The 576,716-nt window shown below is 31.8% G+C and overlaps 11 protein-coding genes, 3 long non-coding RNA genes, 13 other non-coding genes and 1 pseudogene across 39 annotated transcripts; 15 read left to right on the top strand and 13 right to left on the bottom strand.

Moving 5' to 3' along the window:
- Positions 1-4,863: 4,863 nt before the first annotated feature.
- On the top strand, positions 4,864-11,427 carry LOC124535122 (scolexin B-like). The gene is made up of 6 exons (XM_047111198.1): positions 4,864-5,022; positions 5,870-6,026; positions 8,154-8,307; positions 8,580-8,732; positions 8,974-9,111; positions 9,470-11,427. Exons 1-6 carry the CDS (start codon positions 4,914-4,916, stop codon positions 9,623-9,625), a joined length of 867 nt encoding a protein of 288 aa, XP_046967154.1. The 5' UTR covers positions 4,864-4,913; the 3' UTR covers positions 9,626-11,427.
- Positions 11,428-14,608: 3,181 nt separating this feature from the next.
- LOC124535446 (AN1-type zinc finger protein 6) lies at positions 14,609-34,115 on the bottom strand. 6 transcript variants are annotated; one of them, XM_047111662.1, is made up of 6 exons: positions 33,990-34,115; positions 30,510-30,647; positions 24,971-25,294; positions 19,718-19,858; positions 16,393-16,534; positions 14,609-15,233 (listed from the first exon to the last, which is right to left on the bottom strand). In XM_047111662.1, the coding sequence occupies exons 3-6, from the start codon at positions 25,067-25,069 to the stop codon at positions 15,085-15,087; spliced, it is 531 nt and encodes a 176-aa protein (XP_046967618.1). In that variant the 5' UTR covers positions 25,070-25,294; positions 30,510-30,647; positions 33,990-34,115; the 3' UTR covers positions 14,609-15,084. The 6 variants fall into 6 exon arrangements, with proteins under 6 accessions (XP_046967618.1, XP_046967620.1, XP_046967619.1 ...); XM_047111664.1 differs by lacking the exon at positions 30,510-30,647 and having other exon boundaries at positions 33,990-34,073; XM_047111663.1 differs by lacking the exons at positions 30,510-30,647; positions 33,990-34,115 and adding an exon at positions 29,261-29,598.
- Positions 34,116-35,640: 1,525 nt separating this feature from the next.
- LOC124535034 (phenylalanine--tRNA ligase beta subunit) lies at positions 35,641-45,851 on the top strand. The gene is made up of 12 exons (XM_047111057.1): positions 35,641-35,858; positions 35,951-36,006; positions 36,113-36,267; positions 36,683-36,839; positions 37,176-37,352; positions 37,614-37,793; positions 37,987-38,162; positions 38,485-38,634; positions 39,206-39,338; positions 40,302-40,512; positions 43,103-43,255; positions 45,459-45,851. The coding sequence occupies exons 1-12, from the start codon at positions 35,801-35,803 to the stop codon at positions 45,608-45,610; spliced, it is 1,758 nt and encodes a 585-aa protein (XP_046967013.1). The 5' UTR covers positions 35,641-35,800; the 3' UTR covers positions 45,611-45,851.
- A 144-nt stretch (positions 45,852-45,995) lies between these two features.
- LOC124535035 (F-box/LRR-repeat protein fbxl-1-like) lies at positions 45,996-48,861 on the bottom strand. Its single transcript, XM_047111058.1, has 2 exons — positions 48,593-48,861; positions 45,996-48,450 (listed from the first exon to the last, which is right to left on the bottom strand). Exon 2 carries the CDS (start codon positions 48,416-48,418, stop codon positions 47,360-47,362), a length of 1,059 nt encoding a protein of 352 aa, XP_046967014.1. The 5' UTR covers positions 48,419-48,450; positions 48,593-48,861; the 3' UTR covers positions 45,996-47,359.
- A 172-nt stretch (positions 48,862-49,033) lies between these two features.
- Positions 49,034-50,375, bottom strand: LOC124535252 (secreted protein C-like). 2 transcript variants are annotated; one of them, XM_047111386.1, is made up of 2 exons: positions 50,094-50,375; positions 49,034-50,003 (listed from the first exon to the last, which is right to left on the bottom strand). In XM_047111386.1, the coding sequence occupies exons 1-2, from the start codon at positions 50,216-50,218 to the stop codon at positions 49,139-49,141; spliced, it is 990 nt and encodes a 329-aa protein (XP_046967342.1). In that variant the 5' UTR covers positions 50,219-50,375; the 3' UTR covers positions 49,034-49,138. The 2 variants fall into 2 exon arrangements, with proteins under 2 accessions (XP_046967342.1, XP_046967341.1); XM_047111385.1 differs by having other exon boundaries at positions 49,034-50,375.
- Positions 50,376-51,238: 863 nt separating this feature from the next.
- On the top strand, positions 51,239-56,369 carry LOC124535287 (glutathione S-transferase 1-1). Its single transcript, XM_047111460.1, has 6 exons — positions 51,239-51,433; positions 51,625-51,767; positions 52,248-52,381; positions 55,334-55,400; positions 55,913-56,116; positions 56,201-56,369. Exons 2-6 carry the CDS (start codon positions 51,627-51,629, stop codon positions 56,351-56,353), a joined length of 699 nt encoding a protein of 232 aa, XP_046967416.1. The 5' UTR covers positions 51,239-51,433; positions 51,625-51,626; the 3' UTR covers positions 56,354-56,369.
- On the bottom strand, positions 56,117-57,536 carry LOC124535288. Its single transcript, XR_006966803.1, has 2 exons — positions 57,007-57,536; positions 56,117-56,478 (listed from the first exon to the last, which is right to left on the bottom strand). It is a non-coding gene; the product is annotated as an uncharacterized LOC124535288 (long non-coding RNA).
- Positions 57,537-60,820: 3,284 nt separating this feature from the next.
- On the bottom strand, positions 60,821-67,420 carry LOC124535296 (carboxylesterase 5A). Its single transcript, XM_047111472.1, has 11 exons — positions 67,212-67,420; positions 65,187-65,380; positions 64,969-65,033; positions 64,434-64,571; positions 63,670-63,951; positions 63,485-63,554; positions 63,264-63,413; positions 62,916-63,128; positions 62,527-62,664; positions 61,599-61,905; positions 60,821-61,123 (listed from the first exon to the last, which is right to left on the bottom strand). The coding sequence occupies exons 1-11, from the start codon at positions 67,397-67,399 to the stop codon at positions 60,862-60,864; spliced, it is 2,007 nt and encodes a 668-aa protein (XP_046967428.1). The 5' UTR covers positions 67,400-67,420; the 3' UTR covers positions 60,821-60,861.
- Positions 67,421-75,623: 8,203 nt separating this feature from the next.
- On the top strand, positions 75,624-394,770 carry LOC124535174 (modifier of mdg4-like). Of its 6 annotated transcripts, none has more exons than XM_047111273.1 (8): positions 75,626-75,783; positions 75,861-76,096; positions 76,184-76,741; positions 76,819-76,893; positions 391,545-391,907; positions 392,222-392,491; positions 393,133-393,291; positions 394,071-394,770. In XM_047111273.1, the coding sequence occupies exons 2-8, from the start codon at positions 75,886-75,888 to the stop codon at positions 394,274-394,276; spliced, it is 1,842 nt and encodes a 613-aa protein (XP_046967229.1). In that variant the 5' UTR covers positions 75,626-75,783; positions 75,861-75,885; the 3' UTR covers positions 394,277-394,770. The 6 variants fall into 6 exon arrangements, with proteins under 6 accessions (XP_046967228.1, XP_046967229.1, XP_046967230.1 ...); XM_047111274.1 differs by lacking the exons at positions 391,545-391,907; positions 392,222-392,491; positions 393,133-393,291; positions 394,071-394,770 and adding exons at positions 388,429-388,604; positions 389,148-389,280; positions 389,435-389,839; positions 390,223-391,356; XM_047111275.1 differs by lacking the exons at positions 391,545-391,907; positions 392,222-392,491; positions 393,133-393,291; positions 394,071-394,770 and adding exons at positions 389,137-389,280; positions 389,435-389,839; positions 390,223-391,356 and having other exon boundaries at positions 75,628-75,783.
- LOC124535472 lies at positions 312,338-312,479 on the bottom strand. The gene has a single exon (XR_006966811.1). It is a non-coding gene; the product is annotated as a U4 spliceosomal RNA (small nuclear RNA).
- LOC124535175 lies at positions 339,806-359,705 on the bottom strand. Of its 2 annotated transcripts, none has more exons than XR_006966788.1 (5): positions 359,328-359,705; positions 346,716-346,931; positions 344,963-346,615; positions 340,537-344,798; positions 339,806-340,123 (listed from the first exon to the last, which is right to left on the bottom strand). It is a non-coding gene; the product is annotated as an uncharacterized LOC124535175 (long non-coding RNA). The 2 variants fall into 2 exon arrangements; XR_006966789.1 differs by lacking the exon at positions 339,806-340,123 and having other exon boundaries at positions 340,344-342,472; positions 342,906-344,798.
- Positions 360,056-362,842, top strand: LOC124535177. Its single transcript, XR_006966790.1, has 3 exons — positions 360,056-360,444; positions 361,168-361,204; positions 362,609-362,842. It is a non-coding gene; the product is annotated as an uncharacterized LOC124535177 (long non-coding RNA).
- An 8,515-nt stretch (positions 394,771-403,285) lies between the features above and the next one.
- Positions 403,286-405,214, bottom strand: LOC124535423. Its single transcript, XM_047111635.1, has one exon. The coding sequence runs from the start codon at positions 405,074-405,076 to the stop codon at positions 404,621-404,623; it is 456 nt and encodes a 151-aa protein (XP_046967591.1). The 5' UTR covers positions 405,077-405,214; the 3' UTR covers positions 403,286-404,620.
- A 16,829-nt stretch (positions 405,215-422,043) lies between these two features.
- LOC124535286 lies at positions 422,044-425,842 on the bottom strand. Its single transcript, XM_047111459.1, has 2 exons — positions 425,603-425,842; positions 422,044-422,858 (listed from the first exon to the last, which is right to left on the bottom strand). Exons 1-2 carry the CDS (start codon positions 425,727-425,729, stop codon positions 422,611-422,613), a joined length of 375 nt encoding a protein of 124 aa, XP_046967415.1. The 5' UTR covers positions 425,730-425,842; the 3' UTR covers positions 422,044-422,610.
- Positions 425,843-475,557: 49,715 nt separating this feature from the next.
- Positions 475,558-478,457, bottom strand: LOC124535424 (annotated as a pseudogene).
- A 481-nt stretch (positions 478,458-478,938) lies between these two features.
- Positions 478,939-513,726, bottom strand: LOC124535425. Its single transcript, XM_047111637.1, has 3 exons — positions 513,172-513,726; positions 481,625-481,802; positions 478,939-481,145 (listed from the first exon to the last, which is right to left on the bottom strand). Exons 1-3 carry the CDS (start codon positions 513,724-513,726, stop codon positions 480,916-480,918), a joined length of 963 nt encoding a protein of 320 aa, XP_046967593.1. The 3' UTR covers positions 478,939-480,915.
- Positions 503,167-503,237, bottom strand: Trnag-gcc. Its single transcript has one exon. It is a non-coding gene; the product is annotated as a tRNA-Gly (tRNA).
- Trnag-gcc lies at positions 507,578-507,648 on the top strand. Its single transcript has one exon. It is a non-coding gene; the product is annotated as a tRNA-Gly (tRNA).
- Positions 508,288-508,358, top strand: Trnag-gcc. Its single transcript has one exon. It is a non-coding gene; the product is annotated as a tRNA-Gly (tRNA).
- A 3,449-nt stretch (positions 513,727-517,175) lies between the features above and the next one.
- Positions 517,176-517,246, top strand: Trnag-gcc. Its single transcript has one exon. It is a non-coding gene; the product is annotated as a tRNA-Gly (tRNA).
- A 1,014-nt stretch (positions 517,247-518,260) lies between these two features.
- Positions 518,261-518,331, top strand: Trnag-gcc. The gene has a single exon. It is a non-coding gene; the product is annotated as a tRNA-Gly (tRNA).
- Positions 518,332-520,710: 2,379 nt separating this feature from the next.
- Trnag-gcc lies at positions 520,711-520,781 on the top strand. The gene has a single exon. It is a non-coding gene; the product is annotated as a tRNA-Gly (tRNA).
- Positions 520,782-521,558: 777 nt separating this feature from the next.
- Trnag-gcc lies at positions 521,559-521,629 on the top strand. The gene has a single exon. It is a non-coding gene; the product is annotated as a tRNA-Gly (tRNA).
- A 1,171-nt stretch (positions 521,630-522,800) lies between these two features.
- Positions 522,801-522,871, top strand: Trnag-gcc. The gene has a single exon. It is a non-coding gene; the product is annotated as a tRNA-Gly (tRNA).
- Positions 522,872-526,025: 3,154 nt separating this feature from the next.
- Positions 526,026-526,096, top strand: Trnag-gcc. The gene has a single exon. It is a non-coding gene; the product is annotated as a tRNA-Gly (tRNA).
- A 797-nt stretch (positions 526,097-526,893) lies between these two features.
- Positions 526,894-526,964, top strand: Trnag-gcc. The gene has a single exon. It is a non-coding gene; the product is annotated as a tRNA-Gly (tRNA).
- A 1,370-nt stretch (positions 526,965-528,334) lies between these two features.
- Trnag-gcc lies at positions 528,335-528,405 on the top strand. Its single transcript has one exon. It is a non-coding gene; the product is annotated as a tRNA-Gly (tRNA).
- A 1,895-nt stretch (positions 528,406-530,300) lies between these two features.
- Trnag-gcc lies at positions 530,301-530,371 on the bottom strand. Its single transcript has one exon. It is a non-coding gene; the product is annotated as a tRNA-Gly (tRNA).
- Positions 530,372-576,716: the final 46,345 nt, after the last annotated feature.

Consider the following 576,716-nt stretch of genomic DNA (forward strand, 5'->3'; position numbering starts at 1 on the left):
AAAGTATGAATAAAGAAATAGATAGGAGGATTGCCAGCACTTGGAAGAGATACTGGTCGCTTAGCGAAGTTATGAAGGACAGAGATATGCCTATGAAAGCCAAAAGAATAGTTTACAACGCCTGTATTCTACCCTGCTTAACATATGGTAGCCAAATATGGTCACTAACAAAAACCCTAGCAAGTAAACTAAACGTCTGGCAAAACAGTATCGAAAGAAGTATCATTGGAGTCAATAGAAAAGACAAAGTAAAAACAACACACAGAAAAAACAGAACACAATTCAAACAGGCTCATTCCGTATATAAAACACAAAAATGGCGATGGGCTGGGCATATGTTGAGAGAAGGGCAAGAGAAGTGGACCTGTATAATAACAGAGTGGTATCCAAGAGACGGGAAAAGAAGCAAAGGTGGACAAACAAAAACATAGGAAGATGATCTGAAGAAGGTGGCTGGTAAGGAATGGATCAGAGTTGCAAGAGACAGGAAAAAGTGGAAATCTTTGGAGGAGGCCAATGTCGAATGACAAGCTGTTGCAGAAAATAACCCGAACGCCGTTAGCTTAGAATAACTACGTATAATAAACGTTTAGATATAATTAGATTAAATTATAGTAAAGTTATGTTTTGTGTGTTAACAGCAATAAAGGCTAATTTTATTTGTTTATTTTATTTTATTCATTTGTTTATTTTAATAAGTTAAATCAAATTATGATAACTCAGCTCTGGAAATTGAATAGAATACGAATTTAAATGATGGACTTTTTGTGTCTTTTTGTTGACCCTCCGGAATTCAGCAGGTCCGGCTAAGCAGCCTTTGACGAAGAGACAATTTTCTGGAAGCACAGGAATACGTAGGATCGGATAAGCACTCTGAAATAACTAACTATAACTAAATACTTTCTTTAACGATTCTTATACGTAGGTTCATTGTTTCAGTAAATATGAATCACAATACCACACGCTTTACAATAGATTTAAATTGATATCATTGTTATAAGAATACCCAGACGACGTTATGATATAAAGGTACAAAGATTTCTACCTCAATATATTCAATGCTAATATTTTAATAAGGTAAAGTTAAGGTACGGTACAATACAGATCAACAATACCTAGGTAAGTACTAAATTAAAATGAAAGCAAGTGTAAGAAGTTATGTGAATTAATCAAAAACTATTTACTCTGCATAATATGGCAAGGTTTTAGCAACGCCATGTGTAAATGTTTGTTTTATTCATCTTTACTTTACATATGTATGTATTTATTCTTATTTTAGAAGTATCCAGCGTAGACGCTACTCTACTCATACGAGTACATACCCCTCTAGCGTGCTTTTATTAACACACTACTCAACCAATCAAAAACAGTAATAATTTTCAAAAGACAGAATTTACTACTTCATACTGATTTGTCATATTTGTAGGCGTTTTGTAAAATAGCACGGAATTCATTTATAACTATGACATTCTAAGTACTTTGAACATGATTACATGAAATATAATAATTGTTCCAAGTGCGTTATTTCTAACGTGATACTGCACTATTACGCATTTTGCTTGATTCACTAGGAACACAAACAATAGTCCAATATCCTCTTTGAAATACAAGTATAGCATGTTTATGACGTCACTTGTAATTATGGTGATTTCACCTTATTGAATCAAAAATATTTCTGAATTTTTTGAAAAAAACTATTTTACAAAATTTCGAATGCATTATTTGAATAAGTTAGAAATTTTGCCGGATGTTTTATTTTAAATATCGCGCAACGACTGCATCTAAAGCGCTTTATAAATATCATACATGGGGAAGAGAAGAGGTGGAACACATAAATCATCGTTTGTTGTAGGTACTCTTCCAATACCAAAACAGCGCCGTGGCTTCCGTTGCTCCAAGGTATTCACAAAAATACATAGATTAACATATAACAGGTGTATAGATATAGGTAACGGTAATAGGTATTGTCTTGTGCTCAGTGATATTTTGGAGACAATTTAACGACTTTAGCGATTTTAATATCAAACGAAGACAAAACTATTGAAAATGTCGTCGGTTGACGGAACCTACACATTAATAATGCAGTAACACGGTATATACATATATGTGTCAACAGTAAATGTAACATAGTGAAGAAGATTAGAATATGCTAATTAAACCTGTACTACTATATACGTATTAATTTAAATTAAGTCTAACACCAATACCCCACTAGTGGATATACTAGTTCTTACCCTTCAAACCGGAACAAAACAATGAGTATTGCTATTTGGCGGTGAAATATCTAATACGTAAGTGCATTTAATCAGTCCGACTTATTTTAAATGTCATACATTAAAACAATAAGTATATGATTGATCGAAAACGAATAAGTAATCTTTCCGACCCATGCAGGTGCAAGACGATCCAGATTTCTAGTCATTCGGATCCTATTCTGTAGTAAGTAGTCATCTGCAGTTCAATCAGTAGACTGGTTTTGTATTAAATATTGAATAATATGTATTCGGTTCCTAATATGACAAACTCACAAGCAATAAATTCATCTGCGGATCGTATCTCCTAGAATACTTAAAAAACATGGCGTAATAAATTTCGTCACTTCTTGAATGTGACGTGTTACATGACGTCATTTTACTGAGAAACAAAACAAAAATATTTTAAAATAGTAAACTATTTTTTAACAATCAATCAAGCTATATCATAATTAAACTGTGTATGGACTTTATTATCACATTTTTCCTTCTGATTATAATTTATATATATATCCGTTATCCGACATGTCTAATATTATTAAATATTTTTTGTCAATTTTCGCTAATTTAGATAATAAGTGATTAAGCAGGCTACTTATTTTGAATTTGACTTCATGTGATAGGAGTACGCTGACATAATGATGTATGATAGGTACTTCAAAGTATAACATAACAAAGCATACAGAATCTTATCTTTGAACCTGTAATTTGTCGGATTACAAGGTACTCTTTTGTAAAAAAAATTGGGCTATAGGTCGGAGCATACCGGTCCTTGGGCATTACTCTTTAATTCGACAAATTCGATAATCCGAAACTGCGCTTCAAAACGTTCGTCGGATTACCAGGGATACATTTCATTTGCTAGTCCGCCTAGGAGCGGGCTATGCTCGGCGTTTCTCTACGTGATCGAATCAGAAATGAGAAGATCCGTAGACGAACAAAGGTGACCGACGTAACGAAGCGAGTCAGTTGCAATGGGCAGGGCACATTGCTCGAAGGACTGATGGCCTATGTTGCAAAAAAGTTCTCGAGTGGAGACCACCGACGATCTGGTCAAGTCCGCAGGGTATCACTGGATACAGACCGCTACTCACCGGGTAAGGTGGAAATCATTGGGAGAGGCTTATGTTCAGCAGTGGACGTCTTACGGCTGACATGATGATGATGATGAATGTGAGTTATTTGAGTAGTTAAGTATCACAAAGTCATGTTACTTATAAAGTATAAACTAAATAAATAATTTAATTCCACCAAAAATACGATAAGATAAACTAATATCTCGTGAATTCAAAATACATTTTATAGATTAAAAACAAACATGTATTTGCAGATTAAAAACTTTTTCGAACATTATCTACATATATAAGTTTAAAAAAAACTTAAGTGATTTTTGATTGAAAATCTTTCTTTTAACACATAGAGAGGAGAGGAGCAATAATAATAAATGGGGTTTTACTCGAACATTGTAGGGATCCATTTTTTTTATATATGTATGATTGTGGCGCTCCCTTAACCTTACCTTAATGAGGCGTTTGTGTACTTTTATCGATTGTTTTTCTATTCTGTTGGCCTGTTCTATACGTACAACTTCTAAAACGCTTATATATGGTGTAGATACTCTTTAGAATGCAAGGAATCCAACCTCGTGCTAACTCCTGCGCTCGAATAAATTCCAAAATCCCCCTTTGGGATGCCCTAGTACAAACCCGCTAAATATGGAGGGACCTACAACCCTCGACACCTAAATATATATTTAATTACACTGATTCACAACTAAAGAATCCCGTGACTCAAATTTTCAACATCCCACTAATCTCCGAATTTTCGAGTTTGCCACGAAAAGCACTACTTACTCTCAATAATTGATGATAATTAGAACATAGAATTCTGGAGTACGAAAATGGATATAGATTTGTTGAATAGTGTTAATGAGTCTATTTAAAAATGAAGGAATTTGTGGAAAACGTGGAAAGAATTAGCAGTATATATATGTATCAATTGTCTTGTCCAAACTCACAAAACTTTTACGTCCCAATTTGGAGTATGAGCAACAAGGATAACAAAGTTTTTTTAAGAAATTACTATATTGTCTATGGGAGGTGGTGACCACTTACCATTAGATGGCTCATTTGCCATTCCGTAAACATATTAATTACATAAGAAATATTTACCATAGGTAAAACAAAATGCACATAATATTTACGCTACTATATAAATATATATATATATACCTTTAACCTTATTATATCTAAAAATTAGATTAACATTACCGTTTAGCAGTAAAATGTAAGTACTATGTAAAAACCCAACATTAATAAATAACACGAATTGCCAACATTGCACTTTTTTAAATATTTTAAAATATTCGTATTGTCATTTAATTGTCTTTCTTATTTATTAATCTTAGATTTCCAAATACAACTAAAGTTTTTATCATATTTCATATTTAATTGTTCATAGAACAACGTTATCTTAAAATCCATACGATATTAATTCACCATCAATAACGCAACAATTAAATATATTTTAACCAATAAAAAAATATTTGGCATTGTATAGCATATTATACGAACAATGAATAAGCCGTATTATTTGACAGCCCTACTACAAACGTACACATATATATTAAGATTGAGCAAGAATTCATCAGGAAAACACATCATGCCTTCGGCCGTAGTAAACGCGTTTGTTTTCTCTGCATTATTCGTGTGTAATTTCGTACATGCGGGCGTACACATTCACAATGTGCAACCCTTCGACTATAGATCAAGTAAGTTTGTTAAATTAATAATGTTGATTAAATTATAACACGTGCTACTTTTATAAAAAGTGATATCTAATTATGATTCTAATTTTAAGAAGTGTTAGTGCAAAACCACTAAAGAAAATATTAAATGTCAATGTTTAAGTCGTCATTCGTGTTCGTATCAAACAGGTTTTTGACAATTTTAAATTGTATTATTGTTATACCTAAAATATAGTGTGGTTGACATTTTAAACCTGAATTTTAATTAAATGTCGGTACTGACCGCAATTCACCTTAGTGAATAAACAGTAACTCAAGACTGGAAGATACTGTCACGTTACGTGAATACATAATATAAATAAGGAAGTAGTCCTTTGTCATGGATGATTAATCACACACGGCTTAATTTACATATATACGTACCTAATCTATTTATTTGTGCTACCCGCACAAAGAATATAATTATGCCCTCTTGTAGTAAATTTAATGCAATGCCTTATGTACACTGATACTATCTAAATAAAAATATATATATTTTGACCGTGACCTGTCTTCATTATACACTGATAATAGCAAAGATCAACGTAATTTAATAAAATATTATACACTGTGTAAACATATTGCAGAGAATGTGCGTTATTCAGAATACGATATTTTTAAAACAATAATATGTAAATTAAAATTTTATATATAATATTATCATAGCTACATATTTCTTGTCTCAAATAACATTCGTTGATAAAGAAAATGTAACGTGTGTAATAGATTTATATTTAAAACTCTTGCTAGATTAATCTTGTAAGTTTAAGGATTTCACATTTTAATATTAATAATTTATTCAAGATTTAATATTTAAATATATTTTTTCCAGATTTTAATTTGGAACGAAACGATATTCAAATTGTGAAAAACAAAAACGAAAAGGTACAAAGTCCTGTAAACGAACAGTTTCCCTCTGCGGTCCTCTTCGGGAGAACCTGCGGAGGTACTATCATCAGCCCCACGTGGATCCTCTCAGCCGCTCACTGGTATGTAAGCGACATAAATTAATAGAAAATTAATAATTATTATTCTCTAGATAGTATTAATTGCGTCGTCTGTGGTTTCTTTCTAGACATATTTTATTTTATCTATAAATTTCGACAAATGTGCCTTGTATTTGCCTTAAAAATAGTGTTTTTTTTTTCACGTACATATTTAAGCTTTAAAGCGTTTGAATGAGCCGTTACAGGTTTAAATATTATCTTCGCCTTTGTATAATTTAATAAATAAATAAATAGTATTTCATTAATATTTATCAATAATTCGCCAGCATGAGACGGGCACTATCATTTTTTTCCTAATTTATCATATAATATTTGACAATATAGATCGATTCTACTAATGAGCTCTTTCCACTGATTCAATTTAATGAGTGATTTAGTGTAATGTTTAAAATAATATGTTTATAACTTGTATCACATAGCAACGTATAAAATTTATGCCTATTATACAAACCAACGCCACTCCGATATTCTGCGGTTGTCAGAACCCATATGATATTCAAATACGTCAATAACTAACGTACATAAATAGTGGGGTTTTCCTTGTTTACTAGAAGCAATTATATTAATAATGTAGTGATTACTAATAACTGCTTTTATAATTAATTTAATCGTTAACCTTGTGAGTGCCCGACCACTCGGGTGCACATGTGTGTAGTCGATATAAAAGTCGATCCGTGTGGCTGGAACAAGAGTTTGTAATCAATACTAATGAACGAGAAGACGTTTATTTTGTACGTGTTGCAAAGTAACTACTAAATCAATACACACAAAACTTATACCAGAACAAACATCACAAATTAAAGAAGATTTTAGTCGTTTCATTTGTAAATCGCTGCATTTCGCCGTTTCACCCACTTTTAATATTTAAATTTTTGTCGAGACAAGAGTAAATTTCATGTTATTGTAAGGTAATTAAAAAATAAATCAAATAATATTTCAAGATATTCACGGTTCGCTAGTTACAATCCATTCAACCAAACCAATTCGGCTGTGACTTATTAAGTAAATTAAATGTTCTTTCAACCGTAACCCGAATATTGCCAAAACTCAATCGACACAATTTACATATCATACATATTTAGATAGAAAATGTCTGTTATACTAGGCTAGGCTTAGGTCTTTAAAGTTTAAATGAAACTTAGCGATTAATGATAAAGCATTATAAAAACATTCTCATCTGTCAGTTTGTTTGCTTATTAATTTTGCAGTCGATTACTTTGCGTCACTGTACTACTACCTATAAGTAAATATTTACGCTCAATATTTTTTATGTTAATCTAAGTCCGGAGACAAACTTAAGTTATTTAAACATTCACTATCGGTTTTTATGTAGGTATATAAATGAATCATTCTGGGTTTATCCGCACAGGTAATATTATCTTTAAATACCAACCTGTAACATTTATAATCGTCTCGAGTTGTACAGTAAACGTCTCAAGGCCCACCGGTTATTATTTTATTGATAATAATATACATTTTATTCAATTTTTACCTGTAATAATATGTATAATTCTGAGGGGTATTCTTCATCCCAAGATTAGAAAAAATATATATGGATATGGGTAATAATTCGTTGGCATTAATATATTATCTGAAATCATTTTGAGCTTAAAGGAATTCCCGGTTATGAAATGCGTAGAAGAAATAAAAATGTTTTATAAAACGGGTTGCCATTAAAACAAACGAGCAAAACACCATAAGGAAAAAATGTTACGAAAAAGATACATATTAAATATTGTACGCGTTAAAAAAGACCATTTTTTATTATATGTTTGTGTATCTCCCACTTTCTTCCGCTCAATCATTAGACGACCGATCCTAGACGCACAACCATATAAAAAGGGCTTATACGAGGCTCGTATATGGTAGACTTACTCCGTAGGATGCAAGGTTTTTATATTAATCAGCTGCGCTCGAGTAAATCCTAAAATCTTCATTTAGTCTCTGAAGCCCAGTAATAAGGATACTATAATAAAAGTTTCGTATCAAAAATTTCAAATCAGAAAAGAGAAAGAAAGATAGAGATATCAAAAATATACTGGAATATTGCCAAAATACTACTACCGACTACTACTCAAAATTTACTCTTCAATTTGTTTATTTTCACAGTACGTTGTTCACCAGTGGAAGAGATGTACTCGCAGGGACTAACAATACCGAGAACGGTACTGGGCAGCGTCACAGAGTTAAACGCCTTGTAATCCATCCTCGCTTCTCAGTTGGACCCTACTGGCTGGACGCCAATCGTTTTAACATTAAACAGGTAAAATATTTTGCAAGAAAATAGTTACTAATAATTAACTTTAGAAATATATCTTCAAAAATACTTATATTTTAATCTAAATAAATGGAGACCTTTAGCAAATACATAATATGTAGGTCGATTTTTTCACACAAAAACACACAAAACAACTGTGAAATGTGACAAATAGACCGAATATCCTTGAAATTCAATGAAACATATGGCAGGAGGTCATGTCTATAGTGCTATTGTACATCGTTTGCAGTTTACTTAATGTGACCTTAACGCTACAGGTAGGAGCGAGATGGGATTTCTTGCTGGCGGAGTTAGAGAGTCCTCTTCCTTTGGACGGCAAGACTATGGTGGCGGCGGATCTGGACGATCGGGCCAGACTGCCGTCCGGCGAACAGGTCGGATATGCAGGCTTCGGCGCAGACAGACACGGAGTTAGTATCTGTTTTCATTATTGTTTTACAAATAGCGTTTAATAGATTTACTTTCATAATAAGTTATATTCTCATTTATTTCTTTTGACATATATATGAGTTTCATAATGTAGATAGAAACAATCATTTCAGATGCTTACCCTATTAATTATCTTTCGGCCAGTATCGTACCTACGTCTTTTATGTTGAAAGTGTAATACTTAAACTCGAATAAAAAACTAATGTAAAACCTTGACCACAGGGAGTGATGCGAGAAGATATGCACGCCATGGATCTGGAAATTCTTGCAGATGAAGAGTGCTCCGACCTACTGGAATATGACAGTGCAGACATGATTTGTACGAAAGGCCGCGCGCCGCGGTACGACTCTGCCTGCAATGTAAGCTATTATCATTTACATTACTTAAAATTAATCGTTGCTTTTTGAATTTGCTGTTTTGAATTGATGTCAAAGCAATATGCATTTGGTATTATTGTGTTCCACTTTAAAGGTTGAAGGTTACTAAGATTAATGGCAGATTTGGGATGTATGACCACGTATTTTAATATTCCGGTTAATATTCCGTAGAGTATATATCAATGTCTTTGGTCGGTGTTATTTACTTAGCATCAATTAACCATTTTGATTGTCAACCTTTCTATTGGATATTAATAAAAAACCTCGGCATTTATAAACTTTTAAGAAGTTGGAAATGCATAGCTAAAAATATTGATTGATGATTTTTTTTTCTTTTCAGGGTGATAGTGGCAGTGGACTTGTAAGAAACGGTAAGGTTCTGGGCGTCGCCTCTTGGGTTGAGAATGATGCTATTGAATGCAAAAACGGCGCTAGAGTAGTGTTCTCGCGAGTTGCCAGCGCAAGGGATTGGATTAAGCAAGTTACGAAAGTATAAATGTTTAACTTAAATGTTATTTATAAAAATAGCTTCGATTACAGATAAAAATAAAATGTACTTATTTACGCTAAAAAAATAACCAAAGAATATAAATAGTTTAGTAATTACAAATTCACTTACATATATTCCATTTTATTAGTAAAACTGAAAATTAACTATTATCCTACAATATTTTGTATGTAAAAAAGACATAATATTGGCTGTAATCGAAAGACTTAATTCAAGACATTTAGACATACATATATGTATATCATTAAGAGCGTGCTCGTGTATTGGAAATAATGTGAGAAAGCAAAAGAAACATTCGATTGTTTTGTTTGTATCTTTTTCTTACATGTAATATAGAATAGCATAGCATCGTAAACCTATCGTTGTGATTAGACCTTAGATCAATTAGCCTTACTTATATGTTTTAGTGCATAAATCTTAGATCTTGAAGAATTCAAAATCGATAGTAGTATGTAAATATGCAAAATGAAAATGGCAATGGCCTAAGCTGGTGTCGAGAGGGCAAATGGCCCTTCACCCAGAGAATATTAATAACTTTGTATTGTTATTATATTTAAATTTTGATTTGTATATATTGATTTAAGGTTAATGTCATGGAAATATAATAATGTTATTGTAATAATTTTTATTAATTACAACAAATTAGAATTGATTCAAGTAGAAATTGTTATACTAGCAACAGAATAACCGACGACGATAAATTTATTAATCGTTGTAATGTTCTTGCTTTTAACCGACTTCACGTCGAAAATATGTGCGTCTTTGTTTGATGTGACATGTATATGTTAGTTTATCGTGGTAGGCAATCTGGCCTTTGTTAACATACTAATGTACAAATTTTATATTAGTTTGATACACCAACACCTCGCATTTGTAGTTTTTACACTTTAACCTTATTTGTTTTTATGGAGTTACAGATTGCAAAGCAATCCATAAAATAAAATAATTAACATTCTGTATGAATAAATATAAGATTGCCGCATGACGCCGCATGATGCGGCAACTTAATATTAAAATGCATAATATGTACGACATAAGTTAGCTGTCTTCACAATAATTATAATGTTAAGCTAATTGTATGTTATAAGTCATAGAATATCATTGTTAATTGTTATGTAGCCAAAAAAATAGAACACGATAATAAAACAAACCAAAACTTGTGAAACGAATGGTATTAGTTCACCATAATTTTAAAACCATACGACAGTTGACAAGGGAAACTCCTCTAGTACACTGAACCTTGAGATTTCAGGGGTGCGATATCCCATCGGCAAAGTTCGCCTATCTCTTCAGATGAGATGTCTTTCCACATAATGTTTTGACAATTTATAATCTCCGCAGGATAGTCCGTAATGTAACTATATTGTAACTATAATATATATGTAACATGTAATTTCCAATTTTACATACAAAAAAGCACAATAAAATATGATTATTAACTAATGAAAATATTACTTTTGAGAAGGATGGGAATATTTATTGATTGAATTCGTTTGAATATAAATCAAATTAATTGATTTTGCAAGACTTGTTTTTGGCCGTTTTGATGTATTTAAAGCTGTTATTCAGATTAATCTGAATTTATTATATGGGTTGGTATATAAGCAACGCGATTCGCAGTTTTTAGATAAAATTTTGGTTTAATACGTATTCAAAAAAAGATCTAAAAAGACGTGTAGGTACATACCTTTTATGTTAAAAGTCGAAACAAATAAAAATTTTGACCGGATAATGTGCGAATCCAGACTGATTTTTTTTGTATACACATAATAAACGATTTGTGGAATCAATATTGATTTTTATTCTATCTTTTGTAATTGTCTTACCACCGTATTGTTATATTAAAACCGATAACACAACAAATAAGCCTTTTAAGTTTTTAACGACTTAGTCTTAGAGCAGTATTCCTGTGAATAATACTCCAAATACTTTAAAAATATTACCATCACATATAATTATATTATTTGTCAACATAAATATTTTTGAATGGTCCAAGGGTAATTATTATAAATAAACATTGCAAAACAGAATCTTTAAAAGCAAATAAAGCACCAAAACAAATTTGTATGAAATATTCAGTTTCCAGCATTCTATTGAGCATATCATATAATTATGAAATATAAAAAAGGCGAACACAGATAATTATTTTAAAACGGCATTTTTTACGTCGAACTAAATCATTTTGTAAATATAAATAGATTTAGCTACATGTTTTGTAAACTTTCATTTTCAATCGACTTCAAAAAGGAGGTTATCAATTCGTCTGTATGTTTTTTCTTTTTTTATGTTTGTTACCTCCTAACTTTTCCCTGGATGGACCGATTTTGATATTTATTTTTTTTGAAGGGTAGAGCTTCCCTTGTGGTCCCTTTTTAATAAAGTCTAGTTCCGATTATGGTATCCATATGAAAACGACATAAGTCTTAAATTTGCATTATGTATGTGTGCGACAAATAGGTGAATAACTCGCGCCAACCAATTTTGATGATTCTTTTTTTATTGTACGGGCTTCAAGGGTAGTTTGGTGAAAGATTGGTAAGGTTCTGAGCTTAGGATCCATGACAAAGTAACAGAACGGAAGGGAACGGAACAATTCTGAGAAGCACGTTAGCGATACTCAGCCGAATCTTTTATTTAGATGTTATTTGGATATTTGAGTCACCTTCCGTAACGTGGTTACGTTTATGTAATTGTCATAGTCGAATATTATAATCAAGTAGCGACCCGCCCCGACTTCCCACGGGTGCAATACTGTTACTAAATATACTACAGAATCTGTTTATTTACGACATCACATTGCAAAAATTAACAGTGTTTCTTTACGAGATTGTTCATGTATTATATAAACAAACCATCCCCTCGAATCACACTATCTATTAAAAAAACCGCATCAAAATCCGTTGCGTAGTTTTAAAGATATAGGAATATAGGGTCAGAGAAAGCGACTTTGTTTTATACCATGTAGTGATGGAACTCCTATACTGTGAGCACAATTAGGGTGCGATATGGGGCAGAATTTCTTACTATCTTTGATCAAATTTTGTGTATGTGATATGATGTCATATGATGTACGACATATATTTGCTCTTTTGAAAAAATTTTTTACTGAAGTCGATTACAGCTCTTTCGAGGGTGGTACCTTGTAGTTTATGCCGCATGTATTAAAGCCGCCATTTCGAAGACCATTTTTGCTATATTCGCAAGTTTATTTTGAAATTGTCCTCGAAGTAATTTCTGACTCAAAACGGCACGCTTAATCTATCCATATTAAGAAAAAATAGTTAGTCTACATCAGCTTCGCTTAAAATCAAAAAATAAATAAAAAAATTAAAAAGTAAAACCGACTTCAAACAAAACACTATTTTAAAACAAATGAATATGCACAAAAAGTAATAAAAATAATTGCGTATTCAACATATTTTTCGTCCTAAGTAAATTTTCATAATATTATATAGAACAAAGCGTATTGCCATCTGATTGCCCTTGCCCTATTTCTGTGTTCATTTATTATAAACATTTTTTTACAAAATAACTACTCACAAGTCACATTCACATAAACTTCCAACATAATTAGTAACATTTTAATAACCTTTGGATTAACCTAATTATGTCATTACTAGTGTAGCGAAAATCTTGTCTCGATCTTTAGTAGGTTTATATGTCCCTTTTGAAGGTTTCATATTCGCTATCCAGCGAATGATTCATTGTAAAAATGGTTAAATAGTAGCTGATCACTGTAGGTTAACATTACTGCGGTTTTAAATAACTAATATTTATTCAAAATAAAATTGAGAACAGATAAACTTAAAAAACTATTCTAAGTTGGGTTACTTGCGTTACGTTGGGTCACTTAGGGCGTATGAATAGAAATGGTAAATAAGAAAACAAGTGTTATGTTCCTGGAAATTTAATGACTTTAATAGAAGAATAACTAAATTAAAACAGCAAGATAGAAGAAAAAATCATTCATTATTAACATCATCTTTATCTGATTATGTTCAAGCAAAAAGACAAAAATTAATCAATGACCTAACAAAATATACAACAAAAGTCATTAAATAATTAAGTCCAACCAATCAGTTAGTCTACCGTGGACGACGACCGTAGCAGTACAAGGTATTATCGTTTTAAAATCACCACTAAAATGAACGAGTTACATAATACAACTTACAATTTTCAATAATATTGTGATTAAAAGAAAAAGCTAAATAATTCTTTCCTACTTATATAATGTGTAATAATATAAAGTGTCCACTACTTATAAATGTATAACTATCGCTTACTTTAAATTTTCACACAAAGAGCGGAACGGCCGGGCGCTGCGACGCGACGCGACAGGCGCGCGCGAGTCGCGTCGCGTCGCGTCGCGTCGCGTCGCAGCGGCCGGCGCGTGCCGACACACACCAGTCTCGCTAACTCTAGGTCACTTACGCCGAATGTTAGACAGAAAAGCGACGATTTCCCAAACCGAAACGAAAGTACTAACAATTTGAAGAGGATGTACTCGTATGTCAGAGTGTGCGCGAGCGCCGCACGAGTCAAGTGACAGCGTAACATCTGTACAGTTTACAACTAGGCAAATATAACACGGAGGGGCGAGCCTCTCCCACTCGTTGAGCGTCAGCTTACGATTGTTATCTCGATATTGTGAAGCGCGCTACGCTCTCCGTTGGAATCGTAACAATGTAGCTTTTTTTGGAGTTTTACTTTTTTACAATATATAGGATTTGTTTCTATAATTAATTATATCTAATATTTACAATGGAGGTGAATGGACATATTCAGAACTCTACTTATTATATCAAAAATTAATCATGAAATTCCTACCCAAAAAACGAACATTATCTACAAATTTAATAAAACGAGATTGAGCAAATTGCATCGAGTCCTGTCCCGGCGACGCCGCGGGTGACGCTCGTGGTGTCGAACGAACTTCGAGATGTATGGAAATAGTGTTGATGAGAATAAGACATTAAACTGGTTAGGTGAAAATCAATTTTATTTATTATATGATATTATAAACATTATTTAAGAAAAGTTTTTTTTTTTGTAAATAAGATTTAAAAGATTCAGTTAAAACTAGTATTTATACAACATGCCCTAACTATGGAACGTTCAAAATAAATGTAGCCTCTACTCGCCACCGCTCCGGGAGCCGCGCCCTCGCGCTCACCCGCCGGCGCCTCGCGGAGCTACAATTGCCCAATCTCCTTTAAAAGCAAAGTTCTCACCACAAATTAATCTAAACATAAATCGGAGCGAGCCCGCCCCGGCGGCGGCTCGCAGGCTCGGTCCGCAGTTTATACAGAGTAAATCGAAGTATGTGGGGGCCGCCGGCGCTCGACGACCGCGACACGTTTACGTATTTCCCGTTTCAAAAATAAATTGTAGAAATGATAGAGTAAAGTGTCGGTCGATCGGCGGCGGAGGCGGGCGGGGCGGGCGGCTCATATCTTGTGTATCTTCTGCGACACCACGACGGGGTTGTTGCGGCGGATCTCCTGCGCGCCCAGCTCCCGGTAGTCGAACGAGCACTCGTGCTTGTCGCTGTACCGGTGCACGGCGCAGAACAGCCCCCCGCAGCGACACTCGAACCCTGCAACGCGACACTCACGTCACACGTCACGTCACGTCACGTCACTGCCTCGACGGTACTCGTGTATAGTATAGTAGTAGTAGGGCAGATAAAAACATTTATTTTTTTAATGAATTATTCACAATTAATATACGAAAGCGACTGCAGGTGACATTCACTTTAACCTATACTAATAATACGAGAAACTCTCGTTGTTTCCGGTCAAACTAATCAATTGAATTTAAAGAACTTTGGAAAGAAGCAAGCTTCAATAAAAGAATGGATCGCCTATTTCTCGCCTACTTTTTACGACTCCACCTGACGACCGACCCCCAAACCCGGGCGAAGCTGCACGCGACTACTAGTACAATATAAATTATAAAAAGAATATAATTTTGATTGAGCGAGAGATTCATAGTAAAAATGCGACATTATAAACTAATTTTATGTACATAAAAAGACAAATCTGCAGCTAAATCCTACTATTATTATTGGTAATTTATATTAATGTGGATACGTGCTAATAAAATCTTTTAATAACTCTTATTTGGAATTTTGCATGCGTCGTGTTTTAATTACACAAATTAATGATATTAATACAAAATAATGAAATAATCTCGTTAACTATATGAACCTTTATCACTTCGTATTCATAATAATGTTCTCGTAAAGTAATTTCGGTCACGAAAGCCCAATCTCAAGGCCTAACACTTAACAAGCGTTTGAGCAAAAACAGTCTGGACAGGATAACAATTTTTTTTTTGTAATTTAGGCTAAAACCCTTAACACCGTTAACCCTTTTAGGACTTTAATTATTAATTTCTTACTATCTTTAGACTAAATGAATAATTCTAAAACTAACAAAATGGATCGCCTCAAGCAGTGATGTAGTCAGCGGGAGGCAGTAAGATGCACGGTCTACCTACTTCGCCATTGATCTATTTATCTTGTGTAATAATACGGTTCCGAAATTAAGAGAATCACTTTTATACGCGTAAGCTTTACCCGCTGTGCAAATAATTGATAAAAAATTGATAATTTGTAAAAATATAATCCTTAGTTGGAGACATGTATTACAATTTGCTACTTATTTATCCGATTAAAAAGTGAATGCAAATGTATTTTCTCTTTATATTAAAACTTAAACTGAATTAGCCAATGAAATGAGTCCGTGAATTACCTGTGAGGCCAACCTTCTTGCGGCAAACGGCGCATCTGTTCTTTTTCTTTTTATCCTTGCTGGGATCCTTGTCGTCGGCGTCGGTGTCCGAGGCGCCGGTGCTGGCGCCGCTCGTGCCGGCCCCACTGTCTTCTTCCAATTTCTGAAAACAATTGCAGGGCCACGTCAGTGATCGCTCGTTCGGTCAAAGCATACAATTAGCACGGGCCCAACGAGCGAATGGGTACCGCGGAATATTCAACCAACCCGTTTAAGGTTTTTTTTACTAGCATCAACTACGGAAAGATTCGATATGTTCTTCGCATTAGTGGTATTAGCGGCAGGTGCTTCCTCGTACACCGTGTTGTGACCTTCGTTGATGTCTACCGTCTTCTTGGCTCTCACGCCGCCGTGATCATCCTTGTGCCCTGGCGGCTCGTCCGCGGTCAGCCTGGGACTGGTGCGGCTGTGCTCGGCTCTGTCGGCCCCGTCGGGCGTCGGCAGCGGCGCGCTGTCGTTTATCTCGAGCGACAGGCGTTTGTTCTCGAAGCTTTTGGACCGCGTGGCGCCGCTGCCCTGGCTCAGGGCGGAACTTTGGCTGTTGTTACTAGATTTACTGTTTCGTCGAATCGCTTTTTTCAAAATTCTCTTCCCCTTCGATTCTTTTTTATTAGGGTCACTTTCCATTATTTATTACTTTATTAACATTTTAACTGCAATAAATATAATTTTACTACTTTATTGCGGCATGTATCAAATCTAAAATCTGCATGGCAACTTCGTCAAAGACACTTTACCGAACTATACATAATATGGGGTATGAATGTCCAGCATATTTATAATTTTATTTTTCGGGAATGGTAATAACAATTACATTTTTATTTTCTTTGATATTTTAAAATGATCTTTAAAAAATATATATTTATTTTTGACAAGCTTGACTTTATAAAATGTTTGTATGACAAAATTTTATTTAAAAGCCACCTGTCAGTTTATCGAGTGCCAGTATCGGTTTATTTATTGCGTACAATGTACACATGCCTGCCATCCTACAATCCGGTACCGCCAACATTGATTGCAAGTTGTAACTTTCTCATTTATTACATCGACAGTGAGCACACTGAACACTGAATTCATAGAATCTTATCAGTCTGTATCGAACACACACTTTACGGACAGCAAAGTTATATTGTTCCGCATATCATGCTCACTACCGTCAAGAAAGGTCTCAGTAGTAAACCATAAATTCCCGTATCAGTCGGTGTCCATGTAAGAGGAAACCAGTTTGTTGTCTGTTATTGTAAGCTGTTGGGAACATGCGAGCTCGTTACTAAGTGACAATTGTAATGTGCGGGAGCGTCTGGCTAATTAATACAAGTATATTGTTGTAGCGTTGCTGTGTTGAATATTCAACCGACGACGACTCGTCAAGGTCGCCATATTAGTTACATAAGAGTGCGTTATATGCATTTGGCTCTAATTGCAAATTTATAAGGACCTTGTGTTACACACCTGATAGAAGCCACCAAGGAGGCGTTGTCTTATGAAATCATAGACTCGTTTGCCAAAGAATGTTCTATTTAGTTCAATACGATAAGATCATTCATTGTAAGCAACAAGTAATACGCCGAGCGAGACAGACGTTAAATTATTTTATGTTTCCTGATATTTGTATATTATTCAATGCAGACTTATTTATTATTTGAAGTTGTAAAATCTCGAGAATATTTAGGCTTTAAAACCATATAAGTTCGAATTATGTATTCAATGTTTTTCTTTTGTTTTTATACAATATTTATTTATATTAAAATAGTGTGCTATAAAAATCAATATTTTTGTCTCATATAAGATAAGAATAGCAGACAAAAATCTTACCTGTGATGCCATTCGACCATCAACCAAATATGCCAGCACCATATACAAAATTCAGATCGCTTAATAAATATTTGCAATCATGTGATATCATTAATAGCATTATTCATTAATAACATACTTTATCAATGTCATTCTTAAAGCCAATACTAACATAATTATAATATTTGTTTTTATGAACAAAATTAAGTTTAATATTTTTATACTCCTTGTGGTAAAATTTATTAAGCGAATTGTTATTGCATACACATTTGGAACAAACTCTTCAATGATATATATAAATAGACGGATCTATTGAGCCTAAAAACATTTGCAAATACGAAAATGTTATGAGTCTTTCCTTTCGGCGTAGCTATCGGTATAAAGATTAATAAACTTCTTTGTACCCGTTTTCTCATAAATTGTGTGACAGCTGAGTATTTATATGTTGCTCAAATAATACATTAAAGACAATGACTCGTACACAAGAGTATTGTTTCCCGCGTAGCGTGAATCACCTCAAACCGTACCAACACTCAGGAAACGGGTCACAAAGACAATTATATTGCTATTTTATTCAATAACGCATTTCTAATTTGAGCTTGTTTTTAAATTATGTATACATTTTCCCATTTCGCTATGTCACTCTGATCTGTTTAAATGCTACAAATATTTATTTTCCTTTTTTAACACATTATAACGTGCAAAACATCAAAATATGATTAAAGCCTGACTGATGACTTGAAATAATTCATTACTTATTATGTTTACTTCTTACTCAATATCGTTTTCTACATTGCACAACTCTTCTAAAAATCGAATATATACTATAGTGTGTATATAAGCTGTTCAAGAAATATCATCAAATAAGAGTGATGATGAAGAAAGATTTATTTTATTAATTTATGGACTCTGAAGACGCTGATTGTATTGTCTTACTCAGCGCACTCATTCCCGCACGTTCAATAATTGAAGTATATGCGGACCTGCATTACGACTAAAACAGGCGCGTCTCGTGTGCTCTCAATGTCAGATGACACGGTGACATGTCAATGTAATGTCCACGGTCCACGGCTGGTACTTATTTATTATTTATAATGATGCTGATTGAGACACGTGTAACTTTAGCAGCTAAGCGTGACATGAAATACAATCTTTGTCTAAGGATACGTCTGATGATTCCGCGCATTAATCGATCTAATACTTTAAGAGTTTTGCTGATTTAGCGGGTGGGTGTATTCAACTCGTTTATTTTGTTTTGAGAATTATTTTTGAATTAGACTAAAATTAATCGCAGAATTGACATCTTGAAGGTTTCTGTATGTAAAAAAACTGTAATGGCTTCTATTTCATTATTTGGTTAAATAGCTAACTCTGGGCTAAAAATCAAGACCTTACGTAACAAAGAATGACACTTAGACTACACTACACTGAAGTGATTTAATTCAGAAGTGAATTAAGTATCAACTAAATAAATATGTAAATACGGCCTCACGTCTGTGTGTTGCTGCGGCTGCGCGGGCAGAGCGGGCACGGTGGGCGCGGCGGCCGCGAGCGGCGTGGGCGCGGCCACGAACGACGTCGACACTGCTGACGGCGTCGTCGCTGGCGGCTGCTGCTTCTTTTTTAACGCTTCCTGGAAATTTGGAGGAATCGATAATGTAGATATATATATATATATATATTAATTTAGTAGCACACATATCTGGAATAATCTTCTTGCCACGGGTAGAAAACCGAAATTAACAATTTTTATTTAACTATTTTCAATAAGATACATATTATATATTTCACATAATATATAACCTCGAATGTCACCTATATTAAATATTATTTTTATAGTGTTTAGTGACAAGTCGATGGTGAAACTTTTACAATAAATGAACAAAATCATTGTGCAACATTCTGGTATGTCTGTTCTAATGACGGTCGTACTATTTTTATTTCTTTCATGTTCTCCTACAGATGCGTTACTGGCATTTAAGAAATGTGTTCGTTCTTTCAATGTTGCAAGTTACCAAGTCGGATCCGTTGGGAAAACCGGCGACGAATGGAGCCGTTATGGATTATTGCATATAAGGCTTCGTTTGTTTAAAAAACTTAAATTGTTAAGTAGTAATAGATTGCATCATGCATCAAATAAAAAATAATTATTTTATTTAAATATATTTTGGTTTAAAAATGTAGGAAAGATTTAAAATGACTAAACATACGTAGGTACGACGTGAATATGGAACTTTACATATCCATCTAGAAACTATGATCATGTTAAAGTTTTAAGTTAATTTAGTTTTGCAGTAAACCGGAAGCAAGCCAAAAAATTGACCTTATTTATATATAAATTCGGACGACCTTACAATACAAAATTGAAAAAAAAATATTTCCTGTAATATTTTATTTCATTAAGTATTACCTATCTGATAGTTCGACTTCGCTACTTTAAGTTATTCACATTCGTTTTTCACTACACGCACATTAATCTTACATTTATCTTTAGTTAGTTTACAGCGACGCTGCGCAATCTCATTAATTCAATGAGGAAACGGTTATGGTGACGTTAGTAGGCACCTACATCACAATCAATTTTCAAACGTGAGCCAAATTAAAATACGACGCCAAACTTTAGTTAGTTTAAGTGACGGAGTGTGAAAGTAGCTTGATGATTAATAAGAACGTCACTTGATTTATTACTGCTGATTCTTTTATACAATTTATTGCCTCATTCTTATTTTTGGGTAGGCAGGGGATAGCAATAACTAGTTATGTCAAATTATTCTACTTATGAGATTCAGCAACGGCCCACTCGCGTAATAAGCGAGCGATCGCAAGCCTAACACAAAATACAAATACAAAACGCTATTTTATACGCTTGCACAGCATTTTAATAGCTCGATTGAATCTTCTATTATACTATATTTCTAAGAAGTAAAAGACACCATATAACTGTCAAAAGTTATCATATTTCATTGTATAATACTTTTAAAAGGGGAAATTTAACTAACTTCGAGCAACGGTTCCGCATATTTGATATAAATTCTAAACCTCCAAAAGCTCTATAGGTTATTTTACTGTTTCAATGACAATATATCAACTTGGACGTGTTACGTTTGTGAGCTACACTTCGCTTTGTATTAAAAATATAAGACATCGCCCCGCAGTCGTACGTCCGTCAACGCGCAACGCACGAATGTCATTCGTCAACTTCCGTATTCGTACATAGCGGTGTGCACTGTGCAACTGCGGATTGAAGGCTTATAATGACGTTACAATAAATGCTTTGCTATAAATAAACGGGGAAAAAACATAATCTTACAATGACAGAATAAAAATCTTTATGTTTAATAATTTGAAGACACTGGCAAAGTTGATTGATTAAGTACGAGAACTAATAACGAATAGAGCTCCAGCTTCATACTCAATTCAGTTACCACATTAAATTATTACAACATCAGCCTGTACATTTCCCACGGCTGGGCTAAGGAGTCCTCTACTTTTGAGAAGGTTTGGAACATATCCGACCACGCTGTTCCAATGCGCGTTGGTGAATTTTAATTCTTAACTATAATTTAAATGCATTCAAGTACATATATTAAAAATATTTCCATGTACATTTTGTTAATTAATGTGTATTTCAATTTCAAAATATTTAATTGCGAAATTGACTTGACATCACGTTTATTTTTCTAATTTGTTTATGTTAGGGAAAATAACTGCGCTACTTGAAGTGCACTGAAACATTCAATACGTATGGTTATGTAAGATTCACACCATCACTGCCAACGTCCACACTAGAGGCTATTGTAACATTAGTTATAACGAAATAAACAATTACTGGCATTAGTCCGATCTGAACCCAATATTTATTTTATTCAATTAAAAATTAAAAACCTTTCTTGATCCAGAACTCGAACTCAAGTCCTCATTATTTACAAATCGTTCTTCGACATTCTTAATGAGTTTAAAATTGCATGAATCCTTCACAATAGAATAACTTGCGTACAGTGTATATTATATGTATATTATATCATAAGTAGGATATTGATGATATTACTTTATTAATGAATATACGACACGAATGAGTGTTCAATATTTTGAAAAAGATTTTTAGTTGATATTGGAATAAAAGTGATCTCAATTATTTTGACATCGGTATTGAAGCCAGTTTTTGCCTCCCTAAATTCGGCCCTGAGTGAAACGCTAGTATGACCGACTACAGCTACTGAGAGCAAAATTCAACACCCAGGCTTGTATAATAAAGATGTTTTTATTAGTAATATTTTTTGTTAAATATGTCTTTAGGTTTAAGTTGTTAATCGGATCATGGGATCACCTGTCAGATTTTATTTGGGGTTAAGCTACAACTTATAAAGGAAATTGCAAATATCAATAAGTCAACAAAATTCTTTAAACTTGTTAATACGAACAAAAAAAACTATTTCTTATTTTTGAACATTTATTACTACTTATTTAATCGAGATAAAGTATTTAGGGTTCCAGTTTTCATTCAATATAAGAAAATAATAGTACGTCTTTCAAGCCAGAGATTACGAATGCAGGTAAATGTTCCATACGCTTAACCCGTTATCTGTAACTATGCGTATCATGAACTGTTTCAAGGATGATTTTGATAATAGCGCCGTGGCTGTAATGAATATTCGTTGCAATGAACAGAAACGTATACCAAGCTTAACGCCAAGTTCTGCTTCGTACCTCAAACTATTTCTTTACCACTGATGAGTTTACTTGAATGCATATAAATATCCCATATAAAAAAAATTATGTAAAGTCACCTCCATGCGAGGGACCAAGTGATTTAGAACTAATTTTATGTATTAGAACATTGCAAAATATGACGCACTTGATACTATCGGTCAAAAACAATGATTGTGGTGTGCTATCTGAAATTATCTCGATAGATTGTTTTTAACGAATCATAGAACTCCATTTACATTACACCTTTCCGTCGCTTGATTGGAACAAAAATAGATTGGAGCAGAAATTATGTTGATTGCGGTAAGGAAAATGTAATTTTAGCATAACATAAAAATTCTACTGTTATAAAAAAGATTTTAAGCAACTTCTTAGAAAATCACGGAGATTGATTTTTATATGTCACTAATTTGTCCTCGCCTGTACATAAAATTACATAAAGATACATGAAAATAAGTTCGCAGTGACACTGAAATGCGTATCACCGTAACAGTAAATACTCTGTGAGATCCAAAACTAAATGGCGATTACAGTGCCAATTGTAATTAGCAGTTAGCACTGAATTGCGTAATCTGCAGTGAGCGTGTATAGAATCGCAACAAGCTATTATCACAAGTTTATGAACTAACAGCGAATACCCACGACGACAGTATACGTTATGTACCAGAGCACTGGGTTATTTAAAATTAACCGTAACTTATTTTGGACGTTTAGCAGTTGTTTAGTTAAATGATGATTTTTGTCAGCATTGATCTAACAATCTAAAGATGACGACAGCCTTGATTAATCAGTCATTGCAACATTTAGAGTTGTATCCATTTACAATCTAAGATTCTCTATATGTCCATTTGGTATTTTATTAACAGAGAGATTTCCAATAACTAAATTAGATAAGCACTCACAAAATTCTAAACTGTTATTGTTTCTATCATCATAATAGGATGTACGATGTGACTATAGATTAATTATTGGTAGCTATTTGCGTTTGACTAGACTAACACACAATAAACTTTAATGCATAGAAGTAACTTATTTAAGTTTTATAATGTAAAATAATATCTAATTCATAAATACATAATCAAATATACATCAGCAAAAATGATTACTAGGGCTACTGAACTGTGGATAGTATCACTACCATACTGAGTAAGCAAGAGGTTCTTCATTGAACCGGAAAGCTCAGAACAGATAAAAGTGAGAAAATAACGCTGACTTACTCTTACTACTGAAAAAAAATAAGAAAGATAAGATTTTTGGAAGTTTACATTTGAAGTCACAAGCTCACTTCATACAATCAAATCATTGCCAACAAAATAAGATTTTCAAATATTAGGCTATTGACCTCAAAAAACAAAACATTAAAGAATCAAGCCAATTATGTGGGCGTGTTAAACACATTTATCTAAGTTTAATTGATGATCAAAAATATATCATTTAGTTGAGAGTAAACTTACTTTTCACATTAAACACATTTTGAAATTAAAAAGAAATAAACAAAAAATAAGAGTCGCATTATTTTAAGAATACTTAAATATTTATATTTTCGATTTTATGCTACTCTAATTGTAGTCTTTACAATAAAGATTGCACTGATGATGAATACAGTTAAATTGTACTTACCAACGTTTTTGGAAAAATATTTTACTTGTTAATAGTAGTTGTAGTTTTATAGCCTATTCCAACCACAAAATGCCACAAGCTTTGTACACAATAGAGACCTGAATCTATAATATTCATTATAGCTTTGCGAAAAATATCGTTTTGAACATCGACAAAGCCGTTATTAGTTAAAGCTTTAGGAGTAAAATAAATTGGATATATTAGGTACGTGGAAAAGTGTTATATTTTAAGTAAAGGTATATTAATCAAAAACTGTTAGTATCAAGTAAGTTTGAGCAATTAGTAAATTGTATGGAATATGTAAAGCTAAGGTTTGTTCAACTGTTTTCTTTCTTCGATTGCAATAGGCTACACGTAGTTCAAGTTTTGAAAAAGAGCGAGTTGTTGTTTGAGTTAGTATGTAAAGTACTAAATTTACCTTAAAGCAAACTGAACATAGTCCGTCTGTAGAGGGATTTCCGTAAAACCCGCAGCCTGAACGGCACAGAGCCTCCATGGGATTCGACTCTCGCTCCATAGTTCCACGGTAATTTCACTTTAACGATAACAAAAGTCAAGAGTACGATTGCACTATCAGTATATTGCACTTGTTTTTAACACAAAGTTCACAGTAATCACAGTACAATGCACTTGGAAACGTTATAATTCAGGCGTAGATATTTCTGGCTCGCAGTGTATGCGGTCAGCGGCTCTTTTAGCCGTCGAGCTGCTACTTTTTTCTGTGTCAGGATCGTAAAGGGCCCTGAAACAAGTAATTACTTTCAATGCGTCGTCAAATTGCATATTCGCAGCAGGCATTAAGTATATCAATAATAATAATTTGTAAATGCGAAGAAATAAACAAGTATGACACATAGTGCGCACGCATATAGAAAGTGGCATCTAAACAACGAGTGATTTCGTAGAGGCAAAACATAATATGCATAACGACAGGTTTGCATAACAAGAGAGAGCTACGGCCAAAGTGGAACGAGCCCGCGAGCGCGCCGCGCGCCCCGCGTCAAGGTCCTCTGGCAACTTCCACCGACTAGCAGCTGTGAGCGAACTGCACACAACCATACAAACGCCTTATAACTACTATATTACAGTAAATAATTAACTCGAAAGAAGCATTACGCATTTTATATTATATACATTTGCGGGATGTATGCAAGAAAATATGCCTAAATTAAAAGGTTTAAAATGAATTAAATACTTGTCCTCATACTAATTTTTTTTTAGTTTAGTAAATAAATCAAATACATAGTGTTCCGTTTCAATCAATTACATTGCGAGATGATACTGAACTTAAAACTAGCAACTATAAGGCACTCGTATGGCGATACTGATATAGAGTTCTAAATATTTTTTTTCTATATTCGAGAAGAAAAGAGCACTGAGCGTGCACTAATTATTAGTATCGTGATATTAACGAAAGTGATGGTGAGTATCGAGCGAGGTCGTTACACCGGTGGCCAGTACTCCGCAGTTGGGTAAGTCATCGACCGGCCCGAACAGATCGTAGGGGTGCACGTTGTTCTTTCCATACTCCGAACGACGCGACGCCCGCGCATGCAATGCGTCACGACTAGCGCTACACGTGTCCAGAGCCCGGCTCGAAGTCCACGTTATATGACGCGGCATGCGCCTTATGAATACGCATTTCAAACTCTTCTTGTCTACGCTTCACTTTAAAAATAGCGTGAAAGCGCAGTTATATGTATATGCTAACGAATATTTAACAACGATATTCGACGTTTTGGGAGTAAGACATCAAAATATTTGTATGTTATTACATTTTACAAGCAAAATATATCGGTGCAAACTATAAAATTGTTTATTATCTACTGAATTCGTATCTCATGGTGCTATCCCACGTAACGCATTCGATGTATCAACAAGTGGTTTTATACATTGATACGACTAATTCAGGCCAGGGTCGACCACTGAGGAACAGTAGAGTTGCCACAAATGTTCAAAATATATATCGTAATAACTTTAACTGTAGTTAATTAATGTATTTGTACAATCGTACTTAATGCTATAAGTCAGTATTATACGTTAATTGTCTATAAAGTTGTAGATTTTGTTGTAACATTGGTGTGAAACAACTGTGTCAAGGTGTCCGACGATTAACAATTGCAACAATTATCTACTTGCAAAATTAATCTACACAAAAAGTTAACTGTATTAGGCTTGCGAATTGTTTAATAATAGAAATCCATTTTTAATTTTTGAATACTCAAAACTAGGTAAATCACTTTCGACACCAAATTGATACTAGAAAATAAAATATCCATATACAAAAATATACATTCCATCGAGTAAAGTTGCTGATTTCAATCAAATTACATCGAATAAGATAATATAACAGTTCTAAATTATTTAATTTTAGACCATCTACAAGGTGCAATAACTATTTTTAGACCAGATATGTTTTTACGGCTCCCTGATACTTATTTTGAGCCTTTTGTCTAAGGTTAACTAAAACAGCACACTGGCATCGTGGTGTGTCACAAATATATCAAATATTTAGTGATTGTTGTATTGAATTCAAAATATTATTCAAATGATAAAATACAAATATACAAGTCGCAAATGAGGAAGATCACGTTCAGTCATCAAAAGGAAGCCAGCGAAAAAGTGTATTTCAAGCTATATATCTACGATAGTATTGTGGACGGTGACCTATCTATATCTCTGGTATGTCTGTGTGGTCGCGGGCTCGTGGTACGCGCGGCGACGTCGGTGTGCGCCGCGCCCTGCTGACCTACTTGCCGAGTGTTCGCTACGCAATTCGAGCACGACCCGGTTCGCGCTGCACTAACAGTGCCTCTGTAATTTGCTAATTTTGAAGATAGTGCGTAATCTTATTATTTAGAAAAATAAATCTTACAACAGCATCGCATTAGACAAAATGTTTTTATAAATTTACTCTACTTTCTTCTAAAACTTTGAATGAATTATGGTAGCTTCTTAATTACAATATTTCATAATCAATAAGAGGGTTTAACTTTATAAATGAAAATTTAAGAGAAAACAAATGTTTATTGAAACAGTTTTTTTACACTATTAATTTAAGCTTCGCAGCGAAAGCGCACCACACGGCGCAGTATAAAAACATTGCCCGCCTGCATAGCACATGTGTAGTAATCTTTAACACTTGAAAATTGAAATATCGTTAGCGTTAATCGATCGAATCGAAAACATTCTGAATGTAACTATTATATGAAGTAAGGGTTTTAACTTTCAATATTAAATAAGAAAACATTCAGGGCGGGTAAATGGTGTAACACTTCACTCATGAATCTTATCACTCACTCAATTGATCAAATTTAAAGCGTCCGAGACAAAATACAGGTCCGACAACTAACGCAACGGTAACAATAACGGTATCTTGAAAAAATCGAGCAGACCAGATAAACCCCTCAGTAACGTGAACAGTTTTAAAGGATGTGCTACATTTTAACTATTTATCTTTTATACAGTTTCAGCAAGAATTCAACGATCTTTAAATAAATTAAGCCAGCAACTTCTTTTTTACACTAACAAATAACTAGCACAGAATTAGAATATATAAGAAATAAGTATTTACATATGTTTAAATACGTAGCGTCACAATATAACCAAACAAAAACAAACCACAAACACACTACATACGGAAATTCCACAATGTCGAACGAGGTCAATTAAATTATTTCTTACCATGAATTCTATAAAAAAAACCTGCCAAGGTACCAAATAAATTAGCATTCGTGCTTTCAATAACATGTACATCAAAGCGGAAACATAACACACCTAAAATAGACGATCCAGGGTCTCGATCGAACCTTCCGTGTGGTTTCACAACGTGGAAGTGAATTCGTAAAGCGTTAGCCTGCATGATGACATAGCATTTGGAAGACTGCGTCACAGACATGCACAATGACGCTCCGACAATGGAACACGCTCGACAAGATGGCCGCCGAAGCGTCAGCTGATTGTGTGCACACGCACGCAGCTGTAGTCGAACCTGCCGTTTCGTATATCGCTCTCTCTTTCAGCGGCGCTGATTAAAACACAACTCTCGTTGTTTTAACACTTAATGATCGCAGCGAAAAAATAAACAATAGTAATACATTGTAACAAAACTTCAACGGATTGTTTTCTGCTATTTAGAAAATATTCGCTTTAAAGATCTATATACAATTTAATTCTAAATCCAGGTTAGCAAAAATCGTAGTTGCAGAAATAAAGACTCGAATATATAAAATAACTATAAATTATACTAATATTTTAATGGTACTCCATAATTATTATGGCAATGAAACGTAATATCGTCATGACACATGACTTATAAACCTTAGTAGTTTACAGAAATGACAAAAAATCAGTGAAGTATGTGTAAGCACTATCGATACGTCATTGCACAAGAAGAATGTAATTATTGTTCATCATTCATCATCGTTAAAAAAGATATGCTTTATCGTAAAACAAAGTATAAGAAGACATTCTCACTTTTCAAGTACAAAATAAAATACTGATTCTGTTTATTATTAGTAGATGAATACGACAAATTGCATGAAAGTTCTAAACAAGCAAGCAAGGACATTGACCTTCTGCCATCAAGGTCGGGGCGGCGGCCTTCAAACAGCCTCGTCTAGCTAGCGCACAGCCTCCACTCAATAAGTCACAAGAGAGGTGCATGCACTGATATAAATTTTAACATAGTTAACCGCACAACCATTACCTTCATGCAAGAACACAATCCCATGGCCACGTTGAAACTACGCTCGCGGGCGCTTCACAATCACAAAAAAAACACAACACGTTTCCTTGGAACGACGCAGTAATTTGCACTATCTTCGGACTAGATAAGAAGCATGCATGGATCGCACCTGATATTACAAAGATATTAAAGTACGACAGCGGTAAGTGTCGGCCTCGTGTCAACGAGCTCCGACGCGCACGGCGTAATTACACAAACTGAGCTCTAGCCAAGCAAGAGAGCGAGCAGCGGTCACACTGCCCACCGCCGCCGCCGTGCCGCTCGCCAGCCGTTTATTCGCGTCACACTGTTCACACGCGCACGCACTCACCAATACAAACAAGCCACTGCCATCTAACTGATAAACATACGGCCAACTAGCGTGCCCGATACTCACACACTACGTATCACTGGTGAAAGAACAAATAGCTCACACTCATGAAGATAAGTACATTCAACATGTAACGAGAGACGAGATCAAATCTAATGAAATTTCATAGATTATATGAACGAGCGACGATGATGACTCATGACTACGAGTGACTCGTGCTTTTACTAAAATGATCTTTAGCTTGAAGTTGACGAATTTAGTTGTAATTACCGTAGAGCTACTCGACATATATCCTTAGTGTAGAATATTTATAAGAAAAGTTAACAATAACATATTTGAAAATGGAATGAACATCTGGCTATTTTGAAAAAAAAATAAAATAATAATATTTAAAAAAAAACGCAACATAGGTGGTTTCGAGCAAAGATGAGATTGGTGCGGGTGCGTTGGACGCAGACAAAGCCGCGACGACGCGAGTCGTCGATCTTCCCCAAATTAGTCCTGGGCCAGGGCGCTGACCTCGTAAGCTACGCGCCCGCCACTGCGAACAAGTCGCTGTTTCTCACTGAATAAACCCCTACGTCAATAAATACTCGCAATGACCTACCCTTCAACGTATTCATTGTTTACTGTTGGAAAATGTAAACATGGTCGACCACTGCCTCATAATCCATTTACCATAACATAAAAAACTAATGACACTATAACAGATATAGGCTCATATACACATAATATTTTCTTGTGTAAAAAATTATAAGAATAAAATGATTACTTATTGTATTTTTTACTTTAATTACGCGTAACGCGCGATAATAATATTATTATCTGTTGTAAAAATAATGTTACTTGCTTAAAATTTCGAAAAACTTTGCTGTCACAGTTATTAAAATCCGTACCTACCTGATGTTGAAAAAGTGAATTCCGAACAAGACAAATGTCTTTCCAAGTGCGAAGGCCCTTCAGCTCACAACCAGGCGACACCACGTCAGTGCAGTTGAGGTCAGCATCCACCGGCATCACAATGAGTGGTTACACCACCTAACAGAATTATACAATCAATTGATAGAATATTGTTTGCATTAACCAGTAACGTTTCTAGACTTAACACCCTAATATCATTAAGTTTAGACTATTCAACGTAAGATTTCATGATTTGCAAACTATACAGAGATAAGTGAAAAGTGCGATTTCTTAGGGTCCGAAATCCTGTTATTTACGAAACAACTTAGTGGACTTTTTGTATCCTTATACAGCGCGTAGATGCTACCTTTAGCATCTTCGCGCTGTGAACTGCTAAACTATATTAACTCATATATCTAATTAATTACTCATCAAATCCATGATATCCATGGCGTATTATGCGAATTAGCGGACGACAAAAACAACAAGTGACTTCAATATAAATTTTGTTAAAACTATTATTTTATAATACCTATAACTACCCATTCAAACCCTTATCGAGAAATCGAGTTTTTTATTAATAATTATCAAATGATGTTTAAGTTAATAATTATGGAATGATACATTTGTATGTAGTATATATAATTTCGGGAGAAAGTGAAGGATTGCGCTTAATTAAATTCGAGCAATCACTGCGACGAGTGAAGTCGTAGTCGTATTTGATTTAAAAAAGCAGACATATTTTGCTTATTACAAAAACAAGAGGTGTTGTGACGCGATACCATTGGTCAATGGCTTGAATAATCTATGATACGGAATATATGGTATGTATGGTATGAATATAGGGCATGTAAAAAATACTGATTTTTATTTTGGTGAAGGTATTATTTTAATTTTTAAGAGATAAATAGATAGCTATTAAAAAGAAATGTGCAAAATGTAACTAAACTATTAGCAAATTACTAGAAATATGTAGTTTAACTTGATTCCATCTTTATTTGGAATTGATTATAGTTAATAGTGCTAAAACTCGTAATTTTAGCAAACTAAGAGTAAATCTTACTGATAAGTTGGATCTTTGTACAGGAAAGTTATTCTAAATATCATTAGTTTATTAGTATTAAAAATTCTCATATTATAAAAAAAAAATCTGCTGTTTAGATAATACATTATTACTTAATATGGTAGAAATTTAACGTTAATGTGACAAAAGATGCATCTCTTCCTACTTTGAGAATTTATTAATTTGACTTAGATGTTGTATTCGCTTTTTTGCTTCACTATTATTTTTCATGAGCTCCATTTTATTTATTTTTTATTGAACATGGGAAGGTAATTTTAAGTGGATATAACTACTTAAATAGTGTTATAAATATATTACTAAAGAGCTTGTTTATAGTATGATATAGAATATATAAAACAAAAATTTCAGTAACCCAATTGACAAGGAACTGTTTTATTTTCTGCTCCTTAGATTGGAATAGAACAAAAACATTGTGGAATATTTTTAAGTTAATATTATACATCTCTTAATGATATCAAACCTTTTTCGAGTAAGCAATTTGTAAAATTATACCTGTATTGTACATTATAAAGAATAGTTTAAAAAACGCAAAAACAACCCATCCCAAAATTGACAACACTATTCTAGAAATCATTGCAAATTGGATAGGAATGAAAATAAATTATGATTATAGGTGGGATTTCACATTCCTTATGATTTAGGAAAAACCTTTTAATCTACAGAAACAATTATTCAAGTAAGGATATTTATTTAAAAAATAAATGCAAGATAATTTATAGCTACAATAGTTACTGTAATTGTAAAAATTGACATATCTCAATAGACAATGTACTGAGTAATGTCATCAATAAGGTATTGTACTTCAAATCTTATTAATTAAAATAATTTATTCAATTCAATTTCAATTATCAATTAGTAATTATAAAATAGTATTAGTTGTTGATATACATGCTGCAACTATATGCATGTAACAAAGAAACCAAATTGATAGGAAAGGTGAATGTCCTATACAACAAAGTTTACTCACATTGTATATAACCAAAACTGTTGGGACAATAGAATATACTAACTACAGATATTATGATATTATACTTACAGAACATAAGTAAAGGAATCTTAAACAAATATGTTTATATTAAGAAAAGTGATTCTCTTCTGTTAAAATACAACATAAAAATACAGTAAAAATAATTAAGAAAATCAGTCTTATTAATATTTCTGTATTCCAAACACTTTTTTTTTATTTGATATAAGAATGCACAATGCAACCTGAGGATAAGTAATCACCGCTGCCAACTGGTGGCACTTACCTTGAAAATCAGAACAAAGCAGTTATAAGTATTGCTGTTTTGCCATAGAATATGTATGTCTAGCCCCTACCCAGGTGAGGTTGTACAAAGCCCTACCAAGTCAAATTCAAATTTCTGATCAGATTGGGTTAAACTAGAAACTCTTTTTAGAATCTGTTACAATAATAAAAAAAAAATGTTGTACATAAAATATTGATGATACTTATTTTTAATAAAAATAATTTATTATAAACAATAGTAAATCAATACGTACACAGTAGAAATACAAACCAAAATTGTCAACATGCACAAACACTAAATAAATTGTCAAGATAATTCATTGACAATCCATTATAACATAAGTCAATAAGATTTCATTAGATGTTGACTCAAAATTATTAAAATTTTGCAAGTCATCTTCTTTAGAGTGTTATTTAGCCATAGATGCAAAAGAATTTATACCTAGTAAGGTTTAACAAAAACAACATAATAATAATTGTGTTTGCTACAATTTCAACTATTTTTTTTATAAATAATTTTTGTTATAAATAAATTGTCAAAAGAAATTCATGCGTATTAATATACCTATGAAAAGCTGGACATTTAAGCTATTTCTTTCTTAGAAGTAACTTATGATATATTTCAAAAGTTTTAACGTCATGTCAAAACTTTTTGTAATTCTAACAAGTCATTAACGCATGATAAGTGAAATTTCTGGAACATGCTGTAATAGCATTATCAGCACTGAATTCATAAAATACATAAAAGCAATATTCATACATGTTTATAGAAACATGTAAATATGGTATATATGTATGCTTTTAAGGTGGTGTCATGATTGAAATGCGTGCAAAGAACGTATCGTATATAATGAAAGTTGAAATACAAGTTCAAACATATCATTACGACATAAGTATTGAAATAAATCTTTGAAAGATACTTTAGTCTCAAGTTTTAAACAAATTGTTGGACTGTTAAACTCCAGAAACAAAGAAAATATTGAAGAACTACGATAATTGGCATTCACGAAGAAAATGGCGTCATATCAAACTAATCACGGAACAAGGTACGATTTCATCATAAGAAAGCACATCACACGATCACAATCAAACACCAGCAAAAATAAAAACGTAATATGAAAACAATTTTCTTCGATAAATTACTCACTTTGAATATGAATTCCAAGGAAAATCATCCAAAAACTTAATAGACTGATGACAAGGCACTCCACACACCGTTTGCAAAACCGAGACTTCATAGATCACGTGACCATAACGGTGCTGCCAGATAAAGTGTTTAAACACACATAAAGCTTACAATTCACTGTCTTACATTTGTTATCTCAAGTCTCAAATACATTTTCATTTTAATCTTTCTTAGGTATTTGCATCTTAAATAGATTAGAATTGATTGAATTAATAACCTTTTTATTTTATAGTGATGAAATAAATTATATCATTAATATTTACTAAACGTTTTTAGGCCTTATTTGTTCAGACCTTTTTTATAATTACATTTTTCTTCAAACAAATATAAGGTTGCAATCATATGCTTGTGACACAAATACACAATGTTTATAAAATAATTTATACATTATTTAAAAATTGCTGGAGTTCCAGTCTTTAAATTAAATTCTAGTTCATAAGTAGCTAAATATAAAAACGTGATAACTATATTGATGCTTGGACGTCACTTCAGCTACTAAATTTTACACTCAGAAATAAAATGATCAAAGACAAAACTAAAATTTTAGGTACTCTAGACTAAATGCATTATGTTTATTATGATATTGATAATGATCATAGTCATAGATACCCGAACGTATAATGGCATCAAACTTTACTTTTGATGTGCCTGCTCCGCGGTCTCCTGCGTCCTCCTGACTCTCACATTATAGGCACGCAATTCTATATTGAATTTCATGAAATCAATTGTGAAAGTATGAATTTGTAATTCCATGTAAAAAGTATTGTAATTTTATTTACACACTAGTTGCCACTCGTGGCTTCGCTTGCGTTTTAGGGGGTTGTTTGTTAAGTGTTAGGCTAAAAAAATAGCCTGTGTCCTTCCTTGGAATTCAAGTTTGTTTACACCAAATTTGATCAAATTCGGTTTATTGGTTTGGTCGTGAAAAAGAGAAAGACAAATATATACACATAATTACTTTAACATTTATAAGGATAGTATAGATTCATTCGTTCTTAAAAAAATACATGAAGAAATTTTAAAACAATATGAGTAAGCAAGGACAATATGGAGAAGAGACGAACAATTCCAATTATATTTCCCTCCTTTAAATATACATTAATATCAAACATTATTTACTTTTTAATATTCATAAAATAATGTAACGGTGATACATGTTACTCCTCTTGACCGCTTCTCATATTTATGCAACAGTATTAATGCATTGCAGTAGAAATAAATGAATATTAATATGTATTTTTTATAAACTGAACCTAATTCATAAAAAATAACCTAACTATTCTCCACATACGGGATAGAAAGAAAACCATTTCCCATCTAAAACGCGTTTATAATGAGACATTTACACAAGACATCTCACAGACTCCGAGTATATGATAAATTATCTCACAGACTCCGAGTATATGATAAATTATACATTATGTTAGTTTTGAAATTAGGATATCAAAAAGTAATGTTTTCTTTTGTAATTTCATTCAATTATTTCCTTTTTTTATTTCATAATAATATTTATATGAATTTTAAGTGTATAAAGGAAAGATTTTTTTATGAAACAGTGACACTGACATATGATATGACAGTAACCTGACACATACAGATCGTAGGTACTTCCGTTGGAAGTTAATACTGTATAGTGTATATTTCTATAGTACATGCGTTTTCAGAATATATTTGAAATAATAATTTATTAATATTTTTAAGCATCGAATATAATTTGTATTTAATGTCATTTAAAATATAGACAAATTAACGTAGTTAATTGCTTATATAAAATGCCGACAATTTCAGTTAAACGTGATGCACTTTTTGCTGCATTAGGCAAATCATACAGTAAGTTGATTAATAACAATTTTACAAATTGCTGATTGAAACCAAACATAAAACCAAGTTATAAATCCAGCACTCCTTTCCCTTCATTTCAGCTGATGAAGAATTCCAAGAACTATGCTTCGATTTTGGTTTAGAGTTAGATGAAGTTGTAAGTATTAAACGAAAAGTGATTTTTCAATAAGTTTCGGATGTGTATATATAAACTATGCAAAATGTGCACATTCACGTGTTAAATGAGTATTGTTTAATTTTAGACAACAGAAAAACAGATGTTGATTAAAGAGCAGGGGTACCAAGCTGGTGCAGGTGTATCAGAAGAGATCTTGTATCGTATTGACATTCCTGCTAATAGATATGACTTGCTCTGTCTAGAAGGACTAGTTAATGGGATTTTAGTGTTTCAAGGAAAGTGAGTTGTAATAGAATTCAATATTTTACAATATAGGTAACATTTAAATCCCTCTGAATAAATTTTATCACAGTAGCCTAACACAAGTGTGTGTTAACACACTGTTTATTTTGTTTCATAAGATTATGAGACTAACTTGATACATTTTGAGACACACTAGTTACACGCTAGTAGTATTTAATATTGAGACTGCTACAGTGCATTTATACAATGAAAATTAAATTGTTGATAAATAGACTGACAAATTGACCTGCTATGAGTATTGTACCCTAGACCAGAATATGTTTTATCTTTATTACTACAAATGTTTCAATGGAATATTTTGTTTTGAATTGAATTAATAGATTAATGTAAAATTTAATAACATAATAATTATGAAAGTGTTTGTTGATTTAATCAAAACTATTTTTTGCAGAAAAGAGCCACCTGTGTATAAAACTACAAAATATGAAGACTGCAATTCACTTCATTTAACCCCAGCAACTGCTCAAATTAGACCCTATGCAGTAGCAGCCGTACTCAAAGGTGTTTCATTCACTAAAGAAAGTTATGATTCCTTTATTGATTTACAGGTATTGTTATATTTTATTCTAAATAAACCAAAAATTTAATAAAAATTAAGCTTTATTGCTCATCAAAGTGAAAAAACAAAGGATATTTTAAATAAAAGCTTAATAGAAGTAAAATTTAATCATATCAAAAATAAAATCTTGTAACGGTTTTTTTTGACCATTTGGATAATGATTCATGCTAAGTCAAGTGTAACCAGTGACAGTGATTATTTATTTAATACATTTATTTGCAATGATTATAATAAAATAATGTTATTCCTCCTATAAACATTTCATTAAACTCCTGAAAAAACATGCTTCATACAAGTAGTAAATTTCATTTCATTTCCTTTACAGGATAAATTACATCAAAATATATGTAGAAAAAGAACACTTGTGGCAATTGGAACCCATGATTTAGATACTATCCAAGGACCATTTGTGTATGATGCTCTCCCGCCGAGCGAAATCAAATTCAAAGCATTAAACCAGACTAAGGAAATGACAGCAGCTGAACTCATGGAATTGTATTCTGTAAGTACATCTTAAATGTTTAATGTAAATAAAATTTCTCATTTTAACAGTAACATTACTGGAATATATTATACACCTTGGTTATTCTATATATATGGGCAGAATAGTATGATTAAAATAAATTACATTGACACTTTTTGGCATTGGTCATAGTCAGGTTATTGACATTAGTCATAGGCTATGGGAGCATTATTCATTTTCTCATGCCTTTTAATGTTTTAATATTATTCTATGTATACATTTAAATATTGTCATTTTCAGAGCCATGCTCAACTGAAGCAATACTTAAATATTATCAAAGATAGTCCAGTGTACCCGGTGATCAAAGACAAGAATGGTGTTGTTTTGTCAATGCCGCCTATTATAAATGGTGACCATTCAAAAATCACTCTCAACACAAAGAATGTGTTTATTGAGTGCACAGCCACTGATCTCACTAAGGTAAATCAGACTAGTGTTTAGTTATAATTAATTAACAATTTAAAATGTAATAAATTCGTAGAAACAGAAAATCATAAAAATGACAGTTCTATAAATACATCATGACTTGCTTGTTTGTTGTTGCCCCAAAACCCCTTATAATGTTCATATTGTATTTATGAAATTTTAAAATTGATGGTTTTATTTTATTTAGGCAATAATCGTGCTGGATACGATTGTATGCATGTTCTCTGAATACTGCACCAACAAGTATGAAGTGCAGCAATGTAAAGTGTTTGCTCCAGATGGCACATATGAACTTTATCCACAAATGCAGTACAGAGAGGAAATTGTGAATGTCGATAAGGCTAATGGTTACATTGGAATTAGGTAAATATGCATTCATCATATAAGCTACTTTGATAGTAGTATAAATTTATTGTTATGAGGTCTCATAAGTGTTTGCAATGAAATAAAAGTTAAATAGATATTGAGAAATATATGATAACTTAATGTTGCCTTAAATTTTCGCGATTATTACACATTTAAATAAAACTAATTATAACGGATGAATCGCGTATATTAATTATTTTTATTCCTCCTTTCCAGTCTACCCGTGACCACGAACACTGCAAAGTGCTCGAAACGTCGGGATGTTTAAAAGTTTAGTTTTATTTAAATATGATAACTTGCAAATCTGCCCATGTCTCAGCGAGAGCGGCTCGCACTTGGCCGCGTTGCTGTCGCGCATGTGCCTGGCGGCGACGTGCGACGACGACGCGCTGCGCGTGCGCGTGCCGCCCACGAGACATGACGTCATACACGCCTGCGACCTCTACGAGGACATCGCCATCGCTTACGGGTGAGCCAGGGTTCCTGTCCAATGATAATACCGTAACTATGCTACTGCCGTAATCCGTACGGATGTCGAAACACAATAAACTTACTTTGATTTGATGCGATTGAGGTATAGTAGGACACAAATTAGATGTAGCATCGGAAAATGCAATGGAATGAAATTAAAACCGATTACTGCCGATTTATACAACCAATAGAAATAGCTGCCTATCGCGCCATTCGACGCTATTCGTCGCTACAGATTCGCGCGTCAGAGAAAGCAAGTGCATGTAAATCCACGTATCAAATTAACGAATATATTAGGTCATATGATATTAATAGTTATTACGTTTGTGCAAAGATCATATTCGCATGAGAAATAAATTTTGACAACTTGGTATAGCGTACTCAATTCGGATGTGATCGGTTTTACGAATTTTGCCGATGCGACATCTAAGTTGTGTCATACTATACCCATAGTAATCCAAACTACAGAAATATATCTCATAACCATCTGCGACCTATGCCGAACCGTACGATTAAAGAGGTCGCTAGCATGGGCGGGTAGGGCCGTAGTGACGGGCGTGCGTGTGCAGCTACAACCGCATCCCGCGCGTGGAGGCGCGCGGCGCGGCGGCGGGCGCGCAGTGCGCGCTGAGCAAGCTGAGCGAGCAGCTGCGCCACGAGTGCGCGCGCGCCGGATACACCGAGGCGCTCACCTTCACGCTGGTGCGTATGCCCGTCGGTCGACGTGTTGTGTGTAAAATAATATTCATTTCTTATGCTCGTTTCTGAGTCGTGATGAATCGAGATGGCCCAGTGGTTAGAACGCGTGCATCTTAACCGATGATTGCGGGTTCAAACCCAGGCAAACACCGCTGATTCATGTGTTTAATTTGTCTTTATAATTCGTCTCGTGCTCAGCGGTGAAGGAAAACATCGTGAGGAAACCTGCATGTGACAAATTTCATAGAAATTCTGCCGCATGTGTATTCCACCAACCCGCATTGGAACAGCGTGGTCGAATATGTTCCATACCTTCTCCTCAAAGGGAGAGGAGGCCTTTAGCCCAGCAGTGGGAATTTACAGGCTGTTGTTGTATGCTCGTTTCTGAGCTGCAACGCTGCTGGTGAGTGTATTATATGTGTGTACTTAAGGGTACGTGACTCTTTATGTTCCCCTTAAAAACTTCTCAAAAAAAAGTTTTATCCAGACTGTACTAACTTTTTTACATACATATTCACAAAGAAGAGCTGAGATGGCCCAGTGGTTAGAACGCGTGCATCTTAACCGATGATGTCGGGTTCAAATCCAGGCAAGCACCACTATATATACATATGTGCTTATTATGTTTTTAATTCATCTCGTGCTCGGCGATGAAGGAAAACATTGTGAGGAAAATTGTCTAATTTCATCTGAATTCTGCCACATATGCATTCCACCTACTCGCATTGGAACAGCGTGGTGGAATATGTTCCAAACCCTCTCCTCAATAGGAGTGGAGGCCTTAGCCCACCAGTGGGAAATTTACGGGCTGTTACTTTATTCACAAAAAATTTGATATAATGTCTTCTCATCCATCTAAACCTTATAATGCTGCAAAGCCTGGGTCATTCCCCGGCATATCTTATTAGATAATAATATTAAGATCAATATCTCCATCGAAATTTTATTAGTTTACTTGATTTTCAGTGCTCAAGAGACGACGTAGCCACTAAACTTGGTCTCAAAATCGAAGATGTCCCCGCCGTTCACATCTCCAACCCCAAGACACTGGAATTCCAAGTAGTCCGTACGGTGCTGCTGCCAGGCCTGCTCAAGACCATTGCAGCTAACAAAAAGATGCCGCTGCCCCTCAAACTATTCGAGATCAGCGATGTTGTGATAAAGGATGAGACAGCGGGTATGTGTTATTACATCGATAAAAATTCTAAGAATTGTCTTAGATCATTAAAATCTTTTTTTAATTGTAAAAAAATATTTTAATGAAATCGAATGCAATACATTTTCCAAGGACTAAATTATAGATAATAAATAATATTATATATTTTATCGTTATCTGGATAAAGGATGAGACAGCGGGTATGTGTTATTACATCGATAAAAATTCTAAGACAATTAAAAAAAGATTTTAATAAAATCGAATGCAATACATTTTCCAAGGACTAAATTATAGATAATAAATAATATTATATATTTTATTGTTATCTGTATCTGCCAAAGATTTATACATTTTGTTACAATAAAAATGATAGAGTTAACATAATTTACTCATTTACATTATATACGCAAGTAAAATAAAAATATAGTAATACAATTTTACATTTTATTCTGTTATGGAAACATCTGGGATACTAAGGCTCTTATGGTTCAATAACACATAAAAGATTTATCAACAGCATTTCAAACCATGGCAAGTTGGACCATTGTCTTCATCTTAAAATATTAGGAAATAGGACAATACAATTCTAAATGAATGTAACAATATTTAAATAGAGCAGCTGTCTGGAAAATATCTAAAAGGAATTTCATATACACTTTTATCACCTAGAATGAGTTCTATTATTTATTTTACTGAATTCATTAAAAAAATTGATACATTCACATCATATATAAAAAAAGAGTAAAATGTTAAAATCGATTGTCACTCATAGTAAGCGAAAATTTTACGGTGCTTATAATTTCTATAGTTACGACCAATCAGTATATACTGAATACTTGTTGAGGTCAACTATCAATAGTTTTACTATGTTCTGCAACACAGCTGTGTACTGTTTCAATGTTGAAAGGTAATTTTGAAAAAAATAAATAAGCATAATAAAATGTAATTTATAAAAATATATTTAAAAAAAAAAATCAAAAACTTAACTTTATGATTGTATCAGTTATTTTGGTAATTATGTAGTTTTGTAGAAATAACATTAAGGTTGAAGCTTAATATAATGCGTATAGTCTGGTTTTCATTCCGTTTTTTCTCAAAAATTACTAATGAATACTTTTTTATCAATACATTGTAGAAAAGGTTATCTGCTTGTTTATGTAGTGTTTACAGAAATCACTTACAAGTCATTTAGGATCATTTCTATAGATTAAAAAGAGCCTTGTAAACCAAAAATAAGTTACTTTACATAAGTTTCGAAAGTATTTTTCGTTTAATTAAATGATAAATATTTGGCTGACATGTTTTTAAAGTGTCGTAAAAAAAGGACGAATGAGGCATAAGCGCTCTTAATAAAATTTGATTTTCTGATTGATATAATTTGAAAACGCATTGTCTATACATATTATAGCCAACCGGTCGATCGCAACTTTGAATCCAGTCGACCTACAATTACATTCCTGCCAGGAACACGACATAAATTAAGGTGATTTAGTTAGTGAGGAAGTAGATTTCGTTTATCGTACATCGTTCTTGCTTGACAGACGCACTAACGATTCACGCATATACCTTAAGATTGGCAATTTTCAACTACAAACCTTACTTTGCTGATCTAGCTAAAGATGTTCGAACACTTACTCTAATTAATTACTTACCAAGAATAATTTTATGTTTTATATTTGGCAACTTAATAAAATAAAAATTACTGTATACAGTGTTATTAGTAATTCGACGTACATCCGCTAGGAGGTGATAGGGGTGAGTATTTGCAATAATTTTAACCACCATATGCATACATTGATCGCCCAAATTTCAAAATGGGAGACTCAAAACGATATTATTGAAATAATATAGCCTTTTTTTAAATTAGGGCTGATATTGACTGTTTAAATATTCACAAATATCCAGTGTTTATTCGTTTTTATAAAACAAGAAAAAAAAATAGATTATTATTGATATTTTTTTCTAAATTAATTTTTGATTTTTGCTAAAAAACGTGATAACTCAAAAATGGTTCACTTTTGGATCATGCATATGGGGGTTAAAATTATTGCAAATAATCACTCCTTTCACCTCCTAGCGGATGTACGTCGAATTACCAATAACCGTGTATATTTGTGTACTGAGATATGCTCTTTCATTTAAAATTTTATGATTGTATAGGTGCTGTCTAGCGACCAGAAGATCTTGAGTTTGATTAAGTTTACCTCCCCTGGTCTAAACGGTGGGATTATTTAAATTAAAATAGGGATATCATACGTATAATATGCAGGTGATTTGGTCCAAATCCAAAATAATGAGGAATAACAAAAAAATAATACCGCGCCATAAATAGGAATGAAATTATTTAAAATTGACAATTATAAGTTAAAGAAAGTCCTGTGGTATTTAATTTTTCATCCATATGTGTAATTATGGGATTTACGGGGAATTATGGTCACAAAGAAACGGTAAAAAATCTAAAAGCAGGTTCTCACTCAACTGTTGACGTTGGACGCTACTATGTTATGATGATTAGGTTATCAATAGAGTTCTGCGGCGACTCGCGAATGGCAGACTTAAGATGTCAGCAATAGGAAATGTTTTCGGGTATAAATATGTGTGTCCGGGGCAGAGACTGGCGCTCGCAACGAGCGCCGCTTGTGCGCGGTGTACTGCGGGCGCGCGGCCGGCTTCCAGTTCGTGCACGGACTGTTGGACCGCGTGTGCGCGATGCTGCGGCTGCCCTGGCACCAGGAACTCGGATACTATCTCCGACAATGCGAAGGTAATTAGTCATTGTGTGTAACATTGGTTGAAATGTGATGATTAGTGTTGCAGCGGTCGGAAAAAATGCCGACCAATAGACATTATACTACACGCGCGAAGACGGGTTTGGTAGCTGAAGTGTTAAGTATGTCTTATATTGAATAGTGTTTAAATGGAAACTATAGTCTGTTCGCGTTAAGAATGCAGTGAGTTGTCATTGTTTACCGGCCTGACTCCGCCCCATTTGACCAATCAAATCTTTTCAAATTACAAAGTCAAGTTCACATTTAATTAATTATTAACTGATATTTTTATTTTTATTATTTAAATTTTGTTTATTTATATATTTATATTTAATTTATTCAAGCTGTACACGTAATAATTAATGTAGCCTATAGCTACTAGATGACGTTATGTCAAAATATGTAAATTTCTAAATCGCGATGGGAAAATTCGCAAACGATTGTATATAGTGTTAAGAATTTTGTTGATTAAACACCCCGATTCGATTTTTTATTTTAATGTGTATTTTCTAATTCATTTTTTTTTTTTTTTTTTTTTATCTCTGGAAAAACGCATTACGCGTTTCCCCCACATGATGTTGTATTGTGGGGGGGTATGTGGGGCTCGCCAGCGCTGAAGGCACCGGAATACCCACTAAAAAACCAGCGGTACCCACTCCGTCTCTAGGGGGGGCATCACGGGATCGCTTACGCATTCTACCGTGACGTCCCGACGGTTGGCCTACCATGAGCTTCCAAGCTAGAGGAGTTCCCGGGGTACAGAGAACATCTCTACTCCCGGCGACGTTTACAGCTGGAGGAGAAGCTGCGCATAGCGCTGTTGTCTTCTCCCCGGTCTTCTTCGTCGAAGCGAATCCGCGGCGGCACTCTCCTCACGCGCTCGCTCCGCAGCCTCTTTCTGCGACATTACACTTTCGCAGAAAGACGCCATCTCGTTCCAGCACCTCTCGCTGTCTATCATGGCGGTTATAACGTTCGGCAGCGAAAGTTCTCCGCCGATTATCGCCACCAGGGAATGCCTCTGAGGCCCCCAAGCGGCACACTCCATCAGGGTGTGACACGCCGTGTCCACAGGCGCACCACACGCCTGGCAGGCGGGTGTTATTTCCCGCCTTACTATCTTGTGCAGGTACTTCCCGAAACAACCATGTCCGGTAAGCACCTGAGTTAGTCTGAATGTGAGTGTGCCGTGACTTCGCTTTATCCATCGACTCAAGTGGGGCCGAATCGCCTCCACTGTCGCTTGGCCTGCTGTTGGAGACCCCAGGTCCTCCTCCCATCTGCGAATAAAGGCATGTTGAGCAAGAGTCCTTACTCGCCCCACCTCCGCGGATCCTGGACGGTCTCCTCTCGCTCTGGCTTCCACCCGGAACCGGTACACTTCCGCTAGTACCTCTGCCTGGAGTTCCCAGGGTGGATCACCCGCGAGAAGCGTTGCCGCTGTCCACGAAATTGTACGGTATCTACGAGTCGCCCTCACCGCTACGACCCTCTGTGGTCTCCGAAGAAGCGCCCTGTTTCGAGCGGTGAGAGCATCCACCCATATTGGTGCGCCATACAGCGCCATGGAGCGTACCACGCCGGCATATAGACGCCGGCATGGTGAGTCTGGTCCTCCCACGTTCGGTAGGAGGCGGTAAATTCATTATACTTAGTCTTTAAAACAAATACAATTTGTTGGAATTTTAACACAAATATGCATACACCTTTACCCTGCTGTTAAAAAAGATTTGATTGGTCAGGGGGCGGAATAAAGCCGGTAAACATTGACAACTCACGGCATTCTTAACGCGAACAAAGTATAGTCAAAGTGTGTAACGTGATGATTAGTGTTGCAGTGGTCGGAAAAAATGCCGACCAATAGACATTATACTACACGCGCGAAGACGGGTTTAGTAGCTGAAGTGTTAAGTATGTCTTATATTGAATAGTGTTTAAATGGAAACTAGTCAAATTCGCGAAAAAATCCCTTCAATTATTTAGTAAATGTAAGGCTGTGTTAAAGACCATACCTGCGACTTTCACAAAGGCATGTTGCTGTGAAGCTGAATGTCATGAATCATGACATGCCTTTAAATTACTTATTTCTGTGTATATCTTTATGATTATTTGTTTAATAAGTATTGTTTTGAAATTTTATATGTTCTCTGTAAAATGTAATGATTATCATATCTGCTATGAATTAAATTTAAATTTCAGATCCTGCATATTTCCCGGGTCGGTGTGCTGAAGTCATACTCCAGGGTCGAGTTATTGGAAAGATAGGAGTAATTCATCCTAACGTCTTAACTGCATTTGAATTAACCAATCCATGTTCAGCTGTGGAAATCAACATTGAACCATTTGTATGAAATGATATATAATGCTATCATTTTAACTTCAGAATTCTTTTTGTAAGAATTGGTCACATTTTGTAAATATATGTCAATGGATTAGTGTCATCAACATTCTCTGTTTCTGGACCATTTCCTCTGATATAATATTCATCTTGTTTAAAGTAATACACAGTACAACACATTGAAATGTATAATGCATAGATAATAATGTAAGTAAACAGAAATTCTTTTTTATTAAATATTTAACAAATGTTTATTTTCGGCTTATTATTTTCACACCTAAGTTTAGAAGCCTTACTATTTATTTTAACTGTATTTATGAAACAGAATCAAGTCTCAAAACACTTTATAGAACTTGGGAATTGAAAAATTATACGTGTTTAAACATTAAAAAATGTAGTCATTTTGAAATTTAATTTTATTGTGTGTATGATAATTAACAGCACAAACGAAATAACAATATAATTAAATTTTATACACACAGATGATAAGTAGACACTAAATTTAGTTAAAATGTCAAATTAGGGAATTTAAATAGTTTTTGTTTTGTACAATTGAATTCTACAGTATAAAATTAGCAATTTAAAATACATAGAATACTGAGGTCAACTCATAGCATACAAATGATTTTCCGGATTATGTCATCCGTATTTCGAAAAATCGTAAAAATAAAAAACTTACAAAGGTAATTTTTATACTGATCAGACTAATTGATTCGAGTGGGTTTTATCTTAACTCAAGAGTGTTTCTATTATAAGCATAATTTTAAAGGATATTTAATTCAATTTCTGTTAATTTTTAAATGTCAAATTGCATTAAGATTTCTATCAATATTAAAAACATTAATACTATGTGGTAAATTTCATAATATTTTTTCATTATGTGTTATAAAAAGTAATTTTTTTATGGTTTGTATAAACCATATTATTATAGCAACAAGTATATTACTTAGGCCAATATAAAATTGATTATTACATATTTTCCCTTTATAAGGCACTTGAATTTTATTTGACTATAAAGTTTATCACAGAAACATAACCAAACATGCTGAATGTTTAAATATATACTATTTACCACATTTAACTTTTGTCAGAGCATTATATGTTATTGAATCTATAACATTATACTATAATTTATTCAAACTTCTTTCAGAGTTTCTGTGATAAATCAACATTACACAAAAGGCGGAACTGCAAACATTTCTAATCTTTCTGTTCATGTAAATTTATATCATACATAAATTACGATTTGTTGTTTAACATCTTAATACTCACTATTTTATAAATACTGAAGTATTTTTATAATAATTTGGATTAGTAATATATTCATCCAGTAATACAAAAGTTTAACACAACATCCATGCATATAGTATATGCCAATACCTTATAATACTATTATTATGTCACATGCATCATTATTGCACATATCGGCATTCATTTTACTAGAATAATAAACTTAAGTTTTAAAAATACCAGGGTATTTTTACTTTAACAAGAAATAATTATAGAATTAAAAAAATACATTGCATACATCACGTAATTGATTTACACAGCAACTACATTCAACTGCTAATATTTTAGATTAATTCATTAATTAATGAATATGTTGCAATCACTGTAATGGTATAATATATTTAAATTATTAACACTTAAATTGATTTATTAATTTTAGTGAAAACTAAAAGAAATACTTTTAATTTGTATACTATAGTATAGTGAAGGGGACGGACAACGAAGCTGCTTATGGAAATATAGATTAATTTAGTTAGTCAAGTAATAATTCAATTTTGAACATTCTTTGTAATTCTCCTCTTTTGAAATCTGGACCTATTATAAATGGACACAAATAGAATGAGAGTTCCTTTAAGTTTGGTGCACTGGTTTTTATGACTTTAGCTACTTGCATAGTAACATGGTGACATCTAGAGAGACTTAAATATGTTAGGTGTTGGAATATATTATTTGAAAAATATGCCAGTAATGCATTTGTAGAGAAATATCCATGGCGTAATTTTAAAGACCGCAAATTCTTTAATCGGTAAAAATGTAATAAACTAGAATCAAACAATGTTTTGCAGGTCATTATGTGTAAGACTTGTAATGCCTTACATTTAGATATTGATGCAATTATATCATCATTCAATGTATCACCATAAATATGCAGAGCTCTTAAAGTGTTTTGTTTAGTTCTTAGCAAAGATTCAAGGAAGTCTGCAGGTATATTCTTCATTTTTTCCATATTAATACTTACTAAATTCATGCATTGTAACATACTGTATAAGCTACCATGGGTCAATGCAAAATTGGATAATATTAGTGTTTCCAAATACTTCAACTTCTCAAATGGCAGGTGATAAACAAAATTACCATTTGCATTTTCAGCATTTTGTACTATCAAAGAGTTGCGGAAACTTAGAAACTTTAAATTAGGCCAATAGCCTAAATCATCAAAAATACAACTATCAACTTGAGATATACTTATTTCTAGGTGAGTCAAATTTGGACAGTAGCTAATAAGGGAAGACCTGACTTGTGAATACAATTTAAAGTACTGTAATTTTACATTTTTTAAATATTTAGCCACAAAAGGCACAATGCTATCACTTATTTTCACATAATTCTTCATACATACAATGAGACGTGTGTTATCCCAAATGCAGGGTGTCAAGCAGAGTTGTTGCCATCTCACGCACACTTTAGCCACCGCCAGCAGTGATTCAAAATCAATCATAGAAAATATGTATATAAGTAATTCATTTGGCAGATCATTTATTGTTAACGCATGAGGGTATTGTGGCACACCTGTCACCTCGAGATGCACCATTCTTATTTGCTTTAGCCCACCCTTTGACAGTCCTGAAAATTTGATGTAAAAGACATATTAAACTTAACCTTTTGTATGAATGCTGTAAATACTTTCAACATATATAGCATAACACAATAATTTGTAAATTAAATTTAAGTCGCTCCAATAACAACCATGATATACAAAGCGTACCTTGGAATTACTTTGCTTCCTATTCGAGAATATTTAACTGTTTGCTTTAGTAAAATCATAATTTTTGTAAACTTTGCCTTCAGCGTTTTCACGATTTATAAAAATCTTTTGAGAAGTATAGCACTTTGTATGTGTAAATAAGCTTCATTTTAAAATATAAAACAATGTATTCTATTATTTTTTTAAAGAAATATTAAAAATAACTTTCATCTTTGACTTGATGCTATTTTCGTATGACGTATTACGATGTTCGCTGACAATTAGATGACTGACATTCGTTTGACGTCTGCGCTTAGTTTTAAGCAAAAAAATATTTTGTAAATAAATCAATAATATCTGTATACTGAATTATATAAAAGAGAATGTAATAAAACAACTAAAGTACACTAAATAAGATATATTTTTACTATTCTCTATTTATAAAAACATCATAATCCCTGTAAAAAATAAATACGCATCACTTATATCATCAGTAAATTCAAAGTTACATTGAATAAAGGTATTTAAAACATTTATGACGATATATTTTAGCTACCTGTTTATCTTTTAAAAAACAGGTGGCAAATACTTTGCTGCAGGCGTAAAAACAGATCCAGACTTTCCAGAAGAAGTAATTACCGGGGGTAAGTACTCTTGCGTGGGTATCGATTGCACATTCCCTGTTGATGTCACTGTTACTTGTGATTGGGTGTTTTGAACATTCGAAGTTTGCTGACCGGAACTTGGCTTCAAATAAGTGGAACTAGGGGTGTTTAATGGAGGAATATAGGTTTTTGTCGGGCCGCTTACTTGTGCAGCATTGCCCCCGGTTTGTTCTACAGTCACTGATGGAGTAAGTTGTGGCATAGAAACTGTCGGTGGTAGATATATGTCTGATGGCATAACACTCGCTGTTCCAGTTTGAATATTTGATGGTACGCTAAGACCTATGTTACCTCCTCCAGAATTAGTAGGTGGTAAATATTCTGGGGCCTTTGTTGAGACACCGGTAGATATGACAGAGCTTGACCCTGAAGACGAAGAACTATAACCAGTAGATCCTGAATTAGGTACTGTTTGCAAGTTTGTATTCTTGTAATCATATCCTCTAGATCCTGATGATAGAGATGTACTGCCTCCATGCGATATTGAAAGAGTGTTTTGTGTCCCACCGCTGTAACTATATCCCGACGAACCACCTGAAGTCATTGTGGTGCCCGAACTCGTGTACCCACTGTTAATATTACTATCGTCAGTACCGCCTGTTGATCCAGTTTCAGTATTTTGCGTCGCACTTCCGTAATTATATCCGGCCGCACCTGAGTTTTCTGTTGAAGTTGCTCCTGTAGAGTCAGTGTTGGAGTACCCGACGTTGCCGGTGTTGCCGCTGGTTGGTGCGGGATATGCATAGTACATTTGTTGTGCTGATATCCTGTCAACAGTTGTGGCTTGAGTCGAAGTCGAACCAACAGGAGTTTGAGAAGGCAAATTGAAAGATAGAGATGGACGGTCGTAAACATACCCAGCCTGACGACGTAATCGAATGTTTTCCACTCCAAACACGGCATTAGAGAAAAGATTATTAGGAATCGCTCCAACAAGCAATAAATTGATTAAACACAAAACATATTGGACGAATGTGCCCATTTTGAAACAAATTCTCACTAGCGGTGCACTCTTAGATAGACTTAATTTATAACTTTCATGAGAAAACACCTCGTGCCATTACGCAACAAACACCCTAAACCCTACTACTGCTCGCTGAGGATCTTGTTAATGCCAACTTTATTTGTTTTATTTATGTTTATAAAAAGTTAGTAATTTTATTGTTACTTTAAATTAAATATATACTCATACCTATCTTACTTTGAAATATACAAACACACTAAGTACATGTATAATTTTTTTAATAGTAGGTATATTATTAACCGAAAAATTTAATAGAAATAAACATATATTTCTACATGATACGTAAAATTGTACTTAAAGTCTTGGTCATTCATATAAAGAATTAGCATGGACGTTATTTGTGACTGCCCATCTGATTATTGGTTTGGATTTAACAGTATTGAAAGAATCAATACAGTAACTAAGACCCAGACACTATACAATGGATTGAGTTTTAATAAATTCATTGAAGTGTTTGTTTACAAGGAACCCATCTTGTGGTTTTTCATAAATTACAACAAAATTGTCCTCTCGACTCGGTTTGTATAATTGATAACAAAGAATTACCACAGCATCTATTTAGTTTCAATTATGTCAAGGTGTTTTTTGGCATTATTATTGTCTGGTAATTATTTTTTGTACATTTACGAACAGTTCAGGATTTTACCATACATTAATAGCCCGTATATATTTCACTACTGGGAAAAGACCTCCCATTCTAGTAAGAAGATTTGGATCTTAATCACACTGCTCCAGCGCCAGTTGTTCGATTTACATATTCTTGGAATTCAACAGACTTATGATAATATATAAAGGTATAGGGTATTGTAAAGGTCCTTGCATTCGTTTTATTCATTAGAAGATTTCGCATTTTTAATTTTTAATTTATTATTATTAGATTTCTTTTATCTTCTAAAAGCGTGTTAGGTTTTATGAAGTATGTCAATGACCTTCATGTACGACAAAGTTTAAATCTTGCTAAATAAGCCGATAAATATATATTTAACCCACCCTTAATAAAATTCAAATAAAATATAAATAATTATTTTTGTTTATATAAGGAAGTGTTGATAATGAGATAAATTATAAGAAATAAAAAAAAAAAACAAAAATCATCGAGGCCAAGTGAATGGAGCTAGTCGTGTTTAGTGTTGGTTCCTAGACACTCGTTCGTTCTGTGCAAGCATTATTGAGGTATTTAAAAGCTTAAATAATAATTTATTACATTGCTATACAAATGTATATGTTATGTTTATACATACTTTAATGCAAAAATATATATACATACATTATTCCGCATTGAACGAAATTGCAATAAAATGTTTGTCACAATTACATTACAGCAAATAACTATCAATTAAAAATATTTTTCTTTTTATTTGAAGAAATGGCGCTTAAGTTATATGGTGTATCAGATGGTCCGCCGTCTTTATCAGTAAGACAAGCTTTAAAATGGTTGGATATCCCTTTTGAGCTGATCAACGTCGATTTTGGAAAGGGTGAACATATGACAGCTGAATATGCGCAGGTAAGGTTTTTATAGAACACTCTTGAAAATTGAAAACTAATAAAATACTTAGGTATCATAACAGAGTCAAGACAGGACGACGTTTAAAATAATTATTAATTCAAGAATTATTTTAATAATCTACTTAGTAATCTACTAGGCCTAATGTTTCTATATACATATTTGCATTTTAAATCGAATTATTTATATTCATAGCGAATGTTAACTGGGTATTACTATTACTACCCAGGTATTACTTTCACTGGAATCAACGTTCGTAATACGAGAGAGTTGTTTAGAACCTGATTTACATAATACTGAAACACCCATAACTGCTGCATTATTTTCGATATAAATATAACAACTCAAAAAACATAGTATTAATGTCGAAATTAAATATATAAAAACAAACCTAAAGTATTTATATATTTGTAAAATATCACATGGTCCAAATTAAATAAATTAAGTACGTATAATTTTGATATAAAATATTACTTTCAGATGAATCCACAAAAAGAAATTCCTGTATTGGACGATGATGGATTTTTTCTCGGCGAAAGTAATGCTATATTGCAATACATTTGCGATAAATTTAAACCGACTTCAGAACTGTACCCACGGGATCCTCAATTACGGTAAATCCTTTAACGTACATATTATACGCAACGCAATGCGATAAATGCCTATAATAAGCATATAATTTTTAACAGAAGTTTACTTGTAGGACACATGAAATAAATTACTATGCCCTTATTTCACTTACAATCTGTATAGTAAAATATTTTTAATAAGTGTTAGGAAGCCTTTCTTATAAAATACTACATATATGATGCTGATAATCGCTTTGATGGGATAATTAACTCTGAAAAAATGGTGAAAATCAATGAAATTTATGATACACGCAGTGGTAAAGGCATCGGCAGTTCCCTCGAGTTATAATTTTGATTTTGAGATAATTTTGTTTATTTTCATTACGTTACGAGATATAGAAATTAATGTCAAAATAACAATTTTGACATTAATTTCTAATTTATTTATCAAAAAATATTTGAAGGATTTCTGCTATCCATTATAAATATTTCTATTATATTGGTTGCGACTTGCGAGGTACTTTATAAGAGTTAGTGAGCTCTTATAAAATACCTCGCATTTTAGTTTTTAATAATTTTAGATGTGTCCGTCAATCGGATTGACGAACTAACAATATAGTTTGTTTTACTTGTATTGTTTATACATGATACACTACCAAAAAATACATTTCACATTTTGTTTTAAGACACTTACAAATTGTAAACCGTTAAAATAATAAGACTCTGTAATTTTTTATTGTTTTACAGTTTTATTGTTTGTCTAATCAATAATTAAAAAACAATATATTATTTAATTAATGAATTTATATTTTGATTTCGTGGTGTTTAATCAAGCATTCTAGACTATACGTACAGGCGTACCGACCGTCGACCGAGTCGTCGACCTACTTATAACGTATTGCATACATAGGTGGGTGGGTAACTAGTCTGGATGTTCGGACCGATTAGAAAGACTTTCAAATGGAAATTTAATGAAAACACCGTTCGTAATGTATAAATGTAGGACATATTATCTTATCAGTTGACTCCGATTGATATTTTATATTATTTTAACAAAACCCGTAGTAGATATTACGTATGTAGCACAGACAACAATCACAAATGTATCGTTAGACTTTTTATTGTAAACAAGAATCTGATAAATACTTATAACGGTTTTCGAAATATAATTTTTATTGTCATAGCTAAAACAGGATAAAATAACATTTTATTAATTTTATTATTTTGCATTATTCCGAATAAATGTTATAAAAATTACAAACAAAGGAAAAAAAATAAGTAACATAGTTACATTAATACATTATATGTATAATAATGCCAAATACTATCTAAGTATAGTACGACACAAATTAAATGTAGCATCGGCAAAATTCGTAAAACGTCCGAATTAAGTACGATATCCCAAATTATCAATATTTATTTCTTATGTAAATATGATCTTTACACAGACTTAATAACATGTAATATTATATGACCTTATAAATTCGTCAATTTGACACATCGATTTCACAAGAATCTATAGCGACGAATAGCGTCAAATGGCGCGATAGGGAGCTATTTCTATTGGTTGTATATTATATCACCAGTAATCGGTTTTATTGAATTTGCCGATGCTACATCTAAGTTCTGTTGTACTATAAGTACCTAAATATACTTGTCAATTGAATATCTTAAACCTTATTAATAAAACGTTTTACAGTTAAAAAGGTCTTTTTAAAAAAATGTAAACGCATAAATCTATGTATAACTAACTAGATACGATATTACTTAGTTATTGTGCCATAACAAATTAGAAAAGATGTTATATGCACCTATACCTGCATGGTATTTGTTGTTAAGTTTAAGCCCGCGAAAGCTTAGAACAAAGCAATCTTGCGAATACAATATAATATTTACGTTAGAAATAATTCCTTAAAGTCTTATATTAAGGTGGTCTGGATTCAAAGGGTCGTGTCATAGTCAAACTGCTCAGGTGATAGGTATGAGGACAAGCAAATATGTGCGCAAATACAGAGGCACGCTTTAGTCCTTTACAATCATAATACGATCGGAAACAATGCGTCTTACTCACATAGTATTAATTCTTTTTATTTTACTAATTTCTGATTGAAATACATTCCTCACACTTTACCATTAATTATGTTAAGTAGGTAGGTATTCTTTATTAAAAATGGAATGGAATAGTACAGTACAGTACAGTAACAGCCCGTACATTTCCCACTGCTGAGATAAGGCCTCCTCTTCCATTTAGGAGAGGGTTTGGAACACATTCCACCACGCTGTTCCAATGCGGGTTGGTGGAACGCACATATGGCAGAATTTCGATGAAATTAGACACATGCTGGTTTCCTCACGATTTTTTCCTTCACCGCCGAGCACGAGATGAATTATAAACACAAATTAAGCACATATAAATAGTGGTGCCTGCCTGGGTTTGAACCCGCAAACATCGGTTAGGGTGCACGCGTTTTAACCACTGGGCCATCTCAGCAGGAATGGAATAGACTAGAACATTTCAACAAGAGCAATAACACTACCAATTTTCTTTCAAAAACCACTGTAGATAACTAGCTCCAAATTCTCTGAAAATTTTATAATTAAGTCAGGTAAAGTTTAGCTCATCAATGATAGAGCTTTCCACGTCTTGGCACAAAGCTTCGTGTATATATAGGGTTTGGTGATGATACAATTTTGAATAATTAAATGGTAATAGACTAAAAATAACTAATTTATAAGCATACTCTTCGAAGAATAACCTGTAGGATACATACAACTCAGCACACAACTATTTGAAAGTAGTGGGTTGACGATCGAATAATTGTAAAAGGCAATTATGTCACAATACCTTTAACAAATACCTCCTTACAAATCCAGATCATATCTGTGTCCTCATAAATAAATGTTTTATCAGCAAAATAAAACACAGTGTAAATAGTACAACGAGACTGCAATCATTATAATAACAGGATAAAATTAATCTGTTTACTATTTTCCCAGGGCGGTCGTGAATCATCGGCTTTGTTTCAACCTTTCAACATATTATGCCAACATATCCGCATATACCGTAAGATTTATTTTTAAAACTTTTTTTCTATGTTTAAATTTTATTTTTATTAACTTTAAGTGAATAAAACAGAATGTCATAAAATAATTTGGTACTTATATTTAACATATATAAAAAAAGTAATATCGTAATTATGAAACTAATTTCGTTGTGGTAGGAAAAGTAGATCTTAGAAAAGAAGTAAAAGGAACGAAGCCTCGAGAATTGCATTGTTAAGACATGTTTAATGCAGGCCTGTACAGAGGTATTCAACCGCTGGTAGTGGTTTGAGTCTTACATTTACTCTCGCCAAAGAGTATTCATGTTTTTAACAGCAAAACATGCTGAAGGGAGAACTTAGGGTGTGCTAGTCCAAGCAACACAAAAGGAAAAAAGCTTCTATGATCCAAATCTCAGCAACGAACTATGAGTGTATTAAATTATGTATACTTCGAACAGTTTCAGTACCTACGGGGGAAGGTGCTATTCAATCACCTATACCATATATAGCTTAAAATGAATATTCTTTTTAGATGGCGCCGATTTTCTTTGATTATGAACGCACTGACCTTGGACTTAAGAAGGTCAAAATGGCACTTGAAGTGTTTGAAACCTACTTGTCGAAATTGGGAACGAGTCATGTGGCCTGTGATCATCTTACGATTGCAGATTTCCCCCTTTTCAATTCCACCATGACTTTGGAAGCTATCGGATTCGACTTCAGTAAATACACAAAAGTAAATTAATACATATATTTGATTACACTGTCAATGTCAATAATATTAATTCAACAAATTAATCTCATACATTATTTGTTCCAGATTTATAATTGGTACAATAAATTTAAAAATGATTATCCGGAACTATGGAAAATTTCGGAAGATGCGATGAAAGAAATCCAGCACTTTGCGGCAAATCCTCCGGATTTAAGCAATCTTAACCACCCTATTCATCCGATCCGTAAAGTAAATTAAATAAAATGTAAAACAATACTCTTTCTCTTTTATTTGAACAGTGTTTACATAATTATTTAACCAGAAACGCATCTTTTCAAATAACCTAAGCAGGCGTTGGTGCAGCAGTCTTTATGGTTCATGCACTGAAAGAAAAATGTGATTAAATATATTAAGTTTGAGTGCTTATATTTCAATCTTAACCTTACTTAGTTTCTATGTTTCTTTTTTATTGTATAACATTACTTCTAAAATGACAAAAAAAATTACAATCAAGTTTTTATAACGTTACTTATATTGATATATTTTTGTATGATATGTAAATTATATAATTAGCATTATATTTGGTTATGATAGATATAATTATGTATATTTAAAAAAAGTTGATCTACGACTTGAAGGTCACATTACATTTGAAAAGTGTGTAATGAACTTTGGTAAACTCGTTTCTTATAAAAATAGTTTTGATACAATTACATTTTTTTATTGAAAGAATAAATTATATAATATACAAAGCTATTAATACACATCGCTAAAATTGGTAATTTTTATGTTGTTGTTAATGTTTGGGCATGGCGAATTTTCTTTCTAAACAAAACAAATAAATCATAATATGTAACATATTATGTTACACATGAAAAATATTTAATCAAATGAAATAAAAGTGAACTTACGAATTCTCCTATTGCTTTACACGTTTTGTTAAGTGGGATTTCTGGAGCAAGCACTTCTGAATCGAGGCTGAGTTTATTGCCATCAATTAAATCTTGAGGAGCTGACATTTCCTTAGTGAAAACACGGTCAGCGTTTCTACCTCGTATTATATATCCGCATGCTAACTCGCTGAGGCATACAAAACAAACAAGTAATAAAGCAAAACTTGCACGAGACATTGTGGTTGGCAATTTGCGTATGACACTGACAAACAGTCGCCGACTGATGCAGGGTGAGGTGGAGACAGCCATTATATGTGCGTCACATACTTGCTACACACCCGCATAAATGCATCACAGTGCTAATGTACAGATAAAGTGCTGGGCCCCGTTACCAATATTGATCACACAGGATGCTATTTTTTAAACCAGTTATAAATAACTGGTTACATTTGTAAGTTCAATCACAAACAAACATTTTAATGTTTTGTAATTGAACTAAGTGTATCGAAATGTGTCGGTATATGTATTTTCATAGTGTTTTCAATTTTAACGATTACATTTTGGAAATAAAATTGCAATTGGTGTACTTATATTTTTTTATTTTGTGTCTGAATACACCATTACTTTTAGCAAGATATACGTGACCCAAAGGCTTATTCTATTTTCCTTACAACGGCAATGACACGTTCCTGATTCTATTTCGTACCGATGTCGAATATTTGCAGAAAAATTAACCTTAGCTTAATCGTAACAAGCTAACCTAACTAATCAAATTATACAAAGCGGTTACGATATGATCCCGATTATACTCCGATCCAGCTTTGACTGTCTGTAGAATAGGAAAATGATTGAACCGTAACGATTGCTTCGATTCAATTGCGGTAAGCTGTCAATTTGTCAGTAGAATTGTGGGCCAAGTTGTTATTTATGTGTACGTTTTAACTAATTTTTATATATGTCCGTAAATGGTTCTTTCTTTTCGTATATCTTCGGTGAATATTTTGACTTTATCCGATCTGTTTAGAAGTTCATTGAATTTGTTGAGTTTACACTACATTAACAAACATACCAACACATTGAGTGCAATCTAAATTACCAGTCCCTAAGTACCTAAGACTTCCAGTTACGTTCTGACATGTTAAACAGATAAAAATATTATAATGAAATAAAAAACAAAGTAATTATAAACATTTAATAATATAAACGTTACTCTCTAGAATAAATTATTGCCATTTTTTAACGTTAATCAAGTATGTCGAATCGAAATAGACTTTTGACAGTCTTTCTTTCATTTCTTTTTAATTTATGATAACTTTAATCTAAATAAAATATTTTAAATTAGGTACGTACAAATGCCAATTCTACATATTCTTTGGTTCTTTGGTTCATAAGATAGGTAATTGCATTTATTTATTTTCTCTAACGACTTCACTTTATATCATTTTTTATTATTAAAATTCTTTCCTACATAACTGTAATTCCTGACATAACCATCATAACCATAATTTATTAGAAACAAAAACTATAAAATTTAACTACGCAACAGAAATAGCTGCCGTGTTAAAGTTTTCGAATTTTTTCTTCTTTTTTTAATATTTTATAATTATATCTTAATATATCCCGTACTTCCCGTACTATTTTTAATAAAATACACACCAGAACGTCGGATTCCTGGGGATCTAATCTAGGGACTCGCAATACACTTTTTTACTGCTACATAATACTCTATTGTAATATTTTATATAATAGGTTCGAAAAATCTGTCTATATGCAAAATAATGGCACTTTGTTAGTCCAATATTCATGCTTAAATATATATATACCATCAGGACATAGTATAAAACAAAGTCGCTTTCTCTGTCCCTATATCCCTATGTATGATTAAATCTTTAAAACTACGCAAAAAATTTTGATGCGGTTTTTTTAATAAATAGAGTGATTTGAGAAGAATGTTTTGGGTGTGTGTGTATAAAACATGGACAATATAGTAAAGAAACACTTATAATTTCAATAGTTTCTGATGTGATGTCGTAAAAAAACAAATTATTTTATATAGTTAATATCAGAAATTTATATGAACGTTTTTAGTCTTCCTCACGGGTTTCTCTTTATTTTCCATACTTTACACAAGAAATTAAAATATCAGAACATAAAATATCAACCTTTAGATGACTTGAAACTGTACGTAATAGGGAAATCAATTAACGTTACCTACATAAATTAAAAGCAGAACATTCTACTTTATATTTTAAATTTCTCAGTACAGATTATTATTAGTTTAAGGAATATGATAAAGCCAAATAAATAAATATAAAATAAAGTAACTTCCCGTTACCAGTCTGTCCTTATGTATGATTAGATTTTTAAAAATATTCAACAGATTTTGATACCCTTTTTTTTAATATTTAGATAGAGAAATACTGAAGTTTTGGAGCCTTCTAATGGTATGTTGTAAATAAACACATTTTTGAGCTTACATTGTAAACGCTGGCTGAACTCAAGGAGATAGATCAAAATAATTTAGTACAATATTGTACACCTTAAAAAGTTCTACAAAAGTCCGACTTTATTTGTCTCTTAAGAGAAATAATGGCTTATTTGCGAAGCGATTTTAAGAAATACAGCATTAATCCTTATTCCTTATGTTATTACCGTACCTTACTTTACCTTATACACATTGTGCAATATACATATGTCAATAGGGCTGTTTACATCATGTAATTTAAATGAATATTTTCGAATATATTACAAATTTAAAATGCGGAGACATAGCGGCTTGTATTGTTTAACGACCAAAAAGCTGTGAATGTTGTAGGTATATAAAAACCTTCTGTAGTATATTTTGTATAAGCTTTCCACCCGTACGGAGCCGCCCGGGTCGCTAGTTGTAATTATAATCAAGGTCTAACAACTAACGATTGTTGTGCTAAGTAAAATAAAACTATTTTAATGTCAAATGTAGGTAATGAACTTGTCAGTACTGCAGAATTCTATCAACTTATATTTTATTATTCAACTGTACCTTAACTAAAATTGACCATCAACAGGTTATTGGGAGCTATTTACCATCGAAAAATTAGAAATCGTGATAAGCGGACTACGTCATTTCACTCGTGTGTTTCGCCAGTACTAGTTAGTCATTTACAATGAATCTTAACGAGGTATTTTTGTTATTTTTTCAACATTAAGTTTCTAAAACACTGGACTAATTTAAGTGCCAATGTGTTGACAGTCCACTTAATCAGGAAATATCACCAAAAGTTAATGCTTTTGAATATACAGGGTTTTTGGTAATTCGACGTATGTACTCCCGGTAAGAGGAGAAAGGGGTGATTATTTGCAATACTTTTAACTCCTATATACATGGTGTAAAATGAACCATTTTTGAGTTATTAAGATTTGTTTTTTTTTTCAAAATTGTCAAACAACTGTTTTTGTTTTATAAAAACGATTAAACACTGCTTATTTGTCAATATTTTAACAATAATTATCAGTCGAAAATTAAAAATGTGAGACGAAACGAAATTATTTCAATAATTTTTTTGGTTTTTTTTTCTCGAAAATACCTTAAAAACAAAAAAAACACTATCGCAGTTTGTTTTAACACATACAAATACAACTTTTTAAAGGGAACACATAATACTTAAAAAAATCAACAGCATAGACCTAACAAGATTCTAATAACTTAAAAGCACTTTATTGAATGTATCTCTATGCAGGAAGTTTTATTCATTCATTTTAGTCAAATGTAAATGCGACTATTGTATAACAAATATTTTTGGTTAAAGTATATTAAAATATTATTATATGTAATATAAAATAAAATATTTGATGAAATATTCGGATTTATTTATTTCAACTAAGCAAATACAATCACAAAAACCCGAATGGATTGCTGAAAGGTTCGCTCCACATTGGTTTTACCGAAGGATTCTTTTGGTTTTTATTCTTTGATTGTGATAAAATTGACAATCCTTGGTTAAGTGTTTGATCAGTGAGTTTATCAATCCCCGGTACTTTATCCAAGGGATTGTTCAAGAGCTTAGGGAGATTAAGAATCTGACCCAATACATTTTTACAAACCGCACCAGTAACTCTGTCAGCCATGTTACCCCAAAGACCCATTTGACAGAATCTGAAATTTAAAAATCATATATATATTTCTCTGTATTTGTAGGTAGTTTTGTACAAGCAGTATGAATTTTCAAGTTTGAAACAAATTATAATTTTACAGTAGAACGCCGATTATCCGAAAGCCGATTAACCGAATCGCCAATTATTCGAATCGGTCCTAAGCGTAATATATGCAATTAAAACCAAGTATTTTTTATACTTTGTATTTTTGTTAAGGCCTTTATTGGGTTCCAACTTAATCTGATCGAAATGTTTAAGTGAGCGTTATTGCAAAACTGTGTTCGTTAAACTTAATAAAGTTTATTCTATGTGTGATAAATTTTTTTTCTTTATTATCAGTCTATGTCCGATTGTTCGAATCGACCCCGGGCCCAATTAATTCGGATAGTCGGCGTTCTACTGTATTTGTGATATGTGACAAGACTGGCTTTAGATTGATGATAGTCAATTTCTAAATAAGAACCTTAGACACGCACCTGAAGTTTTTGTCTAAAGTTATTTTATCGGTAATCTTAAGATACTGTTCATTTTGTGCAGAAAATGGCAGGAATCCAAAAATATTTGATATGTCTGTCGCGTTTTTGTTTTCTCCCGGCATTTTATGAGCAAATTTCGCGATCAGGTCCACAAACGAGTCTCGAACTTTGGCGTCCATCGACGAGATTTGCCCGCCCACAGGTTTCCCTTCCTCGTCCAGTGGTTCGAATAGATAAGCCAATTCATCGCCATGAGCCGGACCCTTTACTTTCTTCTCCATGCCCTCTGTCGGATTAGCTGCTCCCTCTGTTTTAATATTTTTTTATAGTAAAATGTATATGTATTCTGAATTAAATAAGACTGTGTGGTAATACTATATATATCTAATCACTATGATTGAAATAAATATGTGCTTTAAAAATACTACATAAATACTTCAACTAACAGATGTATATATTTTTAGCCAGGGTATTTTTTTGTACAATGTTCCTATTTCCAATGTTGACGGCAAAAATTGATAATAAAATTATTCAAGAAATCGTGAGCACCGTAAAATTTACAGTTACTAAGAGTGCCAATCGAAGGCTTGAATATAGGTTATATTTGTGCTTATAAGCGTGATCGCAGTTACACGCACGCAAGCTTAAAAATCGACACATACGGAGAAGCGACATTTTGAATAAGCGTTGTTTACATGCTTAATACATACATATTTGTGCTTACTATCTGGCCCTTTTTTATATTCGATCACAATAATATGTAAAGATTTACACGATTACTTTGTACCTTCGCATGTTATGTACGTATATACTTGTCTATACCTTAGTAGTTGGGAAGTGTGTATGTATAATGTCCATTATCATTTTTTCTTGGGTGGTTATGTTTTAGTGTCCCCAATAAATGTTTTTGATTTTTGTATTTACTTACGGGTTATGGCGAGACCAGGAAGGAAGAAATTGCCCTTGCTAAGGTTCCCGACGTGCTCAAAGCTGTAAAGGAAAGCCGGCGCTCCCGCACTCCACTCTTTAACGCTTTGGTAAGCGGGGAAGTTGAATAAGGCGTCGCCTATAAAATAACAATGAAGAATCAACTATCTAGTTATTGTTTTATTGTATTGTTTGTTGTCCTTATATAGCTAGTTATTTATAGCTACCCAATAAAGGTGCTTTAGAGAATACAATTTTTTGTTTTTAACTTGTTTTGATTTCGATTATTAATATTAAGTTGCGTTAAAAATTACGTTCAAAACTGATGTTGGCAGATGCGATTAACAATACCATAAGAATTCTAGGAAAGTATATGAAACAAACACAGACCTGTAGCTTCGACGATTTCGCTCAGTCCATCTACCGCTTTCAAAGAGCTGTCGAATATCGCCTGGTAGTAGTCGGGCAGAGGCAAAACGCTCTGAACGCCGGGAAGTAGTTTTTGAACATCGCTAACCGCGTCACGGAGACCGCCGATGAGATCTTTCTTGATAAAGTCTTTGACTGCCGTTAACTTTTCGGTCAGAAATTTATTGTATTTACCTGAAAACATTTATATGATTTTTGTTGAAATTTTTAAAGACAATACCGAAATTATCGATTATCATTAACGTCGAACGTCGTCACGAGATAATCAGTTTCAAATATGAAGAGCAAATCGCTACTGCAAGCACGCACCGAACACAGCCCTGGAGGTCTCGGCGGACACGACGCCCGTGAGCATGGGCACGCGCTGCTGCTTCGCCTTCAGCGCCTTCGCCGGCGCCTCGTGCACCAGCGGCGGCAGTGCGCGTCTGTCGTCCTCACCTTCCACGCGAGCTCCTGAACCTGTACCAATACTCGCATAGAATCCTCAAACCGGGTACCGTAATGTTTTAATTTATTTTGTTAGTATCTACCCGAGCGGCCGGAGATATCGTCCAAAAACGCTTTTGTGTCTATCATATCCGTACTTATGTCCTTATCCACCTGTTGAAATGAAAAAAGTAAATTAGGCGTTTCAATAAACCTCGAACAGCGATCTTGCAGTTCAAACGTCCGCTATATAAGCTATTCTATTAACATTCCTTGGAAAAAATCATACCAGTATAATCTTTTCCGCGGGTATTTTTCTCAAACAAATGAGCAATTGCTCGGCGGGAGCCTTCGGACATCCCGTTTTTTCGGCCAAAGTTTCCGCGTGTTTGTTGGGATCATCTCTGATCGCTCCTGGGGACAGAGGAGCTCCAGATAAAGCAGCTACTCCAGTGGCAGATCGTCCTTCAGGGGACAAGGCAAGAAGTGAAGCAGCGCTACCTCCTGAACCTTGACCCATTACGACCACTCGGGATTTATCTCCGCCAAAAAATTCAATATAATCGTTGATCTGTAATCATAAAATATTTATTATTAAATATTTATATTATTAAGTGAAATAATGGTAGACCCTAAATTAGGTACTTGAAATTTAAAATATTTTGAAGAAATTAGGCTTACAAACATAACATTATTGACTAGTTGATTTAGCGACTCCGCTAGCGTAGAATTCAAGTTGTCACGAGATGATTGTCATGAGATGCTATTTTAAAGTTTCGGACATTTTATAATATATATATATATATATTGTGAAGCAGCGTGAGCGGCGTAGTTGATCATAAGAAGTGTTTGTATATTTAATTATTATCATTATAAATAATTATCAAATAAATACTTAAATATAATAATTGTACTGATTCGAGGTTACATCTTTCGTCACCATAAATCACGTTATATATAAATATGTATCTACATAGATACATACAAAAACCTCAAATTAAGTTGAAATATTATGGCATTTTAAGATAAACTAATTGCAACAGCAATACTAACCCATGACATAGCAGCTCGCAGATCGAACAGGCCTGTGTTTCCTGATGCATCCCTTTGCCCTGTGCTCAAGAAACCAAGAGATCCTAAACGATACTGAGCAGTAACTACTATTGTATCCTTTTGAGCAAAGTGTTGACCCTAAGGAAAAATAACATATTTGAATAAACGAAATAATATATATATATATATATATAAACTAGCGGATTTATTTATTTCGTCACTTTGTTCCTACAAAAGTAAAAGTTGACAAAGTTGACACATGGAGTTTCGCAATTTATAATATTAGCAAAGATTAATATAAAAATGGCAAAATGTATTTAAAGTTTTCATTTTGTGATTAAAATATGTAAGCACATCTTGATTACGTAACAATTTCTTTGTTACATTGAATATTTGTGAATGTAAAATACAATAACTTTGTTTGGGATCTTTTTCGGATATAAGGCTTAGATTTTAATTTAATAGTCTTGAGTACCTAAGTTTAATGCTTCAGCTTCTATACTTTTTACAAATAAAATAGAAAAATAATACTTACGCCATACGGTGCAATAGAGCCTGTTCGATAGTTACCGCCATGAATAAATAAGACAACGGGACTACCTGAAAGAAACATTGAACCAAAATTATGGAAATGTTTATAAATAGATACGTAATATATAACGCCTGAATTCTGCAACTTATTATATTATTTTTTCTAATTTATAAATTATTATAATTATTAATGGTTAACTTCGCATTTCATGGAATTTTTACCTTGTTCGTCTCCTGGCATTTTGGGAGAGAAAATATTAAGGCATAAGCAGTCCTCGTGGCCTACAACGCGTCCCGAACCTTGAGGATCGAGTTGTGGACAAGGCCGGCAGTTAGTTTTGGCCGACACCTCACCCGCGAGGTATCGACGAACTGGTCGCTGAAACCTTCGAGGACCCAGTGGTGGTTCTGCATATCTATAATGATTAAACTTAATGTTTTATTAACTATATGTTAATACGTACCTACGTACATATTTAAATGATGGTTGCTTTCAATTTGAAGAAAATCCATTAATGTGTTCTTTTCAAATTGTTTTTTAATTTTTTAGGTATCTATTAAAAATATAAAACGAAATATTTGACAATGCTATTTGATATTACTATCTACGGAACTGCTTATCGCGGCATCCGTTAACTTTGCGATTTTGCTAATGCAAATTTAGGTATGGAACTAGATTATTAAAGTTTGTAATTATTTTAGAAACATATTGAAAACAATATATTAAATATTTAGCAATAAATTACTTAATACAGGCCGACAAGCAAATTGACCATCGGAGGATAAATGAACACCGCCAACAATTGGCTGTTGGTTATTTTGGAAGTTCGTTGTTTCGCACAAAGCGTTACAGCTAACAACTATTTAAAGTGGACTATACTCAAGAGATTCTTGAGTATAGTCCACTTTCTCATTCTTTTTTCATTTGACTCCAAAGATTTTAACCCTATTTTCTAAAATAAATAAATTTACGTAATGATTACCTTGATATACCTAGTGATGGTTTTACAATGAGACTCTCAGAGTTATTAGGTACCTAAGATAGCAAATTTTTAGTGACATAAACATTATCAGGATGGAAAATACAATTCTTCGCTTTATTGAAAAGCTTTTCTTATTCTCAAAAATATTAATCGAACTACTTATTAAAATTGACTTACTACAATCAATAAAACGGATAATCGTCCAATATCCGAAATGCATTTCGAGGTTCTCGTTTACCTTTATGTTACACATATGGATATAGTTAATATTATACAATATTCTAACATGACTCTGTCGATCATCAATTTTTCAAATGTATTGTCAGGTGATGAAGACAAGGATTTTACAGCTTAAACTAGGCGTGAAAAGGAGATCTATTGTGCCTTCATGGTGGTGCAGTTAATTCTTCATGAATGTACTGGCTACTACAAAAAACCAACAGGTGAAGCAGCGTCATATGGCTATAACCAAAAAATATTTAAAAAAAGCTTGTTAGGTACTACTACATAGCTTAAATAAAACTAATTATAACGGATGAATCGCGTATATTAATTTTTTTTTAAACATCCCGACGTTTCGAGCACTTTGCAGTGTTCGTGGTCGCGGGTAGACTACCCGTAATTAATATACGCGATTCATCCGTTATAATTAGTTTTATTTAAATGTGTAATAATCGCGAAAATTTAAGACAACATTACTACATAGCTTTTCGAATTATTATCATACCGTATGCCAAAGTTTCATTATATTTAAAAGCTTTTATTTAACCTAACCAATACTACGTAATTAGAAACTAGTAACTAATTTTTTTGCGCGCTAGTTAATTTTAAATATTTCGTTTATCATGGAGACACCTTTAACGATTTGATATTAGTTTTAATGAGATACAATTGTGTTTCGGATATTCGAAATTTTCCAAAAAAAATCGATTTTATTAGAAATCGACCTGAGCGTAGCATTATATCTGAGTCATTCATTGTGTATTTTTTTATAAATTCGCGGCATAAGGACCTACTATTAGTACACTACACTAATACACTAGTTAGCCGCAGAGCCAAGAGAAGTCTCGCGTTTTTGTGTTTGTTGTCCGGTGTTAGGTTTAAAAGGTGACTTAAATCTTAAGGGAACGTTCAAGATTGCCTCATAGCAATTTTTATCTAAATCGGTGGATTGTTCGTGAAAGCGTAACAGACAGGCCAGCAGCTATTTGCTATACAGAGTACATTGAATTTGCAATATAAGTACAGATGTTGAAAAATAAACCTTATTCCCGCGAAAATATAATATCCTCTTGTATCGTCCTTTATGCCCTCTAGGCGGCCGCTGTATCCATGTCTTTGCGTGAAGACTACCGCAGCATCAGGCTCTGGCGCAGCAGCGGGAGCTCCACCCATAACCGCTGCCGCGGGCGATACCGCGGAGACCAGTGCACACAACCACAGCCACGACATCACTAACTTTTAACCGGATTCGACAACCCACGTTTATTATACTAACACTATTGCTGATATAATTGAAATAACATAATATATAAAATTATATTTTTTATCAACGGAAACTTAAATAAAGTAAAAAGGATTAATTATTAATCAGGACAAAATAAAATATATTTTAAATTGATAAAGTATTAACCCTGCCTTATAATTGACCATGAAATAACAGAATTAAATACAAATATTTGCTAACTTGCGAGACACGACCTTGCCAAATATAATACTTCTAATAAACTATTTTAATGTGCGTCCCTTTCTTATAGTTTCATAAGGGCTTTAGTTTACAAACGTTAGGTAAAGGTATGTAATTAGAAACAAGCCATATATGCCTACGCTGGATTTCTTTTTTTAAATCTTCGAATAAGTGTGATGTATTGTTTGTATCCGCCAACAATACAACCATACGGTACATCCGTACCGCCATCCCTGGACGTCGCCATCGTCAAACGTGGTCTTAAGCATGAACACAAAGTTATCCTAGCGACCCTCCTTCTCACGGCCTTGTGAAACAGGATATGTGCGAACTCTAAACCAATCGATCAACTATGGGTATCAGACTAATAACATTATAATATATAACATATATAATAATATAAAATTTCTTGATCGACTAAGAGTCCACTTGCATGCTTTATTCCATATTTATTAACTTGTGCTCATGTTACCAGAAAACTAGATATTTTGAATACCTATTTGTTCATAAGTATTTCTATTTAAGTTTTGTTATGTCGTAGACACTTATTCCGTTTGCCAATAAATTACACTTAAATTTTAATATATACTTTTAAATCCTGCCCTCTTTTTTGTCTATGGGAGTAGAATTAAACAGAATTATAACAATATAATTTTGAGACATGCGTACAAATTTAAGTTTTCTTGCATTTGTACACAAGGGATTATTAAGTAACAACACTTAGCCATTACTTGGTTACGTATCGTTATTAATTTAATAATTATATATATTTATGATCAGCCATAGCTGTTACCACTCTATTATTATTTATCTCCAATCTATTTTCAACCGACTTCCAAAAGGAGGAGGTTATCAATTCGTCTGTAATTTTTTTTTTTTTTTATTTATTTTATTTATGTACCAACAGAATATACAGAGAATTATATACATGAAAAATGTGTACATAGGGATAACTTATCTCTAACAAGAGATCTCTTCCAGAAACCCTGAATCTAGTGGAGATTATTTGTAGTACAGATTTATGGTGTAGGTACAATATCAATTAGTTTTATATTATAAAATTCAAGTAGACTTTACGATAAATTAATATATTACACACTAAATACAAATAAATACATTAATATATACCTATATATATACATATACACATATATATATATATATATATATTATTATTATATACATATATATACATTCAACGTACATAGATACAAAAAAATATATATATATAAATACATACATATAAAATAAATTAAACTTAAGTGGAAAGAAAGTGTTGCTTGACTCTGATTTTAAACGAATTTATTGTAACATTATTATAGAAAATATTATCGGGAAGAGAGTTCCATAGGCGAGCGGCAACAACGGAAAACGAGTTACCATAGGAAGTAGTATTAAAAAATGGTACCTCAAGAGTTTTCGACGCCACACATGCGCGTACTGGTCTTTCACGAGCAGGACAGAACAGAAAACGCTCATGTAGGTAATCAGGGCTACCATGTTTTAATATTTTAAAAAGAAGCGATAAAATGTGCAAGCTCCGGCGAAGTCGGATAGGAAGCCACTTTAACTGACGTCGATATTGAGAAATGTGATCAAATTTGTGCAGACCGTAAATGAAACGAATGTACAAATTTTGAAGTCTATCTAGTTTGTCAAGCAGCTCATCATTCGCATCAAGATAGCAAACATCAGCGTAGTCCAGGATGGGAAGAAGAAGGGATTGTGCAAGTAAAATTTTTGTTTTGAAAGGAAGGAAGTTCTGCAAACTTTTATGTTAGTTACCTCATAACTTTTCACTGGGTGGACCGATTTTGATAATTTTTTTTTGTTTGAAAGGTAGTGCTTCCCGTGGGGTCCCATTTTTTTTTTATTTTTTTCCGATGATGGTATCCATATGAAAACGACATAAGTCTTAAATTTGCATTATGTATATGCGCGACAAATAGGTGAATAACTGAAAATCACGTTAACCAATTTTGATAATTCTTTTTTTATTATAAAATATATACTTCAAGGGTAATTTGGTGAAACTTTGGTAAGGTTCTGAGCACAGGATCCATGACAAAGTAACGGAACGGAAGGGAACGGAACAATTCTGAGGAGCACGTTAGCGATACTCAGTCGAATCTTTTATTTATAGGTTATTTGGATATTTGAGTCACCTTCCGTAATGTGGTTATGTTTATGTAATTATCATAGTCGAATATTATAATCAACTAGCTACCCACCCCGGCTTCGCACGGGTGCAATACTGATACTAAATATACTACAGAATTTGTGTATTTACGACATCACATCGCAAACTTCTAAAATTATCAGTGTTTCTTTACTATATTGTTCATGTATTATATACACAAACCTTCCCCTTGAATCAAACTATCTTTTAAAAAAAACCGCATCAAAATCCGTTGCGTAGATTTAAAGATATAGGGACAGAGAAAGCGACTTTGTTTTATACTATGTAGTGATGGAACTCCTATACGGCTCGCAGTTAGGGTGCTATATGGGGCAGAATTTCTTACTATCTTTAATCAAATTTTGTGTATGTGATGTGATGTCATATGATGTACGAAATATAGTTGGTCTTTTTCAAAGTTTTTTTGCTGAGTTCGATTACAGCTCTTTCGAGGGATCCTTGTAGTTTACGCCGCGTGACGTATTAAATCCGCATTTTCGAAAGTCTATTTTTGCTTTATTCGCAAGTTTCCTTTGAAATTGTCGTCGAAGTAGTTTCTGACTCATATAAACGGAACGCTTAATCTATCCATATTAAAAAAAAATAGTTAGTCAACATCAGCTTCACTTAAAATCAAAAAATAAATAAAAATTTTAACAAAAAGAAAAACCGACTTCAAACAAAACACTATTTTAAAACAAATGAATATGCACGAAAAAGTAATAAAAATAATTGCGTATTCAACATATTTTTTAGAGTCTTCCTAAGTTAAATGAAATGAAAAATATTAGACTACTTAAAAGTCGATTAACGATTATATCATGTAGTTATAATTATTGTTATATTTGGAGCCTGAAACGTAGTACTGACACATATATCCTACGTATTTAAAAAAAATCGTGTTCCTTTTAAACTTAGTTATATTATATAATAGTCTACATTTTATATTTTGTAGACTATTATGATTATTGACTAATCAATATATTCTAATAACATATAAAAGCGAAATACCACTTAACTTATTAATCTTCGTGATTAATAAGTTAAGTAATCTCAAGAACTATGAAAGACTTGAAATTTGTCAGGAAAGTTCCTTATAGGGTGTTAAGTTATAAGAAAAAATAAGAATAGACCAACCCTCTTCCCTACTGTTTAATATTTATTATGTACGTAATAATGTAAAATAAAAAATGAACCCACGTTTGGTGTATTTTAATGTTAATTTTTCAAAGTAACAATTTTATGAAATTTTTATTTGTAATTTCAAAGGTTCTAAAAGTACGCATTCGAGCGTTCCTCGGCAATTACGCAGTTTCCCGCTAATTTTCAAATAATTTTAACTTTTATCTTATGTAAAAAATATCGAAACTCCTTCCTACCCCCTAGTAAGAAAACAAAAGATATGGTCGACCCCTCTCCCTCCCTTAAACCGTCTTATGTAATAAATGAATGGCACCCTACGGCAGTAGCATTTTAAATGGTATTTAAGTCTAAAATTTATTACATCCAACTACTAACAATAAAAATGAGGGATGTTTTACTATGACAATAACAAATATTTTACCGTGCGGATTTGTTCGTCTGTAATAGATAAAATCAGAACCTTTGAACTGATTATACACCAATAATATTTTAATTTATTTCAGTAATATTAAGACCCTTATAGTTACAAATCGGATGCGGTTAATCCGCTTACACAGCTAGTACATATAAATTTATGAATACGATCGATTTACTTCGTCGATCACAGTATGACCTTTGCTGTCACTATTTAGAAAAAAGATTAATGTTCAATGCAATTTATCGGGAAATGTTTTAACATATTTAACTTGGTGGTAGGACATTGTGCAAGCCCGCCTAAGTAGGTACCACCCACTCATCAGATATTCTACCGCTAAACAACAGTACGCAGTATTGTTGTGTCCCGGTTTGAAGGGTGTATGAGCCAGTGTAACTACAGGCACAAGGGACATAGCATCTTAGTTCCCAAGGTTGGTGGCACATTGACGATGTAAGGAATAGTAAATATTTCTTACAGCGTCATTGTCTATGGGTGAAGGTGACCACTTACCATCAGGTGGCCCATATGCTCGTCTGCCAACCTATATTATATAATTTTATTAAATGTTCGCTTATACTCATAAGAACCAATGTAGAACAAATAGAAAAATGAGCATGCAGCAGACCAGTCCAGATTAATTTCTGACAGACTACTACAGACCAAAAGCGATCGCTTTGTTTATTTAAAACTAGTTGTGCCCGCGAACTTGTACGCGTTGGAATTTAACAAAAAAAATATTATTGTAGCCTAAGTTACCCCTTATTATATCAGTTATCTGTCAGTGAAAATCCCGTCAAAATCGGTCTAGCCGTTCCAGAGATTAGCCGGAACAAACAGAAAGACAGACTCACAAAAATTGTAAAAAAAATGTTATTTTGGTATATGTACCGTACATATGCATTGAGTAAAAATGGGCTATTTTAATATTAGAAACAGACACTCCAATTTTATTATATGTAGTATATCGATTCACTATAAGGCGTCAAATCATCAAATTCAAATGCGTCCTTATAACATTTCAGTAATTTGTAAAGTGAAATAATATAAAATTGATATGATGAACAGAAATAACTTTACAAGATACTCGTAAATAACTCAAAAATGATCAGTTACTAATAAACAATATCGAACTTACATTTTCGTTTAATATGCAAACCATAGGTTAATATTTATTGCATGTGTCTTTTATATTTAAACATCGGAAATATTATAAAATTGTGATATTTGATGCCAGTGTGTGGTAAATATCTTAAAAAATTACTTATATTGCTTTAATAAAATATATTTTTTTTAAAATAACACCGACTTTAAAGTGATTTAAACACGTATTATTGAAATCGGCCGATCGTATGTAAATATTTTCTACATTTTGTTTTTCACTCAAAATCGTCCGACTTTATAACTTTTTTACTTATTTTTTTTTTAATATTTTACTCTTTTTAGTGTTATTTTCTCAAAATATAAATTAAAAGTCCTTATGTAACAAATGGTTATTTGTTGATTTTTTCAAAAAGCGCTGTGCCTATTTCAATAAAACTTAAATGGGACCACTTCTGGAGCATGATATACCAAACAATAACATAAAAAAGAAATGTTTAGTACTGTTCTGCTCTTCATAAAAGCTACGAAAAGGAGTATCCATATATTAATGTTAAAAGAACTATTTCCTAACTCCTAGTAATTGAGGACTTACACCTTCCATCATCAGCTCAGCAGTATAATTTTATGATTGCCAGAAGCAAATGCCAATATAACTTCAAAAAATATGTCATCACATCATCAGACTCTGATATCCTCATCATGATACCATTACAGGAGTATCTTCATTCTAACAAAAAAAAATCATCAAAATCGTATCATAAATGGCGAAGTTATCGGCGAACAAACATAAAAGAATAAAAAATAAATAAACCGGTCGAATTGAGAACACTCCTTTTTTTGAAGTCGCTTCTATATATTCGCACTATATATTTTAAATATAAATATGTATTGCTTATATAATATAATATAGGTCTTAGACAATTTGAGCAAATGTAAGAATTTGATTGAAGCTTTCCTAACCTTTTAATGAGTAATGTTGAAGATCTTATTCTGGTTTTAAGATTAGATACTCTATGACAACTCGTTTTCTACGTCTTATTTCGAAAATTGAAGATAAAAATATGTCAGCAATTGCTAGGGCAATTTTATCTTCACCACCAACACCAACGACAATTCAATGAAGTCGTAGAAACGAAAACAAATACCTTTAATAAAACCTTTAATATTAACAGCAGTGGATCCTGCAAATGTACTTTGAAGAAATGTTTTTTTGTCTAGTATAGTTTGGTGGGCGGACAGCAATATTGATTTCTAATTTTTAAACATATTATATTTTAATTGCTACGGTAGACAACCATGATAAGTAAAAACAATATTCAAACACTTACTTGTAAGGTAATTTTTATGATATCATCAGCTAATCTACCTACTAAAACAGCGCTAAATCTCTTTTTAGGTATTGTTTTCTCAAGACCAAAACGTCGCAAGAGCCGTGAATATCATAACATTTACGGTTTTCGTTCAAAATAGTGTAATATCGCCCCTGTAGATTATACACCGCAGAAGTGATACAGCTTCTTATCCTTCAAAATTCATTTAAATAATACCCATGTAATGAATGCACCAATAGAATGAATATTTATTTATTATTTCCTTTATTTTTATAAAATATTATTGTCCTGAAGTTAAAAATCAAATTAACAAAAATCTCTAATTGCTCCATGCGCGACTCGCTATTGATTTTTTTTTTATAATTCGTTCATTTTTTTATTAATAATTCATTTTACATAACAGTAGTTTTAAAATGATGCTACACTAGTCTGTCTCTGTAGTTCACTCACTTTTTTTTTTTTTATCTACTTTTACTTAGGAACATCTACTTGCTTTAACTCTATGATTGTAAGATGGTATATTTCAGATAAATAAATATGTTTTCTATTGTGGTATTATGATACTACTAGGTATTTAATAACATAAACAACATGTAATTTTACTTACTTAACAGCCAAATTAATTTTTGAATCAAGGGCCCCAGGCACACATGATTCGGATTTTCAAATTATTGCTGTCCCTCCGTACTAGCCCTAGATTGAATATATTATTAATAATAAATGACAAAGCCATAGGAATGTCAGGTGTTCAGTTCAGTCTGCAGTTCAGTTCAGTCATACAAAATTAAGGGTTCGTCATATGTAGGGCATAGTAAATATTATAAATCGATATTTTTAAACTTTACTAATATTTTTTTCTTACCAGTTACCATCTTTTTGCATGACTATTGGGGAAAGTATGAATACTTGCAACATTTTCATGCAAAACAGAATCATTCTATTTTCAACTTTAAAACTTGAAGAAGAAGGTTCAAAATATAAACTATTATATTTGTTACGTCAAAATGTATTCTATCTCTTTCTTAAAGTGGTGGAATTCGTTTCAATGTCTTTTCGTATTCTCAAAATTGTAATTAATTATTTTTGTTTATAAAACACACAAACAAGCCAGTTGAGTTATGTCACAAACGAGAGGACAAAAACAGGGCATACATCAATCGTATTGATGAGCAAATTACCTCATTTATTTTACAAATAATATTGTTATTAAAATATGTGTACATCATTATTATCGTGAAAAGGTTATTATTAGCTCTCCAAGAAATACTTTTTATTTTGATTGGTATAAACATATTAAGTTTCTTGAAATCTTTTATAATATTTCTGTGGTTGTACTTTTTTAGTTCAAACGCGAAGGTATACTTTGATATGGTTAATATATTATATATTTTAGGTAGGTTATAATTAATATCTTAATAAATATCGTGTTTATATAATTTTTGTTTAGTAAAAATGTTTTTCGATCACTAACTATTATTTAGTATTTAATTCTGATTTGCAATTTTTATGACAACCATTTACTATCATAAAATCGTTTTTTAACTCTTTTATATTGTATTATTCGGATAAACTATTACTTCTGAAAACTAAATTAATTCGTATGTTGTGGCGTAGACTACCACACAAAATGTGTAGCCTATCCGATCAATACACCATTAATCCTAAAACTGTGGAGATAAATTAGAAATTATATAAAATATAATGGATAACAATATATTGAGTAGATTTGTAATAAAATTATATTTGTCACTAGCTTAGTATTTTTAAAATAAATAAAAAACCATTTCGTGCAATTTTGTTCGAACATTACCACACTGTGACGACACGCCATACGTCGCGTTTGCGTCATCATAACGTGAACAGCGCTCAAACGGGGAGGACGTGGGATGAAAGAGTGTTTAGTGCTTCATTAGAAACATTATATTTTTTTTCAAATGTTTCTAATATCGAAATTATAAGTACAAAGTTATAGGATAGGTGCGTTTGTTTATAGTTTTTGTTATCATCGTTGTTTCTCTTATGTATTGAATACTCATCGTATTTTTTTTCAACAGGGTTTTTCTTCGGTCGGCCGCCATCATGGCGTCGGACGAACAGTTTTCGCTATGTTGGAACAATTTCCATGCGAATATGTCAGCAGGCTTTCATGGCCTGCTGTCGCGTGGAGACTTAGTAGATGTAACACTGGCTGCTGAAGGCAGAATATTACAGGCACACAAATTAGTTTTATCAGTATGTTCTCCCTATTTTCAAGAAATGTTCAAAATGAACCCCACTCATCATCCCATAGGTGAGATATTAATTTGTCCTGCTATTTGACTGTTAATCTTGTTTTTATATTATATACGTTATTATTAACTAATATTTTTTGTTTCAGTATTTTTAAAAGATGTTAGTCATTCAGCGCTTAGGGACTTATTACAGTTTATGTATCAAGGTGAAGTTAATGTTAAGCAAGAAGAATTAGCGTCGTTTATTAGTACCGCGGAACAACTTCAAGTTAAAGGTTTAACCGGTAATCAAAATGAAGAAAGTTCCACGCCATCCAAACCAAAGCCGACATCGAGGCCAGGCCCGAGGTCGTCACAACAAAGGCAATCTGTTATGACTAAGTTAGAGACTGATTTAGATTCTAAGCCCTCCTCAACTCCAGTAGCAATTAAGAGACCAAATAGGCCATCAATAGCATCAAATAATTCGTCATCATCTCAAAGTGGACCCGCGAAACGAAAATGTGTAGACCCATTAGAAGCCGGACCGTCAGGATCAGCGAAAGAGGAATTTGTAACGATACCCGACGAAGATGAAAATAACGCCGTGGCCCCGAAAATGGAACCTGAATTTGTTAATGAAAGTATGTGGGATGAAGATGACGATGGCACGAATAACGATGAAACTAATTTCGGCGAAGACGACTCGAATATGGAAATGACCGGTAATTAAATTTATCAGTCTCTTAAGATACCAAATTTTTAGTAAAAATTTCTAATCCCTAATCCCCCTTCATTTTAGGCTTTGATGGTTCAACGACAGGAGATGGTAATATTACTGGAGGTGGGGAAGGTGGCGCTGTGGGTGACGCACAAGGTAGGTTTACACTTCAATTCTTAAGACAGTTTTTATCAAGCTTTTGATGTAAGCTGCCTCGTGTTTATCAGTGTTCAAAGTTATTGATATTGGTTTTTGTTAATTCTGGATCTCATTAAATTGAACTAATAACTTTTAACATTGATCTTTAGCATAAAATGAAATTTGTAAGTTAGATTAAGACAAGTACTATTAGCATTTTATTTTTATATGGTTTGTAATTATTTTGTCATGTTACAGGTTATTCGAGTAAACGACAGTGTTTTAACGATTTGGCACAAACGCCGCCTTAAAGCACTGTCCAATGGTCGTTTTTAAAGGTATATTGGTAAAAGTTGGTTGTATTGGTATATATGTAAGGTAACATTTGTATATGTTCTCACTTGGTAAAGATAAAAGGTAATGTAAATACTGTTAAAGATTACGAATAAACCAGGTGAAGGTAAGTATTTATTCAAATTGAAAAATCGGTTCTATTAATATATATCCATAGGAGGTAAAGGTATATAAGGTAGACTGGCAACTCTTTAAAAAAAGTGAGTGGCCGATCTGCCTAATTGAGTTACAAATGCCGAAAGCGATGAATGTTAAAACTTACGTCGTATGTTGCATGCGTTCGACATTTGTATTTGTTCTCACTTGGTAACCATAAGGTAAAGTCAATACTGTTAAAGATTACGAATAAATTAATCAAATTCAAGAATCTGTTCTATTAATATATATCCATAGGAGGTAAAGGTACATAAGGTAGACTGGCAACTTTTTAAAAAAATGAGTGGCCCATCTGCCTTATAGTTACAAATGCCGAAAGCGATGAATGTTAAAACGTATGTTGCATGCGTTTAGCGTTTACACACTGCGCATGTATGCGGCGTCCATTCTGCCTCTTCAGTGTAAAAATCGTACGGTATGTTAAGCTCTGAAGGCAAGGTTGAATGAATATTGCATTTTTTGTGCATTCAACCTAAGATTTATACATCACAATGCATGAACGGTTTTTGCTGCTACGATTCTGCAGCTCTTGAGATATGTATGCGACTTGCATCTTATGCCGCTGCAGGTGAGTAAATCCAAATTGGAAGAAAACTTGCGTTAATGGTAGAATAAGATATTGAAATTCGTGAAGGCACCAATATAGGCTAGGTTAACACCATGTAGTAATCTAGCCTATATTTTTACCTAAAAGCCATACATAATTCGTTTACGCGTCAATTTCGTAACGGCACAGTCATGGGTAGACTACTAATACCGCAGTGGTAAAACTAGTGCCGTTATCCGAAATTCGATTAGGAGCAGAAAATAAAGCGCGGAAATGTAGATGGACCATTTTTTCAAAAACGAGAACACAAAGCCGCGCATATGTCGATGGATTTTTTTCGTATGCCGTCTCAAATGAATATAGATCTAACAGGCATAGGTAAATTATTCTGTCGTGGTATAAACGGCGTCAATGTGATGACACCTAACCAAAAAATTTATGGAGAGTTCTTGTTGCATTGGCATATAACGCCCAGATTGGACATAGTTTGAATTAATCTCGTGTTAAGAGAGTAACCTTAGTCTTAAATACGGTGTTATAGCATTTGATTCTATATCATAATTTTATAATCACATTATTATTGCATATTATGAATACAGCAGGGGGCTATTGAATATATTTTATTATATGCAATTATGTATTTTTGGTTGATAATTAAATAATGTAATTTCAGTAGTTCGGGATGGCCAAAATATCGTTCTACAATGACGCTCCAATCGCTCTATCTTTTGTTACAGTGCCACGCGCTATCTTCAAATTGTTTTCTAATGACTTAATCATCATATTTAAAATAAGAAATAGACCTTAGACCTAGATTACATGCCAGTATTAAATGCTATGCCATATAAAATTAGTTTCACAAATTGTTGATTAATTAATTACAATAATAATTGTATAATAACAAAGTAAATTCAACTGCTATATTCATAATATGCAATAATGATCTGATATAAATTATGATATAGAATCAAATGTCATAACACCGTATTGAAGGCTAGGGTTATTCTGTAACAACATTAATAAAAGCATTAAACAGTGATACGCAACGAATTGTTTTGCTGCACGTTTGAAATAAATAATCTAGTCTCGAGAAAGCAGGCGTCAACAAAACATGGTTGTTTTTGAAACTTGAAGTTAACGTTTAGTAGAATTTTATCATCAGCTTACTGCTGTCCACTGCTGGACATAGGCCTACCCCAGACCGCGCCTCGTTGCTCGGTCCTCTGTCAACTTCTACCGGCAGTAGAATAGTGCTGTTTTATAAAATAAATAAGTATAATAGAGTATAGTACAATAGAGTCGCATGAAATATAAACTTGTGTGACTCGGATAGGGTGTATGTATGTATGTACCTATGGTGTCGCCTATAAGTTTTTGCGATGCCATTTACATACTCTCGGTACAAAACGATGTATTGCATTTTTATTTTCGTACTAAAATTTTGGACAGTAGTCATTCATAAATATGGTTATTCATATATCCAGCCCTCGTCTCTGGACTATGAGTTATTTTCGGTTCTTTGACACTACAATCACAAGATGCTTAATTTAAGTTTTGACCCTTAGTCATTTTAGGCGGCGGCGGCTATGCTAAGTAGGTAAGACCTCCATATCGTAATAAGAGCATGCAATTAGTTCCAAGCTTTTGCCGAATATAACTTAAAATCTCGGCGTCGTCTACTCGATACTTAAACAACACGTAAGTAAAGAGTTTTTAAATACATACGTATAACAACGTTTGAATAAAAAGTTTTTTTATATTAAAAAATCATGGTTCTAATTATAAAATTAAAGAATGAATACTTATTGTTTGCTGTTTTGAAATAGTTTTTTTTTGCATTTGTAATCCGTATTCGCATGTTATGTTTTATTTCTACTGATCAGTAACAAAAAATAGTAAAAAAATACAAAACATTGTTGTGACGTCCAACTAATGGTATACTAAATACAAAATATAATTTGAAATAAAAAAATATTTAATATTGAACTTAGTTTTATTTATTACTTACTAGTTAATACAAAGGCAGATAAAAAGAATAAATATCGCAAACTTGATCAGGACACCGCTTGATTGATTTCGAGTTTGCAGTTATTTGCAATAATTAAGCCTATTCTTTTAACTTACAAAATGTTCCCTATTCTATTCCGAACCTACTTTGAATATCCTACACAAAAAATAACATCAGATTTCTAAAATATCCAAGGACCTTATTTACATCAGTTAGGATACAATCGCGACTAATGGAAACGATTGATTGAATTGGAGCCTGGTTCATAACATTAAATGTAACTGTGTTGATGTAAGTATAAGAAATAATAGGAAATTACTTTATTCTATTATACCGATTGATGCGAAGTCGCAAAAAAAATATTTACCATAAGGATAGTGACGACGACTCAGCGCTGATGCTCATCAGCCTTGTCCTCTGATACGATCAGAGTCAGAATCGCTTAATTAATACATATATTTTGACATATCAGCGCTAACAACTCTTTATATTGGATGATGCTCCCGACGATTACTATTATCTAACAGACCCCCCTGGCAGTGGAGCAGTTCAATCAGTTATCCTGACTGAACTGCTTTACTGCCTATCTATACTACTATTATAAAGAGAGAAAAAAATTGTATTTTGTCTGTGTATAAGTTTGTAATGAATAAACTCAAAAACTACTTTGCCGATTTCAAAAATTTCCTTTAGAAATCTACATTTACCCCCAATAACATAGGCTATATTTATTGCTAGAAAAGTTTACGGATCCTTACTTTTAAGTTATGAAACCAAAGGTGAGAAAAAGTGCCCTAAAACATCTCGTCGCATTGTCTGTGGAAATAATTATTGGTAATACAGAAGCTTGTTCTATATTTTAAAGAACAAATCAACATCTACAAATAAATTTGCTATACCATTTGTCCAACTATTATCGTTATGGCACAATAATCACTTATTTTACCTTTTAAAAGTTATTAGAAATATCGACCATCATTTCTATTTTACTCTATTAACTAAAGAATTACTAAAATTAAATGCTTAAATATATACAAATATGAACTAAAACTAGTAACTGTACTTATAAATCTTGACCGCGTGGAATGGTGGCAAGAATGCTAGCAGCATTTCCTGATCGCAATTTCGATCCTCTGGGCAAAAAAAAGACGAACCAGCCACCATCAGTGGAGGCAATGAGGCAAAGTGTTACTTTTGATTAAGCTCTTTGCACCACTACTCCAAGGGCCAAACGTTTCGACAGCAAATGGAACAAAAAGTTATTTGATGATAATAATCGACTAAAATTAGATCATGTTATTCATACATCTGTTTAAATCCTTATCCAAATAAATCATATTGTTTTCAAGACTGTTTAAATTTTTAAATAGATTACTTTTTGAATTCAAATCGACTATTCTATTCTATACCTAGATACTACGAATTTAATAAGTCATAGTAAAAGAAAAACAATAATATCTTCCTTAAGATTAAATACGTTATTTTTTTATAACACAAAAGAGAGGCTGCCATGATAGGGGCTTTATTTTATTTTAATAGTTATTTTCAATATTTTAAAATGTGTGATTGTTAAAGTATTTAACACAGCAGTATCTATATGTAACTTTTACATATGTATTTATCGTATATAAATAATTTTACCTACTAGCTTTAGGATAAATAGGTATTTCTAAATAATTGAATGCCGATTAATTATATGAACAATTGGTACCTACTAAATTAGAGGAGTTAATGTCCACCTAATGTTGGTTTTAAATTTATTTATATTTTATGTTTTTATAGCAGCGTGCTCTGATAGGTATTACTAGCCACGTCGAAAGATATCAAAATAATCTTCAAAATGTAGTTAGTGCATACAGAATTGTTTTGTATATATATTTTTGTCTAATCTGTTTGCTCAAAGATTCAAATACACTGCTAGCTCAAATTTGGTTGACTGAAACGCTAGATGGCGTTATGTAAGTGCTTTACTCTTTTAAATATTATATTGTTACCTTAAAAACTCAAAAGATGTCACTTCAAGTTCTCATTTTGAAATTAATATAAAACAACATCCATAATAATAGAGTACTTAAAGCCTTACATTTATTATCATATATATTTTAAAACTCAAAAAAGATTAAACATATTAATTTATTTAAAGCTGACATATTAGAATAAATGTATTAGTTTACAAAAAAACATTATCTTTAAAGATATTAATTATATACTTAAATTCTAATTTCTATGTTTTTATTTTTAAGATAACCTTAAATATCTTTAATATAAAGACTAATACACACTTCTACTTTTGCAGGTATGAATTCAAAAATTTTGTTTGCTTAAAAATGTTCTTTATATTATCTAGCACAATTAATCATTGCATTTTATATACATTTTAATTAATAATTGTTTACCCTAACGATACTTGTATTGTTACAAAATATCTATTTTATTTTCAAAATATATTGCGTGCCAAGGAAAATAATTCCGTTATTTGTGGTCGCCGTCTAAACGCCGTAAGATCTATGGTCGCAAATGTGTCATTCAGGGATTGTTTACTATTTTGAGAAATAGTAAAAGATAAAGTGATATAAAACGCTAATATATAAATAATGGAAGTGATTTTATTTATGAAAACTATATTACACTTTTTAAACATGAACTTAACAGTGGTTTCCGTATTAGTGGCTTTTTAACTGCGAACGTGTTTACGTCAAATGTTTTATGTTATTTGGTGGTACTTAAAGTGTTAATATATAGTGCTTGTGAAATAAAAAGTGCATTATTTTTTGGATTTTGTTTTGGTATGTACAATTTTACTATAAGCTCAAGTCAAATATTGTAAAAAAACATCAAAACTAACACGACATCAAATGAATACAGGTTGTCAAATTGGGTACTTATTATTAGGTTTTTATTTCGAGGGTTTCCTTTTTAAAGAATATAATGTAAAATATTAAAAATTATGATATATAAGTTACCATCATTGATATCTTATTTGTGTTTAAATGGCGAAATAAAACATTTTGCGCGCGTTATTTGTAAACATAACCTAAAAATGTTGTTTAAGCAAATATTTATTATTTTTTTAGTAGAAGGCGTACATTTTAATCATATCAGATGAAATGGCATAAGTTTTATTATAATAAATACAGTTTCCAGATTATAAAGTGACATATTCAAATACAGTATCATATTATGAACATTTTATATTTAATATATATAAAATGTATGCCAGGTAATTATATATAGGGTCCAAAAATGATGTAGAGTAATGTTAAATGGCCGTTTTGATTTCGTTGGTTGTTTATTTACAATAAGTGTTCCAATTCACCACATCAATATAGTCAGTCTTTACTAGCAATACTTAGCAATAGCAATTACTATACACTGCATATAAAAATTATGTCTGAAAATAATGGTATGAATAATAAAATAAGCAGTAAAATGTAGTTTACATTTGTTCGCAGTGTTAAATACCAAGACGAGGTTTATACATAGTACTTATAAAAAATAACTGATCATCATTATGGGATATAATTAAACATATAACCCATCATTTTGGTATTTTAGTTGTATCTAGTTTTCACAATTTCTCAAGCTTTGTGCTATTTAACTTGCACAAAAAGAAAAGCATTGCATACATTACACTACTAAATCTGAGTATGTTTATTGAATAGTGAGCCATTTACCATATAATGTAATTTGTGAAACATATATCTCATTCCATTTACCTTATGCCTAGCTTTCACCATAAATTATAAAAGACTCTAGTGTCAGTACACATAAGAAGTAAGTAATGCTACTGTTGAAGCTTGTACGTTGTACAAGCCTCTGGCTTGAGGCAGGCTATTAGTGTAAAAATTAATTTAAATTTTCAAAAATTCTTACACATTATATTATAACATTATAGGCATCCTTTATAACATGCCGCTCTGCTTGATTTGATGTTTTTAAGGGTAGATTGAATTGCCAATATTAGTAGGAGTTTGATATATATCAAACCATCACATATTCTATATATATATTACACAATATCACTTCAAGGGCAAATTTGTATTATTCTGTAACATATTTTTTCTTCTACAAAATTTTGATCAAAATATTATATTCGGAAACAATAAAATTTTTACTTAATAGTCTTTCATATCTACAATGGGTATTGTAAGCAATGGAATGGTCTCGCTTTCTCTCCTAGACAGACATATTGAGTTAAAATAAATGCTTTAGCATTTATAATATAACTAGGTACTTATAGGTTTTGGACAAGAATTCATAGACTTGTAATATTATATTATTGATAATAATCAATGATATATAAGAACAGCATTTCATATATACTTACATTGGATATATATACCTACTAGCATTGGATATATACTTTATTTTTTCCTTTTGGTAGGTGTATATAGCTTAGATTTTCTACTTTTGGTTATAAGATTACACAGTAATATATACATTGACAATGTTCTCATTATTGAGTACCTCAATACCAATTTTATATATTGTGTGGGTGAATTGTTTGCAACATACAGTTTAGAAAAAAATAACAAATGAAGAATTTGTTAATTTCATTAGCCTAAGCTAAGTTATTAAGATTTCTACAAGCTTGTTGTAATACATGATCATAATATGTATTACATAAAAATAAGCTCAAGTAACATTTAATATATTACCATAGATTATATTAAATATAATGCCAAGAACTGAACAAAGACTGAATTAAGATTTCTTCAATTAAGTTGAAATATGTTGTGTGAAAGTTAAAACTGATTATTCAAATTTATATTTATTTACATATAACATCTGACACAATATAAAAAAAACATACTCAGGTGTCTTCGTCATTTACATTTGTGACAGGCTTAGTTACATATTTAAATTTTCTACAACTATAACTGGAGCTACCATTACACCATTATTTATAAAGGAAACAATTCATATAGCTATATTAGTTATACAAGTCTAAATGGTACAGAGTTAGCTGGCTTTATGAAATTATTATAGACATATATTTAATGATAATTAGACTCCTAAGAGTGTTTTTAACCGACTTCAAAAAGGTTATCAATTTGTCTGTATTATTTTTTTTATTATATGGCAAGTAAACTCACATGGAGCTGGATTGCCCCATTATAAGATAAATTTTCGATCTAGAGATGTTTATAAAAAAAGTTTGTGTTACAAAAAACTCATAAAAAAGTGTGTAACAATACTATATTGGTGAATGTTAAGGATTTTAAATTTAAATAAAACATAATTTTCATAATTTAGTATGCAAATATTATTAAATACAATATATTTTGTAAAGGCTACAATTCTCTTTATCTAAATTGAAGGGTCTTTAAAAATGCATGCAAATAGCATATTGGTAAAATATGTCATATAACACTTTCTTTATAGTTAGCCAATGTCATCAAAATTGGTAACTTTCATTATGATTTAGTGCACATAATGTATTAGCCTCCAGATGGTAACTGATGATATATTGACAATATGACAGACTGTAACGATGTAGTGAGACAACTCATTCGTCACGAATTCTACCACTAAATAGTAGCACTTAGTATGGTTTGTATTCCAATAAGAGCTAGCCAACCAAAGAACTAAGGGATATGACTTCTTAGTTCTCTAGTTTAGTGGCACATTGGAATGTAAGGGATAGCTTTAGGTGGCGGTGTCAGCTTACCATCAGGTGATCCATTTGCAAACTCTTTAGCAAAAGCAAATCAATTTATTAGAAAATTTTGTATTTTAATATTCATATTATGAAATTCACTTGGTCGCATAATACACAATGATGACATATTAGATAATAGTTGTCGCCCGCACCTTTGCTAGCGTTTTAGGGAATTAGTTGTCACATGTCCTTCCTTGGAGTTCAAATTTGCCTCCAAGGATACCAAATTTTATACAATTCGGTTCATTTATTTGGTCGTGAAAGGGCAACAGACAGACAGAGTTACTTTCAAATTTATAATATTAATATAGATGTCTCAATTCAGATTTTAATTAAATTCTTCCTGACTACTGTATTAGTTAAGTAATGCTAGAATCTTTATTATAAAAAGAAAACGACGTATACATATTACAAATTTCTAATTGAGTACATACATTTAGATACATTTGTGTTTTCAAATTAAACGAAAGCAATTGAAGCAGCAGATGTTGCCATATTCAAAAGAATGCCGCCGCTGACTCGCTCCACAGAAGACGACCGGGGAGAAGGAAAAGGCGGTACGCGCACCTTCTCTCCCCGCCTCAATAGGCGCCGCAGGGACCAGGTGCGGTCCCAGTACCCTGGGAATCCCCCCTAGGTGTTGGAGGTCCGTATAGGCGGGCCGACCGTCAGGGCGTCACGGTAGCATGCGTAAGCGATCCCGTGGCGTCCGCCGAAAGACGGTGAGGGTACCGCTGGTTTTTTAGCGGGTAAACCCGGTGTGCTTGAGGAGTCCCATACACCTCCCCACTTTTCATCACGTGCGCGTAATGCGTTTTTCCAAAAAAAAAGATGTCGCCATATTCAGCCCCACAACACTTGGGACAATTCCTTGTCTATAGTAAGATTTGTATACCCTATATATTTCACATACTGTGCATCATTTTGACTAGACTGTAATCACTCGTACTAAATCCTGAAATTAGTTCCAATTTTAGGTACTTTATCGTCTTTTATTGTAATGTATAACTCTGGGGGACCGCGTTAAGACTCATTTCACCGGTTGAAATATCCACGCAAGGCAGCGTGCCTCTTGGTATGCTAAAAGTAATTTTTCTGATATGTATTTTTTTGAGATTTTTATTATTTAATAATTTTTCCAACCTTCCTTTCACTTTACCCTCCATCGTTTCATTTCATTTATGTCACCTTAGAAAAATAGCCTCTGTGAGGAACTTCTTGTCGTCGAGAACCAAATATTTTTTGTAATATGTCTAGCAATCTAAAACGCGGAGGATTCCTTCGGGCGGTGCTTGTGTGTTTACTTGACATTTTAATCCAAGAAATGTCAAAGCAAGAACTCAAACCCTAAGAAGGCTGATATCAGCTGTTAAGCCGTAACGTATTTTAGGGTCGAAGATATTAAATTAATACTTTGTATTGGATATAACACGTTTATACTATTTCTGGATCACTTTTCATGAAACAATAAAAATGTTTCTTGTTTCTTTTTGTCTGTTGATATGTTTATACATAATTACGAATAATTTATTAAAAGCCTGTGTAATAACTCAAGGAATTTGATACTTTGTATGTTATAGATACATTTGCAATACGTATAATTATATGAAATAATGTCAATTTTGTCATTACAAAAATGGTTATGAAGATGTAACAAACAGATAAAGAGCAATATTGAATTTTGAACCTGCTGCCAGCCAAAACACCCGTGACGTCAAAAGAAACGTTTGAAAGTTTGAGAATAATATGGCTTCCGAAAAACACGAATAATGAATTTCAGAGGGACTGGGTCCTGTTAAAAATCAAAATATTATTTATTCAACTAGCCTCATAAAATCACCTGTGAATTAAATTATCATCATCAGCTCCGTTGCTTTGAAACCAAGACACTCAACCACTTGGGTCCCTCTGACAAGAGTACAAATTATGCTCACTAGAGAGACCCAACCTTAAATATGCTATGTAAACTGTGGTAACGAATAATTAAAAAAAAAATCAACCGGCAGTACTACATTAAACATGTATATTTTTTTCATATAGGTATATAGAATGATTTAGAACCTAGCTGTTCTAAAATTGTTTTATATAATTCACCGTAATACCCAACCGTATAGGGAAATATAATACGTTAAATTGCAATCATATTTCACAGTTCACAATATTTCGACAGTTTACAATCTGACGAGCTAGATTATAATCTAACGATGTTTGTAATCTTACGGTAACATGTATATGAGCTGTGCCGTTCTGGATTCGTATTTTTGTAGCAACTAATCTTATTGCTAAATATGTATTTAAAAAGACCTTTAAAAGTATATGGCAAATTCTGCGGGAAGGCTTAATTAAATACTCTATTTAAACGGTCAGAAATAATCAGTATTTTTGATGAAATAACTATTAAGCCTATGTGATTTTGATTTTTAACCGTGATATATGAGCCTGATATTCAACAAGGGGTGTTTGTAAAAATATGAAATTATGAATTCATAAATTAAACATTTTTATAATAGTGTTCTTTTTAGTTATGTATAAAATCTGAAATGTATTATTTAGTACGTGAACGTCAGAAAAAACGAAGATTCTTAGATGACTACCAATTTGTCTCGTATGTTGAAATTAAATTCATGTTTTTTTTTAAAAAAGATTTTATGTAGTTTTCAGGTATAAGCAACAACATTACAATATTAACAGCCTGTAAATTTCCAATTGATGGCCATCTAAATAAGGCATTTTTTCCCTTTTGATTAGAAGGTTTGGAGCTCATTCCACTATACTGCTCCAATGCGCGTTGGTGGATACATTCATGGCCGAATTTTATTGAAATTTGTTACATGCAGATCCACTCACGATGTTTTTCTTCACCGCCAAGCTCGGTCTGAATTATAAACACAAATTAGTCACATGAAAATTCAGTGGTGCCTGGGTTTGAACACGCAATCATCGGTTAAGATGCACCCGTTTTAAGCACTGGGTCATTTCGGCTCCTTGATAAGCAAACAATGACTTTCAACATAACTTAATATTTATAAAAACTCTATCTTATATCTCTATCTAAGCTCTACTATTTACACTTAATTTGTTGGAGTGAACACGTTAAATTATTGACACTTATTATATTTAGTTAAATTATTATCCAGTAAATTATTTATATTTATATAAAATATATATAACACACAATAAAACATTCTGTCAATGTTATGTTTTTAAAGTAGCGCATATTTCGTCGACTACCATGTACATTTGACAGTATTATATTTTTAATTATTAATTTTGATATACAATAATATTAGAAATAGATTTAACATTTTATTAATTGGTAAAAAATGGTTTGATTGAGCATCAAACTTAATTTTAAACAATAATTATATTATGAGATACCAATTCTTTATTTTTGATTAAGTCGTTGAAAAATTGTATAGTTACAATATAGTCGCTATTAAAAATATTTATGTGATATGAAAATGTAATAATAATAATAATACTCTCTTTATCATTTTAAAATATAATATAGGAAATATATTAACTACCTACGATTATTGTAAATAAAAACATATTTTGTATCAGTTGTTTTATTGGTTACCTGTTAGCTATAAATTAGACTACTCTCAATTTGCTTTTCGTTATCAGACTCTGATGTTAATGTCTACTATTTTGTTTAGTTATAGGTAACATCAACAGCGGCCTAAAAAGTGATCTTCATTTTATTCAAACGAAGAGCGGGCATCTCCAGTTGATATATGAACCGTATATTTTCGTTACGGACAGCGTGCGCAGCGGACGGACGTTTTGGCGCTGCATGGAGTATGGCAAGCGATGTCGAGCGAGGATAACATCCAAAAATAACGTATTGAGAATAACCAATCCTGTCCACAATCACGTCGATAACCATATGAAAAAAATCGCCCAAAAATATGAATTAGGCGAAGTAGTTACGTGTCCGTCTGTGTGAGGTTGTTAGTCGTCCGTCGTTGACCTTTTGACGTGTGTGATTTATTTTTTATGTGGCCTAAGTATTTTTGAATGTAAATATTTTAAGAATGCATTTTCACAACTCTATTATTTAAGAACCGATTTGTTTGACAAAGTCATTATTATTTCTTTATTTTTCTGTCATTTCTAGATTAAATTGTGTAATCGTTTGGTCTGAATATAAAATTTCATTGGCTCAGAGAACAGCCTAATGCAATTTTTGTTCATCCAAAGAATTTAGTAGGTAATGTTTCTTGATGATTCGTAATAATCATTATAACATGGAACGTTGTGATCAAGTAGCATAATAAACGGTAATCTTAATTTTGTTGTTTCAATGTATTGAATTGTTCGTAATTGAGCGTCGGGTGTTGCTATGGTGATTGACGCAACAGGAGCGGCAGGCGGCCTGCGAGGAGGCGCCGTGCGCTACGCGGTGACGCAGCGCGGCGCGCCGTGTCTCATGTTAGACGGTTTCGGCTTCGTGGCTCGCAAGCGGCGAGGCACTCGCGTGTACTGGACCTGCCGCAGCCGCAAGCAACACGGCTGCCCGGCGCGAGCTCTCACCATCGAGGGCCGGCTGGTCATGCGCCACTCTGGACACAACCACGTCCCTCATAAACAAACAACCCAAACTGATCGTATCGAAAGTCTTATTGAAATTGTTTCTGCTGAAAAATAAACTTTATTAATCAAAGCAGTTTTATTTACTTACACTAACGTTCAATGTTATGATTCTAAGTATGCACATCGTTTCCACTAGTGTGCGCTTGAACTGTGGTTTGCATATAAAGAACGAATACTGATATATATGGTTATTTTGCAGTGGAGTTCGTGATATCGAACCGCGGTCGGCGTCATATGCGGCTCGGCGGGTTTTCTTTTTACGCAGAGAAAGTTTTTCCCGAGAAGAGCAAGGTGCGGTGGCGGTGCACGCGTCGCACCTGCCGTGCGTACGCGCACACGCTACACGATCGCATCTTCGCCCTGAGCAACGTGCACTCGCACGAGCCGCCGGCGGTGCCTCCGCAGGCCCTGGCCACGCCCTACCGCGCATTCACGCACGCAGCTTTGGCGACACAGGCTAAAGCCGTGCTCGACGATTAAAAAGACTTACTTTTAACTTATATTTTAAAGCATTTTTTAACATTTATTGTATGTATGTATATGCGTATTTTATTGAACATGTAAAATGATGTGCATTTTAAAGGTTTTCGAGCAATATAATCATTCCAATAATCTATTAAAATTCGAGAATTATTCGCAGGATTGACAAATATATCACGATTATGATGATAGTAGTAACGCCGGCGGGGCGTTACTTAAATGTGTATTTGTATAGATCTAACTGCACAACCAGATGACAAGTATTTGTAAGTATGCAATGTTGCTTAGCTCTAGTCAAAATCTAGTCAACGACAAACACGTAGCCTGTTGCTACACTGATCTCAAGGAACATTCTATAAATGTGCGTAGTTTGTGATAAGTGAAGATTAATTTAAATTTAGCAATAATTATCGAAATAATGTCCGCGTTTTTAGTTCTACGATGCGCAAGAGAGCTTAGTTCAATAAAGTATGAGTAGTTTTATTAGCGTAATTATTTACTATTGATAAGCATAGTTTAAAACAAATCATATATGATTAATTATCAAACCATATTATATCACTGTATCACGAGTTTAGTGGAGTATGTCCAATACAAAAACAATAAATTGCTGTAAAAATACTAAAGACGTATAAAAATATATTTTATTTTCATCGATATTTACATTCCTTATGTTCTTGTATTATATCTACAACGGTATCTAGGTAGTGCATTCAGTCGAGGGTGTAACAGTGAATTATTGAACTACATGAATTAAACCTTTCAGAGGAATTCGTGCGGCTTTGCGTCGGGCCTGGCGGTCGACCACGGCTTTGGGTGCGTGGGCGAAGTTTCTACGCAGCTCATACGATGCGCTCTGGAATTGTTCGCTGGCGGTGTACTATGGGTGGCTGCGGATGTAAGGCGTACACGCAGAAGGGCAAGCTCCACAAGCTCGTCGGAGAACACAACCATGCAGGCCGCTGTGGACGGAGATCGAGTAATAAGCAACCTCCCAACAGCGTGGGCGCGACTTCTCCTCCGACACCGTTGTTGCTGCCCCGAATGCCCAATCTCGACTTCGATCACTTCGATCCCAACGCCTGGGTCACAAGATATTAAACTTCTTAAATATTAAAATTTGTCATTACTTAAGTATATAAGTTTAAAAGGTCAAAAAAATATTTGAGAATTCATACGAGCCATGTTCTTCCGTAACGAAAGGTATTATATATTATTTATTTGCTCATAAAATTGATGTTTCTACTAGTCTCTTTATTAAACGTATTGTGTATTATGTAGTTAGAATGTTGTAGTGATGTAAGTTTTAAGACGAATTATGATCTCATTATGTAGACTCGAAATGTTGCTCGGATGCCAAATATTAAACTAATGTATAATCTGTTTTTAATTGGAGATGAGATTTTTAATGTTTTTTTACACACATGTTAACAAAATCGATGCTCAGATAAGTGGAGTTAGTAAACGCTAACTTTTTATGTTATAATTATTAGTGTAAGTAGAGTAATCATGAATCGCCAAGCCGTGGGATGCGGAGTAATGAGTTTTTGTTAAACGATTCATCATTGGAGCACTCCTTCACCACCCATGTTATCGGAGAATAATTCGAGGGTTGGCGTTTTTTTCTTGCAGCGCCCCAGGTCGGCCTCGAACAAATAGTGGGTAGGCAAGTGCCTCATGATGATGAAGTAGTTATAAAGTACAAAAATATTTGTGCCATAATTATGTACTTTTTAAACTTGACTTATAAATAATGCATATACATTAATAATTAATGTTAGTTACTAGGGATAAGCTGTTTTTTTCTAAGTTGTGCCAAATATTCCTTGCTCATATATAATATCTCCTAGAGAAATGTATTTCTACTGTATTTATAAATAGATGTATAGTTTAACGTTCGGGATCATAGGTTATTTGTATAAGTGATATTAAACGAAACTAAAACTTAAATTTTTATCATTAATTCCCTAATAAACTTTAATATTTTGTGGTCATGTTATTTCACCCCTTACGAAGTCATTATTATTGTAGATAATGGTACCCTAGCGTTAAGATATTGAAATGGAACTGCTCTTAATTAGCCAATGATTTTGTTAAGATCAGTTTTATATATTATCTTCAAATAGAATTTCATGAATATGTATTAATATGTTTTTTTTTTTATTTCAGCGCGTTTTATTCGTGCGGGAAAGGGTCGACTGCTTCTCCACCGAGGATATACGTTTCGTTTGAAGAACAACTTGGCTCACGGGAGGAAACAGTGGTATTGCTCGTCCCGGTTGACATCAAGATGTCTTGCTGATGTTAACACTGAGGGTCCCGAGGGCTTCGAGCGAATCGTTCGTTCTCGCTACGCCCACAACCATGCTCCACCAAACGTGCGTCGCTTCGCGGATGGACGCTACGTCGTGCGTACGCCACACCAGAGCGGACATCGCGCTCCCGCTCCCTTAGATCCCCATCACCAGTTGCTACAACTGCAGCACGCTTTAGCTCTTTATGCGGCAACGGCTCATGCTACTGCTACGGCAAATGCCACCGCCGCCGTGTCGGCCGCTACTGGGACTGGTCCCCAACCTTCGCCCAACGCGATCCAAACATCCGCGCAACATACTCCCGCTGCAAAACCACTTCTTGTCGATACTCCTTGTAACGAGGAGGACTAATAACGAAATGAAATATTTGCGACTAAGGCTCTCTCTTCGTATTTGAGCGTACACTGGTGTATTAATTACGAATTCATGTTAAATGACGATAGAATATCGACCAACCGATATTTTCAAAGCTTTTGCACTCGTATTGTAGATTAATTTATGGTTTTAGACTATTTACTATTATTATTATTATTATGTAGGTTATATATTGGGATAGGATGGCGTATACTTAAAGCGATGGCATTGTTGGATATCTAATGTGGTTAGTTTTAAACCTTAGGATGAGACGTTGGTGTATTGGATGTTACGACTACCAGTGGAATGTACCGATCAGCATGTCAATAGAAGTATTGATGTCGTGACGTATTAGGTTAGGCGGTCTTTTCGAGGTCTATAATGTTATTCGTATAGGTGTGGGTTATTTATGGAAATGTATAGGAAGGTAAAGATGCTTCATAAGTATGTAAGAACTGTTTGAAAGTTTAAGGGTCGTCACACAAGTAATTAGGAAAAGTGTATGAAAGATTACAAGAAGTTGAAATGATAAATAAAATACTTAGCGCGTATTTGATTTACCGGTTATGTGTGTGAAAGACGCTTATGGTGTCAGAAGTTATCGATGTCAAGATAGATGGTAGATATATGGTTATTATCCGAATACAGGCCCATTCAAAGGATTAATTTACAACGTCGGCTCATTCATCTGAGCACCATCGAGACGGGTAATGCTTGTGGACTCAGAACGGCACTAAGCAAGTTGGCAACACGTGGGGTAGGTTAGAATCAGAACTCGAGAAGGACCGTAGGGAATGTTGCGATCGAAACGGGTGACACAGGAGAGGCCGGCGGCCGCTGCGCCGTCGGCAACGCGTTGGCGACTGAAACGCGAACTCGGTTCGGATTTAAGCAATAAAGGATCCCTCGACTGTACTTAGAAATATTAATTTTATTTTGAGAGATTAACTTTTACAAGTTCAGATAATGCTACTTAGACAATTAGACGTCCGCCTCCTTATCTGTAAGTAATCAAAGTATTGGCTAGTTATCAAGGCGTTAAATATCAACGTACCTACCTTCGAGTGTACACGCCTGCTCTTGCACGGCACTCGTCGCGGCGCGCAGACTTCAGTCGATGTTGCTCTGCTCCTTAGGATTGATTTTAAGTACTTAAGCTCAATCAACTACCTCTTCACTTTTTATACGGGTTTTACAGATTAGTTTAATTATACAATTTTATATACACGAATAAATACTCAGAAGCTTTACTCGAGTAAGGTGTTGTAGGATAAGCTAGGCTAAGCTAGGTTAGGTTAGCGCGGCGCGCCGGGGCGGTTCGCTGCGCAGGGTCCGGCGCGTCCTCTTATTACCTCTTATTGAAACTCAACTACCTCTTTACATAGTTTTAACGTGTACTCGAGTGTTTGCTGTTGATGACTGTAATATAAATAGGCTCTTTTGAGACTGTTGTCTAAATATATTTTATTGATTGTTTTTTAATATTGATTTGTTGCTTGTCGAATTAATTTTTCAATAAGATTTTAGGCCCATTTCTCTTAAGACTCTGATATAAGTACAAATTTTGACTAATTTTAATTGTTATTAGATAACTTAGTTACTACGGGGTCTTAATGTGTGCGTAAGCTATAATGAGTTTACCTAATTTAAGTCGTAGATCATGTCAAATATATCGTACTTGCTATACGGTTAGCAAGTTTTAGCAAATTCACAAAAAACTTATTTGTATTGTGTGCATCGACGTGTGGAGTTGTTAAGGTAAGTTATATACGACATCGGTATCTACAATAATTTGCCTGCACGGAGAAATTAACTTCGGATGGCTTTAAATGATCAATATTCGAAACTTTTTGACATGTTCTATTGTACCTGAGATATACCTTACGCCAAATAAAAGATGAACGGTGAACCGAGGCGACGACTCTCACTTATGATGTTCGTTACACTTAGCATAATATGATTTTAAAATATTTAGGAAAATGACAATATTCGTCAATTACTTTGTATTTACAAATAGTACTATTAATCGAGAATATTTAAATTTCTTATATTATTGTACATGCTCCGACCTCCATTGGAAAAGTACGTTGGCATAAGCGACGATCTATATCACGGAGAACAGGCCTTAGCTCAGTAGTGAGGCAGTCCGTATGTTATATATTGTTCTAATAGTTCAGTTGAACATTATACGGGGCATGAATTGTAATAATTGTATCTGTATTTACATAGTTGTTGTTTATTATGAATCTCGTAGGTAGTGAATTGCGATGCACGTTGACCGTTTCCGATGTCGCCTCGGTTCAGGCTAAGGGCCCGTTTAATCTAAATTATCGATTATACCTATCTACCTCAATCTCTGTTACTATTGTATACTTCAAATCTTATAGTGTAATTTTGTATTTACCGTATTATAGTAAGATTTTTTGGGTTCTTGTACGGGGTATGTTTTGTGAAATATTAAATTGTACTTATCAATAACCGCTGGTTTTATTTCAATGCATTGGAAAGTAAACTATTCAGACGAACCGTGTTTTAATACCTTTAATTCATTTTCCATACTGGTGTCGGTTTGGGTAAAAAACATTTGAAGGTATTATATTGTTTCTGACAATGCAATCTGTCGCAGGCATCAAGTATTTGAAATCGCGGCGCGGCAAGGTTATCATGATGGTGAACACATTCCCGTTCTGCGAGGAGTCTAAGTTGAGGGATAAGGTTATCTGGCGCTGCACTTCGAAGAAGACCAACTGCAAGGCGCGCATACACATGCTCGGAGCCAACGTCGTTGCCGTGAAGGGCATGCACAACCATCCTCCACGAGCGCCGCTGTCTTGATACGAATGCAATCGTGGAAGTCGTACGTCCGCGCTCCTTGTACCAGATCTTAACGCACATATTTTAAAAAAGTATTCCTGTGCATACTTATTTCATTCCTATCTCGTTTTATATATTGCGATTTTGATGTTTTTTAATGTTATAGGATTAAATTTTACATAACCGTTAGACTAAGGCTGCATTGCGAATTAACTTCGCGGTTTTTATTTTCGTTATGTTGTTTATCTGTGTCAAAGATATCAAACTACAATTTGGCGGTTCTTAAATCGAAAGTCATACATATGTACATGATAGGAAGTGTAGCAGAAATTCGAAGGAACAAATACGCGTTTTTTTTTTATCGCCCTGCGGGCTAGTATTGGTGCTCACTCTGGGACACAAAATCTTCTAACTACTGCTACTAAAAAACGTAAATACCTGCATCATTTCATCCCCACGTTTTAGACAGAAGCAATATTTTGAGCACTTATTAGAGATCGCTATATACTGTAACGTTAATCTTAGATGTTGGGCATTGAATGCTTGTATCTGTAATTCATTTTCGTCCTAATTTGGTGTTCGAAAATATTTTTGATATTCTCGTGTCTGTCTTCAAAAATATGCGCATATTATCTAAACATAAAACGATATATGAACTTTGTAATAATATACGTTTTTAATTATATTTTAATATTCAAATTGTACATAAAATCGTATATATAATGGTTAAAATTAAGACTATACAGTTTATTCCGTATTTTATAGATATAGAAAAGAGTTACAGAGTAAGCAATAAAGACAATTTATAGTTTAATGTGATTGTGATTCAAGTGACAATATTAATTATATAAATAAATTATTTTAAAATAAATACACGAGGAGCCTCAAGAAGGAATTAAATCAATAACTATAAAGCATATGAATCATTCCATTGTTAAGATTTACTGTTGATTTGAATTCGGTGCTTGTAACGTTTGTATTATTAACAATATACATTTTTAATTGTTACGAACTTAGTTCTTAAAGTAATCGTAGTTATATACCCCCGATACATAGCTTAAGTATAGCTCAATGTATGAAATAAATTAATCGTTACACAAAACTCATTTACGTACGCAGATATATGGAGGGTTCAGCAATAGTTTGTCTTGTGATAATGTTATTGTATGTAATTGTTCGTATGACGTGGGCCTAGACAAAGTTACAAACATATACTTTAACTCCTTTTTAGACATGTGCGTATTATGTGAACACGTGTAAATTCATTGTAAAGCTAGAAAGGTTGCACAGTTAATGCTAATTGAAGTTTTAGTACCAAAGGTATTACAATAGTTTTTTAATTCTACAAGGAATTCGCAAATAAAGCGAAATTGGAATAGTTGTTACGATTGTCGAATGTACTTTGTCTAAGCTGCAGTTTGTTTTGGAATTATGTATATAGATTAAAAAAATGGGATCATTATATAGATGTATTAAATACAAATATACTCGCAGTCGCCTCTGTTGTTTGCGTACTCAGTTATTATATTATGTTTGTAATGTACTTACTTGTGATCGTGTTACAATCGGTTTAGTATATTATATCTAAATTATGAAGTGCCTTTACCGCGGGATCATTGTCAATTTATTAATAGTTGTAATTTAATCGTACTGAACATTCCTTTTAATTCTTATAAATATGCTTTACGATATACAATACATTGTATTTTAAAGATATTTTAATGTAGACTTAAGGCCTCGTTGATTTTATTAAGAGTATTACTCATTAAGGTTTAATTATTAAATATGTTTATATAAATCTTTTAGTCTTTATTTAAAGAAAAATGTATAAATATTACACGGCTTATCGCTGAATTGTTCACTTATTCCGAGATCTGCATTTTATTTTTAGTTTTGCTTTCAAACAGAATTCGTTTTAGCTCTTGACTCGATTACAGAAAAGTGATGCAAAGATAACATTTACAAGTTATTTATTTCATAATGATAAATATTCGTTAGACATTATTCGATGATTTTTAAATAAAATAATATTCGGTAGCTGCTCAATGCGGGGATGTCAACCAGTTCACATTCAGTGGTGGGCAGAAACAAGACAGGATCATAAACGGCGCGTTCTCCTACGAGAAAGAAAGAACATTCCCCAACGGAAAGACACGCTGGCGCTGCGCTCACAAGTCCGGCACCTGCGGCGCGAACATTTACACCATCGACTCTGACGTCGTGTTGTTTTATAATGAGCATAATCACGACTAAACCCTATATTATACCACTAAAGTCATTAATAAGCGCTCTTCAAAAATCTATTTAGTCTAATAGTTTTAAATTTATTAAAATTAACTCTTAGTGTATTACTATTTTTTGGCTTCAAAATCTTCCTAACTCTATATGTTATCATCGTCATCTAAACGCGTTACTAAAATCTATTCAACAGTTTTTAGGTAATACAGACGTATGATATACATTTACGTAATCTTTTATGCAATAAATGTTCGATGTATGTAAATAAAATTGTATAGTACCGGTGTTTTCATCATTATGAATATGTAGACTCGTGGTAACGTGTTTATTATTTTCATCCGGCTTCTAGAAAATGTGATCGCGATGTATGTTCCGACTGGCAGAGGAAAGAAAAATCTTGTTTTGAACGGTTACTCTTTCAACGAGTCTCCGCCGACGTACTGGGTGTGCTCGAGAAAGAAAACAATAGCATGTCGAGCGAAAGCCAGGACTAACAAGAAGGGCGAGGTGGTTTCCTATCACAACGTGCACAACCACGAAAAGCCTTTTTTCTACCAAATATCGACTAAGAAGAAAATTCGATTATAAATTTATTATTTTATTTGGAAAACGACCCGAACTTTATAACGTATATTTAATATATATTTTTAATTTACGTATAATGGTGTTTTATCGAATGTAATAGTTTCAAATTTAATATAATTTTGATAAAATATATGCTTTAGATCCTTTTTCTAACTTTCCGAGTGTTGGTAATTTGTTATAACTTTTTGAGTATTGTTATGAAAATGACTATGTTATTTATTTCATGCTGTTATTAAAACGATCTGTACTTTTCAGAAGCATTCTTCCTGCCGTCGAGGGCTGGTAAATCGGTACTCATATTCCAATCGAATAAATTTTGGGTAAACAACCAATACCGGGATAAGTTGAACTGGGCGTGCCGGGACAAGGATACGAAGGGATGTCTCTGCAGGGTGCAGACGACGATGAACGGACGCTTCATACGTATTAAAGGAGGTCACAACCACGAACCGAATTTTACCCCCTTAAACTTCGATGCTCCCACCCAAACGGACAAACTTTTCAACGATTGGCATACTCCTCTTAAAAGTACCTAGCGCAGAACGATGAGGTGATGAAGTATTCAATTACAAGGATCCAATCGGTGGCTTTTGTGGCTGTGAAGTTAGACCTGATAAACAATTCGTAGTTAATGTTTTCAGAAAACACGTTAATTCCTTCTCGAGTAGATTTAATATGTATTTTGAGTTATTTTATCCATTAACGTTTCGAGATATACGAGTGTAACTTTCCAAATATTTTAGACTTAAATAACAATAATGACAAATAATATACTAGCGATCTAAGGCAAAACGTTTGTGTATATTTGATAGTATAATTGTTCTTAAAGATATCTTTATATGGTAGGTGCATGTTATCGCGACGATGTACAGTTATTTCCACTGTTCTTTACAATATTCTAGTTATCATTGTCTTTTGATACTTGAAAAAAATATAGTTGTTTATAAATTTCCGGCTAAGCGAATGACCAAGATATAACTTTAATTTTATTTAAGTACCGATCCAACGACGAGGTAACGCAAAACCTTAAAATTCAAACTTACCGTTTAACCGTAAACTTTTGTACTATATGTCTAAATGTAAAGCGAGTGCACTGCGAAGCGCAGTCACCTGTTTAATTATATTATACTTAAGAAATAATACGTTTGCGAAACGCACTGCATCTTCTGGTATATGTTTAGTATCTATTGATTTAGTAGATTTTAATTACACCTTACAAAAGCCATCTTCTCATGGTTTAGTAAACATTTCAAAGGTTTGCTTAAAAAAGTCAAAGGTTCCTTTCAAAAATTAGTTTTTTTGCTGAAAAGACCGGTAAGAGTTCAGGTACAAGACGAATTGCCCCAAGTGATCTCTTAGGCAGCAGAGCGTAACTCTGCAAACTCCGGCCTCCCATTGCGCATTTGTTTACAGATAAACTTTATAGATTTTCTATAGACCTATACGGTCATTGAACCTAGCCACTAGCTCACCGAGGCAGTGTTGATAATCACTGTGAGATGTGTTTTAACAAATTGTGTTAGATTTAGGAAATACCACTTTAAATCATTCCATTATGATCTCAAATATTGTAATTTCTAAGATTCTTTTCATAAAAACAATTGTAAGGGAAAATATTCGTATATTTACATTCTATAACAATAAGTCTTAAATATTTCAAAATATTTAGAATCGACTAAAGACGACAAAGAATCTCAGTATACACTTTTTTTTTTGTTATATTTGAATTAAGTAACTTTATTCTTTAAAAGTACCTTTAACATGAGTGCCTGGAAAGTTTTGTTTTTTGTTAGCCAGTGTAAGAAACGCTAGATAATATTTATAAATAATATTTAAAAGGAACAAATTGAATAATAGCGTTAAAAATGAATTTACGATTAAGGAAAAGGTATATAATCGGTACGTATTTATAAAATGAAATTATATTAGTGTGTGGTTAATTAAGATAACGATTTTTCGTGTTATGAAAATATAATATTTTTTAAATATATATTTTATAATTTATTTTTAGCACCTGTTACTTTTAGAATAATAGATTGTATGAAAGGACATCTAGCTTTTTTATATTACTCTTTTGTTATAAAAGAGCAATTTGTTCTAAAGGTTCGTTCTTATATTTTTATATTTCATACATATTTTCTATTTACCTTCTAATCGCACGCGAAAGCTCAAATGTCGTGTGAGTGGAAAGGTATCTTTTGATCTTATTACAGTGCACTGGAGTCGATCCCGTTATGGTAACCCAGTGCTAGTTATCGGCGGACAGCGGTATCGCCGCTGTGGACAAATAGTAATCGGAAGAGGCACGTGGCGCTGCATCAAATCGGACCTCGGCTGTAAATCCTATGCCATCACTCAGTTCAACCACGTTATCGCGATCGGAAACCCGCATACGTCGCACGAGAACAAGAAGAAGATTGCTTCAAAGAGAAGAAAAAAGAGGAGAAATCCGTTTTCTCCAAAAATAAGGTTTAATGGCAAAGGCTTGTGAATAAAGTTGTATTAAAAATTGTGCGCCCTTCAAGGAGCAAGTTTATGCGGGTGCTCCTCTGAAGCTATAATTGTAAATGTGGGCTAGGTTAGACACATAAGAGTGAGAGATGACCACCGTAACATAACGGAAACATGTTAAGTGAATCGATTTAAATTAGTTCTAGTCATAATGAATATTTTATAAAGGTCAATTTATAAATAAATGGAATATTATTTACCTAATAAATACTTCTCTTAACATTAATGCTTAATCGCTTACAAAGTAGTCTAATTGAGTAAATATGATCTACGGTTACTAACAATTCAGTTCTTAGTTGCAGGCACAGGCACAGCTGTACAAGCGGATATTCCTCCTACCCTGGGACTGCCGTTCCCATTTCCCTGCTTCCCGGGACAGTTCCGGTATTGTCTCAGCAAGCGCGGGAAACCGGCTATTGAGGTCGGCGCCCATAGATTCTGTTTCAACGGTCGAGCTGCCAGTGGAAAGGTGTGGTGGCGATGTTCCAGAAACCCACGATGCCGAGCTGCCGTACACACGTTTGGGTTGCGCGTTGTACAGATGAACAGCGCCCACACTTGCGGCGTGCGCGCAACTCCCCTCCGACCCATGTTCTAGACATGCTCTCTACACCTAATCTCATAATACGCGTTCAAGTCATTAAGAAGTCAATTCACTTTGCACCATATCTGCGACTGCCGGTGTAACTTTGTGGTGGCACACGTCGTGATCTCAACGCAAATTTATTTTATTCGATGACGAGAGTTGGAGGAAATAGTGTCGCATCTAAAACTGGCTCGAAATTAAATTCTTCGAATGGAATGATTATTACTGTTCATGTGCCTTTCCACCGGTGGTCACCATACGCTTTCCGTAATGAAGCATGTGAGATTAAGCAAACGTTAGTTTGCAAATTTATTGATAACTCTCCAAAGAGATTAAATATAGCACCTCTATGTTATACAAGTACCCTAGTTACGTACATGGTCTGTGTCAAGTATACGAATATATTGTTAGCACATTAGTGAGACCGTTTGCATACAATACTTGAAGGCTGATCTTAGGCGAGTACGGAGGAACGTCCTCCCCTAATCACATGTAAAGTTAAATTTTAAACTTATAGAATTGCATAATATATTTCTTATTATAACAGTGACAGATATTTAAGGCCAGTATTTTTTTACAGTATTTTTCACTATGCATTTATACAAAGAATATTTTTTGTATGTTTGTGCGGAGAAATAGGAAGTATAATCTTGCCTATGTCTCAGTCTAGATCTTCCGCGCGACGGTCCTAGGTGTAGTTTATTGTACAAAGTGATAGTTCTCTTATGATACTAAGTATTTTTATATATTACTTTTACATATTTTTTTACAATTTTATTCGCGTATTGTATATACAATGATTGTTGAAGAGCAGTCCGGCTCCGAATGGTTGGTTTCGGTTTGCGATTACCAGGTTGATTAAGTTATGTTGAGGAGATGAGAGGAGATTGTTAATACCCAGTCATGTCATGTCATGTATACGATGTTAGGATCTAATGTACGAATTGTTAGGTAGGGGATTGCATTTACTGAACAACTTACTTAATTGTAATACTCAATGTATACGTTGTAGATGTAAGCTTTTTGTTTTTAGTGAGATCTTTATTTTTGTGAAAAATTTTAAGATTATTTTTATTTTCGCTTTTAGTATGTACTTAAATACCATATTTTATTAAAGATTCTATGTTATAGCTCTGGCTGTACTTACACAAAGATTTATTTTTGGATGAAATAGCTATATAACGCACAATGTTTACCAATAGAGGTACCAGGTTTACCATATAAGATGTATACGATTGTATTTTTAAGTTAACCCTTGGAGTATTATTTTGAAGTATTATTTTATATTGTGATAAGATATTTTATATTATTTTAGTGGAAAGTATTAATTATTATGGATAAAGGTAGCTACAGGCGAATGTCGCCAAACGGATGAATGTATACGCTGTGTAGTGGTACTGGTAGTGAGAAGAGTTCTCTCTGTATAGGTACAAAGAAACGATTATATTACGCTCATGTCAGTCACGTGGTTTTATTGCGTTCGCTCCTTGTTTTAATATATTTTTATCTCAAGATCTATAACCAAAGGTTAACAATGCACGTATTTTATTTTTAAATTGTAACGAAAAAACATTCTAGATAATTTTTAAGCTTGAAAACCATCTAGAATTTCTTTAATTTGTCTTGCATGTAAGCCATCTAGATTTTGATGAATTAGTAACTTTATACATTTGATAGAAAAGAGTGAGGCAATATGTTTCACCAAATCACGGATTATTAATTTTTTCAGAATAATTAAAGGTACGAAGCATTTAATTCATCTATTAAATATTTCATACTTTATAATTTGAATAGCTGTAAACATAATATCTGTTTGTTAGCAAATAAATAAATGGAGGCTCTTCGCATATATATCATAGGTCGTACGTTGTTGCAGGATGGTTTTATATACGTTCAGCGCGGGGCGGACTGCATTTGGTTGCTGACGGTCACATTTTCTATGAAGACGGCGGTTCGCATCCTCGACGAGTGACATGGAGATGTGCGCGGTCGTATCAGAAAGCGGAGAGGTGCCAGGTGGCTCTCTGCCTCCGGGACGGACGTTTGGTATACTTTCGAGGATCGCACAATCATCCGGCGACGTATAATCCAGCTAAGCATGAATCGAGGAGATTCGAGGTGGATCCGATGGGGAAGTATAAGATCGTGGAAAGTTGTGCTCCTCGCACGTTGGTCGCGGCGCCAGCCCCGGTCCTCCCCCCCGCGCCGCACGCCGCTCTCTTCCTCTAGGCCTGGCGCGACCTCCTGGTACGCGGCCTGTTAGACAGGAGACATTAAGCGCATACTCGGAGTGTCGCTCGTGAAACGATTGTATTGTTTTGTTCTTTATGTATATTTGTTTGTCTGTAATCGACATCAAACTGCATTTATTTATCTACACCACTAATTAAGAATATTCTTTAAAGACTGCCTAAGTTACTAAGTAGCGTGATGCCAAATTTATATAATATTGTTTTTGTATGTTTCTATTATTTGTACTGTTACTTGTTACACTTGTTGTTATAATATCAAGCTTACTTAGATATTTCTGAGTAGAACGCTTCGTGGGGTTATGTCCTTAGCTCCAAATGTAATATTGATATAATTAGAGTTTTAGTCCCCAAGTTCGCCTTGTACCAATGCCTTAGCGGCCAATACTGAAGTAAGGATCTAAATATTTAATGATATATAAACTGTGTAACATGGTGTGCAATATTCTCTTACCAAAGTATTTAGAAGTTATGTATACAAACTATAGCTTTAATAATAGTGTAGCCGTCTTGTTGAAGCTTTTTTACAAAATTCTATTTATTGACCGCGGCGTAGGATGCGGCACGACTGATAGACAATGTTACGAAATACTCCAATATTTATGATTTGTACTTAGACGTAGACATAGAATAGAGTAGCCTTATTGTATACCAGCTTATGAGCTAATTGATACGAGCGATAGTTTTTATATTAGAGATTATATGGACGTGATTGCGAACTGACGCCAGTGACCACTTATACTTGCCTAAGCTCAATCGACTATGATCTTGTACTGAAAGTACCTATCTCGAGACTATAACCAAAGATTTACTTAGACTTCTCTTTTGGAATTTGTATTGCCGTAAGTACTGATTTTCGTGTAACGTGATGTTATTAGTTTATTATTCCTTTTTATATGATTATATTATGTAACGACAATTGCAATATTTTGTTAATGTTCATAAATCAAATGATATTCATTACGTTACTTTCATTCATTATAACCTTTTTGATTACAGACGACACGAATTAAAAAAAAGTTTATATTAGTAATTCTTGGACGTTTACTTGTGTATAGTGTAAACCATCAACAACATCTTAGTATTACACGGCCGAGGACTAACAGTCTTGTCAAGGAGGAAAATTCAATATACCTAGAGCTTGCTACTGCTCCACTGAGTTCTGGTGAATATGTTTTTCTTTATAACCCATAATGCGATTAATTGTGAACACAAATATTTTTTTACACAGTATTATTCACGTCGAGAGCCAGTCATACTGAGGAAGAACAACTGCTTAAGATGGGTGGTTACTGGTATAAGCTAGACGCCTGCTACAGGGGCAAAAGACGTTGGACGTGTTCTCGTGGATGCGGAGCTAGGATACACACGTGCGGGAAGAGAGTCGTCTTCTCCGAGCTGCGACATCGCTGTAGGAATCACTGTAACTATACGGTGTAGACCGCGCCGCCATTGCCTGGAGGAATACTATTGGAATGTTTTGTTGGTGCGCTAGGATTGCCACGTGCACACTTGTGATAAACGCTGACGATTCTCTTTTAGCCTTTTTTTAAATTAATCATTTGTCTTATGTCAGATTTGTTGAGATGTTGAATACACTCGCTTTTATTTAAAATTAGGTTATCATTTGTTTTTATTGTAATGTTAGGTTTTAATAGAAGTGACCACCGTTTTATTCATGACAGTTATAGAATCAGAGTTCATCTCTTCTTACTATTTACACTAGTTATGTTCTCTTATTATGTTTGAAAATGATTTTTATTATATATATAAAATGAAAATCGAGATAACATAAAGCATTTTTTTAAAACGATCGTAATCTTTTTATCTTGTTTGTTCAATTACATTTGTTATATTGTGCACTTAAGATTTCATACCTATTTAAAAAAATCCAATAGTAAAATTAATAAAAGGTGTCTATAAAAACTTTTAAATTCATGATCTATTTAATTGCACTCCTCATGTTGCATGCACTGTGTTATTTAAATATTTAATATTTTTTGTTATAAACGCTTATTATAATAATTGCTTCTCTTATAAAATGGATAAGCTCGGTTATACGACTGCAAAAATGGTCTCTAGTATGTACTTATCCGCTTAGTCATATTCATACAAACGATGGTTAGCATTTAAAACCACACGGAAGTGATTATAGTATGTGTATTGAAAAATCATATACACGCCTCTTTGGGTTATGCATATCTATATCCAATGTATTTGTTCAACGAAGATGAAATTAATGGAAAAATCGGATCTACTTTTGAAGATATGTTTACATATTACACACAGTGAAGAACGGTATGTTTTCAGATTACGTCAATATTATCTCAGGTACCTAGGGGTAAAGTGTAATTGTTTTCAAATATTTAAATACCGTATTACCGAGTTTAACCACGTTGGATATTTTGTAATTATTTATTATTGATATAAAATTAACATAAGGATCATATTCCAGTGCGACTTATTTACAACGACAAAGGCTACCCAAAAATTGCGTACAACGGTTACTTATACCGGGCCCATAACGCGTATCGGAATCAGCCGAAAGTTTTGTGGTATTGTGTCTCGCGCACTAAGTTCCAATGTATGGCCATAGTACGTACCTACCGGCGTGAAGTAGTCGCCGTGGAGGGGAAACATAATCATGCCCGCTGACCTGCCTGTGCGCGTGCCTCGTAATCGACGCGTTTGCGCTGCTCGATGGGTCAAAATCACAAAATATTCAGACATTACTCCGAAAGATTGCTCAACACTGGAAGGAATTAAACTTACCGGTTACGATTGTTATATATAGATTATTTGAGAGGAAAAATCTTGTTTTGTGTTTAGTTCCAAAAATGTCTTTATTGTTTGGAAAAGGCGTGTTGCGTCATTGAATATTTTCTTATATTTTCTTATCTTATCGCATTGAATTATAATAAAATATATTAATTTATGTATTTAATATAATTATACAAAGCAACTAAACCATATCCATGTCATTTTTATATAAAGTGCAACTGTTTTTGTTGAAATACGTACTTTATATAAAAAGCAAATAAGAAAACTATGCTAAATCTTTGTTAATAATTACAGAAACACAAAACATATAAATCGTTTTTTATTTTATTTTCAATATCGTTGCAATTAGATTGTAGTATAGTCGTTATATTCAGTAGAATGCTGATGTTGTCCGATGGGTTCAGAACTGGCGCCGGCTGTGTACGTGCCCTCGAGGACTGGGAAGTCGCTGCTCCTGCACGACGGCTACACGTTCTATCTGAAGAACTTGCAAGCCCACGGCCGCAAGCAGTGGTATTGTTCCTCTCGCGACATGGCGGGCTGTCGCGCCGACGTAATTACCGCCCCAGCACACACCGGGGACGGCGACGTCCTCTTCCTGGTGCGCGGACGACACATACACGGCCCTCCGAGTTACTATTTCACGCCCGATGGCAAGTACGTAAGACGCAAAGATGCCTATCATAGATACAGGTAGCAAAACCGTTTGAGCGCCGTTCACTCTTGTTTACGTAATATTTATGTTGTGTAATTTTTTTTTTCACTATCGGAACATCAAAGAGAAACCTGTAAGTACTTACTTACGTTGTGACTTAAATATTTTTTTTCAATCACATACATACATTTATTTATATTTTTTTAGTATTTTTTTTTTTATTTTTTATATGAGATTTTGTCCTTGTCGGAACTTTGTAATCTAAAAGTATTTTTTTATCGGTGATCGTATGGTGACGTATTCCATTCAATTGGTACTTAAATTGAGAATAAGTACAAAGTATAACTTCTTTAATTTTATTATATAATGTTTAAGAAGCGTTGCTACTCTACAGTCTACACATAGAAATTAATTAAACTCGAATTAAATATTTAACAATTTATATCAATTATGAGAGCGAGATTTGATTTAAACACAATAAGGAGGATATTGTGAGTTATTTTACTTAACATATGTAAAACTCTAAAACATATATATTTAAAACTAGAGTTGAATTTTGTTGGATAGTTTACTTTTACATAAAATATAAAATGTACAAAAACGGTTTTGCTATTTAACAGCGTTAGGACTTTAAACTAAAAAAAAAAATCGGTTGAATTTATTCGCACTGAAAAGGGTTTTCATTAAGTTTTTAATGCTATAAAACTGTTAATAACATACTGTTAAGGACTATTAAATGATATGAGATCTTTGAGAATTGTTTTTATTTCACGTAAAGATTCTTAAGTAAATTTTATTGCAATTTAATATTTTGTTAATTACTATTATGGAAAAAGAAATGACTTTTCCGACATGGATGTTGCATTATTTTTTTTAAAGCGATGAATTTATTTCAATAGCTCTCGACTTTTACCTCAGTGGGGTAATGAGGTCAGCTATATTTTTAATAAGCCAGTCTTATTCAGTACTAGTTCATATTTATAACGGAGTTCTAATAGCTATATATTATTCAACAACAGAACACCAAACTCCGATACAAACGTACAAGGAAACAGGAAAGTCAAATGAAAAGTTGCCGCTACGAATATGCCCTAAATATTCGATAGCTATAATCGTCATCCGATACAGATTTTGGGGTCGCGATTTACTTTGAAGTAGTTTGCCCGGGCCGTTGCAATATCAGTTGTATATATGGGGATATGAATCGCGCAGTTGTGATGGATCAATACGAGCTACAAAGTTATGAAAGAAGAAAGTTCGGCAGGGCATGGGGATCGCATGGGCGTACCCTGCTGTCTCCCGCGCTACAGCCTAGTTACGCCCTGTATGCCCTAATTTTGATGTACGTCCCTTTCTCATCTTGCGAGTGTGTGCGTAGGCTACGAGGAAAACGTTCCGGTTTACGCGAAATGTTTTGCTCTATACATTATTTCGTGTTTAAGGATGACTAATGATGCTGCAATTTATGTTTACAGCGAATGAATATGATGTTTGTTTTTGAATTTTAATTACATTGTAGGTGATCAGACGTTATCGCTCCGGCATATCTAATTAGGACATGGTTATGGTCACGCAATATGTATTAGTGTAATTGTTGATTTCATTTAATTAATTACGACATAAACGATGACTAAACTTCTGGTTTCGAAACGTATTAAAATGTTAGACGTTAAAGAAATCTAAAAAACTTTTTTCAATAATTTGTAATTTGTTTAATTATAATGGTTTTATTGTCTATATATTATATATTTATGAGTTAATGTTGATGACTATAACTCTACTACTACTCTACTCGAAATGGTTCGAAAATGTATATATTCAGGCAGAGTTTAGCAGTTTGTAATTTAACGTCGGAGAACTTTCATAAATATAACAATCTCTCAAGCCGCGGTCTCACTCATCTAGGTGGTATCGCGATTGCGTGGGTGAGTGCCCGGGCGGGCGTGGGTGGTGCGTGGCACGCCAGCCCCGGGCGCGCGGCGCGCGAGGCATGCGCGACTAGCTCTCGTGGGGCAATCGATACCATCCAGCCTCTCACTCTTACACTGCCATCCCTCAAAACATACGCAATAACTTAGCTACAACATCCGTGTTTAATGGCTGCCATAAAAATTAGTCAAGCGCGAGACGATGTGTCTTCTTTTTGTATTTTTTTTTTATTAACTGTTTCTATTGAAAATTAATACATATGTTATTTGTACTACACTTTTAAATTTAATTATTGTATGTAGCAAAATGAAAAAGCCTTGGTGTATTTTTATGTAATAAAAAAAACACCAATACAGAGAACAGTATTAATAAATAAGACCACGCATACAGCATCTGATTGCAGTAGACGGAACGTTGCACAGCATAATGCACTTTGAAAGTATGTTGCAGCTAAATTATTTTCGATATCACCAGATAGGTAATCTGGGATTATATTATAGCGTTCGCGGCCCAGAGGACGAAAAAAGTGTGGCAGCAGGAAGCAGCGCTGGTTTGGCGCTGGCGCAGCGCTAGCAAGGTCCATGCACCGACATGCAGTATAGCGGTACTGCCGAAACAACGCTGCGATTGCTTGCTTCGTATACGGTTGAAGCTTTAAATCCAATGTTCCGAAACTATATCAAATTACAAGCCATATTATTGACCACCTCATGCTTACTATGTAGTTGCTTACAAAGATATTTATTAACGAAAATTTACAGAAAAAACTGATATCACCTTCGAAATGAAACATCGCCTCGCAGTTACAAAGCCATATTATACGATGTAGTTAGTTTAAAATATATATACCTTTCACTATAGTACAATTTAATTGTAAATGTTTTATGTTAACGAGATTTATTAAAATGAGTTAAAACATTGAAAGTGTTTTCTTTTGAATAATTATGCTTTATTTCGGTGTGTATAAATTATATTAATCGTCGGTAGCGCGTACGACGACGTTGAACTAAATTGTTGACTGTATCATTAAAATGATGTCTTAGAGACGACGTACGCGCTACCGACCTCATTAGCCACTAATAAAGATGAAGGTATGTTACTTTGTCTATGCGCATAACTTGCAATGGCTAATTACTTCCACGCTATCATTACAATGATCGTTTAACGAATGAAATGTGCTTGCAAGGTGGCGCACGTTACCTGTACACGCCGAGAGGAGGCAAACTACTGTTCTTCGAAGGGAACACGTACTTCGTGAATTCATCGAAGAGGCGTGAAAAGGCGCGTGTGCTGTGGTATTGCTCCTCGAGAAAGTCCAGGAACTGTCCGGCCTCCATACTCACGATGTACGACCGCGTGCTCGGACAGCCTCCTATCCACACGCATCCGCCGAAGGTTTCCAGCACATTTACGAACGCGTTCAAGAGCGAAATGTTTGACGATTAACGAATTATTTTATTTCAAATCATTATTGAGCAGGACAATACGATTTACTCCGCAACAGAGCAAGCGACGCTGTCTAGATAACATCCATTCATTTCGGTTGTTGTATCACTCATTGGAATTATTTACACTATATATGTTTGACGATACATTTGTTTGATGATGTAATATACCGCTATTTTTATACGTTTAGTTAAAGGAACACTGATCGCAGAGATAGATGTCATATTTCTCGTCGAGTTAAATTGTAAATGTATCCGAATTAAGTCTTGGAAGTTTTACATTGAATTGTCTGAATGCTGCAATTGTTTGTAATGTTACCTAAATTTTGATCGAGACAATTTATTTCTAGTCCTAGTTAAATTGGAAACATTTCAAAATCGTTATACATAGTTAGAGAAACATTTTGTCAAGTACTTTAAAGTTGGGATTAAAGTTAGTCAGTAGGGGTTATGAAACTTATTTTGTAAACTTGTTACTTCCACGTACACCGTATCATGCGTTTGAATAATTAAATATTGAAATAATAATGTGATCAAAAATGAGTATTTATATAAGTACAAAAAATTTTATTCCTACGAGTTGCCATTTAGATATAAGTTTATATATTTATAGTTAATTTGCTAATAATTCTAATGTGAAATTGATGTCGATATGTGCCAAAATGTATTCTTAATAAAATAATAGATGTTTTTGAAACTTCAATGCATTTTAAATAAAAACGAATCCTCATGTATCGTCGGTGGGGTCGGTGCGTTTTACTCAGATCTACCTGCTCGTACTGGGAATTAAAAAAAGCCCGTCTAGACATCCTGCCTTTTGATGTATTTCTATTTGAAATGTTTTTGTATAATGCGGTCATTATGTTCAATACGCCATAGGCAGCTGCAGGTAGATCTCTGGGCATCCCGAATTCAAACACTACTCGATTCAAGGGACGAGATATCCTTACAATTATTGGTATTAGGCACAGATAGAATGTTCAAAGCGCGTTTTTTGTCAGCCTAGCCCTTAGCATCAATGTATTCGAATAAAAAATAAATACCTGAGGTAAAAGTACGCAGTATTAGTAACGGGAATGTGGTTTTACAAGGTTTTGGAGGTTCGTAACTGGTTCTCAGAGGCAGGTAACACGAAGACCGATAGACTAATTTTAGTGATAGCCATTAATATTAAATATTATTCAAAGTATAAACAAATGCCTATCGTACATACTGCTTATAACGTACTTCAACTAGAAATCGTTGAATTTATAATGTACGGACAGTAAATTAAGTACATATTCAATAATAAATATGATTATGTAATATATGTTGTCTGAGGAAAATTTTTACTGGACGTTCTTGGTATTAGATTAAGTTATTTTTATCATCAGCTGATACTATAAAAAGTAACGAAGCGAGATTTTTTAAAAAAAAAAATTGTAATAACTTAGTTTTTAGTCTGTTGCGAATATAGCCGAGTACTTCATTGAAGTGTTCAAATTGCCTGTTTCGTTGTTTTGTCTATCAACGAATTGTTACATGATATGATTACTAAATAGAAATGGGAACAAAACGTTAAATAGTTAAGTAAATCAAAAATAAAAAGTAATAAAAAAATATATGAGAATTTAATTGTAAGTTTCAAAAATATTCCTTGCGTCATAATTCCCTAAACTATTCGTAATTATGCCTTTAATTCTTATGTAAAGGGTCGAGATAGGAGTAACAGTTCCGTACGAGAGCTCACAATGTTGAATGTAATTTACATAATTACCTATATGATAAGGTGCTCTAGAATTAATGTATATTTAAATTATATATAAAACGAAATGTTTCGACGACTTCGTTTGAGACGTTTTCATGAACATAATAAGTAAGAAATGTATGTACATACACTTATATTTATGAAGTGATAAATTACGCATACATAGCTTACAAGTAGCTACGTTACTTTGCATAAAATACCAAAATATTGTATCGTTTTGGGTCTCTGTCTAAGTAAAACTTACTCGGTTCTCAAGGATGCCATAAGGCCTGCAATAAAACTATCGTAAAGCCCAGCGACATTAACATACATATATATGTATATCTATACTTATTCTTACATACCTAATGCTGGCCCATACAAACTAATTATTAATTCTTCTGCTATAATAACGCTGCTCCTTTCGTTATAATTTATTAGAGATGAAGATAATTATTTTGTGATAAATTAAACAGCTGATCGTTTTTGATATCATGTTCCTATTTAGTAAAATCACATCCGCACTCCACGGATGTCAGTATCTGCTTGTGGTGTTTTTTTAACATTATATTTCTTTATTTTTGTAATACATACATGTATCACTTATTTATTTTAAGGTTAATGGTATTTGCGTCACACTGTGTAATGCGAACCAACTATGGATTTTCATATTATACATAAAGAGTCAAAACGTCAAGAATTCTATTTAAATTAATATTTAAATGTATTCTCAAGTTACTTTTAGGTCACTGCAGTGAAATCGTCTTCAATGCAGTAAAATTTTGGATTAATTACTTCGAATGGTTTTTTGTACAAAGACCTTGGCGTATTGTGAAATTGGATGAATGCCTGTGTACGCCGAGAACACAGCGCCGGTGCCGTTAGTTTTGCCAGAATATTGACTGGATGTTTTATTATTAACAAGGAGATATTACTTTATAGCATTTTTATATGTAAGTTCGCTTATTTGCGACTGGTGTGATTATCAAAAGCCGAAGCACGGAATACTCTAACAATACTATTATTATGTATGCATTTTGTTTTCTGATAACTCATAATAACCTTAAAAGGCTAGTTATTTTTTATTAACTATAGTTGAATACATGATGTGTAATGTGTTCTTGTAGTAAATAATTCTCATGCTATCGATTCCTTCTCTATAGAAAATCAGATACCATAAGTCAAATATTCGAGATTAAATCGAACACACATAGGCGCTCCATTGATACGTATATATATGTTAGCTTATCTTTATAATAGAAGCGCGTTCTGCGGTTATTACGTTAGCTATCTCAATGTTGGTCGCGAGCAGAGGAAAAAATATTTAAATGTGGCAGCCGTGTTTATCGTTCCGTGAGAATGCCGCCGAGTTATTAGCGTTTGTACGAAGCGCATTCACAGCAAGAAATCCGTTACTTATTGTTCCACATACTCTCATGACTGTTTTAATCGGAATTCTGATAACACTTCACTTTCATATAAACCAAATGCAACGTTAATTACGGGCCGAAAGCTTTTGGAATCACGTTTGCAACGTCGACCTCTCCGAATTGTTAAATGTGGTACATTCTGTATTGAAATAACTTCATTACGTCTCGTATTCAACAACTTACTATATATACATAATAAGCGAAAATTGACAAGTAGTTAAAAGTAATTTATACAATTACGGGGATATAATATTTTTTTATAATAAATACACTTAATTATAATAAAATTAAGTAAATATTTCAATTTTAAATAAGTATTTAAGCAATGAGCGGACTTTACAAGATATAAGTAGGTTGAGTAGGAATTGAAGTAGGATCGCTTTTTATCGGTAATTTTGTAGTCACTGTAACAACATACCTCAAATGAAATAATCAAAATACTTAACTTGATAAGCAGCGCCCTCAAATCAAAATGTTGAAAAGCTGTACCTTACGACAGAGTAACATTACGAATTAAGCGTCGCTGCCATTTTCCGCTAGATGGCACTACATGTAATTTAAACACGAAATCAATGCATTGTTTAATAGGAAATGTTTCATGTTAATCAATATTTGAGTATTATTTATTTATATTTAGTTTGTAAGTGTTATAATTTTATGAGTTGAGATGGCCCAGTGGTTAGAACGCGTGCATCTTAACCGATGATTGCGGGTCCAAACCCAGGCAAGCACCGCTGATTCATGTGCTTAATTTGTATTTATAATTCATCTCGTGCTCAGCGGTGAAGGAAAACATCGTGAGGAAACCTGCATGTGACAAATTTCATAGAAATTCTGCCACATGTGTATTCCACTAACAACCCCCATTGGAACAGCGTGGTGGAATATGTTCCAAACCTTCTCCTCAAAGGGAGAGGAGGCCTTTAGCCCAGCAGTGGGAATTTACAGGCTGATGTTGTATAATTTTATATCACACATCTATTGGTATTTTTCTAAAATTATGGGGTATAATTTCCTAGTCGAAACATCGAGCGTCATTCCAGTATGGTATGTGTTGCGGCCATATGCGGCGGTATGGGTGACGGGAAAACTTGATGTCATATATTATACTTTAACGTTCTCCCTGTTTCCGGCTGCGGCAATCAACCTGCCACTTATCTATGGTGTTGATACTATTAAGATATTTAATGTCAAGTATTCCAGCTTTCGAAATGGTGTTAACCATCATTCTTTATTCGTAAACAATAATCTGAAGTAACTCGCTTCAATCGTTATCGTTACTTTAATAGATGACAACAAAGAGTACGAATATATTACCGTACATCAGAAAATATCTCGTTTTCAATACAGATATTTAAATAACACCTAACATCTTAGCGCAAACAAATGCCTGTTTTAAATTTATGAATGTAAACTGAAATGGATAACTCGATGTATTTGTGATGAGATTCAATTATTTAACTTTGTGCCCTTTTAATTAGTAATTTTTCCATTAGTGCTTGCAGGTGTTCGATTTGTGACGTCGCGTCGGGGAAATCCCATGATAATATACAACGGCGTTAATTTCATCAGAGAGAGAACGAGAGGCGACAGGACGAGATGGGTGTGTGGGAGAAAGAGACGGAAACATTGCATAGCCAGTTTGACCACAATCGCTGGGGTGATCATCAAGCACTATGGGTACCACAACCACAGCTAGCGTTTGTGGCTGTGTGTGCGTGACGTTACATGATACAAGAGATATGTGTCATGATTACATACTGTACATTCTTTGATCATTCGATTAAATTAGTGCGTAATTAAATACTTAGCTGTAAAGGTGAATATGTAAACACATATTACTCATATACATATACAAACTAGAAACAAATATTTTTAATACGATTTTTATACACTGATAAAAGATTTAAGGTTTGTTTTTTTGAGCCCATGGAACAAATAATTGAAAGCGGGTAAACCCGATAGTGAAATAGTAGATTTACAATAGCATAGTATATATCTATATACATCTACTTATAGCTATATAGATATAGTCGAAGATTCATACCTATTTCGCATATTGTGAGCGATATTCTTAGCATTGTTTAAAATAAGAAGTAGTTATGTTGATAACAACAATAATTATTAGCAACAATATTATTTCAATAAAGAACTATTGATGTCGGTTAACAGCTCTGATATGAACTGAATGCTAAATTTTTTAATGCTGAATGTTTTAATTAAGTAATAAAAAAAATCGTTCATATTTTTGATTAATACTTGGATTGTTTGTTAAATATTACTTTTTTGTGGTTTAATATTATAATTTGTTCATGTCATCTCTATTACTTGACCCAATAAGGGAGTAGGTACTTAACTTTTATTTAATTGCTCGAGTCAATAATACATTGTCTAATTTCTTATTAAATTAATAAAGTAGTTTTAATATTTCGTAAAAACATTCGTCGGTTTCAGAATTTGCTTGCTTGCATGATTCCAATCGATTAAGAATCGATTTAAATATAATTTTTATTTATTTCTAGATTAAAACTAACAGAAAAATAATCATATTAAACAGAACTAGATCAATAAATATCTACATTTTAGACATCAGCACACTAACATACGATTCTGAAATTATAAAAGGTTTCTATTTTTTTTTTGTTTTACACCGAAGATTAAGAAAATAAAATCATAACAAACTAATGTGATACAAAATTAAATTATACTAAAAATGCTAAGTTGTATACGATAATGAATACAGGAAATTAATTTGCCTTATTGCAGATATCTTTATGTACATAATACACAAAATTGTTGCTAAATACTCTAGAAATAAAATTAGAGGGACCAGTACCAGATAGTGATATCATAGTAATTATGCATTTCTGTAAGGAATATTGTTGTATATTTTGTTATAATTATATAATATACGTAATTAAAGATGTAATTCAATTAAACGATTGTAATAGTTATAAAATAATTTAAAGTATACCAATTATGGTCATACATTTTTCGGATTGATATTGGTGTAGTTTTGTAATAAATTGTTAAAATTTATTTTAGTTATAGATACTCTGAATAAATACTATTAAATTATTTTACCCTAAACTGTATTGTTTTTGAATAATTCCTACTATCGATTAATGAAGTCAATTTCTTAGTTATTCACCAGTTTAACTATTTTTTGGTTTTGTTTATTTTTTGTATGTTTTTTTTTTCAGATAAGTGGAGCAAAATATCGGGTTCACGAATGGGTAATCGACAATTTTCCTTCTATGACTTGGAGGTGGCTCTGCATCATTGTTCGAATGATTAGTAACATTTTAATTTGTTCCCATAATTATTCTACTATATTAAGTTCAAAGATCAACGTTCTTTTATTTTATCGGAGCTATAAGGTCCGAACTACTTGAAGTAAAGGAACAGCAAGAAAACAGCATTAAATAGTATAGTAATATCTTGAAAGTTACTATTTTTAGAACCATAAATGTGCTAAGTATTTATATTAATCAGTTTTAAGATTGATGGTATGTATTACTAACATAGTTTTTTTAATCAGTACGACACGGTTAATAAAGCAACGGTACAATATTGAGGATGTTTTCACAACAGAGATTTAACCAAATAGTGGTCTTTGCATAGAAAACATCGCACTGCTGTTCACAGACAAATCGAACGTAATCTATAAATCAACTCCTTACCATATAGGTAGGTACACACTTATGATTCCGAATTATTTCACTGATTTGCTTGCTTTTAAACGAGCCCTGACTATACTAGCCAATATTTCAGTATTTTATTTAATTTTAAACATTGTTTTTATTTATAGGAATATTAAAAAAAAGATTGTAAAACAATCTGAAAAGTGACAGGGGTGTTGACCCAAGGGAATTACTAAGTAATTTATAACTGCCTAGTTATTTTATTTTATATTATTATAGGACCAAACAAACTTACCTCTGATAATATTCGTATGTTGTTCATTTGTATCTTGTATGGCTAACATACTTGAATGGAATTTATTAATTTCCTTAAAAAATAATTTAAATATTACTTAAAGTACTAATAGAAGTCTACTTATTTTAAATATATTGCTGAGACATATTTCAATGTTGAAATACATATAAAATAATACCTACCAATATACCTGGCCATGTCCCAATGATGGGCTATTGTCAGGTTATTGATATTTTATAAATTTGTATTTATGTGTCTTTTAAAGCTTGTAACAAATGCAATCTATATTTTATTTATTTATCTAAAGACCGATATCGACTTGCACTGTATTCTCTTGTTGTTTTTTTATTTTGTAAAAACTCTTTCGAATGACCTACACACCATATTTTCAACTTTTTGATAGCTGGCCAGAAAATATCACGCAACAGCCAACACCAACTGTACAAAATACTATTTACATAAGAGAGATACTTGCGTACTTAAATAAACAGAAACGGGTACATAGTATGCAAGATTAGAATAGATGGGATTACGCTTTCTTATGTTCAGTTGTTCAAACAATATTTTTGATAGTGTTGGTAATTTAAAAAACTTTTCAAACGTCGAAGTATTCTCTAATTTTGCTTTTCGTTTAACATGTGTAGAGATTTTTGTATTAAAAATCTGTTGAAAAAAGCCTTATAAATAACGGTATAATTGCTTGAAACGATATACCTACAAGGAATTTTTTTTATTCGATCATACGATTAACGTTCTAAATCGTTTTTATATTATTTTGTAAATGTTCCTATTTCTTGCAATAAATAAAATGTAGATATTTGTACCTGAAAGACGTGTAGATGCGGTTTTAATTGGAAAAGTAATGAGATTATTTTATTTTACATTTGAATAATATTCAATTGATTTTTGAATTACGCACAATATTCAATCAATTTATATTGTGTTGATTGTTGCTTCAAAGTTTTAATTTCCTATATTCACTTAGAATATATTTGAATAGCGTTCATAACAAGTTACATATAAAATAGCATAAGAAACTTAAAAATTAAGAGTATTTTGGGTATAACAATAGAATAGTTTGACGTAATATGTTATGTTTTATTAAAAATAGTGCGAGAACTACGTTAACCACGATAGGCTTCTCTGAGACGTTTATATACAAAGTAGACAAAATTATGATTTATCTGTCATTAGATCCATATTTGCAAATAGGATATTCGATGCCATAACTAATTTTTGACCTGCCAACTGCATTCCACTGTATTACTGTATTTACCTGTAATTAATTACTTGTGATAACATTTTTCTCGCCAATTATTTTTAAGTTTGTTTTATTTTTATTAAGAAATTTTCGTCTAAAAATAATCGTGCAACACAATTTTAGACGAGACGTTCCCAAATGTTTTGTAATAACGAAATGTATTTGAAATGATAATGGAAATAATGCTGACGTTCGTTTCAAATCATCATCGAGAGTTCTTAAGATTCTAAGTTAAGTTAAGTTCTATGTCTAAAAATAGCAATAAATTTGCGTTTCACGAGATTGGCATTGCAGTCCTCTAATCTCAGAAGACTAAAGTCTTGTGAAGAACTGATACTATGGATCTATCAGTTGTACGTCATAATTTTTAGTACATATTACGTTGAGTGTCATAAGTAATTGGACATAAAAATTGTGACGAATTATGCACTGGCTGCAAAACAAATGAGTGTATTTTAGACGAACTCTGCTCAAACAGGATAAACGCTTAGTCATCACGAGTGTTATGAACAGCTTATAGATTTATTGTCTAAAGCGATTTAAGTAAGGCATTCGTAATTTGTAAGTGAGCGAATTTTACCAATTTTCGCCGATAGTGGCTAATACTTGAGAGCAGTTCAATATTTGTATAGACTAAGTTTTTCACTCGTGTCTTATAAGTGCTTCCATTGTCATTAGCTTAAACGATTTTTAAACATTCTAGTCGTGTAGTGGTTGTTAAAATGTTCCTACGTCACGCATAAGTATTAATTAGCTTAAGTATTATATATTATGCGATGTGTTTAATATATTTACGTACAAAATGTGATTATTGCTTTGATATGCCATGTGAAACTTTGCTATATTAAATATATTTTCATTATTCTTTTGTTTCTTTTAAATTAATTTCTTATTCAACGAGTTGTCAAATCTGGTAAGTAAATTAAATTTGGTATTTTAATTAAATTATATACTTGATTTATTACACTTATTTTGAAGCTTTTAGTTGAATTTATAAAAGTCGGAATATCTCTTGTTTGTTCATGTTACTTAAATTAAACGTAAAATGTATTAAATCACTATTATACTTTTATCAAAGGTAACTGCGGCATGACTTTGTGCAAGCCCGTATGTTTGGGTAAGACAAGATAAATCAATCCCAATCTATACACTGCGAAATGTTAATATGATATATGTTTAAGTTTCGGTGTTTAGACTTGTGTGTTGTCGTTGTGTTAAGACAGGAATTATAGCTTATTAATTATATTAGGTTAGTGATTCTTATACATGTATACGGGGAGAGATGGTACTTATAATAAATAATGTTTGAATTAGTTGCCTGCCTAAATAAGTAAGTAGTAAATACTGTAATATATTTTGGTCGACGTTGTTACTTCTAAAGATGAAATATTAATGATACCAGTTAAGATTAAACCTTCAATTATCTTGTGAAATTATGTTAACAAACTAAGTATAGTGTAAGACGGATATGCTCTATCAGGATTTACTCGGGAGTGTCGGCGTGGAGCGAGAAATTCCTAGACAAACATTCATACATAGGTGCAAGCATGTTTTCGAAATTAAGCACACGTGCTTGGAAGCCTAAATGGATCATCATACTCTAATATATGTAGTAAAATTGTAACAATGTTACATACATGTCGAACTGATAACCTCCTATTTTTAGAAGTCGGTTAATAAGTGTTATGAGCAAATTTAAGCTCCAATATATATATTTTTTTGAAATACATGGGTAATTATATAATGACACCTACTTGTACAATGATCGTTAAATATTTTTAATTGTATGTCAGCAAAGTCCGAGTATCTGTTTTACACTTTTGATACATGCCCTGTGCCTTAAATTTGCATGTGGATATAATTTCCGACCACATTATATACGTTGCGTCTGCGCAAAACATTTACATACACGTACCAAACCAAAAAGCATGTATTTGAAGTGGATGTCTCAAAATCAAGTGTTTTCAAGTTCGTATCTAATTTCCACGAACTCTCCGCAAACAATTGATACTGACAAGGAATGTTTTGAATTTTAGACAACGAAGCTGTCCTGATACCGACTAGGAGTGGTAAGAAGTTCCTACTCATGCTGAATGGATATACGTATTCGCAGATTAACTATACCGTGCACTGGTCTTGCTCTTCCAAAGCTCAGGGTTGTACCGCCAAGGTACGCTATAAGCCCAACGGTCAAGTGGTTAAAGTCAACACAGAGCACAATCATCCGCCGCCTCGATATTTAATTAAAGATGGAAATTATTATAAAGTGTAACTGCGAAATTACAAGAAACAACAACTTCTTAACACGTGCAGAAACTACTTTTTTCATTGGTGATTTTTTTTTCTAGAATATATAAGTGTTAATAAGTAATATGTTTTTCTCAAAAAGTCGAAGGACATTTTTATTTACGAAAATATTTTATTATACGAATAAATATATTTTCAGACAAGTCAAGTTGCCTTATTATTTAAGATTACCAAAACTATTATTCTGGTTTTGTGTTTTAACCGATACTAAAAAAAGTTGGCATTTCAGACGTGCAGTTCATACCTACCGAAAAAGGAAAATATATTTTGGTGCTAAAAGGATTTACGTATTCACAAGTCGGAGGAAGATTCTTCTACTGTTCGTCGAAACACATGGGTTGTCGAGCGCGGGTACGACTCATGGCGGGCAAGTTAATAGCGTCAGGCGATGCACACAATCACGCTCCGCCATCGCACGCGCGGTGCGGCAATGGTGCCTTCGTCCAACTGCGGCCTAGATCCCAAGCTGTATCAGTTCCTCCCACTGTTACATCTGCAATCCTGCCATCCCCCATAACATCGCCTCGAGCTGCTTCACTAGCTCTCCATGCCTTAAATTTCCCAAGAATCTTACCCAAAACAGACTTATGGCCTAAACTACCTACGGAGGAGAAAAAGGATCATTAGTATCAAGGGAACATAGATAGCTTGAACGAAATAATTTTATCATAGTATATAATACGAGGACAAGTTTTCAGCTGTGGAAATAGGTTTCATAATTGTAGGTGCGGATTTCCATCCAATAAGTGACGTCACAGCTGCAAGTTGTTAAACTATAAAATAGATAATTGTTTATAAACAAAAATGACGAATGTTAACTTATTTAATGATCTCTAAAAGATTATGTATATAATTCGAAAAGCTGTGCGTTTTAGATTAATAGCTTAGCTTTCGACGATATCTCAATACGATACGTAATTCGGTGATATTTTTAGTACGTAAATTATGAGCCTTATTATATATTTCATTCATTAGAATGACTTCTACTTATAAATGTTATTTTTGACTATCGTTTGGATAAATTTATTTTATTGTTTTATCATAGACAGCTATGTATATGAATTAAATTTTGCTTAAAGTAATCTGTTTTTCATTACGATACATCACAAACACATCTACAATGTACCATATTGACATTCTTAATCATCTGAAGTTTATTAGACTTGTTTTTCTGTCACAGATGTTAGATTTGGATTAGGACAACGAGGAAACCCGTGTTTAATTATAGGGTCTCGTAGATTTAGACGTGAATATAATTCGGGTTCTAGAACAACGTGGCGTTGCTGTAAGAGAGGCTGCCTTGCCACGGCAGTCACACTTGGGAAGAAACTCATAAAAATTAGAAATGAACATTTACATTCATGATATCTTTTGATTTTTATCACCACAGTATTTAATTTATCAAGAGCGGCGGAAGAACTTCAATATTATAATTTTATTTAAAAAATATTTGTATTTACATTGGAAGTGAAATAAATCGGTTATATAACATAATTAACAGAGCTTTTATTAACTGATACTTTATGTCCATGAACGATTGTCATCGAATATTAATCGCATTTGTGGTAACAGGTGCAACAGTATACATCTCAACAAAGGGCACTATGCGCTTGTTGTTTCAAGGAATCCACTTTTCCAAAAATTACCAGAACGGCTGCAGAATATCTTGGAAATGCAACAAGGTGGGGTGCATCGCTCGCGTCAACACCATTGATGGAGTCGTTGTCTCTATTAAGAACAAGCATAACCATATTTCATAATTAAATCCGTTGATGGTCATAAAGTAGGTTCCTATTTAACGTATGTAACGTAGGAGTGTGTATGTACGTTAGTGAAATGGAAATTGAGGATTAATTTTATTACCACATCACTTTGAAGATTCAACATGTGCAATTTAAATTAAATCTAGGATACGTTGCGTAGTATAGTGTTTAGTAGGAAATATTTTTTTTTTAAATATATAATCTTAAATGTGTTTGAATAAATATATCTGGAAGAGATTGTTGGTACGAATAAATGACGTAAAAGAAAAACATAATTTTGTCGCAAGTGATTATTCAGCATGTTGTGGTAATAAATCAATTTTTAAAGCTTATTGTGCTAAAGTACTTGATGCAAAGTTTCGTGTTAGTGTTAAGGTTTTTTGAATTAAGTGTAAATAATTAATAACGGCCATATTATTAGTATGTTACCAAACACTATTTAATATTTCTATTATTGTAAGATAAAATAATGTAATTTAAATGAAAACATAAGGACTAAGGAATCTATTAATGAATTATCCAACCCAGCCCAATCGCTTAAGATGTCCCGCGTTATATATTAAGAAGAAGACGGACGTATCGATAGCTTGCTATATCTTAAACCCTGGTAAAGGATGCCCATGTTTAAACCAATACATAATCGGAGGAAGCTATTTCGCTTACCTTAATTACTAAATGTATGCTATTTAACTCTAAAAACGAATACGCTTTTGAGTTAAAACAGGAAACTCAAGATAGGACTAGTGCTTAGAGCCTGAGTGAGGTTGTCATTGCTTCAATCGTTTTGTCAAAATCATTGATGGGCAATTTTTTTTTGCTTTTATTGCATGGATAGAATTGTAGATTGAATACAAATATGTAACATCGGCCAAAAAATCGACCATTTTTAGAAGATCATTTAAAACCCATAAAGGCTAGCTTTTTATCTTTCTTTCTTGTCCACTATTCCTTTGAATAATACTCCGTCTGCTGGATAAGTAAATCATTTGAAATATTTGATTTAATAGATTGATTTTGATAATTAAAAGTAACGTGGCATCGTATTTATAAGGCATTTTGTTTCTGGTTTCTCATAATCATTTTTACAACTGTTTTAGATTGCGAGTATGCATGGTTTTCTGTATCCAGATTCGGCAAACCCCAACTTCGCATCGGTATATTTAAGTTCTGCCTGCTAACCACATCAGGGTCTAAGAAGAAATGGCGTTGTGTGAACCAAGCAAGGGGATGCCGAGCGAAGGTCACCACAATCGATAATAATATTGTTCAAGTTGCTAACAATCATAATCACAGGTAAAGCGACACCGTTTAAACTATATCCAAGTCAAAAATACTCGCGCGACATGTGACTTTGGTTGCGGGCTGATTGTATATCGTCAGTGGCGTAGCTATCGTAGAGCCAGAAGGTGCAGTGCACCAAGGCCCCAGAGTTCAGGGGGCCCTTTAAACTAAACCTTTAGCTTCTGTAGCTAGAAAATCACGATCTGCGCACAAGATTTCTTATTTGGTATCTAAAATTTTAATGGGTAATTATTAGTTAAAGAGGGATGGGAAAGAGGTTGTGAGGGCCCGATTCTTTGACTATGCACCGGGGCCCTTCCTTACCTAGCTACGTCACTGTATATCGTGGTGAACCTTATTTGCAAAATTGTATACTGGAATCACTCTAAAAATACCAAAAAAATGTATTAAGTAGTACTTTCGAATTGCTAGAAAATGCAAGATATAAGGCACGTTTTTTTTTAATTGTAATTTGTTAGGTAATATTTTATGTACTCGTGTATGTACATGTAATAATTCTAAACTAATTTAAAGTGTATGTGATTTTACTCTGGTCTAAGACTGTTTACTAAATATACTTAATAGTAAGAAAATATCCTGACACAATTGCTAAAAACTAAATTGCCAAGCTTGTAAAAAATAACAATATATAAAATAGGGATAGGAATTCAATACAAAAATACGACACATTCCGATGAATAGTCGAAATCCAACACTTAAATAATAATAATTATAAAAGGATCTTATTAGTTTAAATTGTTATTGATTAAATAATTTTGAGATTTATGTTGTATGCTAGTGTGCAAGTTCGATTTTACGTATTACCTCTTTTAGAACTTCAGTATTCCTCTAGGATATTATTATAATCGAGGTTATAGTTATGGGAATATATAATGTTGCTTTTTATCTTTTGACATAACCATGTGAACCAATGATGGAAAAGTAATCAGTAATCGAATAATATATGTGTTGAACATTTAGTGATCATGGAAGATTGAAAACAAGAAACTATGACTTATAATGAACACTTTGCGTAATCAAAATTTGCGTAATATCTAATTTTATCTATCTTTATCTATTAGTAAAGATACATCTCAGTCAAAAAAGAATGCGACTATTATAAAAATAAAATAATGTACTCAAATTGTATTGTTTTTTATTTAAATTTTCGCATTAAAGATTAAAACTAGTTTTGTTTTTTTATTACCAACATTTATACATAACTTATACCAATCTAATAAGATATTTCCACTGTTATTTATAGGTTTATTATAGATAGCTTTAAGTAAAATATTGAATTATCAAGGATTTCATTGTAATATTTTTCTTATTGACAGCGATAGAGCAGCCGGGCGCCATAAAGTTTGAGATGACGAAGTTTGGTAACCCTACCATTGCCTGGGGTAACTACAGATTCATAAAGAAACTTACGAGACGACTGAAAACCTGGTGGGAGTGCACGGCGAGGAAGAGCTCGGGCTGCCGATGTGTGGCTGTCACTGTTGACAATCGTCTCATTAAGCTCAACGGATGGCACAACCACTAAAACACACTTTTATTCCCAACTTCGTTAGATCAGAAGTGATGTGCATTTGATTGTACTTTATACCGGAACTCTGATAAAATAATGATTAATAATAATCCTTCTGGCTTAGTACCATCATCTGTCTATTCGAAACAGCTGCCATCTCTTATCACGACGGCATAAGGTCTTTTAACATGTGTGATTGTATTTTTAAACTTTGTAAAGTTTCCAAATTAATATAGCGTATGCACTTATAGGATTTAACTGAAACTACATAACATATGGTGATTTAATTAGGAACTATTTTCGAGTCAAATTTACTGATAAAGTGTATCGAAATTCATAATTGAAAACAATAGTTAAGGCCTATTTAAAAATCTTTATTAACACTTATTTTTGGTTATATAATATACGTTCACGCATCACGGAATTTATTAAGTTCGGCACTTTTGTGAAGATTTCTGCCATAGTACCATGGTGCAGGGGGCGCGCGAAAAGATACGTCAGATTCCAATACAATTTTTGTTTTGTATTCATTAATTTCTAGAGTAATTATCGATTTTTAGAAATAAGTTAAAATTAATAAGAACTTCGAGTATGTGAAATTTAACACGTTTATGCAATAATATTTTCATATCTCTAAACATGTTCTTAGAAAAATTAATTCTTATTTTTAAGATGAAAGTAAATTTATCGTGTTTCTATTCTTTTTGACTTAATTTTGACTTTAAGTGTTTTTTTTTTATTTTATATTTAAACTTGTGTAATGATTATACACAGTATTAAAGTCTCATCTAAAATAAGTAAATTTCTAGATAAATCCATCATTAGGCGTGTATTTTCAAATGACTTTATATTGATTATTTCTATTTTTAATAGTAGTTCGTAATGTCAACGAAATAAATTTTAATTAGATGTTAGTATGTAGTGAAAATAATGGGGATTATAGGAAATATGTAATATTTTGTGTTAATTAAGTTAACATTCATTATGCTATGTTAATTAAGCTTTATCGTAAGATGACGGAAATGAAATAATAATTCATAACGAATTTAAATTTATACATTTTCTAATACTTCTGCGGTTAGTATATCTCTCAATGTTCATCGTGTTATGAATGATAAAAAAAAAATTATAAAATCTCTCTTAGGCTTAGATTTGAAGTTCTTAACTGTAGTGTAGTCAAATTTTAATAGATATTGAAATATATGTAGCAGTGTAATGAAATATCCTTAAATAGTATTCGTAATGTTTTTTTACAGTGTTAAATATACATCGACTTGTTCTATGAAAAAATAATGTTATTTTTACCTCAGATGTGACAGTTTATACTACAATATTTGTGTCTAATGCAATTTACATTAAAGTTAGTTCTTCGAAAATTATGTTTTATTTATTTGTAAGTACCAATCGTATGACATGTTTCATTGAAAGTTAAGAAACATTTAACGACTTTAATTATTGTATCCTAGTTGGACGGGTGAGTAAGTGAGTTAGTGTAACTTTCGAATATAATAATACGCAGGCAATAGGTATAAGGTTTACGATGCGTTGACAGTGTAAGGAGTATATTTTTCTTCTTGCCAAGGCAATAAGTAACCATTTTCTATCCGATGGCACATTTGTTCTCTTCCTTTCTAATGTGAACTAAAAATGTTTCCTTAAAAAATATCAAAATAATTTTCGGTATAAGTCCGGAATGTTTAAAGTGTATTTATTTAATATTCATTTAAAAATATTATTATTATTGAACATATCTTCGTAGGTGATGATCGTATTGTATCGTAGTTGACCGTAACTGACGGTATATTCTTTTCCAATCGGTGGCAGATTTTATTTTAATTTGTCAATCAATTCGTGTAATGTTTTTATAATAAGCCCGGCAACGCACTTGCAAGCTCCCTGGTGTTACAGATGACCATGGGCGTAGGTAATTACTTTCCACCAGAAGAGTCCTCTGCTTGTTTGCCCCCAATAACATTAAAAAAATAAATAAAATACTTTGAATTTTGATCAAGTAATGGAAACAACAAATAAGATTACCTTAACGTAAGATACAGGGCAGGTAAAATAACATAATATTTCTTTTCAGAACCTAAGTTTGAATTGTCACAGAGGGGCAACTTGGTGGTGCAGATCGGTGAGTGGAGATTCAACAAGCACGCGTGTTGGGGTTCGAAAGTGCGCTGGACTTGCATTAAGAAAAAGGCAGGCTGTACCGCCGCCATCACCACCATTGATAATGTTATCGTGAAGATTCTGGGATCACATAACCATTAAGGCTTATTATATTGATTATAATATTTCACGAAAGTTATTGTTTAATAAGATATGTTATAAGACTTAAAAGTTTCAACAAATATCAATATTTTGTATCGTTATAATGATGTTCGTAAGTTCGTTCGTGGTGGTCGTACATTGGTAGTGTACGATATATCAGAAATCATAACACCATATACTGTTTTAATTACTTACGAACATTTAATTAAGTAAGAAATTGACCACCGATGAGTAACAAGAGAAGAAAGAAGTAGGAGATTTAATTGCCTTCTCGTAATTCAAATATTATAAAGTATATAGTTTAGTTATTTTAAAGTATTATTCATAACTCAGATCGAATATTTACTTTGTTAGCGATGATCTGCGATTATGAATTAAATGTTTAGTGTAATGTTTCCATTTTGAAATTTATTATTGTAATTTCAGAAATTATATGACAAGAGTATTCTTCTGCGATCTAAGTGTTTAAATAATCTATGCCAGAACTAGTAATTTAGTAATTAACATAATGATTTTTATTTTTATTAAAATGATTCTATGCCTTAGTATTTAGCTCGTTAGTAGACGATGTTGCATTTAATATGAACAATATATCGATTGCACACGATTAGTATAGTTATAATCATACATGCACCACGTGTAATATTCTCAGATTCAATAAAGCTTCTTACCTTACTTGTCGTTTAATATTTTCGATTCCCGAGCATTAAGTAGTCGGTTCTAGTACTTACCGGTGTTAACGAAAGACTTTCTTTCAGATTTAAATCCGGTGTTTGCACAATCGCAGCGAGGGAACCCAGTGATAATGATCGGACAGTACCGCTTCAATAGGGTGAACAAGTACGGCAGCCGGACGAGATGGGTCTGCGTGAAGGCGAAAGCTGGCTGCAGAGCTTCGCTGCACACGATGGACAACGCTATCGTCAGAGTTTGGGGATTCCACGATCCCTTAGCCCACACTAGCGCTAATAGATTTTAATGCTGTTTTGGAACTTTTTAAATAGGAGAGAAAAAAACTCAGCTATTCTGTGCACAGTGTTAATGAATAGATAGCCTTCGCGGGCATTTTCAAACAAACTAATCGCGGCTTCGTTCCTACTTGTTGAAGCTGCTTCACGTATGTGTCAATTCTCAATGCTCTCTTCTTATGCCAACGAAACACTACCGGTACGAACGTAAATGATTTTTAAACAATATATACGTAGGCGTGAATGGTGTGAAACCTCCGAGTCGGAGATATTTTATGGACATTTGAAATTCTAGAAAATGTTTTATGACATTCGCTTCTGACGAAACGGTGCTTTTCCTACTGCAGTTGCTCTTTTTAAAATGTTACGAACATACGAGGCTCGAGAGCGAAATTTTATTATTATTAATATAAATTATAAAGTAGATATTAATAAAATCAAATAATAGGGTAGTTTTACATTTTGTTTATACGAAGGGTGGGTAGATGTAAGTGTTAACATATAGTTAAAAGATTTGTAGTTCAAAATTAACTTCATCATCAGGAATCTTGCACAGAGTTACTAACTTAAATATTACTTAAGGTTTTGGTGGTGGATAAATAGTTAAAGGCTTTTATTCATATTTAATCATGAGTAATGTTTATCTTTAATATTTTTGCCTACATAGAACATATATATACGTGTATTATTGATTTTTATGGATCGTTTTATTTCATTACCTTTTCTTATTGTCTTTATTCATATTTCATATCCATACGTACAAAGTAATCATATAAAAATTATAATAATCTCAATATTAAAGAAGTGTTTTGGATTTTTGTCAACTTGATATATATTTTAAAAACTAATAAAATTGAGTATTTAGTGATGGTAAATCCAAATGTATATGTACTTTATTATTAAAAGTATAGATATCAAAATTATTTAACCCTAACAACAAGCAATCTCCATCAGCCGTCTTAGATAAAATACAAAAAAAGTAAGTAAAAAAATACAAATGTTGTTAATTACTATAACCACCAGAGTCGGATTTAAAGGTGTGGAGGCCCCGGGGCCACAAACACCCTAATAATTATATTATTATGAATTAATTAGTTTTTTTTATTTCAATCAGTAAGCTATGAATTGTTTCGTATTTGTGTCGGTAACTTTTAAAATATTAAATAGTAACATTATTATAATTTGACTATATCTCAGTATTTGTTAACTTGCTGAAAACTGTGGCCCTTCTCATGTGGAGGCCCCAGGGAAGTTGCCCCGGTTGCCGTCCCTCTAAATACGGTCCTGATAACCACTGAATGTTACTCTACATTGTGCCACGCTATCGACAGCCCTAAAACTATGCGTAATGTAACTCTCAACTGATATACTTAATTCTTATTTAAGACCTGAGGATGCTGGCGAGTGTTGGTAACTGTTAATTTTTTTCCAGTGAGTATTATTAGAACAAATCGTGGCTCAAGCATGATGCTAGTGGGAGGCCATCGGTTCTACAAAGAAAAGGAAACTGGTATCAGAACAAGATGGCGGTGTTCTAGGAAGTCCAAAACAAGATGCAAAGCATACCTCAAGACTATCGAAGGAACGATCGTTGCTGCGTGCTTGGACCATAGCCATTAATGAAAACAAATAGACAGAGGCATATTATCCCTATAAATAAACGCCTGGAAAGATTTCACTAGGGGTTGAGACTTTTATATCTCTTTTTTCCATCTTTTTCGAAAAAGATTTCTTCGAAATATCATGATCAAATTAATGTTCATTATTATATATGTATTAAGTTTCATGGAAATTAGAAAAATTAATGATTATACTAAAATATTATCAAAATGTATGGTTTCGATTTATCGTATCATAAATTAATGTATTCTTTCTTTCGTTCAAATTCCATATACGAATGTTAAATTACAGGTAAGTAATTTGGGTGAATTATTGTGTTTATTTTTCCAGTTCAAACAATCACGACGTCCCGCGGAACCCAAATGTTAGTTGTAGGTAATCATCGGTTCTCCAAACAAGAGGAGTACGGCAATAAGACGAGGTGGCAATGTTCCATCAGGAGTCGCACCAAGTGCAAAGCGTTCATAAGGACCTTTGAGGGGGACAGTTGACAGTTGTAAAAGCACATTTGGTTCATAATCACGACTAAAATCAAATACATTTAAAGCCATAGAAATTTAATGAACTCACAAGGAAGGGCTTGTACGTTAATTTTATTTTACACAATATACTTCAATTTGATGTTAACACTTTTGTTAAGAATGAAACTCATGTACTAAATATTGTATATTAAGTGTAAATTTGTTACATATGTATAAAATGTGTTTCAATTAATTTTATAATTTTCAGATCTCTGTCATCTAATAACTCCGTTTAAATAAAGATTCCACTCTATGAACTTTTTTTATTATTTAAGTGTCAAAAGAATATTGTATATGATTATTTATTTCTTATATAAGTTCTCTATTGGTATAACTATTGATTAAATTTGTAACTTTAGTTTTATCATTTCCAGTTTCAGCGACATTCGAGAAAACAAGAGCAGGTAACTACGTGATGATGCTCGGTGGCCACAGGTACAACAAACTGAACAGCTACAAGGGCCCAAAGGCGAGGTGGAACTGCGTGAAGTACCCGGCTGGCTGTCGTGTGTCGATCGTCACCTTCGATGATGAAATATTAAAAATTACAAACGAACATAATCATTAAACATTAAGCAGCTGTTTATATTTAACGCGATGTGTAATAACCCATCATAAATAATAAAATCATACGTAGTAAGAAATGTTGTATCAATCAAACTAGTAAAGTACAAAAAAAGTACAGACGAATTGATAACCTCCTCCTTTTTGAAGTCGGTTGAAAAGTTAGAGAATTATACATTTGTAGGGCATTAATTCACAACTGAAATAAGTATTTTTGAATAAAACCCTATTAAAAGCGATTTAAATTTGATCTTCCCTTTGAAACGGATGCAATTTAATGAGTACACTAACTAGATTGTATTTTTATTTTTTATTTTTTTTATTTTAAGGTATAGGTTGGCGGACGAGTATATGGGCCATCTGATGGTAAGTGGTCACCATCACCCATAGGCAATGACGCTGTAAGAAATATTAACTATTCCTTACATCGTCAATGTGCCACCAACCTTGTGAACTAAGATGTTATGTCCCTTGTGCCTGTAGTTACACTGGCTCACTCACCCTTCAAACCGGAAAACAACAATACTGAGTACTGCTATTTGGCGGTAGAATAACTGATGAGTGGGTGGTGCCTACCCAGACGGGCTTGCACAAAGCCATACCACCAAGTAAGTAATGTATGAGTAATCAGCTCAAACGTTTGTGTGGAACGTGTTCATGTTCTGTTGCAAGTTTCCAATTGCACGTAGCGACGTTAATAAATATAAATTATTATTTGGTCACATATTTTTCTGTTTAATAAAAGGTATGGTAGAGAGTTGAAAGTTATTTGGCTGACGCTTCTGTAATTAACGAATGATCTACATATATAATGTATGTATTTGTAACTCGGTGCATTTGTAATTTTCAGTTACTGCAACATTTGAGAAAACACGAACGGGTAACTATGTGATGATGCTCGGCGGTTACAGATATAATAAAATAAACACATCCAAAGGGCCGAAGGCGAGGTGGTACTGCGTGAAGTACCCAGCTGGGTGTCGTGTGTCCATCGTCACCATTGATGACGAAATCGTGAAGACTGTTAACGAACATAATCATTAAACTATCTTTTCTTACCCATTTCCCCCCCTAAAGTCTATAAAGAAATCTTGCCTTGGACGACCTTTATTACAAAATAAAACTAGCTTACAAATATCATCTCTCTAGAGTAGTTTTGGTAAAGCATTGATTTGTCAGGACAATTAATTAATTCTATAAGAATGTAAATCAATAATTGTGTCGATAATTAAATATTTAAACTGTAATTTAGAAAATATATTAATTTGTCTGAGCTGAGATGGCCTAGTGGTTAGAACGCGTCATCTTAACCGATTAGATTAAGAAGCAAGCACCACTATATATATACGTGCTTAATTTGTGTTTATAATTCATCTCATGCTCGGCGGTGAAGGATAACATCGTGAGGAAATCTGCATATGTCTAATATATGTTCCAAACCCTCTTCTTAATGGAAGTGGGAAATTTAAAGGCTGTACTTTACTTTTACTTTATTAATTTCTCCTCATGTCATGTTAATTAGTCCTAATCATATACATAATTTATACTTGTTAGTTTAATTTAATTTAAGAAAATAGTGAATAATAAAATTGGCATATTGTATAAGATATACCGGCGGCTATGGTCCTTCCTAGCCATGACAGTGACATGTAAAGTCGTTATTGTATCCACTATATTCTTGTAATTTATGTTTTTCTGCTGGTATATTGTTGAACAGTCGAGACTGTGTACTTGGTCAAATAAAGTGATTCAACGAAATAACTTTCATTTGAAATTTTAGTCACGTAGACCCTTCAACACGCTTTAAACAAAGATGAAAACGTCGACCTAATAAAGTATTATTTTTCAGTTCCAATATTCGGTAAGAGTCGCTTAGGAAACCCCGTGATCTTGATTGGTAGTTATCGTTTCACGAAAGCCTCCCAGAGTGCCAAAGGACCGAAGATACGCTGGGTTTGTAACAAGACCCCGCACGGCTGCCGAGCGGTACTCTTTACTGTGGATGACGTCATAATAAAAACAAAAAATGAACATAACCATTAATGTAATAATACCATATTAAGGTTAAGAAGGAGTCTTATCCAAAAATTAAAACTTTATATTTTTATAATAAACTTAAAACTTGATATTTCTATATTTTTATTAGACAAAATTAACGAAGTGCTTTTTTACTGTTAAGTATATCCATTTCATTCCCATCTTGTTAAATGAATAAATTAGATAGAATACTTAAAAAAATGTTCTTGCAATATGATTATAAGACGAAAGTAGAAATATGTACATCGATAAAATTTCTGATAGTCAATATTGTTGAAGGAAAAGCAATGTTTAAATGTAAATCAGCGTACTAAGCTCTCCTTGCAGCACCGGCTGTTACATGGACCTTGGATGGTAACTGGTCACCTCTTGTTATAGACATTGTTGGAAAACATACCTTAGAAATTTATATAATGGTAAGTGGTCACCTCCTCCAATAAATATTGACGGTTCCCAAAAAAAATACCATTCTGTACAAAGAAAATGCGCCATTACCGTAGAAGCTAAGGCATTAAGCCTTTAGTTACACTAGCTCACTCATCCTTCAATTTGAAACATTACTAAAAGTATTGTTGTTTTAGTATCTGATAATATTGATAGGTAGATAAAAAAATGAAAAGTATAGCTTACTTTTATATTATAATTGGAAAAAGGGTGTACATTAGATAAGTAAAATTAGCTTTGAAATTGTCGCAAGGTATGCGAATATGTATGAAACTTGTGTTCATTTTTATATAGCTTAGAATCTATGTATGTACTTCATGGAATTTGTCTCTTCATATGTGACACGCGGTCCCTTATGTTACTAAGAAATTATTATTGTTTAGTAACATGTATGCCTCTCTCTTATCAACCTCTGTGTGGGAAAGAGAAGGAAGCAGGGAGTTTAAATTTAAAATAAAAACTGTAGTAGTGTGGAGCAAAATTATTGCATAATTTCATTTCATCGCTTATATTCTTACGTCCATTATTGATAACTAAATTATATTGAGATGTACTGAGAGTCTATGAATTGTGTAAGACTTCTGGCTGGTTTCTAGGAATCTTATAGTATAATAAATTGGTAAACGAAAAAACGAACAATGTTACACTGTGTAATAAAGTATGATAATCGCCACAATATTAGTAAACATATTTTGTAACCCAGACTAAGAAATAAACATCAACATTGCATTGGAGGCATTTTGTTCTTTTTTAAAAATGCTTAGATGGTCTTCAATGATAATGGTCATCGTTGCCGAGACTTCACCTTTTTCACCATCATTTAATCACACACTTGTTTTTAGAAGCCAGTCATTAGTCATTGTTAAAAATTTAATGATAAGCTCTTTTAATATAAAATAAGTAAATTTTACTTTATTTCGTAAGACCCTTAATATATGTTTATAAGAACTATGAGAAATAAACGAGGTATTAGAATAAAATACATTATCTTTAAAACTATTGTATATTTATTTTTGCTATAACAAAAAGCTAAATGGTATGATGTCCCGTGTGCAATACAAGCTGGCTGTATATGACATTTGTATACAGTACTCCAGAAAAAATATTGTATGATGTACTGTAAATCTTTTTTATTGTTTGCTTTGCTAAATATAAGAAATATCGTCCATTTTTAATTATTTAAGTATATGGACTCCCTGATCAGAACAAAGAGAGATAAACTAACTACGTATATATATTTAACGGCTTGTTGCTGAAGGTTAGCTTTCAAAGAGCTTCTGTCAAAGAATCTGTTGATGCGTATGAGGTTAAATAATAACGAAGTTTGTTTGCTTGTCTTTCAGATTTTTCTCCAATTTTTGTTCCGACCAGACGTGGGAATGTAGTCATGCTGCTAGGGTCTTATCGTTTCAACAGAGTTTACGGCAAGGGACCGACATTTAGGTGGAGATGCTCTAGAAATCCATTTGGATGTCGAGCGAAGCTCTACACACTAGAAGACAAAATTATAAGTTTTGCACGGAGACACAATCACTGAAGAATAATTATGCATTATTAAAGTTTTATTGAAAAAAACGTCTGACTAGATTTCAACTCTTATATAGCTATGCAAGCCGGAATGGAAAGTCACTCTGGTACCATGATGTAAAATGTGAAAGCAGTAATGAGCCGTCTATTTTTGATAAAAAATAAAAAGAACTAATAATAATTCCCCCAAAAACAATTATTATCCATGCAAACTCTTCAATCAATATATATTGGAGTATAGTTACCACACAGTTCGGGTCTGTGAGCTCTCTAGATGAAAGAATAATTAATATTTTGTAGTTTTTAAGTATTATGTTTCATGCATGTATTAGATAACAAATAAAATAGAATAAAAACAGTATACCGTTGTTATTGCGAAATTAAAAAAAAAGGATAATATTAACTTTATAATAATAATAAAATGTTTTTTAAATACATTACTTTTTTTACTTATTGATAACTTAAACTATTTACTATTGGCCAATTAAATGAAGTTAATTTATCTTTGTGGAAGAGTCGTAAGATACAAAGGAGACTTATTCCTTAAAGGCCGGCAACACATCCGCATGCCCTCCTGTGTTGATGTCCTTGAACGATGGCAAGTTACATCAGGTTAACTTCCTGGCAGTTGACCTTGATTCTCTAAAAAAGTTTCAAACGGCACGAACCTCATTACATCACTTCAAGTGAAGACGTAAGAAGTTCGCTTATAATGGCTTGGTGTCTAAAGTTTAAACTTTCTTCTAAGTGACGTAAAATATAAATTCAATGCTTAGGTTTTACTATTTTTTCGTTTTGTATTTCGCATGCTCTAATACAAAGTAAATGTCTATTATATTGTAATTAAGTATTCGGCGAAATTTGCTAATTGTTTTTTTTTAATTGCTTATATCCTTTCTATGACTCACATCTTTGTCTAAAAATTACATAACAAACTTAAAAAATTTAGTTGAATAAGAGATTTTTTTCCTCTTTTGTTAATTTTGTACTTTTTTGTTAAGTACCTTTTTTGCAATAATCATTTTTTATTTTTCTATTTCGTTAAAACAATATATTCTGCATGCTGAACATATTTTATTTAATTTTCCATTAAATCCTCTTTCCTTGTAGATGTACATTCATTTATGCTTTGCTTTTTAACATTTTGTTTTGTATGTTGCAAATTCTTCCTTTCAGTTCCTGTTTTTGGTAAAAGTCGTTTTGGAAGAACAGTCATTATAGTAGGCAAGCACAGGTTTAGGTCATCGGGACCACGTGGTAGAGGTCGATGGTGTTGCAATAAAAGGGGCTGTAGGGCAACTTTGTTTACTAAAGACGATGTAATAGTTGCCACGCGTCAAGATCACAATCACTAAAATCGGTATAAAAAATGTGTTCAAATTTTTCAATTTATTCTTTACTTATTTAGTATTGCTACTAATATTTCTTATTTACTTCTTGATATAACGAGAGTTTCAAAGATTTGGACGCAGTTTTACCTTTGTATGTATACACAATTTTCTATTTTTTCTCTCTTTTCAATAATCAAGAACCTATTGTTTCATGATGTGCCATGACGTTAGTTATGGTTGGTTTAAAATGTTATTTGTACCTCTGGCATTTATAAAATATTTTTTGATATTGATTTAAGTTTTTGTTTATTTCGTTAACGATAAAGCGGGTTATAGTTACATTTTGTTTTGTTTATAAATTATATATTTTTGTTACGTTATGTTCTAAGAGACTTTATATAGTTAAAACGAAAAGCGAAGGAGATAACATTTTATTATTCTTTGAGTATAATTTTTGAAGTATATGTTGTTTTATTTATTTTAAAATTCTTAAAAAATAAAACCTGACCTTAAAATTGTTTTGTATACATTTAATAAATAAGTAATAACATATTGTTTTTCCATATTTAATATAATAAATATTTCAGGTCCCCATTTCGAACCGTCGAGTAATGGCAGGAAGATATTGTGTATTGGCGCACATCGCTATGGAATGTATCATCGATCCAAAGACTCAAAAGTTACTTGGATATGTACGAAGAAGAGTTACGGCTGCCGGGCCACGGTCGTTACCATCGATGATTTTATTGTCAGAACGAAAAATGCACACAAACATTAAACTTAAAACGGTTTCACAAAAGTAATTTAAATATAAATGTCACGCATTATTTATGTAAGAACATTAATATATTAAGAATTTATTAAGATAGTTCGAGGTATTTGCAGACACAGTGACGCTGAAAGTCACAAAGAAATTTACTAATCTTACTTGATAAATGAAATAAGACGCTATCGGTGTAACTGCTATTACTTAAGACTTCTTCTCATAAGTACTGTTACCAAAATAAAAACCGGTTACAGCGAAATTGAATTTTTTGTCGGTATTTAAACGGATGAATACATAGTTTATTTTACAAATTACAGGAATTCCATTCCAAAATTGTAATTAATTACTACATATAAAATACTTGTCATCCCGTCAGATTCTAAGAGTGATACATATGAGACTATAACTGTATTTGAACATACCCTAATATCTTCTGTACAATTGCCTGTTCTCTGTTGATAATGATAAAAATCGTTTAGGAGGACATAACGATACAAACGACCTTTATTAGAAAAATAATATTGTTAGAGATTTATTCGTATGCGGTTTGTTTAATTAGTTTGTCAGATTTTAAATAAATATTTCATATGGTATCTGTAACTTTTTAGTATAGTATCGTACTTTTAATAATTCGAAAAATGGCTGGTTGATAGATAACGAATTGGAATTAAAAAGCAGTGAGTGGGTAAGAGTCAAGTATGTCAAGAAAAATACTTTATTGTGAATAAATAATTGAATAAATTACTGTTTTATTCACGACGAACCCATCGACAGTTTAATTCAAACGGTCAATCGATTGGCAGATGACTACCTAACGGTAAGAAGTATTGCAATTCCTGATATTGTTCAATGTGCCATCAACATTAATAATTAACATTTTATGACCCTTATGCCTACGTATGCAGAGAAGCTCTCCTAAACCGGAACCCAACAATACTTAATTAATGATTGTCCTATTATATATTGGCATATTTAGATATATATAGGTGAGTATTTTGAAATAAACACAATCTGGTCTCCCGATGATGTTTTCTTGCACCACCGAGTACGAACTGATTTAAAAACACAAATATAGCACTCAAAAATTCAGACAAGCTTGTGGTGCTTTGCTTAGATATTTATGTAAGTAAACCAAAAGCAATTCTAAATTTCAGGACCTGTTTTTAAGTTATCTAGGTTTGGAAAACCAGTGATAGAATTAAATGGCTACAGGTACAATAAACGGAGTGACAGCAGGGGTCTGCGTGGATGCTGGCAGTGTACGCGAGTGTCGAAGGGCTGCCGAGCTACCATCGTCACGTTTGATGATACCATTATCAAGATAAAAAGTGACCACAACCATTAATATATACATATTTATAAACATATTTTGGAAATTATCGAAATAAATATTTTTGAAATCTCAATTAAAAATTTTAATATATTTTTCTTTGATGTTTTAGTTCAATAATATTTTTAATATGATATAAATGTAGATAGATAATTGGTGGGTATATAGTAGTCGTTGTATATATATAACTGTATATATAACTGTATTTTATTTCTAGTGAGATTCGAGACAACCCGTTTCGGCAACCCCGTGATGGTCCTCGGCAAATATCGGTACAACAAGTGGAGCTACAGCAGGGCTCCCCACGTGCGCTGGACATGTGTCAAGAATCAGATGGGTTGCCGCGCCACCATCACCACCATCGATAATGTCATAGTTCGTGCGAGGAACTTTCACACACATTCGTGATTCAATGTGACTAACAGGAATGAAAATATCTCATATATATAATATTATGTATAGTTAATATCCGGTCTGATAAAACCAAAAATATAATATCCTATTTTTATATACAGTGAAATGAAAATAATGTGTAAACGTCGACCACAGCTTTGCCAATACGTTTGTGTATTATTATATGTTAAAGTTTTTAGATTTTTGAATCATTATTTGCGCTTAAATTATTATTTATTAATTGTATTCCTTGCATTTTAAATTATTTACCTAAACTTAGTAACTAACAAATATGTATCTGCACAATATAAAAGATGTGTTAAACGAGTTGTAGATGTTTACTTTTTAATTTATATTGTGATTAATTTTATGACACAATGGAATTATGCATTTGATATTAATGTGATGCGGTATTTAGTTCCCAATGTACCCAATTACACTTATATTTGGTTGGGTATCATTTAAATATAAGCTGTGAAAGTATTAAACGTCTGTCATATTTTAAAGTCTAGGTTATTGGATAGCTTTAACTCAAGACTGTAATAGCCAATTTAGTATTTATTATTTTTTGAATAATATTTTATGTAAATAAAAGTGTATGAAGCGATTCTAATGAGATGAGGCAACACGACTCCGTCGCCACAAAATATATTATTAGTCGTTCCGTCAAAGCTATGTCCTCAATTTAACGATTAATTGGCTTTATCGCGATCGGGTCAAAACGTGAATGTTGCCTTTCCTTACGTTGTCGTTTTCCTACTAAGGTGTGATCTGGTAGAGGTTCGGTCAGGTTTGTCATTTTAGCTCTACTACTACTGCTCTACTTTACGTCTACAGTTCGTCATGTTTGTTTTTTGGTGTGAAACCGCCGTCTCTTGTATCCATCATATGTGGTAGAGCGACTTTTCCTAACAGGAATGGTCTTGCTCAAGAATAGGGACACTTAAATTCTTTTTAATTTTTTCGTGGAGAACATAAGTCTTCTTGCTGATATTTATTTGGTTCGTTTGGATGGTCATCCTATCGGAATATTAGTCGGTTAGTGTCTGTTGGTTTTGACCACAAACCTATAACCTATTTTGGGCATGAATTACTGTCTGAGAATGAACTCCAGTTATAATTAATTTCTGCTTCGACAAATACACAACCAAAAACTTTAGAATAAGACGGTTAAGATTATATATATATATATATACTTATATATATATAAGTACGAGCAATATATTGATAAAAATTGCCTTTAATTTAGAATTAAAAGAAAAATATGTTAACTAATAGGATATAGTATTATTTATATATTAAACTATATCATAATATAGCTGTAGATAAGGCTTAAGCTATGGCCATACTTATCTCGACTGCCACTGCTGGTCAGTGTTATAATGCATGTCTTTATGTAACAATAAATATATTATACTATTATTGTTTTTTTAGAAACTACTTAACCTTACAATCAAGCAACATAAGTGCAACGTGCATTTAAACTATTGCCAAATATCTTGTCAGTTTCGCTGCTATACAAAGTAAAATTAAGCAGCTGTTACCTCATTATCGTAGCTATAAATATCCTTGCATCTTCTCCATCGTACGTGACATTGGCTAATAATCTGTCAGATTAAAACCTTAAAAAATAATCCAAGCTAATAATAATACACTGTCTCCTAATATACTTGTAACACTATGTTTCTGCACTGTCATACAATAATTGCCTTCAAATAATTGATAAGAGTTTTGCGCTTATGCGTAAAACGCCCTTATCAGACGATAATGAAATAAAAACAAGCTACAACATTTTCTTTAATTGTTTACAACATATACATTTTATGTATATATTTTTGTAAAAGTGAAATAGAATATTGTAATGTCTTTACTCAGAATTTTTGTGTGATATAATATGCAAATATTGTAAAACATTTAAAATTTTAGATATGTAAATTTTGTAATATTCGCTTGTGTGGACGCAACATAATTACATGTAAAGAAAATCGATTATGCTTGGAAAATGAAAAATAATAATAAACTAATTGATTTAATATCTCTTTCTGTATCATAATCCTAATCATGACATTATTTTAACTATTTGAGGATGCCCTGAAAATTGAGTTATGTTTTCGTTAAAGGTCTATCAAACCAAGAAGCTATTTTCACCAAGTCCAGGTTCGGGAAGCCAGTCATACAAATTGGTGGGTATCGGTATAATAAGTGGTCTGGGTCGAAGGGGATCAGAGCTCGGTGGGTATGCGTCAAAGCTGGCTACGGCTGCCGAGCTACCATCATCACCCTGAATGACGACATCATAAAGTTCTGCCACGAGCATAACCATTGATTAAAAATGTTAGATAAAAATGAATAATAAACAAAATTTTACTAAACTTCTTAATTTTTTATGACTTTTCTTTTTTTGTAATTCACCCTGCCAAAAAGTTATTTTATCATAATGTATATAAATTATTATTTTAGTATAAACTAACTAACAAAATTAAGATTGCCAGAATTCAGTAAACTAGTTCACAATGTAGACTGCAGTAATGATATAACATAAGAGATGAAACGATAAAGGAATACACTCACCTTACCTTAAGTGGTCACAATCGCCCATAGACATCAGCGTCGCAAGAAATATAACCGTTCCTTACAATACCACTGCGCTACCACTTTGGGAACCAAGAGGCCATATCTATTGTGCCTGTAGCTACACGGGTTCACTCAACCTTCAAAACGGAAAATAATAATAGTAATTGCTGTATGGTGGTAGAATGAAATTGGTACTGTATAAGTAGACGGCTTGAATAAAGTTCTACCACCAAGTAAAATGTAATCATTTAATACAAGCTCTTTGCAAAAAATATGATATCATATACGTATTACCATTTATGCTAAGAGAACTAAAGAATTTTTCTTAGGATAACTTGAGGTCACTTTGCCAGCTCATTTTCATTATTTATGATAAAGCGAATGAAAAATGGCGAACTTATTTGTAAAACATTGTCTTAGCATTTACGTTTTCTGCGTGTAACTTGCCACATTCATAAAATAATGTTTATCGATTTAAAAATACAATTTCAGAAGCGGTATTCGTTTTATCTCGCAGTGGTAATCCGGTAATACAAATGGGGCAGTATAGATACAGGAAATGGACTGGCAGCAAGGGGCCCAAAACGCGCTGGATCTGCAACAGCAATAACAAAGGCTGCTTGGCTAAGATATGGACTATTTGCGGAGAAATTGTCAAGTCACATGTCGAACATAATCACTAAGTTTTCACAAAGTCCACAAAAAAACCACCGTTCGTAATTATTACGAACGGTACGTTTTGTCTGAGAATACATCAATAGAAATAGTTTCGAACAATAAAACGAGGATTACTTTTGATACCTATTTACTAACTTAATAAAACAAAAAAATGTAAATCATTTAATATTAATAATTGCTTATATTGTGATAGTGTCGACAAATTTACGAACCAACATAAAGTATTTATTTAGTTTTAACAGTTTCTTTTTAGAAACAAGAGCGATCCAAAAATATCAATTAAAAATGTTTATAATATATTTAATTTTAATTTATTTGTGTGTAATTATAATACATTCCTGTTAACCATAGTTTTACAGTGAAAGAGTTTAGAAGAGATTTTTATCGAAGGTTTTATAAAACAGAGATAATTATTATTCTTGCCTGTAGGTTTATTTCATTTGGTGTGATATTAATTTTATGAAAGACGATTATTATATTACGCGTATGATTTATTCGAATTTTAAATAAATGAATGACATTTGAAAATTCGATTTGGATTAAATATGTTTATTATATAAATACACAGTAATTAGGAAACAATCGTAACTCTATGACTTTTATTATATAGAATATGTTATATTATATGCATCTGTTTAATGATTAGTATGTTTTTTCTTAGTATTTATTATACGTATATTTATTTGTAAAAAAATGACAAATATTAAATTCATTGGTAAAGCCTTAATCTGTTTCAATACAATCAAGAAAAATAAATGAGATGAAAACCTAATCTACCTACAATAATTTGCAAGATGCATTGCAATATGTAAAATACGTCACGTATTTTGATCAGTAAATCTAGAAATATATAATAACATTAATTAAGTTTGGTAGTGTCATCATATTTGACGTAATTGAAATTTAAAAAAATCGTAATTTACTTTTTATTTTATGTATTATATTTAATTCATTTTTAGACCCGGTATTTTTATTATCCCGCAATGGAAACCCAGTCATACAGCACGGTCAGTATAGATTCAACCGATGGAGCGGCAGCAAGGGGCCTAAAGTCCGGTGGATATGCACCGCGAACCACAAAGGCTGCAGGGCGAAGATCATCACTATTGATGACGAAATCGTCAAATACGGGGGACAACATAACCATTAAATTAAATATAATCGACTTAAATTATGTGAATGCATTTCTGTAAACAAATAAATTCCATATTAGTAAATAGAATTAAAAGTTTAATTTAATTTCTGACTTCTTGTTACTCAAGAAGATGATTTTACCGTTACAAGACAAAATGCTGATTACGCTATCAATATATACCTATCATTATTAAATATATTGTAACTTTTTTTACATACTTTATATTAATATTGTTCATATTAATTTTTATTATATACTTTTTATATGACAATGTCTTATCATAAAGCTCAAATACATTTCTAATTAATTCCAGGACCTATATTCATTTCGTCTCGTAGTGGCAATCCCATGATACAGATAGGAGATAATAAGTTCCGCAAATGTGGGAGCACCGGCTCGAAGACAAGATGGATATGTAACTATGATAGATACGGCTGCAAGGCCAAAATATTTACACATGAGGATGAAATTATATATTGTAACAACGAACATTACCATACAAAGTAATTACGTGATAATCATAAGATTATTCCGGATCGATTTCAGTCAGGGCGGCGGTAAGTTTGTTTGATGATATTTATGTATTTATTCTGGATTTTGAAGTAGATACCACAGTGAAAACTTTTCATCCAAATCCTCTTAAGCGTCAACATTTTGGTGGATATGGACGCGGGGCCAGAACAGAAAAATCAATTTTTACATACATACGTGAATCTTAACCGATGATTATGGGTCTATTGTGGGGTGAAGGGCTGTGGTCCAGATAAGCATCACTGAAATGCTTCCATATACCTCCTTGCATGTCCATATAGTATCCATATCATTATTTATTTTAGAACCGTTAATTTAATCTCATGGCGCAACCTCATGATAAAAATAGATCATATTTTTTGGATAATGTAGCGCGAAGACGAGATCGAAATATAATTATGATAGAATAGGCTGTAGGACAAAGATGTCTATTGTAACGACGAAAATAATTTTAAAAATTTGTTTAAGTTTGTAAAGTTGATGGCTATTCATTGCTTGTAAATATAATGTATTTCAGATCAGATAGACGTTATTCATCATTAAATAAGTCGTGTCGATTATCATGAAAATGAAATATTCGTTTTATTAATATTAAAGGAAGAATGTTTCACACAAGTTAAAATGATGTGTTCTTAAATGTACTTAAATGTTGTTTTTAAATAAATATATATGATTTCCAGAACCTGTCTTCTGTTTATCACGTAGTGGCAATCCTGTTATACAACTAGGAAAATATAGATTCAGAAAAGGTGGTCGCAGTAAAGGCATTAAACTACGTTGGGTCTGCAACAATAATTACAAGGGTTGCAAGGCGAAAATATTAACTATTGAAGAAAAAATTGTAGCCCATCTACATGAACACAATCATTAAATTATATGTAAATACATACTGAAAGAAATAATGTAATGGCTTTATCGTAATATAATAAGAAAAGATTAAAATACAATTTAAAGACATTAAGACTTTCCACTGCTTTTATATCGCATATTTTTTCCATTCAATTATTAAGGCATTGTTAAACGTTACATAGGATCATATTTTTAACAAGATCTGACTTATCAAAGTTTATAAACAGGGATACATATATGAGTTGGATGAATACAACCTTTTTATATACGATCCACAAACTAATCAAACGAATGTAAATAACACTTTAAGCTAAAAAAGCTTTGAGTACCTCCTGAGGACGGTAAAAACCAATCCTTAAACAATTATTTGTGCGATGCAATAAATAAAGGATAAATAAAACAATTAAATCAGAAACTTTGTGTTATCGTTTTCACGAGTTTAATATGTTATTTCAGCTCCACAATTCCTATTATCTCGTTCTGGCAATCCAGTTATACAAGTTGGAGTTTATAGATTTAGAAAAGGCTCGGGGAGTAGGGGTGCGAAAACAAGATGGATTTGCAATTATGACCACAAAGGCTGTCGGGCGAAGATAATGACCTTAGACAATGAAATAATTAGGATTGATACCGACCACAATCATTGAGCCCTCATTTATATTTTGCTATATTAAATGATTGCAAAAAAGGTTGATAAATGTTACCACAAATAAAATTCTTTTTATTGATTCAAATATTTTTTTAAAATATAAATTGTGATAATTCAAACAGTCGTTGATTTTAAATATTTTTCTAACACATTGTCCGGAATGATTTAACAACCACTCCTGCGTATAATACGTATACCACGATGTATTCCAAAATCTTTTTTAACTGTAAAATCCTTTTTTTTATTGACGAAATATTTTATATACAATATTGAATTTCAATCGTATCTGTAGTCGCAATATACATATATGTATATTGCATAATATTGACACGTAATTCTTTATTTTCCTTAGCATGCAGCTTCTTATATTTTATTTTATGAAGGAAGATTGATAATAAGTAGCATTTGATCCTGTGATCGAAAGATGACTATAGGGTTGCAGTGTCTGTGCAACCCTATAGTCGCAGCGTCTTTGATCGACCTTCAGTGTGACCCAACATACAATGCCCTGGATATCGAATAGCGGAGTCAGCGTCCCCCCAACCAAAGCTCAAACAGGAGGGTGCACGATTATAATTGTACTCTTAACGTTTTAGACTAAGATTATATAAGGCGATGGTTGGCATGACTAAAACAGTCGCAACTCTAATAATGCCATCTCGTAAATTAAAACATTTTTTTTAACAACACCTTTTATTCAAAGGATACCCGATAAGTAGAATTTCGCAGAAATTTTTGTTAATCTTAAAATTTATTTCCGTACGTTAGATTCGTTAGATTGTTTATTTTTATAAGACGATTTGCAATTGTTTCAGGTAAACCTAAGCCAGTGTTTACACTGTCAAAGCGCGGACGTCCAGTGATTTTACTTGACGGCTATAGGTTCAACAAGTGCGTGGGTAACGGCCCGCAGGCCCGCTGGGTGTGCGTCAAACGTAACAGTTACAAGTGTCCCTCCAAGATTAAAACTTGTAACGATGTCATTGTATTTCAAGTACCACATAACCATTAGACGCTCGGTATGACCGAGCCTCATTTCGTTGTATTAGTTGTTATTCAGAATGTATAGTAATTTAAATAAATGTTAAATAAAGATTCATTTGAAATGTTAAAGTTGTATCACCATTTGTGTATAGAAAATTGTCAATTTGTCAGAACCTTTCGAATGGGTACATGTGGGATATGCATACTTTAATTTTTGTTCTAATTTAAGGGACAGTACATATAAGATTGCAACGATTAGGTTCGCTGTCATTATCTATGAAGACTTGCTCGTCTATATTCTTAATACACGTAAATGAAGATTTAATTTTCTAATATACTGTGGGTTATATAAATAAATATTGTCACCATCATAGGTGACGGTGGCGACCACATTTGCTGTCAAGATAATCAAGCTATTAATATGTTTGGATATTTTTGTTGATTGTCTAAAATGTATCGTTGCAAGCTATTTTTGTTTCAGGTGTAAAATTTCTGACAACACGAAATGGAACACCGGTTATTCAAATGGGTCCGTATCGTTATAATTTATGGAGTGGCAGCAAAAATAAGTATCGCAGACGATGGATCTGCGTTAAGGTACATTCCGGATGCCAAGCGACCTTGATCACGATGGACGATGTAATAATAAATCGAAAATATCATAACCATTAAATGTATTGTTACTTTGTAAAATAAAATATTTTGCTAATTATATTAAATTTCCAGTAAAGTCGGCACAATCCAGTTTTTACTTTTGTATGTATGTGAAGTCTTATCAGGTACTGTTTGAAATGTTATATATTTTTTTCTTGGTTTCAGAAGATGCGCCTTGCTATTGATTAAATAAAACCGCACTGAACTGTATGTGTGTGTGTGTGTGGTGTCTTATGTTTAAATTTTGTTTTTTTTTTCTTACAGGTGCGATATTTACAATATCGCGCTGCGGAAAACCCGTAATATTATTAGGAACTTACAGATTCAACAAGACAGTTGGATGCAAGGGTGCTATCGTGAGGTGGAGATGTTCCATGAAGTCTAAAGGATGTTCAGCGACTATCCATACCCTTAGAAATAAAATATTTAAAATAAATAATAATCATACGCACTGAATAATTTATCTATTATTACTAAGTAGTTATATTTTATATACAGCTATTGATTAAGGAAAAGATCTCGTTAACGTAAATTAACGTGCTGTTGTAACGTTACTAGTACTCATAGTTTTCATGTTTTCAACAATTTCTAAAGTCATTTATGAAAAGTAAGTTTTAACTTTCTCCAATCACTTGAATGGATCGCTTTAAGAACTCATTCGTCGTTAATTGAATGTGACCACGTGACCTATTTCTTTTATTTCTTTTCAGTTATGTTTACGACGTCGAGGTTTGGTAAGCCGATGATTTTGTTGGGGCCGTATCGGTTCCACAAATATTGCAGGAGTAAGGGTCGAAGAGCTACGTGGGTATGTTCAAGGATGTCTGCATTGTGTTGCCGAGCCACGCTCACAACTATAGATGACGAGATTGTCAGACAAAATCATGAGCATAATCATTAATGCTAATATTGTTGTAAATAAAACGATTACAAATATCTTGGTGTGCCTCGGAGTAAAGCGGGTTTTCACGTCAAGACTGCAAATAGGGTAACGCTTCCTTTTGCCGTCATGTGCCCTCTCCGCCGCACCTCTCAATCCTCTTGGGAGTGCGTGGTGCGTGGGTATAGGTATTTCGTTGCTATACCTAATTAAAACAATACAAAATATATATTTATTTTATTAACAAACACTCTTTTTATTTATTTCCTTGAAGCTTTTTTTTAATTATAAATCTTTCTATGGCTTACACTTTCATTTTTTACAACACGCCGTGAAACATTTGCCGCCATATTTGCTTCTGTTGAAAATAAAATATTGGTTGGAAGTTACCACTATTTTTTTTAGATTTTGATATGACATATGATTGTATACAATGCTTACTTCCAGACTATAGACCGGCACTACTACGACTTATTTAACAAAAACAAAAACCTTTTATCTGCTTGGTCTGGGGTTTGTACACGGGATCTTCGGCTTTATAGCAACTAGATACAGGGAGTCAATATTACTTGAGTTAATTTGACCATAAAAGGTAAAATTGGGGGATGAGTTGGCAAGTGTAATTTTAAGTCCATGATCTTTGTTCTTGGGCAATTTGTTCTTATTGTAGTTGGGGTTATTGCAAAAGTTTAGAAGATATGTTGATCAGATGTTATATTTATATACAGTCTTTAATATTCAGCTACTTTTATGAACAATTTGAGAATAGAAATAAATATATTAAGTAGAATTACTAAAGTTTAAATTCGCAATAAATGAGTAAATGTCGTTGCTTTTAGATCTTGTCTACACGACATCACGTTTCGTTATGCCGGTAATATTGCTCGACGGTTACCGATACAACAGGCACAGTCACAGTAAGGGCCCCGTAGGTAAATGGATATGTTCCAGAGTCAGTTCTCAGTGTCGAGCGACATTAACTACGTACAAGAAAGAATATTTCAAGTCGTTTGCGGAACACAACCATTGAATGGTACTTGGACAATGCTATTTCAATAATAAGTTTAGTGATTATGATGCTAGTCACTGATACATATTTTTTGTGTAAGCTATACTAATATAAACGTGAAAGTAACTCTGTCTGTCTGTCGCTCTTTCACGAAGAAACCAATGAACTGAATTTGATGAAAATTGGTATAAAGCAAATTTGAACTCCATGACACTACATTTTTTTTTACATATTTATATGGAATAGACGTTTGTCTTCCGTCTCACCTGATGGAAAGTGTAGATGAAGACGAAGGTGGTACACGCCCATCCAAAAGTAACCTGTTCACTCTACTCTTAAATGTTCCGGAGTTCAACTTATCAGGAAAAATAGACGCAGCAGGTCGTTCCAAATCTTAGCGACTTTCACCAAAAACGAGCTGACAAATCCTTTAGTTCGACTTTCGGGTATGTCAACAATGAATGGATGAAACTTTGGTTTTGAAATAGGGTACAAATCTTTTTTTGGCTAACACAGGACAAACAACCCTCTAGACGCAAGGGAAGCCTCGAGCGACAACGCATTGTAATTATTTTAAATAATCAGAAGGTTGTATCAAATAATATATATCATATTAATGGTGTTAAAATCAAATATACATTGAACAAATTGAATAACAATTTTCATTTTATTTATTTTTTGGTAAAGACTACAAACTGCTATACTATTGCCACATAACACCAATAACTATACTCTCCCCACCCCCAAATTCTGCTAATGCTGCTACGACAGTAATGTAGGGTGCCTGGTTTGGTTTTATTGGGATTAGTTACTTAATATAATTGTTATTTGGACTTACAAAACATCAACTTGAAGATGTTTTTAATGTTAAAAGCTTTACGTTGTTACAGAAGCAAAATTTGGAGTATCTCGATACGGCAAGCCCGTCATAATAATAGGACCCTACCGCTATAATAAACACGAACAGTCAAGTAGAGGTGGCAAGGGGCTCTGGCGATGTTCGAAGAGGTCTAGCACGGGCTGCCGAGCTACCATCGTTACCGTCGACAACGTGGTCGTCAAACAAAATTACGATCATCCTCATTAGTTCAATCAAATGCTATATACTTATGATTACCGATAATAGCAATGTGTACATTAAAAATTATAAATAAAAAATAATAGTGTAATTTCTAACTACACGTTGAACTACAGTTAGAAATTATAAAATCTTAATTTAAATATTAATTATTTTTTATAAATATTAATAAATTGTATCGATACGAATGTAGAAGAAATAAAACGTAAATAGTGTCATGGTATTTAAATAATTTTGCAGTTTATTAAACTGTGTAATGTAGTGTTTTTTTTATATAGAAATTAGGAATTGTTTGAGTTTGTATTGTTGTTTCGTAAATTATAGTTTAAAAATTAGAAGTTAGAAAAACATTATACTTTATTTAAATGGTTGAGAATAGGGATCTTGTTATTTTATAAGATTATATTCAATATAAACCTCCTGCCGGAAATGATGAAAAACAGAATAATCGGTAAAGTTCAGTTTAAAAATAAAGATGTGTAACATCTGTGAGAGAGCACAGCCCCATGCAAATTGTATCGACTTTGGTCTTGAGCAAAGTTTATTATGATTTCAAAACTATCCATTATAATTCTTTTTTAAAGTTTATAAAAAAAAGTGATAAATGTTTTCCTACTTTTTTATAATTACGATAAATTTATTGTGATCAAGAAGATTGTTATACCATTATATACCCATAACTAATATACGAGAATATTTTCTATTTGATTGATACCGATTTATATACCAATAACTAAATAAATGAAACGGTACGTATGTATAACTTGCATTTCCTTTCAACGTATTCTGCAATTTTAATTTTAATTTATTCGTAGCAGAAGGTTCAAAATATGTAATATTCGTATATGTTAGAAAATGGTTTCTATTACAGAACCTACGTTTACGACATCGCGGTACGGCAATCCAGTTATACTGCTGGGCGGTTACCGGTTTAACAAGTACTCTAGATGCAAGGGTCCGAAGGCTACGTGGGCCTGCACGAAAGCCTGCAACGGCTGCCGGGCGACACTCACAACCATCGATGATGTTATTGTCAAGAGTAACAATAAACACGACCACTAGAAAAAAGCGAATTATTTTGCTACGGCAACGTCTGCGTCTAGTTACTTTTCCCTTGGTCACGTGATATTTTATATTGAAAAATATTTGACTATTAATGTGATTAATTTTATAACTAATTTACTTCGATTGATTTATAAATAATTCATGTTTTAGTAAAAATAGTATAGATGTGATATCACATTCGTAGTCTAGTATATTTATAACAATTGTTTATACATAACTGTATCTAAGGAAAAAAAACTTAATAATTAAAATATACTGTTGTATTGAAATTAGATAATTTTAAGTGCCTCAAATAAAACTGGAAGCAAAACAAGTATCGCTCGTATCGTAGTTAACTAAGGAAAAAACAAAATTATTAAATATAGTGTCGTATTGAGACTAGAGAATTTTATATACCTGAAATAAAACAGGAAGTAAAACAAGTGTAGTCCGGTGGCGCTACGTGGAGTCTGCTGACATGCGCTCGGGCAGCCGATTAGTGAATGTTGGCCTACAGGCAACTTGCCTAGGAATGGCTTGGAGTTCCAACACCCATAAAGTCTGATCTGTTAATCAAATCGATTGTCACATATAATAATAAATAAATGATTACAATTGACGTGTTTAATGAAACAATTGAACTTTTCCAACAGAGCCCGTGTTTTCTACGTCGCGATATGGTAAACCGGTTATATTGTACGGGAAATATCGATATAACAAATATTGGCGGAGTAAGGAACCGAAAGGTCTGTGGGTTTGCTCCAAGATGACTCTGGGCTGTCGCGCTACACTCACGACCATCGATGATGTTATTATCAAACAGACCAACCAACATTCTCATTAGAAAAATCCACATAAAGCAGAAAACGTATTCATTATGAACGCATCGGCCAAAATAATATCACCTCAAACTCAAATAACTTTATTAAATGTAGAAGCATTACACTTTCTTATTAATGGTCAAATTAAACACTACCACCGGTTCGGAAAAAGTAGCACCCTGACCTGAGAAGGACCGGCGAAAGAAACTCAGCGGGTCAAACAAAAAAACCTCAACATGCTTAACTTAAATTACGCATACTGATTAAGTATCAATAAATAATGCTTGTACCAAAGTAAAATATTAATTAATAAAATTTGCAAAATAATCTTGGATTTCATTTTTCAACCTAGCAGCTGGGCAGTGGGTTATAAGCAAAATAATTTGATTTTGTGTTTTATGTTATTGTACAGAATCGTATCTATAAGTTTTGGAAAGGTATTGCTTCAATAAACTGTAATACAGAGGCCCAAAGAGAGGATATCGCATCTCACTTATTACTTTTGAATGTACTGTAATAAAAACTCACAAAGTTATAGCAACATAGACAAAAATAAGATATGAGTGCTATTTTTATATAACTAAAATAAATGATTTATTTTCAAATAGCATAGTGGCATTATTTGATGTTTTTTACAATAACTTTTAATCATTTTATCGGAGCAGATTCTGCTGTAAACTGTTTCTGGGTAAAAAATATAAACTAAAACTAACTAAAGCCTTTTCTCACTATAAGCTAAAAATGTCTGCATACTTTACTACAGTCATTTTTAGTTCTTAGTAAGGTTATAAATAGGAGTAACAAAATGAAAAAAGTCTATGGTTTTACATCAATTTACTTCAGTATAAAATTTATCGATAAGCTAATGGTATTAATAATTTGGGAAACCAAGTTAATTATGAAGAAAAATTGTATAATTTATTTCAGAAGTTGTATTCACAACATCGAGATATGGAAACCCAGTTATAATCATCGGACCGAACCGTTACAATAAGTACAAGAGACCTGATTGGCCGCGAGGCCTCTGGAAGTGTTCTAGAAGCAGCAGGGGCTGTAAAGCCACCCTTACGACGATTGATGACGTTATCATAAAACAAAGTAATGAGCACCAACATTAACTACACCAACATTACGTCCTATGCGAAGCTGATTAACCACAAAAGAAAAATAGTTTAATTATTTAAATAAAGTTTAATATTTTGCACTTGTTTTGGTTATTATGATAAGTTATAAATAAAAATTATAAATAAAATATTTTAAGTTTTAAATTCAACATATTTTTAACCGACTTCAAAAAAAGGAGGAGGTTCTCAATTCGTCGGGGCCTTTTTTTTTTTTTTTTTTTTTTATTTTTTATGTATGTTACCGAATTACTCGAAGATGGCTGGGCCGATTTTGACAATTCTTTTTTTGTTTGAAAGGGCATGTTTTACAGGTGGTCCCATTGTTAGGAAATCAGGATCTGATGATGGGATCCTGGAGAAATCGAGGGAACTCCTCAAATTTTATAGGCACACCTATAGTGATTTCGGTTTTATTCAAAGTGCCTTGGTCATATGCTCACGAAAAGTGACATTTGATGAAGTGGAACTGATGATGAAGACCACAACTGGTAATCAGAACCTATTAGTAAGTAACTATTTTACGGGTTTAGTTCGATTTCTTTAAGATAGTCTTCAAGCAATTGATGTTAGTAAACATGCCTATGATGAAGTCTAGCTATGGTGGATTACCAGGAGAATTCCTCAATGATTAACGGCATTTCATCGGGAAAAATGGTATTGTCTAATTGGCGATGAGCAGTTAACATTAGGCTATTGTAACTTAGGTAACGCTTAATTTGAGATGCAGTCCACATCGTATTGAAACGGCGTTGAGTTATGTTTAGAGTCGAAAGCCGAAATGTACTGAGTACAATAAAGTGAATGACAAACACTACCAATTGTAATTATAAATAACAAAACAACACTGAAAAGCAGTAAATAAATTTTTATAAATAAAAAAAAACCGCCTTCAAAAATGAACTAAAAAGAAAAAAATAATCAGTTACATCCATATCCAATTTACGATTTTTTTATCACCTTTTGAAGTCGGTGCCAACAAAGTAAATAAATTCCTATATTGAAATCGTTTAATTTGTATCGATAGTAAGGTTTGTCTAATAATAATGGTGTCATCTATACAATAAATAGATTTAGTTTTTGTATCTATGTATTATGTACCTATATTAGCAATGCTGGCACCGACTTTGAGAGGTGATTAAAAAATCGTAAATTGGATATGGATGTAACTGATTATTTTTTTCTTTTTAGTTCATTTTTGAAGGCGGTTTTTTTTTATTTATAAAAATTTATTATCATTACGCTGGTCAACACAAGTCTTGTTTCCTTTATTTTTATTTCTGTTATGGTATTTTTATGGCCTTGATTATGAAAAAACTACTACCAGATTGCTAACAGCTTTAGTTTTTGAAATATAAAGTTTTATTATTTTGACAAAAAAATAATGAAAATTAATACATTATGTAAACAAAATTTCCATTAAACACAATCAAATGCTTTTATAAGATTTTCATGAATTGATGACTATAGGTAGACCTCGTTAAAAACTCCAGCCAGCCAACCAATTATTCTTTATTTTTATATTTTTCTCTTTTTTCTTGATTTCTCCACTTAAACATCAATTTATAAAGATAATAAGTTTAAACGCAATATTGTCTTTTATTTCTATGATACATTTTTATTGTACATGTCATGTTTTAAAGTCAATGGTTATTGTTAAGTTTGTTTCACAGGGGCAGTGTTCACAACTTCTCGTTTTGGGAACCCGGTTATAAAAATAGGAAAGTATCGATACAACAAGTATTGCAGAAGTAAGGGACCGAAGGCGCTGTGGGTGTGCTCCTCCAAGACTAGTAATGACTGCCGCGCGACGGTTACGACTATTGATAACGTTATTGTAAAAGAAAATCCTGAACATACACATTAAGTAATTGTTCATAATAAAACGGGTACTACACCTTATGATATTTTTTCCTTTGTTCGAATGCGAAATATTTTTCTATGAACTGTTTCTGTCTGCAAGAATTGTTGCGGAGCTTCGTTGAAATTGTCTTACGATATTTCGTATCAACGTAAGTTTCATATCAGTATTAATTTGAACATAATATATAAATACAAACACCCAATGTTGAAAATAAACTTAAATTATTATTATTATTTTTATATTTGTCGTTGTTAAGCATTTTAGAATCAACAAGTTCGATAATCTGTCATAACGACTAATAGATTGACCAGAAAATTTCGTTTTTTTAAACGTACATTAAATGTTAATTAATTATTAACATCAGTATGATTTCCTTAGGGGCAGTGTTTAAAACGTCCCGTTTTGGAAAACCAGTTATAGAAATAGGATCTTATAGATACAACAAGCACTGCAGAAGCAAAGGGCCGAAGGCGTTTTGGGTGTGCTCTTCCAAGACGAGAAATGGCTGCCGAGCTTCTCTCACGACCCTTCACAATGTTATCGTTAAACTTAATAATAATCATACGCACTGAAAATTAAAATAATTAGTGCTTACTTATTTAAAATAAGTATTAACAACTCAACGGTTACTTGTTGCATTTTACTAATTGATGTGTTTATCAAATTCAAAAATAGAATGTATTGCTAAAAATCATTACCAATTATTATTCAGGTGAATTTGTCGGTATGACAATTTCATACTATGTTTATTCTGTCCAGAAATACTAAATGTAAGGATTAGTTTTTGATCCTCTTTTTTGTTATTTAATAACAAAAATACTATTAAAACTAGCCAGTCTTGTAAAAATGAATGACTTTTAAAGACTAATATGTGAAAGATATGTTTTGGTAAAGTAGTCATAGTCATAAAATAATTAGTTAAAATAATTATCATATTTATAAATCGATGGATATGTGTTGAAAATAATGGCATTTTTTTCGTCACATTTCTTTCATCGCCAAATTATTTATGTGAAAATGAACTAATTAATAAAAAAAAAAAACTTAATATATTAATTATTAGTAAAAATGTATTGTTGTGTTTATTATTTCGATTTTTCTTAATCAATGGTATTTAGAAAGATTTAGTTAAGAAATGTAAAAATGCGTAAATTAAAAAAATAAAATCCAAAATGGTAAGACTAGGTATACTGATATGGTTGGTAGATAATACATGTTCACCTTGTCATTTTAAAATACATTTGATTAACGTATGCATATTAAACTAGGTATGCCAGATAGCCAGCTTTAATACTGATATCGTATTATCTAGTCATACGTAAACTATATGTATTTGTTTTTATAGGTGGTCGTGTAAATGCGCCATGTCAAATGAGAAAAAATTATCAAATACTCACATTACAATTCACTTACATTGATAAGGCACCATTTAATTTAGGAACTAAGATGTCTCTTGTGGGAGTATTTACACCGGCTCACTCACTCGGGACACAACAAAACTAACTATTACTGTAGAGCTCTAGAATATGTGATGAGTTATGACCCTGGCAGGCTTGCATCAAGCCCTACCACTAATATATCTATAATAATCGTTTTTTTCAGTAAAAGCCGTTTTTGCCATATCAAGAAATGGAAAGCCAGTAATAGAACTTGGTAGATACCGGTACAACAAGCACAGCAGGAGCAAGGGGGTCAAGGTATTCTGGACGTGTGTCAAGTGGTCTAGAGCCGGTTGCAGGGCGTCCCTCACCACCATTGATAACGTTATTGTAAAGACGAACAATTTCCACATACATTGAATACAATAGTATTAAGAGTTTGATTGTTTATCGATATTTTATTTCAATAAAAATAAATATACATATAGAATAAACGTTGCTTAAACATCTGTAGTTTTATTCGACGCAAATTGTTTTGCTAAAGTTTTGTATGGCTAGCCGTTAAGGGAGCTAATGCGTTGTGTTTGTCATGTGATCCTTCAGCTCTTTGCCTATAATCTTTCTCTTTACTAAAATGTTTTTATGAGTTTCTTAGAAATGAATAGAAAGTTTTATTGTGTTAAGTAAAAGAGTGAGTACTTTCATATCCAGATCTATGCATGTGTTACACACTATACAGTATTATGATTTTTGCTCAAGTAAACTGTCGCGTTAACAAAACTACCGTTTACATCCAACTATTTACCTGAAAGGGTCCTATTTATGAAAACTTATCAGGTATACTTCTTGACGTCATTGTTTCAGACAAACCACAGTTTATAACGTCGAAAAAAGGCAATCAAATGATACAAATGGGGATGTACCATTTTAGCTTAGACAAGAGACAAAGCATGGGCGCGAAGAAGCGCTGGGTTTGCAGTTTCTGCGGCAGGGGATGCAGATCTGTGATCTTTACTGTAGACAATGTTATCATTAAGTATAAGAATGAACACAATCATTAAAGTTTAAATAAAAATATTTGTAACATTTTTAAAGCCTTAAGATTTATTGATACTGCAGCGTTCTTAACCTCAATTTCATCGCTTAATCGAATAAATAAAGTCGTTTTATTTTTTCCAGGGCAATTACTGTTTCTCACTTCCCGTAGAGGTAATCCGATAATCGAGTTGAACGGATACAGATACAGTTTGAACTCCATGAGAGGAAGTAGAAAGAGTTGGAGGTGCGCTAAATGGGCCACGCCGAACCAGTGCCGCGCCTACTTCGTGACTATCGACGAGAGAATTATTAAAATAAGAGATATTCACACCCATTGAAATAAAACCACGAAAATTTAAAAGCAGTTTTATTCCTACTTTTATAATATTAAACAAAAATATTATATTTTAACCATCATTAAAATAAACTTTTACCTTTATCTTATTTTTACTTAAATTACCCAAATTTAAATAATCATAAGTCCGTTATGTTTATTTATTTGTTCATGTTCAGATCTACGAGTATTTTCAAATACTTCAGATACATTTATATTTATATCTGCTATTTAATAATTGTTCATTAAGACTGGATCCAAAAGAGAATATGAATTATGTATTATTCTTGCATACATAGAGATGATTTATAGTAACTTATTTCTACATAGACTTGTAACACAGTTAGAATTAGTTTTAGCAGGTAAACGATTTTCATCATGCATTTTAATAAAAGTTATAACGAAATGACTTTACCATAACAACATTTGTAAAAGAACAACTCGATATCGTCTTGTCGAATTGGTAGCGACTTCGTATGGACCAACTCCTTACGACTGACATATTAAGAGCGTAGTGGATAGGGTTTTTCAAAAGTACAGAAGCACTCTATACCGTTAGGTCATAGATGGTGTGGCAAATTTGACATTTGGAGGTTTTGGCACAACCGCAAGCTGTCATATTAATAATACTAGTGAGATAATTTAAAAATTAAAAATATTCTTATTACAGGTGCGGTATTTACAACTACGAAGTCAGGGAAAACCGCTCTAATATTTCAAGGTTTTCGCTTCAACCAACACAGCAATTCAAGAGAAAATTACGGATATTTCGTATGTGTCAAGTGGGGTTTCGGATGTAGAGCATCCGTCAGGACTTATAAAAACGAAATACTTTGTGTGAGAAATAAGCATAATCACTTTTAAATTATGATTGACTTCAAGTAATGTAATATAGACTGTCATTAATCATTTACGAATTCTGTGATTTATAACTTCGCGATAGGACTGAAGAATTCTGTTGTGGAAACCAGCAGCAGTCATAGGCCATATGGTTGCTGGGGTTTTTGCTGAGCAGTGGAATATGCGGTCATAGGTTGCCTGTTTATACTAAAAGGTTCTACGAAAATTAAGCATATATAACCTATTATTTAGTGTTACTTATATTTAATCCATTCAGCATTTGAAGTTATAATAAGGTTGATATTTTAACATTTTTCAGTAATAAATATTATTTACTCGGTTTAATTTACTTGCATTTGAAATAAAAATTCTGAGTATCTTTTCTGGATCTGACTCTTTTAATTGATATTAAATATCTTGCTATAAAGCAAGATTTAGTTTATTTTTATTCGTCAAGTACTCGTGTAAAACAATAATAATAAAATAAGGAAATATTTTTTAAACCATAAAAATAATTTAATGATTTCCGTAATATTGACTTTTATTGGTTATGTACTCGTATCCTGTATTGCTAACAAAAACCTTAATTTCACATGAGTCTGGATATTCTATTTTTATTCGTGCATCATAATATAAAAATGTTTAATAAATTGTGAATGAATGATCGCATATTATTTTCCTAAATACAAATAAATATTGAAAAGACAAATATTAAAGGTTTAAACATAAACAAAGGTTTATAATAAAGTACACATTAGTGTACTTTTTTATTGTAAGTATTACCTTACAATAAAATACCTAAAGTTTACATAAATATACACTTACAATAAAATACCTAAAGTTTACATAAATATACTATTCATTGCAATGATTATATTCACGTTAAAAATAAAAATAATAATAAACATTAATTTCTAATAAGACAGCCCTAATGAATATCATCGTGCGTTTCGTTTGCTTCTAGTGACATTTATAAAATCAAGAGCCGGGAAACCGATGCTCATGATAGGCAACTACAAATACAACATTCACATCGAGAAAGAAATCAAATCTGTATGGAGATGTCAAAAATGGAGGCGAGGGATGTGTCGCGCCGCAGTGGCCACTGTCAGGACAAAGTCTGGCAAGGAAATGGCATTTTCGTATTCCAGGGCACATAATCATTAGTTTGAATTAAACTGTAACTTAAACTGGAATTTTTGTATTACTAATTTCTGTGTTTGTTTTAATATCGAATGTTCGTCTCCGTGTTTAATGCGCTTGTGACGTTTTGAAAGAGTCTCGGTAATTCTCATTTATATTTTTCGATTATACTTTGTTTGATTAACTTATTATTAAGTTCTAATTTGTGTATATTTATTAATATTTAATTGTTGTCATAAATGTTTTTTATTGGTATGGTTTTTTAGACTGTTCTCTATTCTTGCGATATTGGCACATGTTTGCATAACATATTTGATTATATATTTTTTTATAGAATATAAACATAAAGTTTATATCCTTAATAAGATGTTTTATTTATTTCCTGTTATTGTATTTATCTTTGCGAATAACTTTTGACTCGCAAGAATTTATTAAAGTTATTAATAAAATGGAAATGCTTTATGTGAATTGTTAGGTTTACTATGTATAATTAATATAGAGATGTGTAGTTCCAGTTTTTACGACATCAGCTTTTGGTAGACCTGTAATCATGCTGGGGAAGCAGCGGTATAATTTATACAATAGCCGAGGTCTGAAGTCTACGTGGAGATGTGTCAAGTGGAGTGCCGGGTGCCGGAGCTCCTTCATCACCGTTGAAAATAACGTTCATAACATGAAAGATATACATACACATAAGTGAAATGAATGATTTTTAGTATATTAACTTATTATTTCTTCACATAAAATATCTACTCTAGAGTCTCGATTTGTTGAAATAAAATTGTTTTATTACACTAATGCAATGTCTTTTCCTTTATTAAACAATGTATTCTAATAAAACCCGGCCGACATATAATTGTCCCATGATTATTTTGGTAACGTTAGTTACGTTTAGGTTTCTCACAGATAAATGCACTACTACTCAAACCTATGCAATTTTAATTTTATTTTATTCAAATTTAGAAATAAAATTAAAAATATAATAACTATAATAACATTACATTTAAGAATATTACTTGTTTTGACGTCCCAAGGAAGACTTAATCACAATATTGAATATCTACTTGAAATTTGGAATAATCCAAATAATTTACTACTTTTACGGTCAATGTTTTCATAAAAACCATATGAGGTTGTAGATAGATATAATTTGATAGTTTTTTTTTTTTTTAGTAAATATTTAATGGTTATAATAGAAGTAATATTTAAACTGTATTATAATTTTCAGTATCCTTTGGGAAGTCAAGAGCCGGCAAACCGCTCTTGGTGATCGGAGACTACAAGTATAATATTCATCAAGAAAGGGATTTCAAGTCCATATGGAGGTGTCAGAAATGGAGAAAGGGGTTATGTCGTGCTGCAGTGGCCACCATCAACACCGTCAGTGGCGACCTGGTGGCCATATCATACACCAAGCCTCACAATCACTGATGTCACTTACTTGAACCAGCAGTGTTATCTCAGTACACACGTGTATATATTGATAATTAGTGTCACTATAACTTAGTTAAATAAAATAGCTTTGTTATATAATTGTAGTTTTAATTTATTATTTTCTTTGTAATCATGATATCGATATCTTTTCGTTATTTCATCTAAATTAGTTCATATCGAGGTAATTACTATGTTTTTGAATCGGGTTTATCATTTGATGTATATTTTGGATCTTATATTATTATAGGATCTCTCTTGTGTTATTAACAAATATGTTTTACCTTTATAATATTCAATTACATTGTATTATAGTTAGTAAGTAGTTATAAATAAACATAATGTGTTTCAGAAATAGTTATAACAGAATCGAGATCAGGAAGGCCTGTTATACAAATAGGCAAATTCCGTTACTACCGACACAGCAGTTACAGGGAGGGTAATGCGAAGTGCTTGTGGGTGTGCGTCAAGTGGTGCTCCGGCTGTCGGGGTTCATTGACCTCTATTGACTCGGAAATTGTCAAAATTAATAATAAACATAACCACGAATAATATGCAACTCATTTGAACATATAAATCTCCAGTTAATCGTAACACTTTACTTCAATGGCGGAAGCGGTAGACATATTAGCTAGATCTGTTACATTATGAATATGCATGAATGCTTCGTTATATATATGTTTGCGTTAGAAGTTTATGTGTAAACAATTCCTGATTAATAAATCTTTATTTATAATGAAACACTATTCCATATAAATATTTACAGCTACATTATTTTTACGACTACAATTTCGATGACAATTTCGCCGATATTTAAAGCGACTTTATTCAATTTAAGACTTGTCCAGTGCCCATTTAATGTGATTTTTTTAATTACTTTATTTCTACTGGCATTGGAATAGGCTTTAATTGTATACTTTTATGTATATATGTTATAAAGCTAGATAGCCAAGCTCGCTGGAACCACAAGTACAGTAGTGATAATATAAGATAAGATGAAAAATATTATATTGTGCAACGCGAATACTTATATTGTACATACAGCTTAGTATTTTAATCAAGTACATTTTGACAATTGTTATAAGTTAATTTAAGTTAGTAGAGTTGTGAGTTGAATAAATACAAATTGTCTTGATTGACATATTATAAACATCGGAAAATCAAGCTTAGTTTTATTTGCTTTCGATGGCCCCGTGTTCATTGGTTTACAATGAGCTGTGACTGAAAATATGTTACCTATATTTAATTTTTTGATTAACGTGTTATTAGAGATCTTGGGTTCTAGTATTAGTACTATTCATAGCAAAATCAAAATAATAAAAACTTTCAATAATTAAGGAATAATAATAATTCCAATTTGTTTCCTTTTATGAAAATTGTGTGACTGCAATTACTAAAAAAATGCTTTATGAGAGTAAAAGAGTAAAGAGTAAAGTTTTTTTCCTCTTTGAGCAGAAGTTTAGGATTATAGAGTTTCATAGCGCTACTCCAATGCGGGTTGGTGGACGGCGTAACAATAAAAGCGCGGTAAAGGAAAACATCGTGAGGAAACCTGCAATACATATGTGACAAATTTCATAGAAATCCTGCCACATGTGTATTCCACCAAGCCGCATTGGAACAGCGTGGTGGAATATGTTCCAAACCTTCTCCTCTAAGGGAGAGGAGGCCTTTAGCCTAGCAGTGGGCATTTACAGACTGTTGTTGTTGTTGTTGTAACAATAAAATTGTGCTAATCTTAATATTAATAAAAAATGTTTGTCTTTTATTTATTTTAAATATTCGAGAAGATAATTTTTCAACAATTGTCACATTAATTTGTATTTTACAGCGATTGTATTAACACATTCGAGGCAGGGTAAGCCGATTATAAAGATTGGTAACTACCGCTTCTATAGACACAGCAGCTACAAGCGGAACAATGGACGATGTCTCTGGATCTGCAGCAAGACATATATGGGCTGCAGGGCCTCCGTCAACTGCATGGATAATATCATTATCAGAATGACTAATGTTCATAATCATTAATATACAAAAGTGTAGTTAATCGTAATTCGTGCTAATTTATTTCCTCACGATATTTAGGTAATAATTATCTAATGTAAAAATTATTGATAATTTTATTGAAATTTGTTGAAAATATTGAGTATAACCCGTTCGTATGATACATTTGTATAGTCCATCATAGATGTTAAGTATTATCGGTTAAACATTTTAACGAGTTTTTTTAAGAGATCATATCTTAAAGTTCATAGCTTGCAAACTAATATTGAAGAAATGCTAGATTTTATAGGCTCATTGAAACTGTTTGGCTTGTTTTTTATTATTATTTCTATTTATGAAAAAAAATATTTTCTTAATATATATAGGTAGTTTAGTAAATTATTTATGTAATTAAATTCAAAATGTATTGTAAAGTAAGATTTAACCTTAGTATGTAATTGTATAATTATGTATAGTTAATAATGTCCGCTTGAGCAATAAAAAATGTAATAGAATTCCTTGAATTTTGAATTTAAGTCTTCTCTAAAAAGGTTTATAGTTTTCAAACACTGTCCAGTATTTTATTTTTCTTTGTGTTTGACACACGGCTTTTGTTCGGTAACTTTAACTAGTTTCAACTTACGAGTACATTGTATGAAACAATATCGCCAGCTGTACTGACGCCAATTGTATTCACAATAAATCTTAATTACATGTTAAATTTTGTTAATTGTTAAGACATACATTTTCATTATGAAATATTGAGTTCAAAAATTTGGGGCTTTTTTGTTGGTTCTTGTGAACTTCTGATAAATTACATTGCGCAATTGAAATCGAAATTATTGGTATAAAGGTAAACTATGGTTATGTAATCATAAAGTTTTGTATATAAGTATTGTATATGACAACGTTAATTTTTCCATTTTAAATTCTTTAATATATGAAAATATATTTTTATTTATAGGTCCGATATTTACGACATCCCGACGAGGTAATCCTGTAATTCAGATCGGCAGCTACCGATACAGTCGTCATACAAGATACAAAGGCAAGAAGGTCATGTGGCCCTGCGTCAAATGGGCTGTGACGAACTGCAGGGCTTCTGTCACAACTTTTGAAAACGAAATCATTACCGTCAGGAATGAGCATAATCATTGAAACTTACATTTCGTATACATTAAGCAGGGAACAATTTGACCCAGCGAGTTGTATATAAGGCGGCGTACCTCTGCGCCATTATAGATTCAATTGTTGAAGTTGACGAGTGCTGTATAGTACGACACAAATTAGATGTAGCATCGGAAAATGCAATGGAATGAAAATAAAACCGATTACTGCCGATTTACACAACAAATAGAAATAGCTCCCTATCGCGCCATTCGTCGCTATAGATTCACGCGTCAGAGAAAGCAAGTGCATGTAAATCGACGCGTCAAATTGACAAATATATTAGGTCATGGGATATTACAAGTTATTACGTTTGTGTAAAGATCATATTCGCGTGAGAAATAATTATTGATAATTTGTGATAGCGTACTTAATTCGGATGTGATCGGTTTTACGAATTTTGCCGATGCGACATCTAAGTTGTGTCGTACTATACTCTTGTAACTGCATATCTATACTTTCTTTTACTATAACATAACTTGTCATTTGTATTACATATGATTTTGTATGTAGGTGACTTAGCAACTGCTGTATTTTTAAAATACCTAATATAGGGTTGTTTTTGGGAAGAATGTCGTGGTATTCTGCTGTATAATTTTAAGATTGATCTTAGAAATGTGTGCTTGAGCTATGACTACATAAATGTAAATAAAATTTGATTTAAAATCGGTTCTTACTTTTAAGGGCACATCTTTGTAATATACATCACAGATTATTTACACAGTGCACTTATTGGTGCGGGGTGAAGCGGCACAGAATGTAAATACGTTTGTAATCTATTTTAATAAGTTTGTAAGTAGTGTTGCAATATTAGCTAGATTGAAGTCTTAATGTGTTAAGTCGTAATAAATTTCCGTGAAAATCATTAATGAAATAAATCTACCTCAATTGATTCTATAATTAATTTTATTTCCGACATACTATGTACTTCCAAAAATAAAAAATCCGCCTTCTGTTTCGGCATCTCCTCCTAACTCTTGTCAAACGAACATCAATAATAAATGATGAATTTTCAGAACCAGTGTTTGCGTTGTCAAGATGGGGCAAACCCGTCATAATAATTGGTAAATATCGTTACAATAAATACTGTCACGCGAAAGGACCCAAAGCGAAATGGTATTGTGGCAAATGGAGTAAGGGATGCAGATCTTCAATTACGACTTATGATGATGAGATTATTAAAATGAATTCAAAGCATAATCATTGAAATGAATGTTGTGTTTACTTTACTTAAATTAAAGTATTACTTAAAAGGGCTTTGTTTCTAGGATCTAAACTCCAGACCTTCGCTTAGTTAGTTAAAAGAGAGTATTATTTTTGATGTGTAGCAGAATATCTCTAAATGTATTGCTCGTTACTTTTATGATTGCGACGGTAACGATAATGTTGCGAGTACGTTTGTTCTCTTATTTTATAATTTTATATTAAAAATACACATTGAAATGAGTTCGAAATTCAATATTCCGTATATTAATCAGTACAGTATTTTCCTCAGGAAGTAAATTCGTTACCAAGGTTTTAGTTAATTTAATCATTTTTGTTACTAGATATTTTTTTGATTCACTTATTTTTCTTTGTTCCTATAAATATTGTGTAATTGATGCCAACAAAAAATATTTAAATGAATAAATTTAATTAAGTATGGACTTTTTATTGCTACTCTTTTACGTGGTACTAGTCTACACGATCTGTAGTTAACTGATTTTATTAATAATTTTGGTTTATTTTTTTGTTTTATTTGACAAGAAATGACAAAAAGATGTTTTTTTCAGTGCCATTTTTTGGTGTGTCTAAATTCGGCCGACCAGTCATAATAATGGGCAATTACCGGTTCAATCGGCGCAGTCGCTGCAAGGGTGCTCGAGCTCAGTGGCAATGCTGTAAGTGGACTTCGACCGGCTGCAGAGCCTCCCTCATCACAATCGATGAAGTCATTATTAAGAATTCTAATTGTCACAATCATTGATGTATTAATCATTTAATTTTGTTTTAAAGAACAAAATCATGCCCATTAGACCATCATGTATCACGACCTACAATCATTGGCGTGGCCAATGATGCTGAGCTTGGTTGCAGTTTACAATCATTGGGCACGTTAATGCGTATCAAATAAAACTTAATTACATATATCAATATGTACACTATACTTAAGCTGTCATAATGAATTGTATATCGTATTGTGATTATTTTGTATTATATGCCTTATTCACTAATTTTATAACAACGCATAACACGATATTCTGAAAGTCCTCGAAATAACTTTTTGAAAAAGAGCATTGTTCGATCTTTTATGTTCATTGATTTAAGATCATTTGACAAACGAAATCAACACAACACTGACAATCCAACGATTGTAGGTGAAATTGAAAAATATCGTGCTGAAGAAAACATTTTTAAAAGACATTAGATGTGTAAAATTTATTATTTAATTTAGTGCAATTCACGAGGTACAATTAAAAGAGAAGGGAGAGAAGTCATCAGAAGGATGTCTTGTAGAAGGAGGTCTGGAGAAGTCTTTGATGCGTTGCAGACTTCTTCAGATTTCTTTCAGCAATACATCAGTAAGCCATCGTATATAAACCCTTTTGGAATTCATGCAACCTGAAAACTGGAAACACAATTAAAATTAATTAATCAAATAAATATTGTCTTCTGTTAATATCAGTGACGGGTAATTGTTTTTTCCATATATTTCAATTTAGAAGAAGGGCCGGATTGGATTCAAAAGTATATTTATAAATGAATTAATTTAAGATTTTATCTAATGTTATGCGTATAAATATAAATAATTTAGTAATATAATTAAATAATGTATCGCAAAATATATTAAGATATTTTGAGACCAGGGTTAAAATACATAATCTAAAATTTAAATTAAAGTTGTTTCATTTAAGCGTTTTTATATTCCTTTTCTTCATGAGTTATATTATTTATGGATATACTTCGTTATGCCTAATTAATATTTGTAATTCATATTTCAGAGCCAATATTTACGCTGTCCAGATTTGGCAGACCGGTGGTGATGATAGGAATGTACCGCTATAACCAACGAACCCACAGCAAAGGACCCAGGGTACAGTGGCTGTGTTGCAAGAAAACAACCAAGGGCTGTAAAGCTTCGGTTATAACAATTGAACAAGAGGTTGTTAAGATTACCAACCAACATAACCATTTATGAACTGGTGGTGTACTAAAGGTGACACTGTATTTAAGTGAATTTATTGCACGGCCTCAATTTTGGAATTTATATAATAGTTAGATTGTTGGAAAGCTGTGTTTAGATATAGCTTAATAATTGTTGTTGCTGTTTTTTGAACTGGTAGGAAGTGGTCTCCATCGCCTATAGAAATTGGTACTGTAAGATTATTTAACCATTTCTTGTATAGTCGTAGTAACTTGGGAACAAAAACATTAAATCCCTTATGTCTGTAATAATTATGGCGCACTCGTACTTCGAACCGGAACATAAAAATGTCACCTGCTGTTTGGCGGTAGAACAAGTACCTTCGACTAACCTACGCAAACGCGCTTGTACAAAAACTATACCACCAAGTAAATGATTAAATATATTAGTAATAATTAAGTATAATATATAATTCTGTATGATATGTATGACACTAATAAAGATTGCGTTTAAATTTTTTGTTTTTTGTTGAAAATCCCTAGGAATATTAATTGATTTCCATTCTTTTTTTGTTACTTTGAGACTAGCGAAGAATGTAATACATATAATATTATTACTCGCATTGTCCAATGGGCATTAAAGCGATATGTCGAGGAGAAAAGGGTAAAGACCAATGGCTTTAATTTCTTTTCGAAGCACGGAATAAACTTCCAAATTACAGACTGTGGGCTGCTATAGAGAATTTTCACACGGCGATTTTTAATACAATTTTATTAGACTGCATTTATTAGACTAGTGAGGCAGTCAAACATGTGTCATACAAATATTGCTTAATAATTAATTATCTTATGAGATAAGGTTGTTTTTAAATTAAATTATTAGAATTACCAACAATTATATTTTCAATTATTCATTCAAACATTTTGTTGTAAGGTTTACTATTATACGCACTTTTAGATTTATGTCATTAAAACCGCATAAATTGTCAAGTTTCTTTCAGATATTTTACTAGTGCATAATAAATTATTTAAATAAAACTAATTATAACGGATGAATCGCGTATATTAATTATTTTTAAACATCCCGACGTTTCGAGCACTTTGCAGTGTTCGTGGTCACGGGTAGACTAAGATGACATTTGTCTATTTGGAGAACAAAGGAAATATTATTAACAACTACCGCCAACGATTTCTCAATTGATGTCTTGAGTAACGTTCCGGTTGCACGCAGAAGGCACTAACTGTATCTTTAGGTCTTGCAGTCTGTTGGATTTGGGATTTTAAATTTTTAATAAGTGGATCCCAGGTGTTAGAAAGTCTCCAACCATCTTCTCTATTGAAGTTCGGATGTTTTTGAATTTCAATAGCCTCGCGTATCATTCTAGGAATGAATCTGTGTTCTCTAGCGAGGATCTGTGGTTTATCAAATCGGATAAAATGGTTAGGTTTATCCAGAGCATGTTCATGAGCGATTCATCCGTTATAATTAGTTTTATTTAAATGTGTAATAATCGCGAAAATTTAAGACAACATCATAATAAATTACATTAGATTGTACATATATGCTTTATATTTTTATAAATGGGCGATTCAAAAATCTTTGATATTAGAGACTGAATAGAAATAGTTCGATCGATAATGACGTTCAAAACTAGATCTTCGTCATACTTTCTAGATTTGTGAAAAGATGTTAAAAGTTTATTTTTTGAAAATTAGATATTTAACAGACTATTTAGAATAGGTGAAATAAAATAGATGATATCGGTAAATATCAGTAATCATAACTGTCATCTTAATACAATTTGCAGATGTAATTTTTGGTTTATCAATACGTGGTCAGCCGATCATAAAAATCGGTGAAAATAGATTTAATCGTCGGAGCACATGCCGCGGCCCCAGGGTCCAGTGGCGCTGCAGCAAGTCGTCTACGGGGTGTCGCGCGTCTTTTATCACTTATAATGATGAGATTATTCTTATAAAAGAAATTAATCATACGCATTGAGATGTTATTTAAATGCATACTTTTCATGTTCTGCATATTTTGCGGCCCTGTATAAAAATCTAGCTAGTATTAATCTCTCTTGCTTTTCATTCTATCTATAAGCACGGTAACAGTCATTCACGGCGAAAAGTGATTATTATATGCGATAAGGAGACTTAGTCTGACATTCCAAATGTCAGTGTCGAATTCAAGCTGTCAAATTGGTTTTAAACTGATTTGCTTTTCTCTTCGCACGTGACATTGGCGAAATAATCTGTGCTCTCTTGGCACAAATAAAAGCCATATAATAAAAAAAAAAATAAGATTTGCTTTTGGTGAGAGGAATCGGGAAATACAGTCGTATCACTGTTGTATACGGATTTGTGATAGGTAATGTAACAGAAATGTATAAAATTATTTTGTTTAATATAAATATACGAGTAAATGTATAAAATTAGTTGGTTATATATTTATTACATTCGTTTCGCTTTGTTTACAATAGATATGTACATATATGTTTTGTATTGTAAAATTAATAGAAAATTTGTTTTCTACGCAGTTTTATTTTTAATAACACATTCTTAAATTACAGGCTAGTTATACTTTTTTGATGGTTAAAGTTTTCTAGGTAGCATAATATAAATACTGCAGATTTCATCAAGGACCATTAACGATAGTATAATGATAAAACTACAAATATGACGAACTTATTCTAATGCCTAGACCATGTAAAATGTTCATAATATAAATTATGGAGATCAATTATATTCTTTGTAAAATAATTGTTTGTTATTTTTGTGCCTAATTTACATTTAAAATAATTCAATTTCAGAATTATTGGATCCAATGAATTATTTTCAAAGCAAAAAGCCAGAATACGCTGTATCCAATCAAGGAGGACTTGTGATCCAGATTGGAACACATCGGTTTTATCAGCACAGGAAGAATAAGGACTTAAAAGCCCAATGGCTGTGCACTAAGAGGCGGTTGAGTGGCTGCAAGGCGTCCTTGACGACCGTAAGCAACGAGATTATCAAAGTGCACAATGAACACAGTCATAGCTAATATACTTTTATTGTACCATTATCATCATTATATAGTATAAAATAAAGTCACTTACCACTGTCTATTCTCATGTATACTTAGATCTTTAAAGTTACGCAACGGATTTTAATGAGGCTTTTTTATATAGCGGATAGAGTGATTCTAGACGAAGTTTTTTATATGTATATATTATATATTGTAGTACATGGGCAATATAGTAAAAAGAAAAGAAAAAAATGCAACTATATATAGTATCAGCATTGCGGGTCGCTATTGTATGTTGGTCTGAGGTAGGAAAGAGCAAAACTTATTTTGCATTAATTTTGTGTAAGGTATCTATGGACCGACTTTGATTATACTATATTCAAATATACGTAAGACTTTGTTATTCTTATCCAAGGATTCTAGGAGCTTATTCAATAGTTGTATAACAATTTTAGTGTTATTAGTAGTCATTAGATGATTTCGAAAATATCAGTTTAAGTTAAAACATTAAATTAATTCTACTCTTAGAAATTGTTTCATTTTTGGTTACTACTTAAAAAAGCAAAAAAGAGCTTATTAACAAGATCCCAGAAAGAAATTTTAAAATGCATCTGTTGCCAAATAAGAAAATATTTGGTATAATTCGTATTATTTATTTATGGATTGTTTATTTTCGTAACTAAAATCAACAAACAGTAGTTACTCGTTAGCCCATTTGTCTATTTCTTATTATAATCTCATAACAGATTACAGTCACAGATGACAAAAAATGCAATATTTTACCATCAATTTATATGAACGGGATCTTCGACGGTTCTCCTTTAAAATAAATAATCATTGTTTAAAAACCTACTGGCAATTTTTTTCTTAAGTGGTAGGTTCACGTACAAAAACGAAACAAAATGTCGTTTCTTTTTCCTTTTTACTTTTGAGCGCAAAATATTTCGACAATGATAATTTTGTTAACTACTGTAATGTTATGCTAAACTACAAATCCGTAGGAATTATTTTCATATGTAATGTAATGTAAATTATAATGCACGTGTTGTAATGTTTTCCTTTTTTTAGATTCATTTATAACACCGGTTTCTCGACGTTGCTCGAATGATTATAAATTGATATACTCTGAATCATCTATGAATAGCAGTAGAAGTTTTTATGATACTGATAATGCTGGAAATAGTATTGAGAATCGAATGTCTATGCGAACATCCACAGAGAACTTTACGGAAGTTAATTGTGACGCCTTAACACCAAAAGATTGCGATTCTTATTCAGCTAGCCGCATTAGTTCGCCCCAATTAAGTAATGCTTCAAGCTACGATTCTTCTTCTGGTTCGTCTATAAGCAAAACGCCGACTAGAAGAATTGGTCGAAAGCGACAACGGCGCCCCGATGGGTGGAAAGACGTAAAAAGAAAGTATCTAAAGAACTTAGGCAAAGAATATTTGAGTAGAAACGGCGTTCTAAGAGATGCAAAATCTTTAAAAGATCCCTGTCCCGCTACTTGTCGACTGAGGTGTTCTGAAAAAATTAACGCCCAGGAACGTGAGCACATCTTGAAGTCATTTTGGCAACTGGGCGACCACTCAAGTCAGTGGGATTACATTGTTCGTCACACTGAAACAATTGACATTCGACATCCCTCTACGTCAAAAGATGTATCAAGACGCAAGAAAACTATTAAGTATTTCTTAGTTTTAACTAATGTCAGCAGCAATAGTACGCCATTGAAGGTGCCGGTATGTAAAACAATGTTTTTAAACACGCTTTCTATTGGCGAAAGGACAGTTCACACAGCATTAGCAAAGTGGTCTCTTGGAAGTGGATCCATATCTCCTGACCGTCGTGGGGGGCGCAGGGTTGTACAGATCAATGACGACGTCAAACAGGGAGTCATACGTCACGTAAGAACCTTTCAGCCGGTCGAATTGCCAAACTTGCGCCAAAAATCAAGCAAACTGTACCTCGACGGTGACCTTACATTTACAAAAATGTTTTCATTGTATAATGAGTGGTGTGCAGCTGAAAATATTATACACAAAGCGAAAACACTCCGACAGTATCGTGATATTATAAATCAAAACTTAAATATTTCATTTTATAAACGTAAGAAAGATGTTTAATAAATGTCACATATCAAGGTATATAATACTAATAAAATAATATGTATTAAGGAGAAAAACAAAAGTGACTTGAAAAAAGAGAAAATAAACTAACGGTTAAAAAGAAAATTGTTGAATGTAAGGAACGTATAATTATAGCGTATTCTGATTTTGAAAATAATGCAAGTTAGCCCATGTTAATTTACTAATCTTTTATGTTAAAAGAAATTAATTAATTTAGTATTTAATGAAATTTATGGACAATTTTCTTATGACATGACGGGTTATAATATATATAATATACGCTGCCATGTTAATTTAGAAATTTGATCTATAGAATACAAAGGAGGGAATGAGGCGGTTGCCTTTGATCTCTATTCATCAGATGAATCTTTAAAAATATTATTTAATTATCATTATGCTTAGATAGTATCGATCCTTTATTATGAAAAAGTATTTTTTTATATGTAAATAATTACTGAGAGATATAAATATATACAAAAGAGTATTTTTTGTTGGTATAAAGTTTATTGTTATTTCTTTCTACATATGTCGTTATCTATTATTTGTAGAAAGTAGATTTTTTTTTACCGTTATTCTTATCTCTAAAGGTCGATTATAAAGGATATTGCAACGTATATCAATAAAGTTTATTAAACATTTGTTTATTTTTTCACAGCATATTCCTGATTTAAGTTATAATAAAATTTTGAACACAGCATGAAATCTTATGTCTGAAATACTACCTTATTCGTACTGTAATAGTTATGCTTTTAATTAATATAAGGTCGTAACAAATTTATTACCACCATTTTTTCGTTAACATTATTAGGTACACTGTCCTTGTTGCGTTTCTAATGGTCTCTTACATAAAGAAAGTACTCGATTTTTTTAAAGAAAGCTTTTACTACATAGGTTTTCTTGTTTCATAACATAATTTGTATTAAGATTTTTTAAATCTAATTAAAGTTACTGTTGTTTGTGATTGTGTAATTTAATAATGTGGGAGCTTTTTATTTAATTCAACGATGATGATTCAGCGTGACGATTCAATAGTGCTTTTTTGAGCCTACTTGATGAATAAGGAATATCATTATTTCATTTTTTTTAGATTATTTGTTTTAATACACATTTAAATGTATTTTGTTTTTCAGCCGAACCAGTTTACACGGTCTCAAAGTTTGGAAAACCCGTCATTCAGATCGGCGGGTACAGATACAACAGACGCAGCGCTTGTAAAACTGCGCGTGCGCAGTGGCTTTGCTCGAAATGGTCATTGGGATGCCGCGCTTCTTTAATTACTCTCCGCGATGAAATCATTAATACAAAGAATGTCCATAATCACTGAACATGTTTGAAACTATAAGTGATTCATATGCGTAATGTTTTTGGATTTTAAAATTAAGTTTTTTATGAATAATTTTCATCATCTTTCGAAATGAAAATATCCCTTAAAGTTATGACTTAAAAGTATTAAGGATATAAACTATCTGTATATTGTTATAAAATAATTCTATTTCGAAATATTATGTAAAATCAAAATTTTGTAACAAATTGTAAGCGGTCTATTGTCATCCTTGTTCATACATCATATATGGGTCTATGTTAATGATTCATACATTATACATTGGTCGCTCATGCCGCATGTAACAATATCTAGTAGTCGCCCACGGCGTCGTTCGTTTTTTAGGGTGTTGATTGCCATGTGTCATGTAAAAAAGTAGCCTATGTCCTTTCATGGAGTTTAAGTTTGCTTCATACCAAATTTTCTAAAATGCGGTTCAGTAGTTTGGTCATGAAAGAGCGACATACAGAGAGAGATATATTCACATGTATAATATTAATATAGATTTGGCCGAATTAACCTCTACAATCATTTCATGTGGCAAATGATGTTGTTTCCATAGTTAGATAGAGTTTGTATTATGTTGTCTTAGATTTTCGCGATTATTACATATTGAAATAAAATTTGTTTTACACGGGTACAGTCTACCCGTGACCACGAACGCTGTAAAGTGCTCGAAACGTCGGGATGATAAAAATAATTAATATATTTTGCGATTGCGATTTAAATCCGTTAAAACTAGTTTTATTTCAAGAGTTTGTATTCCTTTTTTATTTAGCGAAAAATATACACTATAGAAGTTTTAGAATTGTATATATATGTCAAGGTTATGTTTTGCTCAATTTCATTTTAATAATAGTCAAAGGTCATATATCTATACGGAAAGGGGACTAAAGCTGTTTGTACAAATAGTATATGAAATACAGTATCGTAATAATATGTTTAGGTATATTTAAAACTAGCTTCGTTAATTGTATGCTAAATAAGTGTACTGTTTACTTAAATAAATATGGCTGTGAAAATGTTTTTTTTTTTTTACTTTCTTTTATTCGATGGTAAAATTTAGTATATACACTAAGTAGACCCAAGTGTATACAAGTAAGTATATTTTTTTTTTTTTAAAAAAATTAATCGACTATCGATCGAAATAATCGATATTTATGGTTATTAAGAATATTTTAAGATTATAATATATAACCTATCCATAAACATGCATGCATCCATCCAAAAATAGGCTTTTTTAGAAAGTGACGTATAAGAGAGCGTTATTTTGTTTAGAGTCTCGAGTCACGACATACTAGTCCATCTCACCTGCAATACATGTGTACGGTATCTGTTTAATCACATTTAATTTCGATACATTGAAAATACGATTTTTACATTGAATTAATTTTAGTTGCCGTGTTCTCTACGTCACAGAGAGGATGCTTGGTGTTAGACATAGGAAGCAATAGATTTTATAAAAATAATAAGAGTCTTGGTCTTAAAGCCGCTTGGTTCTGCAAGAAACGAAGATTTGGGTGTCGAGCGTCGGTTATTGTTTGCGGTGACACGATTGTATGCACGAAGAACAATCATAACCATGAATAAAAACAACATGAAGGGGCCCGGAAGAGATGCCTAGTTAGCTGCTAATCTTCTGGACTATTTTTTTAATCCCACTTTTCTATATTATACGTTTGTGATGTACAATAAAGTAGATACGTTAATATGAATATATTAATTTAATGTACTTATATAACATAGATCTAGATAAAACGAAGCTTTAAGCATATGTACAATCGGGGTAAGAAAACCTTCGTCAGTTTTCAAAATCATTCCTTTATCAATTCGTACCTTTTGAAACTGACAACTGCATATTAAATTAAATTTTCATAGTATGATAACTTAGTTCAAAATAGTGTAACGTCTTTGGACTACGTCTGGTTTTTTTTGCATGGAATCTTTTTAATGGCCTAATTAGTCATTACAAATTTAAATAAGATATGATATCTTGTACTGAAATGACAAAAATATGTCTGTCAGTGTCTTACATTCTCGATCGGCAAAGCAGATTATCGCTCATACTGAGCACACGAAAATAGATCTTAAGGTGACGAACCTTTTCTTACCCCGACGTCATGTCACTTTTTACAGAATATAAATTTCTTCTATTTCATTATTCTGTACTATTTTCGAAATTCAAAAATGTATTTTTATAATATTCAATTAACATTGTTGTAAAATAAAAAAAAATGGTTTCTTTTTTTTTAGTTTTGATTGTAAATTATACTTATCTTATCTATAAGATATGTTTATTCGTTAAACAAATTAAAGCGAACATAACATCTATCATATTGTTTCATTATTATTTTTTCGTTCATTTTCTATAACTACGTTATCGTGTATTTCGTTACAGCTTACTCGTTTCATACTTCAAGAGATGGAAATCTGATATTGACGTATGGAAAGTATAGGTTCCATAAAGGCTATCATTATAAGAACAAAGATATGATTCGATGGGAATGCAGCAGGGTGGCAAGGAAACGCGGACATTGCAAGGCGTCCGTTTACACTTACAAGAACGATGTTGTCGAAACGAAAGGCCATCACTGTCATTGATTACAAATTAAGTTCACATTACCAAACGCTCGGTTTGCGAAGTGTCGGCCGTACCTTACCAACACGCATGGCGGGTGGCATATCGATGAAATCATAGCAATATGCTATTTTTAAAATAATGTTTGAAACATTGATCAGCTGTATTTTACTCAATAAATCCACTGTATATTTTTTTCAATGAAACGAAAAGACAATAAAATACTAATTGATAAATAGGTAGTTTTTATTTTCTTTTCCTTACTAACATATCTGCAGGATCACCTATTATATTGGAACAGTAAGTAAGAAGATTTTGTTGTTATCTGGTGAGTGGATATAAGACTAAATAGAAAGTTCTAAGTCTTTTACAATATTAAAAAAGATCTTAGAGATTTTAATCTTTTAGATACTTTTTTTTCATAAATTTTGTTGTTTGATATTGTTAAATTTGTAATAATGTTATGTGGTCTTATAAATTAAGATGGCTGGTGGTAATGTTTGACGATTCTATATTATTCAAATATTTGAGTAAAAATATTTTGTTTCAATTGTTTTGACGTACAGAGCAGCAACTTTAAGAAACTTGGGGGAAGCGCAGCACACCATCTTGGTACAGCTTGGTTACTGATACGTCGAGTTAAACTAAATTTCGGTTGAATTAATAAACGCAATGATTGTTCTTAAATTTAACATTTACTGTGACTACTTTAGAATACGCTTTTAACTTTTTTTTAAAAACTTATAATCAAAATATAGTATAGTACGACACAACTTAATTGTCGCAACGGCAAAATTCGTAAAACCGATCACATCCGAATTAAGTACGCTATCCCAAATTATCAATATTTATTTCTCACGCGAATATGATCTTTGCACAAACGTAATAACTTGTAATATCATATGACCTAATATATTCGTCAAATTGACGCGTCGATTTACATACACTTGTTTTCTCTGACGCGTGAATCTATAGCGACGAATAGCGTCGAATGGCGCGATAGGGAGCTATTTCTATTGGTTGTGTAAATCGGCAGTAATCGGTTTTATTTTCATTCCATTGCATTTTCCGATGCTACATTTAATTTGTGTCTTACTATACATACGTCTTATATTCCATTTTTAAATAATATTTTCCATTCTACTAACATGCTTATTACTGGATTCATTTATCAAACAATATGTTGTTTTAGGAGCCCAATTTACAACAACGGTCAAAGGCAGACCGGTTCTCCAAATTGGACGATACCGCTACTACAAAAACAATAAGAGTCGAGGGAGCAAGGCTACGTGGTTTTGTGCCAAGAATAGTAACAAGCCAGCGTGTAAAGCATCTGTTATAGTTGTTGAAGGGATGATCGTTGACGCAAAGAATGAACACAACCATTAATTATTAAATTATTTTTGTTTTTAATTGCTTTGTTTTATACAATAATCGTACCCAAGTCCTGAATTATTGAGTACCAATTCAATCAATTCATCATAATCGTCAATCAAATCAATTTATATGAGAGGTTTGTGCACTTTGCACACATATTAACAATATTAACTAAGATATTGCCGAAATCAAACTTGGCAAATGTCATTAAGAGAAGGCAGAATATTACGTTTACCATTATGGAACATTTCTACACTGCATCATAATAAAAAACAGATGCAGGTCTGTAACTGGTAAATTTATTGGTAATGCGTAGTATATTCACTCAGTGAGAGCACAGACAGTGCATTAAAATACTAACGTTTCTGCTTCCAGTTCATAGATTTACCACAACACGTTTCGGAAAGCCGGCTATTCAGGTCGGGAGGTATAGATTTAATAGAAACAATCGCAGCAGTGGACTGAGAGCCTTGTGGGTGTGCTGCAGGGTGAGTACTGGATGTCGCGCTACCATCACCACCGTGAATGACGTCATCGTCAGGGAAAAGACGATTCACAATCATTGAAGACCAACGCCCTGTTAGACGTGCCAAGTTACTTCTTCAATTTGTTTTCTGGATTTTTTCGTAACGATTGTAATTTGTATTCAATGATATTATTTTAACCTTTCTTGTTTGGTTTATGTTTATAATAATGTGTTTTTATTAGTAGGTATATTCGATTACAATATATAAAAAGTTATGTAAACATTACTTATGAAATAACTACTTTTTTTGGGAATTGTTTACTATTATTTTATTATTATTCTCCTGTATCTTATTCATTTTAGTAATATTTGAATAAGGTTTTACCTAATGGTTTGATATGTGTTAAGTATCGTTTTTAAACCTTTATATATAATAATATGTATTTTATACTGTCATATCGTTTCATATGAAAAACTTGATTCAATTACTAACTTTAAATAACTTAGATTATTTGGAACCATATTTGTTATTTCAATTTAACATACATAATTACAATTAATGAATTATCGAAAATATTCTTATTACGGTTTGAGGGGAGACGATGTTATATTTTTTTGTTGTGAAATGTTTTTGATAGTTATATAAAGTACAAAACGGCTATATCAATTTTTAAATATAGTTCATATATGATGTAATGGCCTTATACCACAATTATAGAAGAATACGAATAAATTATTATTGTTTTTTTTTTGTTATACTATTCACATTTTCGCTAAAAATGTCATAAACACTTCATGGCGATGAATGTAAATTGAAATATTTTAATTTTTGTTTTTTATTTTCTTCTTTAGCGTGTCCAACGATACTACAGACCAAGCGAGGCAAACCTCTTCTACTCATGAATGGTTTCAGATTTAACTGCAAACACTCAGCCGGGAGCAGAACGTACTGGGTTTGTAACAAAGCGCCTTTGGGCTGCAAGGTGTCTATAGTTACTTACGACAACGATATTCTTAAAATTAAAAATATTCATAATCATTCTTAGGCATATTTTTAAAATATAATTCCGTGAAATAAAAATTGCGGCGACTGCATCTCACTCAATAGCACTCATTAACATAAGTGTGGTATTGCTGCTCATTTTGTTTTACTAACTAATTTGATACTGAAATTACATAATATCCTTTGAATCTCCATATGTGAGAAAGAGATAGCAATTAAGTTTTTTAAAATTGATAATTCAAGGTCGGTTTAAAGTATTTTAATTAACGAAGTTGTTTGAAAACACACGTGCGCTGCATAAACACATACCCCTCTCTCTCATAATCCGATTGAATGACAATCCCACACGACCAGAGAATTGAGGCGAAGAAGCTATTGGCTCTCCCAGATTTCAGGCTGCTTGTCAGATTTGACACTGGCTCAACCAATTGCTTAAACTTGGGAGCTAAATTACTTGAACGATTGTGTACAACTTCATAGAAACGATTGTCCAACTGATAACTAATATTCGATTTTAATATTTTTTATTATTATTTATTACATATAAGTAATGTAACTTTATCTGATAGTGTATTAAATTTTCATTAAATATATTTCACATTTATATTATTTCTGTCCTGTATATTTTTTTAATATTTCTACCTTATTTGTATTATACCTAAGTAACATTAAGCCAGTTTCGGTCAAGCAGTTCGGTATTAAGGGAAGCCTTTGTATTTTGGAGGAGGCTACAACTCTGCTAAACATGACATTCGTATACATAACATGTGTTTCATTTAAAGAGCAATCCCAACTTCAGTTATACAATTTACCTTTTAAATTGAAACAAACTAAATAGACGTGTATATTTATATATGAATTAATCTTCATACACATTTAATATACAACTAATATAAAATACATACTTACTCGCAAATGTAAAATGTATTTTTACTTTTTCAGTGACCAGATGTACCTACGGGTTATCTTACAGAGGAAATCCAGTAGTGATGGTCGGCAAGCATAGATTCAAGAAGACTTCATCCTATGGCGTTAAGAGCTGGTGGCACTGTATTAAGCGATCGGTTAGCGGCTGCTCGGCCAGCCTCAGCATGGTCGACGGCCAAGTCTACAGGCTCAATGTCCAACATAATCATCCTTGAATGTTTTAATTAAGCAATGAATAATATATCTAATGATATGGTATAATAATAATATTATACAGTTATATAAAAAAGGATAATTGAACTATATTGATGGAATTATATCACATCGCGTATTTTTATCATTTTTCAAATGATAGAGAACTAATCCTCAGCAATAATAATTATATTCATATAATCGTCGAACCATCGACTACGTAATTTATAAATAGGTTCTAAATAATGTTGACAATAAATTTATTTGCTCTACACGACTTAATAATTTTCATTTAATTTGTTTTAATTGCATTAAAAAAACCCTAATTCGTATTAGTTTATGGTAACCATAATGAGATTTGATTTTATTTGGATAATAATAATGGATACAATTTGTATATTTTTAAACTGTTAAGCAAAATTTAAAGTGCCTTTTGGTTGTTTATATATTTACTAATTATAAAGTTTATTTGAAACACTGTTGTGACACTTGACTTGTGTTGTGGACTTTTATTGTGTTTATGTATTTCTTTAATTACGTTATGATGTTATAATACTACTTGAACAATTATACAAATTTTAATCACAAGAATTCTTTCATTATTTATTCTTAAAAACCTCATAAATATATTTAACAGGACTAAATAATTTGATGTTAATGATAATTTATATATTTTAACAAAACGACTTCAGTTATAAACATTACTCATATTTTTATATTATAAATAACATTTACTCCTTAAATTATCCATTAAAAACTGTGGCCTATTATGTAAATAGCCTAAAATCTTCAGTCCATTGATCACGAAATTTACAGGTATTGTGAATAATTGTATCGAATGATCTACTATGTTGAATATTTTAATTTTTATTTTAACATATTACAGAATACACCCCTATATTCTCAAAATCACGCTACGGTAAGCCTCTCATGATAATCGACTCGTACCGATTCAACAAGCGAAGCGACAGCAAAGGGCCCAAAGGCAGCTGGGTCTGCGTGAAGAAAGACAACCACTGCCGGGCCACTGTGATCACCATAGATAACGACATCGTCAGATACAATAACGTTCATAACCATTAACTTTATACTTCTTCTTTATAATGCTATAAATAAATGATGAAAAAACAATACATACCTCCTGGGGTATTTGTATTTTTTAACTTGGTCTATTAAAAATATATAAGACATATTACTCGATATGAGATGATATTAATGTTAGAAAGCAATGATGTTCTAGTAAACAGATATGTCATTAATGCGCAAAAAGTGAAGACTAGAAAACGTTCTAAATGGGACGTTTGCCTTTAGTCGTTTTCATCATAACTATGCCAGTAATACGTAATATGTCATTGAAATGATGGGAAAGAGGAACTACTGAATTAATTGCGGTTCTCGGTATAATCTTCTTTGGGGACCAGTGACTTCACTTGACGATTTACTGACTGGATAAAAAATATCACCAGTTTTGAGTAATAAGTTTATATAGCAACTCGGAGATGGTGTAAGGATTATGAGAGCGAAAAAACTGAGATATGGTTGGCTCCTTTGTTTTTGTTAAGAATGGCTGCCGTAGCTGAAAACTTTGAGGAGATCGTAATCAAAATAAATACAATTTGTGTTAATCTCTTGCTAATTTTGGTTTAATTATTTTAAATGTTTTTTAAGGACTGTCGAGATTTTCTTATATTTAATATATTTTTTAATAATATAATGTAAATATCTATTGTGAAATATAAAATGTCATGCCAATCTTGCGTTTTATTTAAATCCCAGCATTAGTAAACCATCTCTTCTTATTCATATCCGATCATGGAGATTACTGATTTTCTTTTTTAATTCTGATAAACAAATTTTAATTACACTTTAATCCATTTCTTTTTATTTATGTGTTTATAGATGCAGGTTGTATGTGCGTTTGATTAGATATGTTATATTGTGTTTATACATATATTTATCTTGAGTGTGTCTATGTTGTTGTTACGTCAAACTTTATCTAGTAATCACACCATTACTTCTAGCTATGGCCCCCAGGTTATCTGATAGATATTGTTTTTAGCCTACATATAAAAACCTTGCTTTTACTTCTACTTATCTATTTATAAATCAGTAACATCATTTTTTATTGAATATACATTAAAAAAATACAATAAATAATTGTAGTAAGTAAGTTTTAAGCGTACAATTGATTATTACAGAATACTGCCCGATATTCTCAACGACACGCTTCGGTAACCCCCTTTTGTTAATAGACTGCTATCGTTTCAACAAACGGAGTGACAGCAAGGGGCCCAAGATCAGCTGGGTGTGTGTGAAGAAAGACAGACAGTGTCGGGCTACGGTGCTCACCATCCATAATAGTATAATACGCTACAATAATATTCACAATCATTAAATGGGATCACAGTCGCCTTTAGGTTGCCAACATATGGACTAAGGGCGCAAAATCTCCTTTTTTATAAGGGTAATTAAAGTAAGAAAAAATATTTAAATTTATTTATATATATTTTATTTAGATCAAGTCATAATCTAGTCGGTTTTAGTGTTATTTATAATTACGATAAACTTCAAATCAAAATATTAAAATCAAAAATATCAATAGATTTATTTACTTTTATCATAATTATTATTGTAATCTATTTTTATTTGTGGTGTTTTTTTTTTTAAGTACCGTTACTAAAACTTAATACTTAATGATGATTGTTTACGATTGTTATTATGAGCGTTTATTTTTTCTGTCGAATTAACCGTTATCACGAGAATTTTTCAAGATATTGCGATTTAAATATTTATCAATTACTAAAAATTACAAAATATTTTACAAAACTTTAGTTTCCTTAAAAAGTATTTGTAAGTTATTTCTATAAACATGAGCAGATTGTGTTCTTTAGAATGCATTGATAAAAAATACTTGTTTGTTATATTTGAGTTAACTTATACACACATTCGCAATTACACGCTCACAAGCTTAACAATGACAGCGACAGAGAAGCGCCAATTCTAACAAGAGCTCTTGATATTTAAAGACTGTCAAAGGTCCGTTGCCATTAATTTTAACGGAATACGAGTTTTTTCAAATGATAGTCCTTATTTGATTTACGACATATAAAAAATAAAGTATTTTTACTAAATGTATTTTTATTTTGAATTAAGCAGCCTATATATTAATATCTATTGATATTTTTCCCTGAGCCGAGATGGCCCAGTGGTTAGAAGGCGTGCATCTTAACCGATGATTGCGGGTTCAAACCCAGGCAAGCACCGCTGATTCATGTGCTTAATTTGTCTTTATAATTCATCTCGTGCTCAGCGGTGAAGGAAAACATGGTGAGGAAATCTGCATGTGACAAATTTCATAGAAATTCTGCCACATGTGAATTCCACCAACCCGCATTGGAACAGCGTGGTGGAATATGTTCCAAACCTTCTGCTCAAAGGGAGAGGAGGCCTTTGGCCCAGCAGTGGGAATTTACAGGCTGTTGTTGTTGTTGTTATTTTTCCCTCAGTATTCCCATGTGAAGTTTAATTCTTTGATTAATATTTGAATTGTTTTATGTATTAAAAAATATAATTGATTTGCTTACAGAAGCTGTGATTTTCAAAACTGCTAACGGTGGATTTCGTTTATTCTTAGACAATCAAGTGTATTTCAGAAATAGATGTTGGAATAATGGTCGCCGTGTGCACTGGGTTTGCAGGCACAGGAAAACGCACGGCTGTAAGGCAACTGTGCTCACGTTGGATGGAAAAGTAACGAAATACAAAAACATTCATGTGTGTCCCGAGTAAAAGAATTACTAAAATGGACTTCTTATCGCAACAGAGACCAAACTAGCTGTAATACTGCCTAAAGAAATATACAATGTTTACAAATCGTTCAGATGATATTTTTATAAATAAATATATGAAAATGTATTTTGGTTATTTGCAATTTGATTTGAGGAATACACTTTTACTTCAGTCCTAAACAAAGCCACACACACCACTTATTAAATAATAAATCATAACTGATATGACCAAATTTCTTACAGCATTTTTCAGATACACTGTCAGTGGTAAGCGTTGCTTGGAAATAGGCGGACATAAGTTCACGCTGCATCAGAACGAGGGTCCCAGAATAAGATGGAGATGCGTCAAGAAGACTTCAGGGTGCGCTGCGTTTGTGACGACCATTGACAACGTCATCATACGGGTGCGACAAGTACATAATCACGTGTAATTTATGCATGTGAGGGCGCAACGTTAATACCTACCTGTCTTACTGTCTTCACTGTGTGTGTGCCGCTTAACTGCAATACCTACTCTATATTGTTTTGTTTTGGTTTGAAAGCCAGTTCTCTTATCTTAGTTCGGAAGGTTGGTGACGCATTGGCAATTCAAGGGTATGATTAATATCTCTAACATTGCCAGATCAAATATATCTAATGGGAGGTGGCCACTTATCACCGGATGGCCCATTTAGAAGTGTAATAATATAAATATAGCAAAAATATTTTTATGTTAAAGATTTTCTAAAGGCACTCGTTAAATCAAAACATTATATTCGATTACCACAATGCAATGCACTTTCGCAATTATTCATGAATTATTTGCCGTCACCACAGAGCACGAAAGTATGCTTACTAAAATATTTTTCCATAAATGAAACTAGAATTTAAATTCCTTGGGTGGGGTGCAATTTACTATGTCATAGGTAATATATATTAAATGTACATATTTGTAAATTAATTAAACAATGGATCTATCAGAGTAATATTTCGATTTTACAAATAAATAAAATATTAGGAGTTCAGAAGTATTTCTTAAAATTGTTTAATTTTATTTTTATTTTTGTAGACAGAATTGGTACAAGGCACATCCCGTATCCTAATTATCTCATTTTCGACCGGCAAACAGTTGTTTCTCGGTAGAATGTAAATGATAATAATAGTATAATGCTTAGCACTGTTGTGTTTTAGAATTGAGCCAGATTGATGGTACCTGGCTCAACTGGAACATAGCGTTGGCTTTGAGAGGAACAGTTGATGTTTCTTAACAACGGCGCCAATTAATATGAGCGATGTCGACTACTCCATCAGGTAGTACATTTGCTCGTCCGCCTACGTTTACCATAAAAAAGATAAATACATAAGTTATTTCACATATGTGATTGTTAGGTATTTATTTAATTACCTCGCACAAATTATTTCTGATAATAAGTAATTAATAGAATGAAATATATATTATAATTTAGGTACTATGTATATAAATGGGTTTAAATAACCAATAAAAAATAGTGTATAATTATTTAATAATGTTTGGTGTACTTCTTTCTTACCATAAACTTCATTGTTAAGGGAGATCCCGAGATCTGTGTTTCAAATTGTATTAAAAAAAAAACGAATATACATATAAGTTATGTGAAATACGGAATAAGTTGGTTTTGGAAAGTGAATTTTGCTGGCTTTGTCAAAGTTTGTCGAACGAAGAGGGGAGTTCATAAGAACTTAACCTGTTTCTTTAGGTATTGGACTATCTTAATAATTGATATCTTAAAAGTGTTTGAACTAAATTATTATTTAGAACCAAATTTGAATAAACTTTATTTACATTAGAAAAACACGGAGAAACTCATGTCCATCGCATAGTCTAATATACAATATACAGCAGTATTTGCTAATTTTTTTGGTAAATAATAAAATCCTCTGTATGACAAAATGTAAACATATCCTATCCTATAAATTGTTTATATTTCATTGGAAGTCAACAAAATAAATTACGTCTGTCTTGCTTATTTAAAACCGCAATGGAATGAAAGAAATGAATTTTGCAGCGGACTAATATTTGACATGTAAAGTAATCTGTAAGAACTAGCGCGCACTGGTGATTTTTGTTACGGTGACTGTTTCGTCACTCTTGTCAAGTGTGTGAATATGTTTGGAGTTGCGCGCAAGTTACGATGTGACAATTGGGTGACATTTGTGTACGCCGACCGGCGAACAAGCCCGTGACGAAACTGTCAGCGTCTTTACGTTTTTTCATAGCACTGCGTGGACTAGCGACAAAATTGTCACTCTCGTCTACAGTCTTTCGCTATCTGCACTTTGACTGCCGACTTCGGCGCGCGCATAATGGCGTCACCATCTATTCAAAACGTAAATATTCGTGAAGACGATACTGATAATGATGTTCTAATAGAAGAAGTGGAAAAGAGATTTCTAACTTGGTGGTAGGGCTTTGTGCAAGCCCGTCTGGGTAGGTACCACCCACTCATCAGTTATTCTACCGCCAAATAACAGTACTCAGTATTGTTGTGTTCCGGTCTGAAGGGTGAATGAGCCAGTGTAACTACAGGCACAAGGGACATAACATCTTAGTTCCCAAGGTTGGTGGCACATTGACGATGCAAGGAATAGTTAATAATTCTTACAGCGTTAATGTCTATGGGCGATGGTCACCACTTACCATCAGGTGGCCCATATGCTCGTCCGCCAACCTATACCATAAAAAAAAAAAAAAAAAAAAAAAAAAAAAAAAAAAAAAAAAAAAAAAAAAAAAAGAGAAATATCATTCTTTATGATAAAAAATTGAAAGAGTATTCAGATATTCACGTGAAAATTAAAGCGTGGAAAGAAATTAGTACCCAGTATTCTCTTCGCTTTCTTTATCTCCCGAGTCTCACGAGTTCACAGAGAACCACCGTCTCTCCGAAATCCGAAAATAGTGGCAAATGGCACTTAGATTTCGAAAATGTTTTGTCACTGTCTCTATTAATGAGCGCACTCCATTTTGGAAACGTGACGTGATAATGACAAACACATTTAAGTCACCGTGACAAAAATCACCAGTGCGCGCTAACTCTAAGTGATTATGATGTCCAATTTAATAGTTGTCGTTTCCATCAATTTTCATTATTCCTTTAAGGTAAACTTTTACATATGTTCATGATAACCCACCTATAATTTTAGTTTTATTAGAATTCCTAAAGAAAAACCTCTTAATGTAATCTTAAAAGTATATTTTGTCATATATTATAATAATGATATAATGTGTAAATTTTTGTTGTTGTGACTGTTAGTGAATAAATATATATTTGTGTTTAATTAAATGATGAAAGAGTGTTATTTTTTCCTGAACTTACACGGGTAGTAATTAATCACTGTAACGAGTTAACAATGTTTAAGCTGAGATGTTTCTACCAACTTCAGTATTATGAATGTGAGTTTGTTAGTTTATTATTCTTTGCAACAAAGAATCAGAAGAGGATTGGTATGTTTTAGCACAGAAATAGTATTTGTGCCACGGAGTAACAAAAGCCATTTTTATGGCGAAACAATTAAAGAAGGTTAATCTAGATTATACATAAACAAGAAGAGTATCTTTTATCATTAAAAATCAAAATCAAAATCAGAATAAACTTTATTCAAGTAAGCTTTTACAAGCACTCTTGAATCGTCATTTTACAATTAAGCGAAGCTAACACCGGTTCGGAAAGTAGATTCTACCGACAAGAACTGGCAAGAAATTCTGTAGTTACTCTAAATAGTATTAGGTTTATTTGATATGAGAACGTAAACCTTTTGTTTCGTATACAGATATGCTTTCTTTCAATCCATGGCAGCATGGAGGTCGCAGTTTGATATTTAGAAATCAGAAGTTTGACCGTCTCATGGTTACGCTCGGTCCGAAAGAGTTTTGGAGATGTTCGAAGAGGAACAGTGGGCGAGCGTCACGACCGTTCGCAACTGGTGCACTACGACGACACTCATGAACGTCACTAAATACTCGTAGGACATGTCTGTCGAATGGAACGCATATGAAACTAGGATTTAAAAATCATTCTCTTAATACATTGGATTCAATTATTAAGAGACTACCCCTATATTATAGTAACAACAACAAACAACAACAACAACAGCCTGTAAATTCCCACTGCTGGGCTAAAGGCCTCTTCTTCCTTTGAATTGTGCGTGGTGGAATATGTTCCAAACCTCTCCAGGTTTGGAACATATTCCACCACGCTGTTCCAATGCGGTTTGGTGGAATACACATGTGGCAGAACTTCCATGAAATTTGTCACATGCAGGTTTCTTCACGATGTTTTCCTTCACTGCTGAGCACGAAGTGAATTATAAAGACAAATTAAGCACATGAATCAGCGGTGCTTGCCTGGGCTTGAACCCGGGCAAGCACCGCTGGTAAAATTCAACAGTTTTTTGTATTTGACACCTCTTTAACGGGAACAGCTATACGGAGCTGATATTACGAAAGGCGAAAAGTAATTGGGATCTACTCTTGTAAGCCAATTTTAATAAATTTATTATTACACAATTATAAAGGAACTGCTATTATTTCTTCATTGTATTCTGTACAATTAAAATATTTATGAACTTATTATATACGTTTGTATTGGCGGGAGTATTTGTTTTTTATGATAAACCACTATAGTTGAATCAATTCATATTTACAGGGATATGTTTTTAAGTATTTTATGGTGAAAGATAGATAAAAGTCATTTTTTATTTTCAGAATTGAAGCCTATGTTCATACCCTCGAGTCGAGGTAGGCGCGTATTAATCGTCCAGAATCAAAAGTACCACTGTGTCAGATCGGACCCGAATCGACTGACTCGTCTTCTATGGCGCTGTTGTAAACGAAACAGCGGTTGCAAGGCAACAGTTACGACGTTTAACGATGAAATTGTAAACTTTAATTACACTCATAATCATCTATAAATGTATTTATAAAACTATAGCGCACTGGCTATAGTTGTGTTGTTGTGTATTTTTTATTAATTTCGATAATAGTTTAAATAACATAATGTTTGTTTTAGGTGTATATATATTTTATTTAAACTACTAAAACAAATTTGTGTGAGTTGAAGTTCGCATATAAAATTAATAAAGAAATATTATAATTTTTACTGCTATATTTGTAACTGTCTTCAGTTTTTGTATTATATTTATATATACAAACGGACATCCATTACATGTTTGTTAAAACTTTTCTTTTTATATTGTGTTTTTTTTTTACGTATATATACAATAAAGTTAATCTGTGCTAAAATGTTGTTTTATATGAACAAATAACTTGCAAAGTGTAACTCCTTGATTAGAAATTGTGCTTATTGGGCAACAGAATGTTTTCTTGAGGTTTTCAAATTTCTCAATTGCCAAAATATAGATTACAGTTTTGAAAACGCTTGTTATTTCTTTATAAAAATAAAGTGAAAATGCCTTGATTAAACATTTTTGGTTATGCGTTTGTTTTGAATACCATAAAAATAGTTTTCTGTTTACACGCTCGTGACCTGTTTTACACACACACACACACACACACACACACACACACACATATGTATATATAAATATGATGTACAAATATTGTTATTCTAATTTCTTTTGTTTACAATAATCTGTTTGCTTGCTTCACTGCTCTACGACTGCGCTTAGTGCGTGCACAATAGTATGATGCGTAATGTGGTACCGTCTGTATTGAGACCGTCCGACTTTTTTATAATAACTGACGAACATTTTAAATATTAACGTTTTAGTTCTAAGTGATACTAATCTTACCTAAGAACTCATACAAAGTAAAGCCATAGTCTGGGGACATCACCTAGTATCAGGACTAACGGCTATATCGTTTTATTTTACAGTAATTAGATTCCTAATGACAAACTTTGGCAACAGAGCTCTGATTTTAAACGGTAAACGCTACAACAAGAAACGTCAGACGAGGAACAAAACGACCTGGCAGTGCATCAAGAGGAATGAGGGCTGCAAAGGCTACGCCGTCACCATCAACGATCAACCCGTGTACGTCAGCGCGCACAATCATTGATATCTTTGACAGTATTAAAATATTGAAAGATTAAATTGTATTATTTATATTGTTGATCATTTAAAAGTAGAAAGTTCTCTAGTTAAATAAAATATAGACTTTGAAAAGTAACAGAGTTTTGAATGGATAAGCAATCGCTTTGGCGAACAGTGTATGTCAATTTCGATTTGATTCAATTCAATTCAAATGTTAGATCAATATTTACGCTAAAGAAAGATATAATGTTCAGCAGATTTAAAAGATCTTTTTGTTGGTTTGTAACAAAATTATTCTGCTAAAATTACATAATTTTTTTATCCTGGTAATAAAAGAAAATCATACATTTACTTCATTCGAGGAGGCTCTTTTGAAAATTAAGATGAATTGCCTATTCTGAAACTTATTGTAGCTGTGTCACCTTTACTTCTAACTAAACTTATCTCGATGATCGATTCATCGATGTGCTCGTCATACGATTAATCGATTGATCGATAGTTAGTGTTTACACATTTTTCATGATTTCAGTACCTAGTACTTCCAATGTAATTATTAAGTATGTATGTACGTAATTTCCATTACCACCACCAAACCATTTCTAAAATGTACATATTATTGATTGGTTTTATTATTTCAGCATTGGAATTGGAAATAGCACCAACATGTTTCGGGACCCAAGCTCTTCAAATAAACGGCTATAGGTTTAACAAGTACTACGAAACGAACGGGGCCACCAGGTGGAGATGTAACAAACGCCATAAAGGATGCAAGGCGTTCGTGGTCACGGCCGGCACGAGGATATTGAACCTGACGGAACACAACCACGAGGGAAACCAGACCATGAAGCTTCCATTTGGAAGATATAGAGTCACATAACTCATCAAAAGAAAGTCACGAAGTGAAACTTCTTGGGGCTCAATAAGAGTAGCTGATTTATGTATGTAGGTAGAGTTTCAGTGTAACTTGTTTTGTTAAAAATAAAGTTTACGGCGCAAAAAGAAGTTTCACTTCTATAATAATGTGTGAGTTGCACACGCTCTATTTTGTTTTGTTTTATGATATGGTTTTGCAGGTTGTGTTGTAATTTTCAGTTGTTGGGTCCATTGAAGGCTTCGATTTGAATGTTCGTTTACTAATACAAAAAATGTACCGATTTACAGACAACCTCCTTTTTAGTTTAACATTCATAAACCGATTTACCTGGTAGGCACAAGATAGAAATATATCCTTAATGCAGTTATTTAATAATCAGCTACTTGAAAAGCCATCTGGACAAACTTGTGACGTACATAGGTCACTATGCAATGCACCTTAAAACAAAAATAAGTATTGTTTTCAAATTTGTTTTTGTACTTACATATTTGTTTGCAACACTAATTTATATATTTCACTGCGTGGCGCGATATCATCATCATCCGTTTAATACTAAAAACATAACAAAACAATATTAAAATGACAAAATAGCAATGATATTCTAATAAACAGATATGTTATATCCATACTAAACAACATAAAAAAGTGTGCCGCGCCGGGGACCGTTTATTTTTACATTTCGTTAAAAGTAACAAGGATAGCTTGATAAAAACAATAAGTAAAAGGGATAACTAGATGTTTTAATTACGCAAAACGTATTACTACGTAATTATGATGTATTATAACGTATTACTACGTAAAACGACTAAAGGCAAACGTCCCAATTAGGACGTTTTCTAGTCTTCACTTTTTGCGCGTTAATAACATATCTGTTTACTACAACATCATTGAAAAATAGTAAAAAAAAATAAAATGTCATGTGTGTATATTATATCTGGGTTATAGGCGATCATAAGATTTTTATTTTATAGATTTCCAAAATGGCGCTATTGCAGAAAGATTATAATTTATACGTGTATTACCTAGATCTTTGTTATAAACCGAATGATTTGAAATAAGTGCCTTCATTTGTCTGACATTTTTTCTTATTTCGTTTCACTGCACCGAGTTCACGTTGTTAAAATTCATTGTATAGCTCCAGTAGTGCCATCTAAATTAAATACATTTTGAGGGATACCTTTTATACACAAAGTGTCACTTATGTTATGCTTATATATTGTACTTACTTTACTTACCCTTGGTAAGGTGTATCTGTAGTTTCTTAGATCAAATGAAATTTGATACTTTGGAGAGTAATTATTTTTGTTCAAAGAAGCGTTAATGTTATTTTATTTTGTAGATCTACTTGAGAGTGTAGGACTATTATTTAAAATAAATCTATTGTTTATGGTATACTTGTTCTTTATTCTCCTTAACACATAAAAAGCAATATTATGATTACGTTAATGACTTATATTTTAAAAAATTAGAGAAATGCTTATAAAAATAGCTTGTTGAAATTTATTAGTGACTTATTAAAAATAATTTTGCTCGCAAATGTCTTACCGCCGGCCAGACCGCTCCTTGTTGCTTAATGGAAAGATTAACAGCGGCGCTTAATTGCGGTTCGAACGCGAAACGTCTATCTACCCCACCAATTAACACCAACGATTTAAATCCTATCTCCGGTTAAAATATATATTAAAATATATAAAGTTGAAAAAGTTTCAACTTTTTTGAGGGAAATATTTATAAAGGTTTTTAAATTATACGTGAGCCCTTTACATTTTCCATGCGGTCAGCTCTGCTAAAACTTCCACGTTAAACTATTACTAGGTCTTGATTAACTTGTGTTTATATGTAATAATATATTATCCATTTTAATTATACTTCCATAGTTCGCCGACTTTCATAACGTCCTTTGCAGTCTAATCAATGTCATTGATTATTTCAGACCAATTATATCGCGTCAATTAAATCAATTTTGCTTTACTCATATCATTGCTAACTACTAATTTTAAAATCTTCATCATGGGAAAAAATGTTGTTAAACTATCATTTCTGTATTACAAATTAATACTTATTAGTATTATATTTATAGTTGAATTACATTAGTCAATATGATATTGATGTTTGTTAATATATTACCTTAGTTATTATATCTGTGTATTGTAGTCAATGAAGTTATTGTTAAATAATATAAATCTATATGAGTATCAAAGATAACTTGTAATGATTTTGTTAGGAAGATGTCTACCTATCCAGTGACTAAAATATTTTCTTTATCAGTATTAGCAAGGCCATGCATTATGATTTGTGTTTTATGTCATGCTGCCTTTAATATCATGAGTGATAAATCATTCGGGCACCTATTGGTTTGCGCCGTGATTGTTCAGGAGCATATACCCGTATATATCGAAAATGATTATATTGGTTATATAATCATTAAACAGTTATTGTTTGTTGAATATTAATAAAGATAACTGCGACTTGACATGCTTTGAGTTACATTTTAGACAATTTACAAGAACATATTATTTATACCTTTTTTGGTTGGTATGGTTTTAAATAGGAATTATATATAACCTCGGCACAATTATATGCCAAAAATTATTATTCACTAAAAAGGTTTTAATAACAATTTCTTCAAAAAAAGTTATTAAACAGATAATAAAATAAATTTTAATATTAACAATGGTAACTACTTATATTTGTTATTTCTCACTAATTTTCAAAAAAAAAAAACTTATTTATTTCATATTGCAATAAAAATAATTTGTACTATGTAACATATAATTAAATACCTAATATGAAATTATAAATTAATATTTTTAATATTCATATTCTTTTTTTTTAATATACATCCATTAATATTATATATTAAGGAAGGCGAGCAAACAAATGTTTCACCATTGTACCAGTACACACTTTGTACACTTGCACCCACATACATATATTGATAGCGCCTAAAGTTTATCTAAGATGTTACGTTACTTATGGTAATCTTCTACCAGAATACAACGATACATAGTTGCTATCATCGCTGATGGGTTTAACGTCCTTCCACCTGTGAAATAGTTTAAATGGCAACCATGGTTTTAATTTTCAGTTTATTTCGACGTCACGAACGTCGGTGGTCGGGTGCTCGTCATTAACGGTGAACGTTATAATAAGCAGTACTGCAGCGGATCAAGGATATCTTGGAGATGCATTAAGAGAAATGTAGGCTGTAAAAGTACAGTGTGGACGATTGATGACCAAATCATCAAATTCGTGAGTCGTCATGATCACTAGTGGCTTTTTTATATATGAAAAGAGATTATACAGATATTGCAAATTATTCCTGTTATATGGAGTTATTATAATTTCTTTAAATGAAATATTTTTGGTTTGATATTATTTTCTCGTTAAATGGTTTTGCCGATAAATGGTTTAATTAAAAGCTTTGTCAAAGGTGGCAGAATTATCAGATCTAAATTAGTAGTTTATTAGTGGTAGTTCACGATGAGGATTATACATATATATTCGGGCGTAAATAAATGTAATTATACGAAATAAACAATACTAATTAAATCATGTTTAATTTATGTCATCTATCATAACATCTTTTCGCTTTATATAATGAATTCATAGAATCTTTAAATATTTATCATTTATCGTGGAATTATTCTTTGTATACAAGTTGCTCTCATATTCACATTTGTCTGTTTCAGTTTACAGGATACCGAGTCGATCCAAAAAAGGTTTGCTCATGATCAATGGCTTCACTTTCTCGGAGTACAGTCCCATGTTCTGGTATTGTACCAGGAAAAAGAGCAGGAACTGCCAAGCCAAGGCACGCACGGACCCCCAAGGTAACTTGAGGTTCCTCCAGGAGAATCACACGCATGAGCCACCAACGTACCACGTGACATCTTTTGGACATTATGTCAAAATTAATCAATAGTACCATTCTAGAAACATAGATATAGCATACGTACATGCTGTAAAATTATGTATGCTATGTGCACGTAACGTTATATTACTACTTAAAATATATATTTGCGTTAACAATGTACAAGTATTTTTTGTTGTGAAATTAAAATTAAGAATGTTTAATTTTATTGATTTATGTTTTGGGTGGTTTTAGTAATTTTTAAAACGATTTTTTTGGGTTTTTTTTGTTGATGATGATGATGATGAGATGTTCTTGTATAGTTGTAGTATATGTTGTCTCGAAATATAAATTATTTAATTTATATAAATATGCGGTAAATTCAGCTGTTTATTCACATAATTCAGAAAGGAAAACGGCCAATTGGGCCATCGAATCTCTATAGATCCAGTACTGAACCCACCACTGCGGTCATCCGTTGACAAGATGTTATGTTCCTTGTGTTATAATTGGCTAAGCACTGTCGGTATTTCATTTATACGTTTTATTTTATAAATAAAACAATAATATACTTAATATATAATTTGTAATAATACGATGTAATTTGTTAGGTAGTTTATATTTCGTTTTGGCCTTTGTTTTACCATATATAACAATTTTAGTGATTTAAATATAAGCTCATTAACAAATGTCTGTGTAATTAAATAAATAATTTATATATATTATTTGTGTTGTGGTGAGTGTATTATTACATATTTATTTGAGAGGTTGAATTATATATAAATAATACATTAAATATTAAATGAAAAACGTATATGTACTAGCCTAACTTTTCACCAAGTAAAATGTTTCAAGTAAATATGATCAGTTACTAGTTAGTCTTAATAAATATGCGGCGCCTCCACCCGGTTGCGTCACCATGATAAGTATAATATAAAAAAATGTAACGAAATGAAAACAAATTCTTAGTCCCGTATACTTTTAGAAGTATCTAATAATAGCGTGACATTCATCCTGTTTGAATAAAGAGTACGAAAGAAAGTCAGCCACGTGACGCAAGGCCGCTGTAACGCATAATCGTTGCTACAACGTGCGACTCCGGTAGCACGAGGCTGTTTCATGCCGCATTTCGTAAATTGTTTCGTCTTAGGCAAACCATGACACAGCCCTGGGATCATTTAACCAGCAGAGGCATAACAAATACCTTTGTCACATGCTGGCTGTTAACATTATGCAAAGCAAACTTAGAATTTTACGTAACATTTGTAATTATTATGAATGGTAAAAATGGAATTAAAATTCATATTTACTTTAAATATTAGAAAATCAACTTGAAAACTTTTTTCAAGTAATTTGTTACGTAATTTGAATTGAACTGTATTAATTCATTTTAAGTGGTTATATAATTAATGTCACTGAAAACATTCGGATTCAAGTTCACATATTCATTTTCTTTCTCAGATCTCGTCCAAGCGATACTGAGAGCCAGATTCTGCAGGGAGTCAACTAATATATATATCGGTGGGCACAAGTTTTTCCGACATTCGAGATCTCTCATCGGAAACAGGATCAGATGGACGTGCGCGAAGAAACACAAGTTGAAATGTAAAGCGTCCGCTGTAACAATCGATGGTGTTGTCGTTTCAACTACGGGATTACATTCTCACAATTGATATATCGTCGAAGCGACTCTTTGTTTGTTAGGTTTTAACCCGGTACTGATGGTAGCTTGATCTTCAGTCGGACTGATCTACAGGTTTCAATACATACACTGTCAATAATAAATGTTATTTAAGCCGTTTTTTTAATGTACGTATACAGTGCAAATTTTTAATTGTTGGGTTGTTTAGTTACTTTTTATATCTTGACTTCGTGAGTACAGCGTCTGTACACCGAGATTATTTAATGACTAGCAAAATTGTAAGGACAAAATTGTAAAGAAAAAAAAAAAACGTATGAATTACAACTACTGCTACGCTGGTCTAGTAGCTTGCGTTTGTTTTGACTATAAATATAATACTAACAGAAAGAAAGTCTTCAGTAGTTAGTGTTCAATTTGATTCATTTCTCAAAGGATTTGTCACATTTAATGTTGACAAGTGTAGGTAACCTTAAATCTGAACTTACTTTATTATTTATTCCGAATAATCTTGGCTTTAATGTTTGCAATTCATAAGGTAGAAGCGTTTTAATAGTAGTTAGTGAAATTTCTTGACGACCACACTCCATATTAATTTATCACATATAACAGTGTATTTATATCATTGATATATCGGTGGTGGTAACGATAAGAGATATATTTATTTAGTGTGTATATTTTTTAATTCGCTTAAAAGTTTATAAACATCGTAAGTAGATAGAAAAATTTTATTAGAATCGCGATCTTCAGTGCCGTAGTTTAGAATTTTGTAAAACTAATATATTTTTTATACATTTTAACGTAGATTTTAGTCGAATAAGCCTTACATTCCAATCACAGAGTAAGTTATGTTGATATTTTTATAATATTTAAGTATAATGACGTATTTTAATAATGTTACCAAAGGAGCTTTTATTGTTCGAATTGATGCTGTTACAGATTTCGGGAAAATTACGACCAAAAAAATTCAAAAACATTTTTAATGAAACAAAATTTAATATATGAAAAGTATTAATTTGTTTGAATCGTGTTGATATATTGTATGTTATATTATTTTTCGTTTTATTAATTGTATATACTAATTATATAAAGATAACACAGCAATGTATTACATTAGAATGAGCATTGTTTTATTAAAATTCTGTTTAAAATCAAACATCGTTTTATTTTCTGTGGTATCGTTCTGGTTTATTATACTTAATATTACTTTTAGGAAGTGGGAAGTTCCGACCGAGTCAGCATAAGTGCCTTTATTGTGCAATCTGTTGAACTGTAATTTATTTTATTTAAAATGTTACATATGCTCTAAGGATATCCAGGCTTAATTAGAATGTCTGAAAATACTTATTATAACATATACAATACTTTTCCGTTAGAGTAAGCAAGCAAATATACAGCAAAGCAATAAAATTTGAAACACATACTTAATCAATCAATCGTAAAATTATAGTTTACTAATTATTTTCTTATACAAATATCATTATTTTTTTCAGAACTGAAGATAATAACTCTAGGTAATAGAAAAGCAGTGTATTTGAATAATTATATATTTAGATACCAACGACAGTTGAAGACGGGGACCATTTGGCACTGCTCGAAGTACCATCGGGGGTGCAAGACCAAGGTGCACTTAAACCACGAATGGGAGCTCGTGGCGTTTATTGGCAAACACGACCACCCACCAACTAATATTGTTCAAACGTCCAACGGGGAGTACGTTAGAGTCAACTATGATTAAGTTTAGAATATAAGATAAATGTATTATTTTTTAAGTGCTATATATATATATATATTATATTATTTTTTACGATATACGATTCAAAAGATTGGGTTATCGCGTTTTGTGCAAGCTATTGTTGGACGTTAGGTATTCTGCCAATTGTGGCCACAATAATACTATTGTTGCTGTTGTTGTTGTTTTGCGGTTTGCGAGAGTGACCCAGAATAATGACGTCACGCTACACTCACTCAAGGCGATGGAGTTGCTCCGTGATACTGTCACTGGAGCAACTGAATTTAACTAACTAAATTCATGGTATTCTGTAAGTGGCACCCCCTTTAACTTGAAACACATACGTGATTTTTACATGATGATGATGGTTTTAAAGTGTATTTTTAAGATTTGCTTGTTTCTAGAAAAATAAACTATATTCTTGGTTTTGTAATTAGCTCCAACCATACGAGTTCTGCTGGATAATAGTATACATGTATATTTACAAAAATACTAGTTTTAATATTTACATCGAGTAAGCTTATATAATTAATAAAATACAATTATTTAACGTTATCATTATATGTATTGTGTAATACATATAATGATAACGTGGTTTGGTTTATTTTTAGTTACTTACTAAGATCGAATACATTAAATAAATATTATCATCAATCTTATTACCAATAGGAATTAGACATAATTTTTTAAACTGAATAAGCGAATAATGCATTGTATAGTAAAATTTTCAACTATATTTAAACAGGCAAGTCGATATTTATTAATAAAAGATGTAATCTATTTCAAAAATATATATTGGTTTCTGAATAATGTTTCCGATGGCTATACCAAATGGCCTAGTAATTATTAATTGTTAAACGAAACGGTGGAGAGCTAGTTCACTTGTAACAAAAGCTTTAAACTCACTTGAATAGGAGAATTGGTGGATTTATCTATTGATTTTTTTAATAAAATATTGTTTGGAAATTACTCACTTACTTTTTTTGTTTTCAATTTTTATTTGTGTAATATATTCATTACAAAATTTAATGTTAATTGATTTGATTACGAAAGATGAAATAGTTATTGTATGTTTAATGTTCTATCACACATTCTTCACAGGGGAAATGATTGAGTTGGCTCGAGGCGCCAAAGTGTTGAAAGTCGGCGACCACACGTATAACAGACAAAAGTTTTCCAAGTTCAACTACAGGTGGTACTGTACCAAGTACCACCGAGGCTGTAAGGTGTCACTTATCACCACTCATGATCTGAAGGTAGTTGAATATATTGGCACACACACACATAGCCCACCACAACTTTATCTCTCTGGAAGTGGAAAATATATTTGTTTTAACAATTAAATTAATATATATATGTTTGTTGCGCTAAGTCATCCTACATACCTTCGTACGTGTCGGTAAATACTCATGTGTCACATTTTCATTCAACACATGTAGATCTAAACATGAGATGAATTGTAAACATAAATCAAATAAAAAAGTGGCGCTTGCGCAGATTTAAACTTGGAATTAGTTAATATTCTCGTCTTCTAATCATGGGGCCAACTCGTCCAAAAAGTTAAATAATTGCCAAAACAGTATTCGTTAAATTGTAGGTACATTTAAATATTTATTTGAATAAAAAAAAGAATGTGAATTTTAAGAAAGTAAAAATTGATGTCCAGTAATTTTAAATGTGTAATATATTTTTAATGTACGTGTACTTGTAATGTCCAAGTTAAATAAATAATGAGTCCAGTATATGGCATTTTATTATATTTGTAATAAAAAAAACTCAAAGATTATAAAATAAGTGCTATATGAAATATACCTGAATTGACAGAAGTGTGTATAGAACAACGGATATGACGTCATAATGTTTCTTACAATGTTAATGTTGTAGCCGGAAGTTACCACTTACCATGCAGGTTGCTACCAGTCTGGGTTACTTGTGTGTTTGAGCTTATTACTATTCGAAGTCAAAACAATGCATGCCATTAAAGGATATGTTAGATTCGATTTTGATCATAATGTGAAATTACAGGAGAGATGATTGAAATGTCGAGAGGACAAATGGTTTTAAGATATATTAAGTTCACATACAATCGTAAAACGATATCCAAGAACCAGCATTGGAGGTGGTACTGCAGTTCTTACCACAGGGGCTGCAAGGCGTCCATCGTCACTACAGCCTCGCTCCGGGTGGTCATGGTGGTAGGCGAACACAACCACCTACCGCCGAACCTATTCAAAACTTCAAGCGGGAAATATTGTTACATCAAATAAACACTAAACCATACGTAACAATTTTAATGTCTCAGAGTATGTCTTATTATTATTATTAAGATCTGTTCATCTAATTGTTGTCCCTTTTAAGGGCTTTTTATAATTATGTGTGTGTGTGTGTGTGTATGTACAGTGATATGGTTGAGGTTACTTCTGCCATTCTCGCTAGGAACAATGTAACCTCACTCCTCAGTACCTCAGTGTTTACGTATTAAGAAAGATAAATAGATTTAAAATAACTCGATTGTGTGTTTATAATACATTAGTACGTTTTGATTTGGTTGTATTATTCATTACAAAAAATATATGTTAATCTAAAATGTAAATAAAAAATTACGATGTACAAAATGAGGACAGTTATTATTAACAGCTGTAAATATGGTTTGTATGTACAGTTTTAAAATAATGAAAAAAAAATACACTTAAAAAAAGAACCTTTTATTAATTAAATAATAATATAAATTTTTGTTTTTAATTTTATTTTATTTTGTCAGAAGCAATATTTGGAATATCAAGACGAGGGTACCCCGTCATAGAGCTCGGTGGAAACAGATTCATAAAAGACTACGAGATAAATGAAAAAGCAAGATGGCGCTGCGTCAAGAGGACGTACGGGTGCCGAGCTTCCATCACTACTTTTGAGAACACCATAGTCAAAAGTGTATTGAGCCATAACCATAAGTGACTTTAAGAAAATAATAAATTTAGGTTGTAAATAAAACCCGACATTAGTTTCTACTACAACATACTACCTATATACAATAATTGTTATCTACTATGTGTAAACTTGTATGTATATTTAAATTTATTACAGATATATAGAAGCATAATACTCAGGTAATTACTTTGTGCAAGTTTGTCTGGGTTAACTACCACCCACTTATCATATTATATTTTCTGATAATCAGTAGTGCTTAATATTGTTGTGTCCCACTTCCGGTGAGTGAGCCAGTGTAACGATATGCACGAGGAACATAACATATTAGCTACCAAATTCGGTGGTGCATTGGCGATTATATAAATGGCGGTGGTGATGATCACTTACTGTTTGGTGGCCCTTTCGAATGTCCGCCTTTATCGTAAAAAAGTTGTTAGTTGTTAGTTAAAGAAGTTATTTTCTTTTATTTTATTTCTGGCTGTAACGCAACGTCGTCCGGTTGAATATGAAGTCTTCAGCCCGACGTTACTTCAAAAGTCTGATCGTCGGTTTTAATGGTAACGAGGTGACTGACAGCCGGATAAAGTTATTATGACCCTAAAACACTTATAGGAATGAAGAAGAAGAAGAGTCTTCAAGTTTGATATAGAATAATATGCTTAGCTTGTTAATTAGATTTTTAAGTTATATTACTTTTTCATAGCATCCTAATCCGTAGTTATGTCTTAATGTATTCATACAATATAAAAAAATAAACTGACTAGTTTGTACAACAGTATCCCCAGTTATACAATATACAGTTTAATTAAAAAAAAAAAATCACACATTAATTCATTCTTTATTAGAAGGATCAAAATTATTTATAAAAAAAAGTATGGAGAGAAAAATAAATAAATTTCGAAAGCCCGCATCAAATTTGTCTCCATCGTGAAAGTATTATTATAGTATATATTTATGTAATTCAACTACCGGTACTTTCAAACGAGCAATGTCGTTCACCCTTCGTTTTTAAAAGGGGTTAAAATAATAACTGTCTATATAAAAGGGGTTCGACCCCACGTGTTTTTTTTTTAATTTATTTCTAAAGTTCCAAGAAATAATAATTCTGGTTAAGCTCAACGATTCTATTTTTTCAATGTGGCCTTTTCTAAAATTTTACTTTATATTTCATTTCAAATTGGAAACAACATTTGAAGCATGGACTCTTCCTAAGTTTTGTACGTACAATTTGTGGTACTACTCAACGGGGATGAATGATATGACTAGTAACGGCTAGGTCTGTCAATGAAAATTCAATTAGATTAGTTGTTAATAAATAATATTATACATATTCCTTAGAACAATTCTTTAAAAACATGGTCAGCCATATGGAAAGAAAGAATAGATCAAGAGAAGAAAAGGCTGTTACAAAATTGTTTGTGTGGCGAGTTGGATTGTTTATTGACTAACCACGAAAGTATTACTGCCAGTAGATTAATGCACATTGCAAGGTCCTTTGTAGAAATTATAGTAATTTATGTATATTTCATTTAATGACTTCGCTAAATTAGTATACGAAAACCGTATGAAGGTAAATAAATATCAAAATTTACTTAGTATTATATAGTGTTATACAGTAAATATAAGATAAAAAAATAATAAGATATGCATAACAAATTTTAAGTGAGTCGATATTTTAACAGGCGGGTGGTATTTCATCGTTCCTGTATTTATTAGTTGCACGCAACTACCCCATACTGTCCTACCTCACTCCCTACCCTTATTTAAAATCAGGTAGAACCAGTAGACATGTGGTTCTTGTAAAAATCGCCTGCTGTTAAAATATTATTAAACCTCTCTCATCATGTCAGAATTTCTATTTTTTAGTATTTGTCGTGTTGTATACGAAATTTAATTAAGTGTTTTTATCAAAACTCTACATAACAAACTCTGTATAACCTTATAAAGAGCTTATTTCATGGCCAGTGTTGTACGGTGTAGTGAGATTATCGATATAATATCGACAATATCGAGGTAAACAAAATTCCATCTCAAACATTCTTTAAACCTTGTAATATTCATTAATATATATTTTTTAATATAATAACGACGATTTATTTCTCGGAGAAAGAGGGATAGTCAAGCATATTTTTAGTAAGTATTGAACGAAAAATTATTATCTCCTTTTTTTATTAATTTATGTGAAATCAACTCAATAGAATTTTGTTTGATAGATTTCACGCACTTAAAATTACTGTATTTTTTTTCTTACGACGTACATGCTTGATTATTGCTTTCCGAAGATTGGTTGAACTATAATTTAGTAAAATAAAATCATCCTTTGAATACTTTTTTTTATATCAAGCTAGCTATTTTAAAAACGTGCAGATTTTTGGGTCTTTTTAAAAAACATCTTCAAATCTTGCTAGCAAAAAAATAGGCAGACTTTGTCTATGACAACCTTGTCCTAAATAGTTTTGAATTGCCTATACTAGCTTCTTCTTAAAGCTTTGCACCCATCTTTAAGTCACCTGTATTCATATGTTGGTGCGTATGTCGTAACTCGAAAGTAAACATGGCCGATGACACTTTTTTGTCAAATATTTTAAAGATTTATATATTTGGGCGCTGTGTGTGTGATATTAGGAGGAATATTTATTAGCGGTTGGTTTAATTTTTATCATATTATAAGAGCTGAGATTGCCCAGTGGTTAGAACGCGTGCATCTTAACCGATGATTGCGGGTTAAAACCCAGGCAAGCACCACTATATATATGTGCTTAATTTGTGTTTATAATTCATCTCGTGCTCGGCGGTGAAGGAAAACATCGCGAGGAAGCCTGCATGTGTCTAATTTCATCGAAATTCTGCCACATGTGCATTCCATCAACCCGCATTGGAACAGCGTGGTGGAATATGTTCCAAACCCTCTCCTTAATGGAAGAGGAGGCCTTATCTCAGCAGTGGGAAATGCACAGGCTGTTACTTTACTTTATCATATTATATTTTCATTTCACTAATTGAACGCAAGTAAAAAAAATAGTCTTGGGTTTTTGAAATATGACATGTCAATAAAAAGATAGTTATTTTAAATTTAAAGTTATTCTTGCTAATGTATTTTTTTAGAAATAAATCATCTATAGTTTTTTAATAATAGTATTTGACGTGATTATTATATTTTCAGAGGCAATATTCGGAGTCACGAGCCGTGGTCATCCCGTGATCCAGGTGGATAACTACAGATTCCTAAAGGACTACACGAATCCTTCGAGCCACAAAACTAGGTGGCGCTGTGAAAAGAGAAAATTCAGATGTCGGGCGTCCGTCATGACGATCGATGACGTCATAGTTAGAATTTCTGGATCACACAACCATTGATAGACTGTGAGGAAAATATGACTTAACTAATTAATACTCACGACTTCATCTGCGTGGCTAAAATACGACAAGCACATGTATACTTCTTTGAGGGTACATTTTGATGTCTTGATGTGGTACCCAAGCTTGTTAGTGTTAGTTAGTGAAATTAGCTTAAAACTATTTCGACTCTATGAAATAAAAATACCTAGTCTTGTTACCCTTAATAGTTTTTTCGAGGTGCGTGTTCGCCCGATCTGACTTACGATTTTATTTATAAAGATTTGTGCAACAACTCGAAATGTACATATTTATTAAAATGTATTTTTATTTATAATTAGATTTCTAAGCTTATTCTTTTGTAATAGTCATTTATTACATAAATAGGTTTAGTAATTAGTAAATTATTAGAACTAAATTGTTATTCTAATGTAAGTTGTTGTTTTTTATTCGATGTATGAATCTTCTAATAGCAATAAAATCTTTAAGAAATTTTTAACATTAAATAATAAATACTTTCACTGGTATGTACATAAAACGAATAGTATATAAATTGTACAACTATTTATAAATTCAATATTACTAGTTTGCTGTTGTTTCATTTGTTTAATGATTAAGACATTATTACTATTATGTGATATTTGAAGACGTAACATCGAATTGTTATTTTAGTTACATTTATAACGACCTCTCGCGGCGGAACGGCGATTCTGTTTAATAACTTCAAGTTTTTCCTCGCGTCGGAGTTCAACAACAAGAGAAGATGGCGTTGCTCGTTCAGAAACTATGGATGTAAGGCGGCTCTGACCACGGTCGGTGACGTCGTCGCCATGTACACAGATAATCACAACCCTTAAAAATGTTTAAGCCGATATTTGAATTTCGAATAGTTTTAATTATTAAACTATTTTTATTTATTGATATAAATGCCTTAGTTTTATATTGACGGTTGCAACTTCTATTGTTACAGTTCGTAAATTAATTTTTATACACTAAATGAGGATTTTTGAACGTTTTAAATGTTATAATACAAATGCATATAAAACATACAACAAAAGCTTTGTTTCTTTTTTAAACGTCGAAGACATGTTCTTGTAAATACTTACATATGTAGTTTTCTGGTGATTTAAATTAGTATCATGTTGTTAAATGTCATATCTAATACTTGTTTTTTATTGCAGTCATTTTCGTTATGAATAAAGACGGGAAACGAATAGCAGTATTCGAAGGATACACGTATTACGCCAGCGATAGACTCCGAGCGGAGATCTCCTGCGGCATGTGGAGATGTACCAAGGGGTACCCCTGCAAAGCTAGGTTCAAAGCGACCCCTGATGGCGAAGTGATAAGGGTTACCACCCTCGAACATAACCACCCGCCGCCCAGGATTGAAATACATAACGGTGTCATCAGAAAAATATCGAAAAAAGAATATTATTTTAGACATAATTATTACGATCCTCATATAAAATATGAATAGGTTTCATATACTTTTGTTATATATAATATTCATAAATTATAATTATATAATGTAGTTATTATATTTGTTATCCACATTATCTCATATACTATTAAACCGATTTTGATGTTAAGTTTTTGTCAGAATTGCTACGCAAATGTTATAATATGAAATGAAATTATAATTTTACCCAAAGAAATGTCACTTCAAAAGTAAGTCATAAGAAAAAATATACTACGTTCTGTGGATATTAAGTTTATTAAATAGTGTCTTAAGAAAACCATCACCTATGTCATGTTTCAATTTAGAAGTATTCTTTTGAATTTGAAACTGAATGATACTTAACAGGAAGTATGTTTGCACCTTATATTATAAAACATTGTATTGAGTCAGGAGAAAGTCCTGGTACACATTTTTTTTGTTCGATTTTTGGAAAAATAACTTAAATCTATTTATAAAGTAAATTTAATCAACTAATTATTTTTAACGCTATATTATTATAAATTCTAATAAAAAAAATATTCGTGTCATTTTAAGTGAATATCATTAAGAGCTTTAATTTCTATAAAGTATTTAGATTTCCACCCTGTATGATCCCTAAAACGTATTTTTGTATATTATATGTTAATCCCCACGGTACTTTCAGACTGGTCATTTGCGAGCGAAAAGCACGCACTTGTCAATTCAATTTCATTCGTATGAAATACCATTAGTTTTAAAATAGTGAAGGGTTTGTTTCGGAAATTAATAAATAATTGCCTCACATTGACTTTTTATTTTTTTTTGTGTTTATTTTATAACTTAAGGACCATATTATATATTTTGCTTATTATTGAAGCTTCAACATTTATTTGTTAGTAAAGTCATATTAAAAATTGCGAAATTGTTGTATTTGATCTGCAACTCCATGGCACCCACTAACCGAAACACAATTTTTAATGTGATACTTATTCTACATTAAAACATCGTAAACCTTCTAGTAATCTCTTTAGAGCTTTGTTGCGAAATGTACTATCAATGAAGGAAAACCATTGATGTGATGTAATTTACGTTTACAGTATTATATTTGCACAATCAATCCGGAAAGCAAACGGCTCTCCTCCACGGCTACAGCTTCTACTACGACGGGCGGAGGAAGAAGACCGACGTCTGGCAGTGCACTAAAACTGGGAGGTGCAAAGCGCGCTTCGTCACCACCAAGACTCGCCAAATGCTACGCTGGAACGTCATCCACACGCACCCGCCACCCACGTATAAAATACATAATGGAATTTATTTCAAATTGTAAATACTGTACTATTAAATATTAGAATTCTGGTGAGTTACCAGATAATAACCATTCTTTTATTTCATACTTTTAAAAAATTAACACTGATCATCTATTTATTTACCGCCAAGCAGATATGGTATGCTAGCTTCATGCTGATTTGGCTCGAGCGAAATAATAATTTTCAGGATCATTGTCGTATCATCGTCCCCACTGGTTGGTGGCGCATTGACGTTGTAAGAAATAGGTTACATTTCTTACAGCGTCAATATCTATTGATTGTCACCACTTCATCATCAGGAGAACAGTTTGGTCATCTGCCTGTCTCCATGTGAAAGAATGGCTTAACTTAATTAACGATAAATTTAATTTGTCTTTATTATACTATTAAGCATGCTTAAGTTTTAAGTGTTGTTGTGGTAAGTGACTAAATTGTTTTTCTTTTTTACAGTACGTTTCGTCCGTAACAAAAGTGGCAAAGAGCTGGCGATATGCGGCGGCCACACGTTCTACTGCGGGGCACGTTGCTCGAAGACCACTATTTGGCGATGTACGCGCTGGGGCCTGTGCAAGGCCAGATTCATCATGAGCTACCAGGGAGAGCTAGTCACAGCGCACTTGGAACACATCCACAAACCTCCCACTTTTATAGTCCGCGACGGTATTTATTACAAGATCTAGTTGTAGGATGACTTCAGTGAAGTTAGTTTTTTGTTTTGTTCCTTTAGCGTTTAATGTAGTTTCGTAAGTTTGAATTTTTTAAATGAATATCAATCGTGTATTTCCTTTAATTCTGTCACATAACATTGAAAGTACATGTTTTGTAATAATATAATGTAGTGCGTGAATATTTGTATTTATGATTAATTTGAATCGTAACTTTCGAGTTGATAACATACTTGGAAATGTAATCTGTAATGTGTATAATTTGCTAATAAACCGCTTTTTAATAATATAATTCATCTTATTGTAAAAACTGACAAACATAAATCAAGTAGGTAATCATTGTTGACTCAAATATATATGTATCGCAATCAAATTACTTTTGGTTTTTCGTTCTGTCCTCAGACTGTTAATTCAAGAATCAAGTATTCATGACTTTAATGTTTTGATTTGGCATTATATATACATAACAAAGATGAAACTTTTTATAATTCCCAAGGGGTAATAGATTTGAATAACAATAGTAAACCTAACGTTTCTTTGAAGTTAAGGAAATCTGTTCTCAAGAAAAACTAGGCGAGATGACATCTTGGTAGCTCGGTCGTACATACGTGGACATAGCTTTGTCCTTATTAAATATTTACTTTTTGCATTATTTTAACGAGATTTCTTTTATACACAATATTATACATCAAAGGTAAAAAGTTTAACAATTTAAGCATACTATAAACGTGTTTGTGAATACTCATAATTAATACATTGCTTTTTTTCAGTGTTGTATGTAAATAATAGCCTAGGAAAGCCGATAGCGGTGGTCCAGGGCTACACATACTACCGTTCTTCACGAAGCAGCCTGTCGCTGTCGTGGCGCTGCACGAGAGGCTCGCCATGCAAAGCTCGCTTCACCACCAATATGAAGTTACAAGTCCTGTGGGGGATAATCGAACATAACCACATGGCACCGCGATTTATTATACGGAATGGAATACTCTTAAAGCTATAACTTGCAGTCTGAGCTGTCAACTCCAAAGAATTATTCTGAGTGCTTATGTACTTAAAATAATATGTACACTAAAATATTTCTTAAATAATTTATTTGCAATTGTGTGCAAAATTTTCTTGTAAATAATTATATTCTCCTTAAATTCTATGTTACTGTAGTATGTCAATAACTTTAAAAAAAACTAAAATATCTCCTACGAAATCTAATTCAATGGGATGAATGCAAAAACAAAGAAATATTTATGTGTTTAAATATTGTGTGTTTATGCTATTTAAATGTGGTTATGAATGCGTTAATTTTGTGTGCGTAAAACGCAAGTATTTATAGTGTAATGATTATAATGCATTATAATTATTAGAACATACTAATACTTACTCTAAAGGAAAGAAACATACTAATTTATTGATCCTACTATATATTAAGAAATATATATATCACACTTTAAGGTTTCTTTATCATTAGTACAAGCATAAATAATATGAATAACAAAAATAATAAATATTTGAAAATAGAATCGGCAATAGTAACTAATCATTTCAAAGGTACTTTTTTTCCAGTTCAGTGGGTGAAAAACAAATCTGGCAAGATGATAGGCATTATTAACGGATTTCCGTTCTATTGTAACACTAAAAATAATTCTTCGATTCTATGGCGTTGCTGTCGAAGCAGCTGCTGCAGGGCGCGGCTGGTCACCACCTACAGTCTCGCGATCATAAGGTGTAATTTAGAACACAATCATGAACGGTCGAAATTTGTTATCAGAAATGGTATTTATTATAAAATTTAGGAAAAGTTTATTATATACGAAGAGCTTTGGCAACGATGTTGCAGATGTCCATGGACGGCGGTAGACACTTTCCATCACGAGAGACAATTGTTCGTTTGTCATCAATAACAACAAAGTACATTAATTTTTAAAATTAATAAAGCATTTACCCGTAGTTTTTATTACACACTACAAGTACAGAAGGAACCATCCAAAATTATGTATAAAAAGTTTTAGTAAAAACAATAGGAGTTCAACATAAGGATCGTTTTTTGTTTTCTGTTTCTGGAAGTCCGCGTGTGTAAATTCGCTCCGACTACACAAAAATCCGAACGAAACGGACTGGTATAAATTTTTTCCGATCGCTATTTTGTACTATATCATCATCATTATCAACTACGTCATAGTAAAAATTATATACTATTTTATACAAAAATTGTAAAAAGGACGCAGAAGATTTTCGAATGAGTGGTAAATTTATTTGGTATATAGTATGAGCTTGTAACGTCTGTGCGTCTGAGTCGGTGGAGGTACCTCGCCTTTGATTTTTATGTCCACTAGAATATGCTTTCATATTCGTGGGCGATAGTCTGTGAGGCTTTATTTATTATTGATAACAATACATGGCGTACAAGAAAAATATTTTTATAAGTTTAGTTAACGAATATTTATTGTGCTTTCGTCTATTGTCTTTCGTCATTTATTGTCTAATTAACCTGTATTTATATTAAATATATAATATTGTACAAGGCTGGAGACTGTTTTAAGTACCTTTTGCAACGTGTAAGCTTAGGTGTAACGTTTCTAATGCAATAAGACGCAGTTTTAAAATTGAGTTATTATATTTTTTACAATAAAATAAATCGAAATAAATACTTTTTCTTATTTATATAACGTTACGTCACTGAACAATGTTCTTCATTGCTATTCTGCCTAAAACCATGATCTCACTCGTGAAATGTTTGAAAACTGACTTATAGGTGACTTACTATTAAACTTTTATATTTCATGAAAATTTTCTTCGTAAGTTTCCATAAGTAACATATTGAGTGGCACTTTGTATTTAACAGTATGTTTTATAGTACTTAAGTTGAAGTTGAATATTGAATTTATTTGCTTGGTCGTAAGTAATCATCATTCAAATTGTTTACCTAACCCTATTAATGACGTCGTATGTAGCATTGCGAAAAAATAAACGTTGAAAGTAATTACTCTAGCTTATTTATTTTTTACGCCAGATGTGGTGATGAAGGTATATGAAGCATTATTAAGTAATTATTTCATAGTTCATTGTCATGTGAGAGATAATTCAATTAATGGTTATGCTGATCACAAAGCCGTCGTCACAATGCTGATGTGTATGGCCAGTTGAGAAATGACTTATCTCCAGCCACGCTGAAGATATTCGCACTGCAGTATTATTAATGATCGAATACATTGACGGGTTCAAAAAAAATTACTAATGCACGCTAACTGTGAAAGAGCAATCAATTGAATTGTTTAAGATAATAATACAATTTCTTTTCTTTACAGTGACTCTGGCTTTGAATAAATCTGGTAAACAGTTGGCCATTTTAAATGGTTTTACGTACTACTGCGCTGCGACATGTGCAAGCACAATCGCCTGGAGGTGCACGCGAGGGAAGACCTGCAAGGCCAGATTCGTTACCACCAAGGACATAGCTTACGTCATCCGGTGCCATGAGTTCCACGGACACAATCCACCTAGTTACTATATACGGGATGGTGTTTTGTATAAGAGTTGAAGTATTTGCTAATTGATTTTTATTAATATTAAAATCATTCGCTATATAGAAAAAGTCAGAGATGTTATAGTTTTAAGTAGTAAAATTTTAGTATTGGACTTAATTAAAATGAACAACGAAAGATTCGCTATGGTAGATTTTGTACATGTAAATATCTAAGGAATTTCTTTAACTGATTAACTTTGATTAATTATTTCTTGATATTATATATCTGCAATTAACGTTACTGAAGAAATAGTTTTGAAGTTAATCAAGTTGATTATTTAAAGCTCATTCTGCCATGTGTTCCACAGCAGGTCGGTGGATACATATAATGCCGAAATTCATCCAACATTTGCAGGTTTTATTATCAGACTGGATGTTGTATGAAAATTAAGCAATTAATAAAGTTATATCGATTTTGTTTTGAGTCTCTCTGTCAGAGGCAAATGGGTCACCTGACGGTAAGTGGTCACACATAAGCAAAGACGATGGTAACTGAAACGTTATGTGTCTTCTGCTTGTAGTTATACTGGCTCACTCATCTTTCACAGACTTTAAAACTGAGTATTGCTGCTTTGCGGTAGAATATATGATGAGTAGATTGTATGTCCTCCTATCAAATAAAAGTAAATTTTTCTTTTACAAAATGGTCGATGCATTGATGTTAATTTGGCGTCATATTGTAACTAATATTATATTTGTTTCGGTTCGTTTGTTACGTCACCCGATATGTCTGAGGCGCGGCCGGAGACAGCGGTCTGTAAATCTCATGATGTGATATCTTAATATTTGATTAATTTATACTACATTGTGATTAATTGCTCTTAAAATATTAATATTAAACATAAATCTTGCCTATCTTAAAACAGGATAATTATAAGGTGTTACACCTTATAATTATTATTAACTCATGATTATTTTTTTCTAATTCTTAAAACAGGATAATTATAAGGTGTAACACCTTATAATTATCCTGTTTTAAGAATTAGAAAAAAATAATCATGAGTTTAGTCGTGTAATACCATTACACACGCACACAATACAATAATAAAACACACATTAATAAAAAGCGTAACATAACACACATACAATTAAGTATAAGTATTTTTCATATTATCCAAAACTCTGTTATAGTATTAATATAAACGTGCGTTTTTTGGTTTATGGTCGCTTCAGGTAGCGACAGAGTGCCGTGGCATATGTTATGTGTGTATATTATGTCATAATACACATAGTTTGTGTACCGGAGAGTGTAATTGAATTTTGTGATTGTGATTTCGAATGAAGCAATCCTTCTGGCTTAGTTTTCCAATACTATTGGAAGTTTTGGGTTTTGTGTATATAATTTTGAGTTGTTGATGAATTTTAATTGGTATAAAATCTTTTTATACTGTTTTATCACAATAACTCCATTTCAATATAAACTTTTATATACATAAGTCTAATAAAGCTAAATAGCACTTACTGATTAATCACAATATCTCAGAAACTATTACACCTACAAACATGAAATGTGGCAATTAGGTACCTTATAAAGTGCACACATCCGCTATGAATGTCCCATTTTATGAAACTCCACACTTACGCCAGTAAAACGGGGGTTGGAAGATAAAACCGCAAGTTCTGTTAGTAATATATAATTATAACAGTAATATAAAAATATAGGATAAATATTTATATGATATAATACTTTATTTAAGTAAAATCCTTATTGTAACATGTTGTATATTAATATACCAGACACAGATTATTTATTTCATAAATAATCTTCATCACTAGAAAATAATTGCATGACCAAAAATGAAATTGTTACTAAAAATCCCGCGCGTTTAATAGCAATAACGAAATGCAAGATTAACATTGAAACAAAAATAGAGAGACCTTTACTGCAAGTCGCGTAAAGTTCAAATGTCAAAAAAATATAGTAGACAAGTGTCGAATCAAAGGAGTTGTTTTAGACAATACATAGAATTTATAATTAAGAGTATATAACTATGTATATAATTTCGGGTCAAATTTAAATGTGGAATATTTATATATTTAATTGTATCTATTCTAATGTCAAAAATACTACGTGTCAAATATACACATAAAAATGATCTGACGTGATTTGGCGAAGCGCAGCTCTGATTAATATCACTTATAAATAATTAACCAACTATTGAATTCAAGTCGTGAACAAGTATACCAAACATCTAGTTGTCGAAAGTATGAAAGTGCTGTGCGAATGTACGCAATACTTCGCATGATCTAACGTCAACGTAATAACATCCATTCGCATTCTCGTGTAAATACAATGCATTCGCTTAAACGCGCGCACTGTCTGCGCTTCGCCAGAGTGCGTCAAGAGAAAGATATGTCTCTAATCGTGTAATTTAATTAATGATTGTGTAACATTGATAATATTATTGGTTCTACCTCAATATTAAATCTATCATTAAAATCTATCTTAACGATTATCTCTCATTTCACACTCGATATGTTTTCACATCACTATTACACACCTATGTATATTATACACAAAGTCCTGCTCATCTATTAACATTAAAGCAACCTTTGCCTCAATAATCATAATCATTAAACGTACGATTTGTACTTTCAGTAATACTGGTCACAAATAAAGCTGGTAAGAGTGTAGCGATCGTCGATGGTTTCACGTACTACTGCGGCAAGATTAGTACCAACACTCTCGCCTGGCGCTGCACGAAAGGCAAGTCGTGCAAGGCGAGGTTCATATCGAGTAGGTCCATGGAGGTTCTAAGGTCACACCTGGTACACGAACACTCTCCACCAGCGTATTATATCGAAAACGGAAACTACTACAGATTGTAATATGAAGTTACTGGATGAATCATGAAATTATGACATTATGTATTGGTGCAAATATATTAATCTCTAGTATTGGTATTATATTATAATTAAAAGATTTCAAATCGTTCTCGAAATCATTATTAATGCTACTCTTAATGTTATTTTTTCAAAATTTTAATTTCAATTTTCACAATATCCAAACATGCGTTCCTCATTTATAAATGGGTTTTTCTTATCTAATGGGTTTAATTTTATCTAGTGTGCAATAAATAGAAAAAAAATCTGGTGAAGGTTGCTTATTTAAACGCATTATTATGCATTTGTTGCGCTTAATAACAAGTGCTGGTTACACATTGTTATAAAATAACACTTATCTTCTTATTATGAGCATTTGATAACTGACAAAATTTTTACACAATAATTTTCTTTAGGAAGTCTTCTTAATTAGATGTCAAATATTGACATGTGAGTTTAACTCAATCGGTACTTCGAAAATCTTTTAAAAATAAATTCGTTTCAGTTCGATGGGTAAGAAATAAGTCCGGGAAGGTGATCGCGATTGTCGGTGATTACACGTTTTACAACGACGGGAGGTCGAGTAAGACTTTGCTGTGGCGCTGCACCAGAGGCCGGACCTGCCGAGCGAGATTCCTATCAAATATGAACAAGGAAATTATTCGACAGAATTTAGTACACGATCACATCGCACCCAACTTTGTGATACGCGATGGAGTCTATTTAAAAATTTAATACGTAAAATGTCGTTACACTTATTAATTAAACTGAAATTAAATGAGTTACAAAAATATTCCAACAATTTCTATATTTTTAGTTTTTAAGTGATCGAAGATTCTTTGTAACTATTGGTGTTAATAGTGTTAATAGTGAGTCGCTTAATTATATAATTTCGTTCTAGTCACTTGGGTGAAAAATAAGTCGGGAAAAATATTGGCCCTCATCGATGACTTTACGTTTTATAATGAAAAGAAATCCAAGTCGACCGCAGCCTGGCGATGTACGAGGAGCACCTCTTGCAAGGCGCGTTTCATCGTGAACAACGAGATGAGGCTCGTCAAAGCATTCTTCGATCACAACCACGAAGCCTCGCAGTATATCATACACGAAGGAATCTATGTTAAGATATAACTAAGTAATAAACAATTTGCACGTTATTCATATGCAGTTATGATAAAATCGTATACGCAGAGAATTTAAATAAAATGGGAATCTATGAACAAAATTGTCAATAAAATGAATAATCAGTCGTGTTTGTTTCGTCAGCATTCATAAATGATTTAGCCAATTCAGCATTAAACTTATGTTTGAAAGGTGTGGATATAGAAATTATAACATAAAATACAATACAAGTATTATTTATTGGTTTATTTTATTTACAAAAACGTTTAAAAGTGCAATGTAATGCACGAGAGGTAATATCTAGGTCATAAGTATAAAAACAGAAGAGGTACTAGTTGGGGTTTGTTGTTAAACCCCATAAATGTGATATAAAGAAGAGTAAGTTTCTACTCAACAGCGAAGAAAATAATAAAATAAAATGGTAGGTAGGAATCATGGAATTAACGAAGCACTTAATAAATATATTCCGTTTATGTGCTTTAAGATAAACCCACTAATTCTAATTATTTCAGTTTTAATTGAACAAGTTTGTCTTGTAGTATGAATTAGTAAATGTATTATATATGTACATCTTATATTATATATGGGAGGATAAATTGTTGTCTTATTAAATGTGTATTATCTAATACCTTCTTTTTTAAAACAGAACAATTATGAATAGAGTAACTGTAAACGTATATTATTCTATTAACTTAATAAATTGAATATCTCAGTTTATTTTTGTTTTATTATTTTCTAATTTAAACCAACTAAGGTTTAAATTAATTTATATATGACTCACGTAATTTTGCGGAACGATTTCAAAACTAATTAATATTTGAGCGTCCATGTTTTTTAAAGCAGTTCTCATATAAGCATTTATAATTTGGAAAGAGATAAAAAGTGGCTTTTTTATCCAAATCAATCACAGCCTTCCTTATTATATCTACAATATTATTTCAATCTTTTTTGTAATTGCCTGGTTATTCATTTTATATGTCAATATGACGAAATTACCAAGTTAGAATTTACTACTTATCAATGAGAGATTGTTTTCTACTTTACCACTGTACACTTAATGACACTTATCCGAAGAAAATAAATACAAGATGACAATAAGTATGCACTACAACTTTCTTATAGCACGATCAACCAACACGCCAATAGGAGGAAAAAGCAGTTAAATAGTTCAAGTATTTTGATGAATCTTCTAATATTTTATTTTCCGTTGATAGTTCAATGGGTGAAGAACAGGAACGGCAGGCAACTGGCCTTGATCGATGGGCACACATTCTACATCGCCAGCCAAACCGCAAGCACAATAACTTGGCGATGCACAAGAGGACCCAACTGCAAAGCGAGGTTCGCCAGCTCGAAGGATCTCGTGATTATTCGGAAGAAACTACACCACCCACACTTAGCCTCCAAACACGTTATACGTAACGGGGTCTTTATAAAAATATAACGAATCGATGTTACTATTTCATTTCAGTTTTGAAATAAACCTATTTTTGAAATTAATTATTAATTATTATAATTAATTCATATTTATGTAACTAATACATCAACAACAGCCTGTAAATTCCCACTGCTGGGCTAAAGGCTTCCTCTCTCTTTAAGGAGAAGGTTTGGAACATATTCCACCCCGCTGTTCCAATGCGGGTTCGTGGAATACACATGTGGCAGAATTTCTATGCAATTTGTCACATGCAGGTTTCCTCACGATGTTTTCCTTCACCGCTGACCACGAGATGAATTATAAAGACAAATTAAGCACATGAATCAGCGGTGCTTGCCTGGGTTTGAACCTGCAATCATCGGTTAAGATGCACGCGTTCTAACCACTGGGCCATCTCTGCTCGTCAAATATATATAATTCTATATCGCTTTTCGATTACGTTCGAAAAACTATGTTGGATTTATATACAGGTATGTTTTGAGGTTTTTATTGACGAAGCGTTAAATTGTATCGGTTTTTTAAAAGGCTATTCAACGGTACGATTTCCCACAGCGCCTCTTATGTTACTTTTATTTCTAAAACGTTTAAAACTAATACATTTTGTATGTATAATTAAAAAGTTATTATTTGAAGCTTACTCAGGAAAAATATTTTGTTAGTTATACTTTTATATTATTTTATATATTATAAAAAAATTAAAAGAAGTCAGTAAAAATATTAAGGCAGTGTGGTACAGCTGAATTGAAAAGGTTTACCTCATCAAAAGTCTGATGAGTGGTTCACGTGAGAGACTTTAAAATGTTATAAAGGTTGATGAACCCTTCTACTACTAATAATGATGGTTGGTAATCAAAGTAAAAATAATAAATATTTAGTAGATTTTCGTCGTTTGTTAATCACCAAGTTAATCATAAGGAATAACATGTTACGTATTACAGCTAAAGTTTTATTAACTGATTTTTGGCAAATGTGAATATTGATAATCACTAGCCAACTGCGCAGGAAATATTATAATGCATGAATTTGTGTGTGGGCACAGTAACAGCCCAACGCAACTGGACAGCAGTTCAAGCAAGTGTACTTCGTAAATTCAAACTTCTTCTATGAATTCCTGGTGAAAAAAACCGACATCCTTTATTAGTTTCCCCGTGATTCGAATCCACTCGAAAACACACAGGTATTAACGGCTAAGCCACAAAAGACAGTTATTTCTGAATAAGCGAAAGCTATAGCTATCTAGGTAGCTATTATTAATGTTATTTTATTGAGAAACAAGCAATAACTCATATATAGTTTCTATATTGAATTAAACGACATACTTCACGCACAAAATTTCCGCTACGTAAAGATTTACTCTGACCGGACAAGACAGTAAATAAACTCTTTGCGTAGGTTACACGAGTGGCCTTCGCGGAGACCGCTGACGCCGGCTCTTGTACGTGAACTGTGAACCACTCCACACGTGCGCTCTTGTCTGTCTATTGCCAATTCTGTGACGTCATCACAGTGTTGAATTTATAATATTATTCATTGCATAGCTGCTGCATGTATCGACCACTGTGGACTATCTTTAGATTCAATGCATTTTTATTATCATTATCTAAATATGTATTAGCAAAACATTTCTGTTTTTCAAGACCATCCACCAAACTATTAATATACAAAACGTAAAATAAGTGTAGTATATTCATAATTGGTTATTTTCAGTGCACTGGGTAACAAAGACCTCTGGTACAAAGTTGGCGATCATCAACGGCTTCACGTACTACTGCGGCATTAAGAGCAAGTGGACGAGTTCGTGGCGCTGCACGAAGGGCGGGAACTGCAAGGCGCGGTTCTCGTTGGAAAACGAAACGAATCAAATTCTTCGCGTCGAACTGATGCACAATCATACTCCGCCACATTTCATTGTACGGAACGGTGTTTATTTAAAAATATCTGACAAATAAATCAAACGGCGGTTAATATTGACCCAGACATATACATGTGTACATATAACTTTGTAAATATTTGTCATGAGCGATTATCTAACCCCACGATACTATTAACCCAACACTTAACAATCATCATGTACAATAAATAAAGTACCCTATAGAAGTACAGTAAGCTAAGTTTAATTGAAAATAACATATATTTACTTGTATCTTTGTGCCTGTGTGTGTTCTCTTACAGAATAAAGATCTCTTTTTTGTATTTTTAATTGATTTATTTAACCAATATTTCTGTAAGGATGTCCGGTTATGTACTGTTTAAGAAACAATTTGACGACCTCCATGGTCGAGTGGTGTGTACACCGGTTTTCATGGGTACGCCACTCTGAGGTCCCGGGTTCGATTCCCGGCCGAGTCGATGTAGATTACCATTAGTTTTCTATGTTGTCTTGGGTCTGGGTGTTTGTGGTATCGTCGTTACTTCTGATTTCCATAACACAAGTGCTTCAGCTACTTACATTGGGATCGGAGTAATGTATGTGATGTTGTCTCATATTTATTTATTTATTTATTTAATTCGTTTGTTTACAGATACGTAAAATTTCTTATACGCTAAACTCAATGGTTCGAATTTGGTTTCTTAAATAACATTCGCTTTGTTTTCAGTCCAATTTGTTATGAAAGATTCCGGAGGGCACCTCGCAATCTTTAATGGGTTTACGTACTATTGCGGATTCAAGAATACTAGGACTAGTTCCTGGCGATGCACTAAGGGCGGTACTTGTAAAGCTAAATTCACCATAATCAGCGAGACTAACGATATGATACGAACTGTTCTGGAACACAACCATGACCCGCCGAATTACATTGTACGAAATGGGGTTTATTTAAAAATATAGTCCAAGTGCTTCTTTTTGATTCAATTGTACGTACTGTGCGGTATCCAGATATTCGCTGTCAGCCTACGGACTCAGCAGATTTATCCATTGCCTAGGCAAATGATTAAAGAACAAATTTGTAAACAAAAATATACAAATATTAAAATGTGTTTTGTGTATAATTAACCCACACATTTGAATCAAATATTATAACGCTACACACATGTTTGTATAAGTATTTCAATATATGTATATTAAGTAAATTCGTAGTATTAAGTATATTCATAAACGTGTATGAAGGCCGTCATTTTAGAATATTGGATTCGAAATCGACAAAAAGGTCAATCGTTCGACAAAAGTTCAATATTTCAGTTTAGTAAAGTAAGTTTAGTAATTACGATAACATTTAACATTTGTTACAAAATAACAGGTTGTTAAATATAGACAAAGATTTAAAATTAAAATATAGTTTTTTTTCTTAAATAATTCATCAACCATTTCTAATTTTCGTAAGAGTCCTAGAACTGTATCGTATTCATGCTTAACAGGATATTGACGCTCAATAAATGAATATGATTCGATTATATTAAGATATTCTGATGTACTTACTCTTTTTACCGCAGTGCAATGGGTGGTGAAGAAGAACGGTACGCCGCTCGCTATAATCGATCGATACACTTATTACTTAAGGGTGAAGAACAGGACGACAAGTCACTGGTGTTGCACCAAGGGCGGCCAATGCAAAGCCAAGTTCAAACTCGACAATCACACCCAAACGTTCATTGACCCGATACTCGTTCACGATCACAAGCCACCAATGTTTTTAGTGAGAGACGGTGTATACTTGAAATTTTGACTTCATATTTTAGAGTTTTTGTATAAATTATAAAATATATTTAGTTAATTCTGAAACGATTTACTTATTAGATTTTAAATTAACATGGTTATTTTTATTATTACACTTAATAACAACGATATATTTGCCATGTTTTTTTATTTTTATCCGTTGGAGCTCGAAATTTCGACATCATCTACGAATGTCTTGTTCACGAGACTCCTGAACAAAACACGACAACAGATTAAAAATAAAAACAACAACATAACAGAAAAAAATAAAAAACATAGTAAAGATCCCGTAGTTAATAAGTGTAATGATTTACTTATTATTCTGAATGTTGTGTTAAATATATTTGAACGTGTGTGTGTCTTATGATTTTCTTTACCTGACGTTACCTCAATACAGTCATGATATTTAACATCTTTTATTTTTTATTACATTTACCTGATAAAGGAGGTGACACAATCCATATTTATGCAATCGCTCTTAATGCTGATTTTACATCAAGGAATCATCTTTGGATAAGGAGGATATTATTCTTCCAGCTCTGACTTCCAGTAATATTTATAATGAATTTATATAAAGCGACCGTGCCGACTATATGGAACCCATTTCAGATAGATATATAGATTCTTTCAACTCACATCTTCATCTTTTTTAACCCTTGGCACATTGCATAAATAGGGGTAATATTGACTAATAGTAATGTTTAAAGAAGTAAAACTATGCTTTTCAGTAGTATCGTGAAAAGTGATTTGACTCCAGTTTCCTCAACTGGAGCGACGGCTTAATAGATAGGGCTTAGTCGTTCTGTTATTTCTTAAAGAGATAACTGCTATTATATTTGCTTTAGCAATAGACAAAAGACTGCTAACTTCGTAGTTTCCAATGTTCAGTTGATAATATTACTTATGGCACCAATGTCCATGGGTAATGGTGATTATCTTACTTACCATCAAATGACCGATTCGCCCGCATAGTAGACCATCAAATATTAATAATAAAGTCCTGTTAGTTCCTCATTTTATCATCTGTTATTGAAGTATAATTTGAAAGTCAAATATTAGCAAAACGTAAGTAGACGTGAGATTTACAACTTTATTCAACAAAAAAAGTGTGACTTTATCACGTTTTCCGCAACGATTTTGTTTGTTTTGTTTTTCGACATCAAACGCAGTGGAAATGTTTTCGACTGATCCTAATGAAAATGTTTGTTTCCAGTGAAATGGGTGATTAAGGAAACTGGTAAAGAACTGGCGATTATCAACGGCTTTACGTTCTATAAACACAAGACGATGCAACGTACCAACACATGGAGCTGCACGCGCGGCTCTCCTTGCTGCGCGAGGATCATCGTCACCAACGACAACACGAGGATGATTACGAAGAAGTACTTAATACATAACCATAAACCACCCAACTTTGTTATTGAAGACGGACTGTACATTCGTATTTAAGAAACCTATTCTCTAATTTCTCATTGCTGGGACAAAAAGAGAGGAAGCTGAACCTGTGAAGAAACTATTGGGGTCTACAACAACAACAACAAAAGCCTATAAATTCCCTCTGCTGGGCTAAAGGCCTCCTCTCCCTTTGAGGAGAAGGTTTGGAACATATTCCACCACACTGTTCCAATGCGGGTTGGTGGAATACACATGTGGCAGAATTTCTATGAAATTTGTCACATGCAGGTTTCCTCACAATGTTTTCCTTCACCGCTGAGCACGAGATGAATTATAAAGTCAAATTAAGCACATGAATCAGCGGTGCTTGCCTGGATTTGAACCCGCAATCATTGGTTAAGATGCACGCGTTCTAACCACTGGGCCATCTCGACTGATTGGGGTCTATCCTGTATCGTTATAAAACTTGTTCTTAGTAGGTCAGGTGTTTACCAAGCATTGAGTGATATAGCGGCTACTTCCTTACGGATTTCTTACTTGCTTCGAATATGGATTCAATTAGTTCCTACAATACTTAATTTAAATATAGCAGTTATTTTTTTTTCTTCTGCATATGATTCTATGTCGATATTAATATTAAAATAGTGTCCTTTATCTCGTTCAATTGAGCCGTAGGTATCATTGTTTTGAATTTTCCCTTAGGTAGCATGTAGAAGGAAATATCTAGAAGCCAAAATACCAATAATTAAATCCATCCAATTTTTTCTCGTGATGTATACAGATAGACAGATGATATTTTAAACGATTACATTAAATTACTTGTACATTGATACTAATATACGTGATTTATGATGTAAACAAATATTTTATATACAGACGGTTCTCTACAGAAATCTCTTATTAATGGTTAGAGTCGTTGAATTTTTATTATTCAGACTGTCTCTTGTCTTATAAATACGAAAGATCGGATATTAGTTGTTTGTTTGTTACGGGTTCACATCTTAACTAGTCAAGTGATTATCGTGAAATTTTGTAAATATATTTTTAGGGAAAAAACGACATAGGGTACCAGACATCTACCCCCTACCTCTGATAGGCGTGTAGCCCCGAGCAGAAGCTAGTTAGTAATTATAGGCAATGTAATGTTTGTGTACTTATTTAATGAACAAAAATATTTTAAAATTAATGTATTATACATATAAAACGCATATATATATATGTTTATATGTGTGTACAAAAACGTAACATTTACGTATTTAAAATGTGTAATTTAAATTTATAATTGATCACATAGTAGGCTTTACTTCTTGACTGCATTATAAAATTGAGGTTTATTTTAAGTTTATTTACTTCGAAACGTAATGATTTATTTATTAAACTTTAAAAAAAGAAAGTAAATATTTTGTTAGGTAACATTTAACAATAATACTATATTTTTCGAATGTAATACGAGGTATTTGAATGAAATTAACTTATAATTGATGTTTACATTAAAAAACTTATGAAATAGACTGTAGCTAGTAGTCTTAGTGTAGTCTTGTCTTTTTTCATAGTACGGTAGATATTATTGTTGTAAAGGCTATGCCTACGGGTAATGAAGATTGAGATTAACAATAAAATAAATATTACTAAGAGACAACACTATTTATCTATAGCAAGTCCAATTTTTTTAGCTGACGTAAAAGTATTTATTCGTTTTTTTTTTATGTGCGTGATATTGTTACGTAATTTTGACCGACTGTACTCGTACACCTATTTTAATTAAATTCATTTTATCTAGGCTTATAACTAAAATACTACTTCGATAAAATAAAAAGTAATTAAAATGAACTACAATGAATGCACAAATCTAATGTTAACTTAAAATAATATTTGTTATTATGCAAAAGCTTTAAAGGACAGTTTATGGAATTATTGTTTTTTTGAAGTTGGTATCGCTGTCTTATTTTAGTATAGTTTTACATCTCTTAAAATTTTGCACATATTTAGTATATAAAAATATTTTGCATAACTTTAACTCAAACTGATATAGGTATGTATTTTATTTTACGCTTCGTAAACATTAATGCCTCATTCAACCAAAGATACATAAATATTATTATTAATAGAAAATACTTAACGTACATATTATATAAGAATAATTAATAATTATTAAAATATATATTTAACAATTGTCTTTACAAATAATATGGTACTTGATTTATCTGAACCCGGGACCTCCAATTAAAATAGTTTAATAAATCTTTAACCAAAGACGAAGATCTCATTTTGTATATATATGATGCTGTCACACTAGCGATTTGTTAACGTATTCGAACATCAAGTTCGGTCACTCTGACCGCTGCTTATTCGCACGCACAATTTAGTCACCAAGGATTACGGGTTTTTTTATTATTTACTGTTGACTTTTTTGAAAAACATATTTGCGTAGGAAACGATAGTACTACGCCGGTTTTTTCGTTTTTCCCGCGCTGCCGCGGCCATATTGCTTGTTAGTCTTTCGTTATTCAAACGTTTTCAAATCGCCAATGTACAGTTACGTATACTTAAGTAATTAGAAATGTTTAAGTCAAATGTAATATAAATATTCAATTACTCGATGTTCTACATATGTAAATGTATTTTTGGAAATTAAAAAGTTTCAACTTTGCTTGTGATTGTTATTTAATATTGTTAAGTTCTTGTTGCGCGGTCTGCAGAGGGCAAATTATGTAAATACTTATCTCATATTATATATTATATATCTTATATTATTGAGAAAGTGATTTATACAAAATAACTGTATCATCAAATTAAATCAATAGTTTGTATAGTTAACAGCACGGAGTATCCACTAGTAACGCGAAGATCCATGACATTAAATTACAATTTAAATATTATAAAATATTATAAGTTATTTACTTCCTTTACTTTTAAGCCAAACCTAAAGATGATGATGATGCATTGATGAATTCGGAAATAGAGTGTAATATGATAACAAATGCAGACTATTTTTTGCGGCTCTTTTCGACAAAATATATATTATATCCATAGGTAGAGTCACTTACACTTCAGCAGATGTGGCATTTGACCCACCAAACGTTTTATAACTTAACCAAATCCCCCGAGTTACAATTCCTTAGTTTTTAACAAAATTCTAATAAACGAATTATTTTTAGTAATGACAGTGGTAAAGTCGCGGTATACTGGCAAGGAAATCGTTATCCTGGACGACTACACGTACTATTGCAAGAAAATGTGCAAGAATAGGAACTGGTCGCACTGGTACTGTTCCACGAATAATTCCAAGGGCTGTAACGCGAAGTTGAAGTTAGACGATAATTTCGATGTTATGGAAATAGCCGACCAGCATAACCACCCCCCCTCCAAGTACCGCATACACGATGGCCTTTATGTCAAGTTATGATGGTAACAGCGATTGTGTATATAATATTTTTTTGTTTTGTTAATAGTGATTAGAAAACTTTAATATATTAATAAACGTTAAATTTTAAAATATTTTATTTTTGAGTGATCTAGCAATTTTGTGATTGTTTGAATGTTTAATAAAATAAAAAAACGTCAATAAACAACAAGCTATTTTAAATTATTAGGTTTAATTAATCCAGTTTTGAATTTTCATTAAATGATATAGATAGGTATTAAATTAGAGTCCGCCAAATAACTTTGAAATGATCGATGATACTGTTTAGTTAGGTTTAGATGTGTGCGTGTGTCTGCGTATATTTGGAGCAACATAATTGATCAGTGAATAATTATTAATTGATTAAATGTGTATCCTCAAAACTAAAAATCTGCATCCTCAAAAGTAAAAAGTAAAGTCGGAGAGGACGAAAAACCTTACAGATATTTTATCGATTGACTTTTTTACTCAGACTTGTAATTCTGTACCGATGATTTTACGACAAAAATCTGATCCAAGTCTGTGTCATGTGGTAGATCCACACGACACAATAGGTCCATAAGTCGTAACCGCCATCCATAGACATTAGCGCTGTATGAAATATTGACCATGATTAATTGCCAATCGTCACCAAGCTATATTAAACAGTATTTTTATTTGATGATAGAATATCTAATGAGTGGGTGGTACCTTCGGAGATGACATGTCAGTACCGTATAACGTCGGACATAATTCAATGCACCAAGTTTCACTGTTGTCCGTTCTGCACTTTTTTATAACTTAGTAATAAACTCTCAAATCGACTCGGCCTTCTTTAATAACATTATTAATATAAATCAGTGAATACAATTTTAAGTTGTTAAAAAACATGCTTTGAAAGTCACTGGTTTGGTTCTACTCTCTAGTACTCTATGGAAGCAATCAAATCGTCTGAGCTCGGTTCCATTCTTTAATTTTTGGTTCTATTAATGAGTAATTTAATGCTCTGCAAAGTGCAGAGCATTAAATTAATGCAAGTATAATTAATATACGCGATTCATCCGTTATAATTAGTTTTAATGAAGATAATTATGAGTTCAGAAAATTACGCATTCAACAAATAAGTTTTAAGTTATTGTTTTATTTTATATTAGGATCTTTTTACAAAATAACATGTAATTATTATTATTATCTGTGGCACTGATTTAACATTTATAGTTATGTATATTGATTTCCATATGAATACTTTGGATGGTGGAACCACAACGTAATAATATACAAAAATATATTCTCAAATTATGAATAAAGAAATATGTAGATGTACTAATAATAAATGTATGTTTACAGATGTTCAATTGATCCCTCTTCCTAGCGGCCGATATTTGTTGCAGATAAATAGCTTTACCTTTTCAACTAACAGCCGAGAGATAACCGGACTCACTACGTGGTACTGCTCTAAGAGAATCAGCAGGAAGTGCCCAGCCAGGCTCAGAATGTACGGAACCAAATTGATAAGGAGTGTGGGTCATCACTCGCACAGCCCTTGTAATTAATAAAGACTTCAGAAATGCCATATTCTTGTATTATTTTAACCAAACATTTTTTAAGACATGAGTCATGAATTCCAGTGAATCTTGTTAATTGGGCATATGACTTGTATGCTATACTAATTTTGCATGTGTAAATGGATTATATGCTATTACAGACAATGATCTATCTTTGCGCTAAATTTCCATTATATTTGTTTAGCCGTTCTGGTGTGAATTAGCTAAATATATATTTGGCTGTACACAAGTAATGTAAGGTTTTATAAAAAAGTATTACTATGTTATCTTTTTGCGAAAAAGCCCCATCTGTCGTTTTTCACGCATACTTCAAGCATATACTTGTCTCTTAAACCAACTGTCTACTGTTGAGAGAGAACGATTGAAATAAAATTTCTTAGAAGCGCTAAGTATTAGTCATAATAATATAAAAATAACTGTACCACTGTCTACAGAATAAATTGTAATAACGCAACACAAAAAAATAAAATAATGTTGTCGGTCGTTGTTAATAGACAGAGTATTGAAATGACATCGCACCCCAAAGGGAGGCGCGGATGAAATATGAAAATGTACTGGTTTTAAACGCACTGTTAAGGCTTCTTTCAAAATAAGTGTTGAGTACACTCAACTTAATTGATTGTTTTACATATACATGTTTTCTGTTTTCTAGCCTGGCACTCGTATCATATTTGTGTTTTGATTTCTACTATATATAAAACATTTTTATTGTTTCAAGGTTACGAATTTATACCATTGCGTGAAGACCGGTACTTACTTCGTGTCGGCAAGAATACTTTCTCAAGTAATTACGGCAACTTAATGGGAAGGAGCGTGTGGTACTGCTCCCGACGAAAAAGGAAAAACTGTAAAGTCTCCGTAAAAATGTTCGATGGCGCCATTCTCAATATATCCGGAAGTCATACGCATAATTGAAGCTGAAAGAAATATGTAATAAGCGGCATTCTTTCTTAGCTTTTAATGTCTCGCATAGAAAGTTATGAAATTTTTCAATGTGAGAATCGATGCTATGTCGCATGTTATGCATAATCATCTCAGACAATAAAATAAAAGGAAAATGGAGCGCTTATAACATTGGTAATATCAAAGGATAAATAATAAGGATAATCAAAGGGTGTAATTAAAAGCGAATACAAATTTCTTGTATTGAGAAACGTAATTTATTTCTCATTACAAGACGCCATTACTGGTTATTAAATTGTTCCTTACGTTCCATCTTTGTTTTATTTTATAATGTGAGATACTCATAGTCTAACTTAGATGAATATTGTTGATATAGAGAATTTCAATAACATATACTAAATGCAATTTGTTATTTACTTGTACAGTAGTTTGTGATTAAATGTTGTGGCTATTTAATGGAGCTTTTCATCCGATTTTGAATACTTATAACTGATTATAAATTTCAGAAAGTTTGGCTCGTCACTTGTTGTTTTTTTTATATATTATTTTAAATAAATGTCATTGAAAATTAAATAATCAAATGTGCTTGTATATTATACCTTGTTGGTCACCTTCACTGATAGGTACGAGATTTAATATGAATTAGAAAACGTTGGCAAGCATAGATCTATGATAATATTGTTAAGTCGGAATTAAACTTACTATTTCTCTTAAACCAGAACACCGAGATAAATTCTATATCAATATAAAAATCATTTTCAAAACATAACTCTTATATAGTAGATAAATATTGTCTTTTTTTTAAATCTTCCTGAAAGCACCAGTACCACAAACAATAAACACACAGAAACAGATACCGTCCTCTAATTTTGTGAAATAAATAATATTCTTACTCTTTCCTCGAGTTAATAGAACAGCTTAGGAGGGGGGTATGACTATAGCTATGGAGGTTAAAATACTACATTAGCTTCCTGCAGTTTCACCCGCGTCATGTATTGGGGTCTACGTGTGTCATACCATAATGCCTATTAGTTTTCACAATAAAAGCGCTATCTAGAGTGTATTTTTTAAATATAACTGATAGATCCTGTGATTAGTTCGTTCAAGTAAACTTCCGCAGTTTACCGCAGTCTGTTTGCACACTTTAATTTTTATTTTGATATAATAAAGCTTTATTATATATATATTTAATGAGTAAGGTTTGGAACTTATTAGATTATACTAACTTTTACCACACTTTTAGGTTTTCTCATGATGTTTTAGTTCACCAATAGTTCATATAAACACAAATTAAAACAACAATTCGCAATTTTTCTCAATATTCCCCATTTCCTGTTCACAAGACCATATCGGCTTGATTGTTAAAAAAATTAAAAAATAGTCTTACGTGAAATATGCTAATACTTTCAGGTGAAATAGTTGTAAGTAGTAAGGGGAAGGAACAGCTGATTTATAATGGGAACAAGTTTTATAACCGCGGGATGGTCGGCGGGAAGACACGGTGGTGCTGTACGAAGAGGTGGTGTAAAGCGATCTGTTACACCATAGGCTCGGAGATCGTCAGGGTCCGAGACACTCACTCACACTACCCACCTCCATATTATTTAAAACTAATTTAAATTAGATAGAATTCACAAATTGTTTCTTGTTAAATAAAAATTGTATATTGTTGAACCAATCAAAACAAAGCGAATTTAAAAACATCTTAAGTCACTGACTTATGACGTATGTGCAATAAACGTCTCTCACGCGGTTTTTGAAAAGAGAAAGAAATGTATCAACTAACGTTACTTTTACCTAGAATACGCCTAAGAACCATTTTCAGTAAAAAAGCATCCTGGAAAGGTATGTGACTTACGACGTTTTTGAAATTGCCGATTTAATTATAAGATTTATTCTGAATCGACCTGAGCAGATTTGTAAAGAAATATATGTGTTATATGTATGTATATATTTAAGAGTTATGCATGAAGGTAGAGATGGGAAGTGCACGTACTTAAAATATATATTTGTTAATTAATAGTTAAATTTGAATCACTGTTTTGTCTTGAAGTTATATTAAATGTCATTAAAAATATTTGTACCCTTTTTTTATTTAGTAATGAATGTAATGATTTTAATTAATAGATATACGGTATATATTACTAAACAGCACATTAATTAAGACAAGTAAGGTGATTTTGCAATATGATATAAATAATACTCTATAAGATAATTTATGTCATAATGCAAATATGCATGATTACTTCATAGGATTTTATCTTTTACATGACATGATTTTATAAGATGGAAAATTATTTCAGCGTATTTCTTCCAAGCGACGAATGGTAGGACACAGATGGTTTACAAGAACATGAAGTTCTACCAGCAACCGGAAGGCAAGGACAGGATCCGATGGAGGTGCACTAAGAGAGGATGCAGGGCTTTCTACTTCACAATCAATGGAGCGATAGTCAGGTCTCAAGAGTTCCATAACCACGACGGAAACAAATATCTAGACTTCGACCAGGTTGCATCGAAATACCGAATTATATAATAAATGGTTTAAATATTACTAGATGCGTTCGTTCAAATAGAGGGCAATCCCTAAAATACGTTACGCACATTTTAATTAATTGAAATTTCACCTCTTGTCGCGCTACTTGGGTTTATTGTTCCCACCTAAACTTGCAGCATCTCAACATTATATAATTCAATTAAAACGAAATAAATGTTTATATTTTCTCAATAAGCTTTACAATCTGTTTTAAATTGCCATTTAACTAATGTTGTTATTGCAATAAACATATATTTATTAATTGTAAATATAACGAGGTTTCTGCGATTAATATTAGTCATTTAAATGTAAAATCTCGAAGAAAGCTGGTAGGATAATTTCATTACAAAAAATATATAAAAACATAAAACACATTATTGTATGGCGACCTTGGGTTTTGTTTATGTTTTTAATTTTATTATTTAAAGCAAGAAGGCAAGTGTTGTCATGCAAATGTTTAAATACAAGTACGATTGAGGATCCATTTAACAAATTCTCTAATTGAGAAAAAAAGTTTATTGACCACTATTATTATTTTTGCTCTTTGAAATAAATCTCTCGTTTTACATAACCTTTTGATAATAAGTGTTGCTTTGTGAGTGTTCCTTTATTAAACGGACTGTTTTCTTGTTTCGAATGTCAAATAAATAATTTTAGGTAACTAGAAATCAGTATTTAGCAAAACACCCGCGAAGCAGCGTTTGTTAGTCCATTGATGTCCAATGTCGTAAGGTCCTATTTATAAAATTTCATAGTTATCCAATGCAGCTAGTAATGTAGTGGTTTTGCCGTCTCCGCGCTTGTAGTATGTAGAAGTGAATTGTCTATGTAGCAACCCTCGTCCAGTTGTTTCGTGTTGCTTACCCCGTGTGAGATTAATTTATTTGTTTTTATTTAATTAAACGACTGTACGATCACTTTAAATGATATCGAATCGTCTTGCTTCGTTTCATTGGCCACGTGCCACTTGTCTGCGTACGTATTTAATGGATACTATCCCAGAAGAGTAGTCAATATTAGATTTGTATGATTAAGTCAGACCCTAATAGAATACTGGGATTAATATTTGATATAGATAAACTCTAATAGAAGGTTATTAACTAATAAATTATATGTACAGTCATAGGAATATTTAACGTCTTTGATCCTATATTAATATTTAGTTTAAATTTAGTAATTTGTTATATTAAAGTATTTGTGATCTGATATCATACTTTATAAGAACACATGTGAACGTACCTTTATCATCGGATTTTAATTTGTATATCGTGTGAATTAAAAAATGTAACTATTGTAAGAATATAAATAGAATATGTATAAAATGCGTTGTTTCTTTTTTTTTGTTTCGTATTTAGTGTAGTACTTTTTGTCGTTTGTCAGCGCTTTAATCAAGGATCGTTTCGTTTTCTTTGACTAAATATTTTGGAAAAAAATTGATATCAAGAGAGATACATATCTGAAACTATCTAATAGTAATATTAGAGTAAGGAAAAAAAATAGTTCATTTTTTAAAGAGTTACTTAAATTTTCCAAATGGTTAATTATTAGATGCTATTAATTTAATGAGAATAAATAATGCTATAACTACTAATATAACAGCCTGTATATGTTCCATAGCCGAGTTCAAGGCCTGTTCCCTCTTTGATGTGATAGAATTTCATTAAAATGTGTCATAGGTTTCAGATTTCCTTACGATGTTATCCTTCACCGCTGAAATGAATCACCACCACAGATAAGCAAATTTAGTGGTGTTAGCATTTTTGAACCCGTAATTATTGGTTAAGATGCACGCGTTCTAACTACTAGGCGATCTCAGTACGGCCTTCTACGGAAGTCTTTGACACAGAGTCGGTCAGATTGTAATGAAATTAGCGATGCATATCTTTTCATAAGGTTTTATATTATAGAAGTCTGTTATAGTATACACTTTGTAACTCAGCGCTGCCATTTTCGATCGCCGTATCGTATAAACAGACAAGGGTTCTGCCAGGTTCTGACAATATATTATCAACGATACATAACAATTTAGTTTTTACTCTTACAGTGAAACTGATTCAAACTCGTCGAGGATTTATGCTGCTTCTTCGGAACAATTACTCGTTTACGAGAAATTGTGTAACGAAAAGAAAAATAAGATGGCGCTGTTCGGTCAGACGATGCTCAGCCAGGATTCACACGGTCGATGGAAAGATAGTTCTGGCTTGCGAAAACCATAACCATCCGCCCAGAAATATCGACAAGATGTATCAAGCTAAATTGAATTCCAAATGAATTCATAAACTCTATTTCATACCTCATAAGCTTTTGTAAATATGGATCATGAGATGCGAAGCGTTTCCGCTAGTACATATTGCAGATATTGTTACACGTTTTTGTATATTACATAAAATGTAGAAATATATGTTGTTACTTAGCGGGACGGCGTACGAGTTCATTTTATTATTATGTTTATTACCTAATATACATATTTCTCAGGAGATGTCATTTACTAAAAACAATTAATCATATATATTTAGAAACATCTGGTTATGTAGGTATCAATTACCAAATATTGACAAATTAATTTTCATTTCATATAATATTTTTATTACAATTGAATTAATATATACATATTGGCTTTAATTAAAATTAAATATACATTACATTTGCAATTTAAGACATCTGGTAAATAAGTGTTTATCTAGAGTTTTCATATAAAAAGATTCGCTTGTACTACAAGATGTTTGTGACCCAAATTGTTTACAAAAGTTTTTATTGTAAAATAATTATTTGTCGCATCTTTTTGTAAAATGCGAATAAACCATTCATATTTTTAATTAGTGAACTTTGACTCGAACATAGTATATGTATGTCAACATAATATAATCGGTATTTTGTTACAGAGGATGCCGAAGTGTTCTTTCAGACGATCAAAGGCAGGCGGTTTTTGTTCATAAATGAATGCAAATTTCGTCACAACGGCGTTCAAGGATGCAAGGTCCGGTGGCGGTGTGCTACTCACGAAAGGTTCCGGTGCAAGGCGAAGGTGCATACAATAGAGGACCAGATTGTATTTATTTATAATGAACACATCACGGAAGACACAACATAAAAAACGATTTCTTTTTCGTATTACGATGGTTGTTACCCATTGCAGGACTCTATGTAGGTCCGTTTGGTTACCTAACCGTATGTATAATGTTGTATTAAATTTTCGCGATTATTTACACATTGAAATAAAACGAGTTTTATCGGATTTTAATCGCGTATATTAATTATTTTTAACATCGTCGTCGAGACTACCCGTGACCACGAACGCTGTAAAGTGCTCGAAACGTCGGGATGTTAAAAATAATTAATATACGCGATTAAAATCCGTAAAAACTAGTTTTATTTTAATCGTATTTAATTTTTTTATGTCATTTTAATAATGGGCTACATTTACTGCATTCCTTTTTGAGAGCGTGTCAATGTAATTAATGATTCCAGGAAAGAAACGCCGGTGTCTATATAGGCTATCTGCTCTTACGATACTGTCATTGCTTATAGCCAAATATGCCGTATGTAATACAGGTACTCGCATTTTCCATATCGATTTAAATTATAATATGCTCTATTAATACGGTGTAGTGTATCTAGTTATCCTAATATAGTATTAATTTTCTAAATAAAAGTAATGTAAAATTAAAAATGGTCTTCGTTATTTCTAAGAGAAAAACACATTAGCTATAATGTGTTGTTATGCTTTCGTGAGTAACTTGTACAATGATTCAGAGCTGTCTGTACATGTGTCTATATTTTTCATAAAATCAAAAAATTGTCTTTATGTCTTAATTTCGACTGTGACCAATGTTATTGAGTATTATCCAAAACATTATTAAATGAAGATATAATTAAATAACTATTATTAAAATTAAAATAAATTATAGACGATAGAAGTTTCAATACTTTTAATGATTGTCGAATATTTCTGAATGATTTGGAAACATACGGACGGAAACTCGGCAATTACCGGCCTCTCGGTCTTATCGCTGGTGGTAATTGGTTTTCATACATGGTCACCACTAATCATATTTGAATAGTTTTAACATTTTTTATCAACTTACTTGTTTTGTTTTAATGAAACCTAAAATATATTTTCTTTTATGTATTCCTAAATCCTTATCAGTGTTTGAATCTCTTAATTAAGTTCAAGATGATGCTTTTAGTTATTATAGGCCTAATTAGCAGTACCTAAACATTTATCATTTATTATTTATAAAAAGTTTTTTATATAAGTTTAAAATAAATTGTGTCTTAATTTTTTTGTACATTTTAGATGACGTGTATACTTTCATATTATCGAAACGAGGCAGAGAGATGATCAAAGTAGGTGATTACACGTTTTGTAAGAAGAAAGAAACGAATTTCAAGACAAGATGGGTTTGTTCCACTCACAACAACAAGGGATGCTGTGCTCTTCTCCACACGATAGACAACGAGATAGTTAAGGTCAACAATCACCACAATCACTCGCCGTGACTGAGAACTCGTGGGCATTATGAAACTACAGGAAACTTTCATATCGCCTCTTATCATTGTTCCTATTTATCGTAATTTTATACGCCCTTACTGATAAGCCTTGTAATGTCACTTCTTTTTTTGCAAATGAGATACTACTAATGCCAGAATGGAAAAAAATATGTTTTCTTATAATAAAGTTCAAACTTTTAAAAAGTAGTATATTAAACTAAACTACACAATTTAACTTATGTTGTTTGACTGGTAAGAGACAGAGACACATATTTTCTATAGACTAGAGATATATATGAAGAACTTTGTCTACCACTACTCTGTTTGTTTAATATATTAAAACCGTTTCGATGATTACTTGGTCAAATATATACGCAACTCATAGGTTACTGTTTTCAAGAGTTTTATATATGTAGCGTTTTCCAATCAAAGAAGGAGTAAATCAAAGTTGAATTTATTGTATTACACACGAATATTGAAATTAAAATTGTGGACTGTTAGTAGTTCCTGATATGAATATGCCTTTATTTATAATTCATCATTGTTCTAAATACCCTATATCCCATAAATTTTAGTTCCAAAGTTCCGATAATAGCTTCGAATAGGTTTTTTTAAATACAATAACCGAGCTAAAGTTTATTGCTGTTTTTCAAAAAGCCTTTCTCTCTCGATAATAGGTCGTATTAATGTGCAATCACAAAACGCCTCTTTTTGTATTTTGTTAATAAACTATTTTATATAAACATACGTCACTTTATTATCTCTTTGTGTTGTACTACTGAAAAAATCTACTATACCTTCACCTGGTGGTAGGGCTTTATGAAAGCCCATCTGTGCTCCATCTACCCATCATATATTTTACTGCCAAACAACAATACTTACTATAGTTTTGTTCCGATTTAAAGGGTGAGTGAGCTAAAGTACAGTTACGAAATTAGATTTAACATATTTGATTCAAAGGTTGGTGGCATTTTAGTGATCACGACCACTTGCCACCAGCTGGATCTTTAGCCAGTCCATGAAGTAAAGTAACAGCCTGTACATTTCCCACTGCTGAGATAAGGCCTCCTGTTCCATTAAGGAGAGGGTTTGGAACATATTCCACCACGCTGTTCCAATACGGGTTGGTGGAATGCACATGTGGCAGAATTTCGATAAAATTAGACACATGCAGGTTTTCTCACGATGTTTTCCTTCACCGCCGAGCACGAGATGAATTATAAATACAAATTAAGCACATATATATAGTGGTGCTTGCCTGGGCTTAAACCCGCAATCATCGGTTAAGATGCAGGCGTTCTAACCACTGGGCCATCTCAGCTCAGCCAGTCCATCTTTATAGAAAAATACGTATATTAATAATACTTTTAACAGAAGAAGCGGCGCGTTTCTGACCTTTAAGAATATAAAACATGACATGCTGCGTCTGACGATGGTTTTGCTCGTATTAAATATAAAATTTGGAAATAATATGTGATAGGTATATAAATAATAATACTTAATTTCTACTCCGTAGTAAAATATGTGACGTCACGGCGTGGAAGGCTCCTTCTTAGTATCGATGGGTTTACATTCTGCGAGAAGAGCGTGTCCGGTCTAAAGAAGAGGTGGGTGTGCTCGACGCACAACCACAAACACTGCCGCGCCGTCGTGCACACATACGAAGACCAGATCCTAAAGATGAACAACCAACATTGGCACCATCGATAAAGAAATGATTTTGATATTAAAAACAAATGCAACTGAAATAATAGAATTTCTTTTAATTATTTTCCAAAATTGTTCTATCCTAGAAATTATTTTAACAAATAATGATTATACAAAGCGAACAACAATAGCATGTGCGCTTCCTAGTCCCTAGTAGGATTACATAACAACTATTAATTATTGAACATCTGTACTGATAAGATTTTAAATGAACATGGTTATTTTTATTATTACAGTTATTAATTACGGGATATTTACCGGGATATGTTTTTTATTTTTCTTGTGTACAAGACATTCGTAGATGATGTCGAAATATTGAACTCCACCGAATAAAAATAAAAGAAACATGGTAATTATAAGGGATATTAATAACTGTAATTTGTACTAATATTGCAAATGCGAAACCGTTGCTCCGCTGTATTGTTCTGAAGCTATTACGGGCTCTTTCACGGAACTGAATCAGATAAAATTACTATTAACTCCAAGGAAGAGCCTTCTTTACTCTTGTCACCCGACATCTAGTCTTGAATAAATTTAAGATTTTTTTAATTATTAATCCGTACTGTTACATATTGATTGTCGAGCAAATAAAAGATTATCGAATGTCATATAAGAAACGCAGGCCTCGTAGTTTTAAAATTGCAAAATCTATTGATAAAATACATTTCACAAATAGCTAGGTTGTGATTTTTTATCAATTTCACCGATCTGATCTGATTCCACGTTGATTTTCCAATACGGGTTTCCAAGTTTCATTCCAAATTTGATATATGAAAATTTGTCTTCAGTAAACTGAATTGCTTGATTTTCTTACGAAATATTGTATAATGAGAAAACCATTAGTAACGTCTATTTTTTATTTCTTCCCCATAGTGAAATATGTGACATCACGGCGAGGCAAAACGCTTTTGAGTATAAATGGATTTACATTCTGCGAGCAGAGTACAGCCGGCGGGAAGACGAGATGGGTGTGTTCGACACACAACCACAAACATTGTCGTGCCGTTGTGCACACATACGAAGATCAGATCTTGAAGTTGAACAATGACCACTGCCATCAATAGCAACCCTGGAGAGCGAGAGACGTATGTGTGTATAGATAAAACAAATTCAAAATTGGAATGCAAATATCTTACTCAAGTTTTACAATGACAAGTTCCTACAGGATTTTGTCTTCTTGTTCCATAATTTGACTGTCATTAATTACCTTATATCATTAATAGAAACAGACGCGACACATTGGAGACATTTAAGTTGAATTGATATAGTTACGTATCATTGGCGAATGAAGTCTATCCATCGATTGAGGATTTTTTATATGTTGTTTAAATGTTGTTTGAGTGAAATATACACCTGAAGTTCAATTTGAGTGACTCAGGATTTATGTACTGCTAAGTATGTATGCCTCAAATAAAATACGATGTACGTAAACCAATTTTTTTTTTATATAGTCTGTTTTATTGTAATTATCGACCTATGATTTTGTCTAAAACTAAATCGCTATAAATAAAAATTGTATAAAGACCCACACATTTAATCTGTGTGAAAAATTGGAATTGGCAGATTTTTTTTATATTTCCTATTATTTTTAATAGAAATAGTAAATATTCCCTTTTAAATGTAATTGTAGCGCAATTTATATTGCATGTAAGATTAACTTTTCGACTGTATAATTGATTCTTGACGTACAAATGAAGTTATTTAAAAGAAGTTTTGAAAAAGAAATTGAAAAGTATACACATCAACACCGTCTAGGGATATTTTTTATAAAATTCTTAAACTCTGAAAATCATATCCGGTTTTAAAATCTTTTGATGAAAGACTATTTTGTAAACCTTCTTGGACGATTCTAAATTTGAATTTGAAATAAATAAATAAAAATAAAATTTTTACGCGACATAATGGTAGCGATGGCCGAAGGTTTCGTTTACCTACCGTCATATTAAGATATTTTTTTGTGTCCAATTTAAGTTTTATAACAAGTTATCGATTAATTTCGAGTTAAACCTATTGTGTGCATCATGCAGCGGTGCCATTTAACGAGAGAAGAAATGCTAAGGGCAGGAGGCATGCTCCAAGCTGGGGCTACTCAACAGAGAATTGCTGAGGAGATTGGAACAAGACAAAACGTCATATCTAGGTTATGGTCACGCTACCGTGCTACTGGTGAAGTGACTGAAAGATATACAGGTGGGAAGCGCATAACCAATCAACGACAAGATCGATATTTGCAAGTTGCCGCGAAGAGAGAACCAAATGTTACGGCACTTCAATTGGTTCAGAGGCTCCAGCCAGAGGACCAGTTGCTTGTGAGTGACCAAACTGTAAGGAGAAGGCTGCATGAAGCTAACCTTCATGCTCGCAGGCCGTTTCGTACTCCAGCACTACGCCGAGGAAATCGTGGACGACGACTAGAGTGGGTTCGTGTAAATTTGCTCTCGGATGATAACCAGTGGTCTGTAGTGCTGTTTACCGATGAGTCCCGGTTCGGTTTCCATCCCGATACACGTAGAGTACGTGTTTGGCGATTCCCTGGTCATGATACCCGTCTGCAACATCTTCAGAAAGTCCATTCATACCACGGCGGCATAATTATGGTTTAGGCGAGAATTTATCTTGGTGGAAGAACAGACCTCGTTTGGATCAGAAACACCATGGCAGCCAAAAAATGCCGTAACGAGATGCTTGTGCCAATAATTTAGCCCCATAGACTAAAAATGGGCCAAGAATTCACGCTCATGCACGATAGCACCCGTCCGCACACAGCGGGAGTGGTGACGAGATGGTTGTAGGAACAAGACGTATCGGTCTTAGGCTGTCCCGCTCAATCACCTGACCTAAACCCCATAGAGCACGCGTGGGCCATACTCCAAAGAAGGGCTTCGAGGAATTTTCCTGCAAATATTGCGACGGATGAGCCACTTTTTTGCCTCTTAGTCGGACCTGGGACAATATACCCCAGCAAGACTTGGATAACTTAATCCAAAGTATGAAAAATTGTTGCAGGACGTTATAAATGTCCTGGATAGTTTTACAGACTACTGATTTTTCATATTACTGTTAAAAACAATAACTTTTCTACATTTTTCACATTTTCTTGAGACAAACATTATTTGTTAGTTTTACCATTATTTTACGTTTTTTCTTTATTTAAGGATAAAATTGTTTACGCAAAATAGTATGGTTTATTTTTTATTCTGGAGTATAGTCAGATAAATGGGCTTTATAAAAATATAAACATGTTGCATGTTATCTTTAATAAATTTTGAAATAATTGAGTAAATTCAAAATATCCCTAGACAATGTTGATGTGTGTATCTTTACCGATACCTATAACAGAATAGACCTTACAAATAAAATGGAGACCTCTTCACTAGACGTTTAAAAAGTTGATAAGTAAACTTATTAAGAACAAATTTTTAGAATTACAGAAGATATGCTACCAAAAAAACACTATTACTGAATTGTGTACTACAAATTAGCTAAATTTTCTATCGCTGTTTAGAAGTGAGATTTGACTGCACTACTGCTACATATAATGCTTGTATTTAGTTTTAATTATGATTTATAAAAAATAAATAGATTTGTAAAATATATATTACTCTGTTAATTTAAATACCTTAAAATAAAAATATTCGCTGTTTTTCTTATATATTATAGTTATACGCAGTGAGTGTGCATTACATATTCGATTGACATAAATAGATATATACATAAAATGTTGTTTACAGTGTTGTGTGAATTTGTTGAGTCAAGGAAGACTGGGAGGATGATGATCAGAGTTGAAGGTTACCTATTCAGCAAGAGGAAGTCATTGAGCAAGTACAAACAGCGTTGGATATGCGCGACGCACGTGTTCAGAGGATGCACGGCCAGCATTTACACCGTCGATGATCAAATTGTTAATTTGAGAAATTATCACAATCACTAATGAAATTTAACCGATCATAACATATAACGGCTTCACTTAAGTTGTATAGGGTGTTTAAATAGAACAGTGATGACTGTCTATCTATCTTTCTTGATTTGTCTTTTAAATACCCTCTAAACAATTTTCTTGGTAAAGCCGTTAGTCTTAAAATAAACATATATTTATGTGACTTCAAAACAAGGCTTACGATTGAAGTCACATTCACATAGTATATCTGGTTGCAAGTTAATGCCAACAAATATATGGACCAATATTCATTCACTATATATTCTGGCTTAACACAAACACGCGATATATTTTTAAATGTCACTTAAATTAAAAATATATAATAAATAAGTATATGTGGTGTTAATATATAAGAAATATATTCTAGTCATTCCGTTCTATATTTCACAATGTTCCCTGAAATGGAAAGTACAAAAACCATAACTATATTATTTTTTCTATTATTAAGAAATGTTTATTATTAATAGAAAATGTATAATCGAATAGTTTTATTATTTTTATAGATAAGTTCATCGTATTATGAAGTCTGTATATTATTTAATTATTCAAAGTGATATTCTGTATAAAATCACTTCGTATCTCACTCGGGAGATATATGAAACTGTCTCGCGGATGAAAAATCTCAGAAAGATCTCAGAGAAAAAGGTACTGAAATATTTCTTTTTCTCTATAGGTCATTATGAAAAGCAATATCGCTTATCACTTTTGTAAATAATGAGACAGTATTCTGCCTCGAGTTCCGAATTGGTTTTCACAGAATAGTTTTAGGATTAAAAAATCAATGCCGTACTCGTACAAAAAAAGTAATGACTTGGTCAGCTGTTTGTAATAGGTTATAGTACATAAGTAAGTGTAACATTATTGTTATATTAAAAGTCAATGTCACACATTTGAATGGTACCTGAATAATGAATGAGCTTATTGTCTCTATTCGTAAAAATAGTGTTAATGAATTTGTTTGGTTACTCTTTTTGTGCTCAGCAACGGAGCTACAAATTAAATTCATGCTTGGCCATATTTAATATAATAAGATCGCTTAATAACTACAAAAAGTGAACTACATACATACAAGTTGTTTTACTTTATTATATTAAACTCCAGTCTAAGCCTGTAAAGTTTTCTTTTATTTTGTTGAAGTAATTAAAGGCTTTATAATCACTTACCGAAGTTATTATGTACAATAATCTTGGAAGCCATATTAACCTTCTAATTGTCCGTCTGATACCAGAATGCTATTCTTTTTATATGTAATATAGAAGATATGCTACCAAAAATATCGCTGTTTCTAAATTGTATTTGTATAGAAATAAGTAAATGTTCTATGTTTAGAAGTGTATAATCAGTTGTTATGTACGTAACTGTTATGATTATAATTATATAAACACAAAAAAGCGATTGTCTATAAATATTTAACGAATTATTTTATTCACATATATCTGTTTATGTATAAGAATTAAAATATTTAAATGTATACAATGAAATATATTAGTGTTAGAATATGTATATATTTTCGATGATACGAAAATATGTATACTGATTGTTGGTGTGTTCAATTCTTAATATGTTAAAAATTGACGTAATTACGATATATTATCCTCCTGCCCTTATCCCAATTTTATCCGTGGTCGGTGCAACATGTCTTCTACCCTCATACTTCTCTGTCTGACGTCATCTCACAAGTATCTTTGTTTCCAACCATATCGCCTTTCACACAATCCATCGTTTCTCGTTTTTGGTCGTATTATTCCTCTATTTCGATATATATGTTATATATTGATGTGCAATATGTTTAATATAATAATAAAAATATTTCTTGTCTTTATGAAATTAAATTGAAAAAGTAATAAATGTTGTGTCTTAATCACTTTAAATATCTTTATGTCCACCTATAATGTTTATAGTTTTTAAATATTCCAATAACGCTGAACTACCAAGCGAGGTACAGGTTAAAATATACATTTGTTGACATGTTTGTTATCAGTGCTTCTAACAATTCAAGTCAGTGAGCGCCGTTTACCAAATATATGTAAAAAGTAAGTAAAGTAACAGCCTGTAAATTTCCCACTGCTGGGTTAAGGCCTCCTCTTCCATTAAGGAGAGGGTTTGGAACATATTCCACCACGCTGTTCCAATGCGGGTTGGTGGAATACACATGTGGCAGAATTTCTATGAAATTTGTCACATGCAGGTTTCCTCACGATGTTTTCCTTCACCGCAGAGCACGAGATGAATTATAAAGACGAATTAAGCACATGAAACAGAGGTGCTTGCCTGGGCTTGAACCCGCAATCATCGGTTAAGATGCACGCGTTCTAACCACTGGGCCATCTCGACTCTCAAATATATGTGGGTCCTGTTATTTAATTACCGGTCCTGAATCTTTTGTTTTCTTGAAACATTTAAAATAAAATGTAGAACTTACTTAATAGATAACTTGAAACTTCTTTTAGAATAAAGTTTCAACGTTGAATTTACGTACAACATATCGCACTTATTTGACTCCTGTTACATGGACTTAGTACGTAGTAGAAGTAGTAGTAGTAGTAGTTTTAAATCTAATTCTTTACTTAACCTGCCTGCCCTTCCTTACACATTCCACCGCCAAGCAGTTTTACTTAGTATTCCTGTGTTTCGGTTTGAAGGGTGAGTAAGCCAATGTAAGTACATGTACGAGGGATATAACATCGCAGTTTCCAAGACTGGTGGCGTGGTGAAGGAGGAATGATTAATAAATCTCAAAGTATCAAGTATTAATCCTTTACAGAATCGTAGATTTATGTTTGTTTCTTGTTATTCTTTAGCTTATAGTGGAGGGTTAAAAAAAATTCACATTGTATTTTGACGTTTTGTTAAATATTAATAACCAGTTCATAAAATATTTCTACTTTTAGTGAGTCTAATAAAGACGAAAAGAGGAAAAACGAATATAAAAGTAGGCGAACACACATTCTACTTGAAACCAGGAAATTATAAATCGAACAAGAGAAGATGGTGCTGTACGCAGAACAAGTACTGCAGGGCTTGCCTGCACATCGTAGATAACAAAATAGTCGCCATATACAACGATCACAACCATGAGAAAAAATAAAACGTTATTAAAATCAAACAAGAATTTTAATTTTAATTATTTTTATGACATGATAATAAAATAGTTTTACATATTACAATTATTAACTCTTTCCAACTATTTTGGGTTTGGGCATTTTAACATAACTATTGACATTTGCTGTAATCTTTAACCACACACTCACAAACATTGCGCTAAATTAATGCGAAAGCTAAAATAAAACTCCAAAGAAGCGAAAATGTGTTGTTTATATGTTTTTCTTTTATAAGTACGAATATTTATGTTTTGAACCGTTTTGATTGTTTTAGTGAACTTTTCTCCGCTCTACATAGACATTAACTTTTGCAATTTATAACTTAACATTAAAAATTGTTCCAAAAATGGTTTTAGCAAATCCTTTCAATGTTTCGTGGATTTTAATGGGGCGAGGTCGCTTGTATACCTTGTTAATTTAATCTCTAAACTCTACGTCTTGCATGATAAGAGATATTTTCCAAGAATAGTAAAGTCATACTAAATCTTAGACGTATTTACAGCGATACTGGTGAAGTCAGGACAAGGTTATACAATAATCCACTACAAAGGTTTCAAGTTCATCAGGAGATCGTATGTCTCGAAACTTACGAAACGAATAAGATGGGAATGTTCCTTCTACAGTCGCCAACGATGCCAAGGTCGAATACACACCATTGATGATGAAATAATTTTGTTGGAAAACGTACATTGTCATAAACCGGTGGTGTACAACAGTGTGTTCGGCAAAGTTTTGTCTTTGCCTGAAAACGAAGCATAGTCTTTTTTGAATCTCTTCACCTAATTTTGGGGTCTTTAACCTATATAAAAAAAATAAAGAAAATTATGAGGCTGTTATGAATAGTGATGTTTTTCAAGAGATTTTATTGCTTATTTTTAAAGCTCTTAAGTGTAGTCGTTATACGGTCTTTTTGTATAGGAATATTTAATAATTCGTTTTAATGAATATACTATTATTTACTTAGCTCAAATAATATGTTTTCTAAATATATCACAAAATGTTATCCTACTTCGATATTAATAAATAATTTTCAGATATATTATTTTGTTACCATACTTTTTTGCATGTAATTATTATAATTTATTAAGACCATATTTACAAGTACGTAGTTAATTGTCATTCGTATCATTAGATCTAAGTCGGTAAAATCGTTGACATTGCTAATTTTTTTTTACGTTTATGTAGAACAAGATAACAACAATTATAAAAGAATTATAAGGTGATGTCACTTTGATTATTGCATTTCGCCCAAAACCCCTTTTACTTAATACATGTATTATTACGACGGAATAGTTGCATAATCGTACCGAAACATCGCACGTGATACGGAAGAACAATGATAACAACAAACGGAACGCGGATTTATAACTGTATACCCTCACAAATGAAAAATATTAACTCATTATGTACATTTAAAAACCAATTGTCAGATTATTTTTTGAATAATAACTAAATCTAATTTCTTATAAAACAATTAAATTTAATTTGAGTGTATGAGGTGGGACAAAGTTTAATATATAAATTATACTTGATTATTGTTTTGTTTGTTGCTAATAAATTTTGTTTTGTTAAAAATTATATATATTATATTACATTTATATATATTATATTACATACATATAATGGCTACGACGATGGACTGCAAGTGAACCTTAATTTATTGTTATCACATAAATGACAATGTATATCTTTGTTGATAATAAATTCTTTAAACCTAAACCTAGTAAATTACTGGTACTGTGAAAATGATAAATCTTCATTTTGCGACTATTTACCTGACACATGATGACCTGATGACATTTGCGACATTAATGACGTCACTTATCGTACACCGCGTATCCCTTCCACCATTACCCATATCATATTATGGGTGATACGGTCGCCATTTTAGGAAATCTGCCATATTGTAATTAAAATGTAGTTAAACCTAACTTTCACGAGTAATTTCAGTTCTAACGAGCCAGGAGGTCGTCTTAATTCAGCTTCGTAGGCTAAGTTGCAGATGTACACACTGACACCGAGCTGAGTGGGACTTTAGTGGTTATAGCTAAAATTAAAGAAAAGTCAAATATGACACTCTCTATATATTTTAAAGTAATGATTTGTACTAAAGTTGGTACTGATGTAACCTTGGATATTTTTGCAGCAACATTCGTGACGTCACAGAGAGGTAACACATTGATCAGTTTAGAAGGATATACGTTTTATAATAAGAAGAAGGTGGCAGGGCTGGACATAAAGAAGCGATGGGTCTGCTCCACACACTTCTGCAGAGGATGCAAAGCCGTCATCTACACCATCGACGATATCATAGTTAGCGTTAAAAACGAACACAATCACCAACCGACATCGAATCAAATGAAATTGTTTAATTATTTTGGAAAGTAGAAAAAATATTTTATTATTTGACTCAATTAAAAAGTACACTTGTTTGTTTATGGATGTGATAATTTATATCATTGTTATGCTTTGTATACTTCTAAATCTTATAAATTATTTTGTTGAAAGCGCTTCATATACATACATATATTATATTGTTTTGTTGCAAGTTTTATTCTGAATGTAAGTTGAAACTATTTCGTCAGCTACACGCGTAATTATTGTTAATTAATTATTGAATTTAAATACATTAATTACCTGAAAATAAAGTTGTCTTCGTATATCTAAAGAACATTATTTAATGAGTTTTCGTATTATGCATATATTATGTATATAATACAAACCCCTCAACCCTCGTCATCCTAAAGAAATACTTTATGCTGATATTAAAGTAATGCTAAATACAGCTATTCTTAGTGACGATGAGTCGAGATGGCCCAGTGGTTAGATCGCGTGCATCTTAACCGATGATTTCGGGTTCAAACCCAGGCAAGAACCGCTGATTCATGTGCTTAATTTGTCTTTATAATTCATCTCGTGCTCAGCGGTGAAGGAAAACATCATGAGGAAACCTGCATGTGCCACATGTGTATTCCACCAACACGCATTGGAACAGCGTGGTGGAATATGTTCCAAACCTTCTCCTCAAAGGGAGAGGAGGCCTTTAGCCCAGCAGTGGGAATTTACAGGCTGTTGTTATTGTTGTTTGTTGTGTAGTGACGATACGACTCGATCATTACCACTACATGGTATAAAACAATGTCGCTTAATGCTGCCTTTCCCTATGTATCATTAAAATTATGCAACTTATTTTGATGCGTTTTTTTTTTTAATGGATAGCGTTATTAGAGAGGTAGGTTTTTGTATACAATACATGGACAATATAGTAAAGAATCACTGATAAATTTAGTTTCTCATGATCATCGTAAATAAACAATATTTAGAATCAGTACCACACGTGCCAATTTAGTAGTATTTAGGACTTCTTATTATATACAACATATTTACACATAGATATATAAGATAACAGTTATAGTTTATAATGAAGTTTTAATCGCATTGATATTTAATGTATTTACTTTACTTTTTTGTTTTATAAAGTCAGTCTTGAGTCAAGGAAAGGACTTGCATCAGATATTTTTCTTAAAAAGGTACATGTTTTAAATAGTATATGAAACTTATAACATAGTAAAATAAATAATATTCGCAATGAAACATTAAATAGGTGAGTGAACCTTCTTCGGTCCGGAATTAAGGGCAATGTTTATTTATGAATCTTTTCCACTGTTACGTGTCGCTATTAAGTTACACGAACTATATCCTTTATTAAAATACAAGTATCATTAATAACTACACTGTTGTTAACAGGAGCAGTATTTGTAAAGTCCATCCGTGGGAACACCATGGTTCGACTCGGTGGGTACACGTTCTCCTATAAAAAGGACTACAAAGGAAGAGGTATAAAGAAGAGATGGGTCTGCTCCACGAACTACTGCCTGGGATGCAAGGCCGTCATTTATACAATCGGTAACGTCATCGTCAACGCCAGGAACGAACACAATCACGATGTAAAGGAGAAGAGAAAAAACTTCAAGAAAGCGAGTGGCTGAGCCAACATTAGCAGAGCTACGTGATAAGAGTAACATGTTATTATTTATATGAAGTCCTCATTTTGGTACTTTGGTCAAATAATATATCTGCCTCAAATTAATACACGTACATATGCGTAGTAATAAATTAATATAACTATATGTTACAAAGCTCGAATGAGTTCTGGTTTGAATTTATTGTTGGTTAAGACTATTTCATTCCAATGAAATGAAGCCAATTGTTTAAATATGTTAATATAACTGTCAGTTTCTGTTTCTAATGATTGTTGCTACGACGTTTTTGCGTAACAAAGAATCATATATAATTAACAACAGATGTTTTTTTAAGATAAATATTTATTAATCATAAAACTGTTCCATTTTTAAAACCGTTCCATATAGAATCAATACATAGTCTACAATTATTAAGGCATAATTGGATACAATGTTTTTGTTTAATCATACAAATATGTTCATGTTAACTTTATTAATGTTATTTTTTTTTAAATTACTAAATAAAGAATCGAATTCACATATCTTTTTGAACATTTCAATTTTTTACAAAAATTCTTTGGGCGCGATGGAATCAAAGGGTAGATTTTAAAAGTACATTTAACAATGCTTCTGATGTCTTCTGAGTCACTTCTAAACTATGGTTTTCACAACTAGTACTACTTAGTTTAAAACATTGCATATTTAAACAGCGATCATACAATCTTTATTCCTTCTGTGAATTTTATCGACCATTTTTATTGGCTTGTGCTTATAAGTTGACTTTTTAGTCTGGTAGCATATGCCTCTACTTCATCTAAGTAAGTTGAACAGTCAAAAAGAATGAACTGCACTAATCGCCCTCTAGCTCGCAAGACGCTTCTTCACGCCCCGTTTGAAATAACCCAGGTTAAAAGGGGAGGTGACCGCGTGTACTGGACTATGATCGCAGTTAAAATTTGAATCTTATATCAATCTTATTTCACCTCAAACTATACTAAGCGTTTGCGAGAAAAATGTTCTCTAATAGATCTTGATCTAAAACTCTATTATGTAGATTATTTTAGTGTAATTTCCGCTCCATAAAATCATAGTATTGCAACTAAAATACCGTTATTGTTTATAGATATACCATCGTATACAATCCAAACGTCACTGCGAGGCAATCCGATAATATCCGTGAAGGGATTTCGTTTCTCACGGAGATATACGATGCCGAACCGGATAAAGGTCCGCTGGCGCTGCTCCACGCACCACAGCCTGGGATGCAAGGCCACACTGTTCACGGTCAACGATGTCGTTGTCTTGTTAAATAATAACCATAATCACAAACCGATTAAATCTTAAGCACCATCATATCGATAACACGTTATGTGAACATATCACATATATCGACCGAAAACTTTCTTGTTTTTTACTGCTATATTTAAATTTGAAAAGTTAAGTGAAATTCAGTGAAGTCCGATATGAGTGTGCCATGTCAATATTGTACTCGAATCACAAACATTTAGATAACTTTACCTTACTCTTTGTTAATATTATTTTCCTTATTAATGTATAAATGTCAATTATTTCTATTTATTAGTAGTATAGGACAAAACGTGCCAAATATTTCTTACAAATATATTAAATACTAGAAACTAGTCAATCATCTGATCGTTAAGGGCTTCGCAGCGCTGTGCGTGGTTGTATAATATTTCTACGACAGATAATAAGGATGATCTGTGATAAGGCGTCAGCGGGTAATTTATTAACTACTAATTCTCTTGTGAAGCGCTGTTAGCTGTATTTATAGCGCTGGACAATATCTGTTATTTATTAAGAATATTGAAATGGGTATCAAATATTCACTAATGTTTCGTCTATCAGTAGTAAATACAATTTTCTTCGAATTTATTCTAAATGAAATGCATGTCTTTTTTTACAGCGTTAGATTCAGTATTAATGCACATATTATTTTGTTAAAATAGTCGTAGTTAGAAAGTGATAAGCTGATATGGCCTAATGGTTATAACGCGTGCGTCTTAACCGATGATTGCGGGTTCAAACCCAGGTAAGCACCACTATATATATGTGCTTAATTTGTGTTTATAATTCATCTCATGCTCGGCGGTGAAGGAAAACATCGTGAGGAAACCTGCATGTGTCTAATTTCATCGAAATTCTGCCACATGTGCATTCCACTAACCCGCATTGGAACGGCGTGGTGGAATATGTTCCAAACCCTCTCCTTAATGGAAGAGGAGGCCTTATCTCAGCAGTGGGAAATGTACAGGCTGTTACTTTATTTTACCTTAGTCGTAGTTTGCTAATAATAATTGTTATTATGTTTAAACATTTACGACCATAAGATTCATTGATGATAAATTATCATTGTTAATTTAGCAAACGCAAGACGGATGGCATTTAAACGTCTTGTCTAAACTAGCCTAAAGGTGGAAATGTCAATAATTATTTTTACATCAATTATGGTGTATGACATACAATAAAAATATGATAAAATAAGAATAATATGTCAACCTAAATAATACGTAATATAAAAAACAAGGAATTGTATAACTTATCATATGAGGTATGTAAACATATTGCAGCTGGTTAGAAATGGGTATGATTGTTTCAATTTGCAACATACTATTTCGGAATGTTTAACGAAAAAATGTGATTCCTTAGTCATTAGTTAGATAATTATTATTAATACAACGAAACATGTTGATCATTTGGATTTGATTAGGTATTCTTAGTGCTAATAAGGGTTAATTAGTCACTCATAAATAGATCAGTAATGTTTTATCATGATTAGCCGTTCAGAAAACGATCAATACTATATATCCTATTAGAATTAGTCTTAATCAATTCATTTTCATGTTATACTGTGATTATTAAAATTACTCATATATTAAACGATTTCAATTTATAAATTCGATTTTTTTATAATCATACAAGAAATATATTTTATTCGATTTTTTTTTTTAATTTTTAATTTGGAACACTGATATGACAACTATTTAGTTTCAGTCATTCCGCCTTACGAGATGATGACGTCAGGCCGCGGAAGGCCGTTAATAGCAATCGAAGGCTATCGATTTACAAAGGAAAACAAGCCAAGGAAGAAATATTGCAATCGCTCCAAGTACAGATGGCGCTGCTGTTCGCACGAGAGTATGAAGTGTAAAGCCTACCTGTACACGAACGGCGAACAGGTCGTTTTCCTAAATAACGAACACAAACACCCACCGAACTACGAAGTTGTTAAGAAAAAATTTCCCGCCCGAGTTTTTTATGAACATAGTACGGTTGATAGCTAGTCGAATGTTTTGTTGCAATTTTAAACGTATATGTCACCGTAAGATAACTATTTTGTATTTTAAATTTTAATATGACGGATTCTGGGGAAGCGGGGTCACATAAAATTCAACCAATCAGCGTGCGACATGCGTCCGTTCTACGCCAGTTCACAATGTGACCGCTTCCCATCGATAGATTACAATATAGCGAAAAATAATGCGTTAAATTGCAATCACATTTCACGCTTTACAATATTTCGACAGATTACAATCAGTCTCGTCAGATTGTAATCTACCGAATTTCGTAATCTTACGGTGACATATATTTTACTTTTGATTTAAAATTTAATTAATACATATTTTTAATTGTTCAGTGTACATTTATTGTTTTGTTGTTATTACATTTTATTGTCATTTTGGTATACTTTTACCCACGACGATGGTAAAACCTCGTATAACGCGATGGCAAATGACACTTCGTTTTTTGTGTCCCCGCGTACCACCTTCTATGGCGCGCATAAATCGTTACTAATAAAAATAAGTGTATTTTATTATAATAAGAGAAATATATTTATTTTATTGACAAAACCATGTGTCCCTTCATTTTATTCCTTGCTTATTAATATTGAACTAATTTTTAACTTTCGATTCTTATCTACCGGTGATTCCATCGAGTACAAATTTTGTAATTTTTTAGTTACGATGTTGTATTTTTGTAGAATTTTGTCTAAAATTTAATAATAATGAGATATATTATTTTTTTATTTATACATATAATTATATTTAAATATTTTTAAATGTTCCAGGGGCCTTATTTTACTGTTCAAAAACGGGTAGTCAACGACTCAAAATAGGAGATTACTCATTCCGTTTGCAGCCACCGAGAAGACAAACACAAGTTAAGAAGAGATGGCTGTGTGCTACACACAGCTGGCTAGGATGCAAAGCCTTAGTGATGACCATAGAAGATGATATAGTCGTTTTAAGAAACGACCACAACCATTGACATTGTAACTATGATGGTTTCTCAATCATGCTCACTCCTAATCATAAAGACTGATTAACAAAATGGCTACTACCAGTCAACATTTTTTATTACTGGTGACGTCATTTTCATATTTATTATTTATGTTTATATATATTTGCTTTTATTATATTTTCTAATATATCGTCGCTGCTCTTGCAAAAGTCGCTATGTGTTTTTTTTTTCATATTTTTCGACTGCTGTGCCGTTTTAATCGTTATTTTAAAAATATAAAAAAAAAACACATAGCAACTTTTGCAGGAGTAGCGACAATATATGTATTTATCTTAACGATTTATTTAAACAATCATGTTTTGTTTATATTTATAAAAATTAATATGTTTATTAATGAACATTTCGACCGTCATGATCTCTCGGTTAACTTGGTATAGGTTTTAAAGGGCTCCTTTCTCTGTCCTTTAATATAAACTTAAGTTTTTTCCATTCCATTGAGAATTATTTTAATCTGTAAATGATTTTTAATAATTAAACTTACACGTTTGTTGCAGGTTTCTATATTATTTAAATAAGTTTTTACTTAAATATTTATTTTAGACGTAAATGAAATAAATAATATAAATCACATAGGGTTCGCTTATTATTACAACTCTTATGGTTGTTATAACATGTTTTATATCTAAATATAAATCATCGACAATTTAAACTAAGTTTAAATGTAACTGACAAATAGGTAGGAGATAAAATGGCATAATTTTTATAGATTAGTTTTTCAAAATATGTATAAGGGAAGTGAGTGTTAGTACCTAGGTACAAATCAATGTAGATTGTGCACATTTCATGTTAAGTAGTAAAGTAACAGCCTGTAAATTTCCCACTGCTGGGATAAGGCCTCCTCATCCATTAAGGAGAGGGTTTGGAACATATTCCTCCACGTTGTTCCAATGCGGGTTGGTGGAATGCACATGTGCAGAATTTCGATGAAATTAGACACATACAGGTTTCCTCGCGATGTTTTCCTTCACCTCAGCATTCATGTTGATAGTTTATATAACTTTTCTTATTTTACAAATTTGCCATTTTGTCCCCTACCGGCTGTCACGAGGTCTAGTCATACGTGTGGTTATATGTAATGTGCAATTGTTTGTCAATTATGAATGGGTCTGTAAAACTAAATTACGCCTTACAATTATGTATTTAATAGAAAAATCATTTATAATGTACCGGGCTAAGAACGGTCATTGTTATTAAATTGTATATAATAATATTGGTACTTTTTATATTTTTAACAAGTTATTTTAATTTATGGTAATGGCACCACTGTGATAAAGTAATATTAAGGTTTCACGTATATTTTTAACATTTGTTTTATTTTTCAGGTACAGGCAGTTTCAAGGTGAGTTCTATTAGGTATTCAAATATCGTCGGCATTCATTTTTAATCGTTAAGTATAGTACGACACAACTTAGATGTAGCATCGGCAAAATTCGTAGGTACGCTATTCCAAATTATCAATATTTATTTCTTATGTAAATATGATCTTTACACAAATGTAATAACTTGTAATACCATATGACCTAATATATTCATCAATTTGACTCGTCGATTTATATGCACATGCTTTCTCGGGTTGAACTGACGCGAGAATCTATAGCGATGAATAGCAGAGAATGGCGCGATAGGGAGCTTTTTCTATTGGCTGTGGAATCGGCAGTAATCGGCTTAATTGAATTTGCCGATGCTACATCTATGTTGTGTCGTATAATTTTTAACTTAAACTTGTCCTGTCATTCTAGCTGATTTATAAGGTCGTAACTACAAAGGGAACACACGATTAAAGGTCATTGAAATTCTCGTCTGTGCTTGTCGGAATGCCGTCCCAGCCTATTAAGAATTTGAAGAAATAAATAATAATCAATTATTACATTAAATATGTTAAATATTGGACATCACATACATTACTCTGATCCCAATGTAAGTAAATAAAGCACTTGTGTCATGGAGAATCGGAAGTAACGATGGTACCACAAACACACAGACCCAAGGGAACATGGAAAACTAATGTACTTTTTCTACATCGACTCGGCCGGGACCTCGGAGTGGCGTACTCATGAGACTCTAATTTTCTTATATGTATAGATTATTTAACATAGAGGGGCGTACCTTTATTATTGATTCGGGTAATAGTATGTATTATTATAGTCTAATTTGTAAAAAATATCTTTTTATTGAGGTAAAGAAAAATAAAATAAATTGAATCTGATGTGTTTGACTTTGTGTATGTCCTTTGAATCGTTAGTAACATAATTTTAGTTGATACGTTTTTTCAAGTTCATAATGATATATGTTAATAGTGTATAACATATAAGTACACATATATCTGTAATTCATATTTTTTTTATTTTAAATGTTTCGAAATAGCTGTAGTACCTACGTAAACTTTGTTGTTATATGGGTGGGTTCCGTTCACTCATAAATTACTCTACAGCTTATTAATAATATGTTGTATTGCCGTTTAGGTTGGCGTAACGGGGTTGAAAAACAATAATGCTTATTAAATACTTATTTCTTACACTGCTGATGATGATGGTTTTATTTAAGTAAATAAATTTATAATCTGTAGTACTGAAAAAAACACAGTGTTTTTTCGCATCAGAATAGATTCACATAAATAACTTTATCAAATTGCATTTGTTCTCAGATCCAGTCTTCACCACGTCAATGCGCGGGAATCAGCTGATGCTGCTGGGTGGATACAGATACTCGATAAAGAGCTCTTTGAATGTCAGTTCGTCCGTCAAAAAGAGATGGCACTGCTCGACGCACAGTGGTCGCTCGTGCAGGGCGTCTCTCGTCACGATTGACGATAAAATTGTCAAATGGAACACTGTACACAATCACAGCATCGTCGAACTAGAGAAACAATATTTTAAAAATACAAAAATTAAAAAGTAAATTCCAATGATATTCTAATAAACAGATATGTTATATCCATACTAAACAATAGAAAAAAGTGTGCGCGCCGGGAACCGTTTATTTTAGTTTATTTTTACATTTCGTTAAAAGTAAAAAGTAAAAAGGATAGCTTGATAAAAACAATAAGTAAAAGGGATAACTAGATGTTTTAATTACGCAAAACGTATTACTACGTCATTATGATGTATTATAACGTATTACTACGTAAAACGACTAAAGGCAAACGTCCCAATTAGGACGTTTTCTAGTCTTCACTTTTTGCGCGTTAATAACATATCTGTTTACTAAAACATCATTGGTCAATTCTAAATTTAAACAAAAAAAAAACTTTTTAAAATAAGAATTCGGTGAGTGAAATGTATAAACTGGCTTATTTTAAAGGGCAACATTGGCTCATTTCCTTTTGTTAACTTAATTAGTAAGTGGTAATATGAAACTTACCTTTAGATGTTAACCAAACGTTATAAGACGCTCTGTTTCATTTTGAAGAATTGGAAACAATTTTAGAAATAGTGTTACCTGTAACCGACTTCTTATGTGCTTGTGTACCAATACAGATACATTATATTCTTTAGTTTTAAAACCGGTAAAGATTTTAAACATCGAATTTACATAGGAACAAGAATATATACGACAGGGAACCGGCAAGATTGTATGATTAGGGGTCACCATCTTTGTCATACATATTTACGAAATGTTACAACAAGTCGATAGCTGGATTGTCATATATTGGTTTTTACAATATACCATTGGCCGCGACACCATCCGGCATATGCTTCTTGAGAGCTCACATTACTTGTTTATTTTTTAACATGACAAAGAGTGATTGACCTCACTGGCCATCCAGAATAAAATCTCAAAACTAGGTGATTACAACCAAACTATTTAATTATCTGATGCTGCGACATAATATTTTTATGTATACTATACAATACAATAAAACAATTGTAATGAAAAAGAATACGTACGTATAGATACGTATAGATTTTGTTGATTTGTTCCAAGATATCTGTAATCTAAAGTTACCATAGATTTCTTTTTGTCTAATAGTAGGTCAAGTAAATATAGAACAATTAGAAAACTGGACGTTTAAAAACATTGCATTGGTAATAATGCATTATTGATGTAATGATTAATGTCAATTTTGAAAATTAATGATCATTATAAACAAAACAGCATCACATATACCCACTATAGATTTATTAAGAAGATAAATAAATTGTAATTATTAACTTGATCTTTTGTAGTATTAATGTTTGGTTTAGGATAAGCCTAATATTAAAGATTTTACGATATTATGTATAAAATTATTTTAGTTTACAATAAAAAATTATTTCAAATTTTGTTGTGAATTATTGTTATAAATTAGTTGCATTTTGTAATTATGGCTACATTACTTCACTATATAATACCTACGCACCTGTAATGGAGCTCCGTAACCGTAACCAAAACTAAATATACGAAATAAAAATCTATCTGAAACCGTAACCGGAACCGATATGAAAGGTCATAAATATACTAATACAGTTTTTGCATTGGGTTATTCTTAAATAGTGTATAACTAATACCAAATAATACACTGTATAGTCAAACTTTTAACTTGTAATTTTTTGTATAACCACTATACCAGCAAAAATTCGTAATTGAAACTATCCGAAAAATCAGAAAATCAGAAATAATTTCGTTTCCATAATATCCCTGATAATAACATTTGTACCTTATCATGCTTTCTGTTGTAGGATATTAAAATATATAAAAATAGAGTATAATATAATATGTTACATACGTTCTGCGTAACTTAATATTATATGACTTAGTAACATAACAATTATTTTTACAGATGAACCAATATTTATATTGTCGCAGAAAGGAAACCCCTTGATATTGCTCTCCGGTTACAAATACTCGATGAAAACTTGCAAACACGTTGGGAAATCTCTGCAGAAACGGTGGCAGTGCTCCACCCACACCAACCGCGGCTGTTGCGCCACCGTCACCACTATCGACGACGCTGTTGTTAAACTGAAAGCTATACACAATCACAGACCTGTTATAGAGTCATGAAACTAAATGTCCGATTAGATTGTACAGTCGGGGTAAAAGAAGGTTCGTCACCTTAAGATATATTTTCGCGTGCTCCGTATGAGCGATAAAATCTACTCTACCGATTGAGAATGACATATTACGTCGTAATGATTTGATGTTTAGATTCAAAAGGTACTAAGAGTTTAATACTTGATAAAGGAATGAATTTGAAAACTGACGAAGGTTTTCTTACTCTGACTGTACTTGCGTATTTGTAGTACTTTACTTCAACGCCAAAAATGTCTTTTGCTGTCTGATTTTTTAAAGGTTTCATTGAATTACAATAATGTAATGCTTACAGACATGATGTGTTAGGTAACTTATTTCTCTATAGGACAATAAATTGTATTTGTAATTACTCAGTGTAATTGCTGTCAGGAAGAAAATTAACAATGAAGTATAATTCATTCATGTCATATTGACGTCTTAAATCCTAATACTAGTAGTAGTCACGTGTGTGAACGGATGTATACCAATGGGATGCCCCAAATTCACTTCTGTCAAATTGGTAAAAAAATACTCAACTTTTTTATAACTATCCGTATAATCCGTATAATAAGCTGTTTGATCGTATATCAACGAAAAACATATATTACATATAATTTATTGTAAAATTTAATTTACTATTTTCCAGTCAGTCAGCAGGTGTATTATTTTTAAACAATAAAAAATATATTTATACAAACATAAAGTATATAATACAACTAACAAACACGAAAACTAATTTTATCTTTTTATACATAACATGCATTACTTTCATGCGAACATTGAACTTATCAAATAAGATATTTTTATATAATTCATGAATTTCTTTTCACTGTAATTGCATAAAATTGATGTTTTGAAAACAAAATATAAATGAATGTGAAATATCTGTTGACTTCTAATTCTCTTCTTCTTGTCGTAAATTAATGAAATTTATTATTTCTATAAATTAATGAAACTTCTCATTTTACGCTTTACTACACCACACTAAAATATAATATAATAACCAAATTTTAAATAACTATAAAAATGTTTCTTTTCTTTAATTTATAGGTACAAGTATATCAAAAATAAATTTATTACATATATGTATAATCCACATTAATTTCAGAGGAAATCATAAAATATAATTCTAAATTTTATAGATAACACACATTTCTTAATTTTCTGTTAAATGTACTTAATTAAATCAGTAACACATCTTCATATTTTCAGGTATGAAACCGCAGTTTATAAAATCAAAGAAAGGTAACCAGTTGATATTGCTCTCTGGTTACAAGTACTACACAAAGAAGACGCGGGTCAATGGCGAAGTGGTCAGGAAGAGATGGCAGTGTTCGACCAACAGCGCTCGAGGCTGCAAAGCAGCGATAAACACAATTGATGACGTCATTGTATCTCTTAACATTTGCCATAATCACGATCCGAAGCCTAAGAAGATGTAATAAACTTAAGAGCAGTGTTTTGGCTATCTGCGTCCCCCACAAAAGATATTATTAAGAGAGCCTGGCTTCCTAAAACCCCCTGCTCCCTTGATTAAGTTGGGCCTGACATTCAAAGCTATCATACATAAAGTTAATTAGTATATTACACTCACACTAGTATCCTCGATGTACACACATATATAAGACACTCCACTGAACACTGTGAATATCAAATTTATTGTCTGTGTTAATCTTGTGTCTTTTAGATAAATAAACTCAGATTAAATTTTCAAAAAATACCTTTTTGGCGTTGTTGTAAAAAAATAAATAGAATATTCAATATTGTGATATCAAGATGCGGTTGGATTACCAACTATGAATTAATATATTTTTGTCAAAAATGAAATGAAAATTTACTTAAAAAAATAAGAAGATGAAATGAATTCTGAATTCAAAATTAGTTCCTTAACAAAAAGTCAAGTGAAACATACTAAAAAAATTTACATATAAAAATTTAAAATCATCCCTAAAAAGAAAAGGTATTTCTTTTTTAAATCTTTAACCTATTTGGCTTTCGAAAAAGTTTCACGTCAGAATCGTTTCACTTCACATCCAGATTCGTTACACTGCAAATCATAATAGTTTTTATTTGAAGCAGGATTACAAAAGCAGTTTGAAGTCATTTTACAATAATTGAACGTAACTCGTCATATTCGATAAGAAACTCTAATTACGTCCAAGAAGGTTTTACTAATAGCACCTAAAGCTGATTCCAATGGCATGGGGAGTAAAGATAAATAAACAAACATCCTGAACAGATTTGAGATTATTATTATTATTAATTTATTTATAATAGATTCGTAAAAAACATTACATGTATCGTAAAGCGAAATAATGGTGTATTGTGTATAAATATTATTAACCTTTGTTTCTACGACAATGAACTTTTAGATGAGAACGTATTCCAGGTTAATTTAATGTTTAGTAAAATTATATATTATGTATAGTATTATACGTATAAATTAAATATCAATGTATGTAAGTAGTCTGCATGCAAATGTTTCTCGTTTATTTTGCATCCAACGACAATCTCATCATATTCTAATATAATAGTATTATACATAGAACACAATAATCAATAACAGTTTGTAGTACACAGTATATCAAAGCGCTTGTAGTGTATTTGTCGATCTAAGCACACCTGCCATTGGAATAAACTCTGAGTATATAGACCAAGAGTTGTTATGAAACCAACAGTTGGTAACAATTTCCATTCGTTCAATTAAAGCACTCTTATAAATATTATTTTAAACACACAATAGACTATATTAAGATTATTATTTAAATCAAGTTTAAAGCTAAGTTATTTATCTGGATTTATTTACAATGGACTTTTATTGGATCTTTGTAAAAGTTTATATAAAGTATGCTCAATTATTTTAGAACTCATTTAAATTTTAGTATATTCATATGATTAAATTATATTTATTTTATTGAAATTGTGTATATATATGTATGTGAAGTTGTTTGTCTTACAAATGAAATGATTTTCTGTTTGTTTTCATATTTGGTAATCGAAAAGTGAGCTTAAACGTTATATTATTATTTTGTTAATTTGAAATGATAATGTACATAATAAAGTATCAAAAATTTTTACTAGTATTTGTTTTCATATTTAATCAATTAAATAAATGTGATACTTACTTATAGTCTGTACTTTATGTCTAAGAACCAAAAATAACCAGCTTAAATAACACTTACATTAAAACCGAAGGCAATACTTTAAGATGTGGACACTCACATCTAAATCTTCTTAGCCATCTCGTGTTGGGTCCACAATCACTCTGAGAATAAAATAAGCACCAAACCCTCTCCTTTTTTTATTTATTTTATGTTATAGTAGGCAAACGAGCAGGAGGCCCATCTGATGGAAAGTGATCACCACCGCCCATGGACATCTGCAACACCGGAAAGCTTGCAGGTGCGTTGCCGTCCTTTAAGAAAGGAGTACGCTCTTTTCTTGAAGGTTCCCAAATCGTATCGGTTCGGAAAAACCGCTGGCGAAAGCTGGTTCCTTAGGTTCTAAAAATCGGGCTGTTGTGGATTTTCATTTATGTGATTGTGTTGTTGATTGTGGATCCTTCAGAGAAAAGAAAGGATATTGTGTACAATGGATAATTTACGCGCTACCAGTACTACTATATTTCTTTACAGATCTAGCGGTATCATTTATAGAGTCACGGAGAGGCAAGCAGCTATTACTGATATCTGGTTACACGTATTCCGTGCAAAAGTCTACAGATTGCGGTGGCGTGATGAAAAAGAGATGGCAGTGTTCGACACACGTGAACCGAAGATGCAACGGCTCAGCTATAACAATGGACGACGATATAGTGCGCGTTAATGCCGTCCACAATCATGAACCAGTATACAAATAACCGGCCTTGCTTGTTTATTCGAAACACCACTCGGCATAGTCACAAAAACAATGCAATCGGTATAAGTACATGTATCGATGCAGTGTAATATACCACTATAGGTAATTACAATACAAAAGTAATACACGGTTAAATTAATAATAAAAAATGTTATCAGTACAAACATAGACAAGGTTATTGGTTTATAGCTTTACACATAATGGCTCCTTATAGCATAAGATTTTGATAGTGGATATTGATGTCAATAGCACATAAAAAATCCGGTTTCGATATTTGTATAGCCTATTTAGATTTTTGACCCAGTGATTAAAGAACAATATTCTTAGACAAAAGATCAGTTATGGTCACATTTTGAAGAGTTCCGTCGTAGATGTGCAAAAAATTGAAGAGAGCGGAAAAACGTTACCGGCCACTTATAGATAGGCGCTATATAAAAAAAAAACGAATGTAAAACTTGCGAAAATATTATTCGAATATTATAATTAAATGAAATCAAAACAAAACCTGTCATAGGTTTGGAAATTTGTAATTTTTTCTTGGTTAATCACGATGCTTCGTGTTTCACCTACTAGTATATGTTTATAGTCGCTGTCGCTTGTTTAGTTAAACACTAATCTCTCCCTTTTTCATTACTGATTTGACATTTAAACGAGGCAACATAACATTGTTTAAATATTTAACATCTAATCAACGTTTATAGATTAAGCTTAATTTGTATTTTTTAACCACGATCAAATAGATAAGATAAAAATTGTTTCAAATTCGATTACTCCATCATGCTCTGATGTAGGATATTTATTGATATAAAAATATATTGTGTATTTCTAAACATTTACTTGTTTTATTTATAACAAATCTTAGTGACTGAGTTTGGTATTGGTTCTTCTCGGTAGAATTTACACTAGCTGAGTTAAACAGAAAAGTGTAACGAGAGGCACAAATGCGTAACATATTCGTTCTGAAGTTTGGTGGCAGTGGTAATATTTAACAATCTGTGGACAGTGTCGACAGCTTACATAAAACTCACATTTAAAAAAGTCAAGAGTTATTTTTTTTTGTTGCGATATTATTTTGTATCCCATTTGTTTCAGATTTTACGATAACGAGGAGTCAAAAAGGTTCGGATCGTATGACACTCGGCGGTTTCTCGTTCTCCGTTCACAGGAAAAATGTATATTCCGGTACAATCAGAACACGCTGGCGTTGCTCCAGGTTCAAGAACTGTAGGGCCAAGATAATGACCATCGATAATATTATCTATAAAAGCTATTTACACCACAATCACTGACATTTACAGGTTTTTAACTTCAGCGTGTATCATTTGCCCATAAATTTTAATTTCATTTGTATTTTGTATTTTTGAGTTTTAAGATCATTAGAATGTATTATTCTAAGAAGTAAAAACCATTGCACAAAATGATTTACGACTTCTATTAATCAGTTTACGACGATATAGCGTGCCTTTATATGTATATTGTACTTCTATGAAGTACTTACTTATAATAAACTGTTAATTCTTATTTTATTTTTTTATTTAAAAATTATTAATATTAAAAATAGACCACCAACCCTTAAACAATTTACCTAAGAATTTACGAACCTTGTCCTGATGTGCATCCTTCGTCACCATCTGAACCTATAATCATAGCAAGTACTGCTGTTATGTGGAAATAGTAATGAGTCGGTTGTTATTAAAAAATATTATTAATTATAAATTATTTTGATTGTATTTCATTAATTGAAATATTTGTCTTATTAAAATAAATGTAGTTACTCTACATAACACTTATCAATTGATTGGAATATCAATGGGTCTACAAAAATCGAATAAAGTAAAACAATTTTACATTGTTTTTTTTTCAATATTACTTTATGACTAAAGTAATTTTTACATAACATTTTGCAGGTTACGAATTTTTCCGGAGCAGAGTTGGCACCCGGCTACTGAGAATAGGCGACTTTTGTTACTCATCACATTTTAAGCGAAGAATCGGTGATTCCGTCAAAACAAGATGGCGCTGTGCCCAGCACAGTAGGTATTATTGCAAAGCGGCTGTTTACACATACGATGACGTTATTTTATCGACGAAGCTCTTTCATAATCATCAATAAAACTTTATCAATATACAACCACAATTGTCCAGTGGGTAGAACACATGACTCTCCAAAGACTGGGCTCAAACTAGTTCACACATCTCTCAATTTTAAAAGAACTAATTTGTCAAATGGTGCTCAGCGATGTAAGAAATGAGACATCACAAAAGCAAAAGCCTCAGCCTAGCTTTAAAAAAAACGATCCGTTCCTTTATTTTTAAATTATATTTTACATAACCAACATAAAAGGTATAAAAATCAGTAATGCTTTTGAAAAAAAATTCTGTTATACTATATTCTGATATCTTAAAAACCTAAAGACTTTAAAGTCTTTAAGTTTTTAAGATATCAGAATATCGTCGTCGCGTCGTCTCTCAATTTGCAATAGCTGTAATATCAGTGCAATTTGTTTCAGTATAGAAAGTAAGGCTTTAAAGCTATAACTTATTAGTGCTGGTTGGGTACTGTATCACTACTATTATTAAGAATTCATATTTTTTAGAACCATACATTAAGTTTGCACCATTTTTGTTACCATTTATTTCGACGTGTAATAAATACAAACATGATGAAAACATTGATTTGCAATTTTATTTTCTGCTTCTTCCAAAATATCATTACGAATTTGATGTCACATCGTATTGTGAGAATGAGGACACACTCTGCAAATCTAGTATATATCAAATGTAATGTACGTGTATCAGCATTTACTAAATACCTATTATTATTTAACAAATAACTTAGTTAATGCAATCGCAGCTATTCTGGTACACTAGCAATTTAAAATATAGTAAATACAAAATAATAAATCAAAAATAAACAATGCTTAAAACAATGTAAACTATCGTTCATAAGAATAATTGTTCTAAATTTTACTTAATGGTAGATAGAAACATCTCATCTCTCACAACTACAACTAAACAGTACTGGAGTTGTTACGTTCCTATTTGAAGTGTAAGTCAGTGTAATTATAACTATAAGGGACATAGCTTCTTAGGCCCCAAGGTTGGTGGCACATTGGCTTAGTTAAAAAAAAGTTAGTCTATGGCGCCAATGTCAATGAGTGTTCATGACCACTGAGGCGATTTGTCAAATAACGTTAAATTTTGAATAGTTTTGTAATATAAGTAAATATCTAAATTTATTACTGAATAAATGAATAATTTATAGAATTTTATTTGTCAATGTATAATAGATATTTTTGATACAAAACTTGAAGTCTAAATCTATAGGTCCTAAATATTAGTAATTCTTGTTAAATCATAATATTACAAAAACCAAATTCGTATTGCCTTTAATATTCTTAAAAGTGTAGCTAATTTTATTTCAAGTGTATGACAATTCTGTGTCTTAAGATTTCGCATGTGTGGTAGTTCTTTTAGAAAATAAAAGACAACGGAGACGTAAGACAGGATATTAAAATCGGACAGCAGTTATTTGCTTCTTCTAGTTTACGAAGAAAGATAATATGTAAAAAAAACAAAATGGGGTCTGTTGTTGAAACGCTTATGTTGTTATCAACACACAGCCTTCCCTAAGATTTTTGTCATTTTAACATGTTTTTCAATAGTGTCACTAACTAAGAAATGTAGAGTTGTTGTTGTTAATTTGATATTTGTTAAAAAAATATAGACATTGAAAATATAAATTTGTAGTTTAATTTTGCACATCTTTTTTACACTATTACTATTCCAAATAAATAAATTAGATAATATTGTTTTGACATTCCCTTTTTTTACAGAATCTTTCGAGTTCATACGCGGAAAAAAGGGAAATCGCATAATCAAAATGGCGGGATACTTTTACTGCACGCACACGCAAAGACCGTTCGATGGCAATTCGAAAACAAGATGGCGCTGCTCGACTAGGAACTCGCGTGGCTGTAAAGCCGCCCTGTACACCTTTAATGATAATATTATAAGGAGCAACACAATACACAACCATGAACCTGATTATTGAAGAAAAAGATTTTATTTCAAGAACATTTTACGAAAATACTCATAGATGAAAACACAAATTAGCTTTAAGTAATCAGATATCGTGAAATAGTTATAAGATATTACTACAAATTATGTCAAAAATATTTCAATCACAGTATGTGTAAGGTATGAATAGATCTATTCACTCACGAAGCCGTATTTCTCCTCCTGGTTGTCACGACCAAAAAATCCATACCTGGTAATAAGCCCAGGCCTGAAGGTTAGTGAGCCGCCTTTTGTCGCTACTTACCTGTTCAAGTGCGGTCGGATCACCCCCGGTTTCGTTAGGCCTGCTTTTGGGAACCTTTTTAAGGCTTCCATCCCAAACTGGTACACTTCTACTAGGACCTATTTTCTCCATTCGGTTCTCAAGGCGATTTAGCCGTGAGAAGTGTTACCGCCTCGAAGCTACTGTCGATGTTGCAACACCGAACGGTAGCCTCGTATCCTCTCACCACTATGACTCACCGCTTTGTCTGCGGTCACACTAAGTCAACCTAAGCACAAGCTTCATTCATTCTAATTATTATCGGCTAATAATTAAGTGAACTCCGTGAAAGTGGTTTTAATTTGAATAATAATTCATTCGATCTTAATATTGAAATTGGTAGTCGTGCTATTTTTTAATAATATTATCAAAGATTTCATTGTGTTGTAGTTAGTATATAGTATTAAGCTCAGATTACGAAAGAGAAAGCAAATGGAGCGTGCCGAAAATTAGTACGCCTAAAAGCGAAAACAAAATCAAAAATAGTGCTGCACTTTAATTATTGACAAGTGACTTATTACCATAATGTTTCATCGTTTCGCACTATCGTTAATTTGTATTCGCTTTTAATTTTGTACCCTTTTCTTCAGTTTATTCAAGTTCGTGCGTTCCACCTGCCTTTTGTTTCATAGCTGTGTAAGTGCCAAACATAGTATTCGTTTAAATTTTTCAGAAATAGAAGATAATGTAGTTATTGTAATAATCATGAAAGTTGTAGTAGCGAAAAATAGTACCTCAAAGTTAACTTCAATTAACATTAAATCAATTATTTTAAATAAATAATTAGTGCTAATGAAAATAATATTATTAGGTATTAGTTATGTACTTTTGTTACAATAATAATAATTTATTATTTTGGTACATAAGACAAGTGTAGTGTTTTATTTTATACACTATAGGTGAACGTAGAAAAATAACCAACCATTTCGTACATCGCCAATGAGCTACGAATCTTGGGACATAATATGTTATGTCCATTTTTACATACATATTTGACCCTGGCTATCCAAACTAAAAAACAAAAATACTAAGTAAGTAGCTCTTTGGCGGTTAAATATCTGATAACGAGTTTTGCCGAGCCAGTAGGACTTTATAAATTTTATATATTATAAATTACGGGGATTATATTGTTTCATCCTAAATTAAAAGTATGCGAAGTAACTTACAAAATACGCATTTAAATTAAGCATTTCATTCAAACTTACTTTAAAAATTGCAATTGGAGTTGAGTTTAATAAATTAACCATAATCCGGCGAATATCACGCACTAACGGTAGAGAATAATTAAAAAAAAAACAGGCCCAGGTAAGTTGTGTTTAAAATGTGAAGGCTACCAAACAATAATATCTGTAACGTTTATTACAGAGGCAACGTTTTACTTCGGTCCCCGTGGCAGTCGTTATATGGAGTTAAACAGCTACATATATACTATTCAATATACTAAAGATGTGGGCGTCGGCACGGCTAAGACGCGGTGGTACTGCCGCGGTCGTACGAAAGGGTGTAAAGCGGCAGCGTACACGATAAACGACGTGCTGTACTCTTGTATCAACGAACATAACCACTGATATTGTTAAGTTACATACAACAACAACAACAACAGCCTGTAAATTTCCACTGCTGGGCTAAAGGCCTCCTCTCCATTTGAGGAGAAGGTTTGGAACATATTCCACCACGCTGTTCCAATGCGGGTTTGTGGAATACACATGTGGCAGAATTTCTATGAAATTTGTCACATGCAGGTTTCCTGACGATGTTTTCCTTCATCGCTGAGCACGAGATGAATTATAAAGATAAATTAAGCACATGAATCAGCGGTGCCTGCCTGGGTTTGAACCCGTTATCATCGGTTAAGATGCACGCGTTCTAACCACTGGGCCATCTCGATATCAAGTCTCAATTTCGAGGGGAAAACACTACATTTGTATATTTCGCTGTCCTTACGACTTAATTTCATACAAAGTAACATCTTCTCCGCCCGCCCTTCAAGTAAATATTCCAAAATTCTTTGTTAATTTGTGTCTTATGTCGTGAAAGAAGAATCCATGCAAAATTTTGAGACAATCGGACCTACATTTCCGGATTTTTTTTCCTGATCACGGATTATTTTATTTTTTATCGTAAATAATATTTGCCCGGTCTCTTTTTCTTCCCCATATAAGCTATATTGCCAAAGCCATATTTATAAAATTATATAAAAATGTATATTTCATTTTTATTAGTCCGAAAATTGGTTTGACAACAATTGTCAAAGAGAGAGTTCCTTTGTTTAGCCCGAAAAAGTACAAAGGTCAACATAACAAACTCAATCGTCAATTGCAGATATCAAAACATTAGATTATAGCTGTAATAGCATTAACAGAGGCATCTATTTCAGTAGCTTTTGTCAATTTCATCGTTGAGAGAAAATAAACTAAAAGTTCATATATGGGTGTTTTTACTTACTTATCTAATTTTTAATGGAAAAGGGGATAAATTTAATAAAAACATTTTATATCAATCAAAAATCATTTATATCTTTTTTGTCATTTTCTTTCTTGAATAAGTTTACAATAATTATTTTTTTTGGGTGAGAAGCGTGAGTGAGCCAGTGTAACTGCAGGCACAGGGACATAGCATCTTAGTTCCAAAGGTTGGTGGCGCATTGACGATGTAAGGAATATTTAATATTTTTTACAACGTCACTGTCTATGGGTGATGGTGACCACTTACCATCAGGTGGCCCATTTGTCAGTCTACTTAACTGTTCTAAATGACAAATATATTCTGCAAATATGTATTTAAATATGTTTAATCACACCCAGATGCTGTTTTTACTGTATCGAGAAGAGGCAATCAACAAATAAATATCAATGGCTTTACATTTTCCACGAGGAGTACCAACACCGACCGTCCCTCGGTGAAGAAGAGGTGGTACTGTTCAACTCACCATTCGAAGCGCTGTCCGGCCGCGTTGTTCACCATCGATAATACTGTAGTCACGATAAGGAACAACCATAACCACAGTGTGCCGAATAATTTTATTACAAAATAATTTAATAACTGATTTCAAATAAAATCTTTTAATATTTGCTGCCATTGTATTATGCATTAATTGTAGCCAATAAGAACAAATAAATAAACTGTTGATAATAATTTGCGTAAAGTTTTATTAATTACAGCGACAATTATCATATACCAGTAAAAGTTACAATAAATATATTAATTTTAATACAATAATGTCATATTGAATTTAAATTCCGTGCGAATCTATTAAAGTAACTGCCGACTGCCGTGCCCAAAAATAATTCGGCCAATCAGATATTCGTATGTATGTAGATTTCATATTTTTATTAATAAATAAATGTATTGAAAACTGTGATTTGTGATATACCTATTTGTTATTATATTCCTGATAATTCAGCTAAACGCGTTTCTCTATTGAGAGTTGCTTTTTATACCTTTATGTTATGTTGTCACAAAACTTCTTACAATATATTGTTTTAATAGAAATTTTATGTTTTAGATTTTACGCGACAAGAATAACTTTACATACAAATATATATATTTTTTTATTTATCTATTTTATAAAAGAATGATATTTATAACATTTCAAGTATTGTAATATATGTTTTCCTTTGAATCAACAGCCGAATTTACATTTTCGACGCGAGGAAATCAACAAATAAAACTCGATGGTTACAAATTTTCAACACGCAAAACCTGTAACCCCAAGGATGGACCTGCTGGGAAGAGGAAGTGGTTTTGTTCCACCCATCATACCAAAGGCTGTAAGGCGGTACTCTTCACCGTAAACAACGTGGTTGTCATGGCGAACACGGTACACAACCACAAACCTCCAAATTTTTGATAAAGAACATTCAATATTTATTACTTGTCTAGTCATGTTGAAACGATGTTACAAATTATTTAATTACAAAGATTAATGTGATTTTTTTTTAAGCTAACAGATTCTATATAGGTTTAGTGTTAAAATATGTTTCAAATAATTTTAATTTAAAATTGCATTTCTATATGAAAAACTTAAAAAAGTTAAATTTAAGTATAGTCAAGTTGTCTAGAAATAATAATACAATACTTAATTTACCAACCAGTCGAGATGGCCCAGTGGTTAGAACGCGTGCATCTTAACCGATGATTGTGGGTTCAAACCCAGGCAAGCACCGCTGATTCATGTGCTTAATTTGTCTTTATAATTCATCTCGTGCATGAAGGAAAACATCGTGAGGAAGCCTGCATGTGACAAATTTCATAGAAATTCTGCCACATGTGTATTCCACCAACCCGCATTGCAACAGCGTGGTGGAATATGTTCCAAACCTTCTCCTCAAAGGGAGAGGAGACCTCTACCAACAATTAATTGGTAACGACCTACAATACAATTATAGTATAATTAAACTACAAGAGGAGTAAAGGCAAATAAACTACTTAGACATTAAATTAACGTCATTTGATTGATAGAGATCTTGTTTACTCAAGAGTGTTTTGGGTGTAAGAACTTTGTAAATAAAATTAAAATGGTAATTAGTACATAAGTGGAATAGTGTTCTATTCATACTTATATTACCGAATTGTCATTTTATACATTCTTTATTTATTATTATTTATAGAAAGGTCGTTAAAAGTACCTAAAACAGAATTCCATTTTAGTTTTTCATTATTTTCTTAGGTTTTAATTCTTTTTTTTTTTTGAAGACGCAAAATAATAACAAAAAAATATTTAATTATGACTAAAACTCGCAAGTTAATAGATTTCCATGCCTAGCGGCTGGGAATATGCATAAGTCCCTGGACATTCATAGGACAAAAAGGCATAGTGTCTAAGGTTTAAGGACTAACTTTAGATTAAAGGTTTGTTTGTTTAAATTGTTTAAATATTTTTTTGAAACACAAAGTTTATACCTATTGTTTATAGTGCCTGTTATGTTATGCAATAATTAATTAATTTAAACTAATTAATAAGATAAATTTGTTATCTAATAAAATAAATTATATAAATTAGAAAAAGCAGTTATGTTATTTAATTTAACACTTCACATTTAAAACTACTCAATATTATACTTTTGTAAATATTCTTACTTAACAATATTCTTATTTAACTTTATTTCGATTTTATGTAATTCGTAATTTAATTAAGTATATTATAGATAATGGACCAAAAATATAAGGTTACTGAACCTAAAACTTTTGATCCATTAATATTCTAGGATGTTACTACTTAAACTGTTTCTCTTAAACCTGAATTTGGAACTTAGCTAACGATACTGTACGATTTCAGCTCCAAGTACCTCTAAACAACGAAAAGGGAAAAAACGCTCGGAACAGTGGTCCTACGAAACAATCAAAGCCAATTTAAAACTGAAGGAACCGTGCCGAAAATGCCGCTTGCGGTGCAACACTAAAATTTCGGAGGAGATTCGGGCGCGATTGTATGACGAGTTCTTTCAACTCGAAGATTTGGCCTCTCAGAGGACCTTCGTCAACAAAATGGTGAAAAGGGTGAAGAAGAAACGCTACACGAGTAAAAGCGTTGAAGACGCCCAGAGAGTATTCACGTACAGGTATTACTTCCCCGTCGGTAAGAACGCGAGCATGAGGGTTTGCAAAGTCATGCTGATGCACACGCTCGGTCTGACGAGCCGTACCATTAAAACCGTTTTGGGGTTGAGGGATGACGCGAAAATTGTAGATTCGAAATCTTAAAAAATTATGACATACATAATAAAAATAAAACGAGTTAGTTCGTGTAGGTAAGATTTGTGTCGTAATTTATAATCCGAATTTAATGTTCCGAATATTACCTTTACCTGTCTGAAAATATATTCATAATTAATGTATCGATGTAGTGTGATGTGTGTTTTCGAATTAATACGCTATCTACATTTTTTTAATAAAGTATATTATTTATTTAACAACAAATGTATCAGAAATATTTATTAACAGATAAACGAAATTTTTGATATTAGATAGTTAAAAATATTAAACAAATTTGTATGAAAGTAATGGTATGAGAAATATGTGCAATTATTATTTATAGGATTTGGCTCAATTTCAAAACGTCCTAATTAAATTAGGATCCTTAAGTATATTATTATCTATTCTGAGAGACTGATAAGTAATTTTATGTTAATTTAAACTTCTATTAAACTTATATTATATATAAATGTGTCGTGGATAACTCAAAGTTTATGCAGGATGAGTTTAGTATGGTAAGACTATGTTTAAGTAATTTCCGCCCGTCAATTCCAGTAGTATCTATGTCTATGTCATATTTATCAGATGTCTGTGCTTTCTCTGTTCTTCTATGACGCTTTATATGCTGTGAAAAAATAGTATGACTTATTAATTTCGGCATATTTACCTTGTTTTTTATTTTTGTTCGTTGGAGCTCGATATTTTGACATTATCTATCAAATAAATATGTTTTATTACTTGTGATGTCTCGTGAACCAGACATTCGTAGGCAATGTCGAAATGTCGAGCTCCACCGAAAATAAATTAAAAAAACATGGTAAATCTCCAAAAATTAATAACTTTAATAATAAAAGTAACCATGTGAACTTAAAATCTTATATAGTATGAGTTATTGCAAACAATGAATCGAACTATCATCGAATTGATAACATTATTGATTTAAATCAGTTAGCATAAGGAATATCGTTGTATTGATTCAGTGTCTATTAATAACCAATAATTCTAGTCATTTACTAGTCGTAGACATTAACGTTGTAATAGAAGTTCCTTTATTATTTTAAACATTATTTAAGTATGGATTTGTTATTTAGTCAATAAGATATTGCATTTTAATGGATACTTTTTTATTTGTGTTCTGTTATTTAATTTAAATTTTTATTTGTTATGTTACACATTATAAATTAATATTTAATTTTGTATTCAATATACATTTTTTAAATCGTGCAAACTATACTTACGAAACATAATATTCATATCTAATCGTGAATGTCGTGTAAAAAAATAATAAAATGCTTTGAAAGCAATGTATTTGTACTTATTTCTTCATTTGAACTACTTGATATATGAAGTGGCAGTGGGCTGGTCATATTTGTCGTAGAACCGACAACCGTTGGGGAAAACGTGTTCTAGAGTGGAGACCGCGTCTCGGCAAACGTAGTGTAGGACGTCCTCAGGCACGGTGGAGTGACGACATACGCAAGGCGGCAGGCAGGAGCTGGATGCGAGTAGCCGGAGAAAGACCACAGTGGCGTGCACTTGGAGAGGCCTATATCCAGCAGTGGACAAAAACGGGCTGATGATGATGATGATGATGATATATTATTATACTTATACACCATAAGTTCTGTGTTATTTGTGTGTTACTGTCCTGGTTTTTACGCTAAAAGTCAATACTGAATCCATTTTTCATATAATTTTTATATTTAGTTTAAAACACACCATCAAGAGCATCCAATTCTCGTTATGAGGCGAGTACCTGGCTTTATCGTTATAAATCGTAGTATGATATCGTTTGTTGGTTATAAGGTTGAAGCTTTGTAGCGCTTATATCCACTATTATTTAAGAATAGTGTTCTTACGAGGAATAGTCATGGTCCCTTTGATATATCTCTTTTTTCTTAACAAAAACATTTTTTTTTCTAGAACCAAAATTTATTCAATCAATACGAGGTAAACGACAAATAGTACAAGGAGGATACACATTCTCGCCGTGGCTGAAAAGCGAAGGCAAGCCGATAGTGCGATGGTATTGCAGTTCACATCACGCGAGAGGATGCAAAGCATCGCTGAAAACTCACGAAAACAAAATTATACAACACATCGATAACCACAATCACCCACCTGGACATTGGAAATACAAGATTGCTGATGACTTTAAAAAATATCTATAACATTATAATGTTTCATAATAATCATGCCTTTTTATATAATTACAAATGTTTACAATATAGATGAACTTACATTATTTGTTTCATTTATAAATAAATAAAACAAATAACAATTGCTTATTTACACAAAACTATTGGAAAATGGCGACAAGAATTACATGTTTTACATATAGCGTAATCGCAAACAGACTGAGTTGATTGCTAATAAATAATAAGCTACGGTTCATGTCCGAGATTATAGTCCCAAGAATATTTCAGAAACCGCCTGCAGCTTAATAGGGTGCTGTATCACACTCTCGCGCTTCGGTTAATATATATATTAATTAAAACATCTATTTTAATCGTCGGATTGAGATCGCCACGGACTATAAGGCTTGGAAGAATATAAACTTATAAAGTACCTGTGTGTACGCGGCGTGATATAATAATAATATGTTTATTTATTTGGAGTTTTTGATCTGGGACAACACAGATCTTAGTGTATTATATCAAAAGTAATAACGATTTGTACAACCTACAGTATGTAGTACAAATATTAAAAATAACTTTCATATACCTAATATTTATGACATTTGTAAGTAAATGAAATACTGAAATAAATGAAATAAAATGAAATTCTTGTTACGAGAGTAACCTTAGCCTTCAATACGGTGTTATGACATTTGATTCTATATCATAATTTTTATCACATTAATATTGCATATTATGAATATAGTATAAGCTAAAGTTATTTTTTTTTATTTAGTTGTTGACAGATAACTCTTGATATTAATGAATAACGTTTTTCTTTATTTAAATTAAGCAAAGAATATATTATAAAGAGATACAATAATGAAAATTAAAGTTATTACAATGTTCACGGTTCCAGCGTATTCAGCCGAGAGCGAGTTTACATTCCCGCCAATGGGCTCTTTTTTTTTAATGTTGCCCACTTCAAAGACCGTAGCGACAACAATAGCAGGGGCTATTGAATTTACTTTATTATATACAATTATTATTGTAATTAATTGATCAATAATTTGTAAAACTGTAATTAATATTATTTTATATGGCAAAGCATTTAATACTGGCATGTGACACTATTGCTTATTTTAAATATGATTTAGCTGTCATTAGAAAACAATTTAACGATATCGTGACATTAAAACCAAAATCAAATCAAATCAAATCAAAATAAACTTTATTCAAGTAGGCTTTATAAGCACTTTTGAATCGTCATATTACAATTAAGTGAAGCTACCACCGGTTCGGAAAGTAGATTCTACCGAGAAGAACCGGCAAGAAACTCAGTAGTTAATCTAACGATAATATTACTTTGACCATCCCGAACTACTGAAATTATATTCTGTTTATTAATACATAAGTGTGCGTGTGCATGTGCGTTTGTGTGTGTGCGTGTAAGTATTGATTATAAAATTAAACAAAATACTATCGTATTGCTTTCGTTAACATAGTTCTACATTGTTTGAATATAACGTTTCAGGAACTTATGCTGAGTTTATAGTTTCACAAAGGGGCAAAAGAATGATCAAATTAAACGAATACAGGTTCTATGCGGCCCCGAGCAAGGGCTCCCAGATTCGCTGGAGATGTTCCACCCACGTTCATCATGGATGTAAAGCCACGATACTCACGGTTAATGACGTCATCATATTTTGCAATAATGATCATAATCATTAGATAACGATAAATATGATTATATGTGCATATGTATGGTGTTATTATTTCTAAGAGTTTATTACTTAAAACATATAGGAAATAATGTAAATAAATAAAATACATAAACAAAATGAAATGTTATTTTTTATCATAAAAAACTTCAAACAAGGTAAAGAATGACTGAGTCATTTTGAATAAGTTCCACTCACAAAAGCAATGGTGCCGAAAATATATTACGACGGCTAGTGATAGAGTCGTTTTCGTAGAAAGAGTAACACCCTGTAGAGATCCTACTGGTGGGCAAAGAAGTGCGTTCCTCTCAAGAAACTTTGACGCCTATGCCAACACCCTACTTCAGTAAAATTCACCTTGATGTCCGAAAATCCACAACAGCGCGATTTCTCAGACATTTTCTGCCTCGCATAACCACTTTGTAGAACCAGCTTTCGCCGGCGGTTTTTCCGAAACGATACGACATGGGAACCTTCAAGAAAAGAGCGTACTTCTTTCTTAAAGGCCGGCAACGCACCTGCAAGCCCCCTGGTGTTGCAGATGTCTATGGGCGGGTGGTAATCACTTTCCATCAGGTGAGCCTCCTGCTCGTTTGCCACCTATGCCATAAATAAAAATGAAGTGGATCCAGCATATGCAAGTTCTCGATGTTATAGTTGATTTGAACCGCATTCCTCGATTCAGATCAACGTGTCCTATCCACTGAGCCAACTGGTTATTATTATTATAAACGGTTTTTTAATGTGATACTGATTATACGTTTATAGAAATATATTTTTATAGATACGAATATATTTTTATGGGAAGAGGATAACATTGGTCATATGAGGATCATAATCATTTCAGTAATCTGCTTTAAAAATGGGCAAAGCATCTTAGTTAGTTCCCAACATTGGTCGCGCATTGACAATTTAAGAAGGAATGTTATTATTTCGTTCCAATGTATGTGGGCGGTGGTGACCACTTACCATCAAATGGCCTTCTACCAATTATCTTAAGGTGACTTATAACACTGGATCAAACTTAACAAGGTTTTTTATAATGTAACGTACATTTCAGATTGTACCAAAATTCAATATGTCATGTCTAAGAAGGGCTACACGCTGGTGATGTTTAACGGCTTCACGTACCACATGAAGGCTCAGTACGACGTTAAGAAAGTCTGGAGGTGTTCCAAGCATCGCTCCTCTCGATGCCCAGCGACCCTCACCACTATACACGACGAGGTCATCAAAATTAGATATGAACATAGTCATTCACCTACAATTCTATGATTGTGTCGCAGTTTTTTTTAAGAATAAAGATTTTAATATAATAATTAATGATCTTTTCAATTCACACAGAAGACGAAGAACTGGTTTATTTATGAGAACAGAAGAGTTGTATTCGTTTTATAATTATAATAATGCTATTCTATAGACTTACTTATAACACACATGTTTTTAGCAAGAAAAGCTATTAATAAAAATGTGCCGCCATATTCTTTGAAATTACTTTCTTACAAGGCCATGACATATGCGTTTGTCACGTCAAATTGTCTAAATTTAATATGGGTGAAACTGCTAAGTGGAGCCATTTTTATAATAATATTATGTACTGAAACCTCCTCTGAAAAGCGGTTCATCGCTCATACCGGCTTATTAGTTTCTTTAGTTAGGGATTCCAAGAACACATCTCCTTAGAACGAAGTATTGCATACGTTTGTAAATCTCAAATTATAATCTTTTACCACCCACTTTCACAAATTCCAAAATCCACTCATTAAATTTTACCAGACGCTTTCCACAAATACCAACATCCGCCCATTTATTAATATGCATAAATAAAGGGTAACACAATATGTTTTATACATAAAATAACATACCTTTATTTTTTTTTCTTCTAGCAACCTTCGTTATATCTCAAAAAGGCAGGCGTATGGTCATACTGAACGGTTACACGTACTGCGCTATCAAGGGACGGGGATTGAAAGTCAGGTGGAAATGTTCGTCACACAACGCAAGGGGCTGCCTCGCGACCGTGCACACTATAGAGGACATCATTGTGTACAGTAAAGAAGTACATAACCACGCGCCGTCAACGAACACTTATGTCGAGAATTTAGTCATCGATAAATAGAATATCATAAGAGTCACAGCGGGATTACAATAAAGTAAACCTATATATGTACATAGTAAATTTCATTTTTCATTGGCACTAAAATAGATGATTCAGGTGTTAACTAAAAACCATTTTTTTTTTAATTCATTAGTAGTCAATATTGACCATTATATTACCTACTTGATGATAGGGCTTTGTGCATTTATAAATTTTACCTCCAAGTAGAAATAGAAGTAGAAATATTTAGTATTTTTGTTTTCCGGTGCGAAAAGTGTGCAAGTAAAGATACAAGGGGAATAATATCTTATTATCTAAGGTAGGTATAGGCAGAGTGCCTAGCACTAAGCCCAGTTATGCCAGTATGAATGGATAGTCTACCTTAAAAAAACAATACAATTTTAATTTTCACACTGTGTTTAATATCAATTATTTTAGTGTGTGTATTTTTTTAAATAAAAAATATTTGTATTAATAAATTGTTTCAATTTAAAAAAAGTTAGGTGTTTTTTAAATTATGTAACAACCGATTCATTAATTCAATAAATTGTATAAATCAAATAAAACAAAAAATATTTTTGTTATAAAATATATAGTAAAATATGTACATATATGGTTTGTAAAGTTAAAGACATAATGATTTATGTATGTCTATTGATCTATATGATATATATAAATTGAAGATATATATAAAGAATAACCCTTGCCACATTAAACGCAAATTGTATAGCTCTATTTCGGTTTGACAATTGCGGGAATTGGAATATTAAAAGACACAAGACACAGCCACCTTGTAATGTTGGATCAACAGTGCATGGAATTATGTAATTTATAAAATAAAATTAAAAAAAAAACATTTATGTAAGGAAATTTTTAGCTATAGTATAGCTGACATTACATTCAATAATAATATTCAATTCAATGAGGGAAACTATACTCCAGCCAAATTCGATGTGGAATGTTTAATAACAAAGCGTTGCTTAGCAACCAACGTCAGGCAGATGCTCAAAACATTTTTAGAAATATGTACAACAATTATTTTTGATGTAAATAAAAATATTTAAGACAAAGGACTAAGAGCATTCTTGGTTATAATACTTATGATTATCTGGAATAATGTAGATCTCAAAAATAATACCTCAAATTTTAAAATGATATCAGTCGCGAATTGTAAGCAAAGCTACCAACAAAACAAACGTTATGGCGGGCGTATAATGCAATAAAATTACGTAGTTACGATTCGTTTAACTTTATTTGCGTTAAAAAAATATTTTTTTAAATTAATTAAAATTTCTTAAATTTTATGTGATATATATATTAGACGAAATTCTAAATATATGTGGTTGAAACAGAGATTATAGTGCTATATTTATGCTAGCCAAAACAAGATGTATTTTTATTAATCTGTGTGTAATGAAACGTTGTGTGCAATGTTAACATTCTTAACCTGTTGTGGTTACACTACCATTATAATATGACCAAAAATATACACCACCAACTACGAAGAGCCTGTATCGCTATTATATACCTTCCTAAATCTGCCAATTGCTTAAATAACACTCCAAATGTTACAAACCTGCGATTTCTTTACGTCAGTATTAAAATATAGGGTTGTTAGTTTTGTAGTAATATTATTGTGGTAATTAAAGATTTTTAAACTTTTATTTTAAGCTAATTTTCATATCAATTATGTATTGACCGGCTAAATAAAATTTTAGGATACTGTATTAAATTAAATTTTTTGTGTTTTAACAGGAAATTGTGTTATAATGAATATAGTTGTAATTATAATAATAATTATTTTTTATTAAGAGTGTATCATCCCTAATTATGATGACTCAAGGTTTGTTTACTAAAATTCCAGATCGAATGTGGCTGGAGTATAGACATTAACAGTTTTTCGCAAACATTTTCTTCGCAGACTGTATTGTCGAGTTATTTGTATTTGTCGAGTTTATTTTTCATTTTAATAAATAAATATGACTGTTTTTGTAACCTCGTCCCATTGTCATGGGACATTACTTAGTTGTTCTGCAAAGGCAAAAGTACCTATTTTTTATATTTGTTCTCCAATATAAATGATGTATGTAAACAATTACCTAGGGTGCTCATTATATACCCCAAAATATATACATTTTTTTTTATATAATATTTTTATGATACTTTGAATTGAACATTTTTTATCATAATATACAATCTGTTTGACAAATACGACTTAACTCAACAATAAAATATAATTTAATAAAACCTAAAGACATTAATTGAAGAGTTTAATGGAATGAGTTCATTACAGTTGAATACGTGATGTCACAAAAGAAGAAGCGTTTGATAAAGCTAAATGGATACACATATGCATCGCGAGCCGGGTCAGGGATGAAGATAAGATGGCGATGTTCCACCCACCAGAGCCACGGGTGTCTCGCGGCCATCCACACCGTTGAGGATGAGATCGTCTACATCAAGGACACGCACATTCACCCACCGCCAAGAACCATATAATGAATATTACATCCAATGTATTTGTAGCCAAAAAAACATAAATTTTACATAATTCCTAGTCATTTTTATCGATTCATTAAAAAAATATAATTATTAAACTTGTTATTTATGTAAATTTATTGTAACCGTGATAATTCCATAGTTTAAATGTTATCATAAAATAAAACTCAATTCAATTATGCTTCCTAAATGTAAAATGAAGTTGTTTCATTTCTAGATTTTAGACGATGTCATAATAACCCTTTTTATCTCTTTCTTACGTATTGAAATATAAGGGATAGGAAGAGGAATAGTTTGGAAATGTTGTTTATACTAATCAAGATTCACATATTATTAGATAAACACCAAACTTGGATATTAATATCTAGTCTAACTCTCTTTCAGTGAGGTTCGTTACGTCCAGAAGGGGCAGACGTATGATCAAACTGAATGGATACACGTACTCCTCCAAGTCAAAGCTGGGTGTAAAGACCAGATGGAAATGTTCCACCCACCAGCCCCACGGCTGTCGCGCAGCGCTGGCCACATTTGGGGATGAAATAATAGTCATTAGGGAAGATCACACACATCCACCAATTAAAACCAAACGCCTGCAAATTGATGAAGAGTCTACAAATATTAATTGAAGAAAATTATAATATTATATTTTAATAATGAATGTTGAATAATGTCTATAATTTCTTCGTGGAATAGATTCTATTAATTACTATTAATAAAGCTAAATGTTAAAATTCACATCTTACTCTTGAGCTTTAATCGACCCGATTTTGCCCCAAATATCCATAATGAGGTGAGATGGCCCAGTGCTTAGAACCTATGCATCTTAACCGATGATTGCGGGTTCAAACAATCACCATCGATTTTCCGTGTATTTAATATATGTTTAAACAAAGTGCGACATATTTATCCACTTACCCATATTCGAGCAGCGTGGTGAATTAACTCTAAAACTTCTCCCCTAAGGTAGAGGAGACCTTAGTAGGAGGAGTAGTCGGACATATATAGGCTGGTAATAAGATTTTCTCTACGTTGCTCCAATGTAAGCGACAATACTATTTGGTTAAGATGTTAAGAGGTTAAAGATGAGTGAATTAACTTAGATCTTATGCGATTATTCAGACTATGACATTTATGATGGTTCAATAAAACTGAGGGAAAACCAAAATTGAAACATATAAGCTTGATCTCTAGATCTCCATAATTGCAATTAACAGCGCATTGACATGGAGACTTGTAATTATAATGTGTTCTGTTCAAGGTCGTATTGAAAGAAGTTACTCTGTCTGGGTCACTTGACATTTAAAAGGGATAATGTATCCAGTTTAAATGTTACAGTAAATGTGCTGTTACTGTGTTGCTGACACATTTGATTCAATATTAAATCCGTGTTTTCTTACAGCGATGTATGTCCAATCGAAGACGGGAAAGCCGCTGTTGAAATACAACCAGTATACGTATTCCGCGACACGCTCCGCTGGTATGAGGGTCAGGTGGAAATGTTCAAGTCACCAGTACCGCGGCTGTAGAGCTGCGGTGGTGACGGTGGCGGGCGCGATTGTGTCTGTCAATGACAATCATTTGCACCCACCATTCGTGAAGAAATCACGTTAATTTTTTTATACATTTTTTTTAATTTTTCATAATCAAATGTACTCGTATTTATAGAATTAGATATTAGTGTTTTGTTTAACCATATTAATAAGTGTATCGATGGATAAAATAAATAAATGCGATCAAATTAAAATGTTCTTTGAATGGATGGAAAAATTTAGGAAACAATTTTTGGTTTATTCGATTTCGTAGTTTTGTAGTCAATCCATCTTTCCTGAAATGCCATTTTCTTGAGCCCACTTTAAATATAAAATTCGCACACATAATAACTACTTCATGTGTCAATATGATATTATGATTGAAGAAAAACGTTCCTCTCTTGACGCTAACTCCAATAAATAACAATACATGATCAAATAGTCATAATTACTCCTTTGCTATTAAAATAACAAGCCTATTGGTTATTTCCAGTCCAGTACGTGTTATCACAGAAGGGAAAACGTATGATAATGTTGAACGGTTACACGTACTCCGCGACTCCCTCGACTGGCGTTAAGACGCGGTGGAAATGCTCCACCCACCAGCACCACGGCTGTCATGCAGCTTTGCACACCATAGAGGACGAAGTCGTTATGATCAAGAGTAATCACAATCACCCGAGAAAAAAGAATGCATTCACTGCCCCATAAATTACTACCTTATTATAAGAATATTTTGTTTTTGTCAGTGTGTGTGGGTGTGTGTGTGTGTGTGAGAGAGTGTGTGTGTGTGTGTGTGTGCTGTAGTCGAATAAAATAAATACAATCATCTCATTATCTTTTTGTATTGTAAAAATGAATTACTAATATTATAAATACGATTGTTGAATGGATGGATGTTTGATATTCAATCACGCTGGAAGAACTCTATGAAACTGAATGAAATTTGACACACATATAGATTATACTCTAAAATAGCACACGTGATACTTTTAATAATAAACATATACCTAACGCCTACAGACACCATTGATAACATTCATAACATTGAATATATATTAATAAGACACTAAATGAACCTCAATACCAAATTTCATCCAAATCGATTCATCGGTTTGACCGTAATAAGGTGACAGGGTACTTTCGCATTTATAATATTAGTATATTTAGCTTCTAAATATCCTATCACTCGGCCTTATCTTGAGAGGAGATTTGCTACTTGTTCCACCATGTCGCTCCAATATGGATTTGGTGGTTACGAATATCAATTTTTATTTAATATATATGTCTAGCATCCAGATGATCCATAATGGAATTACCTACAAATATATTTAAGAGGAGGCTTTTAACTTATTTATTTATAAAAAAATTATATCACTGAAAAATATTTTATAAAATATTTTAATGTGTGATTTTGTATGTATGTGATACATATATGTTACACTGTACCAGTGCAAAGGTTAATTGAAGTAAAAATATTTTTATTTCAGTCGAATACGTCACATCGAAAAAGGGTAAACAGTTAATAAAAATTGGTAACTATACTTACTACTCGTCTTCCGAGCGGGGGGCCAAGACGAGATGGCGCTGCTCAGCGCGCTCGTCGCTCAGATGCAAAGCGGTCGTCGTGACTGTACACGGGGAAGTCATATTCGTCAATGGCAACCACGCACATTAACCTTTACATCAAAGCTGTATCTGTGCATTCACATATTCATAATTACATCATCGTTTATAACAGAGAGCCGAGGTGACCCAGTGGTTAGAAAGCGTGAATCTTAACCGATGATTGCGGGTTCAAACCCAGATAAACACCACTGAATTTTCATGTGCTTAATTTTATGCATTATGCCCGTATCTCATTTTTTGTTTTATTTATTATTAGTTTCAATAAATAGTTATTGAACGCTGTATTGTCAACTTATTTTCAATATTAATATTTATATTTTTTCGTTAACTTACGATTTAAGTTCACCAGTGTTTCGATGGTCTAGTGGTCAAGTGTATAGAGCTTCTTGTTCCCAATTCTTCGGTTCTATAACCGAATACGGTCGAGAGTTGATAAAGTTTCTTGCTGGTAGGGCTTTGTGCAAGTCCTTCGGGTAGGTACCACCCACTCATCAAATATTCTACCGCTAAACAACAATACTCAGTATTGTTGTAGTAGTACAGGCACAAGGGACATAACGTCTTAGTTCCTAAGGTTGATGGCGCATTGGCGATGTAAAGAATGGTTAATATTTCTTACAGCGCCATTATCTAAGAGCGGTGGTGACCATTAACAATCAAGTGGTCCATATGATCGTCTATTAAATTATGCCATTAAATTAAATAAAAAATAAAATAGGTACCAATACTCTTAATTTCATTCTACACATACCGTAACTCAAACACCAGCTATACTTTACGAAAGTTATTGAAGCAAAACTAAATGAGATGAAATATAAATGAGTCGCTTAAACAGCGAAGAGCTCGCGCGCCTATAAATGCTGTCGGGCTATCTTTGAGAAGTGTTAATTTTAATTAATAATGTCTGACGTGATATTTCAGTCGAGTACGTCACATCACAAAAGGGTAAGAGGATGATAAAACTTCGGAATTACACATATTACTCAGCTTCTGGGAAGGGCACGAAAAAAAGATGGCGCTGTTCAACACACTACCCTCAGGGGTGTAGAGCCACCCTCCTTACTGTACAGGACGAAATCGTATTCATCAATGAAAACCACAAACATTAACACATTCTAGTGACTAGCGAAAATTAACTTCTGTCTTTGTTTATCTATCAGTATATCCAATGACCCATGTATGGGAGCAGTTTGTTGAGAAAATTTCAAACCTTGTCAGAAGTCATAGTCGATTGACAATGTAAAAAAAAGCTTTGAAAACTATGTCGGATATACTTTTAAAAATGTTTTTCTCATTATTACATTCTTTTGCCGTCATTAGTTGTAAGACAGAAATATTACCAAAATAACAAAATACTTTTAATTAAGATCCAAAATAGAAGAAAAATATAAGCAGAGCATGTTTTGATGTAATAAAATACTTCATTCGTGATAGGTTGCCATTTAAAAAAGTATTAATTCTTATCTGTATCCTAATTAAATAAGACTCATTTAAAAAAAGTGTTTTATTCCAAAGTATATCATATAAAAATCGTATGGAATTTGTATTAAGTCAATCACGTAAACGCATAATGTTAGTGTATCTTATAAAGCTTAACATGCTCATTATATGATATAGAAATTATTGACTTGACTTGACTTTATTGACTTTCATTGGAGTTTTCAACTTTGAGTTCTTTTAGTGTCACTTTAGTTACATCAAAGGATTTGATTGGAGCCAAATAGCGCATGAAATATAAAATTGTGTTTAAAAATACAGTTTGTAATTGTAAAACAAAGACGCGACTAATTATAACAATTTTAAATAAAAATCACCATAAAATGACCTAGAGCGTAGACCTTCAATATATTTTATGCATTCCTCGTAGGGATATTCCCACACCCATTTAAGAAATGACCTCTAACGTTTACTTAACACAGAACCAATATCAGTAGATGACACAATGTTTTTTATTGCAGCTGAATACGTGTTATCAAAGCGCGGTAAGAAGCTGATAAAGCTGAACAATTTTACATACTACGCAGCTTCTAAGGACGGACCCAAGACTCGTTGGAGATGCTCGACTCACGCGTCTTGCGGATGTAACGCAGCCCTCTACACGTTCAACGATGAAATCATTGGACTAAAGGGCTTACACAACCACCCGTCGCCGTGCAACAAATAACCCAATGTATAAAGTACAAATACTTACATTTTTTCCTACATATTGCAATCGACATAATTGTCTCTCATCGATTTAGTTGCATTCGAATATTCAATTTTATCTAAGTGAATATTTTTAAACAACATAATAAATATTTATTTTGAAACAATTTTCATTGATCAAATTTAAAATAACTTTTTTTTATTTTGCATTTTTCGTAATTAAGAGAAATTTTCTACCTCTTTTATGCAAAATAGATAATATGTAAATAGCATAATAAATCGATGCCTGTGGAACTATTATGTAGATGCTAATTCGAAAATCGATTTAGAACCCCTTTTAGTGTGTTACAAAAGTGAAAATTTTGGTTATGTGTTATAATTATATTCTCTGTAGAATTAATAATGCACGTTTATTGATATTGTATATTTTTCATTTAGGTTTTGATCTGTGTGACACATACATGAGTTTGATGAAATATGTGATATTCCAAAGAATATATTTTTCTATTATATTATTGTTTTCAAATTCACACAACACTAAGAAAAAACTTTCAAAAGGATATTTAAATTTAGAATTCGTAGATGTTTTATTTAAGGGAGACGACGAAATAATTTTTCAATGTAGTTTTAAATCAATGTATTACAACTATTTTCTTATTTTATCGATTAGACCTTGTCTCGATTACAAAATTAAAATAGAAGAATTACTTTAATCGTTGTGTTTTATATATACGTGTATTTGTGTGTGTGCAAATTGTTGCAACGTTAAAAAAAAAACAAATTAATTCAACTAAGAGTACAAGGACTTTTGAGAAATCATTTAACAAGCCTATTTGCAAGGATTGTTGCTAGTTTATTGTTGGGTTACAATGCATATTATATTGAGAAGTACAACAAGTGGCCAAATGCCTAAAACTGATTATATTATATTTGTTCTCTTTGACTTAAATTTCATTAGAAATAATAGGACGTTATGAAAACCGTAATAATACGATACTGTACTTTGCAGGAAAGTCGGTTTTATTTATGAAATACAATATAAAATTAATGCAATATATTTCTAAAAAAATGCTAAAGTGGTATCATAAACCAACTCAGTAGTTTAATATTTAAAATAATTAATAGTTATACATAGTAACTCTTATAAACTTGAAAGAATATTTATGAAAGCCATTATGTAAAATTAGGCGCTAATAACTAAATTTCCAGCCGGTATTTGGTAGTAAAATATACAACCAGTAGCATTTCATGCGGTATGATGATTCAAAAGGGCTTAGAAAGATTTATTTTATATAAGCTATCTAAATAATGCTATTTTCAGAAAGGCCTTGTAATATTTTGAAGTCTGTCTATATATATATTCTGTCTATATATGTATACTGTTGTTTTAAAAGAGTAAATGACATTTGTAAATTTCACAAGGTCAATAATTATTGTTAGCCATCTTAAGGTTGAAATTAATGCTTTACATAATAACTCATTTGAGACTGATAATACCGAAAAATATAATTTCTTATTCACTAATATGTGTATTATTTTGAGCAATTCAAATTATTATTGTAACTTTTTAATGTTTTTTTAAGATAAAATCAAAACTTAAACTCAACAATGCAGAACAATACGAACATTCACGCTATAACGCGGGTTTTAGTTTAAAATATATTTTATTTTAAATTTCGATCTACTCGTATATATATTACAAAGAAATACGCACAATATTGATATTAGTCAAAAAATATATACGCTGGAATAAGGGCCCAATAATAAGTCCCAATTACGAAAATAATCTATTTTATTTATTTTTTTAAATTACAAAGACAAATTCCTTGATTATAGAATTTCTTATCAATATCTTTTAACAAGTCTTTTATCACGCAATATAACATTTCAGGTTTTAAAAGTTTCCAATATGTGATGTCAAAGAAAGGCTACACGCTGCTGATGTATAACGGCTTCACATACCACATGAAGGCTCAAAACGACGTGAAGAAAATATGGAGGTGTTCCAGGCACTGCTCCTCCCGTTGCCGAGTCACCCTCACCACTGTCTACGACGAGATCATACGAATACGGAATGAACATAATCATTCTCCCACAATTTGATAATCTGGACCATCTGGAACCTACCTGATATTAATAATATAAAAGTAGACTTAAATATTTAAGGGTACCCCATACCAAAATTGTAAAAATACAAATAATTTATTCGATTTTTAATTTTCAAACACACAGATCCAAAATATAATAATTTGTTACAATAAAGGTATCTGTTATATTTTTAAAGGTCTTTTAATTCTCACGAAAAACATATGTAGTGTTTCAAGATTATAATTAATACAGTTTTATGTAATGATATCTTACGGCATATTACCATTTACCCAATCGTATCTTATTTATTTATTGGTAGATATTTAAAGATTAATGATTGAATTGATTTTTATTGAGCATAAAAAAGTTGATTCGCTCACTAAATATTTTTTGTTTTCAATGTTAATATTAGGTTGGGGAAAAAGTCTTTTCGTATATAGTATGTATGAACTTGTAATAAAATCTCTTTGGCTATACCATTTGTATCTGGTTGGTTTTGGTATCATTAAAAAGTCTTAATTTTAAAGAAGACACATCATTTGTTTTTGTTGTTGTTAAAATGAGTGAATCTAAAGAAGAAATTCGATACATTTTAAAATTTTACTATAAAAAAGGTAAAAATGCAACTCAAGCCGCGAAAAAAATTTGTGATGTTTATGGACCTAATGCAGTATCTGTGAGAGTAGCGCAAGTTTGGTTTAAGCGTTTTCAAGCCGGAAATTTTGATATCAAAGATGCATCTCGCTCTGGTCGCCCTGTTACGGACAAAATTGATGCCATTTTTGAAAAAGTGGAGCAAGATCGGCATATTAGTAGTTACGATGTAGCTGAAGAACTGGCAATTGACCACAAAACGGTTTTGACTCATTTGAATGAAGCTGGGTACACAAAAAAGCTCGATATATGGGTGCCTCATGAACTCACTGAAAGAAACCTAATGAACCGTGTACTCATTTGTGATTCTTTATTAGAACGTAATGAAACCGAACCATTTTTGAAGAAGCTGATAACTGGTGATGAAAAGTGGATCACTTACGACGAGAACGTGCGAAAAAGATCGTGGTCAAAGGCCCGTCAAGCTTCACAGACTGTGGCAAAACCCGGATTAACTCGCAACAAGGTAATGCTGTGTGTATGGTGGGATTGGAAGGGCATCATTCATTATGAGCTGTTACCGCCCAGGACCATCGATTCAGAACTGTATTGCGAACAATTGATGAGATTGAAGCAAGAAATTGAGAGAAAGCGGCCAGAATTGATCAACAGAAGGGGTGTGATTTTTCACCATGACAACGCTAGACCTCACACATCTTTAGCCACTCAACAAAAATTACGAGAGTTTGGCTGGGAGGTATTAATGCATCCGCCGTATAGTCCTGACCTTGCACCTTCAGATTTTCATCTGTTTCGGTTTCTGCAGAATTACTTAGGCAGTGTCAGGTTAACATCACGAGAGGACTGCCAAAACCACTTGTCGCAGTTTTTCGATCAGAAGCCCCAAAATTTTTACAGCAATGGGATCATGTCACTACCAACAAGATGGCAAAAAGTTATGGAACAAAATGGCACCTATATACTTTAGTTAAATGTAAATAAACTGTAAAAAAAACTTTTTGAATTTTCATATAAAATACGAAGAAACTTTTTCCCCAACCTATTATTTCAAAGTTTATTTGGATGGCGTTATTAGTAAAATGAATGTATTATGACGATTGTATATTGTTCAATTATAAAGCTACATACAATTATTGCCATTTACAAATGCCAGTTTAAGTGTCAATGTGCCTTCAAAAACCATTTCATAACTAATAAAAACAGAACAAGCAAACACTATAAAAACACAAAGATCACAATACTTTCTCGGAGATACATGTATACCTAGTTCATTTATACTTAATTAATCGTACATATTTACCGAATAAAATAAACAGACAAAACATACAAAGCAACAGATAATATCATAAAACTTTGAGAGTCACAAATCTAACTTTATAATTTTTTTTTAAGAAAATATCGTTTTCATTTGTACACTATGATCAAAATCAACTGCTTCAGCCATATTCGAATACTTATGACCTTTTAATGAATCTTATACATATTGTTGTTATTACGTTTTTCTAATTGGTTTTTATCTTTCAGGGCCTGTATTCGCGACATCTTCCCGTGGAGCTCGTATGATCTGCGTCGGAGGATACAAGTTCCTTCGGCAATGCGAATTAGGCCATAAGACTCGTTGGTGGTGCGGGTCCCATTACAACAGGGGATGTCGAGCTGTCATATACACGGTCGGGAGTTCAATAGTGAAAATTAAAAACGTACACACACACATCCCACCAAGTTCCTTATGAATTGTTAAATACAATTGTTAAATATAAGCCCTGACTTAGATGTATAATACTTTAAAGAATTAGGACTTCCATAGAAGTTACCAGTGTCTTATATTAAGGTATTTCTTTTGTTTTTCATTGTTCTATCACCTTATTGATATTCAATTGAATCATATTTGATTTGCTTTTGTAGTGAGTCAAAGATTTGGACACTAAATGAAACTTTTTAATAATTGTATTAATTAAAGCAAGATTGAATTGAGAAAGATCGAGACTTCATACCTCATTTGTTTTTTAAGGAGAGATAGAGAAATTACGGTGCCAAAGAGAAGGCACTAAACATTATATAGAACGTCTATATAATGACAAGTATTGTTTTCAACCGAAGCGGATGACACACTCAATAGAATAATTTTATCTGATAAGTAAAGCTTACCGTGTTTTTCATAAGTATTCCAAAATGGTCCTTGACAAATTAATTTCTTTACAACGACATACTTAAATTTTTAAATTAATTTAATTTAAAATATAAAACCAGTAACAGTATAGCCTAGATAAGAATTCTATCACAAAAATGAGATCACTCCTGACACGTTTTTTAAACTTTGTCTTAAAAAAATTACGATATAGTTCACAATTTATCTACTTACTCTTTTTACTTGCTAATCGTAGAGAGAGATAGATAATACGGTAGTTATATAGTATAGTATACTTTAAAAATAAGTATATAGAAATATATTGAATAATTAATATGTAGAAACATATTTTTCAAATTTAATTATATATAGATTTTAGACATAGATGTTTGCGTCTACGTGTGTTTAAATTAAGTACAAATACCATTCTAATATTAATGCGTTATTGCATTTTGAAGTGGAGGTTAAAATATGCTCTTCCTTTTGTAACTAATTACTTAGCATAGATTCCTATATGTCAGCTGATAGACAAAGTGTCAGAAAAGTGGTAGATTAATAGACATATACACTGTAGTGTATAGAAATACGAAAGTACCTACTATTACATATAAAGATATAGAGTAAATAAATACGTAAATAGCATTCCTTAAACATCTACAAAGAGAAAGGTCTCTTAAGCTCTTTTAAACATTCTAACACGCTTTTCCGGTGCCCTTAACTGGATACAAATGTGGCAGAAGTACAGTCTTTGGTACCTTTGTGCCGTGCCTTGGATAAATGTATAGCTATGGGGCCTGTGCCTGAAATTACTTCGATTATATCGGTCTGCCATCAGCACTGGAGCTATAACTGTACCTCGTACATAACTGACACAAAAGTCGTTAGTAATTGTGTTCGTGGCCATAATCAGCCGGGAGAAACGCCAGACATCGTATCTGGCTCAACAAAAACAATTGATTCGTAATCATTCGTATCTCATTAAGTGCAAGATTCAAGAATAGGATTTGAAGATATTACAAACTATTAAATATTGTAACGAACGGTATATTAATTATAATTGAACAAATAATTATGAATCGCCTTTAGCATTTAACTACATTTAATAGTATTTTATATTCGTTAGTTTATTGAGTTTTGTTTTTATAGATAATTATTACCATAAGAATAAATTGATTTTCGTAATTACATTTGTTTCTTTTTTTTCTAAAGATAATTTATATTGGATACGCAATCGCAAGACAAAAAGTATTCAGTATAATGAGTTATTTATATTATAGTTGTAGGTTATTTTTAATTTTTTTTTTTTGAAAGCATATATAGAGATGGATACTTGACACAAAATTATGACACAAAATTGTTCCAGTTTAAAGGGTGAGTATAGGTAGCTAAAGGCAAAATAAACATAACACCTTAGTTGTCAACGATAGTGGTACATTGATATAATAAAAGAAATGGTTACTATTTCATTCAGTGCCAATGAAAATTTGTAATGGCGACCTTACATGATCCAACTGTATACATACTTTAAAAAAAAAATTACACGATCATGCTAATGACTGGATGTCATTTATGTATATGATGTTGTGGTTTGGTATCATATTCGTATTTGGTATTATAAACATTTGAGTTGGTTCCGTCATTAGCATTCGACGCCTCACAAGCTCGTATATTTAATACTCCCAGGGTTGATTTTTATCATGTCATGACAGACACTAAAATATACCAGATGCCTTATTCGTTAGCTACTTTTTAAACAATTTATGTTAATACGTAAAAGGTATTAAGGTTTGGCTTGGCTTCGGTAATGACAATGGTATGGTTATTACAAAACGAATCGGGCACTCGTTGTAGAATCATATTTTAAAAACATTTTTGAACAAGATATTCGTAGATTATGTCGCAATATCGAGCTCCACTTATGTGACCTTCGGTTCTCTTTCACTTTATGCAGAATCAAAGCAACAAATGCCTACGCCATGTTTTTTCTCGTCATTTCAGTCAAGTAAGATACTTAGTTTTGACGACCTCCGTGGTCGCGTAGTATGTACACCGACTTTCAAGGGTACGCCACTCCGAGGTCCCAGGTTCGATTCCCGGCCGAGTCGATATAGGTTATCATTAGTTTTCTATATTGTCTTGGGTCTGGGTGTTTGTGGTACCTTCGTTACATACTTCTGATTTTCCATAACACAAGTGCTTTAGCTACTTACAATGGGATCAGAGTAATGTATGTGATGTTGTCTCATATTTATTTATTTAATTTATTTAATAATAAGATAAATGTCTTACTTGACATAAATGTACCGTAGAAGCGAACCTTGAGCAAGGAAGAATGTTTTTGTTTTTTGCAACCAACATATAAATAATCTAATATTATTTACAGATGTAACCCTGTGCACGTCATCCCGCGGAGCGACTATATTGATAGTGCACGGGTACAAGTTCCACAGACATCGGCAGTCGGGACTGAAGACGAGATGGTACTGCGCCACCCACAACAGTAAGGGCTGTCGGGCTTCAGCGTTTACTTTGGACAACGAAATCATCAAATGCAACAACAATCACACTCACGAACCCAACTGGCGTTAGAAATAAATGTACTGTGAAATAATTATATTTGTTTTTTAACAAGTGGTCTTGGGATTGTGTCTTCCTTTATCGGGATTTTTTTAAAGCAAGCGTCATATGTTTGACAAACTTCAAGACAATGTTGGCAATTGTTTGCCTGTTTGTGTCCTCAAAGTTATCTACAATTACAGTGCATTCATCGATTTATATGACAACTAAGTCGTACGAAACTCACATACAATATTCGTGTTTTCAAATACGCTTTAAGCTTCGTTATCATCCTATAAATAAAAGTTAAAGTCTGAAAAATTCATCAGATTCATGAAACTTGAGTGCTAGATAGCATTTAAATTTAGTTTAGTTTAGCAAGGTTTTGTTTTGCTATTGATCTTCCGAAAGCTATTGGAGCCATTTAAAAAGACTTTCAGGGGAAGTCCTTGCTTACTATTGTTATTTCGAAGCTTACTTGAACTATTTATTAATTCTTTACAGTTGATCTAGTGTGTACGTACTTGTGTGATATGTTTTTGTTACTTTTAACTGACCTATTTATAACGCCAATTATTAAAAGTATATCGTTTTCATGAAATATATATTATAGAAATAAAGCACTGATTATTATTTTTTAATGCTATTTGTTTGTGACGCATTAAACAAATAAAACTTCAAATATTTACCTTTTTTTTACAACTTTGTTTTATTTTTAAAACAAAGATCCTGCACATGTAATCAATTTTCATTTTTGAAAATAAAACTTCGGACTTGTCTCAGTGTTCTTGCTATTTAATTATTGTGATTTGTGATGTTTTTGTCTGTTTATTAACATTTATTAACAGACAAAAACATCACAAAACACAATAGCTTTCGAGTTTTATGGAATATTATTAATATTTGGTTGATGCTTCCTACCTTCGCCTACCTATGTTTACTTAAAAAAATTAAACGATTATAGGCGCACGAAGGTAACTGGAATTCGAAATATAAAAATCCGAAGAAAAATGAAAAGATAAACTACATTGATAAATGCACAACTATAGGTACATCTTGAATTGACAAGATTTGCCTGTAGCGTTGCTGTTAAATGGACTACATACAGAATCATTCGAATAGCACATTACATACATACAAGGTATGTCTATGGTTACTAGGCTGTAGGGTTACGCTGCATTTGCCGATCGTCTCACATTATCACTCTACTGTTCAAGCGGGCATCGACCTTTCGACATACTTGTAAAACTGATCTAGAAACAATAGATCTACAACACCAGAGCTAGATCCTCTATCTCATGTTTGCGCTTGTGCCAGTTGTATTCAACCATAGTTTCTGTTTTTCTAAGATGATTTATAGTTTAAAAGAAATCATATGGAAAGGTTTTCTGGTTGTGTGTCGTAAATGCCTTCTTCGTTCTTTACATAACAATCAATTTGTAAACAAAAATGTAATATCGGTTATATATATTTTTATAAATAATCAACATCAAATGTTCGTGTTCTTATAGTATTCAATTTTGTTGCAGATATCTTTTACGACACATCGGTCTACGGCAGCAGAATAATTGTTCTCAATGGATACAGATTCTGCAAACAGAGGCAGCAGGGCCCGAAGACGCGCTGGCAATGTGTTTATGGAAAAAACTGCAAAAGCTACATTTACACCATTCAAAATCAAATTGTCAAAAGTAGTCTTGAGCACACTCATGATAAACCAAAAAGAAAGACTTATTTCAAACCGAATTAAATAAAACTCGTTATTGTTCAAATGGCACCATGGTTGTTAAAATTATGTGTAAAAATTAGTATTTAAGTATTTTTTTTGTTTTAATTACAGATTATCATATCGGGGCGCGTTAGAGGATACAAAAGATAGTCTGAGCTATTCTTCGAATTTTACAAATACAATAATTAAGACAAATTTACAATGTTAGCATTTAAATTAAATTTACTTACTCGAATAATCGTTTTATTTTAAACCGATAAATGTTTTCTTATTCGTATGTCGTATAAATGTCAAATGAAAATAATGATATTATACCCAGGTGCGGTCTTCAGGACGAGTAAGCGAGGCGCTCGGATGATCCAACTCAATGGGTACAAGTTCCTCAAGCACAGGACTACCGGGATCAAGTGTCGGTGGTGGTGCGGGTCACACAACAACAGGGGCTGTAAGGCTGTTATCTTCACCGTCAATGACGTCATTGTCAAATGTAATGAGGAACATAACCATCCACCACCAGTATATTTATAAGTGTTTCTTAACTCTCGTATAACTTCGGAATGGTGTGATAATAAAAAATAATAATTAAAACACAAAAATGCATATTAGCTCAAAATAATTACATTGATTTTAAATCATTTTACAACACTTTTTTACTTGAAATTGTAAATTATATTTTCTATACAATTTTTTTTGATAATCAGAATACCATTTCAATACAGCTGTTATTGTGAGGGCTAGATAGTAACAAATGGAGCCAAATTGTTTTTAATTTCTAGTTTATTTCAATACAAAACAGTTTTCATATTACACTAACAGTTGCAATATATGTATAAGAATATTAGTAATTCTAAAACTAAATAATATTACCGAGATTTCTATATACACAACTGAATTAGCAAAATGCTTAATAAATTTGATATTGTAAAAATATATAATTTGTAAATAAAATTATAAAGACTATGTTTTAATTTTAATTTCAACTGTCGTGTTGATGCATAGTGGCTAACTTTCAGCTAGTGGATCTCAAGGTATACGGTTCAAATTCCCGGTCTTTTTTCTCTTAAGTATTTTTTTCTGACAGTGTCCATCCTTGGGAAATTGGTAAACCTTGAAAACAGGGTGGGTGTCTGTTTCGTCGGGTAAACCGAATGAAAGGAATAAGGATAAAAATATACTTATGACTTTTCGTATTAGTGGGCACATGTACGCAATGTCTTGTCACAGATTTAAGGTTAACCGCCAACGATGAAATTCGGTAAGTGAACTGTGTGGTTTTAATTAGTAAATCAATAATTTCGATAAAGGCGAACGAAGCAGTCGGTCCAAGATTGCTTTATATTTGCACCCAATATTGCGAGAAAAGACCAACTTTTTCTAATCAGGTTTACTTCAAGTTTACGAATGTTTGTTACCAGGTCCAATTCTAGAGAAATCGGTACGAGGGGCGACATGGCTCTTCCTGACCAAATCATCAAATTACTATTTCGTCAGACATCGTACTGATGGAAATAAAAATCGCTGGCGATGCGGCACACATTACAAACTCCAGTGCCCCGCTGCCGTTTACACAATGAAGAATAACGACAAGAAAATCGTCAAAGTTAACTGTACACACAATCATCCACCTCCCTTCTGAAACGTGCCTTCGTTGTACTTTTGATAGCTTCGAATTTTTAGCTAATGACTGTTGAATATTGAATTAAATATTTATATTTATCGTTCCTACTTTGTGTACTTTTGTCACCTTCCTAAACCTCTCCAAAAAGGTTCGATTCAAAGAGGTCTTTTAGAAATTATTTTGGTATCCGAAATTAATTTTAGGCTTTAGTTTTAGTAAATTATGGAGGTGTAGCAGTTATTAAAACGCTTTTCTTTTCAGATCGCCCGTCCTTCTTCACGTCGAAGATTGGAGCGCGTATCATGAAACTCAGGGGGTATTGGTACACTCGTCATTCGGTGTGCTCCTCCAGGGTGAAGTGGTTGTGTGCGGAGAGTCGTCACAAGCAGTGTCATGCTATAGTGGTGACCATCGGCTGCATGACCGTGGACAGGCAGAACAAGCACACGCACCCCCCTCTGCTGAATGCGACGCGCCAGACAGATTTCGATTTCCTACAGCTTTTAGATAGTAAAGACCGCTTAATGTAATACATATTAGTTATGAAATAAATTGTAATTCAAAGAATGAATATTATTTGGTAAACATCTCCAAAAACATTGAAGTCTTATGGCTCATTATATACATTCTCTGCTTATTATATACACATCATAAAACTTAATTTTTTAAAAATGTTGAGAGCCATTTATTTTTGAAATTGCACTTAATACTAAACCTTCAGATAACGCCATTTTGAAATTTGAGACAACCAATAGACAATTGTCAATCATTAATACCCTTCAATGCCATTGGAATCGAATTCGAGCAGTATATCTTTAAAGATCCTGATAAATACGCATACGTCTTACCGTATCAACACTAAGGATAACCCATCCAACCATGAGAATATCCCAAATGATAAAGAGGTATCTGGACTGACCAGAAAATGGAGCACAGTTGGGGATAAATGGGAACTGAAGTAAAAAATATATAGGTTTTGCCTTACAACAGAATATTTTTAGCTGGCACGTACTGAAATATTATAATACAACTACTGATCTTTGTGTCCTTTTGACAATAACGGCGGATACACGTGCTGCAACTATGCACGACCCTGACCTGGCCTACTGGTCAGGGGAGTTGATCGTGCCGCGAGGTATGAAATGAATTGGTTTGGATTTGAACAACAATAATTTTATAAGATATCAGCTCGTTGTGACGTATTATTTTTCATAAATAAAACATTTTGCAAATGACGTCTGTTATTATTATTAGTTCGCTCACCGGACATCAAATTACTTTAAAATCGAAACATCCCTTGCAACTTGTGAAAGTTTTAACTTACATTATATTTAATATTATAGCTGAAATAGTACCTTGCGAGAAACCGAGGATAATAACGTCGGAGCGGGGCACGAAGGTTCTACTCTTTAACGGGTTCCGATACGGCTACCGTCGCTGGAACGGCGGTAAGACGTGGTGGCGATGCGTGCGACACAGCAGCGACTGCAAATCCATGGCTGTGACCGTCAACGATGAACTGGTTTACGCGAAGCCTCACAACCATTCAAATTTCATAAATGTAAAAAAGGGTTACTGACTTGACGCTATTATAACTTGTGTCTTATTTTTCTCGTATTCGTATTATACGTTTTTGTGTTTGTATTGTTTTATCATTATATAGATTGAACCAGAATAGTAAAACTTTTATTATATCGTTATAGTTAATAAAAGGATTTAAAAGTACTCGACGAATAAAAAACATTAATAAAAATATAATCAAAACTTTTTTTTTAGTATTAAACTTGCTTTAAAAATATTTTTCGTTTTAGTCTTGGATTTTAAGATATCCATATCGTAAATTGTTAATTGAATATACATATATTATCAATATACACCATATAAATTAAAAAAAATTAAATTCTAATTTAAATGATTACTGCAACATATTTGTTTGTTTCTTTTTGTGATTTGTCGATTAAAAGCGAACATTTTTGTGACCAACATAAATCATAATTTTATTTATAGTAATAATTACTTGCAAACACTATTAGATTATTCATTATCGTTTTTAATAAAAAATGTATATTAATCAAAAAAACATTAGTCTGACAGCATTTATGATTTCATTTTAATTGTGTAATAGTTTAGTAGTAGTTTACATATTTGTTAAAAAAATATATATTTGAACAATAACTTTAAAGAGCTTTGGATGTTCTTAATTTAAAATAATAATAAAAACACGTTATTTAAATTCCCGCCTTTAATTTATTTACTTTATGGTTTAAGCAAAGATGACATTAGAAGCAAACCAAACATATAATATTTAAGTCAGACAATTATACTAATTATGTGAAAATAACAAAACCTACTTAAAACAGAAATATTTTTCCGAGGCAGATTAATTCTTAATTAAAATTATTAGCAAAAAGGAAACTAAGTTATTATTTATCACGTATCATTATAAACATCACATTTAAAAGTAAATTCTTTATTCATAATTAATATTAAACACATATTTGTACACATATAATACACAATTATTTTTGGAATGTTACATTGGATTAAATAACTTATTTTTAAATAATGAACATTACACGAACATACTCTGTACGTAACAGATGAAAACGATACAATTATAAATTTAAAGGATTTTTAATAAAGTGATTTAATAATGATATAATAATATCAATAAACTGTAAATTACTCAAGTTGTACATACATGTTTTCATAACCTATTGTACAGAAAAAATGACAAGGTTGTATAAATTAAGAGTCTTTGTCACATACTTGGAAACATTTTAAAAAAATCTTACAAAGTGGTATTTTTTTAATACAATCATTATAATTAATATGGTTTTAAGGCACTAGAAATAAATAAGCATTAACTATAAAATTGTCATGGTGGATCTCATTCTCGTATCGTATTGTATATTGCAAATGTATAAATTATTGAAATTATCAAGATTCAATACAAGTTAATTGCATTTGAATAAGCCAGTGATTACTTTTACATTTATATCACACACCTATACTACATTATGGAATTACATATATATATTAACCACCATTTACAATATTATATAATAAAGCAGTATACATAACACGACTGAACCAACAATCAATTGTCATTAAATTTATAGTTGATTGATATTTTATAGTTATGATGTGCACCAATTTGAAAATGACATTAAACAAAAATAATTCATAAAAATGCACAATCATTTCAATTTATGATTGAGCATTATTCTCCTCTATTATTTTTTAAATGTGAGTCTTTGTTTAACAATCTTCTAAAACCATTTGTTGCTAAGATTATGGAAAATAAATAGTTTTCCCGAGAAATAGATAATTTAAATATTATACCTGAGGTTTTATTTTTTAAATTAAACAAATAACATTATCATGAAATACACTTTTATTCAAAAACATATTTTATTATTTTTGTCATAATAATTGAATTACATTAAAAACGCATATAATTGAGTGCGAGAGACTGAAGTGAAACCGTATTGCGTCGGAACCGTTACACAGAAACTTTGCACTTCAGTTCAACCTTTAAATTTCTAATCGCGTTTACATAAGTTCCACTTCATCTATTACATATATTATCAAATATTAAATTTTGTGAAAAATCCTTGCCATAATTCTCTGAATAAAACAATAATGATTTCATCGACAAACAAATACCACAATAAAAAAAGAAAAAAAAATACATGATATAAATTGTCTAATAAACAAAAATATTATAATACCTAAAAAATAAAACTATCTAATAAGATCTTACTTTTCTATGCAAAATTTAAACGAAAATCGAACGTTACATTTTAAAATTGTCAATAACATTCCAAAATTAAAAATAAAGTCACGTGAGCAATATTTACACATGGTACGAGAAAAATACAACAAATCATTTGGTATTGGTAAATTAATTTAGCTATTTCGAATAAGTATCATTTCAACTTCCTCGAGCCGTCGTGTTTGTGCACGTTGTATATTTTTATGATGGCGTCGTTAAGCGTCGTCAACTTCGCTTTACAACCCTTGTCGCATTTGTTACATACCCAGTGTGTCTCCTGCTTTTGATTTATGTGTTTCGAACGCTTTTTGAATCTGTAGTCGCCGAGGATGATGATCGCGTTGCCTTGCCGCGACCAGCTGTAGCGCGGGATAAGCACGTCTGCGGGAAAAACGAAAATTAACGAAAATATACGATGCTGACGACGTTCTCATATTCTAAGACAAGGCATCGGGTTCCGGTATTAAATAAAACTAATTTTAATTGCTCCAGCTTATAAAATTGGAGACGATATCGATCTTCTGTCCTACGTATGGGAAGTTACTGATTGCATGTGTGTCATCAAGATATGTATTTTTGAGTGTATGCTGTAAGACTTCGATATGTCTACCGGAACCCGAGACTGATCTTGTCTGATGATATGAAAACGCTTACTTGTTATAAGCTATTAAACGTTGACCACATATTAAATTGTCTAATATTTGGAAGTTGCTTGATTTTTGATAAATTAAAACTCTTCATAAATGTGGTGTGAATTAAAAAAACTTCATAATAAATAAAAACGTATTTTATTTTGAAAACAAATTAAGTGATGGGATTCTAATTAAATAATAAATCAATTAACAATTGACACTTTAATATAAGATATATATATTTTTGCATTTTTATAAATTTATCACCAAAGGCTTTATCAAAGTGTTATACATTTACAGTGAAAACTCATTTCTGGGCCACCAGATTAGTATACATATTTTTGCAGGTATTTAATGTAAGTACGAGGCCTACAAAGATATATCTATCTGTTCCTGACTGATAGGCAAAGTGTGCACCGAATTAAACGAGAGGTCATAAGCGTTGAGATGGTGTAGAAAAAGGGCGCAACAATAGTCCAAGGAACCATTTCTACTTATTTTCAATTTCTAGGCTCGTTGAGACATTGTATTACAAATTGATAGAATTATTAACATTTAAAATTTTATTCTATTTACAAAAGCCATAAAAGTATAAAAAAAACTACTTATAGTTAAATACGAGTACAAAAGGCCGCTCGTCCACCAAATACAAAACTAATTTCCTATTTATACCTAGTATAGACCTTTGAAATGTATAATATAATATATATAAATAACAAAAAATATAAGATACATTTACGTATTTGCACATTCATTTTCAATTTTATTTTAAATTTTTCTATACAATTACACCAAATAAAATTTCTTTATAATTCATACTTAATAAATAATTTATTTTATTAAATTCCGACTGTATATAGTAACCATAAATTTCAAAAATAAAAATAAAATATATGTTAGTCTATGAATATACCCATTGTATATTATTTATGATATTATAATACGCTACGCGACGCACCAATCTCCAAATTTGGACAATGTTCTACTAAGAGTCAGTTACAAGGACGACATATGCTGTTTACAATAGAGTACTAGATAATTTGTAAAAAGTTGTTTGAAAAATGAATTTTTATTTTAATTGAAATCATAAAGAAATGTTTGATTGAATTATTCCATCGATTAATTATATCGCTAAACTAAACAACTCTAAATAAAAAAAACATCGTAAAAAAAAACAACTGACTTGCCTTCCCTAGTTATTCCTAATTTCACTTCTTTTCATTGCTAAAGTAGTAAGACGTTATTTATTCCACTTGCTATATAATGGAACGAATTCCTCCTAACCAGGATAGCTTATCGTTCGTGTATGAGCATTACTCAATCTGTGAGGTCAACGTTGCGTGGCGTTATAGTACAAAATCATAATAGCTAAGCATTGTAAGATTTGAATATATAACTATTTGACATTGCTCTTGTTTTTCTCACCATGAACGGTTGCATGCCGACGTATATACATTTGTTAAACCTACAGTGTCGGCAGAAAGACCGTGTGTCAACATTGACGTGGCATATCTGCCCAGGGACAGCGTTGTATCTCGAACACACGTACTCCGATTGCTTGTTCATTTGTACCGTTCGTTTGAAGAATAATTTGCAAGATTCGCAAGTTTGAACGCCATAGTGGCTTCCGGAAACCACGTCACCACAAACCGGACAGGGCGGCTTTAAAACTGAAATCATAGTTTTTATTACCATTGAGACATATTATTTTTATTTTTATGATTAATCGGTCACCTCTGCTGAAATATTGACATTAAAAGAGGCCTTAAGCCATTTCTTTCATTGCCAAAAAGCTGCCAATAAGAGCGATATTATTTTAATAATGTTTGTGAGTTCATTGTGTAACTTACCCTTATAACGACGGCATTACATGTTAGGTTGTAAAATAATAAAAAATTGGTACCTTTATTTTCATATATATAACTATATTTTACACCATCAATTATTATTATTTTACGATAGCATTCAATTTAATAAAGAAAATAAATCTCGTGAAGAAATACATATATGTATTTGTATTGTTAAAAAATCTATGAAAGATTTTTCTTAAATGATATTGGGATCATATAGTCACTTATTCCATAAAATTAACTGGCGCTTATAACTTAAATGAAAACATAAAAAATGTAGTGAAACAAATATTTTTCTCTTCATCATACATTATATTTAAGCTAAAAATAATCGGAATAAATAAAACTTTTGTAAAACAGTACAAAATATGTATATAGGTATATATAATGAGGTTCTACTTATAAGAAAATATTCAATTAAACATGACATACGATAGCATTCATATGACACGCTGCTATTTCTTCTTATTATTTAATTTGTATTATTCTTATATATTAAAGAGTTTCCTACAAAATTTAATAAAACATATTATATTTGTGAATAAAAAGTGAAATACACATAAATTTGACCTCTAAATTGCAACAATATAATCTTTAACCCCTAAATGATCGACACACAGACATAAAACACACTTTGTAACAAGAAGCTTCGCTTCGTATTCGGTTTATTAAGTATCTAAGCCGATTCCTATATAGTTAGGATTAAAGATAAATAATATTTGACTTGGAAATGACCAGCAACCAGTTTTCTCGTATATATGTCGGTTTGAATGCGAAGGTGGTATCGGGTATAGCTCTACAATGTGTTATTATTTTGTATTATAAAAAAAGAACAATTACTTGATTAATATATGTTTTATAGTAGAGTTATGAGTATAGACCATATATATATAGATAGATATATCTAAGATTTGTTTAAGTTTAGTCTTTGTGTCATTTCAATTTAACACGAATGTAATTATTTCGAGGAATTTCGTGTATTTGACCATCTTATAGATCTCATTCATAGAACGTACATTTTTTACCATCAGAACTTGTGCTACGTATTGTGTGCATGGTTGAGTGTTGGCCTTACTAATTATTTTAAAATCATTTCAACAACAATCGTTCAAACAGTCTTGCGTATGACGCTATTTCTTTATTTTGATAACTCGTCATTTAAAAAACCTTACCTTCAAACTTCTGCACTTTATTTGATGTTTTTAAATAATTTAATAAAATGATATCCATTAATTAACAGAATATATTTATTACTATCTAATTAATGAAAGTCCTTATTAAATGTATGTTAGAAAAATATTGTTTTCAGTGTTTTTTTTTATTATCGATATTTGTAAAGATTTTCGTATAATATAAATTTCAATACAATATTCAATTCCGTTGATATAGATATGATTACAAATGCAAACCATTATTATATATTTTAATCTTAAATATAGATACATACACTTTTAATTCATTTTGTATATAATCAATTCATACATTATCTTTATTTAATATATTTATTTTTATTTAGTTTAGCAATTATATCGACCAAATATTTAATAGTTCTTAAATAAAATAAAAAAAACTTATACATATTACCTTAAGTCTTAACCTAATATATAAATAAAATTACGAAAATTAACAGCAAGCCAAATCATTATAGGTATATTTTCATGGATTATGGTTGTGTGCCCTGTTGTGGTAGACGGTGGCGCCCCCGTACGTGTGTATGACGGCCTTACAGCCGAAGTAGCTCCGTCGACTGCACTGCCACCTTGCCCTGTCGTTCCTTGCGTAGTGTAAGGAAAACTTGTACCCATCCACCACCATCATAGCTCTATTATTCTTCGATAACGTGTATGATACTGTAAAATAATAAAAAATATTAAAAACATGACCGGAATTATTCTATTAGTCTCTTTAATTTGTTATCGTAAAGTTTGCAACAGATTTATTTATGTATGCGATGTCAACATTTCGTTTTTGGACTATAACTTTTTTAAATCAGGGTCTCATAAACTATAATTTTAAATGTACGTACAACAATTAGCTTATGAAATTTGTTTAAAGACGTCAAAAAATAAGCAATAAAGGGATAGAGAAGACGAAGTTTACTAAACAAGTGTGTGTGCACACATATGAACAATATATGTACATAGAGTAACGTCAGATTTTAGACTCTTTATTCATACATAAAATGGCGGACCCTAAACAACCGAAAACCATAAAAGATTTTTTTTTGATGATTGCATTTTATCCAGTAAGCATTATTTTGCTCCTCAAAAAGAGGAGGCCTTTTCTTCTGTGCCTCTTCAATGTGGGACATTAACACTTACTTAGCTCAACTCGCAGTATTATTATTTTTATCGCGTTATATGTATTTGTATATTTGCACTTCATGTTTTAGTCAAACAAAACCACGAATATGTTAACCAATAGCCATCGTCACTTACGTCGTATATACCCTAATCATTTGACCTGTCTTTGATGACGTCAAGTATTATTGCTTTTTTAAATAAATTTTAAAAATAAAATGTTTAAACGCGTTTTTCTATTTTCAATTGTATATATACACTGATTTTGGGAAAGTCAGAGCAAAATAAATAATATAATTTATCGTATATAAAATTTTAATACTCCTCTTATACAAAATGATTAATCATAAGCAATATTTTTTATAATATTTATAACATCAAATAAAAAGTCTTTTACCGGTGCAAAAAATTGTATGTATCTTTTAAAATTTTTTAAAAAGGAGAGAATAAAAATATTTCAAATATTACTTTACTTGCTTACTTTTATGAAATTATAGTAATTAAGGAAACAAGTCTTGGAAATGAATGTACCTAACTAATATTAATTAGGACAACAAAACTATACTAATGTACCAATTATAAATCTTGTTATTTTTTAAGTACCCAGTCTATCGGATCGTCTGGTAGATTTGAATCTGTGAGGAAATATAATATGTTATTTGGAACTGAGAATTGTGGACTTAAAAGACATTTGTTTCCTTTTTTTGACATACGAAATTTTGTTTACTATATTAGTAATCTTATGTAGAAACCACAAAAAATGCTACATCAAAAAAATATTGTTCGTTTACAGCGTGCACAATCGATATAGATATTATTACACAAATAAACATACTACAAAGATGCACCTTGCTTTACTTATTTTATGTATGCGCTGCGGTCTCTTTGATAAATAGACACACACACAAATGCATGTATTGCAGCGTGTTTGCTAACGAATCGTATTCCGTTGACTGAAAATATTCCACATTGTTTCAAAGATAAAAAATTAAAACATAGAATAGTTACAAAATTATAGTTTCTATACTACTATTGCAATATATCACGAATTCTTATTCAATAGAAGTTTATCCGTACACCACGACGGTAAATACTACATTATTAGACTAGCTGCTATTATTAGAGATAACTTACTATAATAATTTCTTAACAAAACTGTTTGTTTAAATGTATGTGAAATGTACTACACATTAAAAAAAATAAAAAAAAACAGCTGGTGTTTTTGGAATACCCCAATTAAGACTAGCATAAGTATAATAACAAAACTTATTACACTCATAAGTATTTGACACGTTAACCAAATCTAATTTATTAATAATGCGAGGTTTATCATATCGATATGCTCCATGATATTAATTAAAATATCATATATTTAGTCTTATTATAAACATCAGCTGTAAATTTGAATTCTTATATATATATAAAATATGACAAAATTAATCTTGCAGTATAATACGTTTAATCATGGAAATTACTATCATATAAAATTCCCATATTATTAATATTGCTTTCAAATCATTTGATACTTTTGTATTATAATAAAATTAGAGATACAAACGCTTCATTTTAAATTTAATATTAAAAATATAATATGTATATAGGGAAGTTGCGTTCAATTCTAGTTAGAATACGACATACTATATCTACTATTATCTATTTATTTGTACAAATATGAGATCCTTGAAATAATTCGAATAAACTTTTGGCTTATTCCTCAGTGCTATTGATACAACGAGACTAATCAAATTCAAAAAATACATTTATCACCTAATTAAACCACGTTTTATCTATTTCCATCGTCAATAAAATGTAAATCGAAAGAAGAAGACAAAACTTTGTAAATCCAACCAACAAATGAAGAAATTAACTTAAAGTAATTATAGAAACTCAACTTAGACTTGCTTAATATATACTGAGCTGTTGCATTTTCTTATCGCTAACCGATTTATATTATTTCCTTATTTCGTCATTATCGTTTGTCTCTTTTCTTGCCCTTCCTCACCCAAAGTAGGTGATATTATACATGTCATACTTCCCGGAGATCATTTATATTTTATCCGAGGCATCCCAAACGAATTGTATAAACTATTATTTGCGTTTTTATTTATTTTGTTCATTATTTAAGTCCACTTATTCATTTGATTTATTCTTCAATCAACTATTGATAGTAAGATAAAACAGAATAAATGCTATTACACGAACTTGCGCAGTTACCATTGTGCTAAATATTCGCTGCCTTAAACATTATCTTATTCACTTTAAGTCTGATAATTCGTGAAAATATGACCATATATGACTATTCCAAACATAACAATCAATTATTATTAAGGAGACTATTATAATTTTTTTCGCTCGCTATGTCGCTGGGGTATATATTAACGCCGGTCAGTTCCGTCGAGAGAGGTTTATTGCGGTTTATAAGCAATTCCGAGGCGTCGTGATTGTGCCAGCCCTTGACTTCGACGATTATCGTTCCGCAGGTCTTGACAACTGCCTTGCAGCATTTGTACGAATGCGTCGAACAAGTCCATCGTATTATACCGTTCCTCGTCGAATGTTTGCAGTATGTATATTGCTTGTACACAATCAACGGTTTCCCCCTCATTGACTGGGTGATGAACGCTTTGCCTGAAAAATAAGACTATTAGAACCGTAAATATTTTTTTCAAATTTTATTCTACTAGCGTAGAATAAAAATGCGTCAGCTATTGTAAAATATAAAAAAAAAAACAATGATCACCTCATGAATTGTCATATTGACTAAATTAAATGCTCAGTGCTCCTATTGAATCATTATTCAGAAACTTATCGAAGGTGTTTATTGAGAATAATTTTAAAGATGCCAAGATAATGGTCTATTTTTTCCCTGCATTCCAAAATTGTTGATATGCAAGTACAATAATTTGAACGTGATCGCGTTACTAACTACCAAACAGACTATATTGGTCACATGGTCATTGTATAATGGTAACGATCTTCAATTATACTTTTAGGTCATTTTGAATTCTATGACTTAACATTAATACATGATGCTCTCAGGATGGATGTCACTTGACTCAGCGGAAAAAGTTTTTTAAGTTATTGCCTTCTATTTTTATATAGTCTGTGTAATTCTCAACAAAATTATGAAGTTGTATTTACAGTATATACTGATTAGTACTGTAGAGTTCTACGGCATAGACATAACATACACTTCTGGCATACTGTCATCTTATCAAAGACAATGGCATATCATATAGACACGGACCATTTTAACTTTATATCAACATATTTTCCCAAATCCCAGCAAAAGTATAGCTTGATCACTTTTAATCAATAAGTAGCTGTATTAATAGTAATAAAATACTTAATTAGATAAACTATTTTATTACAAAAGAATCTACAGAGTAATGGAACACAAAAGCGTTAATACTGAAAAAAAACAATTATGCCACTACATTTGTACTTAGAGATGACTTTAGAATAACACGTAAGGCAAGAGATTACAAAAGAGATCACTATATTTGTTTTATCACATATTTAGCACCTTAAGCTGCGTTTCCACTAGGACAGCTGGCAATTATTGTGTTGAAACTGTCAATTATGTCTCACAAAATTGCCACTTTTCTTGTTGTGGCGACGCAGCTTTATACTTACATCTTAGCACTAATATACTCTAAGATTATAAAAACACCAGATCGACGCGTGGAATATTATAATGAAGCAACAGCGAATACAAATTCCCAGTAACGGCGCGTCTACTTATTAATATATCAAAAGTGCTATCAACTTAAATATTATTAATTATTTGTATTCGCTTTAGTTAGTCCAAAGAATGATTCTCACGCTACACGGACCTTTTGGATTTTATACTCTGAGAACATACTATTTTTAAAAAAGATTGAAATTCGAAAGATCTAGATCTAAATTTCGAAATCATTTCAACCATTTAGTATACGATAAATTTATAACAATATTTATAATATCTGATGTTATACTTAATAGATATAAACTTAACAATGTGCGTGTGAGTATATTGCATGATCCTATGTACGTATTTGTGTGCGAGTTTACATTTCTGGTTGTAGTTGGTATAAATTTAGTGCACAGCTTATAAAAAATATATATTTTTATGTAAATTATAAATCTCAAAGTTGTTCTATATATTATACACATCTAGTTTTAGCATTAAGTTATTTTACAGCCAAAGTAAATTCAATTTATTTATTATACTGTCCAATACATCTTTATTATAACTATCAATTTCAATATTGACATCTAACGTAGGAAGACATAACATCTGGTGGCGCAAGCAGAAACTAATTTTAAGTTACAGAGTAATTTTAGAAAGGTCTGAATAAATAACATTTAAAGCAAATGTAATTACAAATAAAAAGCTCCTAAGATTTAGTATGATTTCACCACCGGTTTGTCGATGATATCAAACTAGAAAAAGTATAATTTCTAAGTAGGTTACTAGTTGTTTTAGTATGTTTAATGTAGATGACCCAAAATATCACGTATTATTATAATAGGCTCCATACGTAAGATATCAATGAGAAATTAACGGAACGACCTTGTAGTGTGTCATACAAAAAATTCAGTCGGCGGATGATTATGGTGATTCTTCGCATAGATTAGTTTATTCTGTTCTGTGTAAACCCGGGCCGGACAGCCGTGGCTGTTGTGCGTGTAGCAGAACCAGCAACACCTGTTCCCAGCGTAGGCATCCCTCGTAAACGTAAAATCCCCAAGCTTCATTAAACTCGCACCGTTCTGTGAGATCATGAACTTGACTGAAACATAACGATAAGAGTTATAACATTTCTAACGTTTTTTTCATAAATTTTTGAGGCTTCCTTTACAAAAGAAAACAGACAACAGCGCACAAGCTTAGAGGCGCTATCTATTCCCATATGTACCGCTGAAACAGCAAACCTAGACTGGAAAGAATTTCGACGCTTTACGTTGTTTCCGAGGCATAGAATTGTAAAACCAGATAATATCAGACATAGGGCAGCTATTTCAAATTCATCGAATGAAAAGCCCAATAAATTATTATTGACCCGACCCAGGGATCAATCCCAATCGGGTTAATAAAAAATAAAAATAACTGATTAGAAGAACAAGGCAGTCTCTTATGTATAAAGTAATCAGATTTAAACTAATTTAAAATTACAATCACCCTTTAAGTTAGAAACCACAATCCCATAATACCACAACTTGAAACCTTACACTCCAATAAAGTAATGTAATATGTATTATAAAGTACATATACAATATACATACCATTATTTGTTTTATAAAAAATTATGTTTTAATCGAAAAAAAACTTTATTTAAAACTCATCAGTGTACAAGATTTCTTCCTTACATTTGTATAAAATAAGACAATTAAAATGAATATGTGCACAAATTTAAACTTATTTTTGAATTATATATTTTCTTAACAATCCGCGTGCACTGTCTTAAAAAATAAATAAAAGTAATAATATAAATATATACAATTATACAAGTATCATAACTTGACGACAAATTACTTTTTTCTTCATTTTTTTTTCGTACATCTGTATAGTTTCTTTTATTTCATAATTTTATGTGTAACATGTGTGTGAACTTATGTTGCCTATTGTACATAAATGTCACTATGCCAGAGTCCTCCACACAAGAACCAAAACATCTGTACAATCATAACAATCGCATAAGGGATAATCGCTTAGAATACAAATTGGTGCTAAGAAAAACATTTCTTTAATAATGTCTCAAGGCAATTTTTAACATTACATTTTATAAATATCAGTATTCACAGCAACGATTGTAAATTAATTATTTTGTTTACATATTTTACAACACGATAAGTAAATTTTAATAACTTCCCTCGTTACGTTACAGTATTTGCTCTTAATCTGGGTATCAAGTTCGTCTAAGTTCGCGTGATGGAACAAAAGATGCATCGTGTGTATAACGCCGAACAATTCACTCGTGTGAACATAAAACTGTATACATCCGATCTCTTCTTTTGGTTTCACGAGCCTCTCTTTCCCATTTACTTCTAAAATATCATAATTGGATAGCATTTTGTAATCCTCGAAGTTTTTCCGCGATTTACTTTTGACAAACTTCAATTCTTTTATGAAATCCTGGTATCTATCTTCGTTTATGAAATTAATGCTATTGCCTTTCTTACGATTGATTAGTTTACTTAATTTTTCATTAAATTCTTTCTTCGTTTCAGCTATAACATATTTAGAAAATATTTTCAAACCTAAAAAAATATCAATAAAAAATTACATTGAAAATAAAGAGAATATAGGTAGGTATATTGAAAAATAAAAAACTTAGCTAATATAGAAAGACTTAAAGCAATATTAACTGAAATTATTTTAATAAAATTAAATATATAAAAAAAAGAAAAATAAAATCTGTTCAAGGAAAGTAATGCAAATTTAGACATCACCATATTTTTGCCACAATTATCAAAATAAGTATTATATTATTTACTGTATAATTATATCTTTATTATTTATTCTCTTTGTCTTTTGCTCAACATACATCGTAACAGTTTGCAAATGTAACATACGGTCACAAATTATTACACTCAATTAGAATACCAATTCAAGAAATGTTTTAAAAAATACCAAAAACTTATAAAATTATTATGCATTATAATTATATACCGTGATAATGCATAATTAATAAGATTCTCATAACATAAAAGAACAACGAATATTGTAATGGATAAAATATTAGTAATAGTAGACATATATAATGTCTAAGATTCGTAACAAAAGTAATCATAAACATTTCCTCAGTAATCAAACCTGTGATATCTTAAATTATCAAATAACATTATAAAAGGTATGTTAAATTTCTTCCTAAGCGTTAATGAGTTCCTAGGCGTTAATAAGTTTTCTTTTAACAAATGCCGGTATCTTTACGCTAGGTCACATGGCCAAGCCTGCCTAGGTAGTTGCCATTTACTTATCAGCTATTCTACCATCGAACATTATTATTATTATTGTCATCCGGTTTAAAGCGTGATTCAGTGTCACAGGCACAAGGGGCATAATATCTTAGTTCCCAACATTGGCGATGTAGGGAATTGTTTATCTTTCTTTCAGCATCAATATTTATGGGCAATGGTGACCTATTATACATGAGGCCTTACCTTACATAACCGCCTTTTAGGAAATTAAAAAATAAATGTTATAGTTACACAGTTTTGTGTTAAATATCCGAAGAAACATGTCTTGATTTGCGTCACAATACAAGTCAACCGTTAAAATCGATGGCGTCTAACGCGATCGACGATACGGTGAGACGCTCGTTTCTAATTCATGCGTATATAATTTACTACTACGTACGTATATTATATATTTGAAATATGAAACGAGAGGGGAGAACGATTTTGACGACTCAAACGAGTCTCATATATCAGTCGCCACGGTAGCATGCGTAAGCGATCCCGTGGTGCTCGCCGAGAGACGGTGAGGATACCGCTGGTTCTTTTTTCAGCGAAAAAAAGGGTCACAATACAAACAATAATCATCTAAATATCATACTAAAAAATAAGAATCAATGGTTATTTGTCTAATTCATCTTTCGACTCTTGGAAAGAAATAGCTCCTTTGATATTTGAAAAATAAAGTTTTCAACTAGCAATAATGGCATCTTGGATTAACCTCATTGCTTACGATATTGCTTTTGCTCAAAGTTAGATGCTGACTCAATCATCAATCCATTCCAATAACAATAAGTACCTATTATTAACTTCTCTAGATACGTTGCATTGTGTGTTCTTAACTTACTTTTGTCAAACTTTAGTACGTTAATGTTATTTATGTAATTGATTTATTGAGACTGTATCAACAACAACAACAGCCTGTAAATTCCCACTGCTGGGCTAAAGGCCTCCTCTCCCTTTGAGGAGAAGGTTTGGAACATATTCCACAACGCTGTTCCAATGCGGGTTGGTGGAATACATATGTGGCAGAATATCTATGAAATTTGTCACATGCAGGTTTCCTCACGATGTTTTCCTTCACCGCTGAGCACGAGATGAATTATAAAGACAAATTAAGCACATGAATCAGCGGTGCTTGCGGGATTGCCTTGAACCCGCAATCATAGGTTAAGATGCACGCGTTCTAACCACTGGGCCATTTCGGCTCAAACTGAGACTGTATAACTGTACTTATTTTATCATTAAATTTATTCTTTATTTTAAATAATTTGCTTTAGATAATATGTCCAAAATAATTATAGTACTATTAAAGCACAAAGCGATTTTGAAATTATCTTAATTCGAAGGAAAGAAAAACAAACAATTAGGAACTTCATAGTATATATATCAATAAAAACTAAAATATTTTGAACATTTGCAAATATATCTTTATTCATTTGTATCTCATATATTCAAGATACATTGAAACACGTTTGGTTAACCCATATATATATATCTACAATCTACATATACATAATTGCCGCATCCTGTACGGATACTACATATGACATACAATAATTATTGTATAATAGAAGCATTAATTACATATATTTATTTTTTTAAATAATAATAACGTAATAATGCCCTAATAAGGATTTACTAATATTCCCATTTAAGCTTAAAGCTTGTGTTAGGAGTGATGACGTCAATACCACATGGGGTAAGGATCGATTCTGCGAATTTCTACCTCGCTAGACGGCACTAATGAATTTTCACCAAATATATTAATAATATATTTATCACATAACAATAATAAACTTTCAAATGCATAAATTCCTAACATATATAAGGGACACTCGTAGGCCCTTAGCCGAATATCCGGCCTTAGGATAATCATACTGAGATCGTCTATTTCTAAGATCTATTTAGTAACAAATCACTTATCATTTGGTAGTAATCACAAATTTTAAAGAATTAATAATGTAAGTAAATATAATATATTTATTTCTTTTCTCTCTGCCTTTCTTTTGTTGTCTCTTTTTTTTTATCAACGACGACAGTCTAGTCAGTAAAGAGATCTTTACGCCCAGCGTCAAAAAAAATATTTTATGATATCTTCCTCGAATTGACTCATAATACGAATATGTTTAAATACGTATTTCACATACTATATATTTTTGTATCAACCGACCTCCTTCTACATCTAATAATTAAACCATCTACCTTTTCTTTGTATACTTAAAATAAGATATCACCTTTTGGTTTTTTTTTGCGTCTTCTCTTTAAGAACGGAGGTCATAACTGACTCAACTAACAATCGAATTACATACCCTAAATGTTTTGTTCACACTGTTTTGACGCTTCTACTAAATTCACTTTATTCAACGAAAGTTTATCAAGAAATTTTAAGTTATCTGTCTGATTGGACTAACAGGCCACAAATGAGTATTCTGGAAAACAATCAAGCGAAACTTAAACACATATGAATATATGTTTCGGATTGGTATAGATCACGTGCTAAACTACTAATCTGGTCAGAGCTTCAATCAGCTGTTTAATAACTAGTATAATATTCATCACCACTAAAATACAACTGTGGAGGTTTATGATTGTGATCGATTTGATATTTAGTAATTTTCCAATTCTTGTCCATGTGTATTTTCGCTTTACAATCTTGATGCTGTTTCGAGCAATACCAATTTCTGGACAGGCGATTCTGTGAAAACGTGTACCCTTGAAATAGTAACATCTTTTTATTGCTCCGCTTTGAAGGAATTAATTGGTAGTCTAAGTCTGAAATTAGAAATTTTTTTTATTTTAACCTTTACTCCGCAAGCTGTCATTTTCTCCCTTTGGTTATCTGTGAAACAGTTAGTTTTTCAAACAATATATTTGTTTTTCGTTGAAATTGTTTCGAATCATAATTCCGATTATTTCTGTACTTAAAATGATATATGCGTTATATTGCACATATTTCACGGTTCACAATATTTCGATAGTTTACAATCTCACGAGATAGATTGTGGTCTAACGATGTTTGTAATCTTACGGTGACATATATTATGTAAACACTAAAGATTTCTTTCAATAGGTAAAAAAATTGAAATATTATAAAAAATATATGGAATACGAATATTAAACTTTTATTAGTATTTTATTTAAAAGTCAATTTCTTGACTGACAATAGTAATACTTAAACGTCTCTTATTTTTAACTATATCTAATTTTATAACGTAGGTCTGTCTGAGCCTTAATAGTATTTATATTGACATAACATTCAAAACATTTAAACAAAATACAAACCAAAATATACACAAGTTTATGTTAATAGAATAGAAAATACACAGAAATTCTCTTCGTTATAACTCGCTTGCTCAAAAAAAAATCATCGCTTTCACTTCAGCTTGGCTTGAACACGCAGATATGTCTGATACTTAACAACATAAAGTGTTTTCTACAGTTCGTAGGTTACATTTTACTGTAGTCGGATAATACGTCCATCAGATAGTCGGTGTAAATTGGGAGGGTCGTGTGAGTGAACAGTAAACTTGAATATAATCCTTCCATCCTTATCCATATGAACTTTCGCCTTACAAGCGTAGTGGGAACAATACCAGTATCTCCGATCCAACTTCGCCGTGTATGTATACCCTTGATACACTAATAACGCCTTACCGCGTCTTGATGCTGATATTTCATAGTCATAGCCTGTAAAAATAACATACATAAATCCTACTATACTTTATAAGACCTTATATCAAGCCACTAGAACAAAGAGAAGTGTGTAATACACACTAACTCAATTAAGTAACGCCTTCGCGCCGAAGCGTTTGGTTATGAATTTGCTACCACACCTCCACTGGCTGAGACAGATTAGGTGGTATTATTTTGTGTTACCTAAGGTGAGATGTTCAGTCAATGACCGTAGTATTTTGGGCGTTTGTGAATGGGTTTATGAACCTTACTGAGTCATAATTATCAAAATCAGTATCCCAAAACCCTTTCTTAGTGTAATCTCTATAAGAATGAAAGACCTCGTGCATTGTTCAAATATATTTGTCTTATAATTTAGCTTTTCAATTATTAATCAATTAGGTGATTTTGGTTAGTAAAATAATCGACATTTTACCAGATAACGTGAAAACTCATTCTATCTCAATAATTTATAAATTCATCTAATTTGTTTTATGATACAAAATTTGCAAACCCGGCAGATGTTGTACTGCCCTGTATAATCGATTGTGCCATATGTATATGAGGCCTTATTGAATATAACGCATATATACATATAACGCCAGGAGCAAGCGATTAAAACGATGTCGACTTATAATTAATATATAATCCGATATAAATTAAGGTAAAGGCTGGAAGTCGTTGGAACGCCTTTTTTTTCACGCCATGGAAACCTTCAGAAAGGTACTCAAGTTCCCCTTATTCTAACGGAATATGTGGGATTCCTACCAAATTAAACAAACTGTTTAATTTCAACATGTATATACGCAGGCGAAAACTATATACTCTTTAAAACAAATTATAATAAAGATATAAGATCATTTTTTCATCAAGAAAAAAAAATATATTCACTTACCACGAACACAATTATTTTTTTAGACTTACGACAATACTTTGATAATAATGTACAGTCGGGGTAAGAAAAGGTTCATCGCCTTAAGATATTTTCGTGTGCTCAGTATAAGCGATAATCTGCTTTACCGATCGAGAGTATATATATGACAGAAATATTTCGACAATTCAGTAGAAGATATCATATCTATTTTGTAATGACTAATTACGCCATTAAAAAGATTTCATGTTGATATAAAAACTAGATGTAGTTCAAAGATGGTACACTATTCTGAACCAAGTTTAATTTTGTATGCAGTTGCCAGTTTAGTGCTTTAATTTCAAAAGGTACTCAAAGTTTACGACTTGATAAAGGAATGAATTTGAACACTGACGAAGGTTTTTTTTTTACTCTGACTGCACATATTACTCGATAAATATCAATTTAACTTTACATTTACTAGGACTTATTGAAATAATCAATAAAAAAGACAAATCACGGTGCCCTCCGCAACTAATTTATCGATCTTCAAAAACAGGAGTATTTTTACTACAATTAAAGAAACTTGAAGTATTTAAAATCTAATCAAATAATAATTGCTCTTCCATCTACAAATCTGATGAAAGAGTTCGTTCAATTTATTTTAATAAGAACTCCTTCTTTCGTCCTAACGTATTTTGGGGGTTGATGGTTGTGTTCTAAATCACATTCGACTATAGCATTAGAGGCATTCATTCTGACTTTCGCCTTGCAATTTCTCGATTTCCCGGAACATATCCAAATGTAGCATCTCTTGTTAACCCTAGCGAACGTGTAATCTTGTATCATCAATAGTTGACCACCGCGCGGCGAATTAACGTATTCATATTTAACGTCTAAAACATATCAAATGTATAAATTAATTTGCGGTACCGTTGAAACCAAAAATATTTTTATTGAAATCGACTTTATAGTACATTTCATCAATAAAATATACAGTAAAAAACATGATTTTAAAAGGTTTGTATTGCAATCATTGTATAAAACTAATATATACATATGATGTGTACCACTTAACCGTAACATTATCATTTGTCGATTTATTTTTTCGTTTACTAATCGCTACTTCTGTCAAAAATTATACACTTATCTTACGAAACGACAAAAATACAAATCACGATGTCTTCCGCAACTGAGTTATCGCTCTTCAAAAACACGAGTATTTTTTACTATATCTAAAGAACCTAAAAAGTGTCTAAAATCTAATCAAATAATATTATGACAACACTAAATGTCTAATTTATGAGATCAGACATGATCTGATAGAATAGTTCGTTTAATTTATTTTAATAAGAACTCCTTCTTTCGTCCTATAGTATTTTGGGGGCTCATGGTTGTGTTCCAGATCACATTCGACTATATCATTCGACGCATTCATTCTCACTCTCGCCTTGCAATTTCTTGATTTCCCAGAACATGTCCAGATGTAGCATGTCTTGTTAACTCTGGCGAACGTGTAATCTTGTATCATCAGTAGTTGACCGCCGCGCGACGAATTAACGTATTCATATGTAACATCTAAAACATATCAAATGTATAAATTAATTCGTTTTTCCGTTGAAACCATAAATATTACATGGGCTGAAAACTGCAAAGTACCGGGCCTGACAAATAAAAAAAAATTTTTTTTGGTTAAAATTAGCTGTATTTATCAACGTAATTTCCATCAAGAAGAACGCATTAATTCCATTCTCTCTAACATTTCGATACCACTTTTGTACAACTATTTATCTTTTCCCTCAAAATACATAGACCTCAGTTTCAGCGATAACCTCTTCATTGGAGCAAATTTTCTTACCGGCAAGCATTTTGTTTAGGTCTGCGAGTAGCCAGTAATCTCTGGGAGCGAAATCTGGCGAATGTGGCAGTTATTCGATAAATTCGACGTTTAATTCATATAGTTTTGCCCTTTTTTGATTGACTTGTGACACGGCGTATCGTCTTGATGAAACAAAATTATTTTCTTCGACTACTATTTTGGCCTACTATTTGGCATACTATTTAATTTTGGCCTACTAATCGCCGTCAACAGTTTGAGTTCTATCAAAAATTATACACTTATCTTACGAAACAACAAAAATACAAATCACGGTGCTTTCCGCAACTGGGTTATCGCTCTACAAAAACACGAGTACTTTTACTATATTTAAAGAACCCTAAAAGTATTTACAATCTAATCAAATAATATTATTACAACAATGTCAAATTTTTGACATCAGACATGATCTGATGAAAGAGTTCGTTCAATATATTTTAATAAGAGCTCCTTCTTTCGTTCTGTAGTATTTTGGGGGCTGATGGTTGTGTTCCAGATCATATTCGACTATAGCATTCGACGCATTCATTCTCACTTTCGCCTTGCAATTTCTTAATTTTCCAGAACATGCCCAGATGTAGGAATTCTTGTTAACCCTAGCGAACGTGTAATCTTGTATCATCAGCAGTTGACCGCCGCGCGAAGAATTTACGTATTCATATGTAACATCTAAAACATATCAAATCTTTAAATTAATTCGCTGTTCCGTTGAAACCAAAAATATATTTATTGAAATCGAATTTATAGTACATTTTATCGATAAAATTGTCAATAAAAAACATGATTTTATTAAATTTTTTATTTAATTATTCGTATAAAACTAGTGTATAGATGTACAATGTACATATTTTTCTTTAATCGATGAAATTATGTTTCAATGATTTAAATATAATTCTTTGTACTCTTTATATAAAATAAACTTGGCTGCTGCACCGAAAACTTTGCTTTTGGATTGAGCTATAGACTGTATAAAGATCATCATGTTTCCTTGGCTTGGTCATTCTTCTATAATTCTGCTTTGACATCATCTCACAACGTAGTTTCTTATCCGCTAATGATTATGATTAATATTGTACTTGATAATGTTATTAAATTTATCTAGAACTACTCTAGCAGGACACCTTCTTGATTTTCTCTTGGAACAGTACCAACACCGTGATCTCCAGCTATCCGAGAATGTATAGTTCTGGAAGATCATAATTGATTTTCCATCTCTTCTAACTATTTGATACAATTTTTCTAAAAAATAATAACAGCGTTTAATTTTAACACGTTATGTAAAAAAAAACTTTATTACAAATATTTGCAAAAATAGTAATTATATCTGATAGTTTTGTAAATTTTATTTTAATTAAAACAATAAAGTAATTTTATAAAAAAAACAGCGATTGGCGTTCGCATCTCGAGACTTGGGTTAGTTTAATATAACATGATAACTTTCATTACTGTAAAAATTGACCAGAATGTTTTTCTTTTTTCAAGTAGTCCAAAGATACTGTCCAAAAATATTTCTAAGTAAGTAATATAATACCAGATGAAGCATTTACATTTCTATCTTCATATATTGTCCATCTTCCTGTTCGTACAAGCACGGCGGTTCGTGATTATGCAATAATTGGCGATACGCAATTCTTCCTTGAGCATCAAATCGTACACGAGCACAACATTTCTTTCGAGTATTTTTTTTACTGCAATTCCAATAACGAGGATCGTTCCCAGTCCGACTAAATATGAAATTATTAATTAACAACACTGATCTTCTCCTATTCACCATTCTAATGAATTTGTAGCTAAAACCTGCAAAAGATAAAACAAAGACGCTCGTATCATTATCATCATCATAACATAGTATGAAACAGAGTCGCTGACCGCTGTCTGACCCTATGTATGCTTAGATCTTTAAAATTACGCAACAGATTTTAATGCGGTTTTTAATTGATAGAGTGATTCGAGGGGAAGGTTTTTGTATATATATAATACATAGATACAATATAGTAAAGAAACACTGATAGTTTTAGAAGTTTCTAATGTGATGTCGTATATAAACAAATTCTGAAGTATGTTTAGTATCAGCCGCGCGAAGCCGGTTCGAGTCGCTAGTTCATAATATTTGGACAAAATTACGAACTTTCATAAAATATCAAATGATATATTTATTGCAACAAATTACACACCTTGATTAATAAATTATTCATTTTTTCTTTTCTTTTAATACATATTTATTTGTTTGGAAGTTGATATTATACCTTCATTTAGAGTATTTTTTAGCAATAAAACAACAATTAATATATTATTAAAGTAGTGTACTTTTCTCAATAGTTAAAACGATATCCTAAATTATGTCAAGTAAAAGAGAAATGGTTTTAAAATCGAAATAAGGTTAGGTTTTGTATTCTAATTACAATCATTTCTTAAAATATACATTAACATTTTAATACTTATATACTACAAAAACTATCGTTTACTTTAAATCAAAAGCTTAATAATAATAATCGTGATGCATTATAAACCATTATATTTTATATAAGATGAATAAAAATACTTAAGACACAATTAATAATAATAATTAATTCAAAGATGGATAATTAGAAATTAAAGTTAGATAATCAGTAATTTCAGAATTATATTTAAAAACAGATCATACATTTTTTTAAAAAGGACAACAATTACTTTTAAATGACGTAGGACAAATCTAATTAAGGCATTTTAGCCCTCTTGCAATCAAACTCTACAAGACAATGTGCATTGAAAATGAATGCTATCACAAACGCTAAAGATTAAAAAATCAGTTTACGGCAGGCCGCTTCATAAGCTTTAAATGCTTTTGACTAAGCTGAAAATACTAAAAATATAAAAGTTATCCCACTTGATCAAGATAAGTTTTATTAATACAAAGTCCAAATATTATTTTTCAAAATCTAATAAGCCACCTTCTATTCTTTTTCTACATTTTGGAACTATCATCATTCGCAAAATACCTACACCGAAATCGAGCGACCCCAAGTCTTCGAAACTTTTAACAAACTTACTAAGATCAATTAAAGCACAACAATGAAATAGAGATTTGTGCTTACACTTACTGTAAAGTCCTATTAATACGAGAACTTCAAATATAAGCATTTGCAATTGAATAAAACATGAAAATTAGCTTAACTAAAGACTAACTTAAAAACCATTAAAAATATTGATTTCAAAGCAACAAACGCACACGTGAACGAACTCTTTATATTATTAATTACTCATTAAGAAAGATGTGCAAGTCACCGAAACAAATCATTCAGAAAAATATTTGTTAAGCAAAACTATAAAAATTTATGACGATATTGTGAAGAGAAATTAAGTTCATAGGTTTAAGCGAATAACATGATCAATTCTTCGTCATTACTCTTCAATATGGATGAAGGAAGCAAGGGGAATCAATCATACTCGTAGGGATAATATTTCGCCTGCATTGCCTCTCTTTTCTTCCTATTTTTCCACATCAGCCTTGCGTTCTGTCTTTGATGCGGCGTCATATCTTTAACCAGTATTTTCGTCTTGTGATAGTTCTCCCTTTTCTTCCTTTTATACTCTTCGTACTTCACCGGATCTCTCATAAGCCTTTCTTTGTATCGTCTTTGTTTTTCAGCCGATGACATCGGTATCCCAACTGCAATTTCATTAAAACGTGTTAGTTTTTATTCTAATTACAAGCCAAACGTTCTAAGTCTTAAATGTTTATAACTTATTTACAAATACGTTTTACTTCTAACGTATAATTACTTGTCTCATTGAATAAATTGAAGTTGAACGTATTTGAAATTGGTGCACTACTTAAAATAATTAATTATTTTTAAATACCACTATTTTTACTTACGAGTAATTAAGGATCTCTAAGACATTTTTGATATGAGCATCGTTTTTAGTAATGTTACCCAAAAATGAAGTAAGAGACAAATAAGAGATGCTAAACTTACTATATTAGCATTTTATTTTTGTCGTGAACATTTTTGGTAATTATGATGATCACAATACAAGTACTGCGTCAGAAGGCATCATATCCAAAAGTCTTAAAATATAAATTATAACGACGGCCTTCAAGGCTTCATTTGCCATGCTAAATACTAATGTCTATTTTGTTATCAAGTCTGGATAATAAATTATGGATAAGAAAATAAAGTACCTAAATATAAAATTCTTCAGGTTATTTTTAAACCTTTTAATTACATGAACCAGCATAATTCAATCAAGATAAGCGTAATAACGGAAGTAGACGCCATCACAATTTGTGTTATAGTTTTAGTCTATAGTAACTTAAAAGAAACAATACTATAATTATATATTTTGTGGTCATTATAAGTAATAAGCGGAGGGGCTCCTTATAATATGTAGACGGCACTATGACAATTTCACCAAACCACCAATGACAGGAAGAGGTGTCACAATCGAATGAACGATGCATGAGGGAAAAAAACAAAACAGGCATTTATATATATTTTATAATTTTTTATCAAAATTAATAAAAACATTCACTTATAATAAATAATATTTATTGAATAAAACATATTACCTACTAGTATAAACATATTGCTGTTAGAAAAATCTAATCTAAGTTTTTGTAACATTCGAATTAATGAGTATAAAGAACTTTAAATTAAACTTAAAACTATAAAAATAGTGTAAAACCATAGAGTACAGACTGTCCGTAAATCTATGCTTATACTTTTAATTAAAGCATAAATTATATTTTATTTATTTGGTACAATTAAATCAACAACTACTTCATTGTTATTAGACTTTTAATGTTAACTTTTTTACCATTAAAAATTGTTCGCAAAATGCTCTAGGGTTTTATTTTATCTAAGAAATGATGTAAAATATTCACTATATATGTTATTAATATTAACAACTACATATATCAAAATTAGTTATTTATGCCCTAAGAAAAAAATATTAATCGACGTTTGACAACCAATAAATTTGACTAGCAACCCAAACTTAATTCGCAGGGTTAACATTGAGGATTTAAAATATATTTTTTACAATATATTATACAATATACTGACATACAGCCACATCTTCATTCGCACGGAATTGGTTATTTGTGTTATAAATAGCGATTGGTTTTAAAGGACTACAGCTACAGATGAAAGCTATGTTATTCAACGAACGTTACGTAGTTTTTTTTTTATCAATATAGATTATAATATTTTCTCAAACATATCTTATACGTTACTCTAGCATCAAGCACGTCGCTCATATTTAAAAACCAGTATGTTTTAGACAACGCTATAAATTTTAATCTTTGTATATTTTATTATATATAATACATTATCCATGGAAAAAAACGTTGATGTCCTTTATGATATCCTTATCTGGAGAGGAATGTAATATATCAAACGAGATAGTGATATATCACACCTATGACTGAGAGACATATAATGTATGTATAGTACGACACGAATTAGATGTAGCATCGGAAAATGCAACGGAATGAAAATAAAACCGATTACTGCCGATTTACACAACCAATAGAAATAGCTCCCTATCGCGCCATTCGACGCTATTCGTCGCTATAGATTATCGCGTCAGTGAAAGCAAGTGCATGTAAATCGACGTGTCAAATTAACGAATATATTAGGTCATATGGTGTTACAAATTATTACGTTTGTGCAAAGATCATATTCGCATGAGAAATAAATATTGATAATTTGGGATAGCGTACTCAATTCGGATGTGATCAGTTTTACGAATTATCTAAGTTGTGTCGTACTATACATGTATCCCAATTCAGAAGTAAGTCTGGTGGCGCTGTATTTCGTTATTAAGCGTTATTACTTCGTTAGAATTAAGCCCTAACCAAATTAAAATTTCAATTAAATAACAATTAAATTTTATTTATTTATTTAATTTTAACATATTGACCATCCCGCTGCTTGTAGAATGTCGGAGGCTGGTGATTGTGGTCTAACTGCACGAATACCAAATTCCCGTGGCTGTCGAACCTAAGCCGAGCCGGACATTTCTCATGACCGAACTTCTTGCTGCAGTTCCAGTATCTGTTGTCGCTGGTCGTCCTTGCAAATGTGTATTTCTGGAGAAGCAGCAACGGCTTCTTGACTTGTGCTACGCGAATGAACTCATAATACAACCCTGAAAGAAATGTCTTCTTTTATTATGTACTTACTCTTAAATATAAGAAAATATATACATTACGTAGACTTTATTGAAACAAATCACGTTATTACCACAACCTACACACAGCATAAAATTGTTAATTCGTTTAGGACCTTCTACAGTGTGCGCCATATTGAATGACAGTGACGTCAGTTACTATGACAATGCCTAAAAGTTAAAAGTCAATAATCATTGTTATGTAATGAAACTAATTACTCATTGGCATATACATTTATATTATTTATAACAAACATATTTCAACACATTTATTTCTAAAACTTAGATAATAGAAGATATTTTAACACTGTAATTCCAAATATCGATGAAAAGTTTATTGGTACATAATTTAATACAGTTTACAAACACACAGACACATACCCAAAAAAAATGAAACCCAAAAAAAATCAATTAGCTAGAAATATTTTATACATATTTTTGTTACACACAGTGAATTATTTTGTTGAGTAAATTAATATTAAAAAAAAAAAACACGCTGAAATCGGAATGTATTTAATTATATCACTAATTTACTTGAATATAAATTTCATTTTATTCAACAATCGAATTAGGCTTTAACTCAACAGTTTTCTCTTACATTTCGGAAACATCAAATCAACTCCATTGTATCAAAATATAGTACTTTATGAGTTGTGCAGTAACAAAGTGTGAAAAAGTACAGTATATTTGTTTATAAACCTAATTAACATTATAATACTTAGTACACCGCCATGTAACATTGACATAGGAACAATTATTTATTAATAAATAATAACAAAGGTGAAACTTATTCCGAAAAAGAAAACGAATGTATGTTGAAAAACCCTGGCGACAAAGTATTGGATAAGTGTATGATGATACCTATCAAGACTGGCTGTCATAAAGGCCCAACAGTTATAAATATTGGAATAAAATATATTTATTGCGAGTGGCTGTTGGCGGCAATGGCCGGGTGGCTGTGTTCAAGTGTTACACTTATCACGTTCAAGCCTTTTTCGTCCATTTTGACTTTAGCGCGGCAGTTCCTTGAAATCCTCTTTGAACAATACCAGGTATGAGAAAATTTATTCATTTTGACAAACGTATTACCGTTTAAGTACAATACGCGGCTTCCACGATCTGTCTCAAAGAACTCGTAACTATGATCTGCAATGAAGATGCAACAATTATTATAAATAATCGAACACACATGCCAACCCAGATACGATACGTGAAACTATTTTCGTCAAGATAGTTTGGAGTAAACAGCTTGATGAAACGAATAAAACGCATGCAATTTAATATTCATATCAGAAATGAAACTTTTCTAGGTTTTGCCCAAATTTAATCATAAAACATACATCGCGCTCAATAAAATTTTACTTAAAAAAATAACAGTCAGAGCATGCGAGATACAAGCGTGCAAAAAAAACCTTCCTTTTTAACTACTTCCCATATAAACTGCAAGGTTATTCTGTATGGACCCCACTTCGCATCTCACTTTTGAAATTTAGTAATATTATTTACATGTAATAATAATTATTACAATCAATGTCGCTTACTGCGTACTGATATTTCAACATCATACTCTGCGGTAAGTTTCAAATTCGTTACAGATTAGATCTACAATGGGCAATTCTACTAACTTGTAATGATTCCCGATTTGACTCCAATACTGGCTTCGACTATCACAAACTTATTCGTAGCTGAGGGACAATTCTAATTATACATTTCGATTGATACAATACCTATGATATTCCGATCAAACTTCAACTGAACCGATTCATTGTTGTTAAAATTTTTAGGTGTTGCTTTTAGTGTCAAATTAGTTTTAGTTAGTAGACAAAGCGAAAACATTTAAAACCTTTTTAGTTACCTTTATTACTTTAAAATGAAATACATTATACAACGACCATATAACAAAATAATTGTACCATCAGTTTATATATAACCTCTTTGCGACAAATACAGACACTAAAATATTGTCCTCTTCAATAACTTAAATACAACTCCTATGGGTCCCTTAAGTTTCCTTTAAATTATAATCAATAAAGAAGTATAACATAACATATATTTATTTACATATATACAAAAGACCCAATAAAATTCTTACTTACATCATTATAACCCACGTATAAAATTCTAGTCTAATTATAATATTAAATCTATTTAAAATCATCAATAAATTGTACTCTGTCTTGAACATGATATTTACAATCAAAACTTAAAAGAAGAAGACATAAGAATTATAAGGTTTAACTATCTGACCTAAAATATACTTTCAATAAATTGAAGAAATTTTTCATATATATAATTTTACGCCGAGGAATCTCGAGTAGAATATGTTCCAAACCTTCTCCTTAAACGGAGAGGAGGCTTTAGCCCAGCAGTGGGAAATTTATAGGCTGTTGTTGTTTTAATGGCGACGAAAACACGCATTTTTCATTTAACTATTGTATTTTCACATACAGCCCGTTGGACATCTTTCTGTATATAGAAGGAGCATGGTTATGGCACGTGTATGCGTACTCAATTCGTTGACGTTTATCCATCTTCAAATACGCCCCGCATTCCATGCTAACCTTCCTCGAACACTGCAAAGTGCGTCCACCTTTCATGTGAAACGAATACGTATAATCTTGGAACAAAATGACAGATTTGTTTCCTAACATCGGCAGTATTTCGTAATTGTAACCTGAAATCATATACAACTTGAAATGCGTTTTATATTGCGTAAAAAATCCAGTAAAATCATTTAATAACGATATTAAAAAAACAATATTATAGAAAAATATACAAATTTATTTATAATTTCGTAAAAATTTAGGAGTTTTTATAACGCTTCGAGATAGTCAGAAACAAAATATATAAATACTTCTTACAATAATGAAAATATTTTCAGTTATTTTCAGGGGATTTGCGTAAACCTAATAAATAATTACAACCAAAAGATTCCATACAAACTTCCCATATGAAAAAGGTTTTAATTTTATACACCAGATTACAACAAGATCATACCCCACAAATGCTCAACCGACTTGAGGTAACAAATAGGGACTTTAATTTGTGTAAATATATTTCCTATGCTTGTAAATAGTCAGTAATGTCAGATCGAGCAAAAAGCAAAACTATATAAATTATATAAATACTAATCCGCTTAAAAAAATAGCACTAAAATAGGACATGAGCCAACACACTTTTGATACATCTTAATTTTAATATGATCCACAATAATATTGCATAGAAATTACTGGTAAATGTTCGGTATTTAGACCGGCTCATACTGAATTATTAACTGAACTGCAACAACTTATGCCTCAAATTTATTCTGCACATACATATATATATAATATGTAAACGCCTTAAAGAGCCATAATTAACAAAATATAGACTGTAAATGCGATTTCAGACGATTTTAAACAAATTAAATATTAATTATTCAACTGGATAATGATATGATAATGACATACTTATATTTAATTATATAAAAAAAATATTAACCAGGAAATATTATCAAAGTACAGATAACTAATAGCATAAAGTATGTACGAATCGAAAACGTCAAAACCTTTGTTTAAAATTATAGCAAACATTAATTTGTTTCAAACATGTTGATCATGTCTTCGTCAATCAAGACTTCAATACTTAAAAAGTTAATTGTAGTTCCCCTTTTGGCCTTAGTGCTCTTGTACTGATTTATAAATAAAACATTACATGTATGTCTTACATCCAGGAAACATCATTATTATAAGAATTAATTTTAATAATTGTTCCATCAGATGTCCTTTCGAGATGTGGAGGTGGATGATTGTGAACGAGATAATGTTTGATGATGAGCCTATTCTTAAGTCCAAGCCTCGCTTTACAGCCAGCTTTGCTCTTCCTTGAGCAATAATAAGTGTTCGGATTCCCACCTTGTATTGAAAATGTGTATCCTTCAACTAAAATGAGATTTTGTTTTCCTTTATATGATGGAAGTATGTCATAGTGTAAATAACCTGAAATTTATTGGAAATTAAAACAATTTAATTTACATATCACCAGATGTTGGACGAGATCATATCTTGTACATTAATATGATAAAGCATTTTCAACTTATCTACCTGAATCTCAATCCGAAGATAAGTCGTCGTTTACCTTAAAATGACTTTCATAAATCAGAAGTACATATTTTGAGGTTTGAAAAAATTAAATACCATTATTTATACAAATAATTTATTTTATATATTACGAAAAGTTTGTTTATATTTATAATGAACATCACAAAGTTATGTGGAAGGCGGCTGTCATGGTATGGGCATGTAATGCGGAGGAATGAGGAACATATTGTGAGAAAAGCCTTGAGCATGTGGATGGATATAGAGGTAGAGGACGACCAAGGAAACGATGGATGGATTGTGTGAAAGAGGATATGATTAGAAAGAATGCTACTTGTGAGATGACGTCTGACAGAGAAATATGGAAGAAGACATGCTGCGCCGACCCCAAATAATATTGGAATAAGGGCAGGAGGATGATGAATGAACAAACCAATTGAATATCAAATTTGTTGATAACCTTATAATACTAATCCCGGAGTCTGGTAGATTCTCGACATTAAACCGAGAAACGTGGTTGAAACATGAAAACTTTTACTATTGATATAACCACAAATATCAAGTTTGGCAATCAAACGCGATATTTATCAGATATTAGATTATAAGTCCTATATAAACGTGTTCCCTGTTCAAATAGTCGACACATGCAGAGCATTAAACATACGTGATACACGGTCCAGAGAAAAGGTTAATATAGACATTGAATACAAAACTGCAATGTAAAAAAATCTTGATCACGATCAATGACAACATTCACTGACCAAAGGATTCTGGTTCGGTTGTGGTACTTGATCGACGTCCAAAACGTTTAAAATTACAATCCATTTCACTAGAATCTTCAGACAGTCCAATACTTTAATTGATTTTAAAGTACATTCCATTCTTGGTTTTGTAGTATGTCGGAGGTGGATGACAATGTTCAAAATAACCTCCGATTATATTCCCTTCATCGTCGATCACCAGCTTAGCGTTACAATTACCTCGGAGCTGTCTCGAACAGTACAAATGTCTTTTGTCGCTTCTAAATGAAAATGTGTACTGTCGATACATTGGTATATTCCCTCGATTGGTTGGTAAGTACTCAAGTTTATCTGCAAAAATTTGGTACATATTTGAAAGTTAGAAGACTTTTCAAACTATTTCTCCTGAACATAATATATTTATAATCCTTGCCTGCCTAATAAAAGTTAGTGGTATATATTACAAATGGAACAAGAATTATAAGTTTTTGATCGAATTTAAATAAAATCAATACTCCAATTTATCTTCAGTTCTAAATGAAACGAAAAATTAACAAGAGTCTAAATATTTTATTTCTACAAAATAGTCTTATAAAAACTTAACAAGATTTCAAAAGGTATAATGTCATTTATAAAATTCAATTTCTCTTTTAAGATGTTTATTGGTTTTTCTATGCCTCTCTATGTCGTTTATACCGCCGTGCCCTACGCCCAGCACTCGCCTGCACAATTTACAATACACTTTGCCCTTCTCCTCCAAAGGTTCGATCCAGGGATAATCATCCAGCCAAGACTCTTTGAAACTGCACATTCGCTTCTCTTTCTTTGCTATAGAATTTAATGCGAAAATTTTGAAAAACCCCTTTCCTTATTAGGTTGTTAAAATTTAATTAATTAAGATGAATTTCAATACTTCTACTCTTCTAGAAATTTATTATATAAAGTTAATTCAAGCTATTTTATTTAACTCACTATCCCTATTACGAAAAGTACAGCATCACAAAGAGTATTATATATTATGTATATGTTAAGTTGTATATAAAGCTGTATATATAAGTTAATTTAGACAAAAAATACAAAACATACTTACATAATTTTGTTAGTTCGACTAGTGTCTAGCTCAGGAGACTCGAGGTTCTAGGGTCAAACCCCAGTTCGAGCCAATCAAATTTATTGATTCATTCCGGCAATAAATATTCAGTAGAATTCCAAAGTCTAGAAGTTGGCAGACAACAAGCACGTAAAGTCGTTGGTCCTGGGCCTGATCTCTTTCTTATTGTGTCTGATTACCATCGGATAAGATTATAAAGTATCCTGTATTTGCGCATTCAATCAAGAACTATTCCCTGCATAGTTAACATGACCGAAATCAGTCAAGAATATATAAAAATACGATATTTTTAGTGAACAAAGGCGCAACCTTTATTTCGTCACTTCTACAGTTCGGCTAATCGTAACGACGAGATCAAGATCAGGCACAAGATGAAAGCAAGAAATTTATAATAAAGTAACAGCCAAGTAAATGTCCCACTGCTGGGCCAAGCCTTCTCGCTCTTTGAGATTTTGGACACACATTTGGTAGAATTTCATTGAAATTAGTATAATGTATACTAATTTCAATGAAATACTATTATACTATACTATACTATATATGCTATACTATAAATGAAATTAAGCCGATCAAATAATAATTATAATTTTGATTTATTTCATTTTTAGATTAAATATTTGGACATTAAACTGTCACTTTTATATTTAAACCTAACACCCAGTCTTTTTGCATCCTGAGATGCTGAGGCGGCTGGTAGACTTTTGGCCCAGTGAATTCGAACTGTGATTCAACAGGAAAATGCTGTTAGGATTATTTCAAGCATTCTTTGAGGTCATCATTTGAGAGCAGCTTAATTTCTCAGTGTAAATACTTTTAAAATCATAAGGTAGGTAATCAATACCAGCAGCAAATTCCGCTATACCATATCAAATACTATTCGAATATTATTCAATGCTTTGGTTAGTTACCTTACCTTACCATTTGAAAACTTGGAAAACCGTCAAATGTGACGACACATAATATTAAAACATTATTACCAAGTAACATTACCAAAAATTATATTATGACTTATTGTTTTTAGGACTATCCAGATAAGAACTTTGGTGGTCCTAGATGGTTATGGATTATTATTTTTTCAATATATTCCCCCTTCCTTTGAACAGGCAACAGTTTCATATATTTCCAATCACTTTAACATACCAACTTACGTTGATTTGTCTTTAATATTATTTTTACTTAAGTGGATTTAGGGAAAAATTCCAAGGATTAAAATATTTTATTTCTAAGATATACACAAGTTTTTGAAACACACCGTATTTTTTCATTCAAAATATTTATTGACTAAAATATATACTACCTTTATTAACAAATAGTATTGGTATAAATTTAATGCAGATTTTATCTAATATATACAAATTTAATTATTGGCTCTTTAAGATATCTTGATATAAGTTCCATTAGAGCATTTCCGGAAATATGGCGGTCCATGATTGTGTTCGGTTTGAGCCAAAATAATTGAGCCATACTGGTTCAATCTCAGTTTCGCCGTGCATTTTGTACTGAATTTCTTTGAGCAATACAAGTAACTCTTCGACTTTCCCTGATTTCCTTGATAGGAGAACGTGTGATTTCTATACATGACCAATTTTTTTCCATTTTGCAATTTCATTATTTCATATTCTGTAAAACAAATAATACATTAAATATTAATTTATTATCATTTTTCATTCACACAAATTTTACAGGATTTAATAAAATTTTTAATTTTATTGAAGTTTTTATTTAATTCACGACACATCCATGAATATTACAATTCTATTTCAACTTACAAATAAATTATAGATAACATATACTGTTAAAATATAAAGTGTAAAATAAAGTCCTTTTTTAATCACAGATAAAACAATTTAAATAAACATAGATAACAAAAAAATATCACGAATAAGTCTTTTTAAAGTCTTAATTGTTATACGAGTATATGGCCTTATATTCTATTATACTAATACTTATATTCACTACGTTATACATAGATGAGATCAAGTAAAGTGGCAAATAGTTCACATTCAAAATGCTAATTTTATTAAGCTTATTTTTACATGAAAACGTTATAATATTATTACCCTATCATTGGTAAAATAAAATTAAATATTTCAAATAATATAATCAAAGAATTACATACAAAGTTCGCTTGGCATTTGATTTGTAATTTAAAAATAATTTACTTATAAAAAAATAAATAAGTAATTGTACCAAATTTTAGACTTCTCGATTCGGTGTTATATGCGTCGTTCAATTTAAAATAAAATCAATACAATGCCTATCTTTATCTGTATTATCATTTATAGTGAGTTTTTCTATAATACGTTAATATTTCAATTGATTATGGCACTACAATTTAATTATAGTTAGAGCCCAACAAAAATCCGCAAACCAGTTAAACTAGTAGTACGAGTTTAGTACGTATTGTATTTATGACATGATTTTACTACGGTTTCATGTAAAAAGCTTTTGTAGTATTTTCAATACTACCCACCTAATATATATTTTTAGAAAAAATGTAAGCGTTTTTTTTTCGCGTCCATGACCTAAAACTACATATCCTTAAAATCTATAAATATAGAGATGAGATATATGCGATTAATACTTGTTTTTAATTACTTAAGTAATCAATTAATAGACAATTAGACACCAACGTGAAAGACGATTATTTTAAAATCCATTCTCTACTACCACTACTCTAGATATTTGAATAATAATATAAATACGACACATAGATAATTTTCAAAACCTACGCTAAGAAAAAGTCAAAAAACTTTATGACTAGAGATATACCCGCACGAACGCACGGATAAAACATCATACAAGTGTATGCGAAACACTTATAAAGAAATGAGAAAATCGATTAAATGCAGATCAAATTCCAGAGACCAGACAAAGAGAATGAAAACGCAAGGAAACTTATGGAAAAAATACTGAGAAAATATCGACGTGTTTTCGTGACAGTGATTCTGACTGATCACAGTGCCCTTTGTTATTTTAAAATTTAATACTTTTTAGGTGCCAAAAGAGAATTGAGAATTTCGCAGACACGTTCATAGGGATCTTTCTTGGGCGCCTCCGGTTTCACTTCGAACTTTTCAGGATTTTCACGTCGATATTGTCTATAGTGGCGGATGAAAGGGCTGTCTTCTTCCTTATCTGATGAAGAAAATAAGAGTTAGTGCTAATTCTGAAAGATCTAATTATTTATTATCAATAAAACATTTTTATTGAAAATCATATTCAAAATTAAAGGTTACAACGCCACTTCAAGCATCACTCAAGAAACTGGGTGAAACCTAAAGTGAGATTGTTTCGAAAATTTAATATGATTTTCAAATTATTTAATTTTAGTGCCTTAACTACTACGTAAATAGATTACTACACTTATCAATGGATTTTAAAATCAAATTATATCCAATATATCGGGCTAAATAATTAAACAGTTATCTATAATTATAAACTTTTTTATTGATAAAAAATACCAGGCATTTTATGACAAAGTAGAAACTTATTTGTCATATCGAAATATTTCCAGAATATTTATTTTTTATAATTGAGAATTACTATAGCCCCCGATAGACCAGCATAATACATGTCTTATTAATGGCTGTAAAAAACATTCACACATATGCAATGACATATTTTCACGTCGAGAATATTTGTAAAGCTTTCGGGCTTCAAAATATAAATATAAACAATGATTACTATTAAATGACCCATTTTAAAAATCACTAATAAATTACAATAGGCAGATATTTGTTTTGAAACCAAACTGCGAATTACAACGAATATTTTGAGAACGCAATTTGTAGAGCTGGAATAAATGGTTTAAATTCTGAACATTTTGCCGTCAGACGTCCGATACATCTGTGGCGGAGTGTGGTTGTGATTCCCGCTGATATCGAGCAGTTTCCCGTCAGATGACGTTTTCAACCTGACCTTACAGCCAGCCAGCCTCTTCGAACACTGCCATGTCACGTTCTTGTAAACGTTCACGTAAGTATAACCTTTGTGCAATATCAATGTACCTTCTCCGCGATTAGTGGGAATAAATTCTATAACATCTGAAAGAAAATAAATCGTTACATCATAAAAACCATATTCATGTATACGAAATCAAAAAACAGAATACTTACACAAATAAATTATAGACAATAATTATTATGACATTCTGTCCAAATTCTCGTAAATGCAATGCTGGAAATAAAACTACATTAGTTTTTGGTAAGTTTATTTATTAAATCAATAATCGTTTTGATTTGAAAATTCTGAAAAGAATTTAATTTATAAATGAAATAAGTCGCTAATACCCCTGTTAACATTTTAATATATTTTGTATATACGACTATTTTCACGACATTTCCAAATATTAAATAAACAACTAAACACAGTTTATAGAAAAACTAATCACAATGCAGTTTGCATTTACAAGCGTCACTTCACCTGATCATAACGCGCCCTGATTTACATAATATAACTTTACATTTATCATTACAGCTAGATTGTTATCATCGAAATAGTTAACGTATATCAAGAATGGTTGGAAGATGTCAATTTAAAAAAAAAGAAACATGTGCTAATTTCATGTTTCAGTATCAGTGTAAACAATTCGTAACCGGCATCCAATGAATACAGCGACGCAGCTTACGGCAGACACAACATAGACCCGTTCATGCAGCGGCCGGTCGCGTGCAAGTCCTGCGACTGACTATTTCCACGATCGATTTTAATCACTCACTACGACCAGCCAGCCAGATACAGCACTTCTAGCGCTTGCGATTTTACCCATACAGCCTGTAAACCATCTTCGATTTTTCTATTTTAGTCACACGGCACTAGCAAAACTTATATTTATATTAATAAATGCAATGTCATTGTTTCATTTAAACCTTAAAGATCTGTCCATTGGCGGTACGAAATAGACTTGGTGGCGGATGGCTGTGTTGGCCTACAATAGCTAACAGTTGACCATCTGATTTCGTTGTCAACTTGACTTTACATCCGCCCAGTTTCTTAGAACAGTACCATCGATTCTTGCTGGTCATTGATGCAAATGTATATCCTTTATATACTAGTAAATTACCTTTACGGTTACTGGGTATATATTCTATTTCATCTGAAATATTTCAAAATGACTGTCAATGTTTGTTTAAAAATAAATATAAATTATTATCATTAATATTTGAATTTAAAATAAATAACATTATTCAATTTAATTCCTTTAAGATAAATATTTTATAACATTTTTTTTATTGTCATGCTATAATTATTTTTTAAAGATGCCTCAATTTTGTTTTAGTTTGGATACTTCTGTACAACAAGTGTCATCAAATATATGAATGAATATTATAAATAACACATTTAATCAAACATTAAACAGAAAAATCGTTTCAAAGCATAACATATATGAATTATTACTCATAACAGTTATTAAATTATTTATTAACGATATAGTCTAGCCACTCGACCATCATTGGTCCTGTACAGTTTGGGCGGGTAATGATTATGCTCTCCGGTACATAGTAACAGTTCTCCCTCAGGTGTCGTGATAATCTTGGCCTTACAGCCTGACACTCTCTTCGAACAGTACCACCTAGTTTTGTTATTTGTGTGCATGTGTGAGAATGTGAATCCTTTGTATATGAGAGAGAAGCTAGTGCCGCGAGCGTTTGGCGTTATCTCAAGATTATCTGCAAGAATTTTACCTTATAATTACTTCTGTTAAGCACTTAATACTTTTCTTCATTCATAATGTCATACCTTTGTATGTTGTTAATACGACAGGATTTTGAAAAAATATAGAACGATTTACAAAGATTTCATTGTTTAAAATAATTTATTAGGAAAAAATATTTTGTACCGAGATAAATAACTGTATCTTAATATGTACCTGTTTGGCGATCAGATTACAAGAAGAAATTAATGTACAACGAAATAGATAATATCATTAATACGTATATATTCATAGTAACCGTTCAAAAAAAATTTAAATCACGTATACCAAGATCAATTTTTATATAAAAGATTGACATAATCCCTCCACCATAAAACTTAAATACCAAGTACAACAACAATACAAAGAACCTATAGCTGTTTAGTGAAACAATAGGGCTGATCTGGAGGGGTAACACCCACTCAGGGTGTTACCCCTCCAGGTGAGCCTGCACAGCGTATTGATGAAATTTAATACACGTAAACCCATCCGCTCGCCCACATACATGCTGCAGACAAAACCCACACAATGACCCTACTCTACGCTTCCGATTATTCTCACATGCGTTAGTCATAGGTACCTCTTTCACAATTAAGCTTTATATGTTTGTCATAGTTTTAGTGCAACTTAAGTAATCTTCAAATTCTATGTACTTTTCCATCAACTGTTCTACAAAGTTTTGGAGGTTGATGGTTGTGACGAGATTCAATTATTGCGAGCAAATCTCCTTCATCGGTTGTCCTAAGTTTTGCCTTACACCCTTTCGCCTTTTTAGAGCAATACCAACGTGTTTTGCTGTGCATATGTGCATATGTGTAACCCTTATATATGAGAGTAAGACCCTTGCCGCGATTACTGGGTACGAATTCAAGAACATCTGCAAAAATATTAAACATTTTATAAATTATACAATAATATTTATTTTCATAATCACTGCCCTCAAACGACCTTCGACCTTATAAACTCCTTTAATCACCAGTTGCTATAGTAAGCAATTAAACTTATTTTATAATGAATAATACAAAATATTTTTTTGTAATAAGATCTATATTAATAATAACAATTATAAATATGTACTAGATTTTACCGCAACTTGAAAAGTTTGCCGTCTGATGTTCTATACAGTGAAGGTGGCGGATGGTTGTGATGAGCTTCAGTTACTTTCAACAACTCTCCCTCATTAGTGGTGATCAGTCGAGCCTTGCAACCAGCCTTCTTCTTAGAACAATACCATCTAGTTCTGTGGGTCATATGTGCGTAGGTATATCCTTTGTAAATGAGTATCATGCCCTTACCACGATTACTGGGCATGAATTCCAAAACATCTGCAAAACGACATTAAAGTACAAACTCAATTTCGTTAATTCACAATTTCGGAACACGCCGCCACTAACATGCCTATATATCTCTTATACGGGAATATACATCACGTTAAGTTAAAGATCAGAATCTTCAACAGATTGATGAATTTATAATGAAACTTCGGTTCGGAAAGAAGAAAGTGCCTTGAGAAGAAACATCAGCTTTTATAACTCATCATATTTGGATATATGTCCATTGCAATTTAGTAAAATATACTAAAATGTTAGCCTTTACCTTAGGCTGAAATGTTAAACTTATCTCGTCCATCATATAAATGGAATATGCCCTACATCACGCGAGTTGGTTCATTATGACGAACAGTTTTGTTAATATTGTTAAGATTTTTTTTGGTAGGTACTAATATAATAATAGCTTAAAAATTTAAAGCGCAATTACTTAAAGATAATAATATTACAGGTACAGTATGACACATAATGAGCCAAAATAAGTCTACTTAGTACAATCATCATCAAACTTAGTACAATACAATTGAGCATACAACTTCCTTAAGTTTAAGCCGATGTACATACACACACGAGTATAAGTTGTAAATTGGTAAAACAAACTTCAGTATCTATGATTTACAAATAACTTTATTAAAGGCTTTTATAATTACATTATAATACAAATAGGCTCGAACCTACTATCAAACATCCCACCACACGATACATATAATATTAAAATCAAATGTTCTTGTTCTGAAATATAATGTCATTTAAGTTTACAGCCTATGAACTTTTCCATCATTGGTTCTATACAAGGTAGGCGGTTCGTGATTATGATATGATTCAAGTACTTCAACCAAAACACCGTCAGCTGTAGTGCTAAGTCTTGCTTTACAACCTTTTGCCTTTTTAGAGCAATACCAACGTGTCTTTGTGTGTATATGCGCATATGTGTGCCCCTTATATATGAGTGTGATACCCTTCCCACGATTACTCGGTACAAATTCTAAAACATCTGCAAAATAATTAATTATTAAGTGAAAAGTTATGTAAATCGATTAATGTTTATACTTTTATGATTTATCTGGAACATTCTAGGATAATAACTATAATAACTAATAAAACATCTTGATAAAATGTTAGATATAAAAACTTAACAAATAATTGAATGTATTTTTGTTCTTTTCAGGAAAACAAAAGAAACCCCAGATAATGCAATGTGCACAAGTTTTTAAAATATTATGTAGTTAAAAATTAATAAATAAAAAATCTGTAATTAATAACAAGAGTATATTATATATCGAACAACATTGTTTATATTTTACGAATGAATGGGAATTCACGATTAATTAAATTGATATCGTTTGTCATCCTAATAAATAATCTACATAACTACATGACATACAAAATGAATTTCAAAACAATTATTAATTCGTACGTGACATTGGCTAAAATATATATGAATAAAACCGTAATCTTGAATAATATACCTAAATAACGTTATTTAGGTATATTATTCAAGAATATATAACGACTTATATTTAATAAATTATATCTATTTACTCGCAAAAAAAATATACGAATATAATGTACTGATTGGAATTATGCATTACCTGGTACTAAAATGTAATATGCCATTAAAATATAGGCTTAATGTTACATTTCTACCAGCTAAACTGAATAGAAAAATCTGTTTTATAAATAAAAATAAACGTACACAACTATATTTATTAAACAAAATCTAACATGTTATTATAATTATAACACTTCAACACAATCACCGCTTACCTGAATTTATTTTATAAGGATGTATTTACCCTTACTCGAGATGTGGTACCTTGGAGGAACGTGATTGTGTTGATTGAACGCAAATATTATTCTTCCGTCTTCACCGAGTCTGACTCTGGCTTTACAGCCGATTTTTCTTTTAGAACAGTACCAGTATCGACGATTTATTGTCTGGGCGAATGTGAAACCTTCCAACATAAGCAACTTGTGCTTCAAACCAGTCGGTATCAATACATAACCTAAAAATAACAAATATTTATTATTTAGTATAGGTTTCATCCACTTAGCTGTTTATTACATTTTGAAATGATGATTTAAAAATATAATATTGAAATACAAATGTTGTAATTAATGTGTAATAAAATGGAGAAAGAATAAATGGAAAAGAGTACTAGATATATCTTACATAAACAAATAAAGGAAAATTATAGTTAATATCTTACCTGTATCTTCCTAGATGGATATACACACAGCCCGAACCCTAATAGCTATACTATAACTTTTCAATACAATTATTATATGTCTTATATAAGAATATTAGATATATAATAATTATTATCAATAATTAAATAAATACGACACTGTTTATATCCTTCATTTAATCCAATATTATTATCTTAAACATAACAAAGCAACGTTTAACTTTAACAAAAACTTAGATTTATTTTTACATTTATTATAATACAAACAAAATTCGTGTAAAACATATATGTTAATTAAAAATAACAATTTATTTATATAAATATAAGTATGCACTGATATCATAAATCTGCGACGTCAGCAAAATAAAACTGGAATGTCTCTGTAATTGCAAAGAGTTCCCAACAAAAATGTATCTGTACCTACTCGAAGTTGAAATCTATTTGAAAGGAAACGCACTATGATGACGTTGGACATTTCTTAAGATTAAATAATGCCCACTGTCAGTGACGTGTATCTTTGGGGGGCTGTGACAGTGATCTGTCACAGCTGACATAACCCTGCCCTCGTCATTAAGCTTAACTTTTGCTCTACATCCCTTCCTCTTCTGCGAGCAATACCAATGTTTCTGCGAATGCATTTGCGCGAATGTGTAACCACCCATTAACATCAATTTGTTTTTATATCCAGAAGATATGAATGAATAGTCTGAAAAAAATAATCACAATGAACATACAAATCTACTAAATAACATCTTTATTATGAACAATGGATAGATACATTATGAGACATGATCAATTAAAAAAAATTATAAAATGCTCGCCAGGCTCAACATTGCACTTAAACATTTACATATGCACTTAATACAAAAGTAATGACTTCAATAATAAACATAAATATGTATTTGCAAAAGAAATGTATAAAAATTAATTAATAATACAAATATTTTAATCATTATATTTAATCGACACAAAAATTGACGCTACATTATAACTAATCCAAATAATACTATCAATACTTTCTTAATGTTCTAGTTTATGTGAGTTTCTGAGTGTATGTGTCGTAGTTCTACATTGAATATATCCTAACGGTGATCTGTAATCATTGGAGTTGCTACTCACGTATATAAAACTCGTCGAGATTTTTAACATAAAAGTAATATCAGCCTCTAATTTTTATATAAAATCCATCTGATCCTTGACGGTACACCGGAGGATCGTGGTCGTGGTTCACGTCACAGAACACTATGTCCAATTCGTCGACGCTCAGAAAAACCTTTGCTTGACAACCCTTAAATCTCTTAGAGCAATACCAGTGCCGTTTAGTGGTCTGAGCGTACGTGTAACCGTTCAGCATTAACAACGTCTTGTTACCCGGCAGACTTATCATTTCAAAAGCTGCATAACAAAAACATAATTTTAGTTAACATATTCAAAAAAATATATATTCTATCAACCAATTACGTTGTATTCAAAATAATACAAAACATGATCTTATTTATAATTTATTTACTTCAATTAGTTGACTTATTCTAATAAATAAATAATTAAACGATTGATTTGACAATGAGACAGAGTGTAAAATATTTCGTAGAGATGAGCTTGAATGTATGAAAATGTAGAGATTATTACGTCTCATAATTTGTGATCAATAATCAACCACTAATTTTCACATACTGTCCAGAGGAAGAGTGCGCGTACACGGGCGGTTCGTGATTGTGAATATTATCACAAAAGTCTAATTCTGTCTCATTGGCATTTAAGAAGGCCCGCGCTTTACAACCCTTTCCCTTCTTCGAACAGTACCAGTGTCGCTTGTTAACCTTCGCAAAAGTGAAGCCGTTAATCATAAGCAATCTTTTATTTCCCGGCAATGTTATGAACTTGGAATCATCTGCAAAGAAATATCCCGACATCTGTTATTTACTTCAGAAAATAATAAACAAATATCTGCGCTTTAAAATTTGGGTCATATTTTATAAAATATATAAATATAAGGCATTATTCTATTTTCCGATATATTAAGTCGTAATCATTATATGACAACAAACTTATATGATCAAAAAAAATGAAATAACAGTGTCTAATCTTTGATATTGTTTATTTCCCATGCAAAATTAGCAATAAAGTATTTTCGTATGTTTTTGTTATTAAACATTTTATAAAGTATATTAAATTATCATAAAATTTATAATACTCAGCTTCTGGTTGGAAAAATGGGTCAAAAACGAAAGCATGCCATATGATCGTGTCGAAATATTATGACTTGTAAATGGTTCAGTACATGCTGGTTTCACGTGTAGTGAGGTTTAATCTACATGATCATTGTATATGAAATACTGCATGTGTTAAAACGTCACCCAATGATTTCAATCGCACAAATCAGGTGATGAGTTATAAATTCTAATTAATTACGTAGAATGTCCTAGCCTTGATTGGGACACAGAATCCTCAGTTAAGATTAATATGTTTTAATTAATGGAACCGTTGATATAAAATGATTGAAAATAAATTAATATAAAATTATCAAAAAACACGTAAGAAATAAATATTACTATACAACTCATAAATAGTTAAATGATACCGAAATACGTATTTATAACGAATTAATTTACAACTACATGATAAAGGCAGTTCAGACAAATGTAAAAATGTCACCAGACATGTATGCTTAGCAATTGACTCTGAAATTTAGCCCGTAGTACTTAGGTTTAAGCATCTATATAATTACATATTCGTAACATTACTTAATTAATCATAATATAAATTAAACGTGTTCCTCAAATTCGCACTATTTTCCCTTCTTTAGTCTTAATATATGCCCTAGGTTTATGAGAATGTGTGTTGTCGAGTTCCGTGATAACGCCATCACATAATCTCAGCCTTGCCTTGCAACTCGGTAGTTTTGTGGAGCAGCACCATTGGGTGGTAGTGCATTGAGAGAACGTATATCCTCCGATAAACACCATGGGTTTGCCGCGTTGTGACGTCACAATCTCGTACTTCACCTCTTCAACTTTATCGTCGTCACTACCATTATTTTCATCAAAAGCAGAATCTATTAAAACAAATGTCTGTTCAATATATTTTATTATCATACCATATCATTATATAAGAGAAAAGTTGTAAGAAATGAGGAAAATAAAACATATTGGTTATGTAAATATTTAATCACTTAAAACTAGAAGGCATCTTGTTGCAGTATTTTATGTCAACTTTGATCTCTGTAGCCTCTGGCTATCAAAAATCTGTTAAATTTATAAAATCCACAATAAATAAATGGATTTCGAACATAAAACAAATGCTTTTAATGAGCTCAAGTCTGGTCGTGATATCCATAAAGCTGAACAAATAAAAAAGAAAAATTTAATATGGTTTCTGTTGTCCTTTTTTCACGTTTGTATGATATCATAATTGTTAGCTTTTATTTCTAATATTTGTACTCCTTAATATAAGATATTCGATAGTAGAAAAAACTACTATAAACATACATTTGTTGTTTCGGAAAAGGTTCTCTGCTATCACCCATTCACCAGTTATTTTATCATCAATCATACTTAATCTTTATCGTAATGAGTAATCATTGTATTTCTGTTTTCAAATTTGAAGGATAAGTGAACCAGTGCGATTTTTTTTAATTAATGTCCTCTTATATCCTTTAAAATCTGAAACACTGGCCGGTCTGTGTACGAATTATCTTTTTAGGTTGATGATTGTGATTATTAAGGTAAAGTTCAATGCGGCCTTCTTTACTTAATTTAAGCTTCGCTTTACAGGTCGGGTGGTGGGTGGAACATATCCAACGATATTGACCACTCCTAGCATACGTAAAACCTTCCACTAAAAGGAGATCCCTTCCTCTCTGCGATTTCACAACATCGTATTGCAATGACCCTAAAAATTAAGCAAATAAAAATTAAGTATATTGCTTTATGCATTTTAATAAAAAGTTGTCTATGATCAAACTAATTTTCAACGAAATATCCAAAAACTTATAAGCCTGTAAATAACTAACAGTGAAATAAATTGATATATATATTATTTATTTATAAAACAAGTACATCATATTCTATGCCACAATAAGATTTAATGAAAACACATAAAAACTTATCTAGCTTTTAAACGCGACGTATTTCACCATTCTGCATTTGTATAAATTTTTCTTGGTAATGATTGTGATTTCCGGATATGTTTGATAAGATTCCATCAGGTCTTCGACTAATCTTCGCTTTGCATTTTGGGTATTTTGTGCAAATCCATCGACTATGCGTCTTTCGGGAGAATGTAAATCCATTGAGCAGAATCAAATCCTTGCCTCTTCTGGATTTTACGAAATCATACTCGATCAATTCTAAAAGTAAATTTGTTTCATTCAAATCTATTTTAGTTATGTGTGGGTATATCTAAACGAAAGCTATGCTAAAAGCAAAAACTGTTTCGAAAAACTATATTTTCGATGAAAATTATTCAGTGACCATTACGTTGAAGTCTTTTTTGTAGGTAGACAATTGTGCTTAGAAATAAAGGACAACTTTTTCTTCTTTATTTAGTTAAAAAACATTTATTGACCATGAGAGAGAAATCGATACAACTGACCTAATTACAAATGATTAAATCAAAGAAATTGTATATTTCATGTTTTTAATGACACAAATTTAATGCCACATTTAGTATATTGACGGATTTAAGCTATATTTTACCCTATTTTTTGATTTTTTGTTACACATTACGATTTACAAATAATATTGCCGATAGTATTCAACAATCTTTTGCTGCTGCTATTTTACCGAATTAGGTGTTTTGGCGTATTGTTTGAATTTCAATGCTGAGATGCTACTTCTCCGTTTAACTTTGTACTTCTGTTTTGCGCCACGTTTCGATAGTTATGGTTATGAGCTAACAAAGAGTTCCACGCCCTTTTCGGCTTTGACTGACACTTGTCTTCGTTCGAATCCTTTTCACTCCTATTATCTTCATAACAGTAATCAAATTTAATATCTCACTCAATATATATTATATCCAATTAACAATTGATATTATACATAAGAGTCGTATATAAAATAAAATAAACTGTAACATTTTTTAAAATAAATTATTATTTCTTTGAAAATGGCCGAGTTTAATTATTTAGATATTTCCTCTTCGTCTTCTTTAATATCTGTAAAACTGGCCAGACTTTGTGCGATATATATTTTTGGGTTGGTGGTTGTGGTTATTTTGATAAACTTCAATGCGATCTTCTTTATTCAATCTAAGCTTCGCTTTACAGGACGGATGAGTGGAACATACCCAACGGTTGTTACCACTCAAAGCGTAAGTATATCCTTCCACTAAAATGAGATCTCTCCCTCTCTGAGATTTCACAATTTCGTATTGCAATTTCCCTAAAAATTAAGTAAATTAAAATATCAAAAAGTTTTCTTTGAACGCAATTAAACTTTTACTGTATATATATAAGAACTAAGAAGTCTCAATAAATAGTAAAATATTTATTTAAAAAATAGTACATCTTATTTAAAACCAGCGCATTAAAATAACATTGAATTACCTAACAATTATACACGAACTATTTGTCCATTCTGCAACTTTACAAATTTTTCTTGAAAATGATTGTGATTATCTAATATGTTCGATAAGTTTCCATTGCGTCTGAGACTGATCTTCGCTTTGCATTTCGGATATTTTGTGCAAATCCATCGAGTATTGTTTTTCCTTGAGAATGTGTATCCGTTAAACAAAATTAAATTCTTGCCTCTTCTGGATATAACGAAATCGTATTCGAACATGCCTAAAAGTATATTTATAATATTTAAATCTTCATTAGATTAAAACGGATCCTATCCGTAATAAATAATCTCGTTGCATCGTAAAATGTTGATTTGTTGTAAAATTTTAGTATTATTTTTTATTAATTAAATGAGTTTTATAGATAAATTGCGTGAAGGAAAGTGCCAATGAAATAATGCAACAATTGTAATCTCCATCGTGCAATGGAACAGGGTGTGGAATAACCTCCAGACTTTCTCCTCAAAGAGAGAGGAGGCCTAACTAAGCAATAAAAAATCATAAGTCCGCTACTTTAAAGAGCAAACAAAATTACTTACTTATAGGTAAGTTAAAGTGATCATACATTTACTGCTAAATATTTTTGGACAAATTAATAAAACAAACTTATTTTTAATCTATGATTTTAATGGAATGTTCATTTCGTTTTCTTTCCTTATCGATAAAAACTAACATACATTGTAACACACGTTTACGTTTTGTTCAGACCTCTAAATCAGAAATAAATTCTGAGCAAAAATGTATACATAAAAAAACATGTATTCAAATGCGAACTATTTTTCCATTCTTCATCCGAAAAATTTTATCTTGCAAATGATTATGTTCTTCTGCAGCAGCCGATATGATGCCGTCCAGCTGTCGGCTGACCTTCGCCTTGCATTTTGGATATTTTGTGCAAACCCAAACACGTTGCGTGGACTGTGAGAATGTGTAGCCATTTAGAAGAATCAAATCCTTGCCTCGTCTCGATTGGACGATGTCGTACTCGATCGTGTCTAAAACGTCTTATGAATTATATTTACTGCTTATCATCTCTATCTCATAGACCTATTAGTTATTGTATTCATATTTTTTTTTATTTGCTTATTTATACTATCAAAAATTACTTTCATGTTAAACGAACGCAACATAATCGAAGCCACAACGATTCCCAAATAATTCATGATATGATGTGCCGACAACATATTATGTTAAATTATTACTGAACAATAAAACAATTATTACCGTATCATTTATTTATATTCTATAAATATCCATTTTTTGGTATTCTTAATACATACACTTTATAAAAGTAAAAATGAAAAGAATAAATCAAAATAAACAGAACAACACAATAACAAAAATAATGAAACGTTAATTAATTATTTGGAAAGGAACATTTAACATAACATTTATTTATAAAGACGGATAATTTCTCCTTCAGCCGTTCTTGCGTATTTCCTAGGAGGGTGAGAATGTTCTCTGCAAATACTGGTGATTTCACCGTTTTCGTTAAGCTGTAGTCTTGCTTTACAATCGGGAAATTTGCTTGAACATATCCAGTAACACTTTCTGATTTGGGAAAAGGCGTAACCATCGATCAGAAGTAACCTTCGTCCTCTTTGTGAAACACCAACTTCATATTTTATCTCCAAAGCTAAAAAGAGACAAAGTCATAAAATCAACTTTTGGCAAAACGAATATTTATATTCAATAATCTTCATCATATTAGTCAGATATCCCAAATGAATGATTACCTTCCATATTCTCCTTTCGTTTTTTTGGTGGATGAGAATGATGTCTATTGAATTTAAAAATCCTCCCATTCTTAAACCGAATAGTCGCGTCACATTTTAAGTTTCTACTCTTGCTGGAACATCTCCAATAGTCTGGTCGAACCTGAGTGTACGAATAACCTTCTGCGACCAACAATTGATTTCCTCTTCGGGAAGGAATCAATTTGTAATCTAGATCTGGAACAGATCACATAAATAGCGATCAAACTACATTAATTATTTATTTACATAAAATTATTGTATATAGAAACATTTACCAACTATAATAGTAAAAACTGGTCCCAATTTCAGGTTAAAATTTTTTCATAAAATACAAATTTTGGCACATAGGATTTTACAATCGGTGGGTTGCTATTCAGAAATATTGTTTGTCTGGGAAAATAAAAGAAAACATAATAATGTTTTTTATTCTTTACTTAGGTTAAAAATAACACCAGATATGGCCTAATTTCGAAACTAAATTTTTACATAGCTACCACTCGTCGTGACCATATACTTAGGAGGTTCATGCGTGTGGGATGGTATCGTACTCTGCAATAATATCCCATCACGGCTAACTTTGACGCGAGCTCTACACCCTGCATTCTTTTTCGAACAGTAATAATTTTCCGTGTTTCTCATTTGGGAATAAGTATACCCTTCGACCATTATAAGAAATTTTCCACGTTGCGTTGGTATTTTCTGAACACGTTTTCTATCATCAAACCATTCTGAAAACAAAATATACAACCAACATTTTGTTTGCACTAACACAGAGGTATCAATATAATTACAATTTAAAAACAAAATACAAATTTCGTTTCAAAAAATCGTTTATTGGATCAGATTTTTCAAGAAACACACACTTTGTTCATATACGCATCAGGCTAATATAGGATAAATCCTACAATTATAAATATAGTTATTTAAATATAAGATTAAATAGCGTAGACAAAAATAAATAAAATTAGTTAATCAGAGTATCAAAAGCACTTTTAAATCTTTTTAAAACAATCACAGCGAATTCACAAAAATAGTAAAAAAAAATCTTAATTGTGAATTTTGACATAATGACCATCAGTAGTAATCAAGTACTTGGGTGGTGAGTGACTGTGAGTGGTAATGGACAATGGTGAAATTTTTCCGTCTGCTTGCAATTTAACTCTTGCTTTACAACCTGAATCCTTCTTGGAACAATAGTAGTTTTTGCTTTGCTTCATTTGCGAATATGTGAAGCCTTCCAGCATTAGCAAGTATTTACCACTACGCGTCGGTATAAACATGTACTCATTGTTTCCTGAAATCATATATAAGTAAAGTCGCAATTGCAGCGTCTTTTAATTTTTTTTATTATTATTACTAATATCTAAAAAATCTAGAAATACTTTAGTTGTTACCAACTCTAATTACAGTGGAACGCCGATTAACCGAATCGCCAAATATCCGAAAAGGTCCTGAGCGTAATATATAAAATTAAAACCAAGTAAGTAATTTTTATATTTGTATGTCAGTTAAGGCCTTATGGGTTTAAAACTTACTCTGATAAAAATGTTCAAGTGAGCCTTATTTCAAAACTGTGTTTGTTGAACTTAATAAAGACTATTCTATGTGTGACAGTTCGTTTTTCTCTATTAGTAGTCTATGTACGATTATAAGAATTATAGATTATCCGAATCGACCCTGGTCCCAATTAATCCAGACATTCGGTATTCTTAGTATATCCTTAATATATGGTGCGTGTGTATATCTTTAGTTACATTAAATTCTTTAAAATAAAAGAATATTTCTTAACATCGATTTTGTTGAAGTTATTTTGTCATAAGTAAAATTATTGTACTTATACTAAATATATAGCTTACTATAGCTCTTTAAAAATTATTTTAAGAACATTTTTTTTGTAATAGGTTTACTTTTTAGGCAATCGCTAACTGCTAAGTTATCGGACGTGAGTCTTCATCAAGCGTGAAATTTAGCAAATAAACTGTGTCAATTTGGGAAACTAAACTTAATTTTCTGAAACACAAATCAAACTCAGATTAACTAATGTGACTTGTATCTGAATGATCATTGGTTGATACAGACGATAACGCAATAGGCTATAATCGTTCATTATTTAACGAGATTAATGAGCCTGATTTTGATTGATACAATAACTAGAGACTAAAATAAAAAAGTATACTTCTGCACCATTACCTTTGTGTACATGTATAATATTTAATAGTTAAATATAAAAAGTAATGAAACAAAACACATATATTTAACATGCGAAACGATTACAAATTTAATTAAAAAAATAAATTGTCATTCTTAAATATAACGTACAAATATTTATTAGGTACATAATAATTTAACTTTAAATATTATAACAATTTTAACAATACAAAACCGGCAAACCAGTTATCAGAATAACAATCACATTAACCTTTTAAAGAGTCATCAATAATCCTGATTAAGATATATTTGATTATAAGTGTGCAGCGCGTAGACGTTTAAAAAATATATAGAAAAAACTCAAAAACTTAATAATAATACTGTAGGATTAAAATTATATAAGAATAACCTCGATTGGAAAGATAAAGTTACTTCTAAGCCTTTCGATATGTTTGCAATCAAGCTATAGAAAAACTAACAAAATTAATGAGCATATATTACTACAATATACTATATTTAATTAATTATAAGGAACAGTTAATATTTCTTACAGGAGTAATGCCTTTGGGCAATAGTGGACTCATATCAAATAAATAATTAAAAAGCAAATGAGAAGTTAATGCAAACTTAAAATTAATTAATTGTTAACGTAAGCCTGGAATCACAAAATATTTAACACAAATAAACCTTACTAGCGATATTCTAATTTTCAGTAATTTGTTACTTTCCTATAAAACTATAAAACAGGCAAACTTAGCTAACAAAAACGTTTTTTTTTTTTTTTAATTAATTTTAAATCGTATACAATATGGTTAAAAACACAACTCCCAGAATGGTAACTATACAAATAAATAGCGTGATATTCATGTAGCATTATTTCGTAAACAATAAATTTAATCGAGTCAAAGAAATTATCTAAAAGTTATTGTCAATGAAATATCAGCAAACAACCGAAAAGGTATACGCGACACATATAAATATATTTCAAAATATCAAGAAAGCAAAGTTATCAATGACTTATATTTATAATTAATAGACGCGATATAGTTGTTTTTTGGGATGTTCTATCATCACGAATGCTTTGCATAAATTGTACATTGATAATTAGTAGTATTAGGAGAAAACAATTCCATTCTTATAACAACATTAATTTCCACGGAAAATAATTATCAAATTACATCGAATCGATCACATATTAAAAAGTCAGTCATTATTTCAAATTATTTTCGCACGAGTTTTCTAACAAAAACAGCAATCAAGGCTGTATTTTTAGGTGTATGCCATTCGAACTTTTTACGTATTTCGGCGGAGGATGGTTGTGAACCAAGTTTTCAATATTTTTGACTACAATGAAATTCTCATCCAATTTCACCTTCGCCTTGCAACCCTTCCCCCGCATCGAACAATAATAATTCTTCGTCGTGTTATGCTTTCCGTACGTGTAGCTATTCAGCATCAGCAAAACCGATTTTCTTGTTTGAATAAACTTATAATCAAAGTCTGAAATTAAAAAATAAACCATATTATATCATTTAAAGTTATGAGGCCGTGCTGTTTTTTATGTGAATTCCGAATATAAAATGACTAAATTGCGCCCGCGTCTTTTGACTATTCATAAGTATTAGATATTAAAAAGTAACTAAGTAAGTTTGGGTACAAGTTTGCTTCATAACAAATTCGATTCAGTCGTTTAGCCATAAAAGCTTAACACAGACCTACAAACAGACAGTCTTGCTTGATTTTTTACTGTTTTATTTAAGTATAATATTTCTCCTATATTTATAATATTATTCTTCTTTCGGGTATAAATGAGTTGAAATCACTTACGACATAAACACATAAGAATATTACTAGAACATTTGAGGAAAATAAAAAAAAAATATAAAAAACAACATTATAAGTATTTGATCTGTTTTAAAAAAACAAATAAAATAACGAGCACCGAAAATATGTCTATATATACTAGGAATGAAACACGATAGGTACATAATAAAATAAAATCAATCACTTTAAAATATACCACGCCATTTTAAACTTTTACTAACGCAATTTCTGCTTTTTATGAATTGCTAATGGTTTCATTATTTAAATTCAATATTTTTACATCGGAACAATATTTCCTGCTTCCTGAAGACTAAATAATCAAAATAACATTAACGCTTTAGTAATATTAATAAATGATATGTTTGTGAATTTGCTATGTAGACTATGGATAAATTATTTAACAAAAATATTTAAACAGTTATAAACATAAGTATACATAAATAGTAATCTTAAGCCCCCAAACGTTATGAACAATTACTTAAAATATGGAATAATACCTCAAACACGGCAGGTTAAGGATTTGAAATCAATATAATTAATGTACAGCTTACGGATTTTTTCTAAACTTTAAATTAATTAACGAAAATAAAATTCTTTAACAATGTTTATTTTTAACAATTTTTTAGTTTCTCGTAAAGATTAGTATAGGTTAGAAATTTGATATATGATTTAGTCATGTTTTATTTCGACACGGATTTATTTGAATGTCGTTACATTTTTGAATTTTACGTTTCGAAATTCAAAACTAAAAGAAGTTTATGTTTTAAATATGTTACCAATTATCAGCGAAGAGACAATTAGGGACACAAACATTAAAAACTCACTTTTTATTTTTCCTTTAAACATTGATCGAAGATATTATTTGCCAATGCAATTTTACAACCACAGATTTGTTTTAAATACGCGTGACTTTTGTTTAAAAAAAAATATTAATTCAGTTATTCGGCCTTTGAAATTTAAGAAAACTTCGTTTTGGCCTTGTGTATAAATTCGGATGGTTCTTTGTTTTTGGGATGATGTTGACCATCAGTGCTTGTGCACAAACAATTCACAATATCTGAGATCGAAAACTTAGTAACAGTATAAGTACATGAGTATACCATTAATTTAATTGTGGAGAAGTGGGCTCTTTTCCAATACTGATTGTGGTCAAAGTGTCACACGTTATTCCAAAAGTAGTATTGGAGATCACACTTACATAACTGTAATTCAAATTTAGTATATCCGCATTCAATGAATTAATTTCAAGTATTTTTCGAAAACGTTCAAATATACATTCCATAAATAACATAATCATATTTAAATGCCCTTAAGTCCGTATCATTAAGTAACATTTCAAGTCTGTATCTTTAAGTAAATCCCATCTGAATCTATTATGTACTTAGGTGGAGGATGGTTATGCTTTAGATTCTCGATATTTTTGACTACGAGGAAGTTTTCGTCTAACTTAACCCGAGCCTTACATCCTTTCCGTATCATCGTACAGTAATAATTCTTTGTTGTATTATGCTTCCCGTAAGTATAACCGTTCAGCATCAGTAAATAAGATTTTCTCGTTTGAATAAATTTAAAATCTGAAACGAAAATTAAAATTCATATTATCATTATCATTTTTCCGAGACACTATATTGTCACCAAGTTGGTTTAGGTTGTGGACCTGCATTCAGATTTTCCAGAAAACCTTACCGAAAAAACTATAAAGATACATTATACGTCATACTTGTGAACTTAAAATAAATATAAAATAAAACACAATTGAAAATTTAAATTATTTATTTTATACTATTTTTACGTTGAAATGTAACTATCTAGAAGCTTACATACTTAATTCAACTTATTAAAACTGCACAACACATGCACACAAAAAACGGGCGAATTGAGTATCTCCTTTATTAAAACGACTTAAACAAAATGTATTAATATAATGTGTAGATTTGAGACATTTAATTAATCTAAATAATACATAATATATAAAGTAATACAATTTAACATTCAATTTTACTCATTCCTATACCAATTATCGAATAAATTAAAGACGTTAAATGATTCAAACAAGCAATTCACGGGTGTATTTTTATGTACAGCCCATCTGAACATTGCACGTACTTCGGGGGAGGGTGGTGATGTACCAAACACTCGTTACTCCTCACTATAATCCCATTCTCTTGCAATTTCACCCTCGCTTTGCACCCTTTCGCTCTCTTCGAACAGTAATAATTGCTTGATCTATTATCTTTTGCATACGTGTAATTATTGACCATCAACAGATTAGCTGTCCTGGTTTGAATAAACTTGTAATCAAACTTCTCTGAAATTAAATAAATTTAAATAATCATATTTTATTTTCATTTCAAATAAAACTCGTATATAATACAATACTTTTTAATGATTATTGACATAGAAAAATCACATTAATTACCAACTCATTAATTAAAGCGATTTCATAAAAGGAAGAGGGTTCTTTTATATGTCAAGAAACGATGTAAACAGTTGTTTTAACAACAATTAAACCTTCTTTTATTATGGAACAATTTTATAGATTTTATTTTGGAAGTCATTATAATATCAGAGAATTATATTAAATATATGAATTATATTATTATTCTATAATACTGTTTATAATACCCGCTGGTACTTCAACTATCTAGAACTATACGAGGCAAACGTGTAAAGCCTGATTAGTTCCTGATAGTTAAATAACAACTTTTTTACTCTCAAATATGTGAATATTTATTTAATATTTATTTTATTTTTGATTCATTGACTTTTATAAAAATCATCAAAGCCGATTTTGAGAAATGAAAGAAAAGACACATATGTTACAAATAATTTAATGTCGCTGAACATACATTTATAAATGTTAATCCGTTATTTTTACCACAATAAGTTGATATTCATGACGAAATTTTCAAATATTCTCCAGAGGCCATTTGATAATATCTCGGCGGGGGGTGCAAATGCTTCAAATCCTCCTTTTTATTTATTACAATACCATTGTTATGTATTTTTAACCTTGCCTTACAGCCTTTATTTTTCTTTGAACAATAGTAGATCGGACTCTTGGAGTTTTTAGCGTAGGTGTAACCGTTCAACATTAATAATGAAGAATGCTTTGTTTTTATAAACTTGTAGTTATAGTTTACTGAAAAGAAATTGCACAGGATTTTTAAACATTAGTAAGTTTATATATATATAAAGATTGTTACTAGATTTTTAAGACTTTAAATGATTTAGTCCTACATGACGTAAGAAATAAATTTCGGTACCGGTTACCTTGATAATGATAATTGGGTAGTCTGATGATAGTAACATTTTAATGACGTCTTCAGGCGTTTATACCCAGCAAGTGTTAAGAAATATTGGTATCATTCAAACTAATTCGTTCGAACTACCAATTCGAATTTAAGTAATCTTCTACCATCATAAGACTAGGGAAATAAAATACTTACTTTTTTATAATTTGGCCGCATTTTTTATCAATAATATAATATGTGTATTAATGTAACAAGTTTATTTTTCTGTACAAATACATACAATATAATAATTGCATAATCACAATCATGACGACAACTTTATGTACAATCCTGATTCCGTGACGTGATATTTCGGTGGTGGATGTTGATGAATGGGTGAACGTTTAAATGTCAATCTTCCATTCGCGTCAAACTTGACGCCGACTTTACAACCCTGGTCTTTCTTCGAACAATAATAGTTTGTAGTATTGTTACGTTTCGAGTATGTGTATCCGTTTACCATCAGCAAATTTCCACCGTGTCTCGTTTTAATCAATTGGTAACAATAATCACCTGAAATACATGCCTTATTTCATACTTTTTTACAACTTTACATTGTTTTAAGACGATGGTCGTATGCCATACATCCTAACTTTTACGCCGAGGAATAAGTTTTTACTAAATAAAAAAATTAATTAAATCAAAGTAAGTTATATTTAATACATTACAGCACACTTGCTACACACCAATATAGTACTTCATTGTTATACTTATGTCATACGAAATATTTACATTTTACGACGAAATCTTAAAGTACTCTCCCGAGGATGTCACGGCATATTGAGGGGGTGGATGCTGATGCGTCACATAGTCATAATTAATGATTTTGCCCAAATGATCCAACTTCACTCTAGCTTTGCATCCTTGGTCCTTTTTAGAGCAATAGTAGTTTGAAGATCTACTGTGTTTTGAATACGTGTATCCATTAAACATAAGCAGATGTCCACCTTTCCTTGTTCGAAGTAATTTATAATCTAAAAATTAAAAAACAAAATAACAATTCATTTTATTTAAATTTAGAATTATATTTAGAGGATATTTTCAAATTGAATAGAACACCGATATATTTTTTTAGATATTTATAATTGTTTAAAAAATCATATTTTAAAATAAATAAATGACTTACTGCATATAAAACTATATATTATAATTTTACATAGAGATAAAATAGCATCAATACCCCTGTATTTCAATGAAGCATTTATTTACAATATCGATTCTATTCGAACCATAAATAACAAAAAAAAAGTACAATATAATATCATATTAAGTTCAAATTTTCTCACTATCCAACATAATGTTTCGTCTGAATGTCGCCATAGACATTTTAATTTACGACGAGAGCTTAAGATAGGTCCCGTTCGAGGCTACTACGTATTTTGGCGGACTGTGGTTATGAAAACCTTGTATAAATAACATTTTCCCGTCAGAACCCAATTTAATCTTGCACTTACACTGACTATCTTTTTTCGAACAGTAATAAGATTGTTTCGAACGATTGTTTTGAGAGAAAGTATATCCATTATACATTAGCAAAAGTTTTCCACGCAGTGATGGTATTAATGTGTAGTTTAAATCTGGAAATATTATAAACATTATTATTACGAACGATAAAAGCATAGGAATAACGAAATGTAATGTACAGTATTTAATATAAATAGGTTAGGACGTATTTTATTTTCATTTAACAAACATTTCTGAGTGTGTAGACTTCAAAGCCATTATATCTAAGTCAGATAGGAGATATTCGTATATCAAAGTCGATATGAATGTTTGTTTTATATGTTGGTTCTAAAAGCTTCTAAACAAGACTTATTGCAATTAATTATGCTAATATCTGATGATGAAAACCAACATCGTTCATTCAGCCCTATTACAAATAAAAAAATAATTAACCTACCCTATGTGACGGTCTAATTAGTAGACTATTTTTTTATTCAATTTGAAGAATTTATTTACTTAAAATTAAAATACTTCTACTGTTATACTTATACTATGTTTACTAATTTCTCATGAGATTTTTGTGCAATAAAATCTGATTTCATAAATATTTTCCGTAGTACATATTTAGGTATTTTCATTGTACGTATAACAACTAGCGAACGACCTTCACGTGAAAAATGTGCGCAAGCGACGCTAGCGGTATTGTTGGCAATCTCCGCACAAGAATACACTGTAATATATATGTATTGTATGTATCTGATCTTGAAAAAAAAGTATAAAACTTGGACTTGTGTCGCTATTCATATAGATTTCTGATAAGGGAAGGACATTGAGTGCTACAACTACCACAGTAAAATACGAGTACAATTCTTGTATTTCAGTATACCTACATAATTTACTATACCTTTTTTAAAGCAATTCATAGAAAAGTATTCAATAAAATTTATAAGAGTCCATTCTGTAAATTTCTATGTAAATATGTTGAACGTAAAAAGATTAAGCAGTAAATTGTCCTGTGAATGTTTAATTTAATTTCATTTTTTATCTAAATATTATTATTGTGTTGTTTTTGGTTATGGGTTTCTAATTCCTCTACTACTATTATGCCTTCAAAATAAATTTGAGCATGTAATTTCGACGTACCAATCAATATCGTGTCTTCTTCATCGCACGTGACATTGGCCAAATAATCTGTGCCTTTTGGCACAAATAAAAGCCACAAAAAACATATAAGGAGTTAGAATAACTTAATTTGTTTTAATTATTCATAAATGGTGGTCTAGAAATCTAAATCTGGCCCTGCATGTACTCCTATTAAAATGATAGAAGCGTAAATGCTCGGAAGAAATACTGAAGTGAGCGTGCCGAAACAAGACGGAGTCGTTTATTTTTGTTCATTTTAGTTCGTCTTAACTATACTACATTTAAAAATATAGATTTCCATAAAATATATATATATATTGCCAGTTTCGAAACCGAAATGATTCCACTGACGAAATAAATCAGAGGATTGACTATACAATGCTGTAATAATACCTATACTCAATATTCTTATTATTAAAAAAAAAACCAATAGGGATCTAGTATACGACATATATTTATTTTGTGAACAAATTACATATTTAATTGTCTTGGTTTAGATGGCTTTACTGTAAGTAGTAAGTTCTTTTAAGTGTAAGTTTAATAATATTTTTATTTACTTAATTATAAATAACCAGAGATTCTGGTCCCACCACGCCTCTGATCACAAGAAATGTATTTGAATTATATTACGTTTTAAGTCTAATTTTGACTACAAATCTCGGTATAATTTACATATCTATATTTAGTTATAAATAGGAAAAAAATATTCTTTTATTTCAGACTAAATAATATAATTTGTAATGGTGAAAAATTTGTTTTATTATATATATTAATGAACTTGTGGACTATTATTCTGCCTAATTTATTTGTTTCAATAAAAACATATATACATATATATATACACTTACTTGCAGGTAGAGGAACATTTCATCCTGCATCTACCTACTCATAACAAACTTTACAAATAGTTTTACGTACTAAGAACTAAAGTTGGAAACATTAATCTATTTCCAATATTTTCCTTATAATTCTAAATTTAAGTCTACTGACTAGCTAAGCACTTTTACAGTATTAAGAGATAAAAAGTTTTTAGATACATGTATGTATCCAAAAATGAAAACCAACTAAACGAAAAAATGATCTAGATGTATGCTCCAAATAAAAAGTTCATATTTTTTTACGCTTATTATGATTTTCAAATTCATTTCTTATATTTTAACATAATTGCCACATTTGTCTTTCCTATAAATAGACGGATCATGAGTGTGATGCGTTGAAGCTTCTAAAATATCTTTATGATTCCGATCCATCCGGATGAACGCTAAACATCTTTGATAGCGTTTTGAGCAGTACCAGTTTATTGCAGATTTGTTACGTGCATCTTTCCAATATGTGTAACCATCCAGCATTAATAAATAACCTTTCCTTGATGGTATGTACTCAATACGACCTGCAAGTTATTTAATGTTTACAATAATTCCTTAAATTATTTAAGTAAAAAACAAAAGTCTTTCATCCTTCTTCCATGATAAGAAAACCATACAAGATGATATAGATTTTATCAAAAGTAACTTTGTGTTAATAAAAGAGACTTAAATACTTTGTTTTCTTTATTTGCTTCAAATGGATATAAATAAAATTTACTTACATTGATTAATAGGTTACAAATACATTTTATGGCTAAAAAAGTATACTTCACTGTCCTGGGTATAAAGTAATCATGTAAATTCAATGTTATCTCACAATTTAAAAAAAAATGCATCATGCTTTATGAAATTCTGCCACAAATTTTTTTCATTTCACCTACACCCAAATTTTTCTGGAAATTCAAATGTCACAAATGCACACTACCATTACCAGTGACACTTGGATGCATAAAACATTAATAAATGGTGTCAATATATCATTAATAATATGTACATTTATATCTTTGACGTATTTTACCCCCCACTCATCTATTCTGTTCATAAATAATAAACCTGTGCTGAAGCTATGATTCTTCGTTTAACGACTAATTTCTAAACGGACAACTTTGTTGTTCATATTATACATTAATACACTGAATACAGCATAACTTAAAGTCTTAAAGGAAATTTTAAAATTTACAAATGTAGTAGATCTCTACATTCATGTATAAAATGAATAAAAACTTACATCAATTGATATTATTATAATTATATCTTTTTAGCTTTTGAAACCAAATATTGAAACTGTATTGTACATATCACATCCTTTAAAAATGTAATGTGTATACTTAATGTAATAGTTATATTTTACTTAGCACATAGTCATGTTGGAAACTAGTCAAGCACAAGGTTGAATCAAAAATTAAATATTACATTCTGATATCTTACGTTATTACAGAATAACTGGTGAAATATACATAAAGTCTACTTATAATCAATTCAGATCTGTAATAGACAATATTGCTCAAACTACAAAAGTTATATGCAGTTGTAAAAAGAAAATATAACAAGTGTTTGTAAATGAAAAACATTAGAATAAAATCATCTTATTTTACGTTTTTTACGTAGTTTAAATGTTTACAAAACCAGAGATAGTAGTCTTACTTTATGTTGGTAAGTTAAGTGTTTCTATAATTAATGTTTTTTTTTCTGTTGAAAAGTATTTCATTTAGGGCCGAAATTGTTACTCAAATTGTCTTTCAGCATAATAAATTTTATTGTAATTAACACATAACACATTTGTTACATCGAGTTAAAATAAAAAAATAATTTTCCAGTAAACATATAGCATTCGATTAAAAAAACATAAGTACAACTAATGTCTAGGTACTTACCATACTGCCGCCTTTATGTAAGTAATCCAAACACTGCTATAATTGTAAACACTCGCACTTTCCTTCACAAATACACATTTACACTATATTGTATTGTAATATTTTCACTCGCTTTTTCGATAAAAAGTAATAAAGCACTTTACAACATTCGATACACTCAAATATAGGTTAGAAAACACAACTTAAATCACATTTATATTTCAACCTTTTGGGCCATAAGGTATATTAGATATTAATATAAATATTATAAATCGAAAAAAACTCTTCTCAAAATAAAATAGGTCTTTTAATATTATTTGTAAATAATAAATTTTCAATTTTTGACAATTCTCAAAAACAACTAGTGACGTTGCTTCATGCTTGCGTTACCGTTATCACATTTTATAATACAAGCTAAATCACTTATTTTAAATATTATTAAATTAGCGTATGAATTAAAAATTAATTATTGTATATTGAACAAAACAGTAAGTAGCAGTAAAAGTACTTTAATATAATATCAATAAATGATAATCACGCATATTTAAATGAATATGTCAGCAGATAAACATTTAGTTCATATATCGGTATATAATACGCATGACGAAAATTATATGTAATTGGAAATATGAGGCACTAGTTGTCAACGTAGCTCAACATATTGTGTAATTAAATTATTATTTTATTTGCTTTTTGATAGGAGAAGAAAAATCTTTATGTATTTGTGATTACCGTAAAATGACTCACTTGGCAGCAAAGCACTACGCACATCCCCAATAGTTGACGTTTCTTAACGCTTAATAACCTAAATTGAACATTGTTTATTTTCATACTATTTTAACATATTTTTAAAATATTCGGTGAAAATCGCATTATTAATAGTAAAATGTAGTAATTGTTATAATATAACATTAAGCGATTAATATCTTCTGTTGTTATTGTATACTATATTACTTGAAATGATTATGGTTTTGTATAGTTTTCTTATGTAAACGAAATCTAATTGCGGTATTCAGTATTATTGTATAAAAAAGGTCTATTTTTTGTAAATGTGCTACAGTGTGATTATAAATTGTGTGTGTTTGTGTTGATAAGTTGATAAGTGTAATGGCGGGAAGGACATGAACATGGGAATCAGGTATTAATAATTGTACCTATTGGACTTACTAGAATACCAACCATTCCATATAATCTAACATACTCTTTGTAATCAACGGAAATTACCTAATTGTTCAAAATATAAACTCATATGTCTAAACTTTGTACTGCCATTTTGACAGCCTTAAATATACAAATTTACTTATTACTTGATATTAATTGTATTAAAGCAATTATTAAATGATTCTTAAAATTAATATACATTTACATACCATAACTTTCGATAGTTCAATATATTTCATGATTATCAATAATTTTTATCGAGGTATGTGATATTAGATCTCAAAGGTTATTCAGGCTCAATGAAATGGATTTGTGTATTGATTAGCCATATCTGCCTATTTGGGTATCTGTTGTCAAAGAATGGCAAGAAGTGTGTAAGACATTTAGTAAATATCTAGAAAGCAGAGATGACTAATTCCAACTAACCGTTATTTTTTTTTGTTATATAGGAACTATTTGTCAATAGTGAGGTTATGGCATGGAAATGTTTGTTACACAATAATTTAACACCCTTACTCTCTTAACTATATTATTTAATGGCAATGTGCCTATTTTTAACAATGTTGAAATTACCTTATTGATATTTAACTTCCATCAAAAACAGTAAAATTATAGACAACCTTGATTTTAATCTGAAATAATTTTTCAAACTTGTGCTCCATTTAGGCAGAGATAATTAATGTTGAATTGTTTTTTTTAGGTATGCTCTGTATTAGTGCACCTCGACCTGATCTGTGGTGAGTTATTTGAATATATATTTTTTACAAATTAATAAAAAAAAAGAGGTGTCATAAAACACCAGGTTGGAATCAAGTTGCTGTGTGATTTAAAATAAAAAAAAACCTATGCACAGAAAGAGACTGGGAACAAAAAGTTCTGTTTAAACACTTTTTCCTTACATGACAAATCCAGTCAGTTCAGTCCAGCGTTTTTCGAAAAGGGTTATGACTGCCAGTCGCTTAAAAGACTTCATTCCAATAATGAGCTATTTATTAATTATTACACACGTAATAATTAACTATATAATTTGAAATGAATAATGAAAAGTACCATATAACATGACTGGTAAAACAAAATAATCATAGGAACTATGTTCAAACCATATTAATTATATTTCTTATACAAATAAATTATTTATTACAAAAAAATAATCAACTAAAATATAATAGTCATTAATTCTATCTAGTCTTTTATGCATTATTTTTAAATATTTATATGTAAATAAAAAACTTATGTGTAGTAAAGATATCCAAATATTGATTTGGTATTGAAAAACAGTTTTAAAAATTATACAATTGAACAATTCTATTCTATCATCTCATATATCCATCTGTTAAATTTTACTGTAGTTACTTTATTACATATTCAAATCATATAGATACATATTCCATATAAAAAAAGTTACCATTATAGTAAATTCATTAAAATTTTAAATTATAATGAATTTACTATACACCTTTACTATATATCTTATATAAATTGTAGGTTATTGATGTGTGAAATTATAATCTCATATTAAAAATGCAATTTATGGGTAATATATAAAAATAAGAAAAGTTGCAGCATTCATTTAGTTTTAGAAATGATTATATAATATAATCATTTTTAAAACCAAATTGTTGTTCAATCACAACAACAATTTTGTTGTTATTGTATTATTTATTCTGATATTGCGTTAAGAATTGCAAAAAAATATATTAAAAAAAGAAATAGCCACAATTTTGATTTGTTTTTTAATTTCAATTATTATTAAGTTAAAATAAAATTGTAAATATGTTAAATTCGATGATTTTGCTATACACTTACAGATTTAACATACACAATATTTGAATGAAGCAAAAAACAAAATAAATTATGTTCATATGTTATTGAATATTTAAATAAATATATATTATGTATGTTTGTAAGTGTTTAATTCTTACCTTAAGCTGGTAAAGTACATATTATACTGCTTCTCTTCTTTAACATTGCTGTAGTAGTTATTTTTGTGCATGGTGATGAAATTTATTTATTTAATAAGCTTCTATACTTCACTAATCTTATGATTTACCTTTTCACTAATACCTACTTAGATACCTAATTTCTTTTAGATTATTTAGTTTATGCTTGCACCAAAAGAGTATAGCGTTTAAAATTTTCAGATGCTCTAATAATTCCTTCAAGGAAACGTTCCAAGAATTCTCACGGCTTACTTTTATACCAGGGTTATACATATTCAGTAAGGAATTTAAAGAAGACAGGCACATACTGGACTTGTTCCAGTCATCAAAAGAAAGGATGCAAGGCTAACGTTACGACCGACGAATTAACAAAACCTGTGAAAGTTGTCAAATTAAACACGCACCACAACCATCCTCCTCCCGACATTGATTTACCTGAACACATAGAATATGTTGAGACTTAATTTATTGTACATATTATATAGGTAACTAAAAAAGGGACCATGTCGTTATGTTTTGATAAATTTTATAAATAATAGATTCTATGGATAAAGTTATGTATTATGTTATTATTCTATGTATATTGTAATATAATTGTTTTTTCTTTCTTTTAATGACACATTAATAAGAAATGCAATTATTAATATTGCTGATTATTTTTTTTTACTACATTAAGCGAGGTGTATAAGTTAATACTGGATGTTCTTAGTGTAACATACTTTTATTATGAGAATTCTCGATTTATATATTTTTTAAGTGAGCATAATATGTTCTTTATGTATTCTTTCGACTTTCGTAATGCGTTAATTGTTGTTTAGACGAAACATTTATACCCTACCTTTTTAAACCAATTACTACATTTTAAATAATCCATTGCAGTGTAAAAAATTTGTTAAAAATAAGTTTGTTTTGAGTTGAATTTGTAACTATTATATAAATATATTTAAAAAAAAATGTTAATAAATTTAATTAAGTTAAGAGTGAATTTATTTATTCTTATATTTGTTTCACAGAAATACATTTTATAAAGTCGCGAAGAGGTAAACAATTATTAATCTATGAAAAATATCCGTTTGCTAGGAACTGTGTGAGTAAAAACGGAGTCTCATGGAGTTGTTCATCGCGTTGCTCCAGGAACTGCAAAGCACAGGTTATGTTATCGAACGATGGTGTTTTGACAATTATAAATTCTAATCACACTCACGAACCGCCCGTGTTCTATGTAAACACAAAGGGCGCTTATGTCCGATCTCAGAAGTCATAAGACGAATATATCAATAAATATTATCTTATTGAAGCGTTTGTTTTAAAGCTGTAATAGATTTTAGGAGAAAGAACAGGACCTTGGCAGTGCCTTTTTTTCGTAACGACCGATTTATTGAAATGAATAGTGAAAATAACATTTTAAAAAAAGTATACATATTAACTAGTACATTTGAATTAAAATATACGACATTCTTTAAAACTTTCAGAAGCAAAGTTTATTGCTTTAAAAGGAACAAACTGTTTGTGTATAAAAACTATACATACGCCAGAAGCAGTCTGAGTTAATAGGTTGGCCATACGCATGTTTATCTCGTTGCCCCAAATCAAATAAAATGAAATAAAAATAAGCTTTATTCAAGTAGGCTTTTACAAGCACTTGTGAATCGTCATTTTACAATTAAGTGAAGTGAAATGTAACGCTCAAATACCCAATTGAAGGTTCTATTATTGAATTAAATCCTAATCAAAGTCACGATCCGCCTTTTTTCTATGTAAATAATAACGGCGATTAAATATTAGATGTTATAAATTTTTTTTTTCAATATTGTAATATCAAAGAAATTTTATCTTTAAAGAATTTTTTTTTGATTGTGTGAAAATATCCTTAAAGAGAGACATAATTCGCCGACTGGTGCCAATGTCAAAACAATCACTAAACTTTATTATGAAATATACTTAAAAAGTGATTAAAGGATAAACTTATATCATTCTTACGAAATATACAGTAGTCTTAGACGTCTATATATAGGTATAGTCAAACAAGATATTTACCCCTACGTAAATTAAATATTGACATTTCTAATCAGATCGCGTAAAACAACGTTTTGGTTTCAATCATTATTGAGGCTTTCTTTCAATAAATTCTCTTTTACACTTAGGAAGTTGGCAAATGTTACTGTCAAGGGAGAGCAACATTTGCAACATTTCCTAGAGGAAATCCCGTGAATTTTTGATAGTAGTGTGCGTCTGTTCTCTATCTGGTCGTCTTTCTTTAACTTTCCATCAGATTTTATAGGTGAGCAGATAGAGAATACATCTTTGCTACTGAATGCTTGCGTAATATTACCAGGATATGCCAAAGGCGCATACGCAGCTAGCGTAAGCGCCATTGGCACATCCTGATTCTTGTACTTAAAATTAATCCTCGATAAAAAATTAAATTTGGACGCTGTACTAATATATGACTTCCAAACCTCCAGGGTCTTCTGTACTCATTAATGGTCGGAGAGCTATGAAATTGCGTCACGAGAACTACACGTATCGGAAGGGCTACCTGTCTAAAAAAGATATGCTTATCAAATGGTACTGCTCGTCGAGGTCCTTGAAACGTTGCAAAGCGATTGTCTTGACCGACCTAAACAACAGAGTCATGACTGTATTAGGAACACACAGTCATTCAAGCCGTCATGATTAATCTAAATAATTAAAATAAATTGTAAACGTAATTAATAAGACAATTAACAAAAAGTTGACGGAAATTAAAATATATTTCATTTCTGTTAACTTTTTGTTATATAAAATTAAGATTTGTTCTTCTTCTGAACTCTGTGTTTATTAATATTATAATGATAAACAACAGTATATACCTTAAATAATAAAAAAATAGAATATAAATTGTATGTCATAAACTGTAGTTTTTAACCTAATTTCTGTCTACATAATATTACTACTACTATTACTTATACTATACTATTTAGTATTTATGCTTTGTATAAGTAATAAACACTAATCACTGCAAAATTAGTGCGTATTAGAGTGCTTTTGGGTGTACTAGCTCTTAATAAACTAGACAAGTATGTTCGCCATAGTTTGCATATGGACGCGAGTCCTCACATTATCTTTATATTGTAAGCGATATTATTATAACAATATTAATAAAATTATAAAAATAAATCAATATACTCGATTGCGTAATCTTTGATTTCATAAAATTATAACCAAATAAATCGTAAAACCAAATCCATTATCGAATATAAAACCTGTTTTTGCTATGGTGTGTAGGTCGTATGGCCTTACCTAAAATGTTTTACTAATTACATTTTAATTACTGGCTATTCTCTTTCTGTCATGAGTGTTTTAACATTCGAGAAAAGAAGACAAAAGAAAAAGAGTTATCAGCGCTCTACCTGACTTGGTTTTTTTTCCTGTAATTTTCCAAAAACTTTTGGTATTATGGAAGGTAGTATATATCGTATTGATGAAGCCAGTGAGATGGTAGTTGTGTAAACGTATTATTAAGTAGTCGATAAAGTATTCAAACAATTAATTGAATATGAAATCGATTTCAGATCCGGTATTGATAAAGGGCGATAAGAAAGGGAAATTCGTTCTCCTATATAAAGGTTACTTGTTCACCAGATGCACTAAATCGAAGAAAGGTATTGTTTGGAAATGCAACGCTAGCAAATCTGACGAATGCACCTCGACCTTGACTACGGATCAAAACCTAAGTGTCGTTGCGATGAAAGGTCAACATAAGCACAGGAGACCCGATGTTGAACCCAAGCAGAAACATGTATACTTTATGACTCCGCAAAAATAATATAAAGATAAATATGATAAAGATAGTTTGGTTTTAGGTATTAAACATAATAAAAAAAGAAAAAAAAAACAAAAAAAATGTAGATGTTAATTGGCAATTATTTTGAGGTATAAATTTATATTTTTATAAAAACGTAACAAAAAAAATCCAATCGAATATCGAATTACTTTACTGACAATTCTAGCTACTTTCAGTTCCCTTAAAAAAACTATGTTATAATATTATAGATAAAATAATATGATGTCAGTAAGAACTAACCGGAGTGGCCATTGGTCGATAGCTGTTAAGGACGCAATAACAGAAAAATTATCGCTCACATGAAAGCCATTAGTGTCTTTATTCAGAGGTCTAGAAACTGAAAGTGAATCAAAAGTATTCCGTATAAGCATCGTACTCGAACAATACAACATTGTATGTATGTTGAATTGTTCGATAATAAAGTTTACGAACTTCTCGATCTTAGGTATGAATGTCAGATGACATTAGTAAATCTAAGATGGTATTTATATTCATTTTTCGATTTTCGATTGGTGATATAACAAAAAATAATACGAGGTAGTATATTTAAGAAACGATATTCGGACAATGTGTAGGTTCTATATGATCCATTGAAACAAGAGTACAACTTTCCTAATGTAATAATATTCTTATAATGTTACTGTTTTCGCTAATATTGTCAATTCTGTACTGTTACTGATTATCTCGGGGTGTGAGCTATTATGCAGATTTTAAGCCATATGTTATTGGTGCTAGTCAGTACATATCCTCCTATTTGCTATCCATCATCACATCACACACACATCCACATATTTCTGATAGCCTCATTTACTATGAATACCATGTTTTTTATTAATTTAAACATTTATCATGTGTGATAATGACAATATATGATAATCACAAAAGGCGTTGTTAAGTTCTAAGATACTTTATCTAATTTGATTCACGAAGAGTTTAGGAGAATAAATAAATACTCTGTTTAAAGTTTAAAGTGGACTTATCATGTAAACCAACAATTTTAAGATATTATCTCAACTTACTCATAAGGATATTTTGTACTAATTTTTTTGATACACTTTTTATTTTTTAACTTTTTCATTTCAAATGCTATACTATACTTATATTTTTTTTTACGGCAAGGACATTTTTTTTCAATATAATTTCCTAAAAATTCTTCTTATAATGTTATTATTGTTTTGTGTAATACTATTGCTACATTTAGATATAAGTTTAGTTTATAGTTTAATATAATTATTGATAGGCCTTTTTCTTTTATTTGAATCCTAAATTAAAAAAAAAAACGAATGTCAAAAATTATTAAAAGTAAACTTTTTTAATTATACGATAACACTAGAATACAAAGGCAATTTATTTTTTATATTATAATATAACCTTAGAATTAAAATTCCGATACAAATGCATCGCATCATTTTTATGCTTTTTTCCGTTTATATACGCAAGTTTACGATACCAATTTTTCCGATGAATAAGTAAAACACAATATTTTCACAAATCAAATAATGATCATTCAGATCTTGAACAATGTTGACAATGATCTTATCTTTATTCCTCTTTATATTGGAATAGGCAAAAGTTATCCAAGAAACCTATCGAACTAGTACCCAAACGATTTTATCAATTACAGTGAAAGTAGTGACAGCAGTTGATGGAGCGACTTTGCTAATGCTGAACGGTTATGCATTCACGAATCCTTCTCCGATGACAGGCGGTGAAAGGTGGTACTGTTCTGGGAGGATCAGGTGGAAATGCAACGTGTGTTTGCATGTCAACGATGATTATGAACTCGTTTGCATTTCCCATGAACATGGTCACGACCCACCGTTATACGAAATCACTCCAGGCGGACTGTATTCTATAGCAATTTAATTGAAAATGATAAAATGCTACGTATAATATTACGTATTGTATAAGGAAATGGTTGAATATTTGTGAATAATCCTAGAAATATTTAACAAGTAACAGATTAATTGAACTATAATATTCCTATTCTTACCCTCAGTGTGAAACTTTTTGTGAACTTAGGTGTGGGATCAAAATTGGCAGATGTTTAAAATGGAACTGGCAACTTTTTTTATTTAATATTTTATCTTTTATTTTCTGATTTTGAATATTCATAATATGCAGTTACAGACAAATGAATAGGTTTTATTATGGCATGTGTCTCTTGGCTGTATTGTAATGGTTTCAACCGTAATTTTATAACGTTAGTCGCTTATGTATTTTTTTTCCTTAACTATATTCCGTGAATATAAAAGAAAGTTGAGAAATATTTTCTAATATGATCCTTAATACTTGTCTGAGATATAATGTGATTAAGAATTGTTATTGTACAAATTTGGCAAAAGCGATATTTTACGACAATTTATTTAAATATGTTCCTAATTTATTTTCAACAGAAAAGATATTTTGATAATTGTTTGATTACGTGCTTTTGTATCATAATTATTCGTATTATTGTGGCCTTTTACTGGCATATATAAAACATCATTCGAATAAATATTTAATTAATATTCTTGAAGTACGTATGTTACATTTTTCGATAATTATATCATAAAAACAAATCAATAGGTAAGTTAAAAAAAAAATTATAGTTTACATCCAAATATATGTAAAGTACGACGTTAAAACTATTTTACATATATTTATTTCTGTATATTTATAATTATTTACCTTGGGTTTACCTTGGGTTTACCTTTGGTGTGAGTAAATAAGTAAACTATCGGTTATTATAAAAAAAAAGTAATTTATGTGCTGATGTTAAATATGGACTTTATTTTCAGGTCTGCTTTTACCCCTGGTGACAGGAAAGAAATTACTTATGTACGATGGATTTACGTTTAGTCGTCCGAAAATTTTGCGTAGAGGCGGAAACGGCATCACGTCATGGCTCTGTACAGACAGAGGAACAAACCGCTGCAAGAAATACGTTCATGCAGATGATAATCTGATGGTCCTCGCTAGCTTTAACGATCACTCTCATCCGCCTCCCTGTTACAAAAAAACAGCTAGTGGAAACTACGTCAAATTTGTACCTACAAAATTCCTTAGCTGGTAGAAAAAAATTCAAAGTATTTATGTAACTAGGAATTATATTACTAACAATAAGATAACAAGAGCATGCTAGATTTAAGCTAAGATTATATTCCCTATTCGGTAATATTTTGTTTTAGTATAATGTTAGTAAATAAGAGCACAAATATATTAGTTCGATCGCAAAATAATAGCTAGTATTGTAAAAGTATTATAGGTTTATTCTTATACACCGAGATTTTGTACTCTGAGATTACTTTGCATCATAAATGTGTATGACAACACTGCACTAAATTAAATAATAACTTATTATTTAAAATGTATATTGTATTTATAATTATCCCTTAATCCGGTATACGTTTACGGTACTTGATATTTTGGAGAAGGATAGTAAATTATTTATATATAGAAATATTTATCAACTATTCTCTTCAAATTTGAAATCCATCTTTGGGAATTCGATTACACTTTGACAAAAGTACATAAATATCACAAGATTCACTCCAATACTAAATGGACCATTGTTATACAACAATTTTGATGATAGCTAAATTACAAGGCAGACCAGTACGATGACAAGATAGACTTTTACGTATCAGACTTGAATCTAAGGATAATATGTTAAAAGATACTCAAAAGACAAAGCACTGTATTCCAAGAAGTATGTGCTTCTTTTAACGTCAGTATCATCGACAAAGGCTTTGTATTTTAAAATTTACTCGAGAACTACAAAGACAATGTTGAATTGTGACAAAAAGTCGTGGATGTTCTTTAGTATAAACTTTTACAATAGATGGCATGATGGTTATTTGTTTTTTGGAAAATGAACCTGCATATCTTTAACGTCATTTGTATTGTCATGATGATATTTTTAAAAGAAAACGTTCACGTTAAATTCTCGGTTGTGTTATTATAATTCCACACTATTATAGCCAAAACATGGGTGGAGTAAATCAACCCGATAAAAATTGAATCATCAAAAAAATTCGTACAACAAATTGTAGTAACGATTGCTTTATCGCCTGATAATCATAAATAATTGGTTTATATATAAGAAAGAAGGTAAAGGTCAGTATTAATTCATTATGAACTTCAAATATGAAATAATGAATTGATAAATTATGATAAATCGCTTATCATTTCACAAGTGATTACAATTCGGTTTTATATATTTTGCAATATTATAATTCATTGCATACTTAGGAACTGTCTAATTTTCATACTATTTATACATAGTTTTAATTGTTTTACATACATACTTACATACATACTACGCTATAAAAATCTCATGTATTTTGATAGAGGTCATACGAGTACTATAAACAAAAAAATAAATTGGTTTTTGTAAGTAAACTATTTTTAAATAGTTTTGAACATATTTTAAGTAATTAATGAATACAATTTTAATCGTATTGTATTAAAAAATGCATGTTCTTTAGACTATCATTTATTTTCCAGCGGAAATGATTTCATTGACTAATGGGAGGTATCTGCTAATGTACCAAGGATACACTTTTAGCAATCCCAAATCGATGTTGAAAGATTCTCATCTCCAGTGTTGGCAGTGCACGGCGCGAGGTCGCAACCGTTGCAGGATGTACATTCACATCAACGATAACTTTCAAATTGTACGTAGTTTCTATCAACACAACCATCGACAACCCGTGTACTTCAGACTGAAAAACGGTTACTATGTTAAGCGTAAATTGAAATGTAAGGTGGAATATGATGAATAAAATGCAAATTTTATTTCACCTAATAAAGAAGTTATCTTTTATACAAAAACGAAACTGCAAATGAATTTTGAACAGATCTTGGATACATTACGTATTAAAATAAAAAGACTCAATATTTATTTATTATTGTTAAATTGCTAAAATGTTATACTATATTTATCTCGAAGAGATATTATGTGTAAAGTTAATATTTATGCATGGTTATTTTTCACTGAAATCATATCAGATCGGAATCTCCTTGTTCAATATTGATTAGTTTTTATTAAGACTGTTATATGCTTAATTATACTATTTGATTATATGAGGCGTGTTAGCATTCTGGCGAGAGTGTTAGGGCTCCATTTTACATTTTATCCGCAATATATCTAGATTAATTTATTATTGTTTATATAGTTTAAGCAGCTTTAATGACGGGGGTATATTTATTCGAAGTTGTCAGAGTGAAGAATAAATTTTATAAATGTCATATAATCCATATTAGGTACCTACCTTATAAATCTTTAAACAATATAATCATAGTTCATAAATTATTTTGATTGTCCAATAAATATGATATAATATAATCTATTTATCTTTTCCTTACCCTGATAACACATCTGTGACATCACATGGCGCAATATTTTATTTGTTATTTTCGTCGTTACGGTATGACGTGGATAGGTATAGCGCTCCTTGAAAATTCAACCATTTTCAGACTTATCTACTGATATGCTTTTTTCGTTATTGCTTGTCTTAGATTGGGTGTCTAACTTTATAAACAATAATTTATAAAATTTACAGGGGTACAGTATCAAGTCATACCGTCAGCCACTGGTAAGAGGTATTTGATGCTCATCAACAATTACACGTTTAGTCAAATAAACAAAGATATACGTTACTGGTACTGTACGAAGAAATTAACAGAGAAATGCCTTGCAAAAGTACGGTTAGACGCTAAAATGACTATTGTACATTCGTATCTCGAGCATAATCATCACGCTCCGAAATTTTTCAAAACGAGAGATGGCAAATATTTCAACATAAAATAAATTAGTTCAGCCTATTTCAACAAGGAGCAAAGATTAACATACAATTCTGAAATTGACATCAAATTGTCGCGATATCATAGGTCAAGCAAGATCTTGAATGATCTATTATAATTATTTATTGGAGATAAGTAGTAAAGTAGCTGTCGAAAGTAAAATGAAATTAGCTAAATGGATTAGTATTGTATAATAAATAAAGATGTATAAATCATGAACTATATGTAGTACATGATATAGAAGACCTATAAGCAAAATGCAAGGAAATTATAAATCTAATCTTTGTCATGTTTTACTGAAACCTCCTTCGATTGGAATAGGATTTAGAATACGCGAAACTTATGTATCGAGTAGGCTGTTGATAGATGATAATTCATATAACGCAGTTGCTATACGCGGAAGAACGATCACAGTGTCGTGCAAGTGCCGAGGCTTATGTCCAGCTGTGGACGAACATGGGCTGTTGATGATTCGTTTGATAGTGTTTAATAAAACATTTAAGTTTGCTAAAATTAAAATTCCTATATTCAGTCAAGCGGCGTCAATTAATGTCAATTTTTGCGCACTTTTAGATTAGGAAAGAAAGAAAGAACTATTAGAACAACTAAAAATATTTATTACCGATTACAATTTGTATGAAATGAAACAGTATTATTACTCTCATCTATTATAGTATAGAAATTATACGATTTTGTTTTACGTTTTCAGTTTAGTTTTAGACATATTAGATACTTTTTCACATAGATATTTTTTGTATTATTAATAAGACATAACTATCTAAAAATAAAGCTTTTCTAGATTTTTATGAATATTTTATTTGAACAATCTCATATTATTTAAGGCTGTTTTGCTTAGAACCTTATCTTTACTTTTTTTACTAATATTGTTTACGCATTTGTTTTGTCCATTATTTTAACGTTATTATTTTTTTATTTCTTTTTTAGTTACTGTAGTATCGTTATCGACGGGTAATACTTTTCTCATAATCAACGGGCACACGTTTAGGAAGGAGGTATGTGTGAATGGTGCAACTAGTAGGTGGTGCTGTAACGAGCCAAGTCACGGGAAATGTGATGTTTATGCGCACGTGAACGATAAATACGAATTAGTATTAATGGTCAATAAGCACAACCATGCGCCGATACTCTGCCGAATGTTGCAAGGCAGAATAATATAGTTTTATATTAATGTTAATTTTTATTGCATGTTATTTTATTTTTTATTTGTATTGCCTTAAGTTTCATACAATTAGTTGTAAGTTACGTTGATACAATGAAGGCAAAAGATGCCGTTTTGTTTTATATTTGCAATATAGATACTAATTTTTAACTTTGTCACGCAGTGGAATTGTGGAATTGACATTGGAATTCTAAAATAACTGTTGTTGAATAAATAAGATTTTAAATAATATTGATGTTTTATTTCGTATCCTGCTGTTAGTAACATTTTAAGCATAGAGTAGGTTATCATGGGCTGTTGTGTTACAGATCTTGATTTTGATGATGCTGAAAACGACGGAGATTGGACGGATGAGAACGTTGCCGTGTTCCTGGAGACGAAGAAAGGGAAGACCATCTTGCAATACGAAGGATACAGATATCGTAAAGCGTACAAAACTAAAAATGGAACGCGTTGGAATTGTTCTTCGAAGAAAAATTGTTCTGGATTCGTATATTTGAACGATCAAGATGAAATAATAATGACGTCAAGGTATCATGACCACGATACACCTAAATTGGAAGATATTTGTGCCCTAGAGTCCGCTGAACAAGATTTAGTTGGTAAGCTTGAAAATTGTCTTTCAGTACATTTTGCATTGGATTCAAAACATTTTGAAATTGTAATTTAAAAATCGTTACCATTTGCTACTTGCTTATATTTGGGATAGCTTTAAATACTTAAAATTTTTGTGTTTGTTAATGTGACCACATTTCCGTACACAGATACAGCTGTCGTGATTACTTCAAGAAAGGGTAAGGAGATGTTACTTTTCCGCAGCTACACGTATCGTAAACAATACGACAAAGGTAACAAATCTAGATGGGTCTGTTCTACTCTCAAGAACTGTCGGGCTTACGTGTTTACAGACTCGAATAATCTCATCACATCTGCTTTTGAGGAGCACGAACACGATCCACCAAAATACTATCTTAATCCTAATCATCTGCTCGGAGCGTTAAGGGAACCACTCGTTTTTGAGTCCGATTAACCCATCAAATCTATTTCACGAAGTTCATTAATTCTTTATAGGTAATTTCGATTATCATATCAATTTATTTATTACTTTGATATACTTTGGTAATACTGCTTCGTTCACCTAGATGCTTGTTATTAGGCTAAAGTTTCCGCGATCCTAGGTTCAAACCTCCATTGTGGTTGATAAAAAGTTATAATGTTTTCTGCTGATAACAATTTAAATCCGTAGCTTGGAAGCGTGCTAAAGCACGTAAAGCTGTAGTTCATACTTGAATTATTTCTTGGTTTTGCCTTCCTTTCGGATTATAAAAGAGAACTTTGTATGGCGCACATTTTTTGGCCCAATAGTGCTATACTCTCTTAAGAGTAACCATCGTGGCCTGAGTCGTTCAGCAGGACATGATCATCAATAACTAGTTTATAGAAATGTAAAAATAAAAATTAAGAAAAGATAAATATAATTGTGATTGTATTATGTATTTAGTATTCGATGTAAAGATATTGAAATTTTTACATGTAAAAGTTGTTTTAACAAATCAATTTTACCGTTTTAGTTCTAGAAGAATCGAGCGTTTTAATGATTAAATCTGTCATTCTTCTCTCTAATGTGAATTCTTGTGATATAAGGTATTCCGCATTACGTTGCGTACTTTAGTCATACTAAATAAGATAAAGTTTAAACTTATGAGTTGCCACTTTTTTAAATATACGCTAATTCAGGTAAATGGTGTGAGTTTTTTTTTATTCATTAGTTGGAAGAAGATCTAATAGAAATTTATGAAATCAATATGCTACTTATTTGCCAGTCATAGTTATATATATATCTATATAACACTGGCATTTCCATGGTTATGGTTGTTTATGGTCTATTATATATTGAATAGAATGCTGCCGTTATTTAAATTTGAAATATTGTAATAGGATTTTCCGGTCTAAAGTTGTTTAAACATTGATCATTATCGCAGATAATGCCTCCTTTGAATATCTTTTCACATTATGTAAATTAGATATAGGTCACACAGGTTTCAGCCGGTTGTGTCAGCTCGTGATCGCACTAGATGCAAAACCATTGAAATATCAGTCAAAACAGAAATATCTCTGTTACAGCTTAGTAAGATATATCAATTTTAATTTTGTATTTGTATTAAATTATATTGTATGTTAATACTGTAACAATAAAGATTATTTGTATTTTCGTTCTCTATATTTTTGTTTATGGAGTATCCTAATGTAATACGTGAAAAAAAATGTATTTTTATCCTGGTAACATAATGCTTATTGGCTAATTCTGGTTACTTCGATGGTGTATGAAGTAATTTAATTGTAATATTTTTAATATTAATTCGGCAAAATAAAGGTATAGTAGTTTACTAAATTGCTTAATGGTTTATTCATATAAATAAATTGTACGAATGTGGGATATATTTTAGTGTAATAATTATAAAACGACGATAATCCTCACTGATAATAAATGACTAAAATTTATGTTCGCATTTTATTTGATAATACGGCGATAAAAGTAAGTTGCTCGACGATGTCTTGCCTCTCTCAGACGATTCACAAGTTGATGATCATCAAATGATAAAGATAAATTACTGTTTACACTTTTCATATAAATGAATAAATATTATAGATAATACAATTGCACAAAATCTATTTTTTTACACTAACATTTAAATATTAATTAAATTACTTTTCTATGTTCTAATTTATTAATCATTATAGAAAAACATTCGAATGTACCGAATTAACCTACATACGATTGATTCAAACATAAACCAACTGTAATTTTTTTTCATATATAACAAATAGTTTTGATATAATCTATATAAAAAATATAAGCAACGGAAACTTACTTTTAACTTACGCGGTTAACATGAAAAGCTACAATTACACAATGTTACAATCACACAAAACATACCATCGAAATCATTATTTTTTCCTAAAATGAATAATGCTATTCTTAAAATTAACTTAATATGTAATTAAAAACCTTTTTTTTTAACAGTCATCGTGATGACTTCGAAAAGAGGAAGACCATTGCTGTTGTACAAGAATCATACGTATTCTAAATTTCCTCATCCTGTAAAATATGGTTGGAGGTGGTATTGCTCCAAAGTGAAGAACTGCAAAGCTTATCTATTAACGAACGCTGATAACGAAATTCTCGCGGTCACGGGTTATCACAACCACGAGTCTAAAGTGAGATACCCAGTGGCTATCTCTGAATCCTTAGCCTCGTCGATTAATCTGAACCGGTAATTTTTTATTGCCTTTTGTTTTGAATTTGTATAAAGGAAAAAAGTAACAATTCATCGGTCTTCCATAACTTGTACCGTTGTCATATTTATTTTTAAATACTCATAAAATAAACGACGGCAAAGGCTGACAAGTGACAACCGCTATTACTTTTTTCAAAAATTTAACGGAATGGAAAAGTTTACTTCATTAAAAAAATATACCTATTTCTATTTAGTCCTATTAAAATTTCCAGACTGAAATTATTTGGTTAATCTTTTTTTTTATTTCATTATTAAAAATGTTGTACGGCCTCTTTTATTAGAAAAATGTATAATACCTTGCCTTTATATAGATAATAAAACGTGATTTTTTTTCAAATTGTTACTTGTATAATATGTTATATGTGTGTTTTCTATAGCAAGTAAATATTTAATCTATTATTTCAGTGTACCTAACATAGAGAAACCAAGTCAAATATCCATTATTTTTGTAAAACTAATCTTCTATTTGCGGTTTTATTTAGATAAATTAAACGGTGCTTATGTTTGAAAGATAAATTAATCCAGTCAATAATTTAAAATATGTTCCTAATGCCATATTCAACTTTGATATAATATCGATATAATATGTCTTAATAATTGGAAAGTAAAGCGTGATAAATACCAAAAAATTATAATAAGAGTAAATACAATGTAATTATTTTTAATATAAGTAGTAATATACACATGTTCTAACTTTTGACTTTTGTTTGGATAATTTGTACGATAAGGGTCACAAAAAATATTCCAGTGGTGAAATCGAAACCAACTAAACAAAAGCTTAAAATATAATAGCAATGCTCGTTAATAGAAAAAAAATATTTAGATGTTTTGTTTTAATAAAACACTAGTTTGCATACAAGCCGTTTTATTTTCGAATTTTTTAGTATATCTACACTGCTATTTTCTGATGGTGGTATTTTGTCACGTCTGAGATTTTTTATTACTTATATGCATAACAAATAAATAATTAATAAAAAAAGAATATTGTTTAAACAGAATATTATCCCCTTTTAGTTTCAATCAGACTTATTTTCCCTATTAGAAAAAACTTACCTTCGATACTCTGTTTATTCAATGATCTTTTTATTCTGTAATTAGCAAGCAAGCGACAGTGTATTGTTATTTACTGTACAGGTCAAATTCTGCGATCAAGACGTGGTCGACCATTACTATTGTTCCGAAATTTCATATATTCACATTCATCTGGTTTCCCTTCAAAATTCGGACATAGATGGCTCTGCACCTCACATAGATCAAAAACCTGTAAAGCGTACATCTTAACCGGAAGTGACGATTACATCATAAGGGACATAAGGGAAACACATAATCACGAAAATCCGCAATTTCATATATCTCGAGATGGTTCTTATCATCCTATATGAGATAAATAATAAACAAATCGTTACTGAATAAGTAACATGCTGTAATTGATTGCATCGTCGACTGTTTTTTTTTTTGTTAACATGTCAAAGTAAAACAAAGTGTAAATTAAAAAAATATATATTTGTCGTATATCTAAAGCATAATAAAAAATGTCGAAATAATTCACCCATAATTGATATAAAAACTTTATTGTTTAAAAAAAAAATGTTTTTATAAATATAAAAGTAAAAATACAGTCATTGTAATCAAACTATTCTATTGAGCAGTCTTAGTCTTACATACAAGGACTTTCTTAAAATTAAATTTATTAAAAAAAAAAAAAACAAACCTTTGTTCATAAAAATTGTCATTTATCAGTCAATGATTTTTAATTTACCCATTTCATTTTTTTTTTAATTGACAAAAGAGTACTAGTATTAAATATTTATTTTTTAAGTCTACCATAAATCAGTCTTTTTAATATATAAAGAGGTAGATTAACATTGTAAATAAAGTTTTAGTTACTTAATAAAAAAAGATAAAATCAAAATTAGATTTAAAAATACACAAATTGAAAATAGGTGTATTTTCTAGGTCTAAAACTATTTTACCTCTTATAAACTGTATATATATGTATATATTCTTACAATATGGTGATGTTAGATGTATATATTATATTTAACATTTATACAACATTAAACAGCTTTACAACACAGATCTTCAAGTATTAATATTCTCAAAAGGCTTATTATTAATTACATAAGTTTTAAATATTTTAGATTTAAAAAAGGAATACAAACCAGATAACCTAATATTCAAGTCATATCTAACAAACTTTTATTAAAGTAAGCAAATAATTATTGTTTCATAATTAAAAACAATTTTAAAAATGTATCAAAATATAGTACCTAGTTTTAATTATTAAATATTAGTTATTTTTACCTGTAAGCTTTGATTTCAATATACTTTTCATAAAATTTTTACTCAAAAATTTGTAAGTATATAATTTTAATTTAATAATTACAAAATTGCTTTATACAAAACATTTAGTAAAATATGTACTTACATAATACAAGTCTAGTTACAAGCAGCCACTAGAAATTTCATATAACTTAAACATTTCTATAATAAAATCAGTCTGATTATTTAATTTTATTTCTTATAACCTAGTTAAAAATAAATAAAAAAATATATAACTTTTTTTGAGGTATTATGAGGTAGAAAATTAAAATCAGTCTTTTAAAAATGGATTCAGATCAAAAGCAATTCAATATTGTTAAATAAACCAACCTATTTACAAAAAAGTATGAACAATGAGTTATGATATAACAAACATTACAGTATCATATAATTTTGCAATAAAGTGTAAGTATGCATCAGAGATGAGAAATTCATATCGCAAAGTTATACTATTTTAAATGATCCATCGTTGCGTCTGTAAAATCCAGGTGGTGGATGATTGTGTTTGTTTCTTACCCTGTTCACGACTGTCTTCAGCTGGTGAAAGACGGTGGTAACATCAACATAGCAGCCAGTTTTTGTACGAGATGTACAATACCATTGTTTTTTTCCATATGCTAGTTTATTTTTTAACCGGAATGCATATCCATTGTGCACCAAGAGCATACTTCCTTTTCTCGTTGCTATAAAGTTTGCTTCTGAAATTAAAATAGCCATTAAATATATGTGTCCAATACTGAAACAATATTTACATGCACAATTTATAACTTTTAAGTAAAACACATTTAATAGTTTTTAACACTTTATTATAAATACACATAAAATGTTTAATATTTACATTTTGACTTATACAATTTTACAAAAATAAGTTATTCTATTTTGTGTTTTTAAATTTTGTTTAAATATTTACACAAAACGTAAATAATTGAATGACGCGTCTTTTAACCTAGGCTATCACAAATTTAACTTAAATAACATGTAATGGAAATTTTAACAAAACAGTAAAACACGCGACGAATCGTTTTTAAATTACTAGGTTTTGCTGATACATTTTTTATATTTTTGTTACGACAAAGCCACAACGAAAACACACGCACGCGAGTGCCATGACGCAACTGAATTCAGTGCTGCCATGTTACCGGTTCATGATGTCTTATATAAATAATATTAAAAAAAGTACATTTGGTTATTTCATCTAAAAAATATAACATCTTTCAAGTTATTATACTTACCAAAGACATAATATTATGAATTCATTTTTTTTGTTCATAACTAACAATGCTGTGTGACTTATAATAAACGAAACGTATGTTTAATGAAATTGTCAAAATTTACGTCAAACATGTGCAGTTGTTTCTTGTTTCTAAATTGAGATTCGGGAAATGTTTTTTATAACTTTATAAAAATTACTCGTGTTTCGTCTAAAGCATACGAATTAATTTTAATTTCATTGTATATATAATTCCTTTTAAAGTTAGAGAACTCATGCGGAGCCAAATATTTAGTGTTTAGAAAGTTAAACCAACATCTCGAGTATGTGTTTTGCTGTTTTTCTTATGATCTCTAACTAAGTTTATTTCTTTCGGCTTAAATGTGTCTATGTGTTTTTTACAAAAGTAATGAATAATGTATTGAGTAAAACATATTTACTTAATTCATTAATAAATTACAACTTCTCTTACGAAAATCTGATTACCTATTTTTAAGTATTATACAATCAATTAAAATTGTTATAAAATATTTAATGCTTATTATATATCTATATTATGTTTAAAAACTCTTGTAATGTACAGAATAATAACTAGTAATGTTACTAAGTATTTGTTTTATTTTCCTTCCTTAAAGACAACCTAATATGAAATTAATTTTAAATAGTCCATTGAACTAAACGAATTATTTTTCAGGTATTTTTATTAACACAAGAGGAAATTCAAAATTATTTATTTACCAGAATCATACATTCAGATTTATGTACAAAAAGGCATATGGAAGCCAGTTATGGTATTGTTGGTATTTCTTCAGTAAATGCTGTCCTGCCAAATTGCGGATAAACAATGCGGGTAAAGTCACAGAGACTATTGGCAAGCACAATCATGATCCACCTACATGCTGGATGACACCAGATGGAAAGTCATACAACCTTCCTCCGCTTCCAGAAAAAAATAACCAAAATGAATAAATTGTACTGTTGCCTAATATTAAACCATTGATTAAAAAATTGACTTTTACTGACCACATTTAAGAACAAATTATCTATGAGATTTTAGCTATAAATGTACTAGTTAATAATATTTTATTATGTCATAAATGTTACAAAATGTATTTAAATAGAACATTTGTAAAGTGTCATTTGAAATTTTAATAATTATGTGAGTAAATGTAATGTTTGGAATATGATTAAATAGTTGTGTGTTTTATTTTTGAATACTTTATTTATGTATTTTTTAAATTTATATTCTTAAATCATTATTTAGATAACTATTCAAATTAAAATATCAAAAGGATCAATTAAAGTATAATATTATATATTATTTGGTTTGAAATTTAAAATATGTATAAATATTGTTTGTAAAAAATAAAAATATAAGCCAAGAGGAAAGAAATGTCCTAAAAGTTGTAAAATTTATGTTAAGAATTCTATTTTGTTTCAATTCTTCCAAAGCATTTTAATATCCCAAAGTTTACTTATATTGATTGTATAGATGAAAAACAACCTCATATTAATTGTTTAATGTTACTTTTATTTATCCTATTTTTAAATACTAATAATAAATATATTTAAGTGCCTTAACATACATTTCAAAACCAAATATATTTTGATAGAAATTCTTAAAGCACATGAATGACCAGGTCACAGTGCCAGACTAATATAATTGTGTTTTAAAATTTAAAATGTTCAAATTATAAAATCAGTATGACTTTTATTTGTTTTATTTCATAAATACCTTCCAAGAATTTATTACGCGAAAAATACTCTAATCTTGTTGTATTAAAGATCAAAATTGTTTAAGTTTGGATAGTCCTTATAAAATAATGGTTTGAGAACATCCTAAGTTTACGTTATGATTCTTATGACAGGGGCATAAAGTTGGAATCGAATTGTCGATTTTTGATATATAAGCTTCTATTATTTCTTAATACACCAAGACCAGACAGATCGATTGATTAATAAACTGAGTGCCATTGATATGCTCGTTACTCATAGGGACTAATGCCAATTTCGAATAAAGTTAAATGCAATAGTCATCCTTAAGCCAAGGTCTTACAGATTTATTTCTATATAAGGGGATAAACAGATGTGATAGACAGGTATAATTACAGAGGTCAAGGATGAAACCATAGTGCCAATATGGTTACAAACTAAGTTGTGACATAAGCAATTTTTGATATACACAATATGTGTATTTTATTATAAACTCGGTAATAACAATAAAATGAATACTATGTGTTTTGTACTGGTAAGACAATGGAACTTATAAAATCTTATTATATATATAAAAATATCTATGCTAAAAATTTTGATTCTGATCTATTAATTGTTTGTTTTTTAAATATAACTAGTAAAAGACATGCTTAATTCAATAATTTATCTTCTATATCGTTCTATAATCAGTTGGAAAGGGATGTATTCTTAACGCGTCTGATGCATATTGCTAGCTAACTGACAGATAAAGATTATATTAGGTTTAGCAAGCGTCTTATATACGTTATGAGATAGTGTGTCGGTACCTTAATATAGTTTTGCAATAGTTTCATAATTACTCATGTGTTGGTTACTGCGTAATAGTTGAACAAGCTATCAACATAAAATACGCTCAAAATTTAATGTATTTTAATAGACTGTTATAGAACACAATTTATAATTTAAAATATATATAGATGACGTACAAAACCTTAATAATTTACCTTGGCAGTTCAGATAGAGCCCAATTTTTTAAATTTGTTTTAATTGAGATACATGTGTGGAATAAAAAAATTAACGCACTTATCATTTTGATGTCAATTACATATTCCTATAGATACATTTAATTGGTATCTGAAGTAAGACATGTATATCAATCATATGTATAAAAAAATCTTCTTCTTGAATCACTTTATTGTTGAAAATCTCTTTAAATCCGCTGCGTTGATTAAAATATCTAAGCGTTCAGACTGTAAAGGGCGACTTTGTTATATACTTGATACGTATAGTATACGAAAATAGATAATGTAATTCATTATTTTAATTAAGGCAAAGCATGTATTTTGCCCAACCCTAGGGATAAACAGACTTATATTAATACTTTCTAACTTAGTTTCATTTTCGTATGGCTCTTGCAGCGTGGCCGACAAAGTTCACGACCTCGCAACGTGGAAACCCAGTGCTGCTATTAGGACCCCACAGGTTTATAATTCATAAACGCTTCGGACCGAAGATAAGGTGGCAATGCGCGATGCAGCGGAGGTGCAAATGCAACGCTAAAGCATTCACGATAGAAAATACTCTTATAGAAGTTAAGGGGGATCACGTACATTAATTAAATATACCTACCTACCTAATATAGTACCTGCTTTGGTATATTAGTTTGTACCAAATATGTTTACCATACATGTTTGATCTTATTTATTTTATTTTTATTTAGAATTGACATTTTATTGTGGATTTCTTTCTCATTTCATACTTAAAAAAACTTAGTTTATAATATTCTTCATTTAAATAGGCTCATTAAAAGTACTATTGAATAATCGCATTGTAGTATTGAATTAAATGTGAAACTACCTACCACAAGTTCTAAAAGTAAATTCTACCGAGAAGTACTGGCAAGAAACTCAGTACGCTTATGATTAAAACAAAACTGAAAGGATGTGAGGGCCATCAGAGGTTTTCTTATTATAACATGTACGACAAAATAAATCTTGACTTTCAAAGATAAAACGTTACGATTGCGTAAAAATAACTGCCATAGATTACAAACGCTTCAGAGTGACGTCAGCATAAAATACTTACCTATGTACGTATATGCTCACGCACACACACGTTTACACCTGTGTAATAAGCGTTCAATTGACAGAAGATTAAAACTTTTGAATGATTATTAATTTTTTTATTTAATTATTAAATTGAATACAGATTATTAAACAGAAGTCAAATGTACTCCTCAATTATAAGATCAGAATAAATTCCTGATGATGAAATCTAGATACACAATAATAAGCTAAGACCATTAATTAGTTAGGTAAGACTACTTTCACTCCCAGAACTCCCCTCTCCCCTAATATTATAAGATAAAATAAGAATAAGCCGACCCCCTCCGCTCTGTTTAATATTTATTACGTAATAATCTAAAGGATAAAATTTATACGCGTTTGGTTTATTTTAATGTTTATTTTTCAACGTAAAAAAAATTTGAAATGTTTATTTGTAATTTCAAAGGTTCTAAAGATAGGCATTCGAGCGAACCTCGGCAATCGCAGGGTTAACTGCGCTTTTTTAAATAATAAATGAATGACCTCTATTGACGTATTTGACTTTTTAATTTTTTTTATCCTCTTTTTGTAAACGAAAAAAAAATAGATATTTTTAAATAAAAAATGACCATGTTCAATTGTTAACTCCTCATTGACTCATGATGTTCAATTTAGACGATCGTTTATAACCAGTTTGATATACTAATAGACCTTACAGAACCACTTCGAACTGCTTTCTGGCAATTTCTTTTCGTTTTGTTTTTGTGGGTATTTTGCTGAGAATATAAGTAGGATACGATATGAAGCATAACGAATATGTATCACATTGAAATTCAGTCACTTATTGTATGTCTTGCAATAGTACTACAGTTTCATGTAGGGAAATTTTGAAAATACAAAGGGAGATAAGACAATAATACCCATGAAAAGCGAAAATGCAGTGTTTTTGAGAAAAATGATCACAGCCAGATCATAGAGGACCCCTCCCTGATTAAACTGTCTCATCTTTATGTGGCCTCTTTATACTATACCATACCTGTGTTTTTTAACAAAGTTATATATATACATAAATTATTTCATACATATACCTAACTAGCGACCCGCCTCCTCTTCACATGGGAGCAAAGCTGATACAAAATTTACTGCAGAATATTTCTTGTTTCTTTACGATATTGTTCATGAGTTACGGATATACAAAAACCTTCCTTTTAAATCACTGGCTATTTAAAAAAAACGCATCAAAATCCGTTGCGTAATTTTTAGGATTTAAGCGTACATAGGTACAGACAGCGGTAAGCGACTTAGTTTTATATTATGTAATCATATGAAAAAAAAATACAATTTTACGTAAGTTAAAATAACATTGTGGATATATTACAAACGATTATTAAAATTACATTTCGTAACTATAGATATAGATATTTTTTATCATATTTTGAGATTTACATATTTTATGTGAAATATGATCAAAGAGATTAGATAACAAATATTTAAGGCAAGTATTAATATAATATATAAATTGAACATCAATTATTGATTAACTATAAAATTATGACTTCAATTAGAATTTAGATAAGATACTTATGTACGTAGGTAGATACTACGTACGTAAGCCGCTTGAATATTGATTGTACTATAACTCTGTCTTTATTTCAATATATTTAATAATAAGTCTTACTTGGTGGTAGGGCTTTGTGCAAGCCCGTCTGGGTAGGTACCACCCACTCATCAGTTATTCTACCGCTAAATAACAGTACTCAGTATTGTTGTGTTCCGGTTTAAAGGGTGAGTGAGCCAGTGTAACTACAGGCACAAGGGACATAACATCTTAGTTCCCAAGGTTGGTGGCACATTGACGATGTAAGGAATAGTTAATATTTCCTACAGCGTCATTGCCTATGGGTGATGGTGACCACTTACCATCAGGTGGCCCATATGCTCGTCCGCCTACCTATAACTTAAAAAAAAAAGTAGTCGCCTGCCTCTTGAATCTCGTTTTAGCGGTTAGTTGTCATTTGTTAGGCAAAAAACAGCCCATGATCTTTCTTGGAGTTTAAATTTGGTTCAGCGGGTTGGTAGCGAAAGAGCAACAGACAGACAAAGTTACTTTCACATTTATAATGGTATTAGTATAGATAAAATATACTTTTATAATATCACGAGATTTTCTCAATTAACAGTGATTGCGAGTAATTTTATTATGACTCCGACTCTCAAGCCCAATAAAATACTTTGTACCCAAGTCCACAATAAAAAATAGACATAATAAAATTTTTCGCTGAACTCTATACTTAGATGTAAAAAAAATGCTTAATCTCTTCATGCATTTGTATGGCCTTGTCATAAGTTATCACCGTATAATAGGTAGGTATTTTTGCGCATCGTCATAAAACTAACTATTACTTATTTTATTCTCCGTTGTTTTAACAAGCGCTGGGAAAATTCTTCTAACTAATTGTAACTTTATCGTAATCGAATCTAAACGTAATCATTACCTCTAGGCCGATTACTTTTTGCACTAACACAACTTATCAATACTGTTTTGTCGAATTTGGATCGTTATAGAATCGGGAACGTACTGTAACATTTTTAAATTAATAATTTCAACTGGCAACTTGAGTTGAGATTAATAAGGTTAATGAAATATAAAATCTTTTGTGAATCTAAATAATATAACATTTTTTTATTTTATAATAAATATAATTTGTAATTTATGTAATCACTAACTATAAATAGTTAAAGGTTTTTTTTTTTTCGTTGTTCCATGATAGTTATCTTATACAATCGGAATCGGAGTGTTACTCTGTGTGATTACATTGCACTGCCTAGAAATTGAACAGTACTCTAATAAAAACTTTTTCGTAATAAACTGCCTTTATGTATTGTTAATATTTAAAGAAAGTATTGTAGTTTGGGTACTGTTTACATGTTAACATGTAGCATATTAATAAGTTGCAGACGAAGAAGTATTTAAAAATTAAACAAATAAATAAAATTTAAGTATAAGACAGTAATTTCAAAATCCCTACCTATTTTTAATTTAATATGACTTATTGCGATTTTCCAAAACCTGAAAAACCACTTTTTTATTTTTGTCTTACCGTCTGTTATTATTATCCCGGATAATATTGAATAAATAATAAATGAAAATTATGCTGAATTATACCATGAAGTTGATTGCACGGTATTGTTTAATATTTAATTAAAAAAAAAAAGTTAATTAGGGTATATCAAGCTAAAGTTGTTGTTTCCTATTTTAGGTTTCACTATTCAAATATATAAAATTAGGCACTCTTCTGTGTAGTATGACTATTTGCGAGCTACATAAATCAAAACCTGATTTGTTTAATATATGTGATAGGATTTAATTACGTTACAAAATGAATTACTGGTGAGTGTTGTTTTATAGAAAATTTTGTCATCTTCTCAAAAATTATCAGAAATGTAAAAATATTCAAATATTTTATCATTAAAAATTAAGAACCACAATACTATATTTTTTATTCAGTTGCTAATATATTTTTTTCTTCACCATTTACATTAATTATTACTGTAACCGTCAAACTTACGCCATCTAGTGGAGGTGAACGCTAATAAATATGACAAGGGTTTTGATTTTTTATCCAAAATTATATCTCTGATGTATTAGGAATTACGTCTACTTGTTATTTATAGTGTATTACAATATATATTTATGTATGACGATATAAATTTATGTATTATGCATAAATGTCTTTACATAAAAATAAATTACATGTTGTTTTCCTACCACTGGTGACATCTACCTTCAAGTTAGTAAAAATACAGAACTGGAATTCATTTCCAGTATTTTGTGTTGCAATTGCAATGCTTTAATCAATTAAAAAAAATTGTAGATGCTACCTTCGGAGTGTCGAAGAGAGGAAAGCGCATAATCCAAATTGGACCACATATATTTCATATGCAGCGAGCTCAAGGATGTAAAGTTAGATGGTGGTGTCAATATTCACGTCGAGGTTGTAAAGCTGCCTTTTATACTCTGGAGGATGAAATAGTAAAGTTCATTGGTGTTCATAATCATAGTGAAAATTAATTTTTTTAACAGAACAGAAGTAATTATACTTTTGTTGGTACTTAACTTTAAATTGGAATTTAAAATAGAATATAAAATATATAGTGCGAGTTGAAACACTGACATAAAAATGTTGAACTGATCGAGTAAATCCGTTTGAGTGCTGTGTGATATCCAATTATATATTTTTATTGCTATAATGATACTCATTATATAATATGAATGCATAATTGAGCATTTGGAATATGTGTTAACCTGGTTTTGTATTGAGCTTAATAAACGCAGCAACATATGTCATTGTAGTGTCATTCTGATTTCTGACAAGAGTCGTGCTATTAGCATTAATCATTTATTATTTTTCCCCCTTTCTTTACTGTAACAATGTTTTAAAACATCTTAAATGATAATTGCAACAAACTTTTATTAGTTTTATAAGTTAAAAATACATATTGTGTAGCACATAAGTTTAATTTCGATAGATTGTTTAGGTTGTTTTCAATAAAAACATTGTATAAATTGTTGTGTTTTGAAGTTTAAACGTTGATTTTTTGAGACGTTATTAATATTTCCATTACGTTTGATTGTGTTCTGAAGTTTTTAAATTTGCAGGCGATGAATTGGTTCAGTGTGTTCCGACAAAGAAAGGTCATCATATTTTGTACAAAGGATATACATATGTTTTCAAAAGTAGACTTCAATGTGGAGCTGAACAGTGGTGCTGCTCGTATCGTCAGAAGACGGGCTGTATATCTGTAATAAATATGCAAACTTATGGCGTGGAAGTGGTGAGAGATTTCCATAATCACAAGAAACCCATGTTTTCCGACTAGAATCTTGTTTGTTTAACTGATATTTTAAATTAAATAACTGTTACTGTTATAGCAATAAAGGATGCCTCATGACCTTACATTTCTTGAATATTACTATTTATTTTGTAAGATCAAATTGCAATAACCTGTAATTTAATTTTATTGAATAGTAATTAAACCAATTTAATGACACCGATGATGTAACAAAGATGTGAAACTTACAATGTTTTATTCAATTATTTATTAATTTATTGTATTTTTAATTTTATATTAAAATGTTATACAATTTTAAGTTTTTCATTTTAATATTTAAGACCAAAAATTATTAAATGGTTTTTTTAATATAAGGATGCATATTTAGGAAATTATGTATAATCAAATATACTAATAAAAATCATGAAATCTGTTCTTATTAAATAAAACAAAATTGATACAAAATAAATATAACTTTAAATGTAGAATTATAATATTTTCTGAACGATAATAAGATCATTATTTTTTATGACAGAGTTTTCACAGGAAAACTTGAAACTTTTGACAATAGAGCTGCACAAAGAGGGTTTTGAGGAAATTGAAATACTCGAAGACACACCAGACAATGATAATTCTAATTTACTGCAAGTTAAGGTTGAACCAAGCGACAGTTCTTTCGGTAATTGTTTTTGTTTTTACTATTTGTTATAAAACAATAGTTCAAATTAATAATTGTATTTTAATTCTTTTTTTATTAAATAATAAAACGAAATGGTGTCATTGATGTTATATTTAAATATAAATTTTATTTATGTTACACTTGTACATTTCAGAGAAAAAAAAGAGACTAACTTGGGTTTGGAACTACTACTATGAGATAAGTGATAGGGTTTACATTTGTAAAATCTGTAACTTAGAAATAACCCTGAATCAACACAACTGTCAAGTTCTGAACAAACATATAAAGGGACATCATTCTGCAATATATACATTTGAAGTAAGGAAGAAGAAAAGTATTTCTCAGTCAAAAAAAATTAAACCTGACAGTACGCTTGCTAACTCGCCGAGTACATCTACGATAGATTTAGTTGATCATGAATTGGACCGTGACAAAATCATCGAAGAGGAGAGAATGAATTTCAAAAATATTAATATTAGCAAGCGAATTGGTGCAGTCGGTACATTAAATACAAGCTTTGATAAACAACTATCATGTACCACAGATTTTACTAAATTAGGTAAGTTGTTGAAGGTATAGTCCGTACATTGCATGTTGCTATACTTTTGTTAATGAGAAGTGTGATGCGTTTCATCTATTCCATCACTTTGCTTTATCCTGGTTGATAGTCTATTTATCATAATTTTTAACAATGCTTTAGAAAATTTTCATTGCTTTGTTTTATTCACATGTGATATTTTAAGACCAGCTGATAGCTGGAAAAGTATCTACATAGTTTTCAACAATTAAGCACTAATAGTGTCCTTTGGGAATTATATTTGTGATTGACAAGTTATATTCAATTCATATCCAAGGCACAATTTCAAATATATTTTAGTAGTACAATGTAAAAATATTACCAATTATATGATTTTAAAACAAACTAACATATTTAATTTGTAGATGCTGCCTTCGCTATTTCAAAAAGAGGAAATATTGTGGTCAAATTAGGTCCTTACACATTTTACAGACAGAGGGCGTCTAAGAGGAGAGTGAGATGGTTTTGTAAGAACGCACAGAGGGGCTGTAGGGCTGTTCTCTTCACAATAGATGATAGAATAGTTAAAATACTTGGTAAACATAATCATTGTCCTTGTAAAAACAATGACAATGAAAATAGCGATTAAAATATTAATGTTTACAGCATCATACATGCAGGATTATTCTTAATTTATTAAATGTGACTTGTAATACGATACATCACATTGAATTCTTCCACCGATAGTGGGTAGGGTTTTAGGATCAATGGTGAAGTAATGGTTGCTCTATCAAAAGAGTCATAATATTTTAGATCTGATGTGATCGGTCTACGGTAAATGTCTCTTCTAAAGCAAAAGTCACTTATTGTCAAAAAAAAAGTTGATCTCCTTTGAAGGAACTTATGTAAAAAATATACTCATTTTAATATAATGATTGTATAATGTGAAAAAATGTTGTTTAAAATTGGAGCAAAAAAAATTTGTTTAACTATATGTCTAAGTTTTACGTACATTTTATTGTATTACATATATTTAATTGTGTAGTTCATAGTGGCCATAGGTTTTGAGTAAGGCATCAGTTATTATTTATAATTGCAAGTTTTTGAGTAAAAATATTGTATACTCTTGATTTAAAATGTTAGAAGTTTCAGGAACTTTTCTGATAAAATAACATTTTGTAAATGATTAAATACTTTTACAGTTTGAAACTATTACAAAACTGATATGTAAAACATCCGAAATTATTCATTGTGATAAAAATAACACTAAAACCTTTTTTTTTTTTGTTAAAGTACTAACAGTATAACAACTTTAAAATTACAGGATATTATTAGGTCAAAGTCAGGTAAGGTTTAAAAAAAATTATGAAGATCAAGAACTCTGTGGTACCAGATGTAAACTACAACCAAAATGATTATATTGACAGTAATTCTCTTAACTCTTTGGAATAAGGTAAATTAGAAATATAAACTATCAGATTCTTAATTCCACAGCTATCAAATTAACAGTGGAAGGCAGATTATATTAAAACCTAATATTTCATTGTATTGTTTTTATTGATTTTATTAAAAAAATATGAACAAAAATTTTGTTTTATTTTTATATAATTTTTTATCATTAATATCTATTTACTTAAACTAAATAAATAAATTGATCAGTTATTTAGTGTAAGTAAAATGTTATGTTTAGAAATAGGTTTTTTTATCAATAACTATATAACTTAACATTATATTTTATTAATTTCAGAACAGATACCGGAATGGCTGCTTATATACTTTGTAAAAAACACTGAAAAGGAATACAGATGTAATTTATGCGAAGCTCTCATTGCAACAGATGAAAAATCACTGGAACTATTGGAACATATAAAGAGTATTCATAAAGAAATACACGACCTCCACAAAGACAATCCCGAGTCAACTGTTGGTTTTCAAATTGAATTTCTACAATTTAGTATGTTAAAAGATGACAAAACTCAACCTGTGATACTGGAAGAGGTCTGTGAGGAGGCAACGGATGAAATTGTCAAAACTGAGAAGACGGATAAGGATCAATTAGGGATGCAGTATGTCCTTGTACCAAGAAAGAAGAAAATGAAACGGACCTATGGTAAGAATGACTTTAAATACATATCACAAGTTTAATTATTCAAACTTCATAATATTATAAACATAATTATTCATACTCAAACTCAAATTTCTTTATTAAATATAGAAGCATTACACTTGCCTATTGATGGTCAAATTAAACGCTACATACTATTTGTGTGCATGTCACACATAATATAAAAACACATTAAGGTATATTGATATCTTTAGTCAATAGACTCAAATCAAGTAAAGCAAAACTGACAACACAAATAAATATTTAAAATTAGAAAATAATTATAAAACGAAATTATTACACGTTTTTCCTTTTTACAGAATTTAGTCGAAAACGTAGCTGGGTGTGGAAATATTTCGAACGTTTAACCAGCATCATCTATCGTTGCAATCTCTGTAGCGTAGTGTTATCTATAAAGGGTTGCAACACCAATAACATGAATAGACACGTCAGAACAAGGCACCCCAGTGTTTATAAGTCTGAAGTGGAAAAGAAGAAGGACTTGACTGACATCGATCAGCTCGAAGTGAGCTGGAAGAAAGACGAGGAGAGTGATAAGGATCTCGATGAATCTCTTGTTGAGTCTAATGGTACGTATCCCATTGAATAGTTATACATATACATTTTGTGGTCATTAAATTCGATTTCTCTAAATTTGCAACATCCAAAATAAAGACAACACGACATTTATATATATATAGCCTCTTTGATTATTAAAACTTGAGAATGGCTATATAATAATATTGGTAAAAAAAAGCGTATTACTCGATACAAGATTTTGTAGAAAAGCGTGGAATCTGTTGACTTCCACGCAGGATATGTTAAAAGATATATATTCATAATACATTTTTTTTTCTTTTATAACTTTTAAAGTTCCGATAGCAACTTTGCCGAAATTACAAACAGCATTTTTTGATAATCTATAATGAATAAAGTAGATTCAAGATGTCGACCAATGTATCGCGTCAATTAAATGCCAAAACTGTCCTTTTTTTTCTCTTCTTGTGATTGGAATCGTTTTATAAATAATAATGTACCTATTTAACTTAAATTGCTCATATTTCTTTACAAAAATGACAAACACAAATTTACCTAGACTCCTCTGCTTGTAGTTATTGACGAGTCTTCTTGATATTAATAAAATAAATTAAGAAAGACAATTTAAAAAAGAAATTGGTTCGAATCAGTTTTCTCTAAATTATTTATAATGATAATATTATTTCTTCCACAGATATGATAAAGCAGCGTCGTAGCTGGATATGGTCATACTTCCGACGGGTCTCCAACACCCTGGCGCAGTGCAAGCTGTGCAGTCGGAACATCTGTCATGGCGGCAACGCTACCGGCAACATGAACCGACATCTCAAGATGATCCACAATAAGACTGCTGGTACGTAACCAATGTATATCAATTACTCTCAGTGCTGATTAATGGGACCTATTCACCCTTCGCTCGCACACTGTCTCAATCTATAGTCAAACTCGATATTGATAGCGACAACATAACAAATGTCAGCCATGTTTAATTAGGGCTCACAACTAATACTATTTTTCATACTAATGACAACACTAATGTCTGCATGTCAGTCATGTACATTTGGCGCCAAATTTATGAAACCTTTTCAAAATGAATTTTTAATTGTCAAATAATATATGTACCTTATGTAATGATCAATTATAATTGGAGTTGGTCGATGACAATTAACTTTATTTTTGTTTACATCTTTAATTTTTTTTTCTTATACAACCGTAGTATCACTCTGTAAAGTTATCTTTTGTTAAATTTTAATATTTTTTTAATAAGTTGCTATTGAGAATCCTCTTTATTTTTCTGCACATCGACGGTTGAAACTCTTCAAAATGCGACCATAACCGTTTTTTATCTGCAGCTGTCGCCCCATAGTCACTGGGTCAAAAATCGGCTTACGATATGAATATATAAGAATTTTAAAACATCAATAGACCATTGAAATAAAACTAGTTATAACGGATTTGAATCGCGTATATTAATTAATATATATAGTCTACCCGTGACCACGAACGCTGTAAAGTGCTCGAAACGTCGGGATGTTAAAAATAATTAATATACGCGATTCAAATCCGTTATAACTAGTTTTATTTCAATCAATAGACCAACTTGTTCAGTGATTACGAGTGCATTGTTTTCAGATGACAATAACTGGGTTTGGAAAGTATTCGAGAACGCCGAAGACGACTTCTTCTCGTGTAAGATATGTCAATACAAATGTATGAAATTCGACGACGTCGAAAAAAGTATTAAATGCATTTTACTTCATCTCAAAAACGAACACGGCGTGGTCTCCGGCGACCAGATCATCACGGGCACGGAGTATGAGGTGGAAAGTGCTGAATGATTATATCAATTTGAACTTTAATTTGAAGGCGGTAAGGTTTTATATATTTTGTTAAGGTTTAAACGCTATCTTACCCTTTTTATTTTGGTCAATCATTCTTCGGTTGGGTCGTGGTTCGAGCTGACTTGGAAACCGGCATCTTGTTTTTTTCTTCACTGTTATGCTGCGGACACACTACACTAATAAGATTAAAACAAAATGCGTCGAACAAAATAAAAAACAGTATGATCGCGATTATAACCGAACGAAATATGAAACGGCGAGGTTTTATCTCGGCACTTGAAACATTATTTAAGTTGTTTTATTTTAAATATATTTAAAGTATAGTTTTATATAATTATAACATAAGATCAAATGTAAACATCTTTATTCTGTGTGCAATAAAGAAGTGATTTTTAGTGTTCATATCTAATAAATTCGGTGCACATAGCTATTGTAATATAATGGGTTAATGGAGGAGAATTTTTTGAAAATAAAAACTATTTTAAGTTTGACTAGTTTTATTTTTACAAACATCAAATTACACAGATAATATACGAATAATATAATTTGGCAATATCGTTGATCACTACCGTACACAGGTAACTTACTTGTAACACAACCGCTGGGAGACGTATGCAGTGTCCGTGGAGGTAGACAGGTTATATACAATTTACCGCTAACATTACGTTAATAATATCAATACAATACTTAACACAGGCGATTCGCGTTCGGAAATGTTTGTTCCCTCACCATCGACCTTACTATAAAACTATTTAATGTTATTCAAATATTTAATCTGTGCTTATGACATGTAAATATTTATTGACATATTTTTTTTTTTTTTGTAATTTGTTTCGTTCGTGTACAAGGTATAGTTTTATGAGTATGGCGACGATATGTAAACTCTTTGTTGTGACATTATGGTAACATTTTTTTTTAAATATTTTATATAAGTTTCTTACATCAGGTAATCGAGTCGGATTATCAAACGTGTTCAGACTTTGTAAGTATGTGACTTGTTATTTCAGCACTGTTATATTGGGATTGGGGGCGTTGTTTTGTGCGACAAAATAATTTGTGTTATGGTCATGGTACAAAACAATTATACTCAAATAAAGTATCTATATGTCCTAATTTCTTTCATTTGTCATTTTTTCGCAAACATACCCAATACCTTTAACTTACTGTCGTGTTTTTATAAAATGTATTTCATATACATATTTATTATTTATAAATTTCCAAAACTGCGGGAAGTTTCACTATAATCTTATATATGTTAGAATGTATTACTAACTGTTGACATTTCCTCAGCCGAGATAATAACAATGGTGAACGGGAAGAAAGTGATGTTACTGGACGGTTTCACTTATTACAAAAAAAATAAATGCGGGAAGCTATTCAGGTGGGCGTGCACGATGTCAGCGACGTGCAAAGCGAATATCAAGGTCGACGAGGACCTCATCATACGGGACGGAAACCTTCAGCACTCGCACGAGAAAAAGAGTCTCATGAAGGTATCTTCGGGACGATACATACGATTGTAACCGGTAGGTAAATCTTAATAAGGTACATTTTTGCGTGAAAATTATATGGAATTATCTAAGACGTAATATATCGCGCTCTAGTTAATTTACAAAAGGTCGTAAATGATAACTGTTTACAGAAAATTTAAAATTGGAATTGCGATGCCTGCTTTGTATTTCTTAGTAATTTGTATTAACTTTAATATAATTTTCCTCTGAATCAATAGACGAGTCACATGACTCCATGTTAATCGTCTATTAATTCTTGTGTTACCGATTATCCAAATGGTCACGACAATTGTTTTTAAGTATAGTAAAGTAACAGCCTGTAAATTTCCCACTGCTGGGATAAGGCCTCCTCTTCCATTAAGGAGAGGGTTTGGAATATATTTCACCACGTTGTTCCAATGCGGGTTGGTGGAATGCACATGAGGCAGAATTTCGATGAAATTAGACACATGCAGGTTTCCTCACGATGTTTTCCTTCACCGCCGAGCACGAGAAAACACAAATTAAGCACATATATATAGTGGTGCTTGCCTGGGTTTAAACTCGCAATCATCGGTTAAGATGCACGCGTTCTAACCACTGGGCCATCTCAGTTTTTAAGTATGAATTTCTCTAAAGTAGATCCACGTCTAAATATGAAGTTAAAGTATCTGATCATTAGGGAAATACGCTATAAAAATATACTAATTCGCTGACTATTCCAGGCGTGTTTGTACTGATGGCGAATATGAAGCAGCGTTTCTACTACAAAGGTCAGTTGTACTACAACAAGAACAAAAGTCTCAGGTGGGATTGCACCTCGTACCCCAAGTGCAAAGCGTACGTCGTGCTCGACGAGAGTACGGTTATCCGGGAGAATTTGTGTCACCAACACGGGCGGAGGGTTCTTTTCAAGTCCGAAAACGGTACGTACAAAGTGAACAACGCGCGATCCACCGGATACTTTGGTGTATTCATATGAAACTACGTGTAAAACAGTTCATTTATACGAAATTTTGATTTCGTGGAATGTTTTCGAAAATCTTTTTTTAATCTGTTGTAACTTAAATGTCATTTTTTTAGCAAACGTATAGAATATAGTCACATGCTTACAATGTCTTTTTGGTATGTTTGAATGCAATTTTTGTCTGAGATATGTTTGATAAAATCTGTACTATATGTAATTATATTAACTACTTACGCTATATTTTTCATTTAATTACAAATCTATTCTACTTTAAAAATAAATATGATGAATTAACATATACATTTACCTAACACCTATTACATATACTTAATATTTTATACATAACTTGAAAATTAATAAAACCGCTTGTTGGAACAAGCACACCCTGTATTTGATCCTACTACTGTAACTGATAATTTGTCAAAATAAAAATAATAATATTACGGGCTGTCCGAAAAAAATTGTCCAAAAAATCCCATTATTGATAATAGACAATCCTTATATATCAAATTTACGGCAATAAATATAGTTTTTATAAGTGCATTACATATATATACGAGTTAATATAACTCCAAACTACATATGTGTTATTATCTTTTAAAAGTACAATATTTTCCGGACATATGTTATAATAAATAAATATAAAAATATTTTCATCAATAAATATTCTGTATATAAGCTGCTTTTATGTATCTGACAGATTACATATTCCTGTTTAAATACTATATTGGAGAGTTATATGAAATTCGTTTTTTCGTTTAGTTGATTTAGTATAAAAAATTGTAGCAAATAAAATCTTAATATTACAACCAAATATAGAAATATACATGCGTTAGAATTTGGCATTTTGTTATTTGGCAAAACATTTAGAAAATATACACATAACAATTTTAAAAACCACATTAATATCTATATAGTATAAGTTTCACAATATCAAACAACATTTTTAAGTGAGAATTAATGTATCATTTTTCAATATCAAACAGACATTCACAAATGATATATTATTGAAACAATTTACATATTGTACCTTCACAAAAAAATATTTAGTGTATCCAAGTTGAACTAATGATTTTTAAGAACCCTGCCATCGTTTTCATTATTGATATAATATTAATAAAATATTCATGCGTTAACTATGTATTATTCATAATGGTACACTTTAATGGCAGGAGGCGTAAATGTAGACAAACTTTAGATTTACATTTTTCATAGGATTTGATATTAGCTGTACTGATTCATATATGTTAATATCTCCTAAAACCCTATTCCATTTCATTACTTATATCCACTTTAAGAATATTTAAGAATAGGCTGTACCTTTCCCCCCTCTATTAATGTTTATTTAAGTAATTTTTGTGAAATGTTTATTTGTATAAACCTCGGCACCTAACTACGGTACCAAACTCGCGATTTTCCGCTGTTTTTAAATAATTTAAAGTTTGCAAATTTTTGATTTAACGTAAGAACTAAAACTCCTTCCCACCCCTTTGTAAGAAAACATAAGACATGGCCGAACCCCCTCCCCGCTAGATCGTCTTACGTAATAAATAAATGGGTCCTTATTTAAGATATACGCCAGTGTTGTCAGTTCAAGGTCAATTTGTTATTTCACTTACTCCTCATGCCATTGAAATCCACTGTAGACAGTACAATACAAATAGTATCAAACAATAGTCTTCATGAAAACTTTGTACTATTCTTTCTAAAACTTGTTAAACAATAAATATATTATTTATTTAAATCTAGACTTAATGATCGATAATTTTTATAACTACGATCATTATTTCTTAATGAATATATTAATTCTTATAATGATAATGATATATAAAACAATTAAAACCATGTCATGGTACGTTGTTAGAAGTTAGTTCTTGTTTTACAAGTCAGAGGTAAGCTCTGTTTGAGACGGGAATCTTAAATATAAATCTCATTTTAAAAGTATTTCATGTAAATAAAAAGGAATATTATCTCTAAATTAGGTATGTTAAATTTTTGGCTTAAAATTAATTTAAATGTACCCCATTTGTTTACTGTTAAAATTCAACGTAATTATATGTTGTAGGAAAATATATTTGTAGATGGAAAACTAATATCGATAGAGGTAATTCTTTAAAGGTAATTTGTCTAAAATTTAAATAATTCCCAGAACCGATAAAGATTTCATTTAGCTCGGTGGCTTCGGGCCGCAGTTGTGTGTGCTCTGTATGTAGACTATCCTGCCTCTGTATGTGTGGAGTGCGGCCTTACACCAGGGACCTCTGGAACACCTCCATCTGATTTTGCCGTTCCTGGCGCAGCCGTTGAACCTGAATCTGTAGCCGCCGACATTGATGCCCATCTTCCCTTGCTTGCTGAGGCAGTAAGAGGCGAAACAGTCGATACCAGTACCGATCAAACCCACTGAAAGGAAAAACTGCTTTAGGAAATGTTTCTTAATACATACACCTATGTACTAACACAGCTTATATATAGTGACGTAAAATTTAAGTGTATTTATAATCTATAATTCAATGATTAATATTTTCTTTGTCTATGAAAATATATCAATGAAATGCTGTAAAATAATTATTGATAGAATACTGTTGAACAATAAAATAATTTTGAAATATTTGTCATATCTTTAATTTCAACAAAATGATTACATTTATTAAATAAAGATGTTCTTTTTTAATGAAATTATCACTAAGTAATAAGTGTTCAATAAAAATATATTCATATATAATTTTCTTTATTTACAAATAATATTCCATTCCTTGTTTCAACAACAATAAAATATTTTAAAAATAATAAAAAAGGTTATTACAGATAATTAACTAGACGAATAGTTTAGTGCTTAGATCTGAAATAATCTTTCGAAACTATTATTAAAGCATTATATTAAATTAATTTTAAAAATGGCACATTAACTAGACTATTGTAAACACAACTTTATAATTACGATATTGACTCTAGCTACATCTAATTTTGACTTTTGATATCTTTACAGTTCGCTTTGGTCTCTCCAATCGGGGTCATCTCGTCGTACACGTCGGTGATCACAAGTTTATCAAGCACGAATGCTATAAGAAGAAGATAAGGTGGACCTGCAACAAACGCATCCAGCTGGGCTGCAGGGCGAGCCTCACCACTCACAACAGCGTCATCGTGAGATCCTTCTTGGAACACAACCACTTTTAGCATCGGATCTACTCCCAAAGACTTACTAAACAAATTAACGTATTTAACGAATATTATCCCTATTTACAAGATTTCGAATATATTATTACAATCAAAGAACGCCGTTGCGTTAATTTTATACGACTTTTTCAGAATCTTAATTCTTTTATAAAATATTTTTACAATGTTAAATGATAACTTTTCTGGCATTTTATACGAAAACGTGCCAACTGACCATTCCTCCATTTCACACCGTGCCTAACAATCGAGGATATAAGTGCCTTCGTGTTAAAGTTTAAGATAAATCTTTAGATAAACTGTCGTTTCTGTATGTTATAGATTAATTGATATGTAATTTTATATTAAATATATTTACAATAAATATTATAAGTTATTTATGGTTTTATATTTTTTCCCTTTAGCATTAATCTTTACATTATTAAAAAAAAAATCTCAAACCAAATTTGATTTTTTGAGTTTCGAATGTGTTCGAAATTAGTGATATTACGTGTAGAAATACCATTAGGGCACGTGAGTCGTGTTGAATAAATCCTTGCAAAAAAGTGGTTACTAGGGAATATCTAGTTATAAATATATTTTCAACAGACTGTTTCTAACTACTCTTAAAATTAATCTTTACAAAATCTATTGCATTGTCTTATTGCGAAAATTGATAGGAACAAAATACGTTGTAAATGGACGATCATATGACTACCTAATTATATGTTTAACGTTTGATATTATTTATACAATCTATATTCTTATATGAACTTTAATCGGACTAGAATATAACTATATGATATCTTAATTCTGAAATAATCTTTTTAACAATAATAACTAAAATATTAAAAAATGGCAATTTTAGACGATAAAATAATTACTAAAGATTTCTTGTGTTACATACAATATCTTGCCTTTTTAATTAGATATATATTTTACTTTCATTCTATTGGGATTCTCTAAGTATCTAAGAAAATTCTTAAACGAAATTAATTCTGCCAAGTATTCATTTGAATCTACGAAATATGCTCTACACTAGTATTATACCGCTACTGCCTCCGTCGGTTGTGGTAGATGCACGTATGGTACAGACCCTCTTCGTTCTTAACTATTTTACCGTCCAAAGTTCTGACGATAGCTCTGCACTGCCTCGTGTTCCTATACTTGCAGTACCAGAGCTGCAGTCTCCTCTGTCGATACGCATTGTGAGGTCTGTATAGGAAACCGCAGTACATAAGCTTTGGATAACCGCCCCCGTATATTATTTCAACTTCTGTAAGGAAAATTTTAATTTAGACTTATGTGTGTTTATAATAATTGGTTGATAAGTCATGCAAAACGCTTGAGACTATATGTGTATCTGATTTTAACATTTATTTCTTAATAAAATTTGTTTTCATTATTTATTTTTTTGGCGTTATTTATTATTCTTTGTCTAGCTAAACTGTGTAACATTATACAATAGACTCCAAAAATTGTTGAACCGACATTTATCAATAGAAATAAACAATTACCCGTGGCCTTGAAAGTGTCTGTTGGAATCTGAGTACTAAGAGGGAGAGTGTCTATATAAATTTGTAGCATTATTTTGGTATCTATTTAAACAAGTCCCAAGGGGTTACTTAGTAAAAAACCCACACATTAAATGTTAACAAATCAGCAATCAAATTATATATGTGCCAATGTATTTATAAGCAGAGTTAACTTGCTGAACACTGTGGCCCCCACTAATGTGGAGGCACCAGGGCAGTTGCCCCGGTTGCTCTCCCCTAAATACGGCCCTGTTTATAAGCATTCTTTGCTGTAGTTCTGTCGTTTGCTGTTCCTGGTGAATTTGTTCAAGCGATTCACTTTTGTATAATCGTTAGTTTCATAACCAATGTTGGCTCCAACATTGTGGTGTTTTTTATTATATTGTAGCCTATACAAGCAAAGGGATTGATTTTGACAGCCTTATAAATATTATTAAAAAAATAAATATGGAAGATAAATTTAGTAAAATGAATCAGTTTATATTTTATTTTGTAAATTATTTAGTGGCAGTTTAAGTTTATCTAAAAATCAATTTCTACGTAGCTTTATGTACAGTGTTTGCTTTATGATAATTATATTGTTTTAATTCTAAAATTATACTAAACATTTATTTTCATTTATTATTAATAGTAATTTAAATTTAAGTTAATAATCTAATAAAGTTAAGCATTAATACAACGATATAATAAGGAGTAAAAAATTTAACGACAATATGTCAATTTAAAATAAAAAAAGTTTTTTTCTATCCGAATTCCAAAATGGAAGCTTTACGATTAGGCTAAACTTAATATACCACAATGTCTAACATAAAAAGGAACTAATCAAATTAAGTAATATTCATGGAAAATTATTTAAATATAATACAATACAATGGTATATAATATGTAAATAGTCATAACAATTAAAGTAAGCCTGTTTCTTTTAAAACTTAGAGATTTCGTTTATTAATAAAAATTGTAAATAACATAAAATATAAAATTTATATAAAAAAAAAAACATCGACTACAACCTTAAATCACTCAACGTTGTACAAGCATTTGATAATCTCATGATTGTATGTACAGATTGTGTAAACAAATTAATGATTATGGAAGTTTTTAAGTTTCTTGATTACATCTCCGGACGTGATGGCGATGGCTCGGCAACGGTTGAATGACTTGCAGCACCGCCATCGAGTCCGACCACCTCTACCGTCGTAGTGCCTCATGAAACGATGGTTTCCGATCATTAGGACCCTTCGACCTCTCATCGTCACGTATCGAGCACCGAAGCCGGCTGAAATCAGACCCATTTTAATATCATAATAAGGAAATAATTTGTTTTTATTATATCCTTTAAATTACAATATAAAACAGGATATTGAGATAAAACTCTTTACGCTAAAACTTTCCACTTTATGAAGCTGTGGCATTATTACGGTTATATAAAAAGTGTCTCCGGGCTAACAGTGTATCTAACAATATGTTTAGTAGCTCTTAAGTTGATATAGATTATTTGTAAAATTTTGTGTACTAGAGTACACAAATTTTTTGGAGCGACGCAGTCCAAGAAAGGACCAAGCTTAAATTACGGAAAAAAAAACTTTCCATTTTAAGTATTCAATAATACTTTGTTTTTGACTTAAAAAATGAGACGGAGATGGTTTATTTTATATTTATATCTGAGTTTCTTATTCAACCATAACTTTGAAATGCTTGAATGCAGATTAGGATTGTATGGGGAAGGGCTGTCGTTAGAATCTTTACATCGATACTCGACTGAAAAATAATGAAGTCAGTATTATTTGAAGTATACGTACAAATTATATATTATTATACAGACATTTTTATATTATATTTTGTACGAAAATTAAGAGATGAAGGAAGTTATATCAAGAGTGAAGATAATAAGTCAGTAAGTATACAAACTAAGGGTTGTAATAACTATACATTCTGTATAATTTAAAATGCTTGTTTTATTTTTCTTGCAACTTAGAAAACTTTATTTTATCTTCAAATTAGTCTTAGTCACAGTCACAGCAGGCTTTGGGGTCAATAATAGGAATGATATTTATTCTTATTTTTAATTAAAATAGTAATTCAAAGTAATTTAAAATTGAAATTAAAATTGTTTAGGGCTAACTTACACCATTTTATATTATCTACTAAAACTTATTACAGATAATTATATTCAAATTAAATCGAATACAATTCTAGATTAAAAATGTAGACAGTTTATATTTTAGTAACTCCGTTTATAGTATAGAAAAAAGGTTGATGGAGCGCAAGGAACAATAAAGTGAAGTAACAAAAGCGATGATAATTCCCGGTTGTGCAAAACGGAGCGTCTTTCACTAATTAATAATAAAAGCGACTTTCATCCATCTGCCTTTTGTTCTAAAAAACGGAGGTCACATGACCAAAAATTTGTTCAATCGGTAAGGTTATATATTGGTTGCGTAATTAGACGAACACATACTGTCAGGTGGATTTAAATAAAATCGTATAAGTATGTAACGGACACTATTTGTCATTTTTAAAAAAACTTATAGATAACCTAATACTATTGAATTTAGAAAATTATCGGTTGTATCTGAACTGGCGGTAGATAAAATATTGTTTAATTTCCGTTTTATCTTCGCTCGCTGAGAGAATTCGATTCTATATTCTATTTATATCAATTTGAAATTGAAATAATAGGAAAGGCTAATTATTAAATTTATTGCCATTTATTTACGGTACTAACTACATTTTGAGCCGAAAATATATATTTTTTATTAATTGAATAAATCAGCTACCGTAAAAATTGTAACATGAGATTTATGTTATTTTTAATCATTTGTCATTAAGAAAATTAATGTGTAATTGTCACTAGGAAAATTAAATGAGTGTGATATTTCTTCAAAGTAATACTGTCCATTCGATCCTGGACCTCTTAGGAAATAATTCTCTCAGGAGCCATTAACAAAAAATACATTCAGATCAAATTGTACCCAAGAATATCCAAACACCATTTTATCAACATTACTCTCTCTGTTGTCAATTTATAACAAGGCTTGTTACATAATATCAGTTCTATTAACAGATGTTTATTTTGAAAGATTATTTTATCATTAAAAATACTGCTGTGAATTATAGCTTTGATAGTTATCAAAATTATTATTTTGATAAATTCAATATTACCTCGCAGGAACTAAACTATAAAAAATAACGACTACTGCATCTCACTACCTTCGCTCGTCACCGTATTGGCTAATGAGTTATCTATAGGAACGTCTGTAACATTAATGTTTAATTCATCTTGTTCTAAATTTAAATTTAAATCTTGTTGCACTTTTTGTTTAAGTTGTTCCGCCTCGTTTTTTGAGCTGTTCCCGACGTCAGTCACGTTTATGAAACAGTTTTCACCGCTGCTGTCGTGGTTCGATTTGTCATCCGCCTTAGCGAGGTCGTCTAAAGATGCGGTGCGAGTGATGACCGGTACTGTGTTCGTTTCATGTGCTGACATTGTAAATGTATTTTCTATTTCACAAAAATTACTCTTAAGTGGATCTTCTTGCTCACTTAGTTCTCTCTCGTCTAGTGTTGTTTCTGCTGGAGTGTTTGGTGCGGCGAAGTTGAAAGGTTGAGAAAAGGGTATATTTGCTTGCTTCGATTTCTCGATTTCCATTTCTTCACCGTCTGATAGTATTTCGATAGGTGCCTCGTCCCTCACGACTTCGATGACGTCATCATCTGAGCCGTTGTCAATCACCGCGTCACTCGCTTCCGTTGTTATGACGTTCACGTGATTACTTTCTGAAACTAAATGTAAAAATGTTAAAATAAGAGTAAACGATTTTTTTCATTTAAATGCACAATTACTCCTTAAAACACTGCGAACTAATATATAGAAGAAAATAAATCATTACATCAATTTATATTAAATTTCAATTACCAGAAATGTATAATACGTTTGAGCAAAGTTTATGGAAGAGGAAATAAATATAAGAAAAAAACAAAAAAAAATCTTTAATGTTGCAGATTTTAATCAATAACATTTAATCCTTCAAAATTGGAAAAAAATATTAATTTTTCTAAGCTGAACTGTATTGAGAAGTTTCATTTTACTTCGTATTCTGGTCATAATCAAATGATGTACATTCATATAAGTATCAAAAATTGTGAATATTATGTAGCTACAATTACGTATAAAAATTAAGTTCGACATTTATACATTTTAATTGTTATAAATTTCTCAAAAATTTGTATTAAAACCGAAGTAGTTATCGGACAGAATAAACGTACTTAACATCTGACCCTCTTGGACACATTTCTTTATGTACTGTATAAAATTTATAATAATTAACAACACTATACAGAATCGCTTGTATTCTCATTCATACAGAATTTTGCCTCCAGCGTTTCCTTACTAAATCTTTCTCTTTTGGAGTCATATCTTCTATTTTTTTCAATTTACCAAGAGCCTTCCTTATACAGTACCTTAGGCGGTCCTTTCCTTCGATTTCTTCCCATTTCTGAGGATCTCGCTTAATGCGATTCATGTATTTTCTTCTAGCTGATTGTTTTACAAACTTTTTGACAGCTATTTTACATTTATTATTCGAGGAAATTCTAAAATTAATTATTTACGAAATTAAGTAGGTACCATATTTGAAATGGATACATACTTAAGTTATGTTTATCATATTCCGTCGTATAATACACGACGTGAAAACAATCGAGTAAAGAAGACGTGCTCACATGCATATTAATTTTTTATTTATATTTCATTAATTAAAAAAATATATTATTTCACAGAACTAAATATCTATAACATACATTATTCAAGTTAGTTAAGAAGTAAGACTAACAAAACGTAAAACTAACACTTGTTCAGAATCAGAATGTAACATATACAGAAGTTATAATATTAATAGAAGAAATAAGCAAAAGGTTAGATGTAATTATGTATAACTAAAATGTTTAAGTGAAAAAATTATTAACGCAATTTCTTATTTAAATGGATATCATAAATGGTCATTTTTTAATCGTCTTGCTTTAGTAGCGTCATTTTCGATTTTCGATTCTTAGATTTCTATTTACATTTTTTTAGTTCGAAAATCCATATGTTCTCCTTACCTCTACACTTCAAATTCACCTCATTCTTCAAACACAAATACCCTTGCCAGTAACAAAAATATTTAATGAAAAAATATAATAAAGGAGTTTTTTTTTATAAAATTTGAAAGGAGTCTTAACTTTATTAAAATTAACATTTTTACCTGAACTTATAGATAGGTACTCTTACTTATTATACAATAGAAAAATTTATTAAAATATTCAATTATTTGGTACAACTGATTACAGTTATTAAAATAAAATCAATATTTTCTCTAGGAGAGTTTTGGGAGATTAGGCACATTCATCATTTGCGATGGAAACTATCATAAAATACTTAATAATAAAGATTCTCTAGATTAACCAAATTATTTGATAAAATTGACTAATAAACTATAAAAATCAAGTATGTCGTTTTATGTGTGGCTATGCACACCCAATGGGTAAATATTTCCGTCGATTATCCTGACGGTGCATTTGCAGGAGTACATTAATCGTTTCGTACAGCGCCAGTAACTCCTGCCCACTCTTTCGTACTCTCGATGGTAGCGGTGTCCACTCAGAACCAGCACTTGACCGCCCTTCGAAGTTGTAAATATCTGAGCTGGTAAAAAAAAACATTTTTAAAGATACCAGTGATTTTATAATAAAAAAGAACAAAGTTTAAAAATTTAAATATTCGAAAAAAGAATTAAAATAACGTAAGGTAGATGCCGTTTTTTGTAGTTGTAGGTGTCTTGGGCTGTCAGAGACATATTATCCCAGAAAGATACACAGTTCAGAAATAACAAAAACTAAAATGAGAGAAGTTTATTTATGTTTCTTCATTACTGAAGTGTCACCTTAATGTAAGCTAAATGATTAATATATTAATAACATAAATTTACACGTTAATAAATAAAATATTAACAAAAAGCTATTGTATGCAACCAAACTTTCTCACAAAGATAACGCTTTCGTCCAATATTTTTGAATAAACGTCCTCAACAAACGCTACCCGTGAATTTTTGCCATTTTTGCCGGACAGGATCTAGTGTCTGTTACATGTAGTTGCCTTGGATATTCGTTAGCGAACTTACATAAGTGGATAAGTGATGTATTTCCATTTTTCAATATTCATTGAAAATAATTTGCTCATCGTTAAATTATATACGTTTTTCGTATTCCATACAAATTGTAAGTTCTTTATTCACTTTTCTTTTTAATGCTCCATCAGACTGTTGTTGTGTTTCTTCAAACATCCGTAAAGTTTGGACTTGCATTAATCATCGTTTTATTTGGTCTTCTGGAAAAATCTTTGGTGACTATTTCTTACAGTGCCAATATTGGTTTGACCATTGACCATCTGGCAGCTCTTTTGTCAGTCTGTCTGCTTATTCAAAAAAATATACCCAGAAGTCTAGATATTTCATGAAAATCTAGTATTCAATAACAATGTCATCAGTAAAAGTATAATTATTCTCAAAATTACACAATAACGTAATTCGTTAGGACAACACATATACGTGTAATATTTATTTACCAATTATACAAAAAAAATCTCATTCTCTTTTCTTTTGACACTGTGAAATAAAATAATTTTAAACACGACAACTTTAATTAACAAGTATTATATTATAGTTATTATACAAATATATACAAATTTTATTGACTATTTTTAATTGTAAATAATTTCATATATACAATTTTCATTTATATTCTATCTTACGAACAAGTAAAATTATGATATATTCATTTAGATTAGAATATTTAATAATATATATTTACAGACAACAATATCAGGATAAGAGATAAATTAAATTTAAATATAAATTTAATTTATTAAAGTGTTTCAAGGGTTAGGCGAAAGAATTAACTGTGCTTTAGCATTTTAACCAAATTGCTGATTAATTGTGATTGCTATTACATTAAAAATACTGTGGGGTAAACAATTTCATTTATATTTGAGTATTTATACGAGTATATCATATGTCTCCAATATCAAAATGCTGAAATTAAGAGGAGGACCAAAATATTTATTCAAAAATAATCTCTCTCTCAAGAGTCGAGATGGCCCAGTGGTTAGAACGCGTGCATCTTAACCGATGATTGCGGGTTAAAACCCAGGCAAGCACCACTGATTCATGAGCTTAATTTGTCTTTATAATTCATCTCGTGCTCAGCGGTGAAGGAAGCATCGTAAGGAAACCTGCATGTGACAAATTTCATCGAAATTCTGCCACATTTGTATTCCATCAACCCCCATTGGAACAGTGTGGTGGAATATGTTTCAAACTTTCTCCTCAAAGGGAGAGGAGGCTTTTAGCCCAGCAGTGGGAATTTACAGGCTGTTGTTGTTGTTGTTTGTAATCTCTCTGATACCGTAGTTGACCCCTTTGATAAATGTTTTAAATTGCCTAAAGATTGTTTATCATCACTGAAATCAACGATGGTCATGAAGAACACAACTTTGGCTATATTTCGTATACTATATATATAGTTACTATTAGCAAATAATTTAAAAAAATACTGAAACCAAACAAATCAGCTTCATTCAACTCTTGTTTGAGAACTGCGGTTTGATTAATAATACCTATTCTTATGTAACTCGTGACATGTTGACATCTGACTAACGGTGATACGCCATTTTATATAACGTCGATAATTATTACGTTCAATGTCACATTGACATTTGACATTTCACACTCGTGTTCTGCGGTGAGATTCGAGTTCCTTGTTACAGAATAACCCTACACTTCAGAATAGTTTTTAAAATCGAATCCTGACTCAAAGAGACGGCGATTTTCTGATAAGGATCAGTGTTTTAGTGTTATACTATTCATTTCTTGGAGCATGGTTATGCATACCCATTTCTTTATAAAAGTAAGAATCGATCGATACAACTTTAGCCTTACAAGGCGGAGAGTTATAATATCTCGTGCAGTACCACACTGTCTTATCTTTATTGACATTTTGCTTGTTATATGTAAATTTATTCTTATGAAGGATAACGCCTCCTCTTCTTGATCTTGAAAAATATACACCTGCAATATTGTAAGATTATTAATTCATTTGAATACAATTTAATTAATGCTTATTGATATCATTGAATATGATCTCCAAATGGTCTCGCAATCACAATAGCTTTAATTATAACTATTACTTAGAGAGGAATTCTTCAAAGTGTTAAGTACGTAAGACCTTTTTAGTATATTTTGTTTCATTCAAAACATGCGTTAAAGAGGGATTGGATCAAAATCTATCTTCTTAGTTATTCGATAGCATATGAAGAGTAAATCACAAATATTTACGAATACAATAAGGATGTACTGTTCTAGATGATTAACGCCTGTTTGTCTATCATCAATATCAAAGTTTAGTCTGAAAATTTGTCTGGAAAACGAAATCAAAGGAATGCATTCGAGTACGCGTTGCACGCGCGTTACGCGCAGTTGATTTGAATAACTTTTATTTAATCTACTTTTATTATTGCTTCAAATGTTAGAAAACATTTTCAAGCCGTGTCAAAATTTCGATACAAAATTTCATCGAGCAAAATTGACTGCGGCAAGTTACAATTCACTAAGTAAGATGCTCCATCAAGTATTATTAAATTTAAACAATTTTAGTGAAAGTAAATAAAAGACAATTTATATGTCGGCGCGAAACCACAAATTTAAGAAATCACGTGTCCAGAAATTATTATTTTATGATTATTTTAATAATTTAAAACTGTTTCATTGTTAAATGAATAATTTTTAGTGAATTTTGAAATGTTAAATTACTCTGAAATATTTTAATGTTTGTAAACAACTGTTAACTTGAGTGAATAAGTCTACCCACCTATTTTTGTTATAAAAGATCAAGCGCCCGCCGGTATTGACAGACTTGGTCGAGCCGTCGGGGCGATCGGACCGTCTCATATTGGAATAAATCAGAGAGAATTATTCCCTGAGTTTTATTTCATACCACCGAAGATGGTTAAAGATCGAAACTCTGCCACTCGTGACGTCAGCTGTTCTGACGTCATGTTTTTTTAAAAACGCGCTCGGACATGCCTGCTCCGTTATCAGAAGCGGGATTGGAAAAAGCTCCGATCTCTGCTACGTCCTCATCAGCTTCGGTTCCACCTGTCACATAAGGATCGCTACAAGACAGAACCATATTGCGAAGTGATAAGAAGATCTCTAAGCACTTCACACTAACTGCCTGCAACTTCGGTGTAAGGGGGCCCATCTATATGGCAGGACCGCAAGCCACGGATCCAATAAATCATTCATCAGCTCCAAGGCCGACTAGTGCGGGAGTACCCACTTCGTCAACACTTGAGGCGGCTACTTCCTACAATTAAGAACAATACGCTTCAAGGGCATCCTCATTTGCCATGCTGTTCATATGTGTGGAACATCTTAATTGAAAAATCAACAAGAGACCATGTGGTTCACGGAGATCATGGATAACACGGGGAAATGGAGACACACTAAGATAAACAACACGTCAGGAACCAGCCGAGCAAATGGCCAAGTGGGAAGAATTATAACTACCCTCAAAAACGAGTTAATAAAAATGAAGAAATATGAGACCAGACTGTGCATCTAGTATATGGAGTTGCACCACTCACTTATTACACAAAGAAAACATTGCATACCACCATTACTTGATGTGATTAATTAATTGTGTCTTTCGTGATTTACAGGTTTCATAAGAATAACATCGCATCGCATCGCGAAGGTGGTCAGCAGAGGGCGCTCATGATCAGCTTCGTCGTGCACCGCAGCTGGGCGACCAAGAAATGCGACTGGTGCAGAGCACGCACTATCCCGCAGAATGACATTAATTACACAACTACAGCAACAAATGACTCTTGTTCGAAATATAACAGTCATCTTTTCTATTCTCAGAAAACTAAAATTAATTATTTTCAACATAAAGATTAAGAGTCCACGTAACCACTATTACTTGATATGACTAATTAAATGTGCCTTTCGAGATTTACAGGTTTCATAAAAATTACGACAGCGGAGAAGGTGGTCGGCAGAGGGCGCTCGTGATCAGCTTCGCCGAGCACCACAACCAGAAACGCGACCGGTGCAGAGCGCGCACCGTCCCGCAGAATGGCCGTGACAGTGGGAGTTGCCATCCATATCACGAGCTGGTCAGTCACTCCGAGTGGTCAAAAACGACGAGCACTAATCATCGCATAAAACTGTGAGGCAAAATTTACTTATCTTACCTCTTAAAATCTAAAAAGAAAAGGAAATAAAAACGAAAGCAATAACGAAAAAAAAAAAAAAAAAAAGTTATAATTAATTACCATTGAGATTCCTCATGCAACCATAACTAAACACGTACTCTCCGGTTTGAGAGTGATACTTCTAAGCTAACCACGTGTTACCCTCGTACTACTCACGGATCCTTGATGTATCCAAAAGTGAACCATGAGATACCGTTGGGAGGCGTTGTGGAGCCGTGGTAGCCATTTATTTATATACCGTAATCTGGAGAGTGGTACCTCTGAGCTAACCACGTGTTACCCTTGAGCTACCCGCGGATCCTTGATGTATCCACAGAGAACCATGAGATACCGTAGGGAGACCTTGTGGACCGTGGTTAGACATGTATACACCACAGATCTACGAGAACCTTTAACAGTTATTATGACACAGTTATGAGCATAGTATGCGTAAAATCTGCCCATATTTATTATAATAAAGGTGCATGAGAGATTTCTTTGTGTACTGTTTTACAAAACAATTATCAAAGGTCAACATGATGTGTTGCTTACAGATACCTGCTTCAAAAATATTTTTGATTCACAGATTTCCAATCGCACAACTTAGGCAGGTGCAGAGCGCGCACCGCCTGTCAGAATGGCCGTGTCGGCGCGAAACCACAAATTTAAGAAATCACGTGTCCAGAAATTATTATTTTATGATTATTTTAATAATTTAAAACTGTTTCATTGTTAAATGAATAATTTTTAGTGAATTTTGAAATGTTAAATTACTCTGAAATATTTTAATGTTTGTAAACAACTGTTAACTTGAGTGAATAAGTCTACCCACCTATTTTTGTTATAAAAGATCAAGCGCCCGCCGGTATTGACAGACTTGGTCGAGCCGTCGGGGCGATCGGACCGTCTCATATTGGAATAAATCAGAGAGAATTATTCCCTGAGTTTTATTTCATACCACCGAAGATGGTTAAAGATCGAAACTCTGCCACTCGTGACGTCAGCTGTGCTGACGTCATGTTTATTAAAAACGCGCTCGGGCATGCTTACTCCGTTATATATATATAAGACTTTTAATAGCAAAGTGCTAATACGAAATTGTGTGTAAATTGAAAACATGCAATTATTATCAGTGCTGAAAAAAATATTCAAACTAAAACCTAATAACGAAATAATTAATCTTCCCACCATTTAAAACTTACCGGTTTATAAAATAAAGCGCAAGAAGAAAATATAAACTAATCAATGCTAACGTTTTTAAAGAATAAAAATACATTTTTATATGTTAATTGGCGTTGGCAAATATGTCTTTTAGAAATTTGTCTTAAACGTTAATAGTTATACTAAACTTAGCATAATATCTTAAACGGGTCTGGCCCAAGGATTGAAATAGCAAATAAACAATAAATAAGTATGTTTGTTATGTTGTTTAAACGCCAATTTTTCAGATTATTCTATTAAAACATAAACTATTTTTCTTAATAATATAGAAATAATGTAAACATAAATATTTTTTCCATTTATCTTCCTCTTTCTATTTTTGATTTTAATTATTCGAAATGTTTCCTGTGTAAGCTGATGCTCTGTTACTGTTTCAATCTTTGAGCCAAACATTATTTGCTAAATAAAGTTAAACTTTAAATAAAAATAAATTCAATTAACTAAATTTATTTGTCTCGTCAGTTTCCATTCGAGTGCCGTGAGCGCGTTTGAGGGGTGATTGTGATCGTTATTCAGTGACACGATCTCGTCTTGTATCGTATGGACCTTGGCAGTGCAGTCGGCATTGGAAGCACATTTCCATATCTTCTTGATATGATTCAGGCAGTAACTCCTGCAGATGAAGGAATATCCGTTAACTACAAGCTGTCGCGTACCACGACTGGATGTCCTAAAGAATGCTGTAAGCAACAACTATGATTAGATATGGCTCAGAATATTGAAATTTCAACGTTAACAATGATATAAAAAGACAAAAACTAATGTTCCAATGAAATATAATTACGATATTTATGTCATATTTTATTATTTTCACTTCTATCGATTTAATAACCGAAACAATTTGAACTACCAATTACAAGTATCAACTAGGTACATTTATTCTAGGAGATAAAAATACTTTTCCATTTATAATACAATATTTTTCAGTAATTACATTTTGGTTGATTTAAAATAACATTTCACAACAAAGTATAACATAATTTAAATCTCCATCAGATACACGAACATAATGTTTGGGATTAACTTTATGCGATGCTTCAACAATTTGTCTATTGGTAAATTGACTTTTTGGTGCTCATATATTCTACAGTTTCACCCACGTCCCATCATTGCCCCTCACGTAGGGTGGAGCGGGATGTGTGTGTATGAGTTCGCCCGGTGTGAAAATGCCCTCCCGACTGTGCACGTACGCCTTACATCCTCTCTTCCGTTTAGAGCAATACCAGATAACTTTTCCCGATGTACACTCCCACTGTTTCTTGTACGTGTAGTTGTTAAACATTAGTAGAGGATTCTTTTTTCGATTGCTTGGTAAAAAACAAACTGAAAAATATACAAAATTAATATAAAGATCTTTCTCGATTTTGGGATCCTAAAGTTGGTTGGGCATCAGCGATGTAATTGGCGGTTTCTTACAGTGCCAATGACTATGAGTAGGGGTGACCACTTACCATCAGTTGGCCCATCTGCTTGACATTTTTATGAAATAAATTATATCTGCCTTATATCTGTGATCACAAACAAAACATTCATACAATAGAAGTATTACAAATTTAAAGATTACGACTAACAACAATTATATCTATAGAATATATGTACTCTTGGTTCAACTATTAATAGGTTAGTTAATTAACTATTATTAGGAGGTTTACCTTATCATTCGCTAACATGTTAGCAGAAAACTAAAAGGAACCGTCCTAAAAGAGGGTTCTTAGATTTGCATAATTGACTCTGAATAAATCCCGAAACGTGCTGATTTCCACATAATATTTTTCTTCACTTCGAAGACGAAATGAGTTACAAACATTTCACATAATTAAAACTGGCTTGACGCGCATCCTTTTAAACAAATCTGCGTAAAATATAAAAATATTTCATAATTTAAAAATTTTAATTAACCCAAGGCAGAAAAATGGTACCAAAAACTTTAATCCAAGAATACTGTTCTTGAATAAAGTCAAGTTTTATATAAAATATTCAAGGTAACCTGTATCTGTGTAACTTTACATTACAATTGCATATTGTAACTTGACGGTTCATAAGGCCTTTTATAATCCTTTCTGAATAAAGAATAATTTTGGACATGGTTTATTTTTCAAGGGAGATAAGCCAATTGCTCAGGACGTTTTGTAGTCACAGTTCGTTTACCCCATAATCTGATTTAACGACATTTACATTACGACCTTAAATAATTCAGGTGCAGAACCAAAAGCCTTTACGTGCTTTCCGAGGTACGGGAAAATAATCAATGCCACATCGCAGACTCCAAAATTCTTATAATTAAACATTGATCCATCCTCAATTAAGACCGAGGATTTAGTCCGAGGCAGTCATGTATAGAGAATAATAATAGACAATAGTTAATAAAGCTATTTAATTAAATGTATATAACCTTATTGTTAATAACACAATAACATCAGAAGAAGTAAATGGAGAATCCAAATACGTCGATAACAAACAAAAGAAAACTACATTATTTTAATTTCATCTTCACAAATTCCCTGGACATGAAGGGCCTCACATAATTATATAAATATGTTTTTGAAGCATTACACGAACTTTTTGATTCAGAATTGAATTTTATCTCAATATCGACCAAATTGTACGACCAGTACTAGTTTCAGCTGTGAAGATTCTAATGATAAAAGTTAAACCACAACTGATCGTACTGCTTTTTTCTCTCTCAAACATTTTGCCCCTATTTGCTTCAGAACTAGACAAGTCCTTATCCAATTCTTTAGGTTCTACGCCTTGTACATTTTTATTGAAAACCTCAACTTATTATTGTAATTACATTTTATAAAGTAACTTGGATTGTTTATTTTATGTAACTGTGTTACATTTTTAATTTATGCGTTATTTCACACGTTTTAGATAAAATACATTAGAAAATTCTTTAAATATTAAGCTCACGTTTTGTACAGAGTTATGAAATAACCTATATTGGTAAATGAATTTACCATTATATGCCAAATCATTTCCAACCAATCATAGCATACAGCGCTTCAAGCCTTTTTGTCGGAAATCTAGAAGTCAACGATTGCATTGATTAAGCTTAGATATTAATTAAATGGTTTTGATATTATTAAGTACATTTTTTTATTGCATTTATTAAGTACTGAATCCTTATGTTAACTCTGTTGCATACTTCTATTAAAATACACGTAAAAACTATGTCAATAGTCAACGTAATCATTACATTTAAAGTTGTTTTAACAATCGTTGAACTATTTTATAGATAAATATATAGTATCATACTAAAAAAGAAAACATAGAATAAACCGTTAGTAAATTTAAGATTAATTACATAGATCTTATAAAGGCAGACAGCGCAGCGACAACATATTCTATTTTCAAATTTAGAATCATGATTGGGCAAAAAATCATCTTTTATTAAATACGTGTTCATGTTATTATTATTATTTATTCTGGTTTTTCTAACATATGTTATATAAAGTTATATAACGTTATATATACCATACGTATATAAAGTTATATAACGTTATATATACTATAATGTTATTTATCGTGAATATTGATATTTACGCTTATTGGCATGATCAGAACAGTTAATTATAATAATAGAACCTATACCAAGTTAACTCAAGTGCTACAATTCTATGAAACATATAATATGAGTGACAACTATATTTACAACTAAATTATCACCAAGAATTTTTATGATAGTATAAACTCTTTAGACTACAAGCTTAGATCAACATTTCGGGTGATGAGAGTTACAAATATTGAATAGCAAATTTTGATATGATTTTAAAATTCGTTAGATCTAGATAATATATTCTACCAAGTACCTTAAAGTACAGTATCATTAAAAGTTTGTAATCGAAGTGCGAAATCACTTCTGATTATCATTTGAGAATCATGAATGAACAGTTGATGAATGTCAACTTTCAAAATTTTAGTAAATACTTTGTAATATTTGTCATGTTCAAAAGACTTTTACTAGTTTTACGTACATATTATTGTTATCAACATACGAACTATACATATAGAACTAAGAATTAGATCTAATGATATCAATTACTGAATTAAATTCGTAAGTTATCTAATTTATAATTACAATTATTATATCTCTAAATATTTAATGGAAGCCGAAAAATTTAAACTAATTTCAGTAAGCGAAATAATAAACAGTACACCTTATTTCGAAGATAGTGTAAAATTTTAAGAAATAATACAAGATACCTAAAAATTTAACTAATTACTAGATTCGATGTCATTTTTTGTCTCCGTAAAATAAAATCAGAGAGACCAAACTTAACAATCTGAATACAGATTATGATATGATAGCAGTTCAGTTAAAAGAGATGAATCGAGAAACTGAGAAATATTCTGCCTCGCACAACCACTCTGTGGAACCAGCTTTCGCCGGCGGTTTGTCCGAACCGATACGACTTGGGCTAAGAAAAGTGCGTACTCCTTCTGTAAAAGCCGGCAACGCCCCGTTGTTGCAAATTCCATGGGTAGTGGTATAGTCTCTTTCCATCAGAAGAGCCTCCTGCTCGTTTGCCTTTTATCACATAAAAAAGAGAAACTGTTGGAAGTGTTTTAAGGTACTCATTTGTACATACCATTCGGATGAAGACATGACTCCTAATCTTTCTCTTTTTTTTGTTAATATCAGTTACCTTGTCATTAAGTTGCCTCATCTTACTTAGCTTTAAAATTTATTTGCTTAAATGATAACCAGTATCTGTATGAAGTTACTTTAGATATTGTATTTCCGTTTTCGATATTTGCGGCTTGATAACACCCAAACGTGGATAATGGCAGTGCTGGTCGAATACTGCCTGGATCCTGTCGATGCGGTCAGGGTCGGATTTTATGAAGGCTTTGCATCCAGTGCGAGTCCTCCTCGAGCAATGCCACAGTACACCACTACCAGATAAAACTTTGTAGGTATATGTGAAGTTTTTGTACATCAAGAGTGGATGCTTTCCTTTTCCAGATGGTATAAGTATTCCTGTAAAGGGAAAAGTATTAGATTAATTGGATCATCACTTCTTTGTTTTAAAGTAAAAGCATTAACTAGTTTACATAAGTCTTAGTAGTAATATTTATTAAACATCTGGGTTTAAACCTCGTTTGGTTTAATTTCTCCTTAATGTTACTATACCTAATTCAGTGTTGTCAGCATTGTCTTTTAGAAGAAGAAAGGAAGATTTAAAATGTCCCTTTAATGTATCTAAAATTATTGGTGATTCTAAATCTTCCTGACATACTCTGCAGTTCCCTCAGATTTAATAATTTCATATAAATTTTTAGTGCGAACGTAAAATTTAGGTAGTAATTTTTTTCCCAGTTAAATTACATAGTTTAACTATAAACTACTCTGATAGGGATATTATATTCACGTTAAGATGAAATAAACTTTGATTTTATATTCAAAAACAAATTATTGTTAGATATAAAAGTCAATTTATTTTTAAGTTCTGTAACAACAATAACGACGGTACTCGCTAAATACAACAGTATTTCTCAATAGACTGAGTTAATAATAAACAAGATTAAAAAGATAAGGGATTTTAGGATTTAGGCCAGACAAGAAATTAAATAAGTAATAAATACAATACGTTAAAAAAATAAACATTGCTCTATGTATATAAAAAGTTTATTGTATTCAATTTGGTTAAATATTCAGGATAAGGTTATCACAATAAATTAAAAAAAAAAATGTTTTAAAGTTACATACTCCAAAAAGATTAAACTAAGAATGTTACATTAAGTGTATAATTTAGTGAAATCTTAATAAAGTGTTATTTAAGCTTAAACACAAAACATTTTGTAAACTAATTAATGTAATATTTTTAAAATCTAGCAACATTATTTCCCACACTTAATTAACGAGTATTATTGATTAGTAAACATATTACCGTTTCTATATTATCTAAATACGTGCTAATAAAATAATACTGCTTCTAAAAATATAAATACATACTTGATTTTTTATTATAAAAAAACCTGATTTTGTTCGGAGCAAAACAAAATATATTTATTTTGATTCTTAATGTACATGATAATACTACTATTAATATTGGAAATACTTCAAATCAAATTAAAAAGAAGAGGTTTATTTTATTACAGCCGACAGATATACAAGGAAATAACAATAGGAATAACATCATCTGAGATTAAGTATAAGATCAAATTGCTTGCTACGTTACAAAGCTTGAAAAAACTATTACTAAAATTCGTTAAAATCAGAAATAGGGATTAGCAATTATGACACTCGTATTCAAGAGAAAAGGTTCTAATCATTTTTTTTAAAGCGAATGTTTAATTCGAAAACATTTTAGTGCCTTCAATTTAAGATAACAGATTCTCACGTGTCGATTTCTTTAATAGCGATTGAACTGTCTCCGCAGATACATCTTTCCAACCTTCATTCCATTAACATTCAATTGTTTCTTAAATCAGTTTCAATCGAGTCAAAATGTATTTTTTTAAATTGAAATAAAATCGAAACGTGTGAATTGGCTTATTGAAATTCTACATTCAATTATTATAATAATTGAATAATTCACCTACAGATATCATTATTAAACAATTATCTAATGATAAAGATACACGAAGCAGTTAATTAAATACTGGCAAACTGTTTTACCGTGTGGATATCCTTGAAGATACATATATTATCTATTTTAGTCATCTATCGAAGTTAACTAGTGGCATATAGTGGCATTGAATTTGTTTTTAAGATGCCAACAGGTAATAAGCTTGGCTAAAACTTAAAGCTTCGTCTCAACATAAGTGTTATATTGTATATATTATAATATTAAATATAACCCTTATGCATTTTGAACAAACTCTGGTCATTTTGAAGATAATCTCACAAGGAGACAACCTCTGGTCATTCTGAGGGTAATCTGACAAGGAGAGGTCCATGTTTGCATAAGGGGTTATAGTTATCTTGGTTCACCGTAATTGTCATTTTTAAGTCTTTAAAAGTGACACAGTTCTTTCCGCGGAGTTTATGGATTTCTTAAATTTGTAAGTTGTCAACAAAAATTAAAATTATTTATTCAGAGAAAATATTATGTTGTATGTTACGTATTTGATTGTAAACGCATAATACTAGATATTTATTCTATGACAATGTTAATTCAAACTAATCTAATATTGCCCAGAGGATCGGAATTGCGATTCAACGGGGAAATGCTGCTAGCATTCTTGCCACCATTCCACGCGGTCAAGATTTATACAGTAACTAGTTTTAGTTCATATTTGTATATATATATTTAAGCATTTAATGTTGTTAATTCTTATGTTAATAAAGATAATTATCTAATATTGCATTTAAATTATACAATTTCTCAAGCATGAGAAAAATTTATGGGCCTTGTATGACACCTCGTGGAACCTTTGTTTTCAACTTCGTTAAAATTGAGATATTTTAACTTCATGTAAATGAAATTCTTATAAGTAAGATGCTGTTTACAAGGATAATATTAAAAACAATAAAATGTTATTCATTGAAAAGCTTGGTGTTGTTGACTATTGGCACCTCTACCACGTTTTGAGGTCTTGGTGGCGGGTGATCATGAGGCTTATACGCATATGCCGTGGAACCAAAGCTGATCGCCGAGGCTCTACATCCTCTTAGTCTTCTGGAACAGTACCACGACACCCTACCGTCAGCGTTCTGCTTTTGATAGCTGTAGGTGAACCCAGAGAGTAGTAACAGTGGATGTCTTCCGCCCCTTTTCGTCCATAGAAACGTGCCTGAAAAATATAACTGATTAGAGAGACGATCAACGACAAAAAGTCTTAGGTTATATATGCGCATCGATATCTTTGTGCAAGCCGCGTGCAATTAGAACGGGATGCGACATTTTGGAACTAAAGGGACGTATTATTACTTGCTGCAAAAGTATAATATTTTAACATGATTTTTTACTACATATATTTTTATACAATTAGATAGAGAAGCAACTATTTACCAATTTATCACGCGAAATTAAGCCTAAAGTACAACCGGATACCTCTATTTAGATGTAATCCGCTTAAGCTCTTATTCTCCATATGCCAAATTCGGATGATTAATTATTGTTTAGAATATCCTTGTTTAAAGATTTTTCGGTAGAGAACTACTTGAATTTGACTGTTTCATCCCATTCTGTTGGCACGCGGTTTATACCTATCAAAATCAATATATCGACTTACATTAAAGGTATAAATGAAAACTCTCGTTAACATGATCGTTATTAACTTTAATAACAAGCTACAACATTATTATTACTAAATATAGATCAGTATATAGTAGTAGTAGAGGTAATCCAAGTTGGTTATAGAGGGGTTGGTATATGGTATTTAACAACAATTAGTCGAGTCATAGTCAACGTTTTAAATATATTATTATTAATATTTATTTGTTTTCATATAAAGTTTCTTTGTACGTACTAATCTTAGGAACTACCAATACAAGTTTAAATTACCCTTTTTGCTTCAGATATTCCATATAAACTATTAATACATACATTAAATTTATAAGCGTTAAGAAATGTAGTTGTATTTTAAATTCTTATTCGGGTTATATAGCAAGCTCTATGAAAACCGGACAAAGCTTATGATATTAAAGTAATGTCGAACCCATAATATCAGAGTGAAGAAACATGAAGTAGAAAGTAACAATGCTAATAGTTAAGATATCAACGCGCGCGTTTTTCTATTCACCTTATGTAACAATATATGTATAAAGTATTTTTGCATGTTTAGTTCTCTAATGTATTTGTATTTTTTAAATTGTAGATGTTTCGTGTAATATCTTGGAATTATGAAAACGTTATTTACATTCTTTGATATTTTAATTTAAATTTAGTCTGATTTTGATATCTATATTATTCTAGAGATATTTGTTAATTGAATTTAATAGAATGATTCATTACTGCAGTTAGTATATCTTTATATATCTTTCGCTCGCTAGTACAACTATAGTCTGAGAAATTTCTAGAAATATTTAGTTAGTCTTTTCTTTGTTAAGGCACTCATTACAGCTTCACAGTGACATTCGATTCGACATACAAACACTTATAATAAAATATATTAATTTTTAACATTTAATATAACAAATAGTCTACGAAAAAATACGTTATAATATAAAGTTTAACAATTCTTTGTAACAAATAGTTTATTTTTTAATTATTATATGCATAGTTTATATTTTATTACCTGTGTGGCTGAACATACATACATAGATGTTGTAGTTTTGGGTTAGTAGGCAGTGGTACGTATATATTAAAATATGGTAATCTCTGGTTCCGTATAATTGCTTGAATTTGTTTAAATAATTTAAAATATTTAGTTATTACCAGTTGGTACTTAAATAAAATAAAATAATCAAATAGTTATTTTTTTGTTTGTGAAGAATGGTTTCTGTGCCTTCTTTTATATGCTTTCTATCAAATATAAATATATGTGTGAATCACGTAAACGTTCTTTGGTGATAAATTCGTTAAAAAATGTAATGTTTATAAGAAACATTCTTACAATATATCTATCAATAAATCAAAAATTAATCTTTAAACTATATTATTATTGTTTTTATAGTACTTTTAACCTGTACTTTATTTTATTAGGAACACGTAAACAGTGCTGCCGTACTCCAGCGTTGACGAATACCGGGATATTTAAATTTATGTCGAGTTAAGAATCTAGTAGATTCTGATGATAGTATTATTCTTCTTAGTAAACTTAGGTTTCTTGTGGCAATGTCCTCCAATACCTTCTATTACTTTGTACTCTATGGTAGTATAGAGCTTTGCGGTACAGCGTTTCGCTGTACCCGGCTGGACCATCGTACATCTCCAGTGTAAATAATCGTTCCGGAACTTCTGCATGCTGTAGCAGTACCCGTTGAAGATAAGCAGACGGCCCCCTCTCTGTGACAGAGCAAATGTGACTGAAAAATGTAAAAGAAAATAATTTAAAACCTATTGATACCTGAAATTTTTAGATATCCAATAATTTAAAGAATATATGGTCCAGTGGCAAATATTAAACATTACAGGTCCAAACCGAAAGCGTTACTGATTTTCCATGTCCTTTACTTCTGTTTATTATTTATCTGTTGCTGTTAGGAAAACTTCGTAAAGAAATCTACATGTTTTGGATGAAAATCTGCTATGGGTATTTTCACAAACGAAGGCGCATTAAATTATTGGCGGCATGCGTTAGTATGACACTTATGCTAAACATACACAAGAAATAGCTTGCGTGGTAAAATATGTAGTGATGTCATTAATATATACGTTAAAAATAATAGGTTCGAGATGTGATCCCTGCAGAACGCCTGTCACCACTTCAAAGATATTCAAACAATGACCATTGATAACGACCTTGAAACTTCTATTCTACAAATATTATGTAAACCAAAGCGCTCCACGAAGACCAAATTGTGAGAGTTTGTATATTAAAAGCCGGTGATCAACTTAGTCGAAAGCTTTGCTGAAATCTGCGTATTTTAAATCAACGGGTATTCGGTTATCAACATTGTCGGATAAAGTGGAAGTAAAACACAATAAGTGAGTGGTAGTTGATCTTGACTTTATAAAACCGTATTGGTAAGGGGTGATTTGATGTTTCAGATATCATGACAATCTCTCAGTGATCATCTTTTCAAAATCGTTTTTATTGGACTTTGAAAATATTTATCAAAAATTTTCAGCGAATAAGTTACCGTCAGAAGCCATTTTATTGTTGTATAATGCTCTATTGCTTTTTTTCTGATCTTTGATAAAATACTCTTTCAAGTATTATACTATATATTAATTGTAATATTCCACAGATAATTTGTGACTCTTTCGCGGAGTCTGTCAAAGTATAAGCAGTTAAGAGGATTGTTAAAGTTTTTCCTACGATGGAGTTGTTATTTTTTTTTCAAAAGACGAATCAGATGTAAAGTTTCATGTGGGATATTTTGAGTTACGTCGTCTTTTCATATTTCTTTTTACGAATTTGAGCAATCTGGTAGAATAGCTACAAGCCTTCCAATTAACAAAAGAGAAAGCTTTACCCAACACTAGAACTCTATATATATATATAATTCAGTCAGTCAGTCAGTATATTAAATTGTATATGAAACAGAAATTTATAAAAAAGGTAAAATTATTTATAAACAAAATTTTACTAACCACAAGACAATAATTTCTCATTTGTTTTCAAAAACACAACAGAGAATTGCAAAAGATAGCGCAGTCGCGACAAATCTCTAGCCAGCCTGTTTCTTCTTATACGTATTGTAATGTCTCGAAAAGGAGAGAAATCACTATTTACCAAAAACACACACCATTCACTGACAGCCGATATTTGAGTTAAATTTAATTGAAATTAAATAATAATGTTGAATGTTTAATATTTATTTTCAAGATATTTTCCCATCAATAACACTATTACCAAACGTCATCTTATACTGATTGTTAATTACATTCGTTTCAATTATCATATATTCACAAGTTATTTACAACATATATATTTTTTTAATATTTTAATTATAAGAGGAAAAATGCCAAATTTAACATTTGATGCGAATAATGATTCATTTATGATATTTGCTATGGATTTGCGGAAAAACACCGACGAAAAAAAAGGTGGAAATAAGTGCTAAGTGTATCTATACATATGATAAAATTGGAGTGTCTGTTTGTAATATTAAATAGCCCTTTATTACTCAATGCATATATACATACGTGTACACGGTACATATACCAAAATAACATTTTACAATTTTTGTCTGTCTGTTTGTTCCGGTTAATCTCTGGAACCTCTGGACCGATTTTGACGGGACTTTTACTGGCAGACAACTGATATTATTAGGAGTAACTTAGGCAACCATAATTTTTTTTGTTAATTTCAAACCAGTACAAGGTAGTGGGCAATGCTAGTAACAAATAAAGATATATTCATCTTAGTAGTGCACAATATACTTATACACAATATATAAGTTACTAGAAAATCGTGTGAAATACGTAAACCTAAGCTTTATCTTTGTCTTTTATTAAAGAAATTAGCTTTATTTTATCTTTTTTCCTACTTATATTGGAATAGGCTATATACAAATATAAATGTAACATTATAAATGTGACATTCACTCTATGTCTACTTCTTTTTCTCGTTCAGATATGTAGCACGAATTAAATAAAACTCCACGGAAGGACATTTCTTTATTTGGCCAATCCCTACACGCGCGAAGTCGCGGGTGTCATGTCTATAGTTATTTATATTTTTCGTTCATATTTTCATTGTTGACTTGTTGACTTCCAGGTACGATACATTACATACAAATATAATTGCATTTAACTAATATAACCGTATTCTTTAAATATTGAATGAGAGTGACTACTGAGTTTCTTGCCCGTTCTCGGTAGAATATACTTTCCGAACCGGTGGTAGCTTCACTTAATTGTTAAATGACTATTCAAAAGTGCTTATAAAAGCCTACTTGAATAAAGTTTAATTTAATTTGATTGGCATTGACGAGGATATCTCTTGCTTTCTTTTGTCTGATGAGTTATATTTAGAACTATCAACATTAATCTTTAGAGTTGGACAAGATATTTTATTTTATTCTCTTATAGACTCCTGAAGAGGTGACGCATAGTTTGGGTGGTGGGTGTTTATGGGCGGGAATAGGATCTAATAAGACGCCGTCGAACGATTTGTATAGATACACTCCACATCCCTGGCTGCAGCGGTAGCGCATTGAGTATTTCAACTTAAGCGCTCCGTCGTAGATATACCCGAAGACCCTCAGGTACTTTTTCCCAGATGTCATTGTGATCTCATCTATCCCAGGCTGATCTGACTCGATCTCGGCTGTAATAAGAATAAACACTTTTTAATCTTTATTCCTTATCTATAGACAGAAATAAAAGCCTCCCGGTGACCAATGTTCAATAGTGAACAATAAATGTTAATAATAAATTATATAAAATAAGTACACTTTCATTTATATTACATTTATTTATTAAACGAAAAACAAGCCTTATTGTTACTACATTAGATATATAATTACTAGAGCAAAGGATACATTCACTTATATACGAATATAAATATATAATACTAACTTAACCCGCGGCTATACCTGCGCTAAATTTATAAAACTTATCTATAGCACACAAACATTTATGTATTTGTGAATTAAAAAAGCTTATGTCTCTGGGGATTCAAACTATATCTATATATCAAATTTCAGTGGGAATTTACAGGCTGTTGTTGTTGTTTCTATACAGAGTGTTTAATCGTAAACATAACTTTAAGCATTTACAAAACACGACGTCAAAGTCCGCGATTGATCCTTTCTACGCTATTCTAAATGACATAAATTGTAACTAACACCTCAGAAGTAACGCGCATACTAATTAAATACGCTTTTTTTAACTCCGAGCGTTAGTTAACACACGGGTATAAACGCGAAGAGGTAACATACAGTTACTTTTGCATTTCTAATACACTAACAACCCCAACTGGCTCCGCACGGGTGCAATGCTCATATTATTATTTACGACATCACTTTAGAAACTTCTAAAATTTTCAGTGTTTCTCTACTATATCGTGCATGTATAAGTCTTCACTTGAACTTTTTTTTATTATATTGATTGGTGGACGTGCGTATGGGCCACCTGATGGTTAGTAAAAACCACCGCCTATAGAAAATGGCGCTGTAAGAAACTTCAAACCATTCCTTTCATCGCCAATGCGCCACCAACCTTGGGAATTAAGATGTCCCTTGTGCCTTCAGTTACACTGGCTCATTCACCCTTCAAACCGGAACACAACAATATCAACTACTGTTGTTTGGCGGTGAGTGAGTGGCACCTATCCAGACAGGCTTGCACAAAGCCCTACCGCCAAGCATAAAGTCCTACCACCAATCCAATATGTCTATTAAAAAAACCACAACAAAATCCGTTTCGTAATTTTAAAGATTTAGGCAAACATAGGGATCTACAGCAATTATGATAATGAAGAATAGATTACTGATTAAATTTTCACGTATCTTCCATCTGCTAGGATGTGGTACTTCTGCTGCCGGTGCATATGAGTACCCGTAGCTCGTATCAGCCTACCGTCAGTGGTCACCATGATGAAAGCCTTGCAATCCGACGTTAGGGTGCATCTCCAGCGATTGCCGAGCTTACTCTTAAATCCAAAGCAGTAGGTATACCCCTTATACAGCAGAAATTTCTTGCCATTTTCTAATGTAATAAACTTCACGCTATCTGCAAGGATAATAATAGATACCGTCTTTATATAATGATCTCAATAACTTTAATATAAGGTCAAAAAAAGGTCTAAAAATAAACTTAACTGTTACTTGTGATATGAAATAAAACTAATAAAGAGTATTTAATATTTATTTAATCTACTACATTGATAACAATCAAAAAGTTATTTTAAATAATTCGAATACATACAGACATATGCTAATCCACACCAAGAGCTTAATCTTAATAACGAGAATATTTACTAAGTTTTATTTTTGAATCATTAATTATTACAACTTTTTCTTCAAACAATCATTATTACTAACTATTTTTGACTCTTCATTGTGCCCTATATTTAATTTTTAATCTATGCATTTAATAACATCCAATTAACAACAAAATTATACATTACATTATTATCTTTTAAATAAAGTACCTACTGATTGCATAAATACATATTTTGACATTATTATTTGACATTGGTGAAAAAGGCGTATTATTCGATACAAGATTTTGTAGATGATAAAAAAGCGTGGAATTAATACCTGTTGACTTCCAGGCAGGATATATTAATTTAATAATTGTATTAACTTAAAAATTAACTAACATGACTGTATTTTTTTAAATGTTGAAAAAGAGTAAATACTGAGTTTCTTGCCGGTTCTTCTCGGTAGAATCTACTTTCCGAACCGGTGGTAGCTTCACTTAATTGTTAAATGACGATTCAAAAGTGCTTGTAAAAGCCTACTTGAATAAAGTATACTTTGATTTTTGATTTTTGACAAACATGCATTTCATAAAATATCACTTGGAAAACATTCGATTTCAAAATTATATTTTAGGTTAGAATATAACATATTTTTATTTCGATTGGCTGTTGCATGATATTTTATAAAACGATGTACCTTTTATGTAAAACTATTTGTAACCTGCGGGTTCGCTAGCGATTCAGGGTATCGGTTTTTTGCCGAACACATGACGAATAAGAAACGTAGCCGATGATTCTTGGAGTTCAAGTTTGCTTCACACAAAAATTCCATCAAATCCATTGGTTTGGTCGTGAAAGAGCGACAGATAGACAGACAGACAGGAAAACAGGGTTACTTTAAAATTTATAATATTAATACAGATTATACATCTGCCATACCAAAATACAGAAACAAATAAATCCACAAAAACACAATAAGTAAATAATATAAAATACATTAAATAAAAAGAGGTTTTTATATTCTTGTATACGTTCCGTCTTTTAAAACGTGGTATCTCGGTGGAGGATGATGGTGAGTATTAATTGCTTTCAAAAGTTTTCCCGACAGTGACACGATGATGGCAGCCTTGCATTTCATGGTACACCTCCAGCGGACCGCTGTCCTCGATCGAAACCAGAACGTATACGTATAATTATTGTATAACATAAACGTCTTACCATTCCTTAGATGTATTTCTTTCAATTCACCTAAAAATAGAAATATTTTTAATTATACATCACAATAACAAATATATGATCGTCATATGAATAATAAATCAAAACGGTTCAAACTGAAAAGCAAAGCTATTTGTATTATAACAGTAGGTATTATATATTAAAAACCATCTTCGAAGCGTACTTCATCTTATGGTATAAGTTATGCTTTTAATACTAATATGTCTGGACTAGCTGTTGCCTGCAGCTATGATCGCTTGGGAATTGGATACATTTATATATAAACATAAAATATCATGTATATATACCACACTGGTGTGTTTTTCACTCCTTCGTAGAGTATCCAGATATGCTTAAATACGTATTTATTTATTTTTAATCACTATCCGAAAAATTAACATTCTTGTAAGTTTAAATAATGACGAACTTCCATAGAAAATATCAAGGCGTATTTCAACCCTTTCGGGGTAGAATTTCCAAAATTCTTCCTTAGAGGGTTTAGATTTTTATAAACAATCTAATTTATATGTATTAGTTTATTGCTTTTTCAGCTCGGTTTTACAAAAAAAAGCCCAATCGTATATTATTATATATTATTTTTTTATTATTAAATACATAGAATTCGCTTTAAATATAAATATTATTTATCTGTATTTTATAATATAATATTGTTTTCAATTGAAAAAATCGTAATGAATGGTGAAAATGAGATATTAATTCGTTTAAATATTTTAATTCTATCATTAACACACAATAAAATTTCAATATTAACAATCCTTAACAATATACAATTATTATTCAAAGTAAGAAAAATAAAGTTATTAAAAATTATATTTATGCATATATATTGTATTTTATACAAATAAATAAATAACATATTCACAAAGCATTTTCAAATGAGAAATACAAAAACGTTCACAAAACACATAGTCAAACAAGATTACAAACACATAAGGCTGGAACAAAACTATTTACAATAAATAGCCTTTTATTATTGTGCTTTAAACCCAGTTAATGGGAAAAGAGTGACTTATGTCGTTTCTCTTCCAGTTCGATATGAACATGTATTTACCGTTGGTCATTTTCATCAGCATTTTCGGCTCATGATTATGAATCTTCGGTTCTTTTTTCAATGAGAAATCGTGATTAATTTTTAAGGCGACGAAGCATGTCTTCGTTGCCACACAGCGCCACCTATTCAAGCTGCAAGGCACCCGGGTGTAATAGAAACCCTTGTATCTTAAAAACATCTTGCCATCCTCAGTTATTATTTGTTCAACTGTAATTAAATATATAAATCAATGATAACATTGGTCGCCGCATAAGAGTCGAGATGGCCCAGTGGTTAGAACGCGTGCATCTTAACCGACGATTGCGGATTCAAGCCCAAGCAGCATTGAATTCATGAGCTTAATTTGTGTTTATAATTCATCTCGTGCTCGGCGGTGAAGGAAAACATCGTGAGGAAACCTGCACGTCGCTAATTTCATAGAAACTCTGCCACATGTGTATTGCACCAACCCGTATTGGAACTCCGCAAAGGGAAATGAGGCCTTAGCCCAGCAGTGGGAAAGTTACAGGCTGATGTTATTTTTGTTTGATAACATATACGAAATGATATATTTGATTACATATACGAAATATTATTATATTAAAATGTATATGTTAACACTAAAACTCGAAACTGGTAGTGAAGTAACATCAATTTATAAACAAGTATCTTTTGTAACGTCTCCGCTGTTTCTTTTTAGGAAAAGTTTTTTTCACCTGATGGTAGGTGGTCACCATCATCCATAGACAATGACGCTGTAAGAAATATTAACTATTCCTTACATCGTCAATGTGCCACCAACTTTGGGAATTAAGATGTTATGTCCCTTGTGTTAGTTACACTGGCTCACTCACCCTTTAAACCGGAAAACAATAATAATGAGTACGGCGGTAGGATAACTGATGAGTGGGTGGTACCTAACCAGATGGGTTTTAAGAGCGTGTTCGAAATCACTCGGTCCTAATGTGGGTTGCTGGATACATAAGAAAACCATTTCAATATACACATGTAGATTTCCTCACGATGTTAAAATACACCGCTGAACAAAAAGTAACGGTTAGATGAAGCTTAAGCGTGTTTGAATCAGTATTCTTCGTTTTAAATTCACATATTCTGTAACTGGGATCTATGTATTTTGGATCAGAGGCCGATTGTCTTTGAACTTTTAATAAACCAAACTATCTAATGATTTATAATGATTTGTAATACGAATACGTCAGCTGTTGCGCGTGATACTATATTACAAACTTCTACTTATGTGTCAACAATAATTAATGTACAAAGTTAGAACTCAATTAGATGAACGATACGTGAACGTTGTCTATGTTCAAACACAAGTATTGATTTTTGAACACGCAAATTCCGCAAGTGCAAAACAGGTTAATACTTATACAAGTACGTAAGTATAGTACGACACAACTTAGATGTCGCATCGGCAAAATTCGTAAAACCGATCACATCCGAAATAAGTACGCTATCCCAAATTATCAATATTTATTTCTCATGCGAATATGATCTTTACACAAACGCAATAACTTGTAATATCATATGACCTAATATATTCGTCAATTTGACACGATTGCTTTCTCGGGTTGAACTGACGCGAGAATCTATAGCGACGAATAGCGTCGAATGGCGCGATAGGGAGCTGTTTCTATCGGTCGTGTAAATTGGCAGTTATCGATTTTATTTTCATTTCATTGCATTTTCCGATGCTACATCTAATTTGTGTCGTACTATACATATAAGTATTACACTATTCCAAGCTTTTATAAAGTATTAAACTGATCATATTAATAACATTTTCTTATATTTATATTATATTTGTAATGATTCTTCACTAATTATATGAACCTAGGAGTCAATTCTAATTCTAAAATAGAAGTCGAAATAACATCGGAAATAAATCTTTGCTATTACAAGTTAGTAGAATTAGGCCATTGAAAACGGTTTAAACAAACACATTTGCCCTTTTCTATCTCAACATGTGTGCGTGACATTTAAATACAATACATATATGTAGGTATCGTACGACACAACTTAGATGTAGCATCGGCAAAATTCGTAAAACCGATCACTTCTCAATTAAGTACACTATCCCAAATTTTTAATATTTATTTCTTATGTAAATAAATGATCTTTACACAAACGTAATAACTTGTAATATCATATGCTCTTGATATTCGTCAATCTGACACGTCGATTTACATGCACTTGCTTTCTCGGGTTGGCGCGAGAGGGAGCTATTTCTATTGGTTGTGTAAATCGGCACTTATCGGCTTTATTGAATTTGCCGATGCTACATCTCAGTTGTGTCTTACTATACTAAAAGTTGCTATGCAATTGTTAAATTCTATACTTAGGTCTTTATAAAAATTCTTTAAATGGTTTCATGGCGTCATATTGTTTTCTTGACATTTGAAAATATCAAATTAGCTATACAAATGCTAACTTGGTATTTTCATGAAAATAAGTCCCTGTATATTGTACATACATATACGAATGTGCACTGAAATTATCGAACAGAAACAAAAAAAAAAACAGAGTTAAAACCTTCAAGGAGATATATGTCACCGTAAGATAACAAAATGAGTTAGATTACAATCTGACAAGACCGGTTCCCTTCGACAGATTACAATATAGCGAAAAATAATACGTTAAATTGCAATCATATTTCACGGTTCTCGTTAGATTGTAATCTAATGAATTTTGTAATCTTACGGTGACATATATATTATTAAGCGGCCATGTTAAAAGCATTTCTACCAGACCATATTAACGGGATATTTATGAGAAAATTTTCTCGGCAACTCGTTTTCTTGGGTTACTTATCAATCTAAACTAAACTATGTAAGCATGAAGCGAATGATACATAAAATGGGCCGTAGGCTGGCCCATTTTATATACTATTCGCTTCATGTGGAAGTATACAAATGTCGATGTAATAAAATTGCAATTATATTTTCCATAATGATAATTTAATTAGATAAATATTAATTTATACAAGTGCAAATAGTACAGTATGATGATATTAATGATATACAATTTTGCTGGTTCTTCTCAGGTAAATGTGTTCCTTTTGCCGAACCGGTGGTAGTGTTTTATTTGACCATAAATAACAAAGTGTAATGCTTCTACGTTGAATAAAGTAATTCGTGTTTGAGTTCGAATTTGAGACTGTCATTGAGGCGTACACAACTCATCAACACAACAAATAGATCTTAACACGACATAAAATATTTTTAACATACAAATCATTTCACCAACATCAAGTACTGAAATCTCGAAAGAGTTTGTTCGTTCAGTTACCTTTGCTTGCATTTACTCACACCATCCAACCACTGAGTCGAGATGGCCCAGTGGTTAGAACGTGTGCATCTTAACTGATGATTGCGGGTTCAAACCCAGGCAAGCACCGCTGATTCATGTGCTTAATTTGTCTTTATAATTCATCTCGTACTCAGCGGCGAAGGAAAACATTGTGAGGAAACCTGCATGTGACAAATTTCATAGAAATTCTGCCGCACGTGTATTCCACCAACCCCTGTGGAACAGCGTGGTGGAATATGTTCCAAACCTTCTCCTCAAAGGGAGAGGAGGCGTCTAGCCCAGCAGTGGGAATTTACAGGCTGTTGTTCTTGTTGTATCCAACCACTGACACTTGAACAATTTATTCGAAGTATTGTTTAAAGCGCACGTATTTTCCGCCTTTTGTTTTGACAAACGTCGCGGGCGGGTGGCAGTGTGCCTTCCTCTGCTCCACGACGCGCTGGTATCTGTCCACGTACAAAGCCGCGAAGCACGTGCTCGTTTTGATGCATCTCCACTTCTTCTCCGTCAATTTTGTGTAATAATGTCCGTCGTACTTCAAGAAATGCTTGTTTTCTATCGTTGTTATCAATTCCGCTGAAATATGACTCCATTTTAATTAGTTTTACCATACACATTATATAAAAAAAAAATGAAACCCAATATTATTTATAAATAAAACTATATTTAGGTTAAGCATATTGTTTATTACGAATCGTGTAATTCGTTTTGTATCGTCATATATTTTTATACCACACATATTATATATAATGTTTTTTTATCAAAAATACAATTGTAGCCTATTTTACACAGAGTTACTTTCGCACTTATAGTATCATAGTATCGTATGTTATCTTAAATAATGTTTTACGTAGCTGTAATAGATTTGTGTTTTTCGCTTCGACAACATGGGAAAACTTAATCTTAGATTAGAACAGCATTTCAAGTTATGTCCAAAATAAATACAATATAATAATATAAATACTGTACTTCCGAGTTGAGAGTATAAACTAAAATAATATGAATGTTCACACATTATTGGGATTTGTAGAAGTTTTTACGCGAATCGCGGATAAATACAAGAAAATAATTCATTATTAAATGAATTTAAAATGAAAAAAATAACTTTTCTATCCAGAAATAAAACGAAAAAGAAATTTTTATGCTTAAATTATACCATACATATAAAGACAGCTAGCTAGGCGGGTAGCTAATATATAAAGTAAGATTATCGTAAAAATAATACAGTAATTATATATTTTGTTTACTTAAATTCAAACATGTAATTTTAAACGACGGATCTAAAAAGCACTCACTTCAAAATTTGCTCTTTTATAGTTTAATATATTTTCCATTATTAGTGATATGGAACTTGCGCATTTCATGGTTATGTACATTGTGAATGCTCTTGATTGCCAAGTGCTCATTGGCGAATAGGTGCGCTTTACACTTTGGGTAGCTGGTGCAGCTCCAACGAATCTTGTGGCGGGTTGTGTAGTGTCTGAAATACGTGTAATCCTTGTACAGCATTTGAGATTTCCCATTCTGTAAATTGATTAATGTACCTGAAAAACAATAAACATTTTTTTAAACGTGTTTTTTTAACATTATTGCATGAAGTCAGTGCCTTAAATAGCCTTTTCTGCGCCCTGTGCAAGCTTCAATAACTACAACCTATTTGAGCAGACCTTTTGCCTATTTTACTGTCTCACTCACTAAAACTTAAACGCAGGTTCACTATTGCAAATGCGTTGCCTATTAACCGATAAACACTAAACACAAATAAGCTCGTGCGCTTCCAGAAAAATGAGCGCGTGTATGTTTTTAATGATACCAGCATGTAAGCACTTTTGTATTGGAATCGAGTAGTAGGGGCTCAGCGGAATCTTAACAAGAGTAAAACGAAAAAACAATAGTCCTGCTCAGTCTGTCTATTCTTGCGCCCCCGAGAGATTACGCCCTGTGCCTGGGCACCGGTGGCACCGCCCTATTTACGCCATGAAGTTGGTGTTAAATTTAATGTAAAAAATTATGTATTATTGTATTTAATAATAGAATTATTAATATTCAAGAAGGTTCCTGCAAATGAGTTTGAGAAGGATAGGTCACAAGATTTTAAAAAGCAGATTTAATCATAATATGTATGATAATAAAAAATGGTATCCCTGAACCTAATACTTTATTCGAATACTATAATTTCAAATTTAAATTTTTGATATTACTAACACTTTAACTTATTAAAAACTTACATGTAATTTACATAAAAAAATTACAATATTTTTATTGTTAATATTTAAAAATAAAAATCACAATAACTATAACTAACAATTAAATTTATAACCATTAACATATTTAACATAACTTTTTTATTAATTAAATATACTAGCTACCTGAAGAACAAATTACATTTGTTAAATATATCATATATTTTATATAAAGATGGAATAATGGCAAAAATACAAACAAATTAGACAAAATTAATACTCAAAGTAATAATACATACTTTAAATACTTTAGAAACGTCGTTTTTTTATATTCAATTTTTTTTGTTATATAATTTATTATCTAAGTATTCTAAGTAAACTAATTCTACACTGGAAACATGGAAAGCTTACTAATAAACATTTCGGTGAGTCGGTGTACAAATATATGTCTCTCTTTTTATCATCAGTAATTTAAAATTCGAAAGACAAGGACAAAAGTATACAACTGCCTTACGTTTTTTGGTTGAAATATATACAAGAAAGCGCGTCAATCCACGTTAAATTAATAATAATATTTGAAGAATATAGTCTGTAAGTACGAGACGCCACTCATACTGATGTACGACCATAATAATTTAACGAAGAGGCTTGTGGGTGAATAGATCTATAGAGGTGGTATATGATGCGTACATTTAATTCAACAAACATAACATACACAGGATGTTTCTTTGCTAGTAACATTTATGAACGTTAACAGCAAAGAAACAATTCGGACTTAATATTGATTCAGGATAAAAAGTTACATAGGAATATTGATTATCTGTTGTAGTTCGATATAATTTATACATGTATCTTACATAATTATATTCTATCGTAAGATTATTTTTCCTATTACCGCTTACAAACTTTAAGGGTACGAAGAATCCCAGTTTATATTGATAAACTTACAACATTAATATCCAAACACTTTAACAAATAATTTTATACGTTTATACGTAAATGTTACGGGGCGTATTTAGGTACTTAGGAAGGCTGACATTGTCAAAAGTATTAATCACTTTTCTGACTGCCATTGGGCCAACCAAAGCGGTTAAGTTGTTGTAATATGACAAGATTTTTCGGCGTCCTGCGTTTAGCAAGTTTGTAGGTACCGTTCATCGTTCGGTAGAACAGTTTTGGTGGATGCAAGTGATCCCTAGGCGGCTTCACTATGTTCATAAAGTCATCGACGTACAGACTGACGTAGCAATGGTGCGTGTTGATGCATCTCCACCTGTTCTCAATGTTTGGTGTCCTCGTGTAGAAGTGGTTCCGATATCTCATGTACTGTCTGCCGTGTATTGTTGTTATCATTTCAACTGAAACAAAATTAACTTCTCAGATGCGATCTCAGCTACAGTTAAGAAAACTACTTTAACTTGAATACAATATAAGTATTATTTATTATAAATCTATTAAATTAAAACATAGATATATAACATTGTATACAAGAGGTGGGTTTGTAGTTGAGACAGAAATCTTCTCCAAGCTATCTTAAGGCGAGGGAACGGAATAGGGTATATACTAAAAACCAAAATTAAAAAATAAATCATTTACTAAATAAATTTCTTCATTATTTCTACTATACTTATTTATCTCTTACATTTCTGTGTGTTTAAGAGCTCGTATTAAATCTATCACAATAGCGGTACAGCTATTAGATTCCTTAGAGCTTAAGAAACTAAAACGGTTTTATTTTAATTGATCCTTGAAGCGTACATCCGATGATTGGTGGATTTAGAATCTGTATTTAACATAAATTAAAGGGCGTTGATGACATACAAAAAAATCGGTATTATTTTTACTCTATACTTATTTTACAAATGTATCTCGTTAAAACAATTTAAACATAAAAATGTCTGGCATACAACACACTGTGTGACAATTTTTTTTACTTTTTTGTCCGCCTCACGGCTGCACAGTGTGATACGCAATTTGGCATAGCATCCAGCACATTTCCCCCTCTTCGAACATTTTATGAGATGATGCGTTTGATAATTTGGTAACATTACTGAAAAGATAAAAATGACACTAAGTACATTAATCTAATAGAACATAGTTAAATTTCTATTTGTGTGAACGTGATAATCGCAAAAAGTACCAAACTGGTAGTCATAAGGTTTTCAATAAAAGAATGGATGATTCAAGAGTAAGGTTTAAGTATATATCAAAAAATGGCTTTTAATGTTATATTTTTAAGAATTAAACAACATTTTGTGAGTGTGTTCAAACTGAGAGACGAGAGATGAAAGCTTCAATAAGTTGCTTCACTAATAGCCTGTTTGTTATTTTTCTCTCGTTATTAATCGAATTATGCTCAATCCAGGCATTACACAACTAATAATAGCTTCATTGTTCTTTCCCCCGAGATTTTTCCTCTCTTTATTTATTTAAAGTTACATAATATGATGACATTTGGTAACTGAAATATATTCATTTTGTTGTACATGAACACAACTTGGTTTTTAATACTTTCTTCTTACCTGGTTTTACTTTTCCTGTATCTATTTGTATATCATTTTGATTATTGCAAGTAGTTACTATTGAAACTTTTCTTTATCCACCCACTTTAATACTTTAACTAAATTTCGTTCATTGTGCCAATAATCTGACCCTACCGTCATTTTGATGTTATAACTGATGTAATCTGTGGCAATTTATTTCTTCTTATTTTCAAAGTACAACATATGAACGTTTTCTGTAACAAGGGTTTTTCTGCTAGATCGACTGAAGTGTAATAATTATCTACTATTAAAATTCTTTTTTTTTCTGTTAGATTTCTCATCAATCGTAAAACACATTCTAACTGTGATTGACTCCTTTTGTTTACCTTTTTTTTCCTGTGCAAAAGTAGCTGGTAGGTATATTTTTCGAGAGTAAAAATTATATAACATATATTTTACAGCCTATGAATGAAGTCAGGTTCATTAATATCTGCATATTTTCCTTGCGTTAAAAAACGCTGGATATTTTCAGTGATCATAAACAAAATATCTCTGAGTTTATGTAATTTGTCAATTTCATCATCATTTGAGACATCACTGACATGCCAGGATTTCAAAAGCAGTAAAAATCTATCTCTTGGCGTTACTGAAACCATAAAACCGTCTGTATATTTTGTTTTTGCTCCAATATACAAATATAAACCCATTACCAATAAAACTGTTAGATGCGTTTTCATTTCTTTAAGACTGGTGTGATGCATGCGGTATTTACGTTTCATATTTTGTTAAGTTGTTTGTATGTAATTTCGTGCATAATTGTTTGTGTCTGAATCCATCTTGTTAATCATCTCGCCTGTTAGAAATAAGTTATATATATATCTTTAGCTGATGTTATAGATGGCATACTATTTTGTTCTACAAAGTCATCAGCAATCACAGGATTTTCTGTAATATCCTTCCACTCATCTTCGTTGTTATTGTTGGTTCGTTGGCCAGGCTGTTCTGTGTCTTCACTTTCGTCTTCCATGGATAAATCTTTTTCTGACCCAGTATAATCTTCTACTGAAAGATTATCATCAGATCCCTCCGAATCACTTGAATCATAACACTCATTTGAAGGACAGTAATCATTAGCATTGTCCTTATCAATAACACCTTTTAACCAGGTTTTAGAGTTTAAAGTAGTTCTTTTATTTAGTAAGCACTAAATAAAAGAACTACTTCAAACTCCAAAACCTGGTTAAAGGGTTAAAAGGTAAATAAGCAGTTAACGATATGAAGCAATCCAATAAAGTGGAGCATGAAAGATCTGATTGAGAACCACAGAACTAGCTGTTCTTTTTAGACTTAAATGAGGGAAATTCAATGGAGGCCTTACAAAAAACTTACACAAAACCAAAGGCCTTGGGGTACATGAAAGGACAACATTCTGGTTTGATTATACAATCTTCATTTGATTAATGTGAACAGATTTAGGTTTTGTTTTTGTAATTACAATAGGGTTCGCATTCAAGACACGTGATGTTGTCTACTTGTTCTTCTGTTTCAAAATCATTAAAATAAAACTCTTTATAATTTAAAATATATATTTCGTCAAACTCTAGTGTACAGTCCATTCGACGTTTTGATAATTGTCCTTCTTTGGTGATTGTGGTTGGTGTCACAGCCACGTATATCGAAATTATCGTCGATATTAAGGTGAGCGTCGCATTTCGGGAACGACGTACAATTCCATTTATTGAAGTACTTTAATTTATACCTTTTGTAAAACGTATAGCCATTTAGAAGGACGAGCTGCTTACCATTCGTCATCGTTATTAGTTCCGCTGAAACATAATATAAATTTAAATGAGTCAAATCTTTATTAATGATAATATAACTTCAAACAGTGTTTTTCATTTATTTGTATTATATCCGAACAGGAGATTACGAAGACTCTGTTCCAGCAGGACTACGAATATTATTAATGAAAATATTTAATATTATTTAAAGTAAAAATACTTTAAATAATATTAACATGCATGTGGAACCAACTTTCAATAGTGTTAATACACTATTAATAGATAAATAAAGTTAATATGAACATAAATGACATAATATTTTATTATAAAGTATAAAACATAAGTAGCATCATGTACTTGTGGGGCATACATGACGCTACATAAGTTTTGCGCTCCTAAGAGATTGTCTTTTAAGTATATTCGAATAAGTTGCACGAAGATGTCGATGAGTTCATACGTGGCACGATTTCATTCGATACATGCAGGTTTCCTTACGCTGGTTGAACGTTCCCTAGTTCCCTCAACGAAATGACTTACATTTTAAGCACATATTAAAGCATTGGTGCTATGTCGTATGGTTTTATTTTTAAGTATTTCAATTTTAGAAGCCTTAAAATCTGGCACATAAAATTAATTTCAGTTAAGTATTATAAATACTTTAAATACTTCTCAGAGCATTTTCATGAGCTAAATACAGCACAATGGATATATGACCCTTATAATTACACTGATTCAATCACTCTTTACACTAAAATATAGCAATTAAGTTACAAGTGAGGGTAACCATTCAGATGGGCCGATTTAAAGATATGTTATTTGTAAAGACTGATTATACCGAAAAAATAATTAAAATTGTTATAAATCGGTTTTTAAATGTTACATGCAATATGTTTACATTTTTTCACTTGAAACTACATTTTAAAACGGCGGTAAAGTTCTTGAAAAAGCTTACCTATATGATTGAAGTAATATATCAAAATAAATGATATATTACTTTAATCATAACTTTACAATCTATTTTTTGAATCTTGTCAAAATTAAATTATTATATAAAATAACAATAGACTTTTTAAACGGACTTTTGAATGATCTCGGTTCCGAGTGTCGATTTTACCGAAAATAACCAGCACAGGATATTATTAATTTATTAATACTTTCCGCGTAAAATTATCAATAAAATTATTTATGATTAATGATTACGAATAAAATAAACATGATTGGGTAATATTTAATTATATGGAATCACGAAATTATTTTACTACTGCAATAGTAAAATAATTTCGTGATTCCATATAACTGCAATATATTAATATAATTAATTTAAATTTTAACGTAATACTGATATTGTCTATTAGATAGACTTTTCTGATAGGACAACGAGACTTGGTTCATAAAATATTATGACACTAAAAACTAGTTTTAATGACGTAAATGTCTATTAATCTACTACAACAACGATTAATTCTTTAAAAAATGATTATAGACAAGATTATAATTTAAATAACAATAATAAATAGGGTCATAGTCCGAAATATTTACATACTAAAAAAACAGTTTATTTAATACTGCAACACATTTGAAACCACGTTCTATTTAGTTTCTTCCAGAAGCACCACAGATGTTTAGTGCGAGTATGATCACAAACATTGCCATCTCTTTTTCCTATATCAGGTTAAAAAGGGATAGCATGTTTTGTAATCAATCAAAGTAAGTGCATATATTACAGCCAAGCTATAACCAAAATATTTTTGGCAGCAAATGGTGTCCAGTGGAAGTCGAAATGCTAACGTGGTATTAATTGAATAATTATAATTGTTTTTATTTAGAGAGCACATTTATAGACTAAATTCTATGACAAATATTAAATTGGATAACAACTACTATTGGTCAAAATTATCTGTTTCATTATATCTATGGAATTATGTTACTATATATCTCGTGGTGTCTAGGAAACGAATTGAAAATGGAACGCTTATCATACTTTCTCACTCTCACGTACCGACTTTTACTGCCTCAATGTCTGCACTGTTTGCAAAACAACTATCTCTATCCATATTAACGATGTTATGAAGTTATTTTGACGAATCTTTTTCTACAAAAATCGAAGCTTTTGAATTTGTATTTATTTTGTTACCGTATTATATTACCAACAAGCTTCATATATTCTACTAGAATGTAATAACTTAGTTATATAAAAAAATTATGAACATGCATTAGAATCAAAATTTTACAAACCATCCATTAAAATAAACTTTTTTTGTTAGCTGTACACTCTGTCAATTTAATAACACGCCATTTTCGATTCGTTTCTTTTATATGAGAAGATAGTTTCGGTAGTATTCAATAAATTACTATTTGTATTCAATAAGTGTGATTATAAATTATGAACTATTAGAAGTATGTTGGAACGATAAATATCTTTAATGTGCGCCGTAAATTAGCCCTTAATGATCATAACTGATACTTATTTTTATATCTTTATCCTGCCTCGTACTTGTGTTAATATTATTGTATCTACGGTACATACGTTATGTACATACGTCGCCCATGATTATGATCCGGGTTGCTAAGTAAAATGCGGTATGTTTGATCCACGCAAATGTAGGCATTGCAGCGTGGGTAGGACGTACAGACCCACTTCTGTCCCATTTTGACTTTATACCGAAAGAAAAATGTAAAGCTGTCGTGTTCTAACCACACTTTCCCGCTCGCCAAATTTAATACGTTTGCTGTAAAATTAACGATCAATAAGTACCTAAATTTATTAAATACGCAATGTTAAAATGACTTAAATTAGCGTATGACATAGACATGAAACGTCTAACATCTGGGCGCACAGCAGTGCCCCCGCCAAGTCTCGCACATTGTATTGTCAACTTGCTAACTAAAATACGTATTAATATCAACTGTAATGCTTTAGGTATTTGGAATAGAGAGACTTATTTTATGTTGTTAATGTTATGTTCAAGTCTTGTGCAATGGAATATATGTTGTAGTTTCTTATACACGTATCAGTAGTTCGGTAAATAGATCAGGATATGTTTTATAAGCATAACACTTGAAGTATTATTCGTTGTTTGCAAATAAAACGTGTTCTATTTTGTAATTATATTTATTGGCAAAACAATTGTTTTAATATAATTTTAAGCAGTACTTATAAGTCTTTGGATTGTTGAAGAGCGGTCAAGACAGTTTTATTTCAAATATGGAACATTTCTTTTAAATGGATCTTTTATAACAATTGGTTTATTACAACAAACAATATGTTACTATATACATATATTAATCATTCGCTGCATATCTCATTAAGAGTTTTGCATTATAACCCTCTTAAATATATTTCTAAAATAACCTAATAATGAGCACCGAGGTCTTTATACTAAACTTAACGTTGAGAGTAGTTATCGTTTAACAATTTTTAATCTTGTTTTAATATATTTACCATCGGGACACAGGTGTAATATGCGTTTAAAATGACAGTGTTCATTCAAGCAATCAATGACATTATAGTCATCATTTACACAGAGATTTGCCTTACAGCGAGGTGAATTGGTACACACCCATTTTTGTCCCAATTTTGTTTTGTATCGATAATAGAATGTGTATCCATCGTACACTAACCATTTTTTACCGCCGGATGTTGTTATCAATTGCGCTAGAAATAATACAGATTTAGTTTAGTTTTGTACCTTTGATGTCATCTGAAAGTGAGCCAAAATTAATGATATAAAATATCAGATACAAGTACGATCATGACAGATTTCAGTCGATCTCAAATAAGAGTACCCGACGACTAAGGAATAATTAAAATTTATGTTTTAATGACAACGTGTAAGCCCAATGCTCTCTTTTACTCTCATAATCCAATGGGACGTCAGATTGACGTTTTTCCAAAGCACGTAGTGTAGACCAACTTCAAAACTCCGAGATGACGACAATTAACCATCAGAATTGACGCCCTGGACGTTTAACAGGAGTGAAATACCGAAAATTACATGGGTGTTCTTCACCAAACGGCTTAAACCGCTTTTCACTAGCTTATTATTGTGTGATACATATTCAATTAAACATAAAAAGACAGATAGAACGTTCAGTACGTTTAAATAAACAGATTTTTTAATCAATGTCAAATATTTAAATTTTTAACAGAATAAAACGAGAAGTTCTATAAACAATACTACTATATTTTACTATTTTTTGTTAATTTAATTAACGAAAGTAAAATGTTGATCAAATTCATATATATTTTAGGGAAATGCAGGACATAATATTAATTACGAACAAAAACAAAAAACCCATTTAAATTTCAACTCTATATATTATTTATTAACATTTGTGTTTTACAAATAAAATTAGTGAATTTATTTTAAATAAGGCATTAATCTGTAATTCATATCAATATAATATTTAAAAAAAAGAAATATTTTCTTAAGGCTAGTAGATACTATTTACGACTAATCTTTACATATTTACCATTAGCACATTTGTGTAAAAATTTGGTCTCGTGATTGTGTTCGAGGCGACTGTCAAATATAATTTCATCTTTGTCGATACATATGAACGCCTTGCATCTCGGGAACTTGGTGCAAACCCATTTCTGACCAGTCTTGATTTCGTACCGGAAGAAAAATGTATATCCGAACAAAACCAAGCTCTTCTTACCATTGCTCATAGTTATAAAAGTTGCTGTAAATTAATAAAGTTATTAGATAAACAAACATAAGCACATTATATTAATTAATAACAAAATTAATATAAAACTAAAATAAATAAAACATAAGTCGAGCGACGTTAGTATGTTAGTTGGTAAGCATAACCAAATTAAATTACTATACGTAACTTCGTATCTCTTAGTTGTCACCTACAAGCAAATGTTCTTTTCCTAATATCGACATCTGTGCTAACATTTATGAGTAATGCTGCAATGCAATGCTGACAGGTCCGTTTAGTTCCTTTGTATTTTATAATTTATATATGTATAGAAAGGTTGACAGCTGGGAATTTTAGAGTAAGTTACTTTTCCACCGTAAGAGTTACAAAGCATTCTCTTTCTCTTAACAATGTTAATTAGTCGCTTACCATAATCTAAAGATATAATTACCTTTTTTCATGGAAATCTTAGATAATAACAAGTAATGGACATAATTTCGAAAAAAAAGCAATAATACAGTATATTCCTTTTTGGCGGTAGACTATCTGATGAACCGATCCGGTAAGTTTTGCCACTACAATATTATAAATTGTATGTTACTCGTTCGTATATTATATATTTCTTCCGTGATTCTTATAACAAAATAAAGTACGTATTGCGTAATTCTATATCAATAAATATAATTATAAATTTAAAAAACACAAGATAAATTAACTTTTCTTTCTCACTACCGTACGTTATTATTAAATGAGCTATGTGCGATTTAATAACAAATTAGTAACAAATTCAATTTTTATTTCTTAGCATTCGAAATATCGGAATATTAATATGTAGCTTATAGGATTGGTCTGATACATGTTCTTCTAAAGAGTAAAAGTAAAAGAATTTCATTTCTGTTATAATTCATCTAATTATTAACAAACATAAAATAAACTGCAAATTATTAAGTCTATTAATTTTTTTTACAATAAAATTTACCACTATGATTCTAATATACATCTACGAACATAAAAAAGTAATAGAAATTCTGTAACAAAAATAATTAACACATATAAATGCATTATATTTTTATAAACATATTTAGGCTTAAACATTTATACTCGTATTTATTTTTTTTATCTAACAATAATAATATCTAGTATGTTTACAATTCATATAACTAGTCCATTCCACGAAATAATAGGGATCAAAATTCTCGAATCTCATTGGTTGAGAAAAGCGTCACAAAATAAAAAGATTATTTTGACCAATGAACGTCACGCACATCGCCCAAAAAACGCACAAAATATGGAATGGATTTGAAAAATAATATTATCAATTTCTATGCCGAGATCTCTCAATAGTTATAACACATGAATCGTAAATAATATAGCGGGTTGCAATCCCGACAAGCATAACACAACACGTTCTCACGTGCCTAAATTCATCATGACAATTAATTTCGCGGCTGTGATAGGGGAGAGGATAGAACGCGTGCCGAACAGTGGTTAGAACCAATTATTGCGGGTTCAAACCACTGAATATTCACGTGTTAATTTGTGTTTGTAATTCATCTCTTGCTCGGCGGTGAAGAAAAACATCGTGAGGAAACTTGCATGACGAATTTCAATGAAATTTCGACTCATGTGAATCCATTGGGACAGCGTAGTGGAATATGCCCAGAAGTGGGAAAATTACAAGCTTTTGTCGTTGCTCGGGGTAGTGGTTGTTGGGTACTGAGTTGGGGGAAAATCTAGATCGTAAATATCCAAGACTTTTTAGCAGGAGATATCCTCAGAGGTGATATGTCTCCTATTGATTGATGAAACCATGGGTCTATCTATGAGATATGTCCTTTATATGAAGTAAATTATTTTAGTTAAAAATTGTTTGTATCTTTCTCTCCACTGTTCGTTATCAATTTCTGCGTTAACAATAAATAAAAGGAAATAAGTGTAGGAAATGATGATGAACATATGTCTTTCTTTAATTTTGGATAATAATCCCCTGGGTAGTGAATGAAGAATTCCAAATTTAAAAGACTACAAGCCAGACATTTGTAGAAGTCACTTGCTACAATCATCTCACTTTGCATAATTTTGTTAATAATTACATATTAAAATTCATAGTAATCACTTCTTCGTTTTAACGTAAGTACCATCAGGCATCATGTAGTAGAAGGGCCGGTCATGGTCGTGATGCTCGAAGGCCCTCATCAGGTTCCCTTCATCGGAGACCAGGAGGTTGCTTTTACACTTGGAAGAGTTTGTGCAGCTCCATCTCATGCCGAATTTGACAGGCTTATGGCGATAAAACGTGTAACCATTCTTCAGTAACAGCTTCCTGCCTCCTTTCTTTAATGTTATCATAATCACTGCAAATATTTTTATTTATTGATTTATAAAATTGTAGTTTAATTCAAGATACATATATACTTAAAGTAGTGCAGTAAACGTTTAACACAACTATAATTTTATAATTTAAAGGCTTTCTTATCAAGAATGCATCGTAAAAGTTATTTATTTATTATTTTCATCATAAGATATTCTACATATATTTCTGAAAAATTTCATAATTACCAATTAAAGGAGATCTATTACAGCTTGATTCATATTTTTTAAAGAAAATGAAACATTCCCATTTTAGATATTTTATTTGCTTCTTCATCTATACCTAAAGCTGTTAGTCTTTTACGTCTTTCCTATCTAAGGCTGTCAGTTCCGTCAGAGGCTGTAGGGGCGGTGGGTTGCTTAATAACCCAATGAGTAAGTCTTTATTAAAATAAGTTGAATGTATTTAATAAAACAATAATCACCTTCTAGCATCTTATTAATCTAATCTATGTATATTACAATTATATAAAATTAAAAGCCAGGAGTCAATGAAGCGTTTCGCTGACCAAATATAAAATTGTTATTATATATTTAGTCAAGCGATCAAACTTAAACTAAGAAATAAAGAATAAAAAATAAATTTACTATAATTGATAATGTATTTAAAATTGTTAACGTCATACATTAAATCTATAAATTTAAAAGTGACACGTCACGTGATCGACAAGTAACGAATGCTCAAAGTATATATAGTCATCATCTCGACACAACTTAGATGTAGCATCGGCAAAATTCGTAAAACCGATCACATCCGAATTAAGTACGCTATCCCAAATTATTAATATTTATTTCTAATGTGAATATGATATTTACACAAACGTAATGTGACACGTCAGTTTACATGCACTTGCTTTCTCGGGTTGACGTGACAATCAATATATAGCGACGAATAGCGTTGAATGGCGCAATACATCTAAGTTGTGTCATACTGTACTAGTATAATATTTTGTTAATACAATCATTTATTTAATTTGTGACTTTTGGCTGTCAGATTTGACACAACAAATAACACATTTCAACCACGAAAAGAGTAAAGATAATAAATAACATTGACATTAAATTGACGCAAGTCGACTTCTTGAATAAATAGTCTATGATATTATTTATGGTGCCGAAAAACAAAATGGCGGGTCTTATCGGCGGAGTTAGCATCGGAAATTTGAAAGTATAACGATGGATGGTTATTAAACTATGTATGTGGCCACGTAGTCTTTCGTAGAATATATGTTATTATTGTTTTTTATTTTCATTGAACCTCCCCACTTTTTTAAATGCCCCGTGAAACGGGTATTATTAAACGGGAAATTGTATAAATATATTAATCAAGAACTGTCTGAAGTGCGTAATACAGCAGAGTTATTAGCAAATCACTTGGGATACGTCAATCTAAATATAGTATATCTTTACTCTTTCTTTTATTAGAATAGGTATTACTAACTAATTTAATCCGGTTTCCAAGAGTTTCCGTTATTAGTGACAATACTATAATACTAAATGATTATGAGAGCTAAATGTTATTTTAGTGAAATGATTAAATAAAATCTTGTTGTTAATTTGTTCACTTAATTACTTAATGTCCTATATTAAAAGAGATTTTTAATGGTTACATTAAGATTACCTCTTACACGATATTTCTACACAATTCAATCATCGTATTAATTTGTCTGTCGTTTTAGTTATATGTACGAAATGCTAAATAAAACTATGTTACGAAGCTTTGACAGTTATAAAATAAGCAATGTCAAAATCAATTACTGTACATACATTTTGTATGTTGAAATGACACTACAACATATAACTTGTGTTGAATCAGTATGTTCATTATACACCATACATCATCGCTTAACAACGAAAACCTTGAACGTAGTTGCTTTTTCATTGGTTGAGATGTGAGTTTCACAATCAGTATTTAGAACGAACGTGCAGCTCTAAGATGCGTCTAACGCCATCTATTGATGATTATGAGAAACTTCAGACATGTCAATGATAGCGAAAACCTTTTAGCAAACTTAAATTATTAACTTCGTTTAAGATTAAATATGCCATTTTCAAAAGTACTTTTTTCGAGGTTTCCACTGCAAAACGACGATACAGTGGTGAGATTCTGTGAGAATTCCATTGTGTCTCAAGAACGTAGTTATGTAATTTACTTTGTTAAGCCAATTTGATACGTATATTCCATAAATTTGATAATTATATTCGAGTCAATATTGCATATCATTCTGAAATTATACGCTCATACTAGCAGTGAGTTTCGAGATTATTTTTACAGAATAGTTCTACAGATTATACTGTTTAAGGTTGATAGTAATAATGACCATAAATTTAATTATTCTAGGACATATCATGATGTTAAGAATCTCTCTTGATTTCGTAGTAATATCCGTTCGATACGTAGATTTTCGGTCTCATATGTGTGTGCAACATATTACGTTTTAGAATTCGATTGTTTCTGTCAGCGAGGACTGTGGCGCCACAGCTGTGGTGTCTCGAGCAACGCCACTTGTAGCCTCGCGTTGTTTCGTAATGTCGGTGATATACAAAGCCTTCGAACATTAGGGCATCGCTTTTGTTTGCGCGGCGGATTAGTTTACCTGCAAACAAAATTGTTATATTAGATCTAATCGGGGTCATTGTTCGGTATCCACCTGATTTGGATTTAGGGGAAAAATAAAAGTCTTTGAAGAAATTTGAAAGTAAAAATCTCTCTATTTATTTTTTATATAGAAATTGTAGAAGCTAAACTTCTCTGGTCATGTTTTGAACCTGTATTGTTTTTGATGCAAGAAAGTTTAACCGTGCAAAAACTAAGTTGTACCCCCTAGTTATATTTTAAGCAAAAACTTGTAAATTATACTGCTTACATTTTTTTTATAATCTAAAAGTAAATAATAAGGATTGTTTGTTCCCTATGTGTTATTTTAATTGAAGTGAGCACTACTGAATCTTCATAATTGCATAATTAAACCTATAGTTTCGATATACACTGTTATTAGCAAGTCTCAATATTAAAAATATTTGTTTTGACAAGACAAATACTTGTACATATACAGTATACGGAGTGTTTGCTGCCTGTTTAATTAAAAAAACATTCAAAAAGTTTTACTAATTACCAACAGAAAAAAAAAACAATTTGGGAATAATCAATACACTAGCATACGGTTGTTTACCTTTAGAACTAGCGCGCACTGGTAACTTTTGTCACGGTGACTGTTTCGTCACTCTTGTCGAGTCCACGAATATTACATAAGAAGAATATAGTTCTTACACTTACGATAAGCTAATGTACTATATATTATATAAACTCATAACTCAATAATCAGATAGTGCGATAAGTCAACTAAATAATTATTACATTTATATCAAAAGTCAAGAGTCGAAGATGAGCCTGACTCTGTTCTAGGTGATAAATGGGATTTTTTTTTACTTTTTTTATGTCTATAATAAGCTGATCGAATTGATGCGTTGGCGTTGAGGCATTCTATCTTTACTAATATTATAAATTATTATTATTTATGGTGACAACTACACAAGTCAAGAGTTTTATATATATAATTTGATACATGAGTTAAAGAAATCAAACTTATAACCTATTTTCTTAAATTGTCTATGCACGTATACGTTACGAATCGCTTAGACAATTATGGAAATAAACTACACAAAAAACAGGAAACATTAACACAAACAAACGGAAATATAGTTAAGTACATTATTATATTGTGTCGTATTTTATCGCGACCAAAAAAATTCTATATATTTCTTGAAGTATAAAACTTAACATATCAACATCAGCATTTGTGCAGCGTTGCCTTTTTTCCTCATTTATTTTCATTTTTTTTGTGGATGTAATATAAAACAACTAACCGTATATTAAGAACGATCATGTACGACTGAGGTGCATCTAACGCCATCTGTTGATGATAGTGAGAACCTCAGGCAACATATTTTTATACGACTGGGTAAGGAGACTTAGGCCAGTGCCCTAACGCTGATTATTGTTTCGGTGCACGTTTTACTTCGATTTAGAATTTATGCATATAATTTTTGTAGACTTATTTTGTTTTGATCTTAGGCTATGCTACGATGAGCATATGCTGTGGGTGTTGTTGATTGGCTATATCTCGCTTGATTTTAGATAATAATAACATCAATTTGATATCCGGGTTTTAGGTTTTCAATGTTACATACATTGACACTTGATACCATTTAAAAATATGTAACAAAACATTTATCATTTTTCGAAAAACGCCATATTCTGCGATCTTCGCTGTCCCCTATGTCTGTGAAACACAAAATCCTTCAAAATTCAATATTTAATAAGGTCATCTGAAAACTTAAATCAGTATGATCATACAATGATTTTCAAGAAGCAATCTAAAATGACCTATCTGAAGCTATTTTCCTTAAGACTAGATGATCTTATAATGACATTAAACTAAACATTTTTATTTCCTCACTTCTATTTACTAGAGTAGCAATTAGCATGCAAAATAAGGCGTGATCAAGGTTTTGATTTAAATAAGCAAGTTTTGTAGGTCAGACAAAATATTGGTAGACGAATAAGTGAAATATATTTTTATATGTATTTAAACATGCATGAGAAAGAAACTAATGTTATTATATTATAATATTAAACAACGTTTTTCATTATGTCATAATAATATGACTTGATGAATAAACTTAATGTATTCTTTGTTTTTCTGCTATTACTAAATAATGTTTTACTACATTAGCTCAATTTGCTGGCTAATTGATGGAACTATTTCAGCCGTATTTGGAATACAAAGGTATTGATTTCGGAAGATCGCTGTTCTTCTTACTTTCCTTCTCTTTTAGTTTTTTTTCTTTCACTTGTCTTTGTATATCATTTTGACTTTGGGAGATTCTTGTAACGCTGAAAGATTCTTAGACAATGATCTGATAAATTTATCTCCATTACATAGGTTTGACATAAAATCGTTATCAGTATATTTAGCCGTTTTCCTAATATATTATTTTATAATGTTTCTTAGAACTATCGTGCTATGATTTTCTATAATACCTTTTTTCACGATCGCCTATTTCAGATATAGTTTATATTTTTTCGAGAAATTTTTGTCTTTAAATAATACAGCTTTTTTCTTTTCTCTTAAAGCAGTCAGTCCAGACTTATCAGGATCATTTTTCAGTCGTTCTTAACAGGTTTTTTCATTTGCACTTTTTTGTGATAGTTTTGCTTCCTTAGTCCGTTTTCCTTAGGATGCGATATTTTGGTCTCTGTGGGAAGAAACTCCACAACAGATTATAAATATTAGTCGTACAATGTAAGTATAAGCAATTCAATGATTGCGTATCACATTCCTATAGTGTTATCATATATAGGAATATTATAATAATAATCAACTTATTTGTTGATGAAAATAAATAACAGAATTAGTAGAATTATTTAGCAACCTATTAGTCCAGTAATTATATACAAATAAAAGGCTAAGAAATGCAAATCCAGTAAGAAGGTTGATAGAGATTTCATATGTTGTAGGCCTTAGAAAAGGTTGAAGTTGAAGATGTCGACCTCAATTTCCCATGATTGTTCGCCGCCATTATGATAAGAAAATAATGACAAAAACATTTTATTTTTCTGAGGATTTGAATCGTGATAATTTTGAGGTCTCATTAATAACACAAAAAGGCAGTGTATGTGTTTTGTATAAATGTACATAATTAATGGAAATAAACAATGACTATTATTGTTGTAGAAAAGGTAACTAATTCGAACGCGTCTGGGTTTGACGAACTCTTCATCACAACTGTATGACTGATTGGCTTAATAACGGCAGTCCAAGCATCAGAGAGCTCATTACACAATGCGCTCAACACACATCAGTAATGTAGCAACAACACTCATTATTTAAATTGTTTGTGTTATTAACAATGGTTGACAGGAATGTGATACACAATTCGTGACGATAGATGTAATTGTTTAATTTTAAAGATGTATTGATTGTTGCTGTGATTACATTAGATACAATCTCTTTGATTTATTTACTTATTATTACGGAAGAGAGTTTGCGTTTTGTAACTTCGTCGCACAAGCGAAATGGCAAACCAAATTTGGAAGCCAATTAAGTTTCAATTCTAAATTTAAAATAGATCAGAAAAAATAATTTATGATTTGAGCGCACCGAATATTCAAACTCTGTAAGAACTAGCCACGTATAAAAAATATATCGATAATGATAGTTACATAAACTAGCATTTTTGTGAACGCTTCCTTCGAGTTTCTTCTGCCTTTACATGCTGATGATGCACTATTTCTGATCTTGACTTAGTTCAATCGAATGAAGATATTTTTTGGAAATCAATAATGAAATAAATCTATTTTCTATTTTTAATAATAATTGTATTGTATAAGTTCGTTAGGTTCCTTTATGTTTTTTTTTGATTTTTTTAATCAAAGGTTTACAAATACAATTAATATAAGTCCATTACCACCAATTTTGGAATATTGGTATGAATATTAATAATTTAAGTAACACATTATCAGGGATTTGCATTCGCTTTTTTTCGCGCTTCACTATAATCTATAAAATTTATAATCTGAGATTTCTGCATACATCTTGCATTCCTTCAACGAAAATACCGATTCTTACCGAACCGAACTCCTTAAATGCCATTCATCAACGTAGTTGAAGTCATATATGGAAATATCACAAACGTATGATATCGGATTAAAAAAATGTGTTGCATAAATAATACATCCCAATTTAACGACAAATGATTTAATATTAGTTAAAAAAATATACTCTAAATAGTTTTCTATTCTTAATTTTAACATTTTTGGAAGCGCTTTAAGTGCTTTTTACAATGTTTGTTTTTTTTTTAACCAGCACGCTTTGATCAGTCAATAATATTAACATAGGTAACTTTAGATGACATTATTTTTTTATTAAGTTTCCAAATGTTAATAACACTAAATGTATATGGGCGAGTATTATTTTCTTTGTCAATTCTTATCTCTTAACAATATCTCTGAGAAGCATACATCCAAACTTTGTCTGTTGAACCTTCGGCGGCTGATGATTATGAAGACCATGGATTCTTTTTATCACATTTTCATCTTTGTCCAGTATAACGAGAGCTTTGCAGCCCTTCTGGCGAGCTGAACACCGCCATCTACGAACTTTGGTTCCAGATCCGTGATAGGATTTGTGGTAGACGTAATCTTCTCGTAAAAGTCGTTTGGATCCATTGATCATTGTTATAAATGTCGCTGCAAAATAAAGTAAAACATATGAAAACAAACAAAACTTTTCTACCCTTCTATTTAAATTGATGTGCATTTATTTGTTGTGTAAGGATTTTTTCAGATAAATAAAAAAGGAAGTAAAACTTTAATAAAATGTATTAATTTATATAGAACTATATATAAAATAAACATAAAAATTCGTGAAAAGTTTAATATCCACTTACGATACTCTATTAAAATGCCTGTATCTCTGAAATGTTATAATTATAACATCAAATTCAAGTATGCAGCGTTAATAGTTCAAATTAAAAGCGGATGAAACTGAGAAGCTTAGCTACTTATAAAATAATTATATAAAATCTTCGAAACGCGGTGCATCTTCTGACATGAGTTTTATTCAGTCATTTTTCCATTTACGCATCACATAAGACTTTTAAAGACCTCGCTAATATATCGGGGTGGTTTTAGTAACACTGGTGCTTTCAAGATCTAATGTATGAGATGTGAGAGATTATTTATTAAGTGAAAGAACAGTTACTCCAATTCCAAGACAATATTCCGTTTTTGTTCTGAAATATTAGCTCTCTTATACCCGTTGCGAATCAAGCGATCACCGTATTCTGATGTGGGCGGTTATCGTAATTCGTCAAGATATTATATAGAACATTTCAATATTTATTACATTTATATGGATTTTTTGAAGTCAAGGTCGTATTTAGCAAATAAGAAAGTAGGTTCAATTACAAGGTATAGTTGTTTATGTTGTTTCATGATTAGACAATCTGGTCCATATAATCACACAATTGTAATGACGTGTATCGTTACTAAATTCGAAAAGGGTTATTTTTTTTTTGGTAAATTATTTACAAGCTTTGCAATTATTGTCACATTATTGCACTAATTGCAGTGGATCTGTGTGGGAATCGATAGTTGTGTGTGTTGTAGTGAACGAACTCATTAAAATGTATTCAACGATCACAAGCAACTGATACGAGATAATATTTATAACATGTTTGAACTGTTTTTAGATCAGTCTAAGTTGATTCAAAAATAGCAAATATAATCACCCAAGATCCAGTATATCGGTGTAAAATTATCAAAGAATATTCGAGGCATCTTTCGAATAGAATACTATGCGTTATTTGTTGTAAATACTTTGCGTAATTAAACTATGATATCTTGATGTAATTTCCATGTTTATCAGTACTGTAGACGGGACGACCGTGGTCGTTGTGGTTTAAACTATATTTAATAACGAAATCATCGTTGTCGGACACCGATACGTAAGCCTTGCATTTCTTTTTCGAAGCTGAGCACCGCCATTTAACACCGCCGAAACATCTGATGTGACCACCGCCTTTGTGAAACGTAAACCCATCGACCATTAGAAGTGTCTTCCCATTTACTAATGTTATAAATTTCACATCTGTAATGACACAAATATAATATATTAAGTTATTTTATTGGCATGTAGTTTTAATGCGGCTGCGTTAAAAGAGGTAATATTCAAACATGTATAAAACCTTTTTTGTAAACTGACTGTTTTATGGGACGTATCTACGCAGTTTTTGTTTTTCTAGGAAAGGCGACCGAAACGTCCATATGGAAAGTAATCCTCACCTCTTAGACAATAGATAAATAGACAAATATGCAGAACATTTACTATATTTTGACTTAAATTTTGGTCTTAGATTTTCGAACGTCTCCATTGGATACAAAACAATAAACAAGCAACGCTGACGTCATTAGGCGAAATTTCAAATATTATTATTCCATAAGTTGAAGCAAAATAACAGCCTGTAAATGATCTATTGCTGGCCTAAACCTCCTTCGAAGTTTGGAGTTATCCCACCACATTGATCCAATACGAGTAGATACAGATGTGGTAGGCCTTCCACAGATGCACTTTACGACGTATTTGTAACACAGCCAAACATAAGTGAGTCATAAATACAAATAAGAACATAAAAATTCAGTTGTACTAGCCTGGGTTTGAACCTGCAATCAATACTTCCCATTCACGCGTTCTAACCCCTACGGAATCTCGGCGTATTATTTTACTGACCAACAATAAAACTAAGTTTATTTGTTTAGAACAAAAAACATTATTATAAAGATATTTTTATTTAGTTAAGAGAATACATTGCAAACAAATTGTCCATTTAATTCACTATATTAAACTATGTCAGAAAATTAAATTTAAATCAACAATTAATTATACGTAGTGGCAATACTCGTTTACATAAATATATATTTGAAACATGAACAACTGTGTAAAACTAACTTACTACAAACACGCAGTCTCATATTTTAATCTATATACGTAACATATTTATATACCTAAGTATTAGTATATTTTGTATCTTTATATACTGTATCGGAGTTTTAACTTAAAATAGGGTAACTAGGTATATATATATTCACCAACGAAGGCGCTTCGATTTGGAACTACACGTGAAACTAAAAAAAGCAAATCGTATAATCTAATTTGTATATTTTCATGTGTGTATGTGTGTAGGTATGTACAGTAGGGGTAAGAAAAGGTTCGTCATCTTAAATTTTCGTGTGCTCAGTATGAGCGATTATCTGCTTTACCGATCGAGAATGGCATATTGCGTCGCAATGATTCGATGTTAAATTCAAAATGTACTAAGAGTTTAAGACTTGATAAAGGAATGAATTTGAAAATTGACGAAGGTTTTCTTAATCTGACTGTACGTATGTCAATCATCTCACGCACACTAAAACATCTTGTAATTACCAATGACACTCAGCACCAATGAACGCCGATAAAATTTGCTGTGGAGAGACGCACCTTCGTGAGTGAATAGCTCTGTATCACATTTTAAGAAACAATTATTAGTTCAAAAATTAAAAAGTAATTCAGTTCAGCGTTCGATATGTGAGATTTGCTTGATATGTTTTTGTTACAAGAAAGTTACAATTCTATAGAGATATTTTGTAACATAATGTTATACGCAATATGCACTATAAAGATAAAACATTAAAAGGTTACACCCATCGTAATAGCCAATCATCTGAACATACTCATACGTCAAATACTAATTCTTGCAAATCGATTTTGAAAACATTAACAATTCCATTCGGGCTACTAAGTTCAAAGTATGTAATATTTCTGGATAGGAATGCATTATTCTATAACATTTAAACGACCTCACTCTGGCTCCAAAGTTTAATAGTTATTGTTTCGAAAATCGTTTTGTAAATATGTTAAAGTTACATTGGCATCTCTGTAAAGCCAAGTCAATTTCAACAATTTACGAATAACTTACAATTTGAATTTTTAATTAAAATGCACTTTACGCAAGAGTCTTCGGTCTTTGATAAGTTACATATTGATGTACTTTACATAAAATAAATGTTCATAGTATTTTTATTTTCAAGTATTTGAAATTTCCCAGATATTGTTTTTTTTATGGTATAGGTTGGCGGACGAGCATATGGGCCACCTGATCGTAAGTGGTCGCCATCACCCATAGACAATGACGCTGTAAGAAATATTAACCATTCCTTACATCGTCAATGTGCCACCAACCTTGGGAACTAAGATGTTATGTCCCTTGTGCCTGTAGTTACACTGGCTCACCCACCCTTCAAACCGGAACACAACAATACTGAGTACTGCTATTTGTACTGTGGTACCAATACATTGATGATAGGTATGCATATCTGTCTGAGTATTTGTCTATATGATGCAATCGGTATATTCAAAGCGTTTTGAATTGACAAATGCGTGTACTTATCACCTAGGAATTCTGACTTGATATCTACTAATGATGTAAATATAGGATGGAACACACTGATAAATTGTTTTACTTATGGACGTTTCTGGGTGTTTTCGACCCTTACAAACTGTACAAAACAATATTAATTATACTCGTATACATACAATAAAAACGTCAGATAATAAACACAACAACAACTATTTATATGTATATCAAATCTTTATATAGTGTCCTGGAGCGGTCAGCTTGTACACAGGCGGCTCGTGATTGTGAAACCCACTTATCCTGTAGACTGTCTCCTGGTCTTCAGAGAGTACAACGAACGCTTTGCACTTAGACTTCTTCCTTGACGAACACTGCCATCGGATTCCACCACAGTATTTCACGCCAGCTATTTTGTGATAGGAGTAGTCATGTACCATAAATAATACTGTTCCGTTTAATAGCGTTATGAAGTGGGCATCTGTGGTAAAAATATATTTAGTTTGCTATTTATATATAATATGATCCAAAATTTGATAGGTGGAAATATTGTTTGGAACTAGCAATGCACTGCTATTGTAAAAAGAATTAGAAATAAAACCACGAGTAATATTTTTGCTCGTTTAATATTTTGTCGTGATATTAACATATAAAATTACAGTAGTGCATAGTGTTATGATGTTACAAACTGATGTTAAATAATATAACCTATGTAAAACAAGCAATTTATTTTCAACGCGACTATACAATCGAAGTGTCAGCGAAGACGCTGATGACGATGATGTCGAACTCCTAGGGAACGAAATGCTTGCTCCTCATTGGTCTATGCACGCGTTTAGAGATAAGAAAGACGAAACCGGCGTATGAGAAAATCATTATAAACATTTTGGCCAATGAAGATTACGCGTATTAACCAATGACCGCACGAGGTCAATTCTCTTTAGGAGTTAGTTTCATTGAATGCAGTGTAAATAGCATTCAGTCTGCATGTAGATGCTATAGCTTTCATAAACACGCAAGTCCAATCAAGATATATATTCTAAAATTTTAGTTGCTTACTCCCTTCGATTTACAAGACGTTTTTACTGGTTCCGTAGTTAGATATATTTAGTTCAAATTGAATTAAAATAATATACAAAAATTAGTCATACGATAAGATAAATTAACTGAATAAGTAAACATATCTTTGGCATTAAATTTGTCAAAAGATTTATGATTTTGTCAATATTTTTGTCGAAGTTCATATCATATTTTTAGTATTAATTAATGTCAAACAACGTTCATATCACTTTTCGATCAATATTTTAAGATACCTTAATAAAATCTGCGTTAGTAAATAAAATTACATTTTCACACATGACTATATAATTCAGTAAATACACAAGTTATTTTATTTTGTCTGACGATAAATTTGCATTGCATCGTATGGTCATAAAATTACCTCTCCTAATTAAAGTTTCATACTCACGAGTATAAAAAAAAATAGTCATATCATCTTATCAAATAAAACTTCATATTCTTATATAACAACCATTAACTTCCTTGTAGCAAGGCGGATCGTGAGAATGTATACTGTTCAGCTTCACTAATACTGAATTATCCTCATCATAAATGCAATATGCACGACACCCTTTCATTTTGAAGGAGCAGCGCCACTTGAAACCTTTCTTGGTCATCACACCTGTTCTATGGAAGGTGAAGCCGTCAATCATGATCAGCTGCTTCCCGGATAACAGCCGTATCATCTTGACTAAAAAAATACCATTATTTTTATGAATTTGTTTTATATGTTCCAGTATTTTTTGTTTTGAATGTTAGTAACTAAATAGTAAATTTATTATTATGATGCGCAGTTCTATTATAAAACACGTTTAGGCGCAATTTATTCGAAGGCTAATGAGCCTATTCGAAACAGAATTTGGTTTTATTATCAGGCAACATAACGAAAAGATCAAATTATATAACCATTTTTTTGGAGACCAGAATCTGACCTTATTAATGCCCTTCCTTTTGCTTGATTTTAGACAGTTAATTTTATTATTAAATTAGAACACTTTTTCCTATTAATCTTGTAATTATGAAGGCTATGAATAAAAATAGTCAAAATGTTCTGAACCAATCCTTGATTGCGACCAATCGACAACTCTACCTATTAACGCATTACATGTCCCATTAAATTAATTCCGAAATGAAACCATACCCAAAAACCTTGATAATATACCTAAATAAATATGGTAAAAGGGGTATTGTATTAGTTAAACAATGCTCCCTCCCTCAAATGTTAAATCACTGATAAGATAACCAAATAAATATGTGTTATCAACTAAACACCAGCAATTGCTTGTCTGGGTCTCGTGTCTCCATCTAGATAGCTACCACCCATAGCCATTGTATACCTATAGGCGACAGTACCCACTTACAGAAAGTAGCCCAAAGTAAAGTAATTTATCAGTTAAAAATAAAACAAATTATTTCATTTTCACAAATTTCGATTTAAACTTAAAATATAATCATAAAGTGATACAGATTTCAATAATAAGATATTTATTTGCATTTACATCATCTTTTTTATATACATATACTAAACTAACATTGTTCCAAAGTTATCGAGACACACTAACCTTTACTCAAAAAAAAAAAATATTAGAATTTTTCTTGTTGATAATTAAAAAGCAACAAATGTCAAAGATAATATCTAATCTACACAACCATGTCAAGTTAAGAAATGCTATCAAATAAATTGTACACATTATGTCTAAGTCAATATTAACAAAATCTGTTTATCAAGTTTTGACGAAGTACCCTTCTTTGGTGAATGCATATCCAGCGGGATTATGATTATGAGTGGTGTTGGATTTTAATATAACGTTATCCTTCGACATTTTGATAAACGCAGAACACTGTTTCGATAAGCGATTACGGCAAGCGTATCGTATCCCTCCATTGGGAAAAGTACGATTCTTGCTGTAAGTATAACCGTCTAGAAGATAAAACATCGAACCAGTAACAGCCTTAACAAATTGTCCTGAAAAAAAAAGGAAAAACATAATGAAGATCATTTTATACTGTAAAATTTAAAACGACCAACACAAACAGTGATTGTTAATTTAATTAATTAGATATTGTACAATAAGATAAAGATTTGCTGTTTCGTTTAGGTTTCGAGATAGCGTCAAATGAACAGATGTTTTTGAATTTTATGATGTATGAGCTACGAGCGATCAATTGTTTATATTAAGAAATTCAAATGAAAGAGTTTTTCGTCATAATTTTTATAAGTGTAGGTAGTAAATCCAACAGCGAACGTGTGTGTTGATTATGTAGTACTACTAATAGATGATTTTATTAGAGCTATCAACACACAGGCATGCTTAATGTCATGGCGGTCAGTATCAAGTAAGGTTAGCCGACAGCAAAGTGCACACTAGTAAGTGCCACTTTAGACCCTCACTTCAATGGGATAGCAAATCTGACACGACCGAAATAAATTAGGCGTATGACCAAAATCTTCACACGATATTCGAGGCACGAGAAATTACCTACTTTCAGAACTTGGAATTTTTGTACACAAAAACTCACTAACTGTTATAGTTTCGACCCGTTTGTTAGACCAACGAGACAATAAATATTTCTAAAAATAGGTTGAACAAGTAGAAGATCCCATGATTAACGCCTTAGAATCTATTCGGAAATAAACATAGATTTTTGTTTCGATGTTTCTCCTTAATATTTGATAGGCATACAATATGCAGTTCACATCACCACCACCGTATGATTTTGTCTGTTTTCGTTTTTGGTGAGTTTAATTTCATACTATTAGTCACAATAATTTAAAGTCCACGCTTACAAAGTAACGTATTTTGATTATTTTACATTGGCAAGTCAGATAACTAGATGGAGTAAATCGTAGTTAACTATTCATAATAAGTTTTATGTACTTAATAACACATTTATTTAATTCAATTACATACACAGTGACATATAATAATTGATTAATCATAGAGTGAATAAATATCTAATACTTAATTTGTAGCATCTTGTGTCGGAATATATCGAAGGATATAATAAATCTTATTTTTTATATCTATCTTATATCTAAAATAACAAGTATTTACTACAGTTTTAAACTCAAACGATTAATTTTTATATTAATTAAACTAATATTTTGATCTCTAGTTAGTCAGCTAGATTGGACTATGGATGGGTTAGGTTGGGTTAGGATTTCATTATTTTCCACATTAACTAACTATTACTACAGTTGATATATTGCCACTTAAAAGGTAATTACAACTAATGCATGTTAATGGTTAGACCAAACATATCATTTGTGGGACCAATGTAACCATACAAAAATATTTATATTATTTGTTTTTTTTCTACATTACCTGTTGTCAGCAATATTGATAAAAATCTGAATAAGGCTTGATTGTGAAAGGTTAAAATCGTTTAAAACAAAATGACAAGATAAAGACCGTTACACTTAGAAATAAATGATAAATTCCCTTACAATAAATATATATTTTCGGACTAATTTCTACATAAGGTTTATTCGATAGCACTACACACATACAATTAAAATTATTCATACATTGTAAATATCTACAGATCATGTAATTTTCTCAATAAACTTTGACAAAGCGAAACGAAATGAAACGAAAATAATAACATTTTTCTTAAAAAAAAAATTATAAGATCAATTATTTTTTTATCTTAACTATAATAAATATAGAAACATTGTAGGAGACGTACACGTTTATCGATGATATTTTTATTTGGTTAAATTTTACTTATAAATAAGTTATTTAAATTGTGATCATGTCATAAGGCTTAAGAAAGTGAACAAATAGCAATAAATATCGCTGAAGATTTTGAGTCTAACAACTTACTCTGTCAACATTCATTTTAGATGCGTTTTGATCGAATGGTTTTCATTTACTATTTGGTATCGAAATAACATTAAACTCTACGCATATAATTATGTCTTAAATACAGTGCAATTTGCACTAAGACGAATATGATAACTTACAGAAACACTGAGACATCTAAACATCTAAAGCATAATTAGAATCAAGATTTATTAAGAAGATTATTTTTTATGATATTAAATCAAATCATTAATCAAAAGATTCATGTTTCACGTCATAGTGCGAAGGGTATCGTGAATCAATACGTACGTAACCCTCTTCGGTCTCCATATATTTCAGCGGTTCATGTGTGTGATCGGCTGATGCAAGGAGGATCCGATTATCCTTGCTGACATGGATATGAGCCTTGCAGTTCTTGCTAAACGAACTTGAACAGGTGAACCTGGATCCTCCACCGCGAACTTTTCCACTTCTAGAGAATGTATACTTTTTGTATAGCAACAATTTGCTTCCAGATGCCAGTTGAATGAATCTCGCGATTTCTGAAATGCAATTATCATAACTGCTGTAATATCATGACGATTACAGATGTACCTATATACAAGAGTTCTATTTGATTGACAGCTTATTATTACGTCAAATAATAAGCAGTAGTTTTTATAACTAAAATTTATTTCATAATAAATTGTAAACTAACTAAAACTATAGATTGAGTGAAACATTTTACAATGTTAAATGTATATATGTACATAAAAATAAAACAATGTTTTCTTTGGAATATTATGAAATCTGAAATCTTATGCACATAATTCCAGCAGTAACTTAAGATATAAGATTAAAACAAAAAACAGGTGTGTGTGCCAAGGTACCCAAGAGAATTGATGTGTAAACAAGCCTTACGTTGACTTCATTTGATGTTCCACTTACTGAGTCTCATATAGATTCTCCTGTGTACCAAACGATCCAACAAGAATTAATGTAACTCTTTTTACATTATTTTCGACAAATGATTTACAGGAACTGTTAATTGTTCATGGCAAAAACATTTCTAGGAAAAGTAAAACAGATGGCTTCAAATATTACCAGATCGATTCTTATTGTATCGATAGTAAATAAATTATCACTGGTCATAGGATTATATCTGTGGTACGTGAAGTCTGACTCGTTAAATGCACTTAACAAATAAATTTATGGGTCTCTGCTATGTTTAAGCTTACACTAGCTTGGAATTTAAGTCTTTTTCTCGTCTTATAATATCATACATATATTTGTTATCTATTAAAGATCACATTTCCCTTGTCAGGCATAAGAACTGCTTAACTAAGAGTATTCGAAAATGAAACTTAAAATAAATATTTAACTATAAGTTTTTTGTTTGTTTAATCACATTTGTAGATTCCGAGATAATCGTTTACAAACAAATAATATATTTTTTGTATCATTGATTTACTAAAACAAATCTCATGCATGCGCATACATGTACTCAAGAGTCTCCTTGCATAAGAGGTCTCTTTAAAAGTGGTTAAACGTAGTTTGTACGATGTATAAGATCATAGGCGTGAGACTAGTTGATAACGGGGATAAAGAAAAGTCACCCAGATATATTTAATTCTGCTTGAAAACTAATTTTACCCAACAATAACAATAGTATATGACTATTTTTTTGGAAGATTTTTTAAAAGTTTCCTTCTTATAATTGAAGGGTAACGAAATGCGTGTGTATTAATTTTTTAGTTTATTAGTTGCACTTACCACCCATTTCAGTTCATAACAAACCTTTCTTTCTAAACCTTCATGTAATATCCGCTATTCGTCTTCATATATCGTGGCTGTCCATGGTTGTGTTCGGTCATAGCGTAAATAATAATGTCTTCTTTGCTTACGTGGATGTAAGACTTGCATCGTCTCCTATTGGAGCAAGAACATGTGTATCGAAAACCACCATCCCTTATCGCACCGCTTTTAAAGTAACTGTAACCCTCATATAAAAGAAGCTTGGTCCCTCTCGTTAACGTAATGTATGTTGCTAAAAGAAAACCAGATATGTATTAAGTGCATTATTTCAATGACAAATATTTCGTTGGGTTTTTATTGTTTCACGAAATTATAATTTTGAATGAAATAATACTTTGAGGACCACTCGACCTATATAAATTTACAACTCCATCGATTTTCTCGCGTCTGAGTGTTGTGATCTCCTCTCAGGATCTCCTACCTGTTGAAGATTTGCCATTTGGATCCTGTAGATACGTTGAGGATGTAATCTCGTTTAATCGATAGTTATTAAAACACATATTTTTCAAATATTTTATAATTTATTCCAGCTAACGTTTTGTTATCTGTTTACGAGGAGGGAAGTACAATTGATATCATCAAGGTTAAAGGGTTCATATAACCTAGATGTAGATGATTACCAACAGTAGGGTGATGATATAGAGTGACTTCCATAAAACAATTTACAAGAAAGGTAGCGCATGTGATAAACAAAATTGTATAATATTTTGCTTTTATTAAACGGCAAATAAATAAAATTATTTAAGAGCTAAATTGTAATAAAATAACCACAAAATCATTACTGTATATTTCTTGTAGCAACAAAATTATTATAAGTCAAGTAAAATATCACATAACAAAATCATAACTAAGATTTAAAAATATATATCACAAACAAATCAATTGGTCTATTGATTTATAACTTAAACTTACAAATAAATAAAATCACAGCTCTTTGAGAGATATAAATCAAACATAACAAACAGGCTTTGGACAAGAGTAGCACTAGAGATCATTTTATTTTGGTATTGGAAAATAACATTAACACTTTGATATGACAAATTTAAAATACTCTTATTTTACATAGAATAATATTCTACGGTTTCTCTCTCAAATCATTTAGGTTAAACATAGTATCATTTGCTATTCCTAAGTAAAGCTCTACGTGATTTGAAATATATACTACCTATGTTTAGCGGTCAACTCTTAAGAAGTGTTTTTTTGGGAGATTTTCCTAGAAATGGATCAATTTGAAACACTTTTAAAATATGATAAAATTTGTGCTCAAAAGAAGATTGCGGTGGTACGCAGACAAAAATGTACCAAATTAGTTTTTAATGCAAATGATCCATCCATTATTCCCCGTATTCTAGATAAAGCAATTGTAAAAAATCTTTTGTTTTGGTATACATCACAGATAAATTGATGTTATTCGAACTACATTTGTAATTAAACTTTCGTCATATTTATGAAATTATGTCGATCGCTAAATTTTCTTTAATATTTTCAGTGCAGGTGAAAGTCAGGCACACAATGCAGTACAACGCAAAGTCTTCTACTCTTACATATTTACAGTTGAAAGGTTGTATTAGCACAAGTTTGAACTCGTAGCTCTATTCCTGTTTCCTGGGCGATATGGCGAATGCTGGGTGAGTGTGCTGCATGTTACTCCTTACAATTGTAAGATCATCTGCTAAGTGCAAATATGCCTTGCATTTATGCCATCTGTTTTTGGTACATCCCCATCTGAAGCCGTTTCGGGTCCTACTTTGTTTGTAATACGTAAAATCATGATAAACCAGTCTCTCTTTTCCACGGGCCGTCATGAAAATGTTTACTGAAAAATGATAAAACCAATGAGAGGTCACGTACCTTTACATTTAATATTACATTTCTTAAAGAAACCAAATTTGTAGAGTACTTTCTTGTTCGGAATAAATTTTATAATGAATGAAAGAATTATCAAAAATAAAAATGTCAAGTCATAATACTTAATAATGTACCTTACATGTACTGCTAATATTTTTAATATGTTGATCGTCATCAGCTTAAAATTTATGCCTATTGAGCGTAAATTTGAAGATATTTTGGAAATATCTTCAATCGCTGTCACAATAATAATCCCATAAGCACTCTTTTTGACAATATGTTTTAAAATACTTCACTTTCACAGACTCAAAATAAACATTACAAATGAAACGTAAGAAAAGATTTTTTTTTTTTATGGTATAGGTTCGCGGATGAGCATATGGGCCACCTGATGGTAAGTGGTCACCATCACCCATAGACAATGACGCTGTGAGAAATATTAACTATTCCTTACATCGTCACTGCGCCACTAACCTTGGGAACTAAGATGTTATGTCCCTTGTGCCTGTAGTTACACTGGCTCACTCACCCTTCAAACCGGAACACAACAATACTGACTACTGTTATTTGGCGGTAGAATAACTGATGAGTGGGTGGTAACTACCCAGACGGGCTCGCACAAAGCCCTACCACCAAGTATAAGATTCGGGGATCAATTCTACATTTCGAATTATTATAGAATTTAATGGATTTCAAACCACTGTAAACACTTAAACATTCTACAATTCCACAAACGCTTATAACTTTAAAGTCACTCCTGTAATAGTTGGGCATCATTAACGTGATCATCATTTTTTTTTAAATTAAATTTTGGACATTTTGGAAATTGCGGATACAGACCAAATAACTAGACAAATAAGATTATCTATCATATTGGTTATAGTAAAAGTACATGTTTTCAGTAGAAAATTTACTTTATTTAGTATTTTACATAATATATCGAGTATTTAAAGTCTAATGTAGGTACCATTGCTGCTCTTATGAAGCTTTGCGGGCGGATGATTATGCGTGCTTGTTGGTAAACGAATCAAGTTAAGACGTTCATCCAAGTGTATATACACTGAACAGCCTCGTATGGTGCATTGCCATCGTGTAGCGGTGCCTTTGTGTATAATGCACTGCTTGTAAAATGTATTCCCTTGGAGGTAATATCGCTTCTTGCCATTTTCAAACTCTATAAGCCCTGTTGACGAAAAACATTGCTTTGTAATTAGGTATTTGAGAATACACGTTTGTTTAAATTCATAAATTATATTTAAAAGTAGATAGTTAAGCATTTACTTAACATTACCTCTTAGTGATTGTCTCACCTTGCTATTGGAGCTTGAAGTAAACCAAACTGATTGCTTTCGCCTGATCCTCTCAGGCTTGACGTGATTCTTTCCGAAACGATAGATTTACGACAATCAAGAAAAAAAATGTAGTGTTTGTTAAAAATTGTATGAATAAAGGGTATGAATTTGTGTATTTTGAAATTTCATAACTTTTTTTATAAAATTAGGCCTGAACGAATGCCCATTGTTTTCAAGAAACGAAAAAGTAAAATTTACGATACGTAATTGTTTTTATTTTAGACAAAATAATCATTCACAAATTTAACTAACATGATGATGTACAAAGCATTTGAACAATTAGTAGGTGAATAACAATTCTATAGTCTAATATATTTTCCGTTGAGGGTCTGGCAGAACTTCGAAGGCGGATGTTTATGGGGCAGCCCAGCACAGTATAACACTCGGAGGTCATTGTCCACGTGGAGATAGACATTACAATTCGCCCTATTACAGCAAAAACGACGCATTTGCCCACGCCTCATCCAATTCTTAGGATAAAATGGATACCCATTAACTAACAACAGCTGTTTTCCATTTACCATATCCATAAGTACTCCTTTTAGACAATCATCTGGAAAATTAAATACACTGTTATTTGTATTTATGTTTGCTCTTAATCACACTTTTTGAGTCATACTTCTTTTGGCACTTGATGGAATAATTTTGAGACTTGATCTTATCATGATTGAAATCAACTACATGATATTATTGTTCGCTTAGCCATCGATTAAGTATCAAGACAACTTCACATCCTATCTTATATTAAAATATTTATTTTATTACAAATTTAAATTGTGAACGTTTAAATATTATAGTACTGGTGAAAAAAAATATGTTATATTTATCTAAACTATTATTAAGTAAGAATATTAGTAAAGCCCCAAATTAACGAAGAAATTACTAGTATTTCTATTTACCCATTCTTTTAAGCTTATCACTTATGTTAGGAGTGGGTACGGCAATAGCCTAAGGGGTTGAAATCGATCCTGCGACGTTTACATCGCGCTATTGAAGCTTCAATGTTCAAATTATAGATTTTAGTATAAAAAAAATAGAAGTAAATTTTGCTTTAACTTACGACGTTATATATTAGTCTAAGTTAAAATCAAATTATTATAATATGGCAACAGGCCATCTTCTATAAATCTTCCAAGTTACGTTTTTCTAGTCAAGGAGTTGAGGTTTGTGAAAGAAATCATCAGTTACATAGTTAAATACTTTATTATACACTAAGTTTCAAAAACATTAATAAGCATTAGTGTGCATCCTTATATTAAAGAATTCATTTGTACTATGTACAACAAAGAACAATAATAAATAAATCTTAACACATGTAAAAATAAAAGGAGATCTAATCGTTAAGATATACGATTATAAAACAAGCAGATTATAAAGGTGACTATTAACATAAACTTAACAGTAACAGTAAGTTAACTTTACTTGGTGGTAGGGCTTAGTGCAAGCCTGTCTGGGTAGGTACCACCCACTCATCAGTTATTCTACCGCCAAATAACAGTACTCAGTATTGTTGTGTTCCGGTTTGAAGGGTGAGTGAGCCAGTGTAACTACAGGCACAAGGGACATGACATCTTAGTTCCCAAAATTGGTGGCACATTGACGATGTAAGGAATTGTAATATTTCTTACAGCGTCATTGTCTATGGGTATGGGTGATGACGACCACGTACCATTTGGTGGCCCATATGCTCGTCCGCCAAACTATATCATAAAAAAAAGTAATTCTATGAAATTTGAACAAGTATAATATAACAAATACAAAACAAGTAAATTATATAAGAAATCATTTGTGTATCGTGGAATTTAATTATATCTATGTCGGTATTACATACATTTATATAAGTCTGATTTTATAACTAACTATATAAATTAAAATAAAATTCGTTTCAGAAACGTAAAAGTAAGGGCAGTACTAGACGAGTACTTTAGTATACGCTATATACACCTAATAAGATAATTGTTTATTCGGTTTTAACAGAAAATATAAGTGCATATAATTATATTTTAATGTTGCACACCTTTTAAAAAGTTAGTATTATCTGTGGTCAAGAAACGTCGTCGCAATAAAATGCAATATAGCGACGAAAAACAGAGAAATAAGATTAGTTATTTACAACACATACAAAACGTCTAAAATATACTATTTACTTCGAAAAAAAAAATGAACTTATTTTGTCTGAAGATTAATTTATTATTTTACAATATTTACATTATATTTTTTAAATTTTAATGTATAAACCTGTGCTACTTTTGTGTAGCCTTATGGGCGGATGAGTATGTATGTTTGTCGGTGAACGAATCAAGTTAAGGCTTTCATCTAAGTGGATGTACACTGGACAACCTCGTATCGTGCATATCCATCGGGTGGCCGTACCTTTATGTATAAATTTCTGCTTGTAGAATGTGTTCCCCTGTACATAATATCGCTTTCGGCCATTTTCAAATTCTATAAGTCCTGCTAAAGAAAAAAACATTTACCTTTGTAATCATGTATTTAAATTATTAAAGGGTTATTATAATACATTGAATTATTAATTAAAAGTTAAAAAACATTTAAATAAACAAGTTTTAATATAAAGATATATTATCCATGCTGTTGATAGTTGAACAAATTCTAGAATCAGCTAATCTATTCATTGAATAAAATTTGAGTGTATGTTCCAACTAATCTCTGGAATTACTGGATCGGTTCTGAGGGCACTGTCACAGGTTGATGTAATAAGGAGTAACTTAGGCTATAAAAATATTTTCTTGTTAAAGTCAAACGTACAAGATGTCGTGCCCAGCTGTCGCGGAACATAAAAATGCATTGCAATAGAAATGAACCGACTTACTAAATTTTATCGCGTCAGGATAAGAAGTGGTTTTAATTGATGCAGGAATCCACCCAAACAAACTAATAAATATTGCAAAAGAAAATATTGAAAATGTCGGTTACAGTTATAAAAAAATATTTATTTAAGTGATGTGTGAACTTCATATATTTTAACAAATATTGCAACTGTATGTTAAACCAGTCACACCAAGCTGATCGAGATAAAAGGATACACCATATTATACTAGCATATTCGTTATATTATGTATGTCGCCTCAGATTGTTTACTATGGTATAATATATAGCAGTAGCCAGTTAGAAAACATTAACATACGAAAGATACTGTATGTATGTGCTTTTTAATATCTTATTAATTAATTAATTGTTTAAAAGCTTAAGAAAGTGAAATGCAATATAAAGTTCATAAAATAAAAATACAAAAACACGATGGTTAGAAAAATATATTTATTAGCTAATAATTATAAATAAAACAGTAAAGAAAAACAAAATGTATAAGAGGAAACATAAAGTTTAAGAGTTTGCGTATTGATAAATAGATAACATGATGTTAATTTTCTATACAGTTAATATAACAGGAATCAGCATATCTTGCAAACAGTAACCTTTTTTCCTTGACTAACATAAAAAAAAACAATATTGTTATTCTTGATCGTCACTAATAATCTGTAAATCAATTTTATTCCTTAACTAAAATTAGTTTATTATTAATATTAGAGAGAAAACAATATACAATAAAATGTAATAGATCCACGCACAATCTTTGATTAACTGGTCTTATTTAAACGCTTCTTGGTCTTAGATACCTGACCTTAGCAAATGCATATCTATTTGGTAATTGTTGACTTCTGATGTAGAGGGCGTACGCTAAAATTTGAACTTTGAAATCGGGTGCGAGTTCCAACTCTGGCCTGGAAAGTCAAGACGGCGCTCAACTATTTGAGAGAAACGACCACCCACGCATGCGCCTTGATTGCATACTATTTCCACTTACAAACATGCGGACATGCACCCACGTAAATCCAAAGTGTTGCTACACTCGACTGTCCTTATATTCAACTGCAATTTGACCCGTTCCTTTTTTCATTATAGATTGCGTTTTTATTTCGAGCATAATTGCTGCTTTGACATCCACGCAAGCAATGGTTACATTACAATTTTACATACATCCCCGAACTTAGCTTGTAGATTTTTGGTGGAGGGTGGGTGTGCGACATAGACGGTTTGAACACTATGTTGTGTTGGTTATCGAGATGGATATACACCGGGCATTTCATATGTTGCGAACAAATCCATCGTGACGCTGCCCCTTTACGAATTGTTGTATTCTTCGTAAACGTATAATTATTTAGGAGATACGCTATTTTTCCATTTACGTAGGTAATCATAGTGCCTGAAGTTATAAATTAGATTAATTAAAATCCATACAAAAATGAATCAAAAAATGTCAAGTACTAAATAGTATGATAAATAAGCAACTGTGTTTATTGGAATAAATCAAGTGGATATCATTTTTAAAGTGAGATAGATGAAGAGCTGTTTTTAGTAAATATAACAGAGTTATAATCAAAAAACATGGAATACATAAACGTAAAATTTGTATCTCTTGTCCGTACTTCTTCTATTAGTGCATTTGGCACACCTATACAAAACCGGTGTGTCAGTAGAGCATGTAAACTCCATATACATACTAAATGTGTTTATATTAGTGACTATACAAGCCAAGATGACAAATGAACGTTGATGCAACAGAAAGACAAGCTACAACGATATCACGACAAGGATAGCTTGTTTGCTGTTCGCTTGCTTCAGATTATTGATCGGTTCTTCACTGGACTGTTTCAAAACTAAATAAATTACAGTGGAGTTCTCTATCAAACACCATTCTTTCAATAGCTTGCACATTTTTCATCATTTTTTTTTTATTTTTGCCAAGAGGGCACAGAATATTTCGCCAATGTCACGTGCGACGGAGAAGACACAATGGAGATTGAATGGTACAACTATTTTCTAATTGTTTTGAATTTGAAAACTCTATTAAAAAGTCCATTATTCTCATCGCAATGATTTATAGCTGAGGCATCAATGAAATTCTATTATAAAATTGCAACAGTGCAACAACGATAATATAAACAAAAAATAAATTAAATATATTATTTTCATTGCAATTTATATATTTATTGTTATTTGTGTATTGTATACTATTCTATTAAGAATTTATACTATATATATATATGTAAAAAGTTATTGTACCCTTCCCATTAATATCAATATCATGATCCTTTACCCAAAGGTTGCCTGGAAGAGATCGCTGCTTAGCGATAAGGCCGCCTGTTGCACCTCATGCAACTTTTATGTAACTAAAATGTTATTTTTTAGTTGTAAGATTGGGTGCAATAAAGAATAAATAAATAATAAATAAATAATGTGCTGAGTTTATTACGTCGATTCTTTTCAAGTCAGGACATTTACGGAAATTAATATACTATAAACTTAATCTATTTAACAAATTAATAAAAAATATGTTATGTCAGTTAAAATAGAAGAAGGCTATGATATATTCTCATGAAGTCAAAAAAAGTTAAGAAAGAAAGTTTATAATACGTAAAATAAAACCATCAATACATATTTGGTAACATATTTTAAATCAACGTCAACCCAAAAATATGAATAAACATTCATACATAACAAAACTATAACTAAACAAAATAAAGTAATTAAACTTAGAAATCAACTTAAGTCATATTTATATGAACGAAAAAAAAATATAAACGAAAACTAAAATCAAATCAAATAATCCGAAAAAAAGAAATTGTTTATCCAACGAAATAAAACACAACTGCCCTTGAGGAATAAATTGATTAAGTTTTAGCCATGTAACCCACCATCTATAATATGTTACGATATAATGCTACTTGATCTAAAGATAACACAACCCCATACAACCAAATCATTTAAGAGTTACGGTGGAATATAGAAACTCACATATATTAATCCTGAAAACATACCTCTTTTTTCGGGCAGCTGTGTAAAATTTAAAAAATAAAATAACTTATTTGAAGTAAAAGTTCACATCGTTAATGGAAACAAAGAAACGCCAACCATTATTATATAATACCGCGTTAAACTTAAGTTTTAAAGTATGAACTTTTCACTTCATTTCCTAAAGGGTAACATTTTGGCACATTAGTGTTTCTTAATTTCCCCTGACGACATGAGACACACATTAATGGCACACACTGAAGCTACTTAAGAAACCCTTTAAATCATCAAACTATCGTAATTATGGATTGCATGGAAAAAAGAACATAACTAATGATTACGATTTTCTTCATCACGGAATCAAGTATCCTCACTACCCATATTGCAAATATTAATTTTTAGTTTGCTTTCATTATAGCATACCTTTTTGAAAAAAAAAACATCAGAAAATAAATAAAAACGGTATCATAATATGATAGCTGTTTATCACTCGGGCCTAATATTTGATCATTTTTTTTCATTTGACAAACGGCTTGAGAAAGCTGTACCGCCCCCAAACGTGTTAATGAAAAGCCGGGAAAAATAAAAAGTAAGATAGTCCCGAGTAACATATAAACAGTAGCTATCGTATTTAAAATTGACAATATAATAAATGAAAAGTAACAGAAACATCTTTTTAAGGCAGTTCAATTTTATATATCATAATATAACATTAGCTTTAAATTCTCGTGTATATACCCTCCCTATTTTTGTGAAACCTTGCTGGTGGATGTATATGTTCGGTTGTTGGCGGACGAATCAAGTTAAGGCTTTGATCTAAGTGTATGTACACTGAGCAACCACGTGATGTGCATTTCCACCGGGCGGCCGTACCTTTACGTATAATACTTTGCTTGTAAAACGTATTTCCTTGTAGGTAATATCTTTTCTTGCCATTTAAAAATTCTATAAGCCCTGTCAAAAAAAAAGAAACAAAAATATACCTTTCCAATTTTTGAGATTAAAAAAAAAGTTTTTATATAATTCATGAATTACAATTTATAATTATAAATAACATTCATAAATTTAAATGTAACGTTTATAGTTTACATGTTTTTATTTAAACTGTTAATTCGTGTTAGTGGTCAATGGACCTAGTAACTGACGTTTAGAGTCTGAAGGAGAAAACTGATTGAGCAGTTATCTTTACATCATAAATGTTACTGACAATACAAAATAGTTTATATTTTATATATATACCAATCATTGCCTGAAGCTATTTCGATTTTCGACCGTAAGTCCGTAACTTGGAAGGTTGGTAACACTTTCAAAAATTTAAACATTCTCATTGAATAATCTTATTTTAACGCTAAATGTATTATCAAACTTCGTATACACGTACAAAATAATATCTGCTCTGTCCCCTTTGTAAAAACAAAATATCACAAGACACACGTTTAATAACAATGTAATTTAATGTATAGACAACACCAAAAAAGTTGTTCATAATCGTATAATAATAGCTTAACATCTAATGTTACATAAATACAAGAAAAACTGACATTTATATATCGATTCATTACTGCATACACTTCAAGTATCAATTTTGGTATAGAATACGATGACTTCAAATAATAATAAGTGTTGCTATACTTGATTGGGCTTTTTCTATAAACAAATTCGATTTCACTCTTTAAATTGTGTTTATTAAAACCTCTTTTTCCATTAGACCTTTTTCTTTTTTTTTTTCCTTTAAAGAACATAATTTTAATAGTAAGTAGTTTACAGTTTAACATAGTTCCCGGTACTTAGCTTGTATATTTTTGGTGGTGGATGCGTGTGTGATAGAGGTGGCAGATATACCACATTGTGTTGGTGATCAAGATGTACATATACCGGACATTTGTTATGTTGAGAGCAAACCCATCGCACAGCTGTCCCTTTACGAATCGTCGCATTCTTCGTAAACGTATACTCGTTTAGGAGATACGCCGATTTTCCATTTGCGTAGGTTATCAAATCGCCTGTAGGATGAAATCAATGAAATTAAAACAATTCGATCATTTCAATTACACAAATAATACAAAGTTTTAATAGCATATGGTACAAATTATTATTACAAAATAAGGGCTTACGTTATTTCTCAGTAAAATATGAAAACAACATGTTGTATATGTAAAAACATATATTACCTTTGATTTTCTATATTTATGATCAATATATATTATAATCAAATACGTCATAGATGGATTTTTTGTTATAGTGAAGATTTAGTTTGTTACATATATCACTTTTGATATATATTTGATACATCGTTATATAACAAACTACCGATGCTAAGAACGCCTAATCGTATTCATCAAGGTAAAACAAGACAATCAACACAATTGTTCAGTAATTTCAAAGATGATTAAAATATTCATAATTAATACAAACGACTTGTATATTTATTAAAAAAAGCTGATATTGCAATATGGACTCGATTTGGCATTAAAGGCTTGTTAAATAAAACATCAATTACGTGTAAAATACTTTATTAAATGCGTTTAAATGCCAAAAACATGAATAAGCATTAGCGTAAATCACTATATTAAAGTCACATACAGTTATAGTAAGTATAAAAATAGACAATATTAGTCGAATAAATGAACGAAATTAAATCGAATCACCTGTAAAAATAAAACGAGATCTAATCATTGAGATACCTGATTATCACATGAAACACGCAGTCTTAAAAACATTAATATTATCATTGTATCACAATACCTAATACTGGACACGTCACAAAATGCAAATTATCACACGAAATATTTAAAAAAAAAACACATACTTAAAACTAAAGCCTGTTAATAATTCTATAAAACTAAATCTACGACGAATGAAGGCACTTGACCCAAACTTCATAATTATGAATTGGATATCAAAAAACGAACTCATTTCTTTATACGAGTCGTTTATCTACTGTAGCGTTTAGTGTCGTCATTAATAATACTTCAAATATTAGAACTAGCGCGCACTGGTAACTTTTGTCACTCTTGTCGAGCCCATGAATATGTATGGAGTTGCGCGCGCTTTACGACGTGGCAATTGGGTGGCACCTGTGTCTGCATCTGTACATATTCACGGATTTGACAAGAGTGACGAAACAGTCACCGTGACAAAAGTTACCAGTGCGCGCTAGTGCTTATTCTATAAGTCTGCTTTCAACTGCCTATATCAATTGAAATATAATATGATATAAAATACATTTCAGAAACGATACAATAATGTTGTTCAATTGATACACTACGTTTTCTGACACGCATACATGATATGCTATTATTACTTAACGTAAGGGCAGCACTAAGCGAGTAGTATTTTATTAGTATACTGGTTATATACACACAACAAATTAGGCTTATATAGTAGTATAAAATTAGCATCCGATTTAGTCATGCGGATCTAATAAAAAAAATTAGAATTAACTTAAACAAACACAAAAGAAATTAAATTGTATAATATAATAGGAATACAAGTACAAAGAATATCTCGTAAAATCCGCAAGAGATATATACGAAACTTCTTTGCTTTAAGCGTATATGTATAGCTAATAGTTACTAAATACACTGTGAGCTACCAAGTAATCATGGAGCGGTGTGAGAGAAGGGGGTTCCGCGGGTAGAATCGGTGTCCCATTCTCTTTGTTGTAACCAGTGCCGTTCCATGGAAAATTCTGTTTTATTTGGTTTCTGGCTTCCTTCTTTGTACTCGGCGGATGGCTGTGCGATACGTTCGCTTTGAGGACTTCTAACTTATCCGTGATGATGAGATGGGCCTTGCACTTCCATTTTGAACCGTAAGCGGTACAGCTCCAACGATGAGCGTTGCTTCTTGCCTTTAAGTGCTTGTAAAATGTAAAGTTGTTCAGGCGAAGATTGATACGACCGTTGGGGCGAAGGTAAAATTCAACTGTAGACAACGTACCAAAAATAAAATGAGTTTTTATACCGAGAATCATGGATACTATTAGGACAAATAAAAATTATATAGATAACATAATTTTTTTTTGTTCCGAACAAACTTAAACTAAAAACACTAAAATAATTATTTATGAATAAAAAATAAGTATGAATAACGTAAAGAGTGTACTTGGTTTCATGTTATTTTATATATCTTAAACTATTTATTAATTAATTCTTGAGAAATAAAGTTCCAAATAAATTTAACTTATTAAGAACTTTATTTAAAAAATAAGACAAATGTATATTTATTTTATAATATAAGAGAACATATTCTTTAAACATGATTTATTATATAACAATTTATCAAAATCCTACGCGTCCATGAATGCTTGCAATTTTCAACGACAAGGAACCATCTTTTTCGGATACATTTTGTCTGCCCTGAAATAAAGAAACTTTTTAAATTATATAAATCATATCAAAATAAAAGTATTGCGTTCAAATGTTTTTTGTTCATATTTAATAATATTCATTCTTTTTAACAGGAAACGAACTGAGTCTTATTTCAAAATTATTAAATATTTTTCGTATACTGACAGTATAATCACCATTTTTGCAATATTTATCATGGAGAATTAATTTAGATATTCATATAAGAAAATAGTATTCTCCATTAAGATGTAACTTCTCCATGATTTTTATTGAACGGATACATTTGATATTTGACATACTCACATCGTCTTCACGAAGCGATTGTCTTTTGATATTTTCTAAGAAATATGTGGACGGCGGGTGTGTATGCTCCGTTTGAGCTCTCACAACTAACATTTTTTTCGTAACATGCAGGAAACCCCTGCAAGACCTGGATCCCATCTGCGTACAACTCCATCGGAAGCCGTCTCGAAGGAGTTTGTGCTGGTAATATGTGTATCCGTTTAGCATTAATAGGTCTTTTCCGTTTCTACCTTTAACCAGCAAAACTGAAAAGTTTTGGAGCGTGTCAAAAATGTAAGAAAAAATTGCACCTCTTAAATCGCCATAATTATCTTACCTTGTTCATTAAGTATGATAAACCTTAAAAACAAATAAATGGGTTTAAAACAAAATTCACATTTTAATGCTTATACATTAAACACATTAATTATATCGTTAGGTTAAACTTAAAGACTTTTTTAATAGTTTTATTGTTTAGTATAGTTTTATTATATTAGGGCTGAAATATATTTTAATATATTAATTATGCTATATTTTACTAATATACTTTTATTAAATTTTAATATAATGCCCCTCTCTGTTGCAAAGGTATTTTGCAGGTTCGTGGCAGTGATTTGGGTAGCTTTTTATTAGGACGCCTTCGTTGCTGATCACCAAGTATGCGCGACAGGACTGGGAGAATTGCTTCGAACATTTCCAACGGTAGCCGTTCTTCACTGGATAGTGCCTGGAGTATGTGAAGTTATCGTGCATGGCGAACATTCTCCCGCTTACGGTTCTGATAAAACGAGCTAGAATACAAGACATACAGTTACAAAAGTACACTTTTCCCGTACAAAAACCTAGGGACGTATATTACCACACGATTTGTTAACATTATAATTCTGCCCGTTATACAATTTATTGAAATATATATTAAAATTGTTCACATTTTAATTATAATACATAATTTTTATTTTGTGGAAATATGCAATTGTGATGTACGATCCTTACCTACTTAATTAAAAAAAGTGTTACTGACATAAAATATTAAAATATTGTTTACATAAAAAAAAAATATTAACCGAAGTTTCACAAAAAGATAAAACCGTAAATAAATAAAGGCAATTTCTTTTATTCAGATCGTAATGTTCCAACGAAAATACTATATCACGGTTTTCAGTCCAGGGTCTTATGTGAGGCTACGACTGGTACCCTGGACTAAATATACTTTATTATTAAAATAGGAAATAAAAAACGTATATATAAAAATGTACATTTTATCGCTTATAATTTTGATATACAATTACATTAAGTATAAAATTATCTTAAATACGATTTGGCACGAGAAGGAATTTCAAATAGCCATAGTGACTAGGTCATAAACACATATTATAACACTTACGACTTTACCTATAAGCGTTGCTAAGAGGAGATTATTTAAACTGTGTGTCTTCTTCTTTCAAATGTCAAATCAATGAAGAAAGAGGGAGACATACAAGTTTAACAGAACAACGCTTATAAGTAAAGTCAATAATAAATAAGAATAATAACGTTGAAAAAAAAACAAACAGTACTGAACTACAAATATTTCTTCTAATTAGTGTGGAATACGTGGAATGTTAGCCAATACTTCTGCTCACATTGCAGAAGCATTCTATAAGTTGAGCAGAAGTCAAAAATTAGTTGGAATATAAGTTACTTCATTGAGCAAATAATACTAACAAGAAAAAAACATAATATTCACAAAACATTCTCTTCTAGTGTACTTAAACTTTTAACAAAGTTATAATTAAGCTAAAAATGCATTTTCGGTTACAAAGTTAAGTTTACTAAAGTGCTGAAATTGTTCAACCCAATAAACTAGTTTGACGAGACAAAATACTTGCTACACCTTTTTAACATTATACATAGAAAGAGACAGGTATATTTCCTGTCAAATTAGTTTTATTTAATCGTCCAGCATCGACACCATTATACATGATAACATCAGTGCTCATTAAACGTCAAATTAATCTTAATAAATACTTATTTGAAACGACCACTATGTGGTATCGAGTGTTATATAATTTACTAGCAAATACTATTACAACTGTTACATAATCATACCCAAAGTAAATTACTATAATTTTAAGTATACAATTATTTATTTTTATTTTATTAAGATAAATATTCAAGATAACTTCGCTATGATCGAATCTATACGCTATTATTTAATTCTGTAATTAATATTTTCGAAGAATATGAGTCTTCAATTTATGCGGACATATAGTATGGATAGATACAATAAATGATAGATACGACCTTTTAGAAACTAGAATAGAACACATAGATACAACACGTTTATATATAACAGATATTCGCGAATAAATAAGAGATAATTAAGACTAATAAGCAAGAAACGGCTTAAATTTAATCTTAAGTAACTCAATCAGTCCATTATTTGGTCAGTGATGACTATCATTACTGGTACTCGTTATCACGCCTTACTTGATCTTCGAATTATAATATGGCTTACCATGGTCTTTCCTTCCATTGTTTTTTAAATGTGATCCATAATCTTAGAGCACTTAAGCTTTGAAAGATTATATAAGTATTATCGTACAATAATTATCCTATATCATTATCATAAGCAAAAACCAATCACGTCTTAGTCATTAAACTTTATTGGAAAATTAACAAAATCAGACCATATTCAGATAACTATTAAGATGAAGACTTTGTCATTGTTGACTGGACACTTATGTAACTCTTAATCTGTTATCTAAGGCAGATATAATAGCTTATAATTTGACATAATTGTGCATTTCAAGAAAAGAATCGTGTCATATAAGGCGACACGAAGTGTGATTCGTCCCTAAGTGAAATGTTCAAGACAAATTTCACAGATTATATTAATCAAATATTATACACATGTTTTAATCTCACTCAGAGATTAAAACTAATGCTAAAGTTTATAAACATATAAAAGGAATTGAAGGAAGGATAATTTTCAACAAACTCTATCCCAGTTAATGTTAATTGGTAAACATTGGAGAGCATTTCGCAAATAATGAGAGAAAATTCAGCAGCTTACCATATAAGACTGACGTTACAAAAAGTAGCTTATAACAAGGTAAGGGTGAAGGTACTAATGGAATATTGGCACTTGTTTTTCGACTGGAGCGCCTTATTAATCTTTTGGCGCGCTATAACTTTCTACAGATGTGATAACAGGCAAACCAGGACTATTAGGTAGATATCAGTCATTGAAATTATACTTCGTGTAGTTGTCCTCGTGATTGTGGAAACCCTTGTGTTTGATGTATCGCCCCTCGACGGTAGTTTGAACACAGCTGTTGCATCCCAGGCGCTTACGGTCTCTGCAGGTCCAGTTGATTGTGTTCTGATAGCGATTGTTTATCCAGTATTTGTTGTCCTTAAATATAAGTACCATGCTTCCAGAACGATGCGAGGGTAGGTAGTATATCCCTGAAAAATAACCTCGACCTTATTATGAGTACAGATACAAGTACAAAATTATTGCTTACATTAAAAATCAACAAACGTAACGTAATAAAGTATCAAATAACTTCTAAAAATCAACTTTAATAGGTCAAAAACAGTAAAATAAAAGCTTTACATGTACCAGAATAGTGTATTCTAAAATATCGTCAAAATTTATTTCCATCTATAAACTAGCAGGTCCCTACCAGAAACATGCTTCCAAAAACACGTTATTAATATAATACCTAATAAGTACATTTAATTACATCACATGATCTTTAATATAACAAAAAATATTGTATACAAAAAAATAAAATAAAACAATTAACATTGAAGTCATTTAAGCGATTGTCTGAAGACATCTTTTTCCCTAATGAATCGTCCGTCGTGACATTGTCGAAGACGGGGAGGATCGTGTATATGACGACCGCGAAATATCGAAATGTAGTCGCGACCGTCGACGCCTTTGTACGTGATAACATCAGCTCGACACCCGTGAACGTCCCTCGACGAGCAGTACCACTGCTTCTTCCCATGTGCCTGATGATTCTTCATGTAAAACGTGAATCCGTTAAGTATAAGCAGACCGGCTCCCGTTCGACCCGGTATAAACTGCGCCGGAACTGATGAGAAAAACCAGAATAATTAACCTCAGTTTACACGAAATAAAACACAGGTTTTTTTTTATAAATAATTTATTTACATGTAGCTATATGACTGACAAATAGTAATCGAAGCGTTATAGGCCATTTTGAAATTTGTGTAAAAGCAGGCATACACGCTAAGATCATTGATTTGTCAGTCATATTGTCAATATTTGATTTTGGGTGAAGATTGAAAAAAACACGAAAGGAAATTAGGATAGGAACAGGTAAATAATTAGACAAGCCATCCCGTATATCTTTATTTCTCTTAATTTGGTGTAATGTTTTATTTATTTATTTATTTATAAAAAAACACAATATTTATTTCCATTAGAAGTATGTACATACAATATCAAAATTAAAATTAAACTTTTTTAAGATTTTAAATGTAAAAACTCATTTGGGATTTAATCCCAAGGTAATGGCACCACGGTTGTTTTATAAAAATAAAAGTATTTAAAAAGACATCCAAATAATGAAAGGCAAACATATATTTATAAAATAAATAAATATAAATTTACTGTTGTTGCATGTTTTATTACAACTGTTGATTCCACATCAGATAATCCAAAAAAAATTGCAATAGTAAAAAAATCATCATTTTTATATTTCACAAACTAATATTTACTAAAAATAATACTTTGTTTTGATAACAAACCAAAACTAGGATTTGAACCTAGTAAAATATTATTGAGCTTAGTTAATTATCAACATAACAATCTTTCTTAATTACTGGCATCTTTCCAAAACAAATTAAAACCTATTCATTCTTAAACACTAATTTATTATCAACGTAACAAACAAACACACATACATTCATAGTTGTACTTATATATATAGTACATATATAATATATACTCCAGAAACAACATTTGCATTCATAGGTCAGATTCAAAATGTCTATTAATTTTTACAGAAAGCATTTTGGGATTCGAACCCAAAATATATCATACATTTTAATTTTACCAATATGTTTTGTATGGTAGTTACATTTGTTATTGTACATATTTAAAACTTCAACTGGGGATTGAACCCAGTACTACCATTCCACAACTTTACTCATTGGTTACACAAGGTGTTACATACAACCTTAATGTATTTTTTTTTTTTTTATATTTTAATTCTTACAATAGTTATTAATTCACATCTTGAGGAAATCTGTTTATTTCAGAAGAATTTTTCAATTAAACAAAACAAACAACACATACATACTGTTTACTCATAAAATATTTTCAATGATAATAGATAAAATCTTATTACTTTATAGTTTCAAAAGACCAAATAATTAAAAAAATAAAATATGTAACTGGGAATCGAACCCTGTTAAAACAACTAACATTTCAAGTGGGAATCGAACCTCAACTCAATTTAAAATTTTCAATATTAGTAGGGAATCGAACCCACTTATATAATACTGAATACAATAAAAGTATTCGACCATGCTCTTATAGATTCTGATAAAAGAACAGATACTCATAATAAATCTCTGGAGGTGCAGGAATCGAACCCACGATTTCCGATATAGTTTCGAACATACAAACAATCCATAACGTACATTAAAAACATACTTTATTGTGCTTAGAATAAGCTTATTCTACAATAGCCAAAATATTTATTGCTTTTACTATTTCTCTAATGGTTTTTATACTTACCTGGATTTAATGAAAAAGAGTTGCTAAAATTTCCACAATAACTAGTGGAATATTAATATTTAATTGTTACAATGTTTATTTTGCATATAGGATTTGTTATCTTTTATATGAAATATTAAAGTCCATATAAAAATGACATTGAGATACAAATAACTCGGTGTATAGTTTGTTATGTATTTTGATTTACAATGATTGTTTGTATTCAAGTGATGTGGTGTGCTGATAGTAAAAACAAAACTAATTTATTATATTTGCATCAAAATTTTAAATAAAACCATTGGTTTTTATAAAACATACAACAATATCATTTAAAATGCCTGCCTTTCACTTCATCAAAACAATTACTTTATCTCTACAAAAACAACACAAATCGGCTAATTAAACTAATGCAAACATTTGGAGGTCCTTTTAGACAAAACTTACTTGCTATTACTCACCAAACCGAAGACAGCATTCAGGCACAGGACCTCAAAATAAGGTAAAAGCGGGAACAAAAACTAACCTTAACACATCATATCACTTTGCTTATTTCACATATAACCACACATTTAAATGCACAGACTTATTGCTTTATCTTTAAAGCATCACAATATTATAATTTCTAACACTATTTATAGCAAAAATACGCGCAAAACAAGTTTAAAAACAACTTGACGTTTCGATGCTTTGGGATTAAACCACGAAATTGTTGTGATGAATAATTTGCCGCAGTCTTTTGTATTATATGTATCACTTTTACACCAAAAGCTTCGCGAAAAACTCTATCTCGATGCATTTTACAAAGAATTTTAGTCGAAAAACTATTAAAACAATAGTTATTTGGCATCGAGAGAGTTATTTTGACATTTTAAAAGTGACTGTACCACAGATTAAAATTTTAAAATTAAAATTTTGCTTTTATTTAAATAACGTCACCTAATATTTATCCGATTTTAATAATAAAAATAAAAAGAAGTCTGTCCCCTTTTTTAATTTTTTGAATGTTTTAATTAAATTCCGAATATTAAGACGTGTTAGAGAGCCATCTAGTAGTTATTAGCGAAAAAATTTTTTTGTTCTTACTATCATAATTTATAGATGGTGCTGATACGTAATTTCACTAATTAAGTATTATAGTAATAATTTATAAATGTTATTCAATAATGTGACATCATTGTATTAGTTTATATGTACAAAAATACAAACTACTAACCCGGGCTTTAAGTTTAGACAGCAATGTTACCTATATTATTACATAATCTGTTTATCTAGTTCTGGAAGAAATTATAGACGCTATGATAGTTTCCTATTCAAGTAAAAGGAATGATCTGATTTGATTTTGTCTATAGCTTCCTATCATCTAATAAACCATCTAATATACAATCTAATTATATAAAATCATAATTACATTTATATTCTCATTTTTATTTTACGTCTACAGTTTAATAACGTTTTTGGTGATAACTTCCGAATCAGAGACAATTCTTGTGGACTAGATTTGTTTTACTTTATTACAGAGCATGAACATAATTTTAAGCATAAGTTAGTAATTATGACATAGCTAGGTTTTATCCTGGAAAAAATGCGGTTTCTATGGAATTTTTTTAAGAGGATAAATTTGTTTGTTTGAATAAATTAAATTTGTTATCCGATTCTTATTAATAGGCTTTATTACAGTAGTCAGTATTTTTAAAACAAGCCAGCACAAAAAACACTACCCAACTGATTTATTCACAATGCGCAACCCGTTACACGTAAATATTGTATTTAATGATATTTACAAAATTAATACTTGGTAAATTTAAAACAAAGTCTATATAACAACTTTTAATTAATAAGGCATAATCACGGTGTTTATGTTAAAATAACTTAAGTAAAAAAAGTTTAAATCGTACATAACGAAAAAAATTAAAAGTAACACGCACTTCTGGGGTTGAAGTTTTTCACAGACTATAAATAATTATGTAAATGCATATTACGTAGAATGTCTTTAATAACATTTCCGCAGAAGAAGTATCTTGTGTCTCTATATAATGTACAAATTAGAACCAACTTGAAAATAATAATCATTACTATTTCATAAAAAAATATGGGATTATGTAACATGTGTCATAAAAAATAAGGCATTATGTGTTTCATATGTAAAAGAGTTCTTTCTATCTCTCATACCTTTCTGAAGGCTGATTCTTTTTTAAATTTTAATTTTAAGGACTGAGTCTATAAGATTATTATGTAGGTAGTTCTCGTAATCTTATATAATAATAAAACTAAACTATGACTAACTCAAAACGAAATAATTTTACGAAAACTTGCGCACCATAATATATTTCCTTTTTGCTGCTGCTGATGTCGGGTTTGTCAAAACGACATTTCCAATCTGAGAGATGTTGACGGGTGGTTTTTAGCTGAATAGAATAGAGCCATTTCATCTCAACCCGTGGGTACAGTAATAGCCAACTCTGGGAAAGTTAGTGTAGAGCGCATTCCCTAGCGCGTTTCCAAGCCGTTCGTTATAAAAGAGACTGCGCCGACCTCTAATGAAGGGGATAAAGGAAAACGAATGTTGATTACATCCTGTGAGACGTTATTAACAATGTCGTTAGAAGATATTTACAATAATATTATGTTTGTCCACAGTGGTACTAATTCGTTCATCAAAATAGAGACTAATATTGTTTAAAACCTTACTTCAAAGTAAAGGTTGTGGTTTTTAGATTCTAAACTAGATTTACATTCAAAATTAATAAATTACTGAGGCGATAGAGACCTGGAAGGTAAAGTGCCCTAATGATGATATCCCTAAGGAAGTCACAAAATTTAACGTGCCAGGCTTCTAGCGTTATCATCTAAAGAGTCTAGTCACTGGTTGAATTAATTACCCTCTAAAAATCTTGGGACACTTTTAGATAATGAATGTTTTCGCATTTCGATTGGTCTCCGACTGGGAACACCTCTGTGTTCTGAGCACAGATGCCCGTGTGGCAAGGAGGTGGACTCTTTCGGTTTACATGGTCTCTCTTGCCCAAGGAGTTCAGGTAGGCTTTTCCGCCACGGTTCTCTTAATGACATAATAAAAAGGGCTCTTGCCACCATCGACGTTCCGGCTCTTACTGAGCCTCGTGGAATTAGTCGTGATGATGGTAAGAGACCTGATGGATTAACATTGGTTCCCTGGGAACGAGGTCGGGCCCTTGTGTGGGACGCTACATGTGTTGACACACTGGCGCCATCTCATATTCGAGAAACAATGTTAAGAGCCGGTGCCGCTGCGGAAAAAGCTGAAGCCAAAAAAAGAACTAAATAATCGTGTATCATATCTAATTACTTTTTTGTTCCATTTGCTGTCGAAACGCTTGGCCCTTGGAGTAGTGGTGCAAAAAGCTTCATCAAAAGTATAACACCTCGCCTCATTGCCTCCGCTGGTGACAGGAGGGCTGGTTCGTTTTTTGCCCAGAGGATCGGAATTGCGATTCAACGGGGAAATGCTGCTAGCATTCTTGCTACCATTCCACGCGGTCAAGATTTATACAGTAACTAGTTTTAGTTCATATTTGTATATATATTTAAGCATTTAATGTTGTTAATTCTTATGTTAATAAATTATTAAAATAAATTTCAAGATATTGTTATTCATGTGATTAAAAAGATTTCTATCTATCTATTTATTTTTTAAATAATCCAAAGAGGGAATTTAGTAAAAACGTTTTCACCAGTATGTCGTGATATTTGTAATTATTGGTATCGTTTTTTTTTTAAATGACCGGTTATTTCAAGAAAATATTCGTTTTAATCTACAACGTATAAGTCGCTAATTGCATTAAGTGAAAGCGTTCCTTGCCGCCAAGACGTTAGCAAGACATTGCTCTTTGAAAAGGTTTATTAATAAGCTTTGCAATCAAAATTAAGTATAACCGTGGGCAGTTGTATTTACACTGGCTCAAATACTTTTAAAATCGTAACAGTATTACTAGCGACATAATTTCTGATGAGTGGGTGCGGTACCGACCCAGACAAGCGCCTCTGAGTAAAATGATTACGTTGTTAATTGGGTACACTATAATTATATTAGGCCTTAACTTGAAACATAGTCGTACCAACATTATTTTATATGTAGGCCATCACTATTCTAGGTCTATTGTTTTGCCAAACGCTTTGCAACTTTTAATTGTAAAAAGACCCCCCCCCCCAATATATTCAAAATTAATAGTCATGTCTTTGATGATCAAAATCAAAATCAAAATCAAAGTATACATTATTCAAGTGGGCTTTTACAAGCACTTTTGAATCGTCATTTAACAATTAAGTGAAGCTACCACCGGTTCGGAAAGTAGATTCTACCGAGAAGAACCGGCAAGAAACTCAGTAGTTACTCTTTTTCAACATTTAAAAAAATACAGTCATGTTAGTTAATTTTTAAGTTAATACAATTATTAAATTAATATATCCTGCCTGGAAGTCAACAGGTATTAATTCCACGCTTTTTTATATTGATATACCTATTCAATGAATCTTTATCGGCATTTCACTTTGAATATCGAAATTGTTTGTAACGATCGAATTATTATTTGCATTTGGTCACGTACGGTTTTGTTACTACTATCTACACAATTATGCAAATATCACGAAGCAAAGTTATTTGTATAGTCAATTAATATGCATGTATTTTATAATATTATGCTGCACTGCGTGGGAATTTCATCTGATTTATCTTTAACATGTTTGCAGAATTTTGTAAAAATATATAAATTTTCGTTCAGAACTTTACATTTATTATTTTTATAAACTAGTTTATTTAATAAATATTTATCTACATTATTATTGGCTTTCATTGTATACAAGACGAATAAAAATATAAAAATAGGCATTGTGCAAATCATGACCGCCCCGTGGCAAGAATGCTAAAATAATTTCTTCTTTGAATTTCGATTAACATAAAGGGCTTAATATTAAAAAAGTTTTAACCATATATAAACAAAAATTTTAACAAACATAACCAACTCCGACTACACCCTAATCCACACATGTTATTTTTAACATGCTAATACGTTTTAATTTACAATCAGCATCACGAATCTAAATTTTATTCATAACAATATTCATTGAAATCCAAAACGACGAATTCCTAGTTGTCTCGGAATTTTGGAAAGGACAAGGGGTGTAGTGCAGTGTTAAGACATCCTAAATTGTGTTGATGGGAGTCTGGATTCCTCGACTGGTCTGGATGTTGATCGCCTACTTTTTCCAGTTTATAGTCTATAATCTTCTATACTAGTTTCTAAAGAGCGTCATCGCCTTATAATTACTTATATCTAGTTAAAGTAATATATAGTATTATTTTACTGATATTGAAAAGAGAAAAGTTAAGAGAGAGTTATAAGGGTTGGAGTTTGAGGCTTGAAACTACTAACAGAATAAATGTTTATTATAAAAAAATATTTCACCAAGTATAAATATGTGCATGGTCACATCCGAGGTCTGGCGATATCCTCGCCGCATTATTTCAATGATCCAATTGCTATGGTCCAAAACTGGACTTGGAGTAATGAAGCCGACATAAATACGGATTTGCCCTGTAGAAATGGGTTATTTGACATAAGACCTCAGAATTAGACCTCACGAAGGACTAACGTACAAGAAATAAAATAATTGACTGCTGCTTTTAAATACGAAATTGATACATAATGTATTTGTATGTTCATTTTAATATTTCCTAGAAATTTTGACATTCCTGCTATTAGTACAAGTGACATGTACTATATAGGGATACTATACCTAAAGTAGGTAATTTTTTGTGGGCAATGTACACGCTTTAATAATAGTAAGGTTTTATGAAATGGTAATTTTTTTCCTACTGTAAGGTTTAAATAAATAAATGATTGCAAGTTTTGGATATGAAACAATTATTTATCCAATTTACTATTATAAAATATATTCCGCTTAGTTTCCTGCGCTGGTTCTTCTCGGGTCCGAGGTATTTATTTCCGAACTGGTGGTATCACTTTGACCGTCAATAAGAAAGTTGTATTACATGTTCAAAATTTTAAAGTAGAACCTTCGGCGACGCCTGCAACCTAGATTAAGACGGGTCTGGACTACGCTCTTAAAAGGGCTTTTGAATCGTTTTTTCAGTTGGCACTTAATTACAATAAGAATTTCAAGTCAGCAACGAACAGGTTTATGTTTAGACGATCGTAAACCAGTCTGATAGTAAGTTGTCTCCTCAGTTTATAGAACGTTACCGTAGTCTGTAAATATTAATTCATGATATGTTATGAATTAATATTTACAGATATTTAATATTTACCTATGGGTAGCTTCATAAATGCGTCTCTAATTTTCGGATCCACAACAGAGCGATTTTTAAGATATTTTGTAATTCGCACAACTACTCTAAGGAAAAAGCTTTCGCCGGCGGTTTTTCTGAACCGATACTAGGGAACCTTCAAAAAAGAGTACTCCTTCCATAAAGGCCGGCAACGCACCTTCAAGCCCCCCCGGTGTATTAATAATAATAATACCATATGAAATACTTTTCATTTTTTCCAAAATGTAACACAAATTATGCAAAAAGCTCTATAAGTGTACGTCTAGCAAGAACATACAACAAATTATTTTCTCATTTAGACCTGTTTCACTTATCCAAAAAACAATTGAGGAATCAAATAACACTATCTTACCACCAAAAATAGACACACACACACACACCCACACGCACACACACACAAACATATACACACAGAAACACACACACGCATGCACAAACACACATACAAATACCCATACACTTGTGAATATTCTCTTTTCCCAAACGTCAACAACTTTCTTTAGACCTATTTTCTTTTTGTTATCCACTTTGTTAAATATATTATATTAAACACTTTATATTGTAATTTTTGTGGCCATAGTCTTCATGTAATTTAAAAAAAAACTGTACAAATATAATCTGTATACGCTGTTGATTACAAATAAATAAATAAATACTTTGCCGACATGGCCCAGTGGATAGAACGCATGCATCTTAACCGATGATTGCGGGCTCAAACCCAGTCAAGCGCTTTTGAATATTCATATGCTCAATTTGTATTTATATTTCATCTCGTACTTATCGATGAAGGCAAACATTGTGAAGAAACCTACACGTGTCTAATTTCAACTAATTTCTAACACATGTATCACCAATCTGTATTGGAACAGCGTGTACGAATATGTTGCAAACCTTCTCCTCAAAAGGTAGAGGAGGCCAGCAGTGGGAAATTTACAGGCTGTTGTTGTATAAAATGCTTTAACAATAAAATAACTCAATTTATGGCAAGTTCTTGTCCATCTCATGACAGATTTCACGTAAACGTAATTAACTAGTCGAATGAAAAAATATCATGAAGATCTCAGATAGCAGAGATGAGTGGTGCCAAATTTCAAATATCCGTTTCAATCGGAGCTCAGTTCTCGTTTTCAAATACACTCGGGAACGTAGATCATTATTACTGGATATGCTTATTGAATTACAAACACTACATGGTAATAGCGGTTTATACAAGTTAAACTCGAAACTCGAACTCAAATTTCTTTATTCTATATAGAAGCATTACACTTACTTATTGATGGTCAAATGAAACAGTACTACCGGTTCGGAAATGAAAATACCCTGACCTGAAGAACCGGCGAATGAAACTCAACGGGTCTTTTTTTTATAATACAAAATTGAATATGAAAAAAAAAATAGTTAGGAGACGATCGTTTTATTCCCAAGGTGTGCTATCGAGCTGAGTTTCTTGCCGGTTCTTCTCGGTAGAATCTACTTTGCGAACCGGTGGTAGCTTCATTTAATTGTTAAATGACGATTCAAAAGTTCTTGTAAAAGCCTACTTGAATAAAGTTTATTTTGATTTTGATCATAAACTCACTTATTGAATAATAATTTTGTACAAAAACGTTTATTAACGTTTTTTAATCAGGCAGTCTGGGTACATATCACGCATTCAACACATATTTTATCGCTAAATAGTAATACTCATTATTATTTTGGTTAGACGAGTGAGTGAGTTATTGTATAATTTCTTAGTTCTCAAGTTTGGTGGCGCATTACGTGGTCAATTTGCTACCTTTAACATAGAAACCATTTTCATAATATTGTAAGGTGATTAAACAAACGGCTAATGAGACTCCTCATTAAAAGGACATTTCATTTGTTAATTTATTTCAGACGAGCATCTTTTAGACGTAAATTATATATAATTTAGTTAAATATTATCATAGAAAAAAAGGACGTAGTATTTTTTAAAAGTTATTTCAATTTTTTTTTCTGATTTGACGTTTCTAGATATAAAATTGTATATCAATGTAATTCCAGACGGTATTTGGGTGGTCGATAGAGTACGGAAGTGGAATGCTATTTGCCGAATTGAGTTTGCGTATTTCTATATATATTTGTTTAATCAGATGTTTTTCATTTACCATATCCATACTTCTATACTAATATTATAAATGTGAAAGTAACTCTATCTGTCTGCCTGTCGCTCTTTCACTACCAAGCCGCTGAATCGAATTTGATGAAATTTAGTATGAAGCAACTTTGAACTCCAAGGATGGACATAGGCTACTTTTTTGCCTAACACAGGACAACCAAACCCCTAAAGCAAAGCCGCGAGGGACAACTAGTAGTAGCAGTAGTGTATGTAGCGAAAAATAATGCGTTAAATTGCAATCATATTCACTTCACTTGGTGGTAGGGCCTGTACAAAGCCCGTCTGGGTAGGTACCACCCATTCATCAGTTATTCTACCGCCAAATAACAGTACCCAGTATTGTTGTGTTCCGGTTTGAAGGATGAGTGAGCCAGTGTAACTACAGGCACAAGGGACATAACATCTTAGTTCCCAAGGTTGGTGGCACATTGACGATGTAAGGAATGGTTAATATTTCTTACAGGGTCATTGTCTATGGGTGATGGTGACCACTTACCATAAGGTGGCCCATATGCTCGTCCGCCAACTTATACCATAAAAAAAATCATGATTCACAATATTTCGACAGTTTACAATCTGACGGGATGGATTGTAATCTAACGATGTTTGTAATCTTACGATGACATATATGTATAAAGTAACAGCCCGTTAATATCCCATTGGTATATTTATAAACCTTATATAGACACAGATATTTTTAAAACAGCAGAGTTGAATAAATGTCTGCATTCAGTAATAACAAAATCGTTTTATAACTTTTATATTTACACCAGCTGTGTTCACAGTGAAAGTTCAATAGCTTATTAGTATTTGGATATTGAAGCGGAACAGGCTTTATCCAATATTGTTTTTTGCGTATGGCAATAATATTGAGTGTTTCCAAGTGACCAAATATCATAAGGATGTAATTTCATCTATTGTTGGAGCTTTAAATAAGCGATCTTGTGTTTAGTTTATCCGCTCTGATTATGACTGCTGTCATCATTTGACGAGCGCAAGAATCAACGAAATCTCGAAAAACCTGAGAGATGCTTTATGTTTATGGAGTAAATCTTACACATTTATATATATATATACATATATATATATATATATATATATATATATATATATATATATATATATATATATATATATATATATTATTTTTATTATTATCGTGCTATTAACTTTATTTAAATACATAGAGCCAACATAATTTTTCTACCTTTAACTGAACCTACATTTGAGCAAATTTTTTTATCTTTAATCTTTTAAAGAAAATTTACATCTACTCTCATCAAAATAAATCACCCTGAATGTCGGTTAGATTCGTGTTCTCCGATAATGTCTGCGCTAAATCAATTCATTTGAATACAGCCATTGATGCCTTTTTGTGTTCGCGAGAAAATCGTGATTCCGATGTTACGCCTCGAAGTAATGAATGCATTGGCTCAGATGGAGGGGTAACGGCAATTTCACTTTGCCAGTAAGCGATCAATGTCAATTGAACCAATGCAAGTGAGATAATGCGAGTTGTAATCGTATAGAAATGTCGATTCAAATGAACATTAATTGAAGCACTTTGTCTTGCGCGTCGTAGATTATCTTGTTGGTGATCTCTATCATATGCTTGACGATGAGCTTTTGCCAGCTGATCCGATTTATGGGCTGTCTCTTTGCCCTTATGTCGGAGAAGCACGCAATCGGGCTGTACAACGCGTTCTTGTTGTACAAATCGCTAGAAGGGCGCTGCGTTTTTAGTTGATTGATGCGCATTTGTCCGAATCATATTTGTATTAAAGAGATTAAATGACACTCGCACAAAAAAGATAATTGATCGGTTTGTTTTTCTAAAAATATGCAACTAATCGTATGTATAGTTGTTTTAAATTTTTTTTATTTCCCCACTATTTTTGGCCGATTTTTTTTCTATAATGTAAAAATAATCACTGATTTACAATAGACATTATTTTTTTTACAAATAAACTACAAGCGTTCGTCACGTGAGCTACAATTGCTGAAGATTTCTAACTTTTATTATATCTGTTGTTGGAACTAGTTGTAATTAGTTATTAATACAATAAATCAGAGAATTCAATCGTTCAATATTTATTTATTTATTTATTTAATATTTGGGAAACAAACAGATATAACATATAATAAAATTACATAATACAGTTTAGATATCACATTATCCAGCGAAGTTTCCACCGATTGATAAAGCATATAATGCACTCAAATATTTTAACACAATAAGAAAAATAAAAAATTATTTGACAATATTAAAAGTATATAGTTAAGTTAATTTAAGAAGGTTACAAATTTTATCTTTAAATTTAATTAAAGATAAATGAAATATATCAATGTTCCCAAAATGCTTATTATATTCGCGACAAGCTCTGATTAGAAAACAGTTAGCATTATGTGATGAGTGACAAGTGGGAGTATAAAAACATAGCGGTAGACGGGCGTTGGATCGTGGGCAGTTCAGAGACAGCTTGCTTAGTAGAAAAGGGGAATCAATAATATTATTAATAATTTTATATAAGAAAACTTGGTCTCTCATAGATCGGCGTTTTGAGAGAGATAATAAAGGTTCATGGGTACAATCGCTAGATTTAAAAGACAAATATTTTAAAAATTTGTTTTGGATCTTCTCAATTTCATTTATATGAATATTGTAGTGAGGATTCCATACCGTAGATGCATACTCGAGTATAGAACGGACGTAAGCGTTATAAAGCAGGTTAATAGTAGAAGTATTTTTAAATTCAGATCCTGTTCTCATTATAAATCCTAGCATGAGATAGGCTTTTGATGAAATACTTCTAATATGAGAACCAAAAGAAAGCTTGCTATCCAGAGTCACGCCTAAGTCTCTCACCTCGGTCTCCCTTGATATGTCGTTATTATTGATAGTATATTTATAAAGCAAAGTTTTACGCTTACGAGAAAAAGAAATTATAGCACATTTGTTTATGTTAAGGTGAAGAGAATTTAATTTGCAGTATGTCTCTAACCTATTTAAGTCAGATTGTAGATCGTGACAATCATCTAAAGATTTAATAGATTTGAAAATTTTTGTGTCATCAGCATATAGAAGAAAATCTGAAGACACAAATACATTATTTATGTCATTTATAAATATATTGAACAGTAAAGGACCGAGGTGAGAGCCCTGAGGAACACCTGAACTTATCGGTATAAAAGATGACAGATAACCCCTAATAGAGACAGCCTGACTACGGTTGCGAAGATATGAATCCAACCATCTGAGCAGGTCGCCGTGTATACCGAAACCTACAAGTTTGTAAATAAGTATATTGTGAGACACTTTATCGAAGGCTTTACAGTAATCGGTATACACGACATCCACCTGATGTCCTTGATCCATGGAATTAGAAACCCGGTGCAAAAATTCACATAAGTTTGTTTCCGTCGACCTTTTATTGATGAAACCATGTTGCTGATTTATTAAGTAGGGACGTATAATGGGGAATATTGTGTCGTAAATTATTTTCTCAAACAACTTCGCAATGCAGCAAAGTTTGGATATGGGCCTATAATTTTTTATATCATGTTTGTTACCGGATTTTAAAATAGGTACAATGTAAGATTTTTTCCATAAAGTTGGTAAACATCCGGTATGGAGAGACATGTTAAATAATAAAAATATCGGTAACGCTAATGCATTGCGAAATTGTTTAAGAAAACAGGGAGGTAAAGCATCAGGGCCGGTACCCTTAGGTTTTTAAGATAATTCTTGACAATTGGTATTGAGAGTTCAATAGAGTGTAGATCCACGAAAGATCGACCCTTCGGCGCCAATGAAACTGAACTACCATCCGGTTCAAACACAGATTGAAAATAACTATTAAACATGTTGCTTATCTCCCCGCCATCAGATGACGATGTGTCTCCAAGAGTCATAATATTTGGTAAATCGTTAGGACCTTCCTTTTTTGATTTTAAGAAGGACCAGAAATATTTGCTGTTACGCCTAATTTCACATTCTGCGCGATCAATGTAAGCATTATAACAGTCTATTTTAACAACTCTCTGTCTATCTCTCAGAAGCAAAAATGTGTCATAATCCTTAAATCTAGAATAAATTTTCCATTTTCTATGATATTTTAATTTTTCATTAATTATTTTTATTAAAGGTTTGGTGTACCAAACAGGATATTTATGTGAGACATTGATTATTCTGGATGGTATATGTTGATCGATAATACTATAAACAATATTATAAAAAGTAGCTGTAGCAGTTTCAATATCAAGATTTGAAAAACGAAATTCCCAATCAATTTCATTAAGAGACTTGTTAATTGCCTCATTATTGGCTTTATGAAAAAGACGGATTGAATGGGGAGAGTAACGCATTAATTTGGTATGTACTTTCAATGAAGTTATTTCTAGAGCCGGGTGGAATTTGTCTTCATCGAGTAGGGGAAATGGACATTTAGAAACATTACAATTTCGATTACAAAAAACTAAGTCTAATAAACGATCAGTACAGTTCCGAGTGACATTATACTGCTTTAAATTTGAAAAAGACAGAAAATTGTGTAATGTTGTTACTAATGAGTCTCCGAGAGAATCGGACAACTCCATATAATCTTCTACCTGTATCCATTGCCCATTGCTTACATTAAAATCGCCCAGGATTAAATAAATATCGTTAGGTTTATCCAAAAGTAATTTAGAGATTAAATCAAAAAAGTAATTTTCGGACTCTACTTGCAGCGGGCAGTGAGGAAAGTAACTACAGTAAATGTTTAGCAAGCGTGATTGTTGAAGACGAATAGTGACAACTATGGCTTCAGCTGCAAATTTATCAAAATTGATCTTTTCAAAACTGTGTACTTCAAATTCACGACGTAATGCAACTAGCACTCCGCCACCCATTTTATCACCACGACCCTCATAGTTGCGGTCGCATCGATATACAATATAACGATAGTCAAAAAGTTCAGAACTAAGCACCGAATCCAATAGCCAGGTTTCACTTAAACAGATAATATCAAAATCGTTAAGAAGCAAACTTTTATAGAATAAGTTAGTTTTGGTGCGCAAACCACGAACATTTTGATAATAAATTTTTAAATTGTTATGATCCAACACGGTGACCGAAGATTATAAGCATAATTAATATTTACAAATATAAAAATAATAATAAACATGTTCATACACTTGTCAAGAAAATAAAGTTTGGTAATCGTCAGTTTGTAAAATAGTCGCAGTATTAAAGCATTTAGGGAAATTGATTTTAAATAAGATAAATTAATTAAGATTGAACATACAAAAATTGAATTGAATTGAAACATAATAACGCCTATTTGATTTTTTTTAAATCATTGACATTCGCAATATGAATAACAGGGCTGGTGTCACCTTTTCTAACCATAATTGAGCAATTTTTTACCCAAACATATTTGAATTTTTGCTCTTTAGATATAGTTTTAGCACGCTGTAGGAGCATTTTATTAAATTTAGTTAAATGATCGTTAAAATAAATACGAGAGTCATTTTTAGCAAAGCCCAGATCACTACATATTAACTTCAACTTTTTTAGGCAAGCCAAAAAATCGTCTTTTCTATAGCGCGCTTGCAAACGGATAACAATGGGTTTGGGTTTATTGACTTGACTATTAGTTGCGACACGTGTTACAAAATCAATATCCGAGGGCTTCAAGTCGAAACCAGCCTTAACAGCTATTTCCTCTGTGAGGCGAAGAAGGTTCTCGCCCTTCTTTTCAGGAATACCACAGATTTCGATGTTAGAGCGTCTCGCCCACTGATCCTTTGTATTTATATCCATTTCTATTTTTTCGGATACAGATTTCAAGTGTTCAACGCTGGCAACCAAAGCATCAAAGGCCTTAAACTTTGTCTCCATTTGAAATATTTTATCATTAATTTTATTGTGTTCGTCGTTGATAAAACCCATAGCTATTTTGATATCCTGTATTTCTTGTCTCAGTGAGGTAATTTCATTAGAGATGCTGCACTAAATTCCGATTTAATAATATTCTGTATATCCAGGGATAGAGACTGCCCGATCTGATCTTGTTTCGGCCGAACACGCAGGGTTATATTGTCGTCAGCCGAATCCTCTCTACTATCGCTGACGTCGCGAGCATTGCCACGAACAGGTGTATTATCTTTATTACGATAGGTCGGTACGCGGCATTTTTGTGAGCAATCGGGGCAAATCCATGATGATTTAAGATCGGATGACAATTTTTTGTTCACTTTTTGAGGAAAAATACAGCGATAGTGAAAAGAAATCTGACAGAGTTTACAGTTCAATATGCTGGCTTGGTCTGCTTCGGTAGAAGTACAACACCCAAATTTATTCATAGTTAATGCTTCCTTTATAGGCGAAAGCCAAAAGTAATATGAAATAAAATCTTCTTTATATTATATTTTAAAATAAAATAAAAAAAAAAATAAAAACTCCTTTTTTATCGGGAAGCGATCTCGTGCCCGTCTCGTCTTAACTGTTTAAAGCAACCATGTGTAATGAAGAGCCAAGCGCATATATATCACATATGGTAAAAATAACTCTCAGTATAGTACGGAGTGTTTTAGAATATTGCAAAGCAGGTAAAGCGAATACAATGATATTACAAGCACCGACAATTAGAGTTTATATTATTAAATGTTCACCAGAAATACTATGATACACTTTTATACACTTTAAATACGTTCAAACTCTTCACTGTAATAAGTACCAAATTAATATGATACACGCGCAGACACTTAGTATTTAATTGAAGATTATTGTCATTAAAACTTTTTTCTTTGAGTACACATAGTTTTCAATTTTCCTCGAAAAAAGACATCCACTTAAAGAGAGGACGAGATAACGTTTCTTGATAAACTTTGAACTATCACGAATTGAATTATGGCAAACAAACGAGTAAATAAATATAAACAAATTAAATTGACGGAATTGATGTTTACGAGTGCAGTAGCGACCTCTGATCAATTGTAGATATATTGGTAATAAAGGTATATTATTCGATACAAGATTTTATAGATGATAAAAAAGCGTGGAGTTAATACCTGTTGACTTCCAAGCAGGCTAAATTAATTTATATAATTGTATTTAACTACTTGACTTTGTATTTTTTAAATGTTGAAAAAGAGTAATTACTGAGTTTCTTGCTGTTTCTTCTCGGTAGAATCTACTTTCCGAACCGGTGGTAACTTCACTTAATTGTAAAATGACGATTTAAAAGTGCTTGTAAATGCCTTATTGAATAAAGTTTGTTTTGATTTTAATTTTTTTTTATTAAAATCGGACAAACCGCTTTTTAGTTACAAATGTTTCTATATTTAAAAATTATAAGTAAGTAGACTTCCTTTTTCTTTTTCACTTGTTTGTATGCCGTGCTACGTGTCTCTTACGATTATGCGAGTAAATTATGTATTAGATCAATTGTAAACACTAATGAGTACAACTTATAAGAAATAGAATAGGATTCTAATCACTAAATCTGAGCTTGACATGCTAATGCTGTCAATTCAAATAACAGATAAGTGGGTCTTCTTTTAACCTAATTCAAATCGAATTTCAGTAGAATTATAAGCCGACAGAAGGAAAAATGTCTATTCATTGTCATTGTCTAAAACATTTCTGTCCAAATATTAATTTAGTTCTTTCCTCTTGCCACAGAGTTTCTTTCCCTGGTTCTTCTTTCGGGTCTGAGGCGTTCTTTTAAAAATAATGCGTAATACTTAATAAAGCTTTGTTATTTAATTTTTTTTATATAAAAAAAATATTGGATTAATTGGTACCTTTTATAGATTTCGCTTACAATATATTTTAGTATTAGACTAAAATTTTCAAGATTATTTGTCTAATTAATCTCAATTTTAATATAACAAAGGCGTTTAAAATAATTGTATTTGTACTCCAAGTTCGCTGGTTCGTGTTATTTTGGCCACGTTTAATGTTACTTTCAGATGAAAGGAAATTCTCTTGGGAAATACAAGTTTTATGAGAGAAAATAGATTAAAATTTAATTCGAAATATATTGTTCATCCCCGAGGATCGTGTTCAATGTTACATTAATAATCTCATTACGGTATCAATTTGCCTTTAGCGGTCCTAAATAAGGTAATTATCAGCGTTGGGATATAACTCAGCGACTGTTTGTTCATATTATGTCATAATAACATTGTTCCATTATGTTTTACTTACTATTAGCTAAAGTTATTTTATTTATAAATTGTTGAAAGATAAATCTCGATATTAATTAATAACGTTCTCCTTTATTCAAATTAAGCAAATAATATATAAAGAGATACAGTATTGCAAATTAAAGTTATCACAATGTTCCCGGTTCCAGCATATTCTACCGAGCGTGAGTTTTAAATTCCCGCCAATGTTTTCTTTTTTTTTATAATGTTGCCCACTTAAAAATCTGTAGCGACAACATTACTTTGATGCGAATTGTTTTAAATTCTAAAAACTGACGTAAAATATAATGTAACTAAAATTATTTTAGTGTTAAATTCGTTAAAAAATTATATCTTTTAAATTGTATAAAAATTGAAGTTTAGTTAAATAACGAATGTGCTCTGCAAACGGTATATTCAAAATGGCGCCATTAATAAAGATGGACGACTATTTTATACGATTTTAAAGTAAATTGCCAGTTAATATAAAGCATCTTTTAGCAGTAAATAAAGCATATTAAACTTAATTTGCACCACAGATATTCATTATATCTGTGATTTGTTGGTATTTTCGAGAGGTAGAATTACATTTGGTCATCTGGCTAGTGCTTAAGCTACTTTGCAGTGTTGCTATTATGCTAATTAATTTACTTATATAGATAATACTAGCTGAACCTAATGCATCGCGTGAAATTTAGTTTTATGATATAAAGGCTTAAAACTTGCATACAACCTCTTATTTACAACTTTACCCCCTTAAAGTACCCTTCAAACCTTTTAGGAAAAAATGTGGTATGTACGTACGGCTTCAAGCTTACTTTGTAACAACGTCAGAGACAGACAGTCAGAGTTACTTTTGCATTTGTAATATTAGTATTTACAAAAAACACGATTGTCGCCTTAAGTTTCTGAAATATTCTTACATCAGATATACGTACATTACATACGTACATCAAAGGTATTGATTGATATCAAAACCGTTCTGAACGTTTGCCGTGAACATTGAACAGAAGAATGGTCAAATATACTAACATATATTGGTTTAATACGTTCTGATTCTATTGCGTTCCAACTTTGACTTTTCCTTGCAAAAGTAACTTTCAGCGTGACCAAGTTAACTTATTAATACCTACTATGATCCGATATATTTTGATCCAATTTCTACCCGATCACAACTGGATCTTTGTATTTGAAAAATATAGAAACGCCTGAACTCCACCGATAATCTTTTGATTGAGTGACATTTGTTAGTAGTATTGGTATCTTGTATTAATTTATCGTTATATACCAGTAACGCCATTTTTTCTGCTCGTCAATTCAAAAAGTCAATTTAGCTACCTTAGAATTAAATGAATAATAGGTGAAAAAGGAGGTGAAGTTATCAAAATCAAAATCAAAATAAACTTTATTCAAGTAGGCTTTTACAAGCACTTTTGAATCGTTATTTTACAATTAAATGAAGCTACCATACCGCGCATTGTAGAGCGATAATACCATTTGACATGCTGGTAGATTCCTATATCCACGTCTTCAATGCTAAAGCTATAGTACACAAGCGTTACAAAAAATCATTTATATCAGGTTTTGAAAAGGTCTTGATTATCAGATCCAAAAATATACAGAGGAAACAAGTGACCTTAGCGCTTACCTAACCTATAATTCTGGAGAATTGTTCATGCCAGCATTCTCAAAAGTACAGTATAATATTTTGAATGGCATGTATTTTACATCTTTACTAATATTGTAAAGAGGTAAAATTAGTTTATATATGTTTCGGTTGTAATATCTTGAACTAAAAGTCATATTATATTGCATGCTGGATTATTGCTAAATGCTATAGGTTATTCATTATATTTGTAATTTTATTTTATTGTTATTATTAATTAATAAGTTTAGATGGTAATTGTTTATTGTTTAATTGAGTAACAGTCTCATGAAACTTAAAATATGTCCTACTACTGGCGATCTTTCGACGTAATGAGAATGCAAATATAAAAAATGTTTTTATAGAGTGCAGTAAAAGTGTTTTAAAACTTCCATTATAGCCGAGCTAAGCCCTGAAATATGACTTCTTTAGCCATAAATTCTACCTAAAGCAATGCGGTTTACGATTACCGACTTTCGTTTTAAAATGCCTATCACTTGGGCACAGGAAAAATGTACTTTTATTTTTGAAATTCTACTTATTAAGTATCTATATTTACCAATAACACTTTATATATAAACCTAAAATCCTTTTTGGTTACAACCTTGTTGGCCATCTTAACCCAGGGTGCTATAGTAGGGAGGAGTGCTTAAAAAATATGGGCTATACGAGTGTAGCCTCCTTTCAAATCCAAAAATTGTGCATCATCGATAAGGCCAGCAAGGTGACTTATTAGGCTTTATGATTTTTCCTGCTGTATTGTCCTGGGAGTTGGAAAAATTATGATTCTTTTTTTTAGTGTTAGTTTCAAATTATGCATATATTTATACTATAACTAATATACTGTTGTAAGGCAATAAAAAAAGTTATTCGTAATCATAGATTTTAATTATTAATAACGTTTTTATGTTGTTTTCCTTTTGTACAAAATTTTTTAAATACACATAATATTAAGTACGGAAATAATATTTTTAATTTTCCTAAATTATCACGTAGTGTTGATAACATATTCTCTTAAGAATATTTTTTTGGACAGAGTCATGGTGAACACTGCTTGCACCCGGTCCCTTGTTGTGTTTAAGACGAGGCTGCTTATAACATTATTATTATTTATACTAAACTCAATCAAATTTAATTATCAATTACAGATCTATACATATCATAAAATTGGAATGTCTGTACAACATTTTTAACAAATATTGCCAGTCTGTCTGTCTGTTTGTTCCGGCTAAACTCTGGAACGACTGGACCGATTGTGACAGGATTTTCACTCGCAGATACCTACTATAATAAGGAGTAACTTAGGCTACAATAATATTTTTTGTTGAATTCAAACGCGTACAAGGTCGCGGGCAAAACTAGTATAGTCATAAAATGAATTAAAACTAGAACAAATTTAAAGAAATAAATGAAAATTAAAAATATATATCAATAATACAAAACGATAGATGCATCGGCCGGGAATCGAACCCGGGCCGCCCGCGTGGCAGGCGAGCATTCTACCACTGAACCACCGATGCTTGTGTACCAACGTTTGAATTTTGAATAATATACTAAGTTAATATTCTAAGTTTAAATAATATTTATTTATTTATTTAACACTTTTTGTACACCACAATTACAATCCAGACTACCTTGGGTTAGAGGATTGTGTTTGAAAGACAGTATAGGATGGTGCAATTTTAAATACTCTTAAAATAAATACAACCTAAACACATACAAAAATAAACAACAGTAATAAATATTCAATAATATGCATACGTACATATTTCAATAAATACATACATACAGACATACTTACATTCATACATACATATATCATATTCTATAAAAGTACAGAAAAATATAGATAGGAAAAGGTGATCACTCCTAAGATAATCTAGAGCTTGTTTTGAATAACCAAAATCGCGTACACAACAAAAGGAACATAGTATTCCTGTTTCCTTATCAAAAAAAAAAATATATTTTGCTGTTTTGTATCATCATATGTATGTTGTTTTTGTATCTATTTAAATCTACTAATACCTCTTACGATATCCGTATATAATAAGAACTGAGTTGCCTGCTTGGTTGCTTGGTAGCTTTAGTACTTAAGAGCTTAAGAGCATATCTGCATACTGTTTTAATTTATTTGTAAGGACGTTTTCTGGTTCCTCATTTAAATTTTAGTTTCCATTTTAATTTGCCACTTGGAATTCCTTGTCTGGTTGTGTTAAAACTAGTTTGTCATAACTGGATTTATTAAAAGCCTTACTCGGAGTGGAGGGTGAGAAAGGCTTAATCTTAGAGGATGGAAGGTAAGAGAAAATAAGAAATTTAATTATATTTTTAATCTGTTCTTTTGTTTTTGTGATTCAAAGTTTTATCTTTTTGTCGGCATCTTCGCCCTCTTGACGGGAAGACCGTACACTTTTCCGGGATAAAAAATGACAGACATGTTACTCTATACTACATTTATAAGCCCTTCTGGGTGGGTACCATCCGCTCATCATATATTCTACCACCAAGCTGCAATACTTAGTATTTTTTTATTTCAGTCTGGAATGTCAGCCAGTGGTTACTATCGGCACAAGGCAAATCCCATTTTAGTTCCAAAGGTTGGTTGGCTGGTGGTGGCTCGGCAATGGTTAGAGGTGACCACTTACCAGTTCGCCATAAAAGAAAATACAACAGTGGTGACATTCGTTGCTCCATACATATTTAAGCATGTTTTTAATTTTAAAGCTAAAACATAATATCATTAAATAATTTCTAGTTTTACTAAAATTAAGATACTGAGTTTGTGTTTGTTTGTTTCAACTTTTCAATTTTATAAACGACAACTCATCTTCAAAAAACGTGTTCTTCCGTTAGGTAGTTCATATACTAAGAAAGACATAGAGAAAGGCAACAGCTACAAGGGGCATAACAAGGGCAATGATTATTGAAATGACCAACAAATGGCCATTGGACCCACCAACCGATGCCACAAAACAAACCGGGAAACGTGATTATCATGACGTTACACAGGGATAGAAAACTGCTAGTCACAATTTTTATGTTATCGTTGGCGAACGAACAGGAGCCTTTCCATCAGGTGAGCTGCTCGTTTGCCATCTATGGATAGTGATTACCACCGCCCATGGACATATGCACCACTTGGGTGCTTACAGGTGCGTGGTGGTGCCGGCCTTTAAGGAAATAGTACTTCTTGAAGAGTTTTCTTTAAGATTCCCGTTTGTCTGGCCGTTTGTCTCTCTAAACGCGATCTTCTAATTCTTAAAAAGTATAAAACAAAGTTTCAGCAATTAATGATTCATGAGGAAGTTGTAGGTTTATAATGTAATTCATCAAGGTTTTGTGTAAATTGACTGAAATATTTGGACGATACTTGGACATACCTCAAAAAATCATTTCAAGAGTTTTCAAACTTTACTGCCATGAGCATAAAACCAAATAGATTTATAATTATTATTATATAAACGTTTTATGTCTTCTACCCATGCAATCTTAGATAAATTGTTATATAAACTAAAAGTAAAAAGTGAAGTAACAGCCTGTAAATTTCCCACTGCTGGGATAAGGTCTTCTCTTTTATTTAGGAGAGGGCTTGGAACATATTCCACCATGGTGGAATGCACATGTGGCAGAATTTCAATGAAATTAGACACATGCAGGTTTCCTCACGATGTCTTCCTTCACCGCCGAGCTCGAGATGAATTATAAACACAAATTAAGCACATATATATGGTGGTGCTTGCCTGGGTTTGAACCCGCAATCATCACTTTGCCATCTCAACTCATAATTGTTATATACGTAATATTATTTCAACCTTGTTTTTAAAATATGACCTGCTCTAAATTGTACCTAATTGATTCGTAATCATGTTTTATTATTAATGTCAGCGTTTCAATGTAAATATTATTAATATTATCGAGCACAAATAAACAACAAATAAATTAAAAATGCTTATTCAGCACTTCATAATTTGAGAACAATATTACTTGCTGAATTTGTTGTTTACCGACCCTGCAATAAGTTTACATTCAATTTAATGCTGGCGTTTAAAGAGTATTTTGCAATCGATTTATTCAACCAATGTTAAATTGAAGAGCGTTTGCATATCATCATATATTTCAAGTTATATGTAACCGCAGAAGTCTTCCTCTCTCTTTTGACCTGCTCGTCTTCAAGGTCACTAGAGAGGTTATGACCCAAACACACACTGTACATAATTACTATCGTAACGTTAAATGTAGCTCTCGGACGTTCACCGGACCCCACAGCGCAATGATGTGATTTCTTTTTTATGTAGTCGTTAATGTTCCTCAAGGTATTGATAACTCTACCAATTACATTACACCAATGCTTCCAACGTTGGTGACACGTTGGGATCGAAACGCTATATCCCTTGTGCTTGCAGACCGGTTGACTCCTACAGAACACAATAACAATAAACATCGCTGTTTGGCAGTAGGATATCTGATGAATAGGTGGTACCAATACAGCCTTGCACAAAGACTAATTACCAAGTCTTGGTTACTTTATTTTACAAAATGTTCTCAGCTTATTTATTTCAGTTTTAAAGGAATTTTAAGCCAGAAAAATGATTTTTATAAAAGCTTACCCGCCTAACCAAATCTCTGTATTTGTTATATATAAATAATAATAATGAATAACCTTGACGAATGAGAACAGAGTTGGTCCACATAAGACTTTATAGAAGTAGGCTTCACGTTCATATATGAAGGTTTTACGAGGCACGTAGCGTTTGTATTAATGAACTGCGCTTAACATAAAAAATATTTTACGAGAGTGATCAATGGGAGGAAAATATTTCCTCGAAACCACTCTGTATTACCATGATCGACGATAGAATGTAAAATAAGCACGTACTATTACTCCATCAATATCAAATTTATGTTATAATCAGGTCACAGTAACTTTGAGAGAATTACTGATGATAGCATTTTTAGACTAGATCTGATAAGTGTTGGAATGTTTGATTACATACTATATAATTTTAGTATAAGACATCAGATCATATGCATTTGCATATGTAAATATGAACATAATACAATTTTTATAGCGTTATTGCATATTTGGGTACTTTTTCATTAACAGTGCTTATTTCAGACCGGGGTTTATTGTTTTTCAATAAACCCCGGTATATGCATTATACGGGATAAACAAAATTGACGCTTTTATCAACGGCACCGGTCAAACTCTTCCTGAAGAGGTATCTGCAAGAATGACGCCAAACCTCAAGTTTTGTCCGGTAAAGTCAGTTGACGTCGCAAGGGTAGAAAAAGTTACAAATTTGCTGTGGAAAATCTGGAAAAATATATTATTGTTTATTTTTACACAGAATATTATAAATAAAATATATTATTCTAGGTTTTCTAGGTCTCATAAATTATAATTAATTATAAATATGAGTTATAATTTAAATAAATGTCAAGACCTAAGTAGAAATGGCTTTTTGATAGTGCATATAATCCGATATCTAAGAATAATAAATCTTCATACGCTATAGAACTTCAAATAGTTGATCCAATTTTTTCAAATATAAATAATGAATATTAATGAATACACGTAAGGAGTCAGAGACGGCAGTTAGTTTTGTAAGGAAGTAAGTCATTATTGAATAGTATAAAATCTTACAAGTTATATAACAAACGGAATAATTAATATTTTATTTGCTTTGGGTAATGTAATTAATGAAATGAAAGATAAATATGTGCATACGCAAGTCATTACGACATATTATATCTTTATAAATTACAAAAGAGCACGTAACACACAAACACACACTTGAGCAAACAAACTGTCTTGCAAGATTATTTCGATTGACTCAAAAATTTGATGACACTACATCAAGCATCGGTGGTTCAGTGGTAGAATGCTCGCCTGCCACGCGGGCGGCCCGGGTTCGATTCCCGGCCGATGCAATTTTTTTTTAAATTTACTGATTATAGTAGGTGACATCAAGCTTACTACAAAAGGCATTGCTATTTAAGTTAATTTACTGCTAATCCAACTAATATTACTTTGTTATAAATATATTATATATGAAATATATGCATCTATATAACATCAAGGTATTTTAAAACTATAGATTCTTGACTTGTAAATCATAGTTTCTCTTTTCCTGGCATAGACATTTTCTAAAAGGGATTTATGGAAATCATAACTTCAAGAGGAAAGTGAGGAGACTTTTTGTATTGCCAATAAAAGTCGGGACGTACAACTAGTCTATTATAAATACTCATTAAATAAAGTCTTTTAATCGATATTAAATATTTTAATGTGATATTACCACAGTAATTAATTAATAAATAATTATTCAAAATTTTCTTTTTCTAATGAAATAGTTATTAAGTTTCTTAATTAATCTTAATATAAAGCCTAAAATAATTACAATAAAAATATACTATAAGGTTAAAAAGAGTAAATTCAATAACATAATTATTCTAATTTGCTTTAGAAGTAAAAAGGCGACCTATTTCAAAGTTTTATTTAATATCAAATAATTCTTATTTTCGTTAATGTTTAATTTAATAAGTAAATTTTTTGTAGTATTATAACAAGCATCGGTGGTTCAGTGGTAGAATGCTCGCCTGCCACGCGGGCGGCCCGGGTTCGATTCCCGGCCGATGCAATTTTTTTTAATAATCCCGATTTCGTACCTATCTAATACTTTCTTCACGGTTTATGACACAAAATGAAGTTCATTCAGTGATCGATTTGTAATAAATTCTTCTCTTTAGTATTTTTCGTCATATCTGGATAATGGATCCTAACTATAAGGGGTTCGATTAAAATTTAAATCAGATCAAGCACTGACTTTTCCTACATAACAGCTTAACTTGTATTTATAATTGTTTTGTAGATCGGTGGTTAAGGAAAACCTGCAAGTGTCAGAAGAAGTTCTGCCACCTACCTACCCATCACATTACAGTAGAGCCGTCTGATGACAACTCCTCAAATCGGAAAAGAAAATTCTTGGGCAGCTGTGTGACATTAGGTTACTTCCGCCCTTTTTATATAACGTAAGTATGTATGTAGGACTGCTACCCAGCCTTACCTATGATTGCCAAACCTGGACCTTTGACCTCAAAACTAGGAACAAAATCAAAACTACTCAGAGAAGAATGGAGAGAAGCTGCCTAGGTATAAAATTGAAGGATAAGGTAAAGAACGTCGACATTAGGAAGAAGACCAAAGTATGCGACGCCTTAACTTTCGCAATGAGGGCTAAATGGAAGTGGGCTGGTCACTTAGCCCGTTACAGGGACGACAGGTGGACTTTACGGTCAGTAAAGTGGTCTGGGCCAAAAGGCACCAGATCAAGAGGTCGACCAAGGGCCAGATGGGCAGATGAAATTGTAGCGTGCGCAGGTGAAAGCTGGCTTGAAAGAGCTAACGACAGAGAAGTATGGAAGTCCTTGGGGGAGGCTTTTACCCGAACGGGGTCCATGCATTAATTAATCATTGAATAATATAAATTAATTAATTCATTATTATATCAATCTACGAAAATCAGATTATTATTTGTAAACAAATCTAGTTAGGATATTAAATTACAATCGAATGTTATAATAATCATTATAGTTTATTATTATGCATGGAATAAATAAAGCTTTATTATTATTATTTTTACTTGTTATTTTTAACAACTCGGCTTAGAGCCGGTATTTACGTCATTCTCACGGGCCGAAGCCAAGTGGTCAGACACTTCTTAAAAATTGAAAGCTCTAAAGCAATTCCCGTTCCCCGTCAGTTGCAAAAAATTTGCGTACAATTCTGCAAGTGTTTAGTATCACGGCCTTCTGCATATTTACATATAGAAAATTTGGAAGATTTAAAGCTTTTACAGATATGTGCATTTGTTTCGGTATGACGCCAGTAGTGGACAAAACTATTGGGACTATTGTAACTTTCTGCAAGTGCCACATACGTGCTATTTCTTCTTTTAGTTCCGTGTATTTTGTAAGTTTTTCATTTATGGTGCTTTGCAGATTGTGTGTGTTAGGGATGGCAATGTCAATTAAAAAGGCAGATTTTTGTACTTTGTCGACTATTGTTATGTCAGGTCTGTTGTAGTGAACTGTTCGATCTGTAAGTATTGCTCTGTCGTAGTATAATTTGTGAGTGGTGTTTTCTAGTACCGTTTCGGGTGTATATTTATAGTATGCTGTTTTGTTAGATATTAATTTGTACTTTAGAGCCAGTTCTTGGTGGACTATATTTGCTACCTGATCGTGTCTGTACTTATAATCTGTTTGTGCTATTGTTCTGCATGCGCCAGTTATATGCTGTATGGACTCCGAAACACTATTGCAGCGTCGACATAAATCAGTGCTTAAGTTAGGTATTCTCATAATGTATTTCTGGTAATTACGAGTCTCAATAACCTGGTCCTGTATTGCAATCATAAACCCCTCAGTCTCAGGAAAAAGCTCGCCTCGACTCAGCCACGCGTTCGACGCATTTATGTCGACGTTACTACGGCATAGGTCTTGACGATGTCTTCCGTGTAGTGACTTACGGGCCCATTCGCTTATTTTAACTTTTCGATCTATTTGTTCTTCATTTTTTTGCGTGTTTTTATCCTGTAAGTTTAGTGGTGTGAGTTTTTTATCGGTTTCAACTATTGCAGTGTGTAGTTTTGATGTGTTAGATTTAGTGTAAAAGTATTTTCGTAGGTTTGTAATTTGGTTATTGTGCAAGTTTATTATGTCTATAATACCTCTCCCCCCTTCACTTCTTGGCAGAGTCTGTCTTTGTACGCAAGCTCTTGGATGGTGTTTTCTGTTTTTACTCATGGTGGTATTAATATTTCGCTGCAATTGTTTTAAGTCGTTTTTTGACCATTTAAGTATACCGAAAGAATATATTAAAATGGGGATAGCAAAGGAGTTGATGGCTTTAATTATGTTTTTGGAATTAAGTTGTGTTTTCAATATCCTATTCAGTCTATAATTAAATTGTTGTTTAATTTTTATTTTGGTTTCTTTTTCTAATATCTGTTTTGCCTGATTGTAACCTAAATATTTATACGTATCGTTTTCTTCTAAGGGATCTATTGTTTCTCCGGTTTGTAGTTGATAATGCATTAGATGATTATGACCTGATTTAATTGAATTGATTTTACATTTGTCAATGCCGAACTCCATTTTAATATCCTGAGAGAAATTTTCAGCTAATTTAATTAAGTTTTCAAGACCCTTTTCTGTAGATGAGAATATTTTTATATCATCCATATAAAGTAAATGATTAATATTTATAAGCTCAATGTTATTTGTTATACTGTTTGTGTATTGTAATGTGTATCCATTGCATGTAGAGTTTAAAATAGTAGAAAGTGGGTTCAAAGCAAGGCAGAACCATAAAGGACTTAAAGTATCGCCTTGGAAAATACCCCGTTGTATTTTGATTTCATCGGTTTCAATAGTTTTATTTTGTAAACTAATTGTAAGTTTAGTAGTCCAAAGAGATATGGCACGCTGTAAAAAATTTATGATTTGTGGGTGTATTTTGTAGATGTGTAAAATATTTATTAACCAGCTATGTGGCACGGAGTCGAATGCCTTTTTGTAGTCAATATAGACAGTATACAGATCTTTTTTCATTTTTTGCACTTGTTTTAAAATAACTGCATCGATGGTTAGTTGTTCTTTACATCCCTGGCTATTTTTTCTACATCCTTTTTGTTGTTCTTCTAAAATTGCGTTTTTTTCTAAATGATTGTAAATAGAGTGTGTAAGACATGCGGTGATGATTTTGTAAATTGTTTGAAGACAGGTAATTGGTCTATATTTAGAGGGATTTGCGGTATCATTAGGGTCCTTGGGAAGCATGTAAGTAATACCTTTTGCTATGTATTGTGGCATTGAGCTTGGGTTTGCAATAAAGTTATTAATATGAGTATACAAATAGGGGTGTATATAAGTGAACTTCTTGTACCAGTAGTTATGAATTCGGTCAGGACCGGGTGCTTTCCAATTATGTAATCGTTTTAATACAATATTAAATGTTTCTATCGGGATTTGTCTGAATTCCATCGGTTCAGTAGTTTCATGTCTGTGTATTTCTTCTTTGATCCAGTTAGCTTCATGGTTGTGGTTGATTGGGGCTTCCCATAAGTTAATCCAGAATTTTCTTAGTTCGTCTCTGGGTGGCAGACTTGTATCGTGCATGGTTGAGTTTTTAGTACAATTAGTTAGGTTAGTGCTTTGACTTCGAATATTTTGGTAAAATTTTCTTTCATTAGTTTTGAATTGAGCGTTTTCGGTTTTTCGAGCTGTGCATGCTAAGTATCTTCTAAGACGGCAACTAAAGACTGACAATTTTTGTTTGAGAGTGTCTAAGAACTGTGTGAGTTGTACGTTATGTTCTTCATGTTGTGTGTGTACTTTATAATGTTCTAATATTGAATCTACCTCTAGTTTAAGAGCGCAATTGTTGTTACCATTTATAACTTGTGTCAGTTTACCTATATATTTTCTTAACTTCAGTATCCTACGCTCTAAGCGTTTTTGCCAATTTGGCTTCTGATTCTTGGTCTGAGGTAGGGTTTTATTATGGAAAGGGAGACTTAATTTTGTTCCATTAATTTTAGCTGAAGTCCATGCTGCGGAGTATATGATTGTTTGTTCACTTTCAAATGTCGTATTTTCGTCTATGTATTTGGGTAAGATTGATGTATTAAGATATGTTATTATTTTTGCTAATTTTTTTGAGGTATTTTGTTTCGGTATATAGGGGCGACAGTTTGGATCAGTAGTTTTGAAATATTCTAATGCTTGCTGAAAAGTATCGTCTATTTCTGAATCTATATACTGAGGAGTTTCTTCTTTATTATTTTTATCTTGTATATGATCATCTATTTGTATTCTGTTTAAGTCATTTATTATCTTCCATTGATTATCCTCATTATCTTAATTACATGTTGTATCTTGCTCGCATCTTTTATCAGTTGCTATGTCTGTAATGCCAATCTCATTAGTGACCTCCTGTTTTAGTTCTTCTAATCGAGTACTGGGTATAAGTTTATTGTTTATTATTACTCTTCTTTGGTCGGCTACTCTTTGTTCGCTTATATGTACGAGATGTGGATATTTTTCAATAAACTTTTGGTGTAGTATTTTCCTATATGATGTCCTATTAGTATTCATGTGTGTAATCTTATAATACAACCTTATTATTTCTTCGTTAATTTCGTTACTCCACCGCATTCTTTGATTAGTCCGACCCTGAGTGAAATGCGTTTGAGTGGGTGAATGTGATGATAATTCTGTTAAATGATTTGCGTGTAGAAGTGTATCAACTTTATTGGCACTTGATATATCGACTGCTAAGCTATGTAAATATGCTTTGGCTTCATTGCGTGCTTTGTTTTTATCTTCAAGCGTTAATAATTTATTACGTTCTATTGCTCTGCGTTGATCGCCTACGCGTTGTTTACTAACTTCCATGTCCGGGAATTGCTCTAAGAATTTTGTATGCAAGTCGGTTAAGTAGGATGTAGTATCTTCTTCTAATGAGGTTAAAATATAATATGTGCGCAGGATGAACATGTTCATTTCTTTAGTCCATTTTTTGCGCGCACGCTTGATAGTCTTAACGGGTGCAGAGTCATCAACATTTGTCGACTGCACAACGTTTTCAACTAATAACGGAGAATGACTGCGAAAAGAGGTATTTGTGGAAGAATTAGGATGGTTAAAGGCATTTATGTAAGAGGGTGTACAAGAGGATATTGATGAAAATGAAGATTTTGGAGAGGATGCAGGGTTTGATGATGGGTTCTGAGAATATCCCTGTGGTTCAGCTGTAACTTCGACATCGGAAGCCCGCCTGTTCAACTCCCGATGATCGGCTGTAGCTTGTTTTGCGACGAGGGCCCGCCTGCTCAACGCCTCGTCGCCGGTGGACCGCATGCTGTAGCATCCAGCACCGGCTCCAGATGCGCCCCGGCGACCCCCGGGAAGCGACCGTAAATTATATCTATTAGTTTTATCCATCATGCTCCACGGGGGTTGGGAATGATTAGTTTAGATAGAGTAGCCTGGGTTATTTGGGCTTCATAGATTCTCCCATTAAAGGGGTATTTGGTCAAGATGTTTAGACCTGTTTTTTGTTCCTGCTATCCTTAAGCCCCCCCACCACGACAAGGTTCATTCCCTGGGGGGGGTTATTATTATTATTATTATTATTATGTATGTAAGAGGTAGTTTGGGTTCTTACTTAACGATGCTTTAGCTGACTCTTTAGCCACTAAAATCACATAGGAGTCTGTCTTGATAGGCATAGCTTTCGATTGAGTGCTTTTTTTTGGGATGATAACGATCACCTCTAACGTAGTCAGAGCCATTTTTCACTCTATACAATTCTAGACGAATGGGTAAAATCCGTCATGGACGCCTGGGAATTAAGGGTCCAGGCAGTGCTGGATTCAAAACCCATTTTTCTATTTTACAATTTGTTTTTAATATTATATTTAAAGTTAAAACGTTTCTATTTAATTATAATTACTGATTCTTATTTATGTATTATTATACATTATGTTTTAAACACTCTTATTTCTATCTATTACTTTTATGACAATTTCCGTGCAATAATTTAAAAACTTTTCTCAATTTTTGCAATCTTCAGGATGTGCTGTATATTTGCTATAGTTTTTTCTATATTTATCTCGTGCTCCAAGTCGTTGCTTTTTTTAAGGTATGGGACAGCTAATAATTTCGTGTGGGACCGTTTCCCCTCCTTGTTCGCAGGCGCATGATGAATCCTCCTTGCACTTAAAAATATTTAAGTACGATGAGAACCCACCCTGCCCTGTCATGATTTGCATAATCAAGCCATCAAATTTGATCTTTTTTAATAATTTATATGCCTTCGTTGCAGAGGGGAAGAATAGTTTTGTTATTGCTGCTGTTACTCCTAGCTTGTGCCTTTCCTCCCATAGTCGGAGCGTTTCCATCCGTATAATCGTCTGATGTAGGAAATCGAGCATCAGTCATAGTTCGGCTTATTTTTGGAACGCAGGGCAGCCTCCTTTGTCAGCACATCAGCTCACTCGCTACCCTCCAACCCTACGTGCGCCTTGATCCAATACAAGGAAACACTCTTATACATATATATTGAATACACAACATTGCTGTTAGTCCTATCGTGCCTTTATGTAGTACATACATACTCGGCCAAGGATATGACGATTGGATGTGAAATGCCAAATGAAAACATTCACCACTAGGTAACAGGTCTTAGGGTGGTACAGCCAGGTTATTGGACCAAATAAAACACCTTATATTCAATATTAGAACTGTCGATGAAGAAATGATCAGGTAATGAGATAAGTGTTAAAGTAACTAAGAAGAAAGCTGGAACCATAAGGAAGAAGTACTGGACGCGTTACTGGACTATCAACTTGTTCCAGAACAAGAAGAAAGAGATGGACTACATCGTTTCCAATAAACTGTTGATTCATTTTGCCTAATCACTCTAAATTAAGTACCTTGTAGAGGATAAGGATCTTTAAAAGGATATTCAATGTAGTCTAAAGTTGCGTGATCCCCTCTCACCCCGTCTTTTCATAGCAGTGCTAGAGGCGGTCATAGGCCAACTAAATTGCAAAAATTTGGGTATCAATATTCCCAAATTTTTGCAATTAATATCACCAACCCGCATTGGAACAGCGTGGTGGAGTATGTTCCAAACCTTCTCCTCGAAAGGGAGAGGAGGCCTTTAGCCCAGCAGTGGGAATTTACAGGCTGTTGTTGTTGTTGTTGTTGTTGTTGTTGTATTAAAGGAAAATATCTGTCACATCTAAGGTTCACTGATGACATTGTGCTTTTAACTGACAATCATAATGAAATGCAATACATGATATCCACTCTACACAAAGCTAGCAAGGAAGTTGGATTAAAAATAAATCTAAGCAAAACAAAACTAATGACGAACAGCAGCCACAAAACTATAAAATTCAAAGACATCAATCTAGACTATGTAAGCAACTTCATATATTTAGGAAAAAAAATCATTTAACGCACAAAATAATGAACAAGAAGTAGAAAGAAGAACTCAAAAGACCTGGAACAAATTTTGGAGCTATAAAGAAGTACTAAAAGGCAATTTTCTTGTAGAACTGAAAAGAAAGTAATAATAATGAATTCATACCTATTACCCTCCTTGACGCATGCTTGTCAAACATGGAAATTCACTCATAAGATTAAAAACAAGACAACGCAGAGAAGTATGGAAAGGAGTATGATGAAAATAAACAAACTTCAGAAAAATTCACATAAAATAATCCGCAAGATGACAAATGCCATAGATGCCTTAAGCTACGTACAGAAATTAAAATGGCGATGGGCGGACCATATAGCGTGAATGACGGACGACAGATGAACTAGACGCACTACGATATGGAAGGTGCCAGCCGGCTACAGAAGGAGAGGGAGGCCAAAAACACGATGGGCAGACGACAACACACAAAGAGCTAGACGAGACTGGGTAACAGAAGCAACAGATAGAAATGTGTGGCGATCTCTGGAGGAGGCCTTCACCTAAAGGGTGATCATATAAAATACTAATTTTTATACTATAAGATATATTACATTTTAAAATTTATTATTATAATAGCATAATTTAATAATAGAAAGATTAATCTACTTCATTTATTGAAATTGTTGAATTATATGTCGTTAATCTATAATAAAAAGTTAATATTGCTGTCAATTTATTAGTGTATGATATATAAGAGTAATTTATTAAATTTTTAAATATGTTATATAATTTTCTTGGTGTGAAATAAAAGGCTGTTTTATTTTATTTTATTTATTTAAAGACTATATGTTAAATTTATACTAGGTTAAATTTAGTATGTTAATGTTTTGTTTAATTTAATGTTTTTATAATTTGGCTTATCGACGATGACATGAAAATCAAAATATATTTTTATAATTGTAATTCAAGTAGTACGCTGAGGTACAAATCTCCATGCAATTTTATGTAATGTACCAGGACGTCAGAAATATACAGAAACACAGTGGATTTTTTTTTAATCTTATAAAACATTTTCTTAAACTGTTCTAAGCTTGTAATACATATCAAATACTCTGTACAATTCAGTGTAGATAAGGCAAAGGGATATCTAATAAAAAACGCCTAATTGTAACCTATTTCGGTTACATTGTACTCGTAGAAAAAGTAAAAAGATTTGTAATAAAAAACGCACACCCATTTCGGTTACATTGTATATTTCCTGAACATGGAGTAGTAATCACTGACAATCATAACTTATTGTCAATTCGCCGTTTAATCTAAAACTTCTTGCATACGAGTATGTAAGTTTAGATTAAACGATCTACTAGAATATACAAAATAAAGTGAATGTAGTTACTTGTTATAAGTGAAAGGCATCTGTTAGTATCATCTTAACGTAAAGCTGAGTTTGAAACACGATGATATAGCATCGGTGGTTCAGTGGTAGAATGCTCGCCTGCCACGCGGGCGGCCCGGGTTCGATTCCCGGCCGATGCATGATATTTTTGCAATTGACAAAATATTATAATTGTTTAAAAATTGTACATATTCTGCGCAGATCACACATATCTTACCACTAATCGAGATATATTTTCGAGCAGGATTTACGAATTCTATTTTTTATAATCTAAGAGTAAAATTGATATTTTTTTTAGTTTACCGAGTATAGAATGACCATAATAAAAGATACAGGAGTAGCTGCGAATAAGTTACCATAAGGAACCATCGCCATCATTTTTAGGTGATTAGTGATAAGTCGATGGTGTTACTTTTACGATAAATATACATATAAATAAACAACTCACAATTATTTACAATATATTAATAAATTAACAAGAGTTTCGGACCTAGAATTAATCCTAGTAGAACACCATATGTGTTTTTTTTTAAGACTGTTCGTGCTATCTCGTATTCACATGGCCAAAATAAGAAGCTAAAATATTTTAGCGTTGAGCATTTAAAATTCAGATTTTTTTAATTTTGTAATAATTCGTAATGGTTGACAGAATCAAAAGCTTTTTTCAAATCTATAAAAACTCTTTAACAAATACTCTCCAGTCGAAGTTATTCTATTTAATAGTGTTTATTAACGCTTTTATATGAATAGTATATAGTTTATTATATTATATTTATTATAGTATATTATTTTTAAATTGGATGCATTGAAATCCTCCTATAATTGCCTGGGTAAATTTAAGGTTCTAATTTATAATTAAGTGTTACTTTTGCAACTTTTAAGCTATTAGGGATGTAGGTACTTTTTTATAAGTTTTAGGCTGAAAATAAATTATTTAATACTGTTATTTCTTATCAGCTACTGCGTCTATATATATATAATATTATATATTTATAATACCACTCGTAGTATTTGATGTAATTAAGTCGAACGGAGCTTCTTAATAGAAAATTTGACTTGTTATAAAGTCAAAGTTATTATTGTTATAAACTTAAACATTCACTTGTTATAAACAAGTTTCAAATTATTTCTAATAATTTAAATAACAACTATAAGCATCGGTGGTTCAGTGGTAGAATGCTCGCCTGCCACGCGGGCGGCCCGGGTTCGATTCCCGGCCGATGCATGTTCCTTTTTGTATTTTGCTCCGTTTCGTATTTTGTTCGGTTTTTCTTAACAGTAGATATGTATTTTCCAATTGTGAAATAATCACGGACTCCTTATATACATGATTAGTACATTTCAGTAATATTCGCTGAGCTACACATTTTATGTAATCCAGTAAAATGACAAAGACAAAAAGTGCTTCTAAATTATTACTTGAATTTAGAACATTTTATACGATTTGACGACCTTCGTGGTCGAGTGGTGTTTACACAGGTTTTCATGGGTAAACTCTCCGATGTCCTGGGTTCGATTCCCAGCTGAGTCGATGTAGATTATCATTAGTTTTCTATGTTGTTTGTTGTATTTGGGTCTGGGTGTTTGTGGTACCGTCGTTACTTCTGATTTTCCATAACACAAGTGGTTTAGCTACTTACATTGGGATCAGAGTAATGTATGTGATGTTGTCTCATATTTATATGTATTTATTTATACGATTATAGAAACCGAAATATTAGGTTATAAAAAAAAAAACAGTACGAACATCAATACCAAAAGTAATTAAATAAAATCTTTACAATATTATTATGACATAAAACAAAAGTTAACAATAACTATTTGATTAAATTCTAACTATTTGTACAGTATGGTGTTTCAGCTGAAACGTTATAATAACGGTTTCTTCACAGCCAAGTATGTTTGGGATCGAGTACAATATTCGTCGCTGGCCCGCACCTTGAGAATCAAGTATGCCCATATTATTCGCATTATTGCGTTTCTAATACATAATAAAGGCAATGTAAGCTACTTGTCGATTCTTCTCGCTGGATGCTGATTTCTGAATCATAGAGTTGAAACATTGAATTGATAGTTCATGGGCCATTTAATTATATATATTAAGGTAGTGTAAAATTTATAGTAATTTTTTTTTAATAATTCTTGTGAAGGGCAAAACTAAAAATATGTAATATGAACCAAAACCCCTTAACAATAATCTGTTTAATATGAAGCTGTTATATACAGCTTAAGAGACGGCGCGCGGCGGGGAGGTTAGCAATTTTGAAACGGAGCAAATATTGTAAAATTTTCATCTATTTATATTGTCAATACATTTCGAGATTGGTGCTGAAGGAAAAATACACTGTCGATTGGTGCGGGACATAACTAATACTAGTTTATTAAATACTCATTCAATAAGGCTTTCAATCTATTTGAAATAATTCAATATGAACTTATCACATTAATTAATTATTAAACAACATGATTATACCATACTAATTTACGTTAGAAGAGAAAAAGGCTACTTATTTTTATATATATTTATATATATAATACAAGTAGCGGAACAGATTCGATTTATTTTTATAATCTATTAGCAAAATGTCACCAAAATATTCCATTTATAAAAAGGAACCCTTAACTAGGGGAGCGAACATATCACCCGATAGATCTTTTCCCATTGTAGTAAAAAAATGTCTTTCTTATAGTAATTCGGCATGGGAAATTCATTTTACATTTTCCCATAAATTCTTTCTTGTCGATAAAACCAAAAATTACATCAAAATAATTTATGAGTTACCCAAATTTAAATATTAAAGTTATGTACTTTTCATGGCCTAAAAATGTTGAAATATTAATTTTAAAAGTAAAACCATGGATGGGTATTTTGAGAACTCAGCGTTATTTTTAGCGATACCCTTTTATGATAAAATGCTAGAATCATTACACGAAAATCATTGTTTGCTAAATCCAGCAGCTATCAGGTTTGCTGTAACATTGATAATATCATACCACAACATCTTAAAGTTCTTATGAGTATCTCAGCTTATGAATATGGTTAAGGTGATTCATTTGTAACCACATCGTTATAATGCAAGCCTCTGTGCTTTTAATAAAAAGACGTGAGTATCCGTCAAGTAGCAACCATCTAAAGCATGTTGGACGTAGTCTTCACCCTAAAAACAAATTTCAACCAATTAAACTCGGTTTTGGAAATAAAGGTGGCTGTGAAACAGCAGTATAAAATACGAAGGATACACTTCACATCCTTGGTGTACCGTTGTTAGATGAAGGTATAGAGACTATTCTTAAAAATAAAATTAAAATATTTTTGGATAATATCGACTGATAGCATCTTAAATTCTCACAAAGTTGTTTTATCAACATGGCGGAATAATCACTACCAGTCACAACTTATTGCCAATTCGCCGATATATCTAAAACTTCTAGTGTACGTGTAGAAAGTTTAGGTTAGACGATCCACCAGCATATACCTATAATATTTTAGAGTAAGCATAGTAAAACGTAAAATACTTGATAACAAGTGAAAGGCATCTCTCAGTAACATCTTTACATGAAGTGAAGTTTAAAATTATTCTAGTATTTTAAATGAATGTAATAAGCATCGGTGGTTCAGTGGTAGAATGCTCGCCTGCCACGCGGGCGGCCCGGGTTCGATTCCCGGCCGATGCATGATATTTTTGCTGTTCATTCGAAAAACCTTATTTACATAAACAACATGAATGAATGAAAGACATATCTTGGTATTTGTGCCGTATGCCGTATGCATTTAGTAAAAAGCGGTTATTTTAATATTACAAACGGATTCTCTTATTTTATTATAAGTATAGATTAAAAAGAACAGTGGACCTAGAATGGATCCTTGAAAAATATCAAAAGTAGTTATTTTTAAGATTGTTCATATAATCTCCTAGTCTTAAAGCTCGACACTTGCTTGTATTGTTAAAATAAAAAGCAAAAGTATGTTGTCGTTGACCATGTCAATGTTCTTTTTACATCATTTGAAATAGCAGACAGTATCAAATGCTTGTTCCAAATCTATAAAAAATCTTCACCAAATATGGTTTCAGTTAAAATATATTTTTATCTATATAACTAGATCACTAGAACCCCAAAAAAGATTTCGATACTGATCTGAAGTCATACTGTTGTCTTGTTGCATTTTTATATCAATTCTGTTATTTGTTATTACTTTTTAACGCTTATATATTTTTAATGATGCTGGATATATTAAAACCTTTGTATAAACCAGGATTACTTTTTTGAAACTATTAACTCATCTGGAATTTACGTACTAGTTTACAGGTTTTGTTAAGCTTTTAACTCTCACACAGCTTATTGCTGAAAATATTTTTTTCAATACTGCTCGTACCTCTTTCTTATTAGTTACTGCCTTCTAGTCTCGTCTGAGCTTAAAATTATTTCTAATATTTTGATTAATTGCTACAAGCATCGGTGGTTCAGTGGTAGAATGCTCGCCTGCCACGCGGGCGGCCCGGGTTCGATTCCCGGCCGATGCAAGAACATTTTTTGAATTTTGTTAATTTCCATGGTTTTTAGCAGTAGATATGTATTTTTCAGTTGTGGAACGACCATGGGAATTTATAAACAACTATTACATTTTATTAATATTAGTTTAGCATTACGTTTTATATAATGCTGTAGAATCACGATGACAAAAAGTGCTCAAGGCTTACTTGAATTTAGAACATTGTTTATTTGATTTTAGTAATCGACAATAGATTATTAAATAAAATACATTAAAACGCCGATATCAAGAAATTTGACAATAACTGCTTGATTAAGTTCTAACAATTGATTGTACAAATTAATTTGTACGGCATGGTATTTCAGCTGAGACGTTACAATAACTGTTAATATAGCTTTACAGCAAAGTCTGTTGGCGATTGTGTACAATATTGCCCCTATGAAACCGGCTTGCACCTCATAAAGGCTTACTTGAGTGATGTATACTTTATTATTCGATTCTAGTAATCGACATAATATTATTAACTTATAACACAGTACAAAATTACGCGGTAATACCAAGAATAATTAAGAGAAATAATGGTATTTCAGCTGAAACGAACCAGTAGCGGGATGATGTTTATATTTAAGATGAGTTCCGCTCCTGGAGAACCAAGTACAGACACATTTTTCGCAATACATGAGCATAAATGCGTATTTAATGTATAATAAAGTTAATTAATATTAAAGCGTTTTATTTGAAATCAAAGAGATTTAGCTATCTGAAATGGAACGCTTTGAATCATTATGGTTAATCTTTTTTTTTTCGAAAAAAAAAAAAACATAACGTTAAGTCGAAAACTTTTGCTGCGCCTGTAACGTTAATCTTATAATAACTTGACGGTACAAGGGCTTTGGGAAGACCCTGGGAAACTATTCATTCACCATTCTAACGCCTGTTGAAGAGTGAGAGAGCAGGTATGCAATACAAACACAAGGGACATAACATCTTAATTTCCAAAATTAGGTAGCGCATTGACGGTATTACTTACAAGGATCACACGTGCGACGCTGTTATTTTTAGATGCGCACACGCAAGTCACGTTCATCGTTTTCTAATTTCTCACGTTTCATTTTCACGTTTCATAGATATAAGTTAAAAACTAGATAATTATTTAAAATTGTCACTTTATGTATTTTTAAATTTGAATATTATAACAACAAGCATCGGTGGTTCAGTGGTAGAATGCTCGCCTGCCACGCGGGCGGCCCGGGTTCGATTCCCGGCCGATGCATTACTATTTTTTTAAGATTTAATATATACAATTTTGTCATTTCTTAACGTTTAGCTTAATATGGTACTTAAATCTCAAACACTTTTATTGTAAAGCTTTTAATTTCAATTTTGATATCTCTGGTATGGAGGCTATAGCGAGTAAAAAAAATAATTGGTGATTTAGTTAAAAATAATATAAAATGAATAAATTAGACGCAACCGCTCTGTGGAACGCCAGCTGCCGAAATAACGAGAGAGCTTCGTCAGACGTAATTTACTGCTGGCAATCGAGTAGATCAGATTGACACTAGTCAATCACAGGTGAAGCTATTTTCAGAAGCGAAACATCAAAGTCTGGGATTGAAATTCGTTACTGAACTTTCTAGTGTCTGTTACTGCAAAACAATCAAATTAAAATTAGCTCAATTACATACAGGCTCTTGCGAGTACTTTTTGTGGTACTTTGTCGGTAATAGCAATTGGAATACCATTTGAAGGTCTGATGGTGGTTACATTTACGTTACATTGGCGACCCTTACCACGAACCTTGAAAACTAAAAATTTAATATTCTTTATTCAAGTAGATTTAAGAAAGCACTTTTGAATTGTCATATTACATTCAATTGAATGAAAAAGAGACCTCTCGGAAAGTAGATTCTTCAGAGAACCTGCAAGAAAATCAGTAGTCACTTCTTTCCACCAATTAATTTACAGAGTGTGTCAGTAAAGTACAATTATTTTTTTATATCCAGCTTAGAAATCAATAAATACCAAGTCAAAGCTTTTTTATACTGAATATAATCTTGTATCGAGTACTATGCCATATTTATCAAATTTGCGTTGGAATATGCTCTAATTTTTTTCTTTAAACAGAGGCCTTGGTCAAACATTAGGCAGTACAGGTTTTATTTTACTTTTACCATTAAACTAAAAATAAAACGAAGCTTAATTTCGAAGGTTTTTTGTAAATCGATATTAGGCAAAGGGATACGCCCAAAAATAAGATGGTGTTCCTGTTCGAACAGTCTTGGAAGATTTAAAGGAAAAAAATGTGGAGAAAAAAACTAGCTCAAGATATCGTAGTCGGAACAGCGAAATGGTGTTCCCAAGAATAGCAAGCAGCCTGCCTGCCTCGGAAGTTATAAAAAAGTCAAAGATGTTTCTTTAATAACATTTAAAGTAAATTTATCCATGTTAATAAACAAATTGGGTATTCAAGTGATAAATAATCGAGGTATTAATATATTACTGAAAATGTATTAAATGTCAGCAGCTTAACACGTGATAGACAGGGTACTCTGGTCGTGATTGATGCGTTATCGTCAACCTTTATATAGCCTGAAGATTAAATTACTAAGAAGCTCCAATTGTTTATTAAGATGATTCAATACAGGATATCTTTTAAGATCTCAATTACTTATCACAAAAAAATGTCTGAAATATAGATATTAGCTGAGATGGCCAAGTGGTTAGAACGCGTGCATCTTAACCGATGATTACGGGTTCAAATCCAGACAAGCACCTCTAGCACGAGATGAATTATAAACACAAATGAAGCACATTTAGACACATGCAGGTTTCCTGCATATGATAAATAAAAAAAATAATGTGTCTAATTTCTCCGAAATTCTGCCACATGTGCATTCCACCACCCCGCATTGGAACAGCGTGGTGGAAAACGTTCCAAACCCTCTCCTTAATGGAAGAGAAGGCCTTATCACAGCATTGGGACATTTACAGGCTGTTACTTTACTTTTTACTTTTTATAGATCTTCACGTTTACTAGCTGTTAGTATCCCGTATAATCCTATTTGGACACATATCCATTTAATATAATATATTTTACCGCCAAACAGCAATGCTTGTTATCGTTCTGATCTTGTTTAAATGATTTTTTTTTGTGCTAAAGGTTCACGGACGAGTATATGGGCCACCTGGTAAGTGATCAACACTGCCCATAGACAATGCCGCTGTAAGAAAAATAAACCATTTCTTACATCGCCAACGCACTACCAACCTTGGGAACTAAGATGTCATGTCCCTTGTGCCTGTGGTTTCATTGGCTCACTTACCCTTCAAACCGGTCCAAAAGAATACTAAGTACTGTTGTTTGCCGGTAGAATATCTGATGAGCGGGTGGTACTTACCAAGACAATCTGGCACAAAGCACCACCAAGTGATGATGTGTGACTATTGTCTAAAAATTACAGACAAAAGGGATATAACACCTTAGTTCCCAAGGTTGCTGACGCGTTTTTGAAACGAGGAATCTGTATTTTTTTAATATTATAATAATATAATAAAGTTAAAGAGTTGTTATAGTTGAACGGGCTATTAACAGAAATACGGTTCGATTTGAAGAAATGATATATAATCATAATTTGTCGAGGAAGGTTTAAGGCTGTGCCATCACGCTGCGACCTACAGGAACGAAAGCTAAAATGTTGAAAAACGAAGGAATATTATACCTTTTAAGAGCTTCCGTTACGTGATCCGCGTTAACGGTTAAAGTTTCGCAAAAATGACGAATAACAGAATTGTTCCAGTCGAAAAGTTCTAAAATAAGTTCGCAAGAGCATATGGCTCACGGTATTTTTTTTTTTCAAATAATATATTACTTGCGAAGGTTTTTTGTAAACGTGATAATCCTACAATTAAACACAAAATAAAAAATTTGCTCTTTGTTTCATGAATCGATTACAATGTGATCAAATATCAGAAAATAATAGTCATCTACACAATAAAATTGTAAGACTCAGTGCCCTTATCTACTCATATAAATGTTCATATGCTCATATTCGCTTAAAATAGGTCCTGAATGTAGCATATTTAAAAAATACTAAGAAGTAAGATAAACAGACCACAGATTTAGGTATTTCGATTGTGATTTGCTTATAACTCAGCTATATTGTGAACTACTAAGAGTCTATGATTAACATATCTTTATTTTTCTTTATATATCCATAGCCTCATATGTTTCATAATCACTGTACCAACTACGAGTACTCAACTACAACTCGTATTCTTGAGTCTATAAAATCATAAAGTTTAATAGAGATACTATATCGGAGAGAATATATGGCAACGAGTGAAAGGCACATCTTAGATATCAAAAAGGTTATATATGATGATGTGCTTTGAATTATTTGTAATATTTTATATTAATCTTACAAGCATCGGTGGTTCAGTGGTAGAATGCTCGCCTGCCACGCGGGCGGCCCGGGTTCGATTCCCGGCCGATGCAAATGTTTTTTTATTGTACACTTTGATTTTTCCTTTTCGGTAATGTTTCAAGTTTTTTAGCCCAGTACCAAAGTTTATGACATTAGTCTTTAAAAATTATATATGTTTAATCTATTTCTTTCGTTGTATAGAGTAAGATTGAAGAAAAAAATTATCATATTTATCTTAAAATAAATATACCTACGAGCCAAAGACGATGTAGTCTACCATTAAAAATAAATACTGTGTATTGCTGTTCGGTTTTAAAGGGTGACTGGTAACGGGCGCAAGGAACGTGAATCCCAGTGGAATCTTAGTGTTGAGAAACAGTTGTTGTAGTTACATATGCTACTATCCATGGCTGATTATCCTCCGTCTGAAGCACTGCAAGCGACCGGATGCGAGCAGTGTATTGCAATCAAATTTCTACAATACAAGACTTGACTATTATTTTTTTTATTTTATTTGTTTATTTAAATCAGGCAACAGTGGCCCATAGAAATATAACTACATAATATACATTATCTTATGAAAATGCCAACGAACTCGCGATGATCAGCTTTTTTGTACTCTCTGTACTGTATAAAATATAAATAAAAAACGATATTGACATATTTACTTGTCTCCGATCAATGTATTTATAGATGCGCACGCGCAAGTCATGAAGGATAATTATCATTCAATTGTTTTGTTAAAGAGATACTCTTGTTTCTTATGTGTTAAGACTACGGAAGCAAACAGAATATTTTTTAATTGTTACATATTTCTTACGATTTATTGGCTCGAATTTATTTCTAATTTTCAATGTACAAGTCATAAGCATCGGTGGTTCAGTGGTAGAATGCTCGCCTGCCACGCGGGCGGCCCGGGTTCGATTCCCGGCCGATGCAATGTCTTTTTAGTTTATTTTTACTGGCGTAATTACGTGATTCGTTTTTTAAACATAACTACGATTCATCGAGGAAAAGCTGGCTAAAATACATTACTATACGGTTATGTTTTATATAGTAACTGTTTTTAATTTTATTTAAATATAATTATGACATTAACGAACAATAATAATACAAATAATCTTTACTGTGTATAAAATTATAAACCTGCACTGGATAGTGAGCCGGAAGATGACGCCCGTCTGCCCCGATGGAGTGTGCCACTTTGAGGTCCTAGAGGTACCTTTTCTTACTACCGTGCTTGATAAAAGTCAAGCTAGGCAGCAAGGGATGCTACTTCTCCAACCTGCATCTCTTTCTGCGAAGGTGTGTCACCAAAGAATGTACCTCTGCTGACTCGCTCCACCGAAGAAAAACGGTGACAAGGTATCGCCGCTATGCGTATGTCCTTATGGTTGGATAGTAAATAAGCGACTTTCTAGTGTACTGTGTAATTATTCAAGTAGGCTTTTACAAGCAATTTTGAATCGTCATCTTGCAGAGTTATATGAAACAGCTTCAGATTGTAGATTCTACTGAAACACGCTAAAACAACCAAGAAACAAGCAACTAGGAAGCATTACTAATACAACAACAACAACAGCCTGTAAATTCCCACTGCTGGGCTAAAGGCCTCCTCTCCCTTTGAGGAGAAGGTTTTTGGAACATATTCCACCACTCTGTTCCAATGCGGGTTGGTGGAATACACATGTGGCAGAATTTCTAAGAAATTTGTCACATGCAGGTTTCCTTACGATGTTTTCCTTCACCGCAGAGCACGAGATGAATTATAAAGACAAATAAAGCACATGAAAAAGCGGTGCTTGCCTATGTTTGAACCAGCAATCATCGGTTAAGATGCACGCGTTCCAACCACTGGGCCATCGGCTCGGCTCGGCTCTATTACTAATACGGTTGAACTAAATTAATACCTATAATACATTTTTATTTTTCTGTTGTGTTTCCATTAATACGTTCCACCCGTTACAGCAGCTGGTAAATTTAACACCATAAATACAAGGGTCGTAGCTATAAAACACGTCGAGGTCACCGTGACGAATGATCCCTCAAGGGTCACCATTTATCAGCCGTGCCCTTAAGGTATAATTTAAGGGTTCAGTATTAATATGAGATACTTATATTATGTTGATCTTATATTAATGTCAGCTATCTGGGATTTGATTAATTAATGTGTATATTACAGTGTAGGTATATCTACATATATTTTATATAGGCTAGAAACTTGAGCAAAAGTTTAAGCTAAGAGTATTTTAAATGACATTACAATCATCAGCGTAGCGTAAACGATATATACAAAGTACAACATATAAGCATCGGTGGTTCAGTGGTAGAATGCTCGCCTGCCACGCGGGCGGCCCGGGTTCGATTCCCGGCCGATGCATTACTTTTTCAATATTTATTTTTAATCTTAATTACGTTAACAATGAACTATTTTACAGCAAATATGAACAAAAAAAAGGAAGATAAAAATTGTAGACGTTTATTTTACCTTATGTTACTCTACAGCATACGGCAAATGGCAGCTGGCAAAATTGTTGTTTAGTGATCTTCATCACCCATAGCCTTTGACGCCGTGGAAAAATTAATGGATCTTGTTGGTTCTTGGGACGTTAGATGTTATGTCCATTGTGCCTGTAATGACACTGGCTCACTCATCCTTAAAGCAGAACACAACAATATCGAGTACTGTTGTTTGACTCTAGGATTTGTGATAATTAGGTAGTACCTGCCCAGAGGTGCCCATGCAAGACGAACTTACAAGACGGGGTCTTGCCACGTGTTCTATTTAGAGGCAGAATATTCTTTATCTTCATATTGTCTTTTAAATACAACTAATTATAACGGATGAATCGCGTATATTAATTATTTTAAACATCCCGACGTTTCGAGCACTTTGCAGTGTTCGTGGTCACGGGTAGACCGTTCATATTGTCTGTACCACATGCTGAAGAATTACGTTGTAATATCTTAGGCATGGAATTATTTTAATATGCTATTTAATATTGTTGTAATAAATTTTTGCAGTAGCTTCCATAAAAGCTTATATACACAAGAATAAAAAGTAACTACTCAATTTTTCGCCGACTTTTCAATGAAATAAATATCCAGCTTATAGCATATCCGGCTTAGCAGGTAGGACAGATACAATACGTAAAATGACGTTTTAGAAATAGAATGATTTCCAATATGCGTACGATTTGACACTCGCAGCTTTACTCGTATTATAGCGTTTTTCGTGTAAAATCTTGGAAGGCGTTGCGTTTGAAAAGGTCGTATGTTCTTCCTTGGAGTTTGAACATAATTCATATTCAATTTCATTAAAATCAGTTCAGTTTCTTGGCGATAAAATAGCAATAAACCGAGTGACAGACAGATTTATAGAATTACTTACCCATTTATAATAAATATATTTAGAGAAAACGGGGATAAATGAAGGGTATTAAATAAAGTTACAAATCAAACAAAATAAGTTAATTCGAGAAGGTTCTTACAGATGTTCTAAATGGACTTTTTACAATATTAAGTAACTACTTCTCGGTTACCATCTCTTATCAAATTTTCTTCCATAAAGCAATTCTTAATTTTTTAGTGTTCCAATTTAAAGAGTGTGTGATCCAGTACAGTGAGTCGAAATGGCCTAGTGGTTAGAATGCCTCCATCTTAACCGATGATTGCGGGTTCAAACCCAGGCAAGCACCGCTGATTCACGTACTTAATTTGTCTTTATAATTCATCTCGTGCTCAGCGGTGAAGGATAACATCGTAAGGAAACCTGCATGTGACATATTTCAAAGAAATTCTGCCACATGTGTATTCCACCAACCTGCATTGGAGCAGCGTGGTGGAATATGTTCCAAACCTTCTCCTCAAAGGGAGAGGAGGCCTTTAGCCCAGCAGTGGGAATTTACAAGCTGTTGTTGTTGTTGTTGTTGTTTACTGATCCAGTACAAGGAAATATAATCTTAAATCACGAGGATGGTGGTGAATTGCTTATTTAAGAAATGATTAATATTTGTTAGATGATGATAGAACTGATGTCTATGGGCAATGGGTAACAAATTATTATCAATTTGATTAATTGCTAATTACTTATTACCTACCTTACTATATGAGAAAAAAAAAGTATGTGCAAACGGCTTCATCGGTCATCCTCGAACAACCAATGTCGTTTATTGTTAATGATGAGCATGAAATAAATTATCACAGATAATTCAATAAATCCTGGCCGATGCAATCAAAAATGAAGAAAAAAACCTAATAGGAAAATAAAAACAATGCATCGGCCGGGAATCGAACCCGGGCCGCCCGCGTGGCAGGCGAGCATTCTACCACTGAACCACCGATGCTTCCAGAATATTAATAAAATAACAGCTCAAACTCGCGATGGTCGTGACATAACGAAATAATAATGTAATCTTTTATTAAAACTTATATAAATGACCTTAAATAAGGCTGCATACACATATACGGCCAATTCGTAAGCGTCGATGCAGAACCAACTGTAAAGTTACGGTCACACATGTGCAATCAAGTGCTTGCGTTATTTATTAACGCTATCTCGCTTGCTCGTACGTTGTGAAGGTAGATTTACAGAATAAAACAGGGGATATTCCACTAATTTATACGTTACGATTTTCGAATTTATTCCGATACAATTTCGACGTGTAACTTCATCGTTGAGTTCAACAACAACAACAACAACAGCCTGTAAATTCCCACTGCTGGGCTAAAGGCCTCCTCTCTCTTTGAGGAGAAGGTTTGAAACATATTCCACCACGCTGTTCCAATGCGGGTTGGTGGAATACACATGTGGCAGAATTTCTATGAAATTTGTCACATGCAAGTTTCCTCACGATGTTTTCCTTCACCGCTGAGCACGAGATGAATTATAGGTAAAGACAAATTAAGCACATGAATCAGCGGTGCTTGCCTGGGTTAAGGGTTAAGGTTGTACGCGTTCTAACCACTGGGCCATCTCGACTCAATGATGTCAATGTCAAGCAACGATTATGTTTCAATAATTATTTGATTGGGATACAGTAACGTTCAATTAGTAGAATTACCCCTGTACGGTAAAAGTATTCGCTTCATTTCGGATCCTATATGCATCATGTATTCATCGATCTATTTACTATCTTTAATTACTTATTACACCAAACATATACTTATATGTAAAAGGATAGACAGCCGAAACGTTGTGTCACAATAGTATTTATCTTTAGTAGTGAGTCTATGTCGTATATGTAGTTATGTTAAGCATTTATAGTTCGACACAACTTAGATGTAGCATCGGGACATTCAATAAAACCGAAAAGATTTATATAACCAATACAACAACAACAACAGTCTGTAAATTCCCACTGCTGGGCTAAAGGCCTCCTCTCCCTTTGAGGAGAAGGTTTGGAACATATTCCACCACGCTGTTCCAATGCGGGTTGGTTGAATACACATGTGGCAGAATTTCTATGAAACTTGTCACATGTAGGTTTCCTCACGATGTTTTCCTTCACCGCTGAGCATGAGATGAATTATAAAGACAAATTAAGCACATGAATCAGTGGTGCTTGCCTGGGTTTGAACCCGCAATCATCGGTTAAGATGCACGCGTTCTAACCACTGGGCCATCTCGACTCTTGGGCCATCTCTACTCTAATAACCAATAGAAATAGCTCATTATCGCGTCATTCGACTTTATTCGTCGCTAATCGCTTGCGTCGGTTCACCCTGAGAAAGCCGTCAAATTGACAAATATATTAGGTCATATGATATATCAAGTTATTACGTTTTTGTAAAGATCATATTCGCATAAGAAATAAATACAGATAATTTGGGATAGCGTATTCAATTCGGATGTGATCGGTTTTACGAATTTTGCCGATGCTACGTCTAAGTTGTGTCGTACTATACGTGTGTGCGTTAGACTACGTGCCCGCGGGTGCAACGTTTTTATTAAATCAGCGTTTAACTAGCCTCGTGGTTTTATAATAATAATAATAATATCATCATGAAATCATGTATGGGGCAATGGCGGACAGTCCTTCGCTATCCAGGATGCCGAACGATTCATAGTAATGACGAACCTATAAGGATTGAGCGGGGAATATTCCAGGGCGATAGTTTGAGTCCATTGTGGTTTTGTTTAGCCTTGAACCCTCTAAGTACTCTGTTGGAGGGTTCAAGGCTAGGCTATCGTTTGCGGAGAGGAGGTAAAGTAATATCCCACCCACTTTACATGGATGACTTAAAGCTCTTTGCACCTTCAGATTCACAACTGGTGGAGTTACTAAAGGTAACAGAAACTTTTAGTAATTCTATTAGAATGGAATTTGGAGTTGACAAATGCGCGGTTTTGCATGTAAAGCGAGGAGAGATTATGGAATCTGACGGATTACAACTTTCAGATTCCATAAACTTTAAATTACTGTCCGCAAACGAATCATACAAATACTTGGGTATGTCGGAAGCGTTAGGCATCAATGTGACCGACGTGAAACAATCATCGCAGGAGCGTTTCTTTGGTCGCCTGAAAAAGGTACTCAAAAGTCTTTTATCAGGTGGCAATAAGGTTCGCGCCTTCAATGGTTGGGTCATGCCGGTCTTGATGTACTCTTTTGGCTTACTCAAATGGACTCAAAAAGAACTAGACGCCTTGGATAGGAGAGTCCGTGTCCTGCTGACTACATAACGAATGCATCATCCTCGGTCTTCGGTGATGAGATTGTATATCCCACGGAGATGTGGTGGTTTTGGCTTTTTAAATGCCAAGACCCTACATAACCGTGAGGTATACAAACTCAGGGAGTATTTCCTCCACACTGACTTGGATATGCACCGAGATGTAGTTAAAATAGACAAAGGGCTAACTCCGCTCTCCTTAGGCAAAGAGGACTGGCGCAAGCCTGTAGTACTAAGTACTGAGAACCGCAAGGAGGTATGGAAGAGCAAGGAGTTACACGGACGCTTCTATCGGGCCCTTCATGGACCCGATGTGGACGTTATGGCTGTATTTAGTGAAACCGAAGGTTTTGTCTGTGCGATTATGGACGAAGTTATCATGACGAACAATTACCGGAAGTATATTGTGAGGGATGGCACGGTGGACATATGTCGGGCGTGTCACACTCCGGGCGAATCCCTTAGACATATTATTTCCGGTTGTTCTCGTCTTGCTAACGGAGAGTATTTGTACAGACATAATCAAGTGGCCAAGATTATCCATCAACAACTTGCACTTCGATACGGTCTTGTGGTATCAGAGGTACCATACTATAGGTATGTGCCCGACCCAGTTCTCGAGAATGGTCATATCACACTGTACTGGGACCGATCTATAATCACTGACAGAACTGTTGTCGCCAACAAGCCTGATATAGTGGTGATAGATCGGTCAGAGCGCCGCACGATAATTGTTGACATCACCATCCCTCATGACGAGAATCTCGTGAAGGCTGAGAAAGATAAACAAATAAAATATCTTGACTTAGCTCACGAGGTTGTCGACATGTGGGATGTGGATACAGCAGTTATTGTGCCGATAGTTGTTTCAGCGAATGGCCTAGTGGCCAACAGCCTCGACCAACACCTTAAGAGGCTCTCGTTAGGTAGCTGGGTCAAGGGCCTGATGCAGAAGGCAGTACTCCTCGGCACGGCGCGTATTGTGAGGAAGTTCCTCTCTTTGGAGCCCTGACCACCGGTGGCTTGGACGCTGTTCCCACCACTGGTTGGCCTCTGTATTTTATATTTTTAAATATATTTTATATGTTTGTATTTTATATTTAAAAATGTAATATTATATGAGTGAAAATAAATAAAAATAATAATATTCTTTATTCAAGTTACCAGTGACTCATAATGGTTAGTACACAATATATCTTACAGACTATGTTATGGTTATATTGAAGCAGTCCTATACTCCTTAACATATATATTATATAGCCATCTTTGAGATTGTTATAGTTAAAATCTCTATTCGATAATGCTCATAATTGTAATAGCATTAAGAAGATAATCACTATAACAACTTATAGTTAGAATCTAGAAGAACGCCTAAATAAAACAAATGCTTACTTGAAAAAAAATTCTCAGAAAAACATATTGTTCTCTAGGAATAGTTTTCTTATCGATTCCATTTAATTAAATGTATTATGGCTAATGGGCAATTGAGCGTAACATAGTGTCCAATATCTCAGTACCGGACAGTGTAAAAAAACTTACTAATATAGCCGTTTCCAAAAACAATGACATCAAATTGACCGTCTGTTACACGCTTATTATAAAAATGTTATAAGTTCCATACCATACATACAACACAACCTAAAAAACCGAAAAATACTGACGTTTCATACATTGTTTTTCTCCGAAATAATGTAGTCAATAAAGTCACAAAAAATGTTCACCCATTCGGTAACAGATGGCTCACTTTTCACCTGAAACTAAAAACCTGTGAAGCTTTATAAATACAGAAGTCAAATTTTATTTACTCTTTATTCTATATTCATGGTCACATATGTATATAAAAGATCAAGTATATTAGTGTCATGATTTTTTATTTTTTAATAGAAATAATTATGTTTAGTACTGCTTACATTTTAAAATACGTTTTTTTAATTGAAATAATATTTATTAGAAGGATTATTGATTCGTTTATCGACACCGTATTGTGGAAATAACGTCACTTCCACTCGTGGCGTTGTGCGGCGAGCTGGTACTGCCTGGTACGAGAAACAAATGGCGGTTTATTTTGAACGGGGAGTTAGGACCTAAAACAAAGTTGTGATAAAATAAAAGGGATAATTAAAATAAATGTCGATTGGTTAATTAATATAGCGGTATAATCTAATGTTCTGTAAGTTGTTTTATTTTATAAGAAGTACAGTATAATTTTATTGTAGTTTATGCTTAATTTAATTAAATGTCTGACGCTACTAACAATAATGGTTTAGTTTTATTTATTTGTTTGTTTATTAACTTGGACTAAAATTGGACTAAAATGTTGTGTATGAATAATTGACTTTACATTTATTAATAGAGAGCTCAGATGGCCCAGTGGTTAGAACACGTGCCTTACATATTAATCGATGATTGCGGGTTCAACGCCAGGCAAGCACATTGAATTTTCATGTGCTAATTTGTGTTTGTAATTCCTCTCGAGCTCGGCGGTGAAAGAAAATATCGTGAGGGAATCTGCATGTGTCTAATTTCAACGAAATTCTGCCACATGTGAATCCACCAATCCGCATTGGAACAGCGTGGTGGAATATACTCCAAACCTTCTCAAAAAGGGAGGGGAGGCTGGGCTAAACCCAGCAGCATAGTGCGTCACAATTTAGAATTGATAATACAGTATTTTATGTAATGCAATCTAATAAGAAAATAATAACCTATCTAGTCAGTCATATTTGAAGTTTATTTATAGTTAAACATTCAAAACAACAATTCTAGGTTATGTTCGAACAGACAGTTTTGTTAGTATTTGGCATTTGGCAAACAAATGTATTTTATCTCGTCGATGTTACTAGTATTCGGGTCACGCTGCCAGCCGTAGGCGCCTTAGATATTACCTAAACCAAACATTTGAAGTTCGCTTTCCTGAAGCACTTTCCTGACTTGAGACAAAATAAATGTCAGAAGAGAATGATACTTTATGATTATTGAAATAGTTTTCAACTGGAGAAAACAAATTAATCATCATCGTATAGTAAATAAATATGTTGACTTTCGTTAGTAGAAAAGATCAAATATATTATTTTCGTTATTACAGGAATATAAATCAACGAAGTAAATAATCGGCTTAGGTAACATGGACATGTAAGTTGAGAGTTGAAAGGGAACATAAGCAGTAAGACAGAGTCATGTATTGTACATGACATTACGGCATTTGAAACTTATCAAATATAAAAATAAATATAATGTTTTGAAACAAAACATTTTTTATGCTAACTGAAATCTTCTTCGTGTAATTATAGATAATCATTTTACATGATGTTTTTAATTCATATCAGGCAGACAAATTATATTGTACGATATAAAAAAAAAACAAAAAAAAAAAACATTACGCCGATACTACTAGAAATAGTGGGGCAATATCTAACTTATTGTCTGTAAATAATCTAGGTCACTTACCTTTCATAATAATGGTAAACACGACGGTAAGAGAAACCAATATTATTTCAATGAAATTATATTATACTGACAGCTTTACTTCTACATTTTTTTTTGTCATTCATTTTGTTATAAAGTTATACAACAGAGTTAACATCTCATTGTCTTGGAGACCGGCAGCTGTGACGTTGGAAGTTTATTTAAGCGCCTTCGGAACTTTTGCTGCGTCTCTGCCAAAAATACGCTTATACGGAAATCTTCTATGAAACTTTATACTTCTTTTGTATTATCCATCGTCTTACTGCTTATGAAATCCCATTCCAACAAACCATCCTTTAGTTAAGCTCGTATAAGTATGATACAATAGACATTCTTAAATTAAAGACAGGACTATGGCCCCGCAAATGTCCAACTTGATATTTAGTAACACTTAGACCAATATATGTACGAGTATAGTTTTTGGGATTAGTTCATGTATTGCACAAGACAAATAATTGCTTTTTTCCTCATCTCAAGTTGATGGTGTTAATTATTGTCTATTCTAATTGTCTAAATGAAATGTTTGTGTTTTTCAATAAACTATTTTCAGGAAAATAGTCTGGCTTTAGAGTCTATATATCATAATGCTGTAATCAATATGAGTATCAATGAAAAATGTTTCAAAAATCGGGGTCAGTTTTTTCTTTTGAGGCCTTTCGTTGCATACTGTGCGTAAAAGGTCCATGTTCCGTAAAAATTGTGTATATGACATGTAGTATAGCCAAGCAAAGTTTGGATAAGCTGCTAGTAATGAATAAAAATGGAGACATACATATCGATCAGCAAGTAATGCTTCATCTCCAGCAGAATTTTATTTGGGCTCGTAAGACCAATTACGCTTCGTTAGACAAACTACGCAAACGCTAAGCGCCTTAACAATCCGAATGATCGCAAGGAACTAATCCTCACTGTATGATCATATAATACGTTCCATTTTTTAATCCCCCCATAATGATCCTCTTACTAGTACTATTTTAAGGGTGACAGTACTTAATGCAAGTATGTCTTAGTCGAGACATGTATTCTAACGCAAACTCGATATAGAGTCAATAACTCATTTGTGGGACAATGTATACGGTTCTACAACAGGATCTCAGAAAGCATACAATTCTTTTTTTCTTTGGGGGCAAACAAGGAGGCTCACCTGATGGAAAGTGTTCACCACCACCCATGGACATTTGCGACACCGGCGGGATTGGCCTTTAAGGACGGAATACGCTCTTTTTTTGAAGGTTTCCAAGTCATATCGGTTCGGAAAAACCGCCGGCAGAAGCTGGTCCCACAGAGTGGTTGAGCGAGGCAGAAAATGTCCTAAAACTCGCGCTGTTGTGGATTTTTGGACATCAAGTTCGGAATGATGGTTCTACCGAGAAGAACTGGCAAGAAACTCAGTGCTCTTTTTCTTTGCTAATGTCAATGGGTAGTACGTAGTGAAAACTTACCATCAGTTGGCCTAATAGTTCGTCAAAAAAAAGGAAATACGATTTTTATAAGGAAACGTCATCCACCTGAAAAACATTATATTTATTATAATAAGTGAATATTCCTTGTTTTGAATTCAAATTCATCAAGTTATTTGCACTAGATGTTTGTCCACAAACAAAATAAAATAATGTGACTAAATAAAAAAAATAACAACAAAGGACTCCTAGGTCTTTATTAAAAAAATATATCGTATCGCATCTCGTTCCAAGTGCCTGTTTATACGCTAGTTTTGTCCTGAATCTATTTCATCCAGTAACCGGATACATCAAGCTACATTTCATCGGAGTCGACACCTTCCAAGATATAAAAACCGATGGACCGTTTCTTTTTATTGACTCTGATTTCAGCGTTTACTGCGAGAGAGCGTGATAACATATGTAACGATTGGATCCCCTTATGTATTCTTAGTGAATGTTTTTTTTCGATATTGCTTCCAAAACGTACCTCTATATTACATTCTCTAATTTATAGTCTTTTATTAGCGATCCGTCCTCGCTTCGCACGGGTGCAATACAGATACTAAACATACTAAAGAATTTATTTATTAACGACATTACATTAGACACTTATAAATTATCAGTGTTTGTTAACTATATTGATCATGTATTATATACAGAAAATTCCTTTTGAAATAATCTATCTATTAAAAAACTGTTCTATCTATTAAAATCCTTTGTGTAATTTTGAAGATCTATGCATACATAGGGACAGATTGCGTTAAGCGACTATGTTTTATATTGTTATAAACACTAGTAAAGTAGTATGATATTTGATGAGTATCAAGCATAGCTGTCACTCACACCATAATAATAAAATTGGCGTTTGTTCTAGTTCTTTTACAGTGCGAAACTATTTAATATACAAATAATCTAAGTGCAAATTCAAGATTTTCGAAAAAAGGTGCGAGTATATATTTAATATTTAAAGAAATTTATAGTTTTATATTCTTATTTTATAAACTTTAATTGAGATATAACTTTAGTCCTTATACATAGTTTAAGGCTATTCGAAGGTAAAATTAAATCCAAATTAGGAATAGCAACGATACAAATAACAAATAAAAATACGAAAATTAAGTGTACTGAGTCATGTACGAATGGGGTACTTGTATCCAGTCATCAGAAATTCTACCGTCAAGCGGCAGTAAGTACGGCCGTGTTACGATATGGACGAGTGAGCCAGTGTAACTACAGACACAAGGGTATCTAAGTGCCCAAGGTTGGTGGCATAGTGGCGATGTGTTGCACTATTAAATTTTCTTTTATTCTTTTATTCCTATAACCACACACCCATGACCCATTTACTTATCGACACACACATACACACACATACTCCAACCATATACCCACACTACAACACTAATAAATTTAATTGACATTTTAAAGAGCAGTTTACACGGTTAAAGTAAACCAATTACCTAACGTAAATACGATGATGCATAGCGTGTACTGAACTAAGTACATTGTAGTTAATATTTTACTTGGGATGGTTATTGAAATAGTTCTTTTATATCATTTATGCCAGCAATAGAATAAAAATGTCTAATCTTTATTTTCTGCTTGGAACTGAATCGCATTATTCAAATTATGACAATACAATGATATTTCGTCTCTGGAAATGGAAAAATAAAAGGACACAGCTCGTCGAAATACCGCGGAACGGAATCTCACTGATTCATTTAATGCAATATTTTCTTTACAATTCTAGGCAAACAGCTCTTATGATTATTGAAATAAGAGTTATTTTGCTGAGAAATATTCTTGAGAATTCACAAATAATTTACCTAGGACGTAAATTGAAAATGTATTCTGCAAACTGCAATTCAATAGCGCTTATATCGATTTTCTCATTGTTATGCCGTGTATTGATTACGATATATTAATTGCATAGATTGATTTTCCAAAACTACTTAATTTAAGTTATTTAACTCAAGTGATCAAATACAAAAATGGACTTTGGGTGATTGACTTTTACTCACCAAACATTAGCTTAATAGCAATCAAGAACAAAAATGGACCATGTATGCATATGTAATATAATAATAATTGGACATGTAGGTATATGTGAGTCGAGATGGCCCAGTGGTTAGAACGCATGCATCTTAACCGATGATTGCGGGTTCAAACCCAGGCAAGCACCGCTGATTCATGTGCTTAATTTGTCTTTATAATTCATCTCGTGCTCAGCGGTGAAGGAAAACATCGTGAGGAAACCTGCATGTGACAAATTTCATAGAAATTCTGCCACATGTGTATTCCACCAACTCGCATTGGAACAGCGTGGTGGAATATGTTCCAAACCTTCTCCTCAAAGGGAGAGGAGGCCTTTAGCCCAGCAGTGGGAATTTACAGGCTGTTGTTGTTGTTGATGTTGATGTAGGTACGTACGACAATACGTGACTGTAATCTTCATGTTGAAGAAAGTCTATTTTGATTGATTGACTTACTATTTATTGATTTCCAGATAGGAAATAGAAGAAATAATTGTTCTTTACTGATATACTCTTTTATTAAAATGGCGAAAAAGAATAGCTACTGAGTTCTTGCTGATTCTTCTCAATAGAATCTACTTTCAGAATTGGCAGTAGCTTTAGGTATACTGTTAATTTAACACTTTAACACGACAATTAAAAAAATATTATATTTTGCTCATATTATCATATATACCTCTATTCTAAATATATTTTGGAAATAGACTTAAGGCAGAGTGGTGTAATACCTTTTCGTTTTCCAGAGAAATTATCTTAAAAAAATCACGACAGTTGTCAAATATGACAGCTGTCACGTCATTTCATATTAATGAACGTCGTGACGGGTTAATATTCATCGTTGTTACGTTTTGAAGGGACGACCTTAATGTCATTATAATACTTTTTTACAAAAAAAGAAATAGGCAAGAGAGGTCTCAATTTTTGATATGAAGATTTAATTAGTAGAAAAACTTTGAATATATTCAAATTGGAATCAACAATCTTGTTAAAAAGAATGCAACCGTGTACTACAAATAAATATATGTGCATACAGCATAACTGTAGAGAAAAGCGTCCCAGTATAGGATAAGGGTTTCGAGGCCACGATTGTATTTTTATAATTTTACAAACAATTAAACTTTTCTACAAGGATATTAAAGATTATTAATAAACTGGATTTCAACTTGCATCCTTCAGTTCGAATCCAATTATGATATTCATATGATCATCTCGACTCTTACAATTAAATGAAAATAATTTTAAAGAGTATATTAATTAACTATAACTAATGTAAGAGATTATATAGTTTCATCAAAGTTTTTAACGTAAATACATACCTAAAAAGAGTACATGCATAATAGGAGTCTTGTCAAGAAGTTAAATTTGAGACATCGTCAAAAAACATTCAAATCCATTACGTCAATCAAAAAGAAGGGTTGTAAAAACAACTTCAAAATGAAGGTTTTTCATAATAAATCGAAAAGGTGAAGGAAATAAAATTTATAATAAGAAGTGTATAACGTAAAATTTAACATAAAAATGTTCCCTTAACTACTTTTGGCTACTCGTAAAGCTCACGGAGTTAGGGAGTTTACTGCCGTAAGACCTAATAAAATTCAATTGGTACTTGCCTGGAATTTATTTATGGTAAAAAAAAAAACATTCAAATGTTATTTAAATTTTCCTAACGTGGTGGTTAGTTACGCAAATAGCAAAGACCATTTTTATGTAAAAGTTAAAAAAAGTAATTCAGATGTCAAGTTATCTATATTACTTATTTGTAACAGTTGTGTCAATGATACTCTTGGAATTAATAATTGTTGACTTCCAGGCAAGATATTATTACATATAATATATATCGGAGCCCGAGCCGTGAATCCGAGCCAGTCTTTAAAAAACATGACGTCAACATAACTGACGTCACGAGTGTCAGGGTTTCGAACTTTAACCATCCTCCTTATTATGTAATTATAAATTAAACTCAGGAAATAATCTTCTCTGATTTATTCCAATATGAGGCAGTCCGATAGCTCCGACGGCTCAAACAAGCCTGTCGATACCGTTTTTTTTTTTTGTGTGTTGTGTATTGCTGTTGGCCCTACTGGCCTTCACAGCGTCACCTGACTTTCGGGCGAGAACTAATGTCCCCTGCCCTGAGGTTGAGCGCGGGGCTCTAAATTAAAACTAAATTAAAACTAAAGTTCGTCCTGAGGGTGTCTCCTATGAGATCGCACCTCGGCTCAGAACGAAATCGGTGGGGAAGTGTCGATACCGACGGGCGCTTGGTCTTTTATAACAAAAATAGGTGGGTAGACTTATTCATTTAACATAACACCTGTTTACAAACACTAAAATATTTCAGACTAATTTCACTTTTCACTAAAAATTATCAATTTAAAAATCAAACAGTTTTAACTTATTAAAATTATCATTTCTGGAAATGCGTTTTTATTAAATTCGTGGTTTCGCGCCGACATAATTATATAATTGTATTTAAATAACATGAATGTATTTTTAAATGTTGAAAAAGAGTAACTACTGTCTTACTTGCCGGTTCTTCTCGGTATAATCTACTTTCACAACAGGTGGTAACTTCACTAAATGTAGTTGTCAAATGGCGATTCAAAAGTGCATGTAAAGTACTCGACTAAAGTATATTTTGATTTTACAAAATAATCATATTTACTGAATAAATTAAATATTAATTTAAATGTGTATTTCATTGGTTCTGTTACAAAATAAACATATCTACTACAAGGTTATATATTAGTTTTACTATATTAATTTGATTATTAAATAAGAAAAAGTATTACTATTAGTTATTATATATAATATTTTTAAATGAATAACATATCGAGAGGTATTTACAAAAATTAAGTCTGTACATTTGTACGGTCCGTACAAGTATGTTCCAGCGCGATACGAAAATTATAATTGGATTTTTTTACTCAATTACCCAGGACTTGCTGCGTCATATTTCACAATTCAAATGCACTGAATACGAAATATTTATTATATAATCTATCCTAGTCATGAGGTCCGTCTTTTTAAATGGTGGTAGGGCTTTGTGCAAGCCTACCGCTGTATCGTGTATTCCATCAATTTGTACAAGGACCAGAAACGGAGTTGCGTTTTGTCGACATGAAATGAATATGTGCACAGTAATAAAAAATCAAAAAAAAACAAAGGGTACCATTGAAAACCAGCATGAATTGCTGAATGGTATACCTATTTGGGACACGTCACGTATATTGTAGTTGTTCTTTTTCTTTATTTTTTTTTTGTATCGTTACTTTTTTTTTATCGTTCATTTTATTTATTTTTTTGTGTAAATGATAATTTATTAGTACTTAAGTTATTTTTTATTATTATTATTATTTATACTTTTTATTTTGTACCAATTGTCATCTTGTCCCAGATAAAAGTGTTCTTTCTTTCTTTTCTTTCTTCTATTAAACCACTGGTTTACGGGTTGCCCAGCAATGTAAATAGTCGCTGGATCGATCCTGACCCCTTGGGCTATTGTCGTCCCCACTAATTAGACAAGTTTAAAAGTGTGGGTAATCATTAGTAATTCCTCAATTATTTTGGGGCATTGATAATATTACAAAAAAATGAATATAAAAAAATAAACGTTGACGAATTGCCAGAGTTATTCAACAATAATAATAATATTTAAAAAGATTTTATAGGTACATTTTTAAAATTTCTAGAAACTGCCATGATAAGACTATCATTAAAAGTAAAATCAATGAAAAGTAAGCACTTTCAAGTAAAACTGTTTACTTTTATTGGAATTTGTCACTGACAACTCTATCAAAATTTCTTTGCAGTTTATTCAGTTGTGGAGGACTTAAGGCTGTTGTGTTGACACATCCGTGTTTATACAGCTGGAAATACGATCGCCTCATTTACAAACGAAGTGGAATCAATATAATTCCTTTTTCAACTTTCAAAACGTCTTAAGTATTTTCGATTCGGAAATTTCGATGAAAAAACATGTTGATATTGAATTAAATTCTGAAGTAGTTGTCTTTTTATCTCATTTACTCAAGGACTAGCAATCGCCTCTGGCTTTGTTCACGTTTTAGGGTGTTGGTTGTCATATGTCAGGGAAAATAATAGCCTATGTTTGTTTCATACCTAAATTAATCAAATTTGGTTCACGGTTTGGTCGTGAAAAAGCGACAGACAATCAGACAGTCAGACTTTCACATTTATAATGTTAAATATAGATTTCTAAAATAAAATACACACTAAACAGGAATAACACAAATGGCTATGAAGCATATTATTATAATATGTATTAAAATACAGGATACAACAGCTTACACTTAATTTACTAGCGATGGCGTCTTCGAACAATTGCAATGCTGATACTAAATATACGAGATAATTAATGTCTTTATTTATAAATATGCTATATAATGCTATAGCATTCACAGCTTTTTTGTAATTATACAATACAAAGAGCTAAACTCCGCGTTTGAAATCTGTAATATCTTCAAAAATAATTTATGCAAAATGGTAAAGGACTGTATTGATCTATATTGAATGTACAATGTATTTAATGTACTTAATTGGATAAGGATTACTGCTGTATTGCCTTAAATTCTAAACTTATTCTAAGCCCAAGGTAAAAAATTAAATTCAATTAAACCTGCAACTAGCTAATGCCTGACAGCCACAGACTCTTTTAATTTTTTTGTTAGTATTTATCCGAACCGACTCTCGCCCAACCAACATTCGACCAACTGCGGTAAACCGTGGATAATGCTATTTAGAAGCCTTTCCGCAAGTGTCAACACCAACTGCACAAAGTTTTAACATGGTTTTAACTTAGTCCGTGAACATCGCATACGAACAAAACTATTTTATATAAAATCCAAATTCAACTATTCATGTTATAGGATTCAATTTGATTAAACTTGGTGGTAGGGCTTTGTGCAAGCCCGCGTGGTTAGTCAACCTTCACATTCTACCGTTAAACAGTGTTTATTATAAACTTTGAATTTGTGGGTAGTTGTTTGAATATACGTCGATTTATCATGAATAATCCTGATACTTGCAATAAAATATAAACATATTGTGGTGCAATTGTCAGTACTCTGATTTATATTCATAAGATGGTCTTTCTATGAAACATATTGGCGCGTCTTGGGGGTATAAATCGTATTTTCTCTCTTTTTCCGTCATGTCCGCTCTCTTTTCCCCTGTGAGATCATGGCACGTTTACTATTTACTTCGTTGCTATACATTATTATAAGATATATATTTGTTTGATTAATAAAAGAACAGTCAGAGTAAGAAAACCTTCGTCAGTTTTCAAATAAATTCCTTTATCAAGTCTTAAACTCTTAGTACCTTTTGAAACTAAAGCACTAAACTGACAACTGTCATATATGCTTGATCGGTAAATCAGATTATCGCACATATTGAGCACACAATAAATAAAATTTTAACAAAAAGAAAAACCGACTTCAAACAAAACAGTATTTTAAAACAAATTAAAATGCACTAAAAAGTAATAAAAATAATTGCATATTTAACACAGTTTTGAGAGTCCTCCTAGGTAAAATGAAATGTAAAATATTAGACTACTTAAAAGTCGATTTACGGTTATATAACGTAGTTATAGTTATTGTTATATTTGGAACCGGTGTCAGCCACAGGCACACGCTTCAACAATCAAAAGAAAGAAGCGATACGAGCCTCTTGATTGACCCAGTATAATATCGCATAAAAGGTAATTTGTAAGAAACATTTCTTAAAGTATTCTCGTATTGTTTTTATAGGTATAGTATAGGGTTGGCTGACACCGACTCCAAATATAGCAATAATTATAACTACATTATATAATCGTAAATCGACTTTTAAGTAGTCTAATATTTTTCATTTCATTTTACCTAGGAGGACTCTCAAAACTGTGTTAAATATGCAATTATTTTTATTACTTTTTAGTGCATTTTAATTTGTTTTAAAATACTGTTTTGTTTGAAGTCGGTTTTTCTTTTTGTTAAAATTTTATTTATTTTTTGATTTTAAGTGAAGCTGATGTAGACTAACATTTTTTTCTTAATATGGATAGATTAAGCGTGCCGTTTATATGAATCAGAAACTACTTCAGGGACAATTTCAAAAGAAACTTTCGAATAAAGCAAAAATACACTTTCGAAAATGCGGCTTTAATACGTCATGCGGCATAAACTACGAGGTACCACCCTCGAATGAGCTGTAATCGACCTCAGTAAAAAAACTTTGCAAAAGAGCTATTCGTATGCTTTGACGTACATCATATGACATCACATCATATACACAAAATTTGATTAAAGACAGAAAGAAATTCTGCCCCAAATCACACCCTAACTGTAAGCCGTTTAGGAGTTCCGTCAATACATAGTATAAAACAAAGTCGCTTTCTCTGTCCCTATATCTTTAAAACTACGCAACGGATTTTGATGCGGTTTTTTTTAATAGATAGTGTAATTCAAGGGGAAGGTTTGTGTATATAATAAATGAACAATATAGTAAAGAAACACTGACAATTTTAGAAGTTTGCAATGTGATTTCGTAAATAAACAAATTCTTTAGTATATTTAGTATCAGTATTGCACCCGTGAGAAGTCAGGGCGGGTCGCTAGTTGATTATAATATTCGATTATGACAATTACATGAACATAACCACGTTCCGGAAGGTGATTCAAATATCCAAGTACCCATAAATAAAAGATTCGACCGAGTATTGCTAACGTGCTCCTCAGAATTGTTCCGTCCCCTCCCGTTCCCTTAATTTGTCATAGATCCTATACTCAGAACCTTACCAAACTTTCACCTAACTACCCTTAAAGTATATCCTTTATAATAAAAAAAGAATCATCAAAATTGGTTAACGTGATTTTGAGTTATTCACCTATTCGTCGCGCATATACATAATGCAAATTTAAGACTTATGTCGTTTTCATACGGATACCAACATCGGAAAAAAATAAAAAAAAAATGGGACCCCACGGGAAGTACTACCTTTCAAACAAAAAAAAAATTATCAAAATCGGTCCACCCAGTAAAAAGTTATGAGGTAACAAACATAAAAAAAAAAAAAAAAAAATACAGACGAATTGATAACCTCCTCCTTTTTGGAAGTCGGTTGAAAATAGATCTTAAGGTGACGAACCATTTCTTACCCCGACTTTACATATTTATTTATTGCTTAACTATCAGTATAAATTCTTTCAATAATAATGATTTTGGTTTTTTCACATAAGCGCGGTCCCGTATTTAGAGGCTATGCCTACTTTCTATCACTGTAAGCGTCGAGGGGAGAATGTCTCTGTACCCTGGGAGCTCCTCTAACTTGGAGACCCGCAAAGGTCTACAGGGCCTGCTGTTGGGGCGTTATAGCAGCATGCGTAAGAGCTCCCGTGTTGTTCCACTGAAGACAAGGTACCGCTGGGTTTAACGTGGGTATTCTGGTGATTCGGGTCGTACCAGTCGTTCTTAGTATCGGCGAGCCAAACATATCCCCACGTAAGAGCGATTTTCCTACGACAAAAAATGGGTTCCGTATTTAAAATCATAACGGATATTTTTACGAAAATTATGACTTTAAAATGCAGATTATATCTTGATAGAGAAACGGGCTTCGAGCCAACGTGGGTACTTCATAACAAGTTTCGTAATAATTTTACACCTGAACTAAAGTTTTCGGGTCAAGCTGGGAGCGAATTTTTTTATTAAAAACACCGTTTTATAATGTGTTCGTATAAAATTGCTTTGTGTAGACGATATTATGTTTGAAAAGCGATTTAATTTAGACCATTGTAACATTTCATTTCCTACTTTTTTTTTTAAATATATTTTTGTTTTTTAATTAAATATAGTAACACGCATTGATTTAATTTATGACTACCGACCCGCCCTGAGAATTTGTTTATTTACAACATCACATTAGAAAATTCTAAAATTATAAGTGTTTTTTTTTACTATATTGTCAATGTATTAGACACAAAACCTTCCTCTCGACTTACTCTATCTAGTAAAAAAAAATCGCATCAAAATCCATTGCGTAATTTTAAAGATCTAAGCATACATAGGGACAGACAGCGGTAAGCGACTTTGTTTTATACTGTGTAATGATTTAGATAGGCAGACATGCAAATGGTGGCCCTGGGACAACTTATGTAAACTCCTTGCATCACCAATGCGCCACCAACCTTGGGTACTAAAATATATTACATCTACAATACTAAGAGCTGCTGTTTGGCGGTAGAATAGTCTCCTCGTCTGTGTACGATGATGCACAAATCCACTATCTATCAAAAGTGCATTTTAAATATAAGTTATATAGTATTTATTGTCCTAGGATATAATTCCCATGAAAATAACTATTCACCGTCTCAATACAACATTTGAAAAAGTATTAGAACATTAGACGCGTAAAAATTCAATAAATATTCTCCTATATCGCACACGAGTATGTATCACTCTACTCATATCTAAATTTTATTTAAAATACTGCAATATTGTTTCAAAATATCTCAGCTAGTTTGGGAACGCTTTCTTAAGATATTCAGAAGTTTTAGATACGAATACCGCACTCGAGTAAAATCACATTATGCGACTGTTTTATAACTCTCCGCATATTTTGTTCGAAATTTCCATATACTTCTTGTAGATAGATTTCTATCTCTGATTCAGATGTGTTTGTTTATTATTTTTTTAATTAATTGTAGGTAATGAAATACTTAAAAAATATTATTAATATATTATACTCGTATATTTAAAAATGATATATTGTTATTATGTGTTTATTGTACGTATATTAATATTGTAGTGTTTATTAAAATAATATTACCATATATTGTCACAGTCCATCACAACAACACACCATTGAAAATCAGCGTTGGGTTCTTGGATCCCAACTTGGAAGCTGAATGGTACACCTTTTAGGACACATTAATTATCATTGTTTTGTTTTTGTCTTTTTTTTTTTTAGATTAAGTTAGTCAGTAATTATAATTACTTAATATGTTTTTTTTATTTTAGTTGTTTTTTTTTTTTTGTACTTTTTATTCTTTTTATTGTGTCTCGTGTCCTAATAAACATTTCTTTCCTTCTTTCTTTACTTGAATGGAATTTAACACAAAATTCAAAATACGGGACACATTACAAATATTTGTCCATTACATAATAGAACCACTTGGATGACTAAGGTCACATTTAAATTACAAATATATATACATATAGTACACAATCTTTCGACAGTTTACATAGATAGATTATAATCTAACGGTTTTTACAAAATATCAGTGATATATAATATATATATTATTTTTTATTTTCAAATTTTTTTGAACAATAACATAAATTAAATAAGATTTGTGTGGACATTCCTTTCTTAGTTGTTAAACGCACATATAGTTTAAACTAATGTTGTTTCACGTATATGCTACAGATGCCTACATGCCAACCTATTTGGCTGGAACCCAAGACCGGATAAAGATGTTTGGCTTGTCGGTAAGGCCTTGTAAACGAGCTTCAGAATTTAAACGCAGGCTCATAATATATCCACAAGTTATTATGCATTCGCATTTTGTATATAGCGAATATTATCTTGTCTGCATATATATAATCCAAGTGATTGCTTTTGTTTTAAGATTTACTAGCGACCCGCCCCGGCTTTGCACGGGTGCAATGCTGATACGAAGAGTCTATCACCTTGGATTTTATTGGTGGTATGGTGGTGAAGAGTCGAGATGGCCCAGTGGTTAGAACGCGTGCATCTTAACCGATGATTGCGGATTCAAACCCAGGCAAGCACCGCTGATTCATGTGCTTAATCTGTCTTTATAATTCATCTCGTGCTAAGCGGTGAAGGAAAATATCCTGAGGAAATCAGCATGTGACAAATTTTATAGAAATTGTGTATTCCACCAACGCGCATTGGAACAGCGTGGTGGAATATGTTCCAAAACTTCTCCTCAAAGGGAGAGGAGGCCCTTAGACCAGCAGTGGGAATTTACAGGCTGTTTTTGTTGTTGTTGTTGTTGTATGTATGGTGTACAGTACTGTAGTACTCTATCTATCTTGTAGGGTTCAGGTGACTCTCTCGACATCACTTTTGAAACCTATTAAATAATTGGTGTCTAGTCAATCTATCTATTGAATAAAACTGCATCAAAATAAATTATGTAATTTTTAAGATCTAATCATATATAGAGCCAGACAGTGGTAAGCGACTTTGTTTTGTACTATGTAATGATTAATTTATAATATGTGTAATAACTATATTTAAAAACTTTATTTAGTTCAGAGTTAGTTTTTTTAAATTCAAATTTATTGTGACCTATTAAGAGATCTGAATAAAGGTCTATTAACATTATTTAGTATAATTATCAATAAAAATTTCAATACAGTCCAACATCAGTAGCGGCTTTGCATATGTAGAACAAGGGTCTACATGAAATGGTTAGATCATAATATACATCTCAGTCAGCATATTTTCCGACATCTTTAATAATCATCATCTTATGACAGCGTTACAAGATAGTTAGTTAGTTAGGCGGAAGATAGTTCATATTACGCGCAGAAAATAAAAATATATAACAAATGAAAATATTTTATTTTGTTTGCTGCATTTTCTTAACTAAATTATAACTTATAGTCGGTATGTAATAAGGTTATTTCAGCTTAACTTAGCTTTTCTTGCACCTCGGGCGAAAGTTATACATCAAGCCCGCTTCATTTATCTCAGTATACATTATATATTCCTCTGCTAAGAGAGTATGGCCTCATTCCCAACTTGGTTCAACTCTGATTATACAATAAGAACGACAAGCTCTTAAGTAAGCTCACAACTTAACTTAATTAAGATACTGATAAGAGTTAATAGTTCATATTATAATGAAAATATTGAAAAAAAAGTTAAGTTATCTTTAAGTTAATTAAATAATTTACCCCATATTTTTATATTACCGCCTGGCAACGGGAAATTCGCAGACGCGAATATTCATGTATAGTACGACACAACTTAGATGTCGCATCGGCAAAATTCGTAAAACCGATCACATCCGAATTGAGTACGCTATCCCAAATTATCAGTATTTATTTCTCGTGCGAATATGATCTTTGCACAAACGTAATAACTTGTAATATCATATGACCTAATATATTTGTCAATTTGACGCGTCGATTTACATGCACTTGTTTTCCCTGACGCGTGATTCTATAGCGACGAATAGCGTCGAATGGCGCGATAGGGAGCTATTTCTATTGGTTGTGTAAATCGGCAGTATTCGGTTTTAATTTCATTCGATTGCATTTTTCGATGCTACATCTAATTTGTGTCCTACTATACATTGCTCTACGTTTGTTTTATCTACTAAGAGTATTTATATTTTTGATAGACGAAATATAATACAACTATAGATAGAATAGTTTAAATATAAAATAATGTAGAGATAAAAAACATATAATTGTTCAAAAAAAAAATTCTACAATATTGATTTGAGTTACTTTTAATATCTAGAATAACGGTCTTAGTCAGTGAGTATACATTATTTTTTAATTAAATACTAACAGTTTTAACAGCAATTACATTTTCATTTACCCATGTATACGTTAGGAGGCTATGCCAAGATCATTTTACAGTATTTTGTATTATACTAGTGAACGACCAAGTAGCCAGTGTCATTTTAATTTTTCTTAAATAATCGGTGGTCCTCTTCGAGCCGGATTCACTGATGATGTGCTATAAATATAACAGTTAATTTTATTTCACCCACAAACATTCTTATCGTTATATTTAAACTGTTCTTAACTTTGTAACTTCCGTGTTCTATGAGCAAGTTGAAGTTAATTTATTGTCTCAGTGTGTTAAGTTTATACAAGTTTGATATCGTAACTAGTACAAGTACTACTAGTACTCAAACGAACATTATAATATTTATATTATATATTACTAATTTAAGTACTTGCAAGATGTTAATCTTTTTTTAATTTAATTAGTAAAATTTTAATTAGTAATATATAATATAAATATTATAATGTTCGTTTTTTATTTATCTCCACATCGTACATACATATATTGTAATAGTAACAGTAAAAGCCTGTAAATTTCCCACTGCTGGGTTAAGGCCTTCTCCCACTAAGGAGAGGGTTTTGGAACATATTTCACCACGTTGCTCAAATGCGGGTGGGTGGAATGTAGATGTGGTAGAATTTCGATTCAATTAGACAAATGCAGGTTTCCTCACGATGTTTTCCTTCACCACTGAGCACGAGATACATACAGATACAAAAACATGTCAAAAGTGAACTTAGTATAACAGGCTTATCCCTTAAAGGAATTTCTTCGAGCATATCCATCAAGTGGAACAAAGGCTCTAAAGTTTTCGTAAGAGATATGAGAGAGCCAACTTATTAATCCGAAGACTGAGGATGGCATAATCGTCGCGTCAAAACTATTTAGAAGAGGTTGAGTTCACTGAAGACAGACAGAAAGATATACGAGATTAGAACAGCTCTCGAACAACATAAAAACAAAAAGACGCTTGATGATATGGCTGAGATTCTGAAGGCGGGTGATGCTCCAATCCTTAGGGTCCTTTAGGAATTTTCAACTCCGTTATACTTGATGGTCAATGTCACTGCTATATCACAGTGATCTTCTAAAAAAGGGGCAATGGAACCTTCTTGTTTGCTCGCAGACCAGAGAGTATTCATAATGTGTGTGCCAGAAAAGGCACGTAACAATGGAGGCACACTATGTACCTCTTAGTGTACGTCATATAATCATACAAATTGTAAATTATTATATGTATGTATGCAATAAATTTAACAAAAAAATAATTGTTGTAGCCTAAGTTACTTACTCCATCAGCATTCTACTAATAAGAGTCTCGCCAAAATCGGTCCAGTCCTTTCAGAAATTAGCTGAAACAAAAAGACAAAAATTGAAAAAAATATGTTATTTTGGTAAAAATACATTTAGTAAAAAGTGGTTACTTTAATACTAGAAAAGTACACTCCAATTTTATTATATATGTATATATGTTTGATCGTGTAACATAGTAAAAGCAATGTAAACCAATTCAAAAAATCTAAATCAAAATAAACTTTATTCAAATGGGCTTTTACAACCACTTTTGAATCGTCATTTAACAATTAAGTGTAGCTACCACCGGTTCGGAAAGTAGATTTTACCGAGAAGAACCGGCAAGACACTCAGTAGTTACTCTTTTTCAACATTTAAAAAATACAGTCATGTTAGTTAATACAATTATTTAAATTAATATTAATAAATCCTGCCTTTTAGTCCAACTAAAATTATTCCCTTACTAAAATTCCATAAAAAAATGTTAAAACATTTTATTTATGTGTCAGCTATTTTACTTCACAAGCCACTATTATTAACGGGGATATAACGATGACACCTCTTACACATTGAACTCGCTTCCCGGAAAATAAAAAAAAAAAACGAACTCGTTTCAAATCGTTGTAGAGTATACTTATTTATTACTCTATAGAGCTCGGTTTACCGTGCTAGAATAAACAGCGGCTACGATGGTAGAGTGCGTATTATCCCTGTCCCGGTTCAATATAAACAACTCGGGATAATGGCACCGTAGCGATACAAGCGAATAAAGTAAACAGCTGATCGGACTCGTTCTATACAAAAACTAGAACATTATTTGCTATCTCAGCATTTACATGGAATAAATTAATATTATTTTCTAAAGGAAACGTAGCTACCAAACTTGCTACAACTTGCTATCGTGTCGGTGTAATTGGTGCCGTATGTTTTCAAATACTACAATTGTAAACAGAAAAAATCGATTGGGTTTTCAAATATTTTTAGAATAATTATTACTACTTCCAAACATCAGATAATCTGTCGCCAAATAGCAATAATTGATATTGCTGTATTCCGATTTAAAGGCTGAATGAGTCATTAGTTTCAGCTATAAGGGACATAACATCTCAGTTTCCAAGTTTGGTGCATTGGTGATATAAGAGATAGTTTATATTTCAAACAGCGCCAATGTCTGTGTGTGAGGTGACTCATTTGTCAATCCACCTACCCATTAGAAAATACAAAATTTTGAATGCTTTCCGTGTTGAATATATTACCTTGTTGAAAGGCGCGGCTGTATCTTCAGATATTCTAGCACCAAACAGCAATACCATGATTGTGTTCCAATTTGAAGGCTGAGTGAGTATATAACATTTAATTCCTTAAGGTTGGAGGCGCATTCTTTTTGGGTAGTGGCCCATTGGACCATCCGCTTATATATAATATAACAACAATATGAGTCTTTGTTTCAACACTATACGAAACAGCTGAAATGGACAATATTATACTGAATTTAGTACACTATAGTAGCGTAGACATTTATCCCGGATCTGATTTCATTTCATCTTACTCTGTTTCAAAGTACCTACATTAACTAATCCGATTAGATCGTGTTGAGTTATTCTGACAGATAATAGATTGAATTCTGTGGAATACGAATAAGAGTCAATTACAATCTTAAGTTCAACGTTAAGTAGTTTTACACAAAGAAATCACTTATACATTCTTATCAAATTAAAGAATGTCATAATAGCTATTTCAGTGAAACCAAAGTATACTTTATTCACTATTCGAATAAAGTATATTTTGGCTTTTTGAAATTTTTATTTTACGCTTACTTGAAACTTATACTTATAAAACCACCTCTGCAAATCAGTCGGTTTTTTAAAACATAATAATAACGCCTGTATTATATACTGAGATAGAGACTATTTTGGACCATATACGTAACCCCGTAAATCAATTATCCTTACTCATCATCATTCTCTTGCCCTTATCCCAATTTTATTTAGGGTTGGCGCAGCATGTTTTCTTCCATACTTCTCTGTCGGTTATGATTATTCTTACTCATTAATCGTTAATGAAATTGGAGTTCAAATTAATTTATATACACAACTCGAATTCGAAGAAATGAACGTCAAGAAACAGGTATCATTTGTTTTAGATTTATCTTCCCATTCGTTCATTCTTTCCCTCATTCATTCAATGCACCATTGGTCAATATTTGTCCTACCATCGTCTAGTTCTCTATTACCTCTGATATAATTTTATCAATAAAACAAATTAAATGATACTTTTATGATAGTACCGTGAAAGTATTTCCAATATACATCGGAAACATTTTCAAATAACTTATCTGATATTGCCAATGTCTGATCTAGATAATAGTTGCAATGTACTACGTCGTGCATTCAGATAACCTCAGAATATATACACGTGGAAATGGCATAAACGATTTTATTATTGAAAGTGTATTCATTTAAATTTTTATGATAAAAAAAACGCAAATAAGAATGACAGTGTATCAGGCCATTGCTGGCCAAGAGGTAAACTCTTTTTGGAATGGTTTGGAGTTGAAGCTGCTACACGCAGTTGCGTGGATGCCTGTGTATAGTACAATCATCTGACACATGTTGGTTTACATACCATAATATTTATGCATTATTTATATACATATTTCGCACAAGCCACGAATAGTGCTAGGATAAGATTGACGTTCTTTTATTATTTATATCTCGCGACTTCAGAATTCTCTTGTGACGTGAAGGTCTGTGAAAAAGTAAACAATAAAAATTATTGTCATAGTATAGTGAAATCATACAACGGATGAATGCTTATTTAAATTTATCGATATAGATACATTGTTTATAAAAGAAGATACTTTTGTGTATTATTAAAAATATTAAACCAATATACGTAAAATTTAAAACTTATCTGCAGATGAAGCGCATTTTGAAGAAAATTCAGCATTGAGTATTACATAATTAAGTTAGTTTTACTGTTAAAACTAATTTAAATTCATTCTATTTCATTTATTGACGTGACAAATTTATGTTCATGTTTGTTGTAGTTAGTAAATAAGTATTATAAATTATTTACTTATGTGAATACAACCAAAAATAAGGAAATAAAATATATTCCTTCACTTGCCAATTTTTCCATTAGTCGGATGTCATTTTAGAAATCTTTTATTCTGAGGTCAACGGCGTGAACGTTAAAATTCATATTTCGTATGAAAAATTGAAAATCGGTTTGTTGAAAGGTTTGTCTGCAACTTTAGAGCAAAATTTTTCAAGGCGTGTTTGATTGTATCGATCAGAAATTTCCGTATAGGTAACACACAGTCCTGGAAAAATAAATCGGCCTAATTTGCTTTTTAACATTTAATTTCAAGGTCATTATTAATGAGTTATTACGAACATGACTAAGAAAGTATTACTATTAAAAAAAAATAAACCCTTTTGCGCGAAATTAAGTATGTTTTTTTGTAAGGCCTTTTTTAGTGTTATTATAATAAGGTGTTGTCTAGCCAAGATTTATTGTTGCTATACTTCGAATAGTTTATCTTAAATATTAATTAGCAATTTATTAAAGTCTATATTATTATACCAATAGCTATAATAATGAAGAATTGTATACTTAAAAAGTGCTAACAAATTTTAAACTCATTAGTTTTTTTAAGAACTATACATGCTTATTGTGACAAATTTTAACGTATCATATGCACGATTAATAAAAAAAAACAAAAGCAGTGACAATGTATCAACATCCTGTTCCTTTTATAAATTTTCGAATGTAACATTGGAAAGCACTCGAATTTACGAAAGCGATTTTGTTATTGAATGGATTAAATACATATATAAACGAACGCTCGCTGATGTCATCACACCTACTGCTTTTATATAGGAATAAAAACTGTGCACAGATAAAAAATGCATGATATTTGTAGTTCTTTTTTAAATAATATTTTTAAAAAAATGTACTGAAAATTGATTTTAAATTAATTTTATATGGTCTTGATTTACAATAAGTAATTTTCGTATATTTTGATCGTTGTACTTTATTGCAATTAAATCGTAGTTTTAAAGGGAACTACAGTAGCATCCTGTATATTTCCCACTGCTTAGGCCTCCTCGCCCTTAGAGGAGAAGGTTTGGCAGTGGTTTAATTTCGTTGAAAATTGAAAAAAAAAATCCCTTACAATGTTTTCCTTCACCGCCGAGCAGGAAATGAAATATAATCACAATTAATCAACCAAATCAAAATTCAGTGGTGCTTGGTGCGTGGGGTTTAAACCCGCTATTATCGGTTAAGATGCACGCGTTGTAACCACTGCGCAATCTCGGTTCTCAGGGGACTAAGGAACCTTTTTTTTTGTCTTAAGACTTTTCACTATGCACTAATGTACTGTACAGCTAAATTTTGATTATTCGTTTCAGGTCTAGTATCTAATCAGACTGCAATTCGTGATAGCCAATAGAATCCACGGTCATATCCATTTCAATATCGGTTATGACTTTCTTTGACGCCGATAAAACCTTTATGTAGGCCTACGATACACGGGCTCCTGGGAACCGGGTCATTTGGGATTATTTTATCGATTATCAACAAAAACCCCTGCGATGGCCGTCCTCGGCACGGATCGGAGGGGTGGCATCGTTTCCGCATAACGCATCTGCTCTGCATAACCCGACCTCGTAGCTTGTGACCCACGCTCGTGACACAGCAGTGTTCGCTCCTGCCGGGGTTACTTACATAAGCAAACAACATTGTATACTGTATCCCCCAAATTTTACAACGAAGCCATTGTAAGGCTGATTCAATCTATCCGATAAATTATTTCAATGATAATAAAAAATGTAAATAAAAAAATAGTTAATATTTTTAACTTTTTATATTCTATTCGGTCTTAACATTCGATATACGCAAGCAAATCAACGAACACACACATAGATATATTCAAATTTCTTTGGTCTGGATATTTGTATAATCAAGTGGTATAGTTTTTTAAGCTATAATAAAAGTCTTTTATTACTTAAAATGTTAAGAAAATGTACTTATTTGGTAGATTACATTTTCAATTGTGTGATTTTTAATTGAAATGGTTCTTGTGCCACACTTAAGTAAAATTTTATTTTAAAACATCTTGTGATGTGAATCAAATGTAACAAATATTATCTAGGAATGCCAAATCGACGACACCTTAACAAAACTGAGCGCTTAAATGTCAAACAGTTGTATCAATTTTCAACTTAATATTATTTTTAAATTTTAAAAGTACTATAAATTTCACCAAAAATTTAAAAATATCTCAATAACACATTTTTTTTAAATGTTTTATATGCAGAATTACAACGCTTGTCTTGAAAACGTCAATCAGATAAAACCAGTTAAATCCGGATGAATAACAACCCTGGGAATATCGATGTACTCGTAAGTCTCGCATGAATATAAACATTTCATAAATAACAATGACATTCGTTCTATGTTTGATGTATTCCAGTATATATAATATGTATATACATATATATCTAAGCATAGATAACTTAGACATTAATGTAAATTACTTATTATTAATGTCGAGTACGGGCCTAGTAAAGTCAGATTTAAGACTGGCACAAATACATATATGTACATACTCCTTTAAAAAAAAAAAACGATCTGCCACAATAAATAATTAGATGTTTCTATTTATAATAATAAAAGATATATATCTTTCAATTGTTGGAGAATTATTATAAAACGTTATTTTATTTTGTCATCTTAAATTACTGATATGGTAAGATTCAGTTATGGAAATAAAAACGTAGAGGATTATTACATAAAAATAAAGAATTAAAGAAATAAAACACGCTCGTTCCTCTGCGTTGCGTAATGGGATCCCCTCGGTACATTCATAGCTGCGTGATTATGTGAAAATAAAATTAGCCGCTTCCTGTTCATTCAATAACAAAAAACATATGAAATGGTTCCTTTATTCGTTGTTGTTTAGCTCGAAATATTTTTTAAAAGGAATCTTTAATTGCTGTCAATGGTGGGATTCTTGGACTCTTTAAGGACTTTTGCTGCAACACAAACAGGCAGTCAGTCAGGTTACATTTAGTATCTGCCAACGTCTGTGAATTATTTGTCATTTTTTTTTAATTCGAACTAATTTACAGATTTATTTGGCAAAAGTATCCTCGTAATTTTACACTAATTCAAATTCCAATTAAAAGAGTCACGCTCGCCATTTTCAATTAGCAGTTAGTTTTTGTCTTAAATTCTTATAACATAATAAATAAATCAACAAATTAAATTCTGTCAGATTAATTATGAATACAATAATAAGTCTTTACATCTGTTTGTTACGTCATAATGACTAAACTACTTATACCAATTGTAACGAAATTTGACATAGAACTAGCCTGGGACTTGGATAATGATATATATATAGATAAATTATGGTATGATCCAAATAAAGGAATGTATTGTAAGAAATAACTAAGGAGGCTCGTGAATTTGAGATAATCGTCCTGTTTACACTACATTTGAGAAAAAGATGATGATGATGATGGTGAGGTGATACAGAATTGGTCAAATATTATCAAATAAAAGCAATACTAATTTTAGTATGAATTTCAATTCTAATCAATATCTATTGTAGATTTGTTTTTATGTATTGCTGCAAATGGTGATGTTTTGGAGAATGTACAGTGATCAATCGTTTTTTTTTTATGCAATCATTCAGCTGTTCACGTAACGTTACTTCACAGAGCATCGATGCATGGTATATAGAGTTATGAAAACATAGAGGAGACATATATTCTGATAATAAATTTACTTCATACTCCTTGTATTGATCGTAGCAAAATTTTTGCTTTAAAGAAATATTAACAGTTCCTTACAGCATCGGTGTAAGGCTTACACCGATGCTCTACTAACTGCGAAGAATTAAGATTTTACTCGTACATCCCTTGAGTGAGTTACACTGACTCACTCACCGTACGATCTGGTGTCTTGCTATTTGGTAAAAAACTACAAACTATTTTAACGAAAGGTCCTTTGTTGTTGTTTGGCTTTTCTTCTTAAAAATATAAAGAGAAAAACAAATTAAATTATAAGCACATAAGACGTTTTTGATTTTTAGGTCATAAAGTGATAATATTTTTTTTATATTTTTGTTAAATAGTGATTCCTTATCTAGTCATCTATATGGATTACCATGTAAAGTGTGTTTTATCAATATAATCTCTCAAAAGTCAGTTCATCTGAAATGCCCAAAAAATTTAAATTTGATTTTCATAATAAATACCTAACACATTCCGACATATAAAAGCACATACACGGTAAAAGAGATTTGTGAAAACATTGATATTGATACGTATTGTTTTTATAATAAAGCTATTCCCATGCGAGAGTACAATGGCGGTATTAGCTGAGCGATTGAACAAAACGCCACGATACACTGCAACGTCGAGTTAGATAAATCTTCCATTTTAGTTACTAGGGTACAATTTAACACGTTGGACACACGCATGCTAAACCTCCATATGTATGTATATAGATAGGCATTGGTGAAATAGTTTAGTAGACTTTTGTTTCTTGTTTATAAAATGTTTATATTTTTTATGTTTGCGGGTTATTTAAAGATTTAGAGCTTCCAATAACAAAAATCTTCAAATTAAAATGGCACACAAAAAAACCGAAAACAGATTTCGAGAATTGCACAAAATGAATAAGTACAAGGTAGTGAACAAAAAAAAGTTGTCTATACTTATAGAATGTTTTTTTTTTTAGTTTACGGGGAAGTTGTAGTGGGTCTCTTTCAAACAGCTCTTAGATGGACTGAATACGTGCATCAAAGATTACTTACTCATTACCAATGATTTCTTTCTTAGTAATTTTTATTTGGGCCTAAAAACCGACGTCATATTGATTGTAGTGACGTGTCATGATCGTTGGTTACCATACCTACTATTTCGTGACCTTATTATTGACATTCCTGGACAAGTTTGGTTTTATAATACTCATTAATGTATCTCGCTACTCGATACTTTAATATTTGGAAATATGGAATAACATTTGATTGGCGACTAATTTATTTAAAACAACAAAAGCCTGTAAGTTTTCCACTGCTGGGATAAGGCCTCCTCTCCCTTTTGAGGAGAAGGCTTAGAACATATTCCACTACGCTGTTCTAATGCGGGTTGGTGGAATTCACATGTTGCAGAATATCTATGAAATTAGACACAAGCTGGTTTTCCTTCAATGCCGAACACGAGATGAATTATAAACACAAATTAAGCACATGATAATTCAGTGTTGCTTGCCTGAGTTTGAACCCGCAATCATCGGTTAAGATGCACGCGTTTTAACCACTGGGCCATCTCGATTAACGATCGATTATTAACGATTGATTGAAATATTCATATTGTACCTTCAAAACCACATTCAACCAAGGTGGTTCGATGAATAAAGTAACAATAACAACGAAATAAAAGCGTAAAAACAACGCCACCCGGGGCGACAGCTCGGACAAAACATTTCACAGCCTAACGGCGGTCTACAATAACAGTACACGTTTCCTTTGTATATACCACGCTCAGTGTGAGACGGGAATATTTTTAGAAATGGTAAAGGGCGGTCGCACGCCCGCGGCGCCTGATGAGGATGTAGCTGTCTTGAAATGGGTCGCGACATCGCGAGATGAAACTGCATGTTGTGACGTCATGACGTGTGATCGTGAAAATAACAGCAGTTACAAGACATTTGTGCAAGACGTTGGAATTTATGAAAGAAATAAATTTAGACGAGAGGAGAGGTGAACTTCGTAACTTCTAAGAAGTTCAATGGTTTGGTCTTGACATGCACTCTAAAAACGATTGTAATAAAACTGTCAATCGTAATAAAAACGATGTGAAAAATATATATGTATTATTTAAAAAAAAATTCTTACGTGCCGATTTCTGCCAGTTCTATCGCGCTTAAGAAAAATAATGTCGTTCCAATACGTAATAAATATATTTTTTGAGAGTTTGTCTTTAATTTTGTAAATTGAATTATTGTAATGTATGAATTTACATTTAATTGGAATTATCTTTAATGTATTAAATCTGTTTAGTATATATGACTAAGTGTAAAGAAACATTGTAATATGTTCACAATGCTTTTTATTTTCCTAGGATCAATTTTAAAATGCACGCGTTCCGGGTAAAGTAATTTAACTTATGCTACGCTATTTTGTATTATTAAGCTGAACCGGATGACTAAGCTGAAGTGGCAGTGGGCTGGTCATATTTGTCGTAGAACCGACAACCGTTGGGGAAAAGGTCAGTAAACTTAGTGTAGTACGTCCTCAGGCACGGTGGAGTGTCGACATACGCAAGGCGGCAGGCAGGAGCTGGATGCGAGTAGCCGGATAAAGACCACAGTGGCGTGCACTTGGAGAGGCCTATATCCAGCAGTGGGCAAATACGGGCTGTTGATGATGACGCTATTTTGACACGTGTGTCGTACAAATTTATTATTATAATAATTATTATCCATGTCGCTTATCACATTCTGACATTTAATGTCTGACTTCTTTGGTGAGTTTCGAATGTCTTCTTTAAAGAAAAGCTCAACTGATGACATTTTTAATGTACTCCCAGTTCTATGGCGAATCATCAACGTCATGGAGTTTCATATGTTTTGAGGGCTACGTTTGTTTTATTTACATGGAAATTGTTCCCATGCAAGGATTCGTATCAGTTGGAATTTATGTTGGTAATATCTTATGTTGGTTTTACTCTTGTGGAAAATGGAATCAAAAACTAGATGCCATTTCTTTGTAAAATACACGAAATAGAGTGGTTTTTCAGTTATAATTTTGTAGTGTATAGAATTTATATTAATAATCTTATTATACATAAACCGATTACACGTAAATGCTTCTATAGGTGTTTTTGAAAATTGAAGTATGTTTTTTAAGTATTTTTTTTATATTATTTTAATTGGGAAACAAACACTACAATAAGTCTTAATATTAACAAATACAAAATAAATCACAAGCCAATCAAGTTTCCACTCATAAATTAATATACAATATTAGAGCAACAAGAAAAAAAGGAGGATATTACACAATTACAATAGAAGCAATTACAATTTTATTTTAATTTAAAGGATAATTTATATAATTAATAAAATTAAACAAATCTGAACTTGTCTATAAGGGTCCTTTCTTTGACAATACATATTATAAAACTAGCTCTACTGTGACTGAGACCTGAATTGAATTGAAATACTAATGATACATAAAAGTTTTATTAGTGACATATGTATGTTTACTATAAACGTTACCGAGAGAACCCGGTTTTATTACCTAGTCTTAAATAAAAAATATATCTCTACAATAGTATTTGTTTCTAATCAAAATCAATAACCATTTTCGACACAAACTATTTGTATGCTTTAGAAATCGTTGTTTTGTTTCATTTCAATAAATCCGAAATTTCATGAAATTCCAATAAATCTGACATATTATATGAGATTAATTTCAATGCACAGTACAAATATATTATTGGATTGGATTGGTTGCATATTAAGTTTCACCACCACTGACAATACCGTCTCGCTGTCGGATGCCACTTACCACTCGACAGCGAGAGTTTCGAGGTGGCGACACATTGCCATAGAAACTCCATCTCCGGCCTGGAAGTCACCGTTTCCACATACACGCCATATTCGTAACCTAACTCTAGTTGAGAATCTATTTGAATTTAAATCTAAAAATCTCACAAACATTACACATTCGTATATAGACCTAAAACCTTGACCTTACCCGCTTTTATTTTCAATTAATTTAATGTATTCACCACCCAATATAAACCTTTTGTTTCACAATTTAATATAATGTATGTTGTTGATTCAGTTGAACGCCGTAGCCTTTCGAACGCAACTCGTTCTCTATTACGTATGGACCATTAAACTCATTGTGTTTCCTTTGCGTTTAATTTTATAATTAAAAAAATTACAGCAACAATTTTCATCATGACTTTTATACAATCGTTAAGCGGTATTTTCGCTATTGTATACACCAGTTAATGTTTTGATTCACTTAACGCGTTCAATATGCTTAAAGTACATATGTACTAGTTTTTTTAGTGTTTTTATAAATACAGTTTTGTCTTTCATATATCTTTTCTCCTTTGGTAGCGCACTAATATGGGGCATGATTAATATTACTTGCAGTATCTATTGGCAGAGGGGACTAATCGGAAAGAGGTATTAGTTGCCAATCTGCCTACCTATGACATATAAAGCTATAGACAATGTTGGGTTATTTAAATCCAAAAAGTTTAACGCAGTCGTAGGATAAACTGCTCGTCATATCTCCAACTTCGCCCGTCGTTAAAACGACTTAGGAACTCAATTCGCTCCCTGCGTAGTGTTTAGTGTATGCTGGTAGTGCAAACTATTCCATTCAATTTCGTATATCTCAAAGTTATCTTCAACAATGCTATGCGACAAATTACCATATAATCTATATATGTATATGTAATAAAATTGCAGTGTCTTCCTGTAATTTTCATGAAACCACTTTTCAACCGACTTCCAAAAGGAGGAGGTTGTCAATTCGTCTGTATTTTTTTTTTTTTTTTTTTATGTTTGTTACCTCATAACTTTTCACTGGGTGGACCGATTTTGATAATTTTTTTTTTGTTTGAAAGGTAGTGCTTCCCGTGGGGTCCCATTTTTTTTTTTTTCCGATGATGGTATCCATATGAAAACGACATAAGTCTTAAATTTGCATTATGTATATGCGCGACAAATAGGTGAATAACTGAAAATCACGTTAACCAATATTGATAATTCTTTTTTTATTATAAAATATATACTTCAAGGGTAATTTGGTGAAAGTTTGGTAAGGTTCTGAGCACAGGATCCATGACAAAGTAACGGAACGGAAGGGAACGGAACAATTCTGAGGAGCACGTTAGCGATACTCAGTCGAATCTTTTATTTATAGGTTATTTGGATATTTGAGTCACCTTCCGTAATGTGGTTATGTTTATGTAATTATCATAGTCGAATATTATAATCAACTAGCTACCCACCCCGGCTTCGCACGGGTGCAATACTGATACTAAATATATTACAGAATTTGTTTATTTACGACATCACATTGCAAACTTCTAAAATTATCAGTGTTTCTTTACTATATTGTTCATGTATTATATACACAAACCTTCCCCTTGAATCACACTATCTTTTAAAAAAACCGCATCAAAATCCGTTGCGTAGATTTAAAGATATAGGGACAGAGAAAGCGACTTTGTTTTATACTATGTAGTGATGGAACACCTATACGGCTCGCAGTTAGGGTGCGATATGGGGCAGAATTTCTTACTATCTTTAATCAAATTTTGTGTATGTGATGTGATGTCATATGATGTACGAAATATAGTTGGTCTTTTTCAAAGTTTTTTTGCTGAGTTCGATTACAGCTCTTTCGAGGGATCCTTGTAGTTTACGCCGCATGACGTATTAAATCCGCATTTTCGAAAGTTTGAAATTGTTCTCGAAGTAGTTTCTGACTCATATAAACGGAACGCTTAATCTAACCATATTAAAAAAATGAGTTAGTCAACATCAGCTTCACTTAAAATCAAAAAATAAATAAAAATTTTAACAAAAAAGAAAAACCGACTTCAAACAAAACACTATTTTAAAACAAATGAATATGCACGAAAAAGTGATAAAAATAATTGCGTATTCAACATATTTTTTAGAGTCTTCCTAAGTTAAATGAAATGAAAAATATTAGACTACTTAAAAGTCGATTAACGATTATATCATGTAGTTATAATTATTGTTATATTTGGAGTCGGTGTCAGCCAATAAAACCCTACAGTATATCTATCAAAAAACAATACGACAATACTTTAACAAATATGTTTTTTACAAATTACCTTTTACACAATAATATCAATCAAGGGGCTCGTATCGCTTCTTTCTTTTGTTTGTTGGGGCAAGGGCACCGTGGCTGACACCGGCTCCAAATATACCAATAATTATAACTACATGATATAATCGTTAATCGACTTTTAAGTAGTCTAATATTTTTCATTTCATTTAACTTAGGAAGACTCTAAAAAATATGTTGAATACGCAATTATTTTTATTATTTTTTCGTGCATATTCATTTGTTTTAAAATAGTGTTTTGTTTGAAGTCGGTTTTTCTTTTTTGTTAAAATTTTTATTACTAAATGCGTGTACGGTACATATACAAATATAACATTTCATACAATTTCTGTCTTTCTGTTTGTTTGTTCCGGTTAATCTCTGAAACGGTTGAGCCGATTTTGACGGGACTTTCACTGGCTGATAGCTGCTGTAATAAAGAGTAACTTAGGATAAAATAATAATAAAATCACTAATTTAATTATCTGACTACTATACAAGTGTTCTTAAGCATTAGAAGAACAATAAGTGTTTCGATTGTATTAATCAAATGACCAGCGACTTTACGAGCTCGATAAATTGCAAAGCGGAAATTGCAATGCCAGCGAAACCACAAAGAACCAATGACATAGAAGTAAAACGAATTTGGTGTTGGAGGTAAAACATTTTCTTTTTCTTTGACCATAATCACTACATAGTACAAAACTAAGTCGCTTTCTCTACCCCATGCTTCAATTTTTAAACTACTCAACGGATTTTGATACGTTTTTTAATAGATAGATTGATTCGAGAGGAAGGTTTTTGTATATAATACATGGACAGTATAGTAAAGAAACACTGATAACTTTAGTTTCTAATGTGATACCGTAAATAAAAAAATCTGCAGTACATTTAGTATAAGTATTGCATCCGTGCGAAGCCGAGTCGGGTTGCTAGTATTTTGATAAATAACAATAACCTTTCACTAAAAGTAACGTTAGAAAAATGAGCTCCACTGTTAATTATGGTAAATATGAATCTGTTATTATTTGTCAAAGTACCCAAATTTAACATGAAGTTTCATAACGTCTTGTCATAAAATACGTGAATTTTCGTGAGGCACAGGTGTGACAAAGTTCACGCATGCCCTGCGAATAAGTCCCTTTAAATTATTACATTCGAACTCAGCTATTTGTTGCCGCTGGGAAATTATATTTAGATAAGGATCAAGACAGAAAATGGTCTATTGACAGGAATAATTTTTGTTTGTAATATTTCGAAAGCGAATATATAATCTGTGGGGAATTGAGTTTGTCATTTTATGGACACTTATAAATTTGATTATATTATGAACAAACTTGGACTTTGGAGTAATAAAATTGAAAATGCTTCTAAAATATATCCCGCCTTATTGCCTCCATCGGTGGCAGAGGGTTGTTTCATATTTCGCTCAGTGAATCTGAATTGCGGTTCAAGAGGAAAATTCTGCTAGCATTCTATTCATTTTCCACGCGGTTATGATTTATACGGGGGCTATTTTTTATTTTGATTTGCATATTTGTGTCTAAGTACACAATAAAAATAAATAACAATAGTAAATGAGGGTCCCTGTTATCGTATTCGTAATTAGATTGATAAGAAATCGCAGCATTAACGTATATTATTTAATGTTTTAAAAATGTTGATTTTTTTTTATTACATAATTAAAATAGCTGATATGGAACAGTGGTCAACCGATGATTTCGGGTTCAAACCCAGGCAAGCACCGCTCATTCATGTGCTTAATTTGTCTTTATAATTCATCTCGTGCTCAGCGGTGAAGGAAAACATCGCGAGGTAATCTGCATGTGTCTAATTTCATTGAAATTCTGCCACATGTGCATTTCAAAAACCCGCATTGGAACAGTGTGGTGGAATATGTTCCAAGCCCTCTCCTTAATGGGAGAGGAGGCCGTTAGCCCAGCAGTGGGAAATTTACATGCTGTTACTTTACTTTTACTTTTACATCATTAATTTGTTTTCCAATGACTGTCAACCTGTGACCGATGCTAATCCAGACGGCGCTCCATCTACTTCACTCAAGTGTACTAAGGATGACATCAGTCATTCATTTAAGCGTCAGATAATAAAATATGGCATCTGCGGCATATACATACTCATCATATAAAAGTACTAGTTGTCGGGCGCAATTTTTCTCGCATTTTATTGGTTAGTCATCAGCTTTTAAGCATAAAAAATATGCCATATCCTTCCTTACAAAAAAGCTAGTTTAATACCAAATTTCATCAAATTCGGTTTAGTGTTTGGTCGTAAAATAGAGTTAGGCTACTCTTATAAACGTGATGGATAGGTTTGTTCGTCAGCTGTTCCTGAGTTATTAATAAAATGAGAGTGAAAACTGCTTCAGTGATTAAACATACATAGCATTTTTTTATATAACAAAGGTACAATTCACTTTTATTTTAATAATAAGCAAATGCAAACAGTACATTTTTATAATAAAGTCATAAAACGGGTCGCTGATTTTTCATTTACGGAAATCATGACAAAGCCAATATTTTCTGAACAATTATTTATATTTACTTAACAATTCAATAAACGATATTCTGCTGAAGTTCATCTCGTTCGTGTGTTTTGTCCGCTCTCAGAGCCCGGCTCGAAATGTCATAATTGAGTTTTATTTTACAATCGCCCAGACGGTTAGAACGCGTGCATCTTAACCGGTGATTGTGGGTTCAAACCCAGGTAAGCACCACTGAATTTCCATGTGCTTAATATGTGTATGTAATTCATCTTGTGGTCAGAGGTAAAGTAATAGTGAGGAAACCTTCATGAGTTTCAGTTCAACGAAATTTGTATCCACCAACCCACATTGGAACAGAGAGGTGGAATATATGCTCCAAACATACTCTTCGAAGGGAGAAGAAGCCTAAAATGAGCAGTGAGAAATTTACAGGCGTTTAACTTAATGTAAATGTATGTATTTTACAAATATATATTTTAATAATTTGAGCTAATTTTTCTAGGCCTCTAGGTAAAACTTTAAAATATAATTTTTCAATTTTTCAAATCTACAACCTATTCGGAAGACAGCCTCCACCGAGAAAAAACGCCAAAGTCGTAATCGCTAAAGTAAACGCCAAATCGTTAATATCTTTATCGCAGTAAGATTCAAAACAATATACATCAAAATTTTTCCCTGTCCTATATCTACAGGCTGTTGATATTAAGTTACGAGGGTTTCTTGTTTGCCGACGTAACACTAAAAATATAAGATATAGAAAAGGTCTTAAAAATATACTCATTTTGATCAAGACCAAGAATAAGTTAAGCTACGTGACTGAACTCACAAATCGATCCGCAGAATAAATTAAGAATAGAACTGGAGAGCACGTTCGGAATTGTTGAAATTATGTTTGTGTCAAAGGAAATTTTTACATGTATACTAGCTCTACCCGCGACTTCGTACGCTTTTGAAGTGAACAAACAAGTTATTGGTTCATTTCGTAAAATTTTATTATAACTGAGATGGCCCAGTGGTTAGAATGCGTGCATCTTAACCGACGATTGCGGGTTCAAACCCAGGCAATCACCGCTGTTTCATGTGCTTAATTTGATTTTATAATTCATCTTGTGCTCAGCGGTGAAGGAAAACATCGTGAGGAAACATGCATGTGACAAATTTCATAGAAATTCTGCCACATGTGTATTCCACCAACCCGCATTGGAACAGCGTGGTGGAATATGTTCCAAACCTTCTCCTCAAAGGGAGAGGAGGCCTTTAGCCCAGCAGTGGGAATTTACAGGCTGTTGTTGTTGTTTGTTGTTGTTAATTGTCTTTTGTGATATTAAGTCGTTGGTTGAATGCACCCGATATGACAGCTGAATGGTGGTATGCGCGAGGGCTGTGCACGGTTCTGTATGGTATTTGGATATTGAAGCGTAACTTTATTATTAATTTATATATAATTCTAAAATAATAGTAACCTAACTTATCACTGACTCCTTATGACGCCAGCTTTTAGCCGGAACAAACAGACAGATGTAAACGGACAAAAAATGCAAAAAAGGCTTTTTTTATATATCAAATAGAAACTCCAATTTTAATATATGTATGGAAAATAAATTTTTGTTGTTCTGGAATGAAATACAAATAAAATGTATCGCTTATAAAAAAACAAAACTAACAAACAAAACAAACCCGTCTAGGCAGATACCAAAAACTCATCAGATATTCTACCGCCAAATAGTTGTATTAATATTGCTGTGACCTTGAAACCAGCTACTAGAAGTACAAGGAATGTTACAGATTAGCTTCCAAGTTTGTCATCAGGTGGTCCATAGCAAAATGTAACAAACGCTCAAAGAAACAAAACAAAATAAATAAAATACACCGATGCATAAATATGTTTGTTTTTGACTAACCTATCTACGAATATTGCTTCAGTAATAATCAATACACCAATTAATAAATAAACCAACGAATATTATAATATAAAAGTATAGGCTTTTTCTTATTAAATAATTATTTAATCGTAAAGTAATGTATATTTTATTATTGCAGATTATCATTACATTTTTTTAACTATATAGGTAACTGAAATAAGAATAAAGCCTTGATTACATACAAATAACAATTAAAAGTAGATAATATGCAAAATATGCATTTCTTTCCTCGTATCGTAAATCCGATCAAACAATCTCAGTTCATAATTAAACATTATTTATGATTAATATTTTATTGGTATCACGGATTGTAGATGTATATATATTTAGAGTATAAATTATATATAGCAGGATTAAATCATATATATATACTGTATATGGTTACATAATTACCGTAAATATTTTTGTTCTAATTTATTATTTTAGTTTCATGTTTAACATATGTTTTTGATATATTTTAAAGCTTAGTTACATGGGGTGAGCGCAGCTGGCCCTGTGGCTCATTACTTGTTTAAGCAATGACTTTATGTCGTTTGCCGAGGCAGGTGCGTTTAACCTTGTACGATTCAGCATACACACATTTCACTTTTAATATGTGGGCCTTATTAAAGTTACGAAGATTAAGAAAACCGTCCTGTTGCTTGTAATATTCATTCATTTTAAAACCTATAAATAATATGCTTTATAGAAGAAATACAATCAAACATAAAGATGTAACGATGTAAATATTTATTGATTAAAAACGCAAAATTTCGCGTGTTATATCATAAAGAGTAATGTGCCTCGAGCTTTGACGTGCATTCAACTAACAAGACCAATAAGGCTGATAATTTATATGCCATATACTATGTAGGTTTACGATTTATATAATATTTATAAGTAATAAGTTATAATAATTTATAAGTATAGGTATACTATTAACTTCGTTTTGTTGTTGCATTACATATTTTTGCAAACATATTTTTATATGAATGGAGATCCGACTAATGCTTGGTTCATATTCATCCTCTCATTTTATTTAATTAGAATTGAAATATAGAACATAAAACAATATCTAATACTTAATTTATAAACGTACCACAGTGTAATATAATGTGATTCTAGTAATGAAAAGTATTGCCGTTCGGCGATCGAATACCTGCTGAGAGCAGAAACACTCTACCAAGATGGGTTGCAAAACGAGCAAGGAAAAAATTATCTATGATATGATTAAAGGCAGATATCTAATCTTACCTAATATTTTACCGTAAAAGTCTCCTTTTACATTTGGAAGATTTCCATCCGACATCGAGGTTTCCTCACGATGATGCTTACCGAATAGCAGGATATAAATAATAAAATCAAATTAACCAAATGAAAATGAAAGGTATTTAATTTACTTAGGCTGAATATTTCTAAAATGAAACGCACCTGCTAAGTCCCCCGGGTTGTAGATGTCCACGGGCGGTGGTAGTCACTTTCCATCAGAAGTCACCTGCTCTTTTACCAAAGATTTCAACATGAAATCTTCGATGAAGAGATTATATTTATATCAAGATTCTTTAAAACGAGAAGCTGTTCTGACTGTAACACAGATTAAAACCATTAATTATATTTAATTAAAACTTAACCTGAACCAATATTCAAAGGCCTGCAAACCATTTCAATTTGTAAAAGGGGCGAGATCAAAGAGGTCCAGATAAGAGATGCGGCAAAGCGATTATTCACCCAACATTTTCTAAATGGAATCGTTTATTTGTTGTATTGACTTTTCGTTCTGAATTAAATCATCGGGACGATTTTATCGCTTATAAATCTTACGTTTGACGTTTATGAAATTAGTGCCCACAGGATTGATCTTGAAATTGTTTACTTTTTCGAAACGCATTTTTATTGTGTATTGACTTTGCCAAAGTTTCTTTAAACACTAAAAATGCCTTATTTTTTATTTAAATTACTAGATGTGCTTGCGACCTTGTGTGTGTTTGAAATTAACAAAAAAATATTGTAGCCTAAGTGACTCCTTCCTATATCAGTTATCTGCCATTGAAAGTTCCGTCAAATCGGTACAGCTGTTCCAGAGATTAGCCGGAACAAGCAGAAAAACCTACAAAGAGACACAAGAATTTAAAAAATTGTTTTTTTTTGGCATATATACCGTGTATATACACATATGTATGTGTATATACACGGCTAATTCGAACAAGGCTTGCATGTTGTGGATAGCATCTGTCTGCTCCTTTGGCGTGATTACTGTCTCACTTTGCTTGACAAATAGTTGGAAGCAAAGTTGAAGATTTTAACATAGTCCTCAGATAGTTCTTCACAATATATGTACTGTGCATAGGCCTCAGCTTATTTTGTAAGCTGTAATCCTTGTGTTCAGTGTACATTAAGCTTATAATATTGTTTGAATTAATTAAAAACTAAATAACTATATACCTACATATTTACAAAAGAAAATAAAAAATAATTAAAAACATTATATTATATGTGATTCACATAGTACTATTGTAATATTATACCAAATATCACATATAAGTTTGCCTTAATTAATTGCTAGTACCTTAACTGACAAAAAAATAAGAAATAACATCTTGTTATACCTACCTATAATAATCTTTTTTACACATAGATCTGAACAACCCTTATTATATAAAATAACTTCTTTAAGAGTATTTAAATACATCTTATTATAATTTTACAGTTTAACATCATGGAGTATACTATCATGACCCGCAAAACTTCAATGAAAGATATGGAGGCCAAATTCCAATTGACCCTTAAAGAATTACAATCTTCCAAGGAGTTAAACAGACAACTTCTTCAAGAGCGTGAGGACAGTGAAGAAGAGATTCAAAAAATTGTTAATAAAAACACTGAACTCAAAAGCGAGTTAGCTAAATTAAATGAACATTGTTTAGATGTTGTTAGCCAGCGGGACAACCTTCTTGAGATTGTGACCTCATTTAAAGAGTGTAGCGAGGAACATGAAAGAGCTTTGAGTCGCATTACAGAACTGGAAGTGAGTCTTTTTAATGCTCAAAAGGCAGAATTAGAATTGGAAAAAATTCAAACAAGCCAGAAATGTGATGCGACTGAAAGTTTGTATAATAAGTTAGTTATACCTGCCCCTGACTCCAATACCACCTTACAGGAGTCTAAAATTAAACATACACCCATGAGTTCACATAATAAGATAAAAAAATATATAAAATTAAATAAATTCATCCGTAAAACAAAAAAAAAACATTAATAACTATCAATACATATGCAAAATGAGAAAAGACCGGTCACATTTAATTAATAAAGTAAAATCATCAAATAATAAATTGCAGAATAATAAAATAATATATGAAAATGACATTGAACAACTGCAATTAGAAATTTCTAGCCTACAAAGATCTTTAGATTTTGTTAATAAAAAATATGAATTGGCTCAAAAACAGATAGAGGAACACATACACACAGCCAACAATCTTCTTGAGCTATGCACCTCTAACTTAGAAAAATTTGAATCCTTATCGAATAAATATAACTGTATGCATACTCAGGAAAATGAGTTGGTTCCTCCTAATAATACCAAAGTATCACCTATCAAATTGAGTCAATGTGCACCAGGGATCCATAACCATAATAAACTGGGGTTAGAATTAAATAAAGATGTTATTATAGTATCGGATAAGTTAGGACAGGGCTTTGGCTCAATAATTAAAAGTGAAATAAAAAATGTATTTAACACATGCTCACCCGGGGCAACCTATCAATACCAAATAAATAAAATAAATTCTATGCATCTGGGTTCTAATAATGTAGTAGTATTAATGCATGGTGACAGTTTGTCTCTAAACAAAAAGAGTTTAATTAAGGAAATTAAATTATTAATTGAAATCCAAAATCAAAAGAAATGCAAATTTATAATTAGTTTATTTCCATATTCACATACCTTGACAGATGCACAGAATTTACATATTTATGACTTAAACCTATGTCTATATAATTTGACTCGACATTGCAGTAATGATTTAATGTTATTTGACATTAATAAATTCATTCATAGATTTAAGTGGACAGAGGATACTATGTACCTACCAATGAAATCGAAAAGACAAATTGGTAACCTAATTGCCTACAATATCAAAAATTATTTTACAAGTAATGTTACCAAGGATCATATGTATAATAAAAATAATAATTTAATTTATATTAACACCGACAAAATTAAAAATACTCAAATTAATAGTTTAAACTAAATAAAACGACAACATCTGCGCCCTCTTACTTAAATATTATACATCAAAATATACAGGGCATAGGTGGGTGGCTTGGGAGAAATCACAGAACGCTATTGGAGTATTCTGTGATTTATCTAAAGCATTCGATTGTGTAGAACACGAAACGCTTCTTTATAAGCTCAAATATTACGGTGTTAAAGGTAAAGCTCTTGATCTCATCGCTTCATATTTAAGTCAAAGAATCCAGCAAGTTTTCATTAATGGAATAAAGTCTTCTGGATCTACGTTAAAAATGGGAGTTCCACAAGGCTCAATTTTGGGTCCCTTTCTATTCCTAGTATATATAAATGATCTTCCTTTCTATGTTCAGGGTATTTGTGATATAGTGTTGTTTGCTGACGATACTTCGCTGATTTTTAAGGTTGACAGGAAAAAAAATGACTATGACGATGTGAACGGTGCATTATCACAGATACACAATTGGTTTACAGTAAATAATTTAGTTTTGAATGCTCAAAAAACAAAATGTGTAGTTTTTACCGTACCTAATGTTAGCAAGCAAAATTATAATATATCTTTAAATGGTGACCGTCTTGAAGTAGCTGATACTACGGTGTTTTTAGGAATAGAATTGGATTCCAGACTTCAGTGGACTTCTCATTTATCATCCCTAACAGGAAGACTCAGCTCCGCAACATACGCGGTTAGAAAAGTTAGACAACTAACTGATATTGATACCGCTCGTTTAGTTTATTTTGGTTATTTTCACAGTATTATGTCATATGGCATATTACTTTGGGGTAACGCTGCAGATATTGAATCTGTCTTTATTTTACAAAAGAGAGCAATTCGGTTTATTTATAATCTTGGAGCTAGAGACTCTCTTCGGGATGTTTTTAACAGAGTAGGAATACTTACTGTTGCGTCGCAATATATTTACAACAATATTATGTATATTCACAGTAACATTGATCACTTTGATAAAAACAGTGATAATCATTGTATATGCACTAGAAGTAAGGATAAACTTATAACGCCAAGTTTCCGACTCCGCAAAGTCAATAGATCCTTCTTGGGGCAAGGTATCCGTTTCTATAATAAAATTCCGCAGAAATTTTTAACTTTGCCGTTTAGTAAATTCAAATCGTTTGTTAAAAATACATTGTTAGAAAAAGCATACTATTCGATACAAGATTTTGTAGATGATAAAAAAGCGTGGAGTTAATACCTGTTGACTTCCAAGCAGGATACATTAATTGAAATAATTGTATTTAATTAACATGACGTTGTATTTTTTAAATGTTAAAAAAGAGTAACTACTGAGTTTCTTGCCGGTTCTTCTCGGTAGAATCTACTTTCCGAACCGGTGGTAGCTTCACTTAATTGTAAAATGACGATTCAAAAGTGCTTATAAAAGCCTACTTGAATAAAGTTTATTTTGATTTGATTTGATTTGATTTGATTGAGTTAAAAAGGGCTATTATAAAATTACAAACAGACACTCCAGTTTTATTAAATGTGTAGATAATAATTTAAGTTTCTTATCGATATTGATTTTTAATGTTCAGTATTATTTAATATAAAATATTATTAATAAATTAATTAAAATTGTTATCATAGTAAAGTTTGCTATCTCGTTTCGGAACCTATGATCAAACAAAGCTACCGCAGAATCTTAATCTGAGATTAGGATCTAGGCATCGCATACACTCGACTAGATTGACTTAGTAAACAGTTTGGACCTCTTATCTATTAAGATATTCGGATAATAAGATAGATATTGTTCCATTTATAAACCATTAACAATATTTGCGAACGATCAAAGACATAATGAAAAAAATTAAAAAGAAAAAAACGAACGCGTAGAAAAATCTGACACACTGCAGTTCCCTTCAATCGTTCAAATTTCGATTTTATCTGGGCTACAATCGAATCAATTAATGTATTATCTGTGGAGATAAAACGTTGAGTTGGTCTTGTGGTTTATATGACTGTAAATTCTGACGTCCGAGGTATACAGCTTGGACCAGGACTCATTACAATTTGGTATCAATAAATCCTCAGTTGAATTTTTTTATTAAAGTTATGGTTTGCGCTTGCTATATCTCGGATAGCACCCTCACATCCATTGAATTCTAATGGTAAATGAGTGAATCTACTATATTAGTGAATATACTAATTTACTTGTGTACTATAGATTATCTGCGCAGCCCACCACGTCCAACCAACCCACTCAATACACTGCGTTCACAGAACTGTTGCAAAACGTGGGTGAACGCGGTACACCGGGCATCAAAATTAAAGGAGTGGCTCTCTTTATGAGTTTAGATACAGAGATGGTAGACATTGGATTCTGTCGCCCGGAAGGCTCAGATCGCTTGATAGTATCTCCTGGAGTAGCCTTACTCATTAAAGGGAGCACTTCAAAAGTGAGCATTAAACCTAGTGGTCAAACATCCGGAAAAGCCCAAAACTACTCGCGCCCACCTAACAAGGGCCGATAAGGGTCAAGTAATACCACCAAAGCTGAAACCAGCGTCTAACCCTCGAGACCATGCAGTGAATGCTTTCCTAGAGTTCCGGGCTATTGTGACGGCCACCCGCGAGGTCCACTTAGCCACCTGTAAAAAGATCATGCAGACCTACCGACGCGGTAACGAAAAGCTGCTGGAGGTGGAGCTCG

This window comes from Vanessa cardui, chromosome 14, assembly GCF_905220365.1.
Source record: "Vanessa cardui chromosome 14, ilVanCard2.1, whole genome shotgun sequence".
Classification (NCBI taxonomy): Eukaryota; Metazoa; Arthropoda; class Insecta; order Lepidoptera; family Nymphalidae; genus Vanessa; species Vanessa cardui.

What these genes read in the sequence shown, in the direction of transcription:
- LOC124535035 (XM_047111058.1), bottom strand. Translation starts at nt 48,418, where the DNA reads ATGGTGCATCTCGAGGTGACAGGTGTGCCACAATACCCTCATGCGTTA.
- LOC124535423 (XM_047111635.1), bottom strand. Translation starts at nt 405,076, where the DNA reads ATGGAAATCGAGAAATCGAAGCAAGCAAATATACCCTTTTCTCAACCT.
- LOC124535034 (XM_047111057.1), top strand. Translation starts at nt 35,801, where the DNA reads ATGCCGACAATTTCAGTTAAACGTGATGCACTTTTTGCTGCATTAGGC. An exon ending in ATTTTAGTGTTTCAAGGAAA is followed by an intron (nt 36,268 to 36,682) that starts GTGAGTTGTAAT and finishes TATTTTTTGCAG; the next exon opens with AAAAGAGCCACCTGTGTATA. An exon ending in CTATCTCCGACAATGCGAAG is followed by an intron (nt 43,256 to 45,458) that starts GTAATTAGTCAT and finishes TTTAAATTTCAG; the next exon opens with ATCCTGCATATTTCCCGGGT.
- LOC124535446 (XM_047111661.1), bottom strand. Translation starts at nt 17,058, where the DNA reads ATGGAAAGTGACCCTAATAAAAAAGAATCGAAGGGGAAGAGAATTTTG. An exon ending in GTAAAAAAAACCTTAAACGG is followed by an intron (nt 16,535 to 16,638) that starts GTTGGTTGAATA and finishes AATTGTTTTCAG; the next exon opens with AAATTGGAAGAAGACAGTGG. An exon ending in CAAGAAGGTTGGCCTCACAG is followed by an intron (nt 15,234 to 16,392) that starts GTAATTCACGGA and finishes GTCGCGTTGCAG; the next exon opens with GGTTCGAGTGTCGCTGCGGG.
- LOC124535425 (XM_047111637.1), bottom strand. Translation starts at nt 513,726, where the DNA reads ATGGATAAAACTAATAGATATAATTTACGGTCGCTTCCCGGGGGTCGC. An exon ending in AGCAATTCCCGGACATGGAA is followed by an intron (nt 481,803 to 513,171) that starts GTTAGTAAACAA and finishes TGAGGTTAATTA; the next exon opens with TTCTGGTTTTTCTCATCAGT. An exon ending in TGATGTTATCACGTACAAAG is followed by an intron (nt 481,146 to 481,624) that starts GCGTCGACGGTC and finishes GTTATTTTTCAG; the next exon opens with GGATATACTACCTACCCTCG.
- LOC124535287 (XM_047111460.1), top strand. Translation starts at nt 51,627, where the DNA reads ATGGCGCTTAAGTTATATGGTGTATCAGATGGTCCGCCGTCTTTATCA. An exon ending in TGACAGCTGAATATGCGCAG is followed by an intron (nt 51,768 to 52,247) that starts GTAAGGTTTTTA and finishes TATTACTTTCAG; the next exon opens with ATGAATCCACAAAAAGAAAT. An exon ending in CCACGGGATCCTCAATTACG is followed by an intron (nt 52,382 to 55,333) that starts GTAAATCCTTTA and finishes CTATTTTCCCAG; the next exon opens with GGCGGTCGTGAATCATCGGC.
- LOC124535174 (XM_047111272.1), top strand. Translation starts at nt 75,886, where the DNA reads ATGGCGTCGGACGAACAGTTTTCGCTATGTTGGAACAATTTCCATGCG. An exon ending in CCCCACTCATCATCCCATAG is followed by an intron (nt 76,097 to 76,183) that starts GTGAGATATTAA and finishes TTTTTGTTTCAG; the next exon opens with TATTTTTAAAAGATGTTAGT. An exon ending in CTCGAATATGGAAATGACCG is followed by an intron (nt 76,742 to 76,818) that starts GTAATTAAATTT and finishes CCTTCATTTTAG; the next exon opens with GCTTTGATGGTTCAACGACA.
- LOC124535122 (XM_047111198.1), top strand. Translation starts at nt 4,914, where the DNA reads ATGCCTTCGGCCGTAGTAAACGCGTTTGTTTTCTCTGCATTATTCGTG. An exon ending in ATCCTCTCAGCCGCTCACTG is followed by an intron (nt 6,027 to 8,153) that starts GTATGTAAGCGA and finishes TTATTTTCACAG; the next exon opens with TACGTTGTTCACCAGTGGAA. An exon ending in TCGGCGCAGACAGACACGGA is followed by an intron (nt 8,733 to 8,973) that starts GTTAGTATCTGT and finishes CCTTGACCACAG; the next exon opens with GGAGTGATGCGAGAAGATAT.
- LOC124535296 (XM_047111472.1), bottom strand. Translation starts at nt 67,399, where the DNA reads ATGTCGTGGCTGTGGTTGTGTGCACTGGTCTCCGCGGTATCGCCCGCG. An exon ending in TATATTTTCGCGGGAATAAG is followed by an intron (nt 65,381 to 67,211) that starts GTTTATTTTTCA and finishes TAATCATTATAG; the next exon opens with ATATGCAGAACCACCACTGG. An exon ending in GCTCTATTGCACCGTATGGC is followed by an intron (nt 64,572 to 64,968) that starts GTAAGTATTATT and finishes ATTTTTCCTTAG; the next exon opens with GGTCAACACTTTGCTCAAAA.
- LOC124535286 (XM_047111459.1), bottom strand. Translation starts at nt 425,729, where the DNA reads ATGACATCTGGGAAAAAGTACCTGAGGGTCTTCGGGTATATCTACGAC. An exon ending in TCTATACAAATCGTTCGACG is followed by an intron (nt 422,859 to 425,602) that starts GCGTCTTATTAG and finishes TACATTTTTCAG; the next exon opens with TCACATTTGCTCTGTCACAG.
- LOC124535252 (XM_047111385.1), bottom strand. Translation starts at nt 50,218, where the DNA reads ATGGGCACATTCGTCCAATATGTTTTGTGTTTAATCAATTTATTGCTT.